Below are 576,716 nucleotides of genomic sequence, written 5' to 3' on the forward strand. Positions count from 1 at the left end.
GCAGCGTGGGAGGGTCCACGCTTCAAAGCCAGCCATCTGCCTTTGTCCCTTTCGGCGCATGCTTTCCCGCTCCATTTTTATGCAGTCCCTACAAGTTCCTATAACTGCTGGGGGTAACCCCCTGCTTGGCCCCCTTTTGCAACACACCGAGGAAAGAATAAGAGACATGAAGGTGCACAGACGGACAGAGAAACACAGGTTGGCATAGCAGGCAGGCAGTTCGAAGAGAAATCCTTTAAGATGCCCTGAACATCCAATGCCCAGACATGCTACAAGTCATGTGGCAGTGCCCTGCCCTGGATCCCAGTTGAAGGAAGTGGATTCTATCCCCTCCAGACCCTGCCTGGCTTCCCTGTGCAATGTCCTTTCACGCTGGCTTTGCATGGGGAAGGAGAATTTGGCCCTTCGATATCTTCTTGCCCTCGTGGTTTTGGAGACGGTAGATCACACGTGTCCATCTCTAACTATCATCGAAGGGTAAATGCTTACAAGAGCCCGGAGGCTGTGAGGTGCTGGGGAGCTGCTCTAGATAAAAGGGTGGGGAAGGGGAGCAAAATCTTCTCCTCTCCATCAAAACCATTTATTTCCGTGGGTAGCGTCTGTGGCCCAGGTATGCCATACGTGTCCCAGGAGAGGAGAGCCGCAAATAGTTGGGAGTCCCCAATACCATGTTTTTCCGCACCCCGTGAGCTTTATTGTTTCCAATACAATGAAAAGAGCAGAGTCCCCAGGACAGAGCCAGAGAGAACGTGCAGCATTCTTCAGGGTCTGAGCAGACACAATGGTGTGGTCCTCTAGCGAAGACAGATTTGGGGGCTTTGGAAGATGCCAAGTCATCATTGCAGTGGGGAGGCTTTACCTTCATGAGTCTGGACAGTCAGCTGTTAATATCCACCTCCCTCCCTCGGCCCTTCACCAGCACTGGTGCATGATTCACTCTCCAGCCACAGTCCTGAGTGCTCACTGTCTGTCAATAGATCCCCTTCACTCTCTTGTTCTCTGGATCGAACGGTGACTTGGTATGGGCTGTGGCAGGATAGCTAGCTCCCATCCTCTCCAGCATGTATTCACCACTCTTCACAAACTCCAGCGAGACCTGCGGTGGGGACAGGACAAAGACATTAGAATCATAGAATCTCAGGGTTGGAAGGGACCTCAGGAGGTCATCTAGTCCAACCCCCTGCTCAAAGCAGGACCAAACCCAACTAAATCATCCCAGCCAGGGCTTTGTCAAGCCTGACCTTAAAAACCTCTAAGGAAGGAGATTCCACCACCTCCCTAGGTAACCCATTCCAGTTCTTCACCACCCTACTAGTGAAAAAGTTTTTCCTAATATCCAGCCTAAACCTCCCCCTCTGCAACTTGAGACCATTACTCCTTGTTCTGTCATCTTCTACCACTGAGAACAGTCTAGATCCATCCTCTTTGGAACCCCCTTTCAGGTAGTTGAAAGCAGCTATCAAATCCCCCTCATTCTTCTCTTCTGCAGACTAAACAATCCCAGTTCCCTCAGCCTCTCCTCATAAGTCATGTGCTCCAGCCCCCTAATCATTTTTGTTGCCCTCCGCTGGACTCTCTCCAATTTATCCACATCCTTCTTGTAGAGTGGGGCCCAAAACTGGACACAGTACTCCAGATGAGGCCTTACCAGTGCTGAATAGAGGGGAATGATCACATCCCTCGATCTGCTGGAAATGCCCCTATCTGCTGGAAATGCCCCTGGAAATTGCTAAAGGGCTCCCCCACACTTCTCTCCCGTTCAGTTAAACAAGAGTGGCAGTGTTTTACGGTCATGCCCCAGAACATTAGTGTGTTTTGAGGCTTGCTATCAGCTCCTGTGTGGAGGGCTAAGAGGATTGGGTTCTGCCACCTTTTTGCTTCTAAGTTGCTGGTTCAACTCCAGTCTGGATTGATAATGTCCAAAAGCCATTACTGTCTCTCACCTGTTTGGTGTAAAGAGTTGGTGATCTCAACCCAGGTCTCCATGCCAGAACTGCTGGTGGCCTGCCTAGCAGTTACAGCAGAAGGGTCAGGGAGCCATGGAGAACGGACACGCTTGTCAAGGCATAGTATGGAAGAAGCTGGAAGTGCTTGGGCTACAAATACAGGACTAGGGGAGTGATTTCTTTTGCCGGGTCTGGTGCTGCTCACAGTCCTTCCTGGAGAGTTCCAGAAGGGAAGGCAGGTAGATTTTAAAAGCCCAATTTTTTCTTTCACAGATTCTAAAGCAAACTGAATTTAAAACCAGGCAAAAGAAAAAGTCAAATTGAGTTCCACTCCAGAGCAGCTGGGTAACCACAGAGCATATTACGGGTATAACCTCCTGGAGACAAACCTGTTAGAAAAGCAGGTTCCCCAGCTGCTCCCCACCTGGCTGGATTGCACTGAACATGAGGAGAGAGCACAACCCACGCACTGGAGATCCTGGTGCAGACGAGGGCCGCTTGCTTAGCACAGCACCGGCTGATGTGACGAGACACTTGTGTTACGTTTGTTGAAGCCGTTCGGAATCATTTTCTGATTGATTGAAAATCCCTGTAGGCAGTGTGACTAGCCAGCCAAAGGGCAAAAGACCCTGCAGTGAACATTATTTTACCTAGTGGCGCTTACTCCCGCTAGCTCAGAGAACACTCCAGTGTTCGGGCAGTTCCAGCTGTATTGCCTGGGCTGCTGCCTTTCCCTGCTGTTCACCACCGCTGCCTCTGCAACCCCATCTACGGTGGTGGGGCTGTAACATGAGGGTGCAGTGGGAGCCTTGGTTGTCAGGTGAAGAGCTTCAGACAGAAGGAAGGCTTGGCGTATGGACACAGATACACACAGCCAGCCACTCACTGGGCTCCATTCCAAGCTCTGCTGCAGACTCATTGTGCAGCTATTAGCTTGTCATTTCCCGTCACTGTACCCCAGTGTACTCATCTGTAAGACAAAGTGCTTGGGCAGGGAATTCTTCACAAAGCACTTTGAGATCTTTGGATGAAAAGGTGCTATAGAGCTGTAAATTATAATTATTACATACAGACAGATAGCTATAAAAAACCTGGAAGATACTGGCCTGTGTGTGTTGTGTGTGTACACCGCTGCCCTCCACTGGATGGAATCAGACCTGCTCCAATTTGTGTCATATGCCCTATACTGCTACAAGCTAATGGAGAGTGGAACAGCTTGCACATTTGGAGCCAGAAGATATGGATTGTATCCTCACTTGCATCCATGTTGTGCAGCATTGTAGCCATTGTGAAAACTCTAAGGGGCTATGGATTTATTCCAGTACACTCTGCAAATCACAGGTGTGCACAGGAGCCAGCAACACTGCCTTGTAAACCGGAGCAGCTAGCACTATGCAATGCCTGCAGGTTTAATAGCATCACTTGGAGGCTGAACGAATGACCAGGGCAGGATGGGGCTAATGGAGTCCTACCTTGGCCTGCGACAATGACCAAGAACAGGGAGGTTCCAGGATACATTTCCAGCTCTTGATTGGCTGGGGCAGCGCTGAACAGGTCTTAGGATTGCCCTGTGATCTGGGGAGGGCATTGGCATGCCAGGGCCATGAGTTATTTTTCTCCCCTGCAGATGCCAGTCTCCAGAGGGCACACTGAGCATGGGCGTGACGGCTGGGGCAGGGGAGATGGGGCGAGGAAGCACGCTATCAAGTCTGCAGCGCCTCCAGGAGAAAGAAACTTGGACCCAGCATAGAATGTGAGTTCTTCGCATGGCAGGGCACAGCCACATCTCGCTGGTCCCGGAGTTGCAGCATGGAAAGAATCCAGCTGGAAGGTCTCCTGCCATCCCGCTTTAGGGCAGCTGATCTGCGCTGGCATCCGTCAGCGTGTCAAGCTGCACAGCGCGCACATGCAAAACTCCCCGCTTCCTCCTGCAGTGGCAATTACCATGGAAATCAGGCAGGAGTTATCCTACCGAGCAGAGAGATTAAGGCTGTACGTTAACATCTGCTCGGGGAACTGTGCCTTTCTGCAGGAGGCCTTCGAGCTGGTGCCGCCGACGGAAGGCAGCACTTGCTGCACAATGGAAGCTGACAAGGTTGGGGGCCCGTAAAGAGAGACCACCTGTATGAAGTGCCTTGCTGATTGCCAGGCCTGATCGCTTTAATTGGGGGTTAACGTCGCCTGAAAAGGCCCTCGAGGACAGAGGGGGCAGGCGTCGTTTTGAAAATGACTTTGCTGGTGCTGTCAAATGAAAGAATTCTTTATGGTGGGTGTTTGAATGGGGAGAGCTGAGCAACCGGACTGCCTGGGGGGTTCTAGTTCAATGCGTGTTTGTCTCTCCAACTCTCTATGCACGGGAGGGGCCAGTCCTCTCCTCACATACATCCCGGCCGCCTCGTGGGCTTCGCTAAAGATCCCGACGTCAGTTTCGGGGAGGAATGAGAAGGCTCATGGTGACGGCAGGTAGAGGAGTGAGACGTTACAGGCAGGAGGAAACCGAACAAAAGAGGAAGAAAAGGAAGCCAAGCTAAGTGAACAGAGCATTAATTCTAGAGATGGGCCCAAAGTGGAATCGTTTCTCGGAATCCCAGCGGCTGAACGCTGTCTGGATCCGAACTGTGGCTAACTTAGGTTCTGGCTGTACTTGCACTTCCCAAGGTGCTTGAGGGGTTAACTCTGCAGCACTGGGCAATGCAGCTCCGAGCTCTGGCATGCAGACAGACTCTGCTTTCTCTTCCACTCACTCTTCCCTGCACTGGGAGGAGAACTGGCTGCTAAAGGGAAAACAACTTGCCCAAGGCAGCTCCTCAGGAAGCCTGCACGGTCTCAAGACCTGACCAAGAGGCAGCGATACATCACTTCAAAGAGAAGTAAGCAGCTCCTGAGACTCTTACCAGCTTCAAACCTGAGGCTTCACTCACACCCACTTGAGAGTTTAGCACAAGCTTTATCGACTTTGGCCTCTGAAAACTGATATTTTCCTGTGATGTTTATTGTTGGTGCTGCAATAATTTGCAACTGCTGCCTGGGGTGAAAAGTCCCCCATTGCCAGCAGCAATGGTGCAAATTAGCACCAGATGAACTGATGAGTTTTTGCAAAAATTCTTGTATATTCACCAGAGCCTATTTCCCAGGCTCCTTCCCCCCTGTACCTACAGCTGCTGCTAAATGAGTTTGTTTGACCAGACATATTTAGGCATTGTGAGAGCCTGTCATGATATGATGTGTCAAAACATCACCATGTGGCATCAAAGTGTCATCATGTCATGATGCCAGGAAGCAAGGAGAATGGGTTGGAGGGTTATTACTATATTTTCATTATAACAGGCTGAAAAGTAGAATGGCCCAGTAGGCAGGTTGTTCATTATGTCTCAGGAGACACGCGTTCAATTCCCTTCTCCACCAGAGAATCGCTGTATGACCATAGGCAAGTTTACTAGCTGCTCTGTGCTTCAGGTTCCCATCTGTAAAATGGGTATAATAGCACTGCGATGCCTTACAGGGTGATGTGAGGATAACTACATTAAAGGTGTGAGGTGTGAACTACAGTAGCAGGGGCTGTATAAGGAATTCCTTACATAGGTACTACCTGGAAAAAACGGGGGGGGGGGTGTCAAATTCTGTTCTCACCAACATAGCTCTCCTGCCTTTGATAACACTGGCAAGTGATGATGCATTGTTGCCACTCACATTCTAGCTTGCACCTGACTTCAACAGGGTGCGGGAATGTAACTGAGAGCAGCTTGATATTTTGTAGAATAATTTTCATTTCACTAACAGGACCCTTCTTGAAAAGTGCAAGTCTTTGGGAATCCTTTATCTCAACTGAGGCTTAGTTTGGCTTCCTTAAACACGACTCAAGCAGATGTGTTTGTTCGGTATTTCTTCCACGTTCAGCTCTGTCCCTAAGCGTCTGGCTGTAATACCCAATGCTGCACTTTCGCCCATTCTCCACTACGGTTGCTCTGCACCCCGGGGCCTGTCTGCCCAGAATTGTGCAATGTGGTTTCACACCAATATTGCAGACTCCAATGTAATGAGATTAAAAGCAAACAAATTCCTTCTGTGGCAGCTTTCTAATCTCTGATTCACCACTTCTCATCCCTCCCTCTGTTGGAAGCATTCACACCCCTTTTAATGCTGCCTCTCTGTCAAGGTCAACAGTTTCTGGGTGGGAGGAAGGAGCAGACCTGAATAGCAGCAATGTGAATTAACTCTACACATCTCCCACCACTAAGCCACTCCCTCTGGTTGCCCCATCTACACTGTATTCATTTTAAAGCTACAGCCCAGGGCCTTTAAAATTCCACCTCTGCTACAGGGGATTTGCGTTGGTGAACACTGAGTTCCTGTGTAAAAGAAACTTCCTTTCCACAGAGTAGGTGGAATGAGAAGACTCGAGGATTGTGTATTTTAAGTCTGGGCTTCTAGCAAGTACCTGGGACCATGTTCCTAATTTTTTTCCCCCACTTTCTCCTCTACTAGTGGCAACCCAGCTAAAGGCAATGCCCCATCAGGATCCCCCTCTAACCCACAGGGAATGCAATGAGCGCAAACAGGGGTGGCTCTATGTTTTTTGCCACCTCAAGCACGGCAGGCAGGTGGCTTTCAGCAGCGCGCCTGCGGGCGGTCCGCTGGTCACGCGGATTCGGCGGCGCGCCTGCGGGCGGTCCGCTGGTCACGCGGATTCGGCGGCGCGCCTGCGGGCGGTCCGCTGGTCACGCGGATTCGGCGGCGCGCCTGCGGGCGGTCCGCTGGTCACGCGGATTCGGCGGCGCGCCTGCGGGCGGTCCGCTGGTCACGCGGATTCGGCGGCGCGCCTGCGGGCGGTCCGCTGGTCACGCGGATTCGGCGGCGCGCCTGCGGGCGGTCCGCTGGTCACGCGGATTCGGCGGCGCGCCTGCGGGCGGTCCGCTGGCCACGAGGATTCGGCAGCACGCCTGCGGGCGGTCCGCTGGCCACGCGGATTCGGCAGCACGCCTGCGGGCGGTCCGCTGGTCACGCGGATTCGGCGGCACGCCTGCGGGTGGTCCGCTGGTCACGCGGATTTGGCGGCACGCCTGCGGGCGGTCCACTGGTCACGCGGATTCGGCGGCACGCCTGCGGGCGGTCCACTGGCCACGCGGATTCGGCGGCGCGCCTGTGGGCGGTCCGTTGGTCACGCGGATTCGGCGGCGCGCCTGCGGGCGGTCCGCTGGTCACGCGGATTCGGCAGACCTCCTGCAGGCATGCCGCCGAAAGCCACCTGCCTGCTGCCCTCACAGCGACCGGCAGGTCACCCCTCGCGGCTTGCCGCCCCAGGCATGCACTTGCTGCACTGGTGCCTGGAGCCGCCCCTGATTGCAAAGGACAGAGCACACGGAGAACAGAGCTGTGATTTTTCCAGAGAGAGATGATCCCACATTATTTGCATGCTCGCTTGCTCTCACACGCAGAGTCATCAGCCCGTGGGGCTCAGCCATCAGGCATGAAGTAGAGAGTCAGAACTCTTTTCCCCAAACCCTTTTGATGTCAAGGCTCCACCTGCTCCAGGTGCCTGTCCCATTACGAGATGCCAGGAGAGAGAGGGAGAGCGAATGGATGAGCCTGGAAAGCTCTCTGTCATCCATGACAGGAGTCCGTTCACTGCACCAGGCCGCCCTCTTCTAGGCTCAGGAGGGAAGGAAGGGAGGATACTCCATGACGAGAAACAATAGGCAAGGGAAAGAAATTGGTTTGGGGATAGGAAAGCAACGAACTGGACCATAAAATCGCATGGCTCGGGAGCCTCCCTGTCATTGCCACAGGATTAAAAACCAAGTGATCTAAAACCAACCACCAATTTATCAGCTATTTCTTGCCTGCATTATCATATATGTTTGAGGTTAAGTTGGTCCCTCGGGATTTTATCTTCAGTCTTCCCACCCCAATACTCCCTCATATAGGTGTAAGTATCTCTCTGTCTATAGCACATGGGTTAAGTAGAGTCCCGCCCCCGCCCCATGAGGCTATTCAGGTTAAGTGCCTGCTGCGTTCCTGTTGGACAGAAGTTCCTAGAATCAAACTAGGGCTAATATATTGTTGCAGTTAATGTTCTAGCTTGCACCTGTGAGTGAGTCTGGAGACGGAGCTGTGCAAGAGAACAGCATGGGAATCACTAGAGAGAAAGCTGTTTGTCGCTAAACTGCTCCCATCTCTCGCTCTTCGGAATCTCTTTGCTCTGGTTAATACAAGCTAAGAACTTTGCAGAGATACGAGGGGACTTTGCAATCCTTCAGTCCCCAGATTAGTGTTTGCGCTCTCTCTTTAAAGGGGTGTGTGTGTGTGTGTGTGTGTGTGTGTGTGTGTGTGTTTTAAAAAAATCAATGTTACGCTTTCTCCCCCTGCAAATCTTCTGACTCGGAGAATGAAACACAGCATTCTCCACACATGGATGTGAATTCTCCCTGCATAATTCTGATCCTCCCTCCTTCCCTGTCCTTGTGTCTTTCTGCTTCCCCTCCCTGGCTGCATCCTGCACTCTGCCAGCACTGTCAACCTCACCACACCATTTGTCTGAGTCTCCAGGCCTCCTCCTTCCAAGCTGCTCCCTACACCCAAAACATGTTTCTTGAGCTAGGCTACTACCCTCTCTCTATTCATGTCCCCCCTGAAGACCCATCTCTCCCCAGACACCGAGAACTAGAGCAGTGCCAATAGTTTGGATCACCGACCCTTCCAAAAACTCTAAAATCAGTTTCAATTCAACCTGACATGGAAATGTTTTGTAATTTTCAGTGAACCAAAAAGATCAGAAAAAATTAGTGTCAGGTCAAAGGAAACGTTTTGTTCACCCTGAAATGGAACATTGTTTCTTTTTTGATTTCTTTTTAAACTTTAAAAATGTTTTAACAATAAAACTGAAGTAAACGTTGAAAGGAAAAGTCATTTCAAACCAAAATATTGAAATGTTTTGTTTAGAAATTGTCAGAATGATGCATTTAGATTTTTGTTTGTTTGGTTTGGATTTATTTTCTAATGAGACAACTTGGTAACTTTGCAACCAATTCCTAGAGTCATAGAATCATAGGAGGGAGCAAGCAAGGGAGGTTTAGGTTGGACATTAGGAAAAAGTTCCTAACTGTCAGGGTGGTTAAACACTGGAATAAATTGCCTAGGGAGGTTGTGGAATCTCCATCTCTGGAGATATTTAAGAGTAGGTTAGATAACTGTCTATCAGGGATGGTCTAGACAGTATTTGGCCCTGCCATGAGGGCAGGGGACTGGATTCAATGACCTCTCGAGGTCCCTTCCAGTCCTAGAATCTATGAATCTACAGGGCTAGAAGGGACTGCAAGTTCAGCCACCCTGCAGCCATTCTGATATAGCTCTAGGTAGAACCGGGTCATTTTGGGCTGCTAACACAGCTGACATGGCATGGGACCCCAGGAGGCACCATATTCCCCTATACTCACTGGTCCTCCATCAGGGTTCCGGATGTACCCGTAGGCAATGGTTTTGTTGATGGCAAATCCAAAATCTGCCCTCCGGATGTGTCCGACTACTTTGCCGTTTCTCCAGATGGCCTCCAGTCCAAACATAGGCACCTTCCTGCAGGACCAGAACAGAGCAGACCTTTAGCAGACAGCAGCTCAGCAGGGCAGTTCCCTGCCATTTTGGGGGTTTTATCAAGGGGAGTTGTTATAGAAAATCAAGGGGCTAAACGTGCTGACCACAGGAACGCATTGTGCATGTAGGCAGGCTCTGTGCTAGCTTCCTAAACAGAGCTCTGCCAATACATCTCACGCCCCCTGTTATTCCAGTCCTCGGCTTCCACATGAGGCCTTGCATCAGAGTCCTAACCTCCAGCACTTCACTATTCCAGGCCTGGAACCTACCCAGCTCTGCCAGTGCACTTTAACCCTGACACGTTACCCCATGGATTACAGTCCTCGGCCACACACACAGCTCTGACAACGCGCCTCCATCCTGACTTGCAAAATCTCCTGCTATTTTGGTTGGTTGATAACCCCACCCATTGTCACAAGAGCAGAGAAAACGGGCAGAGGGAGTTTGTGGGTGAGCTTCTTCTTGGTGTGTGGGACAGAATCTTCTTTCTGGTTAAAGTTGGATCACAAGCACCAGGGTGATTGTTGTATTTAATACACCCAGGCAGAGCTCACCGATACAAAGCCCAGCCCAGGGGTGGTCGTACTTACTCATCAATGGTGAAGCAGACCAGGCGCCGGAGGACTCCTGTTGCTTTCTGTGTCTCTAGCGCTTCCCGTCCAAGGAAGGGGATGCTGGACTTGAGTTTACAAGTGAAGGCCAGGCCTGCTTCTAGGGGGGTGTCATCAGGACGCAGATCCGCATGCCAGTGCCTGTACCCTGCAGAGAATGACAGAACCATCATGGGTCTCCCCGACTGTTTTCTCCTTTCTCCCCAGTCATAACAAGGCCTAGGAGAGACAAGTGTGGGGAGAACAAAGCACTCGAACCCCCAAGTGCTCTGTCTGGCCCTGCTTCACCTTGGCTTGTTCAGGGACAGTGAGATGAGAGGCAGCTCCTCTGTCAAGCTCCTCTCTTGCTGCAGCATTCCCCCCTGCAGCTAGAGGAGAAGGCAGCATCCCTCGGTCCCAATCCTCTGGCGCTCCATTCCTGCACTGGGCCTGGGAATGGAGGGCGAACAGCCAAAGGTGGCTTGAGACATCTCTGGCCTCACTGAATTCTTAGAGCCTGCCTGGACCCCAGAGTAAGTCAGAGCAACCACAGGGCTGCTCTAAGTTACCGTCAAGGTGCTGGTGGCTCCCTGAGGGCTGTGAGCAGCTGGAACTCGGTGTGCTCCAACCATGTTCTCACTTCCTCACAGAGTGCCCCAGAACACCCCCACCCCACCCCCACTCAGGAACTGCACGGGTGTGGACACAGAGCTGTTCCAGCCATTTTATGCCCACTGGGGATCTCCTTATGTAGGCCCTGTTCCATGGGGGGCTATCGTGACCAAGGATGGACCAGCAGGGATTGTTCTAGGGGAGAGCATGTGGTCATTTACACTCTTCTCCTCCATGGAAAACATCTCCCCCCACCGCAAAACCTGCCTCCGCCCCCCTCCCCAGAGTACTACCCAGACCCCACCTCCCTCTGGAGTATTTCACCCCCCCACAGCACGTCACATCCACCAGCCCCACTCTGGAGTACCTCACCCTCCCCCACCCCATGGAGCACCTCATCTCCATCAGCCCTAGAAGAAACACAAGGCTCTAGTAGAACTGGTTGAAATGTTTCCATCAAGAAGGCATGTGGGGGTGGTGGGGAGACATCTTTTTTGTCAAAATGGACATTTCCAAAATTATTTTTATAGGGTGGGTGTTGATTTTTCAGCTCAAACCTGACATTTTTTTTAACAAAGACAAAACATGTTTAGTTTTTGTTTAAATATATATATATTGTGGGTAAATTCCCCCATTTCTTGAGCATCTCTAGGCACTAAGTCACCCCTCAAGGGCGACGGGTGAATCTACAGGTTGGGAGGCCCAGGATGGAAAAGCCCTTGGAGCTAGACGTGCTTCTCTGAATTCTCCAGCCATGTGCAAAGCTGGGCCAGCAGTCCCCTAGGTAGGGGCTCACTCTGGAGATTTCAGCTACTTCCTGCTTCCCATTTGGCCAGAAAATGGTATTTTGGTGCCTCTGGTCCGTGGCCTGGGGCAGGAAGTGCAGAGGCAGAAAAAGGATGCAGGGTGGGGAAGGAAACCGGATGCTTTTTTAAACATCCCTCTGATTTTATTCAGATGGGCTCCTCCAACCCTACAGCCACTCTTGGCTTTAGCTCTCGGAGTCAAGCAGGGCCACTTTGTGCCATCCAAACAGCCACAGAAGGAATGAGCTGCAGGGGAGCACCCTGGGAACAAAACAGGAGAGCTGAGGGGAAAGCAGAGAAAACAACTCCATTCCACTGGAGGGTAATGAATAAACACGCTGAACAAACTGGCTGTCAGGGACCAGCGAAGCAAGAAACATCAATATCCTCTGTGCGTGGGTGTAGGGTTGTGTGTGTGTGTGCGCGCGTGCACACAGGCAGGGAGGCTGGAGGGAGTACTAGGAGGTTTGAGTCACGGAAAAGATGCCTGGGCATGAGGAGGAAATACTGGATAGGCTTATTAGCCTGGGGGCCCTATTCCCCACTGCTGATGGGATGTTGGAGGAGCTCGTGGTTAAGGTAGAGGCCTGGGACTCAGAAGAACGGAGTTCAACTGCTAGCTCTGCTACAGGCTCTGTGTGCGCAACACTCCCTCTCTCTGTGCCTCTGCCCTGGGAAATGGCCTTGCTTTTTCCCTCCTGGGCAGGGAGGATAAATCCGTGAATGTCTAGGAGGAACTTGGAGACTGTGGCGAGGAGGGAGGTACAAGGAGCTGGATGTGAGTGACCCCTACAGAGCCAATGGGAGTTGCTTGCTTCCCATGAGGGGAGAATGGCCCACTTGAGTTTTTCATGTTCCTTTTTCATAGTGTAAATCCCCAAAGTCGAACAGGTTTTTAACCCATCTCGGAGATGACCAGGGTGCTAGAACTGCATGGAACTTAATCCTGACTCAGATTAAAGTTTTCCTGAACGCAGTTGACCCTTCCTCAGAGAAAGAGAGAAAAGGGTTTCCCCTTTCCCAAAGCCTCATTTTGTGCCAGGAGATTTTTAGTGGACTCCCTAAGGAAGGTTCAATCCATCTAGGAGCATCACTCTCTCTCTCTCTCTCTCTCTCTCTCAGTCTCTCTAAGTGACTCATGCCCTCAACAATCCTTTCCCTCAACCCCTTTCTATTTTAATGGCTAAATGCTAAAGAGGCAGCCAGTGAAATACAGTCAAATAACCCCACACATCCCTCCCCCCTTTGTTTTTGGTCCCTAAGGTGACAGGCCAATAAGCTTAGTTAAAACATTCGCCCTCAATACGAGACCAATGTTATGGGAGAACTCAGTGAGGAGCTGGGTCACCCCAGCCACATGGTCCAGCCCTAGTTATCAACCCTTTACGGAGGGGCGCACTGGCCTGTCCCTGAAGCTGGAAAACCCCTGGCCATGGATGGGGGAATAAGGTTACCTGGCTTCCCCCTGGATCACTGTGCAAAGCGTTGGGGGCAGCTGGATCTCCCTGAAGGAGACGGGAACTCCTGGGGGGTTTATCTGAACCAAGCCCAAACTCAAACTTTCCAAGGCCTGCCCACAGGGGCAGAGGGACAGATGGCAGGAAGTCCACCATCTTTCTTTGCTTGCCTCATGTGCATTGTCCCCACCAGGTGACAGCAGAGCAACACATGCTAGTACAGGTGAAAAGCAAGTTCTCCTGAGAAACCTTTCTCAATGCTGAGGGAGTCGATGGCTCTGTACCCGGCGTTGGTAATGCCGTGCCCGGCACCTGCCTTCATCACAGCCTGGTAAACCCGCACACAGTCCTGCTTGGGCACGTGCAGCTCCCAGCCCATCTCACCCACAAACGACAGCCTCATGGCTCGTACCTGTGAAACAAAAAAGATCAAAATCACTGGCCTTGCTGTTTCCTTTCATTCAAGGACTCTAGAGTGGGGCAGTGTGGCCCAGGGGATAGGGCACAGGGCTGGGAGTCGGGAGACCTGATTCTATTTGCAGCTCTGCCAGTGACCTGCTGTGTATATGCATGAGTCATTTACTATTCTGTAAAAGCAGCAAAGAGTCCTGTGGCACCTTATAGACTAACAGACGTACTGAAGCATGAGCTTTCGTGGGTGAATACCCACTTCGTCAGATGCAACATATTCACCCACGAAAGCTCATGCTCCAATAAGTCTGTTAGTCTATAAGGTGCCACAGGACTCTTTGCTGCTTTTACAGATCCAGACTAACATGGCTACCCCTCTGATAATTTACTATTCTGTGCCTCAGTTGCCTCATCTGTACAATGGCACTTAGCCTCCTTTGAGATCGCCAGGTGAAAAGACCTAAGTAGTGTATTGATAACTTCTTGTGGAAGTCTTTGGACAGCACTTTCTTGGATTAGTCCTATTTATATCAAACTGGTTTCCTCTGATCTCTTTATTCTTCCTATTTCTTTACCACTACAGACATTTGTGTGAAACCAGTATCTATCTTTCTATATCTTTTGTTCATCAGCTCCTAAAGCCTATTGCTCCTGGAAGACACAATCTTTGGATCATGAGGCCACAACCGACCACTGAACAAATGATTCTGAGCTCGGACCTTGAATCTTTTGTTGTATTCCTTCCAAACCAGTCGATCTACAACACACAAAGCATATTCATCAAATGACAGATCTGCTGTTACAACCAATACATTTTCTGCTGTATCACCTTTGGCTGTTGACCAAATCCTATTTTATAAGCTAAACACAGGCTAAGGCATCCTTTTGGATAGGAATATTCATCACCCAACAGTTCTGCTGTAACCTTCAGTGTGGGGCTTTGTGCCCATCTAATGGCTAATCTATATAACAAGAAAGAGCCTACTACAACTGCCAGCTGAGGGAGTCACTCCTTAAATGTTAGAGGCTTATAGCGAAGTCCTAGTTTCAACTCCTACTGGTATGTTGGCCATTCAGTATTGGAGGCACTTTTCCACACTGAGAAGTCCTGCAGCAATCCTCCAGCGAGGTCTCTGGGGGAGCTGTGCTTCTGGAGGAGGCATGTATCAGAGGAGCTGTAAAAGTAAAGCTCTCCTGCCCCCTACAAACGCCATGGCTCACCATGACAGACTAAACCAGAGGAAAGGTGCTGAGAAATGTAAGCTACATGCATGTATCTAAACACTCTGGACATGCTTTCCGTGCTATGAAACAAGCTTTATTTTTGTCTGGGATCTGTTGCTTTGCAGGCAGGATGGGGGAGTTTCCTTCCGTCACTTTCAGCGCCACAAGCAGTTTAGAGAGAAATGTCAAGAGGATCCTGGAACCAAGTCTTGCATGGAGAATCAATGTAATGTAAGATCAAAGTCACCTAAGAGCACTCCTGCTTGAGGAGGGAGTGTGCATTGGGTGCAGGAACTCAAGGATAACCAAGGTAATTCCCCCTGCAGGTCAGGAACATTTTTAGGCAACGAAAATTATTCAGAAAGGTCAATTTTTAGGCCAGTTTTGCTGTCAAATTATTTTGACAGCCTCTCCCTTTCTTGGGCTCATGCATTTCAAAGGGCATCTCTGTGATTTATGCGTAGCCCTGAGGATGGTGCACGGAAAGGGCAGCCTTTGAACAAGCCTTGTCTTTTCTAACAGCGATTTCTTTTCCGCGAGTTCCCCACTCTGTACAAGCTCTTTAATCAGCCACCCAGACGGAGGTTAAAGCCTGATGCACGCAGCTGGGTGGCAACTAAGGTCTAGTGTGCCGGGCACAGGGCTGTGAGTCAGGACCCTTAGGTTCGATTTGCCACTGGGCAAGTTGTACCGGCTCTCCGTGCCTCAGTTTATCCATCTGTATAATTGGGCTAATTATTCCTTATTTACCAATTTGTAATGTGATTTGTGACTTGTGGACGAAAAGGACTGGGCAGGCACAAAGAGACCGGCAAATCGGCACAGCTCCATGCTACCTCCATTTTACAGATGGGTAAACTGAGGCATAGAGAAGTGAACTGTACTGCCCATGGACAAACAGTGAGCTCATGGGACTGATATGAACTGAACCCAGGAGTCCTGACTCCCAGCCCTATCCTTCTATGGACCTATAGCCATTTACACTAGGGTGACCAGACAGCAAATGTGAAAAAGTGGGAGAGGGGTTGGGGTGTAATAGGAGCCTAGATAAGAAAAAGACCCAAAAATTGGGACTGTCCCTATAAAATCGGGACATCTGGTCACTCTAATTTACACTAGCTGATGATCTGTCCTGAAGCATTATTTTTGTTGCCAAAATTAGCTCGATGAGAGGAAATGCCGTGACTTCACCAGAACTATGCAAAGGAAGACAGCAAAAATGAATTTATGAGGTGGCTCGTCTTTTCCTTCCGCCTCCTCCCCATTCTGTGCAAAACATCAAACAGGCAGATCCTGCTCTCTCGATAATCCAGCTCACAGACGGAGTTTATTAGCTTGGGTTCTTTCTGCCTCAGAGGTGCTGGAACTTGGTTCTACATGTGCATGGCCGTAAGAATGGCCCCTGTCTCCAGCCCAGCTGCACTTCCCCCTGGGGACGGAGATGGGCTTGCATGTGACTCTCAACAATATCCCGCTTACTGGCTGACGAGCCCTCGGACACCTTGTTAGGCTGTGTTCCCAAAACTTTCCAGACCCAGCCTGGACACCTCCCCCGAGTCTTTCCCCTTTAATCTGAGCTGTGCTGCTCTTCAGTTACTAAATATCCTTTCAATTCTTTCGCTCTCTTTTTTTTTTAAAGTTGTGGGATCCACCAGGCATCCCAGTATGAACTCCCTTTCCCCGCCACATCCACCCTCACCCCGCAACCCTACCCACCCAGCAGGCTGAGCCAATGCAGATTCGTTCTTTGTTCTGCACGGTCTTTGTTTCACCCAGCCGTTCTAAGGGCACCTGCCTAGCCCTAAGCCCCTCTGCTGGGAGGCCAGGCCTACGATGGCAGGCTGGCTAGGGTGCTCCCACAGGCCTGGGGCCAATGTCACCCCATCAGCTGGCCTCAAGGGGCCTGAACCAACTCCCATCAAAATCAATGGCAAGATCCCCCTTTGGACTTCATCCTCCCCACTAATGCATCCTCAGTGAATCTCCAGAGAGTCTATGGACCAGTTCTCCATTCTCTGCGGCGTTCTTTCATTCAACGGGACATGCCGGAGCGGTAAGATTTTGACCCAGATCCAAACCGGGCCAAAGTTCTGATGCATTTGGATCCATGGCTCAAGCTCTTGTAACACGCTGCCCGTTGTATGAGTGGGTAGGCAGCCCTGTGCTCCTCGCGTCTCCTCTAAGGGGCTGTGGGTGGATAATGCGCTGATTTTGTTTTCCGCCTTTCTGACCCACTTTGCAACCCTAATGGAAATGGAAATGGATTATTCCATTTCAGAGACTTCAGTGAGCGAAAGGATCCCAGCAAAGACAGGGCGGGAGAAGCAAACAGAATGACAGCGAGGAAACGCAAACACAAAACCAAATGCGCTGCCAGAATGGCGAGGGCTTGTTTCCTTTAAGAAATACTCATCGACGGGGCCCAGCTCAAAGGTCCCTGAAGACAAGGATAAGTTCAAGGGCCTGTGTGCTTTAAAATGAGCTGGAGCCCTGTGGACTGCTCCCTAAGAGTATCTTCCATGTGCGAATCTCCAACTGCTTTGCAGCACCCCTGGGGGGTCGGGACGTGCTATCCCCATTGTGCAGATGGAAATACAGCGGTCAGGCGACTTCCCCAAAGTTACCCGGTGACTGGCACTAGAACATGGAACTCCTAGGCACTAAGCAGCCATAGATCATTGAAATGTAGGGCTAGAAGGGGTCACAAGAAGTCACCAAGTCCAGCCCGCGGCGCTGAGGCAGGACCAAGTCTACCTAGATCATGCCCGACAGGTGTTTAGCTAACCTGGTCTTAGAAAGGGCAGGGATTCCATAACCCCCCTTGGTAACCTGTTCCCGTACTTAATTACCCTTCGAGTTAGAAAGTTTTTGCTAATATCCAACCTAACTCGCTCTCTTGCTGCAAAATAAGCGGCTCTGAGAGCAGACACCTCGTTTCCTTTCACTGGCCTCTGCTCCTTTGCTCTTTCGCAATGGACACTTGTTTATGCTTGGTGCTTAGATACACCTGCATCCCTTAAACAACATTTGCCAGCTTTCTAAGTTGATGGAAAAACATGACTTCAGTAGTTGCAGCAGAGAGGAGACTGAATGCTGAGGAAATGTCACCTAGATTTCTAGGATGAGATTGGAATGTTTGGGGGCAATCTCTGTCCTGTGGTGACAGATGCCCTAGAAATAGGATTATACAGACAGGCGTGCACGGGACTAGACTGACAGAGACACGCAGATGCGTATGAGGCCAGACAGACACACACATGTGTGTCTGGGGCTAGACAGACAGACGACGTAAAGTAACCCTGGGAAAGTCAGTGCCGGGAGAACACATCAGGATGCTGCGTCAAGAACAACAAAGTGAGAGCTGTACTGTACATCTGCAGTGAAGCAAGCACAGCTAAGCTGCATAGGGAGGGACCTGTAGACACACACAGCCTGATTGCAGGGAAAGCTTTGGGGCCTCACCGAGGACACTGATCACTCCACGGGTGCCACCCTGTGTTGCCCAGGCATCTTAGCCCATCAGGCTCAGGACTAGCCTAGACCCTCTATCAAACCCTTTTATTAGAACACCTGGAAGAAGCACACAGCTGCCCGACTTCTCTTTCATCTGCTGGGTATGAAACGCTCCCAGCCCTCCCAAGACGCTCCACCGCGGTGCAGAGAAGCAAAGCTCGCTGGTGAGCCGTTCCTCTCCCTGCCCTTCGGAGCCAGTCCCCTGGGTTCTGTGCCAGACTGCAGCAGCACTCTGCAAACTTTACTCAAGTCTCCGTAATCGTTCTGGCTCTGCTCCAGCTTCAGAATAGGTTTGGCCCACGGTGCAGACTTGAGCTAAAAGCAGCTCAGGCCGAATGCAGGGAGAGCCCATGCATTGGAAGGGAAGAGGCAGCCTGCTGCAGAGGGGGTGAGGGTAGTTTTCGTAGTCATGCAGTGGATTTGGGGGAGAGGGAGTTCAGAAGCCCATGGGCACTAGAGGAAACTTGGATTTTGGACCAGGAGACTTAGCCATGCATGGGGACTGATCCTACACCCACTGCGAGACTTGCCATCCAATTTACTGGGAGGAGGAAAAGGCCCCTGAAAAGGACATTAAGGGTGAGCAGATTTCCCCAGGGAGGTTGAGCCATATCTCTATCAGAATGCAGTGCCCGGCTGCTGTTTTCCTTATTGATTTTAAAGGAGAACAAGATAGAGGGAGGCGTACGCAACCCGGGGTTATGTAGAGGTTAACCAGCAGGCTCCTGCAGTGTGAGCTGCCTCGGCTCCCCGTATGCTGCTAAATCATGAAGGGGAGAGGAGGGAAGGGAGACCATGACAACAGAGACACACCTATGGAGGTGAAGGTCAGTGGGAGGGCAAACAGAGGGTATTTAGACAATTCCATCCACCCTTCAGTTTCATCTGGATAGGGGAGTCTTCACTTCCTGTCATAAACTTCTGCATGATGTTGTGAGGAGCTCTTGCTTCCACCCCAGAGATAGCTGCATTTCAGTGATCTTTATTTCCCCAGGGTCTGAACCTAAAAGGTTCCTAGATCTTATTGATTTCAACGCCTATCGACTTCAGCATGAGCTTAAGGCATTTGCTGAGCACCTCCCAGGGGAAGCTCAGCATCTGGCAAGATCCGGCCCAAAGCACCTGGGGAAACTGCTGTATTGATGCGAGATACTATGAATACTACAGAAAATACATCAGAACAGCTGAAATCAGAGCTAATGCAGCTAGAAAGCCACGTGGAGCGCAGAAAGGGCAGCGTCTTTAAAAAGCCATGTCAGTCCAGGCCAAAACTTTTGAATATAACAGACAAAGAGACACAAAAATGGAGGCTCCGTGTAGACTCTTAAAAATAAGGTGCATTGTAGCTAGATATTGTTTTAATTCACAGAGCTCTACAATATCGTTTGTCAGCCACCATGTGGTAACGGGGAACTCTTCCAGCCGGCTTCCTTTTACAGGCACCAAAACACTCCGCTGCCTGAGTACAACACCTTCCAATGCACCTAGTGGCATGTTGTGCCAAAGTAAATCTTACATCCTAGCGGGAGAACAATTATTCATGGTCCAGCAGCTTCTGATGCGTGTTCTGTTTCACACTTGCGTTCTTACTCACAGACATTTATCTACTCAGTATTCAGTCAACAGAACTTGTCTTAATATATAAGGAATTAACTGGATTAAGCTCTACACAGGGCCCTGTGTTATTAGAAAAGTATGTTTCTGGAAGTAAAATGGTACATCACCACTATGTAATTCACTCGCTAGTCAGTAGAACATGGAAACCTGGCATCAAATACAATTTAAGTTCTTTAAGAGGAACAATGATCTAGTGGTTAAGGTGATGGGTAGGACTCAGAAGATCTGGATTCAAGTTTTAGTTAAGAACTAAGAACAGCCATAGTGGGTCAGACCAAAGGTCCATCTAGCCAGTATCCTGTCTTCTGACAGTGGCCAATGCCAGATGCCCCAGAAGGAATGAACAGAACAGGTAATCACCAAGTGATCCATCCCCTGTCGCCCATTCCAAGCTTCTGGCAAACAGAGGGTAGGGACACCATCCCTGCCCATCCTGGCTAATAGCCATTGATGGACCGATCCTCCATGAACTTATCTAGCTCTTTTTTGAACCCTCCCTTATGATCTTGGGCAAGTCACCCCATCTCTCTGCCTCAGATCCCCAAACATAAATTGGGGATAGTAGTTCTGCAATTTAGACTGTAAGCGCTTTCAATCATGGATCATCTCTTCCTATTTATATGTACAGCACCTAGCACAACAATCTTAGTTAGTGCCTCTACCTGCTACTGCAATAGAAATAATAATAAATTAAGTTACTGTGAGTTTTTCATCTTCTTAACCCAGTCCCTAGTGATCCCTTACTTACATCACAAAAGCACTGTGCAACTGGACCCCACTCAGCCTAACTGGCAGGTGTTACTCCAAACCAAGCTCAGGATCAGAACAGTGGGAGGTGCAGTGCATCATGACAGAGGTGCAGGGGCAGAGTTGGATGGGAAATCCAGGAGAAGGGTAGGAGTGCAGTGGAGAGGCAGAGCTGACTGGGAGCTCAGTACTGGTATCGTAGAAGTGTTTCCCTGGCCAGAGAGAAGGTCAACAGAGCAGAACTGTTGAGGTACCTGCACCTGGTGGAAGTGTCACAGGTCAAGAGAGAGGACAATTGGCACATGCAGTGAGGTCCTTCAGGGTGCTCTGAAGGTCAAGATGGAGGCATGCTGGCATATCTGTGAAGGGTTGGACAGCCTCCGCTGTGCCTGATCTCAGCTGGTGCTACTTCATTGCACAAGCACTAAAATTTAACATACGACACTGTGACACCCTGGCACCCCAATATCATGTAATCAGGATATGTTTTGTACAAAGTATGTCTTGTGAGGTATCATTCTAAAAGTCCTGATCTGCTAGACAGTAATATCTCGTGGGATTGTAGGTGCTATCACTGTCTGTGAAGTTTGGCTAGGTATGTGCTACTGAAACATGTTGTGAGGTTGAAAACACCCACAAGCAGCATTTCAGGTACAACAGTAAAAAGGCCAACCAATGTTAATGGCTTATTGAGGAAATGCACACAAGCACAAGGATTACCCCAGGAACTGCGTACAACAGAAACCTCTCGGAGACAGCACTACACAGTGGGAACTGTTGGACCCAGGTCACAGCAACAGAGCTTTCCAGCAAGTGGGAAGAAGATATACAAGAGGGACAATAACATCATGATGGTACCTGACTCTCCCTCCAACTACACACCTGGAAACACCTGAGGGGCAAGGACAGAACTGTGGGAAGTGATGGTCTCAGGTGAGAAGGATTTTTAGCCTGTTTATGAAAACCTGGGAAATCCAAAGCAACTTGTGCCTTAAGAATCTGCCAGCCTGTTTATCACTCAGAGTGAGAATTTGCTAATTCATATCCTACTTATTTAGTTTGTTACGCTCAGTTTGTGGGTTTGTTTATTTACTAAGGTCGTCTGCTTTAATCTGTTTGCTATCACTTATAACCACTTACAATCTATCTTTTGTAGTTAATACACTTGTTTTTGTTTTCTCTAAAACCAGTTTGTGGAATTCATAACTGGGGGGACAATCGCTGTGCATATCTTCCTCCACATTGAGGGAGGGGGAGAATTTGATGAGCTTACACTGTACAGTTCTCTGTGCAACGCAAGACGGTGTAATGTGGGGTTTACACTCCAGAGGGGAGTGCGTTCCTTAGCATCTAGGAGGTGCCTTAGCTGAACCTTCCCATGCAGAGCTGTGTGAAGCTGCAGCTGGGTGTGTCCCTACCGGTGTGTGTGCTGGTGAAAGAGCAGGCTTGGGGAGCTTGGCAATTTATCACAGCACCAGAGTGTGAAAGGGAGCCCAGGCTGGTGGGTCAGGCAGGCTCAGTGGTATCCCAGTTCCAAGTGGCACCCCAGGGGGAACCCGTCACAACACATTTAAAAATACCAGGCAGAGGCCTTATAAACTTCAGATTATTCACAGCCTTGAGTCCTGTCAAACCTCTGGAATACACCACCACACTTACAATTAGTAACACAATGGGGCATCTTACTAATACATGCGGCATGACAACCCTTCACGACAGCTCCAAGGAAAGGAGCTGTCAGCGGTGCGCGCCTGAGCTGGCTCTGGAGATGACAATTTAACATGACGCACTGCGCTAATCTAGATTAGGCGGATGAAATATTCATGGGTCGTAAGGGAGAGCAATTATTCAAACACGGCTTTTGAGGGGGGAAGCAATATCTAGGCGGGGGAGAGGTGGTTACCAGCTTCCCCTGAATGATGTCCCCTATTACAGAATCCCCAGGCACATGGACGATCTGTAGCAGTACTAATGACTTTCAAAACCAACTAACAATCCCCTAAAACTCCTCTCACGTTCCCCCAAACAACACATCAACCAGCCAACGCTCCAGCAAACACTTGGGATAAGCCAGACATGAAGGAGAGCTCTGTGTAGCTCGGAAGCTGGTCTCTTTCACTAACAGAAGTTGGTACAATAAATGATATCACTTCACCCGTCTTGCCCCGTCAGGCCGTGAACCATGCCCTGAAACGTCAACCAACACTCGGTCCAGTCTACACTGCAACCAGAGGTGCGACCACAGATGTAGACATAGCTGAGCGAGCTCTGATCTAGCTAGCTCAAATAACTGTGTTAGCCACTTGAGTATATCCCCAGGCGGGCAAGTATATGCAGTATATACCGAATATATTGAGAGTCCCGGGCATGCAAATTTGTACAGCTTATGCTGCCGCAACTTCACTGCTCAAGTACCTGAGCTAGCTATGGTATGTCTATGAGTCCTGCAGGCACATCTCTGATTGCAGTGTAGACCCACCCATTACGTTGGATCAGCAGAGAAAGAGAATTTCAGAGTCCCCTCTGCTGAGAACCATTCTGTACCCGTGGCCTTCGGCATTGAAATCGAGAAACTGTACCGTTCCCTCTTGGGCAACAACTGCCATGGCAGTATAGGCAGGAGCAAGCCAAAGACTATCGTAAGAGGACTAAATGAAGGGCATCAGCATTAACGAGTTTTAGCCAGCAAACTCCAGCCGTGTCTCTGCTGTTCGCACAGATCCGGAGAGCCAAATGCAAAGCGCCACTTTCAAGAGATCCGGTGTTGTGTGCATCTTGCTTTTCATTGGCTCAGCCAAAATTAGCACAAAATTAAATGCTGTGTGAGGAAGCCTTTTGTTATGCAGACCTGCTCCAGCCAGCAAAGGTGTCACTGTCCGTTTACCTACTGCATCATCACTCAGAAGGAGTGAAAATACCAGCTTTTCCTCTTGTGGTCCCCAAGGAAACAAGTGAAATTTCCTAATTCTGCTCAGGCCCAACGGCAGGATGCACGTTTCCACGGGATGAGCATTAACAAGACTCCTATAGGAGCTTTCTGCTTTTTCATTTTTTGTTTTCTCCTTTCAAATTATCTTCACTTTAGAGGGTTTGGAGTGTCAGCACCTTTGGATACCTTAGTTTCCTTAAGTGGAGGACGGACTGGAACAGATCTATCCCTGCAGAAAGTCAAATGGTTTGGCACCTCCCCCCCTCCACCTTTCCTGTGCGCTAAAGGCATGTCTAAAAAAAAAACCCTCCAAGTTTGAAAGTGGCATTTAATGCTGCTTTTAGATGCCTTAATGTGAGCAACAATAGAACTGGGGTGGGGGGGAAGAAACACAAAAGGTATCGTGAATTTATTTTGAGCTTCCTTACAATAGAACAACACTCACTGAGCCTGCCTGTCTTGGAAGTGCAATGAAGCATGAAGGTTGGAAATCTACTTCTGAGGCTTAGGAACGCTCCGGCTACGGAAAAGCTTTTCGCTCCATACAAATGTGTCACCTAATTAGAGAACAGCAAGAGATCAAGGCACTGGAGCCAGCGACAGTATTAATCGCGGCAGGAGATGCTTTGGGCATTGACAGCCAACTCCGCGGTTCATTTATCCTGCCGGGGGATGCTGTATTGCTGGCTTTGGGAACACGAGATACTTCCTGTACAAGAGCAACTTCCCTCCTGAGAAAAGCTTAGCCTGGCCCTTCCCTTTAAATCACTTGGTATAACTACAGCTGGGGGGAACAGTCGGGTCCCAGCCGGAGTGTTGAAGCAAAGTGTCACACAAACCATGCAGCCAACCAAAAGGTGTGGGGTGGCAGTAATTGCTTTCAGACAGTCTGCAGATCTGACCAGCTGATATACATCCATGGACTGTACACATCCACACATGCTCGCGCACGTGTGTCAGGCTATGTATCAGAGAAGTGGCTGAAAGGAGACAGGCTTGAAGTCACCAGCACAAAGATACTGCAAGCTGCAGCCATTAAATTTCCCACTAGATACTGTGACATCAGCTGTCCCTTCTGCTGTTAGGTTGTCTGACATCTCTGGCCAAATGCTCCTGGGAACTGATGTTCCCACAATATTTCACATGGAGCCAAAAAACAGCACCGTGCCGTCCATCTACGTTTATTTAGTTGGGTGCATATTTGATGATGAAAATCCACCCACCGCTAAAATTCAAAAGGGTACAGATCTTGATATTATGCACAATGTAATATGCTGTGTGTGTGTATATATATATATATATACACATATACATATACACACACACACACACACACACTCAGTAACCGATCAGCTGTCTCCAGAAAGTCATTAACTCAGCTGGGATTCTCTGTGTGCATCCTCACTCTGGCTGATTTTTTTCAACAAATGAATTAATCTGTGACAACCATCACAATAGGTTGTTTTTTTTAAGACACTGGATCCAGTTCATCCCATTGACAGTCGATGGAGTTATGTCGGAGAGATTTAGCTCAGTCTCTTGGCTAACATTTCTACACTGGATTCTGGGTGTAACAAATTCCTCCATTGCTTATGGCCCTCGATAAAGCTCTATCAAATTCACTGTAAGAAGCAAAACTTCCATCACAGTTTATCACTGGCTGACAGGCGGCGCTTGCAGCAGTGAGGTCTACTGCTCGAGAGAGGTGGATTATTACCTGCAATGGAGGATACGCTTGGGAGGACTGCAGGCTCGGGGGGAGGGAATTTTGCTAACTGCATCACTACCTGCCCATAACATGTGGCTCTGTCATTCCAGTCCAGGAAGCACTGCTCAAAAGAAAGGTTTCTTATGGCACCATGGCCCCTGATGGACAGGTGCTGTGAGATGGTACAGTACTTATCAGCACAATCTCCACTGCCTGGCAGGGGCTGTATCGTGTAGCTTGCTGACAAACTGGGTATCCCAGAGGCACCAGCTATTTTCACTATTCAGCTGTAAAGCACTTATCTCCAGTATTATGGGCCAAAGTCTCCAGTCCTTGATTTGGCCCTGTGTAAGCAGAAGGAACAAATGACCTGCTGTTTCAGAGAAGCCCCTTCGGTGTTAATGGACACACATTTTGCGGCTGAGAGGAGTCTGAGTCAGTTCTTTTCCCGTCTTGCCATTATGCTGTTAGATTACTCAGACCGGATGAAAAATGCTTGGTTAAGTCCTGAGTCAGGAACATCTTTGTGTTTGTAAAAGCAGAGCTCTAAGATACCAGAGCGGCTTGGCTTTGCCTTTAGGGCCAGAGCACAATTCTACAAGTCACATGCCTACCCCAAAACCACAAAAGCTGTTTGATGCTCTGATGCATCTGGACTTTGCACATGCACACACACACTCTCTCTCCCTCTCTCCCCCCACCCCGTTCTTTTTGGATATACTATGCCGTGTGTTACCCCTGATACTGGAAGGAAAGGCATTTGGATTACACGTCTGCTAGGGTGTTTGCTTAGACTCACCAGGAAAAATATTCCATTCGGTTCCGAAACGCTCAGAACGTGCTGACAAATTGGAACACCCCATTTGGGGCCAGAAAAACTTGCCCATGTAACCCTTAATATCTGTTATCTCAGCAGTTAAGGCACCTGCCTGCAATGTGGGAGATGTCGGCTGGAATCCCCACTCTGCAACAAGGACTTGACCTCAGAGTCTCCCCCGTCTCCTTGGTAAGCAGCCTATCTACCAGTGCAACGGTCTCAGGCCTTGGCTACACTTGAGAGTTACAGCGCTGTTGGTGGCTTTATAGCGCTGTAACTCACTCCCCCGTCCACTCTGGCAAGGCGCATACAGCGCTGTATCTCCGTGGCTACAGCGCTGGCTGTACTCCACCTCCACGAGAGGAATAAAGAGTATAGCGCTGCTGCTACAGTGCTGGGATGCCAGTGTAAACAGGGAATAATCTTAGTACGCTATGACTGACCTCCGGAAGCTTCCCATAATCCTTTTAAGTGAAGGTCACTCTCTTTGTTCCCGGCTAAGAGCCTCCCTTAATGGGTCTGATACTTCCTGCCTCCCTGAGGCACCAAGCATCATCTAATGGCCTGCTCCATCCTTATCCACTTGGATTAGTGCTACCCGGGCCCTTAGCAGAGATGGAGGAACCAGCAGGAAGGTGGAGAATCTCTTTCAGCCAGAGGAGAGGGCAGGCAGTGTGCTGAGAGGCACAGGACGGCGGGTCAGAGGCTGCTACAACCCCTTGGTGAGGACAATGCCTCCCCAGGAGCATATGGCAAGGAAAAGAAGGGAGTCAGCCGCCGGTGATGGTTGGGACTGGAGCACGGTCTGAGCGGCATAGCTCAGACACAGATACTACCTAGCCAGTGGGCTGGAGGTGTTTGGTTCTGGTGGGCTCACAGCACTCAACGCTGGCCTCCCTCTGCTCCCATGGAAGTCAACGGTAAAATGGCTACGGACTTCCATGGGAGCAGATAGGTCAGCCGATACTTTAGAAAAAACCCAGGCTTCGTCTCTAGGAAAGACCTACTCTATCCTCAAATCCGGCACCCTGCTAGGCAAGGATAGCGTCTGCCAACACAGGCTGGAAGTGGCCTCCCGCGGATATTGCATGCGATAATCCTCTCTCTTTTGGAGCTGCCTGTGGGAGTGGTCACATCACCAGCTGTGCAGTGCCTGCTGCACGGAGCAGTCCCTGGCCATCCACAAGTGATCCTGTGGCTGCCTCTACCTCACATCAAAGATTCCTGCCGGGGCTCTGACCGCTGGTCTCTAAAGAGCACTTCTATCAAGAGATGCCACTTGCCTGGCAAAAGGACGCTTTCCCCCAGCAGAGGCAGAAGGAGCTGTGCTAAGCTGTTCTTCCACTACAAATGACCTTCCACGCAACACAGCAGCTACGGAGCGTGGCGTTGCTCTGCACTACCACACAATACCTTTGACTTTGTGGATCCCACTGGAGATGCTTTCATGCACCACCAAGCGTTTCCTGATCCCAAATGACAGCAGCGCCAATGCCCTTGAGTTCTCAGGTGTCATGATGGAGAGGGGAAGCATACCCTCAGAAGCGATGCGGGGAAAGCGATGGAGCATTCACGCTGAGAGCTGAGTTTCCCAGGCCAGGACACAAGTGCACCTGTATGCAGGATGCTCTGTGCTATGATGGGCCAGGTCTTGTCTGAAGGGGAAGGACTAGATTACTCTGTGCTGCAGCTCTAGATTTGCTCTGCTCTCACTAATCCAGACCGTGATAATTTCTCCCCTCCTTTCCAAAAGCAACCAACTAAACAACCAACCAAAGACCACTTACAGGCAGGCAATGGGCACCCATCTGACCAGTGCAAGCCCCTAATGTAGACACTCTGCAGCAACATAAAGCAGGATGTACATCAGTGTCACTTACTCTGGTATATTTCCTTAATGTAATCAGGGCCCCCGCCCCACATTTTGCTGCCTTTGGATTACTAAGCAGGTGTGGACATGGAGGAATCGCAGCCAGTCTCTCCCCAGTAAGATGCACCAGTTCCCATCAATCACACATTTTAAGGAGCTTGCAAATGTTAAGGCACATCTCCATCCCCTTGTTTTCCTACTGAGGAGGTGGCCATTACTAGGTTAACCATGGTGCTTTCCTCCCTTTCAGTTCCACCTCAGTCACGCACTTCCTAAAGAGCCGGTTCAAACAGCTAAAACAATCTTTCTAAAACCCACGGCCTCCTCTCCTGGCAGCAATTTCCCAAGTAGAAGAGATCTCTTTGTGCCACCTTTCTCTGCCTGCTAACCTGCTACCCCTCTTCCTCCTCCTGCAGCTGGAGAAGTGGCGAGCTAACTATCGCAGTTGTGCATGCAAGGTGTAAAGAGCATTTCATTTACCCCTCATCATTACCCCCATTCCCAGCCCTTCCCAGGTGACTCCAAAGCTCAGGGCTGGCTCCAGGGACCAGCTCAGCAAGCAGGTGCTTGGGGCGGCACGTCAGGCTCTTCAGCGGCAGGTCCCTCGGTCCCTCTCGGAGGGAAGGACCTGTCGCCGAATTACCGCCGAAGAAGAAGCAGTGCGGTGGAGGTGCCGCCGATCGCGGCTTGCCTTTTTTTTTTTCCCCGCCGCTTGGGGCAGCAAAAACCCTGGAGCTGGCCCTGCCAAAGCTTCTGAGGTTGGGAGCCATTGGGGATTTCACTTGGTTTCCCGTTTCAGCGTGTGCTGCTGATCACGGGGATTGTTCAGCTCTTCTAGGCAGTCTCTCCCCCACACCAGCCCTGGGATTTGTCTGAGCAAATTGCCCTAGTCACCTTAAATGAAGTTTTTCGCTATTTTAGTCAATAGGACACCCAGAGCTTGTGTCGTGCACAAGCGCCAAGGCAGTCAGACGCATTAGTCATTTGGATTAGAGATGAGACTGTAGCCAAAGCCCAGTTCTGACATTGGGGTCAAATGCATGCGTGTGGTTTGGAGCTTGAACCCTGATCTACATTTTGCACCTGGCCTCTGGCTCAATACGGGGCTGGAGGAACAACCCAGATCCAAATAACTCCCGGCATTGGGACTGAGCCAAAATCTGGATCTTGCTTGTTTGTTTTTGTCATTCACGTCTTCAGGCAGAGAGTATTTCATACAGGGCCCCGTGTGCTTATCCTATTGGACTTCAGTGGGTGCTCTGCCTGTGTAAGAAATGTGGTATTAGGGCCATGGGGAATAATCTGCCACAGGAAACGGTTAGCAGGAATCATTTGAAAAGGGACTCAGGCAAACATATGGAGGAAAACAAACATCTTATGGATGGGGATGTGGGCCCAGTTTGCGTTCCTGGCTTCTGCCAGGACGATAAACTTTACAGTGCTTCTCTCCCGCAAAACTGAAGGGATTGTGTAGATCCAGGAAGGACTCAAACAAAAAGAAAACCCCACAAGGATGAGCTCAACATGTGGATCTGTATGCTATTTGCTGTTTCAGAAATGCATGTGGACATCTTTGCAAACAACTTGTGTGTGTGTCGCATACTGGACTGCTGAGGTCATGACTGACCCTCTATGCTCCTTCGAGGTTCTTTATCATTTTTGAATCAGTTCAGTCTCCTTTGCCTGAGGCATGGCTAGTTTATTTCCGCATTTCCACATCTGCTTGGTTATGATCCAGTTTATTTTCTGCAAACACTTGGATGAATCTGTAAACCTCAGCTCTGGAGCCAGATTGCTTCCCAGGCTTTGCTCTCGCTGCTCTTGGAGGATGCAGGAAACTTCACCCAAGAGAGCCCCTGGCCCAGACAATGAGGCAGATTCTGTCTCCCGCTCCAGGCTCATACACTACTAACAGCATATTGGGGTCACATGGAGCCCCAATTTGCTTGGGGTGAATTCTCAAGCTCCTGGCTCAAGCACTGGTGGAGGGAGCATGCCAGGGGTGAGTGGAGAGGGGAGGGGACAGGCCCAGAAGATACGGTGCTACAGGGATTTTTGGTTGCACCACAGTCCCTGGACAACCCAGGATGGGAGATATTCCAGCCCCTAGAGCATCCCAGGGCAAAAAGGTGGCATAAAACCTTTGTCCCCTCTTCCACCCGGGCTGCATCTTCTGTGCTGCACCCCCAGGAGCCAATGAATTTAATCTGTCCTGTACAGCGGAGCACAGGAACGGTAGGAGAGAGGCTGGGACCCACAGATTCTCTCGCTGGCTGCTGCTGGTGGTCGTGGTGATGGGTGCACTAAATGTCCTGTGAAATCCTAGGTCTCCATTGCCTTGCCCACACATGGAACTGCAGGGCAGCCACCAAGAATTAGACCCAAGGCTGTGAGTAGCCCCTGACCATCCCTATAGAACTGGCCCCACCTGGCTAACCCTGCAGGACCCCAGCCAGGCCTCAAGGAACCTCACCATCCCATGGAGCTCCAAGATTGTGTGCCCCACTCCCGTCTCTCTTGTGGCAGTGCAGAGGAGGCTGGAAACCCCATGTAGTTGTCACCCAAACAACGAGCACCTTCGAAGGGAGGAGTAGTGTGGGGGGGATGCCACCTGCTGTATGTTTGCCCTGAGCCAGGTCTTCAGCACACGACTCAAAAATGTCTCACGTTGCAGCTGTTCGGGTAGTCATTCCCCACCTTCTGGCCATGGAGGGGGCAGCGAGGAAGGGACAGGGACAGCGGGATAGACGGGGCACAGGAACAGGTAGAGAAAAGAACTGGAAAGGAGGCAGGCAGGAAAAGAACAAGTGGAAAGAAGAGACACACAACTGGGGAAAGGGTGGCTTATATTTTGGAGGCCAATGCCCCACACGGCTGTGCTGGGAAATGAGAGCCAAGGCATGGAATATTCCCAGCTAACTGGGGTCCCCAATAAAATGTTCTCACCTCTGAGTGCAAATCTCCACTCAGAAGCTCCACACTCCCCTGCAAATCGCCTCCTCCAAGCCCTCGCACCCCTGGGGCCCCAATCCCTGCAGGAAAACTCCACCCGCTGCTCAGCAGCCACCTAATCCGGCCTCTTGGTAACAGATTCAATGACAGCTGAAGGATCAGCACTTCGGTCTTAATTACATTAACCGCCCAGTCCCTGAAAGCTCCCTCGCTTTCCTCAGCTGGCAACGGCTTTGCTCTCCTTCACAGTCAGTTCTCGTCCTTAATTCTCCTGTCGGACAAGTTTCCTCACAGGCTCTGCCTGCATTTCAACACGAGCCCGAGCTGGCTGAAGGGATCATTTAGCCCCTTTCCTACTCCTTCCGTGAAATCCGTTCAGCACACCCCGGGGGGGTCCGTTGAAAGACAAACCAAAGTCTATGAGTCGGGAGCATTAAATGAGCTGGGCTTGCAAGGGGGAGGAGAGAAATAATTGAATGCAGGGCCGGCTCTAGACCCCAGCGCGCCAAGCAGGCGCGTGGGGCGGCCCTTTCCCTGGGGGGCGGCATTTGGCTCCGGCTGAGCTCCCGCAGGCATGCCTGCGGCAGGTCAACCGGAGCCCGGGAGGAGCGGACCTGCCGCAGGCATGACTGCGGCGGGTCCCCTCTTCCCGCGGCTCCGGTTGAGCTCCCGCGGCAGGTCCACCGGCCCAGCCTGCCGCCCCCTAGATTTGGCCGCCCTAGGCAACAGCTTGGTTTGCTGGTGCCTAGAGCCGCCCCTGACCGGAGCCGCGGGAAGAGGGGACCCGCCGCGGGACCGGGTAAGGGGCGGCACTGCGCACGGCTGCTTGGGGCAGCCTATTTTCTAGAGCCGCCCCTGATTGAATGGGGGCTCTTTGCCCAGCTGGGACATTATTACCATTACAGTGTTAGACCCAGTCTACTTTCCAGTGCACCGGTGGTGTAATTTACCAGCTTACATTCTCAACAGCAGAAGCTCCATTTTACATTGTTACATTAGGGGATTGCCCTGGTGTGAATACATCCTTCTGGCACACCAGTGCCAATTTCTCTGGATAGATGGGGCCTCTGAGAAGGTGTCCAAATCAAAGCCCCAACTCCAAAGACTCCTGAACTCTGGGAAAGCCCAGATCTGGATTGGAACTCAGGGGCTTGGTCCCAATTCCAATGGAATATATTATGATGTACTGAGCACCAGCATTGCGTGCTGTGCATAGAGGCTGAAACAGCGTCTGCCTCAAGGAGCTCAATGCAACCAGATGTCACTGTGCAGCAGGAGGGAAAGATTCTAGTCTATATAGATTCTTATACTTCACTACAGCATCTGGGCATCATGCATTAAGCTGTGTGATTGGTAGGGTTTTATTTATAGGATATTTATTTTTTTAACATGTCCACGCTGCTCTGTGTTTTATATCAGAGACAGCCAGTCACAGAAGGGCACCTGGCACTTGGAGTGGCAGGCGGGGAGATTTGTGACGATCCTTAATCCCTGTGGGAGTTTGGCCCAAGGTCTCGAGAAAGCTCCGCCTCCCGCACCGATGAGCATTACCCTTGTGGGCAAAGGTTCCATTGGGCCAAAGCAGAGCTGTTGACCATGGTCCTCCTCCCTCGACACGGTTTTCACGGTGGTAGAAGGGAGCCAGAATCGAAGCTGCGAGCCCACAGAGGAGGGCACCGCAGCTGCTGTGGTGAGAGACAAGGAAGGCACCACCAAGAGATGCGGGAGAAAAGAGGGACTGTCAAGGAAGAAAGGACGGGAGCTAAGGAGAGCCAGGATGTGCTGGGAGGAGGGAAAGAAGCCAAATATTGAAATCCTGACTCTGTGGAGACAGGTGCCTTATTGCTTCTGAATGCTTGTGGTTCAGCTGCTCCAGATAAAATAGCAACCGAGGCACACAGAGAGCTGTGTGAATACATAAGGGCTTGTCTACAGGAACAGTTGGTTTGCGGCAAGCTGGGGTATAAATCTATCCTGCACTAGCCTGCCACGCACTATGTGTCTATGTGGACCTTGCTGCTGTGCAGATCAAAGCGCACCATGGAATTTTTAGTGCACATGCCGGCAGGATCCACACAGACCCTGGGTGTGCAGCACACTAGGGATGGGCAGATTGCCATGAACTATGTGTTCATGTAGACAAGCCCTAAGACAAGACAACTCTCCAGCAGGAAAGATGAGGCACCACAGAAGGAGAAAGGCCATGAGCGAAACAAGGCTGGGGACAAATACCAGGAGGTAGCCATGTTAGTCTGTATCCACAAAAACAACAAGGGGTCCAGTGGCACCTTAAAAACTAACAGATTTATTTGGGCATAAGATTTCGTGGGTAAAAAACCCACTTCTTCAGGTGCAAGGCTGGGGAGGCAGGGAAAGGAGATGCTTTGAGAGGCAATCTGATGGAGGAGGGAGAGGTACAAAGGCACAGAGAGGCCCTTCCGAGAGCGGGAACATTGTATGATCAGGTAGGTTTAGCTCTCATAACATGGAAACAAACCACCACTAGAGATATCCTGCTAAAGAAGAGAGACCAAGGCCCACATTGGGGATTGAGGGAGCATTTTCCAGCCCAGTTCCTGGGATATAGACACAAACCCAGATAACGAGAGGCTCTGAGAACTCATCCCCTAACACCATCAAACCAGCAAGACAAAGCGAGGCCTTGTGAGAACGAAGAGATGAAACCAAAACGCAGCATCAAATGCATAAGCAATTAAAATAAATAAAACAACACACTGGTCAGAAGGCTACTCACGACCAAATCAGAGAGCTATCTAGCCACCACAGGCCATGCCTTTGTAACCTCTGGCTCATCTGCCACAGTGACCACTGGCTGAGAATGCCACAGCTAGCCCACAAGGCAGCAGTGAGTCTGCTCACTAACACATCATCCCAATACACCAGCTGCCCCATAGACACAGCGCCTAGGTCACTATAGTCATTTTCAAAGCCTTGACTAACACTGGTCCACGCTACCTCACAGCTGGCCTGGCCTTCCACAACAATGACCTCCCAAGCAGCGTCACTCTGCTGGAAAAAGAAACCTAGACAAACAGGGAAAGACATGCCTCTGCAGAAGAGAGAGAACTTTCACAAGAGCTGGGCCATATATGTGGAACTCTCTACCCCATGACACAAGAATGACCTGCACCCTTTGCTGCACTTGGAACTAGACGCGAGCTTCCATCTTCGACTTAGCTTCCCAGCAATAACCCTCTCAAAGGCCTGGTCCACACTGGGGGGCAGTGTCGAGGTAAGATACGCAACTTCAGCTACGCGAATACCGTAGCTGAAGTCGAAGTATCTTATCCCGACCTACCTCCCATCCTCACCGCTCGGGATCGACGTCCGCAGCTCCCCCGTCGAAGGCCCACGGACGGGCACAGCAACCCCAAGCGTGCAGGGGGCCAGCCACGAAGACCTCCCTACATCTGTCTACATGCGTGGATGTCTCTCTCTCACACACAGACCGATAGCCACCTCCATGTGTAGACAGATATAGGGAGGTCTTCTTGGCTGGCCCCCTACACTCTTGGAGTTGTTATTGCTGTGCCAGTGTGCAGTTCTTCACCGAGTATGTAGTGGGTGGTCACACACACACACACACACACACACACACACACACACACACACACACACACACACACACACACACACACACCTCCCTCATTCTATGCAGCATATATATACATAGGAATGAATCACTTAGGGCCAGATTCAGATGTTCCTCTTCACATAGGCCCTTCCTCCCCAAGCAAGCCCGATTCATTTCAATACAGAGCAAGATACTAGCATCCAAAGTCTGTCCCTTTTGGGGGGGGCGGTTAGGGACACTGCATGTTCGCACACACATGCACAATGCTCACGTGTGTCCGGCCAGGCCGTTTGTTCATCGGGCCGCTCTAGCTTGGATTCTGGGCTCCCCACAAGTCCCTAGAGCGTGCAACAGTCCTCAGCTCCCACCCAAGCGTCAGTGCAGGTGAACAAGACAAACTGCCAACTTAGGCTCTGAGAATGACTCTCCCTGCCAGGCTTCAGGGTCATCCAGCAGGCCACGGCCAGAGGAGCTGGAAGAAGGGATGGTGACGGGCTGCCGGCGGGACTGCGTGGGGAGGATGGGGAAGAGAAACGTCCAAAAGCAACACACACAGCTGCCATCCCCCAAGAACATGTTAATGCTCTCTTCACATCTGGTCATCTCTTAGACGCAAAGCACGCTCCCACGCTCCCTCCCCCCGACACGTGCGTTCTGGCCAGAACCGGAAACCAAAGCCAAGCTGCAGAAAAAACAAATCCCATCCGAAGGCCTCGGTTCCAGAGCAGATCGGCTCAGCTGCCCCAGAGTCCAGGTTCACAGATCCCAAGGCCAGAAGGGACCGTTGTGATCCCCTAGTCTGACCTCCTGTAGAATGCAGGCCAGAGAACTTCCCAAAAATAATTCCTGGAGCAGGGCTTTCCCAAACACATCCTATCTTGGTTTTAAAGAGTCAGCGATGGAGAATCCACCCTGGCCCTTGGTAAATTGTTCCAGTGGTTAATTACTCTCACTATTAAAAATGCACACCTTCTTTCCAGTCGGAATGGGTCTAGCTTCAACCTCCAGCCACTGGATCACGTTAGACCTTTCGCTCCCAGCCTGAGGAGCCCATTTTCACACATTTGTTCCCCATGTAGGTTCTTATAGACTGTGATCAGTCCCCGCTTAATCCCCTCTCCCCTGTGTCTCAGGGGGCCATCCAGATGCCACAAGGATTGAAAAGTGACTGGGTCTTAGAGACAGGGAGGCATGATGAATGGTCTTCAAACTCCCTTTCCCTTGTCATTGAGGGAGACCCCCGTATTAAAGAAAAGGGGCTCTTGAGATTGGCCCTCCTGGTTTTCGATATCAGTACTCCAGGGCCGGAAGTAACAGAGCCCAAGAGCTCAGTCTTCACTCCATTCCCAGCACGATAGCAAGCATGGACATGGGCAGAGCCCCAGGACTGCAATGAAACAAGGTCTCCATGCGGTTGCTGGGAAGTGCTGTTATATCTGATAGCTTGCTTTTTCAGATCGAGAGGCAGTGGGACTGCACAACAGGTCTGAAGCATTGGAAGGTAAAGACAGAGGTGGGCCATTGCACAGAGCTCAGGACTGAAACGTGACCATGGTGAATGGAGCGATGTACAGAGTGCTGTACTGTAGTTAAGTGATCATCCTCCACCCCAGAGGCAGCTGCATTTTAGCAATGTTAATAACGCATTTTGGGGGCTCTTGCTGCATGAAAGACTCTCCATAAATGTAGGCTATTCCTCTAGCTCAGCCCCTGAACTACAACCCATTTGGAGGTCCATTCACCGCTTATCAACACATGCAGGAAGTACCATTAAATGGAAACAAAACCCATTCTGTTCGAAAGAGGCACATTTCTGCCCTTCGATTTAGCTTCTTTATTCTATTGACTTCAGGTCTGATCGCCCCCTGGGGAAGTTGGGCTCAGTTGGAAGGAGACAAGGATCCTCTCTCCACTCATGGTGGGGAATCCAGCCAAACATCTTTCAGCAGAAAGCTGAAGGGACAGCAGCCACTTGATAGCGATGAGGGTTTGCTATTGAGATGGAAGGACTGTACCCAAACATATTGCACATTAAAAATTGAATGGGAAGAGAAATTAAGAAAAAATCTGTGTCCCTCATCAGGGTCAATACAGCCTTGCTGTCACAGATATTACATACTGGTTTGGGACTCTCTCTCTGCATCCCAGGGAGCGTGGCTGCAGCGCCTCTGCTGAGACACAGATTGAGCTGTTCCAGCTCATCCACTTTGCTTTGTGATGAGAGAGAGAGAGGAGAGGATCTGTGGGCTGCTGAAGAGCTGTGCTTGTGGGAGCACAAGGCACAGTCACCACCCGGCCAGGTGCGAGTGGATGGGGGAGTTTAACAAGGCACTATGTGAACGGTGGTCTCTCTGGAGATGTTGTGAGCCTGGCTTATCAGGGCATAGGATTTAAGGCCAGACAGAATTACCAGATCACCTAGCCCCAGCTTGCTAGTGGTGCAGAACTCTATATCCCAGCCCAGGTGACTCTAAAGATCTCACACCTTCACCTCCCAACATCCTGGTCCCCATCTTAGCTTCTTCCCCCTCACGCACATGTACCACAAACCTGGTTCCCATGGCTGCTGGTCTGGGAGTCCCTGCTTCCCAGATCTGCACTGAGGTGGGTATACACCTGCGCTAGTGTGCGGGGGGTGGGGGGTTACATCCAGCATTGGCCTTTGTATAGCATCCTGAGGTAGGAGGTCCTGGCTCATGGGGCTGCGGCTGTGCGAGAGGCTCAGCCAATCAAAATGCTTTGTCGCCCTCATGTGAAAGGCCCTAGACACACACTGGAGTGCCACCTAAGCAAAAACTTTAGGGGCAGAACCTTCCCCGTGCAAAGCGGTGGAAGGAAGGAGTGTTGGCCTAGGGCTTGCGCTCCTACCATGCATCCCGCTGCCTTCACCAGCTTGTGGGAGGAGAAGGGGAAGGCCTCGTTGCTGAGATCGGCGTCGAGAACCTCCTGAAGGACCATACGGCTGCAGGGAAAGAGCAGAAAACCCTGGTGAGAAGGATGCTACAACTAGGGGCCAGCAGGTCACTAGCTCACGCATGACACCCACTGTGCCAGCTCACATGGAAAGTTCTGCCTCTGGCGTGGCCTGAAAGGGCAGCTGGCTGTCTGCTTGGGAAGGACAATCTGCCCTGCCTCTCCCCTCTTTATTCTGTAGCCCTCTCTAGGTTCTGTGGGAAAGGCACACCGCCCACGGCGTAGGGCTGCCATCTACAGCCAGCGTCTTATCGTGACCTGCTTCTTCTCCTCATCACAACTCCTAGGGGACCAGAAAATGAAACCTACTAGTATCCTTTTCACTCACGTGCCATGGTGGTGTGTGTCCTGGGAGAGAGCATCGTCTCACTGAGCGTAAGTGGAAGAGGCACATTTCTATACCCTTGTGGTTAGGGCCTGGGATGCAAAGGAGCTAGGTTCTACTCCGGCTTCTGACACCAGGGCCGCCCAGAGGATTGCTGCTGAAGACCCGGCACTTCGGCAGCGGGTTCCAGGGCAGAAGGACCCCCCGCCGCCGAATTGCAGCCGAAGACCTGGAGCGGAAGAAGCTCCGGGGGCCTGGGCCCCGCGAGAGTTGTCCGACACAGACTCCTTTGGTGACCTTGAGCCTGCACAACAGAGGCCAGAGGAATTTACCAGAGATTCCTACGCCAGGCCCATAGGTCCAACTCCCAGGATGGCTTTGGCAGAGGGAGGCGACTCATGCTCGAGTCTGAATTTTGCGCCATTAAGACTGGGCACTGCTTCCCCGTATCTCACCTCCTCCCCCTCAGGACTGGAGGGTTCAGCGATCAAACCCGAGCTCAACCCAAAGCGGTGAGGGCGTTTCATTTCATTGGAAACATGCAGCCCAGCAGAAGATCCCCCCGAGGGTCCCCGCCCTACAAACACTTCCTAGGGCGTGTGGGAGCTCGCTGCCACAAGTGATCCCCTGCAGGCTACTAGCAGCGCGGGCACCTGATAGGGACCCACAACGGCTGGACTGCCCTGTTGTATCATTGCTGCTGGAGGGAAGTGGGGGAGGAAGGGGCATGGCCTGCAAAATGCTCTCAATCCTAGGCTTGGCTACAGAACAGCGCTTCCCAGCACAGCACTGGCTGCACCACTGAGCTCTGCGGAGGGGAATAAACGCGCTCTCGGCATTGCAGAGGCTTTTCCTTCATTATCGAGTCCTCACCGCCTTTCCCTGTCAGCAGCCCCAGTGGCTGGGGACACGCCAGCCGCTTCCAAGCCTTGAACTGGTTTCTAATGAGCACTGGCTTGTCACATATGGCAGAGACAAACGTAAGGGCGGCTGTGACACGTCGCTGTCTAACGCACATTTACAGCCCCGCCAACACGCTTCGGGGCCTGCCCCTCTGCCCAGCTCCCGTCACCTCTCTGGGCTGCGTGACACTAAAACCTGCCTTGCTGGCACTATCAATAGTTCAGCCGCTCCGGAACACTGAGCCAACACTACTCGGGGGTCAGTAAATACAGACACGTGTCCAGATTCTGCTCTCAGTGGGCACGTCTGCTGAGGGATAAAAGACCCGCAGCGTGGCCGTGGGCGGCCCGGGTCAGCTGGCTCAGGCTGCAGGGCTAAAAATTGCTGTGAAGACCAGGCCAAGCTCTGGGATCCTCCCCAATTGGACGGTGTTAAATTCAGTCACTTCACAGGGACCCTGGTCTCTTCTCCGGCCTCTCGGTGCTTACCTTGCCGGCCCCTGGATGCTGATCATTCCCAGCTCCTCGGAGCAGTCCACCAGCTTGCACTGCAACCTCATGTCCTGCAGCACCGTGGTGATGTGCGACCAGTTGTGCTGAGCAACAGCTCCACCAACAGCCAGGTAATAGCCATCCCCTGCAAGGAACACGGCCAGCTCTTGAGCCAGGCATGGGGATCAGCTGAGCTCAACACTCAGCTTGGCAGAGTGCTCCAGAGGCCAGATGCTTCTCGCAGCTGCTTGGGTCTGCCAAACTGGGCTGGGAGCCTCCCACAAGGGGGCAAACCCTGCAGTCCTTACTCGGGCAAAACTCCCTTAGAAGCCACTGGTCTCGATCCTGCAAGCAGCTAAACATAAGAACGGCCCTACTGGGTCAGAACAAGGCCCATCTAGCCCAGTATCCTGTCTTCTGACAGTGGCCAGTGCCAGGCGCTCCAGAGGGAATGAACAGAACAGGGAATCATCAAGTGATCCATCCCCTGTCACCCATTCCCAGCTTCTGGCAAACAGAGGCCAGGGCACCCTCGATTCAAATTTAAGTCAGTGAAAGTTGAGGGCTCTGCAGCACCTGCTGGGATCAAGCCCAGCAGGAGTTTTTCCTCAGTAAGGCCGGAGTGAGGTCTGAGAAAGTTGAGGGCCAGAGGATCTCCAGGATCTTTCCTTTGTTCATCACTTCTGCTTTCTGCAGCATCAGAAAGGGTAGATCAACCAGCAAAATAGAACAACAACAATAATCAAACCTGATACTAAATTGAAGTTTTGGACAAAGCTTTGAATTAGCTCCTTTTTCCCCCACCTTTTTTATGGTCTGGCGTCACCTAATGGAAACAGACCCTGGACCTGATCGTCTCTCCTCATCCCATCTAGTTGCAGTCACACCTGGGCAGAGTGGGTGCATAATGTTACCAAACCAGCATGGGGACTGTTGTGCACACACTTCGCCCAGGTGTGAACGCCTGACACGTGGTGCGGGTTAGGGGAGAAGCAGAAAATACAAATACAAAATTTGCCTTCCATTCAGCTCCAAAGGCCACCTCCCCGTGGGGGTGGGAGGGGAAGGGTTACTACTCTGGTGTTCCACAAGTCGCTCCAAGAGTTAGCATCCAAGGGGAGCATGATGCAGTCACACAGTGCCTCTGACCCGAACCTCTTAGATGATGTCTACACAGCAATTAAACGCCCATGGCTGGCCTGGGTCAGCTGACGCGCAGGGCTTGGGCTGTAAAACTGCTTTGTAGGCATTCGGTCTGGAGCCTAAGCTCCAGGAAGCCATGAGCAGGAAGGGTCCCAGAACCCAGCTCCAGCCCGAGCCAGAACATCCACACGGGCAAGCCACGGCCGTGCCATGGGGCTTTTAGTCCAGTGTAGATGTACCCTCAGCTCCAGTGTTGTTTTCCGATGCAGGCAGCTTCCCTGACTTGGCTTAGGGGCTCTATTATCTCCCAGATTGATCTTTTCTTTCTACAGTTCATCTTCAGAGTTCTCCAAGTACCAGGTACCAGCCATGCAATCCTTCAGCATGCAGCACTCCCATTCAATTCAACCGGGATTCTGTACCCAAGGGCTTGTAGGATCGGGTCATTCCAAGCGGCAAGAGTTTTTGTCAAGGACCCTTGAAACAGACAGCAAAATCTTCCCCCGAGGACCCTGGAAGCTGCTGTTTTCAGCCAGTTTGCCCTACTATAAAATTTAGTATTCCACCCGACACCGAGGTGTGAAGCCAGTCAGACGTGCAAGGCAAAACATCCTACGAGTACCCCGTGTACATGCTCACACACCCGTTACTGACATCCCCGACACCAGATACACAGAGAGAGCAACAAATCGCCTTGCCCTCACAAGCATGTTTTCCACAGAAATGTGACAGTGCCGGTTGCGTGCACTCAGTGGAAATGTAGCTGCATAGGTCCCCTGTGCTTTGTACCTTCAATCCAAAGGGATGCAAAGAGGGCAGGAAATGAAAGTCGCCTCTGGAAAAACTCAGCACAAATATATTGTGATCAAGCTCCCTGGGACAGCGAGGGGAGGTGTTTCCACAGTGCATTTCCCAGTTCTATTGCATGACCTCAACTTCTGGGAGATCACTAGAAAGGTCCAGATGGAAAAGGCAATTCTCGGTCAGGGTCCCATCCTCAGCTGGAGTAAACCGACATGGAATGATGCTGATTTACATCAGCTGAGGATCTGGCCTGTCAGCCTGGTCTCCATCACAAGATTTTGCCGGCATAGCAATGTCAGCTAGGAGTGTGAACAACAACAACAAAAATCACACCCGCAAACTGAGACAGCTCTGTCGGCAAAACTCCCTAGTGTAGATGCAACTAAGCCAATGGAAAAGCGCTTCCGTCAGCAGAGCTAATGCTGTTCAGGGCGGTGGGTTAGCTATGCAGACAGAACTCCTTCGATCAGCTTACACTGTGTCTCTGTTAGGGGGCTCTGCTCACCCAGCTATCCTGGCTGTAGTGTAGACAAGCCGGCACACACTGCTTCTCTGGCGTAGCTGTACCAGCCCAGGCTCTGTAGTACAGACCAGTCCTCTGTGCAGAAGGGCACGGAAATGGTACTGAAAATTCTTACAGCGACACAGGCCTGATTCTCCATGGCCCTGCATTCGGTACAGTATTTACGCCTCTGTAGGTGGGTATAAAATGCTACCAGAACAGAGTGGTTGTGTTCTATACCCATCAATAGCTGCACAAGGCGCTGGTCCAACAGAGGCTCAGCTCACGTACGCCAGGCTTCCTTCCGCATTGCCTTGGGCCTCGTGGGGCGTTTGGATGTGCCAGCTGACTGACCCACATGAAGCAGGGACGATTTCTATGCTGATGGGGGGAGGGGTAATAAGAATGGTGGGGAAGGGGAGCGAAGAGGATTTCCCCATTCATCGCTGAGCAATTCCCTCTGACACCACGCCAGGGTTACAAGGTTAATGAGGCCGGGGAGGCAGTCAGGGCTGTTCCATAGGGCCTGGGGATTACGCCATGGTCAACGTTTCTGCTGCATTCATGGCAGCGGGAAATGTCAGCAATGCCAAGGGGGGGAAAGCCCAACCCAGAGAAGGGATTCGGGAGCTGATTAATGCTCCATAATCGATCCCGCCTCTACCGCTCTGCACTCCAGAAATCTGTCATAACGCTAATAAGTGCAGCCACCTACAGTAATTGAAAAATAGATCTGCTTTTATTAAACTCCTCCATCACCCATCAAACACAGCAGCTCCCCGAGCAGCTTCCCTCCCTTCTCCAGGGGCGTGCGTGTCTGTGTTCAGTGCTCCTCACAGGGAGAGAGGAGCAGCACTGGCTGGAGCCAGGTAAAGCACAGGCAGGGGTTGTGTAGACGTTCTCCCCTCGAGCTCAGCAGAGACACACACACACACAGACCCCACCTATAACTCTGCCATTGCACCTTACTGATGACTTGCAGAGCCCCCAGCTCTTCTAGTCCCAGGCCGCTCCTAGGCAGAGTGCACGACATGGTGGGGTTTACGCGGAGGACAAATGGGCTGTGACCCCCAACCTTGTTTTCACTCAGGACCTAAGTCCAAGCTCTCCTTTTCCCGTGTGCGTGCCGCTCCGAGGAGCGTCTGGTCCTCTGCTGAAGCAGCAGTATCATTAGCAAACAGACGCCCAGGCTTCTGAGGCAATGCCATTTGGTGGAGCCATTGCAGATGAGCAAGATGCCCTCTGCCACTCAGCAGCCTCTTAATTCCATTTCGCCCCCCCATCCCCAGGCTGATTGCTCTGCTCCCTTCTAATTCCCCTTTATTGCAGCAGATCAGGACCACAGGAGAGGTCGCCCTTGCCCGAGAGCCATTCAGAGCAGCAGTGTCTGCACAAAACCTAATAATGCCAATAATCAGCCTCATCCTGCTTGGTTTGCAAGTGCCGGGGGGCAAAAGGGAGCGCTAATCCGGTTATGCCAATTGATAGATGAAGAGGAGGGGGAAGGAAATGCCAGCTGGCTGGTATTAAGTAATGCAATCACCCTCCGAACGCTGGCCAACAGAAGCAAGATTCCCTTCCAGCTGTAGTGGAAATCGAAGAGACGCTGTCAACGCTGGCAGGCCTCAAACTGAACCTGCAGCGACTCTTCCCCTTTTGATGCTGAAACAAATCTACTGGCTTCCACGGAGCGGGTGGCAGCATTGCTGGCCACCAGCCACATGCAGGATCTGGGGGCTCTCCCTACAGGACCTCACAAACCCATCCCTCCACCACCCACTTGCTTGCGCTGAAGAGCTGGATGAGGCTGATTCGAGCCTCTGCTGCCAGAGCCAACTTGTGAAGGAGAAGCTCAGCGTTCACGGAAAACAGAAGGCCAGGCCTGATTCTGGCCTGCGGCCAAGCCAAGCTCAGTGCAGCCAGGATGGCGGGTAAGGTGGCTGCACACAACCTCCATGGCTCTTGTACACTGGTAGCGGACAGGTACCAGAAAGGGATAGCTCAGTGGTCTGAGCATTGGCCTGCTAAACCCAGGGTTGTGAGATCAACTGGGGTAAAAATCTGTGTGGGGATTGGTCCTGCTTTGAGCAGGGGGTTGGACTAGATGACCTCCTGAGGTCCCTTCCAACCCCGACATTCTATGATAATAACAGCCCTGATGTAAACTAGAGCAGCCCCAGGGCTGCTCTGACTCATGCTGCCGGCAGTGCTTCCCCCTGTGGAGCCAACTAGCACCACAGAGTAGCTAGGGGACAGTGAGCTCCCCCCGCCCTCACCGCTTCTTCCAGCATTCATCTTGCACTGGGGCTGCCGGGTGGCATAGGGCTGTTCTCACCCCAGGGAAGACTCCCCCTTATGCTATGGTATTCCCAAGCATGGAAAGCTGCAGTCTGTGTGACCCTTTATGGCCTCAGACCCGGCATTCAGGAGGGCACAGAATCCAGGCCCCTGTGAAGAGCCATTAGCATGACCCCTGGGAATATCTGCCATGCCACAGACACGAGCCCCTTTTTGGAAGGTTGCTAGCACACCACCACCCCTGTCTCCCTATTGGCCTATTGTGTCCCAGCATGGCACAGGCTGAGGCCTGGAGCCCAATGCATTTATGACTCTCACGGGCCTGTAGCCAGTCTGGGGTACTCACATATTTCAGGGAGAGCACAAAATCCAGCCCAGTTGTCTAGGTGAGTGGGTGGGGATTGAGTGGAAGCTGGGCCCAGCAACAAAGCGAGAGCAATGCAGCAAGTCACCTAGGAGCAGGTCCACAGCTGGTGTCAATTATTATAGCTGCACTGACTTCAAAGAAGCGAGGACCATTTACACCATTGATGCCAATGGAGCAATGAGAATTCACAGTAGTGAGGATGTGCCCCTTAGGAGAGGATGCGGCAGCTGCTTAACAGAGCACAACAACACTACACAAGAGTTTGGGACAGGAAGTGAAGGAGAATGCTAAACTGTACATGAAGCTGCAGAGGGAATTTAAACTAAGCTGACACTGCCCATCAGCTCTAATATTTGCCAAGGGAACTTTTACGTCTATGCAAAGCAAGGGATTATCTCTCTGCTTTGGAACACTTGACGCTTTTACCTTCAAATGCTGGGGTCAATGAAGAGAACCGGGTCCCAGGGCTGATTTGACTGACGGTCAGATCGCTCTCAACGCCGCCGTGTTTGTTTAACATGCACGTGTAAACGGTCAGTCCTAGAAACAGGAGGAAAGAGACACTGGGGATCAAAACCTTCCAACAGCATTTTCGCAAATGCCATGTCTGAAAAATACAAAAATCTAACCAGGCATTGGAATCCTTCTAATCACTAATCAGTCCCCATGCAGCCGCTGCCTGTGCCACATCATTTAAGCTCACTCAGACCTCCCCCCTGTCCCACTCTACACTTAATCTTGAGAGGCAGCCCTCTCCATAATTCAGGAGTTAGGCCTCCCATGAGCAGAGACAGCTAATCGCATTGAATTGCATGATGAAGACAAAAGGGGACCAGAAAGGAGACCTCAGCAACTCAACTTCCCCTTGTGGTGCAGGCTGGGATTTGAAGCCATCTCTCTGGAAATGAAAAGGTTAATGAGTGATGCACAGCCCCTTCAAGGTGAACTGCATTTGAACAAGGAATTGCAGCTGAATGGGGCTGATTTTCCCCTCTCATCAGTGTCGCCCGATTAACTTCAGTGGCCATTCCCAGTTTACACTGGGGCAAGAGAGAACAGATTCAATCCCAAATGCACCATTCTTCCACTCAGATTATTAGCAAACTCCCCACTGACATCAGCCTATTTGTCCACTAGGTGTCACCACGGCTTATTCTAGTGCATGCATTTGCCCAGCAGTGAATTTTAACTGGACTCTGAGGGTCAGATTCTAACCTCGACTGCACCTGATTCAGAAGTCACGGTGTTTACACCAGTGTAAAGGAGATCCGAATGCAACCCTGGGAGAGGGCAGGGAAAACCTTCACACTCAGCTGCTTTCCAACATCGTCAGCGAAAGCAATAATTTGAAAGCTGACAGTTCAGGTCAAACAACGTAAGTCTTGTTCAAAGATATAATTTTGTAGGGTGGGTTTTTTGTACCATGCTCAGCAGAAACATCAATAAAACTGGCATCTTGTAGCTGAAATAACAAGGGTGAAGCAGTACCTGGTGACTTGCTAACATCAGCAGTAAACAGCCAGTCGGCCGCCTTCCTTGCTTCAGGACCAACCAGGTAGAATTTGCCAAAATAAGACATGTCAAAGACAGCCAGTGTATTTCTGCAGGTTAAGCATTCGTTCTTGATCTAAAAATTAAAGCACACCCAGGTGAAGCTAAGTCACCCTCTTCTTCCTCCACAAAAGGAGTCGCCAAGACAAATGAAAATCATTTATATAACGAGGTGGCAGAAACAAACAAAAAAAAGGAGGCATGTAACTCGTGCCTGAGCTTTCTGTAGCATTTTTTAAATGTTCCTTTAAAAATAGATATTCAAATGGAGCATCCCTGATAACAACACAGTCCCCCATACGCACTCGTATCCTGCTTCTTACGTCAATAACTTGGCTTTTGAGTTGGTGTCATCTTGTCAAATTTGTTTTCATTTTCCCCTAGAATTCATCTCCCAACTGCACGGATTTTGACTGAGTTCTGAATAGGGGATCACAGTGTTGCAGCAATGACACATTACAGTTAGAGGGAGGACTCTCCACTTTAAGTACCTGTTTTGTGGAGCTGATAAACTGGCTAGGGAAAAAAAATTCAAGTCCTTTCCATGCGTGTGCTCAACCCAAAAGCAACTCTTTCATTTAGGAAAGCAACAATAAAATTCCATTTGGCCATTTGTTTATTTTGAGGTTCCAAGCATGTAATGAAGGTGTTTGGAGGCATTTTTCAGTAAAGATGGGGAAAGCAGGGATTGGATTCAGTTTTTCCAAAGCTCGCCAGCTGGGTTTTGCAAAATCAACACCAGGAATAATGGTGTGGCTCCCGGTCTCATTGCTCTAACCCCACCCCAGTCTATGTGGTACGTGCGTATGGTTTTAAGACCAATGGTTCTGCTCTCCCTCTGCAAAGGGTTCTTCTCAAGACTCGCCCTCCTGCTCCAGACTCATCTCTCAAAGAGGAAATGCAATGAACGTGGTTGAAAAATGATGGCTTGGAAATAACCTGGTTGTAAGTGCCTTGAAAGTCATGCACTGTGCGTATGGGCCCCAACGCAACATTCGACTCCATTTTCACAATGCACTGAGCAGTAGAAATTCACCCCCATTGCCCAGCACAACGCCAAGGTACCTGAATCCAGGGGGCTGGAATGAATTCCAGCCTGAAAAATTCTGATGTTTATTAAGCATTTAACACGGCTCTGCAGTTATCCTTGGTGCCTGATCAAGTTAAGAGTAAGACAAAGTCCCTCTTCCCAATTCCTTACAGCCCCACGAGACCGCAACAAGCAGCTCAGTTGGCCTTTTGCTGCCCCACGATAAAATTATGGAGCAGAATGGTCCAGAGAAGGAGCCCATTGACTAGCCGGCATTTTCTACTCACAATGTCGTGATGAGGTGGGAAATCAAAGGTGTATTCATCCCCTAGCAGTTGGTTATAGAGGCAGGAGCCGTGGGGCTTTTGGTTATAAGCACCATAGTAGTCGTAATCCAAAACCTGACAACAAAGAGGGGAGGAGAAAAGGACAATGGAGGAAAACAATTGACAGTGAAATATCAGGGAAAGGGTGAGACCAGCAGGTGGGTTTGGGTTTGCAAGCTATTCTGGTGAGATTTCCACCACATTCAAACCACACCTGAAAACCAGCCCATTTGCCATGTTGGGTCGGACTGCGGGTGCAAGTTCCAATCCGGAAAGCGGATTTCAGATGCTCCCTCTTCCCCCGCCCCTTCCTGAAATAGGAAAGGGTTCAGATTTGAGGTTCGGGTGTTGGAGCATTTCACGCCCATTGCACACGTGCGCGCACACACACGCACCAAAAGCCTCTCCTCGGGTCCCATCACAGGCCTCCGTATGCCATTTAACAGGTCTCCAGGGCTTTGCCCCATGGTTTTAGCATGAGAAATGCTGCTGTGCTTACCGGAGCTGCGCCCCGCGGATTAAACCAGCCGGGTCTCTCCCAGCCATGCCTCTCCTGGTACACACAGCCTTGCTGGAGAAGCTCCTATGGACGTGGGGCAAAAAAAAGCTGTGTTAGAAACACCTGGGCACTGAACACCTGATCAAACCGGCCTCCTCCCCCAGGGTCACTTTCCAGACTGTATCCCTTACTGCCTCCGATTGCCCTGGCTACAGCTGAGCAGGGGATTTGTCAGGAAACTGGCTTTGGCTCCAGCCTTGGTTAGAGCAACCTAAGGGGTGCTCTCTATCTAGCACCAGCTCAATGATGGTCCTGTGTGCCAGATGGGTGTTACTGAGATCAACCCTGGCATAGGTAACTGGCATGGCAGCCAGTTCAGCAAAGCCAGGTGGCACCCCACCACACTCTCTCTGTGCTCTGAGACAGGTTGGTCTGAGCAAAGAACTGAGAGCAAGGCTCTGCTGAGTTCTAATTCTGGCAACCTGATCTGATAGGGTAACAAGACTTGTGGATGGGGGGGAAACGGTAGATGCGGTGTAGCTTGACTTTAGTAAAGCTTTTGATATTGTCTCACATGATCTTCTCATAAACAAACTAGGGATTTCCCCCGTGTTTCTGTTTTCCCTGCCCCACACTCTCCTATCCCTGCTCTAAACTGTGCCCTTCCCCAAAATGCCCAGTCACATACACTGGCCATCTGTCTCAACCCCCATTTGGTCACTGAGCCCAAGCTGGGGGTTTGGGAGGAAGGCTTATCTCAGGGGAGTCTGCACGGCATAACCTGCATTTTCACTGCCCTGTGAAGCACCAGACACACCAGGAAAGCAGGAGTGGAAACCAGGGTGACCCTTCCCAAACATTAATTAGATGGGGGCTGCTCTGAGGGCAGGAGGTGGAAGGAAGAGAAGGAACAAAAGACAGGAGCCTCGCAAAACAATTCACTCCATGCAGGCGACCAACACAAGGACTTCCGGTGGACATTAGCAATGCACTGGTCTGCACACGGGTGAATTCAAGCCTCTATAAGGTGTGCACCGGAAGAACCAAAGGGGAAAGAATAGTGGGGTTCATTGGAAAATGCTTCTAACAAGCTAGTGAATAAACAACAATGATCAGACCTAGATGAAATTCTATGGCTTCTATTATGCAGACTATCAGGTCCCTTCTGGCCTTAAAATCTATTAATTGGCGCAGACAGGCATCGGATTATTATAAAAGGGAATGGGATTGTAGGAAGTGGGGTCTGGGATCAACTCGATATAGTCCTTCCTCCAGGAGTGGCCAGTACAGAGTCTTATTTAATTTAATTTAATTATTGGGCTGGGTGGGGAGGAGAGGGACTCAGGTGTTTGAGTAGCTGGGGGAATGAAATTTCTTCCCAGCCCCAGACAATTATTAGTTGGCTTAATGTTCTGAAGGCAAACAATGTGTGTTTTAATATGGCTACATTCCACTGTGCTAGCTGCTGTACAAACAAAACCAAAAGACAGCTCCTGCCCCCATGAGTTTGCAATCTAAATACCAGACAAGAGACAACAGATGGACCAGATATAAGGAAAGGAAACAACGAGACAGTATTGGTCAGGATGACAGGCAATGATCTCTGCACACCAAAGACCTGAATGCAGTGAATTAATAATATAATAACATCTTGTAGCAAGGAGTTCCACAGGCTCCATACGCACAGTGCCAAAGTTTGGGTTATATTGTGTTGATTGGTAACTGAATGACGATAAGCACAAGGGCCAGATTTTCCCCAACATAAATTTTTAAAGTAGTAAAAATAATATTCTGATTTAATATTCATATGCCCCCTTTTTCATTTCTTCCCCATTCCCCTCTCCAAAAAAGTCTTGCCTCACAGTAATTAGGTGAACCATCATGATATTTTTGTTTTGTGTTTATGTTCAGAAAGAACATTTATTGTTGAATATTTTAGAAATGATCCACGTCTATTTATAAAACACACCCATGTTTTGGCACTTAGTGTATAAATACCAGGTTGTCAGTCAAATGGGCAACACGTATTAAACATGCTATTAAAACAAAATTGCATTCTCAGTGACAGAAAACAACTGAGCTGTTGACAGCAGAGTGGGGTGTGCATGTGAGGGAATTTCTGTATCGCTCCTCAAGGCTCTGCACTACAGTGCCGGGGGGTGGGGGTGGTAAATGGAGGGATCAGAATTAACAACCAGCTGAAACTGGCTCAGGAAACTTGGTTTCCGATTCTGATCTTGTTCACACTGGTGCAAAGGTAAATGGAGTCACTTGAGATTTACAGCAGCGTAAATGAGATCAGAACCTGGTCCCCTGGCTGCAAGCAGGTGGTTTTGGTGGTGCTGAGACATGGTAATAGTGGGTGTTGCATGTGCAAAGCATCTTTGAAAAATCAGGTCTCTTTTTTAAGACCCCAAATTTGAAAATGTTGGCCTGAAGGGATTGGTTCAAGATGGCATAGGACGTCAGCAGCAAAGGCAGGAAGAAAAGCCAGTGGTCCAGACTCTATCCACTCAGAGAGCTCGCCCCTCCAGAAAACGAAAGAGCAGTAGGCATCAGAGACCAACCAGCTGCCAAGGGCACCTGCAAAACCTTTTCCAATGAGGCAGGGACCTGGTGCAATCCCAGGAAAGCGCTCACTATTTAAAGGTCCGTCTCCACATTTCTAAGGTCCTGTATCCCTTCTCCTCAATCCCCCTCAAGTCTGCCCGGTAAGTGTCTCCAGGAACAGTTCGGCATCAGCCCAGTACCAGGCGTGGGACCGAGCAGAGAGACAAAGCCAATGGCAGCTTTTGAGCTCCCCTTTAGAAACCCTCCTTCCTGAGGTTTTCTGCCACCGAGCGGTTTCGCTCCAGCCACGCCAGCCCGGCCTTTCTGAGGGATTCGGAGTCGGGCAGTGACAGCTGGGTAACAGAGCCCTGGAAACTGACAGGCCGTAGTTGGCTATTAATACAGCACCATCTGCTTGAAAGTGTCGTCCACCCACACTGCCATCTCCACATGTCACTCAGCCAGGCTGGTTTTTAAAGAGACCCATCATCACACAGGGGCTCAGCCACAGGTAAGACGCTGCTGCGGTGGGAACAGGAGCCCTGCAAACACGCTGAGCAGCTCCATCAACAGGACACCGCGACCCCGTGACACCGCTTTGCGCTAGCCATGCAGGAGACCCCCGGGCCCAGTTCGCCACTGGTGTATTTGGGCACAGTGCCCTTGATTTCCAGGGAGTGGTGCCCGGTCACACCAGCAATGGATCAGGCCCCCGGGCTTCGGCCCTGTCTCCAGTCTGGCACTTTCTGAGCCAGGAGGAGGCAGCAAGCGTAGCCTTTTGCATTGCTCAGTGGTTCACCTTGCGGCCAAATAAGCAGCTGCTTTTCTGGGGACTGAAGGGCAGGCCCGGCCATTGCCCCCTCAACGTTTGCTGAGTGGGCACGTGCTCATGGACAAGGCTTGCTTAGATTTCATGTAGCTACCAGTGCCAGCTGGGTGCCTTGCTCCCCCGTGCCCTCAAGTCAGCATTTCCCAGGGGGTTTGGGCACCGACCTCGTGCAGGGGGTCCCTCCTCATGTTGCGCCCAGCCAGTGGCTCGTCGTAGGGGAAGACGACTGAATAGTTCTTGGCGTACGACTCGTGGCTTCGCTCCCGGATCCAGCGGTTGTTGGCGGTGAGAGAGCGGTGAAACCTCCTGAAAGGCAAAGAGAAGGTGACCTTCAGAGGCAAAGCTCCCAGCCCGTGCTCTGAGGGCCACGCGACCTTACCGCAAAGGGAGGAAGCCATTGTTACTTGGATTAGAGCAGCCCCTGGAGTCTGCAGCTGAACTCACAGCCCCCTTGTGCTAGGTGCTGTACATACACATAGTGAAAGAGCCTGCAGTCTAAACAGACAAGGCAGGCCTCTGAAAATACCGGCTGTGCAGGCACCTCCCTGGCCAGTGCAGAGCTGGCATCAGGGCTCTACACCGGCCCTGCTCCGAGTCCCCTGGAGTAGGGTGTCAGGGGCAGGCTGGGCAGAGGGAATGTGAGGGAAAGGATCAGGAGGGCGTGGGCGCAGACCAGATTGCACCACAACTATTCGCCACCTCCTGGGGCCTGCACAGCTGATTACCAGGCTGCAAGCTAGGGGTACCATGCACGCCGCTCACCCACAGCTCTGCCACTCCCCTCAGCCTGCCGTGACCTGTCGCACGCTAGCCCAGCGCCCGGGCACTCACACAGCTCTGCCACTCCCCTCAGCCTGCTGTGACCTGTCGCACGCTAGCCCAGCGCCCAGGCACTCACACAGCTCTGCCACTCCCCTCAGCCTGCCGTGACCTGTCGCACGCTAGCCCAGCACCCTGACACTCACACAGCTCTGCCACTCCCCTCAGCCTGCCGTGACCTGTCGCACGCTAGCCCAGTGCCCGGGCACTCACACAGCTCTGCCACTTCCCTCAGCCTGCTGTGACCTGTCGCACGCTAGCCCAGCGCCCAGGCACTCACACAGCTCTGCCACTCCCTCAGCCTCCTGTGACCTGTCGCACGCTAGCCCAGCGCCCGGGCACTCACACAGCTCTGCCACTCCCCTCAGCCTGCCGTGACCTGTCGCACGCTAACCCAGCGCCCAGCCACTCACACAGCTCTGCCACTCCCCTCAGCCTGCTGTGACCTGTCGCACGCTAGCCCAGCGCCCAGGCACTCACACAGCTCTGCCACTCCCCTCAGCCTGCCGTGACCTGTCGCACGCTAGCCCAGCGCCCAGGCACTCACACAGCTCTGCCACTCCCCTCAGCCTGCCGTGACCTGTCGCACGCTAGCCCAGTGCCCGGGCACTCACACAGCTCTGCCACCTCCCTCAGCCTGCTGTGACCTGTCGCACGCTAGCCCAGCGCCCAGGCACTCACACAGCTCTGCCACTCCCTCAGCCTCCTGTGACCTGTCGCACGCTAGCCCAGCGCCCAGGCACTCACACAGCTCTGCCACTCCCTCAGCCTGCCGTGACCTGTCGCACGCTAGCCCAGCGCCCGGGCACTCACACAGCTCTGCCACTCCCCTCAGCCTGCCGTGACCTGTCGCACGCTAGCCCAGCGCCCAGCCACTCCTAGCCCAGCGCCCGGGCACTCACACAGCTCTGCCACTCCCCTCAGCCTGCCGTGACCTGTCGCACGGTAGCCCAGCGCCCGGGCACTCACACAGCTCTAGCTCAGCCTGCAAAGCTCCCTGCTTTTCTGTCACACACACACTCCCTCGGCTTTGCCATTGCCCCTTGACTCTGCCCCATTGCACCCCTGTTACTTCAGTCCTGGCCTTCCCACAGTGCCCCCTCCTATTCCAGTCCTGCTTTCACTCCCCAACTCTGGCCCACATCCTGAACTGGTGTAAACCAGGGTAGCGCCACTCAATTCAATGCCCATTTACATCAGCTGAGGATTCGGCTCGGGTCTGAAAATATCCTGAGCTTCATCGGCCTCTTCTTTGCACCTTGTGTGGTCACCTACCCCTGCACAGGGTGGTCTTGATTCTTCACCTCCCTGAATGTTGTGCTGCCATTTGCACCAGGACCAAAGGAGCACCAAAGATGCCGCCACACTCCCTTTGTTTCTGGTGGAGGATGCCTGGAACTAGTGACATGAAGCAGGAGCAGAGAGGGGGAAAGTACGACTGACCCTGGAAGAAGACACTTTCCAGCTCTCTCCCTGATTACAAGAAAGACGCACCGCCACCACATCGCGCAGCCCGAACCATGCAGGATATGTGAATGCACATCAGCGCTTAGAGAAACCGGGGCATAACTGGCATTGACTAACGCATCCGTGTCTGAGAGGCCTCAATGCTTCAGTGACGCACTTGTAAAATGTGTGGTGTGCGCCTCTAATAGCTGGTTGTTTGAAGGTTCAGCTACTCCTCGTCCTGTCGGCTAAAGGAATTGCCACTTTAGCTCAAGTCTGTGCTCAGGTACTGAAGTCCTAGGCTCTGACCCTACTCATGCAATAGGGTAAATATGGTTTGTTTCAATCTTTTTTTATAGCCATATTTAACTCTGTTACACTGGTCTAAATCCATTGCAGTGTTTAATACACAGTGCTTTGGATCCAGAGGTCTCACAAACACTCTGTAAAAAATGGTAAATATCTTAATTTTTCCAGAGGAGAAACTGAGGCACAGAGCAGGGATGTGATTTGGCCTGAAGTCACTCAGCAGGGCCGTGACAGAGCTCGGAGTAGGACCCAGGTCTCCTGAGTCCCAGTCCAGAGCACTGTCTACTGGGACACACTGCTGCCCACAGCACCACTGCCTTCATTAGATTAACTGTCGATCTCTACTGGAGAAACCGAGATCCTGAATTTGGTTCTTTGGGTCTGTGCCTCCCTTTAAAGTCTCTGCAGATTAAAGGGTGAGATGGAGCCTAAGAATTCTCATCTGTTCTTTATCAAAGCAAATGTAAGAAACAGAGTATGTGAGACAATGGACCACAGCAGAACCAACTCACACCATATGCGACCAAGCTGTACTGTTCCCTGAGCTGGATGCTTTTTATGCCACATGGACCAAATTCTGCAGCTCTGATTTAAGCAGATTTATACCAGCATAACTGGGGGCAGGATATGGTCTCATGGCGGGGAGGAGGGGAGAGCAGGATATTTCAGGTTAAGTCGAGCTGGCCTGCAAATGAAACATACGCCTGAAAAAGGAACGAGCCATGAATATTCTTTACGTTTTTCGTCCAGTTCTTCCCAGACTGAAATAGACATAAAACCCAAAGCATCTGAAATTTGTTGGACATAATTTTCATCTCTCAAACAGAAAAGCTCCTTGAAGGAATGTGCTACTTCAGCACATGCTCATATTATTATTATTAACAGAGACCTATAACTCACCGACAATAACCTCCTAGTCTCTTACCCATGGCACCTTTCCCATCCATTGACTTTGGCAAGCCGGGGAGCGTGTCTTGCAAAATTGCAGTGGGCTCCCATCCAGCCCAAAGCCCCCAGGTCTGGAGAAGGGGGGAGGGAAGACATCAGGCCAAAGGCAAGACAGAATATCATTTATAGGGCCTTTTCAAACAATGCTTTAAGCTCCCCTCCCCCACCCCCATTTTCTTCATGCACAGGGGATGGGGAGCACTCGGAAAACAGCAGATCAGACCACAACCACAACAGAAAAAAGGCTTGACCTTCTATTTCCCCGCCTCTTGCCAGCAATAGAATTTTTTAAGGGACTAATGGGGAAGCCGTATCTCCCCAACTCTCCATTGAGGTTAATGCCGGGGTTTGCAGAGACTGTCACCCTGCCTCAAGGCCTCTGCTGTGGCGAGAGGGGTGGGACAGGGGATGCTAACATGTGCAGCCCTTTCATGCGGCTTTTTCTTCCACTCTACTCTGTGCTGATTAGGTCTCAGCTGGAGTATTGTGTCCAGTTCTGGGTGCCACATTTCAGGAAAGGTGTGGACAAATTGGAGAAAGTCCAGAGAAGAGCAACAAAAATGATTAAAAGTCTAGAAAATATGAGAGAAGACTGAGAAAATTGGGTTTGTTTTGTCTGGAGAAGAGAAGAGAAGACTGAGAGGGGACATAACTGTTTTCAAGTGCATAAAAGGTTGTTACAAGGAGGAGGGAGAAGAATTGTTCTTCTTAACCTCTGAGGATAGGATAACAAGCAATGGGCTTAAATTGCAGCAAGGGCGGTTTAGGTTGTTGGGCATTAGGAAAAACTTCCTAACTGTCAGGGTGGTTAAGCACTGGAATAAATTGCCTAGGGAGGTTGGGGAATCTCCATCATTCGAGACTTTTAAGAGCAGGTTAGACAAACACCTGTCAGGGATGGTCTAGCTCAGGGGTAGGCAACCTATGGCAACCTTGCCGAAGGCGGAACTCGAGCTGATTTTCAGTGGCACTCACACTGCCCGGGTCCTGGCCACCGGTCTGGGGGGCTCTGCATTTTAATTTCATTTTAAATGAAGCTTCTTAAACATTTTAAAAACCTTATTTACTTTACATACAACAATAGTTTAGTTCTATATTATAGACTTATAGAAAGAGACCTTCTAAAAATGTTAAAATGTATTACTGGCACGTGAAACCTTAAATTACAGTGAATAAATGAAGACTCGGCCCACCACTTCTGAAAGGTTGCTGACCCCTGGTCTAGATAATACTCAGTCCTGCCATGAGTGCAGGGGACTGGACTAGATGACCTCTTGAGGTCTCTTCCAGTCCTATGATTACTGCTGGGGAATATCCCGGAGCTGAATTCCTCTGGATTTCAAGACAGTTGGGATCTGGATCCAATACTTTGCAACTGGCCTTTTGTCCTGCTGTGTAATGGACTAAACATCTTTGTATTTGGGGAAGCTCAGGTCTAGTTTTGTAGCTCATACCCATCACAACCCTCCACTTATCACCTGCATTCATCAGTGGTTAGACTCAGCACAGAGACTTAGGCACGGGAGCCCCAGAGGCCATGCAGACTCGCAGGCCGGAAAGGAAACCCACTGGCAAAGAGCCTTTCGAATAATAATCATGGGCGTCAGGCCGGTCAGCTCTCTGGGACCTGGTCTTGCTTGGAGAGCTGGGATTGGGGCCTCAAAAGCCACGGTTGTCTGGTATATCAGCATGCACCACTTCCCGTGTCATCGCTCACCCACCAGCCCTCTTCCTGGAGCCTCAGCCCGTGTACCAGGGCAGTGAACATTTGACAGAAGCAAGAGCAGCAACCGCCAGCAGATGAAATATTTACAAGTGAGCATTTGGAAGAATAAATATTTAAATATGTGGAAAAGGGAGCTATTTAAAGAGGAGTATAAAAATAATAATAAAAAAAACCCAGCAAGGATTGGCACTGGGTTCATAACTCCAGGAACCACAAACCAACAAACAGGCTGGAGTCTGACTTGCCATCTGGCAGAGACACAAACCAACCTGACGGCTAGAAAATCCATTACGCATAGGAGCTATAAGAAGCTCCATACCAAGCCTTTGCCCTGTCCAGATCCCTCTTTGGAAAACTATGTTCTGCTCCCCTGGCAGTTTCAGCTGGTACTGGTGTTCTTCACATGCTGTGAAACGTTCAGCAGCTGCCACATTCCAGCCAGAGGTGGCTGTCTGTCAGTGGTGGGTGAAGTGATAGATACATACATAGGCACATGTGGGAGGCAAATTCACCCTTGGTGTAACTCCATCGAAGCTAATGGAGTTACATGAAGTCACACATTTTGATCAACATGTTTTTAAAAGGCTTTCAGATCTGTCAAGCTGAAAGCTTCTGTGCTTGATGCTGTGTGCGCACTAAGATAGCGTGATCATTATTAGACATGGAGGGGGAGATTGTAATAGCTGCCTGGACAACTCAAATCCCTTCATTAAGTTCGAGAATCTCAGCTGCAGTTTTTGGAGATGAGACAAAACTGCAAAGCTCAGATCTGGATGACAAACCCCACACGGCTTTTCGTATGTGCCCAGCACCCCTTATAATATTGCAGCAGGTTCCTTCCCAGATTAATGGTCTCCATCATCTGTGAGCAGCATATTTCCTAAAGAGGCACCAGCTGCAGGGCTCGGAGCGGGAAGGTCAAACACTGTATTTTTCTGCTGTCTCTTGCTAACAGTAAGGTGAGCTGTTCCTTTCCATGGAACTAGCCTGGCCCAGTGGGTCTGTGCTGGGTCTGCCTTTTGTTGCGATGTGACTTTTAAAGCTCACAGCTGACAGCTTTTTTCATCATCATGCCTATAAAACAACAAACCCAATAAAGTATAATTGAAAACGAAAAACCAATTACAGAGCCGGCATCAGCTCATTCAAAACCTCATGGCCCATGTCCTGCTGTGGGAGGAAGATAATCTTTCGTCAATTGAAATCGTCACCTCGATTATTAACTTAGAGGATTAGGCACTGCACTAATTGAACAACAACAAAACCCAGATATAATTACCCTGTCTTCTCTCATCATTGCAATCTCCTGGTGTCTGATGGAAGCTGTTTGCATGAAAACGCAATGGGGGAAATGAGATAAATCCAACATGTAAATTCATTAAAGCTATCCAGTGTAATTAATTCCAGCTCTTCAGAGAGACAGGGGCAGCTGCCGAGAGATTGGCCCTGTGCACACATGGAAATCAGCCTTGTCAGCCTGCAGACACCCAGTTTTGAGTACAAGCCAGCGTAAGCAAAACTACCTCATAACAACAGGCCTAGCTTGGGCACCGAGCAACATCTCGGAGAGCTGCTCCCATTCATTCACCCAGACGCATAGCCTCCATTTCCCTTGCACCTCAATCAAGTGCAATAAGACCAGCGTTTGAAAGGAGCTTCCATCGTGTCTCTTACTTTGCCCCTGCAATTTTCCAGGTGCACTTGATGCCAGTCAGGCATCTAATTACCTGAACTGCCCAGCCCGTCAGTTAGACTGTGCTGTCTCGTGACGCGACATGCTGTGTCTGGGGCTTGAGCATGTTAAAAGGAACTTCTGGCTCCTGTGAGCGCTACATTCCTCTCCACCTTCTCCAAGCCAGACCGCTTAAGCATTAGTGCAGACCCCAGAGCCCAGATCCATCAACCGATGCAGCCAGGGGAATTCAATCCACAGCCTGCTGGTCCACAAGCAAGTACCAGCCCAGCTGAGTCCTCTGATCCCGCTCCCCACACCCCAACTACCTCTCTATTTATAGCTCTGCTAGGGAAGGTCTCTGCGTGACCTGCCATGTTGCTTTCCACCTGAATATGCACATAGGGGATGGGAGGGTGCTGGGAAGAAACTGACTTGAAGCCAGACTGAGGAAATCACCTTGTGCAGGCTTTATCTTTCCGAAAACTCTTTCTTTACTTTGAGTAACTGAAAATGAGTCCACTCCCCACTCCCCAGCGTGCCTCCATTAGAAACCTTTGGCCAGAGGGAATACCGCACTTTGAGCAATTACTGACACAACAGAAAGATCAGCAAATCCCTGACAGCCCATCCTCCCTTGCACAGTTAACCCCACCCCCATCCCCCACTCGATTTTGGGCATGAGGCAGAGCAACGCAAAGTACATTGCCTCTTGGCTGGGAGAGGATCACACTCTCTAAGAGCACCTGGTCACAGGCCTAATACTCCCGCTTGGCTAGACCTGGACTCAGGCCACCAAGTTCGGAACAGGGGTTCCAAACACCCCTACGTTAGGAGGTGCTTGGGATGGGGACATTGGTTTGCTCCATTAAAAAGATACTAATGGGGCTACTTGCAAAAACTCGACCCAATTAGTGGGTGTTTTGAGAGTCGCACGGCAAAGGGTGTCGTCATGAAAACCCCAGTTCCGGCAGACACATAAACACATGAGAATCGGAGCTGTCTTTTTATTTAGAACAGTTTCTGGTTTGCTCACGTTTGCAGAGCAAAACTTGAAGACATGACCCCAATGCATCCTCGAGGCTCACAAACCAAGGCACAAAGGAAAAGAACCCTAAAAATCATTTTAAAAAAAATCTCATGATTTTTGAATATCTGGGGGCTGCCTGTACTATTTCAAACACCCCTAATACTAATCATAGAATATCAGGGTTGGAAGGGACCTCAGGAGGTCATCTAGTCCAGGGTTTCTCAAACAGGGGTCACTGCTTGTGTAGCTCTCATTGGCCCGGAGCCGCGATTGGCCGGACCTACGGACAGGGCAGGTAAACACACCGGCCCGCCAGAGGCTTTCCCTACACAAGCGGCCACCCCTGTTTGAGAAACCTTGATCTAGTCCAACCCCCCTGCTCAAAGCAGGACCAATCCCCAACTAAATCATCCCAGTCAAGGCTTTGTCAAGCCTGACCATAAAAACTTTAAAAATGGGTATCTGGATCTGCGCTTTTCGACTTTGGAGCCCTCTCTAATAACGACCACCACTCTCCTAACCTAAGTACTTTAACCACAAGGCCATCCTTGAGCAGTAGCACTAAAGCCCTGAAAGTGGCATTCAGAAGACAAGGGCTCAATTCTCTGCTCTGCCCCATCGGCTGCGTGCGATCTTGGGCAAGTCACGTAAGATCCCTTTAACCTCTGGTCCTCCTCTGAGATAGATGGAGAGCTCGGTGGTGCAGGCACCCCTTCTCTTGATGTGCACATTCAGTGCCTACCACCACAGAGCCTTCCTTTTGGTTGAGTGCTATCGTAAGGTAAGTAATAATATGAAATGTTTCCACCCCAGCTCAATGGGGCTGGATACGCAGCCACCTCAGCACTCCCAGCTCCTGCCAAGAAGCAAAGCAGAACAAAACGCTCCTCCTACACGCGCAGTCTCCTTTAGAACTGACCCGTGATATCTAGCCAGAACAGGGGGAAAAGATTCGGGGTTGGGGTAGCTACTAGCCTGATATCGTAGCCGTACATATCCTTTTCGGGACGCCCGTGAATGATCCAGTGGGCCAATTCCTTCCCACAGCCACCTCCGAGCATCATCCCTGAGCAAAAAGAAAAGGAGGAGAGGACCGTAAGCGGAGTCAGGAAATCAGTTTTGAGCCTGCTGTGCATTCAAAACGCCCACTGCTTGACCCAGGGATTGTTTATGACATGAGGACAAGATAGGGAGCCCCTTATGTCTCCAGCCGGGATAACCCTCTCCTGAGCCCAATCTTCCCCCTCCGTGAAGCTGATGGGGTTTTGCTCTCGATAAAAGAAAGGAACTTCGACCTTTTATTTTAGGTCTTGTCTTACCTGCACTGTTGAAGCCACAGCCAAGGAAAAAGCCTCGGACTTCTGGCGCTTCCCCCATGAGGGGCTTATGGTCTGCAGTAAACGATTCTAGAATGCAGAAAAGATGACACAACCCATCAATACAACCCTTACCAGCCACGTGTTCCCCACGCGTTTCAGAGATAGGTCACGCATTTCCAGAGTGGGCGTTTCAAGTGTTCTCTGCTGCCGCTGGAGTCAGTGAGAACAGAGTTAGACCAACACGGAGTGATCTTGAAAATATAACCTCAAGTGTCCCTCTTACTTGGACATCTCATGATGTAGAAGAAATTGCTGCTGTCCCTTTGAACAGGGGCATAAATGAGCAGGGATCAAAGCTGAACAGCGCTCAGTTACCATGGTAATGAGCACATGCCATAAGGGCCGGATCCAGAGTCCAGTCAGGACAGTCAAAAGATTCCCATTGACTCTGGTTAGCTTTGGATCAGGCCCTGTGAACAGAGATGAGGCATGATAATGATTGGTGGAAACAGACAGAGACTGATAGGTACCAGGAGAGACAGGGATTCTTCCGGAATGGTCCTCCCCCAGATACAGTTTGATGCAACCAAAATCACTCTAGCTGGTGTGGCAACAAAAATCTAATGTTTCAGCCTATTTCAGTGTTTGTCTGGGGGCAATAGGGAGAAATATCAGGTCAGGAAACAACAGACCCTTTCTTTCAGTGAAAGGCCTGTCTCGCGCTAAAGCCAAACCTCCCCCTCAGCCATGCTAGAGTTTGGTGAGAGATTTCCTTACTCGAAGGCTACCTAGTGCATTTGGTCTCTGGGGGAGGTGCTAAACCCCCAGCTTCGCCCAGAAATTCTTCCAGTTCACCTTTCCACCAGAACCTTCAGCAGAACCCTGGCATGCTTCTCCAAAGAGTCGGCAGTGCAGGGGCAATCTCAGAAGCCAGAGATGGAGAAGATCATTTTGACCATTGGTCTACGGATTAGATCAGACCACAGGCTCAATCCATGCCACAGCCGATGGAGGACTCTTCCCTCCTGGATATTTTCCTAGTAGCTTGACCAGTCTAGTTCACATCCGAAGTGATTGAGGTTGTGTTGCCTCAATGGGAGACCCACTATTGCCCAGTTGAAAAGGGTTCAGCCTCTGCAGAGTTTCCCTGATAGTTAGACTTCATTGTTCCCTTTCTTTACTGTATCCCATTGATCCTGGTTAATCTCCCCTCTCCCATCTCCTTGATGCTTTCCTGAACGATTCCTCTTTCACAGCACGTTCCTGGCACAGGGCTTTTGAAAGCAAGGCCATTGGCTGCTTGGGCAGGGGAACACCCTGAACAGGAATCTGTAAACATAAAAGGGCCCTTTGTGAAGTGAGAGGAATCCTCTGATCTAACTAAATCAGCAAATGCTCCAGGAATTATTAATTCCTCCTAAATTATTATTTTAAACAGTCATCGTTCTCTGGCTAAATCCCACCCAATGCAAGCGAGCTGTGTTGCTCCATTAGTCATCTTTTCGAGGGCCGGGCCAGGTTAATGTTATTGTTATTTTCTTTTTATCCTAATCTGTTTCTCTTGGTATGCTTCATGAATTTCAGATAAATACTTCTTCATTAACCTAATGGATTTCATCTGAACAGATGCCCAGGGCTCCTGTGTTAATGATGTCTCATTCTGCCAAGTCCCACTCCAGATAGGGCTGTCAATCAGAACTCTTAAAAAAACAAACACTATGTTGGGTGGAGAAAAAAAAAACTCCACGGTATTTTTTAAACCTCTGTCTGACAGTTTTCTGACTCCATTTGTCCATCCACTGGGGCGTCTGATCCTGTTTTTATGATCCCTTGGGCCTTTTTTGGTCCACAATTTCCAGCTGGTTTAAGTTCTCTCTCGCACTCAAGAGAAAGGAGAAGGGATTTGGGAAGAACCAATGAATAAGCTCTTCAGGGCAGGGACCATCTCTTTGTTCTGTGTCTGTACAGCAGCTATCACAAGGGGGTCCTGGTCCAGGACTGTGGCACCTGGACACTACACAATACAGATACATAAATAATAATAAATGACATGGTATTCTCATTATTAGTGTGTCGGTGTCTAGCGTCCCTGTACAAACCCACACGGAGATAGCTTGTGCCTCAAAGAGCACACAGTCTCATGTGCACCTTAGCATATACAGACAGGGCCTCTCATTTGGAAGGATCCCAGAACTGGGGATTTGAAGGGGCTTAGGCATGCAGCTCCCGTTTAACTCCCTTGGGATTTGGGCCCCAGCTCTGACAGGCGATGCAAACCCCAGCCTGCGAGCAGAATTCGCTATCTCCAAAACTGAAATCGAGTCATCTCTGGAGCAAGACGTGTCAGCCGCTCAGTGTTGCACGGCAACTGCACTCAACAGTTCGAGACTGGGAAAGCCCAGGAATACTGCAGCCAACTGTAAAACATAGCAGGCAAAATGTGGCCCTCCCAACTGGGAGGAAGCCATGTCTCCATGACACTACAGGATCTTATCGACCATATGGTCAGGTTCTTTGCTTTGCCTCCTAACAAGAGGTTGAGGGTGTTGGTTCAAAGCTGATTTCTTCTCAATAAGCAGCTCTGATCCAGTACTGACCTGTGCCTAGCCTGGGAGATCTGATGAGACTACAGCTAAAGGAGGAATGGCTGCAGACTGGGATATTCATGCTGAATCTTCCCTTCCTCTTGCTTTTTCTACTTCTGCTCAAGTCAAGTCTGAAATAGTATTTGGCTGCTCCTGACCTCTGGGGGTGGTTTTGAATCCAGATCTGGACCTGGATTTTGTGGCTCCAACTCACCTCTAATTTCTACACAACCATTTAGAACAAAGTTTTCGTCTTCAACAGGGCAGGTCGCCAGACACCCACATTTCACTGAGCAAACAGGCCGGACTATAAATCAGGGGATTAATGGGGAGAAATCTGAAGGTGGAAGTAGAACCCAGGCCCATGGCTTGCCAAGCAGACGCTCTACAGGGTGAGCTAAAGGATTTGCCATGACGTGCAAAGATTCCATTATTGGTAAATCCCTTACAAGCAAATTGAGTCTTAGACATTCATCTCTAGTTTTATCTGTCTTGTTCTTGGTTCTGCTCAACCGCAATAAAAATAACTGATAAGAAATATGAACTCAAAGCCCCTACTCTCCAAAACACAGGGTGCCTGTGAAGGAATGGTCTTGTTTGGTACGCGAGGTCTGCTGTAACCCCGTGTACAGTATGGGATATAACCATCCATTGGCAGAGTGGAAAGACAAATGTGGCTTGGTAACCTAACACATTGCATTGAAGAGGGAATTTATCAGATCCTCAGCGTAGATATTTAGGACACTCTATGCCTCCTGCACCAAAAGCCTAACCAAGCTGTGGAGAGGCAGCCAGAAGAAAAAAAAATAGGAGATGAATGTTTGATGGAAGCAGGACTGGGTAAAAGCAAGTCGTCTGCTTTTAAACCACTGTGGTCTTTGTTGGGTGAATTTGGTGCTGATACCCAGGGCATAAAGGCAGGCAGCTATTGCCCAAGTTTTCCTTGCAGAGCTCTGCTGTCAGGTACCCACCTCATTCCGGACCTGTAAGTGGTGTTTAGATGTGCTTGTAACTATTAGAACTGGGAGCACTGGCTGTTGGGAGTCTGAAAGGACAGGAAACAGGAAAGAGGGAGGAGGAGTGGAGGAGGCTGAGTGAGAGTTATAGAGTGTCCAGCAGCCGCTTGGTAACGGGGTTTCCACTGTAAAAATAAAGTCCTGTTCAAGCTTGTTAGTGCCTTGCCTGCTTGATACAACACTGTAGTAGCCTCAACTCCAGCTAGAGTGGTGGGAAACAGGCTTCTCGGTCCCATGGAAATTTTAGATATTCAAACATTTTCCTGTCCCAAACTGGGCTGAAAAGTTGAAATGTCATGAACCTAAAATCCCTATGTTTGTTGGTTCAGATCAATCAAAACCTTCTGCTTCAATCATTTTGAAAATGCCTCATTTCAATTTCATTTTTTGAAAACCATCTTTTAGTCTAAATTTATGAACTTTTTGAACGGCAAATCATTTTGACTAAAACCAATTGAATCTTTCTATTTCAAAACCCTTTTCTACCCCCAAATTTTCAAGTCGGGACAGTCATTGAAATCGACCCTGTTACGTGAACAGTTTTGGTTTCAACGAATTAACAATTTTGGCAAAAAATGGGTCATGACTGGGCACTGGGCCCCATACAACTGCAACATAATGCAAATTAAGGCCTGTGAATCTGGAACAGGGGAAGCTGAATTTTATCCTCACGACTACTAGTAAGTTCCAGCTATCCACAGTGATCGGCATGACAAGCATGAGGCCCTAGATGGCACGCAACCGTTCCTATGTGGAGGATGACCCTTGTCGTTGATAAAAAGTTTCTGGGATACAGAAGTCTGGTTAACTGGACTGTGCTTGTGCTCTCTCTTCTAACAACAGTGCTCTCCCACTGAAACCAGTTCCCAACCCACTCTGTAAATCCCATGCCACCTTTTGCAAACTGGTTTGTTATGTCCTTGAACTATATTTTTGCCATTAATGGGGATTTGTCCCCAGCCTCCAGGAAGCAAGTTGGGTTGCAAAACTATAAAGGGGACAAGAGTTTCTTTTATAAAAGATTTACTGCACAGCACAAACAACATGCTTTTGCCATTTGTTTGTGCGTTCCAAACCCACCGTGACTTGGCTTTCACAGATAGAATACATGCACGTTTAAATCCAGAGTGCAGGGGGTGGGGGGAAAGGATCACTGAGCCTTTAGAAATCACATTTATTGTGCTACAAATACTGTATATAAAAAAAAATTTGGCTTCCTGCTGGAGACCTGGCTTCTCAGTGGAGACTAAGAGCTGTACTTACACCCTGATTTAATCAAAGCTGCACTTCCCAGGGCCAAGGCATCTACCTTGTAAATGTCATGTTTTATCTGGTTAAGAGCAAGAGATGTGTCCTACTTTCCCTTCGAGCAACTGTGCAGCTCTGTCCCTGTGGGGCTGGAGGGTTTTTCCTTTTAAATACTTCAGTGAAATGAGAGCAGGTCTTTATGGTGCAGGCTTCTCCAGTAAATGCACAGCAGTCTTGAAATGGAACCTCATAAGCTATTCCTCAGACTCCTATAAGCACTGCACTGTATCTCATTTCAGACTCAATACCCTTTTATATAAGCCATGCAGACGCCAGTCCTAGAACTGCCAGTGGTGCTGGATTTACAGATCTGGTAGATCTTTTCCATCCCTAATGTCTAAAGAATCCAGTCATGCTGCCTAAGCATGCCATATGGATATTTCCACCAAAAAGATCAGCAATAAAATAGCCATCAGCGTTGACATTTTAAAGTGTTGTCACTAGGTTTCAGAGTGAACATCAGATAGCTATAATGCCTCTTAGGGCTATTGTTTCAGGGTGTCTGCACCGTAAAAAGGATAGTGCTTCATCTGGTTCCATACCCTGGCACCTAAAAAAGTTTGCAGCCACAAGAGCTTTAAACTTCTTTTTTTCAAAAATAAAAGCTCAAATTCTGAAGAAACTGAGTAGCCCCTCATGGTCATGTTCCCAAGGCAGAGCAATCTCCTGATGAGAACAGATCTGCTATGAACTGGACCAATAGCAAATTAATTTTAATTTGTACAAGGTTAGATTTGAACCAAGGAGAGCAGAGGTGAAAAGCCGCCTAAGAGTCTGATATACAGTGACGGGTAGGGCACGGGTATATAGGTCACCATCCAGGGCTTGGCCGGAAGATGGCTAGCTCTCTTGCTGACTAGAAGACAGACCACAGATGCATGCCGCAGGGATGACCAGGGAAGATGGGCTGGCCCAGCTATGCTGAATTAAGTCACCCCCTTAGGACACTGTCAAAGTGTTCTGAAAAGTCACAGCTGGCTGAATCTTTGGGGAGAGAGGAGGATGCTATCAGGAAATGTGCTCTCTGTACAGGTCTCCAAACCTTGGTTGTGCAAAGCCTTTTCTAAAGCCTTCGTTTAAAACCCCCGACTTTGGGAAGTTGGTCCTGGTCTGGTCACGAGGCTAGATACATTTGGACCTCTAGACACATGCGTTTGGACCCTGGGCTATTGGTCCCATACACATCTCAACGCCCATTTCCTGCAAGGCAGACACCAGGGATCTGATTTCCAGCCATCACAGTCCCTGCTGAATATTTAGTATTGCCAGCTCATTCCCATGGATACAATGATGCCCAGACAGCAGAAACCTTCAATCCAAACCCCTCAATCTGTAGGAGCTGCTGTAGTCTAGTGCAAGGAGTTTGGGTTAAATGTTGGGAGAGCGCTGCGCTACCCCATGACTCTGCCACTGACTTGCTGTGGGACCCTTGCAAGACACTGCACCTCTGTGCCTCAGTTTCCCCATCTCTAAAAATGGAGATGATAACACTGATTTGTGACCTAGAGATGAAAAGCACTTAGGGCCTGATTTCCAAAGGCATTTAGGTACCTAAAGAGGTAGACAGGTGCCTAGTAGGATTTTCAAAAGCACCTAGGTGCCCAACTCCATTGATTTCCTATCTGCATCTTTAGGTGCCTTTGAAAAACCTGGCCCTAAGTATCATGATCATTTTCTCTAGGCCCCAGAGCATTAAGAGACCCCTGCTGGCACACCCATGCAGGAAACTATCCCTGTGCAATGCAGAGCCATGAAACCAGCAGCGAGGAAAGAGGTGTGCGCGTGGCTGTGTCTACACTATGAGCCCGGGGGGTGATTCCAATGCTTGTGTGCACGCTTTCGTGGTAGCTCTCATTAAGATAGCGCGAGTGTAAACAGCAGTGTAGCCACAGTAGCATGGGTAGCGGCAGTGGAGGTACGGCTCAGCCATGCCACGTACAGACCCACCGGGTTCAGGAGGATTTGTAGCCAGCACAGCTCAGCTGTGCCTCTATTATCGTGGCTACACAGCTAGTCATACTCACGCCAGCTCAAAGGGCTTCAGCATGAGCACGTGTACACAGCAGGGGAATCTCAACCCTCGCTCTTCGTGTAGACGTACCCTGAACGTTTAGCGGTTTCCTCCCTGCATTCTTACTTTCCTTACTGAGGTTCTGGAGTCTCTTTTATCCCTTTACTCTTGTATCCCAGGTCCCAGGACCTGGGATTTTTCCTTTATCCTCTCTGCTGATGACTCCCAATTGGGAATCTGTATTGCCAGCTAGTGTTGTATCAGGGTATCCCTTAATCTCAGTGTGACAAAGCATTCCCCGACACTGATCCAATACAGCTGGGAGGTTGGATCTGTCTGAGCCTGGAGGTACACTGCCTCAGGCATTGTTCCGAAACACATGGAACCTTCCATCTTGGGGACCATTCTTCTATTGGGCCTGGAACTAAAATATCTCAATACCGCCTGCCAATGGTTACCCTGCTTCCAGGTAAAGCACCCCAGTTCACCTCCCCATCTTACTCATACCCCTAGATTTGAAGGCACAAATAGGTCCCACTTTTGCAGCTGCCATGTGGAAAGGTCATGCAAGGTGATGTGCAAAGGGACTCAAAGCAGCTCGCCACCTCGCAGGATCTGTGTCCTAGACGACCCTTTTCCTGGTTTGTGCCCACTAATCAGAGACCTGGACTTCTGCAGTAAGTTACCAGAGCTGAGGGTGCAAAATAACTTCACATCTGCAAAAAGCAGAGGCCAATATCTGAAAATCTGGCCTTCAAATCCAGTCGCAGCAAAATTAGCGGTGAACGTGGGTGACATTACTGCCTGGCCGTACCCACTTTCTCTGGGATTCGTTTGGCTGCAGACTTTTAGCATCAAAACCACTGAGCAGCGTTGCCCAGAGAATGAGGGGGAAAAAAACCCACTGAAGTATAACAAATCTCCTGGGCTATTTTTCTCCCTATACAAGACTTCTGCCGCCACCTTCAGGACTAGGATATCATTGCATCCAATCCTGTATTCCAACGGGCTTATTTCCTTCAAAGAGCAAGCGGGTGCAAACAAGAGCCTCTAGACAGAGGTCCCTTTGGCGTTCACGTGTATTTGCCAGTTCTGCTTCACAGGTCATGCCTAGCACTTCCCCACTCCACTGCATTTGTATCTCCAGAAGGCTCAATGGGACTGGTGTGGGGTTTAGAAATGCTATACCCGTCACGGGGCTTCTGAGAAATTCAAGCAGCCTGAGATGCTGTGTGTACAGCCTAACAAAACCTCCTCACCCAGGAGGACAGAATCTGCAATGGGAACCTTGAGGGCACGGGACAGCTGTGACGTCCTAAGGGCCCTCGGACAGAGATGCTGAGTGGATGGCCAGACCAAGACAACATTGAAATTCTGGGGCTCCCCTGTCCCGTTGCTCCACCCACCTTGAGACTTACATCCCCAAAATCATTACAAGCCGATCTGTGAGCTTTCCAGATCAGACATGTGCGAGAAGCCCAATATCCATCATGCCAGGACAGAGCGAGCTCAGCTTTGCTCCAGCTTTTAGTGCCAAGGCAGGTCAACCAAGTTGATATTCGCTCTAATTAGTGCTCCCACCAGCGGTTTGAAGCTGAGCAGCTCCAAGGATGTGCCAAATTCTCGCTGGCCTTTGAGCACGTTGAAGGAAAGGTTTCCATTCCATCCCTGGCAATCTAGAACCCCACCGCTTGAGAAAAACAAGGGGTAACTGCAGCAGTACACAGGGGAACTGGCTTTGGGGGAAAAAAGATTTGATCAATGCACTGGATGATCATGGCAAGCAGTGATCTGTAGAGCCATTTCCCACCCTTATCTCAGCATGTTTTCAAGCTTTCTGCTTATATACAGGGTCTGATCCAAAGCCTACTGAAGTCAACGGGAGCCTTTCTGTTGATTTCCATGGGGGTTGGACCAGGTCCTTGTTCCATCTTTTTTGTGAGTGTGCACGTGTGTGTGTCTTTAAGGAAAAACCAAGGAAGACAGACATTTTATCCATTCCAAATTTGTCTCCTTGCGTGGGTGGGTAGGAGAAAGCAAGAGAGACTGATTCATACTAACCCTGAATATAAATATAATTATTGCTAGCTCCAAACTAGGAGAATACGTAGAAAAAAAATCAGTACAGACTCATCAAGGAACAAAGCTGCATTGATGGCATGTGGAATGCACTGTCAAAATATTACCTGGCCCACAGACAGTGGATTTAATTCCAGTTTTCTCCAGCACCGGGACTCTGTTTATTGCACCTTCAATATGCTGCATGAACACATCCCAGTCCAGATCAAAGAGGCCAAAGGCAAATTTCTCAGATACCTGAGGGGAAACAGGAGCCGAGGTACACAGAAGTTAAGTGAGAGAAGAGGTTTATTTTATACACACACCCCATTCTGACAGCTGCTTAGCGGCTGCTTCCTGTAAGGGGCTGAGTATCTTCATTGCCCACTGAAATCAATAGGAACTGAGGGGGCTCGGCGCTTCTGGAAAACAGCCCTAGGGGGTGAACTCCAGGCCCTGTTGAAGTCAATGGGAGTTTTGACATTGATTAAGGCTCCCTGAAAACCAATGCACCCAAAATTAGAAGCTGCTTTGGAAACTTTGGTTTCATAGGACGTTATCTGCTAAGCTGTCCAGCCAAGGAGAAGAATTGTGATGCCTCGCTAGAACCACTTGCGTATGGGCTCATTCAAGATCACTGTCCACTTTGTCTTAGGGTAAAACACAAGAACGAATACCTCATTTTTCCTTGAAAGACAAACCCATTAACTCCTGTAGTAATTGACACATTAAACTCCCCAGCCAGTTACTGTGAAAATGGAACACCCCATCGGCAGGATATAGGACAGGAAAAGAGGGCTGGGAAAGTTGAAGAAAAAGTTCATCACAAGCCACAGTCATTTACTATCACCTTCAACATTAATCCCGGAAAGATTTTCATTCGTTCGTTCGTTTGGAAGCCTTTCTCCCATTGCAGAGAGGGAGCAAAATCTAACCAAGACTCATGTTACAGGACTATGTCCTAGTTGGACAGTCAATTTCCAGTCACGACTGCCAGTTAAGAACTCACTTGGCACCATTTGATGTAGGAGAAAGGGTGGTAGGACTCAGGAACTCTAGGTTCAGTCTCTTCACAGATTCAGAGTATTAGAAGGAACCTCAGGAGATCATCTAGTCCAACACCCTGCTCAAACCAGGACCAATCCTCAGACAGATTTTTACCCCAGATATCTCCCTCAAGGATTGAACTCATAACGCTGGCTTTAGCAGGCCAATGCTCAAACCACTGAGCTATCCCTATCTCTTCCTATGTGACTCTGGGCAAGTCACTTAATTTCTTTGAAGCTCTAATTCCACTCTGCAAAGCCGGCATAATAGTACTTTCTGTTACCCAACCTTTGCCAGGTCTACTTGGCACATGAGCTCTTTGAGCAGACACTATCCCATATTATTGGTGAACAGCACAATGGGGCCCAGAGCTCAGCTAGGGCCTGGCTGCTACTGTGAAATAAACAACAATGAGCTGGTGAGCTCATTCTCAAACAAGCCACTCTGTGGAGAGAAAGCAGGAGGACATGGTGGCATTTTTGTATTTTGAGAACGGTTTTAGAGGCCACACCTGAGGCCCAAGCTAATAAACTGAAGTGAAGACATGTCTCATGTGGCTTTGCCAACGTCAGAGACAAAAACCTATAGCAAAGCAGGGAATTGAACTGTGATCTCCCAAGTCCCAGGCTAGTGCCACAACTGCTAGACTGTCCTTCCTCTCCCATTCTTGCTCATAGAGCATACATTTCTTCAAGCAGGTTTGGTTCTGGTCTAGAGCTAAGCCAGATCCAAACAACACAAGCTGTCAAATCCCCTCTCCCTCCGAGTCCTGCTGAACCCAGCTCTGTCTTAATGATAAGGGTCTTCATTTCATGCATTCTGGCACATAAACAAGAGAGCTAAGGAGTTCATTTCAGCGCCTACTTTGTCAAAACGGCTTTCCTGGTAACATGCTTTATTTCCTATGAAAACCTCTCAGCACCGCTCACCTCCTCCCAGAATATTGGATTTGACTCATATCCGCCCACGGACAGGGCATCGCCTTGGAGACGGAGATACACCGAGGCGTCGTGATCGCGAACGTTCGGCATATTCTAAACAGAGGTAGAAAGGAATATCATCAAAGCGGGGCAGGAGGGGTAAAGCTTCTGCCCTTGTTCCAACACTGCACCCAAAACTGAATGGCCCTCTTCTTCCCCGCAGCTGCCTTGCTAGATGGCCACTGTGGAGTGTCATTATAAACATAAGGGTGCAGGTTACCAGGGCTGTTTATTCTCCAAATCCTTCCACTCCAGGAGAGTCCAAGCCTGCTGGAATCACTAGCAGCTCCTCTGCGTTTCCCCCAGCACGGAAATCCCTTAGAACCACCTCACCCCGAGGCAGAGTGCACCCCGCTCCTCCCTGCATGCATTTCAGCGCCACGTAGCTCATGCTCTTGGTCTGGGGCTGGGACGCACAGCAGATCTGTTGAGTGAATTAGACTCAGCCCGTGTAATCATATCAGCACCTCCAGTTGCTGCTTAGCACCCTTTGCCTGTGGGCAGCGTATGCGGGGAGAATGTCTCGGTGCATTGCTCGTATCATGTCTGCCGCTAATCTTGTTTTGCTGGTGTCTGAGCAGTGCTGTCAAGTAGGGCTCTTACTTCTTTGAGGCACGGTAGAGCCACTTTTAGTCTGTGCAAAGCAGGCAGCTGAGAAAGGGCCCAGCGCTGAAACTAATTGGCTGTGACCTGCCGCAGCCAGGTCTTTTTTTCACTGTTTGTTTGCAGAGTCAGTGGGGTCCTTTTAAAAACAAAGGCTCTAAAGACATAGTCACCCCAAATCCAGCCTTCCTCCACAAAACCACAACTGAGTGACTATGGAAGCAGACAAGATTGCACTTGTGTATTCATCTGAAGATAGCAATAATGCCTAGCTCTTGTCCTCAGTAAATCTCAGAGCACTTTGCAATGGAAGTCATAGTATCATTATCCCCATTTTATAGCTGGGGAAACAGAGGCACAGAGACTTGCCCAAGGTCTCTCGTCAGGCTAGTGGCAGAATCAGGAACAGAACACAGGTCTACTGAGTCCCGGTCAAGGGCACCATCCCTTAGGTCACGCTGAGTTAATTGATGTCTTTGTATAGGGCCAAGTGCAATGGGGTGCCAATCCTCTTGGTGCACCATTCAGATAATAAGGCACGAAATCAATAGGCTGCAGCAGAGCTGCTGCAGACATTTGTAGGAGTAGAACTGGCAGGCCGGTGTGTTTTGATCCACGTTAAAAGGGAAAATGATTTCTCTCTTACCCCACCTACACAACAAGATGAAACAGTACAACAGCCAAGACACTACTACATAGTTAAAGAATAACACTGACTTTCTTTAACAACATAGCATGAAAATATGTAAGTTACACAAATGGAATTGTAGGGTCTTACTGTATTTTCCACTGATAAATTAATAATAGTCAACATTTCAGTAAGAGGCACTGTGGTTAGTGGATAGGTCTCTAGCCTAGCAGTCAAGAGACCTAGGTTCTATTCTCTGCTCTGTCACTGACTTATTATACAACCTTGGGCAAGTCACTTGAGGTTTTTCCTCTTCTACTCCTGTCTATTTAAGTTGCAAACCCTTCAGGGCAAGAATTGTCTCTTACTATGTATCTGTGCAGTGCCTTGCACAGCGGGGACTCAGTTTGGGGTCAGGCTGGTAGATGCTACTGCAATATAAAAAATAATATAGTTAAATGGCACTTTTCAAAATCAATTGTCAAAGAATCAAGATGTAGGGGAAAACAGATGGGCTGTACAGAAAATGTAATACAAAATTACTCTTAAAAAAAAATCTACAGACCATAAATTAATATCACCTCCTTTTATATGGTTTCACAAACTCCCTTATAGAATTCCAAAACATAGAAATGTCTCTGAAATTTTGCAGGATGGTTCAAAATATTTAGAAAACTGTATCATTTCCTTGTCAGGACTGCAGGACTTTTCCATAAAGGCTGTTTGCTAAGATTTGTGTGTCATCCTTGCGCAGGGCCATGCTAATCTTCTCTGTATCGTTCCAATTTTAGTATATGTGCTGCCGAAGATGAACCTCAGTTACCCGGGGATATCTGGACTCCTTTATCAAACACAAAACACCAGAGCCCCGAGGGTAATTCTGCTATGAAAGGTGGGGAAACAGCAGAAACAGGGCCCTTGTGTTAAAATATTCATAAATATTAAATTGAATCATAGTCATTTAATAAGATACTTAAGATTACAGTATTAATTATACGTATCTTCCCCGTGCCTAGGTGTCCCCAGGACCCCAGCGTGCAAGAAGAGGCAGTCTGGCATAGTGCACAGGCAGGATTGGGACTCAGAACTAGGTGCTATTCCTGGCTCTACCAGTGGCCTGCTGGGTGACCCTGGGCAAGTCACGTCAACTGTCTGTGCCTCAGTTTCCCCTTCATCAGGAGAGCGATGTCCTCTGTCAAGTGCTTTGAGAGCTTCTGGCGCAGAACCCTTGAGAAAAGCATGGTATTCTTAACATTACAAATATGTGAATGATGCAGTAGCATTTAGGCCCCAATTCAGCAAAGCATTTAAAAACACGTGGCTTTAAGCATGTGTCTAAACCAACCCCTGTTCAGCCTAGCACTTAGGCATGTGCTTAAATTCCACAGAAGCCAGAGGGAGAATGACTCTCTCCTTTCACACTTTGGGTCAAATTCTGTCCTAAACGATCCTTCGTTGTGAAATTGGTGGGCTGCATGGGGTAGGCCTGGCCCATTTCATCTAGGCATGTACGTGGTATGGAGAGGGACCTCCTGCATGTCCTTACGTTTGAAGCCAGTCAACATTCAGGGATTCCATCTAAGCTCTTCCTTTGAAATGCTCCCTTTGCTGCATTGTGCTTGTGCTGCCCAAGAGAGACATCTAGCTGCAGGCTGAGGAATGAAACTTTTCCAAGGCGACATTTGTTTCTGAAATGCTACGGGCAGATGTGCTGAGATGGGGCAGTGGGATATAGAACAACAATTCCAGCCGCAAAGAACAGTAGGGTTCCTCTCCCGCCGCCCTGACCAGTTGGGTGAGGGAATGTAGAAACAGGCAACATGCTCGTTCATGCAAGGAGAGGGCTCAGAGGAGCAGTATCGTGGCTTCATTAAGCTGAGCCAGGAGCAGTGAGATTCAGATGACATCACAACAGCAGTGGTGTTGAGCAGCGCAAGTGGGGATGTCGGGCAAAACCACAATGGACCAGCCTGTGCTGCCCCACCAGGTCAGTTACCAACAGTCCAATACCGTGGGGATGGGCTTGGTGCAAGAACAGAGAGAATACAATCGAATTTTCGGGTCTGGCCAGGGTCCAAGAGCAGAGCTGATCAAATTGTATAAGTTACCTGCTAGATGTAGCCTGTTCTCCTTCAATCACACATTACCCACAAACAGGTCGAGCCTGTTATTACCTTGGTCATTACACACCTCGGCATCGCAGCACTGCTTTGCTCTAGAGCAGGCTTAAGGTGACCAGATATCCCGATTTTATAGGGACAGTTCCAATACACGGGGCTTTGTCTTATATCGGCACCTATTACCCCCCTTCACCTCTCCTGATTTTTCACACTTGCTCTCTGGTCACCCTATGCGGGTTAGGACATTTTTCCAAAAACAGTTTTCAGGGATGTTTTTGCACGTTTCCCCCAGTTTGTCACCAGTGCTATTCAGTGCAAGATCATTTTAACCAATGGATTATTTGTAAACCTGGTGCTATTTGGCACTAGACAGCCACGTGTTGTGCATCTGCTACTCAGATTTGCTATTTGCATTGTGCCTCTGGTCACCTTCAGTCACATGGTACTGTTTCCACTTCTGATTGGTTGGTCTGAGCTTTATCAACCGGAGGAGTCCCCCTTTCTGTCTGCAGATTACCTGTGAACATGCAGATTTGTTCAACAAAGCTACTGTTTGAATAATAACAATGGGTGAAATAGGCCTTGGATGCACACACTGAATGTGTGCGCCCTGCAATCCGATGTCTGACTGCAGCTCGGGGAGACATACCTGCACGAGCGTGGCAAAACACAGCATCGTAGATCTGCCACTGTGGGCTGTACAAGGATGCCGGAGATCTCGAGTACATACTCCCATTGCTATCCCGCGCTGAAGCCATTGCAGTCACCTCTACTCTGCTCTGTTTAGGAGTGCGAACGTTTGTGCATCTACCTGAGCTGCAGTCACGCCTCAGATTGCAATACAGACATACCCAGTGATTCACAGCATTTCTGCTTTCAGGGGATATTCCTGTGAGTAGGACCTCACTCCACCTGAATGTCTGTGGATAGCCAGATAAAAGGGGCCAGGGATGCAAGCTAAGCCCAAGAGTCGGCTTCACTGGCAAGATTATTCACAGATGTTTCGTCTCTGTATTCACCAAGAAGAGCATCTCCTAGAGAAGATGGGACACACAAATCCAACTCCAGGAAAGGAAAGGAGGTTGGATGTTATGGAGAAAAAAGTGTCCCAGATCATAGAAGCAGTTGTGAAAACCAGGAGACCCCTCCACAAATTCTGAATCAAGTCCCCTCCTGAAAGCACCCTCAGCACATGTGCCTGTCTGATGACAAACCCTCCAGTTAGAGAAGAGGAGCAATGAACTGACCTGAATGCCCTCTATCCGCTCCGTCACCACGTATGCATGATGCATAGCCACCAGGGGCACGTTTACACCAGCCATCTGGCCCAGGGCTCGGGCCCACACTCCTGCCATAAAAACAAACCACTGCACCGTGAGTGACCACTGGAATGTATGAGGAGCTGCGCCAGAGATCAGAGGCTCAGAGTCCAGAATGCTGCCCCCTGACGTGTGGGAACAGGGAGTTAAGACCCTTCGGCTCAATGCTAAACACAATAAAAAGCTGCATTCGCTTGGCATCTTTCCCCGCCCTGAGCACAGCCATGGTGAACCACAGAATGCCTCACTCAAAGACTGGACAAAGTCTCCCAATTGCTGGGACAGGAAGGACTAGTATCCCCATCAGATTATGCCGAGTGGCAGGGCTGTAGCTACGTTACCTTGATTTCCTACCTGCACAGTTCACCACACAGGGTGTCTGGATGGTCCCATAGTTTGTTTCCACCGCAGCGACCCTTTGCACACCCAAGTCATCGGCTTTGACCTGAATACCAGTCACCGGGCAATTCTCTATTACCTGAGGACAGCGAAAGAGAAGCACAGTGACAGCCCCCTGGGGTTTGAATGTTAAGAGTTGGACTCATAATGCCAAATGAGTAACCCGGATCTCCTGAGTCGAGCTGGCTGAATAACACATTGTTAGTTCATTGGCAATTTTGAAAAAAATCAAAACAAAAATTGTTTCAGTTCTGGCTGGAAACAAAAAATTTCAGCGAATCGAAAAAGCTGAAAAAAACATACATTTCAGCTAGAATGAAAGAGTTTGTTTCCATTTTGACCATTTTTTAATTTTAAAAATTACATTCAAGGAATTTTTGAAACAAAAAGTCATTTCAAGCTAGGGACCTCAAAAGATGGAAGTGGCCCAGGCCCTCTCTGGACCTCTGAGAGGGCCTGTTGGTCACACATCCTTTCCCCTCCTCTTTACTTCCCCATCTCTTACAGCTCCAAGCCAAAACCACCATCTCTGATGAGGCATGGCCGGGACTCCCTTCAAAGTCAGTCAGCACCGCACCCAATCTGCCAAAGGGGGGCGCTGTTAAGCAGAACAAGGCAACACTGAAACAGAGACCTGGCTTTGAGAATGGCGGAGGCTGGGAACAGCAGGAAGCAAAGGATCAAGGGTGTGAGGGGGGAAATGTACAGAGAGAGAACGTATGGCTGAATGTGTGAGTTGTGAAAAGCTACAAGGCTCAGACACCCACCCAAATGTGCAACAGTCAATTACCGAAGCGCCTCTGGCGGTAGCTGCCCTGCTGAGGGTTGTACAGGTGCCAGCAGGATCCATCGTGCCATCCTTGGGAACGTAAAGTGTGCCGTAAAGATCATCCACGTTCATGTGCGGGTACAGGTCCTTGGTTTCTGCTGGGGACAGGACGTAGGATTCTATGCCATAGACCTTACCCAGCTACAAACGAAACACGAGAACAGGTGCATTAATGCAGACAAGACAATATGGTGTGGCATTTCTGCACAACAATCAACCACAGGGGCACATCTGGGTCCCAAATAACTACACGCAAACATGCCAGGCCTAGCTACAGACACACTGACGATCTAACTGGTTTCTGGTGGATTCCCAAAACGCAGCATACAGTGAGCACCTTTAGTGGGCTCAAACTATTTAAAGGGACATTACCCTATTCCTATACCTATAAACATTACCCTATTCCTATACAAGTAGGCGGTGCAATTGGAAATATGATGCTGTACTTTTACCCCAATCAGGATTGATTGATAAAAATCTCCCTCTGTGCTGTGAGGAGAACTGGGCTCTACGCACAGCAGAAGATAAATGGTTGGCCGATAACAGGGCAGTCCAGTTTTGATGCTGCAACTCAAAGCAGCCGAGTTAAAGATTGACGCAGCGGGTTCCCTGCGACATGGTAGAAGACAGGATCATTTGCAGACAGGATTTGTCTCCTCCCTCATGGGCATGGATTTTCTCCATAAATATTGCACAGACATTCAAGCAGGTTGCTCTTTTTACTTTAGGGACTAAGGCCTCAGTCCTAATCTTCAAAGCAATTCATGGATCAGACCCAGTTGCATTCAAGGCTGCATTTCAGTCTATGAACTGCTCTTCCGGGACACAGCAGAACACAAAGCCCTGGCTAGCCTAGAACGACGCATGCTACAGCCAGGGAGGAGGCGTTCTCAGTAGAGTGGATCGGGCTATTGGACAAACATCCAGAGGAGATTAGAAGACTCCAGAGTTTGTCCCCTATAACCAGTACAACTTTCACATCAACCACCTACAGCCACCACATCCTGAAAAAATAACTGCCCCAAGCAGAGCTTTTGATAACCCACTAAGAGCCAGAGATGCCAAGAAATCCACTAGGGATTTCACTACCGCCAATCTTTTTGCATGGAAGGCATTCAGAGACCATGGTGATGGTTGGTAGCACAAAACCCTCCGGCAGCTGGACCCCCTAGTCTAGCCTCAGCCCTGATCCAATGATCTGTGAATAAGTAGAAGGAGAAGGAAGGAGATGAGGAGATTCCTGCTTACAGACATGAGTCTTTTGTACTCGTCCAGCCGTTGCTTGTTGGAGGCGATGAAGAGCCCACCGTTCTGAATCCAGCCTGTGTGCAGACCCGTCTCCTCCTCCAGATCTTTGCTGACCACGTTGCGAGTATGAGCCAGCAGCTCCACTTCCACGTCACTGGGACGCAGCTGCCACAGCAGACCTGGGAAAAAACCACAGAAGTTCCAGTAGACTCTGCCGTCACCTCCCCATTCCAACCCTACCTTACAAGCCAAGCAGACAAACAGGTCAACGGCGAGAATTGCACAACAGGTGTTTTAGCAGTAACAGAATTCCTGGCCTAGATGTAACCCACTCTCTCTAGTAGCTAGGCCACATAAAGGTCTTCAGCTACCACCGCTTATGGATCTCGTAGCTCCACTTAGAAGAGGCTCACGCTTTTAGGTCCGGAGGTCGAGGGCTCAATTCCTATTGCTTTCGACCCACTCAGCAGCCGAGTGTCACAAATGATGGTCCATTCAGGCACTAAGCCCACAATCTAGGCATTATCAGCATCATGACATGAGCTCAGTGTCCTCTCACAACCAGCATACACCCTGCAAATGCCACCCCCAGGAGAGCAGTAGCTGGCTTTGTCGGACATCTCAGGAGAGAATCCAGACTGACAGAGAGACAGTGACTGCACCAGCCTCTCACCCTAAGCGGTGGCCCCTCTAAGTCAGGACTGGTGGGAAGCTGACGCTGCGGCTGACCAGCAACAGCTGAGAGAAAAAGCTCCAAGTCCGGCAGAGTGGCAGGGGCTGGAACAATTTGTATAATGGGGGTGCTGAGAGCACTGGAATGGGTTACCTAGCACTGGAATGGGTTACCTAAGGAGGTGGTGGAATCTCCTTCCTTAGAGGTTTTTAAGGTCAGGCTTGACAAAGCCCTGTCTGGGATGATTTAGTGGGGGATTGGTCCTGCTTTGAGCAGGGGGTTGGACTAGATACCTCCTGAGGTCCCTTCCAACCCTGATATTCTATGATTGACCCGAACTGTATGGAATGGAAACCACTTCAAGGCAGGGGGTTCAGCAGCACCCTTTGTTTCAGCGCCTATGCAGAGTGGGGTGGCTGCCAGAGGGGCCAGGGACTATCGGAAGGAGGTTCCTCAGTAGTCTGGCACGGGCCTGCCCAAGGAAGGACCCAGAGGCCCGCCACGGGGAGTGGGGGTAAGACTGCTGGGGTTTCTTTCCCCTCTACCCTACAAGGTGGGGAAGAGAAGGCCAGACTTCTGAAGGCCCATGTTATCAGGTGAGACTCCTATATAGGGTCAAGGAGTAGCTCGCTGAGGCCTAAGAGACTGGGCTAATAAGGGGCCAGAGTACCACAATAACCCCTTAGATGAGAGCTGAAGGAACGATTCCTTTCCCAGGTCTCCAAGGGGGGCTCATCCCCACCCAGATAGCAAGATCGAGAGAGTCACAAACATCCTAACCCGGAGAGCAATGGAGCTCTTCCCACGTGGAGCTGAGCAGCCACAGTGAACTGATGGCTGCTCAGCACCCAGCAGGATCAGACTCCAAAAGCTTCCCTCTACAGCTCTAAATTTGGAGCCTTTACAATGTTACAGACGCTTCCAGACCCAGCGTTCTGCTCACCAGCCGTGTGCCAGGTGGTCCCCGACGTCAGGCAGTCTCTTTCCAGTAAGACCACGTCGCTCACCCCCATCCTAGCCAGGTGGTAGATGGTCTGACATCCCAAGCTGCCTCCACCTACCACCACGACATTGGCTGATTTAGGGAGCGGCCTGGTCGGCCCTTTGCCTTGAGAGCTTTCTTCCTTCAGAGTCTTGTGGTAAGGGACACTCTTCTCTGTCGTCTGGCCCAGCCCGCTGCTGAAGCACCTGAGGCGGATGTTTCTCCCAGGGGCTGGCATCTGGCGGGAGGCAGCTCTTCGGACCACGTTGCTCAGGTAGGACATGGTGACCTGGAATTCCAAAGACAAACCTTCAATGGACTGAGCAAAGATCTCGCCACACGCTAGCAATACAAAAGTCCACACTGGAGTTATTATCATCATGGGTCAGGACCCTATTGTGCTAGGCACTGTACAAACACAGAACAAACGAAAAAACGGTCCCTGCCATACGGCCACAGCCTGGAATTTCAGGTCACAAATGGTTTTGGAGAAAGATAGGGTGCTGGGGGAGGGATGGGAAAGAGAATCACATGGCATCTCCCTGGCCCCAGCTCCTCAAAACTCTAACATCCACCTGCCACCCACCTTGTCTCTCTTAAGCCAGGTGAACAGTTACTGACCTTAGGCAAAAGCTACAGAAGGTGGCTGTAAACTGAAATGCATTTGCAACAAAGGAAAGCTTCCAATTAAATACAGACCCGCTAAAAACCAGCTGCTTCCCTGTGATGGAGCGGACTAGACCCAAAGGCCCCCTGCTGAAGGCCTCAAGGTTCTGCTACACCAATCTCTGTGTAGGAGCAGTGGAGAGGGCCTCCAAGCAGGATAGAGTGGCTGCAGAGGAAGCAGCCAATCAGGGCTCAGAAGGGCCCTATAAAATGAGCTGCAGAGCAGCAAGCAGTCAGTTGCTGCTTAGAGCAGGAGGAGAAATGACTGCAGGTCTGGCTGCCTGGAAGAGCAGCAGGGCCATGGACAGTTTGCTAGCAGGGACCAGGGGAGCACTGAGGGAGCTCCTGGCTGGTTGTTAGGACTGAGTAGGGACTGAGCCTGGGGAGGGCTGCAGGAAGATAGTGTCTCCAGGGAGGAAGCCCAGGGGATACAACCCCATACCAAGACCAAAGCCCAAAGCCCAGGGAGGGCTAGAGAGAGCCACCACCAGAGGGGTACTGAGCTAGGATCCGGTGGACCGTGTACCACGGAAGCGGTTTGTGCTGGTTAACATGCAGACCGTGTGACCCAGCCAGAGCGCTGTTTCACTGACATACCCACCTGAGAACCACCGAAAGGGGTCACCAGCACTAAAGAATGCAGACACGCCCAACCAGAAGGGGGCACTCACGAGAGGTGGGTGCCAACTCTATTACATGCCCAAAGCAAACACTAAAGCAATAGCCTGAAGAATCAACTTTTTGTTTGACAGAGGCTTGCAAGTGGTACAGGCCTAAAGGACTGAGAATTTCTAAAGCCAATGATCTATTTTGCACGCACAAGAGTAACTCCCATTAGCTTTTATGAGCTTGAAGACATTGCTGCTCAAATACAGGTGGTGCCTGTTTGTCAAGTAGCTCAAAAGGGTTTGCACATACAGTATTGGTAAGTCTCGTGATTTTACTGAGAGTCTTGTGATTCTTGGTGCTTTTCTTCAAGCCCCAGCTCCTGGAGGCAAGTGATTTCAGGAGAATCTCAGCTTTCATTAAAAAAAAAATGCTAGCCTTTGCCATGGGCTAGAGAAGCTTGAAAACATGACCTGAGTGCTCCCTGAAGGCTCAGAAACCAAAAGGCCAATAAATTATTATATTTTTTAAATCTTGTCAATTTTTAGGGCAGACTCATAATTTGGGGGGCCTGGCTCCCGGTTTTTTACCACCTGGGCTTGGCAAGGCTGCAAAGGCGGCTTCAGAGTACTCAGAAGTGCTGGGCACATGGGCATGGGGAAGCGCACTTCACATTTAGATTGTAAGCTCTTGAGGGCAGGGGGGACAGTCTCTTTGTTGTGTGTTTGCACAGCACTTAGCACAGGGAGGCTCTCCTGACCTACGCCCAGGGCTAATAAGAATCTTGTTGTTGCAATCAGGGCCCCAAGGACACAATAAAGGGGGGCAGGATTTGCCCCTATATACAACACATGGCAATCCCTGCCCCTATGGTCATAAAGAATAGGTGACGTGTGGTAGAGACGGACCCAGGATTCACTGATGGGTGAAATGTCTAGTCCTCTCTCCTGCCCCCAGTGCATGTGTCTGCCCAGGTGGTCTGCTCAGGCTGGGTGCTGGCATGAGGCTCTGGCGCTATATGCAGGTTTGGGCGTGTTCTTTTACACAGCTGAAGCATGCAGCTCCCCCCGCCCTTGCTTTAAGTCTTGCTCTGGGTAAATGTTTCTTCTTGGCTCTTGCAGAGTCAGCAGGGCTAAGGAATTCCTTGTCAGGGAATCTAGGGTCACGGTTCCTGCAGCAGAGACCTGAGACTTCAGCCAGCAGATCCCCGCTCCTTTTCTCGTTAAGCGGAAAAGTTTCACTCCACTCTACGCTGAACAAGCCAGACCCCCAACCCTAATGGTTTTCAGGCTGATTCTTCCTATTACTCTGCCACAGGGGCGGGGGAAGGGTTGATATTCGTGTCTCCAAGCTCCAAGAATTTCTTCCCTGTGCAACCACATTTCCTAAGATTTACCAACATCTGGTCTTACCCTGCACTTTACAGCCTGAAAGCATTCCTGTCATTTAAGACACAATCTCCCCTCTGAGCCAGTAAGGGACCCTTTGGCTGCTGACACAACCCCCTCTATTCAGCTTTCCCTGCCAGCAACGTGAGCTGACTGCACCCAGCGCACTCCCCTCAAAAGGAGCTCAGTTCACTTTACCTGCTCGGACGGCTGCGAGGTTCTTGTTTCCTCCGACACTCTCCTGCTGTCTCTCACACGCGTGCCACGGCCCCAGAAACAGTAACTAGCACTTGAGAGAACCGCAGCCAGACTTCAGTCATTGCCGCTGCTGGCCAGTTACAACTATTCCCAGAGTCTGGGAATTAGTACAGTGCAGCGTGTGCACTGGCTTGCCTGATAAGAGAGCTCCACTCAGCCGGCCTAGTCACCCAGGCAAGATGGATAGTGCACTGTCCTTTATTAGCAGAGACTGAAGGCTGCAAGGATCAGAGCCATTAGAGATGGAAAAGCCCTATTCGTTTACCCAATCTCTCTTCCTTCTGACCAAGGCAGGGTACGAAACAAAGAGCCCAGATGGGAACTGAACGCACAGCCTCCAGCCTCAGAGCCGGATTGCTTTCCCCTGAGCTTGGCCAGAGCTATTTCAGCTGCACGCCATCTGTTAGGGCAGAAAGAGAATCCAGTAAAGAAGCGGAACATCTGAACATTCAACCCAATTTTCCTGCTGTTAAATTATCCTCATGCCCTTAAAATGTCAGCAGAGTAAAATCAAACCTGGACTGGAGCTTTAATTGGAAGTGAGCCTGGACTGCACTATTCAAAGCTCAGGTTTGGACCCCAAACTTTTTTGTTTTTTAAATATTTTATTTAGAACATTCTCCTCCACCAGAAAGATGATTATTTATATTACAGTAGTGCCTAGAGTTCCCACATGAGATTGGGTCCCTTTGGGCAGAGTACAAAGACATTGTAAGCGGGTTGGGGCAGCCTAGCAAGGAACAAGACATTCTGATTAAAACACCAATCAGCAGGACAAAGGATGCAATTAAGCGAGACTCTTGCGTCACGCTTTTTGCTCCTGCTTGCAATGGGTTGTTTTCATCTGACACGGGAAAAGCTCAGGGCAGAATCGGTCTATTTGTAATTAGAGAGACATTAGACTGTCTCTCTAATATCCTGGGACTGACTATATTTGCAATTAGCATATACCCAGCTTATCCGTTAGCGGTTGGGTTTAGAAGTGATCTCATGTTAGCCCTGGTCTACCCTGGGCAGGGGAATCGATCTAAGTTACGCAACTTCAGCTACATGAATAACGTAGCTGAAGTTGACGTACTTAGATCGACTTACCGCGGTGTCTTCACTGCAGTAAGTTGACTGCTGATGCTCCCCTGTCGACTCCGCCTGCACCTCTCGCGGCGGTGGAGTACAGGAGTCGACGGGAAAGCGCTCGGGGGTCGATATATCGGGTCTAGTCTAGACGCGATAGATCGATCCCTGCTGGATCGATCACTGCCCACCGATCTGACGGGTAGTGAAGACATACCCTTACAGACAATACAACTTGGCGTTCAATCTTTCCAGACTACTGTACCCCCTTCCAGGAGTCTGATTTGTCTTGCGTACCCCCAAGTTTCACCTCCCTTAAAATCTACTTGCTTACACAATCAAACATAAAAATACAAAAATGTCACAGCATGTTATTACTGACACATTACTGACTTTCTCCTTTTTACCATAGAATTATAAAATAAACCAACTGGAATATAAATATTGTACTTACATCGCAGTGTATTGTATAGGGAGCAGTATAAACAAGTCATAGTCGGGATGACATTTTAGTTTGTACTGACTTCGCTAGTGCTTTTTATGTCGCCTGTTGTAAAACTAGGCAAATATCTAGATGAGTTGATGTACCCACCTGGAAGACCACTGCGTACCCCCGGGGGGTACGCATACCCCTGGCTGAGAACCACTGACCTAGGGCCTATTACAACAGCTTATTTCAACATCAAATTCAAAGCAGACCTAGGATCCAGTCGTTAAAAGGCCTGCGTCTAATGGTGCCTTGACTACGTTGTTCGCTCACCATTGTTACCAGGAGGGAAGTCACACGAACGGGAGCAATAGAGCAGGGGATCTCAACCTTTTTCTTTCTGAGGCCACCCCAACATGCTATAAAAACTCCATGGCCCACCTGTGCCACAACAACTGGGGCCCCCACGAAGCTACATTGCTCATCTTCAGCGCCAGGCGGCAGGGGTCTGGGCCCTGGGCTTCGGCTCTCTGCCCTGGACCCCAGCGAGTCTAACACTGGCCCTGCTTGACGGCCCCCCCGGAAACCTGCTCATGGCCCCCAGGCCTCTGGTTGAGAACGGTTGCAATAGTGGATATTCTAGGCAGGATCTAAGCCAGTCCGGTCCCCACGTTCCACACACAGATTATGTTCTTGTAATGAGCGCTGGAAATGCACTGCAGATGGAGAAGTGAAATATTTTCTGAGAACCAGCTGGAGTTTTCTCGGTCATGTAACACCTTGTGGCTAATGCACAAACGAATCCGTCAATCATGTTGCAAAATTGCAGCTCACAACGAACAAGGTGCATGAAGCTGGAAACATACGGCAATTTCATCGCCGCCAGAACTTGGCATCGAGACTGCACGTGACTCCTGCCTCTTTGTCCCTGTGCATGGTGCCAGCCTGATTTTAAGCGTTTTAGGAAGGTGCTACTGCATGGGTGCATATCTCAATTAAGTCCCGCCCTGTGAAGGGCATGGGAATGGGAGTCAGGAGACTTGGGTTCTGCAGTCCAGGCCTTGGGCAAGTCACAGCCCTACTCTGTGCCTCAGTTTTCCCCATCTCTAAAATGGGGATCATGATAGCCACCATTATATTGTGCTTTAAGATCTCTGGTTGAGAGCTATAGTGCGGTAGGAGCGATAGGCTCAGTACGGAACTCCGGCTCTCTCATTTGGGGGAAGCCTACAACGCAGTGATGTTGCAAAGATTTCCAGGGCCTCGAACTACTGAGCTGTTCAGAGGCAATAATGGTTCTGCTTGCACTTATGGTCGGCCTGTGTTGCTCGTCTGTGTACACTGTGCATTAGAGACTTGCCTGCCAAGACTTTCAGAGGAGAGGGGAGGCGGCTGCATGCTGGCCTCTGACTGGCTCAGAGAGGCAGTGGAGGGCGGGTCGGAGGCCTAGCAAAGGAGGCAGGGACATGCTTAGTCAGCAGCTGTGGTGGTGCTGGTGCAGCCCAGCTGGCTGCTGTGACAACTTTGCTGCAGACTCTGTCTCCACATGGGACCCGGTGTCTGTTGATCACAGGCTGATTAAAGGGACAGCAGAGACATAACCAGCTGCATCTGTTTGCTTATTAATAGAGGCAGCATTTCCAGGAGCTAGGGCTCCTTTTAGCTGGGTTAATAAATCAGAAGTGTCAGCAGTTCCCATTTCAAGGAAGGAGCTTCCAGCATGTGTCTACTTATACCCAGGTGGTGGCCCTCCAAGGTTTATTGTTACTTGCCTCTGCACTGATCAAGGTGCGCGTAAAGCTACTATTGCTCCCCTTGGCTTCATGCTTCCTCCGATATGCCGGAAACTCCCAGCGAATCAGATTTCTGCCCCTTCAAATCGCAATCTGAAACTCACTTTCCTGAGAAGCCCAGTGACGCTGACCCGCGGCACTAAAAACATGGCTAGCCAGCCCCTTACATTTACCCCCCTGCCCATGCTCTCAAACGGAGCCATTCCAGTCAGCCTCTGCACAGCACTCGCATCTCAGAATGCTTCCCGGGAGCTGAAGGATTCTCTCTCTTTCTTCCCTGCCACTGAGCAGCCACCTTGGGGTGCAAGGGGATTGGTGCCAGAAGAACAAGAGTCCCATTGTGGGAAAGGCTGGGTGGAGAGGTAGGTTGTGCATTGACCCGTGTATGCAGTGAGCTTAGTAACAATTCTTACTCCTCCTGGCAGCAAGCTCCATGGCCTGGGTCTGGTGCCGGTGAAGAATTCCATTAGTAAGTTTGAGGATCTGGCAAGGACCCAGAGTTCTCAGGAGTGAGCCATGGGGTTAGCTTCCGCTTATCAAGCGATGGGGCAGGCGCTGATTCTCTGCCTCTCCCAAGGCATTGCGTGTCTGGCCTTGATTGTCCATCTACGGCAGGGGTAGGCAACCTATGGCACGGGTGCCAAAGGCGGCACGCAAGCTGATTTTCAGTGGCACTCAACACTGCCCGGGTCCTGGCCACCGGTCCCGGGGGCTCTGCATTTTAATTTAATTTTAAATGAAGCTTCTTAAACATTTTTAAAACCTTATTTACTTTACATACAATAATTTAGTTCTATATTATAGACTTATAGAAAGAGACCTTCTAACAACATTAAGATGTATGACTGGCACCCGAAACCTTAAATTAGAGTGAATAAATGAAGACTTGGCACAGCACTTCTCAAAGGTTGCCGACTCCTGATCTACAACAATAGCGTTGTTGGGAGTCTAGATTCAGCTCAGGGTTATGGGAGACTCTGATGGCAGAATGAAAGGGTCAAGGCCCCAGGAGACAGAAACTCTGTGGGAAGGTTCACAGATGTCCAGTACTGCCCATAAAAAAGGGTGACAATGGCTGGGGAAGTGGTGTGGCTAGGGCTGCTGGAACTATCCCCATAGGAGTCACATTTAAAGCAACCTCGACCACTATTAAGAAGCAACTTTCTGAATCAGCTCCGAAACTTTGCTGAGAAAGAAAGCGAAATGTCACCACCGTACATTCTGCTGCCACTAGCAAGTTCTCCCAGCTAATGTGGGAGGATAGTTAAAGGCTATTGCTGAAGCGTCAAAGAGAATAGGGAAAAGCAGCAGGGATACTATGGTACAGACCCATTTAATAAATATTTTATTATTAATTCAATTATATGACACTTCATAGTGAAATTTTGGGTCCCCCTGCTCTGGGGAAACAGGCCCATCCTGGAGAAAAGCCTCTGGCCTAGCTTTTATGTGGCTTTATGGTTTTTACACTGATAGAGAATGCTGTTGGATTCAGTATATGACTTTCCGTAGTAACTGAAGATGATGCAGAATTGTGACTCATCTCACATAAACCTGTATCTTAACTCTGTGCATAAAAGCCCATCGAGGCAAAAAATGCAATGATCTTGGCCTAATCGACCAACTGCTTAGCAAAGTCTCAACGTTGCAAAAATTCTACGTTATTGTACTATCAATGTGCCAGTATTTTTAATTTGCCCAGAAAATGGAAACAGCTGATGGCTGGGCAAGAAGAAAAAGCTGCACTGTACAAAGCACAGCAGGCTTTAAAAAGGATTGGTTGTTTCACTGGAAAACATGAGTATTCAACCTGTAATAGTAAGGATTTAAAAAAAAAAAGGGGGTTGGGAAGGACTATGAACTCTCATGTTCCAGGGCATAAGCAGCCAACCTCAAATTCGTAGGTCAGGAATAAACTTCTCTCTGGGCAGATTATCTCATAGCTGGCCGGAGCAGGGTTCTTGCATCTTTTGCAGCAGCTGGTGCTGGCCACTGTTGGAGAAAGGAAACTGGAGTAGATGGGCCAGGGGTCAGATCCAGTCTGGCGATACCTATCTTCCCAAAGCAAATGTTTTGAAACAAGAAGTCCAACATGAAACCAGCCCTCTTATGCAGAAAAGAATGTAGGTTTATTTGCAGTAAAAACCATGGTTTGGGGGGAAAAAGATCTATCAGTAAAATTACACTTTGTTTTTGTTGTGGGATTTACTTTGATGTACTGTAACTGAAAAAGAGCTGGAAAACCTCATGCAAGAAGGGTTTCTAAGTCGCAGCTAAAGCTTCTATTCCAGCATTACAAGCTACTCCAAAATGATTTCCAAATTCCGAGCTAGAAACTATTCCATAAACAAACTTTTTATCTTACATTCCCTCCACCCGCCCCCTCGATCTCAATTAGTGCAGTGCAAAGGAAAAAAAAAATCAAGGAGTTTACATATTTTCCAACATATCCTGTTACAATTTTGAATGTTTTGCGATGAACTAAAATATATATACAATTTTCTCGCCATCATAAAAAACATTTCCCCTTCTTATTCACAGATATATAGCATGGCAATTGGCTGAATAATTAATTACAAACAAGAAGAATCTTTTGTAACAAGTTTCTTACAACAGTAAACACGAGAGAGAGAGAGAGAGATTGAGATTTTCGGAGGAATGATTCATTTTTGCTGAGAGTGAGGAGGGGGAGCCATTCCTGGTTACGCGCAGAGACTGTACAGTATCTATTACATGGCTTGGTAACAGGCAAAGAGAGAATGAATAAGGCTCCAGTGATATGGGGTCCATGCTTTTTTATAGGGGTTCACTGTCCACAGACCCTCACAACATAACGTTTTTTTAACAGAAATTTTAAACAACAGATTCAGCTAAGGCTTAAGAAATGTCTGAGGCATAAATGAAACCATCTTTCCATATGAGGAGAGATTAATAAGATTGGGACTTCTCAGCTCGGAGAAGAGACGACTAAGAGGGGATATGATAGAGGTCTATAAAATCATGGCTGGTGTGGAGAAAGTAAATAAGGGAGTGTTGTTTACTCCTCATAACACAAGAACTAGGGGTCACCAAACGAAATTAATAGGCAGCAGGTTTAAAACAAAAGGAAGTATTTTTTCTCACAATGCACAGTCAAACTGTGAAACTCTTTGCCAGGGGATGTTGTGAAGGCCAAGACTATAACAGGGTTCAAGAAAGAACTAGGTAAGTTCATGGAGGATCGGTCCATCAATGGATACTAGCCAGGATGGGCAGGGATGGTATCGCTAGCCTCTGTCTGCCAGAAGCTGGGAATGGGTGACAGGGGATGGATCACTTGATGATTCCCTGTTCTGTTCATTCCTTCTGGGGCACCTGGCACTGGCCACTGTCAGAAGACAGGATACTGGGCTAGATGGACCTTTGGTCTGACCCAGCATGGCCATTCTTATGTTCTTATCTTGAATTTTCTTCTCTTTATCCATTTTTTGTTGGGTCTTCTGGACCCAAATTTTGCCCTCAGATGCTACCGAAGGTTGAATCAGATCCTTTGGTCTACATTTTCAAAAGTGACTAGTGATTTTTGGGTGCCTAACTTGTGACATCTTAAAGACTTTTTTTCCCACAGAGAGCAGATACTCAGCAGTTTTTGGAAATCAGGCCCCTTGAAGTCATCTGAAGATGGGCAACCAAAATCACCAGTGAGCCTTGAGAAGCTCGGCCTGTAGGCTGGGATTCTCAAAGGAGTTTAATGGATGTGAGTGCCCAACTCCCAATTCCCTTTCAGTGGCAGCTAAGCCTGCAACTCCCCATATGGCTTGTGTACATGGTGACACTCAGGAAAATTAATCTGAACTAACTAAGGGTGTGAATTCACAGTGGATTAGTTAAACTGCATTAAGACTTGTGTGGACAATCATTTAGAATTAAAGTGTCCTTAGCTGAATTCAAACTTAATTTCCAAAGTGAAGTCAACTGATCTGAATTAAGGCCACTTTACTTCTGAATAAGAGCATCCACAAAACGATGTAATGCAGTTTATCTAATCCACTTTAAAAATTAATTCAGATTAATTTTCCTGAGTGTCCCCATGTACACAAACCCTCAGCCTCCTTTTGGCTTCCTTCTCCAAAGCTCTGCCTCATTTCTTTTCAATACTGGCAGGCTGAGATGACAAAAGTCAAAAGGTACAAAGGTTGTGGACAATCAAGAAGACTGAACTGAGATAGGTTAGCACCGGACAATAGCCTTTAACAAAACCACAAGACATCTGACTGCTCTGTTCTTTCCAGCACTCTGCAGAGCAAAATGGGTAAGAGGAACCGCCCCTGGGATGTGTGCAAATTGCAATCCCCTATAACCTGACCACAGGGATGTTTAGACTCTGGCATTTGAGCAGCAGGCATCGCTTAGTCAATCATCGCTTAAACTAAAATATTTTCTAATCAATATGGTGCAACGTGAATGTTTCACTGGCGGCTTTGGCACAAGGAAGAACGAGCAAACAGGCAGTTCACACTGATTGAGACAGAACACAGGAAAACATACATCAAAACAAGCAGCAAAATTATTCAGCTTGTGCCTGGTCACTAAACAGCAATTTACCTTCAAAGGTCGTTTGTTTTCCTTTTCATTCACTGCACAGAATTATCCTTTTGGCTTTAGTATCCCAATCTGGCAGCAACAATTTGGCTATAATTCCACAGATTATACCTGGAGCATTTGCAGAATGGCTAGATATCGTTTCTTTATTCGTCCATTGTAAGATGTGTGGCTATAGCTCTCCTCTAAAGGCGAGCAGCCGTGATCACTTCAGTTGGTGTCCATTACGCCAGTGCAAATCTAGAGTTCCTCTGGATTTACATCAGTGCAAATGAGAGCAGAATCTGGCCCAAAGCCCAGTAGCAAAGTCTCAAAGCTGTCGGGCTGCTGAAAAACATGAGATGGGAGCAACGATCCAAAAGTGCACTGAGGGCATGTCTACACTAGAATCTTAGGTCGACTTACAACTGCAGTGGTTCATGTCCACACTACTCTTCTTCTGTCGATGGTGTGCGTCCTCACCAGGAGCACTTCCACCGACTTAAGAGGGCAGTGGGGGGGTGAGTGGGGGGGGTTGAAAGCCCAGGATCTCAGCTCCACATGCAGCTCCCCACTAGGAGCCTGGCTGCCCAGCTGGAGCCGTGAATTTGACAAGAATGACAGCCAACAGCCAATGTAAGTAATGCAGTGTCTACACAGACACTGCGTCACCCTAACTATACCGACATAAGCCCTATGCCTCTCTGATGGAGGTGGAGTTATGATGTTAGTATAGTAGGGCACTTCCATCGGCAGGAGCAAGGCTGTAGTGTGTACACTGACACAATTAGGTGGACATAAGCTGCCTTAGGTCGACCTAACTCTGTAGCGCAGACCACGCCTCATTTAAAGCAACAGGAGGAGAATTTCTTAGGCTTGGCAGTGGGGGAAGTGGGAGTTGTTCCTTGTCGGGGATGCATCATGTTTGTTTTAAATAATGCACTTTGAAAGGAAATGCCACCCTGGTGAGCAAAGGGCAGCACCTGGCAGAGGTCACGTGAAATTGATTCCACTGGACAGTTCTGCCTATCCCATAAAATGGACATAACTTGGAAAGGGAGAGACCCAGGAGTATGTTATTCAGAGTAGTGCAATGATGAAAAAGACACAGTGAGGGGGCAACACAGAATTTTTCTTATTGGCTCCAGGGGTTACGGGCGGGGGGGAGGGGGAAGAACAGGTGGAAAGACCTGGGGCGTAACCTCATGGTGCTGGTGGATGGGGCAAAGAGACTCTTTTACAATGTATTTTTGGATAATGAGGGATTCAGCCTGCGGTCCTTAATCAGGTGAGTGAGCCCCGTTGGAGGTCAATGAGGCAGATGCGTATAATGGCTACAGGAACGGGCCATTCATCTGGCAGGGGCGTCTATATTCTTGTTAAGCACAGGACAGGTACGCTGTGAATGGTGCACACGCTGGAGCAGATGATGCACATCTGGAGCTATTACCGTATGTGCCACCCAGCACATCAATGGCTTCCAAATACTCTTCCCAGGGAGGGCACATTCCGCAAACCCCGAACACCGCCAGACATCCTGATACAGGCGGTGCTGTCCCTTCTGCCCTGGGTGAATCTAGTGGGACCAAAGTTAGTCCAAGAGAACGGACCCACGTTGCAAAACTGGAACTCTCTCATGATGTCTGGGGGTGGCTGTATCCAGTTTGACTTCACGCCTGTCTCTCTCTCTCTCTCTCTCTTCAAAAACTCATTCCTAGTTTACAACGGGTATCTTACAAAGCTCACAGAGAGACGCCTCCTCACCATGCTCTGCTCTGCTCCCCAAATCACCTCAGGGGGGCAGCAGAGTTGGGCTCTGCCGTCAAACACACTGACTTGACAAGAAAAATCGCTATCCAGAGGGGTCCATTCAAGCAGCAGGGGGAGAGAGCAGGGTGGGGTGAGGTCGCCTCTTCTGATACTTTGGGGCTGGCTTCCTCCTTCTCAGTAGAAATCTGAAACGCTCCCTCCACCTTCAGTCAGCGTGAACCTTTGGCCCCTGCCTCCCATGAGCCCCAGGGTGGCTTTTGAGACACCCTCCGTGAAACGGGTTTGGATGAAGTGTCTGAGCAGAGCTGTGCCGAGTTGTCCTGCTCAGGCAGGGCTGTTGAGCATGATCTTCCCAGGACCCTCCTTCTGCTGTTACAGACAAATGTTACCTTATAGACACTCTCTCTTACACACAAGTAACACAACCCAGGACTGAGAGCCAGTGGCAACCCCTGACGCGCACACACACTTTACAGAGGATTGATTGTAAACAATTCACAATAGACTTGTTAATACTGGAGGATTTCTGATTGCGTTTCACTCAGAGCCCTGGGCGTTGGGACCACTGTGCACACTCTGCAGTGGCTTTTCCTGGGCGCTCGGCGACGCCTGCCAGAGATCCAGTCCTCGTTATACTCCCTCCTCCTCCACGTAGGTCGAAGGAAACCAACCAACCTGCAGCAGAAAAGGAAAGATGAGCAGAACCCCTTGGGCATGGATATGCAAAGAGACCCACCCAAACTGAGCAGAGAGACATTTCCCTTGTAGAACAGGCTCCATCATCCCACCATTTACATTGCCCCAGAAGTCTGGTCCTATATCTATAGAGCTGACACATATACAATGTCTTGCTCCCAGCTATGGGAGACTGAGACTTTAGTCTGGGTGGAAGAGCACTTGGTTCTCCAGCATGGTCCAATAATGAGAACACGGGACAGGGTCAGACTAGGTTCTAGTCCTGACTATGCTACTGATTCTGTCTGTACGACCTGGGCCAAGTCATTTATCCACTGTGCCTCAGTCTTCCCCATTACTAAAAAAGGAACAACAAACCTCCCCCACAGAGGGCTGCTCTGTGGATTAACTCAGTAGTGTCTGCAAAGTCTGACAGGAGGCACTGCAGATCAGCATCATTACACTGTGGAGTAGTCTCCCTGGGGGCGTCCTCAGGCACCATCACTTGTACCCAGTACAATTGCTAATGTCTATGATTCTGAGCCATGGACTTTCAGAGCCATTCTTGTGCCAGTTCCCAGCATAAAGCCATAAGGTGGATCAGATCCAGACGCCTGCTGTGCCTGTGAGACTGGCCCTGATGCCGTTCCCGGTCTCTGTGCTGCTCTACATTTAAAGGTCACTGCCAGGTGCTGTGCTTTTGAAAGGAATAATTTTGCAGTATTGGCCAAGGACGACCTCCATCAGAAGGAGGAATGGGATGCTGGTCCATTGCATGGTAAAGGGAAGCAAGCTGGAGAAGTCCATTGCTTTCCCAGGCAGGAATCCAACTGCAGAGCTGCAACCCTGGTTTCCTGAAGTCTTTTCCATGTGTCCAACCTTTAGCTGGTGCACACAATTCTCTCTTACTAAAATGGGAAATACTCTACACAGCTCTCTACATGCCCAAGCCATGCCTTCCATGGTCTACACTGCTGTTTTTACAAGGGTGCTGTCCCAATCCCTCCCCAAGGCCGGAGGCCTGGAAAGGCTCCAGCAGCAGGGAAAGGCTCTGGCAGGGGTAGGCAGCTGGGAAAGGCATCTAGCAGCGATAACTCCCCCCGGCCAGAGCCTTTTGCTGTCACACGTAGCTACACACCACAGTGTGGACGCAGCCTGCTTTTCACTGCAGCGTGTACCTGTACATACAAGGCATGCTGCCGACAGTGTAGACAAGGCTTAAGTTGAAACCATAAGGCAGTGTGGTCTGGAGGAACAAGCACAAAACTGGGAGTCGGGAAGACCTGGCTAATCTCACTGCTGTCGCCTATTCATTTCAACACCTTTGTCAAGTCACCTTCCGTCTTAGTTTTCCCCATCTGTAAAATGGGGCTAATTCTTACTCTTCCACCTCCTGCGGATTAATTAGTAGAGCTGGCTGAAAACAGGGAAAAGGCAATGTTTCCCTCGCCCTCCTCCCGTTTCTTTTTTTTTAAATAAAACTAGATTGAAATTTGGAAAATTCTGACCCGCTCTCTTAGCGAGTCCACATCTGAACACACCTACTATTCTAAAAAGGCAAAGTAGTGTTATTTAAATGTAAAAGAACCCTCATCTCTCCATCACTTACTCTTCCATTTGTTTCTCCCTTCCACCATCCCTGGTCCCCGCCTATCCTGCTGTAGATTTTCACCACGTCGCCCTCTCGCAAAGAGAGCTCTCGCATGTCCCGTGCGGCGAAGTTGTAGCGTGCCACCGCCGTCCCTATGGCCGGAGGCGTGACCACTGCGGGTGGACAAGGAAAAGGAATTAGAGGCCTGCGCTGCAGTGTGAGATCATCTGAATCCTGGGAAAAGCTAGACTGTGTTCAACCTGGGTTTTTACCAGAGTCCTCATTTCCATTGCAAGCTCAGGGCAGAAAACAGCTCTGTGGACTAAGATAGTCAATTAGATATTGAGGTGGCTCTATTTTAATCCTTCAGCCATGCGTGAATTGGAATTGCATGGTTTCCAAGGCGCTGGGTTTTCCATTATCAACATCTCATTGGTCTCATAATGGGCCTCAATCAGTTGCATCATCCCTCTAGTCACTGGATTTAAAACTTTGAAGGACACCCAGGAAAGGAACTGTCTAGTGTGTGTGTGTGTGTGTGTGTGTGTGTGTGTGTGTGTGTGTGAGATTGTTGGGTGTTGCTACAGGTGATTGGGCCAAGGGGTATCTCTATGGAAAGGGGGAAGTGGGATAGAAGCAAAGGTTTTATAAAAAATAAAGAGAACAAGAAAAATCGATTCCAAAGTTATCCCCATCACTTCCAGTTGTTGCTTCACTGCTCTGACATCTAATGACCCACCTCATCTAAGGGAGATTCCACAAAGCAATTTATATTTAAACTACCTCTTTATTAGCTGCTGGGATTAGCCACAATGGCAAAGTCTCTCAATGGCACTGAGATAAGGAACCTGTAAATTGCAATACAAGGACTGACCACCTAGGGTGGTGTCCTCTCTCTGACAGAGGCCATTGGCCAAAATAGGTGCTTTGGTGAAAAGGCCCCTATTTGGGACACAGTTTTTCAACAATATCCTAGCAATGGGGAATTTCTTTCTGATCCTAGCTCGTAATCAGTTTGAAGACCACACACTTCAGAGCACAATGTCAGCAGAACTGCAGATGCTATTCTTATTAACAGACATCGCTAATCCTTTTTTAGAAACTGTACTCATATATTTAGTTCAGAAGGACCAGAAACTGGTCATCAGTTTACAACAAGCAAGGTGCATTCCATTATTAACATCTTCCCCGGGATTAGGAATTGAACAGAACCAGATTGTAGCAAATGGTGCAGATCTCACTTGCTTCAGGCCAGGAAAGAGAGGGGTTCTCTCTTTTAGCACAGAGGTTGCAAAGGCAATATGGGAAATGTACCACCTGAATTCTCTGCAACATTGTCCTGCAGGTTATACAGGCAGAGGGAGTCCGGGGGTTTAAATGATGTGAAGGGACATTGTTATAGCAGTGATCATGCTCTCAGAGTCACAGGCAAACAAGGGGGTAAAAGGGTGGGTTTTTAAGTTTACAAAAAAAGTTTTTTTTTCCCTGCTGTTTGTTTCTATGAAACTGTCCTTTAGTCTTAAAGGCTTTTCAGTTAAAAAACTGTTTACAATTTTAAATATTTTGCAAACCGAGGTTGAACTGGGTTTGGAGGAGGAAGCTTTGCCCAGGTTTTCAGCGCTCAGGATGTAAGGAGATGCAGATGGTAACAGACAATGAACACACAGAAAATGCATTTACTGCAGGGCTCATATGGCCTAGTAAAGGTGCCAGGCTGGAGAACAGAGTGTGAACGATGAAAGCTTTGAACTCTTTCACCAGAAGCGTGCTCAGAGCTGATTTTTTGTATCAATCTCATTCACTTGCAGGATGCAGATTTCCAGAAAAGCTCTCCGGGGAAGGAATCTTTCTTTTAAAATTATGTAACCAAGCCCGGCAGGAATAAGATGTGATTTTCACTGTCCAGGCTGATGAAAATGCTAAAAGTGAAAAGTCATAAACTGCGAGAAGCGATTGGGTTCTAAACACCTTTTTCTCTTCTGATCATTTAAGGTGTTGCTGGTACCGCAGGAGAAGGAAGATGCTTGTTGGATGCACGTTGGAGTTGAATATCGCTCCAACATTTTATAGGGGATTCCATCACTTTTTGACAACATGGGCTCCTCCCAGCTGCCCTAATTATAACGCTACTGAGCATGCTCAGACATTAGAGCTCAAAAACTACTGGAAATGAAAATTCTATTATTGTAGCAAGGAAAAAACAGTCTTTAAAACGGTGTGATGCCAATGTTCCGATCTACGAGAGACACAGGAAAAACGGGTCAAGCTTGAAGTATATCATGAGATCCCAAGCCACTAGATTTAGATTTCTTTTTTCTCCCCCGACCCCTTTTCTCAATATTTAATTCACTGTGTTTTCTTATTTGGTTTCTTGCATTTTTCTGGTTACCAGATTCTGCCCCCAGCTGACACCCCCAAGGAGGGGCAATACCTTAGCTGAACTTTTTATATCGACGGGGAGGGATGGCAGGGGGCAGGTGGAGGGTCCCACTGCGGATGGCTTTCAAGCTGATACCGTTTGTGTCCTGTCGAAAAGGAGGCAGAGGCCCTGCTGCCCTAGAGATGGCCAGTAGGTGGTGCTTTCTCCTCAAGAACAGAAGGAGCTATATACCTGACCAGAAAGGAGTGGAGGAATTCTGAGAAGAAAAGTTGAGGCCCTGAGGACTGAGAAAAGAAAAGTTGTAGGAAGCGCAGGAAGCTGCAAAGAGGTTAGAAACAGAGGCAGAAGAACAAGAATTAAAAAGGAAATTAAAAATCCACAGTGCAGTAGAAGCTAGCAAAAAAGAAAATACTAAGCATGCAGCCGTTCTTGTTTGGGAGCCTCAGCTGTGGCTAAATTAAGGCAGGAAAAGCTCTGGGAGGACTTAGGATACAGCTACACAGTTAAAATCCAATGGGCCAGATTCTCCTCCTGCTTACACTGGTGTAAATCAGGAGTGAGTCCATTGAAGTCAGTGGGCCCAATTCTCTTGCCTTCGCTGGGAGCAAAAGAAATAAATTGGGAGCAACTTGCCATTGAAGAAAAATGGACAGAGCCAGTTGAACATTTCTGGTTAAAAAATTTTTTTTTTTGGATGGAAAATGTCTTTTTAACCAAAATGAAAATGTTCATGAACAAAATTCATTTTTGGTTGAAACTTTTTGGTTAGCTCAGACTCATGCTCAGGATCATGGGTTCAAGTCCCATACTGGGCACATTTCTTTCCAGAGGTCAGGCTAAATGATCTGACAGTTCCTTCTGGCCTATGAACCCCTTTGTTCCTTGGAGACCAGCTAGGGCTCCTACATCTATCACACAGGAATTTCTTAAAAGGGGGACTACAGGGGTGGCTGTCCATGAAATATCTGGGCTGTTGTAGATGAAAGTCACTGTCCTAGGCACGCTGGGTTTCACCTGGGGAGCGAGTGAAGGTTCTGGAGGTAGAACGTTCTCGGGATTTGTATGGATATTTTAACGTTGTATCCAGCTGTTTAAAGCTCTCCTTCAGCGAGTGGGTCTGGTAGTATTCGACCAATTCCTAGAGAGAACACATCGAGTACATGTGATCACCGATGGGGCTCAGCGCGGCTCCAGAAAAGCAAGTCACGCACACAGTGAGAAAAGCAGATTAAAAAACATACCAAAAGGCTTTCAAACTTTTTGGCTTCTGTGATGTGAATCCAGTTGTCTTTCTCCACCACCTTAATGTGCTTGACTTCCTCGTTAAACCTGTGACAACAATCGCAGCAGGCACTTCAGAAACATCCTGACCCTTACGCTTCAGCTTCTGTCCTGCCGTATATTAGCACGTAGCACTCTGCCTTCTACCAACGCTTTATCACAACCACCCACTTGGCTCAACCCCCCGGCAGGTGCACCAGCCTTATCCCCGTCCCAGATGGGGAATCGAAAGCACAGAGGGTAAGTGACCAAGGGAGTCGGTGTCGGAGCTGGGAACAGAACTCAGCAGAGGGGCTGGGTGCAGGGTTTAGAACAAACAATTTATTTGCCAAAAAGTGCAACGTTGGGTGACCCAGAACAATTCATGAATTTACCAAAAACAGGTTTCAGAGTAGCAGCCGTGTTAGTCTGTATCCGCAAAAAGAACAGGAGTACTTGTGGCACCTTAAAGACTAACAAATTTATTTTAGCATGAGCTTTCGTGAGCTGCAGCTCACTTCTTCGGATGCATAGAATGGAACACACAGACAGGGGATATTTATACATACAGAGAACATGAAAAGGTGGAAGTATGCATACCAACAGGCAGAGTCTAATCTCAGTTGTTTTCATGTTTTCAAACTTTTCATGTTCTCTGTATGTATAAATATCCCCTGTCTGTGTGTTCCATTCTATGCATCCGAAGAAGTGAGCTGCAGCTCACGAAAGCTCATGCTAAAATAAATTTGTTAGTCTTTAAGGTGCCACAAGTACTCCTGTTCTTTTTACCAAAAACAGTTTCAGCCCCAGCAAAAGTTTTCCGGCGTCATTCACAAAATGGCCAGAGGAGGTAGAAAGTGTGGTAGTTTTGCTTCCCTTATAATTTTTAGTCCAGTGGTTAGAGCACTCAGCTGGCATGTGGGTGACCCAGGTTCAATTCTCCCCTTTGCCTGATGTGCAGCAGGGATTTGAAATTGGGCGTTGTTCCCTGCAGGAGATGCTCTAACCAATGGGCTATGGGATATTCTAGTGCCAGTCTCTCAGTCTCTCCTGTTGAAGCTGTTCCATTGTGTGTAAATAATGAAATGAGAGTGAGCATGTAGCACTCTGGTGCCTTACCAACCATTCCGAATGTTCACAATATGCCGGATTAACCAGATGGCTGCACAGCAGCATACTAAAACCATCAATGGCGCCTTTACTTTAAAGGCCAATACTTCAATAAGCCAGAAATCCTCATGTTTAAACAGTCCAGTACCAATCTCTAACCAGCACTTCATCGGTGTGCGCTCTTTTACTTCACAGTAGTTCCTTACAGGGAACCTCTATGAAGCCAAACGCAGCCAGAACGAGACTCTCTCATCCTACAAAGGGACACCAGTACTAACGAGTCTTAAAACATAGGACTCCAGGTAGATCAGTGGGACTGCACTGCACTTGCCATTTCAAATCCGAAAGGGAAAAGGGAGCATCTTCTGTAGACAGCTTATCTGATGTCTAAGGCGATCAGGCTGTCATTAAAATCACAAGCTTTCCTCAGGTGCAGAACCAGAGGAAAGTAAAGCTTATCGGTCCAACATGGTCAATCTCACACCCCGGTGACATCAGCTCAATGCCTCGCGCCGGTTACCCAGCAGTCACTTTACCACCTTGTCCGAGCTCCGTTAACATAAACACCCGTTGCTATACTCACTTAATACTGATGGCAAAGCGCTCGGCCTCTGCTGGTCTCTCTCGAATCAGGTACGTCCCGCTGACGTGCGACTTCAGCAGGTTGTCTGTCTGTTGCCTCTCCATGTTTCCTGCAAACCTAAAGAAACACTCCCTGTTCGGTGCTGAGATCACAGAGCAGCCAGTACTGACTGTAGGTTTGGCTGACAAGGCTCTGTCTCGTAACACAGGATTTCTACTGTGTTTTGAATTGGGCTGGGGTCAAAAAGTCTACAATCAACCCTGACTTCTGCGGCTCCCTAACTGGCAGGTAACAGGGACCAATCAATTACCTTTCCTGGCTTTTGCATAAGCCCATGAGCCACTCATTAAACCAAGAGCTCATGTGGACTTTACAGTCACTGGTTATCGCTCGATCTTCCCCACAGAACATCCTGGATGGCAACACGCTCCAAAGATGAGCGAGCAGCCTGCTTGCTGATACCAGGCACATAAATGCTGTGTCACCCTGACACAGCACAGAACCGGAAGTCCTAGCAGCAAGTCTTCTACAAGGACTATACAGTCCGGTCCAACCCTGGGGGCACTTACTGCAAGTGTCAAATGACCTGAATTCCCACCATAGTCACTGGGAGTCCAGGGTTCCCAGCACTTGGCAGGGGTGGGAGCAGAGCTGGGACAATGGTGAGAGCTTTTGAATCCTCAGCCTCCAAGTGTCTTTTTAAAAGGAAACCAATGACTTTTCTATGCAGTTCATTTCAAACTCCTGCTTCCGGGAGTCAGAGCTAGCCATCTTCTAGGTCAGAGCCTCCTTGGGGCAGGGATTCTGGGGGGAGATTTTCAAAGCTACAAAGGCCAGTTTGGTACCCACCTTTCAATGGGAGTTGGGTACCAAACTATCCTTCGACAATCTCCTCTGTTAGCTGTACAGCAGTAAGGACACGAACTACGGTCAAGTAGGACAAAAGACACTATCCTAGATGGGTGTGGAGTTCACAGCATGAGTACTCATGAGGGGACTTCCTTGATTTGCCAGGTTATCCAGGAATGTAGGTAATTTTAATTTATGGAGGTTTTTATATTAATATTTAAAAATATGTTTTAACAAAAAAATCCATTTGTAAAAGTCAGGAGCGGGATGGGTGAGTAAGAGAGAATGGGGGTCTGATCAAACCCTTTATCAGTAGGCAAAACAGTGACCAGAGATACTTACATGGCAAGTAACTGCTTTGCAAGTTAAGAGAAAAGATGTAATGGTGCAGAGTGCAGCCCCTTCCCTTCTCTGAAGTCTTTTGTTTTTATACTGTTCCTAGAAAGCCACCTGGATGGGGAATGAGTCCCAAGGTGCATAGGTTTCAATGAAAAACTTTGTGGGCTTAAGTAAAGCACTGATACCAATGGGCAGAACTAGAGGGAAGGGCAAGCTTCTCCTGCAAAGATCTGCCCATGCCCTACACTAACATCCAACACCCTTCTCCTGAGCAGGGACCTGCCAACCCAGGCAATGTAGCAAAAGCTCAACAAATGCATTTCCCACCTGTGCTCTGATCCAAAGCCCACTGCAGTCCATGTAAAAGGAGTCCCATTGATTTCAGCTGGCATTGGATCAGGCTCTGAAGTCGGCATTCAAACTCAAGACTTCGGAAGTGAAATGCTAATGCACCAACCGACTATGCCATTTTAGCTCTATTTGCCTGAAAGTCTCACGGCTCCTGTACATCGACAGTGGACGGGGGAGGGGAGGGGGAGGTTGGGGAGAGGGGAGGATGAGGGGAGCTTCCAAAGTGCATTCATAATTTATCCCATAGCGGATTTGTGACAAAGTAATGGAATTAAAGGGTAAAGCCAGTATATCTTTATGTCGGCAGTAAAGCATTTCTATCAGAATGTCTCATTTAACGACCGACTTACCAAGGATACGCCGTGTAGTCTATTTCTCTCGAAGGAGGCCGGCTGCTGGGAGGCTAGAGCAAAGAGAACACCGCTTATTACTGTGGTGCGCAGATCCTAATTAGATTATAGATCATCTCGGATACACTCCTCTGTATGGGAGCGTTTTTATGTGCCAAGCATTTTATGAGTTATTGGCCTCGGAGTCAGAGGAAGAGGGTTATAATCAACGGATTCTCTCGTTGGCGCGCGCACACAAACCAGCTGTGCCAAGTGTATTGGGTATTTTGATTTATCTGACCCGTCTGTGGTCCTACGTGTGGCTACACGCTGCAGTGAAAAGCAGGCTGCATTCACACAGTGGTGGGGTGCTATACGAGACAGGGAACGTCTCTAGAGGGGAGATAGGTTCCAGTAGGGGGACACTGCACTGCTTGGGCAGGTAGAGACCCTGCAGGGTTCCTTCCCTAAGGTCTTGGCATGTCTTTGCTCTACTCAACTAAGCAGGGGCTTGCCGGCCACACTGCTATTTATACCCGGGCTAGGGGGACATGCAATTCATGCCCCCGTAAGTGTAGACATAGCCTAAGAGTAATTCAAAGCTTTGAAAACTTGTTAACAACCAACCACCCACCACTTAGCTTCTCTCAAATGCAATCTCAAAGCACCTGACAGTGCTGGCTCAGCATTATCTCCAAGCGGCAGATGATGAAATCAGGGCCCAGAGAGATAAGCAAACTTGCCCAAGGCCACACAGCAAGCTAGGGGTGATGCTAAGAAGAGAACCCAGGTCTTCTAGACTCCCAGGGTAGTGCAGTGCCCTCTACACTGAACCACACTGCATTGCCCACTGGCTGAAAACATCTTTCCCTCCACATCCTCAACCCGTTTTTATTTCTGTTAATGTTTTGGGACAATCTTTTTCTTAGGCCAAGCACAAAGGTAAGGTGGAGGGGAGCAGATGAGTTACTGGAAGTTATCCCCGACCAACGCTGGCCCCATGGCAGGACGGCTTGTGGTCTAAAGATTATACAAATAGCCCCACAAGCCGGCAGGTCAGGGAGTTGGCATGTGGGTCAAACCATGGCCAAGCACATCACCCAAGCAGACTAAAGGCTATTGCCAGGGTTTAAATGGGGAAGTGAGAGGAGCATTTGCATGGGTTACATGTAAAGCCTGAATAGGAAGAATGCATTTACTGCAGTACTAAAGATACATTAGTAAAGTAATATGTTTTACGGGGCTTGGGCACACTCCCCTAAAATGGGCCAGCAAGGGTGCAGAGAATGAGCACGGCTGAGTTGGGCGGTGGGGTTTGTGAATGAAGACCCCAGATTTGGAAAGAAGCCCAGGTTGGAAAATTAGTCCCTGATTTCTGGCTGTCGCACATCCTTGTGCTAAAGCACTTGTTAAAATGCAGTTTAACGGAATGAAGACGTCAAAGGTGCAAGGGCAAGGAGCCGGGGAGTTGCAACAGGAGTGAGGGAAGAGTGTGCTAAGGGAGAAGCGAAGTGCGTGTTACACTAAGGAGAGCGCACGACATGCACGGGACACCTGCAATTGCTGTGCAGCGTGAGTCGAGAATTCACTTACTCAGGAGACTCATTTATTCTAAGGGCCCCAAAGCCCACAGAGTTAATGGAAAGATCAAGCCCCGAAACCCAGTATGGGTCAAATTTAGGGTTTAGGGCTGGACTGAAGAATACCAGGCTCCCCTTACTGGGTAAGTGCCAATGATCTACATTCCTCCAGTCCTTTCATAACTGCTAGCAAATGGCTCCATGCACTGGCTCAGTTTTGGTTAATTGGCAGAAAATGGAAAATTAAATTAACAGATGGGACTTCACTTGGTTACCCATTAACACAACCACCCAACACATTAGAGGTCTCCAAGACCGGGCCACTATGAAGGTACAAAGCACCATCAAAGGTAATTCTTTTAGCCTGATAAATATGCATGGCTGTGTCCCTTTAAGTGAAATAATTTGCAGACTCCATCGAGTGTCCCTGACTGACCTTGAGCCTCGGTCAGAAATCTCCCCCAACACATTCTTCAGTCCTCCGTGACTGAGCCAGGCCTGCAGGCAAAACTCACTCCAGGAGGTGCTATAGTCTCTCCTAGGCCTAGCTGGAGGTCCCAGGCAAGGCAGCGTGTGAAGCTACGCTCTGGAGAAAGGCATCCATCCAAGCCGGCACCATGTGATGAACGTGCCCATTTTGAGCATAAATATTCACCCATCTCAAACAAAATCCCGACAGCAAGGAAGACAGTTCCCAATTGAGGCTTACAGCAGTTATATCCGGAGTGACTCCAACAAGCAGAGATACTCCGGCTGCATGCTGGTGTACAGCCCACGATTTAAGCTGTCTTGCTGTAGGAGATGGGCCCCAAGCCAAACCCCCCAAACCTGAGCATGCCCAAGGTTGGAGGGGTTGGGCTCAGGTCTGTCTTTACACACTTACCCTGGCGTCCACAGGACAGGGCTTCACCGATGAACTGGGAAAATAACCAGACTTCTTTGTCTGTATTAACCTCCCCTGTAAATAAAGATTAACGTCAGCACTGTGCCAAAGAAATTGGATTCTTTGCTCCAGTTTCGGAGAACTGTGTATGTTATGTCTCCCTGACACAAGCTGAAAATATGCCTCAGAGAATTTATTCGGACGATGGCTGGCAAACTCCAGTGAATAAAAGTGCAAAGGGGGAAACAAATAAATAAGAACTTTATGACTAGCCAGTAGCCCAGGAGCGGCGCCAGAGTTTCTGGCACCCTAGGCAGTATTCGGGGGCGGCATTTTGCACGCTCCCCAGGGGGCGCACGGGAGCTTCTGGTTCTGCTCCCCTCACGCCGCTGAAGAAGGACCCTCCGCCGAAATGCCGCAGGAGACAGCGGCAGTCATTGCCGAAACGTCGGCGGTAGCTCAATTTCCTGCCGCTGTTTTCCGCGGCACGTCGGCGAAGGGTCCTTCTTCGGCGGCGCGACGGGAGCGGAACCCGAAGCTCCCACGTGCCCCGTGGGGAGTGCGCAAAATGCCGCCCCCCGAATCCTGGTGCCCTAGGCAATTGCCTAGGGTCGTCTAATGGAAGCACCGGCCCTGCAGTAGCCTCTGTGTAAGGACTTCTGAACATTTCCAAAGAACAACTTCACTCACTTCCCACCACTGCGAATCAGGGTCCCCTCTAAGCAGTTCTATGATGTCCCCGGTCTGAAACGTTAACACTGGCTTTCCTGGGTGAGCTGGGTTGCCATGGTAATTCTGAACAGCCACCATTTTAGGACCTAGAAAGAGGAAGGAAACAAAACCTATTGTTACGAGAAGGCCATCTTGCGAGCCACTAACCCAGAGAAGATTAGCGGTCAGGATTTGCCGGCATAGCTCATTCATGCTCATGGCATGGCGCTTTGATTTGCTCAAGCTACATGGCTAGCATGAGAGAGTCCGGCAAGCTAAAACATTGGGGGCAGATAACGATGGGCCCAACTGAACCCCAGCTGCAAAGATGGCACCTGCCTTGGAACCGTGAAATCTCAGGCAGGCTTTAGTTGGGCAACAACAAGCCACGCGCGAATCATCCCAGGCTGAGTGACACAGAGTGGGATTTCTGAGGGGACGACGAGTTAGGCGCCCAGCTCCCATTGACTGTTGATGGGATTTAGAACTGACATTCTGCGCTGCGAATGATCATGTGTTAAATATTCCTCCCCTGCCGCACTCAACTGACAATATTTATCTTAGCCCCCTTCTTTTCAGCTGCTTTTACCTCCCCCCACCCCGCAGCTAATGAGAGCAGCATGCTCATGCTCAAAATTTTCACGTTGCCAGCTTGGATTAGGAGGACTTTTCCCCCAGTCCGGGCTTTCCTGTAACAACCACACTTATACAGCCCTCACTGCCGGAGTATCTGAGCACCTCCCAGTGTTTAATGTATTTATCTTCACAATCCCGGGGAGACTGGGCAGTGCTGTTGTCCCCATGATACACATGGGAACTGAGAGGCGGCTAAGTGACTGGCCCAAGGCCACACAGGAAGTCTGTGGTGGAGCAGTGACTTGAGCTTGGGTCTCCCAAATCCTAAACTGGTGCTCAGACCATGGGACCATCCTCCTCAATCTCAGCCATAACTGTGAGGGCACGTGCCTGTGAGCAGAATGTGGGTTACCCCAGTCTCCTGGCTTCTTAAGGCTTGTCTACATACAAAAGTTTTGCTGCTTTAAATATGGCTATGCCCACACTTAAAATGCTACAGCAGTGCTTCAGTGTAGACACTTACTACAGCAAAGGGAGGGGTTCTCCCATCAGTGTAGTCATTCCAACTCCCTGAGAAGCAGTAGCTAGGCTGATGGAAGAATTCTTCCCATCGACCTAATGCTGTCTACAATGGAGGTAGGTTGGCTTAACTACATCTCTCAGGGATGTGGATTTTTCACACCCCGAGAGAGGTAGCTCTGCCGATGTAACTTTTCAGTGTAGACCAGCCCTATACTGGTACTGTTAAAGCAGCAATACACAAAAAAACAAACATCACCACCCCCACCACCCCCCAGTGTGGTGCAGTTATACTGGTATAAGAGTGCTTAAACTGGTATACGGCACCTTCATGCTAGTATAAGTGTAGGGATTTAGTGGCATAACTATGTTGGCAAAAAATCACTCCCCTAACCAACATAGTTGTACCAGTATAACTTAAGTGTAGATGCGGCAAAGAGTCTTGTGGCACCTTATAGACTAACAGACGTATTGGAGCATGAGCTTTCGTGGGTGAATACCCACTTCGTCGGATGCAATGAATTCACCCACGAAAGCTCATGCTCCAATATGTCTGTTAGTCTATACGATGCCACAGGACTCTTTGCTGCTTTTACAGATCCAGACTAACATGGCTACCTCTCCGATACTTAAGTGTAGACCAGGCTTTAGGTGCAAACACTGTATGAGAGCCCCTTCCAAAATTTGCCATCATCAACCTCTTTGAATCAGATCCCAATTCTGCCTCCCTTACGTTACCCATTTACAAAACACCAACACCAACACCACCCTTACCAGGTCCTGTATTTAATGAGTCCTGCAAAGAGAGAGAAAATAGTTTATGCTCAATAAAACTTACTGCAACTGAATGTATTTAAAGATAAAATGAGTACCATGCCCTTAAGTACCATAGTAAACTCTGTTCTTGCCCTGATCACCGCAAAGCTCCCTGTGCAGATTCCATTTTTTCCTAAGGCGAGGGGCGTAGCATGCTGTAGCTACCCATAATCCTTCACTTGAGGGACAGGAAAGTTTCCATTCTCTGTATAAGGAACCTTCACAATTTTACCAGGGGAAATACTGAGGTGAAAATTTATCCTGCTGCCCAAGTTCTCCATCTGCGATAGTTCAGAATGCAGAGCCATTGCAGCATTGTGAGTCAGCACATCTGACGGTGATCACCACAAATGGCAGGCAAGGCCCATGTGGAACAGGCCAATTCTGGTCTAAAACGAAGGACATCTGTTACCAGCACTTATCCTGAGAGGTGCTCAGATCCCCCAAATCCCACAGATGTGAAAGGAAATTGGGGGTGATCAGCTCCTTGTAGGATCAGGTCCCTAGGATGACGTGACACGGATATTATCCAATGTAACGTTTGCAGTGACTGCTGGGGACCCTCCCCAAGGCCCATGCTGCCTCCAGGGCTAGTTGTAACCTCACAGCTGTAATTCAATCTGGACTAGTGAAACACAGATGCCCCCACAGCCCCTGCCTGACAGGGAGTTAGGAGGGAATGAGAGGCTTGTTAAACAAACGTACCTGGTCCGCTGGAGAACCTGAAAATAAATGTTAAAATAATTGGTTAATTTAGGGGGAAACAACTCTCTGTTTTGCACTTCCCTCTACTCCATGGCATAACTCAAGTGGCTGCAGTGCCTCATCATCTTGACAGAAGGGACCAAAAGTGAGGCACTACAGACTTGCTCCAACGCCCACTGACGTCAGTAGGAACCTTTCCATCCACATCACTGGGCTGTGGCTCAGGCCCCAAGTCACACTCAGCTCTGCCAACGCACCTCAGGCCTGCAAACAACTCTTTGGTGACAAACACATCCTGAGCCGCGCCCTGCAGATTTGTGCCTGGCTGCGTGCATGGTGAGAGCTTGGGGGTGAGAGAGAGAAAGAGCATTGTGTGGTTATATTGCCCAAATGCCCATTAGAAATTAGACTAAGAACTGCCCCACCAACCACCACATCAGAGCAGTTGCAGATGTAAATACAGTACCCCAATGGAGCCATCTACTGACAGCCTATTTGTTTGTCTCCATTACACACACACACACACACACACACACACACACACACACACACACACTCACTCCCCTGCTGACTTAGGGGGCCTGGTGGAATTTTCCTTCATTGTTGTCCCTCTTGCCGCTTAGAAAGTAACAAGGATAGGGAACACTTTTACCTGGAGGGAAGACGACTTCGTCTTCTCAGAGGCTGGTCTGACAAGACTTCGCCAAGAAGGGGTATTAAACAGTGCAGTAAATTACCTTCTGTTACCCCTCTGCCTCCCACAACCCACAGCCAAACTCTGCAGCTTCCCCGTAAACAGCTGTTCGGGTAGGAATCTCAAGATTGCTCCTAAATCGGATCTATTATACCCTGTACTTCACATCCTACTACAGTAAGTCTCTTCTAACATAAGCGTCAGCAAATCTGCCTGCAAGGGCATTTATTTTAGGAGGGCAGGGATAGCTCAGGGGTTTGAGCATTGGCCTGCTAAATTGAGGGAGTTCAATCCTTGAGGGGGCCATTTAGGGATCTGGGGCAAAAATCTGTCTGGGGATTAGTCCTGCTTTGAGCAGGGGGTTGGACTAGATGACCTCCTGAGGTCCCTTCCAACCCTGATATTATATGATTCTATGAATCAGTCAAGTTGGTTGCAAGATCCCACCTGATGCATGATAGGGATTATTAAGTATCTTTCCAACTTGCTTGCTGGCTTTATGTTCCTTTACTGTATTCAGAGTAGTCCCCTGAAATATATGTGTATTTACTACAGGGGACTCCTTGAAATAGTCAGAATATACATATACTCAAACACACACAAGACTAGAGCTACACACAGTGAGTTACCATATTAGGAAGTGGATGGAAAACTCTTTAAAAAATTTTCTTAATCTATTCAGAACTGGACATAAAACAATGGATAACATTTAGTGCTAGTAAGAAAACAACTTTTATCTATCAGATCATTCACAAGAAGCCAAGCCCTTTTAAAAACCACTAAAATGTTGAGAGACTTACTGATCTTGCAGGGAGGAATAATTTCCAAGCATTCTTTATGAGCACCTGATCCACATTTCATGCACAGATAGCCCTGATAGAAAGTTCCTCTGTAAAAAGAGAAGTTGGAAATGTCTTCATTCCGGTCCCCTCCTTGATATTCCTCCCCAATTACCTGTGTGTTTTACTTCTTGCATGATAGTTTATTCTGTAAAATTTTACTATTTTTTTTTTGCTAGTGACTAACATATGTGAAAGGTGCCAAATTGACAATCATTCAGTGTATCCAACCTGCAGGAATAAGAGTATTAGGAAGGAAATATGCCTCTACTCTGAGCTGATAGGACCCCACATCTGGGGAGATGATGGTTGCTCAGCCTTCTCCTTCATTCATTCCTCAGCTTCTCTGCTGATGGTGGCCCACGTGGGTGTATCTGTGTCAATGACAATTGTGACTTTTGCAACATGCACGTGTCCACTAAGAAGCGGATTGAAACCACCAGCTCATTTCATGTTGGGGCCCCAGACTCATCAGGTGGTAACCTGCAGTCACCTCTAACCTGGAGCTTCAAGCTGGTGAGTTAGCGGTGAGTAGACTCCCTACCCCTGTACTATCCCTGCAAGCCATCCACTTATGAAAGCTACACCCTTATGGAAGGCCAAACACCACCCGATGAAAGCCGAACATCAACACAGAGCCCTATTTCCCAGTTGAGCTTGCTGTATATCTGCAGAAGGCTGTACAGCTGACGTCATAATGTTGGGCTAAAATCTCAGCCATTTTCAAGCAGGGAAGGTCAAATTCATTCAATAAAAACTTCCATTGAGTCTAAAATCCCAGCAATAAGCATTGGTGTTTTTGTGCAGAGGAGGATTAAGCAAAGGTATCAAATTGGTCAGTGGGAACACACTAACAAACCGGAGAAGAGTGTATGATCTGTGTTTAAAGAGAACCTGACTCTCCTACCGCGTTAATATAGACAAATCTACACTGGTCATGAAGTTATACTATCACTGATAGGCATCACACTGAAAGGAGGACATACCTCTGGTGCAGTTAAACCATCAGACTCCTGGGATTTATTCCCAGCTCTGCCACTTGACGTTAGGTAAATCACTTAACCTCCCTGTGCCTCAGTTTACTTATCTGTGAAGTGGGGATAATAGGATTTAGCCAACCTCAGGAGGCAGAGATGGGGAGGTGGTTTTTGAAACCTAATTTCTTGTGATGTGCTTTCAAATTCCCCCTGTGAAATATGCAGTATAAGTGCAAAGACCTATTATTAAATGATGGCTTGTCATTAGTTACCAGATTACGAGCTTGCAGGACTGTATAGCAAAAACCCACATGGATACAGTGTTTATGTGAATCCTGATTAGTTTAGCTATTAAATGTTATTGATGGAGAAGGTCTCAGAATAGCATATAAAGACCAGCAGCGACAATGCACACAATTCCATACTCACAAGGAGTTTCTTAATGCAACATTTGTTGAGCTAATGATCATTTCATTTGCCATTGGGTAGGCCAGGCAATAAGCAGCCCCCCTGGGCAGGTTATAGCTTCAGCGTATGGTCCTTGCATGCAAGATTTATCTACAGCCTCAGGCCAGCAATTCTTGCTCCTTGCTGAAATTCTGCAATGATGCATAAAGGATTCTGTTTCCTGTCAAATGGCCAGGTCTTTGTACCTGCTTTCCCACAGCAATGGGGCAGGGGCATGGACTTATAGCTCCTAGGCTATCCTGACCATTAGGGTCCTTTATGCGATACAGCAGAGGTGAGCTGGACGTCTGGCAGCTGGGTGTGAATTGAGAGCAGAGGAAAGGAAAAGAATGAAACGAGGGAATACAAAAGACAAACCCATTTTAGATGTTGAAAACAACTTGCCAAAGGGCTGAGAAATTGTATGAGTTTTAAGTCACAAAGACCTCACACATGACAGTCTCCCATTATGGTGTCCCCGTGAAATGTCTGTTAGATCAGTGGTTCTCGAGCAGGTTTCAGGGGGGCCACCAAGCAGGGCCAGTGTTAGACTCGCTGGGACCCAGGGCAGAAAGCTGAAGCCCCCACCAGATGGGACTGAAGTCCAGGGGCCTGAGCCCCGCCACCCGAGGCTGAAGCTGAACGTAGCTTTGTGGGGTCCTGAGGCATGGGGCCCCAGACAATTGCCCTACCTGCTACCCTCTAACACTGGCTCTGGCTTCTATATGCAGAAAACCAGTTGTTATGGCACAGGTGGGCCACGGAGTTTTTATAGCTTGTTGGGGGTGCCTCAGAAAGAAAAAGGTTGAGAACCCCTGTGTTAGACAGCAGACCCACTGTGTTGAATATGGAGTCCCCCAGAGGATGGAAGGCTACGCAGAATCCAGGTTTGGGGATGGGGAAACAGTCAAGAGAACTCTTGGTTGCTCCCATATTGGACCAGCCTGCCTGCGATGCGACAGCAGTGGGGTGTCAAGTAAGTGGGCTGCCCCCAATGTGAGAAGACAGCCAGGCTTGGTGCAGATTAATGAGTTAAAATCTATAGTTCAAATACAACCACAAGTCTGGAGAGCTGGAAGACACCCATGGGCCCAACACAGGGAGTGGCTGAGTACTGTGACCATGATACTGCAGAGCTAACATCCCGGTTGGTGACATGAGGGCATGGTTTGTGGAAAAGGCTTAGGCTGGGATTCCCACTGACCTTCAGCAGGTGTTGGGTACCTCTTTGCCCACTGTGCCTTTGAACATCTCCCCTTTTGGGGCCAGAGTACACGCGGAACAAAGATGGCTCCATCTTAGGGGCAGAGAGGGGAGTGGCAAATACAGCACAGCCATCAGTTAACATTGGGCAGGTGTGTGCATGAAATACCGATAAAACCACAGCCTGTTCCCACCCAAATTTGTCCTCCCGGGTCAGGGCGAAGGGGCCTATGGTGTGGGATTCTGTGCCACCATTCGCAGTACTGTTATCCCAGTTAGAGCCCTGCAATCATACACATGAAGAATAATGAAAAAACAGCAGCAACACGGATTTCAAATTCGCCACAGCCTGAAATGCCACAGCTGACAAGTAGTAAGTCAGAGAATCTCAGGTTTCTAGCCCTTCCCAACTCACATCTTCTCTCGACTGGGCGAAAGACCAGGGAAATGATGAATGAGCAGTTACATTTTTTTTTTAAATGGACATTTTTTTTTTGAAAAGTTTTCATCTGAAGAGCCAGAAGAGCATTGCTCACCTTAAAAACATCTTGCACGCTTTGCAGTTGGTCGTCTTTTCAAACGTGTACATCTGGAAGCTGTGGTGATTTGCGTTGGCTTTTTCTGGCTTAATGTTGGACCTAATTCCAAAGAGGGGAAAAAGCAAAACGAAAGACAAACCCCCAAAGTTGTATCAACCTGCCCCTGCCAGACTTTCTGAGTTCTATGGTCTTTGGTTGCAGCTACTGTCTGGATTTCAGTCCAAGTTTTGAAATCACAGAGCATGGTATAAGATCTTGCACAAGAGTAAAAGAATCAGCGAATCATTTGGGGCTAGCTGTCGGGAGGGGGTTATGCGTGGTGCGTTAAACTTTCATTGATATTTTCACACATGATCCTGTCTTTCCCTCCTAAGTCAGTCATTAACTAGAATTCACCACTGTGCAGAAGGCCAATATAAGACCTACGCACTACTTATGTCCTCAAAATAGGGCTAACATAGGCTGCAACGCCCTTGTGCTGACTATCTGTGCAGATTTAACCCTTAACTCCAGTTGTTTGGTCAAATACATGCTCAACGCTGCACACCAGAGATTTTCTCCCAAGGTGGCAATTTCTATAGACATCTTCCCTGCACACGCTTTTTGCATGAACCGTCTGGTTAGATGCTATCACATCAGGCCCAATTCCGGACGCCCTTTGTGCATGGAAGCCCGATGGAAGTCAGTGAGAGCTGCAGATCAGAGCTCTGGGCTCTGAGAACTAGCAACTGAGTTGACCAGGCCATGTTTCATTAGCAGCAATGGGTGCACCCAGAGATGATTTTTGCAGGGAAGCTTAAAACACTCACATTGCCATTTCAAACTGCTCCATCCACTTCCTCTTCATGTCTTCCGTCTTGCAGAAAAACTGGAAGCCCTGCTTTCCTTGAAGGTGAATCAGGTAGAACCCATATGACCACTGCAACAGGAAACCAAAATAAATGATCAGACGTTGGTTCTTTCTCCCTCACCTCTTTGTGCTGAATGCTTAAGCAACAACATGGGGGGGAAGCTAATTCAGGTCCAGTTGTAATCTGTTTTACTGTGTTCTCTTTACTTGCCTCTGTGGTTACAATGGACCTCTCTGGTGATAAAAGCAGGGGAGTGGTGCAAAGACCAACTCTGTATCTCTATTGTACCTTGCAACAAATGACTTAATGGTTGACTCTGGTGCACACCATCATCAACTAGAATTTCATGGCAGCAGATGGGAGAGGACCCAGATCCTGCAGCTCCAAAAGCTCAGGTCCCTGCCATTAAAGCTAAAGGAGACTTTCCATTCACCAGCCATATAGAGCCTATGACACACATCCAACCTGCCCTGCAGAAGGCAGTGGTGCATATACACACTAGCCAGTTCACTACAACGTTAAAGAAAATAAAGTGGATCTCGTGGTTGCTTACCATTTTTCCATGAGACTAGAAAGCATAAGAGAGCAAAGTGGAAACACAATTCATTAAAACACAAGGCTAGCAATCTCTCTTCAACATCACAGCAGCAAAGCCACCAATTATTTTCAAAATGTCACAACAGGTCCCTGGTTGCTCTCCTGTACATTGTACCACACTAATGGGGTGGCCAAAGCTGCTAAGCTGTGGAGTCTACTGGGATTCAGATCTTCCTTTGTGTCATCGCCTCAGCCCAAAACCAGGCAAAGTATGTGTATCTCTGATAGAGAAACTTGGTTTAGAAGAGTGTACCCAATGCAAAAGGCCTGCCATGTCCATGCTAACCCTGAAAAATAGACACTTTCTACAGCTTCGAGGGTTGTCTGCTGAGGGACAGGTCCAAGAAGCTACAAAGATCCCACCAGACAAAGGCTTCCACCACGACCTTTGGGTCGGCCATTTTTTAAAGAAACAGCACTCTCTACTGGGATATTTGAACTCCAGTACTGATAACTCCCACGCAGCACTAGGAAGGAGTAACTGTTAGAGATGCGTTTTCCAGAACAGTTGTTGCTGGAGGTTCCACTCCCATTAGCTCTTCTGAACAACAGGCAATGATAAACCTGGCCATCCAGCCCACATTCCCTCTCCCAGTGACAACTCAGGAGCTCGTGCTTGAGAACGCAAGAGCTGCTGTGCTTGCTACGATCTGCAGTCTAGAATATTAGTTTAGTATGCTGTAAAATGCACCAAGGCACGGGGAGCATGAAGCTTGGAGCCCGGAATGAGACACACACAACTAACGCCCAGCCACCCGGATGAGTGAATTGGAATAAACACATGCATGTCCTGCCCATTCTTCCCCATCCTCCATTCTTTTTTTAGGTCATTTTTATCCTTTCCAATTTGTCTGTGAATTACTCTCTCTGAGAGTGGCTTCTCTAAAAGAACAGAACAGCTTCCCCCATTCCAGTCAAGTCATTCCAACTTCTCAACGGCTCTTGCAGGCCCCAGATCAGGGGGACCCGGCTCATCCTCCCATTTCTAAGCTCCTTGCCCTGAAATCGAAGGGTTGATTGTCCAGATTTTACAAGTGCTATTTCTGTTTTACAAGTCCGATGGGAGAGGAGGTGCCCTCGGACACTGACATGCATGGGTATGAAAAGCTGCCCAAGAGAGCTAAACCAGTTCCTTGCTCTGTCCACCTACCTTCTTAATGTCCTTGTTGTTCATGGGATCATCGGTCATCTTATGGAAAAGCAGCTCGATAATTTCTTTCAACTCATAATTGTATCCTTTCCTTTTACAGACGATCACCACTTTATCGAACAAAAATAAATACCTGCCAGAAACCAAATCCCACATCTAATTATATATATACCTTTCACAGAAAGCTCAGCGGAGATTATTCCCCAGTCAGGACAGTGAAACACTGCTAGCTATATAATGATTTAACATTGAAGGTGCTCGGCGTCAATGCAATTCTAAGTAACGACCAAATTAATGAGGATGAAACATGTGGAAACACAGGACCAAATGTCCTGCTGGTATCACTCAACTGACTACAAGGGAGACAATTTGGCCCATAGATCGTCTTACTGGGCAAGGGGTTAGGTGAAAAATAAAATTAACCTTCAGTTTGTTTGTTTGGAAAAACTTCAGAACAACAGTTCTTTTTATAAGAAAATGTTCTGACTCGTGTGATGATAGAGCTCTCAAAGAGGGTTTTAAAGGTGTTTCATATGCAGGCCACGGAGTGAGAAGACATGTCAGTTTTGCTTCCTGAGGCTCTTCTAACTGTAAACCAGAGCACCCAAGAGCTGTTGTATATTTCACTTGTAGGTAACCTCCAGGAAACATACAGTATTCTGTAATCATACAGGAAAAAGCTCCCCAGCTCTGTTTGAGACACCCTGAAATCAGCCACTGGAAAGGTTCACCTAGCACACACAACCCCTTCAATAGGGATGCAGCTTTATTTGACTCTGCAGAAAAAGTAAGAAGACGTCTTTCCTCTGAGTGCCCTCTCTGTAGGACTCAAAATCAGTGTAAGCCACTTTAATCTAACTACACGTCCTACAATTCCACGGGTTGGCAGCGAATCTAAACGGGAACAGAGAAGAGTTTGCATTTGCAAAGCCCGAGAGAGCTTTAGCCCCCCTTACAATGAGTTTTAAAGTAACAAAAAACAACCTAAGCATTTCACTGTGGATGAAACTTGTGGACTCTAGAATTGCCAGTTTTTTATGATTTAACTTCGGACTTGAAAGCTTCTGCCTCTGGGCATTGTGGGATATATGACTGGGGCCTGAGGAGACACACTGGAAGTGAACACCCTCCAGGCTTTGGGAGCGCGCTAGTCAGCATCTAAACCTGAGCCTAGAGATGAATTTCACAGCTTACCTGTCACCGCCTTATAATGGGCCACACCTGCTTTCAAACACACTAAATTGCTGGGAGGCAGAGAGCTGAAATCCATACTAAGATCTGACTCCCTATCTCTAGAAGATTGGGCCTCTTCAAACTAGATGGCCCATGCTCTACAAAACGTACGGTAGGGAAAATCCTGCACTGGCAGAAGGATGGACGGGATGATTATCCAGTCTTTTCTGTGTAATGCAACACCCCCTAGGTGGGCTGTCAGCAATGGGAATTGAACCTGGAGCCTCTGCACCTAAAAGCAGGAGCTTCTACTTTCCAAGCTTCTTTGGCTCAAAGACTGTAGGTGATTCATAAACCTCTGTGCTTCAGCCACTAGAGGGGGACAGAAAGCGACGCCATCTACCTGCAGGTTCCGCACACGCCCTGGTCAGGGAACCTCCGAAGCCTGCCCAGCTCAAATTCTTATACCAGCCACCAAGTGTAAGGCGATGCCCCTGGGTGATCAGCATGAGCCAGGACTGAGCCCGTGACCTAGGGATCTAAACCCATTATGATTCTAAGACAGATGTTAAACTGTATTAGAGCCCCCGGCTAGGGTGACCAGCCAGCAAGTGTGAAAAATTGGGACAGGGTAATAGGCGCCTATATAAGACAAAGCTCCAAATATTGGGACTGTCCCTATAAAATCAGGACATCTGGTCACACTACCCTGGTGGGAAAGCAACAAGGAGCCCTGTGCTGCACGTAGCATTTTGAATAGTGTTTCTTGCAACTTAGTTTTCTGGGAGAATGTTGTCTCTTTTCACTGTCCATTTCTTTGTTTCTTCATTCACTCACCTGTCCTGCTTGGTGTGGTTCACTATTGAACGGACTTTCAGTTCACCGTCTATCTTTGGCCTCCCGAATTCTTCCAGTTTCCCTTGCTGTGGATAGCAAAACGTATGTTAGCGAAGAGAGGTTTTTATTTCTGAGCCCGAAAAGTCTCTGAATGTGGCACAAAACGTAAAGAAACAAAGAAGACAGTTTCCAAAGGGCAATAAAGCCCCTCCTCCCTCACCAACACCAAACCCAGCTCAGATTCCAAAATCGGCCCCTAGCAAAGGAGAGAACCACCACTCACCAAAACACATAACCAAAAAGTGAACCACCTCACTAGTAATGTTAGCTGGGATGGACTTGAAAACACAGAGGGAGAACATTCCAAAGACTTGGTAAACAGAGAAGGCGCACTCGCGTAAGATTATACTATGGGGTCTATCTTGAGTGGCAGAGATTTATATAAACAGTATCACCTAAAGCCAGATGGAATATCAATAGGTGACAGTTACCACAGAAAACAACCCTAGAAGTGCTGTTAGAACCCTGAGTCTGGGTTTGATGACAAGTCAAGTCAAGGATCTGGGTGCAGAAGTTTAGCGGTCAAGTAATTTTTGCAAGATTTCCACTCTGGGTGGCAGAAATCTCAAGAGATCAGCTACTCTCAGGAGATTTTCTACTGAAACTGCACTGGAAACAGAAAATAGAGGCCTTCCAATTATGGCTCCCATCTGGAACCAAAACCAGAGATTTGGGGCAGATTCAGAGACCAGAATCATGAATCTCTCTTGCCCCCCGAAGCCCTTGCAAATACTACTCAATACAGCACTGTTACTGAGTGATATGAAACACTCCATCTACAGAGTGCTCTTTTCTTATTAAAAAAAATCTTGAAGCTTCACTGTTGATCGGAAAAATACATATTGTATACAGCTGTGCATATAGTCTGTGGTTATTTCATTGCTGTGCTGTGTGGGTTGTGTATACATAATGAGAATAAATCCATAACATCCGCTACCGAGGAACGAAATTAAACACAGAGCAGAGTGTGTGTGGGATTGATTTGAAGCAAGAAATGACTGCTTTGCTAACATTTCATCTTCTGCATGTCACACCAGCTCTCAGACTGCAGCAGGGAAAAGCAGATGCTTAAAGTACCCATTCGCATTCCAATTTTTAAAGAGCACCACACATCTCATTTCTCATACATATCATGGCTTATCATGACTGTTCCAATAAAAACCTATGAGCTGCAAAGGCCTACATCCCACTCTGGAGTTTTCTCAGGTTTCTCTTGAAAACTAGGGATTCTGTCTCAAGTCTGTTAAAGAATCATCTATTAAAGTCGACAGTGTCCTCCGGACTCAGGATAACACAGAGAGGTGTGCAGTGCTGAGTGTACTCAGCTCCCGTTGACTTCAGCTGCACTTCAGCAGATCAGTCCCTCATGTGGTTTGAAAGACAGATGTCTGGTCCATATTTTTGGAGTTCTATGTTCAGGAATATATTACTTGTGCCGCTCTTTCCCTTGTATACTGGGCTGTACTCTTGTTTATAAAAATGTTTCTTCATCTCCTCTCTCTACCCGCTTAACAGCGAAATAAATTTTTTAAAATTTTAAACAGCAGCCAGATGTGCAAGAATTCATTTTTGGAAAAGGACAGTCCCCCAACATTAGCGGCATGCCGAAATCAAGTATGGGAAATCCTTTCAATGGAAAAAAATGACAGTCCCACATCAGGAGCAAATAGATTTTATAATGTATGGGTTCCATTTTTTGGAATGTGAACAAAATTAATATACAGATAATAATAAGAGGTTGATCAAATACAAATTGGTCTTTTAAAGATAAGTACAGGTGATAAGTGAAATTTGTTAATACTTGTCTGGAGAGTCCAAGAATGTTAATAAAGATAAAATTAAAAGTTGGGGGCTAGGAGGAAAAGAGAAGATTCTCAAACTCACCAAGTTTTCTATAGATTTCTGAAATTCACGTATTTTCTTTAAGGTCTCTTTGTCTCTCTTGACTTCATTTATGTACATGGCCAAGTCCTTAAGAGAAAAGCAAATGTTGATTCAGTATTTCTGTTTCCCTTCTAATCAAGAATCCTTAAAAAACCCCAAAACACTCGACTTCAGGAGTCACTTCAGAAAGTGAAGATAGCAGCAGCTCTGTGGGAATCAAACCACCAGATAGCACATTGGCTGTGTCGGAGAAAATACAAATTGGGGAACTCAGAACTAGCGCAAAATATTTCTGCTGGATTTAAAACAAGAATCAGTCAATTAAAACCAAGTAAGCAAACCACCCAAGCATGTCTGGTATCACTATCTATAATCTCTGCATCAGTACATTGCTCATACATCAAGAGTGCTCAATACTCTGCCAGCTGTATCATTCAACCCTTCTGAGACTCCTTAAGCATCTTGGCCCAAACATTCTCCATCCTTTCCCATGTGCCCTTCTAGGATTTTCTTGTTAAATAATTAGATAGACGCTGCAACTCTACCGATGAACAGAAGAGGGCAATACTTTAAATTAGCATTAGAAGTATGACTGACTTGGGCCTGGGCTACACTAGTGGGAGGGTTTGAACTAAAATACGCAACTTCAGTTATGCTATTCACGTAGCTGAAGTCGAAGTATCTTAGTTCGACTTACCTGGCCGAACTCACGGCAGCAAGTCGACTGCTGCGGCGCCGCTGTTGACTCCGCTTACTCCTCCTGCCGAGGTGGAGTACGGGCGTCGATTAGTGGATTGATTTATCACGTCCAGACGAGACGCGATAAATTGATCCCTGATACAGCGAACACTATCCTACCGATCCGGCGGGTAGTATAGACGTACCCTTAGAAAGTCTTAGAAAGCACAGTCCTGACTTTCCATTCAGGGGCTATCTGAGCTGACGTTCCAGTTCCATCCAGCATAACTCTTTGAGAAGAGTCAGAAAGCTCTTTATTTTCTTTCTACTCCATTCTCACGCAGTGCCTTTCACCTTTTCTTTCAACTCCTTCTTCACTCCATTCATCATCAGCCTCGTGCAAAAGGCATGTGCCAGATATTCTTAACCACTGTACCTCTGCCCATCCTCTGTCTACATATGAACTAAACAGACAGTTAGCTACTCTGGACAAGGACCATGTCTATACTTGCTCCTAAGCCTCTTGACAACTTTTTAGCACTATAGCCGCAATCCAGCAAACCCCTAAAACCATTTCAGGACTCCTACGTACTTCAATGCGACTTTAAACACGTGCTTAAGCGCTTTGCTGGATCGGGACTTATTTCAGCAACACCAATGGAGTTCTTATAAAGGTAAAGCATCTTGCAAAATAGCTATGGGGGCCCTGAATGCACACAACCTCTAACATCCCAACTGCAAATGGTTCAGACATCTGTAAAAGAATTCTTCCAATACAAGGGAAAACTTTAGTGGAACTATTCCTGTGCTGAAAAGAGTCACAGTATCCAAGTGTGTCTTTGCATTACAGAGATCAGATTTCTCCTGCTTAGTGCATTCTCCGGCCAAATTCCCCAGTTACCTGAATTCTGACCCAGAGGGCAGAGAAAGACTTCTCTAACCCTTCCACCACACTAATTTCTTACTACATCTTGAACAGTATTTTTTAATATATTTATGGCCTGTCATCTAGATGCCTCTGTCTCTTTTCCCTCAACTATAATTCTTGTCAGGTTGGATTAAATCTGAACAACACAGAATTTTTCAAGACATCCCCTTGGGTGCAAACTTTCTACAGCTTTCCAACATAAGAAGGATTAATCAGAGATGATAATCGTAATCTTAAATGACAATACTTATATAACATCACATAATACCCATTTAAATAGTCAGTGTCGGTAACAGTTAGGATGGGGGAAAAGGGGAAAGTGATCAGGTGAAGTAAGATTCCCCTGCATGTCAAAGTCACCTGAAGCCACTTCCCTTCTCATCTGCTTCCCCCTATGGAACAGGCCATCTTGCAAACATGGGAGAAGCACAGCCTTGAGAGCTACAGTGAATTGTCAGCTTGACCAGATGTGCAAACTGGGCCCCTTCACAATGTAACAAGCATTATAGCAACCTTTGCGTTGTACGCAGTGATTTGTGTGCAAGACCGTGCACCCAGGTGATGGGATTTTGCATATGCCAAAGACATACATGTGCAAATCTTGCACAAATGCCATTGCCTGGTGCAAATCCTACTGCTAGCTCATGCAAATGACCATGCATGGAAAATCAGAAGTGAGGTTGAAGCCCCTGGGATAATTCAGCTCTAGGCTTGGCTAACTAGACATCTGGGTTTCCCATCATTGGCGCACAGGAGCGCTAGAATCGTCCAGTTAATGAACAAGGCTGGACTCTAGATGAAATAAACCATTTGAAAACTAAGATTAGATTTTCATACCAATTAAAGTAAAATTTTGCTGCTTCCTGTGAACCATGGCAAGTCCAACACTGAGTCAAATCTATACCCTTGTGATGGTGTGAAAACGGAAGCGAACGATCCTGTCTGATGGCTACTGGCAGCTTTATAAAGAAAACACTGAACCTTTAGAACAGCCAGGATTTTCTATTATTAGCACTGCATCTTATTCAACAAAGCCTGATCTCTTCAAAAAACACACAGCCACCAAAGGAATCAAATAGTGGAAAGACAGAATCCTGCAATGCGTGAAAATGTCTCCGTGACACTCTCTTCCTTTTTTAAACTATCACCACATTTCACTAATCGCCCAGTGAACAGTGAATTTTTCAGGTGGGGAGTTCTGGATATCAGACGGAATAGCTCACACCAGCACTCACGATATGTTTACACTGCAAAAAAAAAGAGAGACCCACTGTAGCAAGTCTCAGAACCAAGGTCAAATGACTTGGGCTCACGCGATGGGGCTAAAAATAGCAGTGTAGACGTTCGGGCTCAGGCTGGAACCTGGACTCTGGAACCCAGCGAGGGGGATGCTCTCAGAGCCTGGACTCCAGCCTAAGTCAGAATGTCTACATTGCTGTAAACTTGCCAGGGCCGCCCAGAAGGGGGGGGCAAGTGGGGCAATTTTCCCCAGGCCCCTGGCCCTGCAGGGGCCCCGCGAGCCCTGGCCGAGAATCCCTTTCCTCACCTGGTGGCGGCATTTCGGCGGCGGGGGGCCCTTCAGTCGTTCCGGGCCTTCGGCGACATTTCGGCGGCGGGGGGCCCTTCAGTGCTGCCGAAGATGCGGAGCGACTGAAGGGCCCTCCGCCGCCGCCTCAGAGCGCCGCCCGATGTGTACAAGCTCCCCCGCTTTGCCCCAGGCCCCCTGAATCCGCTGGGTGGCCCTGAAACTTGCTGTGATGGGTCTTTTGTTTCTGCAGTGTAGACTTACTCTCAGACAGTGAAAAATGGGGGAAGGGAAGGACACGTCGTGGCGCTTTCTTTCCATATATTTAAGGGACTGATTTATTTTCAAAGAGTCTCCTTCCCAATTCCTCCCCCGCCATTTAAATCCTTGCTCACCATCCAGGTTTATATTATAGATCTCTGTCTATCCATGGACCTGAGTAGTTCCCCCCCCCCCCCCAATCCCACCCATACATTGGTTGAAGTTTCCTACACAGTGGGAGAAATCTCAGGGATAATAGTCAAAACAGGTCAGGCTCTATGGGTCTGACTCAGTGCCCACTGAAATCAATAGACAGACACCCATTGACTTCAGATCAGGCCCTATATCGTTATAGGGACTATTCCCCCTTATGCGTTTGTGCGTGAAACGTGGATTTCAGGCACTACAACCTCAGCTCAACAAGGCACTTAACACATGCCTAACTTAAAGCACGTGAGCAGTCCCATCAACGTGGATCTAGGCACCTCTAAGTTCCTCACTGAATCAGCCCTCCCTCTCCCCCCAGGCATTACTCTGGAAATTGCTGGGCATCCTTAATTCCCACTGACTGTGGCAGGCGTCAAAGGCACATTGCATGCAACAGCCTGGGGCACGACTGATGTAATTCTTGATCCTTGCAGTACAAAACCAAACAAACTTTCAATTCACAGTTGGTCCAGAAGGTAAGAAGCCACCCATGGCATTCAGGGAGTCATAGGCCACACTTAGATAATTCACGTTGCAGAAAGAAGGGCTTCAGAAAACTACTTTGGGGGAACCCACAAGTTTAGCTTTGTAATGTAAGAGAATCAAGGTAGGTCCGTGCCTGTTAGCAGCAGTAGATTAGACTACAATGTCCTTCAAACAACCTTCATGTTCCCATGACCTACATACCAGCGCTGGATGCACTGGCTACTAGGGATAATGACTAAAAAGGTCACTCAACTTATGTAAGTCCTAGGAAATGCAGTGTCATTAGAAAAAAAGCTGATCCTCAGAGGCAGAAAACAAACAACGTGATCTCAGAACATAGAGGGCAGCTCAGTGGTAAATGTTCTACAGGATCATGAGGACAATCTGGGTTTAATGACTGGTCCTACAGGCTGATTCTGCTCTGAATTACATGACTGTAAAACCAGAGAAACCTGCACAAAACCGTGAGGAAAATGAATTTGGTTTTGTTGTGATTTCTCTCAAATTTGGGGGTTTCAAGGTTTTCAGAAAGACCCAAACAATTTAGATGGAAAAATCCCAACCCACTCCACTCAGTGGTATTGATCTGGGTGATGGTGCAGCCCCATCAATGCTCCATGCAGACACAGTACACAAACACACAGAGGGACAGATTTCCACAACGCTGGTGTAGATTCGAAGTAACGCCACACACGTCAATGGAGTCACTCCAGATTTACACTGGTGAAAGCGAGAGTCGAATGTCACAGTACATCTACATACAATGGTTATCAGTGCAAAATTGTCAACCAATACCAGCTTCCCACTGTGCTTTGGAGAGGAGATAATGGTGCCAACTATGCATTTGTTGTGAAATGACTTCTAATAGCAACTAGAGTGCATACGCATATCCTAAAGCAAAGCATCCTCTGCCCAGATGTGTTACACTTTTCCCTCTGAAGTTTTTGCTACATATAATTGACCTTCCCTCCCCTCCCAGGTAGAAGTATTTCACCTGAGTAGTGACACACATCTCTCCCTGCAGCTTTTGCAAAGAAAAGAAGAAGCATGTTTACGGAATCTTAACACCTCTAAGCTGAGCGATCTGAAACGGGCTATGTCTGACCTCTTTGCAAGCATCACTATCTTTGAAAAAATAAGTCTTTAGGTTTTAAGCTCTTTGGGGCAGGAATGGTTTCTGTTATGTGTTTGTACCGTGCCTAAAGCAACGGGGCACTGACCTCTTGGTGCTACTGTAACACAGATAAATAATAATAGCGTGACCCTGATTGATCTCCATCATTTCAGCCTAACGTTCAAGGGCATGCTGCTTCTACCAGTTTCCTGCGGGGGGACTGCGTCACTCATCTCCTACCTGCATGGCTTCCAAAGCTTCCTTGAGTTGTTGCTTTTCTGGCCGATCAGACGAATGGCTGAGAAGCTCCTGCAAAAAAATATTCTGAGCGTGTTAGGAAAGTTTCACACACCACGGCCCACCTCCTGTAACAGCGCACAATACAAGCAATTACTGCAGGCCACTGTGAACATATAGCAACGAAGCTGTGGCAGTCAGTCGGCAGCTATAACCAGAAGGAGACGAACCAGCAAAGCTCTTGGTGCTTGGGGGATCTGTTACACTGAGCTGACGGGAGGAATTTCACACATAATCAGATTCTGTGAAAGATTATTTTGTATTCATTAACTGCCTCTCATGGCCAACTAGTGCGGAATTACCCTTGGTCATTGTACTTTAAAAGATGGCACAAACATTATGTTGTGTTTAAGCAGCTCTAGTTATTATTTCATGTAAAGATAACAAAATCCCTTGCTCTGCTGATTCCATTTGCTATGGGAAAAGGCCAGAGATGCTACAGCAAGCACGGCCACCGCAAGGAAAATTTTGATTCGGAAACACTTACTTTTAATAGGAGATGATACTTCAAGACCCTTTGCATTGGTACCACCAGCAGATCTTGCAATTTAAACTTCCCATCCTGAACCTTCAACGTGCATTCCTAACAATGAAATAAAATAAATGAAGAGGTGGGAAAAAATTCTTCTCAAGCTGCTTTGGTTTGCTTCTGTAAACGCTCAAAGCACAGTGCATTATTCGCTCCTAATTTTCCCAGTAGGGGCACTGGGGTTGGGGCGGATGTCCCAGTTCCATCACATACACACAGTACCGCCTGCCACTTCCACTCCTGCACTGCTAGTTGTGCTCCTTTGCAGGTGGGAGACCTGGGTGTGAGACCCTGGCTTCCTCTCTCCAGGCAGGGCACAGAAGCACTGGGAGCAGCGTACCCAGCCTCCTGGGGAGTAGGGGAGTGGCTCCAGAATGCTCAAACAGTGACCACTCCAGCTGAGCCAGGGGCAGCATTGGTCGGTTTTGACGGGAATCCGATCCAGTCCACAGAGGGGAAGTAGTGACTGGGACATAGTGAGCGACTGCCCCAAATCCACTGGGTGGGGGCACCTAGAAAGTGAGAGAGCGTCTCCCTTATCGCAGACAATGCAGTGCATTGCGATGGGCCTGATACAATGTGTATTAGGCTACGCAGAGAGATAGGCTCTGCTAACAAGCGGAAATGTAATTAAATAAGGAGAAATGGATGAACAGCTAGAGGTCACAGTAGCAGCGCCGTGGGTATAATCTGGATTGTTATATTTTAATGTGAGAGCCGGGGGGGGAGGGGTTATGAAAAGGGATTCAGTTCGTAACCACGTTACTGCATTTGCACGGTGAATCACAGGCCGTTTGTGGACAGTAAAATAACATGCAGAGGCAGCCCAGTAATTTGAGATTAATATCGCGAATGAAGCAGGAATTATGGCTGGAAACAACTAGCAGCTCAAGTAGCCTGTCCTTTCTGGCTCCTCTGCCTAGGGTGACCAGACAGCAAATGTGAAAACTCGGGACAGGGGGTGGGGGGTAATAGGAGCCTATACATGAAAAAGATGCAAAAATCGGGACATCTGATCACTCTACCTCTACCTCACAGCGGTGTTGCGAGGACAAATACACTAAAGATTGTGCGGGGCTCAGCTACCACCGTAGTGGGGGCCAGAGACGTGTCTAGACTAGATAGAAAGATCATCCCTAGCCTGGTAGCCCATGCGATACAGATTCCTATTGATGTAACGAGAAGATGGGTCTGGTGGTCTCGCTGTCCTAGCCCCAAGGAGCTATCTGGGCACACAACACAGGAGACAGAACAATTCAGTCCCCAACGCCGAGTCAGAGTAAGTAGGCCCATGTCCCCATTGACTTCAATAGGCTGTAGCAGCTTGTGCCAGAACTGAACATGGTCCAAAAATCTCTGCTCAAGGGAGGCACAAAACTGGAGCATCAGAGGGAAGAAGGGCTGGGCTGACCCAGAGCAGGAGCTGCCAGAGCTGCGCGTGGAAACTGCCCGCATTCACCTGGCTCCAGCAGCACAAACATCTGCCAGAAATTCAGCACCAGTGACATAGGCGCCGGATCCAAAGCCCACTGGAGACAATGGAAAGACTCCCCCTGGCTTCGGATCGGGCACAGAATGCCCCAAGGACAGAGGCAGGGAGTGATTTCATCTTCCCGGGGTGGAGCCATCACAGAGGTGACTTTCTCCGGCTTGGGGGGCAGGAACGAGGCTGAGAGTTATTCACACATGCAGCCCTAGGACGATTTTGAAAGGCCAGGAGGTTGCAGATGGGCTTGATTGAGGGGGGAAATGGTGGGTGGGAATGACAGGATATGTGGGAAATCTGCTGTGCTGAGCTAGTCCAAGCCACCGTTAAAGCCGTTGCACTGGGGAGGTGGGCTGAATGATCCAGGGGCCAGTCCTATACGGGGCTGATCTTCCAGCGACATGAACAGTGATCTTCCGTGGGGCTCATTGCAGGAATGACTCGGTGAAATCCTCTGGCTTGTGCTAGGTAGGAAGTCAGAGAGGATGATCCTTCTGGCCTGAAAATCCATGAATCTCTAAATGGGCGCCGAGGGTGCTCAGCCCCTTGCAGAGGGACGATGAATCGGGTCTTTTCCATCATCCATGGCTCTCATTTAACGTGACACAACTGGCTGGCTGGGGGAGGCTTTGGGGGCCTTCCTGCTACAAAGCCAGAGTATTTAAAAAAAGGGGGGAGAATGAAACACATTCATGAAACAGTCTAAACATGGCAGCTTTAAGCCTTGCGCCATGGAGGCTATGCAGGTGTCAGAGGCAAATTCTGCCCCCTGCTCCATACAGTGGCTATTAAAAAGCTACAAGTGGCTAGTGGGAACCCTAGGGGTGGGAGTGGGAGGCAGAAGGACAATAGTACAAGGTATTATGGAGATTCTGGGCTGCTCAGTGGCCCATGTAAAGAATGCCTGGGCTGCTCTAATTTATGCCAGGCGGCAGACTGGCAGACCCACAATCTGAGTGGCTGATGCCATCTTTGCCTGCCAACCCCCTTGTGCTGCCCCAGAATCAGCCCCCCCCAATTCTTCCTTCCCTCTTTCATCAAAGTTATTGGGAAATTCGCCTTAATCATTCGATCCCATCAGCCGTGTCTAAACCCGACAACGAAGTAAATCCAGGAAGGGAGGCAGAGCACAAAAGAGCTTTTGGATTGAACACCCCGGGCATCATCCCAGTCACCCCTACATCCACTTACCTCAACTTTTTGCCTAACGTCCTCTCTGTTTGCAATGAGCCCGTTCAGGGTATTTTGGGCGCATTCCATATGGCTGCAGTACTCGCCATAAATCAACAGCCTGGAGAGGATTTAATCAGAAACATTTGCCGGCAGTTATTACTCATTATAAAAAAAATACGGGACAGCGCAAAGCAAAGAGCTACTCCCCCGATATAACTGCTCAATGAAGTATTAACACTCTTTTACGGCACCGCCTGTTTAACATCGAAACACTGAGGTTTTCAGAGAAGCGTGTTCGAGCCTGTGGGGGAAATTCGGTCGCCAAAATTAGGCTGGTGGGGAGTAGGGTGACCAGACAGCAAGTGTGAAAAATCAGGAAAGCAGGTGGGGGGGGAAAGCCTCTATATAAGAAAAAGCCCCAAATATCGGGATTGTCCCTATAAAATCGGGACACCTGGTCACCCTAGTGGGGAGTAGAAGGGACATTTCAATTAATCTGTCCTCCCCCAGGGGTCCCCAACGTGGTGCCTGCGGGCGCCATGGCACCCACTGGGGCATCTAAGTGTGCCCGCGTACTGGCCGGCGGACGAGCATCCACCAAAATGCTGCCGACAAGCTGTGTCATCCAGAGGCGTCACCGCCGAAATGCCGCCGATTTTCAGTGGTATTTTGGCAGCGACGCCTCTGGATGACGCTACTTGTCGGCGGCATTTTGGCGGCGACACCTATTGATGTTGCCGCTTGTCGGCGGAATTTCGGAGGATGCTCATCTGCCGCCACGGAGGACCAGACGAAAAAGGTTGGGGACCACTGCATTACACAAAGTAAAGTGGCTCGTCCCTCAACCGCCAGGTCCCAGAGCCCTGGCATAATTCCAACATTGGCCTGTAACCTTCCTAAATCCAAGTTTGCTTGGGTGAGAGCAGATGTTAAGCTGTAATTATATGGTGCAGTGCTAATACCTCCCGGCTCTGGATTGCTATGAAGTTCCTGTTCACACAGGGGGAAGGACCCTTTCCTTCTTCCTCTTTCCACGGACTGAGAAGCTCCAAAACAGCCTAGTATAGAGAGTCTGCCTATCCGCTCTGCTGCTACTTCTCAAATATCAGAGGGGTAGCCGTGTTAGTCTGGATCTGTAAAAGCAGCAGAGTCCCGTGGTACCTTAATAGACTAACAGACGTATTGGAGCATGAGCTTTTGTGGGTGAATACATCTGATGAAGTGGGTATTCACCCACAAAAGCTCATGCTCCAATACGTCTGTTAGTCTATAAGGTGCCACAGGATTCTTTGCTGCTTTTACTTCTCAAAGAGCGTATTCTGAGAGCCGCACCTTCCTTTCTCTTTTCAGACACCAGTTTCTTTTTTGGTAACTTTCTGAACAGAGATGGGTCTGGCTCAAAACTCTGGATCGAAACACATCAGGACTTTGGAAAAGTCTGGATCTGAATCCAGATCCCAACTTCCTATCGGGTTCTTATCTCTATAGGGAGTAGGGTAACCAGACAGCAAGTGCAAAAAATCGGGATGGGGTGGGGGGGTAATAGGAGCCTATATAAGTAAAAGCCCGCAAAATTGGAACTGTACCTATAAAATCAGGACATCTGGTCACCCTAATAGGGAGCTGTACTGAAGTCCCAGAGCTCAACGCCCTTGTTTCATAGACTCATAGAATATCAGGGTTGGAAGGGAACTCCAGGTCATCTAGTCCAACCCCCTGCTCAAAGCAGGACCAATCCCCAGCTAAATCATCCCAGCCAGGGCTTTGTCAAGCCTGACCTTAAAAACCACTAATGATGGAGATTCCACCACCTCCCTAAATAATCCAGTCCAGTGCTTCAACACCCTCCTAGAGAAAATTTCCCCCAATATCCAACCTAAACCTTCCCCACTGCAACTTGAAACCATTGCTTCTTGTTCTGTCGTCTGGTACCACTGAAAATAGTCTAGATCCATCCTTGGGTATTGTTGTTAAATTATTATTTGTAGTATTATTTAAAGTATTAAGTAAAGTATTATTTGCAGTAGCACTTGGGAGCCCCGTCATGGACCACGACCCCATTGTGCTAGGAGCTGTACAAAACACAGAACAAAAAGTTAGCCCCTGTTTCCAAGAGCTTGCAATCTGGATATAATCCCACAATCTTGTGGCTCAAGGCTATTTGCAGGACAGATATATTTAAAAAGAATCTGTTTCAGGAAGGAGCATTTAAAAGAAAAGAAAAGAAAAGAAAAGAAAAGAAAAGAAAAGAAAACCTGCCTCCAGGAAGAATCGCCTTCATAGCATGTTATGAAATGGCTCCGTCAATGGTAAGCAAATACACCACCCCGCGCACCGTATCTCGTACCCGATGATTGCAATACAAATCGCACTGCCCACACACTAAATGGAGCTGCGGGGATGTATTAGCAATTATGTAGTTAATGCACCTTGACTCCAGTGGCCCAGGTGCACCAGTTACACCGTCTATTTTGTTACCTCCCCCAAACCACACATCTAGAGATCAACAAGCCTGTCGAGCGGGGCGTCCCGAGTCAAAGCCGTGGATGCTGTCCAAGGCGCGGGAATGAACGGCTGGGCAACCTCTATTTAAAGTTCACCCAGGGTCCTACAGCTTCTCCCTCCCCCAAACACGACTTCCGCTCTGATTCCTTTCCGTTAACTCGCTTCCCCCATTTGATCCTAGGTAGCTTGATGTTTAAGCAATAACCCTTGGAAAGCCTATTGGGAAAGATACTGGCGATTCACTGGTCATCGTGGTGCCTTTCTCCCTTGCTGTATGTTGCATGGCAGTTTATTCACACTGGACATTGTTAGGGGAGGTTAGTGCGTCGAACTCTGAGTCAGACTGGCTCTGGAGGCTCAGTAAATACAAAGGTAAATGGTGCATGCACACCACAGATCCTGCACACACGCCACTGAATGCAGAGGCTGCTAGACAGTGAGCCCTCGTGCAGCGAAGTGTTTTCTTCAGGTGACAACATAGGCAGCAAACCCCCCCCCCCCAATGTCTTAATAGACTTTCCCCCTCCCTAATCACTTCCACTCAGTTTACACCGGGTTAGCGCTGCTATTTGCAAAAGCAGATCATGCGTGGCATTAAAGCAACAAAACCACCTAGATCTCAGGAGGCTTAAAGGTAAAATAAAAACCTTTCAATTGAGAAATGTATTTAATTTCTCCAGCGTGGCTCACAGCCCATCCTGCCAATGCCATAAAACTACATAACTGGCTTCCAGCCACACTGTGACAATGGCCAGGCTGCCGGTGTGCTAATATCCCTGCCTATCAAACTGACCTGTGTTGTCTCTGTTTCCGTGTACTTCCCCGTCTGGCTGGCTGGCTGTCCGTCTGCTGTCTCGGTTTATACTTGGATTGGAAGCTCTTTGGGGCAGGGACGTCTTATTTTGTTCTGTGTTCGTGCAGTGCCTATTGCGGTGGGATCGTGGCCCGTGACTAGGCTCTTAGCACGATAATACACCGAAACCATAACATTTTCCAAACCACAAGTGTTCATGTTTGATGAAACAACCAACACCATATCCAGGCCCCTCTTTCACTTAAGGACCCCCAGGCATTTACCGTTATTACTGAAGTCACCCAGCACTCCTGTGAGGTAGGCAAAATGATCCGTGTTTTACAAACAGAAGCAGAGTGACTTGCCCAAGGTCACGGAGCAAGTCAGTTGCAGGACCAGATAACAGAAGCTATGACTCCTACATTCAGTCCAGACTACGTGATGTTCCTTCTCTTCTAGCAAAATGCTCAGAAAGGACTCAGCAATTATTATTGTTTGCATTACCGTAGAAAACTAGAGGCCTCGACTGAGATCGGGACCACACTGTACGAGGTGTAAGAGACAGTCCCTGGCACGAAGAGCTTGCTGTCTAAACAGACAAGTCAGACAAAAGGTGACGAAACAGGGTATTAACATCCATTTTCCAAAGGAGGAGCCGAGGCATCGAAAAATAAGGCCCTGATCCTGCAAAGCCCCATACACATGTCAAATCTGCGGTACCAGAGCAGTCTCATCAAACAACCCTTTGCAGGTGCAGGGCCTAAGACGCTTGCCAAGGTCAGGCTGTTTTATATCAACGGCTTGTGTACTTTTCTGGGCAGGTGGGGTAGAGAACAGAGTTGGGATATTTGCATCCTTCAGCTCCACACCAGAACTATAGGCTGGAAACTGATGCAATGATATACACATCCAGGGTCAGATGCAGAGACAGGTCTTGCTGTGGATTATGTTTTGGTTTTTTTTTAAAACCCTAAATCCATTAATCCTGTATGTCCCCCGTCCCCCTCACATACTTTCCAGCCATTAAGTGTATTGTACCTGGTAAAACAGGACACATGCAACCACATACTGTAACTCATCCATCATTTCAGAGACCTGTCACATGCTAGGGAAGAGCCCGGTATCCCTGACCTAGTGTCACTGTGTAAATCTGTGATTCTCAAACCCAGCCGAATAATTGAATGGAGAGATTTATGGAACATTCAATACCTGATGAAGTTGCAGCCAATACAGATTATTCCTCTGGCTTTTTCCCTTAACGATATCTCAACATGTGCAGTAACATGCAGCCGGTTTAAAAGGAGCTCCAAGAACACACATTTAAATCTCCATTTAGCATATGAGATTTACAAAGTGTTTCAGACACAGTCACAGACTCCCTCTGTGACACTGGACTAGTCACATTAGCTCTCTTGGCCTCAGTTCCTCAGCTGTTCAATGGGGAAAATACGACTTCCTTGACTAGGAGTTCTTTGCGGCAAGGACTGTCCCGCACTCTGTGTCTGCGCCTTGCCCAGCACAATGGGGCCCTGATCTCTAGGTGACTGTGTGATACAAATAACAACAATACGCTAGAACAGCTCTTCAGACACCAAGACCAAAGAGAAAGTCCAGTCTCTCCTCGTCTCCTGTGAAACTGCCGTATGAAAACATAACTCCGGCAGCACTAAACCAACGGACCCCCGACCAATTCTATTCTGTCGCGAGTCCGTTTGGAGACCCTCTCGGTGAGCAGCTGCAACTGTTCTTCCCAGTAGATTCCCGCCCACCATGGCAGCCCTACTGGGCATTAAATCAGCAACACAGCTCAGTTCGTACATAATGCAGCACCCTGAAATGCTTCTCTAACTCTTCGGTGACGCGCGCGATAAGCTCTTTCTGGGACCAGCAGCATGAAAATGTTACATTTACCCACTCAGCGGCTGCGGGCAGCACTGGCGTTCCGAGTGGGGAGGGCAGCAAGGCCCCGGCAAAGCTGAAAGACAAGCAGCACCGGGGGGGGTTTTCCCCTCACCTACTTGGCACATTGCGCTGCCCTTAGACACACGAACAAGCACACAAATAGGAGGCGGCACTTTTGGTTTCTCCTGCTGAACCCAGCCTCCTCTCCGCCGTCCATCATAGCTCTTGCTCTCCCACCGATGGGCAGCTATGCACATTGTCCAGTGTCCACAGCTCCATGCGCTCCCTACTTCTGAGGCAGTGCAGGAAGAAGGTACCTTCCCAGTAGTTTATGGGAGAGCAGAGCTGTATTTAAATCTGCTGCTCACAAGATTTCTCACTGCCAAACTTTACGTTTCAACTGTCCCCCTCTGATTCTAACCCAACAGGTGGTTATATCTTGGCCCATGTTTTTGGCTCATCTACCTACCTATGGTATTTCTACAGGGCCATATCATCTAAACCCCAGTACATGTCCAGCTAGCATTGCCCTATTGTCCTGGCCATCAAGCAATACAAATGAACCACAGTATCAAATAACACTTTGCCCGTCGCACGCAAGGACCTCAGGGCACTTTGCATGCAGTGATGAAGGCAGTCTCATGTCCCCCCTGGGGGAGGTTATGTCAGTGTTCAGAGCTGGGTGAAATCTTTTGACAGCATCCTCATCCCCGCACCAATGATTGTGTTAACAATTCCCCCCCGCAAAACAGCCTCTGGATACACAAAACAACCCCTGGCCCTGCTCAAGTCGATGGCCAAACGCCCATGGGTTTCAACAGGGCCAGGACTTTGCCCACCACACAGTCTTTAAAATGCCAGCTCACTCTGTTTAAAAGCACATTTCAGTAGCCCGTACGAGTAGCTTTAATACATCGATAGCAGAGCGAGCCCATAGCGAATGTTCAAGCATTATGCAGAGGGCACATGGATGAGCTGTGAACCCATTTACAAGGGAAATATTAGATTTTTTTTCCCTGGAACAGGGGTGGTCGCATAGTTCTTGCTGTCCTGGGGGTGGGAGAGGGTGCAGTGCAGCGTTTGCTGGGATTTGGGAGCCTCGAGGTGCACCACTGTGTGCGGAAACAACAACGTTCTCATGGATCCTCCTGTTCTCACGAAACACACATTGAAAACTTCGAGTGCACTCCTCCCTTGTCTTAACATAGCTTGCCCTAGCAGAGAGGTTCCCACAGGCCATTCTGGGAAATGTAGTTCTCACAGCTTTAGAGAGGTAGGATACTGTGATGGTGACGTTATTGGAGTGGGCCTCAAGAGGGGGGTTCAATTCCTTTGTCTGCCACAGACTCCCTGTGTGACTCTGGGCAAGTCACTTAATTTCTCTGTGCCTCAGTTTCCCCCATCGTGAAATAAAGGCAATACTTCCTTTCTCCCATCCTCTAGCTAGTTAGGATGCAAGCTCTTGGTATATTCTCTCTTGCTATATGTATGTTTGGCATTTGGCACAATGGGGCTTTTTAAGTTCTACCCTAATACAAATAATAAAATAATGTAGTAAGCAAGAATGCCTGGCAACAAATGTACAACAATGGTATATGATAAAGCCATAAGCGTGGAACAGGAGATGAGTTACTCAAGAGGGCAATGCCTCAGCATGGAAATCAAAGCCCCAGGGCTAGTGTGAAGTGGCACGAAGAATGCCACACTTCCAGAGATCAATACGGCTTGGAAGAGGGAACATCCACTAAAATGTACAGTGCTGGCATCTCCTGGGAATGAAGGTGGGGAGTCACTGTAAAGGAGGAGGGGACGACAACGGAAAACGGACCCATCCAGAATAAGAGCCAGGGCAGATAAGTAGCTTATACAATTCAATGTACATAAATCTTATGAGGCTTAGGATAAAAGCAAAGGAAGGGAATACGCCTTCAGATGTCATCCCCTAGAGATCCTCAAAAGGAAGGATTTTAAGATTATACTGGAGGGAAAAACCGTATCTGAGCCCTTTGGCAGGGTGAAGAAACCAAACCCCAAACCAGACACAGCTGTTCTGCTCTGAACATTATTAATTGTAGCCTTTAATAAGGGACAAGCAAGGCCAGATTCGGAATATTCTGTGCAGTGCTAGTCGCTGTATTGAAAGGAACTGATAGCGGATCAACAGCAAACTGCAGCCAGAATGACACAGGGGCTTGAGGGTTTGGGGTGTTCAGAAAGGCTGGGCGGGGGGGGGGGGGAAGTATGTTGCCCGACATGTTTCAATGGTTGATCTAACAACTGGGTGGGGAGGGATTCGGGGGAAGAGACTTAACCTTGTTTGTCTCTGTTCTCTCACTGGCACCTCCAGCCAGGACTGCCCTGGTGACACAAGTCTACGCTCAACGTTCAGATTCCAGAGCATGCTCCCTAGTGCACAGCCAGTTCACCGTGTTGAAACCGCTGTCTTTGGTAATTAGCGTGAATGTTTTACTGTGAGGGTGCCCCGTTAGAAAGGGATGTTGATGACAGACCTTCCTCATAGCAGCGAACCGAAACGGGGGGGACTTGGACTCCTTTGCTAAAGAAAACAGTTCACAGGCAAAAGGGAGAGGAACTCTTTTCTTAGCCCCGTATCAGGAACTGACAGTTTGCTTTGGGCCTTGTTTGCACTTCCAATTTTTCACGTGGCAAGGTGCCGAGGAACTGTGCATCTTCGGTAGACACGAGTGGCACTGAAGTTTCACTCTGCGACTTGTGGTTTCTCTCCTCCCTCCCTGCCAAATGCCCCAGGCGGCACATTGCAAATCTGAGCCCAACGCGCTGCCCTCTGGCCCGGTCAGGAAGAGCTAAATCTTCAAAAGCTGCAAAAGAGCAATCACCTCCCCAAACCGTAAAGCACTTACTGACTTTCTGCAACAAAACCTGCTCTCTGCCAAAGGAAACCCTCCTCCCCCGCAGCTTGCAGGCGTCGTTAAGAAGCACTGGGCTTGACCCATTTTTATTCTCTCTCTCGGCTTGTGACAAATACAAAAAAAAAAAAAAAAAGTGTCAGCAATTGGCATTTCACTGCTTGGAGCGTCTCGTGGCGTACGCCAAAGAAGGAGCTTCGCGCAGTTTAATTACCCTGTTGAAGCCGGGTGGTTGACTTGTTTGTTGGAATAACCCGGCCTGAAGAGTAATTTTAAGAGTTAGCTAGCACGGCCTTTTGGGGGGAGAGAGGGGCTGAGAGAGGATTAAATACAAGCATTTTATTTCCAGCTTCTGTATCAAATTGATGCTAGAAAGAAACAGCCTCCTGTCTTTAACCTAGTGACTTTGATTGCCTTAGCAGAGGAGCTAACCAAGTTAATGCCACGGATTGAGCCACTGGCAAGCACAATGCAGTCCTAAGGGGAGGGGAGACAGGGACAGCGACTAGTCGGGGTCACAGGCAGAACTGGGAATAGAACCCAGGTCTCCTGAGTGCCAGCATCATAAGACTGACCACGCTGGGCTAGACAATGGCCCATCTAGCCCAGTATCCTGCCTTCTAACAGTGACCGGTGCCAGATGCTTCAGAGGGAATGAACTGAACAGGGTAATTTATTGCGTGATCCTTCCCCCGTCATCCAGTCCCAGCTTCTGGCAGTTTAGGGACACCCAGAGCCTGGGGTTGCCTCCTTGACCATCTTGGTCAGTAGCCACTGATGGACCTATCCTCTATGAACTTCTCTCATTCTTTTTTGAACCCAGTTATACTTCTGGTCTTCACAACATCCCCTGGCAATGAGTTCCACAGGTTGACTGTGCCTTGTGCAAAGACGACTTCCTTATGTTTTAAACCTGCTGCCTGTTAATTTCATCGGGTGACCCCAAGTTCTTGTGTTATGTGAAGGGGTAAATACACTCAGCTATTCAATTTCTCCACATCGTTCATGAGTATAGACCAAATCCCCTCTCAGTCACCTCCCTTCTAGGCTGTGCAGGCCCAGTCTTTTTAATCTCTCCTTACATGGAAGCTGCTCCATGCCCTACTTATTTTTGTTGCCCTTCTCTATACTTTTATTCTAGTTCTAGTATATCTTTTCTGAGATGGGGTGACCAGAACTGCATGCAATATTCAAAGTGTGGGCCTACCAGGGATTTATATGATGCCATTATAATACTTTGTCTTATTAGCTAACCCTTTCCTAATGGCTCCTGACATTCTCTTCACTTTTTTTGACTGCTGCTGCACACTGAGCAGATGTTTTCAGAGAACTATCCACAACGGCTCCGAGATCTCTTTCTTGGTAACAGCTATTTTAGACTCTGTCATTTTGTATCTATACTTCGGATTACGTTTTCCAGTGTGCAGTACTTTGCATTTATCAATATGAAATTTCATCTGCCATTTTCTTGCCCAGTCACTCTGTTTTGTTACTCTTCACAGTCTGGTTTGGACTTAACTACCTTGAGTAATTTTGGATTGTCTGCAAAACTTTGCCACGTCACTGTTTACCCCTTTTCCCAGATCATTTATGAATATGTTGAACAGCACTGGCCCCAGTATCGATCCTAGGGGGACCCCACTATTCACTTTTCTCAGCTGTGAAAACTGACCATTTATTCCTACTCTCTGTTTCCTGTCTTTTAATTAAATTACTGATCCGTGAGAGGCCCTTCTCTCTTGTCTCACGACTGCTTACTTTGCTTAAGAGCCTTTGGTGTGAGACCTTGTCAAAGGCTTTCTAAAAGTCGAAATACACTATATCCACTGGATCACCCTTGTCCACATGTTTGTTGATCCCTTTCAAAGAATTCTAATAGATGGGAAATCATGTCTTGACGTTTACAAACGCCATGTTGAAGCATCCCTAACATAATGTACTGGTCTATATGTCTGTTAATTCTGTTCTTTACTATAGTTTCAACCAATTTGCCTGGTACTGAAGTCAGGCTTACTGGTCTGTAACTGCCAGGATCGCCTCTGGAGCCTTTTTGAAAAATGGGTGTTACATTAGCTGTCCTCCAGTCATCTGGTACAGAGGCTGATTTAAGCAATAAGTTATATACCACAGTTAGTGGCTCTGCAATTTCATGCGTTCCTTCAGAACATTTATGTGAATATCATCTGGCCCTGGTGATTTATCACTGTTTAATTTATCAATTTGTTCCCAAACCTCCTCTAATCCAGTTCCCTATTGAGAAAACTCCACACCTAAGAACCTCTCTATAGACATCTGAGAGCCCTTCATCTACATTAAAAAACAAAACAAAACATAATAAAGAAGAGTAACATAATTCATCAGAACAGCAACCGCCCTTCTCCTTTCTCACCCCCAACCACATCTCATGCGAATCGGCAGGCAGCCAACCCAATACGGATTAGAATTCTCACCCCAAATTCCTTCAACGCACACAGGCTTCTAGCATGCCTAGAAGTGCAACTGGTTCAGGCCATTTCGTCCCAGGAGGTGGGAGAAGGTGAACATTCCCAAAGCCAAAAAGGGAGCTCATGGAGACCGCTCGACTGGCAGCCCCGTTCTTTTATACCATCGGGGGAGGGTGGGATGCATGTCATTAGACTGCCCACCCCCAGATCTGGCAGACACTGGAGCCCTGGTGTCATGTGCAGTGGGGCTGCATTAGTGACTCTGTTCACACGTGCTGCTCCAGCTTCCTCTGGCTTGTGATGGCCACCATACCAAGGACTGAACTGGGGAACTCCGGAGCTAAAAGCACGAACTGTTACAGCTTGAGCTAACGAGCCAACACTCTCCAGGTGGGGCTGTAACAGACTCATCTCCTCTGTGGATCAGGCGGCTCCGGTCAGCACTGCTGACCAGGTCATTAAAAGTCCAGTTGGCAGCACAGCAGGGCTAAGGCAGCAGCATGTCCCCCCTCCGGCTTCTATGCCCCTAGGGGCAGCCAGGAGGCTCTGCACGCTGCCCCCACCCCAAGCTCCACAGCTCCCATTGGCTGGGAACCATGGCCAATCGGAGCTGCGAGGGCAGTGCCCACGGATGGGGCAGCACGTAGAGCTGCCTGGCTACGCCTCCGTGCAGGAGCGGAGTGGGGAGATGGTGCTGCTTCCGGGAGCTGCTTGAGGTAAGCACCATTCGGAGCCTGCACCCTAATCTCCCCTCCGCCCCCACGCTCCAACCCTGATCCAATCCGAGCACCCTCCTGCACCCCAAACCGCTCTTCCCCGGCGCCTGCACCCCCAGCCCTCACCCCTTCCTCCCATGCTCCAACCCCCTGCCCCAGCCCTGATCCCCCTCCCATTCTCCAAACCCCTCGATCCCAGCCTGGAGCACCCTCCTACACCCTGAACCCCTCATCCCCAGCCCCACCCCAGAGTCTTCACGACCAGCCAGAGCCCTCACACACCCCAAAGCCCTCCGCCAGCACCCCAAACCCCTCATCCCTGGCACCACCCTGGAGCCCGCACCCCCAGCCGGAGCCCTCACCCCCTAAGCCAGCCTGGTGAAAATGAGCGAGTGCGTGAGGGTGGGGAGGGCGAGCACCAGATGGAATGAGTGGGGGCGGGGCCTCGGAGGGGGGGCAGGACGGGCAGGGACAAAGGTGTTCAGGTTTGTGCGAGTACACAGTTGGCAACTCTAGTGTACAGGCATGACTACCTCTTCTACCAGCACCACCGAGGCGCAGCTATGGGAAAATCCCTCTAACTTGCCAACGCTACGCCCACTTTGCGCAACACATCCAGCACAAAGTGGCCTTAAACCACTCAGAGGCGGCCAGGGGAGAATTCCCCCTGCGCAGGGGAAGTCACTGTTGGAGGTGAGCTGGTCCTTCACCAACCACCCCCTTTCAACCCCAGGCATTAGGGGAAGGAGCGGGCACGCTGGGGCGAGGCGGGGTGAAGCAGAGCTCTGCTGTGCCCAATCTAGCTCTGGCGTAAGGTCCCTGAGGGATGTTACCTGAGCAGTAGGGCTGCATCTACCTTGCACTGGGGCCAGGTGGTCTTAAATCTGGGAACTGCAGCAGGATTCCTGATGCACCTACCATGAGCCCATTATATTAGAGAGAGAGAGAGAGAGAGGGAGAGAGATGCTACATTTATGTTCCCCACTGATTTCGGGGTAGACTGACTGTCATGTCTTTGCCCTTTACACAATATTACAAATATGAGGAACCCACATGGACAGCTGGGGACCAAATAATCATGTTTGCTAGCCACATACAAGGCTGGACCACATGTATCCACAGCTGCTCTGTTAGGTTCGGGGGGCTTCTTCTGTAGACGACAGGGAGTCCCGCTAGAGGGCTGCCACGCTGTTTAAAGGGACACCATCCAATGCCTCTACATTACATGATGGTTCTTCTAGTTAGCTTTATAAACACGTGCAAATACGCAGTCACTCCGGCATATGCATGGCTACTCAGACACTTCTGCCGCCAGCTGGCAGGAAGACTCGACATCTCCCTTCAAAGCCCAAGGTACTGCTGGTAAAACCTTAAATCATCGCCTGGGCTAGAAAAGTGACAGGCCTTTCCATTTGGAGCTCTTCAGTGCTTTAGCTGGGCTTTCAGGTTCCTTAGCACCAGTTTCCAAACCCCTCTGGGGACAGCAATCGCTTTAAAGCAACCCCCTTGTCTCCTGACCCCGAGGCTCTGCCGCCGGCTCAAGCTAGTCTTTGGGAGCAAAGAGGGACTAGACAGACTGAAAGAGCAGTTTGGGGGAAACTGGCTTTAAAAAACGGAGCCGCCTGGCTGCTGCATGGGAGGGACAGCTCTGTGCTGAAGGCGTTTCTCTTGTTGTTCATGCACCAGACAGAGGTAATGCTTGGAAGATGGCACCAGAAGGAGGTTTGACATTGGATACGTCTACACAGCAAGTGAAGGTGCGATGGGTAGGCAAACCACAGCAACCGCTAATCCAGTTTGCACAGGTGACAATAGTAATCTAGATGCAGAGGCACAGGCTAGCTATCCAAGTACAAGCTAGCTGAGGAGCGGGGCTCCTAGCCCGCATGTACTCCATGCCACCACGTGTACACCACTATTGTTACCCAAGCTAGCTACTGTCCAATCATCAGGCAGTCTGAGAGGAGCAAACCTTCCCCCCCCCAACAGGCAACATCTGAACTGGGGATATAACCAGAGCAAGGCCTGGTTAGTTTAGACACAGATGTTGTGTAAATTAAGCCTCTCCTTTCTCATCTGGCCTATCTGCAATTTAGTAATAGTAATAAAAAAAATGCTCCTGCAAAACCACTGTTCCACCCGAGCGATTAAAACTGTCTGAACGACAGATCTGAAGAACGTTTTGGTATTTGAGGTCTCTGGAGCGTGTGTGAGGATTTGCAGCTGCCAGTCGAGATCGGGCTGCTCACAGCTGGAGGTCTGATTAATTCAGTTGTGTATCTGGAAGGTTTTCAACCTCTTCAAAAAAATGTTATTTGTAAACTCCTTTCGAAAATGGGTTGGCAAGTTCACACGCACACAGACACAGCAGCCACCTAACTATCTCCCCTCTGCCAAGCTCTAACTCCTCAATTAACAGCAGCAAACATTTATTTATAGGGTCCCTCGCACCCACAGGCTCCTCACATAAGTGTCAATAAAATACACACACAACAAAAGCAGCCCAGTCCAGGAGTTTTCAGACAGAGGTTGCAAAACCCTCTGAGCAACCCATTCCCTATGGAGAGGGATTCTGTTGAGTCAAGGCAAGCTTATGGATTGATGGACATGGTACCACTGCTTCTAGAAGTTCTGGCAGTACCATCCTTGACTAACTTCTCAGAACATGGAAGCCTGGGGTATGCTACTTGTCTGCAGATAAGTCCGGTATTTCTAAGACACCCCGCTATGCTATGTTTCCTGGAAGGTGAGCTCTCTCTTGGAGGTCTGTTTTCTGAGACTTTCTTGAATCAGTGCCTGTTGTGACCTTCATGGAGAAGAGACCAGATTTGGTTGTGAGGAATATAAAGGGGATTCTTTATTAAAGCTGCTGAACACAGACGACTTTGTGGTTCTCAAGGGTTCTCCAGCTCCCAGACTAATCCAACTTGTGCTGCCTTGCGTCACCACACAGGGTGTTCCTAAATCCTGACCTGGACTATATAGTCCAGAAAAGACTGCTCCCAGCATGACAGTATCAGAATGTTTAAGGACAAGCAAAGTCAGGAATTAGGAGATCAAAATGATATTTTTTTAAAAAATTGTTTTGCATTCTTTTCCCAAACAACTATTCTCTTTTAATCCAAAAACATTTCCTTTCTAAAAGCAGCATCATGAATGATGGACTATCTGACCTTGTGGTTTGTTATTAATGCAGATGGTATTTCTGGAGTTATTGACTTCTAAGAGGCATTTCCACGTCTAGACACTGGTTGACTCACACAGCAGTAACACCCTGGCATTATTCCACAATAAATCAGGCCTTTCATTATTATTAAGAATATTATTAAGACTTTCATTAACCTTATCTGCATGTTCCTGGGTACTCCTGTTTGCAGCTGCCAAAACTTAGACTCCTCTATGTAACTTAATCTAGGCTTTAAATCTATTAATCCTCCCATAGGTGCGGGATGTCAGCAGCGCCAGATGGAGGAGAGAACAGTCGCTTTGATCTACCAGACCGAGGTGCCCTCTGTAGACAAAGGAAATGATTCTGCAAGGATGCAGCATGCCCTTAACTCTCATTGACCCTTTGCGTCCCGCAGGAGACCCCAGTTAAACACTCACAAAGGCGAGGCGTTATTCCGCCTCTGTGAAGTTACAGGCTCTCATCTTTATTCTCCTGTGGGTTTTACAGACAAAAGCGTTAGTTGCATGACGTTCAGCCCCTAGGACATCCAAACCAGACCATGGCACAATGGGGTCTGGGAAAGGTTTAGACCACCCTGCCTTTGAACGCAGACCTCCACATGGGCTTCTCCCCCTCTTGGTCCTACAACACACATGGGTTTAGCAAATATGAGGAAAGCTTCAGTCATGCAATATGGCCAGGATCATTGTGTATGGGAAGAAAACGGTTATAGGACAGTCTACCCAACGCCGTGTTGCCCTTGAGGCTACCATTCCTGATGCCATCATATCCTTTGCAGCGGGTGCTAATCACAGTCTGGGACAATACGGCAGAACGAGGTTACACTCATAACGATCAAACTACCTGGGTGCAGGTGGTCACTAACCTATCACTCACTGTGTGGCACATGTGTTTTGGAAGGACACCGAAAGGAGCAGAACAAGAACTGGTTTGGAACAGGAACTCCTATGCTGATAGGACATCGGCACGGCATCAGGACCTTACACGTTAACAGAGAGTGGTGCTTTCTTACTTCATCTACAGTAAATATAACACTGGGACTCCTGAATATCTGATGTTACTGGGGGATTTGTTTATGCTTCTGCAGAGTCCTGTGGATGCTGCCAAGGACTGGGGGAGCTCTTTAAACTTTCTGGTGTGTGCAGGTGAGCTTTACACACACTGGGCCACCCCTTCAGCTTGTGTAAATCGAGTGAGCTCCTTTTAACATCAATAGAGCTATACTCATTTACCCGCAATAGGGATCTAGCCAAGGTGTCGTGAAATAGCAGCAACGGCTTATTTAGAGACAGATTTCCCTCTTTCTTCACGTCTCCTACCCTGTTCATACCTCCATGCCCCTTGCCATCATTCCACCATTCACCAGACATGTTCCCCCAACCAATGGCCAGAAATCCTGCGGGGCAGCAGCCAGGTGTGAGAAGTGTGGTGCATTCTTTCAGTCCCTTTCCTGCCTACACTGGGAAATGAAACTAACCAAAACAGGGTCTTAACTAAGTAGGAGTGGGAGGGGTTAGCAGAGGACAGGGCTTCCTGGTCCGTCAAGATCAGTGTTTTTCTTTTCAATATTTTTCACTCTCAGATTATGCCCTGTAATGAGCAAGGCTCAATCAGGACTTAGCTTGTCACAATTAGAGCTCCCTCTATGTTGGCTTTGTCTTTCGTTCTTTTTACCTTTCTTTGAATTCTAGAAAAACTTTCGCCAAGCTGCTTCCTCCAGACATCATACAGACATCGATGGCCCTCAGGAAATTGAAGTGCACTTTAATTAGGTCCTAAAACAACGAAAAAATCAATATGTTAAAAATCCTGAAACTCAATCTATGCGCATGCATGTAAAGTGTTTAGTTAATGCACATGCATTACTTTAAGTAACCTTGCAGTCATTTTTTGGCTACGTCTAAACAGACTGCTGCAGCTACCGTTCTCCCATCGGCGTAGGTAATCTACCTCCCCGAGAGGCAGTAGCTAGGTAAACAGAAGAGTTCTTCCATCAGCCTAGCACTGGCTGCACCAGGGGTCAGGTTGGCATAACTACGTCTGTCAGGGACGTGGATTTTTCATTCGCCTGAGAGACGCAAGTTCCCAGAGTAGACCAGCTCTTTGCCTTATTAATTGTTTTAATGCAAGTGACGCCAGTGAGATATATCCCTAAATCACCATGAATACGAGGGTGTAATTAAGTTTATACAACGATAAATGCATAGAGGGGTTCTGGGCATGTTACACTCCCTTTACTAAGTCTACTGGGAGCAGTCTAGCAGCATACAATAACCTGTCGTAATACCGTAAAGCCCATACAATGCAGCCTTGTGAAAATGGACCAAGAAGGTGGAGCAATGCCTGTATTGAATCTAAATCACTGACATAATGGGCCTATGCTGATAATGGAACAAATGTGTCTGGCTGCCTTTGGTTAGGAAAGCTCAACTGCTTAATTATAGCAACCTGTGCGGCTGCCATCAGCACATGTCAGGTTGAAGCAAGAGCTAAGCCTCCTACGCTACTGCAGAGTAAACAAGCCATGAAGGTGCACCACGAAAACATCCTGATGAGCCCTGAAGTCTCCATTAACGAGGCTCATGCTGTTCTCCCAGTGCTGCCAGCTGTCTTTGGCAGTGCTACTATGGGAGAAGAGCCATTCATCATCTTGCCATCCCAGATGGCACTTAGGTGATAACATGGTGGCCACCTGGGACAGGAGGAGGATCTGGCCATATGTGGAGATGATAGGTCAGATAACTTACTACCTCTCCTTGGACTGTCTGGGAAAGAGGTGGGAAACTGGGCGTGGGGGAGCAGCCAGAGACTGATATCGGTAGGTCAAACACCAAAAGATCAGAAACAACTCATAAATCAGATCTGGAAAGCAGGCTGAACACAGAATTCACTGACTTCAGTGGGGTCCCTGCATGAAGGGGAAACTCACCCCCTGAAGAGGGCTAGCAGGAGGACTAGGCAGGGCCTAGCTTGCCTTAAGTAGGATTTAAATACTATGTAGGCCTTATCTAGCTTTCTGCCCAGAGGTGAATCTTCACCCAATAAGCACCTAACAGAACTTGATCCTGTATCAGCTTCGCTGTACACAGATGAATGCTTCAAATGCTCGATTATGGCGTCACAGCAGGATCAAACTGGAGGAGAATCTAGGCTGCGCGTGCACATGCATAACAAGAATACCTAGTACTTTCCACCCATAGTACAGCACTTTTCACCCATAGATCTCAAAGCACTTTACACAGGCAGAAGGTACCATTATCCCCAATTCAAAGATAGGGACTGAGCTAATGAGGTGAAGTGACCTGCCCGAGTTCTCCAAGCAGGCCAGTTGCAGTGCTGGGTATAAAACCCGTCTCTCACATCCCACACTAAGCCACACTGCCTGTTCCTGTAGCTATGTAATTCTTTACAACAGACATTATCTGAAACACACACACACACACACACACACACACACACACACACAGAGAGAGAGAGAAAGAGAGAAACTGTGCCCTTGTCTTTATACAATACTTAAGTTCCACTTCAGTGTTAAAGGGCCCAAGCCAAGCTCTGTGGCCATAACAACTGAAACCACACAGACTAAAGCAATGAATTTTACATGAAATCTGAGTGCTGCTTCTTAAACAGGATGAAGCATAAGCTGCATCTGAGAGGAGCAAAGATTTAAGCAATGATGTTTAGACTCTTACCTCCAAATTGATAAAAATAGATTCCATCTCTTGTGGAGTCAGTACCAGCTTTAATGGATTCATATAGTTCTGCAAGAGGTAAATGGAAAACTTATTGAAATAAATGAGCAAATACAATAAGATTCTTTCTTTTTTAAGCTAAAATTGTTGCAGTGCTTGAACTGTCTGGAGGGGAATCTTGGTGAATTTTCACACTTGCCAAGGGATAAGACTGACAAGACATTTACTAAAACCAACCACAGCATGGGCAAGGATCATGCAACCTGGCTCATTGTGCTTATGCTCAGCCACATCTCTGTGGAGGGTAGGGCTGGACCGTCTGGGACTGGGATGCCACAAATGTTTTGTGAGATGGTCAGGTTGTCAAGAACATGAACAAGATTTCACTTGACTTAAAAGCCGGGCTGCAAGCCAGACCGTCGACAGTGAACAGCATTTACCACCCACTCGTGAAGGAAGCTCTGAGCCAGAATACAGTTAATTTAAATTAACTGCACATTCTCGCTCTGTGGACTAAGTCGGTGTTTCTCAAACTGGGGGTCCTGAGGCAAACAGGGGGTTGCAAGTCTATTGTTGGGGGGTTGTGGTATTGCTACCCTTATTTCTGTGCTGCCTTCAGAGCTGGGCAGCCGGAGAGTGCCGGCTACTGGCCAGGCACCCAGCTCTGAAGGCAGCATTGTCAGCAGCACCAGCGCAAAAGTAAGGGTGGCATGATATGGGGGATAGTCACTTTGGAGGGGTGGGGGTCTTCACAGCCTGAAATATTTTCCAAAGAGGCCCCAGCAAAAAAAGATTGAGAATCCCTGGACTAAGTTATACCTCTTCAGAGGGAGAGGAAGAAGGAACTCTGCCAAGTGAGCTGTGGAAGGTTTAATGCCTGCAGAGACACTAGGGAGATGGGAAAGACACCCTGGCTTTACCTTTAGAAGTTGCTCCCTGAGCATTCCTCCCCATTAACAGGTTTCAGTGGGGTAGCCGTGTTAGTCTGTATCAGCAAAAACAACGAGGAGTCCTTGTGGCACCTTAGGGACTAACGCATTTATTTGGGCATAAGTTTTCGTGGGCTAGAACCCACTTCATGTTCTGTGTATACCTGCCTACTGTATTTTCCACCCCGTGCATCTGATGAAGTGGGTTTTCGCCCACGAAAGCTTATGCCCAAATAAATTCGTTAGGCTCTAAGGTGCCATGAGGACTCCTCCCCATGAAGAGGAGCCATATTCAGGAGGGTATAATGTGGCCCTCTATGCCTACACAAGATATGTAGATATCTAGCTATCTCTATAGACAGAGATATCTATCGAGCTCTCTAGATACACATATAGATACACCTACAAAAACCACACTTCAGGATTGTTAATCTGTATGCAAATTAAACTCTTAAAACTGCCAGCTGCCCGGCACTTTGTCAGAGCAACAGCTTTGCTGGTTTACAGTTTGCAGCTCTTTGGGATGCTTATTCTTAGCTTTTGCACCCTGCCCCATTTAAAACGTCAGCCACTCAGCGAGGGGGAAAAGCACGAGTCATGATCCTGACATAGTATGTCTGTATCCAATGCGGGTGGAGGGCGGGGTTCTTTTTGTTGCTGTTGTCGACTTGCTAGTTTTTTCACAAAGTAATCATCAGTTGCAATGGTGAATAGCATCAGTTTTAGCTGTTTGATTAGTAGAAAAACTCCCAGTCAGCTTGAATTTTTTTGCCTTTGAAGAACACGACTCCATTGGAGATGCTTTTCTGACCCAATGGGTATTAATGGGAAAGTCTGCACCGCCCATAGCTACAGAACATGCAGACAGAATATAGTTTATTACAGGACCTTAACCCCGCCCCAGCAAAAAATCTCCTCTCAGAGCTCATACCAAGGGAATAATTTACCTCTTCCTCTGGGCTGAAACACAAGGTTAATAGTGGTTTTCAAAGAACAAGAAATGTGTACATCACTAATATGAACGTCAAAGCCTGGAATCTTGTTTAATTGTGCGGCTCTCTTTCAGAGCTTCTTTGTAAGAAAGGCAAACATTTTTAAAGGGAAAGGAAAAGTAGTAGAAACAATATCTGGCCTTTTTTAATTCTACTCGTCTGTAATCACTGACGGGGAAAAGAAAATATCCAGCCTCCAGTCGGATGCATTGCACCTTTCTGTTGCTGAAGTGTTCGTTCTTTTAAAAGAGAGAATGCAACCAGAATTTATCCAAACCAATTAAAGCCCGTGAATGCATGCCGTGAAATGTTACTTTTAATCCAATTAGTTTCAATGACAAGTCAGCACGGCTTCAGCACTTTCAAGAACTGCCTAGAATAAATAGGTTCTTTCAAATTATTCAATGGCGATCAAAGAGTGATAAGAAATCTATAAAAGCCAGTCTTATCTAGAGATTGGGCCTGGCAATGTAAAGAATTGAGTGCGTCTTACTGCTGAGGTTGGAATCTGAAATAACAAGATGTTTTTTTAAGTATACTTTAAATAGACAGTGATCAGATAAAATAGGCTCCTTTTTTCTGCGCGTTATGTACCCAGCATGGGCTTACGTTTGAATGCCTCTGTCCTGCCTTCTATCACAAACACCCAATACTATGGAGCTCCAGAAGCAAGAACTAATCCAGCAAGAGTAATGCAAGATCAAATGCAACCTGAAGCTGTTGACATGAAACGTAGCGATAGAAAAGAAGGCCGGCTCTCACCTTTTCTATGTCTTCAAGTGTTTTGTAATATTTGGCCTCGGTCTCCTGAATTTCTAGCAAACAGCAATTTCTTTTGTCATCTTCTGTCATTCCCATTTTCTAGAGAAATAAACAACGCATGCTTGAGTGTCCTTAGAGTGTTTCAACCTGCTTGCTTACAGCGATTCTTTAATGTGTCATTCAGTGACAGCAAACTCCCAACTCACACAAGCTCAGGAAGCCAGAAACCAAATTTTCAATCATTTATGTGAAAGGGATCCATTTCTGTCTGCAAAACGTTGGGTGAAATCCTGGCTCCACTGAAGTTAATGGCAAAACTCCCATTGGGGTTAATTTCACCTTTTGCATGTACTATACAATTTACATAGAGGACTATAACCAAAAGATGTCAGTCAAAAGAAAAAGTGTCTCTCTCTTTTTTTTAAACTTTGTTTTCTTGTGTGAAGCTCACAAGTGCCTAAATGGGACTTAGGTGGTACACTTGTATGGGTCATCAGTGTTGCCAGCCCCCATGATTTTACCCCAGCTCTCATATTTGGTGCTTTTCTTAAAGCCCCAACCCCTGGAGTCATGTGATTATCTGAGAATCTTAGCTTTCCTTTTTTCTAGAAAAGAAAGATTCTAGCCCTCATGGTTGCATAGAAAAGCTAGAAACTGTGACACCCCCCCAAAAAAATGCTCAAAAAATAAAGACAAATATAAAATAACCCCAAATGTATTTTTTTTAATCTCATGATTTTTAGCACAATCTCATAATTTGTGGATGGGGCTCTGAGTCATGATTTTTGAATGTTTGGGGTTAAGCAGTACTGAGTCTGCAATAGGGGAGAATTACCACTCTTTGGGCAACCCATATGAAAGAGTGCAAGACAGCATATTGGCCAGACAGAAACCAAACTGTCTTGGTCACTGTCTCCTACTTACCTGCATATATCTAATCTGAAGCATGCAGAAATATAAGCAAAACCAATTAACATTATACATTTGGTATTAAAAAAAAAAAGGCAATTTGTAAATGTCCACCAATTTTTCCTCAACATTTAGATGAAATTAAAGGCCACTATCATAAAAATAAAGAACTTTATGTTTTTGCTAGAGAGAAGGAAGGGAAGTCAGGAGCTAAGAAAACATTGAGGACCAGATCTTCAGCATGAGTGTATCAGGGTAGCTTCACTGGAGTCAGTCACCGACCTTCAGTGTCTGCATGAAGTTTAAAAGTATTAAAAAGGGCATAATTATGAATTCAAAGATCATAAGGCCAGAAGGAACCCTTAGATCGTTTCCTCTGACCTCCCACATAACACAGACTAGACCAGAGAAGATCATCCAGTTACCTCCATATTGAGCGCAATAATTTATGTCTGGCTACAGCACCTCTTCCAGAAATGCACCCAGTCTTGATGCGCAGACTTCAAAAGATGGAGAATCCATCACTCCCTTTGGTAGTTTGCTCCCATGATTACTCACCCCACCCTGTTACAAAGGGCCTTGTTTCTAAACCTGTGCCCAGAGTTCATCTGGTTTTAACTTCCAGCCATTGGTTCTTAACACGACTTTCTCCACTAGATTAAGGAGCCCCCTTTGAGTAACCAGTATTTTCCTCCCCATCATCAAATCACGTTGTGATCTTCTTTTGGATAAACCAAACCGACTGATCTCCTTGGGCATCTTTACACTGCACCTGGGAGCAAGCTTCCCAGCCCGAGTCCTCACACTTGTGTTAGTGGGACTTGTGCTAGTGCTCTAAAAATGGCTGTGTAGACAACGTGACTTGGGCTCTTGAGTCTGGCAGGGCAGGAGCTGGGACAGCCCAAGCCACAATGCCAAAATAACATCTACACAGCTCTTTTGAGCATGCTAGTGGGAGCCCTGCTAACACAAGCCTGCAGAGCAGGGCTTTCGCTCTCAGGGGCAGTGTAGACACACCCGCTAAGTCTCTCACTACAGGGCACTTTGCAGGTGTCTTAAGGAGCTTACTGTTCGAGTTTTCCTTGAGAACAATCGAGTCTTTTTTTGAAGGGGGCCTCCAAGAAGATGGTTGTTGCTTGAAAGGTCATTTTAAAGGTGGCTTGGATATTGTTTCCCCTTGCTGCAAGATCCCGTTGGTGGCCACCCTACATGGTGGAGACTGCTCAGCGTCCACAACTGAGACCAGATGTTCAAAAAAGCCCCATACCCAACGTGCTGAGCACTTCAGAAAATCCAGCTCCAGCTGGGAGTGCTGAACCCGGCCAAAAATTCCAGCCTCAGTGTGGCTGGGGACAAGCCAGGGTTTGCACCTACTCAGCTAACAGCACTTCAGTCCCAAGTCCCCATTAGTTCAACGGGCTGAATGTCTTTAGGTTACGTCTACACTATGAGCTAGGGGTGTGACTCCCAGCTTGCACCAGCACACTAAAAATAGTGTAGCAGCCGTGGGTAGCGCAGGCTGCAGCAGCACAGGCTACAGTAGCTGCAAACTCCATTTTGCCCCGGGAATCACCCTAAGTGAGGCTGCACCTTCTGCTGAACTGAGGCTATCAACACAAAACCTGCATCTTGCATCATCACACTGTTCTCAAACCGATGGTGATAGCCCAAGATCTCAACCTGTGTCCTAACAGAGAGGTGCATCAAAGCCTCATGACTCAGGCATGAGAAAAACAGCATGGAGCTGTTAGAGCCAGCAGGGGGCCGCACCTTTAAAACATCAGTCTGATTCTAAGCCTTCCAATAACCACCTTCCTTGAAGTCCTTGGAAAGCTATAAAAATAAATCTCACACTTGTTACACCCATTTAAAAGCAAATTAAACCTCTGATGGGAGCAGACTCCTGCTTGGGAACGACAGCGTGCATGGATGTATATATTTGGTTGGCGTCTTTTAACTTGCATTTTCTATTGACATCTTCATATTTTACCAACATGCATTAACTTGAAAGCATTCAGCAGTTACTTCGAAGATACTGAGGGAAGGGAAATGGTTTATTGGATTTCTAAATCAGAGGCTAAAGCTTTTATTAATCAGCCATTAACAACAATATTCAGGACAGCATAACAAAATCTGAGGTTGTAAATATGAAATATGCAAAATGGGCCATCACAACCCGTGTGAACGAACCCCAGGATTTTACGAGAAGCACGTCGGGCACAGATTGCTTCCAGAAATCTGGGGGAATGACAAGTAGGGCGGTTTTCCTTCATTTTAGCCTTACTTGCACTAGGGAATTCTACCCCCAAAATCCCACTAACGGCATCAGTAGAAGTCCTAGTGCAAATAAAGCTCTTAGGTTGCATCTACACTTTGAGCTGGGGGTCTGATTCCCAGCTTGTGTAGACACACTCACGCTAGTCGTGTGGCCGTGGCAGCGCGGGCTAGCTGCCCTGAGTACAACCCGCCTGAACCCCGGAGGTATGTACTGGCGGCAGCTTGTACTGTGCCATTGCTGCCTCTGTTACTGAAGGTACACTACTACTGTTAGTGCCCTAGCTCAGATGAGAGCATGTCTAGGGGAGCTGGGAATCACAGCCCTAACTTGTAGTGTAGACGTAGCCTTAGTGATAAAAATGCAAGCAGCTACTGGTGTTTCCACCGGCGCTAAGATCAGTGCAGTTAACCCAGAACTAGCACCAGTGGGAATTCCTTTATCACGGTGCTTAGCACAGCAACAGCCTCAAGACCTGACCCTGGGCATTGCTGAGCCCCCTCAATTGACACTGACTTATGGGTGCACCCTCTCAAGGCTGGGCCTTCAGAGACTCTGATTCTGATCCCAATTAAACTAGCAGACTCTCCGTCGACATCTGTGAGTTACACCAGGTGTAGCACTGAGGAGAGATCAGAGCACACATTCTGGCAGCTCAACGACAGAGTTTGCATCCTGGGCTCACTCGGACTCTGCGAAGCAAAGTTCCTGCCAACCCACACCTCCGATTGCCAGCTGCAGCGATCTGTGATTTACGATTACAGGCCTCGGTCAGGGAATTTAATTGACCAGTGAACTTGTCCATTTATCCTGCTTTCTCCCAGAGTTATGAATCTTGGCAGCTGTAGTGTGCAGCCAGAAGACAGTAATTAGAATCTACACGGATCCCAGGGGTAGAAGAATTTCATATGAATCTCAAGAAGTTTGAACATTCATGCTCCAGTGATGAGTCCTCTTGAAATTTTCCATCAGCAGAAACAACAAATATAGTGCATCTAAACGTTTAGCTGGGAAAAGAGCCTCCTTGGCTTTTATCCTTTTTCATGATACTAATTATTTGGTAGCATGCTCCAGGAGAACATTTTCCATGTGCATTCAGTGTAATATACCCCTCTGTTCCTAGACAACACACAGCTTCGTTCACAGAGTAAATGCACTAAGGGAGAAATTCTCCACCATGCAGAGTAACGTAGGCAGCACTTAAGTCCTCAAAATAGGACTTAAGTGGTTTGTCAGTGTTGTCCCGACCCCTCTGCACAGGGGAGAATTTCATTCCTGAGAGATTCCAGACAAAGCTTGGTACCACAGAAGCAATAGGGACTGATCCAAGGCCCACTGAAATCAGCATGAGCCTTTCCACTGGTGTCCATGGCCTCGTAGAACCTAGAGCCCTGTTACAATTCCCAACCTCATGTAGCTTTTGGCTGCGACTTTCAAAGCTGACTAATGGATTTGGATGCTCAAATACCCATTACAATTAATTCAGGGAGTCAGGCATCCAACCCTCCTAGGCAGCTTTGTAAATCTCAGCCTTGGGATATACCAGAGCTGGTAGATTTTAACTGGTACAGTAAAAATACCCAAGAGAAAAACTACATTTTCATTGCAAATATCTGCCAACCCTCACCTGGATCTAAGAATACTTGCAGCGTCAGACACACAACAGGCTAATTGTGCAGGTATGAGTCACATCGCTCGCCTTAGAAAGGGATGAAGTGACACACGCTGCTTTGGCTCAGCAGCGAGTTCGTATTTTTGCACTCCTTCACGATGGGGATTCTTAGAACTTCGTTCCTCCCATCCTTTAGATGACAGCACCATGGAAACCCCACAGGATCAGCTCGGTCACTCTTCCTCTCACTGTCTCCCTTTCCCCTGCCACCCAGCTCATTTCCAAGGAATGACGCAAACAAGTTGGAGCTCATTATCTTCCATCGGTGGGCGCACTGCGTGTGTGTTTTTAAACCCCCTTCAAGATATGGTATTTAAAATGCATCAGTTGTTACCATGGGTTGCTGAACTTCCACTTTGATGATATCTTCGTAGATATCGTCGCCTTCATCTTCGCAAGGGACGCAGTCGTAAATATCCTCCCCCAGATCATGTTCACTGAAAGGAAAACAAGAGGATTTAGAAAACATGGGGATACATTCACTATAGGTAGATTATTGCAAGTGAGCCATAGCATCCAGTAAAGAATGGGGGAGGGGGAAGAGGGAGAAACCCCCCCAAAACCGGTAATGTCCTCATTTCTCTTTCCCATTTTGCATTAAGGAGGCACTTTTTTGGTATCAGCTACCACGGTATGATTTCACCACCACGCTTCCCACTTGGATGCTGGAACGATGCAAAACACTTTGTGGTGTAAGCCCAGGGACCATAACCACCATCACGAGGTAGCACGGTCTAGTGGATAGGAAACTGGAGTGGGAGTCAGGAGCTCTGGGTCCTACTCTTGGCTCCGCCTTGGGCAACTCACTTGACTTCTCTGTGCACTTTTATTTCCCTCCCCCGCTTTTGTCTGTCTTCTCTATTAGACTGGGAGCTTTTCAGGACAGGGACCTTCTCGCTAAGTGTTTGCGCTGTTAGCTGGGGCCTATGGGCACTACTGCAACCCAAATGACACCTACATTTACACCAGCGTCTAAGGTAAAACTCCACAGCTGTCTTACTTCTAACAGACCAGCCTATTTCAAACATCCCCTCCTGGCCCCAAACACTGCAGCTCTTTATAGCACTTTGTCTGTCCTAAGCACTGGTTAGACATCAGTTAATTAGTCCTGCCAACACCCCTGGGAGGCTCACAGATTCATCGATTCCAAGAGCAGAAGGGACCATCGTGATCATCCAGTCTGACCTCCCAGGAGATGTGTACACTGCACACTAAGCCTGGGCTCGACTCCAGGTGGAGCCCAAGGCCCTCTTCTGTCCACACACAGATCATCTGACTCGGCTCAGCAAGCACTCAGGACCCTGCTAGGCAGGTGGGTCAGAGGCCAAGCCCCACCGTGACTTGGTTCCGAGCCCTGTCACTTTGGAGTGTGGATGCAGCTCAAGCCGCAGACCTGAACCAGAAGGCCTGCATAGTACAGTGTGGACATGTTAGCATGACTGAGAGACCTGGGTTCAGCAATGGTAAACCCAGGTTTACAATGCAGTGTGGACGCTCAAGCATAGGCTTGGGAACATCGGGTCTACAAGGCTGAGTCCCACAGACCAGGGCTTAGTGTGCAGTGTAGACAGGCTACAGCCAAGATCGGGGCCAAGATGCAGGGTACTATAGAAACACCGAGTCCCTGCCCCAAAGAGCATTATTACCCCTTTTTACATATGGGGAAACCGGCAGAGGTAAGAGGACATGCCCAAGGTCACACAGGGAATCAGTGGCAGAGCCACCACTAGACCACAAGTCCTCCTCACTTCCAGTCCTGTGCTCATTCCTCCAGAAACTTGCCTTCCGACTGGCTTGGGGGAAATGCATGCGGCTGATGAGGCCCCTGAAAACACAGATGTGCACCCAGTTGCTTCTTCGCTATGACGCAGATGAAAGAAACAGGATCAATGTTCTTGACACTTGGTTACTCTTTCAGCTGCCCCACGGCGTTGATGAACTGTCAGCACATGAAGCAATTGGCCATGTATTCCTATTCCACTTAGTAAACACCGGCTCAGACCCTGAGCTACTATCCATCAGCGTAGCTCCATTGCCTCAGATGGATCTAAGCCAATTTACACCAGCTGATGGATCTCGCATTTTATCATGGTGCCAAATTCAGACCTGGGCCAGCTCCATTAGCTCCAACAGATTAGCCCTCATGTACACCAGGGAGGAATCTGGGCCACAGGGGGGCCTGGAGCAGTAGCTCATATGCTCTTTAGTGGTAGTATTGGCACTGTAACAGCACTCAGAGGCCGCAAATAGGGCTGGGACCTGCCTGATGTACAAACACATATTAAAACACAGACCCAGCTCTGAAGAGCTTAGAATCTAGACTTTAATCATTGGCACATACACGTACCCCGCAGAGACAGAATGAGCGACTGTGAGCAGCAGAAAAATAATTCTGTGTAGGATTTTTACAGTCTTATTTTTCAGGTGCTAAATATCTATTACTCTGACCATCTCCTATATGTCTGATACCACACTTACACTCTGTTACCCACATTCCCAAAGTCGTCCGTAACCCGAGGCATAATTAGAAGTAGGCTTGGCACAATTACGCTTTTATTTTTTTTTAAATAATGTTGACGGGTAACATCGATGTTTATTTTTAAGCATTTTTTAATCAATTTAAATTTTCACAATTGTGGGTATTTATTGGGGGGTGGCAAGGGAGGGGGTCCAGATGATTATTGTTTAACGACAGTAGACACTGAAATTGAAAAAGTTAAAGCTTTATATAACCCAAATTGTCAACATCACATATCAAAATGTGATATGTGACTGTCCTTAAATCAAACTCTAACAAGTTCTCAAGCAGCACTTGTCTTTCGTTACCAATCTGTACATTTTGATCCTCAGCAAAGAAAATATTTTGTCACCAGTTTCTGCGTGTACGGGGAAATCGACGTTTACCGATAAAAATCTAATCCTTCCAAGCCTAATTATAAATGTTAATGGGCTTAATAAATTCTACAGGGTTAAAAACAGCGATGTGGCTCTCTGAGACCTTGAGCTGTCAGGTCAAGTTTATGCTAACAGTTGCCTGAGCTGTAAACTTCCAAAAGGGCATCGGAACTGTGTTCTTTCCCTTTCTTTTAACTCAGAAACGCTTGTGGCGCTCTTGCAACCAAAACACAAAGCTTTGTTTCTTGTAGCACAAGGGGAAATATTGCCGCTCTGTGCCAACGCTTTCTTTAAACGCTGTGTGTGATAGAATCACGCATCCTGTGTTCAAAGCTGTGCTCTGGCAACCTTTGCTTGCACAAGTCATTGAAATGCTAGAGAAGATCCCCACACAGCCAGAACAGGGGAAGCTTCAGGCGGAGGGGAGAGCAGCACACAAAGAGACTATATTTAAGCAACAGATCTTTACTGTTGTTATTTTTTATTAATAAATATAATTATTATGGCAGTGCACAGAGACTCTGATTGGGCCCCACTGTGCTGATACAGATCCCAGATCTGGAGTCAGATCCATATGGATGTACTCCTGCACGTGCATGGGGCCCTGCTGACTTTCATGGGACTCCGCACAAGTGCACAGGTCCAACGGGAGAAATCAGGATGCAAGAGGAAGACACAGAGATGACAGCCACATTCAAATAGCCATTGCCCACTCCCATGATTTTACTGTGAGTCTTGTGATTTTTGGTGTGTTTCTTAAAGCCCCAGCTCCTGGAGTCATGTGAATACATGCAAATCTCAGCTTTCGTTGTTACAGGGTGAGTTTCTACCTTGATGGTTGTGAGAAAAACTTGAAAACACAACTCAAGTGCACCCTAAAGACTTATGGGGAAAAAAGCAGAAGGCAAATGAGAAGAAACCAACGTTTTGTAAAAGTCTCATGATTTTTACACCAATTTCATGATTTTTGAACACCTGGGATTGGTGATATTGAACTAGAAACATGAACCTGGCCTCAGCTTGATTTTAAACATATTTCTTTTACTTTACACACACACACACACACACACACACACACACACACACACACAAAATAAAAGAAACATGGGCTTTGGATTTACAGTGTTTGTTTCATTCAGTGGCTCAGTAAATCTAAGAGAGGCTAAATGTTGATCTCAGTTATTCTGATGTACTATTTATTCTGAGGTAGCATGTACCAGTCACTGATCAGTGATGCACTGCGTTAGGCACTGTACAAACATGGTAATACAAATAATAATAATAATAATAATAATAATGGTCCCTGGACTGAAGGGCTTGCAATCTAAGCAAATCCACCCTGCTTCTTTTAGGCTGCAGTAATAGAGTTACCTGCACTAAGCTTAGTGCAAAATACCAAATTTGTGGGTAAAATGATCTTTGACCTTCAATATCTTCCCAAGAGAAGAATCTGGGTTGAACAATGGCTGAGTCCACTCCCTGAGCGATTTCTAACTTGTCTCTGTGCTAGGCAATGTATTTTTAGAAGCCAGGATTTGAATTATTTTAACTCTCCCTAGAAAAAATATAAACAACTCTCCAGGATGAAACTCAAAGCAAACTGCTGACTGACCCAACCAAAGACGCTAACACATCAATGCAGAGGTAGCTAAGAGGCACCGAGAATAATGTGATATTCTGCAGAATCATAGTTGACTGAGAGGCCTGCTTTCCGAAAAGCTTTGAAGAGGGAAAACAAACATTCTTAGCTGTGCGAAGAACATCTCCTTCTGCCAGAAAGAGAAGGAAGCACGTAGAAGTCCCAATGCCTTGCAACATAGAAGGAGAGAATAAGATAGACACAAAATCCAACTCAGGATCAGGGCTAGCCAGACAACAAGACAGAAAATATTTGCAAAAGTGGGTTTTATTTATCTTTTACATGCCATTATTTCCATTTCTAAATAGAGGTGTAGTCAATAAAAGTCTGTTTTTAAATAAATGCACCAGTGTTCTGTATCAGCTCTGTTCCTACCGAGCGATATGCTGTAGCTGCTGCAATACCCACTAATAGCCAGCGATCCATCTTCCCTTCTTCCAAGTGTCGTCGCTGCAGTTATTATCTGTCCCAATATTTGTATTCTGAGCTCTTCTCCACAGCTAGAGCGACTACCTCCAGACTCCCCATTTATCTTCCATTCCAGCAGGCACCCATCAGATTTCTAGCTGCATCGCCATGCATCATTCGGTGGCTGGAAAGTCATTAGGAAGCTTATGGTTGAGTTAATACCGCACCTGCTATTCCTTCTATCAGCCAGCAGGACAATGGACGGGGTGACCAAGACAAAAGAGCCCCATGTGAAGCCCCCGAACGATGCCAGCCCAGCACCCACATCTACTGCATCATCACGACTAGAAGTCTCAGTGTTTGGTGCCAGAGCATCGTTCTGTTTCCAGCTCCTGCACTGCCGCTGGCTTCCCCGCAGTCCTCACTCTAACATGCATCCTGACCACAGAGAACGACTGGAACAAAACCAACTCTGTAGATCAAATGTCTCCTGGTCACACGGGCCCAAAACGTAGACAGACTGACTGATAGTCTCCCAGCCTCATGAGGCCCAGCTCAGTAACACGTAGAGCTTTGAATGATGGGAAGTCTCAACGCTGGTGACAGAGATCTGCCAGCCTGCTGCCAAAGCCCCCAAGGATAAACAGAAGAGACAGCGTCGTTAACTTGTTCTAGATAGATGGCATGGGACCGCCATTTACCCCTGAAGAGTTTCTCTTGACAGCCCTGTACCATCCTGATGTTAGGTAGAGAAATAGAACAAGGCAAGCAACAACCAGGGTGTCACCACCAAGGGTGCAGGCTGTGGGAAGCAGACAAAATGAGGAAGAAAGCCCTTCACTGCAGCTAACATTGGACAACTTACTACACAAACCTCCCCCGCGCAACTCCACTCTCCAGCAACCAGCATTTAACTCCTAGCTCTCCAGAGCGAGGATCAAGCTCTCCTACTTGATTAAGGCCCAGGAGTAAACCACAACCACATGAGTGAGTGGGGTGGCCTTCCTGAGTTACAAGTTGGCTGAAAGTCACAGATGGGTTAATATCCACGGTGCTGAGTACCCACACCATCCACTGAAGTCACAGGGAGATGCTGGTGCTCAGCACCTTTGACAGTCAGGCCAAGGTTTCAGAATGAGAAATCCATGTGGCAGTTTACACCAAATGAAATCAGGAGGGGTGGGACTTCAGGACTGTTGTTTTTTTAGCTTATGCCCACATAAATTTGTTAGGGCTAGTCTACACTTACCGTCCGGGTCGACGCAGTGAGTTCGACTTCTCGGAGTTCGAACTATCGCGTCTGATCTAGACGCGATAGTTCGAACTCCGGAAGCGCCGCGGTCGACTCCGGTACTCCACCACTGCAAACGGCGGTGGTGGAGTCGACGGGGGAGCCGCGGAGTTCGACCCCGCCGCGTCTGGACGGGTGAGTAGTTCGAATTAGGGTACTTCGAATTCAGCTACGCTATTCACGTAGCTGAATTTGCATACCCTAATTCGAACCCCCTTTTTAGTGTAGACCAGGCCTTAGTCTCTAAGGTGCCACAAGGACTCCTCGCTCTTTTTGCTGAAACTGACTAACACGGCTACCTCTCGGAAACCTGTCTTTTTAAAAGTCATTTTACATGTGTATTGTCCACCACCAGGAACTGAAACCAGGCCTTCAGGCACTAAAATCCTGAGTCTCTGCCATTTGACCTACAGGAGTCATTCCTCTAGGCGGCAGCAGTAGGAGGCTCCCATCCTCGGTGGACCAGCCACTATGCGTGGGACGCTGAATACAGAATGAACAGTGAGTCGCATGACATGTTACAGACAATGGAGTGTAAATATCACATGGGGCACATCAGGCAGAATCCTATTAGGGTAAAAGTTGATTCTGTGGTTTATTTTCACTGAGGGTTTGACTCTTCCATCCCCACATTCATTCCGGTGTATTTCTCCCGGAGTTTCCCCTCCTTTCCTCTTTAATGGTCTGAATCAGCTTCTTGCAAAGGTTCCCACCCTTGACCATAAGCACCCTGCTGGCTTTTAGAGCCACTGACTAGCTGCAACGTCATTAGGACTAAATTGTCCCCACAGGCACAGTGGCTCAAGAACCCCAATGCACAGAGGCTCAGAACTCCCCCTTCCGGCCTCCTCCATTCAGCCCATCGCTCAGTGTTAAGGGACCCTGGCAAGACAGACAAGCTGTCTCTCAAACTAAGACTGGGGTCTTGCACAGCAATTATGCTCCTAATATCAAAAGTGCAAAGCATTTTCTGAATGACAGGCTGCAACAGAAACACTGAGAAACACAAGCATCAGTTACATTAATCCATCCTGGGGCTGAAGCGTCAGAATTTAGGGGACGAGGGAACATTGCTAAATCCCACTAAGAACCAGAAGAGACACTAACAATGACAGAATTGTGTGTGGGAGCAGCTGAGAGTCATGCATGTAGCTGTTACTCACACAAGCAGTCTCACTGATAACAGTAATTAACATGATTAAAAGCTCCAGAACGGTCCATTAACACCTCAACAGGAATTTTGTTTGCTTATTTTGACACCTGTGGCTTTTCCCGTTAATCACTACTGTTCACGCTTCCTAATGCAGCCCAGCACTTAGGCCTTGGCTACACTTGCAAATTTGCAGCGCTGCAGCAGGGTGTGAAAACTCACCCTCTCCAGCGCTGCAAATTGCGGCGCTGCAAAGCGCCAGTGTGGTCAAAGCCCCACCGCTGGGAGCGCGGCTCCCAGCGCTGTCCGTTATTCCCCACAGGGAGGTGGAGTACGGACAGCGCTGGGAGAGCTTTCTCCCAGCGCTGGCGCTTTGACTACACTTGCACTTCAAAGCGCTGCCGTGGCAGCGCTGCTGCGGCAGCGCTTTGAAGTGCAAGTGTAGCCAAAGCCTTAGTAAAAGCGAAGGATGAACCTGTAGTTAGAAGAGATCAGGAATAAGAACACGGGGTTCTATTCCCAGCTCTTCGACAGACTTGCTATGTGACCTTTGGCAAGTTATTTAACTTCTTTGTGCCTCAATTTCCTTGTCTGTAGAATGGGGATGACCATACCCACATCACCGAAGAGATGGTGGGAAGCAATTCGAGTCTGTCATTTAAGACAGATCCGTAGATGCAAAGTTCTAGAGCAGCTCCAATCAGCAAGCAGCGCTGGTATTACAATAATGAAATCTCAGGACCTTATTTACCAAAGCATTTTCCTTTTAAACCTTTGCTGAGAAGTGGAGAGGGACTGCTATTCTTGTGGTGAACTATCAAACGTGTAGATTGGACAGAATCTCCCAGGACAGACTGTAGGTTGTAGAATCCTTCTGCTTTGTATATTACTGTTGACATCAGTGCTTTTCGCATATTGATTTTCATCGATCTTTGCAAGTCACGTGCCCCAGTTGGAAATAGACCACTATTAAAAAAATACATCAGGAGGATTTTAGTCTGTAGCAACTTAATAACTCGGCACCACAGTGACAATGAACAATGGCCAGATGCTCAGATGACATAAATAGCATCAGTCCATTGATTCAGTCAGAGACGTGCAATGTTAAGCCAGAGGATCTGGGGTAAAATTTTCAAAAGGGCTTCATTCCTGTTTTCAAACGTGATTTAAGACCATAGGAGCCTAAGTCTCATTAAAATGGGGTTCAGGCACCTAAGGGCCTGTGATGGTTCTGGGGGCACCCAGGACAGAGTCACGTGGTTATCCCCTGCCTCCAGTGTGATGGTATCTTGCCTATGTGGGTGTCAGCTCCCTAACTCTACCAGCCTTCCAGCCGCTCTCCTCTGGACTGTGCCAGCCCAGTTTCTGCCTTGCAGGTTAATAGGACGTGTACCCCAGTCCCCGCGTCCCTTTGAAGCTTTCCCCTGGGATACCCAGCTCCTAACACTGGCTACTCACAGAAAATCCAAATCCTCTGCTCCCGAAGGAGCAGTGTTCTGCAGATCACCAGTTTCACCTTAAACCACCACTCCTGTAAAATGCACCGCACTCGTGAGCACTTCTAATAAACAAAAGTAGGTTCATTTAAGAAAGAATAGGGATTTAGCTAGAAACAAGAGAGTGCGGTGCGAACAAATGGGAACAATACAAAACAAAACACAAACCTGGGCCTACGCTTATTGATAGTTACCTTTTCTATGTAATAAAGTAGGTCCCCCCCCGCCAAAGTTGTGTCTGTTGCAGAGCTGGCCGGTTTCACAAGAACCAGGATCCAAACATTCACGAAAGCACTTGCACTCCACAAGGGGTTTCCTCAGTGACTAGATACCAAGTGTTTCTCCCTCCTCCATCTTATACCGAAACAGTCTTTTGTTTCTATTCATAGACAGCACCATCTCCTGTCTTGTTGTAAGTTCCTTTGTACACCTTCAAGTGGTTTCGATTGTTGGCAGTTGCCGTTGACGGTTTCCCATTAAAAGTCTTGAGACTGAGCAAGGCTAAACAATTCAGCTTTGCGTTACATCATCCGGTAAACAGGGGTGGGGATGATAATTCCCCCTATGGGCCATCACCAAGACACTTTATCTCCTGGTAACTAATTTTTACTCCAAGTCCATAAAGCATACTTTCAATATCAATACATTATTCCTTAAATATTACATCAATATACATACATCTCACAATGCTTATGAAGCTTGACAAGTTACAAACTTTCCATAGATAAGTTGCATGCTACTCTTCATAGATAAAGACGCTGTAAGACATGTGCTTGGTGTAGTGAGTTTGTCAGGACTGAGGTGAGAGGAGTTTGCAAAGAATCAGGGATCCTTTGCTAAGGAGCTTCTGTGTCAAGGGGCCGAAGTCACTTTTGAAAATAGGACAAAAGCTCCCTCAGTCACATCAGTGGTTTCGAAAATTTTATAGAGAATGATCTCCTTGCCGAAGGATTTTTGAGTCACCTTATAAAAACGTATAGCAGCAATATCATTCTCTGTTCTACAAGATACAGTTTTCTGGTCTATAAAATGTGTTTAAAAAAAAACCCAGAGAAAGGTTAAAACTTTCTATTAAATTCTACTGGACTTTTCATAAAGCTGCAGCATCGCTACTTGGTATCTAGGGATGCGAACAGAAGGATCTCACAGATACTGTGTCCAGGTTTAGCATTCATCAAAGTAGCTGACTGCAAATATATGTTTGGAGAAAGATGCTGTTACGAAGGAAACAGAGATTGAAACTCACTACTCTTCGGAGGGAGATTCTTGGATAATGTAAGGCCAGAATTGTAGTTTAATAATTTTTTTAAAGTTGTATAAAATCTAGTATTAATAGAAACATTTTAAAAGGAGTTTAAAAATGAATTTTAACTGAATTATTTCAATGAAGTATTTCTAAATCAATTATTTCTTTGTTCCTTCTGTGGTCCTAGCAATCCACACATCACGGTGTTATGGCAGAGCCATCACTACTGCCAGCCCTAGTTGTTCCACCATGAGGAGACTGGTTTAATATCATTATTTAAAACAGATCTTTATTTGCCTTGCTTTTGAGTCTTTAGCGGTCACTTTTTCCATGCTTTTCTCTGCAACCATGAGAGCTAGAGACTTACTATTTTAAAATAAAAGCTGATATTCTCATGTAATCACCTGACTCCAGGAGCTGGGTCTTTAAGAAACCCCCAAATATTGCAAGACTCATCACAAGAGCTATCAGCAATGTACACAGAAACCAAAAAGTAAAACTAACTAGAAAGAAGTGTGACTTTCCACAATATTCACCCCAGTCCAGTGGGCCCAAACTCTGCATTCCACAGCGTCTCCCCCTTCCCAGCTAAGAGCTTCACAGAGACATTGGATATGAGCAATGATACTGCAGGGATTGCTTCATCGTCCAACCCTGCTTCTGTTGAAACCAGGGCAAACCATTGACACCAATGGCATCTATATGATGTGCACTCCCCTGATAGAAACAGTCGCACCTTTCAACATATGTGGCTGCCTGTACATGCTGGAGGGTGGCACCACCCTTATCCTGTGTGGTCATATATCATGGAAAGGCCAGGGGAGAATCAGAGGTGGTACCACTTCCCTGCTTCCCTGCTAACATCAAGATACAGGCCAACAGGCAAGGGGGGATCAAAGGGCAATTTACATTTTTGTTGCAGGGCAGCGACCCAGGCGCAGCGTGGGGGACTGTGCTGTGTGCGCTAGTTTCTGGCTTTAAAGAGGCTTCTCGTTAGCCTGACTGTTTGCAGCCTTGGGAACACTTGCGCAGAGGGGTCAATTTGTCAGGAAAATAAAGCTCAGTCAATAACTGAGTATCCTGCTACTTTCCTGCCTCAAACCTGCTTGTGAAGGAAACTTTTTTTTTTTTTGTGGTGCCTTGAGTGATCTTTCCTGGCTAAGCAAGAGCTATAGGATTGCACAGGAATTGCTATAGAATCCTATTGGTTTCACCCAGATTACGTTCTGCAGGGCATTTCCATAAGCTGCGTTCTAGCAGCGCCGCTCCCGTTACGAGTCTCACACAACACCCACTGTGTTTGCACGTGTGTATCCAAATCCTTCCCACGGGACAATATGCTTTTCTGAGACAAAGCAAAGACTGTCAGCAAATCTGTCCCTGGCGTGAGCGCATGAACCGCACTGGAGTGACACCAAGGGTGAATGTGCCCCCAAACCAAACAAAACAAAAATTAGCTGCCGAACGGTCAGGATCCAGGGTCACTTTCTCTGAAAGTCTTGTAATGCTTTCCAGTGTACTGGAGAAGTCAGCTGTGCCCGACACATCAACGCAACTGTGTTTAAAAGAAGGGAAATAGTAAAAAGTATGATACATTTTAATGCCTTGAGCAAAGCCATATTTAGGTCACCCTAAGTGCACAGCAAGTTACCGAGCTGTAGATTCACACCCCGGCTCGCCGCACTCTAACTCGCTGCGTAGACAACCCCATATAGGTTTATAGAAGAAATAAGAGTGGTACCGAGGACGGGGCTCAGTATCCTATGGGCTTTCAGTCAGTCCCTCTGGGTAAAATGGTCTTTGACCTTCAATATCTTCCCAAGAGAAGACTCTGGCTTGAACAATGGCTGAGAACCAGTGATACCTTGTAAAGAAGTTTTCTCAAAAGGGGGTTTGTGCTGAGATGCGACAGGTTGATTTTTCCCAGGGCCGCCCGTGAGGGGGGAGCAAGTGGGGCAATTTGCCCTGGGCCCCGCAGCGGCCCCCACGAGAATATAGTATTCTATAATATTGCCATTTTTTTTATGGAAGGGGCCCCCAAAATTGCTTTGCCCCAGGCCCCCTGAATCCTCTGGGCGGCCCTGTGCATGAGTGAGGAATCATGAGTCCTAACATGCCTAGACTGTCGACAAGGCTTTAGTCAGGCAACCAAAGTTAGCTCTCTGCTGAGCTCACTGCCCCACGAGTAGCAACATGTCCGATAGCGAAAATCCTGCAGGCAATTCCTCCTCAGACAGATCTGAGAGACACAAAAGACATGCATCAAATATGCACAGATGTGAAAAGGGAGGGAAGGAGGTGGTTTTGTATTGTATCAACAATTCCACTAGTGGGAAACTAACTTTCATGTTAGCAAACCCCTCAGCCCAGGTGCCAGTGCTGAATAGGGTATTATTATTATTATTATTATTATTTGTATTATCGGTGTCTAGAAGTCCTAGTTATGGGCCAGAACCCCACTGTGCTAGGCTCTGTACAAACGCAGAACACAGTCCGTCGCTGCCCTAGGGACCTTACAATCTCAGTACTGGGTAGGCTGGATTATCACTTCCCGTCCCGGAAACTGGGAGTTAAACTTGGCGTCCTTAGGACGATACCAGCTTGCATCTTTGCCTGCTAAGCTATGAATCAAAGACAAGTGCCGCATTTATTCAACAAAGGAGGAATACAATGACATTAGGACAGAAATCAGGACACATGAGGGACGTTTGAAGATCCTAGGCATACTTAATCAATTCACACATGGTCAAACCCAAAGGGGTGGGGGGGAAGCAGCCCAATTACAGGCATCTTTGAAAAGTTTAATTAAAACCCAACTCCTTCAGAGAAGACACGTTGCAAATCATCTAACATGGTCACGTTAGAGGAAGCAATATCGGCGCCTTTCATCACTCACTGAGGCAGCACCGGGCACAGGATCAGGGCTCAGGAGACCTGCATTCTATTCCTGGCTTGGCCGCTGACCTGCTTGGTGACCATGAGCAAGTCACCTTGTCTCTCGGTGCTCGTTTTCCCTCCCACTCCGTCTGCCTCCCATTTTGTCTGATTGAGCTAGCATCTTAAAAATAGCAGCGTAGCCACAGTGATGTGAGCAGTGTGTGTGTGTGTGGGGGGGGTCTAGGCACCCCAAGTACGTGCCTAGGGTTTCGGATGGGATCATACTCAGTGAGCTAGCTACTCCCACTGCTTGCACTGCCCAGCTATGCTATTTTTAGCACGCTAGCTTGATGAGAGCTAGCCCGGATATGTCTTCTCCAGCTGGCAATTCCACCTGCCCTCTCCAGGTGGATGGACCCTTGGAGACTGTAAGCTCTTTGGGGCAGGGGCTGTTATACCCTGTCTAGCTCAATGGGCTATTGATCTTGGTAGGCACCATGAGACACTACTGTAATGCTAGTACCAACAACATAAACCCAACCCTCTCAAACACAAGTGTTTCTAAGGGATACACGTTTCCATGTCAGGATGGCTGAGCATTTGAGTTCTGTTAAGACTGAGGCCTCCTCTGCAAGCTTGGGTTCAAACTCTACCCTGGAAAGCATGTTCACCCTGAGAGCTACAGTGCACTCTACTTGGGTCCAATAACTTCAGGACCACCCTGCAACTACATTCCTGGCATGTGCGTGGAATATGCACCCACCTGAAGTGAGGTATTTAAAAAGACAGGATAGGCATATAGTCGCTTCACCAAATCTAATGTTCTCCACCTTCTCCTAGACAATGCAGCTCTGATTGTGTATTGCAACAGTACCTAGAAGCCCCATCTCAGAGAGGAGCCCCGTGACGCTAGGCACTGTACGTACATATAAGAGCCAGGCCCTGCCCCCAAAGAATGGACAGTTTAAATGAACAGGAGAGAAAGAGGTGGGAAAAGGGGATAACAATCCTTCCTATTTTCCAGACAGGGAAGTGAGGCTTTAAGAGGTTAAGCAACTTGTCCCATCACACAGGAAGTGTCGATTTCTGGACACCCATCCCAGTGCCTTAACCACAACCCAGTGTATCTTCCCTTACGAGGTTTTCCTGTAACAACCCTGTTCTTCCACCGGCCCCTCAGGTCTTGCTCAAAACACGTTGTCCTAAGTTTTCCCACATGTACTTTGCAGCTGTTTGGGGAAAACCCAAAACAAACTGATATACAGAATCTCCCAGTACTAGGACATTCCTCGTTTCAGAAGGGATCAAAGAAACACTTTTTTTTTTTTAAATGGACTCCAGTTTATCATGGAGATTGACAAGCTCTGCCGTCAGATGATGTGAAATGAACCAGAACAACAACGTGCAGGCCAATGAAGCCAAAATGGGATTGCTGGATTCTTATGAGCATAAAAGGACTGCGCCATAACGATATTGGATACAGTCGATCAGATACACCCTACAGAAGCTTTTTGATGATGTAAAGAGGACAGGGATCAATTGGTTTTAAATCTAATGTGACAAAATAAGCAGAATGGGTTTAAGAGTCAGGAGAGAAAATTTAGGTTAAATGTTAAGTAAAACTTTAGAGCTGTAAGAAAGGTGAGGAAAATTAAACAAACCATCAAGGGAGGCTGGGATATGGCCATCTGTAGATACAGTCAATGCTAGATTGGACAGCCATCTATCAGAGTTGATTTCAGAATGATCAAATCAAGTCAGCCGTGATAAGGAGGGCGGAGAGGGGGGGCTAGCAGACTCACCAGAGGTCCTTTAGGACAAACAGTGCTTTGATTTTTATCAGCTGGTGCCGGTGAAACGGGCTATTGTGTTATCACCAGCATCTGGATCAATTCTGGATGAGAGCTCAGCCTCTATCATTTTCAGTGGCCTTTTCCCCATAAACTCTGTGATCAGGCCTCTCTGTAGCAAGCTGAAACATTTGATATCACAGGACTCCAAGAGAAACTGCACAGTAGAGGAAAATGACCCCCCTCCTCCTCCGATCCCCCACTCACAGCACTGCGCTTGCACTACTTAAACTCCCTGGGCCTTGCCATCTGCCCCACTACACCAGCTTTCTCCAGTCAGCCATCTGGCTAACTGAAAAGAGAACACGGGGCGGAGGCAGGGCACTCAGCAACCTTTAGCTCCCTTGAAAGATTTGTTTTTTCTTAACCTCCCTTTCAATGATCAGTCCAATTTTTATGAACTGTTGTTGCAAATAATTATCTCTCGATCTTCTGAATGGGTTGCTCCCACTCCCCCGGCAGGCACTTCTGTGTTCAGAATATGCGACTCGGAACCTCAAATCTGAAAGCACAATGTGTGCATCAAGGCATGAACGTTCTTTACACGCACAAGTTTCCCTGTGGCAAATTTGACTTGCACTGAAAGAAACAGCTTGTTTGTACGATACCTATGACCACACTGAGCACAGTTCTATTGATTTATAAAAGTCAGAGATTTTTCTTTTGCCACAGAATGTTGTGGTTGCTCTTACAGTAATTACAATAACAATGTAACAATTCTATGGCCATTGAGGATTTCACAGTTGTCATCGTGCTGCGTGCCCTGGCTTCTTGGGAGTTTTGTAGAGAAAACGTGGCTGGAACTCAGATCCTCTTGCTTCAAAACCTCACTATCACTTAAGCTAGAAGATGAAAACTTGAAATTTCAAAGCTTTTCACCAAACAGAAGTTCTGAAAATTTTGTATTTGGAAATATCAAAATACTTCATTTCAATATTTTTGATCAAAATGAAATATTTCAATGTTCCAAACATTAAAATGTTTGTTTTGGTTTATTGGACTGACCTGAAAGTCCTTGTTTCAAGCCAGTTCAATATTAAATCACATTCTTCACAGTGGTGTGTTGCCCATGGGGGTTGTTGTTTGGGAGCCAGATACCCTCACTCTTGCCTCGGGGCCAGGTTCCCATGGCTAGACAACAACATGTCCAATGATGCACCCAGATTCATGCATCTCCCATGATGAACCACACGTCTCGGTCAGAGGAAATCCTCATTGCATTATGAGGCATGTAGTCCTCGGGGTGCTTGGCCCTAGGAGAGACTGCGAGCCGGAACTACAGCTCCTGCAAGGCAACATGCTGATGGGGAAACACAGTGTCATGTGTTGTCAAACTTGGAAATGAAAGGCTTTGAATAAGTTCATCAAAATTAAATATTCTGCTTTAGGTCAAACTAAATATTTTGTACTGGCAACGTTGAAATTTTCCCATGAAAAATTTTTATTTTGTGGAAACTGCATTTTTGGTGAGAAAATATTTTGGCTGGAACATGCCCAGCCAGCTCTACTCCTAACCCTCTCAAATACATAAATGAACCCTGCTTGCTTCGCTCACACAAGCAGTGTCACTGAAAACAACTGGTGAAAACCTGGCCTGACCGCAGTCAACAGCAGCTTTGCCATTAACTTCAGTGGGGACCAGGTTTCACCCAACTGGACTGTTTGGCCCCATGTACGTGTTGGTCCATCCAAATATTAGGTTTGTCCCATTATCCCTCCTGCAATTCCACTTGTGTACACTAGAGGCATTAAGGATGAGATTTGCAAAAGCACTCAGTATTGGCCAAACTCTGCTCCCATTTAAGTTAATAATAAAACTCTCAGTTGGGAGCAGTTTAGATCAACTCCATTTATTTACTATGTATGTAAATGCTCTATGCTGCATTCCTCCGCAGTGGCTATCCATCACAGGCTGTAGCCTACCATACTGAAGCATAGGTACTGGAACTAGGGGTGCTGCTGCACCCCCTTGCTTGAAGTGGTTTCCATCATATACAGGGTTTACAGGTCTGGTCAATGGTTCTCAGCAGCCCCACTATACAAATTGTCCCCCTGGGCTGAAGTTAACAAAGATAATTTGGCTCCATTATTGATTGAAGCTTTGGCAGTTATTTTCAGAACAGGGCTACGACCCATTTTAGAAATAGTTGGGGGTGGGGACGGTCCAATAATCTGCAGTAGAATCGTGTCTGGGTAGCTAATGGGGGGAAAAATACAGAGCAGCAAAAAGCAATGAAAGGTTTACAAAGTAGGGAAGATTGTTACCTGCGGTTTCGCTGTTCAATAGTGGCTGTACTTCCTGGAATTGGATCCTTTTACAGCTTGCTGTGAAAATCATTTCCTAGCACCTGAGAAACATTTAAGGATGGGCTCGTACCTCCCCCATGGCCGCTGGATGCTAAAGTCATTTGGGACAGTGAATCATTCCCAGCTCAGGAACGACCTCTTCTTTTCTCATGCTATCCAGCGCTTGCCAGGATGCAACATTATTGCACAGTATTTGGTATTGAGCATCTCAAATTAGAGTCTCCTTGTGGAAGACAGAACGAGAGACCACTACTAATGGATCATGCTGCTCAGGCCACCCCTCATGGAGCTAGAACATTAATATTGAGGACATTCCTAAGGGTACGTCTAGACAGCAGCTGGAGGTGGGATTGGCAACTCGGGTGGACATACATGCACCGGCTTTGATCGACGGGTGGATCTGAACAACCACAAACTTTGTAGCCTGGATCTCATGTGGAGGAGAGATATGTGGGGTTAAAAAATGCAGCAAAGCTGGGACAGCAAGGAGAGGAGCCTTATTTTCATTGAAAGACAATGGGAGTGGGTTTCCTACTGAGTTAGGCTATTAAGTCCATTAGGAACTTAGGAAGTATATTAGTCCCATTTTACCAATTAGGAACTGAGGCACAGAGAGATCAAGGGCAAACTTTTCCAATCTCACAGGGGCATTGTGAGGATAAAATCCATTAATAATCCCTCCATTACTCAGGTAACCTGGGAATGGGGGTTATAGAAGAACATATACAGATAGAACGGAACAGTCACATCCTAGAAGCAGCAGAGACCAGCAGCAAAGTAATTACAGGTGTGAATCCTTCTTTTTAAAGTATAATCTGTTCCTTGTATGGAGCACAGACTGAAAACATTTATTTTAAGGAAAATATTGCCTGCCCACACTGCCTGGATCACAGCCAGCTCCAATAGCCCTAATCACTTTAGCAAACACCAGGAATTCACACACAAATGTATCCCTCAATTTAAAACATGCATATGGGTCAGAATCAGTTATTTTAAAACCCAATATTAAAATGATTTTAAGACCATTAGGAGGGGGAAAGTCTTATTTTTGAAAGGAGCCCTATATATGTTAAAATGTATTCAATTATCACTGCTAGGAACAAACCACAAGTTAGGGACTCAGATATACTCCGTTCCACATATCAATTTATGATTTACTTTTGTAATAACTGAAGCCATAAGGAACTCATTGGATTAAGCTTTATTATTTACGCTGTTGAACAATAATATTTAACTGTATAAAGCCATATATCCACCCTTGCAAATTTTCTCCCCATATGAAACGGATTGCACGTTACTGAAATCCTGGCCCCGCTGAAGTTAATGGGAATTTTGCCATCAACTTCAATGGGGCCAGGATTTCACTCTCTATGATTTGGTTCAAGGTTGTTAAAAATCTTCAATATTGTCACAATAGCAGAGACAGACGCCAGAGATAAAGACAGAAACGGACCTGCCAAAGGCATCCCCACAACACACCATATGATCAGACATCAATCCAATTAGTCATGTGTTTGAAGCCCTAAAAAGACTGGCTGACATTTTCATTGTAGCCTAAGGGAGTTAGACACCCCACTGCCATATACCAGTACTCATCAGCTCCTGTGAAAATCCCAGTGTAGATGAACACGCTATTGTGGAACTACAAGAGCTGCAACCAGATTCCAGCTTTACTCTAGTGACAACATTAAGGCGAGTGTCCCTTATCTCCCATCACCAAGCGTGAAAATCACCGATCGGGGAGCGCCAAAGCCAGGAACCCCACAAACCAATCACTGCAGGCACTAGCCTGGGACTCGGGAGACCAGCGTTCAAATCCGGCCTTTTCCACAGAGTTCCTGTCTGGCCTCCAGCATCCCCCTCTCTGTGCCTCAGTTCCCCATCTGTACATTGGGATATTAATACCTCCTTTCTCCCTGCCTTGTCCATTTAGACAGTTTCCTCAGTACACACACAGTCAGGATCTTGTTCAGGGTCTCTAGTAGAAAGACTCACTGACCCCTCTCTCCTATTCCCTACGGGACCCCATGACATTTTCTCCATCTCTTGTTTTTCCAGTATGGCCATTTCCCAAGTATCTGACTTTCTGGACCGCATGCTCCTCAGGTCCGGGACAGTGTATTTTTGCAAACTGTACAGTACTGAGTGCACTGTTAGGATTAAACAGAGCAACAGAGCACGTGATGTGGAGTTTCCAGAATTATGCTCTGCACAAGACCTTCTTGTGTGGATTATCTACTGATCTGTAATCCCCTAACTACCTGCTGCTGAGAGGAGACAGTTAAAGGGGAGGTACTCCCTTCTCTGAGGTACTCCCGACTCAGACAATCAGGGGAATCACATACGGCCCCCATGTATTTAAATGGGATTTAGAGTTATGGAGGAATCTTCATAGTCTTAGCCTCCAATCACCTCCCATTGAGCTCTGTTAGAATTGATGTCTCCCAGCGCTCTACATGGGGAAAAAAAATCCAGACTATTGTAGCAGTACAAAAATTTCTTGGCAAGAACATAAAATAGGACAGCTGGGATCTGAGTGCCGGGCCTCCCTCTTTGATCATTCCTTGCTGAAACTGAATTGCGACTTTTTGTTTGTTTGTTTTCTGCACGGCCACTTACTCAGCCAGTTCCTCCAAGCTCCGATAGACGTCATCATCGTTCTCTGTGGTCTCCTCGGAAGGGAAGGGTCTGGAAGAGAGGAGAGAAAATACGTTATTGGTAATGCTGACCTCTTGCACATACAATCATCATTTGCTCTAGCCCATGAGAAATCAGATCAGCACATCGTGTAAACGAGGGGTTGCTTTGGAACAAAAACATCCATCAGTACTACACTGATTTGTATGACACATATCCAGCCCCACGGGCATCAGCTTCTGATAAGACCTCTTCTCAGTTTTCAGCTTGGGCTCAGGGTTGTGGCTGCAGTAGGAAATTAGGTCATGCTAGAGCACAACGTCAGGGAGACCCGTTAACTATCGCAGCGTTAATCAGGACTCTGCACTCAATGGAGACACGGACAAGACGTAGTGGCCGCTGGCCATGGTTAGCCCTGGGGTTCATCCATGACAATGTCAGACATGACTTGTCCCTGCCTGCGAGGGTGCAGAGTCATGTTTGACATTGTGTTCGTTTACATGACTCGAGTTTTGCTCTACCCTGGCCAAACGTCCTCTTATACAATCCCCGTGGTGCCTACAGTGATATGTGCACCTGTGATCACACAGACCCTCTGGGTCTTGGCCACCTTGGACTAAGATTTAAAGGTATGTGGCTAGAACACGGTAGCTAGCTCACGCTAACTAATGCTCTCTAAAACAGACAAGGCAGCTTGGATTAACATGTGCTGAGCTGGTCAAGTTGACACCTAGGCTCCAACAAAACTAGGTGGTGCTTGTTGGTTTGTTTGTTTTTTGGGGGGGGGGGGGGTTTGGCAGGGTGCTACCTGCACTTTCAAAGGAAACACCACCACCCCCAGACACTAGGCTTGTTCCTCCATGGCCTTCCATCTCATGCTGGCAATTCTACCTGACGGCAACCGGGTGTTAAAGGCTAACAAATCACAACTCTCCATTCCCAGTGAGAGCATTTGTATTATAATTATTTGTTATTTTGTGTTGCGGTATCACCCAGGAGCCTCAGTCTTGAACCAAAACGTCACTGTGCTAGGTGCTGCACAAACGCACCTTTGTTTCTGCAAACCCAATTTTATACCCACTGTGGCCTCGCTTAGCACAGCTGGAACTGACTTTAGCACAAGGTGCAGGGAACTGAAGAATCAAGTAGGGGTGGTGAAACTAGGGGTGCTATCGCACCCCTGGCTTGAAACGGGGTCCATCATATACAGAGTTTACAGTTTTGTTCAATGGCTCTCAGCACCCCCCCCCCCGTACAAATTGTTCCAGCGCCATTGGAATCAAGTCCAGCATCTGGGTGCCCCATCGTGCTAGAGTTACCACACGGAACTGGTCCAGCCATAATGGCTTCCATCTGCAATGAACAAACATGTCTTCAAGTGCAATGCTTGTGAAAAATGCTCTTATTTACTTAAGCTAACAACAGTCCGATCGCTTTAAGCAGTTAAAAGCCCGGGGCGGGGGGTGTGGGAATGAACACCAAAAGCAAAAAGGAAGGGGCAGATTAAAAGAGCAAAGAAATAAATTCCTTGGCTCATTCTGAAGCAATAATCAAATAATATATGGAGGAGATGAAAAAATACTGCTTTAATTAAACCCAATATATTATTGCTGGCACAGGCTTCAGTGGGCTAATGTGCTGGTAGGGATGGATGCCTCTAGTTACTAAGCAGTCCCTGCAGAAGGCCTCACCCATCTTCCATAGTCAACCTTGCACTTCACTCCAGATGGCCAAGCTGTGACTCCCTGGATTGTGAACACAATAACCTTTGCTCAGAGCTGCTAGCTGGCTGGATGAAACTAAATAAAGGCAGAGGGATATCAAAGCTGATCAGTTTCCCCCTTGTTGTCTATTTGTGGCACTGCTGTTAATAGATATGATAGCAGAGGGAGTGCAGGAATTGAGAGAGGGGGAATAAGGTGCATGGAAAGGATCCATGAATCACAGAATATCAGGGTTGGAAGGGACCTTGGAGATCATCTAGTCCAACCGCCTCCTCAAAGCAGGACCAAGCCCCAGACAGATTTTTACCCCAGTTCCCTAAATGGCCCCCTCAAGGATTGAGCTCACAACCCTGGGTTTAGCAGGTGAATACTCAAACCACTGAGCTATCCCTCCCCCCTATATAATATATGGAGCTATACCTATCTCATAGAACTGGAAAGGCCCCTGACAGGTCATTCACTCCAGCCCCCTGCCTTCACTAGCAGGACCAAGTACTGATTTTTGCCCCAGATCCCTAAGTGGCCCCCCTAAGGATTGAACTCACAACCCTGGGTTTAGCAGGCCAATGAGAGTACCAATGAGGCCCTGAGAATACAAGTGGTAGTGGACTCCCCATAGCACCGTCCAGCTAACTAGGATACTGCATCTGAGGTTTATGTTGTCGGTGAGCAAAACTGGATACAGGCGAACTTTTAACCACACCCAAGTTTAATTTCCTCCTTCTCCGGTTTCAAAATAGATGGATTCGCATGAAAGGTTTAATACATGGCCAGCAAGCTCCAGATTTTGCTATTCTTGGATCAGTTCACTAGTACTAACCTGCCTTACTTCTCTCCTCCCTTGGCAATCGCATCAGACCGAGTAAATGTTTCTTAACAGGGCTCAAATCTGCAGTTAGTTTGGTTCAAAGTAACACAGCATCAAGGCACTGAACTAAAAAGGGAAAGGCGCACCACTGCCCACTGAGCTGTAGAAATTGGCTCAAACTGGGTAAATGGGATCATGTTCCGAGAGTTTGCATTCATGATGCGAACAAGGAACTTAAGAACAGAGTTGGAGACAGCCACTTCTACCGCTCTAGTCACAAAGAAGCAATGTTAGGGAGCACAGCCCATTGTTGCCAACCATCATGATTTTATCACAAGTTGTGTGAAATTTGCGACTGTCGTTTCTAGCCCTCGTGGCTGCAGAGAAAAGCCTGAAAACATGAAGCAAGTGCATCCTCAAGGCTCAGAAATCAGAAGACAAAGAAAAAGAACCTGTAGTGGATTATTTTAACAAATCTAATGATTTTCAGGGGCTGATTCATGGTTTTTTGAACACTTGCGGCTGACGATCCCAAGGGTCTGTGGTTTTCATTTAATCAACACATATTTGAGTGTGTGCGTTTGTCTCCTGCTGCAACCCAGGGGTCAGTGACTAATAGAAAAGACACGTGAACCTCCGACAAATCAATTCTGTGCAAGTCGCCAGCTACCAATGCGCTCGGCTAAGGATATCATGGAAACTGGCACCAGGATTCTGCTTGAGACAAAGAAAACAGAGGAGGGTTAAGGAAGTGGGTCACTGGGCAGCAGAACTAGAGTGATTTCAAGGGTGGGAAAAGAGTCCCCCCCGCCATAGGTCGAGCACAAAATTAATGCATATAGGGTGGAAATGCACCTGGGCAGCGGTCAAGCATGAGGCCTATGCAGCAGCTAAGTCCAATTTGTGCTCTCAGTGGCACTTAAGCAGTGACTAATTCTAGTGCTGGCTTTCTGCACAACGGTGAATTTGGCCCTAGCTGAGGAAAAACTTATACAGGAGCATAATTAACTCCCTTGCTGGGATGCTGTGAGGCTTAACATTTCTTTAAATGCGTTGAGGTCCTTGGGTAAGGCGCTAGAGACCTGCAGCTTTGTTTGATGCCATTAAACGTTTACCGTAACTTTAAATCCATGATGACTGAAATCTTCAAACTTAATAAAACAGAAACAAATCAAAGAAATCGATCAGCCAATCCCACAAAGCCTCGTCGTGTCCTGGCCTCCTACTTTCATCTGAATAAAGGCTGCTTGGCAACAGGAGCCAACACAGGACACAGCAGCACCAGACTGGGAATCAGGCCACCTGGACTCCATTCCCAGCTCTGTCACCATCCCCCTGGGCAAGACAATTAATATTTCTGCCACTTGGTTTCCTCATCTGAAAAATGTGAATAATGCTATTGTAATAGGCTGGCAGTGTTTACTCAAAACAGGTTACCCATCTAGCAAAGTGTGGATCCTACCAGTAAAGGTTAAGTGGTTACTATTGACATTTTGGGTTGTATAAGTAGGGGCATTTCCAGCAGATCGAGGGACGTGATCATTCCCCTCTACTCAGCACTGGTGAGGCCTCATCTGGAGTACTGTGTCCAGTTTTGGGCCCCACACTACAAGAAGGATGTGGAAAAATTGGAAAGAGTCCAGCGGAGGGCAACAAAAATGATTAGGGGGCTGGAGCACATGACTTATGAGGAGAGGCTGAGGGAACTGGGATTGTTTAGTCTGCAGCAGAGAAGAATGAGGTGGGATTTGATAGCTGCTTTCAACTACCTGAAAGGGGGTTCCAAAGAGGATGGATCTAGACTGTTCTCAGTGGTACCTGATGACAGAACAAGGAGTAATGGTCTCAAGTTGCAGGGGGGGGGGGGGAGGTTTAGGTTGGATATTAGGAAAACCTTTTTCACTAGGAGGGTGGTGAAGCACTGGAATGGGTTACCTAGGGAGGTAGTGGAATCTCCTTCCTTAGAGGTTTTTAAGGTCAGGCTTGACAAAGCCCTGGCTGGGATGATTTAGTTGGGTTTGGTCCTGCTTTGAGCAGGGGGTTGGACTAGATGACCTCCTGAGGTCCCTTCCAACCCTGAGATTCTATGACTCAGTGTGGAAGGTTGTGTGTTACACCACTGGGACATAAGGGAGGTGAGACTGTCTATAGTGGGGGGGGGGGGTGAAGGGGGAAGATGACCTACAGTGTGGGCTGAGCAGTCCTGAGGGAGGACCCCCCGGAACAGCCAATCCTGGAGAGAAGGTTTAAACCAATCTTTATTTTACATTATTGTTAATTCCCCAGTAGGTAAACTTGGACTTTACATGTTGTGCATCTATAGGGCAGATTGGAAAAGAACCTGGCTCCTCGATATTCATCTTTCTTTATCATGGGCTTTGAGACCCATAGATGGAATTTGCTACATCTGTGGTAAGAATTGTTACTTCAATTGCAAAGTCTTCTGGGCAGGGACCTTGTTCCCATGCATGTTCTAGAAAGCTCCTAGCACGCTGTTGGTGCCGTATGAACAGCCCCCTGCACACACTATGTGGCTTGATTGGAAATAAATAAATAAATAAATACAAATAAAAGGAGCCACGAAAAGTCACTTTTGTTTTAAACGGTGCTTGTTTAGAAAGAACACGGTGCCCAGCTTTCTCTCTTTTAAATGCAACTTGCTTTTAATCGCTTAAACGGTTTCCTTCCTTCTCTACCGTTCAGCCTGGCAGGAAGCAAGGAGGTAAACCAGGAATTAAGAATAATAAAGTCACACGTTTCCAACTGAAATTCTAGGCTATAGGTTCGATCCGTGGCTAAGGTAAAGAAATGGCAAAGAGAAAGACATGGGAGCGGTTTTTACAGATTGCAATTTCACATGCTGTCCCAGCTCTTTCACCTTGACCGGGGGGAAAACAGAAAAGTAAAAAAGGCAGGTATGGGATTCACAGCCTCTCTCTCTGCAGCCCCGGTTGCTTCAAGGAGAACTACAGAAACAAAAAGTGCAATTCAAGAGGAAAACACAATGAGGCGGAGATTACACAAAGAACTAGAGAGGAAGGATGGTCTTTGTGGTAACTTACAGCTGGGACTTGGAAGACCCTGGATCTGTTTTCAGCTCTGTCACAGGCTGTGTAACCTACGGCTAGTCCCCAAGGCTCTGGTCCTGCAGCATACAAGTAGACTGCAGCAGCCGCACAGAGCCTCCCTCCACGGTTTCAAGGGGGCCGCAATTCCCCTGTGCTGATCAACTGCAGGAACAGGGCTTTTCTCTCTTTGTGCCACATTTCCCCATCTATAAAATAGGACACACAGTCCTTCCTTCCTCCCAGCCTTTGTCTGCCTTGTCTATCGGCACTGTAAGCTCATTGGGGCAAGGGATGTCCCTCACTGTGTTTGTGCAGTGCTTAGCACAAAGGGATCCTGATCTCAACTGAGGGCTTTAGGCAGTACTTTGATACTGATTATTATTATTATTAATAAGCTGATTATCTAAAACTTCTCCCTATTTATATCCAATTTTCCCTTCACTTTGCAGAGAAGAAAGTACATTTCTGCATCACCTGAGACAATACGAAGAAACCATTATTACAGGAATAATTTTTTTTTGCTAACACTTTCCACTGAATTTTCCTTCAGCACATTTAGGGAGTAGTGACATGATTTCCTAGCACACATGGTTTATCTATCCAGGGTGTTGGTTTATTTTTGGTGTTCTTTTTAGTTTATCTATTAGCCCAGTGCTGTGCTATCACACCTGGATTGAGAATTAGAGTCATAGCCATTAGAAAGTGAAAACAATCTATTAGGTCATCTCAGTCCCTGCTTACCAAGCCAACAGCGACAGCTCCAGGCACCAGCGCTCCAAGCACGTGCCTGGGGCGGCAAGCCACAGGGGGAGCCCTGCCGGTCTGTGCGAGGGCGGCAGTCAGGCAGCCTTCGGCAACTTGCCTGCGGGAGGTCCGCCGGTTCCACGGATCCAGCAGCAATTCGGCTGCGGGTATGCCGAATCCGTGGGACCGGGGATCTCCCGCAGGCAAGCCACCGAATCCACGGGACTGGGGACCTCCCACAGCATGCCGCCGAAGGCTGCCTGACTGCTTTGCTTGGGGCGGCAAAATAGCTAGAGCCACCCCTGCAAGCCAACACAGTCTAGTTCCCTTTAACATACCTACTTCTACTTCCATGGGAGCAGGATTGAGCCTGACACAAAGCCAGCTACATCGTAAAATCAGTGGGGCAGATTTTGTCAAAATTCAAACCATGAGGAACTCAGAGAGGAAGGCTGGCCCAGTGGGTAGGACAACAGCAGAGGACTTGGGCGAACCCAGGTTCAATTCCTTGCCTTGTCACAGACATCCTGTGTAACAACCTTGGGCAAGTTCTTTCGTCTCTCTGTGCCTCTGTTCTGCATCTATCCCATGCCTTGTTATCAGACACTGCAGCAACGCAGGCCACTAATGCACCTCCGATAGACAAATAAAACGGTCAAATTCTAACCAAGATTTTTTGTATAGCACTTCATGTAGATAAAGAACACACATTAATGAACATGCTAAAAAGGAGGCTGACCCTTAGCAACACTACCCGAAGGAGAACCTGTGCCCCAGGCTTTGAAAGGGGAAGTGCATGCATCAGTGCTGTTCAGTCAATTCTTACAGCACTGTCTTGTATTCCCTGCTTTCCATTAGATCACCTTCCAGGGACCTTTTATCAGGTTCCCTTCCAGAAGAGCTCATGTCCTGTGTCTAGGAAACGAAGTTTTCCACTTCAGTTGCCGGCGTGACAGATTTTATGTCTTTGTGAAAAGAGCGTCCCTCTCTCGTTTTTGTCCCATGATGATACACGGGTCAAAGCTGCCCTACCAAAAAAAAAACCAAAACCAAAACCACGCTAGGTGAACTTTTAACCTAACCATTATTGGCTAAACATACCCAGTTTGCGGGTTAGTTTTTGGTTAACGTTCGTATTTAGATACACTGAGGCAGCCTCTTATTTTTGGCATTAGTCCATATAGGAGCTATACTGTGTTATCTAAAATATTGGGATCAATGTTGCTTTTATATAGACATGGGACCGAATCATAACATTTGGATCCAGATGTGAACTTCCCCAGAGTTCAGAGACGTTCAGAGCTGGTGTATTGATATGGGCCTGGTTGTATTTTATTATTTCGCTCACCTTTCCCCCCTCCCCTTTCTTTAAAGGGCACTAAAAGGTGACAATTCCCCTGGGGCACGAACCCTTCAAATCTCCAAGTATCAACATCAGATGGACACACACCCTGGAAAGATCTTCAAAGGGAGCTGGGAGAGTTAGAACCCTAATCCCACCGAAATTCAAAGGGAGGTGAACACCTCACTCTTTTTGAAAATTCCAGGCCCAATCCTGATAGGAAAATGAGCTAAGCCAAATACAGTTCCTCCTTATCTGAAGAGAGCGAATGCATTCAGTTATCGGCAGTCAAAATACGGGTTCAGAGAAAGAAAATGAGGCTGCTGCAGGGTTGGTGACTTGCGATATTGAGCCCTGGATGAGCTCTCACTACAAGCCATTGGCACTAGAAAGGAATGCTGTTCAGCGCTGGGAATGTCGGCTTTCCAAGAGACTGACATCTTGTTTGTTTCTTGCCTTGGTGGCTCAGGAGACATACTGCACAGTCACATCATTCTGATTACTGTATTGCTTTGCAACACTCCTTCCAAAACATACTTGGGTTCCAGTATGATTTGAGCAGCCACAACCTCAACAACGGCTAGGCCTAAAATTAAATTTCTCTTGCTGGTATCGGTTATGAAGGCAGCTTGGAATGAAGCTTTCAGTTAGCACAGGGCATTAGAGCCTCATTCTACTTTCTCATTAGTTTTACACCTGTGTAACTCCACAAACTTCAGTGAAATTGACCCCAATTTAAACTCACGTATGTGAGAGGAGAGTCAGGTTCTGAGGGGGAGATTTTCAGAAGCCTCCCCTCACCCCCACCCCCACATCTTGAAATGGGACTTCTGCATCTCACTCTCTCAGGCACCTTTGACAAACCTCACTTTAATCCCTTAATCTAGTGCTTTGTGAGATGTCAACTTCCAAAACCATGTCTGAAATGAAATGAGCGAGAAAAAGCAAGCCAGCAATAGATGAGGTGTTTTAAGGCCTGATAACTCATGACCTATCAGGCACTTGCATATAACAGTCAAATGGTTTCAGGGGGGAAGTAAACGTCTCTAAACCGCAGCCCAGGAATCGGGATCTAAGGCGGTTTCTATCCAAAGCTGCAGGATCCAATGCATAGCTCGCCCAATAAGATACATAAATAAAAATACAGGATATCGATCTCAAAACAAGGGAGGTAAGAATGGTTATTCACATTCTATACAAAGGGGAAACTAACGCAGAGACAGATTAAATGGCATGCTCAAGGCCATACAGAGAGGTTGTGGCAGGGCTGGGAACAGAAATCATGTCCCGATTCCCACTCCAAGGTCTATTCTATTCTATATAGGCTCTAAAACCACTCTCCTCACCATAGCATGAGAGTGCCTTCCAGCTGTGCATTAAGCAATGTGACTAACAACATCTGTTATGGGTGGTTTCCGAGTGGCTTGTTTTGGCAGGGTTTGGGTGATTTTTATTCAATGTCCATGTTGCTCTGTTTATATTGAAGGCAGCCAGTCAGAGACGTGCGCCTGGTACTTGGAGCAGAAGGTGGTGAAGTTTGTGATCATTCTTAGTCCCTGGGGGAGTTTGTTGCCTGGTCTCAGACTAGCCTCCGAGAAAGCTCTGCCTCCTGCACAGATGTGCGTTGCCCCTTCTGGGTGTAACAATCTCTCTTATTTTACACTATAAAAATACACTTGGTTTCCTACTCAATCTCCCCTAAACAGCACCCGTTGGCCAATATCTTCCCAAAACATCCCGTAAGCCTTGGGAGCAGCTAAACCCTGATCCTAATTGCATTGAAGTCAATGGCAAAACTCCAAACAACTTCAAATGTTTCTGGAACAATCCCCTGCAGAATGAAGATAATAAACCTCCCAGAGTAAGTTTCTTAACAGACAGAAAACACAGCATTCAGCAGTGTGTTATTTCCAGAGAACAAAGAGCAAATCACAAGGAGGACTGATCTGATGCATTTGATTTATAGTCTTCCAGAAGGGGGAGAGACTCTGTGCTATTTGTTATGGAATTTGGAACAAATTCCTTTTTTTTTTTTTTAAATTTATTAAAGACAACTATTACAGCGGAAAATGAGCAGTCTTGGCATGCAATGCAAAGTACGTCCTTGATCTTATGAAACACTTAGGGTATTTTCCGGGTCAGAGAGCTTATGTGCATGTGATACAGTGTTTTCCTGGAGCTTAAACAACTCAGAAGCAAATGCAGAAATAATCCTGTGACCAAATATGACACACATGGGTACAATAAATTAATATCTGAGGAGTCACCTAATATGAAAAAAACCCAACCAATCACTCCAGTCACCTTGTGCTGTGATGGTACCCTGGCCATGTCCTGTGTGTATGTGGATACTGGAGTGGATATTACAAGTGCGTGTGCATGCATGTGTAACCCACACCCCTCCTGGGTGTGGTGTTCTGTCCCCTGTAGTGGCACCGAGACCACTTAGATATTAAAGAGTTCCGCAGCCTTACCTAATAAATATGTGACACTTAGCTCATGCAGTAAAGGCTCATGCATTGAGGTCCCAGGTTCGATCCCGATGACTGCGGTCGGTCGGTGTTACACAGACGCGTGCACACACACACGAACACCCTCCATTCTGATGGACCCAGCACAGCCCACGCGTTGCCTGGCTGCTATCCCTTGTGAATTATTAAATGGGAACAGCTAGATAAACTGCAACTTGATGTTAACAGACAAAGGGGAAGATGTTTTCCTTGTTATGTTTTCACCGTCTGGGTATCCGGGCCCAGAACCCAAAAGCCAGGCTGCAGACCTCTTGGGGGCGTGGTCAGAGAGTGCTGAGGGTCATGGAGCTGGCTCATTTTACTAAGATGATTTCCCATATTAGCTTGTTAGAGGCAAACCACGCTGTAATAAAACACAGAGAAAGCGGCATGACCTGTTTCCCATCCCTGGAGGTATGCAGTCCTTATAAAAGTGAAGCACCAGGAGCATGGCTAAAGGCCAGCTGTGGTATCAAACAAGTGCTGGACAAACGTCTCACTCCTTGTTCTGTTACAGTCCCGGTCAGCTGCACCCTCCCTGTTTCGGTCTGTGGCTACTGAGGCGGAGACTCCATGCAAATGACTTTGTGATACGGGCGAACATCCACCAGGGACTAGGATGAGATGACTCATCCCTAGCAGGAGACGCCCCCATGCCTCTAAGGGCTCAGGGCTGAGATGCTACGCTCAGCTGTGCTGTGCCTTTTTTTCCCAACCCAGTGATCATGCTTTTTAAAACCTGCCTTTTAAAGGGCTAAAGATAGGCATGTGCCACCAGTGAAATGGTGGCTGCTTCCATTGGAGCCATTTCACTGGGAGATTTCACGACAAGCACGATGGGCCAGATCCTCTGCTGGTGCGAACTGAACTGAAGTCAATGGAGTTACAGAGGATCAGGCCCAATCACATTTTACTGACATAATCATCAGACTTTGTCACCTGTGGTTATTCTGTAAAGTTAGGGGCTGGATCTTACTTCCAGTGAAACCCCAGGGAGCTTTGCTATTGGTTTCAACGCAGAGTCAAGGCCTGGGCAGAGGGGCGTGCAAGGAAGACAGGACAGACTGACACTGATCTAAAGTGGGAGTGGCTATATTTTCCATAAGCACCAATAAGAGCACACGGGAGTTTTTTCCCTTTCACCAATAGGAAATGAACACCGATGCCCTTGCAATTCAGGCAGAATATAACACAGATCATTGTCCTGTACTGATACGGCCGGTCGCACTGGGAAGCTACATTTCCTGGACAGCTCTGCCACACGTAAGGGCATAGGCCCACATTTTCAAATGGGTACCTCAGGTTAGGCACTTGAATCCATATTTAGGCACCTATTTTCCAGAATTGCAGACAGTGGCTAGAGACGTCAATAAGAAGCAACGGTGCTAAGCACCGCTAAGAGTTAGACCACTTTTACTTAGACACCTAAATGTGAATGTAGGTGCCTCAGTTTGAAAATTTTGGCCCTAATGCCTGTAGCTATGCAACCAGCAGAGGAGGCTTCAGCCAGGATCTGTTTCTTGGTGGTCACAAAATATCCCTCTCTCTCTTTCTCTTCTGTATAGATGGAGGAGGGAGTCATTTAACACCAGCTGTGAAAATCCATAGTTAAATCCAAGCTGGGGTTTTGGGTTCATCTAAAAGTCCATCAGCACCCTTAGTGCAGGTCTCGAATCCGTTCACAAGGTTGTATGATATAGTCTCTTTTGCCACAGAGATGGACCTGAACCAAACCCCTAGATCCAGTCCCCATCCCTACTTGCTCAAATCTTTGGGATGTTCACAGTCTCCATCTCGATTTTCCAGCTTTGTTCCAGGGACAGATCCTCAACTGGTGTAACCCCTTTCCTTCTTAGTAATCATTTACATTGCGACTCCTGTATAAATAAGACTATTTGAGAAATCAAGAGAGAACAAGATAGCTTAGCTATTTTAAGGACGAACTCCCCTAAAGTTGGGCAGGACTTGAAACGTTTTGAAGAACCTTACACAGGAAGCACAATGAAACGCGAAGGCAAGGTGCAATGCCATCAAGATGATAACCTCACAAGTTGAACCTCATTTTAGAAATGGCACTTTCAGCATAAGCTTTTTTGGTGCCCAATCATCAGCCGGCCTGAATGGACACAGCTTCACTGGCTTCAAAGAAGGGATGCTGATTTACAGCAGAGAAAGATCTGGCCCTTTGCTGTCAATGGATCGTTTTCAACACTCCCTTGCTGGCCTGGAGCCATTGTCACATCTGTGTGCCTGGGGGAAGCAGCTGCAGGGTGCGAGTGCAGATGGAGGTTATTCTAAACGCTAAATGGGAGTAAGGAGCTGGGCTTCCCATAAAGCAGAACTTTTCAAGGCACATCAGTACGGGGGACTTGACAGCTTCCTTTCAATAATTAAACACGCAGCTTCTGATGCTGCATCCTGATTGGCTGAGACGGTTTGGAACTCCAGGGCACGGCTTATAATAAATCTCATCTATAAAAAATAATCACAACTGTCACAACATGCGGACATTGCTTTCTGTGACAAAGAGCTTCTACTCCGACCCATCAGTCCTAGACCAGCATTTGCCGCCCATATGGCACATTTATAGAAGGTCACTTTTCAGTCATCGCCTTAGATTTCTCCTGCATCTGCCCAGCCCCTCTGGGATTTAAGGGTCTGGATGTTTTGTGGGTAGCCAATCATCCACCCAAGAAACCAGGTGGTGGTTTGATTGGTTGGTGTTAAGTACTTCCAATGGACTGAAAATATACTCAACTCCCCAATTAAAAAAAAAATGTTGATTTTACACCAGGTTCCCTGGAACACTACGGGTATGTCTACACTGCAATTTAACACCCATGGCCGGCCCATGACAGCTGACTTGGGCTCCTGGGGCGCAGGCTGCGGGGCGGGAAAATTGTAGTGTAGACATTTGGGCTCAGGCTCTGGATCTCTCCTCCCCTGTGAGCCCAACTCTGCTGACATGGGCCAGTCCCTGGTGTTTGGCTGCAGGGAAGACAAACACTCAGAGTGCCTGCTTCTTACTCTTGAAGGCTGGTCTTAACTGTTTCTGAAGGATTATTTTAAATCTCAGAATGCATTTCTCATCAGGAAGGACAGTAATCTCAGCTATTTGGAACTGTCAAAACAACCAAGTTTTTACCACCTTTTCGTTTCTTACACCGTGATCAGTTATTCCCGAAACATGAGATCGTCCCCTCTCCCCCGCATCCCATTATGCTTTTGCTGTAGCTCACTTGCCATCCATTGGCTTTGGCTTCCAAAAGCTTTAATGGGCCTCATGGGATCTCACAGAAATGTCATCCTTTGGGGCGTACCCAGGGAGTCGTTCAAAGAAAGCCAGGCGGTTTCACAAGGCATTTAATCACAACTGAAAACACACTCATCGCTGGCTTCAGTGGGACTGCAAAAGGAGTAAGTTAGCACTGAAGTCAGAAGTTCCTCTGATGACAAAGCAGCTGCGAGCAGAGTAGGCCCTTCAAATCAAGAGCCTTCATGTTCTATTACGAGCTGTGCTACTGACTGGTACAAAGCACCGGGTGAGTCATTTCACCGCTCTGTCCCTCGCTGCCCATGCTAGGAACAGGAATAATGGCATCGACTCACATTTGTGAAGTGCTTTGAGATGGCTGAAACGTACCAAAGTACCATAAATGCCAAAAAGTGTCGTTATTATAAAGCAGAACACGACGAGCGCTTCCTGCAGTGCAAAGATGGAAAACTCTGCACTTAATTAAAAACTGACCATTCAGTTACATTCCTCATAGCTCAAAAGAAACGGCTCAGACTGGGCAAACTTTCCGAGGGCTGCATCGAACCATTACGGTTTTACTGTTATGGGCGGTCTGGGTGTGACAAAACTTATCAACGCGGGTTTGATTGCAGCAGAGCTCTAGTGGGAAACTCATAAGCTACGCAATAAGATATCGCAGAGACACTGTTACATGATCATAGATACACTTCTTTTGGCAGCGTATAGAGGACATGGATAGGTAGCCACCGCCCTCTCCCTACAGCATGGGTATAATCAGCGGCGTAGATGGGGACACATGGCTTAGACGGGTAAAGACACTCCAGAGTGAGAATATGGACCTTAATACAGAACCTATGTGGCTGTCTACTCGCCCAAGCCATACCCCGTCTACACTGCGACTGGAGTGTTTCTCCTGCCGCAGGGACAGACTCCGGCAACAGGGAAAAGCTGCGGCAGCTGAAGTCTCTCCTCACTGCCTCCTCCCTGCCAGAGCCTTTCACTGACACATGTAGCTACACACTGCAGCGTGGACACAGCCTGCTTTTCACTGCGGCATGTGGCAACACCTCCTCCACATGCCGCCCTTGTGCAGACAAAGCCTTAGTGCACTATATGCAAGGCGACATTTTAGTCATGGGTATTTTTAGTAGAAGTCATGGACAGGTCACGGGCAGAAAAAATTCACAGCCCGTGACCTGTCCATGACTTTTACTATATACCCCTAACTAAAGTTTGGGTGGGGGACAGCGGGTGCTCTAGGGGGCCAGTCCAGGGGTGCTGCAGGAGCTGGGGGAGGTGGCCCGGGACCCCTGCTAGTGCTGGGGGTGGGGGGGAGAGATGGCAGGGCTGGCAGCTCCCTACCCAGCTCTGTGTGCCCCTGCAGCTCCTAGGCAGTGGAGGGACCAGGGGACTCTGCACGCTGCTCCTGCCAAAAGCGCCGGCTGTGCAGCACCCATTGGCTGGGAACTGCAGCCAATGGGAGCAGGGCCTGCAGGCGTTGGCAGAGCCCCCTGGTTCCTCCACCTGGGAGCTGCAGGGCCATGCCACTGGGAGCCCCCCACCCCAAGGTAAGTCCCCCCTCCTGCACCTGCCAACACCCTGCCTCTAGCCCCCTCCCACACACCAAAATTGCTGCTGTTGGCCGCTCCAGAAGTCACAGACAGTCATGGAAACCGTGACCTCCGTGAAAGACTCGTAGCCTTAACTATATAGAATCATAGAATATCAGGGTTGGAAGGGACCTCAGGAGGTATCTAGTCCAACCCTCTGCTCAAAGCAGGATCAATCCCCAGACAGATTTTTGCCCCAAATCCCTAAGTGCCCCCCTCAAGGATTGAACTCACAACCCTGGGTTTAACAGGCTAATGCTCAAACCACTGAGCTACCCCTCCCACCCCCAATGCCAAGGAGGGGGCCAGAGCAGGAGCACGTGTGGTCTGGAGGAGGTTTCTGGCCTTGTCATGCTAAGGAGGGCTGGAAAACCGATCACTAAAATTAAGCTGTGAAGGGAAGAGGGGGATTCTGTGAGTCTGATCAGGTTGAATCCTTGCCTGTGTAGCTCACTTAGTCTCTGTCTCACCTGAAATAGAGGCTGGGACCAGGGTTGTCTGCAGAGACCTCTGGTACAGTGCCCGTTGTTTATCTATATACCCGGGTTTATCTTTTACTAAGATCTGAAGCAAGTGTTTTTAGAGAGGAGGAGAAAGAATAACAGCTCATATCCTTCGTGCGTTTCAACACATTATTGCATTTAAGGGGGAAAGTTTGACACCGACTAGCATTTAGCAGTAGAATGTGGTGCCACCTTCTCCTCACTTCAGCTCAACTGTGACAGTAACAGATGGATACGATCCAACAGGGAACCTCTCCCCTTCCAGCCAAAACATCTTCTCCAGAGCATTAACTCAGCCATCCCCAGAAACAAATTTGGCCGGGGCCTCCAATCCAAAAGAAAACCAAGTTGGAAAAGACCGCAACCTGCAACTGACAGCATACTGCATTGTATATGGCCTTATCTGCCCCACTGCTGAGACAGAAAGAAGAAAGCGGGTGGACACCCACTATGCTAGATAGTTTCCACCTCTGGCTGGCTTACTACAGAGAGGAAGGATGGTCCAGTGGTTCCGATGCAATCTTGGACCTTGGGAGAGCCTGGTTCAGTTCCCTGCCGTGCAGAGACTCCCAGCGTGACGGTGAGCAGCCACTCTCTGTGTCTCAGCTCCCCGTCTGTAAAATGGGAATAATAGGACTGCCCTGCGTTCGAGGGGTGACGTGAGGATAAATACATTAACGGCAGGGAGAGGCTCAGACACTGGGCTGTATAAGTACGTCAGACATCTCAGAACCCATCTGGGCTTTGACACATCTCTACCGGTAAGCACTGAGCACCCCCCAGGAAGAAAGGGATCAGAGAGTCAGGGCTTTCTATCTCCAAACTGTAAACGTTACCTGCCATGAACACCTGTTCCCAGCCCTCAGGTAGGTACCTCCATTTTGCAGAAGGGTTAAGTGAGGGAGTCAGCAGCAGAGCCAGGGTGAGAATTTGGGGGTTGCTGGCATCTCTCTGGTCTCCGGGCCCTCAGGAATGACGCCTCCAAGTGATTTAAGGCTTGTTTTCACTGCACATTAGCTCGAGGTATAACCCGAGTGTTGCCGCAACCCAACTCCCATCCACACACAAAGCTCTCTACTCGTTAGGTGATGCTTTCAACTCAAGCTAGCTGCGTGCTGCAGGGATTAGGGGATGGGAAGGGTCTGTTTGAAGCCCGAGAGCTGCTGATGCTTGAGCTAAGAATGCAGCGGGGATGCAGTTACAGGCAACAGTTCAAGTGAGCGCAACTCATCAGCGGCTGATCCAATCACTCTGGGTAGCTGGGGCGTTGTTTTGCAGTGTAGCAGCTCTCCCTTGAGCTAGGCTAGCTCCAGTGGATGAACTCCAGCAGTGAAGTCATGCCCTGAATCACTTGGAGAGGTCATTCCTGAGAGACAGCCTCCCTTCCACTGGAGAGACACCTGACTGGGCATCACTAGTCCTTTCCACTCCTCCTTCAGGAGAACACGGCCTGGCCACACTGCAGGGCGAGGCCAAAATGGGGAGCTCTCTGAGGTTCCAAAAGGGATGAGCGTGAGAGGAGTGAAAAACTAAAGTACTTCTGGCTAGGGCCACTTCACAGAGCAAGGTCTCTACACAGATCTACGTGTTTGTGATTGTGTGCGCACATACACGTTTCTTCCACGTGCACCTGGGATGGCCACCATCTTGGCCAGTACACTGAGAACTGAACCAAGGACCACCAGAGCTGACAGCCCGACTTGCTGTAACTTCATCTAAAGAATCAAGGCTCTGTAGCTCTGGCTGAAGCAGACACAAAGCTGTAGATTGGGCACAGAGAGGGACCCGTAAAACACACACACCAAACTCCGCTACCCAACATCTGAAATACTCTAACATTAGGGGCAGGGGAGGGCCACAGGATGTACTTTTTCGTAAAGGGAACAGCACTATTCTGAGTTTAAACACAGTGTGAGAAATCGGAAAGACAGACCAAGCCACAGGCCGTGGCGGCTTTCAGCTATTAGGTCACAAAATGCCCCCTGATTACTAACCTCATCATTGCCAAACAAAAGAAAGCAATAGCTCTGCCAAAATTCACAAGTCTTATTCGCTCTCTGCTGACTCTACCTTTTTATTCAGAAATATAAAGATAAGTGACATCTATGCATCCAAGAGCCAGAACGTGCAGATCTGCAATGCATTCCATGGATGATTAACAGTTTCCCCATGATTCCCTGAAATTTCCTGACATTAGTAAATATTTTCATTAAAAGAAAAAAGCTATAAACTCCCCCCCCACACACACACAAGTTATGTTTTACCTAAATCTAAGCAAGGTATGAAAATATTTTCAATAGTCCCAGCAGCAGACATGGTCTATGAATCCTGTGCAGGCACCTTACGAGCTGGAGTCAGCATAAGAAACACCCATGTGCCAACAGAAATAGAATCACCCATACATAATTTCTCCCTAACAACTAATCGGCATTATTGTTGGTCATTATTTGTATTAAAGTAGCGCCTAGAGGCCTAAAGAGAGAATTAGATACATTCATGGAGGATAGTGCAATTAGCCAAGATGGTCAGGCACGCAATCCCACACTCTGGGTGTGCCTAAACCTCTGCCTGCCAGAAGCTAGGACTGGACGACAGGGGAAGATGCATCACTCAACAATTGCCCTGTTCCGTTCATTCCCTCTGAAACATCTGGCACTGGCCACTGTCAGAGTCCACAGGGCTAGATGGACCAATGGTCCAACCCAGTAGGGTCGTTCTTACGTTTTCAGCCATTTTTCTGTTGGAATGTCCATTGAATGTGGTTCCAAAGGGACTCAACACAATTGTGCCCATGTGCTTTGCTGTCTGTCATGCACTACTGCAGTGAATTCTGAGACAGGTTTTGATACCCTTCTAAAGGACTTGGGGGAAATGGGTAGGGCACTAGACTGGGGTCACATGGGCTCAGGCCAGAAGGTTGGCACATTGGGAGACGCTGGGTCTGGACAGGGTGATACTTTCTCCATTGGATCTCACTAACGACAGCAGCTTTATCAGACTCGGGGATGAATCCAGCTGAAGCAAACTAGAGAGGGGCAGAGTCAGAGAGACACTAAAGAGGGAGGGATCTGAGTTACTACAGAGAATTCTTCCCCAGGTATCTGCCTGGTGGGTCTTGCCCACATGCTCAGGGTTTAGCTGATCGCCATATTTGGGGTTGGGAAGGAATTTTCCCCCGGGTCAGATTGGCAGAGACCCTGGGGGGGGTTTCGTCTTCCTCTGCAGCGTGGGGCACGGATCACTTGCAGGTTTAAACTAGTGTAAATGGTGAATTCTCTGTAACTTGAAGCCTTTAAACCATGATTTGAGGACTTCAGTAACTCAGCCAGAGGTTAGGAGTTTGTTACAGGAGTGAGCGGGTGGGCAAAGTTGTTTGGCCTGCAACGTGCAGGAGGTCAGACTAGATCAGGGGTCGGCAACCTTTCAGAAGTGCTGTGCCAAGTCTTCATTTATTCACTCTAATTTAAGGCTTTGCGTGCCAGTCATACATTGTAATGGTTTTAGAAGGTCTCTTTCTATAAGTCTATAATATCTAACTAAACTATTGTTGTATGTAAAGTTTAAAATTAAACTAAAATGCAGAGCCCCCAGGACTGGTGGCCAGCACCCAGGCAGTGTGAGTGCCGCTGAAAATCAGCTCGCGTGCCGCCTTCGGCACCCGTGCTATAGGTTGCCTACCCCTGGACTAGATGATCACAATAGATTAATAGATTTTAAGGTCAGAAGGGACTAAGAGAGCTCTCCTCTCTGAATGGGCTGATGGTGGGATTCCCAAACAAGTTTTGGTACCATTGCCACATTCCTGAGAGGATAAAACAAATCAATGCAGAGTTCTCCAGTTATATCGGCCAATCTCTACAGGCAAATCTGCATCTGGATCTGAAATTGTCCAGCCTTCAGGACTGTCAAATCCAGAAGTTCCACTCAGGCCAACAGGGAGCCAGGGGCTGGCAGTGATCTAAGCTTTTCTAATGTACAGCAGGGGTTTGGAGCTGGGGTTTTGGTTCAACTCGTCAGCGTGGACACAAAGCATAGCCCATATTTTGAGCTGGTCCCTTCCTTCTCTTCTCTGTGTTGTATCCCCTTGGGCATGTTTCTGCCCTTTCATCAAGTCCTTGGCTGTTAGGTGTATTAGGCTGGGAAATCATAAGCACCGAGGGCCATATCCTCAGCTGATATAAACGGTCACAGCTCCACTGAGTTCAATGACTTAAATGGAGCTATGCCGATTTACACCAGCAGAGAATCGGCTCCTTAATGTCTTGCTGAGAGTCCATTTGGGTGTTCTGTAGCATGCTAGCATTTGTCCCCTGGGACTTTGCCACAAGTTCACTGAGCTAACGCGAAGTCTTTATACAAAGGATGGGGTCTGCGACTCTTGTCAGCATCGGTATTACTGTGTGCAGAAGATGATGAGCAAGGACCACATATGCAGCGCATACATTCATCATGCCATCGAAGCAATCTGTGGCATTAGTTTAAAGGAGTCTCATGACACTAGTCTTTCACCACAGGAGACTCATGTTCAAATTGGATCCCAAGAGACATGGGGGGCTCACCCAATCCTAAGGACATGACATTTATCCTCTTGGGTCCTGTATTTAAAAAACGGGGAAAGAAAGTGTCTTTGGGAAAGCTGGCTTTACAATTCCGGGATGGTACCTCCCATGCGAAAAATCGGTCATGTCCCCGACAGTGCAGGCACTGGGTTTGTTTGTACTGACTGTGGAAACACACAGCCTAAATAAAGCCTGACTTCTAAATCTATTCCTAATTACTGTGCCCTTTCCACTCTGGAACGCTGGAATCCCTAAGAAAGGTGCCGCGACAGAAGTCACTACATGCATTCGCTCTCTGAAGCGTACTGGCTTTGGATGTAGGAGTGACAAAAAGCTGTTACCCTCTAGCAACTGGCCGACAGATGGGATATGGCAGTTACTGCCAGCCGGAGGTAAAATCCTTCTTTTGGCTCAGGCGGCGGAGGTGTGAGTTTGTGGAGCTGAAGAAGAGGGTGCTAGTAGTAACCAAGGGTGATTTCAGGACATGGATTCATTACACAATCTTCTAAACCCATTTTATAGTAATACTGAACTTAAAATATAACGGGCATAGGTAATTACTGAGAGCATAATGACAGTGAATAAAATGGTCCTAGTAAACCAAACCATCTAGGATAAGAGATCCCATTAGCGCCTCCTCCTCAGAATCACTGCCTGCAGACATTTCCAAACTTAATCGCTAGAGACTTTAATTGCTTGTCAGATTCACATCTGGCTAGAGCCACATCCTGAGCTGATTTACCATCCCGTGGGGCGAAGGGTCTAGAGGCCAAACGCAAACAGCATGAGGGCTGCATTACACAGGAGAAATTTTTCAAATCCATATAAAAGATTTTCACTTATCATTCCTTCTCTCCTCTGGGATGGTGAGCGGAAGTGATTTCTTCTTGGTTAATTGCCTTGGGGGGGGACCTGATGCTTGGATTTGCAGGAGCCGAGTTTTGCTGGCAGGAACACAAACTTCTGTTTCTGATATCATCCCACGCCAAATTTCAGGCTGCTCCCATCCAGTATTTGGGTTCAGACAATTAGGGAGTGCAAAGCAAGATGGAGAATTTGGCCCTAACTCTGGATTTAATTCCTGAATCAACACACCAGGCGTGGAGGAGTTTGGATCTGAGAGTTCTGACTCAGGCCTATGTTGGTCCAATGGATAAAGTATTGGACTGGGATTCAAAAGATCTAGGCTTTATTCCCAGCTGTGTGACCGTGGGAAAACCTCCCTGTGGTCTTTGTTTCCTTCCCAGCCTTGTGTCTCTCTCCCCTATTTAGGCTGTAAACACTCCAGGGCTCTTATGAAAGGAACTTTTCTTCACACCCCCACTCCAGTTTGGCCACCATACCAAAAGAATCAAGAATTTCTTCAGCTCTAGACCTGGGTGCTTCTTGAAAAATCATCACCCTGGAGAGAGACTAGCACCTCGCCCCGCTTCCTCTGGGCTTGATAGAAAACCAGTTACAGGCATGTGCCTTGATAGGTTAAAAGGAGACTCTTGGGCCTCAGCTACCGAAAATCAGATATACCAGCCTTGGTTTGCTCTATGGGCAAGTCAGGGCAGCCGCCTGCTTAGTCAGTCTCCATCCCTCTTCTTCCAAACAGGCAGGGCATTATAATGCACACACATGAATGCTGCTCCCTCACTGCTCTAGAGGAATCCTATAATGTTACCATCTCTTGAGCAGTACAGGCAGGCTGAGGGGAGGGACCACACAACATGCATGTGAAACCCCTCGCCACAGACACACTCACGAGTGATAGCGGCAGGTTCCTTAGTACAGAAGCTCACGCAATGTCAAAGCTGCAGCCCTGGCTCTGGCCGGCAACAGATTTCCCCATAGCAGGAGGGGCAGTTTGTTTTGAGGGTAGTGCTGGGCAGAGGGATGCAAAATCTTGTCAGTCGGGTTTTGGTTTTGTTGACAAAGGTGGGTTGCAGGAGTTTTCCATTTGAGCTAAAGCTGCAGCATTCAGAGGGTTCAGGGACATGATCTGAGAACCGGGGCATGTCCATTTTGACAGTGTTCCTTTAAATAGAGCGGGCAACATTCTACTCCCTTCTCAGCAGCCGCCGAGGGCCCCAAACGCAATGAAACCAGTGCAGTTCTGCCGTTTCAGACCTCAGTGCCAGGGTTCCACACCACCTTGTTCACTGCAGGCCCAAGCTCCCGCCACACCGGTGCTTGGCCGTGGCTGGGGACAGGGCAGAGGTGAGGGAGATCAGAAGCAGGGACTGTGGATCCATTGCTAGGTAGTCCCCATTCCCCACCGTTTGGAGGCATAGCAGCAAAGGGGGCCTTAGAGACGGAGGGAGATTCCATCTCCCCTAGCCTTCCATGCATCGCAACCCAGCTACTCCAGGTTGGGACAGGGGAAGGATGTTGCACTGAGGAATGACAGCCGCAGGGGTTTAAGCCTGGCTAGGAGGCGCCTGTTTCGGCCTATTGTCAGCCCTCTATTGTCAGATCTCTCCTGCGAGAGAGGTTTTCACGGCAGCGAACAGCGCTGGGCTAAGAGGAAAGAACAAAGAGCGGAGGATGCAAAGGCTGAACACCGCACGCCTTTGCAAACACGGTGACGCATCATTAAGCAATGAAAGTTAGGAGAACAAGTCAAGGACTGCAGAGGAATGCTGCAATTTTTCATGGCACCGGGCTCAATGGCATATGCTGCTACACACAGCAAGCCGCGGCAGCTGTAACAAGAGAAAAGCAACACACTCTTTAGGATTTGCTCCTGAAGCAACATTAACCTGGTACGAGCTAGCTGACATTAGCATGTGGCTGGCTCAGTAGGCTTCTGTACCCCATTCCTTTGTGGTATTCCCAGCTGGAATACGTCAGTGCGAACACGAGCGCAGCAGGGGATCAATCACGGAAGAGATGCACTGACTTTGAATTTTACTTGCCTTTATTTGTACCAGGAGCCTCCGACCTCCTGCAAGCCCTGGAACCAAAGCGGAAGTCAGAGCACACAGCTGTTTGAGAGCCAGAGGACAGGCTTTCTTAGAGCACCCAAATGAGCTGGGAGCACAAGGCCAAGGTAAAGGATCTTGTGCGCCTATGTCACTTAGGCCCTTCTTCAAGTATCACTCTGAGCCTTTGTCACAATAGGGCCTGATCCCACACCCAACGAAGTCATCAATGGGAGTCTTTCCATTGACTTTAATAGGAGCTGGTGAAATAATAGTCCGTGGTGATGTAGTGCCTCCCAGGTGAGATCTGAAAACACTTTCCAGCCACCACAGAAGTACGCCTCTCCTTCCCTCACTACTCGCATGCTGCGGGGCGGAAGCTGAGGCCCGGTGGCGTTAAAGCTGGCATAGTCACACAGGTAGGTGCCTAAAATACATCCACATTTAGACACGTAAATAAATGGCCTGTGATTGATGCCCAAAAGCTCCCATGCAAGTCTGTGGTACTGCCCGGAACAGAACCCAGCTGCCCACTCTCCTGGGCCTGCTGCCTCTCCATTCCCCTCATCACCCACCGACTCGCTCACTCTCCTTGCTGGAATGCAAAGCAGGACTTCCCTGCTGATGATCGACAGTGACTTCTCCGGGCCCTGTAATCAGCAGCGCCTCATCCCCTGAGATCCAGCGCATCCCCTCAGCAACAAGTGCCATGCATCCTTGGGCAACACGCTTGTCTTCACTGCTAAGAAGGATGCCTTTTTTTTTTAACCTCGGGGCAACTAGCATTTGTGAGCTCTCCTAAGGTAAAAACGAAGGGAAAACAAGGCACTTTGGTCTGGGTAACCTCCTGAGACAAACCCCAGGCAGGGGTTAGTGTACTTTGCTTTGCGGTAAAACTAACATGCCTTATCTCATGGCTTTGCCTGGGGAATCGCTCGCACACACCGTGACCCTGAGGCAAAAAACTCCAGCTCTTTAGCAGTAGAAAAAAAGCCTCCAGAAAGATCAGAATCCAGACCTAGTTCCCCAAAGCAAGTACAGACAAGTTCTCATTCTCTGTCCCTCCACCAAAGCAGCGTCCATGCACAACCACGACTTGGCCAAGAGGCTGACTGTCCTCACTATGCAAGCAGGTCTGACCAAAATAAGATACCCCCCGCCCCCCATTTGCTAAAATAGTGGGATTTAAAAAAAATCCATTTTATTAGCTGTGGTGTCCGTGCAGAGTCACTTCAGGGGGTTCAGTTCACATATAAGGGATTTACTTTCAAGAAAGGCTCTTTGAACCCGCTAACTCCTTTATCTTTTCAAATAGTTGCACTGTGCACACACATTAAAAATGGATGAGGCAGCATGAGCCGTTATTTCTAAACCTCCTGTTCAGCTTGCAGAACTCGGTTTCCAAGGGACATATATATTTCAAACAGATAAAAGGACATGCTTTCCAACCCACCCCAAGCAGCCCACATTCAGCCGGTGGAACTCACTGCCACAAGGTATTACTGAAGCCAAGAGCCTAGCATTATTAAAAAGTGACTTTGGATATTTAATTTTCCCATAGCAACTTCCCTTTTAAAATAAAAACAAAATCCTTCCTCTAGTTTTGGACTGTTTTTCTTTTTGCACTGCGGCTGTCAATCCCCAAGCATCCACCAGCCAATGAGAGATTAATTCTTCATTTCTTTTCGTTTGACCATTTTCACTAGGAAGCCCTGGGAGGATCACCAAGGGATCCTTTGGTCATAGATATCCAACAGTTTGTAATATTTGATTATGAATGGCTTTCAATAATCTCTAATGACTGGACATGTCTAACACATACGCTTAAAATCTCCTCTTTCACCACAATGTCTCCATCATTTATCCCCATTCAGTCTCTCTCTCTCTCTCATTTAACCTGACTGGTGATTAATCAAAAACACGATTGCAACACACGATACTTTCTCAAAGCCTCAAAATGTATCCAATAATTTCTAAAGTATCAGAAGGGTAGCTCTGTTAGTCTGTATCCACAAAAACAATGAGGAGTCCGTTGCACCTTAAAAACTAACAGATTTATTTGCGCATAAGCTTTTGTGGGTAAAAAACCCGCTTATGCCCAAATAAATCTGTTAGTCTTTAAAGTGCCACCAGACTCTCCAGTAATGTCTTGTGTCCTCCTTGCATCCGAGGAATATGCAGCCTGCTTGAAAGATGTTTTCACACTGTAGATGCAATTAAACAGCAACCACATGCATGTGGCTGGGAATAAACCCAGCTGCTGTCTCCTGAAGCAACGCGTTCATTTCTGAGAGACTGGCAGGGATCGCACAGAATCCAAGAGTGTTTCCTGCATGTGCTATTCGTAATCAGGCAAACAAGAGCCGGGATGTAATTACAAGTGCCGTGTCACTGTACAGAATCCATATACCCCTTGCGTTTGCCTTCTGAGGATACCAATCATACCATCTCTCTAGTATGATAAACTAAGGCACAACGTGAACAAGCCACATTGGATGATTCTACAGGGATAGTTGACAACCTGACACCACCTAAGCTAAGTTCTAATTTGCTGCACTCACCCCGCTTGGGTATGCAAGATGGATTCCAGCACTTTAATGAAAGAAAAAAAATGCCCTCACAGACTAAAGGACCAGTTCTGTGCTCACTGAAATCAATAGGAGATCTGCCATGGACTTCAGTACACAAGCACACCTTTGAAAGCCCAAGGCTTGCGTGAACTGCCTTTGGGAGCCATAGTCAGCTGCAGCGTGCATGGAACAAGGATGGTCGTTTGGTGGAGCCACAGGACTGGACTCAGGAGAATGGAGGTCAGTTCTCAGCTCTGCCATGGACTCCCTGTGGCAAATCACAATCTCTCTGCCCCGATTCAGCAAGGTACTGAAGCACATGCCTAACTTTAAGTACTTTGCAGCTAATGGGACTACCCACAAGCCTAAAGACAGGCAACTGCTTGTCCAATTGGGGTGTCCCCATCCGTAAATGGGGACAATAATACTTCTTTGATCTCACTCTTCTTTAGTTAGACTGTGAGGTCTTTGGGACAGGGACTGTCTTCCACTGTATGTTTGTACAGCACCTCGCACAATGGAGACATGACTTCAAGTTGGGGCTGTGTCAGCTATTCAATGCAATAGAACAACACTGAATTGTTACCATCATCTGTAGGCTAAAATGCCCAGATAAAATCAGTGCCAAAAGTCTCAATGGGCTTTAATTTATGGCTAGGAGATTGGTCTGAAATCCATTAAATGATCTCCCTTGCCAAGGAAAATGTGGATTGAGGTTCTGTGGGTGGGGATCCCAGAAGACCACACGTAATTCTTATTACCAGTGATCACAGCATGTATTAGAGCATTTGTTGCTGATCCCATCTGTGCTCCATGACAAGCACCATTCACATTAATTTGGTGATCCGTCCCAATTATTTTCTTATGCTGCAATTATCAATACCTGTGTACATCATGCAGCATAGCGTTTCAAGGACAAAGGGTTTTTTCTTTGGGTCTCATCGGCTTTGGTATGTTGCCCAGCTCACTGATTACTGTAGTCATGGTAGCTGTTTTAATTACACAAAACTTCTCTTTAAGAACAGTCACTGTATTGTAAAGCACTGGGGTTTTGAAAGTGTCTCAACCAGAGTAATTCAGCCGCACACTGAGAGTGAGGGATTTTTGCAATGTACGTCCTGTTTATAGTTCCATTTTTTACACCGTCCATACCCCATTAATCCAGTTATTAGAAATTCACATTAGCACAGGATCTGTGAATAGCTGGGCTCCCAAAGGGCTCTCAAACTCATCCATTTGAGAATACTCTTCTCGTGACAGCTGCCCTCTCTAGAAGGAAAGGAGATGTAACTATAGCAATGCAAGGGCGAGGCACAGGACAGCCTGTTAAATCTCAGGGAAGGGACCAAATTTGGTACGGATTGGGATTGCCGGATTCCCTCCTGTGTCCTCTGGCTATCAACGAGACTACGGTCCATTCCTTCAATGGCAGCTCTTCTGCTGATGCGCCATCATTTCCCCACCTGCTTCAAGTCTGATGTCAGCGGTGGCATTAACAAAGCCACTGGAGAAAAGTAAAGCAGTCAGCTGACTAGACCTGTGCTTGACTGAGGAGTGTATTGATACTATGTGGCGGCAGCACCAGAGATTCCAGGAAGTCCACTAGGGACTTCACTACAGCTACTGATTTTACTCAGAAGGTACTAAGATACTATGGCAGGGGTAGGCAACCTATGGCACAGGTGCCAAAGGCGGTACGCGAGCTGATTTTCAGTGGCACTCACACTGCCCGGGTCCTGGCTACCGGTCCGGAGTGCTCTGCATTTTAATTTAACTTTAAATGAAGCTTCTTAAACATTTAAAAAACCTTATTTACTTTACATACAATAGTTTAATTCTATATTATAGACTTATAGAAAGAGACCTTCTAAAAACGTTAGAATGTATGACTGGCACACGAAACCTTAAATCAGAGTGAATAACTAAGATTCGGCACACCACTTCTGAAAGGTTGCCGACCCCTGTACTATGGTGATGGGTAGCAGTATGAAACAGAGAGAAAAGTGTTAAACAGAGATTCCTTCTCTCTAGGGATGAAAAATTACACCAGAACCACCTGTGTCTCTGTATCCCCAACAATGTATCCACTTTGCACTGTGAAAAAACAACACTACACTTGGCTATTACAGTGAGACGTGCTATAGGAAAAAAATACTATTCCATTTCTGTAGCGCCTAGAGGCTCTGACTGAGGTCAGAACCCAGTTGTGCTAGGTGCTGCATATATGCATAACACTCTAAGAGACAAGACAAAGGAAGTATCATCATCCCCATTGGACAGACGGGAAAAGGAGGCACAGAGAAATTAAGTGATGTGACCTGAATCGGGCAGGGAATCTGGGGCAGAGCAGCAATTGAACCCAGGCCCGTCTAATGTCTTAACCACATCATCATCCTCTTCCTTTGAAGGCCTTGAACCAGAGATACAGGCAGAAAAAGAAAGAAGGCAGAAGAGAAAAAGTCTCTTCTTAAGGGAGCAATAAACCTCCCTTTGCAGCAAGAAACTCATTATGCATGGAACAGTATTCAAAAAGTCAAGGGACATGGTCACTGTGGTGTGTCACGGTTTGAAACCCAACTGGCCTTCGTGGCTTGAGCCACAGCAACCCAGAGCACAACAGACAGCGGGTAGTGGGTCCTGTAATTCTGTGTGTGCACGGGGGGGGGGGGACTTTTTTAATTAGCGGGGAGATGAAGGTGGGAGGGATAACAACTTATGTTGAACAAACCACCTTGTGCGACAGATAAATCCCATTTTTATCTTAGCAATCAACAGAAGCAGAGCAGCAGCCGGGAGGTAAGTCAATGCAACATGCACTCAGGGCTACACGGCACCAAACGAAGTCAAAAATTTGCCACTGAAATTATAACACAGCACAAGTAGTAAACATGCAGCACTGTCTGCAGCTACAGCTGCCATATATTAAGTCCAACTGCAGTGATATACTGCAAACAGACCATTTCATTAACAATAGGCTTTCGCTATTTGTAGCTTGTTCTTTGGAGGAAACACGCTGTCATCACTGCATAGCTACACCTGAATTACTCTGTGAAACAGGGTTTCTCTGGCAAGGCCCACACAGCTAGAAAATTTTTATTAGGTAGAAAGATTCTGAGTAACATACAAGTTTTGTTTTATCTTTCTGTCCTTCGCGGGAGATTGCATGATCATGGAACATATTTAAGAAAAACAATAGGCTTGAGGAGTAGTTGTTTTTTTTAAGTATGGATTTTCCTGCATGATCCCAAAGCCTAGAGCCAAAAAATGTTTTGTGGGAGAAAATACCTTCATTTAACAGTGCTGAAGTCTATATACAATGTGTGAACAAGTGGCCTATATTTGTTTGGTTTTCTAAGCGCTTAGGGCTTGAGCCAAAGCCAAATGTCAATGGGAGTTTTCCCACTGATTTCAACAGACTTTGGGTCAGACCTTTAGAGAACACCTACACTGCAACAAAACACCTGCAGCTGGCCTGGGTCGGTGACTCGGGCACATGTAGCTTGGGCTGCATGGACATAAAACAGCAGTGTAGATATTCAGGCTAGAACCCAGGCCCTGGGATCCTAAGACATTCATATAAACAACCTCCCTAAGGCAAGGAGGGGGTTGCTGCCATCTGTGGAGACCTGCATCAAAAGGAGCAGGGATCAGGTTCCGAGACGGCAGATGTCTGCAGTCATTTCAGAGAGCAAACGCTGCTGCTAGTTTTCATATAAAGTTCATCTGCGCTTGGCTTCCATAGTCAAGGCTTTTTAAGATGACAGTGCAAGAAGTGATCTACTTAAAAAAAAAATGCAGGAATGGACAAAAGGTAGGTATGTATTTTCTTATTGCTAGGGTTAGGGTGACCAGACAGCAAATGTGAAAAATCGGGACGGGGGTGGGGAGGGGTAATAGGAGCCTATATAAGAAAAAGACCCCAAAATTGGGACTGTCCCTATAAAACCGGGACATCTGGTCCCCCTAGCTAGGGGAGGTGGTGGTGAGAAGAGGAAGAACTTTCATGGGATTTTTTTTGAGGGTGAAGAAAGCGATCAGCACCACGTATTCCTGTACGGGCAGCTGACGAACAGGGGAAGGTGGGGTTAACACGTAGGAAAAACACGGAGTCAGAAAGTGCAACAACAACAATAAAAGTGTTATCAACACTTTGCTTCTTTAATTACTATGCCAAAGATTTCCAGATAAGAGAGTTTAATGGGAGTTTTAAAAGCCTGTAATAAAATAAATGTGAAAATTGAATTGATATACTGTAGGGGGGAATATCACACCAATGGACTACAAGCCATCGGGCCTCTTGCATCCTGGCTGTCTACTGGACTTGGAGTTCCAACCAGCCCCCCCGTTAAACTTAATGGGAGTCTCCCAATTGACTTCAGTGGAAGCGTGATTCAGGCCTTGCAGAATGTTATTGGTCTACAGCAGGCTTAGCAGTATGGCCAGCTTGCTCTTCCTGCACCTTTCAGACCTGGGAAAGTGATCAGAAAAGAGTGAAAGAACCGCAAGAGGGTGTAAGCAACACACCAAGCCAGGGCCTACCTTTCGCAAGGTCAGTGTAATCTATACATGTGGATTTCCCTCCGCCCGCTCCCACAATGCTTTGATGCTTTTTTCCCTTAAAATAATAATCACTATAGCCTTCTCCAGGACTCAAGACTACTCTGAATAATAAACAGTGCCTAACTCAGATGGGGCTTTTGATCCTCACAGCACTTTTCAAACCTTCGCTCACCACACTGCCCATTGTACCTTGTGGAAGCTGTCGGTTTCGCTGTTTAGAGCTCATCTTACACGCAAAACTTGCATCCCTTTAACTATATCGGCATGGTTACAGTGGTACAAACCCCAGAGTGTGGATACAGTTATAGCAATAAAGGCACTTTATGCCTATTCTTGTATAGGAAGGGGAATCTGCTGACTGCCGCTATGACTGTCTCCACACTTGGGGCTGCACTGGTATAACCAGATGAGTAAAAACAACAAAAATCCTCCCCCTAACCAACAGTTAGACTGATACAAAATCTGTGTGTAGACCAGGCCTAAAGCAAAGGGGTGAAGTGACTGGCCCAAGGCCATAGAGAAAGGATCAGAGCTGGGAAGTGAACTTGGGAGTTCTAGACTATGACTCACGCAACAGCAGTAGCCTGTATGTGCAAACTGAAGCACCGTTTTGGCAGCTAGCCTGCCATGGGCAGATGTGCAGAAGGGAAGCATTCTCCCCAAAACAAGCCTGCACTATGAATCTGCTGCAGCCCCATGGCGAAAGTCAGCGCCCCTAATGCAGCCCCTTTCAGAGTCAGATCCCTGAAGAGCTGGGTAGCCAGGGATCTTTCGGCACTGCCCTCTCTGATGTGGTGTTTTGCCACCCTGATGGAGCCTTGCTGTGGTGCTCAGTGATTGCTTGGCACGTAAGGTGTTTGCAGGAGGGCAGCTTTATTTCGTTTCCAGTTCCAACCAGCTGTGCCTAACAAGAGCGACAGCACCTCGCCCTGAAGCTCAGCCCCTCACGGCAGTCCCCCCAGTACTAGAGTTGTCAGGTGCAGGCTGAGGCGGAAGCCAGAATCCTGCTCCCCCAAGGTTAGGGGAATCAGACCATCACAGCGAAGGGGATCAGCGTGTCAAACGTCAGCATCAAACTTCCCACAATGATCATAAAGAACGGGTTGGACTTTTTAAACAATGGAAACAGCTTTTCCCTGTTCTTTCAGTCATAGCCAGGACAACTGACCCAATGAAATCAGGCTCCACATTAGCCCTGCAGGTTGTGAACTACCAAAATCGCCAACTGGCTCCCTCTAGCCCACATGATCCCCTTCATTTCAGAGCGGTAACCGTGTTAGTCTGTATCAGCAAAAACAACGAGGAGCCCTTGTGGCACCTTAGAGACTAACATTTATTTGGGCACAGGCTTTCGTGGGCTAGAACCCACTTCATCAGATGCATGGAGTGGAAAATACAGTAGCAGGTATGAATACACAGAACATTTCAGTGACTGGAGCCTGATTTGCTAGGGTTTTCCTGGCCAGTTATTTAACCGTCATTAGCATTTCAATGACAGCAGCCAGCCTTTGAAGGGAGTGGTAGGAAAGGGGGACAGCCACTCTTGTGGGGACGCTTTGTTTCAGGCCCAGGATGGCTGTAGATCCAACAAGACAGAAGGGTGTTTATTCCCAGGAAGCGGAACTAGGCTTGCGTGGCCAAGATCCCAGTTTTCCTGCAGGAACCCAGGATTCTACCAGATGCCACAAGAGAGTTTGTATTAAAAAAAACCAAACACTCTGTGGGGGTTATTTTGGGAACGTACAGAACAGAGGTGCAAGTCACCATAAAACCTAAGGACAGTTGGGGTGAAAATGCAGGAGTGTTGCAGATTTACTGGGAGAGGGGACATACACTGGACTGTATAAAGCTTAGGAGGAGGAAACGTCTCCCTCTCACTTCTATCTGTGCTCACCCTGCAGTCAGGGCCGGCTTTAGGCACTGCGGGGCCCGATTCGAAAGAGCTGCCTTCGGCGGCACGGCAGCGGCGGGTCCTTCTTCCACAGCAGCGATCGAGCTGCCGCCGAAGACAGCGGCGGGACTTCGGCGGAAGTGCTATTGGCTGCCAGTGCCTTCGATGGCACAGCGGCGGAGGGTCTTAGGGATGTTGCGGGGCCCTCTTAGGGTGCGGGGCCCGATTCAAGGGAATCGGGTGAATCGCCCTAAAGCCAGCCCTGCCTGCAATGACTGTGCACACATGCAAACTACCTACACACTCTCTGCTCTGATGTTGTCTCACAGGCTAATAAAACTGCATTAGAAGCAACTCAATCATTTTAAAACGTTTTGCAAGGAATTCCATAAAGACGACAAGAGGAGGATGGATTTGCACTGTTGATATAAAACGCCTTCCCTATTGTTCAAGCAATTAGGAAAAGGTCCCTCCCAACTACTGTGCCAAATAGCCCGTAAACCGAAACTGTTCCCCTCCATTAATACCTGTTCATGTCCTAGCTAACAGTCACACCAGCAGTTTTTCTGTATTAAACACTATGTGACTCCTCAGGAAATTGAGCAGTGGCTCTGCCACGGGCCCTGCCCCCACTCCTCCCCTTCCCGCCCCCTCCCCTGAGCCTGCCGTGCCCTCGCTCCTCCCCCTCCGGAGCCTCCTGCGTGCCACGAAACAGCTGATCAGGAGGTGCGGGGAGGGAGGGGGAGGCACTGATCGGCAGGGCTGCCGGTGGGCAGGAGGCGCTGGGAGCAGGGTGGTGGAGCGGATGGGGGGCTGCTGGCGTATTACTGTGACTCTTTGGCAATGTACACTGGTAAAATCTGGTTCCTTATCCGGCTCAGGTTGGCCACCCCTGAGCTATGCGATGACGTTCCAGATTAACATTTCCTCTGGGAAATTTGCCAACAATTAATAATTACAGGAGCACAATGCCACATAGATTGCTGCTCTGGCCGTTCCCCTAGCTCAAGGTAGCAGAGACCTGCGGTTTTGTATAAGTCATCCTAGGTTGCATTCCCCTTTATCAGCATGTGGCCAGAGTGAGCAGAATAGCTGATGATCATGAAGGCAACCACAGCCATGGAATCACTGAAAACTCCAGCAGCTAACGAGTGCAAAGAGGACAGATATTTGTGAGAATTCCTCTGGAGTCTGTGGCTTGTTTTTTTCCCAGAGACCCTGATTCACAGTTGGATATTCCATGAGACTCAACCAGACTCAAACATTAGACGAGAAAAGTCTGGATGAAGTTAAGAGATATCCTGCCCCTGGTTCTTCCCCCACAGAAACTTCTCCAGGAGTCTGCTAAGCATATAGTGCACTTAAGTACAGTCAATGATCTGAGAAATACTTCAATTATCTGATCTTACCTAACTCAGAAGAAATTCTGTAACTACCAAGTACATTTGTAAGACATCCCTGGTTCGATCCAGGTAGGAGTCTGTACTGCTGAGGAAACATATAAACTATAGTCAGCAGTTCACTTTAATAAGCATCACAAAAGCAGCCTGTTTGGTGTCTAACTTTCACATGAACACTGCCAACTTATTATCTTTGTAGATTCCGATGTGATTAAGCACTGGGGGTGGAGGGGAAGCCAATTTTATCTAAAGCATCATGTTAAAAGAATCTTACCTAATTCCTTTGGTTTGAACGATACTGTGGTGGGAAAGTCTGGATACAGCTGATATCACCTGGAAAGGAGAAAACAAAAAAAACCCTGGTGTGATTACAATAGAAAAGGGAAGCTATAGCTAAAACTATGGAGAGAAAGATACTTGGGGATCGATTTTCAGACCTGCTGAACATCTGCTGCTTCCATTAACTACTCCTGAAATGTGAGTACATGGCCCCCCTGACAAACAGGCCCTTATGATCAGTTTTGTGGTAGTTCCCAGCAGCCCCGGTCATTGATCAGGACCCATTGTGTTAGGCGCTGCACAAACACAGAACAGAAAGATGGTCCCTGCCCCACTAAACTTTATTAAAACTGAGATCACAACCCTATCAAGAGGCAAAGTAAAACTGGAACATTCCAACAAACCAGCAGATAACACACAAGGGCTTTAAAGATTGATGTGACAGCACATAGCCATCATGGTGTTCAAATGACATTCCGTCAATGCTAACACAACTTTTGTTTTTGCTGCTGAATAGAAACACACAAAAATGTTAACCTTCTAATTTAAAGGAAACAAATAGGTAACAATGTAATACAAAGAAATCCCATCTTGGAGCTCACGCACAATCATTCTAGATCTGCTCTAATAGTTTTATGCAATAACCAGGTACCTCTTGAGGAATTCTAGCCATGCAGTCTTCTATTGGATCATTTATGATCTTTTTGCACATGAAATAAATAGATTGAGCCAAATTTCACTGCTAGCGGGAAGTGGGCTCAACTCCTATCATTTCAACGCAGTTGTGTCCACTTATTTCAGGGTGAACTTGGCTCACTGTCTTGTTTTCATAATAGATCTGACCCAGAATCTGATAAATGGCCAAAAATAAAGAAGCATTAATATTTCAACAAGAAAAAAGCCAGCATGAATTTTTGTGTGTATGCTGTGAAAAATTCATCCTGTTTTGCTACCAGGTATAGCTCTGATAACTTTTGTAAATTGACAAAACACATTGCAATTTTAACCTTGAATGAGAAAAACTGAATACACTTTTCATTTTAAAAAAAGAAAAAAAAAGTCCGTCTTTTACACACATGCAGCCATCAATTTCCAGTCCCCGCAAAGAAAAAAAAATGAAAACCTGTTTTATATTTCATCGCAATATTTTCTTTCCTTGGTCTCCCCTTTTCCAACACGGTTTCCTCCACTGCCTGGCACCACAAAATTCTCTTTAGCTAGTGAACTTCCAAAGAAGTGGTTAGTGCCTGGGAGTGGTGGTCAAGACTCCTGGGTTCTATTCCGGGCACCGCCACAGAATAGCTGATCTTCACTAAGTGCTACCTTGCCTGGGATTCAATTTCCCCATCTGTAAAATGGGGATAAGAGTTCTTACCTACCTCACAGAGGTGTTAGGAAGTGTTTATAAAATTGCTTTGAGACCCTACGTGCAGGATGACATGTAAATGCAAAGCTTTACTAGACTTATGACATCATGAACTGGTAACTCAGTATTAGGACCAGATTTTCTGAAGATCTCAGCATCCAGCAGCTTCCACTGTGATGCCCACTGTATTGGGCTCTCTTTCAAATCTGGCCACTTCACCTTTATTACCATGCAGGAAAACATGGGCTCTGCTCTTGGATTCTTGCTGCCCAGGCTAGCAGGGGACAGGAATGCCTCAGGCCATGCTCACGACCATTAGTGCTGGAACAATTTTTATAGTGGGAATGCTGAAGGCAGAAATCATGTATTTGGGTTATTACTACTTCAAGCCAGGAGGTGCAGCAGCCCCCACAGCAGCCCTAGTTCCAGCACTTATGCTCACTACCAATTCCTCTGGTGGATCATGATTCAGACCCTGTCAAAACTAAAGTCCTCTTCAGCCCTCCTTAGCCAGAAGGCTGGTGACAGTACGATGCAGATTGGGGGGTTAGGCTGGTGACATTTATAAAGCATACAAGACAGGTATCCACAGGGCTGTAGCCAGCACTCCGAGGATCTCTCCGGAAAGAGAGAGATCAGCCGAGACACTGCCAACGAGACACTTAAGAAAGCAAGATGAAACCTTTTGACCTCTCAATATGGTCAAATCCCTCTAGATTCTGGACACAGCTGGATTCAACAACATTTGGTAGTATCTGGGGTGCTATAAATGGCTTTCTTCTTTCTTAGCACCCGTTTTTTTGGCAGAGGATTTCAATTGTTCTTTTGTTTCCCCTTTTGGATTAGTTGGTTGCTTTGTTTGTTTTTTCTCTCCCCCTAAATTGAACTTTCTTGCATTTCACCTTTTTGAAAATTACCTACGTTCATCTTAAGAATCTTCTGTCTACACAAAGCTGAAAATGCAGGTGTAGTTACAGAGAGAAGGTGGGTTGGTGGCTGAGGGATTTTACAAAATAGGATCAGAATTTTGGGGGGTGGGGGTGGGAAGGGGTTAAAAAAAGAAAGGATTTCAATTGGAGGAATTTTTGATTGCATTTAATTTTTTTCCCTTTTTCGTTTCAACATTCCCTGCAGTGTTGAAAACCCAACCCCAAAGCACTGGACTACTGTAGACACAGCAGAAAGTGAAACTGACGATAGATAAGGTGAAACAATCCTGTGTAGTTGCTCTGGAGGGTAGGTGGGGAGAGGAAGTAAACACCAAAAAAGGGAGGGATGCACATGGCTATGAAAAGAGTTTTCCATTTCAGCTCTCTAAGGGCTTGTCTGCACTGGCAAGTTTTGTCACCAAAAACTGCCTTTTGGCGACAAACAGCAAGACCGTACACACAATGGGACTTTTGTCGCAAAAAACACCCAGTTTTGGCGACAAAAATCTTCCACCCCTACGAGAGAGGTTTGACTTTTCCCCTCCCTTTATTGTTGACAAAGAGCCAGTGTACACACTGCTGATTGTTTTGTCGACAGAACTGGCTTCGGTCAGTATCCCCCAATACCTGCCCTGATTGCTCTGCTCAGTGTTTGATCTCTGCTGCCCTGCAGGCATGCGCCCCTCCCCTTTCAAAGCTCCGGGAAGTATCTGTGTGCTGCTCCATTTGGGGAACAAACAAAGAGCAGCAAATCATCCTGCAGCCGGAGGGGGACAGACGCTGTGCTGCTTTGCCATTCCTCAGCACAGAGGAGCTCACAGAGCTGCTAGCAGCTGAGGGGGCTGTGGAGAACTCGGAGATAATCCCAAGATGCGCAGCGCTCAGCTCTTCCTTCCCACAACACTGCACTGTGGGATCAATGCACTGTGGGTATGTCTCACTCTATCGATGATGGTGTCCCCAATGTGGACATGATCTGTCGACAGAGGGAGCAAGTGTGAACACCCTTTGGCGAATTTTGTTTTGTTGACCTTTGGGTGTCGACATAAGTTTTGTCAACAAAACTTGGTGGCGTAGATAAGCCCTAGGGTGGTGTCAACGACTTCGGTAAAGGGCTGATCGTCTTGTCTTTGGCCTTCAAGGCCCTACATGAATCCCGCCCCTTGCTTTTGTATCTGACAGAGAGCCAAATTCTCTGCTAGTGTACATGGGCGTGACTGCATTGACTGCAAAGGGAGTTATGCCCATGTATACCAGCAGAGAATTTACCCCAGTCTTACAACTTTGACCCCCCCACACACACACACTCCCCACCCCCTTGATTCCCCAAAAGTGTTGTCATTAATGCTCACGCTGTCCCCCGACACAAGGAATGACTTCCGCTCTAGCATGCTGAACCCCTTTCAAATGAATCATCAAGGTATGCATGTGCCATAAATACATAACAACGGCTCGGATATTATTCTTACTCAACCCACTCTCCTTCTATTGTGCGATAGCTTCAGTCGCCGAGTCGCATCTAAAATTAAAATCCTTGCAAACACACGAGTGATGTGAACCAGGCCTGACTGATCTCAATGAGCCTAGTCACACACAGGAGAGTCTGTAAGCTGTCCTGGGCACATCCATCTATCTGGACGGTCGGATGTCGAGCATGCTGCAGTGAAAATAAGCAGTATACTCTTATGTGTTTAAATAGCTTGTTATCAGGCCAGTGTCCCTTTAACAAAGGGAAAACCCATAGGGTTTGATGTAGCAAAGTAAAAGGCAAACATTCGAGTTGCATACAGCATGTTGAACAGCTCTTCTAGCCAAGTGCCAAAGCTGTGTGTCTTGTGGTGTATTTTCCACTTGAACATAGTCTGCGGGGTTTTCTCATTTTTTCTCACAACAGTTTAGAGCTCTATAAAATCCATTTGAAAGCACAAAAATCACTCAGTAAAATCAGTATTGCCATGTAGTATCAAAATGCTATGGTGCCAGGTATCAGAGGGGTAGCCGTGTTAGTCTGTATCCATGAAAAGAACGAGGAGTCCGGTGGCATCTTAAAGACTAACCGATTTATTTGGGCATAAGCTTTCATGGGTAAAACCCCCATTTCTTCAGCTGCATGGAGTGAAAATGACAGATACAGGCATACATATACTGACACATGAAGAGAAGGGAGTTACCTTACAAGTGGAGAACCAGTGTTAACAAGCCAATTCAGTCAGGGTGGACGTGGTCCACTCCCAATAACTGATGAGGAAGTGACACCCACATCCACCCTGACTGAATTGGCCTTGTTAACACTGGCTCTCCACTTGTAAGGTAAACTCCCTTCTCTTCATGTGTCAGTATATGTATGCCTGTATCTGTCATTTTCACTCCATGCAGCTGAAGAAGTGGGGGTTTTACCCATGAAAGCTTATGCCCAAATAAATCGGTTAGTCTTTAAAATGCTATGGGTTATTCTGCCTGGACAGAATTCAGGAAAGCATCCCTATTTGGTATGGCCAAAGCATACCAAAGCCTTTAAAATAAAAAATCACAAGATTCATGATTTTTAAAAATAACAGATTGTGGGATCTTTTCATTTACTTTCACGTTTTGAGCCTTCAGCGTTCCCATCTTCAAGATTTTCTTTGCAACCATGAGATCTAAATCTTTTTTTTTTAAATTAAAGAGGAGATTCTCATGTAATAATATAACTCCAGGAGCTTGGACTTTAAGAAAAACACCAAATATCATGAAACCCACTATAAAATCATAGAGTTGGCAATTCTGCTATTCAGCAAAGCACTTAGGAACTCGCTGGAATCAATGCATGCATATACTGAAGCAAGTTATTTAAGTTTAGCACCTTTTCAAGGGCTTTGCTGAATCTGGGCCCATGGATGTGTTACAGAATGCCAGCTACAGGTATTGCAAAGTTTAAAAACAAAGTGTTTAATTACTAAAATTTACTAAATGCCATCATGAGTATTCAACCCCATTTAACAGAAGTTATTTCATTAACTTCAGCCCTCTCTCCAAGGCTTGCTGCAATTGAGGCTATAGCAGAAGACCTCACACTCACACACACACACACACACACACACACACGAAAGGTGCAAACATTCTGTCCAAAGAGGAGACTTCTCAATCAGCCCAGTAGACATTTTCAAGACTCTCACTCGACATTACAAACCTCACCCTTGAGCACTTGTCCCCACAGTTGTTCTGCCACTTGAATGTAACTGTCATTTCTGATTTGTAAAGAGGTCAGGAAAAAGAACATATTATTAAGAAGAGACAGATACTTAAATGGAGTTAAATTTACCAAACAAGCAGAAAAACAATCATCTGACCTACAAAAGCCCAGGCCGGAGGCATTCCATCTGCTTCTGCTACAATTCTTTCCTGTTTTTGAGCTGACATGAAGAGGAAAAGCTACTTTTCATTGTCTCCCTCCCGCTTGCCCCAACATGCAGCCAACCCCATAAGAGAGACTTCTTGCTCAATCAATCATGGAGAAAATGCAGCTTAGGGGGCTCGCTTTAGGCTAACTTCATACTGTAGGCAAGGATTCCGCAATGAACATGCAGACGGGTGCCTGCCTCTGTGCCCGATGTGGGCACCAGTAGCTCATTGTGGGATCACGGCCTTACTGTGCAATCCTGTTTATTTTTGCTTTCTGCATGCTCCAGATCCCTCAGATCATCCAGGCAACGATACAAGCTGGATTCTCAGTTAATCGGGTGGGACATGGGCCATCTTAATGCCCCCAGCATTCTAGGGCCGTGGAGTCTCCTGCAAGTTAGACCAGTCTTGGGGTTGGGCAGAGAGGAGCTGTGACATTACACCCCATATTCTTCATAGAAATATTGTTATGATATGAATATGGCATAACCGAGATATACTTTATGCAAGATGGCTCATGTAAGGTATCACTGGAAAGGTTATAATTTACTGAATGTGATTATCCAATTTATATGCATGTATTATTTCTGTATCTAAAGTTAGGAATATTGACCATGTATCTGTATTTCAAATGTGCTACTTTGGGGAATATCCACAATTAGCCTTTCAGGTACAACTATGAAAAAGTCAGACAGGCCCAATGGCCTATCAATATTCTGCCTCCCTGCCCAAAGAGACACTGAAAAACACCCGGAAGCAAGACCTGAACTTGGGGGAGAACAGTTGAGCCCAGATTGGGAGGGTGTTTAGCCTGTGAGTAATAATACCTGAAGTTTCAAGCTGCAGGCCAGTGCAGTTGGCTTTCAAGAATCTTTGCAATCTGCCTGAAATAACATTTAAGGTGAGAAATTACTATTTGTAGCCAATTCCTTTAGTGTATTAAGTTTAGTCTGTGTGTTTTATTTTATTTGCTCAGTAATTTGCTTTGTTCTGTATCAGAGGAGTCGCCGTGTTAGTCTGGATCTGTAAAAGCAGCAAAGAGTCCTGTGGCACCTTATAGACTAACAGACGTATTGGAGCATGAGCTTTCGTGGGTGAATACCCACTTCGTCGGATACAAGCTTTGTTCTGTTTGCTATCCCTTATATTCACTTCAAATCTGCCTTTTATAGTTAATAAATTTGTTTTGTTTATTGTTAAACCCAGTTTGTGCCATTTCTAACTGGGGGGAGGTGGGTGGGGGGGGGAGCAAGAAGTTGTGCATCTCTCTCTTTGCAGTGAGGGTGAGGGCGAATTTTTATGAGCTTGCGCTGTGCAGATTTTTCTATATAGTGCAAGACAATATCCCTTTGGGTCTGCACTCCAAGGGAGGTGGGCACTTGAGTGCTGGGGCAAGTCCCTTAAGCTGAGTCTTCCCAGAGCTGATTTCAGTGTCTGTGTCATTCTGCAGCTGGGTGTGGTCCTGCCTGTGTGTGCGCTAGAGGAGGCTTAAGAGTCTGGCTCAGAAGACAGGGCAAAGGGGGCCCAGGCTGGCAGAACAGGTGGGCTCAGTGGTAACTCAGTACATCAGGTGGCATCTTGAAGGGAGGCCACCCATCACAGGAGCCGCAGGACAGACTGCTCCGGCCATGCTCCTGACACACACCCTGGGCTGAAGGCTGGGAACAGAGCTGGTGCAGAGACCCCACGGCAGATCAATACCATCCCTCTGCAAGGGGTGCCTCGCCTTTCAATGTAAGGCTTCTTTGTCCTCCCCGAGTGTCCTAGAAGTCCAGAATCAAGCTGAAAGAACATGTTCTTAATGTGTCCCGTCCCACCCTGTCCCTGACCAACGTTCATAGGGAATAATAGTAATAAGAAAAAACAGTGTGTTTTTCATACACAGAATTGTACAGAGAACTTAGGAACTCGTAGTGGAGATGGCACATAGTCCATCTCCCTGTCAACCCTACTCCACTTCTGCAGCAGGGAAGCCTTCATGGGGGCCTCTCGGAGTTACTGTCAACGATAAAACCACCACCACCACCACCAATCATGCAATTAAAAATAACCGTGTAAACTGGGCAGAGCTCCCACAAGGGATGTTTGTTTCCCTTGGCATGTTCTACGTGGAAAACCGCCAACTCAGAGAGGCTTCACAGTAACCCAGCGCAGGCTGTGGTTTGCACCAAAGCCTGGCGTGGAGCTCGAGAGTTTGAAAACAAGAGCAGAGATGGATAGGCTGCTATGCCACGTCCCCTCATCTCCACCCCACTAGGGTGTTTATGGTGCCTGACTCGTGTGAGAGGTTGTTGTGAATGATGCTAGACAGTCACACACCCCAAGTGACCTACTGCTGCAGACAGAAGAAAACTACTGAACGCTCACTCCTGCTGCTAAGAGCTGCCCTCTGGGCTCAGCATGGCCCTAATGCGCTACGGCAGAACGTTTATTGCTGTCCCTTAGGATCGTGAACAACATGCTCCTGGTTACACCTTAAAGCAAAGCGTCAAGACCCAGTGGTGAGGTATATAGTCATGAGCTTTATTGATTATTTCTGCACTGCATGGGTAACTGCACAGCATTAACTCTGCTCCCAGCACGTATGGGATTCCTTGTAAATCTGGGGATGGTTTCTCTGGGAATCATCTCTTTTGAGAGTTTTCCAAAGTCATCGTCGGGCATTTGGAAGGCACGTCCCTGGTACGTTAGTGCTACCTTGCTGGCTGCTTTGCAGAAGGAGGGATTTCCAAAAGCATTCATCCTTGGCCTCTACCTGTGCTCCCCATGCAGTCAGTAGTAACTGAAAGTCCTACTTTGGTTTTGTTCTGGAGTGGTGTTTATGTGACGCCATGATGCAAAGTCAGATCTCTGAGGAGTGAAATTTGGTCACATTTCACTTTAATACTTGCAAACAAGGAAAGAGGAAGAATGTGCAATGGGGAAAAGCAGCATTGGGAGGCAGAATAGAACTACTCACATTGGAATTTTACCAGGACATTCAGGTTAACATGAAAAGTGCCATGGAACCTTTAACGACCACACCATGTTCTGGGCCTCTGCTTTATGTATCATGTGCAGGGTTGCCAATTTTGGTTGATGTATTCCTGGAGATTTCATCACAGGACATTAATCTTTAATTAAAGATTAATCTTTAATTCCTGGAGACTCCAGGCTAATCCTGGAAGGTTGGCAACCCTAATCATCTGGACTATGGTCCCCTCTATTCGCTCAATGGCCTCAAACACCAAGCTGGGGCATTGGGTCAGCGTAGCAACTTGGAGGAAAGAATGTCCCTTAATGGCTAGTCCATGAAGTTCTGCCATCCAAATCGAGTGACACTGAGCCGGTGACAACCATCGGGATGCCAGGAAGTGTTATGAATCAAGGCATAGGCAATGTTAGCGCACTCTGAGTTTACAGACAATCCTGAACACCAGCAAACGACAGAGACCAGAAACTGCTGCTTGCCGGCATCATTTCAATCCAGCTGTAGGCATCAGCCATATGGTTGGCAAATGCTTATCGTCACACTCCCCTGGGGAGAAGATCATGTGTAAAGAAATAAAGCAAAGCCCAACAATTAATACAGCGAACTGCAGGCCACGTAATACCTGCTTCCCCCACAGAAGGCCAGAAAAAGAGCTCTCTGGAGGTCAAAAGCTTGTCTCCTTTCACCAATGGATGGATGTTGGTCCAACAAAAGATTCCCTCCCACCTTGTCTCGCTCATTCCCTGGGACCAACACGGCTACACCACCACTGCAAATCTCCCAGAGAATGCCTAATACGTGGTGTATATGACTTAACAGGTGCACTACGTGAATTGTGATCATTATTGCAATGGCAAAAAAAAATTGCTTTATTGAGGCACTGGAAAGTTGAAACAATATTGCTGGGAAGGGGTGGACGGTGTGAGTAATGGAAATCACATCTTACATGAAATAACCTAGCGATGACAAATTAAGGGCAAGTTTGTAAGTGAGGAGACCCATCTCTGACCTGTTTTTGTTGTACAGGCGTGAGAAAAAGTGCAAGACTTCCTGGGTGGAATCTTACTCTCCCTGGTCCCCTTGATCTTAGTGGAGCCAGGATTTCATCCCAGAAGTCCCTACCTCCTCATTCATACGTTTGCAGCCTGTGTCATTCTGCCATTTCTCTAACCGATAATTACTATTAATTCCAGCATGAAGCCTGCAAGAGGGACCTTTGGTCTTCAACTCCTGCTACACATGGCTTGGAACTGAAGCATAAGAGGCAACAAAACTGAAGCATAAGAGCCGTAGTTTTGCATTTAACAGTTAACTGTTACATGGTGAAGAGAGAACCTGAATTATTCAGCAAATCGAGAGCAGAACTTGGCGAGTGTCAAAACTTAGTAATGTTTTCAGCCAGGAGAAACTTGGCCAACTGGAGATCAGCACAGAAAAATTATACCAGAGTGAAACAAGGAACTTTCCCTGTACCTTGGACATCTTCCTGTCCCAGCACATCTGAACAGAGTACTTTCAGAACCTGATATTTTGACAAATCAAAGGCACAATGGAGGGCATTATCCCAATAGCTCACAAGGCCATCTCTCTTTAGAGTCTGTTACGGACAGTCCCTCCAAACACACAGCTAAAATTAGCAACTTAGTTTATTAGACAAAGCATCCTTTTTTGCTACTATTGCTGGCATTTGCTTGACTTAATAACTTTGACTCCTCACCCATAGTGAGAGCATTTAAAGGTTTCATTCGGGCAAACACCAGATCATCCTCATCACTGTTATTACAGCAGTATAGGGAGCCCCAGTCATGGACCCAATTGTGCTAGGCACTGTACAAATATCGAACAAAATTACAGTCCCTGCCCCAAACAACTTACAGTCCAACTCCTTCAGTCTAAGTCACAGCTAAGATCCTCACCCAGATATACTTTGAAAATGAAATTAGAGCTGGTCAAATAACTGAATATACAGTTTGAGTGCTGGTCCCCCCACCCCTCCAAAAAAATGGAATTGGGTCAACCTGGAACAAAAATGTTTAAAATTTATTGGCAAAATAAAAGTCAGAAACGCTCATTAGGGTTAACAGACGTTTTGGAGCATGAGCTATTGTGGGTGAATACCCACTTCGGATGCGACGAATGGGCATTCACCCACGAAAGCTCATGCTCCAAAACATCTGTTAGGTGCCACAGGACTCTGCTGCTTTTACAGATCCAGACTAACACGGCTCCCCCTCTGATACTAGACATCATTAGGGTTGACTCAAAACAAGACATTTTGTTTCAATTTGAAGGTTTTTTAAAGAAAAAAATTCCAAAACAAAGCTTTTTTTTTTTTTTTTAAATTCAGAAAACCTTTTCTTTCCCCTCCCTCCCAACTTAAACAATTCACCCAAACCAACCCGGATTCATGAATTGTTTTGTTGACCCGAATCTGCATTTTTCAGCTAAAAAGGTTTTTCATGAAAAAATTCATCCAGCTCTTAATGAAACAGTTTATGAGAGGGGATTTTTAAAAAACAAAAAAAAACAAAAACAAGGCACTTCAATCAACAGCTCTTCTGAACGAAAGTTCCAAGGAGAAGAAAAAAACCAAACCCAGCCGAAAGGAGCTCCGTTTCCATTGACGGTAGCTGCTGGGAACCTGGCTCTATATTTCATCTTTATTCCTGTGCTGCTTATCTCCGGCCATTCCCCCGTTTACTGTGACTCTGAGAAATGTCAAGTAAAAATGTGATTTCTGGTAATGTCACACTTCAGCGAACAAATAGGTTCCAAACAGAGAAAGTGAGAGAGAGAGAGAAACCAACCCTACTTTAAAACCTGAGCCAGCCCTGCCTGCAAGCTCCAGGCTATGCAAAACACTGCCTTCATGCGAATGACAGGACATCAATCTTAGCATTTTAAAGGGTAAATGTGCAAGCTGTCATTTTAATGAGCGTTTTTAAATAAATGTTGAGTTTCCCTTTTAAAAAATGACAGAAGCAGCAGGAGAGGAAACAAGTTTAAACCACATGACTGGGATTCAGGGAAACTGGGTTCTATTCCCAACCTTTCCAAAACACGTGTGACCCCCCCTCCCACCTCCACACCCCCTAGGCATGTTATTTAGCCTCTCTGTGACTCAGTTTCCCCCATTTATAAAATTATAAGACTAGAACTGGATTTACTTTTTCAGACAAAACTTTTTTTGGTGATACCAAAATATTTAGTGAATTTGGTTTCAAACTGTTCATGGCAAAACTGCCCCCCAAAAATTCTCAAAAAATTGAAAATATTTCATTTCAAGATTTTCTTAAAGAAAATATTTTGATCTTTTTGGTTCAAAATGACTTTTCATCTCAAACGTCTCTTTAATTTTATTTAAAAAAACACAATAAAAAACTTTTAAATGGTCAAAATTAACCAAAACATTTTGTTCAACCTGATTTTTTTCCCCAAAAAAATTAACCAAAAAATTCCAAAAATCTTAGTTTTCAGTTCAACACAAAACAAGTCTTTCCCCCAATTTTTCAGAATGGCCGGTGAACCAAAAAGGAAAAGTCTGTTATTTGCACAGCTCTAGATATGTGCCTTGAGATCCTTTGACAGAAGGAGTTATAGAAAATGAAAGATCCACCACAGGCTAGTGGCATTTGAAATATAGTAGGCCAAATGCATAATAGGATATGCAGAGCCAGTTTGCAGCATCAGATAAAGTTCATACTGTCTAATATATGGAGCTATACCTATCTCACAGAACTGGAAGAGGACCCTGAAGGGTCATTGAGTCCAGCCCCCTGCCTTCACTAGCAGGACCAAGTACTGATTTTGCTCCCGATCCCTAAGTGGCCCCCTTAAGGGCTGGATTCACAACCCTGGGTTTAGCAGGTCAATGCTCAAACCACTGAGATATCCCTCCCCCCGTGCATGACTTAAATCAAGAAAGGGCTTTTCCTACCCTATTTTGATAGCACACTGCAGTAGAGTCTATTACTTATCAAGCTTATTAAGCATAAGAGTTCGCTTATGAGACAGGAGCAATCACGACAGAGTTTGATTTCCAGTGAAATTAAGGATCAAGTAGATTATTTGCTACTTCTGGGTATTTTTCCTTTTTTTAAAAAAAGTGGAACTAGCTAAATTCTGAACATTTTGCCAAATCAAAGCCACCAACTTGGATTCCGAATATAAAGAATGGCTAGAATTTACAAACGTGGGGGTCTAAAGTTAGATGCCTAAACCTAGAGCTTACGCAAAGAGGCTTTCTAAAGAGGCCCTGGAAGCCAACACCTTCCACGGTGTCAGGGGAAGTTACAAACGCTCAGCACCTTTGTAAAACGAGGCTTGAACAGTGTCAAGAAAGCATCATCATCTCCACCACTGTCTTAGGGCAAATGCACTGCACTGGGACTCAGGAGATCCTGGTTCAAGAGCCTGCTCTTTCTAGAGACTCCCTGGGTACGAGTCCCTCAGGCCCCAACCCAGCAAAGTGTTTAAATATGTGCTTAACTTTAAGTCCCCATTGATTCCAGTGGGCTTACGAACATGCTTAAAATTACACAAGTGCTTAAGTATCAGAGGGGCAGGCGTGTTAGTCTGGATCTGTAAAAAGCGACAAAGGGTCCTGTGGCACCTTATAGACTAATAGACATATTGGAGTATGAGCTTTCGTGGGTGAATATCCACTTCGTCGGATACATGTAGTGGAAATTTCCAGGGGCAGGTATATATATGCAAGCAAGAATCAGGCTAGAGATAACGAGGTTAGTTCAATCAGGGAGGAGGAGGCCCTCTTCTAGCAGTTGAGGTGTGAACACCAAGGGAGGAGAAACTGGTTTTGTAGTTGGCAAGCCATTCACAGTCTTTGTTTAATCCTGATCTGATGGTGTCAAATTTGCAGATGAACTGAAGTTTAGCAGTTTCTCTTTGAAGTCTGGTCCTGAAGTTTTTTTGCTGCAGGATGGCTACCTTTAAATCTGCTATTGTGTGTCCAGGGAGACTGAAGTGTTCTCCTACAGGTTTTTGTATATTGCCATTCCTAATATCTAATTTGTGTCCATTTATCTTTTTACGTAGGGAATGTCCAGTTTGGCCGATGTACATAGCAGAGGGGCATTGCTGGCCCAATCAGCTTAAGAGTTTGCTAGACCGAGGCCTTATTCTCTCTATAACTCAGTTCCCTCAAAATAAGGACAATACTTCCTTTCTGCCATCCTTTGTCAGATTTTTCTATTTATATTGTAAGCTCTTCACAGCAGGGATTGTCTCCTGCCCATGAGTATGTACAGCACCAAGCACAACAGGACCCCAATCTAAGAATAGGTCTACACTGCAATAAAACCCCCATGCTGGCCCGTGTCAGCTGTCTCGGGCTCCCGGAGCTTTAAAACTGCAGGCCACATGTTTGGGCTCAGACTGGAGCCTGGGCTCTGGGACCCTTGGAGAGGGGAGGGCTCCAGCCCGAGTGTCTACACTGCCCCAAACCAGCAGTGCTGTATTGCAGAGCAGACATACCCCAAGTGCTGCCATAATGCAAACACATATCGCTACTAATAGTAATACAGCTATTGTATTAATTATAATAGTAGCCTCCTCCCGTCTTCGTCCAAAGCACTGAGGAGGTGGTAGGTCCCCACCCCCCTCTCTTTATGAATGAGAAATTACAAACAAAGCAAGGTCTTGCCACAGGGAATTAAAAAGAAAAACTGCCAGAGCTTTCATTTCCTTTAATGAAACCAATGCACAGTTCTGAACTTTAAACAAGCGGCACTGTGGCTGCTGTAACTTTAAAATGATATTGCAAGACGCACAAGAAATCATAAGCAATAACTTCCAAATGTGCTAGTCCCTTGAACCATACTCGAAAGGGCTGTAACAATCAGAACCGCTTTATAGCTCTGGCTGCCACATTGCCATACAGAATCAATCAACTGAGGTACCACTGGACATTCTCGCCAGGCAGTCAGGTTTTACCATTCCATAAGCAATTACTGCAAGAGTGGAAATAAGGACAGAGCTTAGTGCAAGCCGATGAGACAAGATTATTAAAGCCATTTACACATGCTGCTTGGGAAACGATACTTGAGGATCTGAAGCCTGATTTTGCTGCAGATTATGAGGCACATCCTTATGAATAGTTTTCCCACCCCTGATTTCTCAATCCAACTTCCCCCAACAAAACTGCATTAGCCTTATTCAATATGCAAAAAAGAGTCCATAAAAGCATCCGATAACATTCTGCTGAATACAGGATGCCAGAAACTGTGCTATAAACAATGAAACATACACACACAAACATACACTTGCTGCACATTCAAGCTGTAAAGGGTAGTTGGAGAATTTTTGTTGTTGTTTTCCCATATAAGTGTGGCTGTGAAGTGCTGCATTGTTTGAATTCTTGACATTTAGAATTCCTTAATATTTTTGGAACGTCAGCAAGCAGATCAAATGATTAGGCTGGCCATTTTCCAATGCAACCGATTCCTCAAGGAACAAAATGAAAAATGCTGCGTGGTGTGAGGTCATCAAACTGAGCCAATGTGACAGAGGAATGGCATGAGCAGCCCAACACTTTCAAAAGGTGATTTTGGAGGCTGAACTTGAGATGACTTGAAGAGGGTCCTGATTTTCAGAAGGAGGCTGCGGAGCACTTTCTGAAAATCAGGCGTTTCAAGTTAAGTGTCCCCAAATCACCAGTCCCTTTTGAAAGCCTTGGCCGAGAGAACAGATGGAAATTTCCTCAACAAATTGAGTTACTTTTCCCTTCAAAGGTGTGGGTTTCTTTGGGGAGAGGAGGAATTTAAAAATAATAAATGAATAAACAATAAGAAAAAAAATCAGTGTTATGCAATGTACTAGTCTTCTCTTTCTACCACCACATTTCATTTTCTGATAATAGAGTTTATTTTAGACGTCTCTAGATACAAGATCTCTCTCCCCATCCCAAAATGCTCTCACTGACTGACATTATAATTGACCAACTGCTGATTGACTCCAGACTGACAGCATTATAATTTGCATGCTAGAAATCCCCGCAGCCTCTCTCTGTTCTACGGGTTTGCCCCTACAGTCGGAGCAGACTTCACGAGTCTCATCACCGGGCTTGCGGTTGCAAGCCACCATGACAGATTCTGAGTGAGACCGGAACACAGTCTAGCATGGGTGAGAGGATACTTCCTGCAGCCAAACAAAGTCGGATCTATGCTAAGCAGAGATGAACCTGAACCGAAATCCGGCCTCTGGGAACACGCACTTAGACACCCTTCTAAATATTGGGGGTGGGGAGGAAGGTGGTTTCAGATCCAAACCCATACACAGAGCTTCATGTTGCAGTTGACCCACCCCATAATAGGCCAACCCAAACCCCAGAATCCCAACACTCCTGAGCTACCGATCGTCCGGAATCTGGGAGCTAGAGTCTGCGGAGCTGTTTCCGAACTGGAAATATCATACACCACCTGCACGAAAGGGAAAGCCCCTCTCTCTGAAGGCCCAGCTGACAGGGCTGCTAAAACACAATGGCCCCAAGAGTATTACTGGGAGGGGCATGTGGAATTGCTCACAATTTGGGGGGGGAGGTAGCGGGAGTAAGAGCAAGGGGAACTTTCCATGTAGCCGCATGACCAGGGTTTTCACACGAACCCGACAGTGGAAAGAACCACATGTGACAGCACAGCCCCACGGTAGACCGAAGCCCTCTCTTCGTAGCAGCATAAAGGTTAAACCTTGCAGGGTGCAGGCGAGAGCAACGCGGCTCCCTCATCTGTCAGATCCCAGCTGCAATGGCATCTCCGGGAAGGGGAGCACGCAGCACACACTCCCTGTGCTCATCCCTGTAGACAGCTCTGGAGGATGGGATGTGACACTCCGATGAGTACGCACTTCACAAGAATGAGCTGCTGGTGGGAGGCTGAGTTGCCACCCACCACGTTTCACCCCGACCGTCGGGTTTTCTTAATGTCATGTTCAGTGTCAGGGTAAAGATAAATGTGTCAGTTTGCTGGAGCAACTTAGAGCGAACAATCAAACCTTTGAAAATCCATCTTGTCCTGCCACTCCTATTCCTGCTTAGAAACGGCTGTCGCTTGCGCTCCTGGGCTCTTTGTTCCTCAGTCTCTTTACTCTCACTTCTCTTGGGATTTTTCTTTTACATTAAAGGGCTGCTGGAGAGGATGGCTCAGCTATCTTGGCATCAGGTTTAACCTACCTTAGGCCACCTGGAAACACAGACTCGGATCTGGTGGCACTCACTTTGGCCTTCATCTTCTCATGGGAGATAAACTGAGCTCCAGGGAATTTATACTGTGTTGGTCTCTTGGGATGAAACCTTAAAAGACTCAGTACTGCCTATTCCTAAAAGTTCATGCTTCCAGGTTTCAGCTGGTCACTTGCTGGGGTCGGGAAAGGATTTTTTCCTCCCCTCCAATGTATTTTGGGATTTCTTGTTTTTCTAGTCTCCTTCCTCTAAAGGATCAGGGATGGCCATGGCTGGAGATGGAGGACGCCAGTGTTCTGAGGTGCCACCACCGAACATTCTCTCTCTCTCTCTGGTGCTGGACTGGTGGTTCTTGCTCAGATGCTCAGTGGCTAATTAAGCATCGTACATGAGGTCAGGAAGGAATTTCCCTCCAGACGGATAGGCAGTGATTGGGGAGGCGGGGGGGATAGTTCACTTTCTTCTGAAGCATGGATCCCACTTAGTGGGATTACCTGGGAATACCTCACTTCATTCTCTGCCATTGCAGAGTCCTCAGGCACTTGTCCACCTTGGTCTCTGCTATTCTCTGCCTGTGGCACATAACAGCTTAGTTTCCTGCAGGCTGTTATACTTGGGCCTCACTTCCGTTGTTGGAGTTACTGTGCGGGCGCTGGGTGGTGTTGGTGGCCTGTGATAGAGGAGATTGGACTAGATGGTTTGGTCATCCCTTCTGGCTTTAAACTCTGTGTGGACATTGAGGGCCCTAAGGCTTAGACTCCTTGTCCTTGGCCAAAACTTCCTCTCCCGCTCTGATACACAGTGGTGTGAACCCATTCTCTCCCACTCCACAGCTGTTTCCATTTCAGTGACAAAGTGCTTCTGGAAATAGACACTACGCAATGCACTTTGGGATGAAAGGTGATCAGGAACAGTCAACATGGATTCGCCAAGGGCAAGTGATGCCTGACCAACCTGACTGCCTTCAGAGATAACTGGCTCTGTGGATATGGGGAAAGTGGTGGATGTGATATACCTTGACTTTAGCAAAGCTTTTGATACAGTCTCCCACAGTATTCTTGCCAGCAAGTTAAAGAAATAAAATAAAAAAAATGTATGGAGATATACCTATCTCATAGAACTGGAAGGGACCTTGAAAGGTCATAGAGTCCAGTCCCCTGCCTTCACTACCAGGACCAAGTACTCTCCCTGACAGGTTTTTGCCCCAGATCCCTAAAAGACCCCCTCAAGGATTGAACTGAACCCTGGGTTTAGCAGGCCAATGCTCAAACCCCTGAGCTATCCCTCCCCCATCCAAGTATGGATTGGATGAATGGACTATAAGGTGGACAGAAAACTGGCTAGATCGTCGGGCTCAACGGATAGTGATCAACAGCTCGATGTCTAGTTGGCAGCCGGTTCAAGCGGAGTGCCCCAGGGGTCAGTTTTGTTCAATATCTTCATTAATGATCTGGATGATGGAATGGATTGCACCCTCAGCAAGTTCGTGGTTGATACTAAGCTGGGGGGAGAGGTAGATACACTGGAGGGTAGGGATAGGATACAGAGGACCTAGACAAATTGGAGGACTGGGCCAAAAGAAATCTGATGAGGTTCAACAAGGACAAGTGCAGAGTCCTGCACTTAGGATGGAAGAATCCCATTCACTGCTACAGGGTGGGGACCAATTGGCTAAGCAGCAGTTCTGCAGAAAAGGACCTGGGGATTACAGTGGACGAAAAGCTGGATATGAGTCAGCAGTGTGCCTTTGTTGCCAAGAAAGCTAACGGCATATTGGGCTGCATTAATAGGAGCATTGCCAGCAGATCGATGGAAGTGATTATTCCCCTCTATTCAGCACTAGTGAGGCCACCTCTGGAGTACTGCATCCAGTTTTGGGGCTCCCACTACAGAAAGGATGTGGACAAATTGGAGAGAGTCCAGTGAAGGGCAACAAAAATGATTAGGGGGCTGGGGCACATGACTTATGAGGAGAGGCTGAGGGAACTGGGCTTATTTAGTCTGCAGAAGATAAGAGTGAGGAGGGATTTGATAGCTGCCTTCAACTACTTGCCCGGGGGGGGGGGGGCGAGTTTCCAAAGAGGATGGAGCTCGGCTGTTTTCATTGGGGGCAGATGACAGAACAAGAAGCAATGGTCTCAAGTTGCAGTGAGGGAGGTCTAGGTTGGATATTGGGAAAAACTATTTCACTAGGAGGGTGGTGAAGCACTGGAATGGGTTATCTAGGGAGGTAGCAGAATCTCCATCCTTAGAAGTTTTTAAGGCCTGGCTTGACAAAGCCCTGGTTGGGGTGATTTAGTTGGGGTTGGTCCTGCTGTGAGCAGGGGGTTGGACTAGATGACCTCCTGAGGTCTCTTCCAACCCTAATCTTCTATGATTCTGTGAAGGTGCTAAATAAACCTTATGGCGTTATAATTCCTTAAGAGTCTACTGTGAGAGACAGAACAATCCAATACAGCCATTCCCACTCTGGCTTCAATGTAAGGATAACCAAGTGTTACAGGGGGAAAAGGGGAGGGATTAGAAAATAGGCTGGAGAGCATTCCATCACCACTAGACTCAGCTCTGCAAGAACAATCACGCACCACAACCCTGAGTGTGGAAGGGAGTAAAATCCGTGGCAGAACAGACACATGGTAACACCCAAGAGGAAAATCTAATGGTTACATGGGGTTCTACTCACTCACACGTATCACTTTGGTGGGCTCAAGTTTGGTTCGATTTGCCTGAACCAGCCTTAGTGCATTCCCTAGAAAGGACGCCCTTTAGACAGGTTGTAGTGCCTTGCTGTGGAAGCCACTGTTGGAACACACTGAACGAGATGCCCATAGTTATTTAAGGGGGCTGAATCCATCTTGCAGACTGCAATTAATTGATCTGATGGTCTCCGTTCAGTCCACAGTGTATTATACAGCACTCTTTATTTTACGAGTACAATACTAATGGACCTTGGGGGGACAAAATTGAGGTCAGTCAGTATAAGAAGCCAGTTCCCACCACTTCCCCTGCAACAGTAGGGTCACACAACAGAGTGCAATTCCTTGCTTCTTCAAAAAAGCAGTTGCAAGGTGTCCCCAGGCATCCAGTTGAACACAGCACCACACAGGACACTATTAGCCATCTTCAAGTTAGACAGCAGCAGCAGAATTTCTCCAGCTCATGGCTCAGGAAAAATAGATCTGGAGAATTACCAGGTGCATTTGCATGCCTAGTTTGTGTACACAATCATGACAGTTGTACGTGAAGATGGTCAGGCAACCATCTAGCTGGTTGCCTCGGTACACAGATGGTGTCACCTAGACAGTTAGACATACAAGTGGACATTTGCCTGTGCAATTTCCCATTACTGTGCGCGCGTGTGCACACACACACACACACACACACACAGTTGTGCACCTCCAGTTCTGATCATTTAAACCCCAAAGTCACGAGAACCCTTCCATTACATCCCTTCATTTCCCATCCTCAGACTCCTCAATCGATCACTCACTTCACCACCACACATGGCTCCTGGAAAGCTTCTCCACTAGCTCAATTATTCATTGGAGTCACACCCCAAAAGTTGTAAGCCAGCACATAACACGCAAAACATGACAACCTACTTACTCCTGATTGATTATTTATGCTCCGTTCACGTTATTGCCCATTGCATAATATCAGTGCTCCTTTCTGACCTATACAGTACATGAACGCCCAGTGCAACGCGTGTTAAACCAACAGCACCATTCGTTTATTGCTACATACACTAGCACACAATAGAGGTAATTACCACTCCAGCATTCCACAGACTTTACTGAGAATATTTGTTGTTAATTAATGTCTCCTGGATACAATCTACTCCTCTACCAAATGGTCTTTTTTGTGATCATCTTGTACGCAAAGTTGCTCTCTAATGTCACTATGGAACAGTGGTAGCTCATTGCCAGGTAAAGAAAAGATTAATCTACTGTACATGGTTTCCTTTGGACACAGAACATAGGTAGTTGGCCGTTGGAACGACAGCATTAGGGCTATTCACTGCCTCTCTATGCAGGCTGCTAAGGGCTCTCTCATCCCTACTACGCAGCAACACTTCCTCATTCCACTTAGTTGGCTGTTGCTGGGGGTGGTTCATAAATAATAATAGTTTCTGAGGACTGGCTTAACCCTTTCCTGCTCCAACGTGCCTGCTCGGAGGGTTTCACCAGAGGCTGACTTCTAGCTGCTTCTGGATGCCGTGGGTTCCACAAGGGACCAGGGCTGATTTCCACTTATGCCACATGCTGGAAGGGAGCACGCTGATCCAGCTCCATGCTGAAGCTTGAAGAGTAAAGAGCAGCATTTGGAGAAGAGCCCACTGAATAGATTTTGTTTTGCTTTTTTTTTTAAAAAAGGGGAAAAAATCAAAAGGGAAATTCTCTCATTATTTGCATTGTGACAGCACCTAGGCACCCTTGTCATGCACCAGGGCTCCATTGTGCTAGGCGCTGTACTAACAGAGCAAAAAGATGAAGCGACTTGGATAGTCGCCTGGGAGTTACAAGACCTTAGTTCTATTTCAGACTCTGCTATTAACGCCTTCTGTGTGACCTTGGGAAGGTCAACCTCTCCGAGTCTCAGTTTCCCCTACCTGTAAAATAGGATTAATCAAGCTAACTTTGTAGCTGTGTCCCCGACAGGATACTACATGCCATGGGGAATTAACGCAAAGTATCAATGCAGGCAGAGCGCTCCCTGATCCAGTGGCGCAAGAGTCACGTTGACCTTGATCCGTCCTCAGCTACCAAGAAGCAGGGCTGTATTTCCTTAAACTGTTAATCCCTGTTGTTTAATTGGTATGTGATCTTTTCCCTACGTTTGCCAATTCATTGAGGGCTGAAAACCATCCAGTCAAGTCTGTTTCGCTTCCTGGATTCTTGCACATAAATTCCCCGGAGCGTAAGTGTAGTGCAACAGTAACAGCTCGTTGTTATTGCATGCAACGTCTCTCTTTTTAGTTGGTGCTATGACATGAGATCAATTCAAGGGGCGGCACCAGGGCCTGTAAAAGGGGTAATATTCCATCCTCTCCCCCGCCCTTGGTCTGGATCATCTATTTAGGGGGCAGTTTCAGAAGTGCATTAAGGATACAGGCTCACAAGCGCTCCACTGACTTACAATGGAACTGGTGCCCCTAAACGCCTCGGAAGCGTGTGAAAATCCTCCCCATTAGATTGTAAATGCCTCGGGGACGGTCTCGTACTACATATTTGTACAGCGCCTAGCACAAATCCCAAATCTCTGTTGACATCTCCAGGCGCTACTGTAACAAACAGGAATAAGGACGGGAAACGTTTACAACTGGCGTCTTCCCAAAAGGGCTGCAAACGGATCCCCTGAAGGCCAGCCAGATCTCAGAGGCAAGTTGCTCATAGAAAAAGAAAAGTAAATGAAACAAAAACAAAAAGCATTTATCAGGAGGCTCAACGAACCTGCTCAGCTTCCCCAACCTCAGGGGGTGGATGACTTTGCCGGCACCTCTTGGTCCTTTAAATCCTTCGGTAACAGCTGTGAGCAAGTGGGGATTTTCCGTACGATTTTTATGCACGACTTCCTTGGCTAAGGATTGCTACCCCGTGGGTGCAAGAGGGTTAAAAAGCTGCTCTTGGGGCAGAGCAGGAGACTTGAAGTACGTGTGTCAGTAACTGGCTGGGTTGGTATGAATGGGTCATTGACAGGTGAAACTCACTCACATGAATGAAGGATTTGGAAAGACAACGGGAACCCCCAAGACTGAACAACTGACACCTACCAATGGGAAGCTGGGGGAGGCGGAACATATGATGTCAGCAAGGGTCTGCTGGGAGAGGTGACAGGAGGCTAGGAGAAGTGCTGACCGTGGGCGTGTAAAAGTCCCTGACCAGGAGTCTATCACAGCTGGACAGAGCTGGGCAGAGCAGGAGTGCCGGAGGCTCAGTCTCAGAGGCATTAGGCCATGGTCCCTATACTTAAGGAACAGTAGGAAGCCGGGCGGGGGGACCCTGGCACACTGAAGAGGTTCCACAGGGGAACTGTTAAAGAGCTCGGGCATAGCACAGAACCCCTGGATCTGTGGCGATGGTTAAATGCCCTTCAGTGTTTGTATGTTCGTTTTAAACAGGAAGTGGTGAATTCAACCCAAAAGCAAGATTGGAGAGCAGCTCAGTTGTCTGCTGAGTCCCTATGCCGAACTGAGCAAAATATAATGCGCGTCAGCAAACGCTTGCGAGACACTGTCAGCACCCAGGGTGGGGTTGACTTTTGTTCTGCAAGATGGAAGCGAGACACCAGATGTGGTTTAGATCCAGTCTCTGAAACTCATCAGGAAGGGTTGAATAAATGGTGCCCTTTTCTAATAGAGGTCTTGGGTTGTAGATGGAGGAAAGAGTTAAAATAATCCCAAGGCAGATATTTGCTAGGCCATCCCACTGTTCAGAAAATCCGTGTCGGGCCTTGTACAGTGGTGTTCCAGGGACAAGAAATTACAACTCTCAAACTCATAAGGTTAAACCCTTTAACAGGCACTGATCAGAGATGCACTTCCAGAAAGAAGCATCATTATTTAAATGAACATCTCCGGCTCCTATGCATAGGGGCAGCCAGGGGGCTCTGCATGCTGCCCCTGCAGCTCCCATTGGCTGGGAACTGCAGCCAAAGGGAGCTGCAGGGGTGGCACCTGCGGACGGGGCAGCACACAGAGCTGCCTGGCTGCACCTCCACATAGGAGTTGGAGAGGGGACATGCTGCTGCTTCCGGGAGCTGCTTGAGGGAAGCGCCGACCAGAGCCTGCACCCCTGCACCCCTCCTGGGCCCTGCCCCCCTGCCACAGCCACAATCCCCTCCTGCCCTCTGAACCCCTTGATCCCAGTCCAAAGCACCCTCCTGCCCCCCCAACCCCTCATCCCCAGCCACACCCCAAAGTCCACACCCCCCACCTGGAGCCCTCACTCCTACCCCCATACTCCAACCACCTGCCCCCAGCCCTGATCCCCCTCCCGCCTTCTGAACCCCTCAGTCCCAGGCCAGAGCACCCTCTTACACCCCAAACCCCTCATTCCCAGCCCCACATCAGAGCCCACACCCCCAGCCAGAGCTCTCACCCCCCCCTCGCACCCTAATCCCCTGCCCAAGCCCGGAGCCCCCTCCTGCTCCCTGAACCCCTGATTTCTGGCCCCACCCTGGAACCCGCAGCCCCAGCCCAGAGCCCCCTCCTGCACTCCAAGCCCCTCATCCCTGGCCCCATCCCAGAGCCTGCACCCCCAGCCAGAGCCCTCAGCCCCTCTCACACCCCAGCTCCCTGAGCCAGCCCGGTGAAAGTGAGTGCGCGAGCGAGGGTGGGGAAAGCAAGCGAGCGACAGAGGGAGGGGAGAGGGGCCAGCGTGTTGGTTTATGGGAGTAGAAAGTTGGCAGCCCTAGGTGAGTGGGCTCTAAAAGAAAAGGAAGCATTTGGGTAGGAAGCATTTTTACAAAACCTCTGTGTTTTAGTAAAATATCCCCTTGACACACTGTACAGGTTGAACCACATCCTGATGAAAGGATGGCCAAGGGCTACAGGGGTCCTTGGGATCTAGTCCTGGCCCCGGCCCCGTATGGGAGCTTAGGAAGGCTACTGCGGGATGAGCCTGCACAGCTCTGTGCCATGCCGGTAGGCACTGACGTACGAGACGCCTCAGTGACTGCAATGGGACGATGTATGTGAGGAAGTGCTCACTGCTCGAGTAAAGGCTGTGCAATGTAACCCTTCACCCCTATACGCCCAGGGCTGCCCGGGCATGGGGGGGGGGGACAAGTGGGGCAATTTGCCCCCAGCCTTGGGCCCCACAGGGGCCCCCACAAGAATATAGTATTCTATAGTACTGCAACTTTTTTTAATGGAAGGGGCCCCCAAAATTGCTTTGCCCCAGGCTCCCTGAATCCTCTGGGCAGCCCTGATTATGCCTCCAGTCCCCATCCATACCACGGCAGAGATCCTGCTTACCAAGCACAGGAGTTCTTAAACCTTTTCCATACCAGGACCCCCATCACATCTAGCCAGGCCCTCCCCACCCCACCACAAATCCTACTGAAGAGACTCCTGCTCCTAAATCACTGAGGCACTTGTGCAAATCCCACCTTCAAATAGTAAAAGCAAAACCAAAATCCATTCTGTAGCAAAGAGGCTGATCTGCGATGAATGCAGAGCAGGGGCCGTCATCTCTCAAAAGGAGCTGGAAGGGGAAACGACGCAGATGGAGCGGAGCAAAAGCAAAGCAAGCTGACATTTAGACGCAGTAAAAGCTGCAAACAAACATCGCCTCCGTTTAGCTACAGAGTGGAGACTGCCGCCAAATTAGCTGCACAGCTTTCTCCTCCTCCTAAGACTCCCAAGATAAGTACAGGAATTAATGCTTTGAAACGATAGTGCTTTTTTTTAATGTTGCCAGGTTCCTTTAATACAACAGCAATAAATACTTATTCCACCACTTAATGGCTTCTCCTCTCTGACATGGATACGAGTGTGTCTCTCACTCTGTTTTTTATGCTGACACTGATACCCCAGAGCTGACTAGAGTGGAAGACTGGATCTGATTTTACACCACCACCAACAAAAATCTGCTGGGGTTTCTTCTAAATTTGAGAACTCTACAGCCGGAACATGCTAACCGAGCCAGTGACTGTTGCTGGAAGCAGGCTGCACTGGCATTTGTACGTGGGACTATAGGAGATATTGTTTGATCAGCCTGCTAAAAGAATGGAAATTATTCCTCAGAGAGAGCTCAGTAGCTACTGAGCCGCTTCACCTCAGGGCACTCCTAAAATTCCAGTGACTGACGCTCCCTAGCTGGCATCAATGAGTGGCTTGACGGGGAAAGGCTAAGGGGATGGTGCAGATACAACAACTAAAGTCAGAATTTTGCTAGGGAGTTATAAAAGCGACTGAAACTGACTCAACCCAGGTCAAAGTAGCTGAACCCTGTAACAAGTCTGTGGCTGCCTGGGACTTTATAACTGGTCTATGCTGCACGTCACACCCACCCAGAGCTTCGGTTTCAGCAGCACAGGTCTCTGCTAGCTGATCTCAGGAAACCTGCACTGGCTGATAGCAGCATCAGGCCTATGATACAATGGAACAGTTCCGACTCGCTCCAGTAAAAATGAAGTGGCACCCACAAAACGCGTACACAAGCCAAGTCCTCACAATCCCTTCCTCATGGCTCATCACAACTGCAGCCAATGGACAATGAATGCAAAGATTCAGAGGGACATGAAGGAAGTTTTGGCAGCAATAAATCAACAGATTTCCTAGATGCAAAAGCAACATAGACCTGGCTACACTGCACATGGTGCATAATGGCCATACTGTTCCGAAGCGTGATTACTACACAGGAAAAGATGTTGGGCGTGTTTAAATTCCCGAGCTGGCTTTGGCAGAAGCAATGAGAAAGACAAGGACAGCCCATCAGTCAGTGCTTCTCCTTTCTACTTGGAGAAACTGGTTCTCCCAATGAGAAGAACCTACATCCGAGTAAGGTCACCTTTGGGTTCTCACCCACCCATGATCCAGCCAAGTTCGCTTTTGAGAACCGGTTCTCTGCCAGATGGAAAATGAAAACAGTGACACACACACATGCACAACTGTGAAAACACACCCTTCTCTGCAGCAAATGGAAACACAAAATAAGCCTGTTCCTAACGCAACCCCAACCGAGTAGAATACGACCTGAAATCTGGATATGAGAAATGGAGACACCTTTGTTAAGATCCTGATGTGCAAAAGTAACCACTTGTAAAGTGTATCTGTCACATCTCCCTCTAGCAGCTGGTCTGTATAAAGTAGTGGTCAGGAAACTTGGGGATGCGCGGGGTGGGGGTGGGTACTGGGCCAGCCCCCACAGGAGGGGCGAGGAAGGAGCACCACCCAGCTCCACTCTGGCACCTGACCCCAGCCCGGAGCGCTGGCCCCAGCCCAACTCTGCCCTCATTCCCTCTCCAGCCCCAGGCCAGCTCTTACCTCTAGCCCCAGCTCCTCCCCCAGAGCCAGTTCTGCCCCCAGCTCTGCCTTCAGCCCAAGCTCTTCTGCTGAGGAAGCCTTGGCTATGCAGTAATGGGGGGTGGGGGCAGACGGATTCCATGACTGTGGGGGTGCGACAAGAAAAGTTTGGGCAGCACTGGTACAAAGGATAACAACCAACTACTCCTGCCAGCTAATGGAGTGGCTGAGGTCCATGCTTGTGTGCTGAAAGTCCCCGCATCTCAGCACTGCTGGTGAGCCATGCTGAAGACTTTTAGACACACAGTCCCCTCCCCAGTTGCCCTATTGCATAAGGTCAAGAGACTCACAAGCAATGCTACAGGAAAATCTTCACAGAAATGACATTAAAATCTGCAAGGACAATACCACAAGAGCAATATACTACCTGTTCCCCTAAGAAAATCTCTCCCTAAACTTTCCTTTGACTATTATACTTGACTTAGTCCGTTGAATTACTTTAACAGAGCTGCAAAAATAACTGAAAATATGACAATTGTTAAGTACTATGGTAAAAAATTAGTTTTATCCCCTTGGTATTCTAAGAGGATTTACTGGAAAAACACGGTAATTCCATGAAACATAGTTTTAAAAAGGATCCGGAGCGTGAATTACAACACCCGGCTCCAACTTCACAACGTCACGGTCTCACATTTCTGAACGATACAGGATCCCGCATTAAATAAATATAAGCTAAGCTACTTTAGCTCCTCTGTGAAACTGAAACCAGAGATCTTAGGAACCGTGTGATTAAACGCCAGTACCTGCAGAGTGCTCTCTCCCTGCATCACACTTTGAAAGCCCATCAATTACAAGAACGGAATGCGGAAGGCATGTGCTCCATTTGTCGGAGACATGGTACACTAATGCTGAAACTGACAAAAGTGATTACTGGAAGGATGACAGAAGATCTAAGCAGGATCAATATTTTTCGGGGTTGCTTAAGTTTCGATGTCAGAGCGGCAGCGTGAAAAATAACAAAATCTAAATGACTTGCATGACTTGCATGATCATCAATAGGTGGTAGTAATTATTAGCCCCAACTGAGACACAGAGAGACTAAGTATCTTGCCCAAGGTCATGCAGGGAATCTAGGTCAAAGCCAGGATTTGAACCCATTTCTCTTATCAACTAAAACCATCTCTCCTCTTCCACAGGCAAGTGTGCACAGAACCATAGACATTCATGGGCTGGACTTGAAAAGTATCAAGTCCAGCCTTCTGCGCTGAGGCAGGGCCAAGTAAACCTAGACCATCCCTGACAGGTGTTTATAAAAAACACACACACACACACACACACACACAATACATGGAGACACACATAGATCAATTGTATATGCACAACATATATGTATATATATGTTTAAATAGTGTGTATATATCTATATGTAGATATATAAATCCCCCAGGAGGAGCGGAAGAATGGGAGATCTGGTTCTTCCTGCTCTCCATGTTGCAACCCTCACCAGGAAAAGTGGCATAAAGGAAAAAGAAAGGAAGAAGGAAGTTTTATAAATATACATACACACATGCACTTCTCTCTGTATCTAGGTCTAGATAGATACAGCCAGACATGCAGAAGGGGTGTGTGTGTGTGTGTGTGTGAGTGTGAGAGAGAGAGAGAAACACACACACATATACACACACGGCCAGATCCTCAGTTGGTATAAACAGAAGTAGCTCCACTGACTTCACTGGATCTATGCTCTTTGATGCCAGCTGAGAATCTGGCCCCATATATATAACCAAATAAGTGCTTTCATAAAAATCACTGTTGCCTAAGTGATACCCGGGCAGAAACATAAATTATGCCCGCCGTGATTTTGTTTGAATAAAACCCTTACTAAAAAGTCAGCAGTAAACACATTCGGTTATTCCTTTGCTAGTGAAGTAGCATAAATTGCTCTCCCACGAGGCGCTCGAGCTCACCAAACTCGTATTTCCACAAGTGCTTTCACTTGTACTTCTACAGCGCCTGTCGTGGGAGGCTCTCAAAGTTCTTTGAAAACATTAATTGAGCCTCAACACACCTGTCAGGCAGGTAGATATTTGACAAATGGGGAAATGGAGGCATTGAGGGTAATAGCTTCAAAAGTGCCAAAGGGAATTAATAACCTACTGTGACATTCTATACCATGGGGAACATACTGTAAACCCTATATTCTGCATTTTCATATTTTTGTGACCTTATATATAAAGCATGCTTTGTAAGGTATCAGGGGATAGGTTATGATCTGCTGAAAGGTTTCAGAGTGGTGGCCCTGTTAGTCTGTATCAGCAAAAACAGCGAGGAGTCCTTGTGGCACCTTAGAGGCTAACAAATTTATCTGGGCATAAGCTTTCATGGGCTAAAATACAGTAGGCAGGTATAAATATACAGCATATGAAAATATGGGAGTTGCCATACCAAGTGTGGGGGGGGTCAGTGCTAATGAGCCAATTCAATTACGGTGGAAGTGGCCTATTCTCAACAGTTGACAAGAAGGGGTGAATACAAAGGGAAGAAAAATCACTTTTGTAGAGCTAATGAGGCCAATGTGCTGGGGGTTGGACTAGATGACCTCTTGAGGTGCCTTCCAACCATGATATTCTATGAGTCTATGAATGTAATCAAGGTGGCCCATTTCAAACAGTTGACAAGAAGGTGCGAGTATCAGAGGGAAATTAGTTTTTGTAGTGACCCAGCCGCTCCCAGTTTTTGTTCAGGCCTAATTTGATGGTGTCCAGTTTGCAAATTAATTCCAGTTCTGCACTTTCTCATTGGAGCCTGTTTCTGAAGTTTTTTTGTTGAAGAATTGCCACTTTAAGTCTGTTATTGAGTGTCCAGGGAGGTTGAAGTGTTCTCCTACTGGTTTTTGAATGCTATAATTCTTGATGTCTGATTTGTGTCCATTTATTCTTTTGCGTAGACAAATGTACATAGCAAAGGGGCATTGCTGGCACATGATGGCATATATCACATGCATAAGGTAAGTCGACGAGAGAGTTTCTCCCATCGACCCAGCACGGTGTAGACACCGCAATAAGTTGACCTAAGTACATCAACTCTAGCGACGTAATTCACGTAGCTGGAGTTGCATAACTTAGGCCGACTTAGCTTTGTAGTGTAGCCCTGCCCTTAAACTTGTCCCAGTGGCCTCAGAGGGCAGGGAGAATACAGGATGTGTTATAATTAAGGTACATTATCCAGTGAACAGCACTGATGGGCTATAACCTCTATGCACTTATTAGCCAACCATATTTTGGTTCTGCTTAAAACAATAACTGAATTCATCTTTGGGGCGGAAGGAGAACTAAGACGTCCATTTTTATTCGAGATGGGCCCAAAGCAGGACTCTGGACCCAAAAGCCCTTGAACATTGAGGTGAGGGAATGGGGCCACTCTTTTCAAGTTGGTCTTGTCTCAGCTTCCTATGACATTTCAAAATTGTCCCATTAGAAAAAGCTATATGATTTACATGGGTATTGTGAAACATTAGGGAACACAGCAAAACAATCCAAAGAACTGTGTTTGCCTTGCCATTAAAATAAAAAAATCCCGAAGAAGAGAGTTTGATTCAGCTTCCTGGAGCTGTCACTGCAGTAAGTGCAAATCAATAAAGCAAATCTGTCCTGCCAGCTGAAAAGAATCAGGTGACCTCAGAGATGGCTTCCCTGAGGCCTGTTTACACTTCAGAGTTCTTCATCTGCCCATTTAATGGACTTTAATAAAGAAAAAACAGAGTCTATTCTCCATATGGTCAAACTGGCTCCTCCCCTCTGCCCCCAATTAACATTGCAGTTGATCTGTAATTTATCTGGAAAAGACGCCAAAGGCTGAACAATGCAGCAAGAACCAGAAACCAGGATTGCAGGGAGATGAGCAGTGTTTGGCACAATGTTTGCCATCTACAACAGGGTTGTAATTTCCAGTTCACATGGGAAGTTAAAATGTTCATTGATCAAGAGACCTCTGTCTAATTAACTTACCCAGAGAGCAAATACAGCACAATCAATGGCTTAAAAAAGGGGGAGGAGGGGGAAGAAGAGGGAATGCTGTCTAGGCTTACCTAGGGGAAAATTTTCAAAGAGAGAAAACTCTGCACACACTCAAGAGACAAACTCATCTTCTCAAAGACTGTAACATCTTTAGAGTCAATCAGGCTTAAGCTACACGCCTCTTATAGGAAACTGTTCCAACACCACAATATCTTATCTGTTTATAATCCACTTATGGTATGGAGGTTCTGATCACACAATTTTAAACACACACACGCTCTGTATTTTTCACACACACACACACACACACACACACACACACACACTACACACAAACAGGCACAAAAATACACACAATTACACACACTTCTAGCTCAGATTTTCATTCTAGATGAGCACACACTATAATTCCTATAGATACACCTCTACCCTGATACAACGCAAATTCGGCTATAACATGGTAAAGCAGTGCTCCGGGGGGGGGAGGGGGGGGGCCTGCGTACTCTGGCGGATCAAAGCAAGTTCGATATAACGCGGTTTCACCTATAATGCAGTAAGATTTTTTTGCCTACCGAGGACAGCTTTCTATCGAGGTAGAGGTGTACATGTACATAAACACACAGGCACAGATATTCACAATTACTTACACAATTCACATTCTATATGCGCACACACACACACACACACAAATTGCTATTTATATATCTGATAACTGCAGTACAAGTCTGGGGAGCTGAATGGTGCGGTGGCTGACTTTGGAACATCAGATTTTAGCTTCTGTAGCATTTGCAAGATTATGGTTCCACTGTTATCCCTAAAGCCACGACTAGGGAAAAGAATGAAACAACGCAGCTCCTATTTTGTTATCCACACAAAGAAGTGTAAGATTGCATTACAATATTAGCCTGGGTCTAGCTTCTCCTAGGTTCTTCGCATCCTTCAGCCTGTGCTGGTTTACTGTTATGTAGGCTTGGAAGGATTCAATTTTTATTGGTAAATGTTGATTTCACCATTTATACCCAAAGCTGAATATCTGTACTGGAACAGCCTGCCTCTGTTCTGCAACTTTCATGGCACCCGCTTAGAGGACGCCTTGGTCTAAGGGCTAATAGCACCCGTGTAGGAGAGGCTAAGGGCTGGTTGCCTAGTATGATAGAACCATGCAGTGAGCAGAGGTGTTAGGGTTGGGGACAAGCTTGCATGGCACTTTCGCTGCAGGTCAGGACCCCGGCAACACACCCGCCGCCCCAAATCACCCACAAACACAAGAAGTGAAGGCAGAAATATGGGCCTGATGTGCATCAGCTGAACGCAGGCTCTGGGCCTCCCGCAGCAGAAACTTCACCAGGAGTGGGGGGAGGTGCACAGCTATGAGAGTTGCACACAAGCCCTGAGCAGCGAGGTGGGTTGGGAGCCCGCCGAGTCTAGGGTTGCTGATACACCCTTATTTTTTCATCTTTGTACAACAAGATTGGGAGCTGCTGAGTGCTGCAAAAATCAGCAAGGAATACCCCTGGCAAATGTAGGTGAGTGCTGCTTATTCATTATTATTGTTATTTATAGTAATAGTCAGGAATCATTTTTATAGTGAGAGGGGCTGAGAGCCATTGAACCAAAGTATCAGAGGGGTAGCTGTGTAACCAAAGTGTAAACCCTGTATATAATAGAAACCACTTTAAGCCAGGGGGTGCTGCAGCACCCCCCCCCATAGTTCCATCACCTATGGGAACAGAATGGGGAGGAGGGGTGGGGCAGGGATGCTAAGAAAGCTGTCCCTTATTTTTGAAATACAACATTAGGAAGCCTACCACTAACCCAGCCCCATATGTAGATGTGGTAAGCTGGCTGGGAAAGTTGTTGGAGGACGGACACACCTCCTTGCTAGAAGGATTCAGGACTCTTCCCCCAACTCCAATCAGGAAAAACATCGCCCAAAATGCCCAATAGCTCAAATCTTAATATAAGACCCCCAAAGCAGAGACCCCTCTGTCTGGTGCGTGAGCAAGAGCGGAAGCAGGAAAACTGTAGGGAATGCCAGGGTAGAGGTCTATCAAAGACCCTTGCATATGGCCAACTGATTGTTCCATGTTCTATGTAACAGGAAAAAAGGGAACAACCCACTGATCATATTCTTGGCCAAAGAGGAGAAATGAAGCTACAAGGCTTGTGTACACTTGAAGGTTAATTCAGGTAAGGGGACATTATGAATTTAATGTGTAATAGCTATACCTGAAAAAGGTCACGTGTGGACACTCCTATTCTAAAATAAGGATGCCTTCCTTGTTCCTGTTTAGCAAAGTGGAATAAGCTAAACAGGAACAAGGCACTCTTAGGACTTGGCTACACTTGCAAGTTAGAGCCCACTAAAGCCGCCCAGTGTGCTCTAAATCACTCCCCGTCCACAGGCAAAGCACGTAGAGCGCTCTGACTCCGTGGCTAGAGCGCTCCTGGTACTCCACCTCGGCAAGAGGAATAACGTCTGATGCGTCTTGGCTGAGACACCCCAGCATCAGTGTGAACGAGGTGTTGCATTACTGTGCTCTGATTGACCTCCGGAAATGTCCCATAATCCCCTTAAGTCAAGTGGCCACTCTTGTCATTGCTTTGAACTCGTCTGTAGGAATGCGGATATGCCCTTTCAAAGCTCCGTTTCCGACAGCCAGCATGTTTATCTGCTCCGAGACAAAGCAAACATTACTTAGGAATGTTGCTTGCTGTCAGTGAGAGAAAGAGAGAGAGGATGGGAGGGGGTCTGAACTTACAAGACATCATGCTGACACATTCTCAGCACCCCAAAAACCCACTCTCCCCCCACACACACACACACACCACACTCCCTGTCACACTCCACTCCACCCCCGGCATTTGAAAAGCACGTTGCAGCCACTTGGAATACTGGGATAGCTGTCCATACTGCACTACTCCCAATGTCACTGCAAGTGCTGCAAATGTGCCCACGCCAGTGCGCTTGCAGTTGTCAGTGTGGACAGACTGCAGCGCTTTCCCTACTGCGCTCTCCGAAGGCTGGTTTAACTCAAAGCACTCTACATCTGCAAGTGTAGCCAAGCCCTTACTCTGGCTATTCCAGAATAAGTGCCCTTCTCCAGGGGTCACTGCCCACTTGGCACTCCTGGGACAGATTTTAAAGCTGTCCTCCCTGCCAAGACTCCCCTGGAAAGGTAGTGACCATACCACCATTGCCCTCCCATGGGGTGAATCCCCCTTCTGCAGATACAGTTGCTCCCATGAGAGCAGGGAGGATGTATTTTGCATCCTTCCCTGTTGCACCTGCAGGAGTGAACCAGCCCAGTAAAGAGTATACAATAAACCTTCTCCTTTTAGATCAGAACTGTGGACAATCAGATCTGCACACAGTGCTCAGATTCCACAGTGGTGGCGGCAACTTCTAAGAACTTCAGATGAATGAGATGCATACCCCAGGGTCCAGCATTATGCTCTGGGACTGACTCTTCATTACAGGAAACAAACTATGCAGACTAAGCAGCTCACGTTAGATGAAATACACTCGTCCCATCCCTTTAATCAGCGCTACTTTAAAGACATCTAAATAACTTCAAGCCAACAAGAGTGCTAAGGACTCCTGTAGCCTTAAGGCTTGGAAGCTGATTTTACAGTATACAGGACTGCAATGGCAGGCTCTTTCTCCAGAAAGGCTGCATGGCCAGTCAGCCCACCCTCCTTTATTGACTGGATTTGTCGAAACTGATGGAAAACACACACAGCTAGTCGGATGCAAAACATAGATATTCAAAACCTGCTTCTGAGAAAATGGCTTAAGTCTGTATTATGTTTAATCCCTTTTGATCAAGGCCTTCTATGTAAGTGAAAAATAATAGATATGTCACATACCTTCAAGGGTGAAGTTCAGATTTTCATATTGTTCCAAAATGCAGTTAGTGCAATTTTTTATTTTTATATATGCATGCATGCATGCAGCACACAAAGCTGAAAGGTTTTATGAATACTCATGTGTTAAAAACTCTCATATAAAAATCAACTGACTTGCACAAAGGCAATTTGCCTACCAAAGAAAAACAGTCTGACATTATCCTTGGCTTATTTCCTTCATCTTTACTCCAGCAGCTAGAGAAATGCAACAGTAAGAATGTTACAGCTTGACCAAGAATCCAACCCTGTGGAGTTTCTTAAAAGTTTAGAAGAGTTCTTGGGAACAGGGCGGGGCCGCTGTACACCTCCCGGAGCCCTGGGACTTGAGCACAATCTTGTTCATCCCATCCACAACAGAAACAGATCCTGGGTTGTGCCACTAGCCTGCGTTATGCCTCTCCAAATACTCGCCTTTGTTGTATCCACTGAAGACTAATCACCTTGATGTAAGGTCAAAGCACTAGCCTGGCCAGGGGACCTCAGAAGTGATCGATAAGAACCAGTGTTTGTAAAGGTGCAGTTCATAAACTGAAACCCCAGAGCGTTTTGGCCCCCACCTGCTGGGGGGCCCACGCTTGGAAGACCTGAGTGAGAAACAGTCTGCTTTGCAGAGGGCTGAGCAACTTCAGCTATCTGAACCTCAGTCAAAATAATCTCTGATTACACCACTCCCAATTGAAGCCCACTAAGGCAAATACAACAGAACAATAAAAGAATCTCTTTCAGCCTATTATTATTATTTTCTTTCCCAAACTCTGCAAACCTGTGTTTAACGTTCTGCCAACCGTCTCTAACACGGCTCTCTGAGCCCCTCTGCAATCCAGCTCTTCATTTGCTCCCAGCTACTCTGATCAAGGCAAGAGCTGTGTATTTAAATGTCCAGTCTCCAAGCTTAGGGTTCTGCAAGGTGACACAGGAAATAAAACCCTCCAAGAAGTGACAATCGGGGGACGATTTACAAAGGCACAAAGGGCTGTTAGGTGCTCAGCTCCTAGTGAGAGTGAACACTAATTGCCCTGTGTAACGCTGACCCTCTTCCACCCCCTTACCGTTCATTTCAACATTCCTGATTTTTTTCCCAGCTGAAACTATTTGCCGAATTTGACCTGAATTCACAAATAGTTTCAGTGCCCCCAAACCACATTTTCCAGCAAATTTACTAGTCGCCAAAACAACAACATCCACCTGCCTCTTTTGAATGAAGCTGCTAGGATAACATCAATGGGAGCCTTTCTATTGACACTGTCAGGCCTTGGCTCAGACCCCAAGACTCCAAAATCCATTCATAAAACCCAACTCAAGGGCTAAGCTAGACTGGAGATCATTTCATCAAAGGGGGTTAAAGAAGAGACCCCTCTATATTTTAAATTTGTACAAATGGCATTAAGCTAAAATAAAATCCCATAATATTTAAAAAAAAAACCACACATAAAAAGGACCAGGATATCCAGGAGCCCTTCCAAGTGTACCACAAAAGGCATCATCATGAATTGCACTGGGAGTTCTTGCTTTGACTCATTCAAAGCTACACTTGCAGGGAAGTTTGACCTTTTCTGCCGGCATTGCTTTCCCCACAGCTATGAGTCTCCTAGAGCTTTGAATAAGAATCCCCCCAGAGTCAACAGACCTTCGAACCATTCAGCTTCTCGACCAAGCAGGTGGACAGTCACCTGGAAGAAACGTTTCCACCTCAACAGCTTTATGGAGGGGAAGGGAAAGAGGCTCAGAGCAAAACGAAGCTGCGGGAGAACTTAGGAGATGTGCGGGCGGGAAGGAGAGCGGGAAGCCATGCTCAAGAAAGAAATTAAACATGTCAGTTCAGATTCCATCTTTTGCTATTATTTGTTGGGTCTTAGAGCCTGGAGAAATTTTTTGATCAAAACTCCCCCCAGCCCTAAAAAAAAAAAAGAAAAAGAAAAAAAAGTAGATACAGTGATACCAAACATTTTGCATATTCATGTCAATTCTCCAAATGGTTTTGGTAAAAACTAAACATTTTTTACAAATCTAAACATTTTGACATTTACAAAATGAAACACTTTGATTCTTTACTTCACGACGACTTTTGGTTCCAAAACGTTGTTTAATTTTGTTTTTAAAAAATTAAACATTAAAACTACTCGAAAGTGAAATGGTTTGTTCGACCTGAAATGTTGGGTTGTTTTTTCCCCAGGATTGACAGCGCACCAAAAAAAATATATTATTTGTACAGCTCTAGGCCTTGGATAGGATAAGGGAGTAGATCAGGAAGTGTGTGCCACAAGGACTCCTCGGCTTTTTTGCTGATACAGACTAACACGGCTACCACTAGGAGATCCTTTAAGGCAGCCAATGGAATACTCCGAGGGGAGCAAAGATTTAAGTTGCCCCTGAACTGAGAGAGGAAACTAGAGTACCAAGGTTAGAAGAAGACACTCCTTGAAGTTATTATAGGACTGTATGTTGAGCAGGCAAGCCGGTCAAAAGTCAATCTGACCAAATCAACTGCTCTTGATATGACAAGCAATGTAGATGCTGCACCGCAGATCAGGTGATGACGGGTTTGAAATGCTGACAAGGGTCTTTAAAGAGGCCAGCAATAGAAGTGTTATTGTCCTTTTTAAAAAGCAGGCTTTGCAAGACCAAGAAAGGAGTCAAAGAAATTGGCTGGGACTCCTTTATGGGAAAATGGAGACACATTTAAGATGCGCATGGGGAAGCTGCATTCAGAGCCCATTCAAATGAAACTGGAAAAAAAAAAAGAAGCTACTGATTAGAATCTTTTGGTTTGGCGGGGGGGGACAAATGGAAATTTTTAAAAGAAGTTAACATTTAAAAAGAAAATTAAAAAAAAAATCACAAATTCCACCCATTTTTCCTACCAATTCTCTGCTACCAACACAGAATCCTACCTGAGACCTAAGACAACTTCTTTATCAGTATCTCTCTTTCCCTTGGAAGGAAGAGTGGTCTGGTGGTTAAAGGTACTGAATTAGGAGCTCTGAGTTCAATTCTCCACGTTGCCACAAATTCGCTGTATGACCTTGGGCAAGTTACTTAATTTCTCTGTGCCGCACTTCCCATTGAACTCAGTGGGACTCCAGGTGGAGTAAGGTGCTACACACTATGCATAACAGCATCACAATCTGACCCACAGTGTTCTACCAATTAATGCTATTCAGAAGTCACTTGGACCATAACAACAACTACCCTTTCCTTGTTAACAACTTCCATTCACTGAAAGAACAATGAAACAGAGATACCATAGACAGGGTTCTGCTTCCGAAACAAAGCCGTGCAGCGTTCATGCTTTATGATTGACACAGGGGTCCCAGAGCATATCAAAGCATTAGATATTTTTAGTCGAGACAACAGAGAGAAGAAGAACAGGAAAGAGCATTAACTGGGCTACAGCACAGCATGCATGTGCTTTGATAATTTCATTCACGCTAATCTTCTCTTCGGCTCCAGAGAGCGGCAAACATCTTGTAAACTTTTTTTATTGTTGTTATGGGCTTGCTTGCCAAGTGGATTTCCCCAAAGTCAACCAGCTCAAATCCCACTATGCCCCCTCTGGATCACCTCTATTATGCCTGTTCAAACATCTTAAAATTCTTCGGCCAGGGACAGCATACAGAATTAAAACTGAACCCCCAGCCCGTGGGCACAGGCTTCTCTGGATATTCCTTGGAAGAGGCACTGCAAGATGTTTTACGGACTGTATCACTCACAGCGTTTACAAAGCACCTAGCTCGTAAGAGAGTGTAGGGCCTCGCTTCCACATGGCTAGTAATCTTTGATAAGTTCACTTGAGGCAAGACGGTGACAGTTCAAGCGTGGGACACAAGTCAGGAGGTGAATTCTCGCTCTGCAGACTTGTGAATTGTTAAGATAGACCATTTATTTTAAAGGGGTCCCCTGAACATTCCTGCCCCAAAGAATCCAGCCCTTCCACCTAAAGGTTGCAATGTCCTGTCCCAATATTAATTCCACCCAACACCACCCCGAAAAGGTATTTCAACACACACACACACACACACACACACACACACGTAGAGAGGCTAAAAGGCCACATCTGCAAGCTTGAGTGCCAAAAATTGCATTGAGGTTTAAGGTCAGACGGGACCATTAGATCACCCCTGTACTGGATTTTGCTGGTTTACTGCCAAAGTACAAGGTTCATGCCTTATGTTTTAAAAACCACGGCCGATTGCTAAGACAAATTCTTACTGAAACTGATTATGCAAGGGGGCAGATTGGATTTCATTCCCAGACTTGCCACTGGCTTCCTTAGTGAACTGAAGTCATTTCCCCACCGCTCTGTGCCTCAGTTTCTCCATCTTTAAAGTGGGGCTAATGATACCAACCTCCTTGTCAAGTGGAAACTTAAATTATTACAACCATCTTCACTTGGTCACAATTCACTTGGCCCTCAAACACAGCACAGCTCACAGATTTTGACGAAAGGGGGCTTTGAAAAGCGGCACACGACAGGCTGAACTTCTCTTTGTCCTTTATGACAAAGGCATCAAATAAATCAAATTATCGCTCAAGGGGCTAATTCTGCCATTGGTGAGAATACACCCCTAACGGGGGATGTTTACCAGCTATAGAATGGGACTTGTAACCGTCTTCTCATCCCCAAGAGAAAAAATACCATTCAGCATCACCACCACCATTTGTGAAGCACTTGTGGTACTATATGCAAAGACAGTAAAGGGATGGACTGAAATTCTAGCTCTATTGAAGTTAATGACAAAGCTCCCATTGACTTCAATGGGGCCAGAATTTCACCCATATCTTTCCGCCAAGAAACGTACCAAAAAGAATAGGACGAACTGGGCGTAAAAGCCAGTCATTAAGGCCTTGAACACCTTAAAGTTGTCCCCAAAGCTTAAAATTTCCTCACACTGATAAGCTTCAAAAACAGCCAAGGGCTGACCGTGCTCTTTGCATAGCAACTCCCTGAAACGCATCACTAACAGGACAGGAAAGATTCAGCAGCTATTTCAAAATACACCATCTGCTCTCAGTTCAGTCCCTTCAGCCCATTGGAAACTGGAGCCCACGTTAGCTAGAGGAATAGTCCAGAAGCAGAGAGCAGAGAGAGCGCGCAAGCGCGCCTCACTCATAGAGCTGGGTGGGAGAGTGGCTGGGCAAATGCAACTCTCCTCCTGTCTGGAGGAACCGTGAGAATTCCACATCAGAAATGAACAGGAGTACTTGTGACACCTTAGAGACTAACAAATTTATTTGAGCATAAGCTTTCATGGGCTACACAGAGATCATGAAAAAATGGAAGTATGCATACGACCATTGGTTTTCACTACTTAGCTGTCCAGTTTCACTCAAATAGCCACTGCAGAGAGTTTACTGACATTGTGACCATTACAGAGCAATCTAAAGCTGCAGGATACTCTGCTTTGAGCGTCAAGCTAAGCAATGAGAGACACGAGACGAGCGAGGTAACGTCTTTTATTGGACCAATTTCTGCCGGTGAAAGCGATAAGCTTTTGAAAGCCACAAAAGCTTGTTGCTTTCACTAACAGAAGTTGGCCGAAGATATTACCTCACCCCTCTTGTCTCTCTCATATCCTGGGCTCAACACAGCTACAATCAAACAGCAAAGAAGCTAGACAATGACACTCAGGAGCTTGTCTACACAGGAAAGTTTTACCAGTTAGTTATACTGTATGGTTATACTGGTATACCTTGCCCCTGCGTGTGAACATTTTTAATTCAATGTAAGAGGGGCCTTTTTTTCAGTTTAGTTTAAACCCCTTCCCAACCAACATAAGCCTAACTGAAAAAGGACAATCTATAGCAGAATAAGAATGTGCACACAGGGGGGTTATATTGGTATAACCGTTTAAATTCACAATTTAGCGAATGCTGATCTAACTTTCCTGTGTACACAAGCTCTCAGTTACTTGCAGTCTCCCCTAAACAGCTCACCTTTGGGTTTTCCCCCCATCAGTTTACACAAAGATGGATGTACTCGCACAGCGCTGGAATTCCAGGTTCTAGAAACAGAGGAACAATCAATAACCAGCAGTTAAGCTGGGATGATTCTGGGGTTGGGGAGAATCAGGGATGTGCTTGTTCTGGGCACGGCCTGCTCACAGGATTATCTTGAGGCGATGGGGGACCATAGAAGACTTTTTCCCCCCCCTTTTAAATAAAGGAAGTTAACTTTGAGGTGTTTCCAGCCTGAACAACAGGGCAAGTGGAAATGAACTGCACTGCTCTATCTAGAGCAGGGGTCGGCAACCTTTCAGAAGTGGTGGGACGAGTCTTCATTTATTCACTCTGATTTAAGGTTTCGCGTGCCAGTCATACATTTTAATGTTTTTAGAAGGTCTCTTTCTAGAAGTCTATAATATATAACTAAACTATTGTTGTATGTAAAGTAAATAAGGTTTTTAAAATGTTTCAGAAGCTTCATTTAAAATTAAATTAAAATGCAGATCTCCCCGGACTGGTGGCCAGGACCCAGACAGTGAGTGCCACTGAAAATCAGCTCACGTGCCGCCTTTGGCACGCGTGCCATAGGTTGCCTACCCCTGATCTAGAGAATGCAATGGAAGGTAACCGCACAAAGCATCAGTGCTTGCTTTTTTTCTTGTAACATCTCCATTACAAATACCCAGGCTCATCCTCAGCCTAAAACATGTGCTGGGCTAATTCTAGCATGGTTAGCCAAAACAAAGCGATTCCAAGAAGTTTAGAGCTACAAGGGGAAATTCCAGGATTCTGAGGCAACTACAGTGATGAACAATTTTTTGGATCACTCAGAAGATAAAAATGATGAAATGCTTGGTCTATAAGCCTGGATATTGCTACCACGGGACAACGGTTGGGTGAGAGACATAAGGCAGAGGTCTCCATCTGATTTCATAACCTTCTCTCCCTCAGCAGCACAATTTATGCTATTTTGCATATTTGCCCAATTACTGTAATAGTGGTTTCAAAAGAAACAACTTTATTTATATATAAGAGAGAAGACTATTGTCTAAGAAGAGCAGGTGTTTATGAGGTTTAAGAATACAATTAAGAACACTAAAGGGTTCCTATGTCTGTAACTGTTAGATGGTTTACACAAACAAGACAGTTAAGATTGCGAAATATAGTAAGAGTCAGGAAATTATAGCTAGAATATGTTCAAATGCAGTAAGTCGGCTATTCCACTAGAGGGGAAACTTGCTTTTGAATCTCTGTAGCCCACAAAAGCTTATGCTCAAATAAATTTGTTGGTTTCTAAGGTGCCACAAGGACTCCTCATTCTTTTTGTAGTAAAACACTAACTTTTATTGGAGATGCAAAAACCTCACCGTGCTAGCAGTGGTAGAAAGTTAACTAGGAGATCTTCACTAGAGCTAGTTGGAAAATGGTATACCCCTTCTCCCTATCTCCACCTCCGCCCCCCCCAAAATTTTTTTTTGACAGAAATAAAAAATAATTTCATGGACATTTTCTGGTTTTTTTCCATTGAAAAATCTGAAAAATGTTGAAAAATGTTGAAAAAAATTTTCCAGGAAGATCTTTGTTTCTGAGTGATTTTATTAAATACAGAAAGTAGGATTGAAGTGGTTCCAAGTAATAGCAGACAGAACAAAGTGAATTACCAAACAAAATAAAATACTACATGCAAGCCTATGCATAATACACTAAGAAAACTGAATATAGATAAAACTTCACCCTCAGAGGTACTCCAGTAAGCTTCCTTTTACAGACTAGTCTCCTTCTAGTCTGGGTCCAGCAATCACTCACACCCCCTGTAGTTACTATCCTTTGTTCCAGTTTCTTTCAGGTATCCTTTGGGATGGAGAGGCTACCACTTGAGTCAGCTGAAGACAAAATGGAGGGGTCTCCCATGAGTTTAAATAGCCTCTCTTGTGGGTGGAGACCCTCTCCTCTCTCTCATGCAAAGTCCAGCTACAAGATGGAGTTTTGGAGTCACATGGGCAAGTCACATGTCCATGCATGCCTCAGAACTTACAGGTAGCAGCCACGGTTCACCTGCTGCCTTGAACCTTACAAGTCCTCAAGTAGACTTCTTATGTGGATTGGAGCCTTCCAAGATCCATTGTCCGTTAAGTGCTTCTTGATTGGGCACTTAACTTGCACATTTCTTCCTCAAGAAGCTGACCAAATGCTTTACTAAGGCTACTTAGAAATTAAGTAAGTACACAGACAATATTCATAACTTCGAACGCAAAAATGATACATGCATGCAGATAGGAGGAATAGATTCAAAAGATCATAACCTTTATGGAGAGATGTTACATGGCATGTGTAGCATAAAACATATTCCAGTTATCCCATATATACATTTATAAGCATATTTCCATAAAGCTTTATGGGGTGCAATGTCACAGCCATATTTGGGGTTGGGAAGGAATTTTTCCCCAGTCAGATTGGCAGGGACCTGGAAGGTTTTCACCTTCCTCTGCAGCATGGGACACAAATCACTTGGTGGTTTGAACCAGAGTAAATGGTGGATTATCTGTAATTTGAAGTCTTCAAATCAAGGTACTTCAGTAACTCAGCCAGAGGCTAGGGGTCCATTTTAGGAGTGGGTGGGCAAGGGTCTGTGGCCTGCAATGTACAGGAGGTCAAACTAGATGAGCATGATGAGGCCTTAAAGTCTTTCTGGCCTTAAAGTCTCGGAGAACCTAAGGGCACAGTCCACTATGAAACTCTTTTTGGACAATATTATACAGAATACCCAGATGCCATAATCATTTCTTAGAAACTGCAGTGGTGAATAGAATATAGCTAGAAAAAGGCCCTTTCTTTAAGTGAGTAAATAAGAGCTAGCTTTTACACTCTACCTAGCTGTTTCTATGGACACCAGTTTTTAGTACCAAGTAGGCTGCTTGAAATCTGGATCTCTCCAGATACCATCACATACTGGCCCACTTGAGAGTTGCAATAAAACCCATCCAAAATGTTAGCTTCCCAAAGGGCTGTGCATATTACTTCTCAAAAGTTACTTGGCTCAATTCAGAGGTAACCGTGTGAAATTATATGGTGTGTTATACAGTAGCTCAGACTACATCATTTAAAGGTTCCTTCTGGCTTTAAAAATCTATGACTATTAAAATCCCATAGATTAGATCTTTACATTAAAAAAAACAAGAACATGCAGATGATGTTTCTCGTCATCAGTTTATAAAATGTAAATAACCGCATTGGAGAAGTTAAGACGGGTTCCGCAGATGGAATCGTCATGTGCTCATTTAACTGCAGCCGCACGAATAACAGAGAAACACAATCAAGTATAACATTACAAGAAAATTGGATGACGGACTGATGCAGCATCAGCAGGAGGGGACCCAAATGAGGACGGAGGGGGAAGAATTGCCTTGCTGAATAGCTGCCCCCAGAACGTGACAAATTCCAAGAGGCTGCTGTTCAAACTAAAGACTTTTGCCACTCAGGATGATGTGTAATAAAGCGCAACTTGAAAACAAAAAAATTACGCGGCTCGGTGCTCTCCCTAACTCAGTAAATTAGCCTGGCAGATATATGTTAGTGACTTGGAGGATATAATACAGTTTTGAAAGTGCCACCAGCTGTTCATCTACTGCTAAAATGCAAGTGTTTAAAAATTAACAAGAACATATTGGACAAATATGGAGTCTACAGAAACCACCCACTCTAATGAATTTCAACACGCAACATTAAAACTACATAGACAGCAAAGCAGAATATCTACCCAGTCACAATAAAAGATGTGTGCATACACAGTGTACAGTGCTTCAATGTTGCACATGTGCTTTCCTTGATCCCCTTATTGGGATACTATAGGCAATAAAAGAATTCAGGAGGCATGTAGTTACCCTCTCTTCTCTTCCTCTTAACCACAGTGTATCTTATTATGCTAATATGGAGGAGGAGAAGATTTCACGTGCTGGGGTGTGGCTGAAAGAGTCACGTTTTAGAATGAATGCTGATGACAAAGGTCATCTAGTTTGCAGCATAAAGATGGATGTAAGCCCTTGACAACGCCCCTCACGAGAGGCTGTCAAAGAAAAGGATAAGAGGGAAAGTCATACCATGAATTAAAAACTGGCTAAGGGTATGTCTACAAAGCAAAATACCACCTTTGGCAGTGACTCACAGAGCCCAGGCTCCAGTCCCAGATGGAATCTCCACTGCTATTTTCGGTCCCATAGCGGGAGCTTGACCTGTGCTCAGTCTCACTGCCACAGAGTTGTTTGGGGTTTTTTTTTTGCAGTGTAGACATACCCTAAAAGACTGGGAATAAATGGTCTCAAAGAGACAGATCTCAGACCACTTATGGCTTTATAGGTTAAAACCAATATACCTCAAACTCCACCCAGAAAGCCAGAAGCCACCAAAGCAAATCATGAAGCCAGGAATGAAATAACTAGGGAAATCAGCCCTCATGTTTTAAGGCATGAGCTGATAGCTAGCTGCTTGGGGGTTAGGAATAATCTTCTCCTTTGAGCTGATTATTCCACGATTGTTCACTACAGGCCTTTTTGTACTAAAAGCAACAAGTGCTGGCCACTGCCAGAGACAGGCTAGATGGACCTTGGGTGTGATCCAGCTTGTCAGTTCCTATAGCTTGATGTTTACACTGTGTGTCAGGACCCTGGTATCAAATCAAGGCACACTGGATTCTTGGGAAGCAGCTTTGGCCATCAAGCCAAACTGACTCATCAAATTGCCCTGATTGGCCAACTTTGCCGTGACTCTGATTGGCTGGTGATATATAGGACGTCCTGTTTCTTTTCTGGCCTTGTCTGAGCAACAAGCCATTGCGCCAGGTTGCTACTCGGACCCTGCCTGGCTGTCTCACCTGACCCTGCAGCTGCCCTGATGTTCCTTCCCCTTTGGACTGGATCTCCTGGCTAGCGGATCGGATCAGCTCAGCAGACACCATTTCTCACATTTCAACATACTTGTCTATCTCTGCTCACGGGATTCCAAGTACCAAGTTAGCCTAGAGACTAGGCTATCACTTGTCAGTTTCAGGTCACCAGAAAGCAAGAGTGAGAGTGTCTTAAACTTGAATGTTCCTGTCTCACTGACTTCACTGCACCAGGGTTAGGAAGAAAACAAGTGAGATTACCAGTGCTAACAGTTCGTTCATTCAGTGCAGAACCCAAGGACAGCTCCCAGGACACTGATGTGGAGCAGAGATAAAATTGCCCCAAGCTATGTAGTGTAAAGAGAAATACTGGCTATAAAGCCTAAGAAAGACTCTTTTTGCAGGTTCAGTTGAAATCCTAAAAAGAAAAAGCTCAGCCTGGGATAAGCTTAGGTGTTGGAATGGGTGCAAAAAATTTTTTCCCCTTCTCTTGGGAAAATTTTCAGCAAAAACAAATGTTCAATTTGTCAAAATTTTTACAGATATTTTGGGTTTTCATCAAAGAAATTATAAGCCAAAATACTTTCCCTTTTTGGACAGAAGAACCCTAAAAAAATCCACTGAAAACAGGCATTTCCAGTGGAAACTTAAAAGTTTCGAACAAAAAATTCTGACCAGATCTAGTCGTTTGGCTTGTACTAGAGTGGATGTGTCAGACAGTGCCACTGAAAGGGAAAAATGAAAAGATTGGGAATTTCCATTCCAAACAGGGACTTTAACTTTGTCAAATTCTCTGTGTTGCATTGAACCAGTATCATGTTATTGAGCTTCACAAGAAGCCAGTCCACGGGGATGAATCTGAAAGGCTTGAATAATTCCACATAAAAATGAACTGCTCTTGGACGGAACTGACTTCCGTGCAGACATCACAGTGGTACAAGACAGGCTTGCAAAAGGAAGGGAAGGAAAAAAAAAATTCTTGTCAAAATGACATTCCCCTTAGGAATACAATCTACACAAAAGCATTTACCCATGCCCGTTATTTTGCATTCCAGCTTCTGTACTTCTGAAATACATATGCTGGGATAATTATGTTTGACTTATTTAACAATTTAAGATTCACCTGCTCAGCTTTACAGCCGGAGGAATAAAAATCACACGTTAAACTCTTTTAATCATTTGATTATACGATTTTTATACGTACAACTTTTCTCCCCAAAATTACATTCTCAAAGGCAAATGTTGGAAAAGCAATTTTCCTCCTACTTGAGTCCAAATGGAATTTTTCAAAATGGTGATATGGGATAGCAGAACAAAAATAATTGCACAAGTAGGCAAATGAGTGTGGTGGACTGACTGACCAGTGCTCTGGACTGCCATGCGAGAGACCCAGAGTTCCCTTTCCCCTGGTTGGTTTCCTTTGTCTATTAAGAGAAGAGCACATAAGCAAAGGGCCAGATAGAATAGAGCAGAGTAGAGACGATACAAGTCGCCAAGCGGGTTGATAGGCAAATAAAGGAAAGGAGGAAAATAGCAATAACTGCCGTGTATTTAGAGCAAATCTCCAGTAAAATGTCCAAATCTATCCTAACAAAGGAGACAACCCCTCCCGTATTTTAAAGGGACATCCTCCTTTTGGCAGTGGCCACACTACATATTACGATTCCATTAATAAATGCTTTATAAAAGTGGTTAATACATGATTACCAGGGGCATTCTCTGTGGCAGAGGATTAAAAGCCCAGCAGTAGAAGGTGCAAGTGATGGTTATAAAGCGGTGTTTCTAAGCAACCTGTTGACCTGCTGTACTCCACACAGTCGTGTTTTAAAACATCTATTAATTATTTATTATAACTTGCTCATAAATGGAACCTTAAAGTGTGATCTTGACAGGTAGCATCTTGCATGACTTTAGGACAGTGGTTCTCACCAGGGGTCTGGGGTCCCTTGTGGGGCCGTGAGCAGGTTTCAGGGGGTCCCCCAAGCAGGACCAGCGTTGGACTCTCTGGGCCCCAGGGCAGAAAGCCGAAGCCCCACCGCATGGGGCTGAAGCAGAAGCCTGAGCAACTTACCTTTGCAGTGTCCTCTGTGGCATGGGGCCCCAGGGCAATGGCCCTGCTTGTTATCCCTTAACGCCGGCCCTGGCTTTTTATATGCCGAAAACCAGTTGTTGTGGCACAGGTGGGCCGTGGAGTTTTTAATAGCATGTCGGGGGCGGGGGGTTCAGGAAGAAAAAGGTTGAGATCCCCCGCGAAGGATCACACACTAAGGGACAGGCCCTGAGCTGCTGCAAATCAGCGTGACACCACTGCAGCCCTGCCAACGTACCGCAGCACAGAACCTGCCCCTGGCCACATCACGTCCTGCCTGGCGCACGGCTTCGTAGCACAGCATTGTGTCCCTTAAAAATAACCGTTGCCCCGTGTGTATCACATTTGTCCCGCATTCCCTTGGCACGTTGATGGCATTCAAAGTGCAGTGCACTGGAACGTGCAGAATGGGGGCCCCCTGCACGCTGCCGGCTGGTTGCAGTGCTAATCAACGGGTAACGGTGAAGGAGATCGCACGGAGGGGCTTGTGGCTGCGGTGAACGTTACATTTCAAAACACATCCACGAATTCATTACAATTCTCAACAGGTTGGGATTTTAATATTTTAACCCCTATTAAAATACATGGGCCAGGTGCCCATAGCAACCACTCCCTGATTCGCCACAGAGGAGATGCCAGGTTCACAAGAGCACTCGAGCCCCTGTGCTGTGGGCTGCCCAGAGGTTGGCCACGTGATGGAGAACTCAGACTCCAAAGCCAGAGGGAGACGGCATCTCACTGTGACTGTACTGCTCAGACAGTGCCAGTCACACCCCCTGGCCTGCTCACAGGGTAGCGACTCTGATGTCTCCACACTGCCAGTGGCTAAATATACATGACTGGCCTGCAGCTTGATGCTGTGCGGAGAGGAAAGGCTAGAAATCAGAGCAGAAAACGGGAAAAGGTCACTCCTCCTTCTCCTCCTGCTCACCTGAAATGTATTTCTACCACAAAACAGCCAGAACAAATGCAGTTAGGTCCAAATGGGTATAAGAAACGACAGGAGGCAAACGAGGGAGGAAGGCAGGACGAGAGAGAGAGAGAGAAAGGGAGCGAGAAAGAAAACACAGGTGACGTAGTTGGAAAACGCTCCTGTTAGAATTCTATTTGAGTTAGTGAATGTTGGCAACTGTTTAATAAGGTGTATTTATTGATGTCCTGCATAATCCAATTGGCAGAGCGAAGGTCAGGTGAACTGTTCGGTTGGCTGTAGCTAGGACCTGGACTAGCAGGATTCTGACCTCAAAGAGCCTCAGCTCGGGCTAAGCAGACAATGCAGCACGTTTAAGGCAATTAGACCCCTGCACCAGAAACGTTTAAACTGACTCTGTTGCGTGCAGTATTTAATGGCTCAAGTCCCTGGCTCTTCTGCAGCTGCTTCTCAGCTGATGCTCTATGGTTCTCGCAAGGCATTCCAACCAGCGAACGTCCCCTTCCAATTGCAAGTGGCAGAGTTTTAAACCGCAGCGTTTGCCACCAGCCAGGTTCCTGTAGCAGAACAGGCGAAACTGTCCGTGGCTTACCCCCAGGCCCCTGTACTGAGCTGAGACGTTCATACCGTAAAAGCAAATGGTCTGTATTACCTTAACCTCCATTCAGCCTTGGGGAAAACCCCTCTTGCTCTTCCTCATCTGTCCCCAAGGGGGTTAAAACTTTCAGCAATGCTTGAAAGTAAAACTATTACATGCTTTGCTGCAGGCAGGAGTTTCAGGAGCAGGTTTTGAAAGTCACCTATAATACTGGGGGAACTAGCTATGTCCGGGCAGTGCTGAACATCTGTGACTGCCAGATGTGCTTGGCACTGCTAAGACAGTGAGCAGTTAACGCAGCGTGAGAAAGAATCCTCAAGACAGAGTGCGCCAAAGGGACAACGCAAACAAGTGTGCCAACTTAGCTGGCACAAATCAGCACAGCTCCATTTAAATCAATGGAGTTGCACTGATGTATGGCAGCTGAGGATCCGGCCCATGGACAACAGTGAGTTCCACAGTTCAACAGCAGAAGCCTGGAGCTTTTCCACCCATGGTTACATAACTCTGCTCGTTTCCTTAACGCCACCTATCACCCAGAGGTTGAACACTCAGATCCATTTCTCGTCCATGGCTGATCATTCCACTGGCAGACCTTGTACCATGGCTGGGATTTACCCATGGACATTCTCGTCGAGAAGGGGGAAGTGAACAACATAGAATCGTTAACTGATGCACAATATGGATGCAGGGCACTGTAGTCCGTGCTATCAGAGCCCCGCAGGGGTGTCATGGCCCTTTCAAGGCACTTCATGAGGAAATGCTACAAATTCTCCTTGTGAAAAATGATGCTGCCAAAAACGTTCACTCACACACACAACAGAACACGGCCCACTGACTCCCTATCTAATGTTGCAGAGCCGTAATCGTTTTGTGTCACTTCTGCCTGCTGCCCTTCCTTGTGGCACATGCCTTGGAAACATCGTTCTGAGCTGGGTTTGTATGTATTACGCCATGCTGTTTTTAATCCAAGACGAAGCATCAGAGGGGTAGCCGTGTTAGTCTGTATCCACAAAAGCAATGAGGAGTCTGGGGCACCTTAAAGGCTAACAGATTTATTTGGGCCTAAGCTTTCATGGGTAAAAAACCCACTTCAACATTTTTATGGCTGACTTAGAACAACGCTTCCTCAGCTCTCGTCCCCTAGCACTCCTCCTCTCCTTGCGCTACATTGATGACATCTTCATCGTATGGACCCACAGGAAGGAGGCCCTTGAAGAATTCCACCTGGATTTTAACAATTTCCACCCCACCATCAACCTCAGCCTGTACCAGTCCACACAAGAGATCCACTTCCTGGATACTACAGTGCAAATAAGTGATGGTCACATAACCACCACCCTATACCAGAAACCTACTGACCGCTATATTTACCTACATGCCTCCAGCTTCCATTCAGGACACATCACACGATCCATTGTCTTCAGCCAAGCCCTAAGATACAAAAGAATTTGCTCCAATCCCTCAGACAGAGGCAAACACCTACAAGATCTTTATCAAGCATTCTTAAAACTATAATACCCACCTGGGGAAGTGAGGAAACAGATTGACAGAGCGAGACGGGTACCCAGAAGTCACCTACTACAGGACAGGCCCAACAACGAAAACAACACAACACCACTGGCCATCACATACAGCCCACAACTAAAACCGCTCTGGCACATCATCAATGATCTACAACCTATCCTGGAAAACAATCCCTCACTCTCAGACCTTGGGAGGCAGACCAGTCCTCACTTACAGACAGCCCCCCAACCTGAAGCAAATAAATACTCACCAGCAACTACCCACCACACCACAGAAACACTAACCCAGGAACCAATCCCTGTAACAAACCCCGTTGCATACTCTGTCCCCGTATCTACTCTAGCGACACCATCAGAGGACCCAGCCACATCAGCCACACCATCAGGGGCTCATTCACCTGCACATCTACTAATGTGATATATGCCATCACGTGCCCGCAATGCCCCTCTGCCATGTACATTGGCCAAACCGGACAGTCTCTATGTAAAAGAATAAATGGACACAAATCAGACATCAGGAATGGTAACATACAAAAGCCAGTAGGAGAACACTTCAATCTCCCTGGGCATTCTATAACAGATTGAAAAGTAGCCATCCTTCAACAACAACAACAAACCCTTCAAAAACAGACTTCAAAGAGAAACTGCAGAGCTACAATTCATTTGCAAATTTAACACCATTAATTTGTGCTTGAATAGGGAGCAGGAGTGGCTGGCTCACTACAAAAGCAAAAGCAAAAGCAATCTCTTGGTATTGACACCTTCTCATCAATTACTGGGAGTGGACCACATCCACGCTGATTGAATTGGCCTTGTTAACACTGGTTCTTCACTTGTAAAGTAACTCCCTTCTCTTCATGTGTTAGTATAATAATGCCTCAATCTGTAATTTTCACTCCACGAATCTGAAGAAGTGGGGTTTTTTACCCACAAAAGCTTATGCTGAAATAAATCTGTTAGTCTTTAAGGTGTCATAGAATCATAGCCAACGGACTCCTCGTTATCCAAGACTAAGTGCTTTCCAAACCTTATATAAGAATTTGTAATGAAATATTAGAACAGGAGGCTCAACCAGGTTTATGCCCACAGATTACACAAATTAAAAGACAGACATCCTACAAAATGTCTTTCCCACAACAGCTTCTGCATAGACTTCACATCCACCCACCACTCCAGTAAAAGACCCCTAACCTCCGGCTGAGTTACTGAAGCCCTCAAATCAAGATTTAAAAACTTCAAGTTACAGAGAATCCACCCATTTACACTAGTTTAAATCTGCAAGTGACCCATGTCCCGTGTTGCAGAGGAAGGCGAAAGAACCCCAGTGTCTCTGTCCATGTGTCCCGAGAGGCAATTCCTTCCAGACCCCAAATATGGCAATCAGTTAGACCCAACCTGCAAGAGGCAGTCCTCCTGACCAAAAGGTCTGAAAGAGTCTACAGATTTACATAGCTACTTTCCTACCCCTTATCTTTTCCTTCTGTGTCTTTACTCTCTCTGAAGAGCACTTCTGCGTTTCTAGCACTCCGTTTTCTTTGTTAAGTGCCTTGGGATACATTTGCCTGAGAACTGCTGTGTAAGCTCCTCTTGTACAGCATTGTATTGTGAAGCGTAATGAGTGCGTAATTGATACTGCACTCCAGGACAATCTTCAAATAAAAACACAGAAGTGAGTTAAATAAAACTGTGACCTGTTAAGTGCACAGCTCTGGGGTTACAATGAGCATATTCATTACCGGATTTTTAACTTCAGAGCATCTTATCACTTGGAGAGAGTTTAGTCATTCATAAATTTGCATTTACTATATACGGGGGCCCATGTGTTGCACAGAGGCTATTTTAAAATTGGGTGCTGGTAAGATAACCATGGGGAAATACAGCTCTGATGGGGAAAAGCTATGCAGAAAAAAACCCTGGAAATGATTCCAAAAAGCCCCCTGAAAAGTACCCTGGGGCTCCATTTAACAGACATATTCTTGTATTAGATAGTCACAGGAGATTGTTTAGTAGGTTTAAATGGAGCATGGGTGGATTGGCTTGAGACATGAGGTCTGGATCCAGATCCATGGTTTTGCCCCCACCATGTATAGGAAGGGGCAGCCGCACAGTTCTGAATTGTTCCAAAATTTGGGAGTATTCTCCTCCATGGCTTTGGCTCTGCCTCGTCACTGACTAAGGTTATGTCTACACTGCAATCGTAGGTGTGGCTGCAGCATGTGTAGACGTACAAGCTCACTTTAGTCTAGCTAGCTCAGACAGCAATAGTAGTGAAGCGTTAGCCGCACAGACTTCAGCGGGGGCTACCTAGCCCATGCATGTGTGTGCTGCAGCCACCCCTCTGATTCCACTGTGACATACGCTAAGAAGCAGCAGATCATTTGAGTCGAGTGCTTCACTGAAGACCACATCAGCTCATTCTGCATCTCCCAGGACGCGGAGACATCAGTTTGCTGAAAGAACCAGCTGACAGGTGCTGTGTAGCCAGGAGGGAGGGGGAGGGCGAACAGACCCCATTGTCTAGGGGAGTGTTTGCAGAGGTGAAAGTAAACAGGTCCGGTACCAGCTTCTGTGGCGGGGATTTAAAGGGCTCTGGGCTCCCTGCGGCTGCGGGCAGCCCTGAGCCCTTTGAATCCCGCCCGTGGCTCCGGCGGCCAGGCTGGGCCGGGATTTAAAGGGCTCAGAGCTCCTGTGGCTGCAGGCAGCCCAGAGCCCTTTGAATCCTGCTTGCGGCTCCGGCAGCCGGGTGGGGGCCGGGATTTAAAGGGTCCGGAGCTCCGTGGCGGCCGGAGCCCCGGGCTCTTTAATTTGCCCCAGAGCCCCGGGGGCTCCTAGCCTCCTCTGCAGCTGGGAGCCCCGGGTTGATTTAAAGGCCCTGGGGCTCCCAGCCACAGCTGGTGCCCCAGGGCCTTTAAATCTTAAGAGGCACCACCTCTTCCGGTTGTGGCCACGCCCCCCCAGGACTCTGGCAGTACCGGTAAGTCTTGTAAATTACTTTCACCCCTAAGTATTTGTATTGTCATCGGTGCTATCTTTGAACCCCATATGCCAGTATCCATAACTACGCAATAATCATCCCTGAAGCCAGACACACAAAGCATGTACATAAAAACCTAAAATGCACACAAATAAAACCCTAACACACACACACACACACACACACACACACACACTAACCTGGCTGGTACAAGTTGATTACAGCAAATAACGATTAGAAAGAGCCCTGGCACATTAAATGAAGAGCTCAAGAATCTGAATTCCATACAACTCCAAAAACAGTAAAACAAGAAGAGGGGAGCAGATGACTATTACTATTTCAGCAGACTACAGTTCTAAAAATAAAAACGATTGCCCCCTTTCTGATTCTCCCCCGCAGTGACACAGGCCGTGCACCAAGCATTGCTTTACATTGTCCAGAAACGTATGAACTAGTGACATGACAGTTGCTACACCCTGGGCCCAGTTGTTATCGCACAACTGGGCCAGATCTGCAGCTGGTGTAAATCCGCATGGCTCCACTGACCACGGTTAGGCAGCTGGTTTGCTGCAACGGCTGTTTTTCTTGCAGACCGGTATCATTTCATCATTCTTTGTGCTCCCCCCATCCCATTCCCTCTACCTACTTGTTGTCTATAGTCTCAAACTGTGAGCTCTTTGAGGGAGGGATTGCCTCCTTGTTATACGTTTGTACAGCACCTAGCACCTCCTGACACCACCATGCTACAAATGAATAGCTTCATGGGTTGAGTCCTGATTTACACCACTGTGTGAGAGAGAATGAGCCCTACTGATTTTAGCAGTTACTCCTAATTTACACCAGCGTAAGGGAAATCAGAAGCAGACCAGGTACTTTTTCTGTTTAACAGAGTTCAAGTGATGGCTGCTGGGGAACAGGGCTCTGCATTATTTCCCTATGGCTAGAATGAGTCGAGTTGCTCATTTACCCAGCAAAGGGCTCTTGGGCAGTCACAGGGGCCCCCCAGGCCTTTCCAGGGACCTTGCATTGTGCAGGCACCGCTTCGAAGGCCACTCCCCATGAGCGGTCCGGCTGGACTACGCCATTAGTGAGTCACGGCAGAGACTGGGTTCTCTAACCACTTTCCCCCACGACTGACTTAGCAATCAGCTCCAGGGACCCATCCTTTGGCTTCGTGGCCCACAGAAGTGAGTCACATCAATGATCCCAAAGCACCGGGAGGCAGGTGATGGCAGAAGGTGGTGGTTGCTTAGGGGGAAGCCATTGGCCCATCAAGATGGGAGCTGCATTTACCAGCAATGACCTTATGTAAAATGGAGCAGCAATTCCCTGTGCTCACCACAGGAAATAGCTGAAGCATCTCTGATACCACAGTGTTGGCCAACACGGACCTCGTGAGGACCCCGGTCCTTCTCTTATGATCCTGACATGAGATTCATAGCATATTTTCTGCCCTCATTACCGCAAGTGACCTTGGTATGCAAACACGGATGGAAGTTTGCCTTAAAGAGTTCAGCTGCTGTTTATTTACCCACCTCCGACACAACCCTCTCTTTGTGAGAGTAAGTTTCCACAGCAACTGAATGGGATTTCATAAACAGAAGATTACGGGGAATAAAACAGATGAACTGTCTTAAGGAATGTGATCCTATTGTCATGCAAATATCCTTACTAATAAAGAGCGGGCAGGAGATAGGGAAGAGGCGGGATGTAGCATAATGGATATGAACAGGATAAGGTTAAAATGAGACTGGCATACTCACTGACGACTGAACGATTCAGGCTGCATACGACGGTCGTACACTCTCCGGCACTAATGCAAACGAGTAAACTCAAAGCAAGACTCTGATTGATTCAGTGTCATTTTATTTCCAACCTTTCATCAGGATGCTAATTGCTTAAGTGAAATGATCTTTTGACACACTAGCTAAGAGAGCAGAAAGGCCACCCGTCTTCAGCCATCCAACCGGACAGTGACCGTCTATGCTCCCTTCAGCCCCGGGGACAGACCCAGGGATTTGCTGCATACCCTGATTACAACACCGCATAAAATAATGTGGAGGTTTGAATAAAGATGATGTGCATTCCACTAGGCCTTTTCTGCTTCGACGAGCATGAAGAAAAACGCTACTGTCATCTCTAAAAGTTGTGCAGTTGAAAATAAAATGAAAATACGTATCCTTTGGCCCTAACGGCCAGAGAGAGAGATGTTCTATTACCCAATGCTAATCACATAATACTTTAATAATACTTTCAATAGCACAGGGAGGCTTTTTTGGCTTGTAATTTTCTTAAACAATTACACCTGACTTGGAATCCAAAGCTGAACAACAGGTATCGCTTAGCTCTTATAGAGTATGAGCCATTGCTCACTGCAGTCAGGGGGAACCTTTTCACTGACTTCAATGGGCTTTGGATCAGATCCAGCCAGTGCTTTTCAATGGCAGATCTTAAAGAACTTGATAAATGATCATGACTCCCTTTTTGCAGATGGGGAAAACCGAGGTACAGAGCTGTGAAATGACCTGCTCAGGATCATATAGCAGGTCAGTGACAGAGGTCAGGATAGAACCCCGCACTCCTGACTCCAAGTCAAATGCCAGATCCAACTGGCCAATATACTCATACTGTAGTCAAAACTGTGGTTGGAGATATAGAGGTTAGTATAGACCAGGGGTCGGCAACCTTTCAGAAGTGGTGGGCTGAGTCTCCATTTATTCACTCTGATTTAAGGTTTCGCGTGCCAGTCATACATTTTAACGTTTTTAGAAGTCTCTTTCTATAAGTCTATAATAGATAACTAAGCTATTGTTGTATGTACAATAAATAAGGTTTTTAAAATGTTTAAGAAGCTTCATTTAAATTAAGTTAAAATGCAGAGCCCCCCCGGACTGGTGGCCAGGACCCGGGCAGTGTGAGTGCCACTGAAAAGGAGCTTGCGTGCCACCTTCGGCGCGCGTGCCATAAGTTGCCTACCCCTGATACAGATAAGTTGCCTACCCCTGATACAGAAGGCCCGTTGCCTACACGGGCCTTCAGAAATTAAACAGTACGTGCTCCTTCCAGCACCAGCAGGCTCTCAAGTTTAGTGGGGCTCTGGACACATTCCCATTCCCCACCCATGCTGGCTCTCACTTTTGGTGCCATATAGCTACTGGGGACTCATTATCTGATTCACCCTCCTTGTGCTCAGGGAGTGCTAATGGCAGCCTTTGCCAGGGTCCTATGCAGGTGTATAAGGCCACTCTGCACTCTTTAATACGCCCTCGTAAGAGTTTGCCTGAATTCAGTACATCTCAGATATTGCTGAGGTTGGGGTATGTGAATGGCATTTGCGGCAATCCAAATGCACCAGGAACATAAAATATATGTTCCTTGCCTCTAGCAGTTGGTCCACATAGACGGTAAGAGCCTACTACAGCTGCCAGCTAGTGGAGTTATTCCTTTCACTGATTGGAAGAGCTGTGGGTTATGCTGGCCAAAAATGAAGGACATAGGCAGAGCTGTACTGCTCATGCTTCACCTGCCTGAGTTATGCCTGTACCATCACTAGCTCACGTCTACGAAACATTAAAACCCTAACCATAAATAATGATTACATAGGATCTAATGACAATAATGATGCATCATGATAAATGCACAGCTTGTTAAACTCTCTGAACTGATGAAGGCCAGAAGGGACCATTAGACCCTGTAGTGTGACCTAGGGTGCAACACCGGGCAACACATTTCACTTCGTTACTCCTGCACTGAGACCAGTAACTCGTGAGCAGTAACCAATTGGGGAGTTAACCGTTTGGTTGAGTTTTATTGCAACTCTCCCGCGAGCCGGTATGTGACCGTATTTGGAGCGATACAGATTTAAAGCAGCCTACTTGGTACTAAAAACTGGTTTCCATAGAAACAGCTAGGTAAAGGCCAAGAGCTAAATCTTATTTACTCAGTTAAAGAAAGGGGCTTTTCTAGCAACATTTTAGACCTTAAGACAAGTGCCTAATTGCTGGAAATATGGAAATTTAATTCTATCTAAAAAACACCAACTTTAAACAAACAAAGCTCAGGGTTATTTTTTTAATACCAATTAGTGTAATAAGCCTTACTTAAATTAACTTATGCTTTTTTCTTCTTAGAGATACTTAACATTTAAAATATCACGATCAAAGGTGAATGCTATTAAAAAGATTAAGCACCAAGTTTCCCCCCCTGTCCCAAAAAAGTCAATTTCTATTGCCAATTAAAGAAATCTGCAGCTCTGCTAGCTGGTTAATTATTTATTGTATCGCAGACATAAACAGCATTTAAAATCAAGAACCCAGACTCTCAGTCAAAAGAGAGTCACCCAAAACTGGAAGCTCTCATATATTTTTAAAGGATGCTTGATTCAGACTTTGACCTTCCAGATCTGTTTCGGTTTTTTCCCCAGAGCTTCGGCGTGTTAATCTGGAAGCATCAGAGAGTAAATTTAAGCTTCTATACCTGAGCTTGTAGTTAGAAATAACATATGAACACAAATCACGGATTTCCCCCATTAAGGGTATACAGAGGCTGCCAAACTCCTGAATAGTTTCACTGCACTGAAAAACAGTGCTAGGTGTTTGTGAATCATTTCATTTGGAGGGGATTTATCTTCCTCTGTTAAGAAAGAAAATCTAAGAGTGTTTTACACATACACACACCCACCCACCCCCAGGAGTTTATTCATGCTTTGAATGTTAATATTCCGTGGGCTGAAGATTTCCTTAGAATTACTCTCCCTTGCCCTGTACAATTGCAGTGTTAGAATATGTATTATTTCAGCTGAATAATACATGACGATACTGTAAACCAAGTCCCAGCTGAGAGTGCACCAGTCTCTGAAGAGGAGACCGGAAGGTTTCTGGAACTCTCCGCTGTGCTGTCTGGAGGTAGCATTTTTCTCCTTGTTAATGAGGGGAACTGCTACCCCGGAATGGAACTCCAGTTAATTAATGGCATTCAAAACACATGCACCTCGGCGTCACTGACAGCCCCAATCTTTATCCCACTGGAGACCATGCAGCTAACTGTGGGCCTTCCTTTGGGGAGCTGAGGTCAACCTAAAATAAATGAAGTGTCTGAAAACATTTCCTTTCTTGTCAGTCAAAGGCGAGGGCATATTGTTTAAGAAAAAGCAGCTAAAAAAGGTGACCTGCAAAAAATAAATAGACAGGGCCCAATCATCCTCCCATTTAAGTCAATGGTAAAACATGCTACTGATGCCCTAGGGCAGCGGGAGTGGCCGCCAAATCACAATGGAAGGTGTGTATTTGTATCTTACTGATTGTATTATGATAGCATCAAAATGCCCCAACTGAGAACAGAGCTCCATTGTGCTGGAGGCGATATAAACACAGTTTGTTACAGATCAGCATGGAGAGACTGCCTGTGTGACCTTGGGCACGGCATTTAGAGCGAGTGGAAGAGCTGGGACCCGAAAACAGATCTTTGAGATTCACTTCCTACTTCTACAGGTCAATCCAAGAGGTCGTAGTGCCTCACCTGTTCCCAATCCCCTAAACTAAAGCAGGGACATTTTTGGATGCTTCCTGCTTGCTGAGAAAAAAATACATCCTCCTCCACTCTGGACTTGAGGAGCCCACGGAGAAAATGCTTCTCATATATTGACCAAGTGGAGTCACACCTATTTATGCAAGGGCTTAATTTGGCCCATTAAGTTTTAAAAATATGGCCCCAATCCTGCAATCTGACCCTTATGGGCTTCATTTATGTAAAAAAAAATCTGCCTTTAAATCAAACAGCAAAGAAACCCTGTGATCCATTAGCCACAAGGGAAATGGACATCTCCTTTTCCCCATCTAAAGCAGAACGCCCTCCTCTGATGCAAACACATGAAGAGTTGGGGGAGAGCAAAAGAGAGAATGGATTAGTCATCCAGCTCCCTTGAAAGGGACGTCCAGGACAGGATGAGGCCAGGGGAAGGTAGAAGGAGAACATATCCCTTTGTACTCTCCTGTGACTGCAGAGGTCACTGTAGCTGCGAGTTGGGTTTGGATGCCTGCTTGTCCATTCTGCATCCCAGAGGAGACTCACTTGCTGTCAGAGGATTTCTTCCAGCCCACCTTGCTCGGACAGATCCTCCTAAATTCCACAACATGTCTCCTCCTGTTATAAAGCTGACATCGTTTCCCTCGGAGGGGCTGGAAGTCTCGCCTCATCAGTGCTCTCAGAGTGACAAGATGCTCCAGCAGCCCTCAGTGGCCTCCTGCCCATTGATAATGTTCAGCCATATTTCCTGTGTCAAACTGGACATTTAAATTCAGCAAGTCATGAATCTAGACCAGCTTCTTTTCATGTCTGGGTTTCTATACGCAGGGCAGTTTGCTGAGAGGGTCTGAGTCCCGCACAAACATTTCCCATCATTGTATTTTTGTAAAATGGCTAGGCTGATCATATCAGATCTTTTGCTCATTAGCCAAGGCCTGAATGAAATTGCTCTTGGCTCTGCCAGAGTAATAAAGGATGCAGCTAGCTAGTGAAAACAAATAAAATCCATCAATAGATAAATGTTATATTTGTCAGCGCATGCTTAGTGTGTCTGACCTTCTCAGTGCAGCAATCAGAGACAGACTTGCACACACACTTACTACGACCATCAAATGAAGGGAAATATTCAAATTCACAACCAGCACATCGGAAAGTTTGACTCATACACATCACAGTGACTGAGTCTAACCCATAATTTGTCCAATCAAGATTAGATTAGACACACCAGCTTCTAGCCTGTGGTCACGCTGTGGTTGAAACTGTGAGAGCCACTGTGTTTAGCACTAGTTTATTATTTGTCATGTGGTATCATGGCAGCAGCTTGAGGCCAAAATCGGGGAACACAGTCCCTTTCTGCTGAGAGAGATAGTGTGGCCTAGTAGATAAAGCAATGGATTGTGACTCTCACGACCTGGTTCTATTCCGGACTCTGCTACTAGCCTGCTGGGTGACCTTAAGCAAGTCGTGTCACTGCTGTGTGCCTCGGTTTCCCCATCTTTACAATGGGAGCCGTGATATTGACCTCCTTTGAACAACACTTGGAGATCTGCCAGTAAAAAAATGCTATCAAAGAGCTTCTCATTATATACACGTATGTTACTGTTCTAACAACTACTAATACTCCAACAGTATGTATACAGTCCCTGCCCCATAGAGCTTACAATCTAAATACAATAGTGGCTAGGAGGATTCAACCATAACCAATGTGGAGAAAGACTAGTGTGTGAGGTCCATGCCTATATCATCCCACCACCCCTCAGGATGGTATTTAGCAGTAGTTTTCAAGGGTGGTGCCAGGGGAAAAATCTCTATTCATGCTAGAACCCTACTAAGCCTAGTTCGGGCAGACCATCTATTTCACCTTTTGCCAGCCAGGCACCATTATCCAGGAGGAATCAATAATGCACCTTTCCTGCTTGGGCCCTTAGGAGTGGTCTGATGACCAGCCACTTCACCCATGCCACAGTGAGCACTCCGAACAAAAAAATGCATTACAAATAAATGAAGCAATTTACCTGAGTGGAAAAACTAGGGGCTTTTTGCTTAGGGTGACCAGACAGCAAGTATGAAAAATTAGGACAGAGGGTGGGGGGTAATAGTCGCCTATATAAGACAAAGCCCCAAATATCAGGACTGTCCATATAAAATCGGGACATCTGGTCACCCTATTCTTGCTGTCGATTTCAATTAAAGCAGGTCCTAAATGCAGCTGCCAACAGGAGATTAAAAATCCTCAGAATCTTTGCTGCACAATCAACACCAAGAGTATTGTAATTCCTGCTGCCTATTGGCTGCTTTTGACACCCTCCTTAAATCTATTCCCCCAAAGACCATCTATTACCAGGCATTTGTACAGCTCCCAGCACAATAGGGGCCCTGAACATGAGCACTCCCACAATACAAACTACCATCACCACACGAGCAAATTGCCTAAATCAAGGCAGAGAAGCCGAGAAGAGCCACGAATCAATTGAAAATGGTTTAGCAAGTTTAACTGTCAAGTCTTAATAAAAATCATCAGGTTTACCTATCTGTGTTCAGTCCGTCCCTTATTATTTGTATTGCACCATCATCTAGAGACCCCGGTCCGGACTGGGACCCCATTATGCTAAGTGCTGGACAAATGCATAGCAGGAAATAGTCCCGGTTCCTGGATAAGCACTGTATGAAGAAAGGAAAAACACTAGACAGGAAACGCTGCTAATGAATGCAGCAGAGAGACATCCTTTTTGAAGCTCTCTCCTCAGTGAAAGTAGTGACCCTGAATGACTGAATTCCAGAGAGAGCAGTAATTTTGCTGAGGGTCCTGACTGAGCTCTCTGGTCACAATATCTTAAACTCCACAGTGTCAAGTATCAGAGGGGTCGCGTGTTAGTCTGGATCTGTAAAAAAGCAACAGAGAGTCCTGTGGCACCTTATAGATCAACAGACGTATCGGAGCATGAGCTTTCGTCAGACGTCTGTTGGTCTAAAAGGTGCCACAGGACTCTTGGTCGCTTTTTTAAACTCCACAGTTGCAGAGATTTTGAATTAAACTCACTCTAAGACAGACCTTTGTTTTCACTAGAGAGGGGCCTATTCTGTAATGGCTGACACCCAAGATTAACCGAGGAGCAGGTGAAGTGCTAACTTCTGCTTCCCGGATGCAAGACACACTGGGCACATCTAGCCAATCTCCACCCTCGCCCTGTTTGTCATGTTAGGTGGATTCTGAAATATCCCGGTTGAAAGGGATTAATTAGGGTGATGCAGCAGACGACAAGAAGGGACATGTCCGGCATCCAAGGGATTAAATGAGATATGTACCAACAATTCAACACTTTCGCCAGCCAAGATACAGCAGCTTTAGGCTACAATTAGAAAGAATCCGATAATTAAAACAAAACAAAAAAAAACCCTCTGGCACAGGACGTGTAAATAAAAAGTTAATCAATGACCTGATAAAATCCTCCTGCTTTAACACCTGAAATGCAGAAGTGGTGGAAGCAGTATTATTGAATGCCTGCTTAGCACAGAGGATGCCAAACCAAGGTTTTCAGGGACAGAGAAATTAAACGTTAATCAAATTGCAGCCAAGCATCATTTTAAAAAACTTTAAAATAAACCATTTACTTTGCTCAGGAGGAAACCAAAGCCTTCCTCTAATTAATCCCATCATGCTACCCACAGCTAGCAATAAGACCCTGATTCAGCAAAGCACAAACACGTGCTTAACTTTAACCCTGTGCTTCATGCCCACAGAAGTCAGACATAAGCATGTGCTCAGGTATTTTGCTGAATTGGGCACGAAATGAAAATCACCATCTCCCCAGTCCAGCTGACTCTCTCCCACGCACCTAGGGCTGGTTGAAATTTTCCAAAGTTCAATTTTTTGGTGAAATGGAAGTAGTAATTTGCCTTTGGTGTAGGCAAATTGAAAATTACCATCCCCAGGGAGGAAGAGAGGAATTGAGTCTTGAAAAGGGCATCTCTAAGATGTTGCAACTTTATACACCAGTGCTGGCTCAGGGCTTCGTGGCTAATATCACCCCAAATTTATCATTATGCTTTAAACTTATGCACTGGTGGGAGTGATGGTGGAAGGGAAAGCACAATGAATTTTAATAGGAGGAGGAGATCAAGATTAAGAAACAGTGTGGGAGAGAAGATAAGAGGTTAATGTTCCAGGAAAAAAAATCTGTGCATGCCTTTTACGCATGAAAGACTCCATCCCAAGTATTTGCTGTGATCTCCTGCGCTTTTAAGTAGCAATATCGTAATTACATTTACATTTGTTTAGAGAAAATGCTCAGCCAATGGCTCAGCATTTTATAGTATTTACACAGCAATTTCAATGTATTTGCTATGTTGATATTTGAGAAAGAGACTCATTTTGAAAACAAAATCCCCCGGCACTAGATAGCCCATCCTTTCTGGAAGGGGAGCTGAAAAGGGGCCCATGCTATTAGCAGAGGAGAAAAATTCCAAGAGATCTTGCAGGATGAAACTTGAGAAGTAAATACTGTGCTGCAGTGATAAAAAGAATCACTTCTGTGTTTCCGTTCAAATGGGGAGGTTTCTAAGTGGTGTCTGTAAACAACAGTGAAGGACTCGACTCTTTACACTTATTGTCTGAAGCCAGAAACTATAAAGGTATCAGGCCTCTGCCCACTTCTTGCAGGCCTTACAGCGACTTCTCCCGCATAAACCCAGCCACGAAAGAATGAACTTCTGTAGTTACGAATACTTTGCATTTTACAAAAAGGACAGTATCATTATCCCTATTTCACAAAGAGGGAAACTGAGGCACAGGGAGCCGGTGGCAGGAGTGACTTGCCAAAGATCATGTAACAGCTCAGTAGCAGAGACAGGAAGAAAATCTCAGGTCTCCTGACTCCCAGCTCAGTGCTCCACCCAGGAGACCACACCTGCAAGGGAATATTTCGAGGCGCATGACAATTCGGGTGGGTCCCTTTTCAGGTTTCAGTTCTCTGGCCCCAGTTTATGGTGGACAGGCAACGACCTGTCTCCATGGCAAGTCTGGCGGGTTAGAGACCACCCTTCCCTTCTCCTGCGTGGCGTTAGGCTGGGGAGGGGGGTCATGTTAGCACAGCTCCAAGTGGGCCTGGGAAGGCAGGAGAGGATGGGGGAGACTTTGAGGCAGAAAGGAGACGGGGAAGGGAAGTGTCCTGGGCTGCATTGCTGTGACTGGAACCAGCTAGGAAGGACCTGAGGCAAATCCAGGGGGGTGGAGACTAAATTCCTAGCCAGGTTGCACCCTGCAGTTCACTGCTAAGCAGATGGTGCTCTTCCCCCCCCCCCTTCCACACACACACACACACACACACCCCTAGGCAGGTTTCGCCCATGAGTTGGTCATAAGATCCGACCAGGTCCCCGAAGCTGGACAGACTCTTCTTCCTGCCCTTGGGCCGCATCTGCCCCGTCAGCCATGCTTCAGAGCCGCCCCAGGCCAGGCCAGGCATGTCCGCCGAGGGCAGAGACTGGCGCTGGGAGGGAACAACTATTTTTAAGCACGTTCGCTGAAGCAGGGCTAGCACATGTCGCTTCCTTTCCCTGTACCCTCCAGGTACGTCTGCGGTTGAGCTGGGAGATGTGATGCATCTACTGCCCTCAGGAAAGGTTTATAAAGGAAAAGTGCTATTGAGCTTTGCCACTGGACACACAAGTCTGGCTGCATCTTTCATGTCTTTAGCCAAGGAACAGTCATTCAGACTATCAGAGAGTGCTACAGTGCGGAATGACAGGCTGGCAGATACACACAGTATAGATTTTCGTGGGTAGTATGGATTTCAGTACAACCCCCAAAGACAGACAGACACAAACTGACCCCGACCAACCATTTGCAGAGCGGGGGGCCGCGAGCGATGGCGTTCGATACTCCTGCTCTTCAGGCCCACGTAATGCCATCAAATACAGCCCTGCTGCAGACACTTAAATAACCAGGAGCGTCGTCACTCCTATGTTAAAAACCCATGGAAAGCAAAGCCACAGAAGCCGATGGGCTAGCCAAGGCAGCACTGGACCCGTAATTACATTACCCACAAAAAGCCTTTCTACTTGTGTGTTTTTTTTAAGACCTGAGATTGCCATTTAAGAGGTTTTCAGCCTATATCAAGATAACAGCTCTGCTGCTGCAGCCAGGCTTTCCACATCCAAGTAATGCAACACAGGCTCAGCTCCTCAGCTGGAGTAAACGGGAGCAGCTCATTTGATGTCTAATGGATCCACATTCCATTTACACTGGCTGAGGATCTGGCCTGGAGTATAAATTACTTGGAATATGGGTTCTTTATACATGGGACTCCCTTAAAAAAAAAGGCACTGATGGTAGAAATGACTGAACGACACATTGGTTTCTGTAAAGTGGCATATTTAAAATCAAACAACAGGCTACGTTAAGGAAAACAAGGGGGCGGGGGTGCAGGTCTAAGCTTGGCCTTTTAGCAGCCTGAACTTGGGATTCCAGTCAGGTGTGTTATTCCGGGGATCCTAATTCCCACCTTCAAACTAGCAGAGGCAGCAATTTACACTTCCGTTTTCTGGTCTTCCAGCTACAACCATTTTTGATGCATAAACAAAGCAGCTCGCTATTGTTTATGCTTAGCCACAGAGGATCCACTTAATTGTTCCCAACATATGGAGTACTTAGTAAGCTTCTTAACATTGCGTAAGCTAAGCTGAATGAAAAACAAAGAAACATGCCACAAAAGCCAACCTGGATCTATTACTCAGATTTAATTATTTATTTTAAAGAGCGCTGTCCTGTCTTATGAATTTGCCTCACTCAGGAAGATGTCTATAGGGCCGGCATGGTCTTTATTTACGTTCTGAACAATGACACTATGGAATCTATGATGAGAACCCAGAATGAGGAATAATCAGTGTCAGAGCATGCAATTTTACGTGCATGCCCACTGCAATCAATGGGATTTCTTCTACAGCCATTGGTGGAGCATTGGATCTGCCCCATACAGTAGAACATCGGTTATCTAAATCTCCTTTGCATACAAATCAGGGTCATTTCTCCAATGTCTGTCATAGTGAAAACTACCTCTATCATCCACACTTAATCAATGTCCCCAGTGGCATTTGGATGGTCAAGATTACAACCTGCTGCTCTTTCAGACATGGCTTTGAATAAAAAAGGGAGAAGTTCTTTAAAAGAAAGGGTACACTGCAAAAACTTTAATCCAATGTATACCCGCTGCCAGCCAGGAACAAGTTAGATGCTTTTTCTTACCCTGGTGTTTTACTAACAAGTCCATTCAGCAGCACATGGTCTCTATTTTCTGTGATGTCTTAAAATAAACCACTAAGGGTACAAAAATGAAAAGCAATTAAGGAGGCTGAGTCCCATTTTCAAAAACGGGCACAAGTCACTTTTGACTCTGCACTTTTGAAAATTTTACCCCAAGATTCAGACTTTCAAGTCTGTTGAGGATTTGACCGTCTGCTACCTGTTTGCAGCCACTGGAGTGTTTGCATTAAAACACACACAGGAGCAGTCCCCTCCCCGAGACTCAATGCTGAGATGAAATGGGTGCAAATGGCTGAGGATCGAGAACCTGGGCTTCCAGCTGGGAGCTAAAACCAACAAAACAAGAATCTCCTCAGACAGATCTTGCTGTTGCTGTTTATTTTATTTCTATCTTGATAACAGTACAGCTGATTTCCTTCGATGAAGTGAAGCGAGGAATTCATTTCTCTCGTTGTACGCCAGGTTGGTTTTTTGTAGCTAGAAAAGGATCATCTAATGGAATAACAGAGAGGGGAAAGAAATGATTCTTCCATGGCTTTGCACTCAGTGATTAAAAAGAAACCATTGATTAAACGATGAAAAATGGGAAGAGGAAGTGGCCTCTCTGCTTTATAAACAGCTCAGGACAAAATGGCTTAAACTGTACATAATTTCAGACTGAGGAATAAATATTCACTCCTTGGATTCTGGCCTGAATAAAATAATCACAGTATGAAAAAAGTGCTGGTGACTGAAGGAGCAGGACTGCTTCCCCAAACCAAATGATAACTAAATTATATAGGGTGGGTAGACAGATTTTTTTTCAGAAGGAAAAAAAACACCCTACATTTTTAATCTGTTTTGAAATTGACAAAACTGCAGCTGATGGTATCCAGCCACTAAGGTCCTGAAGAGAGGAAAACTTTCCCCCAAGTTTAGGGTGACCAGACGTCTCGTTTTGAAAAGAGCAGTCTCATATTCAAGCTCTCCTGCAGCTGTCCCAATTTTTTCTTAAAAAACGAGCAAGTTGCCCCATATTTTCTGTCTCCCCCCACATCAGTACTGGCAGGTCCTGCTGCTGGCCGGATCCCTGGTCGCCAACCGCCCGCTCACTGGCAGCGAGTGGGGGCATCCAGTGGCCGATGATGGGGGTGAGTGTGCAAGGCTGGTAGGGGGGCGAAGATGCAGCATGCGGGGGTGGCCACTCCCCCTGCTGGACCGTCAGTGCAGCCCCTGCTGGACCAGCTCTCGGCCAGCAGGGCCCCGCCCCCGGTCCAGCTGGCACTGGCTGCACGCTGCGCTGGCTGGCAAGCGCAGGCACGTACCACGCGGCGGCCAGTTCCGTGTCGCCTTTGCTGCCCACCCATCGGCCCTTTACATGCTCCCCCTCTTGCTGTTCTCTCCCTGCTTTGCCCCTTCACCCCCCTGCTCCTCCATATTCCCCACTCTCCCCTTTGCGCCCGACGGGGCACGTTCCACCGCCAGCACTGTGCCGAGAGCAAGCCCCTAGTCGGAGCGCTCAGCTCACCAACGGCCTGGCGAGCCGGCTCCTTCCTTCCCCCACCCCACTGCCTCCAGCTGGGCCGACGCCCCAGGAAAGCCCAAGACCCTCTGGCCCAGGGCGCTGGCCAAGAGGAGCCGAGCTAAGCTCTGGAGTGATGGGGGGAAGAGGGAGAGAGAGAGGAGCGATTTCCAGCCTGTTCATGCCCTGACCCTGCAGGCTCCACAGCAACCCCCTCTTCACCTGCCCTCTTCACAGGGCACCCTCTTCACCTGCTCCCCTCCATCCTGTGTGAACCCTGGCAGAAATCTGGGCATGTGACCCTGCATGCCCCCCACGTGTGGCCTCAGGCAGACGTGGCACCACGTACCAGGAGAGGCAGGTCCGTCCCGGGGGCTCAGCCAGGCATGGAGGGCAGAGAGCACCAGGCAATCACCCTCCCTGTGTGAGGGCGGTGTACAGAGTGAGCGTGTGACAGAAAACACAGGCCTAAAGATTATTAAGCAACTTGACCAAGGTAGAGACACAAGAATTGCACTTTTGCTTCTTTTCCTTTGCACGCTTCAGAAGCCCCCAAGGTACAAAGACAGCCAAGCTATTCCTAGAGCGGCCAAGAAAAGCCAAGCCCTATTTATATGCATGAGTATTAAACAGCAGGTATAAAAGCATAACGCTGTGATTCAACACAGCCGTGTGCAATAGGGAAAGGGGGGGTTAGATATGTATTTTAAGGAAACGTTTATGCAATTTACTGCACTGATTAAGATGCATTCGGAGAATGATGCAAAATTCCTTGGATTTACCAATGCATCTTTACCAAAGAATTCTGCCATAGGTCCCTCTTCAGCCAGCCATGCTGAACTGGACCAAGCTGTGCGATGAATCTGTGACAGACAAAAACATCGCCTTTCGAATGAGGTATGAGCCACCCAATTCATCTTCGCTTATAACCTAATCCAGCCTTCCACTGGGGAAGACACTAGTGCATTAATTCATTGCACCTTTGGGGCCCTGAGGAGGGGAGGGGAGGGGAGGAGGGGAAAGAGGCGATTCTGGCATAGGTCACGGGGCACTCACTTTTGGCAGATCAGCCTCACCCCTCGTGCCAGTCACTTTAGCCTAGAAACACAACAGGAACGAGGGGATGTTATTGTTGGAGACGAGAGTCAAAATCTTCAAGGGCACGATCGGAAAAGTGGGAGGGAAAAAATGCAGTTTTGAGTCTTTGAAAAAAAATAAATTAAAAATAAACGTGATCATCCAGAGGATAACTCTGCTCCCTTTTTTCCCTAGCTCAACGTGCATAAACATATCCTGCGGCCGAGGCTTTTCATGTACGGCCAGGGAGATAAAGACACATTCTTCCCCCCATTTCTGGGCAGCAGGGAGCATGGCTTGCTGTGCCCCTGAAAGCTTGAAGAATGGAATGCAATGCAACGCACGGAAAGACAAAGGGGTTTGGAGAAAACAGAAAATCGGAAGACAAAGAAAACCCCACTCTCGCTCCACTCTGCTCTGGGCAGGTCAGAAAACGGGCTCCTGTGGAAATCATCGTTATTTCTACTAGAGTAACACTGGAGAAACCCCTAATTAAGGATCAAGGCTTCACTGAGCAAAGAGGAGAGTCCCTGCTTCAGAGACCTTACAGTCTGGGCAGAAATTCAAACCACCAAGCCTTGAAAAGCCAAAGTGACACATCAACTGCTTCCTCTATCTTCTGTGTGAACTCAGGGCTCAAGAAACGGAGGGAGGAAAGCACTGCTGTTAGCCATGCCTAGCTCCACCAGGTGCTGTCAAGGGCAATGGAGGAATGATAGTTCAGCAGGTGGGGTGCGAGCCTGGAGCTCTCTGGAGGAGCACAGAATTGGACCCAGACTCTCTGGGTGACTGGGGCAAGTCAGTGAGGGCCAGATTTTCAAGGTATTTAGGTATCCAACTCCAATTGCAATTAATGGGATTTAGACACCTACAACCCTTTGAAAGTCTGGTCCTTAGTCTCTCTGGGCCTCAGTTCCCCATCTGTAAAATGGGGATGATTGGCCTTCCCTACCTCCTGGTGCATTGTGAGGACAAATACAAACTTGTGAGGTGCTCACAGATACTATGATATTGGGTGCCAGAGACGTATCTCAGAAAAAAAGGAGGACATGCAAGGAGCTTGGGTTTGGTCATGTTGGTGGCTGGGCCAGTCTAGACAACGTGCCAGAGGAACAGCCAGAGATGCAGGAGTGGGCAGAGGGAGATGGGTGAAGAGTGGTGGGTTACAGAACAGCAGTGACAACTGAGTACATGTGCTGGGTCCCCGGGGACTTTCACAGATGAGCAAGGAGGAGGAGCGGGAGGAACACTGGCCAGGTTGGGGAAGATGGAGGTCGGCTATGGTGAAGGAGGTCTAGCTGAGATCAGCAGGGGGGTTTTAGGCAATGATCCTTCAAGGAGCTCCAAGAACGGATCTCTGCACATACCTCCTTACAGGATCACGATCTGTGCTCACTAGTTTGTAATCAGAGGCCTGATTTTTAAGGTTCAAGGGACTTATTCAGGGAAAGCGAATGCGTCTGGAGGCACGAAATATGCTCAGAGACAAAGAGCTGGAAAACTGAAACACGCAGAAAAGACAAAACAGAAGGGCCAAGAAACTATTTGGCATGTAAGCGTAAATATCCTAATCCAGGATTTAACAACAAAAGTAGATTATCTACACTAATAGGTATAAAACAAAAGGGTGAAATCACCATCTCCATCTGTTTCAAAATTTGCTTTATGCTTAGATCTTCCTAAAAAGTCACTGGAACTTTTTAAATCAACCTCGAAGCAGAAACACACACACAACCCTGCTTCCTAACCAGCTAAATATATTATCACTAATAACCTTACATGATCCTTGATTGGTTAGAAATCTAGCCTACAGCAGACGACATATCCTGGTGGGTGACAGACGCAGGCCAGCAGGAAGTGGAGATTGCTCCTGGCAGACCATGAGATGTGCTAGGGAAAAAGAGAGACAAAAAGACAGGAGGGGACTCTGAGTAACGTGTCGTCAGTGTGGATAACTGGACTCCCTGGGGACTCTGCACTGTTTAGCGCTCTATGGAAAAAAATTCCATTCCATTCATCATCAGGTTGGGGTTGGTTTTTAATGACTTTTTAAATGAAAAAACCAGTAGAGTCGATATCACTTTGTCACCTTTTATGAGATTTTATGTTGACTTAAATAAAAACTTTCCAGACAGCTTGGACAGGTGAAATGAGGTCCACCAATATTAACTTAGTCTTTTATTATACTGCCTACAGATTTCACACTCAGGTACAAGGGCCATGGGGTCTCCTGCCGAGAACAGAGGCAGGTAGGCGAGTAATCCTGAACATAGTGCTGCGGGAGTGGCAAGATTGCCAAGAATTTATTACGAGTCTCCACTTACATCCACTCTTTGTCAGTGAGCACTTAAGTCTCACTTTGCTGAGCTATAGGTGGCAAAGAAAATGACAAAGCAAACACGGCGGCAGTGATAAGATCTACATTGAGCTTCAGAGAACGAGAACTGAATGCATCGTTGAAACACAGTCTGATGCTCTAACTTGCTGTTTAGAGGCTTGATCTTTTTTTCTGAATCACAAAATAACAAATCAGCTTGGTCACAGAGGCTTTATATCTCTCCTTACAAATGCTGGCAATATCCTTGCCCGGTAAAGAGCATCTTATTGACATGGATACAATAATATTTCGACTTTGATATGCTTATCATCCAAACGGACTTCTAACAACAGCAGATCCACCTTACAGGGAAAGCACTGGAATAGTCAATATTTTTGAAAAATTTATCTTTCATAGGATAGCCTAAATATCATGTAAATTGGAAGGGGTCCTGCATATGTCAAGGGATTGATTAGAGGATTTGATAAGGGGTGGAGGGGAAGAGAGGGTAGACCCCAAGATAGAATTTTGGGCTTGGTTTGGAATTTAGCCATAGAGTTCAGCAATGCATGAATGCGTTTAATATACATTTATTTTACACACATGCACACGCTACTCTAAACTAACCTCTCTTTCCCTTTCCTATGAGATATACACAGAGTGTGTACATCCCCAGACACTGTCAAACAAATACGTCCATCTATAATTAAATTCACCTTATATATCCAAGAGCCACAGTCGGAGGTTGATAACAAGCTGTAACCAAAACTAGTTCAACATTGGAGTCCTTGGGACACAGTGCCCTGTATCCCAGTGTTATAATCAGTTGACTAACGGGCCTCATCACAGCAACAGAACAAATACTTTGGATGGAAAAGGGATAGTACCCAGCGTAGCAGCCCAGCAGTTGCCAATGGACAGGTGGCAGCAGGGAGGAAAGATGCATCTAGTGCCAACCTCCCCATAAAATAGAAAGGAAGTAGCTAGTGGAAGCCTTCTATTGATTATTTCCTATGGCACCATGAAATGCAAAAGGAAGAACACAATGTACAGCTAATTGCACCACAGAGGTTAGCAGCAGGTTCCAACAGTCAGAGAAACTAACTGAGAAGAAGCGGAAATCCCCACAGCATAAATAAAATTATCTAATAAGTCCCTTGCACACTAGGCTGTATCAGTGCAATAATGACCGTCATCGTGTTAAGCGCCCTGGGTGTCACTATTGGTTCACTGGTAACAAAAACAAGGGGAGGGCTTTATTTCTGAGGTACGCTATGGTGGAACGATCTCAGCCAGTTGGAGCACTGGGATGCTGTACAGATACTACAGGCCGATCACTATCTTCAAGGCCCTGATCTAAAGCCCGTTGATGTCAAGGCAAAGACTCCTTTTGCCTGCAGTGAGCTTCGGATCAGGCCTCAAATCCTTACTGCCTCCACACTCTCATCATCCACAGGCCCAGGAGAGGTAAGACCACCTTAACTTCTCACTTCATCCAGCTGGTAGAAGACAGCTCCAATAAACCATTTCAGAAGGATAATCTTCAAAGTTGCCTTCTCATTAACTGGGAAACTGTGCCCAAGGTTAGCAATTGCCTCAGAGGGTACGTCTACACCAGGGGTCGGCAGCCTTTCAGAAGTGGTGGGCCAAATCTTCATTTATTCACTCTCATTTAAGGTTTCGTGTGCCGGTCATACATTTTAACATTTTTAGAAGGTCTCTTTCTATAAGTCTATAATATAGAACTAAACTATTGTTGTATGTAAAGTAAATAAGGTTTTTAAAATGTTTAAGAAGCTTTCTTTAAAATTAAATTAAAATGCAGAGCCCCCCGGACCGGTGGCCGGGACCCGGGCAGTGAGTGTGCCACTGAAAATCAGCTGGAGTGCCGCCTTCGGCACGCGTACCATAGGTTGCCTACTCCTGGTCTACACGCTTCCCAGTGAGGGCAGACAGACGTGATAGCTCTGCTGGAGCTAGTGTGCTATACAGAGCAGTGTAGCAGGAGTGGGGGATCGATCCAGTTGTTCAACTACATGCCCATGAGGTCCCGAGTGGGTTTGTACTCAGGTGGCTAACTTGAGCTGCCACCTGGGCTACCCGAACTACAAGGCTATTTTTAGTTGTGACCTCAAGCAGCGATAGCACGTGTGCTTACCTGTACTAGGGAGGATGCTCCTAGCAGCAGTGTAGCTGTACCCAGAGTTAGTTTAGGACACTTGCAATCTTGCAAAGAGTATGCCCCTGTATTATCTCATACCATGTAGGATCTAGGACAACAGCCTGCTGGAAGGTTGGACTTTGACAAAGGAGAACTATAAATATGCACTAAGCTCATCAGGATACAGCATATTCATAACATTCGAATCTCAGCTGTGCAGAGTAGGCCTCTTACTCATCATGCCCATATGCAGTGCTATCAAAATAACCTAACAACAACAAATAGAGTATCTATCAAAATGCATTGGTTCCCCCCTGCAATATCACAGCTCGACAACAAGGAATTGTTCCATGGCTTTGGACAGTTAGGGCCAAATTCTATTACCCTTATTTCCGTTAGGCTCTTAGTCCATGAGTTGCTCCACTGATTTCAATGAGATGATTTGCAGATTATTCACTGTGTTGTAGTATCCAAGTCCAGAACTAGGAGACAGTGATTTCTTAAAACTGTCACTGGTCCACCCCCGAACGGAACCACGAGGGATGTACCAAGGAGACGGTGTTCGTATACAGGTTACAGTGAGAGTTTGGGGTCTAGGTTTAAGAACAAGTCAAGACTATGGGTCCAATCTGGGGTTTGACAGCCTGAAAACAAAAATTTTACCAAGCTGCCCCAATGCTCGCCAGGCCCAGAAAACATTTTTGAATCTGACCAATAACCAAACACCACACGAGTGTATCCAAAAACAAAATAAAAAAATCTAAGGGGGTTCTGATGTGAGTTACAGCTTCTGCCCATCTCTAGTCAAGATCATCAAAATTCCTAAGCAAACCCAGGATTTCAATTTGGCAATTAGGAATGTGGAAATGATCATCCCATTTGTGTTCGCTTAACATTTGTCCTGTTCATGTTGAAGAGCACAGACACTTCAGTTGTTCATTTTCTGCTGCTGTTAGATAAGACACAAAAGGATTCCAAATGAATTCAAAATCCAGCTGTTTCACAAAAGGGGGATGGCCCCTCCCAGCAGTATTGCCTTGGGTGCCCCACTGACTGGCTGCTCTAACAGATTTCTTCAAAATTGTATTCACATCATTAGAAACACTGTAGTTCATCATCTCAAAGCCACTGACGACTTCCACGGCCCCAGCCGTCACCTCTCAGATAAAGCTGGCTAAGCAAGAACCTCCAGTCCTCACTCCAGCAAAACTCATTCGACTTTTTAAATAAATGAGAGCTGATCGCTCCCTTCACTTTTCCAGAGCCCTGCAGGTTAGCAAAGATCAAACCTCCGGCTAAAGCTAAAGGGCACTTATGAAACTGACAGATTTTTACAAGGCTTGCTCTAAATTAAAGCCCCATCCAGAGCAATGAGAGATCCCACACCATTTGGTGCTTGCGGGAGCCAATTCTTTCATAGTGTCAAGTATCAGAGGGGTAGCCGTGTTAGTCTGGTTCTGTAGAAGCAGCAAAGAGTCCTGTGGCACCTTATAGACTAACAGACGTTTTGCAGCATGAGCTTTCGTGGGTGAATACGAAACTTGCATCTGAAGAAGTGGGTATTCACCCACGAAAGCTCATGCTGCAAAACGTCTGTTAGTCTATAAGGTGCCACAGGACTCTTTGCTAATTCTTTCATACAATCACTCACGGGTAAAGCAAAAGCCAGATATGTATATAATGTTTCCGCACTAGAGAAGTTGCATCAGGTGGCAATTTCTGGTGGTTGTTTCTCAGTTAGAAAAGGAACTTCCTATCTAGGGTATGTCTACACAGCCTTGCAGCCCGGACCTGCTCAACAGACTCATGCTCGCAAGGTCTGCTCTAGTGCTCTAAAAACACCACTTTGATCTTGCAGCTCGGGCTGGAGTTTGCACTCCGAAGCCTAGGGATGGGGGTGACCTTCAGAGCCTGAGCTCCAGCCCAAACAGCAACTGCAAAGTGCTGTCTGTGCAGGTATTCTTAGAGAGCTAGCGTAGGCCCTGCTAGCCCGAGTCCCTCGATCTCGGCTGGGAGGCTCCCTTCCGCAGTCCGCATGTCCTAATAAGCTACATGTTCTAAGGACAGCATGTATCAACAGAGGACTACGGTATCGATGGGCACCTTCGTTCAGCATCAGGGAGGCAGTGTGGTGCCATGGACTGGCAATCAAGAGAGCTGGGTTCTACGCTTTGGTTTTACCACCGACTCACAGAGGAATGTTGAGCAGGTCACTTCACCGGTCTGTGCTTCGGTTTCCCCAGCTATACAATAGAGATGATGAGACAAAACACTGAGATCTACAGATGAGCTATGCACGGTTATGAACCGGGGCACAGCAGATGGGCTTGCCGAGGTGGGATCATTCTATTACACTGCAGCCTACCTTGGCTGTCTCTGATGGTCGTGGCCCTGTCATTGCAGCATTCCCACGGCCAGAGGTGAAAGTCAGCCAGTACAGCGTACCGGCAAGAGCTGGTCCACCGTACTGGCGCGGCCCGGCTTCCCCAGGCGGCAATTTAAATGGCTTGGGGCTCCCAGCAACAGCTTTAAATCGCTGCTGGAGCCCTGGGGTAGCGGCAGCGGGGCTCCCGCTGTCTCTACTGCCCTGGGCCCTTTAAACAGCCGCCGGAGCCCTGCTGCCGTTACCCCAGGGCTCCGGCAGCTATTTAAAGGGCCCGGAGCAGTAGAGGCAGGGGAGCCCCAGACCTCTTAAATAGCCCCCGGAGCCCTGGGGTAGCAGCGGCAGCCGGGGGCTCTGGCAGTGGTTTAAAGGGCCCAGGACAGTAGCAGCGGCCGAGCCCTGGGCTCTTTAAACTACTGCCGACTCCCCCGGCTGCCGCTGCTACCCCGGCAGGGGATGGGGAGGGCACTTACCGGTACAGGGTGGGCCAGGGCTGTCTCTGACCCCCGCATCCCCACCCCTTCCGCCCAAGGGGCCAGAGCTAGCCCCAACCCAGCTCCGTACCAGTAAGTCCCTATTTCTACTTTCACCCCTGCCCACGTCCTCCATTAACTGAGGTTTTTGCAGCTAAGGAGGAGAGCTGTGGAGTTGCAGAAGGGGCAGGGGAAGAAGATGGGTAAACTAGAACAGGAGAGAATTAAGTTACAAAAATGGATGTTAGCAAGAGATGCTGTCTTTGTAGATATAGTTTAGGGACAAAGCAGCAGGTCCCTCTTATGGTAATATAGGCTCTTTTAATGTTTCAATTAAGATATGAAGATGGATCAAATATAAAGTGATGAGTCAGGCAAGTGTACAGTGATTCAAATGTGCGTGCTAGAGAAGACGTCAAAGCAATTTGAGTAGGGAGAGACACATTGCAAAGAAGCAAAAGTTAAAGACAGCAACAGAGATTACAAATAATGAGATGTAAAAATGATATCGTAGTTGACAGACCTTGAATTAAGTTTAGAAAAGAAGCACCCAATAGCAATCTGGTCTGGTGTGTCAGACAGGCTGTCTGGAAGGTAAGGGCTCCCAGACATTCCTGGAACACATCCATTTGTCTACATTCACTCTAAAGACCAACGTTTCATTTCAGATGGCCCTCTATTGAAAGTGACATTGTCAGACCGCACAGACTCAGAATGAATACTGACCTGCCCTAACAGGGCTTGTTTATTTAGGGGAGTATCTTCTAGATTTGATATACCCATTTGCAAAAAATAATCTACTTCTTTCTCCTAAGAAATATGAAAAGAGACTGTCCATGCTGTTTTCATGAGGCACAGGAATAATTAGTGTGTGATCTCCCTTCCCTGGCTTTGCTGCTAGCAGCTAACATGGTTAATCTCAGTTATACTCCTGGGGAAGGGGAGAAAGAGTTAGGATCCTTCTTATCCTGGCTTTCCCCCCCCCAACCACGAACATCTGATTTTATTAGTTGCTTGATAGCAGCCAAGCACTATGAGGTTCCACCGTGAAGCAGCATTTCCAACGCTATCACTGTCTTATATAAGAAGGTGGCCCAATTTGGACCCAAAGGATATTGACGCCAACAGGGATCTTTCTGTGGACTTTGGATCAAGCCCATAGGGCATAAGACCTACATCCACCAAGCAAAAAAAGAAGGTACAAAGCTCAAACCCAGCACACGCTCTGCAGAGGTCCACCACTAGTCTTTGTGAACGTTCACCCTCATAAAGGAAGGCAATGCACCAAATAAGTCCTATTCTGAAGGACTAAGGGTATGTCTATACTGCAGTCATGGGGTGTGATTGACTAGCTCAGACATGTCCACGTGGGCTGCAGTTTGAGTACCAGAGCTGTGAAGCTGTAGCAACACAGGCTGTCCACTGCTCAGAACCCTGGGTAATTACTCAGGCTAGCGCTGACACAGCTTCATTGCGATCAGTACCTGAGCTGGCTAGATGAAACCTCGCTCGGGTGTGGCTACACGAGCAGCAAGCACACCCCATGTTTGCAATATATGCATAGCCTAAGCCAGGGTTTCTCAAACTGGGGTCGCCGCTTGTGTAGGAAACGCCCCTGGCGGGCCGGGCCGGTGTGTTTACCTGCCCCGTCCGCAGGTCCGGCCGATCGCGGCTCCCACTGGCTGTGGATCACTGCTCTGAGCCAACGGGAGCTGCTGGAAGAGGCGCAGGCCGAGGGACTTACTGGCCGCTACTTCAGCAGACTCCATTGGCCCGGAGCAGCAAACCATGGCCAGTGGGAGCCGCGGTCGGCCAGACCTGCGGACAGGGCAGGTAAACACACCGGCCCGGCCTGGCCCGCCAGGGGCTTTCCCTATGCAAGCGGCGACCCCGGTTTGAGAAACCCTGGCCTAAGCCATGCAGGGTCTTTATTTTGGTTGTCTGCACAGGGGGGAATTTCACCCCCTCCAAATTTTGGGGCAGTTTAATTAAGGGCCCTCTTAAAGGTGGTCAAAGAATACCAGGTGTATTCGCCTTCTATTTGACGCCATGTAACTAGCTAGTAGCAGTAGGCACGAAACTGAAAATCAGAATCTTGGCTTGGGAGCACTGGAGCCGTATGGTCATTTACGTCCCCAGAAATGCAGCAGCTGTTCCTCATGCTACTTCCTGCTATGTCTCCCAATTGCACTCGGCTTGACAGATGCACCCGGAGAAGGAATGATTTGCCCAAAGCTTTGCAGCCAGTCAAAAAAAATCAGGCTACAAAACACACACACACACACACACACACACACACACCCTCCTGGCTCTTAGTCCTGCTCTTCACTCATTCGTTCCACTGCTGTCACTGTTACTGGTCCCTGTTTAAAACCATGGCATAGCCAGCCATCTACTTGTGCTAAACGGTTAACATACTGCATAGATTATGTAACATTTCTATCTCTCTATATATACCATAAAGAGATAGCTATTGCTATGGAAAAAGGGGCAGATGGGTAGACACTGATTCTTAATATTTTTAAAAGCAACAAAGACTCCTGTGGCACCTTATAGACTAACAGACGTATTGGAGCATGAGCTTACATGGGTGAATACCCACTTCGAAGGATGCATGTATCCGACGAAGTGGGTATTCACCCACGAACGCTCATGGTCCAATACGTCTGTTAGTCTATAAGGTGCCACGGGACTCTGCTGCTTTTACAGATCCAGACAAACATGGCTATCCTGCTGATACTTAATATTTTAGATGATCTTGTGAACATTAGTCCTATAGCTCCTCTCCACTTGTCAAGGACATCATACCATCACTCTTGTCCTGCAAGATTTCAGGTGTCACTGATGCAGAGCTCACAATCTTCCGAGAGCTACAAGGTTACAGGGGGGAAAAATGGATTTTTTAAAAACTTACCATTGCATTCAGGTCCCAAGCCTGCCAGCGCTTCAGTAGTCCTACTGAGTTCCATGGGAACACACACACACGTCACGTTACATACCATAGGGTGCAAGTTTTTGCAGCATCGGGACCTCAAATCACAATAGCCACAATGTCTAAGTCCGGGGTAGGCAACCTATGGCATGGGTGCCAAGGGCAGCACACGAGCTGATTTTCAGTGGCACTCACACTGCCTGGGTCCTGGCCACTGGTCCGGGGGGCTCTGCATTTTAATTTAATTTTAAATGAAGCTTCTTACACATTTTAAAAACCTTATTTACTGTACATACAACAATAGTTTAGTTCTATATTATAGACTTATAGAAAGAGACCTTCTAACAACGTTAAAATGTATGACTGGCACGCGAAACCTTACATTAGAGTGAATAAATGAAGACTCAGCCCACCACTGCTGAAAGGTTGCTGACCCCTCGTCTACGTGATTGTAGGGGCCCAACCCGAGACATCTAAACGGGACCCAATTGATCGAAAGTGCTGAGCATTCACTCCCCGGAAAATTAGGCCCCATTAAAGGCCTCTCAAGTTGGGCTCCCAAAAAAATCGCTCGTCACTTTTGAAAACGTAGGCCTATCTTCTTATAGGTTTGTACCGGTGTTATTTTTGACCAGTGTATTAAAAACAGATTTGTATTACAGCAGCTGACTCTTCCCTGAACCAAAAGCCTCCCACCTGACCGCATCCCATAAGGCAAAGTTATGCCGAGGCAGCTACACACAGCATGTAACATCAGTATTCACTCATCTCTGATGCGTAGTTACTTTCAAGAGGAACTCTGTAATAAAGCGGGTTCCGTTATGTTCGGATACCTAGGACTACGTCAACCTCCTAGACGTTGCACAGTGCCTCTGGAGCTGATTTATATTTATGGTATAAAGACTCATTGGAATCAAAACCAATTTATAGACTCTAGAGGGAACATTTGACATTTTCTAGATCACACACCATCCCCATAAATCAATTCCCATTCTGCGCCTCTGGTTCAAGCTCTTCCAGCCTTCTGTAAATAAATGCCAAGAGTAATGAGTTTTGAAACAACCAGCCTGAAAGTAACAAAGAAAATGACAGTCATTGACAAACCATTGTACTTCCAGGCAATGCCAAGCGCAGTTCAAAATGATTACAAAGAGCCAGATGAGATGGCAGAGAAGAGCCAGGGTGGAACAAGCTCTTTGCTACCTCTTTGCCATCTATTTTCTTTCCTCCTTCAAATCATATTGCATGGGCCATGTGATCCCTCCCTCACTAGCCATCCCTCCATAGGAAACAAGCGCTTGTAAGGATAGGATTGAGCCAAGCAGTGTATGGCGCGACTGGCTAACGTACCTGCAAGTCACATAACACAGTGATCTTCTTAGCAGCAAAAAAAGCCAACTTTTTAGAGTGAAAAGAGAATAAGGCAGCAGCACAGATCTGTCTGCAGAGTTGCACAAAACCTGTCATGAATCCGTCACGCCCATCCCTGTCACAGGGTCAATTATCAAATTGGAAACTGTAATTTCCCAGGAGGAGAAGTGCTTCCTGCATTCTTGTTTTAGTTTTCTGCACTGGAAGGTCTTTATTATAAACTCTTACATAATTCCCTATTTGAGGTATTCCTATGGTGAGAGCACAATTCAGGTTTATTCATCCCCGTCGTAGCTTGAGAGTTGGGATTTACCAGCCACGAGCACACCTGTCAAACTGCCCTTGTGCTCTCATGATGACCCACTCATGTGCTAGGTACCGTGGCTTTGGAGGCGACTTCCTGCAAGCCACTCTGGGGGACCCCTGAGCCCATACAGAACAGCCTATGGGATCAGAGCTTGTTCTTGTGAGTTTCTGTCCCTTCCCCCGGATTCCTACCAACTCCCAGGTGAATGAAGGGAGCTAAATCCAGCCTTTTGTTAGGAAAGGCAAGGTCTCAGTGACAACACTTTGCAGGTGGAAGTTTAATGGAGGAACATAGCCTCTGGGTATGAAGAAACTTCTCCCAAACTCATAAAGGATTGAGAAATAGTCTGAGGGTACCAAATCTGTCTCTAATCTAATGCAAACAAACAGAGAACCCAACATTAAATCTTTTGGAAGCAAGTGTATCTCAGGTAAGCTCAGTTAGCAGTGGGTATTTTTAGCCATGCCATAACCATAGGACACATGTATTTCAACTCGATCTTATAAAGAGAGAGACAATCCCGAAAATGGTTTTTAATCCACAGGTTGACACTAGCAGCTCCAGAGTGGTTACAAAGCTTATTAGTGACTGGGGAAAGCAAGCCCCCAAGATCAAGAGTTAAAGAACAAAAACTGCAGCAACTCACTCAATAGAAAACTAATTAGGGGGAAACAAATCATACATTTTCTTCAGTAGACGTGGATGGGTTTCCAACACCATGGGAGGCCGAACGTATTACATTCATGTTCTTGCATATATCAATACTGGAAAAGTATAGGAAGAATCACCACTTTAAGTCAATTTGCTGAATGCACAGGATACATGACGGAGAAATGCGTGAACCAAAAGACATCCACGAAGGGATGAATGAATCTAGCCATTCATTGACGTATGCAGTGTTGTAACCGTGTCGGTCCCAGGATATTAGAGAGACAAGGCAAGGGAAATATCTTTTATTGGATCAGCTTCTGTTGATGAGAGAGAATCTTTTGAGCTACACCTCTGTTAGCTTGAAAGATTCTCTCTCTCACCAACAGATGTCGGTCCAGTAAAAGATATTATCTCAGCCACTTTGGCACATTAATTGAAGCAGAAAGATTTGCGAGAATTATAGTTGGCAGGATTCAGCTACTTTACAAAAACACCAGCATTTCAACTTTATGACACACTCCTGGGGGAAATCTGCGCCACTGTGCAATGTAGAATTTTGCAGACTTCCCTGTTTCCCCTGCAGAACTGGGGCTGCACAGCTGCTGGCCGCCACAGGAGCTGCTGGAGCCCTGGCTGGGCTGGAGACTGCATGCTCTGCTTGCATTCCCTCGAGGACAGGAGAGGGCCCGGGAGACCCAGCTCTGGCAAAGGGTGTGGAAGGGCAGAGCTGCACCACACCATGTCCCCTGGCAGGACAATAAAGAAACTGGGGCTGAGGGGAGGCTCTGGGGGTGCTGGTGTCAGGGCCGGGGGTGCCCTATGGCTGGGCTCCAGGGGAAGGGGGGTCCTGGTGTCTGGGCTTGGGGGTGCCACGCAGCTGGGCACTGGGGGGGGTGGGAGTGCAGGTGTTTGGGGACCTACATAGCCCGCTCCAGCAACCCCCAACTGGAACTGGGGTGCCACAGGGGTTTCTTTAACTCTCTACTCCTGGGGGAATCTTTTTTGCTGTTGTCTGTATTATTGACATACGTGTTGGCAGGTATTTTGAAATAAATTACCAAAATAATTGCATCTGGAGTGATTACATGGTGTGGTTTTGACAAATAAAATATGCAGAATTTTACAATATTGTGCGCAGAACTTCTAATTTTTTGGCACAGAATTCCCCCAGGAGTAATGGTAGAAGGCCAAGTATTGATTTGTCTTTTCACAGGACTCTCTGCCTTTTGACTTTTTGTACCATTTCCACCTCAATATAAATGTATTAACACTGTCACTGAATGAAACATGGAAGTAGAATAGTGACATTTTCAATATAAACTGGGGAAGTGGCTCTATGAGAGTGTTTTCGCTCTCCAGACTAGAAGTGATGCTTTCTGACAATCTGTTATTAAGAAAAGGAGAGGATACTTGGGAAAAATCTTTAGCCTGAACTGATAGAACAATGAAAGAAATTATAACAAAAAACCTCCACAAAGCACTAACATTGTCCTAAAGAATCGCTCCTCATACCTATTCCACAAATACCTCAAAAAAGAGACAGTTCTACACAGTTGGCCTGTAACTCCTCACTCCAGTGGCTCTTATAGGTGTGCTCGGTTTCAAATAGTGATTGCCACAAGGCTGCGTCTACAGTAGCTTAAAATGATGGCTTCAAAATGAACTTTCAGGTGTCCAGTAGCTGTCACTACCTTTACGTTGAACAGCATTAGCCCAATAATGTTATGGAAACAAGATGGCCAATCCCAGACCTCAGATGTCTTTTGTAGGGGTAACAACATTACTTGTAGGTATGCAGCCTCCAGTCAGGCTTTTAAATGAGTTAATTTAAGGGCTTCAGCCAAAGTCAGGGCCCATGTGTTCAAGGCACTGAACAAACACATAAGAAGCAGCCCCAAAACACCCATTGCTTTGGCTGCAGTTCTCCCCAATAGCAGATCTGTTTTTCTAGTGAAATGCCCATAGACACATCGAATTTAAAGTCGGATGCTGTCTTAAAACCCTCTTTAGCTGCTCCTGTGACACATGAAGTCACTTGACATATAAAGTAATTTAAATGTATTTAGCAGAAATGCACGTTGAACCCAAAGGCTATTCTCCAGTACGTGTTCCGAAAGCCTCCTGATAGACACAGGCCTTCAACAATGGAGACTAAATAAACGCTAATTATTAGGTCCAGGACACTATGGTTGGGGACAAACCAAACCAAACCAAGTATGTGTTTAAAAAAATAAAATAAAATCCAGCTGTGAGAGCTGATTTTCCAAAGGAAAGAGAAAACGTTCGGTCTTGTTTGTCTTTATCACAAAGACAACACACGACCTGGGACAATTCTGCATGAGCGGGCAGTGTCTGATCAAGACAAGCCATGGCTGGAAGGGAGGGTTTGCGGTGAGGCAGGATTCAGGCGGACTGGCAAAAAGCTTCTACAATACCTGTCGGCAGTGCAATGCTGGCCAGTGTCCTTTGTCCTGACACTCCCATAAGCACAGAGGGCTCCTCTCCACAGCTCTCTCCTTTAATGTTGCCAATATGAAGAAGTCAGTATTTGCTTGTATGGCTCAGGAGCAGATCAGTGCTTTGAAGTTTACCTGTTGGCAAGATAATGGTGTGTTTTAATTAAGCAAATAGCTTACAAAACACAGGCGGCTCTTTCACTGGAGCAGCTGGTGGTTTTGACAGAGTCTGAGGTCAAAGTAGAGACTCTTGCCATAGGAGATTGGAGATCAGGAGGAAGTTGATGGATTCTCTCTGACGCCTGCCCAAGGTCTGTGAAGCAGGAATCCCATGAACATTCAAGAGCTAACCAAAATTATCCAAGTTGCCTTCTGCTTTTAAAAAAGGCCCTTTTTTCCAAGAACGGGAGGCTATACTGCATCCCACTTTGATTATTTGCTGCAAAACCCAGCACACAGTGGCTTTGACTGGTGGCCAAAAAATAAATAAAATAAAATAAAAAAATCTATTTCCCCAGACCATGCTTATCTGAATTGACGATGAGAACAAGATACAGAAATATCTGAAATTCGAGGGTGGTTGGACCTTGGCAATAGGTTCAGGCTCTCTCTAATTCAAGGGAAGGTTGTCTCTTTCAAGCTTTATTCTTCTGCTGATCCAGTTAGCCAAGGCACTGCTTCCCAAGAGATGGAAGGCTGATGTGGACTTGAGATTTCTCTGTTCTCCTGGATAGCTGGGATAATTCCAGCCTCTGTTTCCTGCCCCTTGTGCGATTGTCAATTTATCTTTCTTGCTGTCATATCTGAAGAGTTGCCCTCTCCACGCAGGGTGCATCTCCAGCTGCACACCACATGGACTAAGGTGAGGTTGCAACGGTGCATTTTCAGCATGGCATCGCTCCCCGCCGCTCATCTTCCCAGCATGGCCAGGCTGCTCCAAACACGGCATCAGACATCGACTCCTAGAGGTGTTGGCTTTCGGTGAGTCCGGTGATTCTAGGTTCAGCTGAAAGCTCATGATGGGAAAGTATTCCTGCTACTAGGGAAAGCTGAATCTATGCTTGTCTTATGGCTGCCTTCTTGATCACGACTGAGGACTGAACTGGGGACCTTCAAAGCTAGAAGCATGAACCTCCAGAGCCTGAGGTAAAGGATTAAGTGTTGTAGCTGGGGGTTGTAACAGATGCAAATCCTCTGTGGCCTGGGCACAGAAGGGGATTTATAACATACCTTGATCAGTGGGTTACATCCTTTCCCTGGACAGAGGAAGCTCATCTGGAGTCTGATGTCCACTGTAGTTCAAATTCTGGCTGAGCCCTCGTTTTGTGGCCATCACCATCATTGGCTTGACAGCAGATTGAACTAAGAAACTCCAGAGCTATAAGCATGAGCTTCTAAAGCCCTGGACAGCTACGGAGATCACAGACACACAGACCAGTTTTCCATTCCAAAGAGCAGGCTCACAAATAATGTCCATTGACTGCCTCTTGCCTGAGAAAAGGCCCTACAGTCCTCCTAAATCCAAGGAATAAATCAAACTTTCTCCCTCTAAGATCAATTGTAGTAAAGCAAACAAATCCAAGCAGAGCCTGCTGGATGACCCAGAAAGAGGGAGCATCATCTTAGGAAGCTGTGAGAAATCCAGAGCGTTGTCAGCACAGTTTTTTCTGAGGAAGAACTGTATCTTTGACCCCGCGACATATTGCACTCTATTATCTTCTACTACACTTCACATGTCAAGGGGATTGAGCATGCCTCTCTTCCCACCGCCTTGCCATGACTGGAAACGTGCATCTGTCTCACAGAATGTTCAAAGTGGTGGAAAAACTTTGGGCAGACGGGGAAAAAAAGAAGACGGGAAACTGTAATCTTAATCTAGAATAGGGGTGATTCATACTTCCCCATCTACCCCTGGCTGCTGCTGTTTGCCAAGACTTTCATTCTATTTCTCACCAAATAATCTATTTATAGAGCACCTACAGCAATTCAGTCCAGAATTAAACCCTCTGCACAGAGGCAGTGCATGTATTCAGGGTGCATCTCTAAACTGTTCAAGGAGTGAGGCTGGAAAAGAAATGGAAACTCCATATGCTAGCTCCATAAATTTAGCAGGCTGCTAAAGGAAATCTGCAGCTCCTAAGGACAATGACACCAGTTCCGGACATTGCACAGCACCAAAGGAGATAACTGTAGACAGGAAAAAGTTACTCGGTCTTTGATTTGCCCACAGGGAGAGGTCAGTCTTCAGAGTAACCGACCAGATGGTTAGTAATTGATTGACCCACCGTGCCGTGTATTATGTAGTGATCTGTCAGCTGAAAAACACCACAAATTTTGCTCAGTTATATCAGTGTGAGGCCCCGTTCAGCAAGGTGTGTGAGCACGAAGTACCATTGACTCCCCGTGATTAAAAAGTCAGGCACATACTTACGTACCTTGATGAACCAGAACCTAAATCTGGACTAACTTCACTGAAGTTATCAGCTATTGAAATCACTGGAGTTACTCCCGGTTCACACTGGTGTGTCAGAGCAGAGTTTGGTCCCATGTATTTTTTTTCCTAGTCGCTGCAGCAGCAGGAGAGGAAGCCGGAACCGATAGCTTATCCCTCTGCTGGCCCCCATGAGGGGAGCCTTTCTAAGGAACTAGGCCTTACAGTCTCCACTTACGTGGTTCTCACTGCTGTCAACAGCTTTCCAAGGGAGCACATGAGAGGCAGTTCCCCCAGAGAGCCCCAGCCTAGGTAGCCTCCAGCCACCACCCCAGCCTGCCCAAATCTCCAACAATCACCTGCCTGGCACCCTTGGATGTTCTCACCCCCACCGCTGGGACACCAGCCACCTCCTTGCCAGACTGTGACTATCCTCAGAGACTAGGGACAGCACCCCCTAGTGGCTATTCACAGCTCATCTCTCGCGTCTTTGCCCTTAGCCCATCGCCTCTACCCTATTGGCTGCCATGAATCACCCCACTAACTCACTGCTGTCGGTTCAAGTTTACCCACCCAGCTGCACTTGTCCTCCTGTCTCTCGTCTCCATCCTCCCTCTCCTTTCCCGTTGTCTCCCCCGTTCTTCCCCTCCGTCATGCCACCATCTGTCCTCTTGCAAGACACTTCCCACCTCCTTTACCTCCAACCACTTCCCCTGCACGCACAAAAGGAGGACACCCCATTGGAGCAAATAGCAGTTCTTAAAAAGAAGACACCCCACCAGGAAGCTCACGTAGTGCAGAGTAACCAACGAGATATTATTGTAACCCTGGTCCTGCCTAACCCTCTCATTCATCACCACCCATCATGCTTGGTATAAACACAGATCACAGGCTCTTCAGGGAAGTGCTGGTGTATTTTATTTGTCTGTGAAATGGTATGCACACACCGCACTGCATATATAAATAAATGGTGTTGGGCGCTTCCCGGAGATGCTAGGGCCTTTGCCACAGTCCCTGTTCTGTTACTGGGTGGTGCTTCTGAGGGGAAAAAGGGTTCTGTGGGTTCTGCTGACTCACATGCATGTGACTCATTACTCCACCTAGGTATAAAAGGAGATGCTGTCTAGGGAGAGAGGACCTAGGCTGTGGGCTGAACAGTGCTAAGGGAGGAATCGGAGGAGAAGCCGAGCATGGTGAGGTTTGAACTGATCTTTAAGTTATTTTATTGTTCATGTCTTCGTAGTTAAAGGCAAACCCCAGGAAAGGGGCAAGAGTTAAGATTTTACACAGCGGGGACTGTGCTGGGAGAAGCACCTCATCACCTGTACCTAGGAACCTAGTCAACAGAAAAGCTGACAAAAGGTGCAGTCTCCATCCGACATTTAAAGGGACATTGTCAATATGAAGTGTTTTCTGGTTAATTTAAAGGATTTCTACTTTCTGCTAGAGCCCCATTTCAATAGTACCTCCTGATTGGTTTAAAAGTCACTTAAAAAAATCTGTTTGAGAATTTGTCTGTTCTCCTGTTTATGTTTATTAGGGACAAAGAACAACACAAAACATCCTCACGCCCACCCCTTCACTCCAATCCTCTCTTTCTGTGTGCACACACCTGTCCGCTGCCTATTCAGTTCCAGCTTTGCTGCTGCTCTTCCTGCAAAAGGTTTAAAGCACTTTTGGCTGGTTTTTGACCAGCTTCAAGAGTGGAGACATTTTTCCCCCCCTAAAATTCAAAATTTAGATGAAGTTTTTCACAAAACACTTTCAAAACTGGTTTCTGCATTTTGCAACACACAGCATTCACAGTTCTAATCTCATCCTGCAGAGGACAGTGGTGCTTATATAGGCACACGCCAGGGTTTTATTATTATTCTTAAAAGATTGTTTCAACATTTGCTTTTGTAAGATCCCATTGACACACCTCAGTATTTTGGTATTTCCCCTCCCGCCCAAAAGCCACTCATCTAGTCATGTCCAAATTCAGCTTAATTTCACCCTCAAGATACAACATTCTTTAAGCAGACTGGCAAACATTAATGGCAATGAACATTGTGGTAGGTAGCCACACCGGAACCCACTTCAAATAAGAGAGCTTGGAATGACTTAAAAAAAACCCAACACAACAATAACTTGGCCCAGCATGAACTTGAACAAGCCTGGATGTGTATAATAGCAGGTTATTTGCTTCTATTGTGGATAATGCATCCAGCTAACGTGATTTCCCAGGTGAACACAGGCTCCCTTAAAGGGAAAATAATTATATTCAGTTATTAAATAGCATTCTACAGTATCCACAGCGTACAGATGGGGAAACAGGCCCACAGTCACACAGCAGATCAATGACACAGCTAGGTGTAGAAAAAGTATCCTGAATCCCAATCTAATGTCCTGTCTCTGGACTACACGGGCCCCCTGAAAAGCTCCTACAGTTGCTGTGAAGTCACACAATGAGTTAAGCAAAGAGCAGACACACATCAGAGAGGACAGGTTTAATTACACATGAGGGGACGATATCGTTTGGTACAGAGCAGTGGAAGGCAGATGTTGGAGACAAAAGGTAGCTTGTTATGTATTTAAGAAACAAAGGCCCTAGCCACAAGATTCTGCATCCAAACAACCAGATTTCAGCGGAAGTGGGATCAAGATGATCTCTATTGTTGGTGGTTCTTACTATTGTAATGCAAATTTTAAAAAAACGTGTGTCTAGACACCGCAACTGAGTTCATTGTGCTAGATGCCGTAGATACCTACAGTGACAGGCCCGTCTCCGAAGAGTTTACCATCTAAATAGAGGAGCCAGAGAAAAAGGTGGGAGAAAGAAGTATCACCACCTCCCGTTTTACATTCAGAGAGGAGAGGTACAGAAAGGCCTAGTCTACACTAGAAAAGTTTTGCTGGCATAGTTATGCTGGCAAACCCTTCTAATGCGGATGCAGCTTATACCAGCATAAAAGTGGTTTTGCCAGTATAGCTTGTACCAGGTCCTGCTGGGAGAACCAGGATTTGAACTCAGATCTCCCAAATCCCAGTCCAATGCATTAACCACCAGAACATTCTTGTTAAGGAATGGATTTCGCCTCAGGCTTTCCCAAAGCTCTTTATTGTGCAGGGGGTTAAACAGGATCCTGGGAGCTCAATAACTGAGTCCAGAACCCAAGATGTTGAAAGAGCCGCGGGAGTCCAGCGCCTCAGAATAAAGTCTTTTGGAGGCAAAGAGAGCAGGCCTTACAGTACATGCTGCAACAGCGCCCACACAGCCCTGGCATTAGGCCTTCTGTTGTTCACTACACTTCAGTGACAAGTCACATCCCCGGTCAGGTCCACCAGCACGCTGTGGACACACACAAAGGAACTGGTCTGTGGAGAAGCAGAGGGAGTGAGACTGCCTTGTACAAGGAAGCAGAAATATAAGCCCCAGACTACTTGAAATGCCGCACAACATACAGCCTGCAATTGGGGTTGCACTGAACCTCGCTCAGAGTCCAGCTGCTCTGTGACAAAAGACATTTCATTCGAGTGCTCCAAACGCACTGTGAACAGCAGAGAGTTCACATGAGTCACAGACGAAGAATCACCCTAGTGTTCTGCCTTCACATGCCTTTCTGAGCTTTCAGCACGCCAGGGACCTTACGGGAGGCTGGCACGGAGATGAGCAGGCTCTGTTCCTTTTGGAGGGGCTGACCTAGCATTCAGCATAACACTGGGAGACTGTCCTGCCTTCTCAGTTCTGTAACAGCCTGGTCCACAATCCTGGCCTTGCCACACTGCGCAAGTCCCCAGGAGGGGAAAAAGACATCTCTCCCCCAGGGTGCAGAGCTGATGTAGCCTCCAGGGCCTCTCATGTGCAACCCTGCTTCTCACCTTTCCCACACACACCAAGAGCTGTGTGGCTGAATTCACTTATTCACAACTTCAAGCCACTCCTCCATGCTAGGCAGCCTATGGACCGTATTCCTGGGGTGCCCATGCAGCCACCCCCACCCAAGCCCTCTACTTCACTCCCTACCCAGCAGAACTGCTCGGGGAGGACGGAGCAGGAGGACAGGTGAGATTTGCCCCCTTGACAATTCAACACTCGTTGCTGTGCAAAGTTCTGCCTTCGCAGATCTGCACCTTTCCACGTATTTTTAGCAATACTGTGGTTTCCTCACAGGGCTAGTGCTGCACCCGCCTCCTTCCTCGCGGTGCCACATGCGGGACAATAAAGTTTTGAGGCTTGTCTGACGTAAGAGTCAGAACGGTGGCATCAGCATTCGAACCGCAGCACCATCTCATCACTACCCGCTGGAGCACTAACACAGCACGAGGCGGCGGCTATCCCGACTAGCGCTCCTGGAAAACTGCCTTCAGACAGAGCTGAATCATGAGCAACAAAAGCAGAATCCTCATGTTTTGTCAATACAGCCACACGGGCAGGGAACAATGGCCCACGATTATTCATTTATAGCCATTCATGGAGAAAACGTGTGCGTTTTGGAAATAACTTGACCCGGCACCTTTCATTCCAGAACCAACGAAAGACATTAAATAAATCTCAGAGCACCCCAGTGAGGTAGGTCGGCATTTTTAATCTTCAGCTTCCAGCTGGGGAATCAGAGGCTCGGAACAACATTTTCAAAAGTGCCTCAGTGACTTAGGAGCCTAAATCCCATTGCCTTCTCAATGAACCTTAACAGGACCTAGGCTCCTAAACCCTTTAGATGCGCCTGGAAAGTTTACCCTCCATGACTTGCCTCAGGTCAAAGAGATGAGACACTAAGAGCTGGGAAGCGAACTCAGAACTACTAACTTCAAGCCTGCAGCTCTAACCACCTGCCTTCCATATTCATTTCACATTAGCCATTAGAGAGAGGCAAACGCTTCCAGTCCCCTCTTAAAATCCCACAGGATCAATTCCACTGAATGACACTGAGTTCCTGGGAAAGAGAGCACGCCCTGTCTGCAGGCCACGTGGAATGTGGAAGGTGCCAGGAATGCCGTGTCACACCCATTCCCAACATGGTGAGTTGGAAAGTTCAGCTTTCACTCACACGTGACTGGCTTCACATTCCACTCTGGAGAGACTATGGAAACAGAGACAATTCCTCATGGAAAATATAGGGCCAGCCTGATCCACCTCCTCCCTCCTATCAATGTTACATCCAGGTCATTCCACTGAGTTAAGAGGAGTCACTCCTGATTTACACCAAAGTGGGAGGAGAATTAGGCTCAGAGTTCTGTTTTTTCCTGAGGGTAAAGGAAAAGCGTTCTTTTAAACATAACAGCAAGTACAAGTTCCCTTTGGCAACGTTTTCTTTTTTAATTGACTTTTCCGGGGGGGAGAGGGGAGAGAAAGAGGAGTATAGATACACAGAACATGTATTTAAATCGTATGCATACGCACACTAATTATCGATACATGTGTACACACACACCTTTATACACACCCCCACACCCCAATGCCTCAGTTTATATCCTAACACATTATCTAAGTTTATTGTACCATATGATTGTTTTTAACAGGGCAATTATTTATATTACTTTTTCTCTCAAGACTAAATATTGAATAACTTTTTTTTTTTAAATACTGAAACAAAAAAAAAGTCAGCTAGTGGTCCCAGCCCTGGTTTGTTGGAATTATCAAAGGTCAGTTTTCTAATGAGTCCAACATCAGTGGAAAGGAAAATTTCTCACTAAAACTGAGAAATGGTTGACAGAATAAAATGTTTTGTTTTGGAATAATAAGCTAGGAAATAATTTTCTTTAAATGGCATCTTCTCTCCCCCAAGCATTTCTGGATATTTCACAAGGCACAAGCAATAAACTTATCCTCACTAGAGATTTATTGATTCCTTGCTCATATTAGATGTCTGAGGGACAATTACCAGTAGGTTTTCTGCAATATAGCACAGGAAAGCTTAAGGATAAAATTAAAATCAAATATATATTCAAAGCCTATCCTACTGTCCCAGCAAACACAACTGCTGCATGAATCATCAATGCCACAACATGGGGTTTTATATAATATTACAGTACACCATATGCTACAGTATAACAGGTAACATGTATTTTTGCTGAAAGCAAAACTGCATCACTGCAGGTTTTTCTTTTCCTGAGCTCATTTTCTTGCTAGCTCACCTCCCTTCTTCCTTGGAAAAACATTAAGATGACAAGTTTAAATTACGCTAACATGAATTTTCTTGATTTGCATTTAATAGGGATTCTGATTTAGTCTATCAGCCACTTCCCTCAATGAGACAGGCAAATTAGTTCAGTGCGTCTGAAATAAATCTCATGTACTCTTTTACTGCTGTATCATTACTTCACTGAAGCGTCTGTTTTGCCAGCAGTGTAGCTCTGCCAGGATCCTTCTGGGAGGTGCATCTCTGTTCGTAATCCAGTTGCGAGACTGGTGTTCAGTTGAAGAATCACAATGGAACAGCACAGACAACTCCCAGCTCATCTCCACGTCTCTGGAGGGGTGGGATGGTAATTTCAAGCCCACACTTAACTTACCCTGCAGCCAACCAAGGATCTGAACCTACAGACACATACTCATGTGAAGAGCTCCAGTGAGTGCTCGTGTGCATAGCTACCCGTAGGGCCAGCCTCCAATGCCGCAGGCCTTGCTTGCGTGAGAAGTCGGTGTGAACAAGCAGTCCCCGTGGCCTCAGTGCATAGGAGAAGGGGTTGGAACCTGAAAGCACAGTTCTACACTGCAAAGGAACTTTGGCCTTGTCTACACGACGCACTTTCGTTGACAAAAGTCGACTTTCGTCGAGTAGAGGCGTACACACTGAAATGCTCTTCCTGCGACGTAACTCCCCTGCTACGCCAACATAATAAAACCGCCTTGACAAGCAGTTGGCTGTGATTCTTGTCAATTTCACGGCTTCACTGAAGCCGTGAAATTGACAGGAAAACCAGCTCCCAGCTCCCCAGCTGGGCTGCTGTCGGGTCTCTGCTCCGAACTGGGAGGCAGCCCAGCTTGGAGCAGGGACTCGGCAGCAGCCCGGCTGGGGAGCTAGGAGCCAGCTGTCTTATTCTTTTCTATTATTACTCCTGGTTGAGCCAACACAGTTAGTTATTCATGGGAGAGCAGGATTTTGGCCTCTCTTGTGCACCAACAGGACTGTTTTTATATTGAAGGGGCCTGATCCTGATAGGTACTATTCAGCGTGAACACAAAGGCTTACTCCAAAAGGAGTTCCATTGAAATCCCTCGGGCTACTCCGGAACCCAGGGCACTCCGGTCAGAGCTGCGGCCTACCTTTGAACCAACGGCATTGGTAAAACCCCATGAAAGGTAATGGCATTGCCTGAAGACAGACTGATTGGCAGAACCTTTAGTAGACGAAGGAACCAGCTTGACTCTCATTTGCTACCAAATTTTATTCATATTATATATAAAATCACTTAGATGACCAACAAGGAACCCCCCCCATGCCATTTTTACCAAGTCACTTTCCACAACTCAACATCTGCTCACCGGCAGCAAAAAAAAATAAAAATAAAAATATAAAAAGGCTAGTCAGGTAGTGCTACTGTAATCCCAGCTTTCAATGCTATCATCACAGTTGCACCAGGACAATCACTTCCTCCTTTAAAAAAACCAAACTCACTCTGTAAAACAGAAAGAACAGAAACGTTGTTGTCTGTAAATATTCATGATTTAGAACACCAGAAAAAGCAGCACGTCAAACAACGTAGCTGTGGAAACCATCATGCATCTGTTGTCTTTCTTAGTCGCTTGTCATTTCTCTTGCTCTCCCTGAGAAGTTCATACATATTTAAAAAGGCCGATAAGTGATGAGTAATAGAGCTCTTATAATATTGTAAGATTATATTCAAAGAGAAAAAGAAAGAGGCATCTGAGGGAAACAAGTCATCAGGATGCTGCAACATGGTTTACCCGATTCCTGCAGTCAGAAAAGTTGTAAATTTTTATCAGTCAGGGGTGTTTTTTGGGGACAGTTGTTTCTGAATTTAAATATATATATTCAGAACAGATGCAAGGCTGCAATTTTCTGTGCACTCTGATCTTCAGGGTGTGACACAATTGCTCCCAGTGAGCCTGCCATGTCAAATGAGGTCCTTTCTTTTTAAGCCAATCAGGACAGGTCTGGGTGAGAATCAGTCATTTAGAATGCACAGCAAATATCAGCTTTCAATGTCCTCATTGTTCTCCCAGCAGAAATACCCTGGAAAACTATTAATTATAAACTGAAGCAAGCATTCCTCATTCTCAACAACAACAAAAATCCCCCTCAAATCCTTCACTGTTATTAGCTGTTCAAGTTTAACTATTGATTTTCCTTGCAAAACTACTAGCTGTTTGATCTTGCTCAGGTAACGGTGAATAACAGAGCAAGAACCGCAAGTGATTTTGCATCTAAAATCCCATAGTTGGAAACGTGTTACTTTTGCTGGAGGTGGTTTACTCATAAGGTTTTGCTTTTTTTAAAAACAAAGCAATTTTTTTTTTTAAATTTCTTAAAAACCTGTTCTGGAACACAAACCTACACAAATCCCCTGAATTCAGGAGGACTACTTACAGGTACTGATATGGCCCCTGTGCATTCCTGCTTACAGTCTAAATAGACAAAGCAGGCAAGGTGTGGGTGAAAGAAAACATTACCACCCCCAATTTTACAGACGGGAAATTGAGGCACAGAGTAACGAAATAACTTGCCCAAGGTCACACATGGAGTCCGTGGGAGAGCAGAGACTTGAAACCAGGTCTCCTGAGTGTCTGACTTGCACCCTAACCTTCGGGCCAACCTTCCTCTCGCTAGTCCAGATACTCGGTCCAATGGCTATGTAACTCCATGACAGTCACAGCCGCTAAAACATTAAAGCAAAAGAAATCGTTACATAAACATTTTGCTGCTGAGCCCCATTGATTTTTTTTACCCCCTGTGTTTTACTGATACAATATTAATGTGATTATGGTTTTATGCATTATAGGAACATTTTCTCATGAAAAGAAATTGAGACAGAAACTCTTCTCCATAGCAATGCACCATATATTCAAACTGCAAATATGCTGAAAGCCCAAATGTTTATATGAAAGACTCTTCCAAAGCTGGTCAGGAGGACACATTGAGCTGACCTTACAGTAGTTTTCACCTGCTTTAAATACCTTGATTTTAGGACAGATCCAAAACCAGGTACTGAAATTCACTTAAATGCAGTTACTCAGTGCAAAATTACAGAGCCGGGTGTAACATGCATGTAAACATGCTTCAACTAGATTCATCAAAACATTTCTATGGCTCCTGTTGCGGAGAACCTGGACGCCTGACGATTAGAAATTCACCAACTAGATGAACTAGAAAGCTACTCTCTTCTGTAGCCAGAACATCACTCTTGTTCTCAGTAGCTGCACACCTGCCAAATCCAATAATTCTCCTAAAAGGCCTGAATAAATTACGTGCACCTTATGCTGCGCCTTGAAGTCTGCAAACCTTGGGTCCTGGGCAGCTGAAGGATGGAGTGAGCTCCACAGAGGGACATCCTGAGTTGAGAATGCCTACAGCAGCACCCCCCACTGATCATCATCTCCATGATAAGACAGAGAGGTCTTACCAAGCCAGGTCCCAGACCTGACACATTTATTCAGTCATACCTGGAAGCTAATTGGCAGCCCATGCAGAGCATGGAGCGCAGATGTTCTGCAGTTCAGGCGATCACCACACTTAGGAGGCGGGCAACTGCAGTCTGCCAGCTGAAGCCTCCAGATGGCTCTCATTGCCGTCATGACAAAGGCACGAATAACCAAGGCGAAGACCACAGCAGTGGGGAATGGTCACTTCTCTTTCCAGACCAAGAAACAGCTGTTGTGACGGGAAAGATTCTGCCACTTTAACTAAGCTGACGCATCACACTAGGTGTCTAGGTAGCGTAGCTGGGTCCAATGTGGCCTATTCACACATTTCAGGAGCCAATCCTGCCAACACTGAACTCAGCACACTGAGCTGCATTGCCCATTGCAGTCGCATTTACTGTGCATACAGCTAAGCGGGTACGGATGGCTTTGCAGGATTATGGCCTTCGTGCTCATTGGCCCAGACCCTTCAGTTTTCACTGAGGGCTTTTAATAAGAATAGGGTTTTTTTTGTTTTTTTGTTTTTGGTTTTTAACTCTAGTGGGGACGGCTGGGCTGGAATGGAACAGGACTAGACAGCATAATTATTTTTTAATGTATATTGAACCATATATGCACATAGACATCCATATACATGTGTGTGTTATATATATATATAATTTCTGTGTGTGTGAGAGAGCGAGCGCTCTCTCTCTCACACACACACACTCTTACTCAAAGGACAATCAATTTGAGACTTTTCCCCCTTGATCTGTTTTCTCATCAGATTTCAAAAGCCACGCCGGGCCGGGCCCAACAAGCACTATGGTGGGAGGCCTCAAGCCAAAACCTGGGTGCTGCAGGAAGGGGCACCAGTGAACCGGCAGGAAGCAGCACTTATGCAGTGGCTCTAGCCTAGGGTTGCCAACCCTTCTGGTTTCACCAGGAGCCTCCCAGAATCAGGCTCTAGCTCCCAGAATCAGGCTCTAGCTCCCGGAGGCTACTGAAGTTAAACCGGGAGATTTTAGGCACTAATAGTCCAGCAGCACAGCGAGGCTAAGGCAGGCTCCCTGCCTGCCCTGACTCTGCGCTGCTCCGGAAGCGGCCGGCATGTCCCTGCAGCCCCTGGGGGGAGGGGAGGGGGTCTCCACGCACCGCTCCCACTCCGAGCGCCGACTCTGCAGCTCCCATTGGCCAGGAACTGCAGCCAACAGGAGCTGTGGGGATGGTGCCTGGGGGCTGGGGCAGTGTGTGGAGACACACACCCCCCCGGGCCCTCCCCTTAGGAGCTGCTGCCAGAGTCAGTCGCTTTCAGGAGCTGCCCAAGGTAAGTGCCGCCCAGCCAGAGCCCGTACCCCTCACCCCCCTCCCATACGCCAACCCCCTGCCGCAGCCTGGTGACAGTGAGTGAGGACGGGGGAGAGCGAGCGAGTGACAGAGGGAGGAGGGAATGTAGTTAGTGGGGGCGGGGCTTCAGAGAGGGGGTGGGGCGGGGCAGAGCCTCGGGGAAGGGCAGGGCAAGGGTTTTTGGGTTTGTGCCATTAGCCAGGGGTGGCCAACCCATCGCTCCGGAGCCACATGCGGCTCCTCAGAAGTTAATATGCGGCTCCTTGTACAGGCACCGACTCCGGGGCTGGAGCTACAGGCACCAACTTTCCAATGTGCTGGGGGTGCTCAACCCCTGACTCTGCCACAGGCCCTGCCCCCACTCCACCCCTTCTCACCCCCTCCCGCAGCCTGCCGTGCCCTCGTTCCACCCACACACCCCCAGAGCCTCCTGCGCGCCACGAAACAGCTGATCGGGAGGTGCAGGGAGGGAGGGGGAGGCACTGATCGGCGGAGCTGCCGGTGGGCAGGAGGCGCTGGGAGTGGGGGGAGCTGATGAGGGGCTGCGGACATATTACTGTGGCTCTTTGGCAATGTACACTGGTAAATTCTGGCTCCTTCTCAGGCTCAGGTTGGCCACCCGTGGATTAGACAGTTGGCAACTCTATGGAGGGGTAAACAGTCGTCCTGGCCGCTTCTGGTCATTAGTGATCCTTTGACACTTTTTGCAGGAGACTGTACTAATCCCTGTGGCTTGACCAAATTCTCTCTTGGGTTGTTACAGTCTGACCACAATCCTTGCTGTAGATTCAGTCTGGCCCTATGACCACCAGTTTATGTAAACTACATTATAACATTTTAGCCATCAATTCTACTTTGAAACTATACACATTTCTTCAAAGAAACTCCTACAATTCTTCATCCATTGTGCTGCTTCACAAGCTCCATTTGCCTTTGCAACTGGGATTCTAACACCATTAAACATGATTTAATTTGCTGCTCCTAATGTTTTACCCACAGTATTAGATCATCTTTCTTTCTCCACTTGAAAGGTATCTGCGGCTTAGCAAAAACAGTGCAATTAATAGAGAAATTATTAAAAAGTGTAAGGCTAAAGCCGTGCAAATCAAACACTGCAGAAAATTATTTTCAAACAATAAAATTAATTGCTCCATCAGCCGCTGTAACAAAACACAAAGGGAACTGGTGTTAAAAGATATCGCAGATTATTGACAGCTTGTGTCTCTCCGTATATAAATGTTTGATGGTACAACAATTTAATGTTTTAATGCAACGAGATGAATGTTTCCCCGACAGAAAAGATTGGAGAACTGAACAGCGACACATGGCTGGGACAGAGCAACACAAACCAACACTGCAGTGCCAACCCAGAAGACAATGGCCAAGATTTTCCAAAAGAACTAAAGATTCTGGGTTAGGGTTGCCACCTTTCTAATTCCTAGTAACCGGACCCCCCAAGGGCCAGTCCCATTCTCTGCCTCCTCCCTTTCCCCCAGCCACTCACTGGATTGCCTCAAGGAGTTGGCTGCAGGTAGGAAGCTGCCCTGGCTGAGCAGGGGCTGGCACAGGTTAGTGACCCGGTGCCTCACTGTGCCTCCGATAAGCGGGCTTTTGGTTCGAGTGCCATTTAGGGTTGCCACGTTCCTGAAAACCTGGCACCTGGGAGCCTTAAATGGCACCTGGCCACAGAAGCCAAAAACTGGACTGTGCAGGTAAAACACGGACAGGTGGCAACCCTATCCTGGGTGCCTGACTTGAGACAGCTCTACGTGCTCCGATTTTCAGAGGTTGGCTGCACAGCACTTTCTGGCAATCAGGCCCCTTTAAGGTGAATCCAACTGGGCCCCCAGATTCGTTCGTCTCTTTTGGCCGTAAGGGTCAGTGCATGATGTCGCCCCTCTGCAGAGAGCACCCTGCAGCACTCAATGTTGTCAGCCAGTTTGGTTTTCCACAGCAAACCCTTAAAGTACTAGAACTGATTTACGCAGGAAGTCGCTTCTCTGACTTCCAGATCTGTGGACTCAGTGTAGCCCCTTCCAAGTTCACCTGAGGATTGGACTTTGGCCAACACCAACACCCTCCCCCGTAAATCCTGTTACGAGGTGTTGGGGGCAGGGGGTGAGTTGAAAGATGGATGAGGAGAGGTGCCAAGATGGTGGGGTGGTCACTGAAGTAGTCTGATAGCTCCACAGGCATCCCCCTCTTCAAGGAGCGTATCAAACTTCAAACTGAGGCTCAATCTGAGCACATTCCAGGTTTGGTGCAAATCCCTGATGTAGCTCTAATCAGTCAGTAAAGTTACTCTAATTGTTCCCTATCACTAGGATAGGGTAGTAGATACTCCCCATGTGGAACCATATCAAATGCCTTACTGAAATTGAGGTAAATTAGATCCACTGTGTTTCCTTTGCCTAAAAAGTCTGTTACCGTCTCAAAGAAGGCGATCAGGTTGGTTTGGCACGATCTACCTTTTGTAAAACCATGTTGTATTTTGTCCTAATTACCACTGACCTCAATGTGCCTAACTACTTTCTCCTTCAAAACTTTTCCCAAGACCTTGCATACTACAGATGTCAAACTAATAGGCCTGTAGGTATCCGGATCACCTTTTTTTCCTTTCTTAAAAATACGAATATGTTAGCAATTCTCCAGTCATACGGTACAACCCCTGAGTTTACAGATTCATTAAAAATTCTTGCTAATGGGCTTGCAATTTTATGTGCCAGTTCCTTTATTACTCTTGGATGAAGATTATCTGGGCCAGCTGATTTAGTCCCGTTAAGCTGTTTGAGTTCGGCTTCTACCTCGAATGTGGTAATATCTACCTCCATATCCTCATTCCCATTTGTCATCCTGCCATTATCCCAAGCTCCTCATTAGCCTCATTAAAGACTGAGGCAATTTGTTTAGCTATTGGGCCATGCCTAGATTACCCTTAACCTCCATTCCACCCTCAGTGTTTAGTGGTCCCACTTCTTTCTTTGTTTTCTTCTTATTTATATGGCTATAGAACCTTTTACTATTGGTTTTAATTCCCTTTGCAAGGTCCAACTCTACATGGGTTTTGGTCTTTCTCACTTAATCCCTACATGTTCTGACCTCAATAAGGTAGCTTTCCTTGCTGATCCCTCCCATCTTCCACGCCTTGTAGGCTTTCTGCTTTTCTTAATCACCTCTCTGAGATGCTGCTCATCCAGCTTGGTCTACAACTCCTGCCTATGAATTTTTTCCCCTTTCTTGGTATGCATTCTTCTGATAGTTTCTACAACTTTGACTTGAAGTAATTCCAGGCCTCCTCTGCATTTAGATCCACAAGTTCTTCAGTCCAATCCACTTCCCTAACTAATTTTGTTAATTTTTTAAGGTTAGCCCTTTTGAAATCAAAAACCCTAGGCACAGATCTATTTTTGTTTATCCTTCCATCTAGTTTGAACTGAATTAGCTCATGATCACTCGAACCAAGGTTGTCCCCCTACAACCATTTCTTCTCACCAAAACCAAATCTAAAATGGCATCCCCTCTTGTTGGTTCAGCAACTACTTGGTGAAGGAATCCATCAGCTATCACATCCAGGAAAATCTGAGCCCTATTATTATTACTAGCACTTGTTCTCCAGTCTATATCTGGGAAGTTAAAGTCTCCCATGATCTCACAATTCCCATTAATGTTTTTAATGAAGTAAATACTAAAGAGGTCTCTATCCATATCCAAATCAGATCCCAGTGGTCTATAGCACATCCAAGCACTAGCCCACCCGTCAAGTGACTCGTTCTCATGGGGTTCACACTACGGGACTAAAAATAACAGTGTAGATATCTGGACTCTCCTCTCTCACTGGGTTTCAGAACCTGGATTCCTGCCCGCACGGGAATGTTTACACTGCTATTTTTATCCCCGTAGTGGGAACCCAAGTCAGTGGACCCAGGCTCTGAGACTCTCTGCTGCGAGGCGGGTTTCTGTTGTTGGTTTGTTGCAGTGTAGACATACCTTAAGCACAAGACAGGGCCTCAGGAGAGCTGGGTTCAATTACCAGCTGTTCCACTGACTCACTGTGTGGCCTCGAGCGAGTCGTGTAATCGCTCTGTGCCCTCAGCTTCCCCTCCGTGAAACGGGAATAAGAGCACTTCCGTATCTTGCAAGGGTGTTAAGAAAAATCCATCACTATTTATGAGGGGCCCATGGAATTATCTGGACCAGTAGCTCCCAACCTAGTCACCATTGTGGGCCGCACACGCAGCTCTCTATGTGGGCTGCATCCACACACTATATATACTACCTGTAGGGCCCTGAGGATGTCACATGGGCTGCAGCTGTGTGTTGATTGGGCCGCAAGCACCCGTGGCCCAAGAACCACTGATTTAGACAGAGATATTCTGATCCCAGGCTTCACCACTCTGATCTTTCATAGAACCCTTCCCCCACGATCATTTGACCAGCTTTACTAAATGCGCACAGTTCAAACACAAAACTTAACCTTCTGATATTATTTGAGGCCTTTGCACCTGTCCTCTGTTGATCCTCTGATGTTTATAATCACACTTAGTATTTTTTTCTATGCCCTTGTTATGACATTAACACGATTTACGTTTCTAAAACCATTTTTACACTGTCTTTAAAGTGGCTAGGAATACAAATAAAAACAAACTAATATCTAAAGATTTGCTTGCCCTTCAGATCACTTGTATTCTAACAGGAACTTACTACGGCTAAGAGTAATCAATAGATATATCTTGACAAGACTTTTTGTGGCAAAAAGATGCAGGATACATCTGGATTAGTGTGCGGTGAAGGGGAGAGGCAGGAACGTGCCAAAAGTTAAGTGGATCTGTCAGTTTTATGGGGTTTCAAAAAAAGACTACATTTTATTTAAACAGGTCACACATTAAAGAGCTGCCTATTGTAGGGGGGGAAAAATGACAACGCTATTTTAAAGGAATTCTTCTCTAGTCTAGACATGCCAATATCTGCCTGGAATAGTCAGATGAGAAACTTAGTTTATAAGAACCCTGCAATTAATACTGCATGACACACAGGGCGGTTGTATCTCCAGCTGTTTATTTGCTTCCAGAAGCTGGACATCTAAAGGACGCTATCTGAAAACAAACCTGAAAAAAATGTCACCGGAGAGAGAAACCCACCTCAACATTTTGTCAGCTTGTGTATGCTGCCTTTTAAGGGAGCTCAGTCATTTTAAAAGAACAAAAGAACAGGAACTGGTTTTTAATTATCTGACTTTCATTTCAATGTTTCTTGTTTGCAGCTGCCACCTGGCCAGCAATTCTATCCAGATCTCTCTGTCCTTGGGGGTGAGTTTGCAACCTCCATCCTGATCCTTCCCCACCATTTTTAGCCTCTCCAGGCAGGGGCGGCTCTAGGCATTTTGCCACCCCAAGCATGGCAGGCAGGCTGCCTTCGGCGGCTTGCCTGCGGAGGGTCTGCTGGTCCCACAGCTTCGGCGGACGTGCTGGGGCCTGGAGCCACCCCTGCCTCCAGGGCCTGCAGCACCCTTCTGGCCACGCGCTTGGAGCTGCGGCTGAAGTGGCAGGGCATGACGCCGTTGTGCTGGTGGCCCCCATAGATCTTGGTCATGGGGCCGACGCCGGCATCGCCTCGGAGATACGGGTTCCAGGCTGTGGAAGCTGCTCTGGTATAGAACAGGGCCAACTCCTTGTGCCTGACCAGCTTGACCGTATGCTGAAAGTTGGTAGAGCTACATCGAGACCCCAGTCACAGCACAAACCCTATGATCCGACCCATTCCAGGGCGCTTTCCAAACCTCCGTTTCCTTTCCTAACTCTCCCCCTCCCATCGATAGTAGCAGATTATCTGATAAAACATTGTCATATTAGAGCAAATGTTCATAAATACGTTATGATGAAAACTGCGAATTACTTCCATCAGGTGAGTGGCTGATCTAAGGAAAAAATCATAGCCCCGGTTAAAAGTCAGTGGGTGGGTGGGCTAAGAACTCTTTAAGGCTTAGAAGAATGACTAATCAAACCCAGGGCTGGCACTTCCACTAGGCGACCCCAGGCAGTCGCCTAGGGTGGCAGGATTTGCGGGGCGGCATTTTGCCACCCTCGGCGTAAATTCGGCAGTGGGGGGTTCCTTCCACTCCGGGTCTTCGGTGGAAATTCGGCGGTAGGTCCTTCACTCGCTCCGGGATCCGCCACCGAAGTCCTCCAAAGACGCAGAGCGGAAGGACCCCCGCCGCCGAATGCTCAGAGGAGGAGCGCTGCCGCCTAGGGCAGCAAAAACCCTGGCGCCGCTCCTGATCAAACCCCTTTATTTAACAAAGAGCTACAAACAATGGCAGGACTGCCCCAGTCACACAACAGGTCAGGGCTAGCCTATGTGGGGAAATGACCAGATAACTAGAGAGAGTTACAAGGTGGGTGAGGTAATATCTTGTATTGGACCAACTATTGTTAGAGAGAGAGAGAAGTTGGTCCAATACAAGATATTACCTAACCCACCTTGTCTCTCTAATATCCTAGGACTGATATGGCTACAATAGCACAACATACAGATAACTATACACTCTTCACTGTGTCCACATGGGAAGTTATGGCAGTATAATTCTAACAAGTATATTTTCTCCTGTAGACGAGCCCTAAATCACGTAGGCTGAGGGGTTTCACCAATTACAAATGCAAGGGCTAGGATATTGGCTTTCCAGCCTGGGTGTGTTAGAGACAGAAAAATCAGCAGAAAGCCTGGAGAAGCAGTTGTGAGCAGCACCCAGAGTGGATGCAGAGGGCACAGAGCTCACTAGAGTGGCAGACTTGGAAACTTCTAGGCAAGGAAATCACCTGCTGTTTATTTCTACTGTGTTCAGGGAAACAGGACCGTGTGTACATTCTTTGTGAAGAATACTACGACAACAAATATATACACACACCTGACGCATAATTGATTTCTTATCCTAAGGAAACAACCCCTGCAAGACCCTGAATATTTGCTAGCCCCTGCAGCCAAAGGAATAACAATATTTATCTCGCGCGCTCGCACACTTTTTAAAGCCCAGATTCCGCTCCCCTTACTCACACGGCGTATCCCTTATTACCATAAAGAGGCCTTCAGTTTCACTGGGACTACTCACCAAGTAAGGAACTTCTGAAAGTGAGTAAAGGTAGCAGAGTTTGGCCATTATGCTGCTAGTGCCGTGCTCTCTGCACTGTACAAACTCACTACCCCAACTAGTTTACAATCCAAATCAGACCGACCACACAGCTCAGACAGTATAGGAGAGAGATTGATGGTCCAAGTTCCAAGCAGTGCAGGGTTTTGCAGATGATTCGTAAATACACAAGACCAGAGCCTCTGGTCGCGTAAACTGGCAGAGATCCACTAACTTTAATGGGAGGCTCTGCCCCAGATTCTATACTTGTTGGGCTGTCCGGGGGAGCTCTGGCAGAAGCTGCTCCTATCAGGAGCACTTGGTTTGCAAGGAGGATTAGCACAATCCAGGAGCAGGGAGGGACAAAGGCGGCGGCATGAAGGCTACAGTGGTTGGAAGATGATAAATACATTCAGGAAGGAGGCTCAGGAGGAGAGGGAAGAACAGGATGGGGAGTAGAAAGAAAAACAAGAGAGATGTATGTGCTGCAGCAAGCCCTTGGCTATCTAGGAATTCACGGTTGTTGCTGCACTGTACAGTATGACAACTCAGAATCATAGCTTTAGTGAAGACAGATCCCAGGGCACTTAACAGCTCAGGGCTCTGCTCACCTGAGCTATAGGTTAACAGCAAAGCATCTAAGACAAAAGATCAAGTATCAGAGGGGGAGCCGTGTTAGTCTGGATCTGTAAAAAGCAACGAGTCCTGTTGCACCTTAAAGACTAACAGATGTATTGGAGCATGAGCTTTCGTGGGTGAATGCCCACTTCGTCAGACGCATGTAATGGAAATTTCTAGAGGCAGGTATAAATATGCAGGCAAGAATCAGTCTGGAGATAACAAGGTTAGTTCAATCAGGGAGGATGAGGCCCTCTTCTAGCAGTTGACGTGTGAACACCAAGGCAAAAGACAAAAGAGGTACAGTAAAACACCTTTGATTTCAAAGGAGCTGTGCCAATGTTCGCCAGCTGAGGATTCAGCACCTAGTTCACCTGTGCGTATAAACACCCCCACACAAATAGAGGTGATTATATGTCTATGGATATTATAGCTATTTGCATTCATAGTTTATTCTCTAGGACACACTAATTCAGAATTTGAGGTCGGCCATTGGAAAAGCAACATGAAAATTCACCTTTATTAAGGGGTTTCAGGTTCATTTTCTGACCCTGAATGTACTAGTCATTGTTTTCCTGGAAAGCATCAAATTGCTTTGCTTCGGATACAATTAGCATCTTCTGGCAGTCACAAATCGCTAACAGATGAAAACAATTGACAGCAAGGTTAGAAAACAAGCAGAAAAATATGCTGAGGTAAAGCCACTGATTATATAATCACTATTATTGGCCTGGATTTTAGTTCTTTATTTTCCATCACATAAAAGGTCATAGTAAGGGGAGGGGTGCTAGGAGGGGAGTAGAATGTGTCCAATTGTACTATGCCTGCAACAATCAAACACGCAGACAATGCCCCAGCTAGCTCAAGGCAGCAAAGAACACCACCACCCCAACACCCTGTGGTTCAGTGGCGGCGGCGGGGGGGAGCAAGGAGGGGAAATAACCTCTTAAAATCAGCTTCAGCCCTGTCGCTCCCATTTTCCTAATGAGACTGGCTGTTCAAGTCGCGTTACTGTTGAATGCATGGCAGAACTCAGCCCAAAAGAGAAGTCTGGTTTAACTAGGTAACAACATGCTGCATGGAGCTCTCGCAGTCTGATGCATATTTATCAGTAGGCTTGGAAGGATTAGATTTTTTATCAGTAAGTGTCGGTAAACATTGATTTCACCGTACACACACACGAAAAAAATATTTCCATTAATAATCATCAGAGTTTACAGATAAGCAAAGTAAGCAGGATGCTGCTTAAGAACTTATTAGTCCTATCTTAACATGTATAAGGGTGTTGTAATTAATACTGCCTAAAGCCCATATTTCCAGCTCTGCTAAAACAGCCAGCTGGGACATTCGCCGCACGGGAGCTGCAGACAGTTAGACGGCATTCATAAAGCTTTACCTTTGTGAATCTCAGCGTTTAGGGTCATTATTTACAGGGCCGCCCAGAGGATTCAGGGGGCCTGGGGCAAGGCGGGGGAGCTGCGGTGCTTGTACTCACCTGGCAGCGGTCCGGGTCTTCGGCGGCGGGGGGCGCCCTTCAGTCGCTCCGCGTCTTTGGCAGCACTGAAGGGCTCCCCGCCACCGAAATGCCACCGAAGACCCGGACCGCCGCCGGGCCAGGGCTCGTGGGGCCCCTGCAGGGCCCGGGGCCTGGGGCAAATTGCCCCACTTGCCCCCCTGGGCAGCCCTGATTATTTAATCATCTGACCCATTCATTTCCCACAACTAAGAAAGTTTAAGTTGTTAAAAATTGGGGAGGGAAATACTTAAAACTTAAACATCGATATTCTCGGTCAAAATTCTTAAAAATAAATATTGAATTCTGCCAAGCCTACCCATCGAGTGTATGAGACGACAAAATGACACGAGTCAGCCTATTGCAAGTCTCATGCTATTTGATGGGGTCTTTTGGAAAATCCCAATTCCTGGAATCCCAGGATTATGTGAGAACTGGAGCTTTCATTTAATAAAAATTGTTTCTAGCCCTCAGCTATAGAGAAACGCTCAACAACTAATAGAAAAACCCAAAGTTGTTTTGGTTTTTTTAAATCTCAATTTGGTGGGCTTGACTCCTGATTTTTGAACACTTAGACTTGACCACTTGTCCCGGTTAATGTTGTTACGCGGCTGATCGATTAGAGAACACGCTCATTTAAAGTTGTGCAACGCTGCCTTAGAACGTTGTTTGACAGCTACCTGCTTTGTTCACTGCTTGCTGAAAGAGCAGCCCATTGGCGCTAGCTGGTGTGGGCTTGGAACCAGGGCGGAGCAGCAGCCCCTCTAAGTTCCCCGTACGGACGGCAGCTGCCCAGCAGGCTATCAATTGCCGGGCAGTTCAGCTGTCCCCCCCTACACTGCCTTGGAGCTGCACCTGGGAGCCTCCTGCTTGCTGTGCACCGAGGGGGAGGAAAAAGGGGTGCTAATGTCAGGGTGTCTGCCCCCTACTCCTGCAACCCATCTCCACAGAGCAGTGGGGACACGACAGAGCAGAGGACGGAGGAAGATGGCTGGCAGCAGCTGCTGTCTCTACTGCGGATCTACTTTAAAAGGCAGTGTACTTAGAGTGGGGTCACTGTACTTAAAGGAGGAATGTACACCTCTCTCTCACACGCACGGCGTGTCTCTGTCTCTCTCTGCCATGCGGCGTCTCCTCCCTCCATTCGTGCGGCCTTGTAGAGCGTGAGGCTACATTAACAACAATGTGTTAACCCTTGAGGGCTCAGCCGAGTGCTAGTTCATCATTTAGCTGTAAGGCATTCCCCGGTAAATATCCCACCCTCTTCCACCCTTTGGCTTCACCACCTCAACCAAGCGTCACAATCATCATTGCTGGGTACAGTATTAAACTGTTTAAAAAACTTATACTGTGTATATACATAAATAAAACAGTCTTTTGTCTGGCGAAAATGTTTTCCCTGGAACCCAACTCCCCCTATGTACATTAATTCTTATGGGGAAATTGGATTTGCTTAACATCATCTGGCTTAAAGTAGCATTTTTCAGGAGCATAGCTACAAGGTTAAGCGAGGAGTTACTGTATGTTATTAGTATTGGGGTACTGCCTAGCCATGGACCAGGATGCCACTGTGCTCGGTGGGGTACAGGCAGAGAACCAAAAGACGGCCAGGATGGATTAGGAGAGACATTCTCTTGCAAGTTGGTGGAATGATTCAGCAGGAAAAGAAAGATACAGTCACAGCCAGTGTCCTCTCCTCAAAGGACAGTAACAAGGTATCACAGTAAGTGAACATAGGCAGAAAAGAACCATCCCCCCAACCTAATAGTTTAGCCCAAATTCTGACTCTCGGGTGCAAATCACAATCTTCCCAAAGGGCCACACTCTACCACTCTGCCTGCCTCCTTGCACAACCTGTCACCTAGCCACAGGCAGCACGAAGCTTAACCCTCTGATCACATCACCTTTCACATCTACCTCCTGGGATGAGGATGCCCTCTGGGCCAGCACACCAGAGCCTGCACTCCTCCCGAGCTCAAAGGGTGCTACAGCATCAGCTAAAGAGTCACAGTTCCACAGCCGGGGGCTCTCCCTCATCTCCTCCGTGGATTGGTACAGAGGGGGATCTGTAGCACATGCCCAGTGGCACTTGAAAACCGTGGTCTGTCCGTTTTTATAGACTGCCCAACGAACCTGGCCATTTCTATAGCATTAACGTCTAAAGCATTTTACAGGCAAGTGTGAAGACAAAACAGCGCCCTCAAAATCTAGAGACAACAGAGCACAAGGCAGAGAGGTGGGAGTGGTAACCAGTGATGGAGATGAACCCATAGCCTTCTGCCTGGATTTGTCCCTCCCCTGTACCCACCTCCTTCCTCCCTCTTGTAATTGGTTCAGGTTGAGCTTATGATGTTCAGTGATTGTGATATCTAGTGACCTCAAGCGTGTAAGGGAGGGATGATCAGATGTTTTCACCAGGGAGCACATCAAACTTCACCATATTGCAGCTTGTCATTAATTATAAGCTTGCAGGGAGGTTGGATTTCATCAATGCTCAAACAGAATTTGCCAATGGGCATTTTAAGAGTCAATGCTTCACACTCCAATAATTTGAGCAATATTATCCAAAGGAGAGGGGGAGGGAAAGCAGGCTGGTGTTTAGCTGATGCAGGAAATTGACTGAGGGAAACAAAAAGAAAATGAACTAGGCCCACAAGGTTAAAGTCCTTCATGCGGTCTTGCCAGTTGGATTTATACCATGAAGCCTGTCCCTTCTGAAACACAGATTTTACACAGACATCCTGACTTCCTTCTGCACCTCAGAGCACCACTGCCTGCAACAGGTGCCTGCGCTTTCGTGGGGAAAAATTCTCCAGTGCAGAATGACCAATAATTAATTATTCTAAATGCACAGACAGACTCACTATAAAGATGTCCAATTTCCTAAAAGTGCTGAGCACATGTGCTCTGAAAAATCAGACCCTTTTGAGGTGCTTAAGTGGAGTCCCAAAAATTGGGGCACTCAAAATCCCTAGGCCTTTTGATCATCTTGGCCAATACTCCTAAAGGTTTTGTGTAACAGCCATCACTGCAGTACCTTAACGGCTTGGTCTTTCATGGTACGGGGCACCCACAGCCCCAACTGACTTCAACGAGAGTTGTAGGTGCTCAGCACTTCTGAAAGTGCTGCTGGTGGATCCGTTTCTGACAATTCATTAGCAATTGGAACTACCAAGGGAAGCGGTGGATTTTCCATCTCTGGATGTCTTCAGATCATGACTGGATGCCTTTCTGGAAGATATGCTGTAGTCAGACACTATAAAAGGGCTCTGTAAAAGGATAACTGTGTTATACAGGAGGTCAGACTCACTAGAGGATCTAATGGTCCCTTCTGGTCTTAAACTCTGAATCTATGGAACTCCAACGCTACTAGCATCTCAAGGTGAAAACCAGAACTGCAAAAAGAGCAGCTCTGATCTTCCAAAAATATTTTGAGAAAAGTTAAGGGTCCTTTAAAAGCACCTCCCCTCATCTTCCCAAATATTTTCTGGGAGAATCACTCCACCAGCAGCATGTGCCTATCCACCTTTCAGAGAGACACCTCTAATTATTGCTTAAATTCTTTATGAAAAATGTTTCTTCTCCTCATCACCGTTGCTCTAATCTGTTCTCACAAAAAGTGGTCATAAAACACTGACATCCACACTCTGCGCTCCGAGGTAGAATTTTCTATGTTCACATAATCACTTTTCATCTTTTTTCTAGTGGCATGATTGTTTTTTTATGACTACTTTACACTAAATTTACTTTACAGTACAAATCCAGCTTCTGAAATGATGCCCCCGGAGTGGAATTGAAGTGTGAGGCTCGAGATAAGTAGATAACGTACAATGGTTATTCCTATGTTCAGAGCCTGGGATTCACCCAGCTCAGTTCACATCTTCAGTGTACTGTGATCTCAGCTCCGATTCTGCAGCACAGAGGTCCTTTTGATAAAGCCCCGTGCACATCAGAAAGAGTGCTATTTCTGTGCGAGAGACCCAATTTTTGTGCACAATCTTTGGGGCCCAATGACTTGGAAGACTGCATTTCTCCTTCCCGTCAGACAGTGATTCCATCACATCAAATTCAGATGCACCCTACAGGCGGAACAGAGCAATGTTCCTGCTTTCAACCATGCTTGGCCTTTGCTCAGTACGCAGAATTTTCACAACTGTGTTCTAGCATCATCATCGCATGTTTTGTCTTCTGAATGCACACACAGAAATAGCAGTACCGCCACAGTGGGGCTTCCCTTAAAATTATATTCCAGGTTTGCACTTAAATCTTGCCTGGATGGACCTAGTTCCTTTCACTCTTGTGTGCCATTCACTGACTGATGCACGCTCATACCAATTGGAATGCCATTAGCAATGGTTTGTGTCAGCTTAGCAGTTTTGGGCCTCTCTCAGCCCTGGTCTACACTGGGTGTGCGAGGAGAGGGGGGAAATTGATCTAAGTTATGCAACTTCAGCTACATGAATAACGTAGCAGAAGTCGACATACTGTACTTAGATCGACTTACCGCGGTGTCTTCACTGCAGGGAGTCGACCGCTGCCACTCCCCCGTCAACTCCGCCTGCGCCTCTCGCGGCGGCGGAGTACAGGAGTTGACAGGAGAGACGCGATAAATCGATCCCTGCCCGCAGATCCAGCGGGTAGTGTAGACGTACCCTTAGTAAGGAACAATGGGTGTTGCTCTTTATGTAACAGTAGTTCCTAAAGGCCTCAACCAAAATTACAAACTCATTGTGCGAGATGCTGAACGGACACACAGAAAGAAGCCCCAAAGAATTTAAAATCAAAGTGGACAAGGAGAAAGTATTACTTATTATCAGAGATGGTCAGAAAGTAAGGCAGGAGGTTTCTATGGAAAAATTATTTGTTGTTGTTTTATTTCAAAAAGACACCCAAAAAAAATAAATCTGGAAAATGAATTTTTTTAGGCCAAAACACACACAAAAAAAAGCTTCTGCTTTTGCCTTAACATTTCGGAGGGTGGGGGGAGAGAGGAGATCCTTCTAATAAAAATTTTTTCAAAAAGTTTCAAGAAAAGCAGACATCCTGGAAAGGTTTTGGTTTAGTCGAAACCTCAAAATTCTGTTGGAAAAAAAAGTTTCAATGGAAAGTTTTTCAGCAGCTCTATTTATTATCCCCTTTTTACATATGGAGAACTGTAGGGGAGCAAGCAACATGCCCCACGCCATACCAGCGAGTTGGTGGCAGATCCAGGTATTGAACCCCATCCTCCTGGGTGTCAGCCTATTGCCTTCAGCCACCAAATCACACACCCCACCCCCCCCCCCCCCCCCCCCCACCCACACACACACACACACACACACACACACACACACACACACACACACACACACACACACACACACACACACACACACACACACACACACACACACACACACACACACACACACACACACACACACACACACACACACACACACACACACACACACACACACACACACACACACCAAGGTGGGCAACGAATTGTTTCGGGTTGTACAAGTGGAATATAACTAGGTGAAATGGGATGAAATTAAATAAAGGAAACTAAGCGAAGTATCACAAAAAGCTTCCTAACAAGATTAGAAACAGTGTCCCATGGGAAACAGGGAAGGCCCATCTCTTCAAACTAGACTGCCAAAGCGCTAGAATGATTATACTATATACTACAGAGAACACACACACTGGCCTTGGGAGATGGAATGGTTGTGAACCAACAGCTCTCTTCCAGCTCCAGTGGGTATGATTCTAGAAACCGGAGAGTTGAATTTCACAGGCAGCCTTCCTGACATTACCATGGCAGGAGTGACACAAAGCAACTAATGTGAATATTTGGAATGTGTGGTGGAAAAACAGGACAGAGTGCAGCTGCTCCTTCAGACCAGAAGTTATGGGTGTACTGCAAAATACTACAGTACAGTCTTGTAGGATGGCATATTATTTTCCCTATTGGCTCATAGTCCCATAAGGGTGCCATTGAACATTTCTAAACTCAGCAACGTAGTGGAGATTTTCAAAAGCACCTATGGGATTTAGAAGCAAAAAAAGTCCCATCTCCAAAATTTTTAACAAATATTCACAAAAACAGGGACAATTTGGAAATTACTCTCCTAGTTCTAACAGAGTTATACTATTGGTAAAAATTTAACCTGAGTTCTACTGCATACATTTCCAAAAGCAGCCTTCACTGCAGCTTCAGGGCTTGATCTTTGCATGAATATGCCCCTACTCACATGAGTAACTCAGCTGCCGTCAATGGGACTATGCACTCTTAGGAGAGGAATAATGGTCCAGTGATTAGAGCATTAGCCTGGGCCACAGGAGACCCAGGTTCTATTTCTGCTCTGCCACAAATATCCTGTGACACTTTTGGCAAGCCGCTTTGTGCCTCAGTTCCCCATCTGTAAGTGGCAGTCAGAACATGGCCTACCACCCAGGTGTGTGCTGAGGATTAAAGACTGAGTGCTCAAGTACTATGGTAAAGGGGAATAGGGCCATATAAGCACCTTACATAGAAATTGACAGTCTGCAAGACCAAACACTTTGTTTTGGTTAACAATCTTTCAAACAAATCATGTTCCAAAACCAATGTATTGCGTTAAATGCGATCCGAATCACAGCAGCAGAGGACAAGAAAAAATAAGAATAGGCATGGAAGATGCAGCAAGGTACTTAAGCATATGCTTAACTTTAAATACAAGAGCCGCCCCAACGGATTTTAATGAGACTACTCATGCTTACAGGGAGGCACATGCTTAACTACCCTGCTGAACTAAGTTATCTGGGGGCAGTTGATGAGGAAGAGAGATGCAAGGAGGCTCTCCCAGGAGCTGCAGAGGAGAAGACACTCATCAATAAGTAGCACTGGGTAAAGGGAATGAGAGGAGGCTGTTACCAGCATAAGCAGAGGTAGCACCACCCAAAAAATCCCAAAAGCACACCCCATCCCAGGGCTTAGCTTGTAAATAACTGTATAAAACTATTTGCATGTTGCTGCTGTACCCTGAAGTAGTCTCCACCTTTACTAAAAACTTAAGCAACAAAGGGTACGTCCAGACTACCCGCCGTATCGGCGGGTAATGATCGATTTATCGGGGATCGATATATCGTGTCTCATCGAAATGCGATATCGATCCCCAAACGCGCTCCCCATTGACTCCGGGACTCCACCGGAGTGAGCGGCAGTAGCGGAGTCGACGGGGGAGCCACGGCCGTCGATCCCGCGCCGTGAGGACGGGAGGTAAGTCGGAATAAGATAGGTCGACTTCAGCTACAGTATTCCCGTAGCTGAAGTTGCGTATCTTACATCGACACCCTCCCTAGTGCAGACCAGGCCTAGAACTGCAAAATCCTCACCATAAATCTCGGACAATGCTAAACCAACCACCTCTCTAAGCCATGCCTTATTATTCGAAACATCTGCAAAATATTTAGTGACTGCAGGCTGGCTCCAAAGTTCTCCAATATTACTAATGACGGGACTGGGATGGGAGGCCAAGAAAAGTGCTCCTAAGTGGCGTGTGCCCAGGTCGTTTAGTTTCACCCATGGTTCGTTAATGTTGCTCTCTTACTACAGTGATGGCCCTTTAATACGCGATTGGTGGGAAGTGAATGATGTTGAAGATAAGAATGTCTCACTTATATACACACTATTAAGACTGAAAGCTTAAATGAACTAGCTATAGAATCAACATCTGAGGCTCATTAGATCAATCAGAGAAATGCTGAGAATGAGTCAGAGCTGTCAGTTGACTGCAGGTGGAGCACTGATCTGCAGGGCATGGTTTTCACTGCAGCTGGGTTGTTCTTCCTCCCACTCCATGCTTTCCGCCAGTCACAGAAAAAGGATACAAGCCAACAAAATAAAAAGGGTTCGTATAAATAAAACCCCCTAAGCCTAACATGTAGTACACTCCAATGGGAAACTGTCTCCATTCAACAGAACGTTATGCTTAGTGGCTCTTGCTAATGCAGACAATTTTCTGTTGGGTCAGTCATTCCAGCCTCACTTTGTATGGCATAGTCTAGAGAGTGGCTTTGAAAAGCCATCGGAACACGATTACACCCCACCCAGACTGGGGATTTCATTTTAGCTTTAAAAAACACCAACCAACAACTGAACATCGACATGCCAGAATATTTTATTTTGTGTATCCTACTGGAGTGCCTCATGGAAGTTGTAGTTCAATTGCCTTGCGTTTCCATTCTCCCTCCATGGTTGGACACTCTCAGACTACTACTTCCATGATGCACTATGGCCAAGGACTCCCATGATGCACCACCCCCCATCTCCAACAGGAGATCCAGTGGTGCATCATGGGAGACGTGAGAATGGGAGCATGAGGCACCAAAAATAAATAAATAAATACATAAATAAATAAATCTCGGAGGCACCTCAGCTGCATCTCTAAGTTGAAATATTTCTGGTCTTCGTCAAAATATTTTGGTATTCACATTTTTGCTGAGGGGAAAAAAAATCTAAATTTTCTCTGCAAAATGGATAAAAATTATTTTTTATTCTCATCAAAATTTTCCACAAAACACATTTACTAACCTGCTCTAATAATAAACTGGTTTTTGCATATCAACAAGTATGGGGTGGAATTCTCATCAGAGATGGAAAACGACCCCGGCACCATTTTAAGGCTCATGGAGCTAGGTAACCCACCTTCCATTGACACATTCTTTTATTTCTTATGTGTTACACCGATATAAATTTACTCCCACGTGAATTTGTGCAGAAGTAAATTAATTGCCTCTATTGTATACTAGGAACTTGGGACAATCCTTAGCACCAGATTTTATGGTTCCAGAGATTTTTTAGCCTAGTTTTAAACAACAGGTTTTAAACAACAAACAGAAGAGCTCTATCTGATTCCCCAATAGGTGTCTTGCTATTAAAGGCATGATGGTGAATGGTGATCTCCCCTTTTTAGGCCACGGTGAACCAGGGTTTAATTCCAGTTCCTCAGCCCCCCTCCACTGCACAAGTGCTTGGGGAAGAGCTGCCTGGGAGAAAGAAAGGGGAGAACTGCAGAATCGGGGTCCTAAACTTTGACCCCAATATTACAAGGACTTCGTGTCTCATGTCAATAATCCCATTTACTTCAATTGGCCTATTCACAGGAGTCACCCTGCATATGTGGTTAAGCGGTTGCAGAATCAGGGCCTTGGAATTCAACACACTCAACTGCTTAAAGGTATCAGAAACTTTGGGCACCTTTAATTACTTATACAATTCGTGATCTACATCTCTCGGTGTCACTATCACTAAAAGTGTTGCTGTAAGATCTCACCCTCTAGGAATAACTCCAAACCCAGGTTTAACCTGAATGCTTATGCCATACAAGCTTGTGCCAATGGGCCATTAAAAAAATAAAATAAAAATAAAAATTCATTTGCACGTTAATGCAAAACAGTTCTAATAAGACCATATGCAGCTTTTGCAGTTGTAGGTAGCAGGTCACCCCCCAGCATGGAAAATGTAACAGGGCTCTATCAGCTTGAATGTTTCTGAAAGCAATTAATTTCCAAAATTCCAGTTACTGATAAAAGTTCCCTTTAAATAGTATTTCCTGAGATAGCTCCCTTCCCGCCACCCCCCATGAAGGCTATACACCAAGTGCTGTCAGATGCACAAAGTAAACACTGAAAACATGGAGGGAAATGCACTTTGCCTGCTAACGTCTTCCAGTTGTGGTCATCTAAGGTCTGACTTGTAACTATAGATGGTACAAAGATTCCAACCCCAGCTGTGATTTTCAAGTTGACGGTGTCACTAAGTCTTTTAAACCTGGCAAGACATAGTAAAAGCCGTTCCAGGAGAATGACCTCGAAGGGTTCAACTAATACCAGTCATTTCTCAAACAATGGGTAAAACAGTAGGAAACAGGTTGACTTTTGGCGAGAGCGACTTCAGTAAATGTTTTACCATTCCCAGCTATACACAAAAAAAAGCGTGAGCCCCGTTTCCGGGGGTTTGTATAAAATTACTGAGAGCAGGGGTCAGAAAGCTCACAAGAGTAACAGAAAAGCAATTTATACGTGCTCGGAAAAACCTAGATATATCCTGATCAACATCTTTCATTACATGCCTGTTAAATAGTCCAAAGGTTACTTGAGGCTTACCAGCAGAAATTCTCCTAACCAGACAACGGGAGTTGGGAAGGGTCTTGTGAATACTTGTTTGATCTGAAACATAATACCCCGTAATGGAACCCTTTGGAAAATCCCAGGGAAAGCAGCCAAGAAAAGAAAAGAAAAACTTCCCAGAACCAACATTTCTGGCTCTTTCAGTTTCACTGGAAAGCGGCAGGGCTATGAACAGTCCAGATTTGTAAGGGCGGAGGGGAGAAGACACAAGAAAAAGGCACAGGGTAGATTCACAGCACCTAAAAGCTTCTGTGGGGTGATATTATTGAGCCCCATCAATTCCCTCAATACTACGCAAGCAGAAGTGGCCCTTACCCAAAGGAGCTTACAGTACAATGGCCTTATTCTGCAATCCTTACACTGGACACGACTTGCACAGATAGCTCCGCTGACACCAAAAGGGCAGTTTGAGTGAACGAGTACACTGCTACTCAGCAAGTAAAATTCACGCCAGCGCAGAGCCGAAGAGCTGCCCAGGCTTCCTACACCAGAGTGAGTTTCACCCCGGGTCAGGAAGGATTGCAGAACTGGGCCCATGTGTCTGTATCTGACACACACCAGTCCTAAAAAAAAATAATAATCACAGTCTGTATTCTTTGTGGGTTCCTCTTTGAAAGGGCTTTGTGGATAAGGAGGGATTTGAGCTAAGAGCGGGAAGTGGTTTGGCACACCGAGTATGGAGAGACAGTTCCAAAACCTAAGTGCAATGGCAGAAGGAGACACGCTCAGACTTTTATCAGCTCACATGACAGAGTTGAGTCACAGAAAAGCAAAGGCCTGCACCCATGTCACAAACTCCTCATTGCCCCAGAGTGCTCTGCCCAGCCTGACCCGAGAACACATCTGGAGCCCACTGGAAAAGATAGGTGGTGGGATCTGGGGTTTCTTACTTGCACCATGACAAGAAGACCATGCATCCGACGAAGTGGGTATTCACCCACGAAAGCTCATGCTCCAATATGTCTGTTAGTCTATAAGGTGCCACAGGACTCTTTGCTGCTTTTACATGACAAGAAATGAAATGCTTTGCCCTTGCTTGTCATTTCACAGAAGCCCACTGCAGCCTCTGGGTGAAGAGGAAGGATCCTTCTTCCTCTTAAATGGTAGCACTAAAGACCTATTAAAATATTGAGCAGGATTCGCCGGTTGTAAGCAGATCCTTTCCTCTAGTGGCATCAGTGGAGATGCACATCTGCTGCTGGGAGTTCCAGCAGCTTTATACTGAGCAGCAGTCCCTCACCACACTCCTTCCCTCTCCCTGCTGTCAAGCCGCACAAGAGGAGCAAGTGCTTAGAATGCCATAGTCAAGGGCCACCCAAGGATGTCGCATTACATGTTTCTCATCAGCCAGATTCCGATCCAGTCACTGCACATCTCAAGCTGCCAGATTTCGAAAGGAAGCGTGGTTCCTAAGCTGTAATCAATACAGGGCTAACTGTGGCCAAGAGGATGGGAGGGGACATTGCCTGGTGTGGCCCAGCTCACAGCTTGGGCACTCAGCATGGGACTCGTGCTATTTGGGCTGGCAGGGTTCGGCTGTATTATCACAGGAGGGTTTGCATAAAAGATCCAGTGCAAAATTGCATAAAACCGTAAGGCAGGGGATTATTACTGGCCTCTACAGATAGCTACGTGTCTGCCTCTCAAATACTGTACACACTGTGCCATTACAATCCCCTGTAAGTTAACTCCGGCAACACAGGACGCCTGGGAACTCCCAGACGCACACTAACTTCTGCCACCTTGCTCCAGGGCCGTAGCACTGGCATAGCTTGAAAAGGAGGGTTTGCGGGTACAGCATACAAAAAGGTTCAAAGAAGCCCACTCTTAGAGAGTGCCCATTCTCCAATGAAAGTTCTTTTGTGTGTAATAGGACATGAACCATTCTTACAGCCCTGGCTCAAAACATATTTTACCATCCAAAGAGGCACTGCTGCCTCATGGTTAGAGCAAAGGATCAGAAATAAGAACACTTGTATCCTGTTGCCAACTCGCCCACGTTTCCAATAGTGTCAAAGTCACCCTGCCTGTGCCTCAGTTTCCCCATTTGAAAATGTGGGGTTTAACGTACTTTGCGAGCGTATCTTTACAAGGCACCTCTCCTTGCGGTGACCTTGGATGAAAAGACACTAACAGGCTTGTCCACAATGTGCACCAGACAGATGCAAACTGTAGAGCACAACACTTTAAAGGCGCTCTAACTGCTCCGGCCAGACCCCACTGCTGCGCTCTGAAAGGTACCTACAACGCACTTGAAACAGTACTAGATCAATGCACTTGTAGAGCATGTCAGGGTGGGATCTGCACAGGGCAACTAGAGTGAAACACTTTTGAACGCTTGATTACTCACACTGCTCCGGGGTTCACTGCTGCACCACATAGACAAGCCCAAAGTCTTATTTTTGATCTAGGAACCTCACTCCTTCGCCAAATGTTGGCTTAATAAATGTCCATTTCACTTTATGATTTAAATTCCATGTAGTTAGGTTCTTTATGCCTAAAACTTTATTCCAGGGTCAGTTATTTATTGGACAAAGGAGGGTTTTTATTCTTGAACTCATGACATACTGGAGAGCTCTGAAGTGCACAGGACAGAGATTCAGCTCATTTAACATGATTATTGTGCAATTAAATACTTGCTTCATAGGAGGTTTCACTCTATGTAGCACACCCCTCCAGATGGCCATATAGCAATTTCATAGGTACGTCTCTGCATCAGGCTTTCAATGGTTATTAATTACTAGCACTAGCACGTTGGAAAATGCCACTCTTTCTTGAAACTCTTTCGCAGGTTGATTTCAACGAAATTTCATTCAGAACAAAGCGGAACAAAGCACTTCAATTTTTCATTTTTAAAACCACTGTTTTGATTCCCTCCCACCCCCCGATTTATTTTTCAAAAGAGTCAAAATCAGAAGTAATCTTTTATCGACACAAAAACATTCCCAATCAATCCAAAGAGAAAATTGGTTGAAAATTTCATTTCGGCGGGGGGGGGGGGGAATCTATTTTAATTCCAATTCAGAAAAAAAAAATTCTGAAATATCAAAATTGCCTACGGAATGGAAATTGAGAGTTGCGACCAAATTTGAGGCCCCATTCTGGTTGGTGCTGTACAAACCCAAAGAAAGAGACAGTTCCTGCCCTTAAGAGCTTAAAAAGTAGAAGATCTCCATCCAGCTACTGGTTCTGGACAGGTAAAAACCGTGTCCCACAGTATCAGGGCCTCAATGCGGACTTTTCTTTAGGCACATAGCATCAGTCATCACTATCAATTAAAGGCTAAACATAATAATGTTTAAACAAACCCCAACTGTCTGCAATACCCTGCATAACAGAAAGCACTGTCTGGTATATGCTTGAGCAGCCACAGAAATCTGAAATTCATTTGTCTAGTGTTTTAAGGAAGTACAGTAACAAGGCTTCCTGTACATACTTTGAGTATTTTAGCTGAAAACATCTGTTCGACACACTGCACCTGCTGAGTGCTGTTTGAAAATTTTGGAGCACCTCTCCCCCGAATAGATTACAACTAAACACTTTGCAACATTTGGTAAGAGGAAAGGATAAGAAGTTTGTCTAGTAACAGAGTCAAGGTGGGTATTTCCCCACCTTTTCCATTCATCACAGCAGCTTCTTCGTTCTAAACTAGATAAAGTTTTAAGATCACAGTATGAAGCTTGATATTATTTTATCTCCTGCCAAAAAGCCCTTGCTTTAAAGAATTTTTACTCACACACACACACACACACATCCATTTTTACTGTTCATCCTGGTATCTAGAGCCCCAGGCCTCTTAATGATTCCACTGCAGTTTTAAAATTTCCAGCCAAATGTTCTAGGACTGGATCCCAGCTGAGCTACAAATCAGCTCACTCTAAAACAGACCAGGATGTCTATCTGCGAATCTGCAGTTCTTTTAAGAAACGAGTATGCTACGGCAGTCTGTAATCTCAGCACGTTCGTTTAAAAAACAGACATGGTTGGCGCTAGGTGTCTTGATGGGTTCGTGCAGTCATCCTTCATCTCTGTAAGTAAAGATCTGCCAATATTCCTCTCTCTCACACACCCACACACCCTCTCTCTGCAGGCCAGTTACACTACTGCTGTCTTGGGGATTAAAGAAATACACACGCCTTTTTTTTGGAGAATTCTTCTCACATCCCAACCCACCCACCCCCCACAACGTTTGACAAGTTGTACGGCAAGTAGAACCATTTTTATTTCTGATTCTGCCCCTTTTTGGATACACGTCCAACTACCACGCAATGGTCACCTGACTAGTCAGTGCAGGGACTTACAAGAAGGTGAAATCTGTTCTGTAGGGCATTCAGCGTGAGGATTCGTAAATAAACAGGACACATGCCACAGAGGATGAACTCCGGTGTTAAGATCAGATGTTGGTTCACAGCAGTTGGTTACATTCAGCTCCGCTAATGGCCCTCCCTCTCCCCCCACCCCCCAACCCCTACAAGTGCTATTGCAAAGAGATAATCAGAGAGTGACCATGCTAAAGAAAAACACATCGCTTTTAATTCTTTCCTGGCTGCAATAAGCCAGCGAAACAAACAAAGGATGGGAAAAGCAGAGCTGTTTGCACTGCCAGCAGCTTGACTGTGGGTGGAAGGGTGGGCGTTTAGCTGTCTTTGTTTATCATGGCACCGGAACACATCCATTTACCCAGAGCCTTGTACTTTTCAATTACCTATATTATATCATATAATTCTCTCTTCCCTCCCCCTTACAGCACACGGAGCATGTTATAAATAAGTGCCTGATTTTGAAGGCACACGCTAAAATATTGCCAAAGGGGTATTACAATAAAATTAAAATTAAAAAAAAAAAAAAAGGAGGAGATGGTTATTTTACAGGACATTTTTTCAAAAAATGATTAAGAAATTAGCAAGACTAGTGCCAATTCTTTCCAGTGGGAATGTGTCTTCCTAAATCCCTTGACTGATTCTGAAAAAAAATCTCCCTTCTAATGCCCAAAACCAAGGAGAATTAAAGTTGTATCGACTCTGGCAATATTTCACACCACAATTGCTTGGAAAAAAAACTAGAAGCACATTGTAGCCGTTGCTGAGCCCCCACAGCTCCCATTGAAGTCAGCAGGTGATGCTAGCGTTCTGGACCTCTGATGATCGGGCCCTGTCGAGGAATGATGTTTCATTAACAAACAAACAAAAAAAGAGTAAATTTTACAGTGTCAGGCATCTTGGTTTCTGCAGAGCTGGGGCATCTATGCATGTGCACTGGTGCATTCTTTGACTTCCCAGGCTATGGTGCAAATGCTCATCTCACTGACGTTTTCATAAAGGTTCCTATTATTGTGGAACCCAAACAGCACTTTGAGATCACAAGATCCTGTTTCAGCCAACGAGGACTGAGGAAAGATTGGGAGAGTAGAGCAGCCGCCAACACAGGAGAATCCAGAAATCGGTTGCGGGTCCGTCTGCAGAGCTCCTGAGTCAGTTGCATCGTGGCTGTCACCGGTTTCAGTGAAACCAGCGAGAGTTGTGGGTGCCCGGCACCTCTGAAAACAAGGATGTGGGACGGAGGAAAGAGGAAGTCACAGGCATGGAACAGCCATGGCATCAGGTTCAGAAAGATCGGGCCTGGCTTTGGACCGCCAAGACCTTTTCAAGAATATTCCACCAGGCCATCCTGCAACCTCTTGGGAGAAAAGGTATTTCTTTACATGAAAAATTATTCCAAATTTTTAAGTACATGCTGTAAACATTTGTACACCAAGTTTTCATCTGACCATATAATAAGCACTTCCCACCTCCCTATCAGCCTAGTATATTTCCCTCTCCCTGAAGCCTCCCCTAATTTCTCCTCCCTGCTTCCCTCCTTCAAACCAGTAGTGTTGCAACCACTCATGCATGCTACATTCACACACACCACAGTCCCCCGCCACACGCTCCTCCTTCCCCAAGCACCAGACACGAAAAACAAGCCACGGGTGCGCAAGCCCCTGAGCCAGGTCAGTGAGACAGTTGCAGCATGTGAAGATTAATTGATCAGATCAAAGATGGGCCTGGAAAAAAACTCTTGCATCCGAACACTCCCCAAACGTTTGGAAGAGTTAAGACCCACATCCAAGTTCTGCGGCTGAGGCCCATCTGTGCGAGCCAGGGATGTGCAAAGTTAAACCAGCTTTAATGGTTTGAGTCTCTGTACCAGAAGCAACACGCCCACTGAAACAACTAGTTTATCTCAGATGCTGGAAGAGTCAACATCCCCCTGTATTTCAGGGGATTTATGACTGGGCTTCCCCTTCTGATTTTTATAGCAGCATCACTGCACGCCTACAGTTCAGACCGTGAGAGACCCAGGACTCGTAAAAAGGTTCTTTGAAACATTCCATCAAGTTCAGCAGAAAGTCAGGGCAGTTAAACAAGCCTGGGAGTACAGAAGAGAGAAGGAGGAGGTTAATAAACAGCACACTCCACAGGTTTATGGATGGTGAATTATCTCTCTACAAAAAAGAAACCTGGAGCGTATTACTGCAAGTTACTGAAAGTGAGTAACTCCCTTTCATGAACCTCGCTGCCTCCATGCTGACTCAGTGATGAAGCGTTTAATCCATATTTATGTACATCTGATCTCATTACATCTACTGCCAACAAATTGAAGAGCTGTGCAAGAGCTAAGCTTTATGTTATTGCTGTCATTAAATTAAATGCACATATGTACAGTGCAAAAAAAAAATCACAGACGTAGTTGGGCATTATTTTTGTTCCCTTTGCTATTACAGGATTCTTCCAAGGACTGAACGGCCCCATTTCCTTCAGCGGATGTTACAGGCGCTCAGTACCTCTCCGGAGGAAGTCAGTGCGTTGCAGGATCTGACCCTAAATTGAAGGCAATGGTGTGCTTCTTCCTCGGAATCCCACACCCACGGCGGCTGCAGTGAAGTCACACGCATACGGGCTGAGCTTTTCAAAGGTGATTATTGATTTGGCAGGTGCAACTTGAGAAACCTTGAAGAGGCCTCATTGTACAGAAGGTGCTGAGCACCTGCCCTCAGAAAATCAGGCCTTTTTAAAGGTATCTCAAGTCAGACACCCAAAAATTGAAATGCCCAAAACCGTATGCGTCTAACGTGGTGGGTATTCACCCACGAAAGCTTATGCTCCAATACATCTGTTAGTCTTAAAGGTGCCACAGGACTCTCTGTTGATTTTTCCAAAACCGTAGTCACTTTTAGAAATCTTAGCCAGATCTGGGCATGTCACTGTCAAAAAATTATTGCTTAACAGCAGGGTCTAAACACCGGGAAAAAAGCACTGGAAGCAAGCAGACCCCTGATCTAGAGCAATTCTTTTTGGTAATTATGACACATGGCAAGAAAAACTATGCAACACCCAAGAAAAATACACATCAGTCTGCCTAGGCCCTGCGTTCCAGCATCCCACGATGACAGCAGCAGAACTTTTCACTTCTACGGCTATTTCTGCCTTAGGATCCCAAGCCCTTTACCAACATCAATCCAACTTCAACAACCTGTGAGACAAGCCACTAAAACCAGCAGAGAAATGACTCGCCCAAGGTCCAACTGCAAGTGAACGGCAGAGACGAGACTAGAACTCCTGACTTGCCATGTTTCCCTTTTAACCACCAGACTACGCTGTGTCTTCGCCGTGAGAGTCAGCCAGTAATGGAAAATCGGTCTGTCAGCTTCTCCAAGCAAATGCCCACATCCTCCATAAAAGGAGTATTTCAGTTACTGAGACTGGACTTTCATTTCTTCAGGCAATGAAACAAGAGGGCAGCTATTTTCAGTTCTCCGAAGTCCAGAGCCTGGTAAAAGAGGGGACAGATCTTTGACCCTTCAGTCTGCTCACACAGATGGAAAGCTGGCCTCAGAGGGCAGCTAGGAAGCCCCCTGCACTATGGAGGTAGCATAAAGCCAGAGATCCTGGACAGAGGAGAAAACCTGTAGGGGGCCGTTCTAGCCAGGGCAATTAAAGCAGCCCCAAGGCTGCTTTAATTCTTGCCAGGGAACGAACAAGCCCTCAGGATTATAGTGGTAGAGACGGGGGTGGAGTGCGACCGCATACCTCCCCACATGCACTGAGCTCAGACACACCCAAGCACCTGGCCCTAAGAGTTCATGACAATGTAAATCTAAGGTAATAATACACGGTTGGGGGGGGGGGGAAAGAGTCCCTCAGACGCCGAATAGGAGTCAACAGGAAAATGGACACAGCAGTAACTCAGCAGATGTAAAATCGGCGGTTGCTCCACTGAAGTCTGTACTGCTTTGGACCAGCTGAGGATCCGGCTCACTGTATCTAAAGGAGCAAAGCATCAGCCTGTTGTTGGGGGGAAGGAGGGAAGAATTTGAGGGTTCTTTTAGCATTTTTCTTATTGTAAAGAACCCAGATGTCCATCGGAAAGCTCCTGCACATACTACATGTAATGCCCCTTTATTTACAGACAGCCTATGAAGGTCAACAAGTAAATACATGCCCCTGGCACCTTTCAGCAAGTCCAAACGTCATTAGTAATCATTACCTAACTGGCCTTCTAGTTTGGAGGCCAGAAATAGCTATAAGTGATATCTGAAAATGGAAACACCCAGCATCGTTACTCTGTGCTTACCATATAATTAAATGGTCAACCATTACTCTGCATTGTATATAAAAGGCTCTTACATGGCATGAGTGTCCTGTAACTGAAAAGTGTTATTGATCTAAGTAATGAATGGGCTCCACGAAGAATTGCGTGTGGCTGAAGTCTGCATTTGGCCAGTGGGGATCTAATTTAAAGACTCCTTTGCGCTCTCAGGAGTTATACAATTTGTGATTCAAAATGGAAAGTAATTTTGTACGACTTTCCCATGGTATTTAACCTCTGATTTGCTTTAAGCAGAGGCAGAATGATGTTCTAGAGACCAATCACAGCTCGATTGTAAGTGAGAGAGAAAAGAAGTGGGAGGATGTTCAGCTGGTATGGTCTCAAAGGGTAAAATACCAGCTCCAATTAATAACCTTGCTGAGCCATTTGGTACCATAAACTGCAACCAAATGGGAAAGCAAACCAGCATTCGAGACAACAGTTCTTCCCCCAGCCCAGCTTCTGTGCATCTGTAGTCTCAAAACTGGAACAAGAGTCCCCTTGCGGTTCATAAATCATGAACTCATAAAACAAACTCGTTCAATTGCAAGTTCCAGATAATAGTCCCCAAAATAAATTAGGCAATAAATATAATCTAATCTTTCCCCATCAGCCAGTGGAAAGCTACTCTTCGGCTAATCAGAAAAGTGGATGCCTTCACATAGCATATGCCTTGTAGCTCAGGAGACATAAAGCAATGCATAGCTCCTAAAACAGCGGAGTGACTTATTAACACCAATATTGCCCGAAGAATAGAATACACTGCCTTGTGTGTGAAGGCTTCCCCAGCCCCGATATCCATCAAAGTAACATTACAGTGCTAACACCATTGAATTCTAGTAAAAGGGATATCAGACAGACACTTGCGTCAAAACCATTCAGAAGCTCCCTTCCACCCGGGCTTCATCCAGAATTCAGTGCTGCCATTAAACACAGAAAAAGGAAATGCTCCCTTTGCTCTCTCATCTATGTGACACACGGCACAAATAAAACAAAATTATTGTCTGTGGGGGCTGGTGGTCGGAAAAGTCATTTTTCAAAAGCACCGAAGGGATTAACTAGCCCAAGCCTGAAATCTACTCACCATCGTGGAAACAAACCGGTCTCTATATATTTGGGTATTATATCGTAAGTGCACCTAGAGGCCTCAACTGAGATTGGGACCCCACTGCTCTCAGTACTGTTTGTACACCTATCAAGAGACAGAAGCAATTGCAAATCTCAGGAGACAAAACAGACAAAAGGGAAGGGAAACAGAGATATGAATTAACTTGCCCAAGGTGAGCCACCAGGCCAGTGGCAGAATCTGAAGCAGAACCCAGGTCTTCGGAGTCCCAGATCTCTGCCAAATCCACTAGACCCACTGCCTCCAATAACATCATCTCAGCAAATAACTGTCTATCTTTATGAGCGACCAGTACGATGTTTTGTTCCCCAAAAAGGAAATCTGTCGTGTGCCTGGGAGATTTCACTCAGCCGTTTACTTGGTCTAAGTGAACAGGCAAGAAGAATTTTGAAACTGCTCAAACTCCTGTAGAGTTGGATCTTTGAGCTGAATTGTAAATTGCCTCCACGTACACTTGCCTGTTGTGCCGCGCCCTGAGAGGGGCACCAGCAGTACAGACTGAACCAGTATGGGGACCTGGGGGTTCGGCTGTGAGCTGGATGAAACCTTGCTGTGGGTTGAGTTAAAACCTTGTTGAAACCGATGCGTGAACGAGGCCTCCATTTAAGACAGCTGTAAGAAAAGTTACGGGGCAACAGAGTCTGCCCCGTGGGGACAGAAGGGTCGACTGGGTATTGTGACCGAGGAGGTGTGGGTCTGTCAGAGAACACACGGAAAGAAACAGGCTAGACAAAATTGGGGGGGAGAGAAGCAAGAAAACCAAGCAGTAACCTGTGAGTGCAGTGTGACCCTGGGGCTTTAAGCTAAGAAATGGCCCCTTTCTGTTCGTCTCTTCTGCATTCAGAGACACAGTATGTTCCTTGCCAATAAACAAGGCTGCAAGAAATAACTGGCTAGGACCAATTTTTACTCCCAGCTGGAACCCCCGCCCCGAGCCCTGAACTATGACTAGCCACTCAGGGCAGAGAAGGAGCAACCGTTCTAAAGCAGGAGCCTCTGCACTGCCTGAGCCAAGAGAGCCAAGGCTGTAGCATGCTCATCAATGGATCACAGGGCCCAGCCACCACCCGGGGCAGGGAAGACAGTGCCACGCAGAGTGGGTGTGCGTTACACGAGCTATGCAGAGTGCCACGCAGAGTGGGTGTGGGTTACACGAGCTATGCAGAATCCAAGCTGGTTGTATGTCCTGCCCAATGCTGGGCTGATCATTTTGAAAACAGTCTCGGCTTCCAGCAGCAGTAAAAGCGCTTTCAAACCTTTTTTTCGACACAGATTAGGAGTGAACTTTTACCTTTCCAAAATCCCGCACGTCGAAGAGGTCGAAGGGGTCAAACAGCTCGCTGTTCCTTAGCCCAAATTTGTCATGACAGACTTTTAAGAACGTTCGAATGTTCTTCAAACAGAGAAACTGCAAAGAGAGAAAAAAAAAGAGAGAGACATGGCTATAATTCTGTACGAGTAATTTACTGTAGACATTAATCAAAATTCACATGCAACAGGAAGTGAAGAAGAATATGGGAACTGGCTGGTGAGAAGATGCATTTGTTTACTGAGCATTCTAGTACAAACAGGTTCCCCACTGCTCCAGAGAGTGTGTGTGTGTGTGTGTGTGTGTGTGTGTGTGTGTGTGTGTGTGTGTGTGTGTGTGTGTGTGTGTGTGTGTGTGTGTGTGTGTGTGTGTGTGTGTGTGTGTGTGTGTGTGATATACCATCAACACAGGCTCTTTTGGAAACAAAACTTGAAGTTCAAGTGCGTGTTCACAAGGCATAGGGTCTAAACAACTAAAGAGCAGGATGTTTCCTTTTCAAGCTCTAAGTTGACTACAAGTTAAGCTAAAAATTATATAAAAATTTATTACTGAGTTTGCAACTAATGACAATTTGAATCTATTCCATGGCTCCCCATGCAAGGCTCAGACATTACATGGAATACGAGTGTACACACACACACACACACCATATAATTACAAAAATAAAAAGTACAAGTGACATGAACAAAGGAGCAAGGACAGAAAAAAATATTTTTTTTCGCCCTCTCAGGTCAGAAACTATCGGCAGCTGATCCAAACAGTACTTTACTTTCCCCCTCCAACTTCTTCCAATGCGCTGACACTTCAGCTAATTGACATGCTAGAAAACAGAACCCCCAGCACATTCCAGAGATGATAGCTGCCATTCTTGTGATCCAACCTGAAATGAAGTTGGTGGATGGTGGACCAAATCAGAGGCAGGTCACCAAGCAGAGACCCTTAAGTTAAAAAACAAAAACAAAACAAAAAAACACAGAACAGCAAGTCTCTCACAGTGAAGATTGTTTTCACAGCATTTTGGTCATCGTTAATTTTTAGCCCATCTGAATTCTCATCTCATTTGTGACCACCGTAAAATACTTAAGATTGTTCAGCCACTAGTCATAAGGCTCAAATCGGCTGAGTAATCCAATGCCGCTTAAAAAAAAGATGCCATCTTTGACAATAGCAATAATGGATTGTTCCACTGTGACCATGTGTGCGTGACCTTCAGGGGTCTTGTAATCTGGGAACACAGAGGGCTCTTTCTACACTAATGTATGGCAACAAGAAAGGAAGGGATCAGAGGAGTAAGGTGTTGCTTCAGTTGTTTGGCTCTCACCCCTGTTATTAATTAGAGCAGACTGAATGACTGCAGCAAATAACGTATTTAATTAATTTCACCTTCTTTCTGTTGGCAAGTTTTCCATGCAAAATTCTCCAGTGTACTCATTATGCAAAGTTCTCCACGGATTTCTTCAATTGCTTGCTCATCGACAAACGGTTCACAAATATTCTTAATTCTCACATTGTTACATAAATGAACCAATCAAGGAATGGAAACAATGTCATGTGACTACTCAGGGCAAGTTTCAAATTGCATATTTGGTTGCAACAGCCACACAGTTTGTGTTGGGTCAGTAACATTGTAGTCACATGGTACTGTTAATGGTCCCCAACTGGACAATTTAGCATGGTAGAAATTGCTACTTGCAAACTTTACAAATATGCAATTTAAAACCTACCAAACAAAAGTTTTGCAAAGAATCAAACCATAACCTTCTTGGCCAACTCGTATCTCCACAAAGAAAACAGCATGAAGTGTGCCTATAAATATTATTGCATTTGGGGTTATATTTAAGGGGTCAGGCATAGGATTGCCAGGTGTCCAGTTTTCGACCGGAATGCCCAGTCAAAAAGGGACCCTGGAAGCTCCAGTCAGCACCTCTGACCAGGCTGTTAGAAGTCCGGTTGGTGGCGCAGCGGGACAAGGCAGGTTTCCTGCCTGCCATGGCTCCGTGTGGCTCCCGGAAGCAGCAGCATGTCCCCCCTCCGGCTCCTACGCATAGGGGCAACCAGGGGATCCTCATGCTGCCCCCGCCACAAGTGCCAGCTATGCAGGTCCCATTGGTCGGGAATGGCAGCCAATGGGAGCTGCAGGGACGGCACCTGCAAACAGAGCATTGCACAGAGCCACCTGGACACACCTCCGCATAGAAGCCAGAGCGGGCATGTGCTGCTGCTTCCGGGAGCTGCTTGAGGTAAGTGTCACCTGGAGCCTGCACCGCAACCCCCTGCCCCAGTCCTGCTCCCCCGCAAACCCGTCAGTCCCTGCCCGAAACCCCCTCCTACACTCCAAATCCCTCATCCCTGGCCCCACACCCCCAGCCGGAGCTCTCACTCCCCCACTCTTCACCCCACCCCAGTGAAAATGAGCGAGTGAGTAAGGGTGGGGCCCTCTGAGAAGGGGTGGGGCAGGGCCTCAGAAGAGGGGCAGGGCAGGGGTGTTTGGTTTTGTGGGAGTAGAAAGTTGGCAACCCTAGTCAGGCAGTGGGTTAGAAAGACCACTTCATTAATGAGAAACTAATTTAAACTAGGCAAACAGGGAGATTGTGTCTTCCAACCACACAGTTCCAGCAGTAGGCAATAAAACTCAACCAATAAACACAGGCTAGAAGCATTACATCATCAGAATCATTATAAACCTCAGGACATTCTCATTAGTTGAATAGACCCGGGGGCAGAATGATAGTGTGAGTGATTGAAAAGACAAAATTAACACGGACTAGACTCTACAGAATTGTCTTACAACATACATACGGCTGGATGGGTGGGTATGCGAATGCGTAGGGTTCATACTACACCCAGTCTTCCAGGCCTCTACAGGAGCTTTCAGCCTATGCAAACTAATTTGTTTATAGAAGGGGTCTGTTTTTTTGTTAACATCTCATTCATCTCAAATTTCCACTAAGTATTTACTTTAAATCCTTTTAAGCCTCCAATTTGAAAAGTTAATGACACAGGTTTTAACCATAATTACAGATGATGAAAAGCGAGCTTCCTTTCATAATCCTGAATGCAAAACAACCGCCTTCCCCTTTTGCAGTATTCATAGCATCCGCCTCACCCTGTCGTCCCAATGCACAGGCAGAAATAAGGGTTGGAATCTACGGACAAGAATGACTGTCTCTCGCAGCAGTGGATTCAAAAATCTCCTGGCAGTCAGAGGACTTAAAAACTGAACCCCCAAGTTCTGTGCTGTAGAATTTCAGTTCAAATTCTTTGAAGAACTCAGCTTCACAGCATCCGAGTTCAGAAAGATCAAGGAGCAAGCGCAGCATCAAAGCAAACTAGAAGTCTTCTGCTGACAGTATTTTCACTGGTGAGTGGGCATGAGCCATAACAAGATTTTAAGATTATTTCTATCCAACCTATCTAATCTCATCTCACTGGAGAGGAGCAAAGAGCAAAAATAATAATAATTGAAAACTCCATCAAACAAGAGCTACCTGCTGCTGTCATTGTGCATCTTATTCAAATTTGGAAGCTATCATGCTGGTGGCCCCACTACCAATTGCTAAATTAGTGCAAAAAATCTCCCCCTGCGTTTGTATCACAGCCTCTTCTACTGCTCCAGGTAACATCTGCGGAATACATCAAAAACCACAGCGCATATGCAATCAGACAGTTGCCGAGTTCACACAGCTGACAGAAGTCCAGGAAGAATCCAACTAACCATTTAAAGAGCCTCTGAAAAGGCTGATGGAAGAAGGAAAACTTTCTACCAATACACTTAGACGGCCTGCATCACGTTAGCATCCAAGCATGATACAGTCAATGAATTTATCTTCACCACAGAACAGAGAGGAGGTGCTGATGTTTCTTTCAAGTGTCCCACATGGTGACATCAACATAAAAGCCTTTTAGCCAGGGCAGAGATTTATTTCGGAAGCCTGGCAGCTAACTGTGCTGTTCTAACTCTTGGCTCCCTGAAAGCTCCCAGACCAAGAGCCAGCTGACTGGCACCTCCACACACCTCTGCTGAACAATCCCGCCATTCATTCCTGTGGGCGCTGAATGCTCCCCTCTCTTCCACTGCACACACTTCCGACAGAATTGCCACTAAGTACGATTATGACAAGGACATGAACCTAAACCCCCTTCTCCTCCAAATGCCTCTCAAATCTCATTTGTGCTCACGTCTTCATTGCTTATACCTCTTAATCCACCACCACCCCTACTCATGATAATATAGGTGTAGAGTGGATACATTACCCCAGGAAATCTACACTGGTATTATCTAGCTGCGTGAAGCACTCTGGATCCAGCTCTCCTCTCATTTTAACAGAGGTAACTCAACCAACATAGGACTGGAGGGGACCGCCTGGTCATTGAGTCCAGTCCCCTTCTATTGCAGCACTCCCATCATATGATCCCATTCAGAAATTATTAATTATATTATATTATTATAATTATAACTGGAGATATACCTATCTCCTAGAACTGGAAGGGACCTTGAAAGGTCATTGAGTCCAGCCCCATCCCTTCACTAGCAGGCTAAGTACTGATTTTTGCCCCAGATTCCCTAAGTGGCCCCTTCAAGGACTGAACTCACAACCCTGGGTTTAGCAGGCCAATGCTCAAACCACTGAGCTATCCTTCCCCCCAATGTAGACATGTAGGCAGCTCCATTTTAAAACTAGTATGGTGGTTTGTCCTCACAGCTCCTACTGGAATAGAGGACCTACACCCAGGCAAGAGAGGAGGCTTAGCCCTACACCCTGGATGAAAAGCAATTGTGTTGCAGGAACGCTTCACCCAACGCAGAGGCTCTTACAGCAGTGACAGGAGCTGCTCTCAGATGAAACAGACACGTTGTGTGGTTTTGGGAGAGGGAACTGATTTTCCTTAATTGTCAGTTCCACATGCTGCACATCAGCATGACTGGCGACTCGCCCAACGAACAAGAAAACCTAACACCACCTTTCCCAATTAGTTGTGAAAGCGGACGCCTTGAGTGACAAATGCAACTTCCACAGCCTTACGGAAATCAGCATCCCCTAGCACCACCTCGTCTGGAGCAGACACTTCCTTTGAAAGCGTTGACCTTGTGGAGCGGCACTACAGTGGGAGTTAGTGGAGTTGTGAAAGATTTGGGGGTGACATCCTGGCAGTGCTTCGTTAGCCAATGAAGAATTTAAAACCAGGAGGACCTGGGGATAAACCTTCAGCGGCATGCAGGGGAGAGCGAGAAATAGGTTTAATAGAATGAAATTAGTCCTTGAAGCCAATCAGAACAAGAATTAAGATTCTTTGGTCAGCTCTGATTAAGAGCATGATCCCAGGAGAGCTGTAATGGGTCCTCCGTTATACAGGCTACCTTGAAGGAGTCCCCCAATTACCAGCTTTCTTCAGACATGGAATCGTCATTACCGTCATGACCCCACTGTGCTGCTCTTTGCAATGAAGCAAATGAGGGCTTGTATTTAAACAACTGAGCTGGTTTTTATGGCAGAATTCCAGAACCCAGCAATGAGAGTCAGCTGTAAACTGCAGCCAGCCCCAGCCTGTTCCACTACCATCCAGGACCCTATGCAGCCACACCCATATCCTCCGCCACACGCCCATGCGCTCTGCAGCAAGCTGGTCCTAAATTCCATAGCGAGACTCCCCGATTTCTGGGACTCGGATGTGCGGCAGTGGCTTCTGGCTGTGTTTTTTCCCCTAAATGAAGCTTTTCACTGTATTATTTATTGTTGTACTGGATTTAATCAGTACAGTGGCTCCTTGGGTTATTTGTTTTCATATAAAATCAGATTTATTTTGGGCGGCTGCCAAATTTTCAGCTTGCCACAACATTCTGTACTGAAAACACCGAACTGCATTGGGAGAACGTTCGGGGAAAGCGGAGGAGGGGACAAGTGGGACTATGTGGGCTGCTGGCATTCGGGAAGCTGTTGAGGCTCTTGGCACATCGATGCAAATCTTTTTTCAGTCCCCTTTCATGGAGGGAATGAAAATGAAGGTAAAGTTGGGGAGAGAAGGAGATTAGAACGCCGAGTGCTCCAGAAACCAGCAGCCTGGCCCACCCCATCTCCCAGCAATGAGTGCTACATTGGCTGGATGTTTCGGAAAAGCCAATCAGTAGAAATAGAGGGGGATTTTTCAAGCTGGCATTAGGTTTCAGAGTTCATGATTCATCGAGATGAACACGGCAGTTCACTGCTTAGGGTGATTTTGTTTCAAGACCCAGGCAGGCAACCCCGCCTCAGCTTACATCCTGATCACATTTCAAAGGCTTTCTTCACAACCACGAGGCTTACGGACACCAGGTATTTTTAATTAAAGTTTAAAATCAGAAGCACCGTTCTGCATCGCAATGTAGATTCTGTGACACTGCTGGGTACACGTGGACTTGGTGCACTTAAGTAAACTTGAGCATGCTTGATGTTACTTAACATTGCTAAAATGGGCCACCCATGATCCTCCATGCCCACCCTTCCACAGACATTCTACGTGAACTCACAGCTCCTTTCCTGTCCTTAGTCCAGCTATAATGTCAGCAAGGTTATCCGCATTCCCCCATTTAGGCCTCAGTCCCACAGCCCTAACTCACACAAGCAATCCCATGGGAATACTTGAATGAGCAGGAACTGGAGAGTTCCCGGACTGGCTCCTTATGGACTAAACAAGATAAAAATAAGTTTTATCATCTGATTAAACTCAAACCAACTAGTTTAGGTTCCAGCAGGATTCCGGCCTCATTAGCATTCAGCACCTGAGACAAAGGAAAAGCAAATAATCCCAACCACAAGGCGATCAAAGGAAGTGCCTCAAGAAAAACAGTCATTCCCCTTGTAGTCTGGGTTTAGCCTAATGGATCTCCATTGCAACCTGACCTTAAGTAATCTGGCACATAGCCCATACAGCAGAGATATCGGCAGCTGTGTACAAACAGCTGCACTTCTCCAGCAGACTAACCTACTTCTCAGCCCCAATCAATTACAAATCCTGAGAGACCTTGTTTAAAAAAACCGAGAAGAGCCAAACCCTCAAGGTGGCTGCAGAGTCCAGTGAAATGCACAGGAATTATTTGGTCGTTACATGTCTGCGAGGAAGGAAACATTCAGTCCGGTTTCACCTAGAAAAGCAATGAGTCTAGCAGGGAGCTTGCCATGGGCGGCATGTGGACTTCTCCATTGGGGAGGCTGTGTGTGCCCGGACCATGGCCCCGCCCCTGCTCAGCCCCACGCTCCGTCCCCAGGCCTGCTTGGCCCCCTCCCAGCTGCTTGTGCCTCTTCACCCCCTCCCCCACCTCTTCACCCCCTCCCACCAGCCTATGGCTTACCGCTCACGCAGGCCTCTTCACCCTCTCCCATGAGGCCCCCATGCTGGTGGAGCAGGGAGGGGAACAGACGGAGCCTTGGAGGAAAGAGGATGAGCGGGAGTGGGGCCTGGGGGTGGAATATGAGTGGGGTGGTGGCGCACTCCAAAGGCGGCTGGTTGTTTGGGGAGGCCTCTTATAGCTCCATAGGCGATGGGCTACCCATTTATTAATTCTAGTCCTGTAGCACCTAGAATTCCCAGCCGAGATCAGGGCTCTCTTGCGCAAGGTGCTGTACGCGTGTAAGAAATCACTCCTGCTCCAAAGAGCTTGCAGTAATACATAGAGACGACAGATTTAAAAGTGGGAGAAAGAAAGGGTTACCATCCCCATTGTACAGAGGGGGAACTGAGGCACAGAGAGACTATGACCTGCCCAAGGGCACACAGGGAGTTGGTGGTAGAGTTAGGAATTGAACCCAGCGCCCATCCAGCGCCTTAACCATATGGCCACCCTCCCTCTCATTTGAGTGTGTATTTGCTAAACAGTGGAAGGGGAATAGCTTGGTTGTCTAGCCATCAGGTATCAAATACCTAGACAAGGGGTAGGCAACCTATGGCACATGTGCCGAAGGCGACACGCGAACTGATTTTCAGTGGCACTCAAGCTACCTGGGTCCTGGCCACTGGTCCGGAGAGCTCTGCATTTTAATTTAATTTTAAATGAAGCTTCTTAAACATTTTAGAAACCTTATTTACTTTACATACAACAATAGTTTAGTTATATATTATAGACTTAGAGAAAGAGACCTTCTAATAACATTAAAAGGTATTACTGGCATGCGAAACCTTAAATTCGAGTGAATAAATGAAGACTCGGCACAGCACTGCTGAAAGGTTGCCAACCGCTGACCTAGACCCTACTCCCAGAACCATAGCAAAGCCCGCTCAGTCCCTCACCCTTCTATCACAGATAAATGGACTTCTTTGCAGTTGCCAGGGAGGGTCAGGTAGGGTCTTCCAGCAAAAGCCTTAAGAAGCGCAGCTTTGGCCTGTACATTCCCTAAACAGAGGATTTACCAGAGCGTCCAGAGTCAACTCTTCCCCTCCCCCAATGGCTGTGGTGCGTTGTACATCAGATTAGCTACCATCTCCCGCCTCGGAGATGAAGCATTCACTCACACACACACACACACACCCCTATTTTGCATTCTTTGTCATGAAAGGTGATGAATACAAGCAGAGCTTAAATTCGTTTCCTGGAGCCTTTCCCCAACCCCCAACATACAGGGCTCAGGGCTTCAGCCCCAGGGGGTGGGCGGTGTGTGCGCTCCCACAGGTTTGAAAATAATTTCCAGATCTCAGCTCCAGATGGCTCGAGCTGAATTTAAGCCCTGAATACAAGGGACCAGGTCCTCAGCCAGTATAAATTGGTAAACCTCTCGCTCCAGCTGGAGCTATATTGCTTTGCACCAACTGAGCATCTGGCCCAAAATCCTTAGCTAAATTTTGGGGTGTTGGCATGGATGAAGGGTGTCAGGGTACAGAGCTAACAATAAAAGCAATGTTTCAGAGTAGCGGCCGTGTTAGCCTGTATCCGCAAAAAGAACAGGAGGACTTGTGGCACCTTAGAGACTAACGAATTTATTTGAGCATAAGCTTTCGTGGGCTACAGCCCACTTCATTGGGTGCAAAGAATGGAACATATAGTGAGGACATATATATACATACAGAGAACATGAAAAGGTGGGAGTTGCCCTACCAACTCTAAGAGGCTAATTAATTAAGATGAGCTACTGTCAGCAGGAGAAAAAAAAAAGAACTTTTGTAGTGATAATCAAGAGAGCCCATTTACGAGACAGTTTGACAAGAAGGTGTGAGCAATGACACTCACATTTCCTCAACAGATTGAACGCTTGAGATTAGCCCACATCCATCCTTCCCCATTACCAGTCATCATGAGATTCTCCATCTGACTAGACACAGTAACACCTGGGCTGGCTGGACAGCTGTGCTTCCCCATGGTAAGACTTTCCCAAGCTCATGGGTAAAGGTCTAGTACATTGCGAGTGCTACGGGAATCAAACAAATAAAAATAGCTTCTCATCGCCCCCAGCATTCTTGTCCTTCCTTTAACACTACAGAGGAGGGATCAATATAAACACCAAATATCCCCGAGTTTCTGTAAAGCCAATTTACCTCAAATGTTTGAGAGATTCTTTTGTTCAGGAAAATGAACTCTGTGCAGCAATAGTTTAGTCTATCGTTAATATTTTCTCAAACCCTGAGGGCCCCAACCCTGGAAGGTAGAACAGGACATTCACCCCGGCAGCTGTGTAATAACTGAATGACTTCCAGCATCAGCATCATTGTATCTGGAGTCATTGCATTTAGAGGACGGTATCGTAAGTGCTTTTGATAGGGAGGCTAGTGGGCATTCTGAAAGCTCTCAATAGAAATTTAATAAAGCAGGAAATAAGCTAGGAGGAAAGAACGGGGCAGACGGTATGATGGATGGGATGGGATTTCAGAAAGGTGGCAGCTTTGGCTCCCAAGCAAGGTAGGACTTTTCTGCAGCAGGGAATTCACAAGGCCAGAGTTAACTCTTCAGGGAGGAAGTACGTTGGAGGGGCTGTGTTACACACAATAGAACGGGAGGGCTGGGCATCCAGCCATGTTGCTGACTGGACTTGGTCCAAGCTGTGGGCTTTAAATGGACCCTGCAGCATGCAAGGAATGCTGCAGCTTTAATGCTGAAGATAACACGGTGACGAATGACAAAAGGAACTTTCTTTAGCACTTCCTGACCGTGATGCAAGATTTCCCCTTATCTTGTGGCGAGCACAGCTCAGAAGCACCGAGCCAAAGGAAACCTCTAGCGGGAGGCCATGTGCATCTGTTCAATCACTGCTTTCATGTCAGTGAAACAAAGACCAGATTGGGGGAGGGGGGAGAAGAGTCGCCACCATGGAGCCCAATAGATGAAATGTAGAAATTCACAATGATTAATGAGGCAGCAGGTATCATCATCCAGCACAAGCTTAAGCCTTTCATGAGACTCAATGGGCCTCAACTCCCAGTTACATTAAGACACCTTTATGCCACTCTGGCGGCGTCGAGGGGCCCTGGGAGAGGGCAGGAAGGAGGACATGAACCCCAGAGAGCACACCCTGTGCAGGAGTTTCTCCCTGGCTGGGACTAGGTCAGCAGAAGAACTCTGCACTGGCCTTGCTACCAGCCCCAGGGATAGCGGGTGTGTGGGAAGCGTGTCATGGTCAACCACATGGTCCATAAGGGGCCCTGGGGAACGGAGTGTAAAGTTAGATTCTGCTCCATGCAGCTCACCTCCGAATGAGGCATTACTCAGCAAATTCCAGAAGAAGCAGAAGAAATCTGAAAGATAACCAGAGCTGACGTGACACTACCAATAGCGTCAAATCCTCCATAGCTTCATTCATTCTCAATTTGCCCCACTGTCTCTTTCATACAAAGCAGCAGCCTCCGAGATGATATATGGTGCCACCGTCTCCAGAATTTTCTCATTTAAAGCCCATTTAGGTTTAGATTCAAGCCGCGGCTCATCAATTATTTTGGACTGACAGATAACGTTTCTGGTTGTTACGACTTCAGATTTATCTGTTGAAAAGTGGAGACCGGAATTATTCTTGAACAATTTAGTGCTAAGCAGGCTATAATTTTTCCCCATTCGAAAGACATCGCCTTTATAGAATGCTCACGAGCTAGGAATATTCCACTTAGCAAAGCTGATTAATGAAGTCGAAACACTGTGCATGGACCTCACAGAAGCTTTCCCTCTCCCCACAACTTATCAGGTTTTAGCAATACCGAGGGATGAAGAGCATGCAATGGTTGATTTCAATCATTTCCTTTAGCAAAAACGGAGAGCTTGTCTATATGGGGAGTCTAAGAAAAGTTAAGCCAAAATAGCCAAAAAGGTATGACGTGAAAAACGAAAGTTTAAACTTAAGCTACAGCAAATTAAGGCCAATTCCTTCTGATAGAGAGCACCCACATGAGGATTTAACATGCTTTAAACTTATGCATCTTAAATTCACATCTTCAGTGAATTCGGCTTCACTTTCCTAAGCAGTCTCACGTAAACAAAGCACTGAAGGTTACTTAAAAGGCCAATAACCCAAAGCTTGCAACAGAACTTCCTATTCCACAGCAAAATTATTTTACTCTTCATTTGGGCTGAAACTCTGCACAGGAGAGAGCCTGGAAAGAAAAGTGTGTAAAGGATGCATTTTAAAAATAAATCAATCAAGTATTCAAACATTATTATTTGAAAAGAGAAAGTAAGCCTAGTGGTTGAAGCACAGGGCTAGGAGTTAAAACATCTTGAGCTATATGCATGACTCTGCTGCAGACCCGTTGTGCAAGCTGAGGCAAGTCAATCAAGGTGTCGCTGCCTCAGTTTCCCCTCCATCTATAAAATGGGGGAGGACAGAAGTTACTGCAGGGTAGGAGTTATTGATGCTTTTGTAGCCCTTCCATCAGGCAAAGTATAGGTGGTTGCTAGGTATTTATTTCAGCTGAGGGTCTCAAAGTGCTGAACGAAAGGACAGGTTTCTGGTTAAGACACTGGATTGAGACTCAGGAGATCTGGGTGCATTCAATCCTTCACGTTTGCATAGACTCCCTCTTGGACTCAGTTCTCCGTGCCTCAGTTTCCCTCCTGTCAAAAGGAGATAATCCTATCTTTCTCCCACCCTTTGTTGTGTCTCCTAGATTGCGAGCTCTCCAGGGTAAGGACTGTTTCTTGCTCTAGGTAGGAGCAGGCACAAAGGGATCCCAAATCTCAACTGTGGCCTTGTGTTACTTGGTATGAGATGCCCATAGTTAATGAATAAAACAGAAGGCACTGTCTCAGTTCCTGAATTGTTACAAGGGGCAGGGGATTGGGTTGCAGGTGCCAGTTTCTTTTTAGTGGCAGATGAATAAAAATACAGATTTCATATTTTGAAATGGAAACAGAGCAGCTCCCTGTTTGTCCAGGGTTTTCACTCTATTTGTTGTTTTTAAAAAAAATAAAAATAAAAATAGGAAGAGCAACACACAAATGAGCAAAGCAGACAGTTATAAGAAAAATCCCCATCAGCTCACAGGAGCTTTTGACTCTTGCTTACTCTCTCAAAGGGAAAAGGTCTTTCATATAAGGGTAACAGTCCATGCGCTGTGATGAACACAGGCAGTTGCTGCTCTGAATAACCTAGAAAACATGCTGAAGTCCAAACCGTCCACCTCGAAGGAACCTTTCTCTTTGTTTTCCCCACCTGAGCGACTGGCTCTTGCAAATCTACTCTTGCCTAATCACAAGCAATTAACTAGAGTTCCCAGTCCTCTCACAAAGAGACAGGTCTCCCTGGAAGCAGAAGTTCAAGGAAGTTGGCTCACAGGCGGCAGACTTGAGAGGAAGAAGGTGACAGACAAGGGAAAGCAGAAAAGAAACACCTGAAGAGATGCACAACCAGCTGAAAAGGAGACCGGACACTTCAGGTTTGTCTAAACTTTGGCTGGGACCTGCGACTGCCAGTGCAGGTGGGCAGACACGCACTCGCTCAGCTCAAGATACACCCCCCTGAGCTCGACGACTCGAGGAAGGCAGGCAGGCGTGGATGCGGGCAGCTAGGCCAAGCCGCCCACTTGGCTAGCGTGCGCTGAGCTAGCGTGAGTTTACCTGTGCAGGGAATCACAACTCCCAGCGGCAGGGCAGATGTACCCTTTGGTTTAAATCAACTTGTTTCTACTCCCGTGCTTTGGAGATGGGCAGCTTTACAGGGCCCGATTCTCGCTGCTGCCGAGGCCCCTTTGTGCTGCTCTGGCAGCGGAAGGAGGCTTTCAACAGACCCCTGAGAATCCCCTTTACTGAAGGGCCCCGCACAGCTGGTGCTGAGCTGGCATCAGAACTCTCTCGCATGCCCGGCTCCCCAGCCTCAGGGTAGGGGCCACAGAGTGGGACGGAGGGGATGGAGCTGGAGACCACCACTGCGCTAAAACAATCGTCTGTGTCCATGTCCCATTGGGGGCAGAATGTAAACACAACAGCCTCAGCTGCACTAACTTGGGGTGGAGATGAAGGGGGTGCAGCTGGGTGACCCCCAGAACCTGGGTAGGGCAGGAGCAGAGTTAGCTGAGCGTCAGGATCACAGTATGTGACTGTCACCAGCCAACAAGTAACGGAAGGGCCGAGCACAGGCACAAAGCGGAGGCAGCTGTAGACGCTTGTTCCACTTTATCCTTGGAAAGATCAGCAGAGCCTGTACTTCCCTTGTGGGCCAGGGCACAAGCGGGTCTTGCTTATTTTGCTCCGTTACATAAAAACGGATCATAAAAAAAAAAAAAAAAGCGCAAGCACCAGGCAGACGGGTTGGAAAAACTGGAAGCAGAAATGGGATCTGTCCAAAACCACGCTAGATAGGATGGAACACTAGGGCAGAATGAAGAATGCTAGCAGAGCCGTGGGTACCAAGGCGGGCTAGGGGAAAGGGTTGGGAGCAATTCTTGGCCAGCAGCCCCTCAGAAACTCAGGCTTGAGAGCATCAAATGACTTCCCCTGAAAAAGCAAGCCGGTCTATCCAACTCAATAACCCTGCCGTCCCCTGGACACAAGTACTGTGCTGTCTCAAGCAGCAAGGCACGAAGCGGTTATTAAAGCAGGTGCAGCGGGAGTCACACAAGTATCTGGAGACATGGCCGCTCTCAGCTGACCTGGGTATTTGCCTTCGGAACCTTGCCAGCTACCTTTTCACAATGGGTGGCTCCTGTTCTCTGCTATCGTTTACATCTCCTTGAGAAAACAGAACAGCTTGCTAAATCCAGGCAGTTTTTGTACTGTTTGCCCAGAATTAGGTTTGCATTAGTCAGCATAATAGAGAGGACAATATTGTGTCTGTGGGTCATTAAATGAAGCTGAGACACTCATTTGAGTGCAAGCATCCAACAGCGGAAGATCAAATGAGGCCAACTGCAATGGGCTCTGAGATCTATGGGTGAAAAAGGCTACATAAGGATGATGTATTATTAATTATTATAGGAGCGTTTGCATTGTATTGCCCTGAAGAACGAATATGAAATGTTTACAGTGTCAGATTCTCTGGTTATCCTGAGACACGAGAACAACCCAGAACCTCCACAGCAGCCACCCAGACTTTGGTGGTTCCAATAAAATGGATCATGGATCCAAACTACTTGTGGTTTTAGGGTTTGCAAACCCCAAAACCCAGCACTGAGGTTTCAGAAATCCCAAACCCAGCCTCCACACCATAACTAGTATCACCCCAGGCAGCTGACTTTGTTCCAGTCAGTTACATTTTAGAATGCGTCTTATTTAAAGACATCTGCCCTACCCATTCCCAGGAGCAATAAGAACTTTTCCAGAGTCCAGTGATCCTACACCTTTAGGAGTCCCCAGGTGTCCACCAACCCTCAGAGCTGGAACAGCCAAATGCTCCTTGGAGCAGTCACCCTTATTCCTTGCATAATGCAGGGGTGATAGAGACGGATGCCCCTTCATCCTCCTAGACTGTGAGCACCCACACAGTTTGCACAGCACTCAGACTCTCAGGAGCAGGATTAGGAAGGACACACACACACACACACACAAAGTGCTATGGGTGGCAAAGGGGCAGTGCAAGACTTAGGAACGGGAAATCATCTCCCTGTGCTGCAAAAATACTTTGCCTTTATAGTTTGCTCTTTACTCTCCAGTGGGCTTCTCCTAAGCCAGCATCTCAAGGCAAAGGAGTGGTGAGACAGGCCCTGTTCTCATAGTTGGGAGCCCCAGTGGGTTGTATCTTTGCTGGATCTGCCCCCACCAGTGCAGACCTACTCCTGTTTACTGGACATACGAAGACAAGGCACGCCCCCCCCTCTCTCCCTCCCCCCGCCATTCCTTGTTCCTTAAATTCAGACAAATAGGGCTCTAGGGTTTTCCTAAATTAATATCTGCCCATCTCAGCTAACATCTGGGAAGGAATGGATACTGGACCACACCACGAGTGGAAGGAGAATCCCTCTGAAGGTCCTTTCCTAGCCCGCTGTTTCGCCCTTCTGGCTACTAAAGAGGAGTCCTATACCCTAACCAGATTGGCAGAGCTACCCTGAGGCAAGCCACGTCCATTATCCACACCTCTTTGATGAGAGCGCATCACAACATTCTGAAAAGCATCACAATATGGTTTACGGGGGTTGTCCACATTCCCCATCAGGCGTCCAGTAGGGTCTCTCGCTCACAGAGCACGTCAGTATCAAACACAGTACAGGCTGGGTTGCTCACTGGGTTTACATCTGGCCCCAAAGCAGAGCACCATACAGCTGCGAAAGCTGGAGAAAGACTAGGGCAGGGGTAGGCAACCTATGGCAAACGTGCCGAAGGCGGCACGCGAGCTGATTTTCAGCGGCACTCACACTGCCGGGTCCTGGCCACCGGGCAGGGAGGCTCTGCATTTTAATTTATTTTTAAATGAAGCTTCTTAAACATTTTAAAAACCTTATTTACTTTACATACAACAATAGTTTAGTTATCTATTATAGACTTATAGAAAGAGACCTTCTAAAAACGTTAAAATGTATGACTGGCACGCGACACCTTAAATCAGAGTGAATAAATGAAGACGCGGCCCACCACTTCTGAAAGGTTGCCGACCCCTGGACTAGGGCTTAGAGGCAGCTTGCTGTTTGCACTCCAGCTAAGAATGGAAAAATGTATCATAAGGCAACGTCAAAGCAACACTGATTTGTTTTCCATGTAATCTGTACTTGCTACTCCTTCGAAGACACTCCATTTGAGTTTTAAAAACTTGTGTGTCAACAAACAAGGCATCATTAACCCTAAGGGTGCACTCACGTGTAACACAAAGCTGATCTCTTTGACAAACAGCAAAGCCCTTTTATTTTGCTCCCAATGAGAGAGTTTTTTAATCCAACTACTTTCAATGCCAGCATTGAACCCGGGGAGCTAGGCAACACGTGTACACAAACACACTTTGGGTGCATCTGAGTCTGCAAGACAGCCAAACCAGATGCCAGGTTTTACGTGCATATTTACTGTAAAGCTCAATGTCCACAATACTGCTGAGATGAGAGGCAGGGCATCCCCAGAGCAGGAACGAGAACTTTCTGTAGGGCTGGTTCGCGTCATACAGATTCTGGGCTGAGTCACTTTGACGATCTAAAATTCTCTCCCACCCCACCCCACCCCCAATTAACGAAAAGTAGAATGGACCTGTTCCGAGGCACCAGCTTCACGTACATTGCAACTCACTACATGCCTTCTCTTACCGACTGCTTTAGTGATTAATGATTTGTATTCCGGTAATGCCTAAGCGCCCCAAGTGCAATTAGCGCTCCAGAGAACTAGGAGCAATACAAACTCATAGTAAGAGATGGCCCCCTAAATAGACAGGCAAAGAGTGGAAAAGGAAACGGATGCAGAGATGAAGGCGTTTGCCCAAGGTCATGTAGCAGGTCAGTGGCAGAGCTGGGAAGAGAAGCAAGGCCTCCCAGTTCAGTGCCCAATCCACTAGAGCACCCCGCCTTTCTCTTGCCGTGGGGATGCAACAGGGCCTGATCCTTGAAACAGCCGAGCGCTCTCCATGCCAGAGCCTCTTGAATGGGAAGTAAAAGCCCATCAGCCCCCCGCAGGATCAGGCAGAGTGTGAACAACAGCAAGGGAAACATTTGGCCTGAGCATGTCTCGCCTAGGTCCCAAAACAGCCAGCGGTCACCATTAAAAGCTCATGATTTGACACACTCTCATCTGCTTATAAATGTACTTGTCATTAAGTATATTTATGCTCCCATTACCATCATGTGTAAAGCACTCCACAGTTTTTGGGCTATTACACTTTCCTAGTCTAAGTGCAGGAAGATGCCGGGGTTACTGAATGCACCACGGTGAAGACAGTTTTTAACGTTGCCCCGCTGTATGTTATTGGCAGCGATGAGCAAGAGCCTTAGAAGGTCTGGAGATTCCTTTCAGAGAAGCATTCAGACGTTTGGCTGCTGATCCAAACCACTTGAGTCTGCAAAATAAGACTGGAAATCATTGGAGATTTCTCGTATTTCCTGCTTCTGGTCACACCAGAAATATAAAAAGGGCAGCTTCTCCCACAGTATGTCAGAGCTGCAGCTTCCTGTCCCAGCTAAAAACTCAGAAATGAACAAGTAGGGGAGGGTGGGAGAAGAGAAATTACATGTCATATTGATTAGATGAGTCCAGGCTGTATGTTCCAGACCATAAGGGTTGGAGCTTCATCAGAGCCTAGCTTTTGGTTCAGCCCATTATTAGACAGAAGGACCAGAAGTGGAATCCAGAACTCTGTTCGTTACTATGATTATGTGCACATCAGAAACACACAGGCAACTTTCCAGCTCTCTTGTTCTTGCCCCACCTCCAAATAATTTAGGTTTGCTGTTGTTGGTGGCACCAGGCATGGCCCAGTGTTAACAGAGGGGTGGAAAACAACAGTGCCAATGAAGGCTCCCTGTATCAGGCCTCTGCTTGTCCGAACCGCTTCCATGTTTAGACTTTAATTAACCCCACAGGCCAGATGAAAAGAATAGAATGTGTGGCAACTAGTTATCAGTACCAGGAGGCAATTATACAGTCTGCTTGCACCTGGCTGAAGGGAGTAAAACAGAATGACCGGTCAAGAAAAAGTTACTAACAAAATAATATGTTTTTTGCCAAGTATAATTTAACCAGCGCAATATAATTGCTGCTTTATAATGTGCTTGCTGTATGGAAACTAGAAGAAAGAAAAGAAGAGGGGGGGGGAAGGGGAAGCTGGGCATTAGGGGTAATAGACATGCTTAGCTAAAATCATGTATAAAAAAAGAGAGCTGCTTGTATGGAGTGTGCTTAATCTGAGACCTGTCTGTGTCTCCGAGCACGTGCGCTTTAAAATCTCAAATAAACTTTTTTTTGCTTCTCCACCCTGGTGTGTCTAATTGGAGCGAGGCACTCCGGGCAACAAACCACTGTTGCTGTCGCCTCAGGCCTTTGTGCCGGCAACACTGTGATTGCAGTTTGACACAGAGTGAGAATTGCATTGGTTTTGCTGTATGTTTTTACCCTGCGGGAAAGTGCTACAGAATTCGTAGGAAGAAACCAACTAAGGGTTCTACAGAAGTTATTCTGAAAAGCTATTTTCTGGATTCTCTGCTGTGGTGCACTGTGAGGGTAGTCAGAGATGGCCCTTGTGGGGAAGGGGAAAAGGATGAGAGAGATACCATTGCCCTGAGCAGGGAAAATTTCCACTGGTGAAAAAAGCCTTTACACCATTGGCTGAGGACCACACAGGTGCAGCCCACTGGTGGCCATTTCCTCTACTTCTGCTCCTCTGATCACTACCTGCGGCTCAAGAATCTACACCTGGCTCCCTGTGAACCCCTCCATCAGGCCTCAGTATTATTACTGTGGCCGCACCCAGGAGCCCTGGTCACAGATCAGGACCCTACTGTACTAGGCACCGTTCAAAAGACACCAAACAAAAAGACGGCCCATGCCCCGGAGAGCTCCTAACCTAAGCAAGCTCTCCGCAGAGTTCAGGCAGGGGAGAGGATCTGCCCCGCAGAATTCCTCAGTGAGTTTTTTAAAACCCTGTCACACAATTTAATTGAGGGTGGAGACTCCAGCTACCGAACGCTACTGGTTATTTGAAAAATTACAAAGTACCTATACAGGGCTGGAAAAAAAAAAGGGGGGGGACAGGGGGGAAAGAGTCACACACAAAAAGTTTCCCTTTTTCATCTGAATTTCATTTTAGTCCATTTTTTTCCTAACCAACTCCAACAGAAGGTTATGCGTCTATCAGGCCCTAACCCAAAGCTGTTGACCTCAGCAGGAAGACTGTTACTGACCTTCAATGGGCTTTGCCTTTTCCATCTGGGACACAGAGTGCTAATGAAGGCATCCTCGCCTCTTAGGAAAGACTAACCCATTTATAACACAAAGTAAGTGTTTTTCCTGACTACCAGAAAACGGGGACACTTGTATGTGCCTTTTGTAATCTTCACTTCAAGATCTGTTTGTTACTTTCCTTTTCAAAAGTACAGTAACAAATACAAGGCAATTAACTAACTAAACATTAACTGTAAGTGGCACAAAGCTTGTGACACTAAGAGGAAACAGGAAATTTGAAAGCTCATGTATCATCCTTAATGTATGCATGAGACGAGAAGGCAAAATGAACTTTGATCTCCTGGATTGCGGCGGGGGGGGGGAGGGGTTAATATAATTTATGTGATAGCTGTATTGTCATTTCAATGCAGCTTTTCTTCCCCTGCTAGGAATGGAAGAGTGTAATTTATTATTGCAGAACACCATGTATTATTTCAAATCACTCAAATGTTATAATGAAAGCCAGGTGAAAAACAGAAGGAGAAAAACTGTCACTCCTCAGTCATGACATCATAACTGTAAAGGAAACTCTAGTTGTTGGAAAGGGCTCGGCGTTCTGCATTCAAACAGATGTAGACCTGCCATAATCGATACCATGTGCGGGTTTGAATGTCTCTTCTCTGAACTTAGCAGGGCGTAATGAGCATGTGCAGCTTAGTGGGCGTTCTGTAACGGCCATTCAGTTACATGACATAACTGGAAAGTAATACGTGGCTTTGTAGCTATTTTATCTTCCAGCTTGTATCCTCTAGTGGCAAACAACGCAGGTACTTCATGAACTGTGGTTCCAATAGTCCTGGCTAAGCCATAATACACAATTTTTCTAACAATAGAAGATCTGGAATCAACCTACCCTGATCCCATCCTAAAATTGGAGGCAGTTCAGATTCAGATGTGGAACTGGGACTCTGCAGCCATCCTCCCTTGCCCTCTTTCTCAAGAGGCAGCATTGCCAAGTGGGTAAAGCACAGAACTACGGGTCTTTAGACTTGGGTTCTAATCCTGGCTCTGCCTTTAATTCAGGCGGTGACCTTAAATCACTTCACCTATCTGTGCTGCTCCATGTTCAAAAGGAGAGCACAAAAGGCGTATTATTATTACTGAGATCGGTGCATAAAAGCCACCGCATAGGTCGGTGCCAAGCACTATTCCTCTGCCCTGAATGGGACACCCAAACACTTCCTGTTCCGGAACACTCCTGAGTTATGCACCTGGACAGCATACAGCTTGTAACAGAAGTTGGCATGGGATTAGCTATGAACAAGGCAAAGCTCTCCAGGAATCTTCCCCTGCACATGGCAACATGAGTCACAAGTTATCTGGGGTGTTTCCCAGTGCGAGTCAACAGCTGCCTTTCCTGGGGCAGAGGAGAAACTATTAAAACCAGACAAGCAGTCCTCTCTCAGACCAGTTCAACCGTCCAACTGCATGTTCTATTTCTCAGGGAACCGAAATAGCATTAGGATTTCAGCAGCTATTCATTTTCTTCTACCAAATTTGTGTCAAAATATTTTCCCACTGTCCAGAGCGGCAAATTAGTACAGTTTTTCCTCTGAATTTGATTCAGTCTGTCACAGGACACTAAGTATTTTATTATTGTTCTAACGATGAGGCAACAGCTGTTTCTCCTCTTTTATTTAGCACAGGTCCAGAGGAAATATATTTTTTCTGCTGTTCTAATTTCACTGCCTATCCAAACTGTGGGGCCAGACTAAGATCTTGGATACGAACATGCAACTGCCAGGGAAATTAACTAGCACTGCATGCATGTTTCAGAGAGCAGAATTTGCCCTTTAGCATGTGGGGTAAGTCCCGTGAGAGGCCAGTTTTATTTTGCTTTCTTTTTACACCTTGTCAATTATCCCTGATTCACGCTTAGGGGAGAAAAGTATGCTACAAAACCCCAGCACCTTCCACTTCCAGTTATTTTTGTAAAGTGGAATTTAATGAGACACACTGGCCAATGTTAACGTTGTACGGCAACGTTTCCTGCAGTTTAAAAAGGGATTGTGCCAAAATGAACTAAAGACTTCTTTATGTGGTGGGATAGTGACTTCTTATTAAGGTTTCAAACATATAGTTAAATCAGATTTTGGTTATACAGCAGCCATTCAAAGCTGTTAAGTAGAGCTGTGAAAAACCTGATAGGACACTGCCTCTGCAAACTCAAACTTTCTGAATTAGATCCAAACAAACCTGGAAAACTCAGAACCAGAAAAAAGTAGCCCAGGTTTGCTCAAAATCAAACCCAGGCTCAAGGACCTGGAGTGAGTTTCAAGGCTAAGATTATATTAAAAAAATAAAAGCCTAATTTTCAGCCTTTCAAGCACCTGCCTGATTTTCAGGTGTGCTGAACAGTCACCCAGTCCCACTGATCTAATTATTCACCTACTCTCCCCTCGCCAAACTATCCTGGCAAAAGTCTGAAGAGCACACGTGGATGATGCATTAAACCTTGAATCACTGAGCCTTGCAGCAAGCATGCCTAGTGAAGGCCGCATTCCATGTATGACCCTTGCACTTGTGGAGCTGTGGGACACTTGTCTCCTTGTATTTTCTAAAATGTGGCCTCCCCACCCCCAGAGCTGAGGGTGTCACTTTCACCTGTGCCCCAAAACTATCTGGAACTGGCGAGAACACTGCTGGTGACCTTCTAAATAATTTGAGAGAGAGAGACACAGACAGACAGAGTCTCCTCTTTCACCCAATTTGTTTTAAATCTCTCTCTGATAAATGTGAATATTCACCAGTAGCAGGAACATTTTTGGCACTCTGGAGAGGTAGACTTTATTCCAACATAGCACTTAAGCGACTAATATGATACAAATGCACGTTTATAGGATGTGGACAATTTACGTAAAAATGAATCTCCTGGCTCCTTTGCTCATCAAACAGAATAAAAGGACAGCTCCTCACGTGGTGTGAATCAGTACTGCTCCACGACCCTGCTGATTCCTTGAAATAAGGTTCTGGATCTTTATAGATGGTATTTTGGAATTTAATAAGGTGAACATAAATCTATAATCTAATATCCACCTCCTAGCACACTTTCAAGCCTGTAATATTGGCAGATCTAACATATTGCAAAGCTGCCATCTCTAAAACGAGAGAGGAAGGTTTTGAAGATCTTCACTTTCCTTAAAACAGGGAATATGGAGAGCCAGTCATCTCTTTAGCACCTTTTGAATGAAGTGCAATGGCATCCGGTGTAGTATCATTACTGGAGGTGAGGGGGAGTAACTTTTGACATCCACATATTTTAAACCCTGAACACAAGCGTTTTTTCATTTTGTATTTCACACCTGCTTTGTGTCGAATATTTGTTTTTCCAACAATACCTCTTATCGCCACCAGATTAACTAGGACTAAAGTCCAGCACCCCAGAGTCTCATTTTCCCTTAATGCAAGAGAAGCCTTGAGTTTAAGACGCATGCAGAGGCTTTCAAACAAATGTCCACCCACCCTCTGAATTAGTTACAAATCCATGATCCACATTCAAAACTAACATCTTTCAAAAAGTGTTAACTGGACTATTTCACACAATTAGGCCAAGATTTCTAAGCATAACAAAGTTTTTTTAATTGCTGCTCACTAACACCTTACTAAAAGCTCATGTTCCAAAACGTCTGGTCTATAAGGTGCCACAGGACTCTTTGCTGCTTTTACAGATCCAGACTAACACGGCTCCCACTCTGATACTTCACACCTTCCTAGTAAATCATATGCTGTATAGAGTCACCTACTGAGCATGATTCTGCTCTGCCACCATCCACTTCAGTGAAGTTATTCCTGATTTATGGGAGAAACCCAAGCTCACACTTCCCCCAAACATGCATGAGCTCACGTGTGCACACAAAGTACATGATGAGAAAGTGACAAAGGTCAATTTGCCCTCAAGAGCTCACAATCTTGCCCTGCCTCCACTTCCAGGATCGTACCTATTTAAACCCTGATCTACAGACAGATTTTGTCTGGATACAACTATGGTTTTGTAGAGGTAGAACTAAGTCAGTTAGTGTGTGACTTAAAAAAAACCCAAAATAGTTATACCAGTTACAACGCCTAGTGTTAATGCAGTTATGGGGTGTAGTTTATTCCCCTTCCTGCACTGGAAGTGCTGCGCTGGTATAAACAGCTGTGCATCACTATAACCACGTTTACAGTAGGGGGTTGTACAGGTCTAGTTAAAGCAGTACAACTGGTGTGTTTAGACAAGACCTAAAAGACTCGTTGGGGAAGATGGAGACATTTTGTGCTTCGGTGGGAAGGGAAACGAGCGAAGCCTGAAACTGCATCTGATCAGGAATTTTCCTGCTTCCACATTTTAACCCCAGCTATGAAAACCAGTTTCCTACATAACAAAACAGGTTACCCTCTTAAAATCCACTTGCACTTCTCTGCATCAGAGGTCATGTCCACTCAAAAGGACAATCCCCTCAACTTCTAATAGGAGCTGATCTATAAGGGCTTGGCTACACTTACAAATTTGCAGCGCTGCAGCAGGGTGTGAAAACACACCCTCTCCAGCGCTGCAAATTGCGGCGCTGCAAAGCGCCAGTGTGGTCAAAGCCCCAGCGCTGGGAGCGCGGTTCCCAGCGCTGTCCGTTATTCCCCACAGGGAGGTGGAGTACGGACAGCGCTGGGAGAGCTTTCTCCCAGCGCTGGCGCTTTGACTACACTTAGAGCTTCAAAGCGCTGCCGCGGCAGCGCTTTGAAGTGTAAGTGTAGCCAAAGCCTAAGTCAAAAAGGTTCTAGCCCAGGACAAAAGCTCTGACCACCAAACTGAAGTTATTTAAATCGACCTGCTTAATTTAACTGACCTGGTCCACACCAGCATGCACCCAAATACAGGGTCCCACTACCCTATCTCCCCACGTTTTTACAAGGAGATGCCATCTGAATTCTGCCCCATTTTTCCATTTCCACATATCACCCAATTTAAATTCATTTTCACTACTTAAACTGCCTATATAGCGCCCATAAAAATACAATCTTTGCTCTGATTTAAAGTAATCCTTCTCTTAGCAACAGCCTGCCAAAAAAAAAAAAAACCAAAGTGTGAAATGTAAGGCGAATTCTCTAGATCATATGTATGCAACAGAGGAAAAGTTATGAGAGTAGCTGATAGCCACTGAAGATTTGTATTTATGCAAGAGACATGCTTCCTATTTGGATACATATTGACTAACCCCTGAAGCTTGTAGTGAATTAAAGCAGGCATGGTACTGCATTTGCAAACAGATTCTCTTCTCTTAAATATTGAAACACAAAGCACAACATTAAGGTGCAAGAGCCCATACATTGGCATTTGTCAGAATATAAGATATGCTCAATTCTACACAGCCTAAATCAAAGTTAATAAGAACATTTGTTTACAAGTCAGTGAGTGTTGTTTTTTCTTAAAAGAATCATAAAGCAAGTAATCAGATAGGCCCAACTTCTGTGGAAATTGCTATGATGCACATTAACCAGAGCTGTTCAGGGAGAAATTGCACCGCTGCATACTGCAATCAGGGCTAGCTAGGAAAAAAAGTTTTAAGGTTACATAGTATTTTACAGGGCCATAAACACCAGGGAAATGAAACATCCTTTCTCCAAGGTGCAGCTTTCCATGCAAAAAGCTGTTACTCAAAAACCCAAACATTTCCTTATGTTCCAAGAAGAGAAAGTTCTCTTCCTTGAGTGGGCATGTCAGGGGGGAGGAGAAATGAAATGTTATGTGAAGTTATTACTCGTCACTTCTGGTTATACTCAAGAAGCAGATTGGGACTCCTTTAGAGAGATGCAGACGCACAAGGGCTTTCCCTCTCTGGGATTTTTGGCGTAACTAACATCTGTGCAACTGACATCTGGCACGGGGATGGTATCTCAGAGGCGGGATGAAGTCAGGGAGCTTTGAAATAGTCTGTGTTATTAAATGCATAATGTATCCTTTCAGCAAACACCAAGGAGTCGTTCCCACTCACTACCACATACCTATCTAACTTATGTCTGATTTAGACACAAAAAAACCTCCTAAGAACTACAGATGGTTTGCTGGCGGGGGGAGGGGAGGGATGTCTGCCCCCACCCATCAAAAATATAAATAAAATTGAATTTTCTAGGAAGTTTGACAAGTTTTATCAATAAATTCTACATGGTTTTGTACCTAGAACACGAGTTGATCTTTAAACCACAACAACTTCCATCTGCCCAGGGACTACTAGTGTATCCTACTGAGTGACAGATGCATGGTTGATTGCTGTGCTTGTTCTCCAGACCAACAGGAGTGCTCCGGTGGCAGCACACAAAGCTTATAATGAGGAGGGAAAATTAGGGTGACCAGATTGCCAGTGTGAAAAATCAGGGCTTCCCCACCTCAACCCCAAGGGGGAGGGGAACAGTTATGTAGAAAAGACAAAACCCCTAATATCAGAACATCTGGTCACCCTAAGGGAGTTCCATGCTGATAAATGAAAAAGCACCACTGATGGACCCCAAAGTGGGTCCCATTAGTCATCAGCCAAGACATAGTAGCAACCTGGCTAGTGTGTATCTCCATCATCCCCTACTGCAGGGGCCAGCAACCTTTCAGAAGTGGTGTGCTGAGCCTTCATTTATTCACTATACTTTAAGGTTTTGCATGCCAGTCATACATTTTAACGTTTTTAGAAAGTCTCTACATACAACAATAGTTTATAGAAAAAGTAAAAAAGGTTTTTAAAATGTTTAAAGAAGCTTCATTTAAAATTAAATTAAAATGCAGAGCGCCCCGGACCAGTGGCCAGGACCCAGGCAGTGTGAGTGCCACTGAAAATCAGCTCACGTGCCGCCTTCGGCACGCGTGCCATAGGTCGCCTACCCCTGCCCTACCGGATGGAATCAGAACTGTGCTGCTAACACCTCACGGGATTCTCATTCAGCGCAAGCTTTTAAGAGAAAGGAGAAAAACTCTCCCCCCCACTGTCGCAATGAAGCTGCCAAGGGCTGCAGAGTACAGCGTAGCCAATGCCAAGGTAGCCTTCGGTTTGTTACAATACAGAGCCTGGTCTAAGCCGAGGTCACTTTGGAGCTGTACGTGATCTAGCACAATGGGACTTTGATTCATGACGACAAGGTGCTACCATAATAAAAACTACAACGTTAGCTTATGATAGGAGAGCAGGGCCGAGGACAAATCTCTCATTCTGTCAGAGATCTGCGCTTGTCCAACGTGGCTATTGATGGCTGGTTAACAAAAGCATCGAAAGGGGAGGATCTTCAGTTTCGTGATGGCTCTCAAAAAAAAGAGAGAGAAATATTGTCAATTATTCCCCAGCTAGACAGCGGGAGGGTGGGACAGCTGCTGGGGATGCAAGGACATCCCGTCTTACAAGCCGAAGTCAACGAAGAGTTGATGTCCCAGGTCCCTATAAAAAGTCCTTAAACAGGGGGCCCTTTGTGAAAAGGCTGTGGGAAGTACTGCTGCACGCAGCTGGGGGAAAACCCAGCTGTTTCACAACTGTGAGGAAAGAGGCAAAAGCTAATGCCACAGCCTAGGAGGCATTAAGCCTTTTCCCGCCTTATGCTTCAGCAGCCAGCCCCGAAGGAAAAACAGAGATGCACTCTGATGACACCAGAGCCAGTGAGTGGCAGCCAGCACTCAGCAGCACGGGAGGAAGGAAAGGAAACATTGCCATGTTTCTAAACAGAACAGTTGCCTGAGTAACTGCGTAATTTTCCCCCAGCAAGAGCCCTGGGCTCAGGATGATGTAACTTTGGATGCATGCAGACAGCAGGAAACAGGCAGGGATTTGACAGACGTTTTGACTTCCCCTTGCCCCCAAATACAGACTTCCATAGCCCGTCCAATGTATTTAAGCCGCCTTATCACGAAGCCTGTCACTGAAAAACAACAGGTGAGGCGTATACCTGCCAAGTCTTAAGCTTTTCCAAGGACTTCTGCCTTGGGGAAAGTTTTTAAGCGTGAAATCTGAGACAAAGGGGATCCAGCTAGTGTGCTGCTCTTAATGGAGGGATTTGCAGTTTAATAAAGCTGCTCTCGCTCAGAGCTCACGTTTCCTCCTGCCTGATCCCACAGTCACAACTGTCTGCATCGTTCGAGCACCCCAGGAATGAGGTCACAAATTATGCAGAATGAGCTTCACTGCAGGCTAGTCAGGTCCTGCCAACTCGTATGCACCAGCTTAACATCAACGGGAATAGTAATGTACATAAAGTTACATATGTTCAGACATGTTTGCAGGAGCCTATTTTCTTCATCATCATTAGGGATGAGAAGATGGGCCACGTTCACAGTTTAAACTGAAGCGGTCGCTATTTGCCAATATGGTGAGAAAAGAAACACATCCAGGATGTGGTTTTAAGTTTTCTGTCCTTTCTCCGGATATCAAAATTCCTCTTTAAAAAGTAGACAACTTTTACCTCCACTTCTTATCCAACTGGATTGAAATCTCAGTTGTTTTACAACTCCACTACACACACTGGTCAACCACACTACACATCTGGGAGGGGGAAACTATGGGATACACAGTCATCACAAATGCGTCTTTTTCCTCCCCACCACCACTCACTCCCCTTACGACGCATTTGAATAGCTGGGAAGTGCATAGTTTGCTTTTAGCCATGCGTAACCTGAACTACTCCAAAAACAGAGATGCCTTCCTGTTCATCACTCCGCCCATTAGCCACGCTGGGGGGAAGCCGATCCAGTTTACACTGAGCCTGTACGCTGCCAGCTTTAAACAAGGTTCGCACACACAAAAATCTCAAAATCCCTTAGAAAGAATGGCCTGCTATTTTCAGACAGGACCGGACTGCAGATGCCTAACCTGTAGAGCCCTGCAAATCCACGGGTATCTGCTTTATATCCATGGATGTGGCTACAAATTTTGTAACCGCCCAGGGCTCTGACACGAACATTGGGTGGGCAGCTGTGAGGAACCGCAGTGTGGATCCTCCACCTGCCCTGGACGGTAGGGATAGGGGCCGTGGGCCGCTCAGGGCAGGTGGAGAGTCCGCCGTGGCTCCCCACAGCTGCCAGCGCGTCTCTCCCCGACCAGGCTCCGGAGGGGGAGCGTGCCTCGAAGCCTCAGTCCGGCCCCTGGTGTAGAGCCCTGCAAATCCACGGATTATCTGCCGATCGGATGCGGAGACACATTTGTGTATCCATGCAGGGCTCTACTGACTTGGTTTCAGAAGCGCGGAGCACACAGTCTTTGGAAGTCAGTCCCCTTTAAGGTCTCCCCAGCTGGGCACCCACATAGAGAGGCATCCCCAGAAGTCCTGAAGATCATAGGCCAATGACTGAAGTGAGGAGCTTTCACCCCACGTGGAAGGCCAGGCAGCACAAGACCTATTTAAATCCCACCTAAGATTTATTTTGAGGCTTTCAGCTGGCGCATGGACCTCGGGCTGGCCCTCTGGGCAGTTAGAATCGCTTCTCTGAGTTTTCACATGACAAGGTGAGGCACATTGGTGAGAGACTTGCTTTCAAATCAGAACGGAAACATTTCCGTTTCCTTCGACTAGGATCACCTTGAGCGCTTTTGCATGACAGCGAAGTCAAAGCTCTCTGGGCAACCGCATGCTTCAAGCAGGAAGTGGATGATGAAAAGTCAGCAACCTAGGTACACCAGCTCTCCAAAAGGAGGTGTGCAACTTGGTTCTAAAATTTCAGCTTCTCTCCTGGCTGATCCAAACAACCCCTCTAGGGTGCCGAGTTTCCTTAGTCCTAGCCTGTTCTAACCGACCTTTGATACTGGCAAAAATGTCTGGCCCAGAGTCAGAGATACCAGCCCACACCTCCTAGTATGCCCCTTTGTGAGTCCTTGTTTAGGACAGACAGACAAATGAAATGCAAGATTCCTGAGCTTAGAATCTCTTTAGGGAGCAAAACGCTTCTGTATTTCGCTCCCTTGCCTGCTCACAGGAGGAGCCTGCATCACTGAAGGCTCTGAATGCTTCAGCATTGACTTCAGTGGATGCAGGATAAGGCCCAGAAATAGCAGGCAAGCAGACAGGAATCCACATTCAATCTCACTTTGTGCCTACAGCTGAATACTAAAAGCACAGCTGAGACTGGAGGGGTGATTTCACCAAACCAGCCTTGACAGTGTCCCTTGAAACAAAAACAAAACGTTTAATTCAAAAGTTCTAAGCCTTGTACATACTCAAGAGAGGAGAACTGCATCCAGCACCATTCAGTTCTGGGAGATGAATAGTCTTGTTTCTGCACTCACCCTTCTCCACTCCCCGGACAGTAACTGCTCTGGTCTATCAAGTAACTGAGCATTTAAGGGGTGCAGAGTCATTCTGACCCATGTGCCTATTAACCTGCCACCACTCCTGCATGGTTCCAGGAGCTCCCCGCTGCAGAGAAGCCAGCAGGTGGGAGGATGGTCAGAAGGGATGGTCAATTGTTGGGTGTCCCTTCTGCCAGAGACGGGGCACTAGAGATGGAAAGAACTGGGAGGAGGGATCGCTCAGTGGTTTGAGCATTGGCCTGCTAAACCCAGGGTTGTGAGTTCAATCCTTGAGGGGGCCATTTAGGGAACTGGGTAAAGATCTGTCTGGGGATTGGTCCTACTTTGAGCAGGGGGTTGGGGCTAGACCTCCTGAGGTCCCTTCCAACCCTGATATTCTATGATTTTCTAACTCTGTTACAGAGAATTCTTTCCCAAGACTTGGGCTGTGCCCACCTGCTCAGGGTCTAAGGGATCACCATATTTGGGGTCGGGAAGGAGTTTTGCCCCAGCTCCAATTGGCAGAGACCCTAGAGGGGGTTTGCTTTCCTCTGCAACATAGGGCACAGGTCAATTGCAGGTTTAAACTAGAGTATATGGTGGATTCTCTGAAACATGAAGTCTTTAGAACCAGATTTGATAACTTCAGTAACCCGGCCAGAGGCAGGGGTGAAAGTAGGCCGGTATGGCGTACCGGTAGGAAGCTGGTACCAGCCCATACGCAGCCATGGCAGCAGCGCTTTAATGTCGTCGCCCCTTTTGCCCCTCCCAGGCCACCGACAGGAGTGGGAGTGGGAGTGGGGGGGGAGGGGCAGCTGCCCCAGGGCTGGTGATTTAAAAGGGCCCGAGGCTCCTGGCTGCCACTAACACAGTAGCAGCCGGAGCACTGGGCAGCACGGGCCAGGCAGTGCGGATGGGCTGGCTGTGGGAGGCTGACCCCCAGCCCCTCCCCTTCTACCCAAGGCTGGGAACAGGGCGCTGTACCAGTAAGTGTTTAATGTTCCTTTCACCCCTATTGCAGGAGTGGGTGGAGATCAGAGCCCGTTGTCCTAGGGACTGTACCTTCACATTGTAAGAGAGCCCTGGCCCCGAAGAACTGAATCTAAACAAAGGGAAGAGTCCTTCTCTCTCTCACTCTTAGCCCATTATCCCCATTTTACAGACGATGAATTCAGAGAGGGAGGTTTGCTCAAAGGTCACACAGGAAATCTGTGAATAGAACCCAAATCACCAGAGTCCCAGCCCGGTGCTTTAACTCAGAAGGAAGGGCGGTCTTGTGGTTACATGCATCTGCTGCTTACAGCCAACTTACCAAACCCTGCCAAGAACAGACAGTGAATGACGGATAGTAACAGTAAAATATGTACTGCATGCCGTGAACAGCTGGTAACACCCTGCCTCTCCCCCAACTGCATTCCACCATGCAGTATGGTGCAGACAAAGATGGATTAACTGAAGTGTACCAAATTGGATGATGCAGTAAATCAATCACTCTCCAAGTATTTAATACCACGCCCATCACTATAGTAGCTGAACATTCTGGCCAGCACTCTGCAGACCTATTCGAATTGGTCATGGGTTTCACTTCAATGGAGAACATGCCTTCCTGGATTACGGAAATAGCAGATGTTATTTAAAAGGAAAGCAGCTACAATTATAAATTTATACTCCGTTGCTTCAGCATCCTAGAAACAGGAAATCAGAAGGGAAGGCAAGGGATGTGGGACTGAGAGCTCTACCCAGAGCAGGGTACTAACCTGGTACCCATTCTGTCAGCGTAGCACATTTCAGGGTTAAACGGAGGAGGAGAGGAGATTTTATGTTCTTTGCATCAGATGCTGATGTAAACAGCTTCCTTTATTTTACCTGCAGCAAACTCCTCAACAACGGTTTGTGGGGAACGTTCAAAGCTTTCACTGACGCAAATACAGGAGCCAGATTTTCAAGTGGCCTCTAATTTTTGGTGCCCGATTCAAGACTTCTAGGAACCAATTGTCAGAGGGGCTATACCACCAAAGGTCCCATGGAATTCAATGGGGACAAGCAGGTGCCTCACATCTCTGACAGACAGACAATCAGACACCTAGCATCTAAGGGCCTGGCTATATAGACAGCATGTGGTAAGCTGGGGACGGAGGGTGAGGCAAGTCTCCATCACGCTAGCTTTCATCTACTCCTGCACTAGAGAACTTTTAATGCGCTAGGGAGCGGTAGAGTCACACCCCATCGTATTGTGCACTAGCTGCCCGTACAGTCGAGCCCAAAGATCGGGCACTCACTATTTATTGTAGTGCCTCAGTCATGCACCAGGACCCCATCGTGCTAGGGGCTGTACAAACACAGAACAAAAGGCCAGTCCCTGCCTTAAGAACGGGGGCCTTTACTTTTAATGATATTTCTATTGTTGCATTTAAATGAGTTGCGTTAATTGTGCAAGTTTCCCTTCACAACTGGGCTGAAATCCTGGCCCCACTGAAATCAAAGGGAGCTTTGTCCTGGACTTCAAGAGGGCCTGGATTTCACCCTGATGTCAGGAAAGAAAGGTGAAAGACAATGGAGGAAGTTTTTCCTCTGGCTCTTTTAATATGTACTAGGAGCCAGGCTTTAGAGCGATACTAAAAGCTACATCTGTGGCTTTGACAACAAGATTAACCCACCTAAGCTTTTATTCTAGCAGGGTTTTCCACCGTTATCACTGAGGATGTCAACGAGTGACACGTTTATGGAGTTACTATAATTTAGTTAATCTGAGTGCTCATCTCATAAGGGTGCAGCAGTCCATAAATGTGCCGGGAAGTCCTGGGCCTGTGACTGACAAGTTTAAGCTCTTTGGAGCAGGGTGCCGCGAACGCCCAGGTGTGTAAAGCACCATGGACGAACCCAATCTCTGCGTGGAGGGAGAAGAACAAGACCTATTGGCCCAGTATTGCCGATCCCAAGCATTTCAAACGTCGTGAGTCAGGCCCACAAACCAACCGTTTTAAAAAAATCATTTTTTTAAAATTAATAAATGTAGGACTCGTTTTAGGTGTCTTTTGGTGTGCTGTAGGGGGAACTTCAGAGTTCAGGTTTTCAAGCTCCTCCCTGCAGCCAGGAGGACTAGAAATGTCCTTTGTTTTTCAATGAAAGCTGTGATGCTCAAGTGACAACATAATCCCAGCAGTTGGGGATTTAAGATCCCCCCCCCCCCCCCAATCACTAGACTCAATAAAATCCCCAGAGTTGTGAACAGCTTTAAGGGTTTTAATAGGACTCAAGTGGTACATAGCAGTTGCACTGGTCCTGGCTGTACACCGTGGGGTGTATATAGGGTGAAATTTCATAGTTCGATACCTACAAAATACACCTGCACCTTCTAACATACAGAAAAAGTCCTGAAGGAGAACTCTAAAGAAACCATCTAGGTTTTTTCCTTAAAGATTCTTAACTTTAAGTCTCATTTATTGTTTCAGGGGTCTGAGTAAAATCATAAGCCAAGCAAGTGAACTGGAAAGAGAGTTTTGCATATCTCTATTCTCGACTGCATGTCAGATCCTATTCACCAGTGCAACAAAGAGAATTCTGGGCCATTATTAAGTTGCCTGTGACACAGCGTTTTTTTAATCCCTTTCATAAAGGCAGGTTAAATACCACTTTTCACAAAGATACCTGTGCTATTACTTACTCCAGCCTGTCATATGGCTCTTGCCATAAAAGATACCAAGATCACACTAATAATAGTTCTCCTGTTGGTGAATAGCAGGCTTACATGCCATAATACCCCCAGTCTATACCAGGCCTTTATTGTGTTGGATTGTCACACTATAACACTGTTATTAAGGGATGAGCCTTCTGCGCCTCAAAATAGGACATTTCCAACTGATATAACAGAATCAGAAAGAAGACTGAAGTAATTCCTTTTTTTCCAACCCATCTGAAGTTGGTGTTCTGTGATGCACATTTTTCTCCCTGAGATTTGCATCTCTCTTTTCGTGGACATACGTTAATCAGAAAAGCACTGGAGAAATTGGAAGCCACATCTGTGAAAGTAAAAGCTTTGTGAATTAAGATATTTATGCCACCTCCTATTCCCCCCTGCATTGGAAAGAGAGGGGTTTCTGCCTAAATTCAATTGGTGTTACAGCACGCTGGTGCGGAAAAAATCAAGTAAATACTTGATTTCTGAAGACAAAGCAACAGCACGGGGGCTATAAGTAAGAGAAAAGCTTTTCTCCATCCTTGCTAGCAAAGTATGCTGCACAACAAATGAAAGACCAGATCTTCTGCAGGTATGAACGGACTTCAATAGAGCTGTGCTTATTTATACCAACGGAGGATCTGCCCCGTCTCTCAGACTCCATTCCCTCCCAATCAGACAAGAGCAATTCCGAAAGGTTCGCCCTGGCATTGTACAATACAAAGACAATATTACACACTTCTAAAGGCGAGTAAGCAGTATTGCTAACCTTCACTATTAAAAAAAAAAAAAAAAAAAAAAAGAGATTAGTTTGCAAGTCGTGAGATTTTTAAAAAAATAATTAGAGTCTTTTTATTTGCCCTTTAAGGTTTCTGAGCCTTCAGGGAGCACTCTGGTCACATTTTTGCACTTTTCTCCACAACCAGGAGGACAAGAAGTGTATTTTTTTAAATGAAAGCCAAGATTCTCATATAATCACAGGACTCCAGGAGCTAGGGCTTAAAGAAAAATACCAAACCACCATGAAACTCATGATAAAAATCACCAAGGTTGGCCACACTGTCAGGATCTTTGGTCCCATTTTACAAACAAGGAGCCGGTGACAGAAAAGGTGAAACAACTTGTCCCAGGTGATACAACGAGTCAACAGAATCCAGATCCCGATTCAACTCTTTTTAAACACAACCATTCCAAAGGGACAGAAAGAACCAGGAAATAACCCTACAACTAGCCAACGCCAGGGCCCGATTGTCAAACTGTATTCCATGGCAATGACATCATTCGTGACATACTTCCAGAAAGGACCTCACAAAGGAGCCCAAGCAGCTGAAGGAACTACAGCACAACTGCATCATTCAAAGCACAGAGTTCCTTGTTGCCATGGTCATGCCGCATATATCCTGTCAAAGGGGCCACAGGTCTGCCATACCAAAGACAATTCTCTGGACAAGCAGATAAGTGGGACCGAGACAGTTAAAGTTCCTATCACTTGAGTTTTGCCTCATTTTACAGTCAAGTCTCAAACGCAGGGCAACATTATACATCCTGTTGCACAGTTGTAAGAGTTTGCTGTGATGGCTGCCAATGAAGATACTTGCATTTGACCAGTTGACTCATTGAGTGTGTGTCTGCCTCCCAGTTCAAAACAGGCTGAGAGCAGAAGGCAAAAAAAAATATGCTCCAGTCCACATACCCCAGAGTAATCCTAACTAAACAAGCCGATTTTATGGATTCCATAAACTCTGCTTTTATTCGACGTTCAGACAAGAAACTTTGCCAACTCTGGTCAATTCCCACATATCAGAGCCCCCACCTCTGAGACTGCAAGCAAGATCCAGCAAGGCTGCTTCAAGTTAGGGTGAGCAGATGTCCTGATTTTATAGGGAGAGTCCTGATTTTTGGGTCTCTCTCATATAGGCTCCTATTACTCCCAACCCCCTGTCCCGATTTTTCACACTTGCTGTCTGGTCACCCTACTGCACGTGGGGTTTGCAAATGGACACTTACTAGAAGGCAGAGGGCTAAACGCGATGTTGGTTCTGGCTCTTCTCTTCTGTGGATCTGGGTTCAAGGAGCCTGTTACCATCACACAGGCCCCCCTCAGGGCATGTCTACCCTGCATAGTGAACCTGGGTGATCGGCACCCAGGTCGGAGCACCTGAATTAGCTTAGCCCAGGTGCGAGCATCCCCACTGCAAAGCCCTGCCTGCGTTACTGTCACTGGTCCTGCACTCGCCCATGTCTCTCTGGAGGTACAACCCACATGCTTTAAGCTAAGGCATGCTAGGATTGTATCCCAGGCCATTGCAGAACGTGTCCGTCCTTCGGACAGGGGATTAGGGGAAACGGTGGGATAGCATTGGAGGACTATCAGCACCTGCATCCTCACTGCACAGTGGGCAGGTTGCAGTCCACGTTAAAGTGGAGCCCATGTCCTGATGCACATCCCCAGGGGAGTAAGCAAGCCTGGATTTAAAGCACCTCCACACCTGGGTCAGAGGTTTTTCTGCATGGATGGTAGGGGGTGTTGGGTTAAAAAACAGGTGAAGGCCAAAGGTAACTGAGCTGAGAGGACACACCCACACGAGGGGATTTCCCCTCATCACAAAACTCTCTGCACCCTATAGCAGAGCTGGCAGGTTCCTCTTAGCAGACAGGCATCAAGTCAGATTCCTCCCTGCAGCTGAGCTCTGCTCTGTGAAGGAGAGGGGAGAGGACATCAGGGATCCAGAGGGTCAGTCTGAGCTGGCCCTGGCAAGAGTTAAAGGCAAAGGGCTGTTCTAAATCCTGGCCAGGACCGGCTTTTGGCACCAGCAAACCAAGCACGTGCTTGGGGCGGCCCAATTCTAGGGATCTTTAAGGAACTCCAGGCAGGCCAGGCATAGCGGAGCACTACTCCATCACACCCCTCTTCCATCCCCAATGTGCCCTTCTTGCTGCCCTTCCACCAGAGCGCAACTGATGTAGGAGCCACTTCCAACAGTTTTTATACCAGAGGAAAGTTCCCCGACATCAAGGGCCACATACGGCCAGAACCCAGCCCCTTTGAGCCACCTGATCAATGCAGAGGGGCTGGATCCCGGTCAAGAATCTGGGCCAGCATTTGAGTTGCAGGAGCAGTGTGGGGCAGGACTGGCATGCATGGGGCCCATGATTCTAGCCACTGCTCTCCCACTCTACCATAATTAACAGGAAGCATTACAGATACCCAACCTGGAGCTAAAAAGAGAGTCACCAAGATATTGCTGATTTGCCAGAGGCTCCCAGGAGGTATAAACCAAAAAGGCCACTGACTAGCAACCAACAAAGAGCTAGGCTGAATGCGGTGGGCTCTACAGCCAGCCATGTACCTACCGTGAGTTATCCTGGTGAAATCCCTTTCTCTCTTCCTTGATCCCCTCCCAGCCTTCTCAGACCCCCAACCCCACCCCACCAGTCGGAAATGAGCTTCTTTGTTTTAACGCCTGCTGCTTTCTCACAAATAGAGCCACTGTCCCGTAAAACGCCACATGACGTTTTGAATAGGCCATAAATGGCTCCAACAGGTGAAAAAATGAGAATACTGAGGAGGGGAAAGACCACCTGTTTGGTCACAAGCCAGGCAGCTCTTATCCGTGGTTTGGCTAATTCACCTGAACTTAGGTCTCTTCTGTCCACAGCTGAGCAGCACACGTCAAGCCAGACACACTCATCAGGCAGCGCTCCGGGAAAGATGACGTGACGCATGTTGCTGTCCGGGAACACTCGAGAAACAGGGCCAAGGTTTTCAGAAGTGAGCAGAGACGTTGAGTGCCCACCGGGAGGTATCCCAAAGGGGTCCCAATTTCTAGAAAGCGCTGTGCGCCCGCCTTCTGAAAGCCAGGCTCCTTTATGGGGTCCCCAAAACCTGAGGCACTCTAGCTTGCTTCTGAACATTGACAGTCCTATGCCCAGCCCACCTGGAATGACCAACGTGGCCATTTGGAGTCTCTTGGGAGGAACATACAATGACATTGGAAAAAAAGCAAAATATGGACAAAAGGATTCCCTTGTGCAGGCGTTTTGGGTGACGGATAATGCCAAAATACCGAGTATTCAAGAACTAAAACCTCTGGCCAAGACAGAGCCCAAACGGTGGTGTCACTCACATTTCACTCCAGTGACATGAAGGAGCAGATTTTGCTCATATTGCCAAGAAACATCAGTGAATAGAAAAACATTCATTAAGCCCTCATCTTCCATGAATACATTTACACTTAGTTTTTCTATAAAGGATTCTTTCCTCCTCTCCCCCACCCAAATGCCTCATGCGAATTTCTCCTAAGTGCCGTTTTATCACCTTTGGGAACAGATGTTGCAGCCTCTTAAAACTTGGAGGTTACAAAAACTATCAAATTAATGTACAAGCCATTGAGTAACCGGCTGCATTAGCAACGTGCAAGAGTGGGATAAAAGGCTGCGCAATCACATCCCATTGTAGACATCCCGCTTGCCATCAAAACTGATGGCAACCATGGGGAGCCCCCATTGCAAAAAATCAAGGCCTTTAGGGACTATCCACATCTGTCAGGTTAGCAAATCAGACTTCGACACTTCCTTTCCAACAGCCACTGATGAGCCTGCACCATCTCCTGCTTGAAACGCTCCTAGTGATCAATAGCAATAATGGGGTCAAATGCAAATAACAAATACTCTTAATGATTTTCTGTGAAATGGGAGGTGAGCCCGGGGGGGGGGGGGGGAGGGAGAGAAATGCTACTGAACGGCCTGATCCAAAGCAGGTAGAAATTGACAGCAAGAGTCCTGCTGACTTCCGACAAGCTCTGGCATTACAGATGCCGTGACCTTTTCTGGAGTTTTCACGCTGAGGTGGGGATTTTTTGGGGGCGCACACAAAGTCATATTACCCATGGATAAATTTAACTGTGAAAGATTTAGCAGTCCCAACAGAATCAACTTCCACAGCAAAATCCAGAGCCGCTCGCGCAGTAATTAATGCCAGAATCTGTTTATGACCTTTTGAATAAATTGTGCTTTTCTGAAGGGAAAGCCATTAAACACGTTAGCAAATATAATTCAGAGGAAAGTGACGGGGGGGGAAGAGGCACAATCTAGAATTAACTAATTAAAAATGCTTCCTGCAAGAACCTGGCTTTTAAAAAGAATATTCTATCAAGCTGGCATTGTTGCCTCAATAAAGCTTTTTTATTATGCTTCACGCCCACCTTTTATAGACACCTCAGCTGTCTGTACTAGGGAAATTTACCCCCCCATAAATAAATAATTCACACCACCCATGAGGAAGTGTTTGTAGTGTAGACAAAGCTGCCTGAACCACACGCACAAACATGTGCTTGCCAAGGTTTTAAAAGTGACAGTTACTGAAAGTTTACTGCAGTGCTGTTAGTGAGCATATTACGTGCATTGGTAGTATTAGCACGGTCCCAGCTAAGATCAGGACCCCGCTGTGCAAGGTGCTGTACAAACACTTGTATTCTAAACAGATAAGACAAAGGAAGAATTATCCTCGTTTTACAGGTGGGGAACTACGGCAGAAAGATTAAGCGATTTACCCAAAAATCACACAGCAAATCTGTGGTATACCAGGGGAATAACAGATCTCCTGAATCCTAGCCCACTGGCTTAAACATAAGACCACCCTGCCTCTCTATGCACAGTGTGATGCATTCAGCAAGTACTTCATTAATAGAAGCTCAGCCTATTCCAGTGAAGCTATCCAGTCTAAATCTTCCTTGCTTTAATATACTTTCTTGTCATGGGGACATTATTTCAGCATACAAAAAAAATCAAATACCATGCAAACTAGGTGAGAAATGTCAGCATTTATACCTGAAAAATCCCACTAGGAAATGTAATAATGCCATCAGCATTAACATTCCTATCATTTGTAATGCAAAAATTCAAGCTTCAGTGAATTGACTTCTGTGGGAAAAGGTTGCTGTTAGATAAGGCAGAGAAGTGCAGTGCAGTTCAAAACTAAAACCTAATTGAATCTTAATTGTAATGTAAAAGTGACGTACATCTAGCAGGACCTAGGATTTTCTAGCTGGCACAGCAAACGCTCTGCTCTCCTTTCTGCCTGGTGGGTCTTGCCCACATGCTCAGGGTCTAACTGATCACCATATCTGGGGTTGGGAAGGAATTTTCCCAGGTCAGAATGACAGGGACCGGGCCAGGGGGGAGGAGGTGGCGCATAGTCACTATCTGAACTAGTGTAAATGGCGAATTCTCTGTAACTTGAAGCTTTAAGCCATGGATTTGAAGACTTCAATAACTTAGCCAGAGGGTAGGGGCCTATTTCAGGAGTAGGTGAGGTTCTGTGGCCTGTGACATGCAGGAGGTCAGACTAGATGGTCCCTTCTGGCCTTAAAATTTATGGAGCCCATGTAATGCAGCATCCGAGAAGACAGAGTTGAAAGCAAAGCAGTGGGCTTGGCATCAGAAGGTCTGGGTTCCTGACTCAAACACAGATTTCCTGGGTGACCTTGGACAAGTCACTTCACCTTTCTCCCATCCTGTGCCTGTCACGTATGTTTAGATAGTAAGTTTTGGTGGGCATGGAAAATTTCATTGTCATCCCTGCCAAGCAATCCACCACTCAATTTTTTGCAGGGTTTTTCCAAACACTACACAACAGCGTTTTAACATGAATTGGTATAAGAATGACTCCACCACCAGAGAATAAAAGTGTTGAAAGCTTTCTAAAAATTCCACATTCATATTTAGACTGGAATTTTCAAGAGTACTCAGCCCTGCTCTCCCTTGGCTTTCTGTGGAATTGATGGGAGCATTCCCATCGGCTTTATGGGAGCCCATAAGCCCTGAGCGCTTCTGAAAAATTCCACCTGTAAAACACACGCATCAAAAATCCAAAAAGTTACACTTACAGAAAAATATCAACGCTAATGTCCAACACAGCTATTGGATCAGTGAGAGAACACGTCAACAGGGTACTTGTAGCAATTGTTCTTAAAATAGAAAATGTAGAGACAGGTAAAAACCAGAGACTTTTCCCCCCCACCCCAGCAAACTGCATTTTTTGGTTTAAAATGCAGTTTGGGGTCAACTAAAACTGTTTGCAAATTTAGCAAGTAGTTTTGGCCCCCAAAACTGGGAAAAAATTCCAAAAAAAGTAAACATTTTGGTTTGACATTTTCGAAGTTAAACATTGACTGTGTTTCAAAAGCAGCAAAGAGTCCTGTCGGATGCATGCATCCGAAGAAGTGGGTATTCACCCACGAAAGCTCACGCTCCAATACGTCTGTTAGTCGATAAGGTGCCACAGGACTTTTTGCTGCTTTTACAGATCCAGACTAACACGGCGACTCCTCTGATACTTTGTTTCAAAAGTTAGCTGAAGTTTAACTGAAAAGGTGAAAGCATCAGAAACTACACAAAATGTTTTGAAATATTTTGGGGTTTTCGATTCTGCAAAATAAAAAAAAATTGTTGTTTTGGGTTGACCTGAAGTGATATTTTTGTTTATGTTTTTCAGTTTGCCATCTGAACAATAAAAAAGCAAGACAAAAAACAAACACCCCACACAATTATTCTCCCAGCTCTAGCCAAAACCCTTTGTCCCACCTTGGCATTGCTATAATGTGCAGAACACAAACGTTTACAAAATTACCCTGCTGAAGTGCCGTGGATCCAGGACAATCTTCTCACTCATGCACAGACACATCAGATCCCATCTTCATCTCATTTACCTCCACCAATCACATTCAATTCAGTATCTAACATTTGGGGAGGTGGAGAGAGTTTCTTAAGAGTAAATAATTCAGACTAAAGCAACCAGTAGCTCCAGTTCTCAGATCTGCAAGGCAACACTCCCACTTGGTTTCTTGGCTGTTCCACGCACACATTCTCTCCAGTGACGAGTGGTTGGTTTGCAAACAAAGATGGCCCACAAGTATCAGATATTCAGCGAATCCACTGGGACATGGGGAGGAAGACTAATTGGGACAGGTGTTTTGTGGATATTTTCCTGGGAATATGCAGTCGTGCCTAATCTGAGCAGGCATCACAGCAGAGCTGTGCAAGACTCATATTTCACGACATGAACATTCTCATGAAAAAAAAAAAAAATCGCACGATTCCAAGGGCAGCGGGTAGAGTGTGGGAATTGGGGGAAGCACATTACATGCCCCCAAAATATTGACGTGCAATTTGACATCATGGCTTTTTTTGCACTCAGAGCCTGCAACAATTTGAATTCCAATGTGGTTTTGATGTGAAAGCACTTTTTGCTCAAAAACTGATTCATTTGATTGTTCGACAATGGAGAATAGAACATACATATCTTGGAAAAGCTGAATGCAAAGAGACACCACACTACAAAGCAATAAGTATGTCCCTAACCCTGCGAAAGAGAGTTCCATGTGGGTGGCCGACCGAGACACAGGCCCATGTAAGTCAACTGGGCTCTGCACAAGTGCCGGAGTCTGCTCAAGAATTGTGTACAGCAGGACCGAGAGCTAAGGACTTAAGCGATTGAGCCTTTACTCGCTTGAGTAATCCTTACTCAAGCGAGTATTCCCCTTGACAGTGTTCCCAGCTCCAACAATGCAAAAGTTATGAATCAGACGTCAAAAAAAAAAAAAATCAAGAGATTTTACAATCTCCAGGATTCTTTTCAAGATAAGAAATACATTTTGGGTTCTTTTTCTTTGCCCTCTGGTTTGGGAGCCTTAAGGGGTCACATTTTCATGCTTTTCTCCATAACCATGTGGGCTAGAAACTGGCATTCAACAAAAACCATAAGCCAAGATTCTCTCATATCACATGATTCCAGGAACTAGGGCTTTACAGAAAGCATCAATTATTTTGCGACTTGCAATAAAAATTGCATCACTGGGTGAGGTTACTCACATGAGCCAGTGCTTGCAGGATCAGTTCCGTAGACTCAAAGAGCCTTGAAATTCTGCATGACTTTTTCCTTTTCCAGGGCTATTTTGCACACTTCTGGGCCCATTTTTTAAATTTAGGCTGGGATTTTCAGAGAAGCAGGTGTCTAGCCCTTTTCAGCTCCTGCAAAAATCCCAGTTCTAATGCTGTGGTCAGGGCCGGCTCCAGGTACCAGCTTACCAAGCAAGTGCTTGGGGCGGCAACTCCGGAGCGGGGCGGCACTTTAAGGTATTCGGCGGCAATTCGGCGGAGGGTCCCTCACTCCCGCTCGGAGCGAAGGACCTCCCACTGAATTGCTGTAGATCGCGATTGCGGCTTTTTTTTTTTTTGGCTTCTTGGGGCGGCAAAACCCCTGGAGCCGGCCCTGGCTGTAGTAGAGTTAGAGCTGAGCAAACCCCACACCAAACCAAATCCCTAGCTCTAAGCACCTCCAAACTTTGGGGCAGTCCAGATCCTTATCTCAACTCTGAAGCTCAAAGCCCAGCACAGCTATGAATACTGAAGATACCAAATGAAGTTCAATAGCCATATTTAGAGGATCAAGATGAAATTTTACTACCCAATTGGCTTGCTTAGAAAACAAAAACTGCTTATAAATCGTATTTCAACCCACTGTAAATTTTCAAGGCAATTCAGGAGTCATCTGTTCAGTAAGGCCACTCACTAGTATTACGACAGAAGACATTGCAATAACTTTCTTTTTAAAATGTACAATCAAACTTGATTCGGCAAACTGGTCTATTCCCAACTATCCACTGAAGATTTCTTAGCGCCAATTCAGCAGCATACTTAAGTGCCTGGGTCTTATCGACCTCAGCTAGATTTCAGCATGTGCTTAAGTGTTTCACTGAATCAGATCCTCAAAGTCTGATCTTACAAGCTTCCAACCACCCTTGGATCCCATTGATTTGATGAGAATTGGGGGATTTCAGCACCTCATGGCGATCAGGCCCTTTAAAAGCATACTTTAGGCACCACTTGTAATAACCAACGAGAAGGCCCCACCCCCCCCCACACACACGGTCAAGAGCGTCCAGGAGACGTTGATCATTTTCATTCAAGTGAAATATCCTCCAACAAGAGAGAGGGGACACTGTATCCCCTGGCAACTAGAGTCCTGTCTGTCAGTTGTTCTCCATATGGCCAAATACTATCCTTCCATGTGGGAGTATATCAGATTTGGCAAATAATTTTTGTTTACTGCTAACATGGAATTACTTCTCAGTGCTCTCTCGCTTTTTTTTTTAAATAAATCTCTCTCTATATATTGCTTCCTCTTAAGTTTCTTTCAGATACTATTTAGCAGCTAAACTACTACAAGATATACCGAAAGAGATGAACGCAATAAAAGGTCCAATTTTTCCCCCCCCAACATCAGTGGTAAAGCACATGTTGGACGGGAAAGGGTAAATTTTCGTTATCAAGAAAATCCAGCACAAACTGAACTCAGTTTTCAGACGGATTGCAGGCCCCGATTCAACCAAGCACACGTGTCACTTCTAAGCACATGTTGACGTCCCAATGGAGTCAGTGCTGAATCAGAGCCTGGCTGCTTGAAGGAGATCTCACCCCCTCTTTTAGCCTTGCTAAATCAAGTTCAGCATCAGGTCAGCTGTCAGTACAGGCCAGGACAAACCACGTGCAGCTAACAACTCTGAACAAGAGGGCACTGCCATTATAAACATTTAGAAAGTGGACTAGACCTACAAAGCCTTGTAAAACTCAACCCCTGCAACAGTCAAGTCAGTGGCATCACAGCAAGTAATGGCGGATTCCAGACTAACCATTCCAAGCAGGAATACATTGCACCATCGGGTGGTGGGGCAAATTTACTTCACAGTCCCGCGAGGAAACACCAACTCAAGGACAACACTGGGATGGTGGCTTTCCAGGAGGGAGCAGACTAAGCCGGCATGACCCAAGCACTCAATTATTGGCCAACTAAGGGAAAACATTCAGTGTACACTCATTGCTTTGCAATCCATGGAACTACCTAGACTTGACCTCAAGTGCTTGGTGGAGGAATCCTGGTAGGTTTCAAGGGGACATCATGGTCTCTGCCTAGTCACCAATGGACTTTCTCCCAGATCACAAGATCCAGCACCCTTTTGGCTCCATCGCTTGGCAGAAGCTTAAGGGATGAGGTGAAAATGTTGCTGGTACACTGGAAGGGTATATGGGGGAATCCTTATGGAAAAATCCTACAGAATTTAATAGGGATGAAACCAAAAGGGATTCCTAGAAATTACTTTGAAAACCGTATTTGTTTTCAAGCTCTCTACAAGTCTTTTGTGATCCTACAGAATTCTATGGCGGGGATATAATTCTTAACTGCATTCTACAGGATGGATTTTGGGGGTTGCTATTTTCTATGCAATTCAGGACTTTAAATTGAAGCAACACAGATGAGCTACATGCTTGTTTGTATCCAATTTCCTCAATTTCTTTTACCCTGAAAGCACTGACTCCTGCCTTCTTATGCACCTACGTTCCTTGTTCAGGCAAAACTGCCACTGACTTCAGCGATCGAGTCAGAAGCAAAGTATATGGTCTCTAGATTACCTGCTGTATGTTTCCCTTGAAGTGAACTGGGCAATCCATGAATCACTAAGAGGTAGTAGGAAGGGAGCTTGGCTAATTCCTATAATTAACATAATTCCCAGACTGGGCCCCATCTATGAATCCAGGATTGGATCTAAACCAGACCATTCCTGAAGGTGAAGTCTTCATTCCTCCCTCAAAATACTTCTAGGACAGATTAAGGGTGGAGGATGGAAAACGCTTACTGCACCTTGCATTTGGTTATAGCCCCATTCAGTGGAAGAACCCAATCCAGTAGTGCAGCGGCTCTCAACCTTCCAGACTACTGCACCCCTTTCAGGAGTCTGATTTGTCTTGTGTACCCCCAAGTTCCACATCACTTAACTACTTGCTTACACAGACATAAAAATACCAAAAAAAGTGTCATGGCACAGTTAGTGGAAAATTGCTGACTTCTCACTTTTACCATATAATTATAAAAATAAATCATTTGGAATAGAAATATTGTACTTATATTTCAGTGTGTAGAGCAGTGTAAACAAGTCATTGTATGGCATTTTAGTTTGTACTGACTTTGCTAGTGCTTTTTATGTCGCCTGTTGTAAAACTAGGCAAATATCTACATGAGTTGCTGTGCCCCCCTGGAAGATCTCTGCATACCCCCAGGGGGTGTGTACCCCTGGCTGAGAACCATTGCTCTAGTGGGACATTTGCTACCAGTGCACATGCACATCAAACTGCACTGAAAACACACTGCTCATACCCAAGGGAACCAGTTGTTGAAAACCAGCAGTAAAGATGATGCTCGCTATAAAGAAATCCAGAAGACAACTGCCTAAATGGCAAAGATTTATTAACTGTGTATCTATGTGCTGTACTTCACCGCCTGTTTTCCCCGTCCATCCGCTCTACCAGCCTAGCACAGCAATCGACTTGCACGGAAGAGCCCCAGTGCTGACTGACCCTGTATGAAACATCGGAGGCTGCAAACCATCATTTAACACAGATGGGGGAGGGGAGCGGTGGGTCAGATTGGTTGCAGTGGTTGTATTGCATCATCAGCTGCAGTATAACCTTGAGCTGCAACCAAAGAAAACATAAGAAAAAAAATCCATCTCTTTGTTAGAAACAGACTTTTTCCGGGCTCTCTTTAAAGAGAAATGTAATGTTGAGAAAAGCCATTTGATTAATACCACGTTTGTAGCTGCAAATGGAGATTTCTATTAAAAGCTGCTTTTAAGAAGGGGACAGAAAAATCCCACCCACCCACACACTTAGTAGACCAATTGCAGAGGGAGTGTTTCAAGGGGAACAGATGTTCAACAACAAGGGAGAGTTTAATTATGTTTCATTTCAAAACTTTGAAGAGTTCAAATAATTCATCTGGGAGTTAGGGCACTGGCCTTCGACTTGGGAAGGTTGGACTCAATTCCTGATCCACCCCGATCCCTATGTAACGCAGTTTGTCTACGCCTCAATTCCCCACTTGTAAAACAGGGGCAAAAATTAATAGATTCATTGATTCCAAAGCCAGAAGGGACCATTGTGATCATCCAGGCTGACCTCCTGTATTACGTATCAGAGGGGGAGCCGTGTTAGTCTGGATCTGTAAGAGCGGCAAAAACTTCAGGACCAGACTTCAAAGAGAAACTGCTGAGCTTCAGTTCATCTGCAAATTTGACACCATTAGCTCAGGATTAAACACAGACTGTGAATGGTTTGCCAACTACAAAACCAGTTTCTCCTCCCTTGGTTTTCACACCTCAACTGCTAGAACAGGGCCTCATCCTCCCTGATTGAACTAACCTCGTTATCTCTAGCCTATGTAGACACTTACAGACTGTAATCAAGCCAATCCTTATCCTCCTTTTTGTTGAGATTAAAAACAAAACAAAAAAACCCTTCCCTACCTCACAGTGATGTTTCAAGAATAAACACGTTAAGGATTGTGCAGTGCTCAGATACTACAGTAATGGGACCAGATAAAGTTCAAAGTAGATAAAAGCGTGAATGACAAGACAGAAGGTCACAAAAGGTCCACTTTTTGTTTTAATTCATTTTAACGCCAATTAAGTAAGATTTAGTTGAAAGTCTCCAGAAAAACCTATGAATAAAGGTTTAATTCTGTTATTTAAGAAGTCTGGGGGAGATGTACTATATTCTTCATACAAATCCAAGAGTTAAATCCCTGCTCCAAGTGAAAACTGAACCCAACCTTAACACAAAGCCTATAAAATACCTTGCCATGTTTCTGGTATGCTCTTGTTTTACTTACCTGCCTCCACCGGTCTTCAGTGCAGTTTGACCGAACCCTTCTTACTTAAGTGTCTTGCAGCCCACCAACTAGTAAAAGGAATTTTGTTTTGGAAAAAGGCACCTACACCCAGTCATTTGCAACAAGCTCCACCCAGAGACACCATGAAAGTTCCAACCCTACTCTGAAGAGCACTGTGTCTGCCTCTGCTTCACCAGAGATGGCTGCGTACCACACTGCTTTAAGCACTATAATCCGTTTCTTGGCAGCATGCTGGGTTCTCACATAGGAAGAAGCCTGCAGGCGATAAGAAATCAGGCGTGTGTGGGATTAGCATATTTGAGATCTTATTTAGGTGGAGGCTTGGGTGGGAAATTAAGGCGACAAGGGAAAAGCCTGAAGCCTAAACAGAAGCACCAGTGTAAGAGGCTTGTGTTTTCTGGGGGGGGGGGGGTTTAAGGGGCAGACAAAAAAAGGGCTATGAACTGTGGCCGAAGAATATGCCCTTCGTTACATACATGTAAATCTAGAGTGATTCCCCCGACTTCAGTGTAGTCACCAGATTGGGTTTACATCAATGTAACAGAGCAGAAAGTGGTCCCTCCTCAGAGGCCTCAAGAACCGATGAAGGAACCAAGGTGAAGCTGTGCGGCACGGTCAAGAAATACTGATCCTAGCATCCGTAAAAGTCTATGGATCATTTCGTATAATTGGGTACCTGCTGCCTCGAAATGACGTTAAGCTCCAGCACTAAGCTCCCTCGCCACAAGCTCGACTTGCCACCGAGCAGTGGTCAGGAAGGTGATGTATACACACGCGCATTATCGTTGTCCTAGCCGTATAACTCACTAACTCCACTGCACGTATACACCAGGCTAGCAATAGAGTAAGCATCAAATTCTGATTAACTTCTCCACCCTCTAACTAGCTAGTAAAAGTTAAGTATCACAAGTGTTCTTGGACGGGCACTGTTTAACAACATTACTTTCTCGCCGTAGAATTATTATTAGATGGCCATCCAGGGCAAGAGGATTTCACCATAATGGTCAGAGAAGGCAGACAAGATATCTGGATGAAGCGCTTGAAGAGGGCCTACACCTGAAGAGCAACCAGGTTTAAAAAAAAAAAAAAAAAGGCACCTTCTTACACAAGAGATCTGTTTCCTGTGGGTATTTAAATGACTCGAGTCACTCAAAACAACAAGTCCGTTTTCACTACGTTTTGTTCCTCTGAGCCCTAGAGCTGACAAAGCCAACAGAATCCAGCTCACTCCCTCCACCTTCTCGGGCAACAATTGTTTTATTACATTCCACTTGCAGGGTGAGTGCGTTCCACCCGGGCAGCCTCGCGGCCGACACAGAGAGTGCCATTTGTGGTGGGGGCAGGGAACCAGCTGGCATGTAGCTTATTTATTCCTGGTGATAATACAATGCAGGAGAAGGAAAGAACTCAGGTCAGTTCTTGGGCTCAAGGTGGAGCTTGCAGGATTGGCAAGAAACAACAAACACCTTTTTCCACGTAAAACCGAGTATATCTGAACTAGAAGTCACGGAGATGCAGTAAACATGGGTACAGAAGACTATTTTACCATCACTTTTTGGAGCAGAACTGACCTGTAAGAAGCAGAGCGTGACGGAAAACCAGCAGGGCTAGGAAAGGGCAAGCCAGAAGGTAACAAACAGTTGACTATACAGACCACGAGGTTCTAGATGGATCAGAAGACTATGAAAAAAAAAAGAAAGAACACTTTGGTTTCTGTACCAGTGAAGAGTTCCAATTCTCTGCCCAAACACTGAGACTTGCCCTTCACTGCTAGCCTATACCAGTTCAATACATCGCTATGGGGTGTGGAAAATCCACTTCCTGAGCAACACAGTCATAGCGACTGAACTCCCGGTGTACACAGCGCTAGGTTGACAGGAGGGCTTCTACAGTCGCCACAGTTGCTGCCGGTCAGGGAGGTGGAGTATCTACACAGACAAGAGAAGCTCTCCCATGCACGTAGGTAGCATCCTCCCTAAGCTCTGCAGCATAGACAAACCCTCAGAGTCAAAGATACGCTTCGTAAACAGACCGATCCACCAATATTCAGCTGACCAGGGCAAGGCCGGTGGCAAGCTGAGAGTACTGCTACCGAGCTGCTTAATACTACACCTGGGAAATGTACACAGCACCAGCCAAGACAAAACATGCTCATGCAACTGCTGTTCTACATTCCCCTTCCACACCTCCGTTTACTGATCTCCTACACCTGGCGCATCTGGTCTTTCAAACTCTCAGCTCTTTTACCACATGTCTGCGTAGCATTGAGTGTTATAGGGCATCCAGGTTCTATACAATACAAACACCTTTCCCATTCAATGTCTATCAAATTCCTGCCAGCCAATAGGTTATTTAAAAAAACATCCTTCTCTGTAATCTACCTGTCTTAACTATTCAGCCAAGGAGGCTGTACTAATGCGGAGTTATATTAAACAACTAACATGACATGTGAAAGTCATTACAAGCACTGAAGCTATAAAGCTTTCAAGCAACATCTTTAAGTCCCAAACCCTTGTGAATAATTACTAGTGCCAAGTGTGCCGACATGCCTTGATCTTATGTACTGAATTTTTTTTTTAAACTGCTCGCTTTGAGTTGTCGTAACAAATGAATGCCTAGATCATCAATAAGTAGGCCTTTGATAGCACGTTATTTTACTTCGCTCCTCTTCTCTCTGGAAGACAGGTGTGTTATTCCAACAGTTCACTGGACACAGCAGGTTATTCTGATCTACTGGAGAAAGTCAGGTGTCTATTGGTCTTCCCATCAATAGATAGATAGAAAAATGGCCAATAGTTTCATCATGCGGATTACATTCACTGGGTCTCAGCAGACTAAAGAGTAACAAACCACTACACATGCCAGGCCACAATTAATTACCTGCACATCTGGACATGTTCTAAGAGATAAACTTTTATGGGCCAACCATTATTGACACTAACACACCATATGATTTAATGGCCTCTAGTATCCAGGCTATTTTTTAATGCAATGGCAAAAATGAGCATATGTTCATCAAAAATAAAAGTAAAGGTCCTAACTGTCAAACACAGAGAACCTGCAGCACCGTGGGGTTTTGGATACCCAGCAGATTGGACGATCAAGCCCTCAATGTGCACAAACCTATCACCTCCCTCAAGCACCTATGTATGTGTATATATGGACTTCAGCATCTTAGCAGCTATAACACCCCAGCAGGGAAACACATATGCTAAAGCAATCAGTACATTAGTGGGGAACATGCATTTTGATAATGATCAGTGACAAAGAGTACTTACTTCCACAGAAAGATGTCTTTATTGCCCTGTGATTATAATTAGTTGGCATCAATGTGATCACTGGAGATACTTAAGTACATAAAAGCAGAATCTTTGAACACTGAGCAAAGTTTCATCATTGCACTTGGGAAAAAGTTTAACACCAAACACTGACTTTCCCTGAAAGACTGGCAAAAATGATCGAACCTCAAAAGCAGATCAAGACGCCAAATATATTCTTGCTGGCTTTTCTTGCCATAATTTCCTAGGTAAGACCAAAAATACCTACTACAGTCCTGGAGACTTAAAAATTCCCTCTTTTCTACAAGACGGGGCTGATTTTATTGACAGGAACTCAGTGTTATTCAACAGAATTCACCCTGCCAATCAGGAAATTCACTCAAGGACGAGAGAGGCCTGAAATGGCGAGGATAAGTCCTTTGGAGCAGGGTTCCTGTCCCAGGCGAGGTATTTTCAAAAGGCCCCCGTTCGTGAAAGGCGCAAAGAATTGTTCATGTTTGAGCTGATCCTGAAAAGTGGCATTCAGGCAGGGAAAGGAGCACAGGAGTAAAGAGAACACAAGGCTGAGAAAGGACAGCAGAACAAGAGGCAGGCTACATCTCCAGGCCTTTATACCGCACTATGCTACCAACAGAGCCCTGCTATCAGCTTAGCTAATGCTGCTCAGGGAAGGGGTGTAGCTGTGCTGGCAGAGGAATTCCTCCTGTTAGCTTATACTCCATCTCCATTAAGGGGCTCTGCCAGCATAACTATAAACCCCCCCCACACCCCAAGACTCTGTAGTCTAGACAAGCCAGAGAAGTTATGGAAACATTACAGTTATCGAAAGGCAGGAATCTCTGCTGCCAATTGGTTTCGTAACCAGTAGAGCTGGTCAGAAGTTTTCCAACAGAAAATGTTGATTTGTCCAAACTGAGACATTCTGCGGGAACACATCCATTTCAATTATTAAGGGGGGTGGAAGGGGAGACAGCGTTTTGATAAAGTTAATTTTACTGAAACAAAACATTTGGAATGACCCAAAACAAAAACATTACACTACACAGGAAATTGCAACATTTCAGTTCAAAATGCTAAAATTTCCCATGGGACAGAGATGCCAGTGCCCCACCAGCTCTAGCCACCAATGGTGGATTAATGATTTTGCCGCCCCTAGCCCTGAAATAATTGCCACCCCCTGGCCCCATATGAACTTGTTTTAGTTTTTTTACAAATTCGTTTGAACGAAAATGAATCTAAATATCATTAAAATAATTGAACATTTACAAGTTATTATAAACAAATTACAAGTACAGCGTCCCCTAGCTTGAACGCATGTCTGTATAGTGTGATTTCGCTTATAGTGCAGGACCGCGCATGGATCCAAAACCCCGCGTTCAAGTGGGGGTCTGGTGCAGTTGAGGATTCTCAAGAGTATGTTTACTAAATGGAGTCGCACCGTCATTGGTGGTTTCAATACGCGCTATGATTGGTAGAATCGCAGCGTCACTGATGCCACGATTACAAAAATGCTGCTATTATAAATTTGCCGCCCCTGCAGATTTGCCGGCCGTGGCGATAATACGCCACTGTTAGCCACCAGTTTGCCAGGTGCGTGATTTGCCTTCCAGGGCAGGTAACATCAAGCTCAGCTGTACTTGAGTTAATGGTCTTGTTCAAAACCAGGGCATGGCGGGGGGAAGAGGAGAGGAAATGAAGCGATTGTGACTTTCTGGACAGAAAGTCTCTTAAAGCTGCTTTCCCCCCACATGGCTTTAAAACAAAATTGTTGGAAGAAGAAGGGTTAACGTGCCGGCAGCGAACGGTATTAAAATGCTGCAGAGGCAGGATTCATTGTCTTCCCCCAGTATTTATTATTGTTACCTCCGCCTTGAGAGTAGAACTGACACCAATTGATAAATTAAGGGATAGGCCTGTTTCATGGTATACGCCCCTGCAATGATGTTCTTCCTGCATCTCATGAAGCTTACGGACGCTCCCTACATGCCTTCTAGAGCAACCAACAGTTACTCCCCACCACCAGCCCCAAAGGCCTTATCTTGGCTAGGACAAGAAGTCATGACCAACACTGAGTTAACATATGTCGTATGATTGAGTGGAACTGGCAGAAGAGGGACAGGTGACAGTAGGAATCTTGTTTGGTGCAACACCAGTGGCTCAGGAGTCTGAGATGGGCCAGAGTCAGGGCCAGATCCAGGCACCAGCTTAGCAAGCAGGTGCTTGGGGCAGCCACTCCGGAGAGGGGCGGCACATCCAGCTATTCGGTGACAATTCGGCGGAGGGTCCCTCACTCCCGGTCGGAGCGAAGGAGCTCTCGCTGAAATGCCACAGATCGCGATCGTGGCTTTTGGGGGAGGGGGGGGGGCTGCTTGAGGTGGCAAAACCCCTGGAGCCGGCCCTGGCCTGAGTGCTCTCAAACACAGACCTCTTAGCATGTAACGCTGGCATCTACACAATCAGTAAAGATCTCTTTCCTACAACTGCCTGCTCACTGCATCACTTACTGCTAATGAAAGGACAGACAGGTTGGTCATAGTCTGTCCCAGTAGGAGCTAGGGTCAACCAGGAGCAGCTAACACATATCAGAAGCTATCTGCAATCGAGGCAGAGACATGGTTGAAGTCATAGTAACTTTCACATCCTCTTTTTTCCTAATCAAAGCCCACAAAGTGGTAGCCTGCTGCTAAAAAAGGCTGGACTGCTAATAAACCAAGCACCTAACATTCGTTCTGCTGATGCAATTACTGGAGTGGGCAAGTCTTAGGTGACAAGGTATCTGGAACCCCTTCTCCCACCTGCAGGGGAATATAAGCAGTAACTATTTCCTTACCAAGGGCACAGCAACCAATGTAGTAGCATGTAACTTCAGCCAACAGTTCCCAACTTCTTCCATTCAAATGGATGTTCTTCGAAATCAGCAACATTAGCTGCTTCTGTAGTTCAGCTAATTTCACTTATTCATAATGAAGATACCTGGTGTATATATATATATAGCACTTTCCATCCATAGGTCAAAGTTGTTCTACAAAAGCATTACTAGCCCCATTTTACAGATGGGAAAGTGAGGTGCAAGGAGGTAAAATGACTTGCCAAGATTGAACAGCAAGTGAGTGACAGAATTGGGATTCGAGCCCATGTTTCTCCAACTTTCAGCCCTCTGACCAAGCCACTAGATCACAACTGTCCGGCCCTGCCTACAATTATTAGCAAACTATGGAATAAGAAAAGCAACTTCTAGACAGAAGCAATGGCAAGGTGGATTCGTTTTTTGTTCTTGTCCTCTTGAAGGACACCAAACATTCCCTTCAGCCCTGAAAGTTCACAGTACAGATGGAAAAAGATCTATTAGACCAGGGTAGAACTTATAGCCTTCAACAGAGGATGTATCGGATATTTTACAAGATCTTAGCCAAGAGAACAAGCAGCTATTTCTATTACAAATCTGGTTAATTAGATCAGAGTGTTTGCAAGATACTCCATGGGAAAGTCTGGATCAAAACCAAACCTACTCCCTGCCTGGCAAGGGAGTGCTACACAGCTGATCCAGAGCCACACTGAAGTAACGGGGGCTCTGTGCTGGCACAGATGTTTGCCCATGCAGAGCTCCTTGTGTAATTAGGACCCGATTTGGTAGCTCACCTCTGACTGGCCTTTGCAACAGCACGAGTACAAGTCAAGGTTTCCCTGTCAGGGAAAATTAACTGAGCCACAATCAAACTCATGTGAAGTCAAACGACGTTACAACCGAGAAAAATTGCCAAGCTGTATCACAGGGCAGAGGCACTTATTTAATTTGTATTTGGGTCAAAGACTTAACAAAATTACAAGCAAATCTAACCAGCAATAAAAATGCGAAACTCAAAACTAGCAGTTATCTTTCAAGGGGAAAATAAAACCCGTCTCCTTGTTTTAATTATGAAAAGAGCAACGGATACATGGGAGCCAGCTGGAGTGTGCAACTACTGCTCTAACCTGGAGCCTGGAAATTAGCCATAGTGGCAGCAAAGATTACCACCGGGGAGGCCGTGGAGAGCTCCAAGGGTTCTGGGAGGTGAGTCAAGGGAGGGATGATGAAGGAGGTCGGCTATAGAATTCCACCCAGGAGACTGAAGGATTTCAACCCTAGGGTTGCTGCAGCTGCTTGCATTTTGCAAACGAGGATGTCCCTTGCATCAGCTGGGTCTCCTGATTCATAATAAAATCCAATAGCAGTAATGGACAGATCAATAGGGATGGGAGGGGAAGGGGATTAAAGCCATTTTCTTACTTTCCACCACTCTGGACCTTGCTCCCGCAGCAATATGATTTGTTAGCAGAAGTCAGGTCTCACCAAAGCCAGCCTTGCACTGATGTGCAAAACACAGCACTGGCCATTGAGTCCTCTACTTAGAACACCATGGCTAGAAAGTTAGGGCTGACTAGGGTGCTGGCAAATCTTACCCTAGCCAGCAGCATCAGGGAACAAACCAAAGTCTCTGAGATGCAACATGAATGAGCCAACCTGAGACTTCGGATTGCAGAGCTGGCTTTTTACAGAGTCAGAATGAATATGCCCTGGCACCAACTCCACACAGCATCAAGGAGCAAAGCTTCTCTGGTCTGACTAACTGACTCTCTGCTATGCATGGTTCCTCTGCCCAACAAGTACAGCACAGTATCAGGATGAGGCAATCCTCAGCTAACCTCTCATCAGCATGGAACACAAGCAAGTCCTTGTTGCCTTTTACAAGGCTGTTTTTTCTGGTTTCAGGATAGGACCTGACAGACCAACTTCACAGTGCGTTCTCCGGGATACTTCTAATGGCTGCAGGTAAAATAAATTCCACTGCTAATCAGCATGAAGGGGAAAGTCACAGACACCAGCATCCTCTGGATCAAAAAGCATTTCCTTTTCACCAAGACATAATTTCACTGCTGGCCTTTGAAACGAACTCTCACCACAGGCAAAATTCTGCCTCTCGTTCCACACCTGTGTAACCCCATTTACATCACTGACTATGAGCAGGTGAAACCGAGGGCAGAATATTACCCTGCCTGCATCATGTCTACTATGAGTTTCTCTCTCCCCAGCATTTAAGGCGAAGTGAAGAACTTCTGTAAAAAGAAAGACACTGCTGACCTAACCAGGCCAATATGCCCTGTGTGCATGTCTGTATTTCAAATGCAGCGTTTGAAGGATCTGTTCCTTCTTTACTTAATCTTGTATGGCCCCATTGCCACAGTATCTGAGCCCTTTAGTCTATAATATAGTTACCCCCCACCCCAACACCCCTGTGAGGCAGGGCAGCACTGTTATGTCCATTGTACAGATGAGGAACTGAAACTAAGTGACTTGCCCAAGGTCACGTCACAGTGGAAGTCTGTGGCAGAGCAGGGAATTAAGCATGTCTCCCGATTCCTAGGCTAGTGCTCTAACCAGTGGGCCAGCCTTCCTTTGTCAAAGTCCTGTTACCTCCAATAGCTGACAGCCTCACAGACCCCCTAGAACACAGCAAGGAGAGGAGCAAGATGACCCTTGATCTATTTGTGAAGTCACTAGCTGCCCTTGGAAAATCACTAGTTCCTGCATGCAGAAGCTGGCAGGTACCCATCTAACCCCAAAACCACTGATGTGCGTGGAAAGGGCTTTGGATTGGGTCTTAAGTGAAAGAGGAAATGGTTTACAAGTCCTTTGGTTACGATGGACATCCAGGTTTTCTAATCTTATCAGTTTTAAAGATTTAAAAATTTAAAATGTTTTTGCTTTAAAGAGTACTTTGCAAGTACAACTAGAAAAGCAGGGTACTTTTAGACTAAAAAGTAGGACCATTTTATTCAGCTGTGTGTAGTTTTACTTGAATTTCCAGAAATCATAAATTCCCATAGCTTCCAGTAATTTCATCAGGAGTAGTACGTTCTCAACAGCTCTAAAAGCAACCACTAACTAAATATCGAACTCTTCTATGGCCCTAGCCTCACAAAGCAGACAGCGCCAGAACTAAGGTATCAATAAGTTCCTTTACAAACACCGAGAGTTCTACTATAGTTCAGCTATCTGTAAATCAGTTTAGGCCAACTCTGAATTCCACATTTCCTCCCGAAAGTGTACTGGGAGGGCTATAATGTTTCCTTAAAAGAAAAGAATGCAGAGTGTCACCCTTAGGGTGTTCTGAGAACGCACAGATCATTACATTGCGCAACTAGATGTTTCCTCCAAACATAAACTATGGCTAAGAGATCAAACCCTGAAATCAGATTCTTAGAAAGGCCGTTTGATCAGCTTATAACGCAAACACCAAACAGGGGTGGCTCCAGGCCCCAGCACACCAAGCGCGTGCTTGGGGCAGCAAGCCGCAGGGGGCGCTCTGCTGGTCACCGCGAGGGCGGCAGGCAGGCTGCCTTCGGCAGCTTGCCTGCGAAGGGTCCGCTGGTCCCACGGCTTCGGCGAACAGCCTGCCTGCCGTGCTTGGGGCGGCAAAATACCTAGAGCCGCCCCGACTACTAATGTGTAAAGTTAAGCAAGTGCTTAAATCTTTGCAGAACCGAGAGTAAGTTTGTACTCAACACCAAGTCCTTGAATTTTGATTAAAGTGTACAGGGCAATGAATAGTTTTTCAGTATCTCCTTAAAACGTACAAGTTATTATAGGCAAGAAATCACAACAGCTGAAAACATTACTAGAAAATATATAGCAAAACCCACTCACGCAACAAACGCAAAGGCAGTCCCAGGATAGAGAGGATGGTTGCAGTTCATACATTTAGGACTCAGGATGACCTGCTATTTATCTTTGAGAGTTGTCAAGTTGAATTTATGTTTGGAAAAACATCACACCCGGATACCCTTGCTACCAATAACATTCCCTTGCCTTTGTTACCAATAAAACCTGAGGTTATTAGAACAGGCCACATGTTTAATATCTACTCATCAGCATATAGGCTACTTGTTTATTTCCACAGTTAGCTCAGTGTGGACAGCAAAGACAGAGGAGCCAGCTTCATTTGTGTTTCTAGTCAATTTCATTCTCTGGTTTCCCATGCACTTCTAGAGTAAATACCACAAATGCTTGGATTGCAAAAACCTAAAGGAAATATTTTTTAAAACAAACAAACAAAAACAAAAAACACTTGTCAGTAAAATTAAAAAAAGTCTGGAAACATTTCTGGTTCTGATCATTTTTTTTAAAGTTCAAAACCCTTAAGATCCAATCTTGCCGTGCAGCAGGACCACTGAACCTGTGCACAATCCCAGTGGCATCTCTGGGGGAAAGCTGCGTACACCCACACGGATCTGATTGCAGAATTTGACCTATAACTACTTGACAGAGTCCCTTTAACAGATGAGCCTTAAAAAGGATCATATAGGGGTTATGACACCCTCTGGCCCCAATCCTACTATGTAATCTGCTAGCACAAATGCCTCAACCAGGGGGGGATCCCATCCCCATTGGCACTGCACAGGAGTAGTGACCCATCATCAGATTGCTCTGCCAGTTGGGGGAGGAAGCTATGCTATCATGCTATGTTTAAAATAGCATTTAACAGAGTTTTGTAGAATTCTTCTCACCCAGGGCAAGTCATTTTATTTATTTGTGTCAGATGAGTAAGATCATGGTTTGGTTTTTTTTTTTTTTTTAAATCATGGTAGAAGGTGGGCGAGATTTTGTCTCTGGGCTAGTAAGTGTTCAGGGCAGTGTTTGAAGCCCGGTCCTATTCTCTGAAATACCAACATTAAAGGGACACTGTCACCTTAAAACCAAAACCATTTCCGTCTGAATTTTGTACACCAGTTAGTTACATGAAACCCCTAATAGGGCTATGAACAAAGGGAGACTGGAGGTGGAATACTTCCATTTTGCCAGTTTGTTTACTTGTCTATAATTCACCATTTCCCATGGACACACACTTTCCACTCTTTTTGTGGGTCTGTCACACAGCAACAAGGGAAAGATACTTTTAAAAAACAGAGAAACGTAATTCTAGAGCAGCACCAGTTAGCAAGAGGTGGGGATGGACTCAAGGGCAGATCTAGGACCTGAAGCTACTTTTAATGCAGTGGTTTTTTTTTGTTTGTTAACTGACTAGATTCAAGCTGATGGTGCCCCATTAAGGGTGTTAATGCTAATCATCCCCACGTGGAGTATTTGGCTTCCTTCAAATACTGTCTGCAGCCCAGGCTCATTTTACCTGTGACATCTGTGGCCTGAAATTGATGTCCTTGAGATCAATAGATCCAGGTGACAGGTTATGAAGCAGCTGGCAGAGCAAGACTCCATCTCTCAAAGCCTGAGCCAGGTCAAAGACAACAGCTGAGGGCCAGACCACCCTGTGGTTCGGGGGCAAAACTTTACAGTCGATTAGCCAGCGGCCACACTGCCTCCACTCCTCCATGGTCCTTCGGAGAAATGGACCCTTCGGGGAAAAAAAAAACAAACTTGTCCTAGATGAGTTGCCAGCGGTTCCAGCCCCGGCTCCTGTTCATTGAGGACACACACCAGCAGCCTGCAGCGGTTCCTCCTCCTTGGATCTGGAGGCTCCTGGGTTAGTTTCGAAGCTTCCCTTTGCAAGACCGTAAAGCGCTATTGCTCCTTCCCATTTCGCTGTGCGGCCAGTGCGGGAAGCATTGGAGGAGGGGGTGGGGGGGAACTGATACGTCCAAGGCTCCTTTTTATCACTCCCTGGCGGGATTTTGGCAGCGTTACTTCTCTCCTATAAAATGCTCCATAGATCCCAGCTCAGCGGCTCCTTTCAGCATCTCTCCCCCACACGCTGGGTTCGGCTCTCTCGCCCAGCCCCAGCCCGGAAAGGAGAGAGACACGCGTGGGGGGGCTAAGAACCCACCCCCGCCTGCCCCCTCCCCTCAGGTGGCTCCTGCTCGCGGGGGAGGGTCGCTGGTCTCTCTCCAGCCTCCCCCTGGAGTTGCTGGACGTCCCCTGCCCGCTTCTCAATGGGGCTTTGTCTGGGGCTCCCCGGCGGGCAGCCGCCGTCCCGAAGTGGGTTCACGTGGCGAGCCAACAAAGCCCCGCTGCCCGGGGCGAGGCACCCGGCCCTGGGGCGCTGCTCTGCGGCGTCCCGGCGCTGGACAAGGCGAAGAAGAAGAAATCCGCCCCTCCGGCTCGCCCGCCCGCCTCTCTCCGGAGACAGCCCCGCCGCGCAGCGCACTCTCGATCGCCCCCTTCTCCGCGAGCTGGCCGGGGGCGCCGGGGGCTCCCCCCGAGGAGGGGCGGCGGGGATCCGCGGGCAGCGCTGTCCCAGCCACAGAAGCGGCCCCTGCTCCGGGGGGGCGGGGGGGCTGCAATCCCGCAACTCTCCCGGGCGGGGGGCGGCGGACAAAGAGGCAGACGCGCCGCGGAGATACAACGTGTCCCCCCCTTGGCGCGGCGCGGCGGCGGCTCCCACGTCCCTTCCTCCCCGCGGGGGCTGGCTGGGGGCGGCAGCGGGCCCCTGCCTGCTCCGGGTCCGGTCTCCTGCCCGGCTGCAGCGGAGGAGGAGGAGGAGCTCGGCGGCTGCTCTGCTCCGCTCCCCTCCCCTCGCCCAACTCAACTTCCTCCCCTCGCAGGAGGAACCTGGCGCGGGGGTCGGGGGCAGCCGGGGGTGGGGCCCCCTCCAGGCCGCCCCTGGCAGGACCGGAGCCGCGCCGCCCGCGGGGGAGCTGGGCCTGTCCCGGCGGAGTCTCCCCCCACGGAGCGGCCGGGAGACTCCCCGCCGCTGACACTGATGTTGGAAGACACAGGGTCAGGCCTGGCGCGGAGGAGTTATAGTTTTTGGCGTTAAATGTTTCCATGGAAACATTTAAAGCGACACTGCCCAGGGAAGTCACAGACCCCAGGTCACCTTCTCGCCCAACACCGCTTCCCATCCATGGCAGGTCCTGGCACGGATTTAAAATCCGGCCCATGCTTAAGTACCTGGCTGCAAGGGACCTAGATCATTCACTCCTCACCTTTTACTTTTTACCATTCATGTTGTTGGTTCAGGGGTGTATTTCTTCAGCCCTTTTCTCCGCCTGGGAGAATCAACACAGGCTGGTCAATGTCAGCTCCGGTTTTCAGTCAGTTTCACTTACTCCTTTGTACAAGGGTGTATCTAGCCCAGTGGTTCTCAAGCCCCAGGCTGCTTGTGGCCCAATCAGCACCCAGCTGCAACCCCTTTGGCATCCTCAGGGCCATACAGGTAGCAGATATATAGTGTGTGGCTATGGCCCACATAACACAGAGAGAGAGAGCTACATATGTAACCCACTATGGTAAACAGGTTGAGAACTACTGACCTCGAGGAATCAACCAAGATCAGGGCAGGATCAGGCTAGATGTTGCAGATACACTTGAGAAGGACAAGAAGGCAGTGTTATTATCCCATGTTACAGATGGGAAACAGAAGCAGAGCGTGAGAGCAGATTTTCAGAAGTTCTCAGCTCCCATTTAGAGACTAAAATAAGCAGTCAGATTTTCAAAAAAGCTCAGTAGCGGGGGTACTGACTGGTTTTGAGCGTCTGACCGTACATGTCACCCTGGGAGCCCTGGAAATTTGGCCATAAGTGGCTTCCCCAAGATCAAACTGAGGTCTGTGATGGAACCAGGAGGCAAAGTCCCTCTATCTTATCTTTGGGTTGTAAATACTGCAGGGAAATGTTTAACCCAAACAAAAAGCGTTCATTAACTTTTGAACAATGTTCATGGCAACCCTTCTTTAGAAGGTTCTAGTTATTTATTACAAAACTGAACTCTCAGCCTTAAACTCCTTGGGGGCATCCTCTAAATTTCACCTATAATCTTCTGCACACTCTCCCATCCCGAGTCAGACAAACACAGTTTAGACAAACCCTCTTTATTCTGTTTTTTCCCCCTTCCCAGAGAGCTTCTCCCTCCTTTAATTGCCATCCAGGGTTTCTACAGGAAAAATGGAAGCTTTGGAATGGATAGTGACGTGAATAGGAACTATTCATCCGCTTGTCAGAGAAATGCAACGATAACCTCTCAAATTTATTCAAGTGCAGACACAGAAGGAGGAATTTTTCTTCCAGCATGATCCAACAGGGGAAGAAGAACAGCACTACAGAATGCTGAACTATTATTTAATTTCCTGTGAGCAAATTTCTTATGGCCTAAGACACCGGTTACCTGGCTGCTCCTGGTATGTTATTGATCAGACTGTGTATGATAGCTGGTTAACCTGGCAGAATAGCGAGATACTAAAGGCTCAGAGGGAGCAAGATATCAGTTTGTATACACATTTCATATTCAGGGCTGCACCTCGCTATGGGGTTAGGCAAATATGTGCTGTGTAGACTACAGTATGGAATTTCTAATTCCCCAGTAACATGATTTCTTAGAGCAGCTTTCAGGTTCTTTTTGTTCTTTGTCGTGGTTTTCACTGCACAATGCCAGAGCTCTAACAGCACTAGCTGGGAAAGAATCATGTTACACCAAGGATCCATTTGGCTCAGTGTGTACTGTACTGCTTCATGAGATCGGTTCTGGAGGTGGAGGACTACCGCTCAGTGTATACATGTATATATGTAACGCCTCTAGCTAGATCTTGGCTTTTCACTGCTTCATAAAAAGTGTGCTTTGCTTCTGGACACTTAGGAGCAATCACTGCATCTGCAAAGCTCGCATCTGCGTACAAGGTGCAGCTCCAGGCTAGTTCCTCACCTACCTCTGCAACAATAAAAAGGACTGCTAGCCGAGGTATTTTGATAACAACTAAACTCCTTTAAGGCAAACCAAAGAAAATAATGCACACAATTACTTTATATGTATGCTTTAAAATAGACAAAATATTTCAAGCAAAGCACTAGAGAACTGCACCTATGGTAGGTGCTGTTTGCATGTGCCTAAGCTGAGAAGCAGCATCTATAAATTATACAAGAGTGGGTTCAGTTCTGTGATAGATCTTCTTCCCCTCTGCCTATTGGCAGTGTTGGGAGTGATAGCTAGCATTAAATTTGTTACCCAGCCAACTGCCAGAGGCCTTTCACAGACAGATGCTTATCTGCTGCCCTCTGCTGGAGACAGAATGTTAATATTTGTATTGCCTCCAGTGTACTGTTACCGTCCCATCCACACTGGCTAAGCCTATAGAGATTTATCTTCAAGGAGACATTAATTGTAATAATATTTTGGCTTTTCATCCCAAGGTGCTCCCCTATCTATATACAATACAACTTATCTGCAGCCACCTCTGTGGTGGAGCATAGCAGCCAGCCAATACAGCATGCTGCACACTAGTACAAGAAGGGAGTATTTTGGTTGGGAAAAGCAGTAGTATTTTTTTTTTAAAGCAGCAATAGGACTTTTATTAGCCAAGCAGTGCAGGGGCGACCTGGGTTCCTTTTAAAATCATACCCAGAGAAAAGTGCATAGAATTCAACCATTCCATCTCGGAACAATAAAAGACTAGAACTGACACTGCTGCAGTTTGAACAAATGATTTCAGGGAGTATTTTAAACCTGGATCTTAGAGCACAAAGCCTCCTCTAACTTAATCGGGCCTTTCTAGTGATAACTGTGAGAGCCTCCTATAGCTAGAAGACCCTATGAAGTCCGCTGCAGACCTTACTAGAATACTCTATAGGGAAGCATTAGATACGATGGTAGTGGCTCTGCAGAAACCCTAAAAGAGATAAATTAGATGGAAGTGCCTGAACTGGATAATCTGAATGTATTAACACTGCCATCTTCTGGAGGGAACTGGAAGTGCGTTGATTTATCATAACCTTTATACTGCTAAAGCTAATGGCGATTCTTTTGGCTCAACTGTTAGGGGCCAGCATTTTTGGGAACAAAAGGATCTACGCTTGCTGTCACCGTGATGTTCAGAGTGGCCATGACCTGCAGCAATCAAACAGCTGTGAAGCTGCAGGTGCCCAGTGAGTTGCTGCAGTAGATTTACTTAACTCCCTGACTCACGTTGTTTTTGTTGACTGGAATAACTGGCTATTTTATAAAAGATGGTTGTGAGCCACATATAACTTATGAGACTAGCTGCTGCATGCCAGTTATCACTGTTTCTCAGTCATCAGGGTGTCCCATGCCTAGGCCGTGTGGAAGAGGGAAGCTATGGCAGGGTCTGGCTGCCCCTTCTCAGCTTCCTGGTGGCTGGCGCCCCTAGTCCTGGGTGCTGCTCTGCTAAGCTGTCACACATCAGCATACCCACTAGGTGCAGGCAAGAATTGTACCCAGCTTCACCACTGCTGCAATGTGTCTGGTCTTCCTGCACAAACACCCTCCATAGCTACTGTTAGCCTCTCGTCCCTTTCCCTTGCTCCTATCCCTGGAGGAGCCACACATGACTAGGTTCTTATAAATTCCAAGGCCTGAAGGAACCATTGTGCTCATGTAGTCTAAGCTCCTGTATAACATGGGCCATAAAACGTCCCCAAGTAATTCCTAGAGCAGAGCTTTTAGAAACATTTCATCTTGGTTTAAAAAATCTTGGTGATGGACAATGCACCACAACCCTTGGTAAATTGGTCCAGTGGTTAATTACTAATGCTGCAACTGTCACTGGGGTATAGAGATGGCACTTCCTTTCCAACACCATCACCCTTTTTCATGGACACAGTCATATTAATACCTTTCACCCACAGCGCTCTGCCTTATGATCAGAGAGTAAATGAACTGAAGCTGGATAGCACATCATGCTCTTAAGGGGTAGAGTAGACTGGGTTGCATAGTACTGTAATATAGTGTAACAAGTCAGAAGAATGGAGAGGCTAAGTCATTTATAGGGAAAGAAAAATAGATGCTCTGTAACATTCATAGAATATCAGGGTTGGAAGGGACCTCAGGAGGTCACCTAGTCCAGCCCCCTGCTCAAAGCAGGACCAATCCCCAGACAGCTTTTTGCCCCAGCTCCCTAAGTGGTCCCCTCTAGGATTGAACTCACACCCCTGGGTTTAGTTAAAAGACATCAAAGTTTCCTTTGGAGAATGGGAGTCAGGCTTTGCTGGCATCAGAGTGGTGTTTGCCTGTGTAATACCTATTGCTGTTCTAAAACATTTATTTGGGAAGTGCACTTGTTGGCAGACAACGCAAGGATTCAAAGAGGACGAGGGGAGGGTCACGTAGACAGAGACAGCAGCTGACTTTTGGAGGCCAAGAGCTTTCAATTCTTCTTCTTTTGTTAGCTTTGCAACTTAATCACTTCAGTTACTGCGGGGGTTAGTTTGCTGTGGGCTCGATGATGACGCCACCACCAGTTTTGGAGAAGCTCGAGATACCTTGACCATGCCAAAAAATAAATCTGGATCCACTAAAGATTCTGCATTTTGCTCTCAAACTCCCACAAGCTGGAGCGTGAGCCAGTCTGCTTTCTCTTCCATGCTAGTAGGAGGCACAGACCTGACTTCACAAGCACTGTCAGAATATTTGAATGGGAACATTTCTGCAGGTTCATTCATTCCTTTTCTTCTCCTTTCTTTCTCAGGTCAACACTTTTGGATGCAGGCAGGAAGTGTAGAGTAGTAATGTATCTCTATTTGTTGGAAATAACATGGTATTTTTTGAAATATGTAAACGAAAGCCACATGTGAAGGGAATGGTAGCTAGCAAAATGGGGTCTTGGTCCATGATTCGGGCCCCTAGAGCCTACGGTAATAGAAATAAATAGTAATAATAATAATCTATTTGTCTAATGATTTCATGCATCAGATATTTAGCAAAATGTTCAATGGCATTTTAGCCACAAGAGATGTGAAGTGTGAGAGTTTAAATTTAGCATCATCAGCAGGGTAAAAATAGCTAACCTTAAGAGAAATTCCCTCCTATGTTTGCCAAAAAAATTACAGCTAAGAAAAACCTAAGCATTAAAAAATATGGAAATGAACAATTAAGAGAGGGTAGATAACTATTTGGTTACACTCACAGTTCATACAGGTTCTTAAATAAGTGTACATGTGTAAATTTCACGTGTACATGTGAAATTTACACATGTACAAGTATATTCCAAACATAACCTTAACTCTGACCTCTGATCCTTACTCGGCTTCAGTCAATAACTAAACATCCTCTGACACCCAACTATGGTTCATTGTATACATTTCCAATATTGGCTATAAACTCCCATAAGCGACACCCATTACACAGGGCCCAGTCTTCAACGTTCTGTTCACCTACTCACCAAGTATGTAAAAGGTTGTTATAAAGAGAATTGTTCTCCCTAATCACTGAGGACAGGACAAGAGTGTAATGGGCTTAAACTGGGAGATTTAGGTGAGACATTAGGAAAAACTTCCTAACTGTAAGGGTAGTTAAGCACTGGAGCAAATTATCTCTGGAATCTCTGTCACTGGAAGTTTTTAAGAACAGGCTAGACAAACTCCTGTCAGGGATGGTCTCGATAATACTTAGTCCTGCCTCAGTTCAGGGGACTGGACTAAGTGACCTATCGAGGTCCCTTCCAGTGCTACATTTCTATGATTATTAGCCAGAGACGCCAATATCTTATACAGCCAGAGAGACAATTTCCCATCCCAACTTCGCACTGTGGTCAAGGGAAAACCACATCTTACACCATGGTCTTCATATTCAGCCCCAAACAACATCTTTGCTCCCATCCACTATGAAACAGGAAAACCACTAAGAAAGGAAAGTCTTGTTCTGAAAACACTTGACCGGATTCAGTTCCTGGTTCAGCTACAGACTTCCTGTTTGACCTCAGGAAAATCCCTTAGCTCCATTTTACATACAGGGAACTGAGGCAAAGACTATCATTCCCTTTGTCCGCCTTGTCTGTTTAGACTGTAATCTCTCTGGGTCAGGCATTGTCTCTCACGGTGTGCATGTACAGCACCTAGCGCTGATCCCAGCTGGAGTTTCAAGGGGCTGCTAAAATACAAATAATCATAAAACCCAATTCACCCCAGTCAACCTCTTTCTGTGCACTGGGAATCTCATTATACTTGCCTACTTATCCTCCTGTTAGGACACAGAGACTGCATCTCCTCCTTGCAACTCTCGTGATTTTATTGCTCGTCTCACAATACGCCATGTTTCCCTTAAAGCCCCAGCTTCTGCAATCAGTTGATTACCTGATAATCTCCACTTTCATTTTTAAATAGTACATTTCCAGCTCTTATGGTTGTGAAACACAGCTTAAAAACCATTAACCCTAAAGGCCTCATCAGCAAATAACAAGAACTCACATTTTAAAAACCTCATGATTTTTATAACAATCTCACAATTTTCGAGGACCTGACTCTTGATTTTCAAACACTTGGAGTTGGCCATGCTGCATCAGGAGGTCAGACGAGATGATAAAAAATGGTCACTTCTGGATTCATAATCCATAAATCTTCAAGGCAGAGATCACATATACACTATCATCCAGTCAGTCTGACTGGCAGCCAACCTTCAAGTACCCTGCCAATCTAATCAGGCTAGTGCATAACTTATTTCCCGTAAGAGAAGAGAAAGGAGTCTGCAAGTCTGAGATGCATCGCATTGGTAACAGCTATCCATTGACAGACTAAAATCACTGCTTTTATGTTACGATTGTTATTACCTATGTATACCCAGGAATGTTATTGCTGCCGTTGGTTGCACTGAGTTGCATGCCATGTGTGCTGTGCTGTTTCAGCAATCAGGAATGTCCAGCTGTCTGGGTAGAGTGGCATTTGCACATTGCAGATGTGAGAGTTGGTAAAGCTGCACGAGACACAATATTTTTTTAAAACCCCAATGTAGAGAGGGTTCGTCGGGGTTGTCCCTCTCCGGGGTGGCAGGGAACCACACCACCTCCCTCAGTCCTTGCACGGCCCCTTGGGGAATCAGTCAGGCCGCAGGAGTCCTTGCTCAAGCCGTCCGGCAGGGGCTGGGCACACACAGGTTTAAAGTTTATTAGAGAATATTTAGAAATAAACGATATAAAGTGTTTGAGGCGGGGGTAATAACTAGCCCAGGCCCTGGTCAGGGCGGGGCAGTAAAGAGTCACAGCTCAGGCCCTTAGGCAGGGGCTGAGCAAACCCAAATAAATAGCACACCCAGGCTTCAGGCTCTGAGAGGCCTGGAAGAGTGCCACTCATGTGGTGAGTGGCAGGGGGGATGCAGGCCCTCCCACTCCACTGCGTCCCAGCCCGGGGCCCTAGCAGCGGCAGAAGAGCTGCTGCTGTGTCAGTGGGGATCCTGGCCGCAACACACTGACATGGGTTCTGCCTGTGTTGCAGCCAGACTAGGGTCAGCTGCCCCCGGGCTACTTCCCAACTCCCCCCTCTGGAGGTACCTGGGTCAAGGTGGGGTCCTCAGGGGGGTTGATCACCATTGGATCCTCAGGTAGCTGGCGAGGGGAAGGCTCGGGGACTCTCCCACACTGTGGTCCACGTTGAATATCCGCCCGTCAGGCCAGTCTCTAGGTCTGTTGCTGGAGTCTCCCCAGCGGGAGCTGGGCCAGAGGTGTCCGGCTTCTCCAGCAGCTGCCTCTTAAGTGAGCTCTGGGGTTGAGCTCTTATATTGCCTGTCCGGCCTCTGACCCTCTGGGGGGTGGGCTTAGAGTGCTCTGGCTCCACCCACTCTCATGTCCTGCAGAGCTCATCCCACTCTGGGGCACGGGGAAACCACACAGCCTCCCTACACCCAACTTCTGGAGTCATGTGAATCTCAGCTTTCAGTCTTAAAAACACATAATCTAGTCCTCAAGACTGTAGAGAAACACTTAAAAATGTGACCCGAGTGAAAAGCAAATAAAAAGCATCCCAAATGTATTATTTTTAAGTCACATCAGGGGCACGAAGGGACTTGCTGCAACACAACCCAGTGCGTCAAAACCTCACGAGAACCTCACCGGAGTGGGGCCCGTGGTGCCACAAGCAGCACCGTGCACCCCGCAAGGCAACCAGGCTCCCCAAAATACAGAGCGCAGTGAACTGCGCAGAGCACAATGGCAATGCCAGGCCTCACACCACGCACAGGGCAGTGCCGGGCACCACACAGTGCACAGGGGCAACGGGGCAGCGCCAGGCCCCACACACCACACACAGGGCAGTGCCAGGCACCACAGTGCACAGGGGAACGGGGGAGGGCCAGGCACCACACAGCGCAAAGGGGCAGCGCCAGGCCCCACATACCACGCACAGGGGTACACGGCAGTGCCAGGCACCACACAGGGCAAGGGGCAGGGCTGGGCACAGGGCAGCGCACAGGGCAGGGCCGGGCACCACGGAGCACACTGGGCACGGGGCAGCGCACAGGGGCAGAGGGCAGCGCACAGGGCAGCGCACAGGGCAAGGGGCAGGGCTGGGGACGGGGCAGCGCGAGGCGCAGCGTCCGGGGGGCGGTGGATTGCTCGGCGCTCGTGCGCCTCCCCTGCCCATCGATGCTCTCGGAACTCGCAGCCGCAGCGGTTTCGTGGCGACGGGGAAGCCGAGGCCAGGGCGCAGCGGAGCGCGGCAGGTAGCGGGAGGGAGTGACCGGGGTGGGGTGGGGTATCGATCACCCGCCCGCAGTGACTGGGGGGGCTGAGGGTATCGATCACCCCCCCACAGCAGTGACTGGGGGTATTGATCACCCCAGCAGTGACTGGGGGCTGGGGGTATTGATCACCCCAGCAGTGACTGGGGGGGGGTTGGCGATATAGCTCGTCACGCCAGCAATAACTAGCGGGGGTCGAAAGCAAAGATCAGCACAAAAGGGGCTAAGGGAGGTTGGGGAGGGGAACAACTCACTCCCCAAAAATATTAACAAGGGGACCAAAGTGAAGACGACTAATGCACCCTCCAAGCAGATTGAAAAGTACCTGCCGGACCCAGAGCTCTGTGACCGGTGCCTAGGGTCTTCTTTGCTCTGGGTGGGAGGATGTGAGCAGCCGTGTTCTTCATGTCACTCTAGGTTGAAGCTGCCACACAGATTGAACAAAACGAAGGGTGAACCCTGGTGGGAAGCCAGTCTGCAGTGAGAAGGAAAGGCCCATGAATCAGCTTGCGAAGACCTTTACCACCCACTCACGTACAACAAGGTATTGACACGGCACATTGTACCAGCCATGTCTATTTCACTGGGATTTTCCCAGCCCTACCTCCAGCCAAACTGTAACATTTGCTGCTTTTCCATTGGAGAGTCATGATTATTACTAGAGAACACATCTTTGGGAATTGGAAAACCAGAGATAACTAAATCGATGTGCTTCAGATACGCTGCACCGACCAGACCCAGCGGGCATCTGTTGGTGCTTTTTAATGAAGTGACTCATGCGCACGCCTATCAATAAATCCATTTTAAAGGGTAAAGAAACCAGGCACAAGCAGTGAAATGGGCGCAAGTCTGGACTACGCTGAACTCCTAGATCTCTGTTGTTTCACCGTTTAATTAAAATCTCTCTAAGGGGTCTGGATTTTCCTGAGCCAGCCATTAGCCTTCAGGCCTCCGTTTCAGGTTGTTGAGGCTCTCTCTCCATGGACTCCAGTACCAAACGGGGTGTGTGCACAATAAGACTTTGCAAAATGACAGGGCATCATCAATGTACAATCGGTCCTTCAGAAGTCCTAATGTATTACACTGAGAGTAAGCACAAGTCTTCTATGGTGCTGTAACATACAGCACCTGTATCGGAAGTGTTGTACAGCATGTTATGCATGCTGACCTATATGTCATAAACCCCAATAGTGCCACAGCTAAAGGAGATTACCTTTTATCTCAGAGCAGTAGGAGCAGCATTGTACCCTGGCTTATACCTGTGAAGCCCCGATTAAGCCAACGAATCCACTACAGCGCTTGAGAGCTGGTACGAAACACGTTTAGTCTCCAGTGTCATTCCAGAGTGAATGACAGGCAGAGTAATGAATGGACGGGTGCCACTAGCTGAAAAAGCCTTATCTGAGAGCTATGCCAGGCTTCGTTACAGGGACACTTCGTTGCTCATCTGGCAGCAGCAGCAGCAGAAGTTGGAGACTGTCCCACCTGGTACATACTTGAGTAGAAGCCGGAGTATGTGGTACTCGCAGTATGGTAATGAGGCCATCCTGGTACGGGACAAAAACAAACTGGATGTCTCCAGAGACACTGGGCAATCAAAGTTTTGCATGATTATGTAATTTTAAAGGCTTCGTGTCAGAGATCTGTACATGGCAAACAAATACATGAAAGAACCTGTGCTAGGCCTCAGGCAAGTTCTAACCAACATTTTCATTCAAAAGCCATCATTAATATTAATGGTGGGTTTGGTTACATTGTTTCTCATCACTGCTGACTATCAGATAATTGGTATCAACCTACCAAGGTTCAGTGTGGTACGAAGAGATGAAGACTGGGGACACCTTACTAGAGGAAAAGGCCAAAATGTTAAATCAAGGGATCAGGCTAAAAAAGAAAAATACATACTGCCTTCCTTGTGTGTCTAACTGCTTTATGCCTGACCTACCCTCTGATTGGGTACCAGTGTAACTGTTTCAGTTATGGGTGTGATTTTGTTATTGAAATCGTTGTATCAGTATAGTCCCTAGTGTGAATACACATTGGTATAAACCTGTCTTACACCTGTGTAGCTTATTCCCCTTCCCTTACAAGAATAGCTATTCTGGCATAAGCAAGTTTATACCAATATAATAGCATCAGAGGCCAGGGGTGGTTTACCATTTTAACTGTACCATTATCATTAGAGCAGTACAACTTTTGCTGTGGACTGGCCCTTAGAAGATTATTAAAACTGAAAGGATGTTTGAAGTTTACATTTATTTTCACTGTTTATGCCACTGATTTATGTTACCTATTTCACTGAGACTGAATGATGAAAATAGGCTAGTCAGTTTCACTTGCCAGTCCTTATACACTAGCAAAATTCTGCAATGGCGGCCTTGCAAATGCATCTCGGCAATGTTGGAGTCCAAACTGTTTTCATTTGAAATCATTCTTCAGAATGTTTCTAGTGAGATTGGTCTGCAAAAATACACAGAACCTTCATTTTGGACTTTTCCTGTCCCCTTTTCATATTTTCCCTATAAATGGTCTCTTACAATCTCAATTCATGATCTGGCAGTTGAGTTGAATAATTTACAGTATTAAGCAGAATAGGGAAAGGATGTACTGAGTGAAGTTACATTTGGGCCTTAGAAGGGTCTGGGTAAGAGAGGTGTATAAAGGCAGTTGCTTCTCTCTGATATTACAGTTCAGTATCATGGAGGTACCAATTTGAAGGCATCATTCTGTGAAGTCAGTAGGACGACTCATATGAATAATACTCTGCTTAAGTAACAATTGCACGAGTCACATAATAGTTCAAAAGCATATCACCAGAATGATGACTGAATCATCAGATAGGCAAGGAGAAATTTAGCAGAGTAATAATGAAGAAAGCTTCTGTTAACAAACACACATCGCTTGGTAAGGGTTGAAAGGAAAGAAATGTCTGAAAGAAAACAAGAGTGCTACAGCCATAGGTCAACTGCAAAAGGGATTTTCTTGTTCAAGCGTTCTGTATAGTTAAACCTTAATGCATGTAACAGTTATGCATTTAGCCTTCATAATGTGTCTCACTCTATTTATGCAGTTCCTATTTCAAACAAAAATAATGGGAGTGTCCATTATAAATAAAGCTAGGAAGGATTTTTTATTTAAGTTTTGACAAACAACGTCTTATTTAATTGTAGTTGATATCAATATTGAAAAAATTGTGTCCAGAAATTATTTTTTTCAGTTGTCAAAGTCTAAAGGATTTTAAAAAAAAACAGACTTCTACATCTGGAAATGAACACTGGTGTCTGGCTCCCAGTTGTGTCTGCCATCGCTACCCTATTGTGTATATTAGGGCTTGATCTAGCAGGGCAGGCTCAAGCCCTTAGAAATCATGGGATTTACATGGCTCATCCAGCACATGCTTAAACTCAAGCATGTGCACAGTCCCGTTGACTTCAGTGGCACTAATCACGTGCCTACAGTTAAAATGCCTTAAGTAGTTGGCTGGATCAGACCCCTAGACCCCAATTCAGCCAGGTACTTATTGCGGCCGTGGCCCTGATCCAACAAAGCACTCGGGCACCTGCTTAACTGACTTCAGTTGGGCTGCCCATCTGCCTAAAGCTAAGCATGTTGCAGAATTGGGCCCATTCTCCTGTACTTCTCAGTAGTCATTCGGCTTATTCCAAGAAGTTTTATTTTTAAAACTTTTTAAGCACCTTAAAGTTTCTTAATATACAGAAAAATTCGGTATCCAGCCTTCTCCCAAGCTAACAATAACACATCCATTCTACTGTGGATGAACTAGTTTTTCTGCACTCAGCACTTACTGTTAGCAAGTGCATTCGCTAGATCAGAGTTACCCCTGATTTGTTTAGCTGTTACTATTTATGCATGTATCCATGATTACTACAAACTACTGTATGTTCAGAAAGTTTAACTTGGGCCCTGATCCTGCAAGCACACACTTATGCATAGGCTTTATTTTACACACATGACCTTGGTCTCCTCGGGACTATTTGGGTGGGTAAAGTTAAGCATGTCTACAGGAGCAGGCCTTACACGGCACTAAAGGGATTTTGTATTCCTTGCTTTTCTGCACATCCCTCTAAATGTGATTGTATATTTTCTCATCATTTAGTATTAATGTATTCTCAGTAGTCTTGGCAGATTTGGTGGTATGACTAGTATGAACCGAGTTTCTGTAATTAGTTATGCAGTGTTGGTGCAGTTATTGTAAATGCATTTGTTGTCTATTGATGTCAATTAAAATGGTTTGAATGTGTCATCTGTACCAGCTGTTTTTTCTTTTCCACATTAACTGCCTTAGCCCGTCTGATTATTATTTGTATTACAGCTCAAAATACTGACCGAGGCAAGGTATTGGGCAGGTAGGTATTTATGCAGATACACCCAATTGGGGATTGTATTAACTAGGGGTGTCTGATCGCCATTTATTCCTTAACGTAAGGATGAGTCTCATAGAACAGAAATCTGCAGCCGAGGTTACCTGTGGTTAGCTAGTTGTGGGTGAGGCTGGAGTCTCCAGGACAGTGCTGTTGCACAGCTGCTCAGTCTTCATTGCTGATTCAACAGCCCAAAGATTTTGTGAACTCTTCCTGTGGAGCTTGAGATGGGATTTGATGAGTACCCCTGCTGTTGCTGCTTCTCGTGTGCATGAAGGGCTACAGTGAAGATGTCAAAGCGAGTCCACTGAGCTGATGGGGAGCCATATGCTGTCCGTCCTTTCATAGATTCCAAGCCAGAAGGGACCACAGTGATCATCGGGTCTGACCTTCTGTATAACACAGGCCAGAGAACTTCCCGGAATAATTCCTAGAGCAGATCATTCAGAAAAAACATCCAATCTTGAATGATGTCCAGTAAGGACCCACAGAGTCCTGCTTACCTTCTAGCTAAACCCCCAGGCAGTCAAGTGCAGCTAAGCCTCAGTGGAGCCGCCTGATTGGCTGAGGGGATCAGCACACTTGCTCTTAAGACCAGCAGCAGTAGCAGGGTGCTGTCTGCTCAAAGCATGTGCTACAATGGCGCCTGCTTGTTCCCAGCCCCGCTGCTGCCTTGGATCCAGCCGTGCCTCACTACAGGCAACCCAGCTCTGATTCCTGACATCTGGCCTCTCACTCCCAGACTGACCTTGGGCTCCAGTTCCTACAACTAGGCACAACTGCCCGCATCCCGGTCCCTCACAATTTAAAAATAGCCGGTGATGGAGAATCCACCATGCCCTTGGTAAATTGTTCTGACACCTACTTACCCTCTCTGTTAAAAATTTTTTTACAGTCTGAATTTCTCTAGCTTTCACTTCCAGCTATTGAATCGTGTTCTATCTTTATCTGCTAGATTGAAGAGCCCATTATCAAATATTTGTTCCCCATGTAGGTACTTATAGACTGTGATCGTTTCCTTTAATCTTCTCTTTGTTAAGCTAACTAGCTTGAGCTCCTTGAGTCTCTCACTGATCCTTTAGTCATTCGCAGGGCTCCAGTTTATCAATATCCTTCTTGCATTGTGGACACCAGATCCGAACATGGTATCCAGCAGCAGCAGTCACAGCAGAGCCAAATACAGAGGTAAAATAACATCTCTAATTCCTACTTGAGATTCCTGCTTGGCCAGCTTGAGGTGCAGTGGCAAAGTGGTTAAGGTGCGTTATGACAATCCAGCAGGTCATGTGTTCAAGTCTAGCTCAGTTTCACACTGAAAAGCTGCCTCCAGCTCACTGAGCTGCAGCATAGGCACCTGGATCCATAGGGTTGGGGAAGTCAAAAGTGGTTGATGGAAAATGACACACTGTAAACCACATCAGCCTGATGAGCCATCTGTGGCTCAGGGCAGACTTTGCCTTTTCTGGGATAGCGCATCCTGTGGAAGTAGCTCTCCTGCAGCAGAAGAGAAAGAGAGAGACACGCCATTTAACAAGAATAAAACAACTACAGGAAGAGAGTAAATGTCACATAATTTTTAATGCTGTCATGTAGGAATGGCTCGTGGCGCTGAGTGTCCCTAAGCATCTGACTGCCAGAAATTGAGCGTGGACGAGAGAATGGCTCACTGAAAATTGCCCTGCTCTGTTCATTCTCTCTGAAGCATCTGGTCCCAGCCGCTTTCGGAAAACAGGATACTGGGCTAGATGGACCATTGGTCTGACCCAGTACAGCTGCTATTATTATTTTTAAAGGGGATGGAGATGCAGGAGCAAACCCTCTTGGGGCTCAGCTACCCCTGTCCTTGGGGTATATAGTGCCTGAAAATAAGACCTAAAATAGCCAGCACATGGCAGAAAAATGTGTACCTAGCCAGATCTGACTGAGTTGCCTCTCACAGGCAAACCACAGTCTTAGCCACTTGAAAGTAGCTCCAACGTTTCCAATACCAATTGGTCCAGCTTTTCATTAACCCCCTGACTATGCCCAGTGGTGCTGACTGTGCCTCTTACAGGTTATTATTAATAAAACACTTACCTCTCTTGCACCTGTGCTGGCTCACAAGACAGACTGGACCAACCAACTGGACCAACCAATGGCTGCTGCGTAAGTGGGGTCAGTGTTGGTAAAAATTCCAGCATCTGGCATTAGTTTTGGCCAGTTCAAAGTAATTAACTGGTGCCTAACCAGCTGTTAAACCACAGTGAAATTCCTCAGCTTCCCTCTTTTAATATAGCACTTCCCAAGTCAAGATAACAGGCCTGATTCTCATTTAACCTCAGGTCCTTTACCCCTCTATGACTCACTGAAAGTGAGTGCAAATGCCCTGTACATTGCCAGAATGGCATAACCTTGTCTATGCCTTATGCTCTGTAGTTGTTATGGAGATGTAGCTTAGCCAAGATCCTTCAGGTGAGGAACATAATGTTGACCTCACCCACCTACCCCACCGTAACACCTGTCTGCGCCTTGTTTCTACTAGGATTTTACAGCAAGATAGCTAATGTGTGTTAGCAACAACCTTGCTCTTAAAAACCCACCTTTTTGGCAGTGAGGACGCAGTCTCAGAATTGGTCATGAAGAGCCAGCTAGTGGATGCAGGTGGGCAGATGGAAAGGGGAGAGTCCTGTTCTACCACTTGCAAACGTGTGCAGGTGACAGCTGGAATCCAAGCACCTGGGATGAAGCCCTGACCCTATTGTAATCAATGGGAGTTTTGCTATTGACTTGATTGTGGCCAGGACTTCTCTCAAAGGACAAAGGGCAGTCATGCAAATATCAGGCACACCAAGTATTTTTTTTTTTTTGTTCCCCTGGAAATTTCTTTGGAAGCCCCGGAGAAATGTATCGGGAGCTCTCCATGTCCTACATCGAAGGGTTGGGTCTTGGAGGTGCGGAATGTTTAACCAAGAGAGTCGTCCATTAGACATTTGAGTAAAGAGCTGTCTACAAAAAGCAAAGTTTTAAAACCATCTGAATAAAAATCATTTCCCTTCTCAGTAAATCAGTTTGCATCTCCTTGGTGACCAGGATATCATCTCTCTCTAGTTCTCTGGTCATCCATGGAGTCTTTTAGAAAAACAGGGCAGACGAGACCTGAATTTCTGATGTAAAAACAAACAAAAAAAACTTAAACCAAACCAATGCCCCTTCCCCCAGATTCTTTTCAGGTAAACTTCAAGAACCATGCTGTAGCTTACCTATGCCCCCAATCCTGCAAATAGACCCACACTCCAGGCAGGGCCCCTATTGATTTCAGTGGTAAGGGTCCATCTACATGGATCCAGTTGCAGGATTAGGGCCTAAAGCAGGATGGTTGCTGAAAAATAAATCCTGAACAATTAGTTGGGGAAACCATGGAAGCAATAGCCTAGATCACTCCAGCACTATGGCCCTGAGTCAGCAAAGTACTTGAGACCTGGTCTAGATAGTTTTTGTACCAGTGTGGTTCTTTTTTTAACCAATATAGTTTTACAGTACAATCCATAGTGTGAACACGGTTAACCTGGGATACAGGTGCCTTATACTGGTATAGCTTATTCCCTTGCTCGTACAGGCAACGCTATACCAATAGAAGCACATTTATACCTGTATAACTATGTCCACACTAGGGGGATTATACCACTTTGACCATACTGGCAAATGCAAAGTGGTGCCACTTGCGTGTGTAGACAAATCCGTAAGCACATCCCTATTCAACAAAGCACCGACTACACTGGGATTTATGCATGCGCTTGAAGTTAACCAGAGACATAAGTACTTGGCAATATTACTTAAGTGCTTTGCTGAATCAGGACCTCATATGATTTCAACCATGGTGAAGACCCCGGGGGAAAGAAGGAAACAAGCAATGTATAAAACTTCACACGCACAGGCACTTTTTTTTTTTTTTTTATTATGAAAACAAAACAAATGCCCCAGGAGAGGGGTCCATGATTACCAGTAACATCAAAGATTACTTTCTAACTTTTTTAATTCTGTTGTGTCGAGGCCAGCATTTGCAATAAACAAGCTAAAACTAGTTACATTGACTCATTCTTCAGTAACTGACTTTTACAGGAATATACTAGAAATGGCACTAAAAAGTCTTAAGAAAAAGAGTTACGGTAAATTTGCATGCACATCATACAGAAAAGTAACATTTGTTTTAAATATTAAAAAAAAAAGGAAAAACGGAACAAAACGTACAACAACAAATTGTTTTGGAATTGTTATGCCAGTTATCGGGGCGTAAGCTCTAAAAGGCCCGTGTCAAATCCTAGCTGGTGGGTTGTTTTATTTACTTTTAAAAAATGATTTTTTAAAAAGATATGCAAATACCATTTTTTAAAAATGCATCTAACCATTTTACAAGGACGAGAATGCTGCTACTGTAATGACCTCCTCCTGCCCTGTATTAATCTCCTATAACTCACAGCCTGCCCACAGTTGCACCATAATGCTAATTGCTTGCGTTTTAGAACATGTATTTTTAAAATCCATTACTAAAAAGTTTTTTTTGTCATGCCCCAACTCCCACCCCTAGCTCCACCCCTAGCCTTAAAAAACATCGTTTAAAAAAAGGAAACAAATTAAAAACTGGTCTAAGAGTCCCAAAAGTAGAGAGAAAATTAAATTAGGTAACTGTAGACTGATTCCACCAACCAGAGAACATTTTAATGCGCGCGCGCGTGTGTGTGTGTGTATGGAAATCAGTTCTACAATTTAATGCGTGTGTGTGTGTGTGTGTGGAAATCAGTTCTACAATTTCAAACCCTGTTGATAGGAAAGTTTAAAATCACAGCAATAAAAACACTGAATGTGTTTTGCCTCAACTGTATCTATTCAGTGAAAAATTTTTAATCAACACATTTGTTTTCTAGGTGAACTAGGGCCTGATCCTTGGGAGGCCGATGTTCCTCAGCTTCCATAGGAGTCTGGGCCTTATGGTGTGACAAGAAATAGGCTTAACCTATGATCATTTTATAAAGCTTTTAAATGATATACTGACATGGGTTGATTAGGGACATGCACATTCTTCTCCTTTCTGCTGTTGGCTCCCCCCACCCCCATTTTCTTACAAGTATCAAACTTATTTTTATTTACTTGATGTAAACACTCTGGGGCAGCTCATCAGCTTGTGTAAATTGCCACCAATGACTATGTCCCTGAGTGAATTTCATATTCATTTAATAGATGTAACCCAGATGCGCATGGGGGAGGATTTCAGTATGAAGGAAATAGCTTATTTCTCAGCATTTTTTTTCCAGATTGGCATTGAATTGCTCAGATCTATTTAAAACCAAATAGTCCTCAGTTTCTTTTAACACGCATTAAAGGTTAAAACAAAAACAAAAAGCAAAAAAGCAAATCCACCCTTCAAAAAGAAAAAACCCCACCAAAAACAACAAAAACCCACCATAAGCTCTAATTAGATGTATATTACATTTCCTCACAGTAACGTTTAAAAATATATTACTAAGGATCTGTTTGGGGGAGAAGTTTTGTTGTTTTTTTTAAATTTAAACAACGAAGGGCAGTTTTTAAAAAAATATAGGAACTAAAATGAACCTTAGTTTAATGGAAAAGGTAAATTGTTAATTTCAGTAAGATGCTGGATACCCTCATTGATCCATTCCTTGCAAATGCTGTAGGGCCCAATCCTGCCAGGCCCTGAGCACCTCCTGCGGAAAGGCTGAATATCCCATTGATTTCAAAGTGACTAGAGGCTCTTCAGCAATCTTTAGGAGGCATTCAGTGTCTTACAGAATCAGGCTCCATTCCTATAGCACAACAGGATAATCCTTCCTGGGGCTTTGGCAGATTCTGTGCACAGCTGCTGCTGATTTTGTCATTAAGACGCATACACAGAGCCGCTTCAGTTGCATTAGAGTTATGTATGAATAACTCGCCATCTTTCCTGAAATGCTGACTGAGGTGACGATGATGTAGTTTGTAGACAGATGCAAGGGTAAGGCAGCTATTTCATCTCTGATAGTCTATCCTCTAAAAGTCTGTCCAATCAAATGTGGTTACATGGGAACTGAGTGACAATTGAGCCTGGATACAGTAACTTTTGCACCAAAGTGAACATTTTAGAGCAAAGACGCCCCAAAGTGCAAGCCATGGTGTTCTAGCAACAGGCCCCACGGATTCCCTCACTTTCAAAAAGGAGGTGCTGCCCACCTGGACCACATGTCCCAGCATGCAACGTTTTCTCTCCAGCTCTTTGGAAGCTAAACTTGCTGGGAACATTGCATGCTGGGATTTGCAGTCCTCATAGGCCACACCCCAGTATTATAAAATGAGGACAGCTGCAACCTGCACCACTTTATGAGGATAAGGTGCAGCCCGAAGGCTCTTGGCAGTCTGCTAATATGGGCCTCTGCAGGGCAAAGGTCAAAGCTTCCCATGAAAGAGGCAATGAGGTAGCCTCAGGGAACTAGGGGTCGGATAGGGAAAAGCATAACTGCTGTTAAACTCTGTATATTTTTTTTCTTTACAATAAAAAGGTTTTTTTTTTAAAAAAAAAATCAAGAATTCAATTTACTATACATTTCCGCCCCTCGGATTACAAAGTTTATATTATAGAACTGGGGTTTTCCTAAAATTGGATTAAAAAAAAAACAGAGAAAGATCTTGTGGAAAAATTACAAATAAGATAAAATAAACATGTGCTGCATCTGGAAGTCATCTATACCTGTAAGTCTCCAAATTCTGTACAAAAAAAGCAAGAGAAAAGAAGGAACAAAACAAAACAAAAAATTGAGTACACAAAACATGATAGAGCACCGACACAGGAAATAATGGACTGTAGCACCTGTAGGTAAAAAGTCCAATACATTTAAATAAGGTCGCAGATTTTTTTTTTTTTTTTAGACTGGTTCAAACCATTTAAAAAACCTCTGCATTTCTGCTGTTCTTCATAATGCAGTTTTCTTAATGTTTCAAATGACCAATGGTGTTAATAAATAAAGTATTTATATATACATGAAATTAGGGACAGTGACAATGGAGTATGTGTTGCAGCAGTGCAGGTTTAAACATTAGGCTGGACTCTCATAGAAAATTTCTGAGCCTTACGAAAAAAACGTCTTTTTTCTGGTTTTCTGACCCCTTCCCCCCCCCCCTTTTTTTTTTCCCTTGAGGTAAAAGTTTCAGTGTTTGGAAACCTGCACCCTGCGAGACACAGAAGTAGCGTTCCCTCCTAGGAGCTCCTTGCTGATACAAAGATAGGATAAAAAAACATTCAACCTCCCTCCCCCATTCCATTGGTGACATGGCCTGGGCTGAGGCTGCAGTGCCCACTTTATCTGCAATCTGTCTATAGCCTCTGATTTGGGAAGGTACTTGGAGTACATATCTCATTTTGAGCATGTGGGTTGTCTCCTTGATGTCAGGGGGTCTGGCTCATTAGGGTGGTTGAAAATTTTTTGATGGGGAAATTGGAGGTTTTCAGTGACACAAAGTGTCTGTTCTCCTCAAAAAAAAAAAGTTGATTTTTGTTGAAAGACTGAACATGTTTTATTTTTTCAACAAAAAGTCAAAATTTTCGAGGGGGGCGGGGAATTCTGACCAGCTCTATTGCTCACATGCTTAAAGTTAAGCACATGCTTAAGTACCTTCCTGAATAGGAGCCTACTTCTCTATCCCCCTCCCCCAAAAGGATACATTTTAACAATCCACAGTACATGAGTTTTTCTTTTTTTATGTAAAAAGATGATAGCATCTGACATTTTCATCACACTGTAGACTTGGAGATTAAGAATACTAGTGCTAATAACAAATACACCAACTAGTTCAAAAGCTAACATCTTTCAGATACAGTACCATTTTACAGAGATTTCTTTTTTTAAAAATGTTTCCTTGCGTTGTAGTGAGCCAGGTTGGGTGTATTAAAAGGGGGGTGGGGAAACAAACAAAAAAACACCTGTATACTACACCTTGCAGATTTTTCTATGGATCTCTTGTTAAGAGTTCAAAGTTCTTGTCACATCCAAGCAACCATCTTCAGTTAAAAAAATTTAGAGACTTTACGCAAAGTGAACTACTTATCATAAAGTCTAGTCACACGCACACACAAAAAAGATCTTTGACCTATTAAAAGCAAAGAAAAAATTGGAAGATATCTTTTATAACACTGAATTTAAAAAAAAAAATTTAAAAAATGAGAGAGAGAAAAAAACCTGACCACCGTGGAACAAGAGTAGTATATTAACCATAGAAGGGAACACTGCAGAGTATTGGTGTGTATGTTGTCCGTTTTTTTTTTTGTTAAGTGTCTAGTTTATTCTGAATCGCTGCTGTCCGAACTGGATCCGCTTGAACTGCTGCTTCCAGATTCTGAGGAGCTGCTGCTGCTGAGACGGGAAGGGCCTCCGGATGGAGCCGAGCCAGACTTTTCTAGAGGGAAGTAGGTTGTGCATCATTTATTTGAAAGAGATCTGAACTATGAAATATTTATTCATATAGACCCCTCCCTACACTCTTCCCACCCTTGGGTTGAACAGTCTAGGGGCTGGCATGGTACAATCCAATAGATGCGGCAACATCCAAAACCTCTGGAAAATTGGAGAAGGCCTTAAAGTGGAACTGCCCCGGTAGCAAGCTTTTTAAGTGGCCAATTATTTTAATAGCAAATGTTCAATGGAAAAAAACCCAAATCCAAACAACCCACGATAAATACAACTTGAATCTCAGGTTGGTTTCAACTGGATGGCACAAGTACGTAGCCCACACTCAGCGTGCAGGGCCTGAAGCTGGCTAGCACAGCCTCCACCTGGGCAACTTCCACCAGCTGGACTCCAGCTGTTCTTTAAAAGATTCACACCAGTACAGCTAAGAGGAGAATTCAGCCCGTGGATTTTGCTGGGGACTACTCAGTGGGTATTTCCCCCAAGCTCTGGGTTCTGGGCATTCTCGGAGAGTCAACCCAGGGAGATGAATAATGTTTGTTGGTAAAATTTTCCTGTAGGAAAAAGGCAGGTTTATCAGATTATCAATACAAAGGTTCTACCCCAGCTGGGCAAGATCTAAGCTTGGAGGCTGTCAAGCCTGTTATTCAGTCTACAGCCTTGTCTACATGAGGAAGTTGCACCAGTTTAACTTGGGCTACATCTACACTATGAGCAAGGGGTGTGAGTCCTCTCCTCGTGTAGACACGCTCGCTGTAGCTCTCATTGAGCTATGGTATAACTAGTAGTGTAGCTGGGGTAGCATGGGTCACGGCTGCAGAGGCCCAGTTTAGTGGTGCTGAGTATGTACCCACTGGTTTAACACTGGCTTGTACACAGCACTGCTAAGCCATGCTTCTGCTGCCATTATCTGTGCTACCATGGCTATACTATTTATACCCACATTAGCTGGATGAGAGACAGAGTGAGTATGTGTACACGAGCAGGGGAACAACAGCCCTTGCTCATAATGTAGATGTGGCCTTAAATCAGTTTTTAAACCAATTTTGTTCAATGAGCGCAAACCCCTGCGTAAACACTCTTCTTTCAGTTTAGCCTTAACTACTACTTCTTTCATATGGCTTGGATAGGTAGCAATGGCTACAAATTTATATCTAGGTTTGACAGCTAGTACAATTCCTGCACCAGTGAGCTGGGGAATGTCTTTCAGGCCCCGTGCGAAAGAACAAAGGGGACACTCAGATATGTGCTCCATCGTTTGTGGCTGGGGACCACAGTCGCATCCAGGTGTTTGTCACATTTTCCATTTAAAGAGGGTTTGCCTACATCTCCCATGAGATGTCCTGATGCAGTTCAATCTGCACCCGTCTTTCTGATATAAATCAAAACCCAGTGGTTCCTCAGAAGGGTCAACATCGAGCTGTGTTGAGCAGTCGAAAGGCTCCATGTGGCTCTCCATTGAGTCCCAGCGTCAAAGTTGAGTGTAAGGGTCTTGATGTGGTTCCATTGAGGGCTGCAGGATTTGAATCTGGTCTTTGGTGGGTTCTGCAGGTCATTGTGCAGCGGGATCCTCGTGTTTGCACTGACAAGGTTGAGAAAGCGAGATGTCTGGGCAGCTCTTCTAATGGGTGGAGGCTGGATGTGCGATAGGACCTGGAGCCAGTTGTCTGGAGTCGAATCCCTGACACTATGTGCGTGGCGTTACTGAGTTGAGCGTCAAGGAGTTTAGTGTGGCTGCTGTGAGACCGCACTGGCGCACAGCATTCAGCTGCAGAATGTACCAAGGCAATTGTTGCTGTTCATAAGGTCCGTGGACTGGAGCCCCATGACATTCCAGCCGATTTCCTGATAAGCGCGACACGAGACCCGACCCTATCGCAGGTGTTGTTGAAAGGTTGAACTCCGGTCCAGCGTAACACCAAGATACTTTGAGTTAGCCTCATGCCTCGCCACAGAACTGCGCATGGGGTTTGGTATTAGTAATTTGATGGTTCAGATGGAAAGCGGTCACCACTGGTTTTTTTCGAGCTAGGCCTAAGTTTCCAGCATTGGAATTAATCAGCCGTTGTGGTAGGATCTAGGGTTACGGTGCAGCTGATGGTATGAAGGCTTGTGTGCTGAACAGGTAGAGCGACGTCATCCACATACATGAATTTCCATCACTGGGCTATCCACAGCGTATAGATTTAAAAAGTATCTGGGCCAGGATGGAGCCCTGAGGGATGCCCAAGTTAAGAGTTCTTGGTCTACTGATCTGGCTAATAAGATGTAGCTTAAAGCGGCAGTCGCCAGTCATTGCTGCCAAGAGAGGGATCGTTTGCCAGCAGTGAATGATGCAGGAGATCGAGGAGGAGGCCCTGTTTCCAGACAGTGTCATATGATGAGGACAAATCAGCCAGGGCGACGATCCCCGTCTTCAACGTCCGTTGGAGTCCTGCCCCAATGCAGTCAGTGAGTGAAGCTACTTGTAAGCCTCAACTGATTCCTAATTGACATAAGCTAAACCGGAATAAGCTTGGTTTAAACTGAAGTAAGACTGTCCACACAACCTTTCGCTCTACTTTAACTAAATCACTTTAAAATCATATCCTAAGTTAAACTGATGCAACTTTCTCATGTAGACAAGCCCAAGTTAATAAAGACTAATAATTTGTCTGGTAATGGGAATTGTGCATATTGTTTTTTAAGTAGACGCATCAGTCTGAAACTTAGCTCCACATATTAATTGATTCACTCTCTACACATATATCTGTCTCTATATAGTAACTGATTTGGCCCAGGGACTGTACAGCAATGAACCCTAACTACATGTGACCAATGAAGTGGGGCCAGTTACCTTTTTTTGCAGGTTTCTTGTTGTTGTTTAGCTGCCCGCTGACATCCTGTAACCGTTTTTCTAACTCTTTCTTCTTTTCCTGAGCTAACTCTTCTTTAGATTTTGCTGCTTGCTTTTTCCCACTTGCAGCTGTGGAGGAGGAACGCACAATTTCTGAGACTGCATGGTTGGGGGGAAAAAAAAGTGGACATCACTATTTTACAGGGCGCACACAACTAGGCAACTGCTCTGTAGTTACACTGCGAAGATCATGTGACCACATAGCAATTACACATCCCTACAGAGGACAACACACAAAGTTGCCTAGACTCTCAGATAACAATCCCCCTTGACATGATTTTTTTGTTTTGTTTTTTGTTTTAAGATCTCTTGGAAACTATTTTCGAAGATAGAAATATCCATGTAATAACCTTGTAGTTACAGGTTACTTACCAGCCACTTATATGGTCAATAGTTACATTGTAATTAAAGAATTGTTACATGGGTTTTCTGCCCTGTAAAACAAAGTGTCCCATTAAAGGTTGTCAGAAGCAGGCATTTGCCATCAAGATCTAGATTTTTCATGCAAGAATTCAGCTGTTTTGTTGCTTAAAAAAAGAGAACTGCAACTGATACAGGCAAAAATAGCAGGTGGCAAGAATGTATTTGCATTAGCTAGGATTAAAATGTTAAGAAGTATCAACAATCCTCATGCTTCAGATCATAAATTAATGCTAGCTGAGGTGCGGACGAAATATCCCCCCACAGTACAGAATTGTATACTTTCGACTGTTGCACATCAGATGTTGGCCACTATCAGAAACAGGACAGATGGCCCACTGGCTTGATCCTGGGTCCAAATACCTAAATTCTTCTGCATTATTTTAAAGTAATGATAAACCAAAACCCTCCCACCAAACACTTACACAGAGTACCCTCTGAACACTAAACAGTGCAATAAACAGAATGTGGCAGAAAAGTATAGTTATATTCCATGGTGTTGACATTGTCACTGCAGTTGACATTGTCACAGACAAAGCCCTGTTCATCAGTGCAGGGTATGCAAACTTCACACGGCTGCACTAATGACACTCTGTGGTTTTCCATGTTAACACAGGCTTTGGTTGCAAAAATAAAATGCTCTGCATACATAATTATTCTGGAGAGTCTCTGAATTGTTCCAGCAGTAAAGGGATTCAGTCAAAATCAAGCTGATACAGTAGAACCTCAGAGTTATGGACACCTCAGGAATGGAGGTTGTTCGTAACTCTGAACAAAACCTTATGGTTGTTCCTTCAAAATATTACAACTGAACAGTGACTTAATGCAGCTTTGAAACTTAGTATGCAGAAGAAAAATGCTGCTTTCCCTTTATTTTTTAGTAGTTTACGTTTAACACAGCACTGTACTGTATTTGCATTTTCTTTTTCGTCTCTGCTGCTGCCTGATTGCGGACTTCCCGTTCCAAATGAGGAGTGGGGTTGATTGGTCAGTTCATAACTCTGGTGTTTGTAACTCTGAAGTTCTACTGTACATGAAAAAAGCAAGAAAAAAAACCTATCGAGATGTCAGAAAAAAATAAATTTGCTTAGCGCTCTCTGGAAGTCATGTGGCAGCAAAATGGGCTACTCTGCAGGGATCCTGGTTATCTGCTACATTTGAGTCTTTGCTCCCAGAGGTGAAGGGGTGGGGACAAAGCAGAGACCACCCATCAAGGAAGGACAGTCTTACAGTTAAGACACAACTCAGGATATCAGGGCTCAATTCCTGGCTCTGCCACAGACTCTGTGTGTGACTTTGGGCAAGTCACTTCATCTCTCTGTATTGGTTCCCCACCAGGGAACGTATCCTTCTAGGTGTATGCACAGTACCTAGCACAAGGAGGCCTGGATTTTGGTCGTGCTTTCTAGACGCTATCGGAATACAAACAATAAGCCCCTCCCAGATTCTGGAGGGAAGGAGCGCCGTCCCGGGGAGCTTGGAACCTTCAGCCTTCCATGGAATAGGATTTTGGGGAGGGCAGGAACAGATTAAAGAGGAGGGTCTTGGACATTTCCACTGGGGGAAAGAGGCCTTTTAAAAAAAATCACCATCAGATTGCCAACAAGTAATCAATACTTGGAAAAAGAGTTTGATAAGAAGAGGGTCCTAATGAGCAACCCCTCGCCGCCCGTGCCGGGGGGCTGATGGGGAACTCGTGAGCCAGGAGGTAACTTACAAAACGGTTTCCTTTGTTTTTTCTGTAAACAAGACTTGACATATCTCTCCAGTTCTCGTAAAGTGGTGGGCTTCAAGGTTTCAAAATCTATTTCTATCTCGTCGGGGTTGGAGTCCCTGAGGGAAGGTTCCCGGGATTGGATGATGTGCACCACCCGGCCCAGCTTTTCCCCCGGCAGGCGGTTGATGTCCAAGCTGAGCTGCCTCTTCTCGTCATAGGTCATGGGCAAGCCCTCCTCCTCCTCCTCAGAATCGTAGGGTGCAGACGCCTGCTTGCCTCCTTTTTTAGGCTGCCTGGAGGGTTTGAAAGCACAAACATGCTCGCTGGTGTATCGCGTTCATTTCTCCTCCCCTTGTACCAAATGTTCTCTCACGAATGCGGACGGTTACAAACTGTAAACTGGCGTGACCACCGATCCCTAATGTTGAGGGATGCTGTCTCGATTCAGGAGAGCACTTACGCCTCTGTTCAAGACCCAGTGATGTCAGTGGGACTGAAGTCTGTACTTTAGTGCTGTCTCGAACAGGAATGCTAGTCCTGAATAGGGGCCTAATATCCCATGTCTAGCACTGAGACAATTTAGGACACAATTCGGTCTGGCATGTCGGCAGTCGTTACTGACTGTGAGAGCACCACCCCAGGCAATAAGGGGTTGAAGAGCTCCTCTGGGCAGGGGCGGCTCCAGGCACCAGCGCTCCAAGCGCGTGCCTGAGGTGGCAAGCTGCAGGGGGCGCTCTGCCGGTCGCCACTAGGGCGGCAGGCAGGCTGACTTCGGCGGCTTGCCTGTGGTGGGTCCACCGAAGCCGTGGGACCAGCGGACCCTCCGTGCTTGGGGCGGCAAAATGTCTAGAGCCGCCCCTGCCTCTGGGCTCAGTAGGCCCCAATCTGCTGCACTCCAAGGCTTATCAATCCTGGAAAAGCGCAGGTCCTTAAAAAGGAGGATCCTGGTTCAGGCTGGGCGGCATTCAAGAGCAAACAGAGCTAGTGCACAGAACCCCCTGTCCCCAGGGGCCGTCTGCTGGGGAACTTGTCAAGAGCAACAACTGACTGAACTCCCTGAGGAAACAGAGGGACCAGCTTTTTCCTTACTTTCCTTCTCAGAGACCCAGGACTTAGCCCAGGTTGTTTGGACAAAAGGGATAAGGAGCCCAGATCTTCCCCTCAGGACTACTGGCCTTTACCCTATATGAGACTGCAAGGACGCAACCCTTTTTGTAGGCCGTGGAGGTATTCTGGCTTTTTTCTTTTGGACTTCTCTAACACCTCCCTTCTTCCCGCCCCAGAAGAGGACAGACTCCCTCGGGCACAGCCAGAAAGTTGTACCCCAAGTCTGGAACCCAGACTACAGTCACACCGCCGTCCAGAGAAGGACATCCGAGACAAGAGAAACACCTCACCCCTCACTCCGAGAGGGCGCCAGAGGGGTGCAACCCATCACAGCACCACAGAACTAGATGACGGATGTAACCCTTTGGGGTGGGCTTCGTTAGGCGAGGACTGCAAGAAACTCAACACTCGTTTTTCGCTTGGACTTCACTGGGATCAGGTTGGGGCCCTTTCTGTGTTTTACAGTGTCTCTGCATTAGGGGGAGAGAAGCCATTTCGGAAAGAAGGGGCCAGATCCTGAACCCATGACAGAACTCCCACCGACTTCAACAGGAACAGGGACCTGGCCCAAAGTAACCGACCCCAACCCAGACCCTCTGCCCAGCTGGAACAGAACTGGAGCTTTTTCAAAGTTCTGAAACACAGTACGGGGTTAACTTTTTAACTCCACTTCTCCTTTTCAGCATTTGTAGGCACATCTGCTAATCCAGGCCCCAGCTGGCACTGGAGTGGAAGTTCTCATTGGCTAACCAGAGGCAGAAAGCACGAGAAAAAGCCTGATCTGGAGATGCCTTCCTAGCTAACGCCAATGACCGGGGCATTAGAAATAGGATTGATCAATTTCCAGCTCAAGAGATTCTAATCAGCGTCTGCATTTTTTTGGGGCGGGGGGTGGGGGGGGGGACATCTTCATTAATGCTCAGTGCTGGCCTAACTCTGCTCTCCTTGAAGTCAGTGGGAGTTTCACCACTGACTTCAACAGATGCAGAGGTAGGCCAATGCCGAGTGCTTTCGAAATTCTCACCCAAGATGTTTATTCGATGTGACCCTCCAAACCCCATAGGCTAGTATGGATAACAGAAAGCTCATTCTAGAAAACTGGCAAGGGAAGGGAAAGACTAACATATAGGAAGACTCCGGACAAGATGCCGAACACCCACCTGTTAGCTGAGGTCGTGCTGTTTGCTTTTTTAGCTGGTGCTTTCTTCTGCTGGGTCTGTTTTGCTGGTTGGGCCACCTTGGGTTTCTTCTCCTCCTCGGCTTTCACTTTGTGCTTCTCTTTTTCTTTCTCTTTCTCCTTGTCTTTCTTTTTCTTCTCTTTTTCCTTCTTCTCTTTTTTTTTCTTTGGTTTGTTCACGGGCGCTTGCGACAAAGCAGCTAGCTGCTCATGGACGGCCTTCAGCTGCGGGGAGAACAGAAGAGTCGAGCCCCATTATCAACACACTAAGGCCTGGTCTACACTACGTGTTTAAACCGGTTTAAGGAGCGTAAAACCGATTTAACGCCACACCCGTCCACACTAAGAGGCCCTTTATATCGATATAAAGGGCTCTTTAAACCGGTTTCTGTACTCCTCCCTAACGAGAGGAGTAGCGCTAATATCGGTATTACCATATCGGATTAGGGTTAGTGTGGCCGCAGATCGACGGTATTGGCCTCCGGGCGGTATCCCACAGTGCACCACTGACTGCTCTGGACAGCAATCTGAACTCAGATGCAGTGGCCAGGTAGACAGGAAAAGCCCCACGAACTTTTGAATATTTCCTGTTTGCCCAGCGTGGAGCTCCGATCAGCACATGTGGCGAGGCAGTTAAAAATCAAAATAAAGAAAGAGCTCCAGCATGGACCATGCGGATGTGTAAGGGCAGGCAAATCTGTTCTATCAGCGCTCCGTTACAGAAGACGAAATTCAAAATCATTTTTAAAAAATCTCCAGACAGACGCCATAGCAGGGAGTCAGCGCACTGCTGCGTGACAAGCGTAACGGAAAGCCAAAGAATCAAATGGACGCTCATGGCCTGGAGGACTCAAACTATCCCACAGTTCTTGCAGTCTCCGAAAAGTATTTGCATTCTTGGCTGAGCTCCAAATGCTTCTAGGGTCAAACACAGTGTCCGCGGTGGGTCAGGGCATAGCTCGGCAATTTACGCACCCCCCCCACCCACCCCCAGAAGTGAAAGGGAAAACAATCCTCTCTTGACTCTTTTACATGTCACCCTATCTTTGCTGAATGCTGCAAATAGACACGATGCTGCAACACTCAACACCAACATCCTTGCTCCCCCCGTGCCATGGGTGGCTGATGGTGCAATAAGACTGATATCCATCGTCATCATCAGCCTATTGGCACATGGGGGAGTGCAAAAGGACTGGTAACCATGCCGACTAGCATCAGTTAGGTCGATCAAGGGTGTCTGCCCCTAATTTTTCCTGGTAGATGGTGCAATATGGCTGGTAACCGTCTTCATCATAGCAACAGGGGGCTGAGCTCCATCAGCCCCCACCCTTCATGTGTAAAGAAAAGATTCAGTTGCCCCTGGACTAGCAGTGGGATGCTGGGCTCCTCTCCTCCACACTCCTTACTGTCCTGTCTGGACTATCATAGCAGCTGGAGGCTGCCTTCCACTCATTTCTCACTAACAAGTCACTGTGTCATCACACAAGTGGGGGGACAATGCGATGGTAGCCCAGGAAGGCTGGGGGAAGAACAGAATGAACAGGTGGGGTTGTTGCAGGAGCACCCCCTGTGAATAGCATACAGCTCATAATTTCTGCAGGATCTGACACAGAGCAGCTGTGCTCTCTGGTTATGATATACAGTGGTTCTCTAGTACACTTGCCCATATTCTAGGCAGGACTGATTCTATTTTTAGATACCAAAAAGGAGGGATTGACTCAGGGAGTCATTCCCAATTTTGGCTTTTGCGCCCCTGGCTGATCTCAGCCAGGGGCACTTATGACAGCAGCAAATGGTGCAGTGCAAAAGGACTGGTAGCCACGATCATCTTATTACCAATTTATGGTATGGTAGATGGTGCAATATGGCTGGTAACCATCTCTGCTGTCATGCAAAAGCAAAAGCATGCTGCTGTGTAGCGCTGCTGAATCGCCTCTGTGAGCGGCATCTAGTACACATACGGTGACAGTCACAAAAGGCAAAACAGGCTCCATGATTGCCATGCTATGGCATCTGCCAGGGCAATCCAGGGAAAAAAGGCACGAAATGCTTGTCTGCCGTTGCTTTCCCAGCGGAAGGAGTGACTGACGACATTTACCCAGAACCACCCGCGACAATGATTTTTGCCCCATCAGGCACTGGGATCTCAACCCGGAAATTCCAAGGGGCGGGGTAGGCTGCGGGAACTATGGGATAGCTACGGAATAGCTACCCACAGTGCAATGCTCCAGAAATCGACGCTAGCCTCGGACCGTGGACGCACACCACCGATTTAATGTGTTTAGTGTGGCCACGCACACTCGATTTTATACAATCTGTTTTGCTAAACCGGTTTATGTAAATTCGGAATAATCCCGTAGTGTAGACGTACCCTCAACTCTTCCAGGCACAGACAGCATCCACCCACCCACCCACCCAGATGTGCTCACACCTCTCCCATTCACACCAGCAGCTTTTAAAGTTAATCATTGGGCTGAGTCTACTGATTTCAGCTGGGAGACTTTGTTTGATTTTTAGTAACCTTTCTTTAAAGAGTTAAATACGGGTCCACGGCAGTTGACCCTCAGGAGAAAACTTAGTTCCCATTCTTTAGGTAAATGAAAAATAGCCACCTCTTGAGTGGAGAAACTCATGGAAAAGTAGGGAATTTAGTGGTTAGGACTGGGGTATCAGGGTAGTTGGGTTCTATTCTTGGCTCTGCCAATGACCTGCTGGGTAAGTCACTTGATTATTTAGGTATGTTCTGGTGGCACCTGGAAACCGCAACCAAGCCCCCCTTGTGTTTGGCGCTGCACATACACATAAGAGACAGTCCCTGCCCTGTAGAGCTTACAGCCAAGACAGCCAACAGGAGAGAGGAAAGAAGTATCCTTAACCCCATTTTACACAAAGGGACCTGAGACCCAGCGAAACTTGCCCAAGATCACAAAGGGAGCAGGTGGTACACTTGAGTATGCCTGAGCTTCCCTGCCTATAAAATGGGTGTGATAATCTTTTCCTAGATTATCCATGGGGTGTTGTGGGGTTTCATTCATATTTGCCAACTGCTTTGGGATCCTTGGAGGAAGCGTGCAATGGAAGTGCCAAGTATTGTTGTTACAAAGAAAACATTTCCCATAGACTAGGTTTTTCCTGCATCATAAAGGCTTGGGGGGAGGGGGAAGAAATATCTTGATTGCCAGGTCTCAGCCCAGAGGGGATTTTTACAACAAATCGATACCCGCAAGTGCCGCTCTACTCTGCATTTTGTAGACATGCACACCACATGCACAGACACACCGCTCACTATGGAGAGGCTGCTCGGAGCTGGCCTGCCGCTCACCTGCTCCTGGAGCTCGGCCAGCCTGGTCGCTCGCTCTTCTTCAGAGTCGGAGCTGTCAGAGTCAGACGAGCTCTCCTCGCTGCTGTGGCTGCTTTCCGTGCTTTTACTGACGACTGGCGCCGTCGGAGGAGGTGGGGGCGGGGGCTCCACGGGCTCGTCCGGCATCTTTGCAAATCTCATCTCGAAGACGTCCTGCAGAGGTGGTTGGATTCAGAGTGACAAAGATGCCTCAGCCACAATGACCTCATTCTGCATCTTTTAAGATCATTATTAAGGCCATGCTAGGAACCCTGATCAATTATGCGGGACAGACAAGTAACTAGGAAGCATTCCTTGCCCCAGAGAGTTTAGGGTCTAAAGTCATAAGAGGTGGATCCAAGCTCCTTGGAAGTCAATGGAAAGACTCTTAACAGGAGTTGGATCACACTTTAATCTCTCTTTGTAAAATCGTCTGAGACCTGCTTAGGGGCAGATTATCAGATATATCCCTCCTGTGAGGTTCTTACACCTTCCTCTGAAGTATCTGGCTCTGACTACTGGCAGAGACCAGACACTGCGCTAGATGGACCATGCATCTAGCAATGATTAGGCCATACTTTGAGCAGAGTGTTCAGCTTTGAGTCACAGCATGTGAAGAACAGGGTACCGCACAGGGCGCCTATGGCCCTTTCCAAATACCAGGGCAGTCAAGGACCCTCCTGGATTGACACCAAGAGGAGCTGAGCAGGATGCTTGAACCTTGAAGGCTCCTCCTAAGGGGGAACTAAAATGTACTCTCTGCAAGATGCATTTGCCAACATCTTTACCTGGAGTTTCCTGGCCATGGCTACAACTTCGTGGTCTGGGGGATTGTACTTGTAACAATTAGAGAACATTAACCGAATATCCGCTGCAAAACCTTGTGCGTCCTGGTATTCCCGGCTGTCCATTTTTTTCTGCAAACAAATAAGCCAAAGGGGGGGGGGAGGGGAAAAGAGCCATAAGCAAAATGCATTCATAGCGACTGCACAGACGAAAGGTGCATCACAGAGAGAGCAGAGTAGTTAAAAAACTGTTAGCTTACGACAGCAGCAGGTCGGTCTAGCTTGCTGAATTCAAGCTGCTAAGTGACATCGAGGCTTCAGATAATATTTTAAATGAATCGAATCCTTTGACTGTTGTATCACAGTGATTTTAACTCTAATATTCCAAGAAGTTCTGTTTAAACTGACAGTCTATGAAAGGTCGCAAGAGTTCATTTTCTACTAGAAATGAGGGTTCCGGAAAAAAGACGCCACTTTGCCTCTGCCAAAAGAGGTAACAAAATTCCAGTGTGATGCCAAAGAGGGAGCGCACTGAGGGGTCACCCTTCTCGGGGTCTCTTCAGTCACAGTCCCTGTCCCTGTCCAATTCCACTGGGTTTTCAAACTTTAAGGGGCTAGATCCTCATATCACCGCCCCGCAGTTGCAGCTAACAGAGTGGTGGTGATGTAAACCAGCTGAGACTCTGGCACACAGGTCTGCTCCTTAAAACTCTACCCTGTGTCCTTGATCCTAGATAATATATAGCACAATGTCAAGGGTAAATGCTGCAAAACATTAATGGGATGAGCAAAGGTTTGCAGGATGGGACACTAACTAAGAAAAGAACAGAGAAAGGAACACTGGACGCTAGGGTCATCAGAGGACAAAGTTACAGTTGATTGGATGCATTAAATGTGCATTTCCATCCCGTAACATGTTGGGATTTTTTTCCTCTCCTCGAAGATTCATAGATTTTAAGGCCAGGAGAGACCATGAGGGTCATCTAACCTGACATCCTGCATAACACAAGCCGGAAAATTCCACTCAGTGATTCCTGAATCGAGTCCAACTGAAGTTGAGCTAGAGTCTGTCTTTTAGAAACCATCCCATCCTGACTTAATGACTCCAAGTGATGGAGGACCTACCGCAGCCCTTGGGAAGCTGTCCCAACCGCTAATTACCTTCTCTGCATTAGCTAATTGCTACAAGGTAAAAAAAAAATTGCACCGTATTTCCAGTTAGAATTTTTCCAGTCTCAACTTCCACCCATTCCTTTTCAGTTTAACCTTAACTCTGAACTCCCGGGGTTTGTAATGCTTGTTTAGAGAAAAACTGCAGCCGTCTTGGAGCAATGTTTTACTCTTCAGTTAGAGAGACGTACTCAGCCTTAAGTCCAGTTTAACTGTAGTCCAGTGGGATATTTTCCTGCATGACTTCATTCCGATACTTACGAGATTTGTGGGTGCACAGCAATTTCTTTTACAGAATGTGTAAAATCTAACTGTGTAGGCTTGATTTATATCTACCATACAGAAATGCTGCATGTGCTGAATGGTTAAAAGCCTCCATTCTGCAGCTCTCTGTACCTGTCTCTCTCCTTGAAACGAGGAGGGTTTTGCATGCAGAGGGACTGCAGGCTTCGTATGGTAAAATTCACCCCTGTGCAGAGGGCCAGTGGAAAGCGTATGTACCACTTAAGTAATAACGGCCGCAATATTTGGTCCTAATGCATACAGAATTCCCATTCACTTCATTGGGAGATACACGTGTGTAAGGGCTATGGAATGAGCCTTGTAATCAGCTCAAACGGGCTCAAGTGGGACTTCAGTGGCAGATAGCTCTTGTGCTGGCAATCTACACAGATGTGAATTTCAGCCTCACTGAACTAATTTTGGTAGGAAATCTGGATTCAGAGCAGCGACCTTACTACACTAGCACGGCACGCTGCGACGAGAAAGCTTGACAGACATGGCTGTGTGACACGATCCCATTTTGGGGGATTTAATAAGCCGGAGAAGGCCTTTGAGCTGCAGGGCTGGGGCGGGGGAGGGAAGAGAGAGATTTGTGCTCCTACAGATCAAGAACAGTTTGGCCTTGTATGAAAAACATTCTGGGCCAATTGCAAAGCAAGACGGTACATTAAAACTAAAGAGCCCTGTTACTTTAAAATATGCCTTCCTACTGGAAAGGCCTTTTTGAGGGTCTTGTGTTGGTTTGGCATGTCCACTGGCTGATTATTGCACACATCAGTGCGCGAGGGTTCGGTTTCGTCCAAACCCAAAGGTTTTCTAACTCCAGGGCCTTTTGATCACTGGATTTATTTTTTTTTTTAATTTTTGTTTTAAAGAAAATTCACTCAGGAAAGACCGAGAACGTGGACTTCAAATGGCTGCATGAAATGCCTTTGGGTTCTTGACTTGCCGAGCTGCTTAGGCGCTAGCAGATGAGGGAAGTTTGCAATTGCAAGTCAGAATGAGAGAGTCTGGTGAGAGAGGGGACGGGAAAGGCTTAGGTACGGCTCTGCTGCAATCAGGTGTGAATGCAGCACCTGTCGCTATACCTGAGCTAGCTTTAATTCACCTAGTTTGTGTGCCATGGCAGCAGGATTTAAGCGCAGGTTAGCTGCCCAGGTATGTTTAAGCCTGTACTTCTGCAGCTACCCTGCTATCGGTCTATGAACCGGCTAGATCGACACTAACTTGGACATGACCATGCATGCTGCTATCGCACCTCCGACTGCAGTGTAGACACCTTTAGGCACCCAACTTTCACTGCCTCCCTCCAGAAAACCCAGCCTTACGGCTTATGGAGTCTTTTAAATTAGTAATTTCATGACAGGAGACCCTGGTGCCCCAACTGTGTGGCTCAGGGACAAGGGAGCAGACCCTCAGCAGGCGTAAATCAGGGTTTCTCCGTTGCCTTCCATAGCGCTGTGACGATTTACATCAGCTGGGATTCAGACCAGGACTCTTCATAACCCGCTCGCAAGTTACATGAACTCCTAGGTTAGTTCTTTTAAACCTAGAGGAAATTATCCCCGGAACAGCTGCAATTAAAGAAAGCTTTGTAACTCCCTGAAGAAAAAACAAAAAAAAAAGTCCCCCTGCTTTAAAACCCTAAACCGGGCTGCTCCGAAACCACAGCAGTTTGCTACAAGAAAATTCACGGACTTGCACCTTTAACTTCCTGGAGGTCAATGGTTTATTCTGGAAGCAACACTAAACAAATCCTCTTACATGGCAACTGCCGAGTATGGTTACTTGTGACCTCCGAGGTAAATAAAGGGCAAACACATCCATATTTCTGTCTCTGCAGTGACAAAGAGCGACCTAATGGCTAGTGCACAGGGCTGGGAGTCAGGCGTTCTGGGTTCCGTTCCCAGGTCTCGCACTGGGTGATCTTGGGCATAATGTTTCAGCTCCCTGTGCCTCAGTCTTCCCATCTGGAAAACAGGGATGATGCCTCAGCGCTGTGAAGAGGGTGGAGTAATGTTTGTCCTTGGATACAGCTATGGGAATTGCAAAGGATTAGTCCTGAGTCCAGGCTCCATGCATCTATTTGAGTGTAATTACCAAATAACCTGCAGCAGCCACAGAGTTGTTAAATTAATCCATCCTCTTTCACTGATGTAGTGTACTCCAGAACCCCCTCAACGTGTATTATTCCTGCTCGCCACTCCACCAAACAGTTCCACTCTCTGCTAACCATGGAGGAATTACACACTCTACAGCACCAGTTTTGCTCTGTGATGCTCCTGGAATTTACATGGGTACATGCTCATTAATAGTAGAAACTTCTGCAAAGAATCAGACAGGAGAGCCCTACAGTTCTCTCAGCTCTTCCCATTCTGTCTTGATCCACTCTACCCTGCAGCACCTCCTTCAGACACATTCCCACTCTGCACTAAAGATCCTTTCTTGGTCTGCCGGTCTATCAGAATCAGCTCAGTTGTATTCCCTTATCATCTCTCCTTTTCTGGAGATAGTCCTGGCAACCAGCCCAGCCCACCTTACTGGTACAAGCACAGTCAGAAAGTACCCTCCAAACCATCTGAGATACACTTACTGCTTCACAATTCACTGCAGGGCCTTAGACAAATACCTACCGAGACATGAAATATTAACTCTGCAGAATTAACCCTCGCACATCCAGGGAGCAGGAGTGACAGGCACACACAAGCCCATGTATTCTAGTTGCTAAAGAGGTTAATTTCCGCATAATGCTCACGGGACTGTGGCTGCACTCCACATACCAGCACGCTGATCATCACTACAAAACTGAACCCGGGACCTTCCAGACTCATAAACAAAGCCCGCTGGCACTTGTGCTAGAGGAGATGTAACGTTTTGTTAATGTTACAATGTACAGGGCCTGTCTCAATTAAATCACACTATGGTCGTTTATGAAAAAGTACCAACAAGCCAAGGGTGACAGCAAAACAGTTCAGAAGAAAATAATCCCAGACAGCACTTCAAAGAGAATTTATTAAGAAAAATTCTACCCTGTGAAAAGGAGTTCCAGAGTCTTTATCTATAAAAGACTCTACAGGGTTCACCGTTAATTTGTCTCCAACCTTCCCGACAGTACTAATAAAGTACAGACTGCAAATGGGAGGAGAACATCACTCAGTTGCATAGACAGTGCAGTCAGAGGTCCACATGTTTTATACGTTGCAGTCAAAAATTTGAGGTCCATAAAAGCACCGAAAGCAAACGGAGAAGACCCTGAGTGTGAATTTAGTGCTGGCCAAAGAAACCACAGTGTTCTCAAATAGGTCTGTTTTTCTTAAAAACATGGATAATACACAGAACTCATCTACAGCATCTTGCTTCCATGGATTGTTGGGCAAAACTCTGGCCCCACTGAAGTCAATGGACTTCATTAGGATCAGGATTTCATTCCTTAGATCTATATCTTGGCGGGGGGGGGGGGGGCGGAAATCCCACTTGCCTTGCTCACTTGGGACGTGATCTTGCAAGGTGCTATGCATCTCTGGAAAGGCCCTCTGCACCTTTGGCTTCCAATGACATCAAGAAAGTTGAATGCACTTGGCACCTTCAAGGATTGGGCCCAAAAATAGTCCACTGAAGTCAATGCACTACTCGAGTGAGATAGCCAAGAAGGATCCGGCCATCAGTAATTTACTGACTGTTCTTAACACAAGACAGCAGAGGTGCTGGAACAATTTGTATAGTGGGGGTGCTGAGAGCCACTGAATCAAGCTGTAAAACCTGTCTATGATGGAAACCACTTCAAGCCATGGGGTGTGGCAGCACCCCCAGCACCCCGTAGGTCCAGCACCTATGCAAGACAGCTAGAGAAGATTTTATTCATAGCTCCAAAAAATCATATTACCAAAATGGGAGTCTGTACTGGGGTAAGGTAGGGACTGAGCCAGGGACAGTCAGCTTTGGAACAAATATCCTTCCAAACCCCATTAAAGGAACCAGAGATCTTTGCAGATATTCAGGGCTGAATTTGGAATCGTGTGCATGTAGTAACTGGGCATAAATAACTGCAAGGGCATGAACCCACCCAATTGCATCCACAGGTATCTAATTGGAGAATTACAGACTTTGTTAGGGGTCCTCTTAAAAATTAGGGCCTCGGTCTAGATTTCTTAATTCCAGATGATTAACTCAAACACCTCAACACCGTCAGCAAAATTTCATATGAAGGGAAAAGGGAGCCATGTGAAAGTAATAATAATAAAACCCTACAATCTAATAGCCATATCCTGCAAAGACTTATACGCCGCAGCAAATTTACTCGCATGAGCAGGGTACTGGAACAATTTGTATAGTGGGGGTCCTGAGAACCATCGAACCAAACTGTAAACCCTGTATATAATGGACACTGCTTCACGCCAGGGAGTGCAGCACCCCTAGTTCAACAGTCCCAGTGGCCTTAATGGGATGCCTCTTGTCAATAAAATTACTCATGTGCAAAAGAACTAACAGGATCGTGCTTTAAGCCAGGTATGTCCCTTAGGACCTCCAGGGTATCCTGTCTGTCCATCTGATAGCCCACATCCTGCAAACACTTAAGCATGTAACTTTACCCATGATTAGCTCCAATGGGATTACTCATCTGCATAAGCGCTTGCAGGATTGGGGCCTTAGAATGTAAATTCTCCACGGCTGAGACAAACAGATTGTTTGGTTTATAAACGTTTCAGGTGTCTCTTCTTCCTGTATGTATTCCAGTTCCATTGCAGGGCAAGGATAGAGGCAGGAATGTCAATCGAACAGAATCACATAGACGTAGAGCTGGGAGCGCCCTGGAGAGGTCATCTAGTGCACTAAGGCAGGCCCAAGTAAACTAAACCATCCCTAGATGTTGGTCTAACCTGTTCTTTAAAACCTCCAATGATGGGGATTCCACAACCTCCCTTGGTAACCTGTCCTCATACTTAACTACCCTTATTGTTAGAAAGCTTTTCCTAATATCTAACCTAAATCTCCCTTGCTGCAAACTAAGCCAATTAGTTCCTGTCCGACCTTCAGTGGACATGGAGAGCAATTGATCACCGTCCTTATTGTGTAAACAATAAGAATCAAAGTCAATCTATGCTAGATTAAAACTTCCGTGGCTGAGAATGCTACTGAGGCAGACAGACAGACTGCTCGAGGCAGGGACTGCTCCAAAATGATCTAAGGGGGGACACTAGTAAGCTTGAAAGAGAAAGTCCCATCCATGGTCTGATCATGCTCCCTCTGAAATCAATGAGAGTTCTGCTGCTGGCTTGTTGGCAGCAGGATTGGGCTCCTGGTCAGCACTGCAGCTGCTGACCTCTGGAAGTGAGTGGGGAAAATGGACACATGAAGCTGAGCATAGATTTCCTGGCAGTGGGTACGGTTCTGTGATCTCATCCATGCGGATGGAGCCTCGTGGCCACCTGGAGCCCGATGGGCCTCCATGGGAATCCACAAAGCAAATCTGAAGGGCAGGGGATCGATCATGGCAATCCAAACAGGACACTGCCCGCCCCATGCATCCCAGAGGAGCCTCCACTGCTGGTCACCCAAAGAGAGCAAAGATGGCAGCTGCACCCTAGGGCCGAAATGCCAGGGGGACCTCAGCCCTCCAGTGGGGACATGGAGGACGCCTCTCTCTCCGCCACCCCCTGCCCCTGAGAGAAAAGGAAAACGAGTCAAGAACAGGGCCGGCTCTAGACCCCAGTGCGGCAAGCACGCGCGTGGGGCGGCCCTTTCCCGGGGGGGCGGCAGGCTGGGCCGGCAGACCTGCCGCAGTCATGCCTGCGGGAGGTCCACCGGAGCCCCGGGACGAGCGGACCTGCCGCAGGCATGACTGCGGACGGTTCGCTGGTCCCGCGGCTCGAACCGTCCGCAGCTGCGGGAGGTCCAGCCGAGCCGCGCGACCAGCGGACCCTCCGCAGTCATGCCCGCGGGAGGTCCGCTGCTCCCGCGGCTCCGGGGTGCCTCCCGGGCATGACTGCTTGGGGCGGCCAAAAACGTAGAGCCGCCCCTGGTCAAGAAAATACTCACGCCCTCCCCTCGATCAGCACTGCAGAAGATACAGGCAGAAAAGTCTTTCAGTCCCCCAGATCCCCAAGCATTGATCTGCTCTGGTCTCCTCCTACTACAAACCGTATTCCATGAGGCCCTTCCTGCTGCCTGCCTACTCCATGCTGGTCTGCCTCCCAAGAAACGACACATGCACCAAGAGCCATTGGAGCCATTCTCCCATGCTCTCAACCTGGACCCAGCCAGTGCACCAGGGCTCTGCCACCAGTTCCCCCATCTCCTGCCTACACCAGAATCCCTTCTCTGCGGTACGACCAGCGCTCGCGCAAACTCAACTCACCCAAGCGTCTTTCCTTTTCTCCTCCCAGGAAGTCGCTGGAGGCCTTTAGCTCGGCTTGGCTCAGTGGCAAATCTAAAACGAAATCCTGAGCGCTGGGATGGCTCGGGTTTACAGAGTGAGGGCAAATGCAAGCTCAGAATAAAGATGGTCTTTGAGTCATCACTCCACAAGTGGCTGCTTGCAGCATCTCAGCCAGCAGAGAGCCGGCCCTGGGTGGGGTAAACATTCCTGATAACGATACTTAGCACATACGTAGGGCCTTACAAACATCAGTCCTCGCAACACCCCTGTGAGGTAGGGAAATATTATTATCCCCATTTTACAGATGGAGAAAATGAGGCACAGATAGGTGAAATGGATTTGCCCAAGGCTTAGAACTCACGAATTATTGGCTCCTCACCTCAGGCTTCATGCAGTAGCTCATGCTGACAAAATCCCCTCCCTTAAAAAATAGACTGCAGTAGTAGTCCCAGGCACTGCAGCATCACTTGGAAGATCTTTTGGACCATTATTATAGTGCATAGAAGTAGTGGATGGGATTTTCCAAAGCACCTAAGTGACTTAAGAGCACTCAGAAAAAGGATGGTGACTGAGGAGCACCGGGTTTCTTAAGTCACTTAGGCATTTCTGGAAATCCCACTCATTGGCTTTAAGGGGAGCAGGTTTAAGCCCTCAACATAAAAAGTAAAAGCTAGCAGGAGCATCTTCATCTCTTGCCTGTGGGTGGAAAAATCTCATTTCAACCAACAGAGATTCCTATGGCCGATTGACCAGCAGAACGGAGTGGGGGGGGCTGGGGGGGGGGGGGCGGCAACATGGAGCCCTGCGGATGGAGGGAAACCTCCCTGCCCCAAAAGAAAAGCACGCTCCAGTTCAAACCAAGGTAAGCTAAGTTGAAATACCTGCTTCTCTACGAGGCAGCCATGAACCACTACTAGCTAGCAATGCTGCTACATTTGTAACATCTACCACCGCGGAGTGAACAGGTGATAAATCAGGTCCCACCTGGCGTCACACAAAGACCATCCAGAGCCCACGCCACACAAACAACTGATGGGAAGGCAGTGACTGCTGTACATGGGGTTCTATGGATCGAACCCTACGAAATACCGCACATCCTGTGTTCAGAGCACAGCGCTGTCAAGGGGGCATTTGTTTAGATAGCCGGACTATCTGCTCAGGGAGCTGTTGGCACTGCACAGTGTGGAATACAGGGTACAGGGAAACATTCCAGGTCATGGAAAAAGGGAAACAAAATAGAAAAAAAATAAATCTGAATGGTCCACAAATCTGGTCAATTTTCCACCCCACCCATCAAGAACTGACCCACTGCAAGAGCCGTAGCCCCTCTTCTATTCGCAACCAGAGAGCTAAGACACCCTGCAAAAGAGGTGGTAAATGTGGACGTACTTTCACAGTACTGAGATCCATGGGGTGTTTGATAATATCGTGATAGTCATGTAATTCCAAGGCCTCTGCATCGACAGGCTTGTAAAAGGGCCATGCGTAGGCTGCGTGTTTCTTAGAGAGCATCTCCTTCAGGATGCTGTCACAGTACTTGAGGTGCTCCGAGAGTTTGCCCTTTTTCCCCGCATGCTGGGGGACCTCCCCGTCTTCGAGGTCTTTCTTTGGTGGCTTGATTGGCCGGCCGCCGCTCTCTCGGCGAGCGACGACTTTCGCCTGCTTGGGGTCTGACAGCGGGGTGGGCGACTCGCTCCGGCTGGCAGTGATGGCTGAGGTGGTGGGCGTGGTCGTGTCTGCTTTTCGCTTCACTCCCTTTTTCTGAAACAAAGAACAGGTGGTCGGGAATACAGGTCCTGCCTGCAGACCGTGCTGGCACGGGACATTTCGGGGCCTGATCCTGCTCAGCCAGCACAACTGATTCTTGCCACATAGCCTGATTCTCCTCTTACTTACACCGGGTTTGCACGGCTGTAGCTCCATTGACTACAACGGGAGTTGTCCCTGAGTATTACTGATGTGAGGAGAGAAACAGGCCCTTGGGGAACAACAATGTTTTCTTGCAAAAGTCAGTTTTTACTAGCCTCTTTAATATGCAAAATATATGGGTGACTAGGAAATGAGTTATTTGTGCACAGAGTGCATCCGGAATGAAAGAGACTTCTGTGCAGTGTGGATTTAGCAGGCAGAAGATTTGGGTTATAAATTTGCCAATTCAAGGGTTAATTCTGTGGGAAATGAAAAAGAAAATCCCAAATAATAAGCTCCATGATTATTAACAGACGCAACCTTATCTCACCTTGTGGCATGAATCTGTAAATTTATGGTACAGGTAGTTCTGAAGTGCTAATGCCCCCTTTGGCCGGAACATGTGAAGAGGATTTAAATTATAGTCATGCCATTTACGGTATTAGGACTTATTTATGTTTGTACGAAGTCTAGCACAATAGGGTCCGGATCTCGATTATAACCTCTGGGTGCTACCATGACATCACTAGTAGTATCTAGCTCTTACATAGCACTTTTTATCTGTAGATCTCAACGTGCTTTTACACAAAGGAGACCAATCTCATTATCTCCATTCTATAGGTGGGGAAACTGAGGCACAGAAAGGGGATGTGATTTGGCCAAGGTCCCCCACAGCAAGACAGTAGCAAAACTAGGACTAGAACCCATATCCCCCGTGTTCCAGTCCAGGGCTCGCTATCCTCTACAGAACATTGTTAACACCCCGGTTTTAAAGTTAAATTTCAAGCAGAAAAAAAAAAATCTTGTGTCACTAGATTAACACTTTCATCCAATTTTTTTCTTTAAAAAAAATGGTATTCAGCCAGCAGCTGTTTGGAGCAGTAATTTAATTTACTGGGAAATTAAATTAGCCAATTAAATAGTAAAATACAGGCGTACAATTGGTAGCAGGATACAATCAATAAGAAAGACAGAACTTGCTGATCCTACTGCTATTTCTCGGGGTCTCAAAGCACAAAGCTGCTTTCAATACCTTCCAGCTGGAGCGCCCTCCTGCAGTCTTCACTGTGACAAAACTCCCACTGATTGCCCTGGAGTCAGGAATGCAGGATCAGGCCCTTCCTGATTTGCGCTATGCCCGTTTGAAACGAAAATGGAGCTGTATGTTCGTTGGGCCTGCTCTTGCCAACCTGAAAGGAGCAGTCCTACCAAAATCTACGGGACAACTGGTGAGAGCAGGGAGTTCTTAGGTGGGGTAGGGCACTGGGCCCTCAGAGGCCCTTACGTTCATGCAGCCTCGTAGCTGGCTAACTGGTGGTGATATCTGTGGAGTTGGAAAGTCAAATGCAAAGGGAAGTAACTCACGTTTCTGACCAGTGGTTGCCCGTCTAAAAACGCGGCGCTGCAAAGAGAAAGACGGTTGGTTGCTCGGTTTACCTTGACTACAGGTGGCGTGGGAGGAACCACTGTCATAATCGGAGCAGCAGGAGGAGGGGCAGCGGCAGCAGGAGGAGCGGTTACAGGCGGGACGTTTGCGGTGATGGTTGGCACAGGCGTGGCGGCGATAACGGGTGTCTGAGAGACAGCTGGAGGGACGTTCTGGAAAGGGGCTGGCGGGGAGACAGATGACACGGCCGCTGCTTGCTGCGCTCCTTTAAAACAATACAATTAAACACATGTGACACAGCACATTCAACAGCCACTCCGCTAGCTCGACCAAGAGAGGCTGTTGCCTCTGGACTCTACAGCAACGACCGTCTGGACCTTTCCGCTCTCTCTGCAGTGTCTGGACGCCCATATGTGAGCAAACTGCTCCAAGCCCTGACAGTCACTCTGCTGTTCTGGGACAGTTTCTGTTCTGTCCAGTCTCTCTCAGAACTAGCCTGTGCTCAGCAAAGAAGGAGACCGATGGGAGGGTAGGGAAGGGTGTGGAGTCTCTAGAAAGGACGCTGAACTGTTCACAGCAGGAAAACCTCCACTGGGTTCAATCTGCTTTTGCTACTGCTCTGCACAGCTAATAATAAATACCACTAGTCTACGGGGCTGGGTAACAAACTGATTTTTCAGGTCACTGCAATCCTGGCTTTTTTTTTTTAAAATGTCCATTTTGGGTCAAACGGAAAAGAAAATTTTTTCAAAATGTATCGGTGAATTGAAAAGTCAACAAAAAATTCATGTCAGGTCGAATGAAACGGTTTGTTTCCATTTCAACCATTTTTAAACATGTAATTTTTTTTTTCTTTTAATAAAAGAAAGTTTTGAACAAAAAGCATCACCCCGAACCGGAACATCGAAACGGTTCGTTTCAAAAATGTCAAAATGAAATGTTTACATTTTTCAGAATTGGTTTGTTTTGTTTTTTTCCAACCAAAACAACTCGGCAAAGCTAACAGGAATTCACAAAATGTTTCCATGTCGCCAAATCTGCATTTTTCACCAAAAAAGTCTCACCCAGGCCTACTTATGCGGCACTTTAACTCCATAGACCTCAAGCCTCTTCACAGAGAAAGTTCAGGTAACTTGCCCCTGGTTATGGTGCAAATGAAAAGGGGAACTGGGAACAGAACCCAGGATTCCCAGACTAGTGCATTATATGCTACACCACGCTGCCATTCCTGTTATAGGGTGGCGGTAATCTGTCCCACAGACGTAGCTGCATTTTAATACAACGTGCAAAAGTGTTTGGGTTTTTTGTTTTTAAAGTCCCAGCACTGTTCTATTGTTGATTAATGAAATAATTCTTTGCACTTCTACAGCACCTTCAAAAGACGCTTTACAGACTTAGTGCCTTAGCTGACATATGTGGAACTTGAGGCACAAAAGGCAAACTGACTTGCCCAAAGCCAGTCAGATTTCATCTACACAGCAACTTGCTCCTGTTTCGTTAAATCAATGCAAACCCGTGTTTTCACCCCTGTGATTTCAATGGGAGTTAGGAGCTTAAATGCCTTTAGATATCTGGCCCTTAGTCTCTCTGTGCTCTGGAGAGAATAGCAGTGTCCTCCCTCACAGGCCTGCCATGAGGATAAATACATTAAAAGACTGGCAGGCAGGCAGATACTACGGTGATGGGCACCCCATAAGTACCTTGGATAGATAGACAAGCAGGATCCACACGTCCTGAATCTCATTCAACTGCTCTGACCATTAAGACCACACACCTTTTCTACCCTCCTAATTGTGTGTCTAGTCAGGCAGGGTGGAAGGGAGTCAGGAATCAGCAATGGGCTTGCAACATTGATTACCATCTGGTCAGGTCAGTACCTGCACTCTGTGCGCTCGCTGCTGGCTTGCGACCTTTGCCTTTAGGGACCGGTGGTAATAACTCAACTTCCTCCTGGGGCATCTGGGCTACTTTCTGCAGAAAAATCTTCTCCAGGGCTTGCGCCATGAGGACGATGTCATCCGTGGGCTGGGTGGACAGAACAAGGTAGCACTAGCATAATGCACCCGTGAGAAGCAAGGAGGGGCTGAAAGCCTTTACAATCGCGTTGTTTCATTTATCCCCTAGCCGGAAATGTACACCGTCTTCCAATGAATAAATGCTCCATAGCTCTGAGAATTAAATAACTCTTTACCCCTTCTCTGGTGTTCACGCCAGCCTCAGTTGGTATGTCTACACGGCGATAAAAAAACCCCCGCAGTACCAAGTATCGGAGCCCAGATCAACTGACTCAGGCTCAGGCTGCGAGGTTAAAATAGCAGTGTAGAGGTTTGGACTTAGGCTGGAGCCTGGGCTCTAAGGGAATGTCTACATGGGGATGAAAAAAGCCTGGTTGGTCCAGGTCAGCTGACTTGGACTCACAGGGTTCGGGCTCCAGGGCTGAAAAACTGCTATGTAGACGTTGGGTCTTGGGCTGGAGCCCAGGCTCTAGGACCCTGCAAGGGGAGAAGGTCTCCGAGCTCAGGCTCCAGCCCAAGCCTGAACGTCTACACTGCAATGGGATAGCCCCGCAGCCCAAGCCCCAGGAACCTGAGTCAGTTGCCCCAGGCCAGCCGCAGTCGTGCTGTGGGTCTTTCATTGCAGTGTGCACGTACCCTCTGACTCCTGTCCTCGACCAGCTGGCAAATTACAGCCTCTAAATACAATGAAGAGCCAGAAGACGGCTTCCTTTAGAAGCCCACACCATTGCTGTCCCACATATCAGTTCGGAAGCAGTGAGCTGCAACGGAGGAGCTGCCAATCCCTGTCTGGCAAAATATTCAGGAGAAGAGAATAAACACCTTCCTCGCTGCAGTACCAGCTAATTAATGTATTTATTTCAGCTCGCTCCCCAGCATGGGTCAATGATGAACTATCTTAGGAAAAAGAATACAAGGAATAAAAAGCACTTTAAAGCCAAAAAAAAAAAAAAGCATATATAAGCAACCAACAAAGTGCACGAGAGATTTATGGAAGAACGCATGAGGCATGGACAGCGGATATAATGATAGGAGTTATTTACCTGCCCTCTGCTGCTGAGAGGAGTATCTGATATTAGTTACTACTGGACAAAGAGAATAACACTTAGCACTTAATATTTCCACTTAACATCTACAAAGCTTTGTGCAAACATTAGCTAATCTGAAAGAATTCCTCCGTGAAATTAAAGGGCTGAAGTCTCGGCTGACTCGCTGTGTAACCCCAAGATATTAATTCTACCTACAGTTAAGAACATATTTGCCATTTTAACCAGGGAGGGCAAAGAAACATGCAACACAAAGACAGCTTTGTACATTTAAAAGTAATATGATTACCATTAATGGCATTGCCAGGAGGGTTTTAGTGCACAAGTTATCCCTAGTCAAAAGCTGCAGTGGAATAGCCACCCGCAGGCTTCCCTATTCAGAGCCACAGCTAGGAGTTTGTCTGCATTCTTTACCTTGTTGTAAATGTAACAATTTGTAAACATTGTGTTGAAATCCTGCATGCATTCACTGGCACTCCAGTAATAGTTATGTTCCAGTCGCTTCTTAATTGTCCCCATGTCCATCGGGTTTTTGATTATTTTGTGATAATCCTGTTCAAGAAACAGTAAAGATGTTACACGCAACACTGCTTTGGACCTGTTTGTTCACAGGATTTGTTAGCCAGCTGCTAAAAAGCATCTTCCTCCGTTCCCAACCTCCCCTTCACCACATACAGACACACTTCCATTCTCTGCTCAGACTGCCAAAATAACCTTTGCTTTCACTTACTCCTCAGTGGGGAGATTTGAGCCAATCTCTTAATTTTATTTTTAAAAAGGGGCTTTATTCGTAAACCTCGGAATTTCTCAGACATGCTGAAAGATCCACACATAAAGGGACACTATCAACGTAAAAAAAAAAATCAAGTTTCCCGCAAACATGTTGTACCTGATATTGGGGGAGCGGAGGGGAACAGGTTTTTCAACCAGCTTTCCATGGAACATGGTTTCAACCCAGCTGTCCCCCTAACCTGGTTATAGATGTAATTTTGGTTTGTAGCACAGAATGGAACAATGTCGTTTTTTGTCGCTAGACCAAACACATAAGAACATAAAATGGTCACACTGGGTCAGATCAATGGCTCATCTGGCCCAGTATCCCGTCTTCTGACAGTGGCCAGTGTCAGATGCTTCAGAAGGAATAAACCGAAGAGGGCAATTATTGCGTGATCCATCCCCTGTCGTCCAGCCCCAGCTTCTGGCCGTCAGAGGTTTAGGGACATGCCTCCCTGATCATGTTGGCTAACTGGACCTACCCTCCGTGAACTTATCTCATTCTTTTTTTAATACACCTGTGATCCAGTGGATGCTAGAAACGGGGGCCATTTCTGTAGCCAAAGCTGTAGCACAGACAAGATCTTAACAACGGATCAGCTGAACTTCATGAAGCTGTGTTACCAGCTGGTTTTGCCTCTGAAATGGGTAACGTTTCCAAACTTGGGCATTAGAAGGAAGGGTCACAGCATCAGCTGATGAACATTAGCAATCAGTTCGGTGCCACTTCCTGCTTTCCAAGGGCTTCCGCTTTAACTGGTGCCTAACCAGGCAGCTGTAGATGCTGCGATGACACAGGGCCCCCTCCCAGTGGGGGGGGCGCAATTTGCATATCTTGGGGGACGGTGAAAAGATCCCTGTTCCTATAGCCACGTGAAGCCCTATATGACCATTGACTATCTCTGTGCCCAACCCCAGGGAATGATCTGAGAGACCAGCTATGTCTGGAGCACACAAGGAGCAACCATCACGTAGCTGCTAAGGATGAAGTGGAAAACTCGGTTTCCTGGCCTGTGTAGGTTTGATTTAGACCATGTGTGAAAAAAGCAACTGTTCTTCCACCGTTTCCTTAAATTTCTCCCTGCCCTTCCCTTAGGACCACCACTAAACTCCTCCGTAATGAAACTAAATCCATTAAAAAAAATAGATACAAAGGAGAACAGTGGCATTGAAATATTACACAGGCATTAACGTATTTTACTCTTCAGGCAAGTATTTTAACTAGAGCCTATCAACATTATGGACTTCAAAAGAAGATCTCGATCCAGTCCATAAACTCAGGTAATAACTAGTGGGAACTGGAGCTCTCCCAATTGAAATCACAGAGTGAGACTTTGCGGAGTCGCTCTTGCAACCACCGAACCGTTCAAAGCAGCCAGAGCTATCTTGATGCATGAGGGCGTGGGGCTCGCGTCTTTATAAAAGAGGCACCTAGGTCTTGCCCTCAGTTGCTGCCTGCCTGCCTGACCAGGATCAGAGAGGACAAAGGAAAGAGCATGACTCAGATCACAGAGGGAAAGAAGCTCAGAGAAACTCCATTCACCGGTTAGTCATCCGGCTTTCTCCTGTGTCCTATGGCCTACACAGAGACTGACACTCAGCCAGGCTAGAAGCAGAGGACGAGAGGCTGACGAGAGAGCTGGAACGTCAGTGCTGAGCGGGAGAGTCACTGTCTGTGCTATTTCTTCTTCTTTGGGTCCGGCATTCCCAAGGCAGCTAGCAAAGAGTTGCCCCTTGATGATGGGCATTCTCCTCTTTTCTTCCTTGGCACCAAATCCAGTAAAGCCAATTGGAAACACAATTTAAACTGGCCTGATGCCAACGTGTGGTGTTAGTGCCGGAATGCTCGCAAGCAGACTTAAAGGCAAGGTCTCTCTGATCTAGCTTGTTAGGTCAGGATGCAATAGGCCCTATACATCCCCAATGAGAACAGCTTCCCCCTCCCCAGTGGGGGACATCAGACAGGAGGCACCTTTCCCATAAAGCGAAGACCCTGCTTTCCTGGTGGTGTCTGATTTTCAAACGGCAATCCTGAAATGTCAGAACTAGAACAAGGCTGAAAACACGCCTACCACTTTTAACTAAAAATTAACCCGAAATAAACCCTTTTTCTCTGCAACTAATGGGATGGGCAGGTAGGTCAAAGCGGAAGCCAAGGTGCTCAGAACCTCTGGAAATCAGATGCATAGTCCCTCCGCTGCTGCGCTCATAGTCTGAGCACGCAAGCTGGAGTTAGCACCAATTTCCTTGAAAGGGTCCAGCAGTGGCTGGCTTGGTGCTGACTCCTGGAGCGGAGATCTGGGGAGGCAAGTTCATGCTAACCGTTAATAGGGAAACTGTCTTTGCTGTCAGGTGAATGTGTGCAGACCGTGGTGAAGTCAATGGGAGCTGTGGATGTACCTCTGGAAAAGGAATTGAGCCCTTGATCTTTACGAGATGCAGCAGGAACTAGGATGTTCAGAGGTTTCTTTTAAAAAACAGCTTTGTGTAGCATGAGTTTATGAGACAAAGGCCTTGTCTGCACTTAAACGGGCTTGGTGGTATAGTTATACTGGGAATCCTCCCCCATGGAGAGGCAAAAGAACGTTTTTACTGGTATAGCTTAAACCAGCTCCCCGAACAGAATAAGCTAGACTGGCAAAAGGACTTTTTCCCCCACTTATAACTGCATCTGCTAGGGCTTTTGCCAGCACAGCTAGGTTGATTAGGAGTGTGATTTTTTCACACTCCTAACCAACATGGCAATGCCAGTAAACCTTTCTAGTGCAGACCAGGCCAAAGTTAAGAGAGTCTGACATTAAGTGAAAACACTATTTCAGTTCTTGAGTGTTCCAGCTCCTATTCCTGACTCAAAGATTTCAGGGACATCTCCTGCTCTTGGAAAACCCATTGCATAATTCCAAAAGGCAGTCCTTATGCTCTTTCTTTGAGCATACGCCAGAAGCTATTAAGGTAACATTCTAATCTACAACAAAAACTCAAAAATAGCAGAGGCCTCAGGCGCTTCTTAATAAACAGAACCAAAAAATAAAATAAAATAAAAAATCCATCTAATAATGGATAAGAGTTAACATAACTTGGACTAGTTTCGAAGAAGTCAGGTCTGTGAAAGGTCATCTCATATTCAGGGTACTGTGAAACAAATGACTACCCCACTCGTTTCGCTATGCAGGGGCCAGTGCTCAGCACGGCAACTCTGGGGAGTTGTGGAATCAGAAGGAACCTAACAACATTTCACTTCACATGAGCAGAAATTGCACATCGCTAAAGCAGAGCTCTCCTGGCAGAGGACACAAAGCAAAGGAAAGAATACTTACCGGTAAATTCAATTTAATTGCATCGACGGGTTGATAGAAGGGCCAAGCAAACTGATGCTTCCACAAGGTCTTCACCACAACATTTTGCATGTACTGCAACTGGTTGGTCTTCCGCCCGGGCTTGTTGGGGTTGGTAACTTCTGGGGGGGGTGGATTGACAGGGCCCTGGGGAGCCTGTATCGCTGATGTGACCGTTGACATTTTCCTACCTCTGGGTCTCAATTACTGTTGCAGCGGCAACTAGGAGATTCTCTGTCTTCCTTTATGCTCCCTGAATGGGATTGACATCCCATTTCCAGGGCCCAACCATGCAACCTAGACCAGGAGAGAGAGGAGGAAGCGGTGGAGTGTAAATACAGACGTTTAATTGAAACACACATGTTCAAAAACAATACACACTCTAGACATGGCTAAACCCAACCCCTTCACCTGATCCTAGGGTGACCAGATGTCCCGATTTTATAGCAACAATCCCAATTTTGGGGTCTTTTTCTTATATAGGCTCCTATTACCCCCTACCCAGTCCTGATTTTTCACACTTGTTGTCTGGTCACCCTACCTGATCCACTGCATTTGCTGTCAAGCTCAGATACCATAATGATGGGCATGATACAAAAACCTAGATGCAGAGATTAGATCAGCAGTTCCCAAACCCATGGACTGCAGAGCACTTGCTAGTGATCTATGGCAAACTGGCTGGTCTCATGATGCTGGTTCTGGCTCCTTGTTCCATCGGCTTCTACCAGCATCTCAGATATTCATTGCAAAGAAGAATCTGGACTGTACAGAAGCAGCTAGAAACAAAGAGGAGGAGCCAGCTGTGTCATACACAAACATTTGCTGCAATTGTCCTAGGTACATCGCATCATTGAGAATTGGCTCTTGACTGGAAGGGGAGGTGGTCAGATTAATTGCTAAAGGAAGACGGCCCCAGAGATGATCTCTCTATTTAGATGCGCTCCATACCATGAAGTTCTTTAGGGTAAGGTCCGTCTCTTACTAGGCTGACTACAACATGCACCCAGTTTCCCATGGGGGTATCAACAGTGCTCCTGCAAGTCAAGCAACAATCGAAGAGTTTGTCAGCCCCGGAACAGACAGACAGAGAATATTCCGTTCTGTCTTTTAATGGCACATCTGAAATATGAGTCCACACAAAATTCCACTACTTTAGTCCAGGTTTTCTCTAGCACGCTCCTGGATGACAAACTCTCTAGCGTCATTATGTCTTGGATACCACGCTGTAAACAGCTTTGTTTTGTCATCTTCCATAAACATTTGATAGTTCAACCCACATCAGAACCACAGCAACATTTTTTCACAGTAAAGAGACCACGCACTCTTTCTATTGGCAAAATATTTAAAATACATTCAGACAAGTACACAAATACTCCCGCTGACATATGTTTCTAGGCTATGTGGTGAAAACCCGGTCACAAAAGGAGGGAAATACAGAAGCAGCAGTGACATGTGAAGAGGGAGACACTGCAAAGAAACATCCTAGACAAAATTCTCATTTAATGTATTTTTAACCATCATAGCTGAAAATCAAGACTAAGCGTAGAACTTCAACCTACCTTTTGAGTAGCTGATTAGATGGCAGTAAACACTGAACACTTATTTAATTTAGGGGAGTTTTACAAAAATAGAAACATGCATCTACATAAAAGAGAGGAATGATTAAATATAAATATTCTCAGTTGAACGCTGGGAGCCAAGGCACAAGCTCACACGAAGGAGAGCATTCCATGAACCTCGCTATAACCAAGAGAACAAAGTGAAAGTATTCTGTGATGGCAATGGGATAGTGACATAAGAGGCAACTCGGCCAATCAGACACCGCTTTGGGTTCCAAAATAGAATGCGCAGAGCCAATCAAGACCAAGCTTGTCTGTGCCCAGGAGGGGCTCCTATTTCAAAAAGGGTTTTGTGTAGAAAAGTGTTTAATCCCAAACAAATCCATGTCTGGTGCGTGCACGTGTGTGTAAAACACGGCAGCCCACCTACGATGTGTACACAGAAAACAGGAGCCCAAGTATGACTCTAACCAGCATCTATTCACAGGATGTAAAAATTCTCTTACATCCTAAGAAAGTATAATAAACCCTATCATCAGCTCCGCTTCCACAAACTGAAGGTCCTGCAATGGGAAGATCCATCCCCTTTTCTCTGGCACCACGGAATCCATGGGGTTCAAGCTCCATGGGGCAAGGAAAGGTAGGTGTGGGGCCATTCTCTACAGCACTGTTCCCCTCAACCCTCACATAAGGTAATGCTGTCCCCAATTGTGTCCCCTTTGCACAGTGAAACCTTCCAGCTAAGAGGGTTTTGTTTTTGTTGAGTGTCATTGACAGACAGAGACTGGATGGGAGCCGCAGGTGGGTGGGGCGACTGGAAAAACAGCGACGCTGGTGTCATCTGGTCACCGTTTTTCAAACTTCACAAAGTGAACTTAATTCAGCATTTCAAACTTTGAAATACAAAAAGGAAAAAAACATTTTCGCAACAGTTTTCCCTGTTTATTGACAAAATATTTCAAAATTTTGAATTTCAAGAAAAAAATAACAAATCCAACAGGAATTTTTAAAAAATTAAATGTCATAATGTTTCCCCCTCCCTTTTATCTCACTCAACCCCAGCTCTGAACTAGGATTCTGTGCAGATTTCAGACACCCACCGACTAAGAGCCATATATCATCTAAGAAGCACATATAACCCTGACTGCAGCCCTTGGGGTACATCCTTCGAATCTAATGTTTATTTCAGTGTTTTGGTTAATGAGCTGAACCCCCTTCAAAGACTGAAATTAAAAACAAGAAAATTTGGGAACAAATTTTTTGAGGCACCCTTAACTGCAGGGCATCGGTCACTTTTTTTAACTGTATGTGCCACCTCTCAAGATTGCCTTCTATTGTGTTTTTAAATTACTGAGGATAAACACAAGATCTTCAACAACAAAAATCCCGGTTTTGTTAGAACTTCCCTGCATCTTCTCGTCCTGTTTTCATAACATTCTAACCTGAAGAGATGTTATTTTTTTAAGGCACTGGACTAGCATCCAGGAGATAGTGGGTCAACTTTCTATGTGGTCTTTCTCTGTGCTTCATCTTCTCATCTGTACAATGGGGATAATCATACCACCTTTCTGCCTTATTTTGTCAATCTTGTCTAATTAGATGTAAACTCTTTGGGACGGGAGCTATCTCTCTTCCTATGTTTTTTCTAAAAGATATGCTACAGTGCAAGCAAGAATTATTTCAGGGAAGTTCCATGGCCTGTATTATAAAGAAGGTCAGACTAGGTGATCACAGGGGTCACTTGTGGCTTTGTAATCTTTGAACATGTGTGTTTCTACAGCACCTAGCACAGTGGGGTGGGGCTGATCTTAGTTGGGGCCTCTCCGCAGCACCGTAATATGAACAGTAATTAAGTAAAACTTAATTACATAAACCAGAAAGGATCTTTTAAAACTTTAGTTTAAATATCAAGAAAGTTAAGCACTTTAGGGAGAACAAGAGGTGGGACTGTGACATCAGAGGCAACTCAGCCAGTCCTCCTACAATTGACCCTAATTTATTTGCATACTGCAATCCCATTGGCTACAATTAAAGATGGCTCTAAACCAAAACTCTGCATGCCAATGCTGCTGAAAGTGTGATCATTCAAATCCTTGATCTTGCAGCTTGAGACCAGATCTAGTTAAAATGTGCCTATTTCTGTGTTTTTCATACTGTTAAAGCACCAACACTGGAAATGGAAACAGTCATTACTAGCATACAGAAGGCTTTAATGTGTATTTGCCAGCTGATTCATCACTGTGAATGAGAGCACTCAGTGTGTCAGAGCTGAGAGAACTTCTCCCTCAAGCTGGACCTGGGAGTTTTGCTGTATGATTTATTACGTATAGAAACACAAGAGGATGCTGGCTACTCAGTTCAGGTGAGTTTTTATCTCTTCTTATGTCCAAGGAGCCCAGTCCTAATCCAGCCTTGAAACACCAACATTTGCCAACATTTTTTTCCCCCACTCAAGATAGTATTTATTTGTACATGTGTTTCACCGTTCAATGGGTCACAGATCTGTAAGAGCATTTATACAGAGACTCAGACTATTGCAGTTTTCTTTCCTAAGTGAATAAAGTAGGCTGTTATGCTTTCAGCACACACACACACTGAGAAATTAGATAAAAACAAATACTCCTGCTGGAAGGCTGCAACGTAACACTACTTTATTTCTTATAATTCAGAATGATAACATACAAGAACCTAAAACCAGAGAGAGAGAAAACAGGCTGCTCCCTAAGGCAGCCAGGCACAATTCACCTCACCTTGCTTTAAGCTGACTCTTTCCAGAACTGACTCTGTGGCTGCAAGCTTTCTTACAGAGTCCCCGCGCCTGCAAGCAGGACTAAGACCACCACCCCACCACACCCACTCGAAATGATAGCTTCCAATTCCAACACTCTCCTCAATACGCCACACAGTCCTATTGCCTGCCATCCAGGGAGACTGGACAGAGTTATTTTCCATGTACAGTAGCACCCACTATGTGCTAGGCACTTTCCAAATGCTTAAGGATGGTCCCTGCTCTGAGGAGCTCACAAGCTAAGGGCAGACAGGGTAATGCCAGATGTCACAATTTGCAAGGTTCATGAGACTTAATTACGCTTGGAAGACAGTATACAGAAGACATGGTCTCTGCCCTGTGAAACACACCAGGACGCCTAGAGGAAAGTTCAGTCACGCACCGGGTTTAAACCAGATTGAAATAGGAGCAGGAATTCTTAGGAGACACAAGGTGGAGGGGATGTCCCTCCTGTTCTCACTCTCCCACGCCAGAAAGGGGAGAAGCCCTTCCCGGGCTTTGACTAGAGGAGGGGGAGTTGTGCTCTCCCTCAATCCTTGAACCCTCGCCTGAATAGCTTCCTGTTTGTTTGCCACAGGGGTTGCTTTGATTTAGCTTTTCCTCTCTTTTTTACGTCTCTTGCCCCCATCTTTAAATGACAAGCAAGCGGTGGGGTAGCAGCTTTGAGGAATTTGGAACAGGGAGGGTTAGCAGCTGGCAGGCAGGGATGAGGCGGGGATACCAGAGTGGGCAGCATGGGAGCTGGCATGAAGACAAAGGCAGGGGAAGCTTAGCTTGTTTGCTGTCTTTAGTATGGGGCGAAGTCTGGTCATTTATTAGATCCATGCACAACACCCAGCCCAGGGGGGCCCTGATCTTGGCTGAGGCCTCTGGGTGCTACTGGAATAGAAGTGCTAAATCCTAACAACAACAGGCAAAGAGTGTGTGGAGGTGGGTTTCACGAGAGCAGCAAAGGGGGTGAGCGCGATTAGGGGTCCCCCTTCCCTTTGGCATAACTCCACCTCCACGAGAAGCTCTCCCGCCGACAGAGCGATGTCCCCACTCGCGGGTAGGTCGGTGCTTCGGGGGCGTGGCTTATTCACACCCCTGAGCGACATCAATTATAACGACATAAGTGGTAGTGCGCACAGGCCCTGAGAGACCAGAACGTGTCCAGCAAATCTCCTGATGTTTCCCCGATGAGCATCACGTGCCAAAAGCAATGGAGCAGGTCCATATTGTTGCATGGCCACTGGCAGAAGTAAAACACACAGCTCTAGGCCTTAGCTTTGACTGCAGTGTATGTTGATGCACACGGGGCAAAATTTTTAACCCAGGCAGAGGTTTGCCGCAAAACCTGTATTATTATTTACTCTTTGCATTTCCGTAGTGGCTACAGCCCTAGGTGTGGGCCAGGATCCCATTGTGCCAGGCACGGTGCAAACACAGAACTCCAAAGAGCTTACAGAGTGAAATTACGTGGCACGTGGCTCAGATTGTAAAGCCCCAATTCAGCAGAGCAATTGAGCACATGCTTAAGTCTCGTTGACATCAACCATCAGTTATTTGTACGGCAGTAGCATGCAGGAGCCTCAGTCGTGGACCGTTGTGCTAAATGCTGCACAGACGCTGAACAGAACGGCGGCCGCTGCCCCAAAAGAGCTTACCATCTAAGAGCGAGCTTAGCATGTACTTACATGATTTACTGCATAGAGACAGACTTAAGCATGTGTTTAACTTTGTGCATGTGTGTGTAAGTGCCTTGCTGATCAGGGCCTAAACTGAGACTCGTATTAGCCCTTGAGCAATATTTTTCCATTTTAAATCATCTCTTTTCCCCTGTATAGTCCCCAGCTCTGTAATTCTGAGGAACCATAAAAATGGCTCTTGCCGTTTTTGGCTGCCTGTCTGCAATTACTGACATTGCCACTTTAAATCTGACCCCTCCATCACTCAACGTAAGGGCCCCGCGCTGCTCTGTCCATTGTAGGAGATTGCTCCCAGTTTTAACAAAACATCCGAAACAAAACCTGAGCCCAAAGTGGACGAGAAATCTCTGCTTCCACTGAGTCACAGACTGTTCCGCTTAAATGCGCTGCAGCCTTCCCCACCGCGGAATCTGGCACGGCTGCGGGTTTTGGCTCCTCACCCAGCCAGCCTAGTCATCAGACACACAGCCGGGCTTGGAGGATTTTTCTTTTCTTTTTTAGCTTTGCGTGGCATGCATGGGCCAGTCGCTGGAGCGACAGTTGGCCTGGAGAAATCAGGTTAATAATTCCCTCCGTCCCGAGGATAACATCTCACCCCACTGATGGAGCCCACGGACTGGGGGAGCCTGTCTGAGAATAGGCTATAAAGCCCCGTGCCAGTAAGCCTGCTGCTTTGGCTAACGGTTCTGCCACCTCCTTTGGCAACGTGGAACACTGAACAGACTGCTCAGTCCACTGCTGCTCTGTGTGGAGCAAGGGAGGGTGGGTTTTCTTAAAGCTCGTCCTTATTGCAAACTAAAAGGGGAGGTGCTTTGTATTCACGTCTGAGCCCACCAACTCTTTCTTACTGCAGCAATCTGCACGGGTTACTTTGACAGAGCTGAGAAACAGGAAGAGTCCCAACCCACCCAGAAATGAGAACATAAATCTTTTTTTTTTTTTGCGAGGGGGTGGGGAGGGTGTCGGGAAATAGGACCCTGCTTCAATCAGGAGCCCCAATTACTTCAATGGGTCTCCCACTACGAGGAGCTTGATCAGGGCTGGAGATCGTGTATCCGACAGCCCCTCCCTTAGGGGCTCCAGAGAAAATAAAAAAGTGACTTACAGAAATCCTTCCCCGCCTCCTGCCCTGCCGGAGCCCTTCAAACAGCCTTCGGGAGCTTGTGACACATGGGAGTAGGGAGCTGTGCTGCAAATGCTAGGGGTGTACAATTCGCAAACAGGACTTGGAGATGGCCAGTCGCTTGAAGTCAGCACTTGCCAGATAATGCGACACAAACCTTAAGTCACCCCTTAAAACTTGGAAGGGAAAGTGGAGAATCCTTGCAGCTGGCATCATGACAGGAAACTGGGATTTTGCTTTAGGATGCCACTTTGTTACACTGCAGATTCCCATGATCGGAAAGTCCCCATTGGCCTCCGTTGTTGTCATTGTTTCCCAGATCATTAACTCCAAATGCCACGGATTTATTTGTTAATCAGAATAACTCCAGCTAAAGTCTGAGATTCCGAGTTATGGTCACAATTCTGCCCTTAGCTCACCTCTGCGTGAGAGAGGAAAGAAAAGAGCGCGTGGAGATTAAATCAGTTACTTGGCTTTCGACTTGGGTGTTTTATACTCACGTGATTATTTTGAAGGATTTTGGCCCATTGGTCTCTCGCTGGAGATTATATGAGCAGGTGTTTCCTCCGAAGAAGCCAGGGGGTCCCTTAGGTAAATACAGATGGCCAAGATTTTCAAAAGCAACCGGCGATTTCCAGGAACTTCATTTTTGGACACCCGACTTGAGACACCTACCAGGGGTCTGATTTGCAGAGGACACGTGCTCAGCGCGCGCTGAAAAAAAGCAGGCCTTGTAAGGATGCCTCAAACAGGCACTCAAGGTTACTAGTCAGTATTGGAAATTGTGACTGCGTACGTGTTGGCAGCGTTTAGAACAGTTTTTTGGCCACCTCTAATGAACGGAGGGTCTACCAGATAAATATGGACTAAAGCATTTATTCCTGGTGGTGTATTAATGTTGCGATATGCCTTACCACCCGCCTCCAGAGCTCAGTTTCTTATACCCCGTTCTTGCAAGCATTCAGACGTGTGCCATGCACCTTTGGAAAGAACTTCCTGCACAGAGACCTGCGGCTTTTAAAGCCGTCATACCGGGAACAACAGAAATAATCTCCAAACATTAGGCCAGGCGACGCGTCCCCAGGTGGTGCTGTCACCCACCGTGAGCCCGTTTTGACTCTTGGAAAGACATGCTGTGTTGCTGCTAGTTTTGGGGTTCCGCATGGTTTTAATGAAGAGGCTTCAGGAAACAAGGAGCTAAATGAGCAGCAGAAGAATTTGCTCTCTGTCTGGGACGCCTAACTGGAGTCAGTTCCTGAGGAAGAGTTGCTCCCTGGGAACCGGGTGTCGGCACTGGGCTGAGAGTCCTGAAAGAAGGGGTTGCCCTGCATGCTGTTTGACCATTTCATTTCAAGACTGGAGTAGATGTGCAAATAAAGCTGCAGCTGATTTCTGCTCTGCTGGGTAGCTAGGCCCGACACATGCTACCAATTGGCAAACAGGGGCTGGAAAGGGAGACTGGTATCAGAAGAAGGGGTAACAATGTGAAGATTCTATTTTAAAATGCGCGCACACACACACACACACACCCCTTTTGAAATTTTTTTCCCCACGTAGGAGTGGCAGCACAAGAGGTACTTGATTCGTTACTCAGCCTGTAAGTGCTTTGGGGGGACACCCCATCTTTTTGTTCTGTGTCCATACAGCACCTGGCACTACGGGACCCTGGTCCATGACTGGGCACCTCAGTGCTATGGCAAGACAAATAATAAATAATAATATGGGATGGCAGGTCCATTCTTTAATAATTTCCCTGACAAACGAGCAGACAGTGAAACTCCAGGTGTAGGGATATAGAAGGAGAGTCCAGGCTAATTTCAGTGCATCACATTTCCCATCTCCTTCCCCTGCCATCAGCCGCACCCGCGATGCCAGCTTCGCACGCCGTTTGACAGCTTCACGCTAAATGTTCTTCCACGCCCGTGGAATGCCATCTCTGAGCCCATCGGCAAGGCCTCCTACCTCCCCGTTTTCAAATCCCTCCCAAAGCCCCACCTCTGCTGTCTTCAGGGAATCCAGCTGACTCATACTGAGAGGTAAAACATCTAAAACTAACCTTTGCCAAGACCTGGCCATGTACCACCGACACGTCTGCTTATTATTAGCGTTACAGGAAACCCTAGAGACTCCAGCCAACATCAGAGCACCATACACACGCTGAGCTAGAGTCCCTGCCCTCAAGAACCTGAAGGAAAATTAGCGCAAGGTCACTAGCAGAACCAGGACTAGCACCTAGGGCTCCTGATTTCCACCCCAGTGCGCCTAGCCCAGGGGTGGCCAACCTATGGCTCCGGAGCCACCTGCGGCTCTTCAGAAGTTAATATGCGGCTCCTTGCATAGGCACCGACTCCGGGGCTGGAGCTACAGGCGCCAACTTTCCAATGTGCCGGGGGGTGCTCAACCCCTGGCTCTGCCACAGGCCCTGCCCCCACTCCACCCCTTCTCACCCCCTCCCTGAGCCTGCCGTGCCCTCGCTCCTCCCCCTCTACCTCCCCCCAGCCTCCTGCACACCACGAAAAAACGGATGGGGTGGGGAGGGAGGGGGAGGCACTGATCGGCGGAGCTGCCGGTGGGCAGGAGGCGCTGGGAGCTGGGGGGGAAGCTGGTGGGGAGGCACTGCTGACGTATTACTGTGGCTCTTTGGCAATGTACATTGGTAAATTCTGGCTCCTTCTCTGGCTCAGGTTGGCCACTCCTGCCCTAGCCATTAGACCACACCATGTCCCATAGGTTGTCCCATTCCTAAACGATCACTCTTTAAAGCAGGATCTCTAAAGGCCTGGACTCTACCTTCCTTTCCATCTGGAAACTGCCTCGGCCATTCTATGCAATGCCAATAATGAACATTATTAAACATTCATCCTCCGGCAGCGATCTCCTGGAAACAGACTTTCCAAGTTCAGGCAAGAAAACTAGATTTCTGCTTTAAATAAAAAAGACGGTGGCATTAGTACAAAGCCCAGATGACACACACATAATAGGAGCATTTGTGTATGTCCAGAAAGCAGAACACAGGGTTCAGAACTCCTAGTGGGATTATCGTATGTTTCCACCGTAGCAGGGTTTTTTTTTCCTTTTAAAGGATGTGATCTGCACTGTTAAACTAAAATGTAAAAGCGCAGAAAAAGCAGCCAGTTCTTCGGCTTTTCAATCTGAGTATTGTGCCCAATGCACGTTTAGAAAGAGAACCACACGCTCGCCTTGATTCAGTCGGATTTTATGTTAGGAAATTATGTACAGTCTTTCCGCTACAGCTAGCAGCATTTGTCGTAATTGTTTCCTTTCCCACCCTCCCACTTCCAAAGAGAAAAGTTGCTGGACAGAAAGCTTTTTGAAAAAGAAAAAGAAAACCCTGTACAGAACAACTCCAAGCAGCACTACCACTGCAAAAAGCTACAGAAAAAGAGAGCTAAGCAGTGAAAGCACTGGTCTGGAATGCAGAGACCGGGGGTGATTCCTGGTGCTGCTGGCCGTGACACACCACGTGACCTTGGGCAAATCAGTGTCTCTGTGCCTCCATTTCCCTTCTGTAAAATGGGCATGACAGTACTTCCCATCACACACGGCAAAAATCATTAATGTTTGTGAGGTGTCAAATACTGCAGTACTAGGAGCCATATAAGAATCTAGATGATGCTGTATGGTTCATTTTAGAAACAGGACCGTTACTTGACATCTGAAGAAATTGCAGAAGCTCAGATCACCATTCTTTTGATAGTTCTTCCCACAATATTGAGGCAATCCGTGAAAGGGCTTTTAAACAATAAATACGAAACCCGTGTAGGTCCCTATAAACAGGTATCAATTAGGGAAGGTTTGAAGTACTTCCAGATTGTGCTTGTAGACACAACCACATTCAACTTCCATCTGGATTCGTTTTTAAGAAGATACAGTATATGCAACAACATATCCCTTCTTAATTATTTTTTTTAAAGGCACAGTAGTTCCAAAAGGCATGTTAGGCAGCACAGTACATACAGAGGCAATGCAAAAAAAAATGGGGTCCTACATTTTTCTTGCCAGTCAGAAGATTATCGTCCCCATATACATCTGATATACAAAATGCGTAATTCTGGATAATACTGATTTGTATTGTCTCGTTACATACACATAAGAATTCCTAATGCCTTCAGGAGAGCCAGACACATGGCCCTGAACAGGACCTCATCCCAAGGTTCAGCTCAATACGAACACTGATAATTAAGACAAAGTTCCAAACGCAGAGACAGAACTACATGCCGCCTTGCTCAGAAGCATTTCATAAGACACAACATAACTACTGTGTTGATTCAACAAGAAAGCAACTCCCATCACCAAGATTTCCCTCCAACACATTCTTTGTGCCAGCAATTGCTTCTCTTGCTCCAAAAATAGAACGAAATAAAGTCTCAGATCACAAAATAGAACGGGTTTGCTGTAAGGCAAAAATATTAATGACGATGATTGTTTGCTTTTTAACTTAATTAAGGCTAGGGTTTTCAAATGGGGCCAAGTGAACGACGCACCCAATTCTCATTACAATAGTTGGGTTTCTAATGCCCTTAAACTCCTTTGAAAACCCGGGCTGAAAAGCACAGGCACTTACTAATTCACACTGATGATAGGGAAACCCAACACAGGCGACGAACTTAGCAAAATTAGTGAGTAAATCGACAAGTTAAATAAGTAAGGAGGCTGCATCACAAGAGGTACTTTGTCAGAATCAGTGAACTAGTATTTCAGTTTTCATGATGGATACCTCCCAGTAAATACGTGAACTGAAATATATTTTAAAAGCAAAGACGACGTAGGTTACGTCTACACTGCGCACGTTGCTACGGCGTGGCTGTGCTGCCACAGCCGCAGGTGCACTGTGTGGCCGCTGTTGATCGCCAGGAGAGAGTTCTACCAGCAACAAAATAAAACCACCTCCAACGAGGGGCGGTAGCTCCATCGCCGGGAGCACCGCTCCCACCAACGAAGCGCTGGCCACACCGGCGCTTTTCATCGTTAAAACTTTTGTCGTTCGGGGACGGGGGGGCGTGTTTTTTCACACCCCTGAGCGACAAAAGTTTTAGTGATGAAAGTGCCAGCATAGACAAAGCCTTAGACTTCATCAACAGCAGTTGTACTGATTTAACAAAATTGGTTTAGAAACGAATTCATTTTAATTGGCACAAACTCTTCATGTGGACACTCTTCCACGGGCTTAAAAGTGCCTTAAATCAGTAAGGAATCAACTAAGGTCTTATCTCCACTTAAAAGATTTGCCGGAATAGCTTATACCAGTTCCCTGAACGATATAACCTATACCAGCAAAAAAGAATTTTTGCCCATATCGCTGAGTCTACAACAGATCTTTTGCCAGAATAGCTATGATGGCAAATCCACACCCCTAACTCACCACACTATGCTGGCAAAACTAATAAATGTGGACCAGGATTAAGCTACATAATTTTTTATTAAAAAAGCCAATTTTAGGGTATGTCTACACCAGGGGTGGCCAACAGCCTGAGAAGGAGCCAGAATTTTCCAATGTACATTGCCAAAGAGCCACAGTAATAAGTCAGCAGCCCCCCTATCAGCTCCCCCGACTCCAACCTGCAGCACCTCCTGCCCGGCAGCCTCACCAATCAGTGCCTCTCGCTCCCTCCCCACGCCTTCCACCCGGCCACGATCAGCTGTTACGCGGTGCGCAGGAGGCTCTGGTGGGAATGGGGGAAAAGCAAGGGCATGGCAGGCTCGGGGGAAGGGGTGGAGTGGGGGCAGGGCCTGGGGCAGAGCAGGGGGTTGAGCAGTGAGCACCCCCTGGTACATTGGAAAGTTGGTGCCTGCAGCTCCAGCCCCGGAGTCGGTGCCTATGCAAGGAGCCGCATATTAACTTCTGAAAAACTGCATGGGCTCCGGAGCCACGGGTTGGCCATCCCTGGTCTACACGCTTAAACCACTACAGCAGCAGTCACTATAGACACTCCCACCAGCCCTGGAGACCCCATTAAAACAGGGCGGTGACCCACTTTATGGTCCTGACCCACAGTTTGAGAACCGCTGCAATATACTATACTGGCCAAGCACCCCGAGTGTGGATGCAGCTACACAGACAAAGCTGCACTTTTACCAGTATAACTTATTTCACCGCTGCCCCCCAACCAAAATAAATTATACTGATAAAAGGGCAGTTTTGCCAGTGTAACTGCGTCAGCCCTAACAGCCCTTGCTGCTGCAGTTACGGTGGCCAAGGTTCACACCTCTTCACGGGCCTGAGTGACACAGCTAGGCAGGCTGAAGTCTGTAGTGTAGACATAGCCTACGGGTGTTGAACTGCTTTAATTATACCAGCATAGTTATAGCAGTACCACTTGTGTGTGTAGACAAGACCTTAAACCGAATAACAACTTCTATACAAGGGTTTGCACCAATGTAAATATCGGTTCAAATTCACACTGTAAATTATGCTGGGGCAACCTTTCCCTGCAGACAAAGCCTCGGTAAATAAATATGAGGCACTCTTAAATCAGTTTAAGAGCATCCATAGAACTGGGTTGCATCAATTTAACTAAATCTGCTTCTAAACCAATGTAAAGGTCTTGTCCTTCACAAGAAAATGGCACCGTTATAATTTAAAGGTGTGAATTTAAACCAGTGTAATTGAACAGGCGCAAAAGGTTGTGTGTGGACACACTTATTTCGGTTTAAGAGTGGCTGGTTTTGGTTTAGCTTAAGTCAGTCAGGAACAAGTTTAATTAAACCATAAGCAGCCATTTTTAGGCCTTGCCTACACACAAAAGTGATACTGTTTTTGGAAGGGGCGGGCAAACTACAGCCCACAGGCCGGAGCCGTTTTAAGCCGGCCCCTGAGGCGCACCATACGGCTCGGCCCTGCTCCAGCCGGGGCGCTGGGTTGGGGGCCGCACTCCTGAGCCTCTCCCCACACCCCAACCTCCTGCCCCAGCCCTGATCCCCCTCCTGCCCTCCGAACCCCTTGGTCACAGCCCAGAGCACCCTCCTACAGCCCAAATTCCTCATCCTCAGCCCCACCCCGGAGCCCGCACCCCCCCCACACCCCAACCCCAATTTTGTGAGCATTCATGGCCCTCCATACAATTTCTATTTCCCGCCGTGACCCTCAGGCCAAAAAGTTTGCCCACCCCTGGTTTTAGGTATACAAGTATGATTAAAACAAGTGGTTCCCAAACTGGGGTTTGTGAACCCCTGAGGGTTCGCAAAATGTTACAGGGGGTTCTCGGGAAAAAAATCCCTAATGGCAGCCAGAGCTGTCCCTAGGGACCCCGGGCAGCCCGGGGCCAGCAGCCCGCAGCCCCTGGACCTCCAAGCACTAAGCAGATCAAAGCCAGCAGATCTATCACGCTGAGGAGATTTAAACGTCAAGACGCCTTATAAGAAATGGAAAGGGAGGTGGATATTTTTTGCTGTTTTTTAAATTAAATAGGCAGCTAGTCTTGTTTTTAAAATTATTATGAAGAACAAGTTTAAACTTTGTTGTAACGTGCGTTGTTTGCCTGGACTGCTCAAGACCTGAATGCTTGTGTAGGAGGGAACTCTTTTGAGTTGGTTTCTTAAATACCTTCCTGCTGTTTCACATCTGATACTCCTTGATGAAACATAGGAGCCTGGTCTTATAACAGGTTTATTCAAAGTGATACAAGCTATGAAAGTGAGATCTTGGAAGAGTGTTGCCGTTTTCATAATGTAATAAAAATACTGTATGATAAATAATAATTAATAATAAATAGTGTGTCATAAAAACAAATTTTATATTCCCAAGATCACTGCTTTTCTAATTTATACTCAGGTAAAGGAGAAAATCCCTGGAAATATTCATTTTTAGGAGGGGGCTCGCGAGACTTGACATTTTAGTGAAAGGGGTTCACAGGTTGCTAAAGTTTGGGAACCACTGATTAAAACAATACAATCCCCCTAGTGGAGACACAGATATAGTCATATAAAAGTGCTTATTCCAGTATAGCTTATTCCCACACAGGAAGGGGAATAAACCATACCAGTATAGGGATGCATCTACACTAGGGGTGGTGCCAGTATAAGGCCTGGTCTACACTGGAGGGGGGGGGGAAATCGATCTAAGATACGTCTTGTAGCTGAAGTTGTGTATCTTAGATCGACTTAGATTGACTTACTTTGCGTCCTCGCGGCGCGGGATTGACGGCCACCGCTCCCCCGTCGACTCCGCTTACACCTCTCGCCCTGGTGGAGTTCCGAAGTCGACGGGGAGTGCGTTCAGGGATCAATGTATCGCGTCTAGATGAGACACGATACATCGATCCCCGATAGATCAATCACTACCCGCCAATCCGACAGGTAGTGTAGACATACCCTTAGTGAAAAAAATCACACACCCCCTAACCAAAATAGTAAATATCAGTGCAAAAACTGCAGGTAGACCAGGCTTTATATTGAAAGGAGCGCTTCCACACAGGCTTTTGCACTGGTTTAACTAACTATACAGGGTGCAAGTGATACCAGTGCAACGTTCTTCTGTCGAAAGTGTGTTAGTCATATCAGTGCATAGTGTGTGTGTGGACAGTGCTGTGTAGAGATGTCCTGAAGCCCTAAAGCTCATTTGTTAAAACTGTGGCTGTACTGTGGACATCTTACTCACACCGGTAAATAGGTAAACACTGACTTGCAACGTATTCATGGGAGTTAGTGCTCACAACCCGACTGGGGATGCCACCATCCGGCCTTTTAGTAGGGCACACAGAACAGGACAGGGGTGCTCAAGAAACACACCTGGTGGAACATTCTCAAGGTGCCATGGCAACCAGAAATGGGCCCAAGCCATGCAGGTTGGACCTGAACTTTGAGGAAGTTCAGGAGTGTTTGGATCAGGCACTCTGGTTCTGAGCCATCTCCCAACTCCTTGAAATTTCATACCAAATAGTACTTTCTAGGCCCATTGTATTGATGAGGAGGAGGAGACAGTTGAGTTGCAACCAGAATGATGGGACTGGGAGGTGGGAAAGGATAAACAAGTAAGTATTTTTACGGAGGCTACTCATGTGGCTGACACTCAATGAAGGGCTACGGTGCCTGCTTGTCTGACTGAGCAAAACAAGGAGCTAAGAAGAGAGAACCAGTCCTGGCAAGGTAAGCAAGGGCACCCAAAATAGAAACAAGTGTTTCTTCAGTTTGCGCCCTATCAATTATGAGACTCTACTAAAAAGTAATGATAGCAGCTTGTTATTACAAACTTCCACACCACTATCCAGGAGCATTTTTGTTTTTAAATCCTTGCCTTCTAAAATAGGGTCTAGTGGCAGGCAATGTATAAAACCACACAAGGAATATTTCTAACAAATGTTCCACCTCCATGAAGAAATAATGATTTACATAAAGCTGAAACCACAGTAAGATGCAACAGAAACTAACAGACTGAGAGGGGACATTTTGGAGAATCACAAAATCATAGAAGATTAGGGTTCGAAGTGACCTCAGGAGGTCATCTAGTCCAACCCCCTGCTCAAAGCAGGGCCAACCCCAACTAAATCATCCCAGCCAGGGCTTTGTCAAGCCAGGCCTTAAAAACCTCTAAGGAAGAAGACTCTACCACCTCCCAAAGTAACCCATTCCAGTGCTTCAGCACCCTCCTAGAGAAATAGTTTTTCCTAATATCCAACCTAGATCTCCCTCACTGAAACTTGAGACCATTGCTCCTTGTCTTGTCATCTGCCATCACTGAGAACAGCCGAGCTCCATCCTCTTTGGAACCATCCCCTTCAGGTAGTTGAAGGCTGCTATCAAATCTCCCCTCATTCTTCTCTTCTGCAGACTAAACAAGCCCAGTTCCCTCAGCCTCTCCTCGTAAGTCATGTGCCCCAGCCCCCTGATCATTTTCATTGCCCTCCACTGGACTCTCTTCAATTTGCCCACATCGTTTCTGTAGTGGGGGGCCCAAAACTGGATGCAGTACTCCAGATGTGGCCTCACCAGTGCCAAATATAAGGGAATAATCACTTCCCTTGATCTGCTGGCAATGCTCCTACTAATGCAGCCCAATCTGCCGCTAGCCTTCTTGGCAACGAGGGCACACTGTTGACTCATATCCAGCTTCTCGTCCACTGTAATCCCCAGGTCCTTTTCTACAGAACTGCTGCTTAGCCAGTTGGTCACCAGCCTGCATGGGATTCTTCCATCCTAAGTGCAGGACTCTGCACTTTTTCTTGTTGAACCTCATCAGATTTCATTTAGCCCAATCCTCCAATTTGTTTAGGTCACTCTGGACCCTATCCCTACCCTTCAGCACAATGGTGGGAACCTGCGGCCCGTCAGGGTAATCCGCCAAACCATTTGTTTATATTTGCATGGCCGCCCACAGCTCCCAGTAGCTGCGGTTCACCGATCTCGGCCAGTGGGAGCTGCGGGACATAGCGCAGGCCTAGCTGCCACATCCCGCAGCTCCCATTGGCAAGGAACGGCGAACCGTGGCCACTGGGAACTGCGGGCGGCCATGCAAATGTAAACAAATGGTCTAGCAGCCCGCCACCAGATTATCCTGACGGGATGCATGCGGCCTGCGGGCCACTGGTTGCTCACCGTTGCTCCAGAATATCTACCTCTCCCCCCAGCTTAGTGTCATCTGCAAACTTCCTGAGGGTGCGAACCATCAGCCCACTGAACACGGTGCCAGACAACGGGTAAGGCGCACCTTGCTAATTCCCACAACTCCGCTGTTTACAAGGGTGCTCTGGGCTATTCCTGCAGACGAAGGCAGTACTTTTAAAAACAAAACACAACATAGGGCTCATGCAAATGACTGGGAGACCACTGTGGATTAATGAATTTTGCAAATAAGCGAAGAGGAGAATAAGTGGTATTAAAGAACAATCAAGGATGCTGAACTGCAAAATGTTCTTTGTTCATTTATTTAAACAAGTGTAGATTAGTCTGAATGGATAGTAATTGTATACCAAAGTAGATGGAGAGTGCTATATTTTGTAAAAGTAACGGGGTAAGTCTACACTACAGTGGCACAGACACAGCACAGCAGCTGTGCCACCATACCATCATAGTGTAAACGCTTCCTATATGGACGGGAGGGAGTTTTCTGTTGAGGTAGTTAATCCACCTCTCCAAGAGGCAGTAGCTAGGTTGATGGAAGACTATTCCACTGACCTCTCTGTGTCTACACTGGGTGTTAGGTCGACCTAACTACAGCGCTCAGGGTGCGAAATTTTTCGCAGCCCTGAATGGCTCTAGGTCAATCTAATTTTTAAGTCTAGACCAGGCCTAAGTCTTTGAAACGTGAGCCCTCTTTACCTCACTCGGCTGTTGCTGAGAAGAGGGGTTAGACTTACAGGCATGGGAACTAGGGGTACTGAAGCACCCCCAGGTTTTGCACAGGGCCAGCGGCTTGGGTCCGGCCATCGGCCCCGCTCCCCAGGCACTGGCCCTGTGTCCGGGGCCCCACCCTCGGTCCCGCGCCCAGGGCTCTGCTCTTGGGGCACTGGCCCTGCTCCCTGGCCACTGGCCCCGTGCCCCACACCTGGCCCCCCCCCGCTCCCAGATGCTAACCTCACGGCTGGGGCTCTGCTACTGGCCCCGTGCCCACCCCCAGCCTTTGCCCCCTTGCTGCTGTCCCGGTTCCCCCCTCCCGGAGACACAGCACTGCTCCCGGCCCCAGCTGCATGGGTGGGGGGGAGCGCAAACAGGGGTAAGGGGGCTGGCTTACAGATTCTCGAGTGAGATTCTAAGGCCTAGTCTATATTACAAAGGCTTTGCTGGTGTAGCTATCCTCCCTAATGGAGACGCAGCTTAGATCTTTTGCCAGTATAAACTGAATATATTGACATGGCTATGCCGGTTACGGTTATGATTTTTTGTACATTCATAACTGACATAGTTATGCCAGCAAAACGTTGTTGTGTAGACCTGGCAACAGACTGCAATGGGTGTCAGGCCAAGCCCTTATTGTACAGGTGCATTTTTAAAAGCTCTGAACACCACAAATGTTAAGCTATATCATTTCACATGTGCATGTATTAAAGATGCACTTGTAAGTGCAATCCTAACCTCTCAACACATGCAAATCACACTGGAGTCAATGGGTCTGTGCAGGCCAGGGGGCTCTGCTCAGACAGACTAAATCACAGGATCTGGGGTCATGGTTTAAGTTTATAAGAAACTCCGTTATTGTCCCCTAGTTTTACGGGACAAGACTTATGTTGGAAACATAATTCTGGGATGCCGCTGCGTAATACAAAGTCTCTAGCCCAGGAGAAACAGATCTTTGCATAAATTTTGGTTTATGTCAATCCACCCGTTAAGTTTTAGCGGTGCAGGAATGCATAACTGTGGTTTCAAATGGGTTTCAATTTCAGACACTCTCTCACAAAACCAGCTTCACTTAAAAATAAAATGTGAAAGAACACTGTCGCCTACAATAGAAACTAAACTCTCAGCACATTAAAAGAAAAAGAATAAATGTTAAATGTCCGGGCTGATGTTTTAAAAAGTGACTGCAGGCAAAAATTTCAAAGTCACCCAAGTCCCATTTCAAAAGACTTAGGAGGCTACATCCTACTGGAAGTCAGTGGGCTTTAGCCCCTAAGTGCCCAAGTCAATTTTGATAATAAGATTTAGACTCCTAAATCATTTAAGCATCTTTGAAAATTTTAACCTGCACGTATAACCATCATTTCTAATAAGGTCTTTGGTATGAACAGTGACTGTCTATGCATCGAATACTGTATATACAGCATAGCACAGAGAATTGGGGTCAGGCTTACACTGGATATTGAGTACAATTGTTACACACATGCCCACTTCATTTATTAAGCATGGTCTGAAAGCACCAAATATGTGAATGCGTATTTTAAATTGACTGAGGCAAGGAAAAGAGAAATACGATCTTGGGGCTTATTCTAGTCACACACAAGAGATTGTGAACTAAACCCTTTTATAAAAACAAGGCATCTAGGCTGGAAGTCTTGCTATTCAGCAAAGCTTTGCTCGTGTATAATTTGAACCTCCCTAAAATTCTAAGCTAACAAAATATATTAGAGGTCGTTTGGAGCAGTCCTGGTCTCCTGGTTCTATGGTCTTCACATTAGGAGAGCACTTAACACATGCAGCGTATTCACCTTTTTTCAAAGTATTACTCTGATAAAAGCAATACAAAACTGTAGTTATGTGTCAGTTATTGATCTCACCTTTTGTTGTTGAAAGAAACAATTTATTCTGCACTTTTAACCCCCTCCCCCTTCCCCAATGAACCCGAATATTACAGCACATATGGTAGGTGACCCAAGTCCTATCGAACACCGTGACACATTACAGGGTGAGCTAAGGACAGTGTTACAGCCTTTGATCTTAATTTCCAGTTTAATTTGGAGACAGCCCCTTAGCATGACTCACATAACTCTGTGTGCCTTACAAATACTAACTAGCTTGTCAAAAACAGCTCTTCCCCAGCAGGGGACACCAGGTGTGCTTTGCTAATTGTGCTTTCCCCTAACTACTATTTAATAATGCAGAGTGGCTTAAACTGGAATTTTAAGGCTTGTATTTAAAAGGAGAGAGAGAGCTTTCACAGCCTTAATGAGAGTGTTATTTCTCTTCTAAACTAAAAGGTTGGGTTTGGTTTTTTTTGCTTTCATTCCTATAGCTATCCATGGAAAAACATATCCATGTGGCAGACCTGTTACAGGATGATTAAAAGAAACCCTATGGAAAGGAGATCATTCTCTGCCCTACCACGGGTACTTTCTATGGGGATGTTACATTTCCTAAAGAACCTTGTTAAGTTGACTCCGGATTTATATTCTGTAGGACTTCTCCTTTAGACTGAAACACTCCCACTATGATGTTTGTAACCCAAACATTGCAGCATAGTGTGAAAGCCTGAAAGTGAAACTGACTAGACTGGAAACAGTGGGCTAGCTCCATTTTCCAAGTTGGGGCAATGAGTAAACAGAGAGGATAAATGGCAAAGGGTGACGTTAGAGCTTTAAATGTTTAACTCCTCTCTTCCCCCACATCTGAGGCACTGTTCCTAGCACAGTGACTGCTCTTTTATTTGGATTTCATACAAAACATTATTTGTAGCCCAGGTTTCTTTTTGCACCGAGATTTACATCTTAAGAGATGTCACTTTAGGCAACTATCCCTTTGTTTTGATTTATTTGCAGCAGTTTGGTTCAAACCCCAACCCCTATGTTTACATGCATTTTATACTAGTATCGAGGCAACCTGCTTCAGACCCTCTCCTACCTTGCACGGTAGTGAACCAGGGCGGGGAAATGGCTGTGAGCAACTCAAGTGATCACTCAACATTAGCAGCTTTTCTCCCAGGGACACACTTCGCAGTTTGCTGCCCTTTCTTGGCCAGACACACAACCCGGGCACCTTCGAGCCCGGTGCACAAAAACCAGACAGCAGAGACCAAGTCCACGCCTTGAAAACACTTCCACGGCCCCAACTCCTTCTCTCCGGCTTCTTGCAACTCGGAGCTCAGCAAAGAGGACTGGAGGAAGGGGGGAGAGAGGATACTTTGTGCTCCTGTGAAATTGACTAGGGGCTGGTAACTGACTAGCCATTTGCTTGCAGGGGACTGGCGGAGCTGTAAACCCAACTGCGTGGCCTCAGCTACGAACGGGTCTTTGGCTCTTTTATTAATTATTATGACTATTTTACATGAAGCCTGAAGCCCTCCTTTTTCCTCGCCCCTAATTTTCCCCTTCAAAAGATGGCGGGCAGAAGGAGAGAGAGAGAGAGAGAGAGAGGAAAAAATCCCTTCCGTAAGGAAGATGGACTGCGACCTCCCAGCGCCGCACAAACTCCAGCCTGTGCCTTTTGGGGGGAAGGGGCGTGGGGGGGTGGATCGGCAGAGAGGGGGATGCAATGCGAGAGGCAGGGTCTCTGTTGCAGACATCCCCCCCCAGGGCTCCTTATGGGGCTGCTTTGGGCGCCGGGTTAGAGGAAGGGGAAGAAGAATATAAAGAGAGAGAGAGAGAAATCAGCAGCCACACGGTATCCGATCTCCAGCTGGCTTTGTTACATTGTTGCAATGCACAAAGGCTGCAGAACCAAGGGGAGCGTTAAAGGGCTTGCAAAAAAAAAAAAAAAGCGCATTAGCCTTTCCCAAGTGGGTTTTGCATTCGCCCCCTCCCCCCACTCCCCCCTCCTCCAGAAAACATGGCCCGCTGCTAGCAATGCAAAACAAAGCATCGAACGAATAAAGGGTAAGATTAAATAGATTACTTTGCCCCGGCAGCTCCAGCAACGTTTGCCTTATAGTCCCTCCAGTTGCTCTTCTTTTTATCCTCGGCAAGGCAGCATAATAGATGCGCTAAAGCTATGGAGAGCTCATGCGCCCAGGCGCAAAGCCATGTGGGGAAGGCAGTTTTTGCACCAAGCACGGGAAAAGACAGCGGTAGTCCTGAGGACTACAAGTCCCAGCATCCCCCGCGCTCCTCCATTCTGTCTCCCCCCCACCACTCTTCCTCCGTTGGACCAGTGGGCAGAAGAGAGAAACAGTAGGGGGTTATTCCCAGGTCAGCGGGTGTGTATGACATTTAAACATGCTCCTTCCCCAGGAGAGGCAAGATCTGGGTTGGTTTGTGGGGGGCTTGTGGCAAAAATCTGTAAAGATCTGTTGACTGGGGGTCTGCCTAAGGGCAGACATTGCTGGGTGAAGATCCAGGCTTCCCCTCTCCGACTGGCTTTGCTCCTCTCAGTCTCTAAAGGTACAACGACAAGAGCCCTTAAAAGTGCAACTGGAAATGTGCAGATTCTTTCAGAGCCCTGTAATGCGTTTTTATCTCCTGGAAACATGCGTGCAGTTGTATACCAAGGTCATATGAGATGTATTTTTATACTTTTTTTTTTATGGTTTGCATTGGCTAGAGCGAACTCACAGTTATTATGCAACAAGCAATACAAGTCACAATAAAAACAATGCAACCAATGCAAGCCATAATAGCATGGCATGAAATGCATCCAAGTGCAAATCATGTTACAGTTTTGCAGTGGTTGATGCATTTCATAATCATGCATCAACCATTGCAAACCAAAATAAAAAATGATGCAATAATCCAACAAAATGCAAATAATAAAAAAATAAAGTGTAGATATTAAAAACACACACTCTAAAGAGCATCAGATCTGAACATTCTTGGAAGCACAATGAAGTTGTAACAAAAAGAGCAACAGAATATATGCATTTGGATCAACAAATGCAAACATTGGTAAAAAGAATAAAAAACCCAACACATTATTATAACCAAAAATATGATTCAATTCCTTCAGTACAAAATAAAATATAGCAATTGGAAAACGAATCCAGGGAAACATTTGAATGTCAGTATAAAAAATAAGTAGTTAAGGGATTTCTCTCTGGATGCATATGCCAGTAGAGGCTTCCATGCTGCTCGTTATATAAACAGCCAGGCACAGATGCCAATTAATAAGTTGGTTTATTATAACCGTAGTTGGAGGCACTTTCATTGTAAGGCCTTGTTTTCAGAGGATACGTTTCTGAAAAATGTGACCTACGGGACTCAAATTTCTCACACCTGTTCTCATCACAATTATGATTTTGTTTTCTTGTGGGAGTGGGGAAAGGCATAGTCAGGGACATTCCATTTAGAGAGTTTTGCAGTTATCCGAAAATGAAATAAAACAAACAAAAAGTGTTGTATATGCTCCTCCCCGCCGGCAAAATGTGCTTTTAGTCCTTTCCAAACTTCCATCTTGCCATGGATTTAGTAATCAGAAACACATTGACAGTGTGAACCACTGGACCTCATTTTCGAAGATTTCTTAGAAAACACTGCCACCACAGTATTTGAGGCTGCATCTGCTTGTACAACCAAACCCACATTTATTCCTGTTAATCTGGGAAACACACCTGTAACTACCATGAACGTTCCCCTCTTAGGTCCCGATCCTGCAACCAAATCTACTAGCTCAGACCTTGTGGAGTCCCGTTGAAATCAATGGGACTCCACACTACTGGAGAGGTCTTGCTAATGGATCTGGTTACAGGATCTGGGTTCAATAGTCCATATGGGACAGGAGGATGTTTATACCTTCCTTTGAAGCATCTTAGCCTGACTACAGTCAGAGACAGGACACAGGAAAACATGCACCACTAATCTAATCCAGTATGGCAATTATGAAAAATATAGGAGACAAAACTCTCATCTGCACTCAAATAAAACATTCAAGCAGCACAAGGAAAAAATAGTTGCAATTGCTATGCTAGAATAATTTTCACAAATTTAACAATTTGGCCCTCTGAATTTACGTGTCTTGTACAATTTACTGTCTTAAGCACAAATATTAACATGTTTGTACTATGCTGATTGATAACAACAATAAAGATTTTCTACTTGCCCATATGATAAAAAAGTACTTGCAGTGGTTGAGCTGAAGTTTGCAAAATTGTTCTACATATACTCAGCCTTCCTTCTCTTGTAAATACTACCCACAACCAGTTATCCAGTTATTAAAAATGACTCAATCAGTTAGATTCTACAATGAGGAAGACTTACATTTTATGCCTTAATAAGAAGCAATAAAGCAACTGGCAATAATACATGGAAGGCCTGATCTTCAGAGGTGCTGAGCTCTGTAATTCCCATTGGATTCAATGGAACTTGCACTTCTCAACACTTTTGAAAAGCAGACCTGTAATCAGCATTGCCAACCCTGAGCATTCAAAAATCATTAGTTCACCCCTCCAAAAAAGTCATGATATTGGCTTCAAAATAACATTTGGGTTTGTTTTATTTTCCTTTGGTGTCATTGCCTTTAAAATTCTTGTTTTCCAGCTTTTCTCCATAATCACGAGGGCTAGAAACTTATTTTCATATAATCACATGACTCCCAGAGCTGGAACTTAAAGGAAAGCACTGAATAACTCAAGACTCGCAATCAAACCATGCAAGTTGGCAACACCAAGTGTAATATGCTGAGAATCAAATTCAGGATCCTGGGTCACACAGACCAAAAGCATCGTGGGTTAGAAAAAGAAAAGATAAATAGGGAAATAGAGCTGACGGCCACAGTCACTTCTGCCACGCCTCCGCGGCACTGTTGGTGTTGCAGCGAGCAAGGCTTCAGCCCCCTGCTTCACCTCAGAACAACAGTCCCATTGAAAGGTCTGATTGATTGCAATAACGAAATAGGCTCAGCTAAAATAACCTCCTCCAGCTAGAGGAGAGAACAAGCAGCATGGATAGATCTGAGCCTGAAGCTCTTAATACCATGTGGACTAGTGACAGCAATGAGGCTCTGATCCTGTGAGCTGTCCTGTGCAGATGGGCCCCTGCACTCACATGGAATCATATTGACTCCCATGGGGATCTTCTCATATGCCTGCTTGCATGGAGCATTTTGTGGGATGAAGGCCTTAAACACTCTGTTTGAAAAAAAATCATACACACAATTCAAACTTCACTTCCAAGTATCTATGAAGCTATGACTCTAGTAGAGAATCATAAGTATCTCACTGACAATGCACAGTAGGAACACAGATTTTGCTATCCTTGGTCTGTAAGGTACATAAGAACGGCCATACTGGGTCAGACCAATGGCCCATCTAGCCCAGTATCCTCTCTTCCGACAGCAGCCAATGCCAGATGCTTCAGAGCAAATGAACAGAACTGGGCAATTATCAAGTGATCCACCCCGTCCCAGTTTCTGACAGTCAGAAATTTAGGGATACCTGGAGCATGGGGTTACATCCCTGTAGATATGGTATGACAGGTATGACAGGCTACCTCCAGCAATGATCAGAATCTGCTCCAGAATAAGGAAGGTCTTATGGTTAAGGCACTAGACAGCAATGAAGGAGAACTGGGTTCTGCTCCCTGCTCTGCCACAGCCTTCTTGTGTGACCATGGACAAATCACTTTAACTGTTCTGTGCCTCGGTTTCCCCATATGTAAACTGGGGATAACGATCCTGACTTCCTTTTTAAAAGTCTTTGAGAGCTACGGATGAAAAGTGCTATATAAGAGTAGGTGGTGGTGTTATTCTCCGTGAGTGGAGATAATAAATTGCTCAAAAACTTGGATAACACAGAACTGAGGTTGACTGGCAGAACCTCGCACCTTTCCAGAACACCGAGTGCACCTCTGCTTAAACCTCTGGAAAGCAGCAAATTGAGTCAAAGTATGCACCAGCCCCAGCCTGCAAGCTGTCCTCTGAGTGATGACCCATCCCATCCCCGAGCAACACCGTAGCACTCTATCCTTCCATATGATAGACCATTGTGGGGACACGGCGGATGGGTACTGTAGAAGAAAGCATCAGACTGTGTCCTCACAAAGGCAAAAACCACATTTAGTACAGGCTTAGTGAACCTCAGCTAGGTCCTCCTGGCCGATATTCAACCACGCTGCACAAATCACCCCAGAGTTGCCAGATGTCACCAGCTATTGGCCCTGGTCTTAAGGATTTCCTCTGGCCCATCACCTGCATTTACCCCTGCCCTGGAGAGCACTTCCATAGGCCACTGGACTGCTACAAAACTCCCTTTGTAGCATAGGCCAGCATGTTCCGTCAATTGCACTGTCTGAACCCAGCACCCCACTCATCTCAATGCAAAGTTCGCAGAAGAGTCTGAACGCCCCTTAGAGATGAGGAAGGCGAAGATTTTGTCACGGTTATTTTTCATAAAAGTCACGGACAGGTCATGGGCAACAAACAAAAATTCACAGAGCCCGTGACCTGTCCGTGACTTTTACTAAAAATAACTGTACAAACTGCGGAGCAGGGGCACATGGCTCTGGTTTCATTCCCCTGCAGAAGCTGCGATGGGGGGGCGCACGGCCCTGGCTGCAGCCCCCACGGCCAGACCCAGCTGAGGCCGAAGAAGTCACGGACATGTGGTACTGACGCGACCTCCCTGACTAAATCATAGCCTTAGAGATGAGCACAATAGCTCCGAGAGGTGTGAACTGACCCATTCATCTCAATGGGTGTTCTTCTCCCTCTGTCCTAAAGTCTACCCCAGAGACCCTGTTGTGAAATATCAGTTTTCAAGACAATCTCATTTATGCACCTGGATCTTAGAGCAATTGGGGTGTTAAAATCAGCTCCCTCTAAGAGGCGGGGAAGGGGCTGAATCTGACAAATCTCTTGAAGAAATGACTAAATTTGCACCAAGAAGTGCTCCCCTACCCTTGTTGTGTCTCACCAGTGTTCAAGATTTTCTTTATGCACCTGGATTTTAGAGCATTTTTTAAATTAACAATATAGGGGGCTGTATTTTGGGAACCTCTTGATCAAAAGATTCAAAATTGGCATCACAAACTTTCCTCCAGCCCATTGGGGTAGACCAGTTTCCAAAACAATCTTCTATGCTGTGGATTTCTTTGATTATTAAGATCAGCTCCTTCTTGGGTGGGACCTTACCTAAAACCCCCTTGACCACAGTCCTCAACTGCAATAGTGTAGTTGAAGGGAAACATGGGGAAACGGAGTTTACCCACTCCTCCTTTGGGGAATATGGAGTCTAGTGGTAAAAAAGGTGGTAAACTAACCTACACTATGGTCTCCCCATGTCACCTAGAACTACCCACATACTCCAACAACAGGCTGTCTGAAAATACTGTGGCTTTCAACAAAGCCCCAAGTCCTGCTGCATGTGCAAAAATGTCTTTCATTGTCTCATGCCACATTGTGGATCCAACTTCTACCCTGAATCCCCTTTAAATATTGCTTCTCCAAAGGGGCAGTGGGGGGCCAGACACTAGCTGAGATCGGAACTGAACAGGTGACGTCAGTTGAGGAGGCTCAGAGCCACAATTTGCACCATGGGGATGTGCAAAGAAGCATGCAAGAGCCAGACAATTTTCACATCACATGATTTTTCTAGGGGAAGGAGCTATATGTCAGGAAGCCCTTACTCAAGTGACCTCAGTTGGGCATCTAGCCCTATCTTGGACCTCCATGAGGCCCAGCAATTTTTAAAACAAGCCAGGCAAGCATGTGGATTTTAGAGCACTTAGAAAAATCCTCACTTAAATTAGTTTCAACCTTTGAAATGAGTTTCAACTACTATGGTGCTCCTGCCCCTCTTCTCCCCCCCACAATGGCTACCCGCCTCACAGGAGTGTTGAGGGAATAAATTCATGAATGTTGTGAGCTGCCCGGATAACATAGCGATGAGCACCACAGAGAAGTCTTACAAATAAAACGGCATGAAACCCCTCCCTGGGCAGTGGGGGTGCCACATGGGCTTAGTGGGGAGTGCATGGCATTCGCAGCCTGGGGTTTCTGTATTCTAACCCCGCCAGTGACTTGCTGTGTGTCCTTGGCAAGCCATCTAACCTCTTGGCATCTCCATTTATAAAAGGGGCCAAGAGCACTGACTGATCTACCAACCCTACAGAAATGTTATACTGATTATTTAATGATCGCTTGAGCAGCATCTTGATGCTGCAGAGTACTATATTAATCTAAAAAGCAACCAGTCTTCAGCTGTACCTAGTGCATGCTCACTAACGAGTACCAGGTGTAACTCAGGACAGAATTAATCCCAGAATAACAACATTCCCCTGCATCTAGCCAAGCATGCAATGCTATATAGGGGGGATGCTACCTGCTGGGCCTGAAGGCCTATCAGCTTTTATCCTGAAGCATCATACTAGGCAATTGCTCACCTACCTCCACTCTTGTGTCTGATGAGCCTAGCTGCATCCGCTCAGGGTGGAGAAAAGCAAACCTTGCTAGGAATACCGTAAAGTCTTGTCTACACAAGAAAATCATACTCAATTGTTTTAGTTTTATTGTTTAAACAAGTTTTATTAATTGGGCACAATCCTTGCGTGTGGGCGCTCTGGTTTGGTAGAAGAGTGCCTTGGAGCCATTTGGCTTATGTCAGGAAAGTCTAGATCCCCACAGGTATAGAGGCAGCTAACTCAAATCAAGGGGAGTTGGGCAGCTTAATACTTTTGAGGATCTAGGCCTAGGGAAATCCCCTACCGCCCTATAAGGCACTCTTAACCCACAACCAGAGGGTTTGTGAAGGGAGGTGCAACCCTCCAATTAAACTAGTTTCTAAGTTAATTCAGTGCAATTTTCTAATATAGACAAGACCCTAAAAATCTGCCCACTCTTGGGAGCCAGAGCTCCAGTTTTCCCATGTTGTACAAGAGGGAGGCAAAAAGAAACAAAACATTCAACAGCTTTTTGTTTTCATTCAGGGAGCTCAGGACTTCAGCCATTCTGCCTTCAACAAAAGCCCTCTGATTAGCCTCTGTGGTCCCTTTTAGTCACACCCCCAGTTACTCAATTAGTACCTCGTTAACCACACACCTGCAGTTTATTTACTCCGCCACACTGCACTGTTGCTTTTAACCCCTTACCACCAGGCTGCTTAACACACACACACACACCATGATGGCTGGCTGGCATTGGAAAGGGGAATCTGTCTGTCCATGCAAAATGGGTGCCCTTCCCAGGGCTGGGCTGCACTCTGGTTTTTGCACCAATTCAACTAAATCTGCAGAAAATCCCATTTAATGTCATCAGTGCAAAAATGGTTCTCAGAGACCATTGCTGTTAAGCCCCAGGAACCATGGGAGTCAGGTGCCCAAATGCCTTTGAGGAGCTGGGCCTTGGAACCTGGCAGGATTGGGTCCTGTCTGATTTTTATAATCAGGAGAGGCAGTGTTTCCTAGAGGTTAGAGCACTGGACTGGGAGCCAGGACACCTGGGTTTTATTTTGCCCTAGCTACTGACCTGCTGTGAAACCTTCAGCAAGTTTATTTACCTTTCTGTGCTTTGTTTTCCCCATCAAGAAAATAGGCAGAATTACACTCCTCTATCTCAGAGCGGCGATGTGAAGTTTCACTAGTTGAAATATTACAGCTATGACACAGTCCTTCCTTGACAGCTTGGTACCAGCTTTGAAATTATCTAGGTGCCCCCTTTCCCTATATACCCACACCGAGCTAAGCACAGGAGAGTCTGCAGCGGTGACTCCTCCAGCTCTGCAAAGCTCAAGGCTGGCAGTCACAGTCCTGCCACTTTGTCATCCGCCAGCAGCCATGGGCCTCGGGGGACCTCATGCATCCAGGTAGACAAAGGGCAGCAAGCTTGGTCCAGGATTTAATGGTACAGTGCTAATGGGGAACATATTCAGCAAAAGCTGAGTATGGGGGAGGGGAGGAGAATAGTGGCCAGTTAAATACTACGTTGTAGGTGAGTCAGAGAAGTAATCGGAGCAGGAATTCATAGGCAGGGAGCAGTGGTATTGGAGTCAGGGTATAGGTGCTTATTATTGCAGCCCTGAGTAGTCCTTACTCACATGAACGCTCCTGCTGGAGTCAGGGGGACTACTCAGCGAAGTAAGGGTTACTTTCCTGAGTAAGGGTGACACATCAGGTTCAGGGTTTGGAAAGGAATAATTATAGTTTGCACTACTATATTGCCTTTCATCTGAGGATTTCAGAGCACTTCAATAATGATCCGAACATCCTCCTGAGGGTGGGTAAATATTATCACTCCCTTTCAGTGCCGGAGAAGCTGTGGCACAGTGAGGTGAAGGGATCACAGTCTGTCCCCCTTGCTCTAACCACTGGATAATGCTACCCCCCAAAAATACACCATTGAGTGCATGCTAATGTCTGTCAGCGCCTGCATGGCCTTTATCCTTCCACAGCATTCACTGCCAAGCCCTTGTTCTCCAGATGGAAAAGGGAAAATGGAGCCTCCACCCAAGGGACTCTGAATGCCAAGCTGTCTGTGGGCCCTAGAACAGGTGCACTGCCATGCTGACTAGTGAGACGGTGGGGAAGAATGTGAACTATCTGAGAGCCAAAGGAGGTATCATCAACTGACCACATTGTAACCAATTCATGCAGGGGCGGCATCAGCTGGCTCGAGCACCAGGCCACTGACCGGCCCCGGCGCCAGGCCAAATCGCTGGCCGGACCCTCAGATTGAGGCACTGGCCCAACCGCCAGGTCGAGCTGCTGGCCCAACCTCTAGGCCGAACCGCTGGCCTGAGCCACCCAGGGTGGCCCTGGCCACAGTTAGGCCTGAGCTCCAGGCTGCCACTGGAGCTGAATCCCCACCAGCTTCAGGGGGGAGAGGGAGGGAGGGAGGTGAGGCTTCAGGGTGGAACATGGGCAGGGGCATGGCCTGGGTTAGGGGAGGCTTAGCCTGCCCTGGCCTTTGATACCCACTGCCCATGAATCCATGTCCATCTAGGACATTGTAGCTGTCGCTGTGCAGCACACACTGAGCACATGGGATGTTGTGAAGACAGAGGAAGGACAGAAGTCAGATCCTCCTACTCTGAATGCGCAGGCCCTCATCACTTGAGCTAACGGATACTCTCCACTAGTTGTAAGCAATATAGGGCCTATGACACAATATTGACCAATATAGGGCCTATGACTAGCAATTCTAATTCCGTCCAGTAGAAAGCAGTGGTGTGAGGGGCGCCTGGGGCGGGGGAGCGCTGCTCTGACATCAGATCATGGCAGCCCCCAAATGGCTTCAGAACATGGAAAACAAAGGTGGCTTACAGACACCTTAAAGTCAAAGAAAAGAACCACAAATCATTCAGCCAGTTAAACACATGTCTGGGGGAAGCAGAGGGAAAGACTGAACAGAAAAGAATGCTGATAGAAAGAAGAGATACTCTGCTGCAGCTCCCTCAATTAGGCCCACGGGCAGGAATTTGCTTTGCTTTGATCTAGCTGCATTGAAAAGCACAGAGAAGCATCCCTGATGCTGTTCCGTTCCAGACAGAAGCAGGCGGCCACTGAACTAAGGGGCAGTAAATATCCGCTGTTGGGTAGAGTTCCAGTTGTTTTCAGGGTGAGCACAGTCCTGAATATAAGTGAGCAGAAGAGAAGGCAGCAGAGAGGGTGAAAAGAGAGGCAGTGCTGTGCTGCGGGCTAGTGGGAAAGGCACCGGGCTGGGAGTCAGGAGACTGGGATTTTATTTGCAGCTGAGGCTTGAACCAGCTGCGTGACCTTGGGCAAGTGACTTGCTCTCTATTTCCTCTCCCACCCCTTCGTCCGTCTTGCCAGTTTAGACTGTGAGGGGCTCTCTCTATCTATCTTAGGTACATCTATGGTCCCATTAACATAGGATCTGAGCACCGCTTCTGGCTGGGCATTTTTCCTCACAATGCTCCAGTCCCGTGAGGTAGCGGAGCTTGTGGGAAACTGAGGCACAATGTGACTGAAGGTACGTCTACGCCGCAGCAGCTGCCCCGGCAGTGTCTCTGAGCCCAGATCGCCAGGCTCGGGCTTGTACTGCCGGGTTAAAAACAGCTGTGTAGACAGTGCTTTTAAGCTGCGGCTTGGGCCCACCCCACTCCTCGGGCTTCAGAAGCCAAGCTCAGCCTCTGGCCTGAGCCAAAACATCGACACCGTCGTTTTCAGTGCAGTCCCAGCAGTGCTGGTGCTAGCCCATTGGGAACCCTCAGCAGGAATATTTTGGGGGGCCCCCACACAACACATGCTAATAATTAATAGGGCCCCCCTTTGAGCTGCTCGGTGCCCTAAGTAATTGCTGTTTGCTTATGCCTAGGGCTGGCTCTGGGTAGCGCAAGCCAGAGTCTGTTGACCTGGGCTCAGAGGCTCGCTGCCGCGGGCTCGGGAGACATACCCTGAGTGACTGGGCCCAAGGTCCCACAGGGAGTCTGTGGTGGAGCAGAGAATTGGCTCTGGGTCTTGTCTATACTTACAAGTTGTACTGCTTTGGTTATACCAGGCTAGTCAAAGCCGGGGCGGCTCCAGGCCCCAGCACGCCAAGCGCGAGCTTGGGGCAGCATGCCGCGGGGGGGCGCTCTGCCGGTCGCCGGGAGGGTGGCAAGCAGGCTGTCCTCGGCGGTTTGCCTGCGGGAGGTCCACCGGAGCCGCGGGACCGGCGACCGGCAGAGCGCCCCCCGCAGCATGCCGCCCTGCTTGGGGCGGCGAAATGTCTAGAGCTGCCCCTGGTCAAAGCTACACAACCCCCTGAGCGTGAACGCAGTTAAACTGGTAGACATCTGCTTATACAGCTACAGCTGTTTGTACGGGCAGGAGAATAAGCTATAGCAGCAGGAGGCAGCTTTATACCAGTATACCAAACAAAGGGGTGTACCAAAACGATTTCAGTTACAATTCATCCCATGGATTGCATCACACCTTTCTCCGTTAGACTGAAGAGCCCATTATCAAATATTTGTTCCCCCTGTAGCTACTTTTAAACTTTGATCAAGTCACCCCTTAGCCTTCTCTTTGTTAAGATAATTAGATCACTGAGTCTATCACTATAAACAGGGCCGGCTCCAGGCACCAGCCCAGCAAGCAGTTGGTTGGGGCGGCCAACAGAGAGGGGCGGCACATCCGGCTCTTTGGCGGCAGGTCCCTCCCTCCCTCTTGGAGCAAAGAACCTGCCACCGAATTGCCGCCAAAGACTGAAGCGGCAGCAGTAAAGCTGATTGCGATTGCAGTTTTTTGTTTTTTTTTTTTCTGCTTGGGGTGGCAAAAACCCTGGAGCCGGCCCTGACTATAAAGCAGGTTTTCCTAATCCTTTACTCCTTCTCATGGCTCTTCACTGAACCCTCTCCAATTTGTCAACATACTTGGACACGAGAACTGGATACACTATTCCAGCAGTGGTTGCACCAGTGCCAAATATACAGGTAAAATAATCTCTCTACCCCTAACTTTTCAAGATCAGGTCCTTTCTGACTCCCTGGTTACTGTCTGTGGGAACCTGTGCATGCAGTATGGGGGGAAGCTCACACCAGATCTGCTCACTTTGCTAATGGTAACATTTCATCACTTACAGTGAGCAAGCAGGGTTTGGACATAAATTCATGTATAGGAAAAAAATAATCTGCCTGGAAACCTTTCAGTGTTTGTTTTTAAATTCAGGAGTGAGTGTATGAACATGATGTAGCTGTGGTTTGGAAAAAAACAGAGTGGCATTGTCAGCAATCATAGAGAATTTGCAATCTGCTATGGATCAGATGCTCTTTAAAAACACAGAAGATGTTGGTGGATCTACTATGCCTAGTCTTAATCCTGAGTAAATGCATTCGTTTTCTTGACTAGTATATAACTTCTTGTTTGCCATTTGACCTGGTACATGGTTTTTCTTGTCTGCAGTATTAATGTCGCAGACTAATAAAAATACTAGTTAAGGCCCCAGTCCTGCAAAGACATACACACGTGCTTAACTTTGCAACCGAGAAAGTCCCTTACTACTCACTGTTGTAAATGTAAGTGTGTGTGTAAGTGTGTGCAAGACTGGGGCCTAAGGACTTGATCCAGTGCTTATCAAAACTCAGTGATAATCTTTTCAGGAACTTCAATTTGTTTTGGATCCGACTTTGAGGGTTTGATCCTGCTGTTAGTGAAATCTGTGACACAATTCCCATTCACTTCAATGGGAGCAGCACTGGGACCTCAGGTTTCAGCAAGTTATTTATTTGTTTATTTAGATTTTAAATATTTTTAAAACGATGACACCTATCCAAGACTGTGGGTACCCCGACACTGCAGTTGGCTGGGAAACCAAATTTTAGTCATGCAAAAATTTGAGTTTTCACAAATTTTCATCCTGAATTGAGATGACAAACCAAAAACTTCAAAATGTTAAGAGAACTGAAATCCCTCTGGCTGCCCAGCTCTGAAGGCAGGAGCACAGAAATATGGGTGGCAATACCGTGACCCCCCTACAATAGTCTTGCAACTCCCCTCCCCTACAAGTTCGTTTTCAGTCAGGACCCCCCACAGTTACAATACCCGAAATTTCAGATTTAAATATCTGAAACTGAGATATTTATGATTTTTAAAATCCTATGACCATGAAATTGACCAAAATAGACTGTGAATTTGGTAGGGACCTATTATAGGTTATAACCAACACCTTACATTCCACCTGCAGGCCAATGGACAGCTGGTAAAGATCACAGATCAATACTTTCAGCAAGATGCCCCACTCTGTAAGCAAGAGGCTGAGTTCCACACCAGCTTCTGTCTCCGAATGTAGGGGCCTAACTTGATACATCTGAGCAATCCCATCAAAACCTCAGGTACTTAAAATTGGGCATGTGCTTAACAGGGCCTATTATAATTAAAAATAGTTTTGCTTTATTTAAAAAAGTTATTATTTTTTTTTTACCCAGCTCCCAGGGCAGGGGGAAATGCAGTGTTGTTGAGATGCTTAATTACTGTTTGTTAAGCACTTTGAGATCTTTAGGGACTAGCAAAATAGTAATAAAAATTAAGAGCACCCTGGAAGTGGTAGGCAAAATCTCCAAAACAAGGGAGTAAGTGAGAGGTGGGGCGCAGTACATGTGAATTATAATCTTTAGCAAGAAAAGCAAATACTTTTTGGTAGGAACAATGTCAACTGAATAAGTACCTGCTTTTAAAATGGTGAACTTAGTCTATTTAAACAAACCAACCAACCTTAGGTTACAAAAAAGGAGAACTGAACTGGATGTGTCTCTTAATGCTGTCCCTGGGGATTGTGCAGCTTTCCAACTCTGTTTCCTATCTTCTACTTATGCCCCTCCTCCAGGTTTGCTTTATAAGGTTTAATTCTTTAAATTCCTGCTCCAGATTTCCTAAGCAGGCAGTAAAATTTTCCTTGAATCCCCCAACACCAGAGAATTTCCATTCCCCAACTGCCGTTGGAACTTTTGGATCTCAAAGATCTTTATTAAAGGACCAGCTCTTGACACACTTTTCTTGATTTTTATTCTCTGTTAAACGAAGGCAGCTTGTTGCGATTTCTGTGGAGCCTTTGGCCTCAGTTCAGGAAAGCACTTAACATGCTTAAAGTTAAGCATCTGCTTAAGTGCTTTCCTAAATGTGGGCCTTTGTGTGGATGTTCTGAGACCCTGTAAAATGTTATAGAGCTTGCATGGAGCATAATTGGGATAGATTCTATTTGCTAAATTCAGCCCTTATGTGTTGTAACCTTTTCATTAAAAACAACAAGGAATCCTTGTGGCACTTTAGAGACTAACACATTTATTTGGACATAAGCTTTCGTGGGCTAGAACCCAGTTCATCAGATGCATGAAGTGAAAAATACAGGAGCAGGTATAAATACATGAAAGGATGGGAGTTGCCTTACCAAGTGTGAGGTCAGTCTAATGAGATAAATCAATTAACAGCAGGATACCAAGGGAGGAAAAATAGCTATTGAAGTGCTAAGAGAGTGGCCCATTACAGACAGTTGACAAGAAGGTGTGAGTAACAGTAGGGAGAAATTAGTATTGGGGAAATTAAGTTTAGGTTTTGTAATGACCCAGCCACTCCCAGTCTTTATTCAGGCCTAATCCGATGGTATCCAGTCTGCAAATTAATTCCAGTTCTGCAGCTTCACATTGGAGTCTCTTTTTGAATTTTTTGTTGTTGAAGAATTGCCACTTTTATGTCTGTTATTGAGTGACTAGAGAGAGTGAAGTGTTCTCCTACTGGTTTTGAATGTTATGATTCCTGATGTCAGATTTGTGTCCATTTATTCTTTTGTGTAGAGACTGTCTGGTTTGGCCAATGTACATGGCAGAGGGGCATTGCTGGCACATGATGGCATATCACATTGGTAGATGTGCAGGTGAACGAGCCCCGGATGGTCTGGCTGATGTGGTTAGATCGTATGATGGTGTCCCTTGAATAGATATGTGGACAGAGTTGGCACCGGGGTTTGTAGCAGGGTTTGCTGTTTTTGTTGTGTGGTGTGTACTTGCTGGTAAGTATTTGCTTCAGGTTGGGGGCCTGTCTGTAGGTGAGGACTGGCCTGTCTCCCAATGTCTGTGAGAGTGAGGCATCGTCCTTCAGGATAGGTTGTAGATCCTTGGTGATGTGCTGGAGAGGTTTTAGTTGGGGGCTGTAGGTGACAGCTAGTGGTGTTCTGTTACTTTCTTTGTTGGGCCTGTCTTGTAGTAGGTGACTTCTTGGTACCCTTCTGGCTCTGTCAATCTATTTCTTCACTTCACCAGGTGGGCATTGCAGTTTTAAGAATCCCTGTATTTTTCACTTCATGCATCTGATGAAGTGGGTTCTAGCCCATGAAAGCTTATACCCAAATAAATTTGTTAGTCTCTAAGGTGCCACAAGACTCCTCATTGTTTTTGCTGATACAGACTAACACGGCTACTGCTCTGAAACCTTTTCATGGGCTCTCCTGTGCAGGGTCAGAACAGAGTTTTTATTATGCTTTCAGCAGTGCCACTTGGGGTGCATACTGCAGCTTGTTTAAGAGCTGCTTTGAGTTGTCTTGCACAGTCTAACCAAAAAACCAAAGCTGTCTTAAAAGATTGGTACAGCTGCAGTCATTATTCACACTGATAGACAATAGTTTTCCTGAGATCCACTGAAGTATCAAGGCAAGCGTTTCAAGCCGAGGCCCTTGTATATACCCAGACATCAGTCATCACTGGGGATTGAATCCGATACCTCCAGCACCAAAAGCACGAGTCTCTAATCATTTGAGCTCAAGAAGAGATCACGTCGTAGGTAATGACTAGAGGGAGACATGGTGATATGTATTAGGCCATTGTATTACACAATCACCAGCACTGAAGCAAAAGACAGAGATACAGACGAGAAGGTGACTACACTGAACATTTGCATGTGGTATAGTCGTTGGGAATCCTGATTTTCTTTTTTCATTGGTATAGGTTGTTAATTTACTGCTGGTGAACCGAGCCGCATTGTCTGCTCTGGTGATTGGAGTCCTCTATCTACCCACAAAACAGATATAGCAGGGCCCATGGCAATGCAAACTTCACAGATGCTGCTCCACCAACTCACCTCAGTGCCGGTTCAGATGGAGACCTGTCTGTATGGTTCTGTACTTATATGCTGGGGGGTGAATAAGAGTAGCTGTGATAGTGTGTGGAGGGATGGAAGTGGGAGGGGGGGTTATGTGGATACTTGTGTGTAAGGAAGTGGATTAAGACCATCAGTTCATTTCATACAGGTGACTGAACAGCCATCGCAGGCTGTGTCTCCATTGCAGTTCTCCCACTATTGCACTAGGACTAATGCAGCTACACCAATGCTGGCAGCAGCAGTGACCAGTTGTGAGAACTTTCGCTGTTATGTCATCTAACCCTGGTCTGACTAGGCTAAAGGGTAACCGCTTTCAGTCACTACAGCATATAGGCTGGATTGGAACCAGCAAGGCTATGTGTCTTATTATCAATTTCCTGAGTGGTCCAGTCACCCGTTTTCCTTTAGTGAGGATTTTCTTATCAATAGGGAAAGTGCTAGTGTAGCAACCCAAATGGGGCACTAGCTACATCATAAGGATTTGAGACTAGGGGAGTCCCTTTAATACCAGCTGTTTACTCATCCTGAAAGTCAGTATTGGAAAGCACTCCACGGGGGCCCAAAAATGAAACCAGTCCCTTGACAGCATTCCTGTGTGCCACACCTTTATGATTGTGAGGCACCAGGTTTACTCTGGCTCTAATTCCTGATCATATTTGCTCATTTTACAAATCAAACAATGATTTATTTGTTGCAAGCTCTACAAAGTCAGCCTGGCCTCTGAAAATCAAGCTTTTTTTTTTTTTTTTTAAATGCATTGTCAGTAGTAAAGATTCTTCAGGATGAATTGTGCCCTCAGCAACATCTGGGCACATCCATAGTCTCCAAATTATGTTCTCAGTGGCACTGGGCATTGCACAAGTGTCACCAAAGGCACAGCCTGGAGACGAGGGTCTTGCCCAGGCAGGTGTTGCTGATGGCCCGACTATGAGACTGGTGTGTTGCACATGAGTTACTGAAAGCATAATTCATACTGGAGAATCTGCATTACAGGCAATAATTAGGACTCCACCAAATTCATGGCCATGAAAAATGCATCACAGTCTCTGAAATCTGGCCTCCCTCATGAAATCTGGCTATTGGTGGGAGGGCAGGGAGGTGTTGCAGTATTGCTGCCCTTACTTCTGCACTGCCTTCAGTGCTGGGTGACCGGAAAGTATCCGCTGCTGTCTGGCTGCCCAGCACCGCCGCCAGCAGCAGCGCAGAAGTAAGGGTGCCTTGGTATGGGATAGGGGGTGTCACTTTTTGGGGAGGAGGTTGTAACAGCCTGAAATATTTTCAAAGGGGGTCCCAGCAAAAAAAGTTTGAGAACTGCTGATTTAGCAGACTCCCTTACCCAGGGTGACTTACAAACCTAACAATAGTACAGTACAATGCTTATATACTGTATGGACACATCTGCAAAATTTGCTATTATGCCATGACCAACCCTTGAAAAATGTGGGATTTCTCTGTGATCTAAGTAGACCACTAGCAATAATGTATAACAGTGATACTCTGACCTCAGTGGTTCAGGAGACAAATTGGCAATCAACATTACCTAAGAGAGCCACAGTAGTGTGAATTCCCACAACAAAATAACTGACCAAGTATTTCACAATTGGTTAATGACATAGTAAAAGCATCCTGATTGGTTAATAATTAAATCACACAGTATTTTAATATCATGAGCTTCAGGAGACACATTAAAGGGCCACTTGTGGCTCCTGAGCCTAAGTCTGAGTGTCATTGATTTGAGAGAACACAGCTTGAGTCTCAGATGCCAGAGTGAATTTGCAAGGCTGGGTGCTAAAAGTCACCTTTTCATTTGCAAATGGAGTTCATTTGATCTGGAATCAGTAAGACACAATAACCATGGGACCTGCCCAAAATTTTAAAAAGTGAGTTTTAAAGCAGCGCTGCAGTTTTGGGCCTGGGTTTCCTAATATGAGCCATGTATGTTGACTGTTTGCAGACCTGGGGCCCACATATTTTCAGAGTGGACATGATAACAGTCAGAACTGTGTGTGTGTGTGTGTGTGTGTGTGTCACCCCCAGCCCAGAACTCTCCTCCACTCCCCCCCGAGGCAGCACTTTACACCCATGTGTAAATGACTACAGGGGTAGGAGGCAGGGAAGAGTCCGGCCTTGAGGGCTCCTGCTTGGGAAGTCTCAGGCTGGGCTTTGGTCGAGCGCTCAGTGACTTCAATGGGAATTGCGCACGTGGGCAGCACAGGAGCCTCTGGACTGGAGCTGTGCATCGCAGAGCCCAGCTGGGATCTCTGGAGGAACCTTGGCTGCTGTGCATCCGTGCGTGGCCTGGGGGCCCCCAACCGAGCAGGCTTCCACCAAGCCACACCTAGTTCCCCCTCACCCATCCCTGCCAACTCTTCACCCAGAAAAGGCTTCTAGCCCTTTAAGGCGTTGCCAGTGGACCCGGCCTGCCGCTGTTTCTGTCCCTGCTGTCTCGCCGTAGCGTCCCCAGGAGAGAGCGGCATTGTGCACCCCCCACCCTTAGCGCATGCGCCGCCCCACATTCCCCCGCCTGGCGGCTACGGAGCTGCCGCCGCTTCCCCCCTCCCCGGCCCTGCTCCCCGCCGAGGAGGAGGCGGCGCCCCGCCCCCCCGGTAAGTGACTGACCGGGGCCAGAGCCCCCCGCCCCCGACTGGCGGGCACGCGCCAGCCTCCGCCTCGCGGCCCGGCCCCGCTGTCCCCGCCCTGACCCGACCCGCGGGGCACGCGCCGGGCTCTGCCTCCTGCCGGGGACCTGCCCGCGTGGGGGGGGGGTGCGCGGACCGGCCCCGTCCCTAGCCTCCCCGGGGGGGGGGCATGCACCAGCCCCGGCCCCTCACTAGCACCCCGGGGGGTGCGCGGACCTGCCCCCTCCCTAGCTTGCACATGTGTGGGGTATGCACGAGCCTGCCTTGGGGGACCATGGACCTGCCCACATAGCCCCTAGGCATCGCCCCCTCCCTAGCCTCTGTGTGTGTTGGGGGCATGCACCAGTCCTTGGTCCCTCTCCAGGCCCGTGGGGAGTGAATGGACCCGCCCTCAGGGTGCATTGTCCTGTCCCCTCCTGAGAACCCATGTGGGTACATGGATCTGCCCAGGGTGTATGGACCTGCACCTCCCTAGCTTCCATGTGTGTGGGGTGTGTACCAGCCCCTGCACAGATCTGCCTTCCCTCTAGTGCCCATGGAGAGTGCATAAATCTGTCCCCTCCCTAGCACTCACCAGTCCCTGCTTCCGGGATGCATGGACTTGCTCCGCGCTCTCTAGTTCCTATGCCAGGCTGGCACATGAATCAGACCTTGTCCTAGGGATGCATAGGCCTGGCCCTGCGCCTCCTCCCTCCCCCCCACAGCTCCTGTGCTGGCTGGGGCATGCATCAGTCCGTGTCCAGGGTGTATGGATCTGCCCTCCTCTCTAGCTCCCATATTCTGTATCTTGCTTTGCATGCATCAACCTTTCCCTTCCTTGGTTCACATGCTTTATAGCCTCTATAGGGGGCATGCATTATTCCTTCCCCCCTCCCCCCACCTACTGTGAACTGGTTCTGGGGTGCTCGTGTGGCCCATGTTACTTACATGTCTCGATCCTGGCCCTTACCATTCATTACATGGAGAACAGTGTGTGTGTCTCATCCTGGGTGCCCAGGCTGCTGCAGGTGACTGGACGTTGGACTGGCACACGTACGGAAGTAGAGTTTGTACTCTCTTCAGCAGGCTGAAGCATTAATGATTTGGGTTGGGTATAAGTCTCTTCATGAGCTCAGTCTTAGCCATATTGTCATCAGCCAATTGCCATTCAGGAAACCTGGACTGACTATTGCTGTTTCTACTGTTTGGTGCAGAAAGCTGCTTCTTGTTCGTGTGCTGAATGATGAATAACATTGTCCTAAACAGAGCTACACTCTGAAAAGCTGACGTACCGTTTCCAAAGATCTCTTCCAAATTTCCTACCAGCGGCTCATCTTCACCAAAGAGAACTCTAGTGTAGACAAGCAACGGGCAATGCCATGCTGCATAGCCCCCCAGTGATGATATGATGCTTAAAATGCTACCAGTCACCTACGCCATCACTCCAAATACAGCTGCTATCAGCAGAACAGAACTGGTGGTAGCAACAGTGGGGAAATTACACTAATAATTTGTTCCTAAAGACAGAGCCTTACTGTCTGTGTCAGAGGTATTTCCCATTGTCAGGCTGAAATCTACTTGGGCTGCAGTAGAGGTTACTCCCTCTGCAGTATAAGCCTTGATTGCAGAACATTGGCACAGCACTTATAGGTTTTGTTTCAGAAGGCGAGTCTGTTGAGACTATTACAAGGCTGGCTCTTTATCAGGTGAAACGTCTTCCAAGTATACGGCAGAAACGAGTGTGATTTGCTGCTCTGAAATGCAGTTAAGGAGGCAACACTTGGTTGAAATGGGTGAATTGAGAGAGCAGAGGAAGCTAATAGGATTTTGAGATCTGGGTATGCCTGTTGCATATTTTGCATTATCATAGGTTTTGCATCATGTCTGTCATTCAGCCCAAAAGACGTCCAGGGCTATTACTTGCATCTGTTCCATGAAATGAAACCTTTGTGTCTCTTATGCTTTTGAACTATTTAATTTTAATGGCATTTCAGGGAGTGTGTTGAGAAATAAACTACCCCAACCCTTGCCAGATCCTCACAGCTGTACTGTATTCTTAGTGATTGCTGAATATGGTGCAGAGGAGCCTTGCAAAATGTGATAATAGGTCATAACTGAGGTTCTTGAGCTTGTATTCTATAGACCACAACTTCTCAGAGCATCACATGGATCATCTCCCTTGCCAGTGGTTAACAATTCTGTGGTAACTACAGCAGTTGTTTACATGGAAAAGAGTTCTCATGAACAGTAATGTGCTTAGCTGTTTAAATGTTGTTTGGCATCTGCGAAAAAGGACAAGCGCAATGTGGCTAGCAAAAGGCTCCGTAGTTTAGCTTATTAGAAGGGGAGTTGAGAGGAGCAGTGCATATGGTACAAAGTCATGGGCCTGAAACTTTGTGTTTTCACTGGTTATTTGGGGACATGGATTATGGTTAGGATGCACTGTTGTGTTTAATGCTCTTTTTCTAAGTGCTGAAATAATTTCCTTGATGGCTAACAGTGGGGTTTCGTTTTCTCGTAGGTCTGTTATTAGAGCCGTTCTTTTTGGTGTGAAAGGCTCCCTTTTGAAGCAGCACATTCATTCATCGCTTCAAGCACCATACGTCTGACTTGCTAGTTTGAGAACCATGGCAACAGAAGAGAAGAAACCAGATGCAGAATCCACTAAAACACAATCTACTCCTTCCTCCTCAACCAATCAGACCAAGGTGCGTAAATCTCAGAACTATATCTCCTCCTGTCAGTACACATGAAAGTTACTTGCATTTTTTACTGGCAAACTTACAAATAGTACTGGGGTATTTTAAGAAACTGAATTTTAATAACTTACATGAATTAAAAGAATTGTTCAAGATTTCTCCTAATTTTGTTCAGAGCCAAGAATATGCTACGTGCTTTTTGGACAAGACAGAGAACAAGATTCCTGCCATTGCTCGAAAGAGCTTAGTTTTGATACAGGTGGATAATATAACCTTCAACATGTATAACGGAGGTCCAGTGTGGTTTATTGAATTTTGCTAGTTTGCAAAATGAATTAAAGAGAATATATCACAATGTGTAAATTTTGTTTTATGGTAGCACTTCAGAGTATTCATAAATTTGGCATAGTATATTTTGTAACTAATGCCATCACAGTAGTAAGACATTGGTGTGACACTAGTATTAAATCTTTCCTGAGAAATGGGGAGACACTGTCAGGGTTTCTTGAAATAATAAACAGGGTTTCCAGTTAGCCAGGAGGGAATTATGAGGTCTGTTAGAAGTTTGGTTTCTTTAATTATTTCTACTGCTAATTATGATTTCCACAATTATTACAATCGGGGTCAGACTGGGGGAATGTTATGGTATCCTACCAAAGCCTTCCCGCAATCCCAGAGTAGCTAATATTTCTGCTGAAAAGATCACCAGTGAAATAGCCAGTTCTGGTATGTAAAGGTGACTTGCAAAAGGTTTAAAAAAAAACGAAAAGGGGGCCTTGTACCCTTTTCTGTTTTAGGCTTTTTTTAAATATCACAAAAGAGTCTTATCAAGAAAATATTTTAGTGCTTTCTGCACTAGCAATTCAGCTCTTGTCTACCATTGGACAGCTCTAGGGCGACTGGAGAACTGGTGAATTTGTTATCTCAATAGAGAGAGGAACAGATTGCAAGTGACTTCAAATTTTTCAATGCCTGTGGACATTTGGGAGAAAGGATGCCTTTGTTAAAGACCATAGCCCCATCAATAAGGGTGTGAGAACTCGCCGCGTCCCTCTGAAACCCCTTGACCAAAAAGTCTGCCAGCAAAACCAGGGAAGGTTGGATTTGACATTGCTGATATTTAAGGTGAAAAGTTATGGTTGGTGGGGGAGCTTCTCAGGTCTTCATTTTAAATCATAAAGAAGCAAAAAGGCTCAACCCCAATTTTTTTAAAATCCTTCACAGGTCACTCCATTGAGATCAATGGCTCATTTTACACTTCTCAGACTTCTTGGGCCAGCTTTATTCCTGGTAATGCTGACTTGGCTGGAATTACACCAAGGATGAATTTAACCCATTGTTTGAACATGTTTCTATGTTGGCTCAGGAAGACAGTACTGGCTCAAGTTTCCTTCATAAACATAAGGGCTAGGAACTTAAAGTTTTAAAAAAATAAAGGATTAAATCTGGATTGCCATCCAAGTGCAGAGCATTGCACAGTGGCTCAGTCTGATACCCCAGTTACAACTGAAACGCCGAGTTAAAGCTCCAGTCATCTTACTTGTGTGACTCTTTCTTACAGCCGGCACCCGTAAAACCAAACTACGCTTTAAAGTTCACGTTAGCAGGACACACTAAGGCAGTTTCATCCGTAAAGTTTAGTCCCAATGGAGAGTGGCTGGCCAGCTCCTGTAAGTATTAGTCTTCGTTAATTCCTTCCCATTATCTGAATTGTGCACATGTGAACCTCCTGTTGGGAGACAGGTAGATGGCTAATCTTAATGAACAGTGATCAGAAGGTGGGGGAATATAACCACATGGCTTGTTTTTTAAAGGGACACTCAAAGCCGGCTGTTTCAAAGTTTGACCCACTTCAATGTTGGCTTTTATGTCCTGTTGTCCAATATGCTGGATCTTTCTCTGCCGGGCTTGAAGGGCTTGAGATGCTCAACTTGTGCTACTGAGCCACTTTACAAAAAACAATGCAGTTACACACTGATTGTGGATACATGTGAAATTAATCCTTTTGCAGAGGGGGCCCCATGCAGCCCTTTGCGCCACTTAAACTTTGGCTTAAGCCTGGCATGAGCGACCATTTTGCATTCTCTGCATTGAGGTGGGATTCACCTAGAGGGCTCCTAGCTCTCCCTCCCCTCCATTGGCATTGTAATATAATTGCATCTTGGAGAGTCTGCCTGTTCCTTTCTTGTAAGTAGCCAGGTGAAATATACAAGACTGACACACTTGACAGGTTTTTTTGCCTAGAACTCAAAGCCCACCTTTATCTATTTAACCTTTTTTTCTTTGGTGACCGTTGCAAGTGCCTGACAACTTCCTTTTGAATCAAGTACCACATACCTGGGCACTGGTTACCTAGAGGGGATTGGAGAGGAAAAAGGCAGTTTAGAGGAACAAGACTGAAGGTGATGGAGATGGCTACTGAAATCACCATGGCCTCTAGAAATGGGCAGTAATTCTGGTCTTTTCCTTTATTGTGACTTGCCTTTATATAGGCAGTATACTCCATAGAAATTAACTTCTCCCTCTTCATAGTACCTTCTATAAGTTAATTTCTCCTCCCTCCCCGGACAGTTCTCTAACTTTTAACACCTGGCAAACATCAACCTCTTTCTCTCCTACAGAGCACAAGCTAACATGATCATGGGTAGCAGGTTTATTTCTCACGAGCAGTAATGTCAGCCCAATTTATGGATCAGTTTTTGCGCTCTCTGAGGCAGAAGTGTTTCAGTGTCTCATGTGGCATGATAACTTTTTTTTCTCATTGGCAATAAATTTAATTTAAAAAATGAGAAACCAAAAGGTCAGCTCTTGTCAGATACGTTACACTAGATCCAATTTTGGAACTGAATTAGTTGAGACCATTTACTTTCAAGGCAGCATATGTAATCTCAACTTCTGCAGTGAAACTTTGTCATTTAATGTTTACACTCTACCTTATGCATTGAAGTCTGTGCTTGAGCGTAAAAACTGATGTGTTTGCAGAAAAGTAGCCAATGTGCTTCTCTCTCTTTAAGGGAGCGAGGTAGCTATTTTTAGTGCTGCTTGGTTAGTAATTGGGAATCTTTTCTCTTTTTAGCGGCTGACAAACTAATTAAAATTTGGGGAGCATATGATGGCAAGTTTGAAAAAACAATATCTGGTCACAAACTGGTAAGTATTGAACTCTAAAGAATATTCTGCAGTCTAAATAGCTGTCCTTTCAGATCGCAATTGCAATTCAGTATTGCATCTGGGGCTTGCATAATGGGTTAATATGTTAGCTTTCACCTCCAGAAGCCTTCGTATAGTGGTTTAATTCACGTGACAGCAAATTGTTTGGTCTCATCTGAGGGTAGGGTATATTTGACCCTATGGCAACCCCCCATCCAACCCTGTATGATGATGATGGCCCGGTCCTGGAATAACAGGGATGTTTCAGGTCAGGATTGAGGGAGATGGGCAGAAACCTGTGGACTGCTGATAAAGCACCTAGATGCACAATGTTTAGCCAGTGTGAAATCATTCCCTTTGTGAGCACTAACACTACCTGTTTGAACAGCTGATTTCCACCGAGAAAAACTACATGGTATGATGCTCTGCCTACAGGATTTGCTTTAAATTTTGATCAGAATGGTGCTTTTTTTTTTAAAGGGAACCTGACATTTCTCATGGCTTCACCCACTGAAATTCAGGAAATAAGATCTAATGTTTGAAAATGAAGAAATACCTTCCAAAGTACTGAAGTCCAGTTTTAAAAAGTGACTTAGATCAGTGCTTCTCAAAGCTGGTCCGCTGCTTGTTCAGGGAAAGCCCCTGGGGGTCCGGAATGGTTTGTTTACCTGCTGCGTCTGCAGGTTCGGCCAATTGCAGCCCCCACTGGCTGCGGTTTGCCGCTCCAGGCCAATGGGCGCTGCGGGAAGCTGCGGCCAGCACATCCCTTGGCCCATGCCGCTTCCTGCAGCTCCCATTGGCCTGGAGCAGCGAACTGCGGCCAATGGGAGCCGCAATTGGCCGAACCTGCGGACGTGACAGGTTAACAAACTGTCCTGGACCGCCAGGGGCTTTCCCTGCACAAGCGGCGGACCGGCTTTGAGAAGCACTGACTTAGATGATACCTGTGTCCCGTTCACTTCCATTGAGACTCAGGCTCCTAAATCTCACTGAAAGTCAATAGGACCCAGCTGCCTAAATCACTTTTGAAAACATGACTTAGGCTCCTAAGTCACTTGGGTGCTTTTGAAACTCTTACTGTGGGTCATTTCAGGCAGACAGTAGGGATGAGACCCTCTTCAGGGAGGGGGAAGGAAATCAGTCTAACCCAGCTATGTGTAAGTTGTTGTTTATGAACTTCAAAAAGAGGACCAGGTCCCAGAGTAACTAGAACTGCTGGTTGAACAAACCACTAGGCTCTTGCAATGCGAGGCTCAGCAAAGTTAAAAGCTTCCCTGAGTCATTGGCTATCCTGTGGTAAGAGGAAGATGTGTTAAAGTTGCTGTGATCTGTTTCTACGCTGATTTTCCCAAGTTAAGGTAACCTTGCTTTTCTCTCTTTGTGGCTTCAAATATGAAACTGTCTATGTTTTTCCTGTTCTGGAGTGAATGAGCAAGCAAAGCTCAGTGTTAAATTGCTTTCCTTTGTTTCAGGGTATCTCTGACGTAGCATGGTCATCAGATTCCAACCTTCTTGTCTCTGCCTCTGATGACAAAACTCTCAAAATCTGGGATGTGAGCTCGGTAAGGGCGGGGCTTCAGTTCTCTCTCTTCTCCCCAGTCCTCTCTTGGGGCATCTTAAAATGAAGAAGATTAACTTGACATGGAACATTTGTCATTAACTTTTCACCAGTGATGCAGCTTGCTTGCCTTCTGTATTGGCAATTAAAATAAGCTAGTTCATTTCACTTTTGTTCCAAATCAGTTTAACCGCCTGGTACTCATGCACTATGAGAATGGGACAGGGTTGGGGTTGGCAACACCTTGTTTCTGTTTTGCTTAACTGTTCCTGTCCCATAAAAACATGAGGGATTTTTTTTTTTATAGAAGCCTAGATTTGGGGTAGAAATTTAACCTGACGTTGTCCCTTTATCACAGTCTGACTAGTTCTGAATGTAGGTCACCATGGGAATTTTGAAGGTGTGGAAAGTTACTGGTAAATCTATTGTTTGACTAATAATATTTTAAATTAAATAAATTAAATTATTCAGGGCAAGTGTCTGAAGACACTGAAGGGGCACAGTAACTATGTCTTCTGCTGCAACTTCAACCCCCAGTCCAACCTCATTGTTTCAGGCTCGGTAAGTGAACACACTCTCAGTGGAGTACAAGTCCCATACACCCTGCAGAAGTCTAGACCATCTGAATTCTTCTATGCATAACATGTAATTAAATGAAGTCTTAAAGGGGAGAATTGGTAGCATCACTACTGTATTGGCTGTTGAGCCACGGTCAAAGCCCTCAGGCCAGCTTTAGAAGTTTGGGGCTTCACCCATAGCACCATAAGTGTTGGCTATAGGTCTAGCTCCAGATGTTCTTTCTGGCTTCACTAGCAGTCAGCATATCTACATCCACTTCATTGCAAAGCCTTGCTTAAGTCCTGAGAGCTGCTCTGGCATGACTAGCTTGGGAACTAGAAGCTCCTTGTATCTTTGTAGTTCAGATTCTGTGATTGCTCTGGAAGATATCTTTATCTCTTTCAGGGATTATTTGACCATTTCATGCAAACCATGGCATCACTGAAACATAGCTTCATGACAATTTCAACAGCTTGCTGTGCAGCTAGGAAGCATTATGCATCTGGCTTGTGAAGGGATTTGGGAATAGGACTCTTGGGTTCTCTTCTCACATTTCTCCCAGCTTGCTGTGTCACCTTGAGCAGGTCATTTAAACCTGAATTATTTTGTCTGTAAGATAGGGATAAATACTAGCTTCCTTGCATGAATATTTGAGCTTAACATTCATAAAACTCCTTGTGATTGGCACAGGAAAGTCCCATGAAGTGCAAAGCATGAAGGTTAGGATTTAACTCCTTTGAAGAGCCCCACACTAAGTGAACAGTGCTGAGTGACTAGCAGGGAAGATGAATTCCATTAAAATCTTGGTTGCTCCCAAGCAGAAATAAGTCTGTATGCTTGAGGAATGCAGTCATGCATATTTCTTTCCCCTCCCTGATGAAACCTGTTAATCTGTTCCTGTGGGCTGGGCAGTACGGCCGGGGAGTGAGTGCATTTGAAAATCACTGTGTGACTTTGTCCTCTGATCTTCAGTTTGACGAAAGTGTGAGGATATGGGATGTGAAAACAGGGAAGTGCCTCAAGACGCTGCCTGCGCATTCTGACCCAGTTTCAGCTGTAAGTGCCTTGAGATACATTGATATACTGACATGTTTGCCTGCATCTAGCAGGGCTTTTTCCCCATTTGCAAAGAAGGGAGCAGTGTCTCACTGTTACTCTCTGTCTGCCCCTGGGTGAAGGACACAGTGTAATAAATGCCATGTGATGACTTGTAAGGGTCTTAATGAACATGGAGATGCCACTGACCCATACTTACCACTCGAACCCCAGCATGGATTTCTGCTTCTGGGCATTATAACAGGCGGCATCTGCTATAAAAGCACAAATTGTGGGGACTACTCCTGTCTGCTCAATGAAAATATGAATTTGCTGTACATCTGACTTGCTCCATAACTTTATCATTATTCTAAACCACTTCAGGAGGTAGAACGAGCTAACTTCAAAATAAACTGCATTTAAAAGCTCATCCATTTCGTGGATGAAAGTGACTAAAACGTGTGGTGTGGTTTTTTTTTTTTTTTAATCCATTCATGGTAGGGAAAACAAAGTGTGCAGCTCTTAACAGAAATGAAATGTTACTAAATGAAAGCAGAGGTGAGCAGAATTCTAAGCTTCAGACATTTTGAGCTATGGCTGCTCTGGACACATGGCTCTGACATTAAAATGGAGTATAGTCCACAATGCTTACCAGAAATTTGTATGATCTTACAAACCCCCTCTCCACCACCCTCATGGGTGTGTTTCAATACTTGCTATTTAAAATTCACTTTACTGGGGCTTTGCGGGAAGCTCATGGGTGACTGAAGAAAATAAATGGACCAGACTGAGGCGTGCGTGTAACTATAATGCACTCTTCTAGTATGGTCTCGCTACTGTTAGCAAAATTCCTCATGACATTGGAGCAGTGAATCAGTTCAGGTCTTAATGTTTCAAGAGGCCTCTTAAAACAGTCTAATAATTGTTATGAAAACTTACCAGCTAGTCTCAATCTATTTGCCCACCCATTACCCTGCTAACTGAATTAACTGCAGCTGTTTGTATTCAAGATGGGGAAAAAAAAATCAGGCAAATGCAAATGAGGCATTAGAATTTTGCAGGCTGACTTACAGTAAAATTTCCAGTGCTTTTTTTTAACCTATGTCTGAACTTTCTGTGCCCATCATCACGTTGTTGAATTCTTGCCACCCTCCACATGAATCGTAGCGTTCTAGTTTTGTGATAATTGGGACCCAACGTACTACTTGGGAGATAAATAATTTTCAAATGTGACTACTTGCTCTTCATAAACATGAATACTGCTATTTTTCCCCCATATATAAAACCACAGGTGCATTTTAATCGTGATGGGTCCCTGATAGTGTCAAGTAGCTATGATGGTCTCTGGTAAGTGGTTATTTCTTCAGTAACATTTATTATGTGCCGTAGCCTTCTAGGCGTCTTACGTAAAAATAACTTTAAAAATGTAGATTCTTTTAGTTTTTCACTTCTTATATCATGACTTCGAGGTTAAAATGTGAAGTTCTAAGTTGATACTATTGTAGCTATGGAATGTATTGTATTGACTCATGTCTGTCTCTTTTTTTTGTTAAAGTCGAATCTGGGATACGGCATCAGGCCAGTGCTTAAAAACACTGATTGGTAAGCAGGCAAACGTGTGTGTGTTGTTCTTGATTCTCTATGCTGTATTATTGTATAGAATATGAAGTACTCAGCATGACTGACTGCTGTTAGGTGGTTTTCTCATTGGCTTTGGTTTCTCTCTTTTCCTTCTCCTAACACTGCTTTCTTCATACACAACCATCCTTGCAGTTGATTTTAGGGGAAATATCCTCTCTCACACGTGTAGGAAACATTCTTAGGCTTGGAGTATTGTCCGGTGTGTGCTGACGATAAATCGAAGTGCCTGTACTACAGGGTTTTCCACTAGTCATTGTAGTATTATGCCTGGCTGGGCATTGGCTTGCAACTGCTATGGCAAAAGTAAGTCTTATTTCACTTTTCAGAAATGATAGCTACATACTGCAGTGGGAGAAGACTCAATGTGTTTACAGTTTAAGGTTGCGGGTGTTTGAGAACGGATGCCCTTCCTAAGACAGTGGGCATGTCGCGCCTCTGATGACCAGATTCTAGTGTTAACATGAAGTGACATAGGCAAAACTACACCTTCTGATGTTCACAATGGACAGACTTGAGCAGGAGGGTGTGTCTTAGTGTAATGGTTTTATGACTAAGGCCTAATCTTGGGATGATCTTCAAATAGTTGCGGACAACAGCCATACTGGGTCAAACCAATGGTCCATCTAGCCAGTATCCTGTCTTCCGACAGTGGCCAGTGTCAGGTGCTTCAGAGGGAATGAACAGAACAGGTTATCATCAAGTGATCCATCCCCTGTCACCCATTCCCAGCTTTTGGCAAAAGTCCTATTTGTTTAAGAAGAAAAATTACTGGAATGATATAAACACTCAAGTATTATGTTATGCCTGCTATTTTTTTTTTGGATAACCAGACATTTTGCTGCAAGGGGGGGATAGCTCAGTGGTTTGAGCATTGGCCTGCTAAACCCAGGGTTGTGAGTTCAATCCTTGAGGGGGCCACTTAGGGATCTGGGGCAAAATCAGTACTTGGTCCTGCTAGTGAAGGCAGGGGGCTGGACTCAATGACCTTTTGGGGTCCTTTCCAGTTCTATGAGATAGGTGTGTGTGTGTATTTTTTAATATTACATTCATTTAAAAAAAAATGACTGACCATATAAAATTCAGTGACCACAATTCAGAAGACTAAACAAGTGCTGTAGAAATTGAGTCCAATCACTTTAGCCTTGAACATTTTACAGGCATTAAACATTAGTGCAGTACTATTTGCATACTCAAAACACATGCAAAATTGTGGACTGTGCAAAGTAAGCTAATTAAAGCCAAAATTGTGGTGGAAGCTCAGTATTACATGTTCCACAATCTCTCAAATGAAGTAGGGCCTTACTTCTGACTTTTACAGCAACGCTGTGGACTATAGGGAAGGTTGATGCAGGAGTGGGAAGGTTGGGTAATAGACGATTATGGAATAATAAAATGCTAGCAAACCTAATATTCTTCCTCTTGAACTATTTCACATTGCCAGTTTCCTGTATCTCCCATCAGTTTGCTTGAAGTATAAAATGGTAGCTGAACAAAAACTTAACTAAACTAATCTTGAAGCTGGCTTTTGTAATCGGCGGTCGGTGTGTTTTATCACAAGAAAGTCTTTGTCCATGAGAGAAATATTTCATTATATTCTGTGTAACATCCTTGTATTTCCAACACAGATGATGATAACCCTCCCGTGTCTTTTGTGAAATTCTCTCCAAATGGCAAATACATACTAGCAGCAACTCTGGACAAGTAGGTTTTCAAAAATACATTTAAAGTACATTCATCAACTGCAAATGTAACCTTTTTTTATGCTATTGTAATATTCTTATGATGGGTAAACTCAATACCTACCATCAAATTTCTATAATCCAGTCCTCTGGGAATTATATTGTCAGAACATCAGCAAAGTTCATGCCATTGGCAGTCTTAGCACTGCTGTTGACATACCCCTGTGCACTCTTAGCTTTGCATCTTTTCAGAGCCTTCATCATGAAGTAGTTCCTTGATCAAATGGTTCTCTTACTGTAACACCATGAAAGGCTGTGAGTCTCTGTCTCAAAGGCAGCAATGCTAAAAGAGCTGGGCATACAAAGCAGAAAAGCTATGCAGGGGGATTGGTTCTATTGAGAGTTCTCTGACTGGAATATTTCCAGTGCCACTGCTTAGCAAGGACCAGCCGCTCTCCCTTCTCCACCCTTAAGTATTAATTGCTGCTGCCGTAATGAGTCCCTCCCATCCCTAAGTCACAGGGTGATGAGCTAGTTATCTATGAATGTCTTCTAATAAAAGACATTACAGGATTGTTCCTTCTCTTTTCATCCGGTGAGTGCAAGGAAACCCAAAATTAAGGCTATTTTGCAAGCCAGAGCAGGGGAGTCAACATTGTTGCCTTATACTTGAATATGGGTGGGGTTTTTGTGTGTTCTTTTGTGTGTGAAAGAGACATACCTGTCTGAAACCAATTTCACTTAGGCTACCAAATAGAATTTGAACGTTGTCTCTTTTGCCTACTACTGACTGATTTAAAACTCTCATCCCATTACACAATCCCTGTAACTACCTAGATGCAGGACAGCATGTGGTTCTGGCTTGGTTTTGCTTGGTCCAAAATCTGTATCTTGCAGTATGTGTTAGCTCAAAACGTGGGGGACGAAAGGAACTGAATGACAATTCTCAACTCTGTTGGTCACATACCTCCTCATAGCGTCTGTTCACGTATGAAGAGAAAAGGACTTGACAAAATGCATTTTTAAAGACTTGCTCCATATTTTTTCACGGAGGCGAATACAAATGGCATGTAAATAAAATCCAATTTTTGGGTTAGCTGAAACTGCATTCCCAAGCCAGACTAGAATGACTAATGTAGACTCTGGGAAGCTCTAGTATGGAAAAACTTTTAGTACCAAGAAAACATGACCGGTGCAATAAAACAAACCTAAAATCCTTGTTTTCCTTTTTGTTCTCTAGCACACTGAAACTTTGGGACTACAGCAAAGGAAAGGTACAGTCACAATCTCTTACAGTAAAGTCCTAGCTAGGTTTGTAGCCTGCTTTGGATGGCTTCAAATAAGGTTAAGCTTTTCCTCTGTCATCTGTACAATATAATTACTATAAATAATATTTGTTACAGCCCTTGTTCTATAGTAGTGGACTAAATGGGATCATTTAAAAAGTTCCTTTACATTTTTATGATGCCCAGAGACATTGAATTCTATGTTTCTTGAACTGGTAAATTGTTCTTGCCTTGTTTTTTCTGTGGGTGGAAGTGACAAATTGGGGTCATTCCCCCCAAAAGTGATTGGTTTAGCATTCTAGGGCAGAGATGGCCTGTGCATCCTTTGGATGAGTTGATGGGGGCGGGAAATGTGCACAGATGTATTTAGTCTGCCCTGCAAAGGGAGTTTGTCCTTGACTGCTAGATATCTCATTGCCAGCTGCGCTTATGGTTTTTTGCCTTTTGCTCTTCTCTTCCAGTGCCTGAAGACGTACACAGGTCACAAGAATGAGAAATACTGCATCTTTGCAAACTTCTCCGTCACTGGTGGGAAGGTTGGTGATTACTGAGCTGCTTTCAGTGATGTGGGTGCTTTTGAGGATTTATTTTTCATCAAAATTAAGGAGATGATGCAAATCTCTCTGGGCCATAAATGGCTGACTTGCCCTTAGTGCAGAACGGTTTTCACCCTGGGGGGAGCCCAGTACAACAAGTGCTATAATTAATGTTGCAAACTTCCAAGTAATGAGGAGGGATTGTAATAGAAGCAACGGTCCCAAGGTTTCAACCTCCTGGAAACTTTACTTGCTGGAGGCTTGGTCGAAAGGGACCATTTTGGGGAAAGTTTTAGCAAACTCCTTTCAGCTGTGTGGGTGCTCCAGGGTACCTGTTTGCCACAGGTGCCAGTGTAGGCTCAGTGCTTAGAACTGTGCCAGGTTTAATGTACCCCAGTAACGTAGGGAAAACCTCCGTGATGAGCAGCCATATTAGCTCATAATACAGCACCTGCCTGTTACAGATTGTGCGTTGCTGTGTATGAGTCTTGGTTGAGATGCTGTCTCTAGGACCACAGCATCCCTGTGCAGGAGATGGAGCTTTCTTGAGGGGCCGTTCTGAGATTTCCCCCAAGGACTAAGACCCATCTTAAACCACACCCCCTTCTGCTTTGAGGGCTAAGCCCACTTCTTCCACCAGCCTTTTTGGCCTTTGGCATGGCCTCATGGAAGGAGCATTGGACCAAGATTCAAAAGACCTGGATTCTATTTCTATTTCTGCCACTGGCTTGCTGGGTGATATTGGGCAGGTTACATCCCCTCTCTTCCCCCCCGGCTCTGTGCCTCAGTTTCCCCATCTGTAAAATGGGAATAATGATCCCGACCTCTGAAGTGCTTTGAGAACCATATATGAAAAGCACTGTAGAAGAGCTAGATAGTGTGATTTGAGACAGAAGAGTATGGACATATGAAAACAAACCCCAAGGCCTACCGAAACAAAATACTCTACTGCACTGGGGGTGAGGGGGAGAGAAAGGGAGAATGAACCACACATGACTGATGTTAGCCATGTTGCTTAATGCACAACTGGAAGGCACTCAAGTGCTATGGTGATGAGGGTGGTATATGAACCTATATAGAGGAAATAGCAATTAAAGCTGGGGTGGCAGGAAAGACTAAAATGGCATGTCAATAACTACGTATTTCCCTCTGCATTTTTTCCAGTGGATTGTGTCTGGTTCAGAGGACAACCTGGTGTATATTTGGAACCTCCAAACAAAAGAGATTGTACAGAAATTACAGGGACACACAGGTGTGAATCTGCTTTTTGTTACACTGACTTTGATTAAGCGTTCCTTAACTGAATAAATAACGAGCACACAGCGTTTAAGGTTCATTTGAGAGTGTGAACTGGAAATGTCTGTTTTTAGCGTTTGTTTAGAATTTGACAGATGGGATTAATATAAAAATCGGCCTGAAGGGGGCATGATTAGGACAAATGGTGTGTTTTCCCTGACACTTGATGGGCATTTTGACAGGAATTATTGTAATATCAGAGGCATTGTTTTCCTTGAATTATATGGAACGAAATTGGCCAAGATTTTCACAAGTGTCGTGTGACATGAGGCTCCTCAAGTCACTAGTCACTTTGGGAAAACCTTGGCCATTGGCTCCTCCCGAAGCTGCACTTGTCCAAGGACGAGTTCCAGGTGAGCTTGAGGCATCTTTAGAGACACTGACCCCATCTGCAAAGAGTCTTGAACACTTAGCCTACAAACGCTTAAGCACATGCTCAACTTTACTCACATGAGTAGTCAGGGGCATAACCCATGTGAATAGAATTATGCGCGTGCTTAAGTGTTTGCATGATCAGTATCTTAGGGCCAGATCCTGCAGATTTATGCACCTACTTAACCCTATGCACTGAGCGTGCCCATTGAAGCAAATGGGACTGTTTGCAATCTGTAAAGTGAAGCATGTGCGTAAGTCTTTGGAGGATCAGGGCTTTCAACTGTGAGTTTGGGGCACTTGTGGCTTAATCAACAATCTGCTATTTGCTTTGGTGGGCTTTTCTCTGTCCTAATTTACACCAGGAAACCCTAGGCATGCAGTGTAGTTGGAACATTGGGTCTGTCTGGTTCTTTCCTATAGTACTGCTGTGAAATAGTTCCCTAAGTTCGGCCTGTTGTAATATTGTATAAACTTTCACCCACTCTCCAGCTATTAAACTCACAATTGGGGTAGGCCCACTAACATTTGTATTCATAAATCCATCATACTCGTATATCAGTATCTGCTGTTGAGAGAACCTGGCCATGTCTTATGATAGGGCAGCTCTGCACATCTGAGCTGAAAATACCTGCTCTGAACCAAAGCAGCTTGGACTGGTATAAATGATGACATCTGTCTCTCTCTCTCCTTTTATTTAGATGTTGTGATCTCAACAGCTTGTCACCCAACAGAAAACATCATTGCATCAGCGGCACTAGAAAACGACAAAACAATTAAACTGTGGAAGAGTGACTGTTAAACACTTTCAGTATCACTTTAGAGACTGTCAGGAAAATTGTGGTTTTTAAACAAACAAAAAAAACCCCTCCTCCCTCCCCCCGCCCCCATGAGAATAATAATGATAAAACCCAGGTTGGCAGGAAACCTGAAGAATATTTGAGAAAGCGGTTTCTGTTAGTCTTGACCCAAAGAGAATGTCTTAGCTTGTTGCGAGAGCCGGGCAGTGTGGTGGAAAAAAGAGGCAGTCTCTCCTTTTCGTGCCTGATCACTTGGCAGACAAACGGATTGTTCTAACATCGCATTAGGAGTATCAGCCTTGAATTGGAAAACCCAGAGATACTGTACTTTGTGGTGAAGGTGTCATTGCTCCTTGGCTGTCTTGTTGCTGCTTAAGGAGGAGCCGTCGGTCTGTTTTGTAACAGTAAGTTAAGTCGTAATACTAGAAATATTTGGAATTTTTTTAAATATCTAATTTTTATTTTTTTTAAATATTTTTTTTTCAGACCGGTAGGTTCTAGTCTATCAGAAGTTTCTCTTTGTTGTTTTGAATAGGAGTGCTGCATCTTTAAGGATGCCTCATTTTAAACACTCAGCTCAAACTTTGTGACCAAATAAAACCATCCAGTTCCAGAGTTCCCTTTCCTGCCCCAACTTCAGACTCCTGTGGTGAAATATCTACTCTTACTTCTGTATAGTTGCCGACCTTTCGTTACTTGTGTTTAATAGATGCTGTTATAGAACAAAGTTACAGCTTTTTTTTCTGTTAACCATTAAAATGATTCCTGCTTGTAGTTGTTCTCAGCATATTTTACATTTTTCTCTCCACTGGAAAAAAAGCAAGTTCACAAAATATTGTAAAGTTAGTTCAGTGTAGGGGAAAAAACAACCACCTCAAGCAATTTTGTATCTTGGAAATCCATCGTATCGACCTGTGTTGCTAATAGCATGACTCTGTAACTATTTCAGCGTCGCTATGTCTTTTTCCCTTTTTTGTCACACTAGTGTGGTATTGACACATCCAGACCAGAACCATACGCCATAATAAAAAGGTGGGATTTTATGTGTACGCTGGTGGTGAGAGTGCACTAATGTGAAGTGTCCGCGTCCCTTCAGCTCACAAGACTGCCTCCAAAACCAACTTTTTTTTTTCAGCCCACTTCTGCTGTAGAAGTTTTACCAGATCATTGACCCCAATATTTTATAAGAGGGGCTAGAGTCCATTTTGTGGAGGGAAGAGATGATGAGCAGAACTCCAGTCCAGATGCACTTGAAAGAAGCCAGCAGAGATGGTTACGTGGAAGGAGTCCTCAGCTTGAGGCAACACGTGTAAACTATCCCATGGACTAGACCGGGACGGCCAACCTGCGCCTGAGAAGGAGCCAGAATTTACCAATGTACATTGCCAAAGAGCCACAGTAATAAGTCAGCAGCCCCCCATCTGCCCCCCCGCCCCGCCTGCTGGTATCCCCACTGATCAGCACCTCCCCCTCCCTCCCTGTGCCTCCCACAGTGTGCAGGAGGCTAGAGAGGGAGAAACGAGGGCATGATAGGCTCAGGGGAGGGGGCGGGAAGGGGAGGAGTGGGGACAGAGCTTGGGGTTGAGCAGTGAGCACCCCCCCCCCGGCACACTGGAAAGTTGGCACCTGTAGCTCCAGCCCCAGAGTCAGTGCATGTACAAGGAGTCGCATATTAACTTCTGAAAAGCCGCGTGTGGCTCCAGAGCCATGGGCTGGCCACCCCTGGGCTAGACTCTTATTTAAGGTGAAAAGAATTCTGGCCATTCTGCTGCCCTGTCTATAGGGGAAGCAAAAGTCTCAACTGCTAAATAATCGTTGGGTTAAAGGATTACTGCATCTTCCAGCAGGCAAACAGGAGTTTGAGAACTAGCTGGAGATTAGTCTTGACCGTTTGCAACAAAAAAGCCTAGTAGCCAAAAATAGGCAAACATCTGCCATAAAACAAGACTCATCTCAAACCAAATCTTGGTGGGGCAGAATGTGAGATTTTTTTTGCCTAGGGTGTTCCTTCTGACCACCTTCTCTTGTGGAGGCAAAAGTGCCCAATTCTGGCAGCCCCATTTTTGCATCGAATCTTAAACTTTCAAATAAGTAGTGCAAACTCCTTGTGTTACCCACGAGAAGGGATTTTTCAGTTAGTAGTGAAAGGCAGAGAGTTTTACCCATATTGATGATTGCCTCTGCCAAGCAACAGTGCAAGAGGGTACAGGGCACTTAGAAATTACTTTGTTCTGTTTCTTTCTGTGGATGATCTGAAGGGGAGAGGGCTGTGGAAACTGATGTTTAACACCTTAGGTGTATTAACTTCCCAGTACAAAGTGTGCACCTGCAAACGTTCCTTTAGAATTCAGCTACACCTGAGCTGGCTTTCTGGTAAATACAGTGAATCCCATGTGTAAGCATGCCACTCTTGGGAACACAGCTGCAGAACAATCTCTTGACTGAGTAGGTTTATAAGACAGTCTGCTAATAATGGAATTTTCTGAATCATCAGATTTAGTTTAGGTGTAGAGGTCCTGTCAACTTTTTCATGTAGTCCTTTTTTATTTAATAAGTGGGAGTAGTTTAACAGGCTCTCTCAATAGTCAGGTTCTTCACTAAAGCACCTAACACAGCATGGACCAGTGGAAACAACCTGATGCAGAGTGGGCCCAAATCTGAAACACTTGGTGATGTTGGCATGTGGCTTACTAGCTTCTCCACTCCTTGTTCAAATTGAAGCTGGAAGCTACATATTTTAATTTGTACCATCTAGGATGATGAGACATTTAAGGGTCAATATTTTTTCCTGCATAAATATAGGGTTCAAGCTGGGCTGTTAAGCCAGCCTTACTCCTCCTGTGTTTGTTTTCTCATTGCAGTCACTCATAGTACGGAAACAAGGGAGCACTATGTCCCTAGTCAGATTCCCCCCACTTTGGAATTGCTGTATGTATCAGTAACACCATGTCACAAGAATCCTGTGAGATTCTGTTCCTATAAGGTGCTATTCACACAGTCTAATGTAATTTCTTAAGGTTCTTGAAATAAAATTATCCTGTTTTTTGTGCTATGGATAGTAACATCCACTCTTGATTAAAAGACTTGTCATGTTCCTATCGCATTCTACCTGCTAAACCTACACTATTGAACGCTATTCCAAAATGTTGAGTCAATATCTTTTAACTCATTACGGTAAATACCTAGTAGGAGAGAGATCACTTGATCATTGCCTGTAAGTTTCGCACCCTCTGGGGCACCTGGCATTGGCCACTGTCGGTAGACAGATACTGGGCTAGATGGACCTTTGGTCTGACCCAGTACGGCCGTTCTTATGTTCTTAGAGTTTCAAGATGGCTGATTCAGCCAGCGTGTACGGCTTGCTTGCTGATTGTTTGCACGCGAGGGGATTCACATGCAACAAGCAGTTTCTCCAGCAAGGGCTTCTGTTTAGCTCAGTGGGATTCTGCCTGGGAATAAAGTGTGTAACTATAGGACCTACCCCTGATTTTATAACTGTAGCTTCTGTTTGTTCTTAGCTCTTTGGCATGTAGTAAGTCGCTCGTGAACTGATTGCTAAGAGTTTGAGCACTAAAATCCCTGCTAGTCAATGGGAACTGCAGATGCTCAACGCCTCTGAAAGTTAGGTTGTGGTAGGTTCCCTGTCTGTGAAATAGGGAACATGTGCCCTACCCACCTGTCTTGTGATGAACTCAGAAGGAAAGCACTGTAGAAATGAGAGTATTAAGCCCCAACCTTCTAATAAAAATAGCTTCTGACCCAGCCCAGTGCTACCATCCCTGCCTGAGGGGCTAAACTAAGTAATAAAAGGGATAACTTCCACCTCCCTGGAGTGTAGTCTCTGAGACAGAGTTCAGATGTTCACTTTTACAGGCTCCAGCTAGGCAGGTGTTAGTTATGATGATCCCTGCTCCAAAGAGCTTGCAGTCTAAGCATAAGATGCAGGGGCGACTCTAGAAATTCTGCCACCCCAAGCACGGCAGGCAGGCTGCCTTCCGCGGCTTGCCTGCGGACGGTCCGCTGGTCTTGCGGCTTCGGCGGGCCTCCCGCAGGCATGCCACGGGACTATCTCATCTTATCAGGGGCATGCTGGGGCCTGGAGCCGCTCCTGATAAGATGAGATAGTTACAGAAAGATGGGGGTATACAAGGAAACAATGAGAGAATACATATAGGACTTGGGACTGAACAAGCAGCATTCAGGATCTCAGCCAAGTCAGGATGTTGTCAGACAAGCCTCTGCGGCAAATTTTCTCCCTCCCCAGCATTGTAGAGCATACTGTCCACCTGGCTACTGCCCTTCTCTGTGCACAGAGCATTTCAGAAGGGCTGTGTGTCCATTTTCAGCATCTGACCTAGTTGGACTAGGAATGGCTGTAGTGACATGTCACGTCCAAATCAGCATTATGACATGATGGTGCATCACAATGTAATAAATGCTGCGTTGTGCGGATCCTGAAAGTTGTTTTGAGAATTTGTGAATTCCCCACAGGTCCTGTGGGGCACAGAGTTGTGCTCTTGGAAATACAAGGCTGTATGTGTGTCATCATAGCCATGATTTCTGAAACCAAAACAAAAATGGTTTCTTCCTTAGTTTTTCATTAAAACTCCTGGGTTTTGTCATCCTAGCCAGCCTGATTTAGAATGAGCTCGACTCCTCCATGAATTATCTAATCTCTAGTAAATTATTAAACTATATGTAGGATACTGGAGTTTTCCAATGGGGTTTAGGTCTTTTAAAAATATTTCAGATTTTCAACCACTTTTATTATTTGTATTATGGTCGTGCCCATCAGGTGCTATGCAAACATGAACAAGAGAGAAAATAGTCGAATACCTAGCAAATGCTGATTGCAAGTTATGAGCAATGTGAATATCCTCTATTGTGTACCAGGACTTCATCTACCTAGAAAATGATTTTTACAATTATTTTTTCCCCATTTTTTTTTAAACCATCACACACATCCAGACACTGTATCATAGTATGACAATATAGTTACATGTGGTGGGTGAGTAATATCGCACTATAAAAATGGAGTCATTTCTTTGATGCAAAGTCTCATTTTTCATTGTTAAAATGGGATTAATATATCATTAACATTTATTTCTGTTTTCAAACCGTGGACATGATAATGCATAAAACCCACGCTTGACAGAACTGAAAATCAGCAGGAGAAAATGGCCTTGCTGAGCTAATTTACTCTGCGGTTTTACTTGTGGTGTTTATATGATACTTTGACTTTATTGCTGCATTTCACAAATGATCTTTTTAGTGGTGATATGGGATTATGCTGAACCAAACAGCCTTGCCGATTGCAATGGCTATTGTCCTCTACTGGCCTATGACAGAGCAAAAAAAAAAAAAAAACTTGGTTAGATGCCACGAAGTAAGTGGCAATGCCTTAACCATATGCGTGTTGTAAAGGTCACTAGGACCTCTTCCATCCTTATCAAGGGGAGTGCTAACCTTCTCTCCTTTCATACAACACAAAAATAAAACACAAGCCCTAAGCTTTTAAATAGCTGGAATATTAAAACTTTATACGTTATGGTGACTTCAGAAATACAGTCTAAAAGCAATTAAATAGCATGAAGAATCAAATAGTCATATTTTAGCTGATTCATAAAACTAATATGTATTGACTAACCTGGGATTGTCCTTTGGTAATGTGATTCAGAAGCCAAATAATTCGATGAAGCCACTAAAACTTGGCTGTTGCCTGTCTCTCTTTCTCTAATATATTCATCGATTTTAGCCAATCAGCACACAGGAGTCAGATGATTCGGATACAACGGGGAGCTGAATTTTAGCTCTTAAAAATACGATAGGATCCCGCTTTCGGCTGTGAAGATCCTCCCAAGGGGCTACTAGTTGGACGGGCCTGAAAAAGCCCCTCGCACGCCAACAACCCGTAACATCCTAGCCGAATCAGCGGTCTCCAAACAGCAGATACATTTACTGGCCATTTTGAATGTGGCAGCTACAATTCCCAGCCCCTATCCGCCTCACCCACAATGGCGGCCGCAGCGGGGCGGGGCAGAGCCTGAGTTACAGGTTCGAATCCCAACTGGGACAAAAAGTTCATGGTTTTACAAAGACTTTTTTTTTTAAATAAAAGCCCCACAGCAGCACAGGAGCTCTGTGAAAGAGCTCTCTCTTTCACCAACAGAAGCTAGGGTGACTCAAGTGTGAAAAATCGGGCCAGGCGGTGGGAGGTAATAGGCGCCTATAGAAGAAAAAGCCCCAAATATTGGGACTGTCCCTATAAAATAGGGACAGCTGGTCACCCTAAGAGACGCTGGTCCAAGAAAAGCGATTAACTACCCCACTTTGGCTCTCTAAAAACTTTTTAGAACGTTTACACTTTTTTCTATTTAATTATTTTTTCAATGTTGATTTTTGTTTTTAAGAAAACTCATGTAAAAACCCACATTTTTACTGTAGTTGTTTTTTCATTTCAGGACTTTAGGCAAGTCTGGCAATTTAGCATTCTCGGGACCCCAAAGGGGCAGAGAGCAGTGGCACAATCAGGCTTCAAGGACCCCCAAGGGGGCAGAGACTGGGGTTATAGAGAACTTAGGTTTCCCTGAGCCCCACCTGTAACACTGATGTCAGTGGAGTTGTTCATACTTTGCTCCAGCATGAGGGTGATTCAGTCAGGCCCATGGGGTGTCTTAATCCCTGTAAGCCTTCTGTGTGTCACACCTCTCTGGTCCTGAGACATTGAACTGGGGAGCTGGGGAGAGATTGGGCTGGTCTGTATATTGCCATATATGAGCACAGTGCCCAAAGAATGCAGGAGGCCCTCAAGAAGTTCCTTGCATTGCATCTGCAGGGCTGGAGTAGCTGGTTGAAACCTGTGAGACAACAATGATTTTAAAATTTTGCATGAAAAATTATCAGCATTTTTCAACTTGCTGTATTTGAACAGCACTGAGCCAGATACTAGGGCTGATATAAGGAACTGACCCTCCGTCCCTGATCCAGTGACCCCCAAACTATGGAAAAGGTCCAGTTTCCAGCTCAGCGTCCCAGCTGAGATTCAGCTCTGTCTTTACCAGAGTTTTCTTTAGGGCACCTCTGGGCCTGTAAGGCCTTCTGTAATGAAACAAGTGCAGTGGGGTGAGTGCACAGGATGGTGTCACAGACAAGGGGGCTGGTATAGTTATTAATTATTTTGCAGCTCTCTGGGTGCTCCACAGAAGGCTTAGAAAGACACAGCTCTTGCCTCAGGGAGTTTACAATCTCAATTTCAGTTGTGACTCAGGCGAGAGAGAGACCATAGGAAGGGTATGGGATGGGATGAGGATAAAAGGCATATGAGTGTGTTCCTTCTTTGCCTTTGGAGACACAAATTGATATAAAAGGCATCCTGCAATCCTGGGATTTTACCTGCTTGGGTGGCATTTTGTAGGTCTAAAAAGCTCGAGGCCCATGAATGAACTGTTGAGACGTGGGTGTGGTTTGGGGTTTAGCATTTTGAATTCTGAATCCCATGTGAATTCTTCCTAATCCCCGTGAAATCCCCCAGAGTTTAGTTCTGTCTCCATTACAGTAGGCAGATTCTGAATGGAGCAAACCCCGAACAATTTCCTTAGTCTCAAAAACATGGAGTGCAGAATTTTGGGGCGGGGAGTCTGTGTCCTCTAAAGGTCAGTACAAAGGACTGGGGTCAGGTGCAAATCCTCAGCTGGTGTAAATTGTCATCATTCTATTGGCAATTTACACCATTTGAGGCTCTTCATCCTGGTATCTATCCCTGGTTCTGCCAGGGACTCTTTTGTGCGTGACCCGAGGCGAGTACTAATCTCTTTGTGGCTCATTTCATCTGTCGGTAAAATGAATACAATAACGCAGACCTCCCGGAGGTTAATTAACTAACATCTTTGAGATTCACTGGTGATAGTGCCATGTTTCATTATTTTATTTCTTCTTTTATGTTTTGAACACATCCAAATAGACGCTTTAGAAAGTTCAATGAAAAATTAGTGTCTAAGAGCAGCTGCAAATTCAGTGTTTACAATCAACAAATATTTCAGGTGCAAACAAGCAACATGCTGGTTTTTGTGCCTGCAGCATTCACAATAAACTAGCGTTCCAGCTGCCCCAGACTGAGACCCATTCACTGGGGGATTTGACGGAGAAGGGGAAATTAGTGCCATGTGATAAATTATGTCTCTGGTTGGGGATGAGCTCTAAGAAGGATTTACCCGGAAAACCGTCTAATCTGTGCTCGGTTTATCCATCTTTCTGGGTATCCCAAAGGTTTAAGTGAGAACATGAATGTACCATGAACTTGTTAATCAAATTTTTCTCAATCAGGGGAGGAATGCAGTTTGCTGATTCCAATTGTCCAGTGCTGATAAATCTCTGTAAATTACATCAGGGCTAATGACGTGATGAGGGACATTTATGCTAATCCCAAAGGTGGCATCAGCGCCAAAAACACGCTCTAAAAGAATGGGCTCCAAAGGAAATGAAAGCAAGAAGCCAAGGCAAATCAGCAATGGAAGCACCTCAAATTGTGACCTCATGAGCGGAGCAGCGTCACACTTTGGTCATTGCTTGTGTAAGAAACAGGGAGACGAGGCAAATTTCCTGGCCAAATTTCTGCTCCATAAGGTGTTAGATGCTCAGTGACAACTTAAATATCAGGACTGTTGACGCTTCCATTCTTCCTCTGAGAAGGGAGTGGAAGGGTCACTCAGATCAGCACAATTTACCGTGAGTGGCATTTCATTTTGGTGACCTAAGTGGGTGGTGTTTGGAGATGACACCGCTTATCTCAACCCTAATTGAGAAGCAGCTATGGCCGAAGAGTCCAGCAGCAGCCCTGGGTACATGCAAGCCCCACCAAGAGGGAGCCAGGTTCCAGGAGTCCAGTTGAACCACTTGCCACCATGATCATATTAGGAATGTCTGCACCATCTACTGCAGTGGTTCCCAAACTTTTTGCCTGCATGACCCCAATTCTGAGACTTATTGATTCCTGTGACCCCATAACTACATGACTAGACTCACTACTGGAGACTGAAACTCATGCGGCACCTGCATGGGCCCAAACAGAAATACGTGCTCCACAAAATGGCATCTTCCAGGCAGCGTGACCTTGCACGTATGGTGCACACGAGGTCACGCTGCACGGAGGATGCCATTTTGTAGAGCGGGTCTGGATGCGTTAGGATTTGGTTTGTATATTCATCTGCTGAGGGTGCAGCCCAACTTGGGGGCACGGCGCATGGTTTGGGAACCGCTGATCTTCTGTGAGCGATGTCTCTTTCTGGTGATTCACATGGGTGGAGCTATTGCTATGGGTAGGAGCTTATGAGCTTTAAAAGACTGCAAGTGGTCAAGACTTTGTGCTGCTGGAAGTGTCAACCTTTGGTGAGCTATAAGACCAATGTGTCAAGGTGTGAGTTCAGTCCTGTCTGAAAGAGAAGAGTCCTGCCTATTGAATCAGTGGCCTGGTTTTCCACGGCACCTTTGGATTTCCAGGTTGGGAGCCTCTCATCCAGGGCCGGCTCCAGGCACCAGCCCAGCCCACGGCACATCCGGCTCTTCGGCGGTGGGTTCCTCACTCCCTCTCGGAGTGAATGACCTGCCGCCGAAGACTGAAGCAGCGATGGTAGAGCTCCCGCAGATCGCGATCACAGCTTCTTTTTTTTTTGCTGCTTGGGGCAGCAAAAACCTTGGAGCCGACGCTGCTCTCATCCAAAATACCTGGCCTACCTTATGAAACTGGACAAGTTCATGGAATTGGATGGTTTGGTTGAAGGTTGGTGCACATTTACACTAGCTGAATATCTGGCTCTAAATCGGTGTCACTCCATCAGCTCAACAGGGTTATGCTGATTTGTATCAGCTGACGCCAGATCTTCTTTCATACAATTGGTCTCTCAACTCCGAAACCAACGTAGTGCATTGAAGATTAAAAGTTAGCTTCCTCTGCTTGTTGAATCCTAGGATTTATGGCTGAATGTCATTAATCCCAAGGATGCACTTGATCTCCTCCTGCAGGCTTTTGGTCTTCACCACGTTAGACATTTGTTACACTCACATTGTTCTGAGGCAAGACGCTGGTGTGTGTGTGTGTGTGTGTGTGTGTTCTGAGGCAAGACGCTGGTGTGTGTGTGTGTGTGTGTGTGTGATGATTTCAATAAATGGTCTGCATTATTTAGGCAGCTCTCCTAGGCGCTGCTTCTTTGGTTCAACATGAATTGGCCATATTGAGTGCTTGGACTTGACTTAGACAAGTATGTGTTGCCTCCAAGTGAAATATTAATGACCAAACTAGCTACTGAATAGGTCTACCGGGAGATAAGGCTCAATTTCCAGTTGCTAGTTGAGCCATACATCCTAATTAGTGGGGAGATTTCCCAAGGACAAATCCGTACCATAATCATTCAGTGCTGTTGGAGAAGCAGACGGCAAGTCGTGAGCCAGCACTCCCCTTGCCGGAGAAGAGTCTTTTTCCATTGATTTCAATGGAAGTGAGGAGCCTAAATACTTTTGTGGATCTGGACCATACAAACTGAACATGTACTGGCTTTCTTGTGACTCACCACTGGGCTTTGAACCTGGGATTTTCAGCTTTAAAGTATTGACAGCTGCCACTTGAGCTAAATGAGTAAATTCCATTATTAGGTAGCAATAGTAGGCTATTATCCTGGATGGACCAGCTGCTAAAGGGGGATGCGTAATACATTGACCCAGTAGGTGACATGTGATCAGAACTGGGAGATCTGGGTGCTGTTCACAATTTTGCCACTAGCTGGCTGTGCAGCCTTGGGCAAGTTACTTAACTTCTCTGCCTCAGTTTCCCCATCTGGAAAATGTGGATAGCTATACTGATCCTTGAAAACCATTTTGATACCATGGAGTAAAAAGGGCTACAGCAGTGCTATGGTGTGCAGAGAAAACAGCTTCAATCCAGCCCATTTCTCCTACCCCCTTGGAAGCTTTATTCATGTGGAGTGGCAGCCTAGGCACAGTGTGGAATGAAAGTGACAATGATCAAGGCTTCTATTTCTCTGTTGATGTTTTCCCCTTCCCCAATCCCTTTACACATGGAGAGATTTCCTCAGGCCACCAGCACCTCACTCTCCTATTTGTCCTTGTGACCCCAGCAGCATGAGTCAGACACTGGGTGAGAGGATGTGACCCAGAGAAACTGCTTTCCCCGGTGCAGCTAACGAGCGGTTGATGTCCACGCTAGCTAAGCTGCTTATTTTGCCATTTTAATTTTTTAATCCCATACATTCGGTTGTTCTCTCTTCTCAGTAAGCATTAGCTCTTTAAGTCCAATTAGCTACATTTAGAGCTTGGGCTTTGGAGGTGGGGGAGCTGGCGAGACTCGGGACACCACCGATTAGATGGCCAAGAACTTTGAGGGTATGGCAGGCTGAGAGCAGTGGCGATGGGGCTCTGATCTGGCCGTTGTGTCCCTGCTGCAGGGCATTGCCACCAGCAGTTGCAAATTCTGAATCCAGTCCGGCCAGCAAATCATTGACGGGAGCATACCTCTTATCCTTGCTCTCAGTGCTCTAGGAGGCTGCATCTCAGGCTCCACTTCCACTCTGAGCCCTGTGCCCTAGTCCTCCCAGTGAGCCTGCTTCTGATCTCACATACACTGGTGCAAATCAACAAGAATTCCATTCATGTCAATGGGCCCGATTTGGATGTTACTGACGCAAATCACGAGTAACTCAGGCCTTGATTCATGTACCGTGCAGGGGCGGCTCCAGGCCCCAGCACGCCAAGCACGTGCTTGGGGCGGCAAGCCACTGGGGGCGCTCTGCCGGTCGCCGCGAGGGCGGCAGGCAGGCTGCCTTTGGCGGCTTGCCTGCAGAGGGCTGAAGGCAGCGTGCCTGCCGTGCTTGGGGCGGCAAAATGCCTAGAGCCGCCCCTGGTACCGTGTGCTGGATAATAACATGAAAGGAGTTTACGTTTGTGAAACTAAACTGACTTTTCATTAAGAGGATGATTTACAGAGATCTGCAACTGCAGCGAGCATGCCAGTCATGTGCACACAGACTGACTTCCTGATGCCTCCTCCAAATGCTTCTCTCCTGCAACCTGTGTTCCTGCCTTCAAGTTCCATGCTGGTTGCTACAGGCCTGATTCTGAACTCACTGATATTGGTGCAAATCAGCAATAACTGAAGTGTCACCAGTGGGCCTGATTCTGATCTCATGCTGGTGTAAATCAGCAATATCTCAATTGAGGTCAATGGAGACTCATAATCGTCTGAAATCAGCATTTGTCTTTTCTCCTACTTTGTGCCCTTTTATTTTTTAACGCATCCACCATGCTTTGCTTGTGCAACTGTCTTCTTCTTCCTCATACCACTGGTTAAAACTTGGGTCTCTTGGCTATCACTTTTCCACCGCTGATCTCTCCTCTGGTGCTGGGTGCTCCCTGTACCAAGATATTTTTAGGCTAGCGATTGCCCAGCAGGTGTGAATTGGCTGCTCAGGAATGCAGCTGCTGGCAGGTTTAACTTAGAGCTGGTTGGAAAATTTGTGTCCAGTTTTCCATCAGAATAGACTGTTTCAATGAAAACCAAAATCGTTCATGAAATCATGTCAATTTCAATTGACATCGGGTTTTGAAAAATATTTTGAAAAAAGTTTTGAAACTTCATCCAAAAAATGCCAAAACAAGATGTTTTAGTGAAGTTTAGATCTTTTTTGTTTTGAAAGGACTTTTCCTTTCCATTTTTTAAATATAAAAAAATAAAAAGGGTAAAGTAAAACAGTTTTATTTTAACAAAATGAACCATTTTGACTGACCTGAAATGATTTTTTGGGGGTGGGGGGGGAAGAGAATTTAATTTAACAAAAATGTTCAAAATTTTGCCTTTTCATCCTCATTTGGGGCCATCCCTCCCAAATCTTGACATTTTTCACAGGTCTGAAATTCTGTTTTCCGACCAGCTAGAGTTTAATAGTAGCACCAATGAAAACGCTAGTACAGACAGGGCTGAGTTTGCTTCCATGATTTTTAAGACTGGTGCAGCTGAATTGTGGGTAGAGCCAGTGGGAAGTTTTTTATATGGCTTGTGGGATAAGCCAGAAACAAAAGGAGTTTCTTTGTGTGTGTATTTTTGGGACGGGTGGGGGGTGCGTGTGTGTGCGGGGGAGGAGGGTTGGACATGTTGCAAGACATCAGGAAAAAAATCTGGGAGCGGAATAAAACACAGGATAAAAGGCTGAACACAGGGGTTTGAGGATGGATTTGCCAGTGTCATGTGTGGCTGCTGGTTTTTGTTCTTAGTATTGTTATGTGTATTGCAGTAGCTTCTAGAGATGCCAGCTGAAATCACTGTCCTCGGCGGCTTCAGCTAAACATAGAAGCTGCCGCCGAATTGCCGCCGCCGCGGAAACGCGCCTGCCGCCCTAAGGGCACATGGACTGCCCCCCTCACCGCGCCCAGGGCGGCAATTCGGCGCGCTGCTTGGGGCAGCGAAAACTGTAGAGCCGGCCCTGCTCCTACCCAGAGTCTGCCCTCAGCCTGGAGACTGACCTTCCCCTGGCCATTCCCCCTCTTCTGGCTGCCAGCCAGCGTTTATCGCCCTTGAACCCTCAGGCCCGCAGGTGCAGCCAGTTCTAGAGGCCAGGCACCAGGCTTTGCCCCAGCCCCAATCTATTGCCCCTGATTGGGGCTGGCTGAGGAGGGGCTAATTACCCTGCTACAGTCCCCGATAAACAGGACGCTGTGTGGGTATTACGTGAAATTCGCCCCTGGAGCAAAGGACCCAGCGCAAGCAGGATGTATATGCCGCATAGGCCTTCTGCTCATGGGGTGAATTTCACCCAAGATACAAAACTAGACTAGGAAGTGTTATCCTGAGTCATGCATTTCTCTCCCGCTGAAGAAAATGATTCCTTCTAAAAAGCCCATCTCTGCAGATGACAGAGTAATTAGTGATTCCGCAGTGACGTTGGACGTGTTCCTAGGACATCTCAGTATGGCAAAAGGAAAGCTCGGCCTTCTTCTGTAAGACATTAAGCTCTGTGACTAATACACCGAACAAGGCCTCCAATCCTGCAAGGAGCATTATGCAGGCAGGGCCCTGTGCCCACGCAGAACCACTCTGAAGTCCAGGGGGCAAAGGAGCTGGCTGAGATGGAGGTCGTTCCAGGACTGGGGCCCCGAGTCTGTCTTTCAAGCACTCCAACCCTGGGGAGAGGGGATGTTGGGTCCAGAGGATGGTTCATCATGTGATAAAGAAAGGGAGCAGTTGTAAAATTCAGATCTAGGTTTTGGCTGAGATTTTCAAAGCAGCCTACTGTATTTAGATGCCCAAATCCCATTAAAACTAATGGGAATTGAGCATCCAAAGCTCTCTGAATTGCACATCCAAATTCCTTGGTGTGTAGCCAATAAGCACTTGTACTGAGAGTCTATGTGGCCTGGTGGCTACTGCATTGCAGTGGAACCTAGATTCTGTTCCTGGCTTTACTTCTGGCCTGTTGGGGATGCCCATGGCCAAGTCACTTTCCCTCTTTCTGTCTCAGTTTCCCCATCTGTAAAAGGGGAGATAATGGTACTGAGCCCTTTTGTTAATTGCTTTGAGATGTATGGATGAAAAGTGCTTTATAAGCGCTAGGTATTATTATTACATTACCACACGCCTGGGAGGCAGGGCAGGGCTATTATCCACATGGGAAACTGAGGCAGAGAGAGACTCCATGACTTCATCAAGGTCACACAGGAAATCTATCAGAGCAGGGACCCAAACCCTGGTCTCCTAAGCCAGTGTCTTAACCACTGGACCATCGTCCCTCTCTAATGCTGGGGCAAGACACCGTTCAGGTCTGGGATTTTACTTCTGGCCTCTCTCTAGTTTAAAAAAGAAACTGTTTTCTTTTAAATAAATGATAAAAAAAATTGTAAACCATTTCTGCCTGCCTCCAATTTTGCTCTAACACCATCACCCCACCGGGGGGTACTTTTTGTTCGAAAATCTTAATTTGGGATTTAAAATCAGTCCATTTCTCTTTAATAAAATTATTCTTGGCCTCTTTAAATAGCACAGTATGTCACTCAAAGTCAGTTCAACCAGATGAAAACGCTCAAAGAGGAAAAAGAAAAAAAAGGGGAAAAAACCCCCAACCCTTCTGTCTAATCCAACTGAATTAGAGGATTTCCAAGTGGATTTAGAACTAAATCTTGATTAGGAAGAATTTCTCTCCAAGAGCTGCTGCGTGATAGTATTAATGGGTAACGATCATGGATAGAGGAAATAGGACAGAAATAACCGAGGGTTACACACACACACACACACACACACTCGCGTCTGTTCGTGAAGCGAAAGAATCAGGGGACTCTCTCAGGAGGAAAAGAAAAACCCCAACACCGCCGTGATTGAGAGACTTAGGGGACGGCTGCAAGAAGATCTTATACGTACGAGCTGCCTTTTTCTGTCTGTTTCGTGATGCGATTCTAAAGAAGGTTTCCATGGTTCTGAGTTAATAACAAGATGATTTTCAAGTAGCGCAGAATGATGCACATGCCTGGAGATTGTAGCGGGCATGCCAAGGGCCATGCATGGCTGCAAGGGTTAGATGGTCTGTTCTGTCTACACTTTGCACACGCACATTTGATTTGTTTTGTTTTTAACTCAGTGTGGATCCCTGGAACTGATCCCCATGCTGTTAAGACACAGGCTTGGTGCTGCACACAGGATCCTCTCTCTGATGACTGTGGCTTTCGTTCTTCCAGTGGGTAAGTGCTTCCAATCGACAAGGCTATAAATGTGCCAGCTGGTGGTTTGAAGTTGCTTTTTTAACCTCCTAGCTGCTAAAATGTGATTTATTTTTGGAGGAAATTTAAGGGCATTTCCACCCAGGGTCTACCTAGTCATTGCTGAGTCATGGTGGTTTCAGAAACTGAATGGATAGAATCATATATTGTATAAAAAGAGGGGTACAGATGAAAGACGAGCATGGATCTAGCATGAGTCAGGAGTCCTGGGTTCTGTTCCTGACCTTCTTCACAGGGTGGCCTTGGGAAAAGCTCCTTTGCGGCTTCATTTCCCTCTCTGTTCAGTGAAATGCTTTGAGATGCGAAGCCGAGAGGACTTACGGAAGGGCTAAGTATTATTATTCGGGTGAGATGTGGAAGCGGTGCCAGGTCTCCAGCACTGGAGGGTTGCACAGAGAGCAGTGGAACAGTGGGAGATCCAATGCTGCTATAGTCAAGGAGTTGCCGACTTCTGTTGCTCTGCTCATTGAGTGCAATACAGGCTTCAGATGCTGTGTCTGCCTTAAAATTCCCATGATGACTGCATGAAAATCCTTACTGCTCCTTTCTGTCCACGGCCACAGTTTTTTAGGGACTTGAGATGGCTTGATTTTCACCCAGGCTTAGACTACGGGCAATTCTCAGAGGACAGAACTAAATCCGCCTGGGAAAACATGTGCTATCCTTGTACCGTAAGGGGACTTGGAACACTGGGTGGGGCTCACTGTCCCAGAGGTCACACACAATTGCTTTTCCATCCTGCCCCCTCTGATATTTCATTGTCAGTTTGCCGCTCTGCTAGACGCCAGGGATTAATAAAGGGAAGACGTGAATAGAAAAAAAATAAGCATCCAAATGACAATGATATATGTGCAAATGAAGGCAAAATTATTTTTCTTGGCTCTTCAGAGATCATAGTCTAGATTTCTGTTTGCTTAATGATATCTTCTTGGAGTATGTATTTGTGGGATCTGTTTCACAGGCAGAGTTATTTGACTAGAGAGAGGGAGAGACTTTCAGTATGTGGGAGGGTGTATATATTGTCTCTGCTACTGGGAAACAGCATCTGATTAACAACATTTTCATCCCACCCATAGAGTAGTGATGTCAGCCTGGTGAGAAATACCAGATTAGAGTGTAAGTCTGCCCTGATAAGTTACCGGGGCACCTTGTCCAGCCCGTGTGCATTCGGCATCAGAGATGCTGACTTTAATGGCTAAAATAAGTTTGTGCCACTTTTTAGTCTTGTTAGCCCTGCACAGCTGATGGACAAGAGCTGGGCCGCATTCCCTCTTGTGCATCATCAACAGAATGGTTCTCTGAGCTCCAGCTCCGGGACTGAGAGTTACCTAGCAAGGGGGCTCCACAGGTGTAATTCGGGCTCCATAAGAGCAGAAGTAGCCTTGTGGAACCCTTATCACTGATGATGATGTGTGGAAAGGAAAGAAACCAGTTTGGCTTTCAGCTCGCAGGTTGTGTTTGCAGGGCTGGGATGTAGGAAAAAACCCATTTTGACTTGCGTGCTGAGCACGTTTGGTCTGGAATCGGTGAAACACAATTCAAACGCAACTCAAAACATGGGAATAAATGCAGACCCCCCTAGGGCCATTTTTGCACCCACTTTTCAGAGCAGAAACTCTTTTTAAAGCAAGATGGATGCACGATATCCTAGACTTGGACTGAATGCTTTGTATTTAATTTTCCAGTTACCTGATGCATTTGTTGGCCTATATAATAACGATCACAATAATAACCAAACACATTCTGTGATATACACAGAGATATCCCCTAAAGTCACCAACATCCATATCGTCAAAGGTACTTAGGCTCTTAAGTCCCATGACAGTTAGGCACCTAAATAACGTTGAGGATCTGAGCCTAAATGTTGACTCAGAGAGGTCTGTGGCAGTAAGATTTCTTGTACTGCTTATAAAACTGCTTCTAATTATGCTCACTCAGGCTTGGTCCCTGCTCTCTCTCATAGCTCTGGTTTTACAGTGACCTCTAGTGGGCAAAAGGAGGTATTGTTATAATGGTATGAGGATATTCCTGGGGCCCATTGGCTGCACAACTGTAAGAGAGAGTTGACTTTGTGATTCATAGCTTAAAGCAGCTCTGCAAGGTAACGGGCAACACAAACATTTTATTGAAGGATCTCTAAAAAGAACTGACGTATTTGCCCTTGGAAGAATCTAGTCATGTTTCCAATGGTCTTGTTTAGCTTCTGGTCTACAGTGCTACGGCTGCAATATCATCGTTGGCACAAAGTACGTTGACATGGGCTGCTCCAACCCAGAAGTGATTACCTGCTCCCATTCTCACCAGGGCTTCAAACACCGGTTCTGCATTAAAACGGAAAGCGGTAAGTCTGCCTGCATTTCGCTTGTCCGGGGGGTTCTCTGATCGGCAATGCTGTTGGGCAAAAGCAAAAAGCAAATCAGTTTATTTTTGCTGGTACCAGACTATGATGTTGTTTTGTTACAGCCCTATAGGGGGCAGCGTTTGTCCTGTAATTCAGCCTGCAAGCCAGAGTATAACAACCAAAGGGTGTTGAGATGGGTCCTGATCCATACCCATTTGAAGACAGTGGAGATGCTTCCATTGACTGCACTGGGCCTTGGATCAGGCCCTTGAAGTTGGTATGAACAGCAAATGTCATCAAGCCATTCTCAGTGGGGTAATGAAGTGCCCAGACCATTGCAAAGAGCCAGGTCTCGACTTGCAGAGACCATCTTTAATTGGGCATGATATCGAATAGATCTGCTTACATTTCCAAAGTGCAGCTCAGGACCCTGTTTGTGTGGCTTTGGGCAGAGTGACACAGGACACATTTCCTGACCCTGGAAATAGCGTGTGTCCACACTCGGAAGCCTGCAAGTCCCACAAGAGTGAGGCAGCTCTCGAGAATTTTGTAGAACTAGTGGATTTTGCTCTTGCTCGGCATGGTGTCAGCCAGGTGAATTCACTGCAGTGAGAGTGGGGTACAAGCAGAGTAAGCAGGACCAGGACCAGGACTACCCTCTCTGAGGTTCACCCGCCACTGATTATATTGCACTGTGTTTTACTTTGTTTGGACCAACTATGTCCCTCTTGACGGGATGTTCTCTCTGCTTGCTCTGCAGTGGTGCTGGGAATCCTGCTGACTAGTGGTTGTGCCACGTCCCGTCACTGCCAACAGCAGGAGCTGCCAGGTGTGCGGATCCATTGCTGTGACACGGATCTGTGCAATGGCTCCCCGAGATCTGCCCTCCCACATTATACCCTGTCCAGCTGCTGCCTCCTGGTGTCCTCAGTCATTATGGCCGTCTTCCTCCTCTGAGATCCAAGGGCCAGCTATCTACTGAGCATGGGCCAACGGGGAGAAGGCATCTGCTGACTGGCACGAACACTTCACTCTTCTAACAAGTTAGATTTGAAAGAAAACCCATGTTCTTTTTCTCTTCTCTCTCAATAAAGACACCAAGCAAAGTGACCCAGCAAGGCCCCAGGCTTAATCACACCCCTGAAGGTAGGATACACCACACATAGGGCTTTTGTTGTTCCTCCATTGTTGCAGGCTGTTGGGAGGGAAACCCTGTGGCTGGGGTTGTGTGTAATCCACTGGTCAGTGTATTATGTGTCTGCCGCTGGGCCTGACCCATAGAGGATAAGAGTCAGTTACAACAGCTGGCTCTAGAGCAGTGACCTGTTCCTATAGCTCTGGTGGTCCCTGGTTCAGTTCCTGCTCTTAGCCAAGATGATGGCCATTGGCTGGGCAAAGGAGATGTGCCACAGCATATTTGCTTTTCCTCTTCAGAAGTTCCCCTAGGAACACTCTTCTCCACAGCTGAAGAGAGAGGCGAGCCGCTCTTTATAGCATGCAGGACTTCAGCGGGTAGGTTAATGGTGTTCTCGTTAGCCTGGAGCAGCCCCTGTTCTGGTCACTCAGGGAACAGAAAACTGCTTATCCAGTGGCCACTATATCTCCCTTCTACTACTCTGCTGTTCCCAACTGGCCTGGGTCTATCACATAATACATCTATTGTCTTTAGAGTGATTTTGATCACCAAGGATCTTCTCTGAAGGGATTTGTTAGGTGGGAGATATCCCTCACTACTTAGTAATTGGCGGTGGAATATGATACCAGCATTTCTAGGGCTGCCACGGGGACAGTGGGCCAAAAGGAAAATTCCTAGGGACATAAGATCCTATATGGACCATGTCACTGGGGTGCTGGTGGGAGTATGGAGTCACCATGCCATTGGCTCTGGCCTCCCCAGGCCTTGGGGGCTGCTGGTTTTGGGGGAATATCCTTGTTCTTCCCAAGGGGAGGTCAATCCCCAGAGAGGAGAATTCCTAGCATATTTTGCATGGGCTTACTGGGTGGAGGGAAGGCTTCACTGCAGAGATAGCTTGGGTTACCTCCACTTGACCTACTGCTCTGGAGTTAGCCTGGCTCGAGTGAGAGCAGCCACTCTGCAAAGTGACCCTCAAGCTGCTGTCTCCACACGGGCGCTTCACTCCTTCCTTTGTGGGACTGGGACTTCCAGGCGCACCTCTCATGGTCCCTAGTGCTGCCCTACGCTGAGCTGCACTATGAATTCTTTCCCAGGGAATTGTGGGAGGGCTGGGCTTGCCTTTCTGGGCACATGGGGTGGGGGGGAATCATGGGAAGGCCTTGGAGGACATGGGGCACTTGAGTGGCAGTGGAGTAGCCATATAGGGGACGGTGGATTCCGTAGACCAGGGGTCGGCAACCTTTCAGAAGTGGTGGGACGAGTCTTCATTTAGTCACTCTAATTTAAGGTTTCGCGTGCCAGTCGTACATTTTAACGTTTTTTAGAAGGTCTCTTTCTAGAAGTCTATAATAGATAATGAAACTATTGTTGTATGTAAATTAAATAAGGTTTTTAAAATGTTTAAGAAGCTTCATTTAAAGGAGAGCCAAGCCCAGCCAGCCCCACAGCACAGGAGGCAGTGCAGCAGGGACACAAGGGGCCTGGAGCTACAGCGAGCCCCTGAGGCCTCATTCTTGGGCTGTTCCTTCTGGCCCATTGCTTTGTCAGAGGGTGTTTGAGCAGCTGTGGGTAGGTACCAACAGCCAGAGCTTGGGCCTGTTGTCGAGGGGTTCATTGAATTGTCCTCCTGCCATCTAGCCAAAGTAGCTGCCTCGTGCTTGAGGACTGCTCTTCCTGCTACTGCACACCCCCTGCCAGCAAGGGCCTGCTTCTTCTCTCAGCCCCGCATGCCCCACGACTCACAACTCGCCAGTTCCCAGGGCTCCTTCCATGGCTGCTGACTGACGACCTTCGGAGTCGCTCCCGAGAGGGGCAGCGAACCTGCGTCCTGATTCCTCACGTGACGGCATGGCTAAGGCACCTCCTCCCCGGTACTAGCCCATTGCTCTCCCTGAGCCAGTGCCGAGGGCGAGCGGGGGCTTCTGACACTGGAGATTTCTCGGTCCTGTTGGATTGTGGGGATTACTGAAGCGGTGCCAACCTGGAACTTGGGCCAGAGCTTGTCTATAGAGCCTGGGGCTTGGAGTTCCCAGTAACGCAAAGCGCTGAGTTCCAGGATCAAGGTCTGAGGCCCTGCAAAGAGAAACCCCTGCATTCACCCAGCCCTGGTCATACTAAGCAAGAGGCCCACATAGGACCCTGTTTTCCAGGCTCCTTGCAAAGCTCATCCTGCCTGACCCAGCTGCTCCTCAGTGCTCAGCCATGAACTCCTGAAGCTCCATGTGGAAGGTTGCCCTGCAACTCGGTGTATAGATGAAGCTTCACGGTGGGATGAGGCGATAGTGCAGCCTGAGGCAGGGGGGCAAGCAGGCAGCTGTGGGTAGGAGTAGATGGGTCCCAGTGCGGGATGGGTCACACAGGGTAATACCAGAGCACTGGCAAGAGCAATGCCTTCCTATCTTGCTTTATTTCTGTCCCCTAACGGTGCCCTGTCGAAGGTACAGTCCCACACGCCTGAACGAGCTGCTCAGCCAGTGCCTGGCACTTAGCTATCCTGCCCTGGGCTTTCCCCGGGTGCTTGTAAAGTGCTTGGAGAGCTACTGAGGCAAAGCACTGTCCGAGCTCGATATTATTATTAATTATTATTGTTATTCAATGCTGGCAGGCTCCATCTGAACCCTGCTACCACTCTTTCTACCAAGGGCCATTTTAGCCCCAGAAACCAGCACACCAACACAGCCAGCTCTTTGGTCTAAGAGCTGCTTCGTTGTCACCTGGAATTTCTGCCAAGGAGGCAGTGGGTATCAGACGAGAATTTTAGCCGCTGGCATTTGAACACATCTCTTCTAGCTCAGCCAGTTCTTTCCACCAGAGGGCGCCCTTGGATCTCCAAGAGTCTCCCCATTCACAATGGGAGCTGAAAAACTCACCCCCACCCCTACCAAAAAAAAAAAAAAGTTAATAAGAACCAGGGGTAACTTAAAGAACCATGAAGCCTGTAACATCAGCTTCTCCAGCATCAGTGACTGGCTCACAGAGCCACTGAGAGCTGTATTTTCAAACAGATCCATTAAAGGAGCCTCCCCTGTCGTTCCTATAATCCCTTGTGAGGTTTTCTTGATTTATGGCTGAACTCTCCAACCAAGCCTCAATCCATGGAGATGCAGATCAAAAATGTCCCATCAAAGCAGAAGTAGGGCCCAGGAGATTTTCCCCAAGAGCAGCCCTGTGGAAGGCCACAATCACGCAAAGATGGCTGAATGGGGTCTGGCTCGGTGCTTCTATGGCCTCCATCTCCATTACTATATCTTCCTCATCTGTAATATACGCCTTCCCTCATTAATATATCTATACTCACAGCACCTCTCAGAGGGAAGTACTGCTCCCATTTTACAGATTGGGAAACTGAGGCACAGCGAGACATAGTGTTCAAACGAGCTATCAGAACCAGAAAAATGTTGACCAGTCCCCAAAATGCTGGTGGGTTGGCGTTCAGGCAAAAACATTTTCACTTTTTAGATTTTAAGGTTTGGGGTTTTTTTTTGACAACCCCTCCCTCAAATTAAGAAAAATGTGAATGAAAACAAACATTTCAATTTTCCTTGAAAATTTCACAGGCACAAAACCCATTTACCGAGCTGCAGTAATCATTAGGATCACCATCGATCATTTATTTGTGTAGGTAAGCACCATGCTATACTTTTGCAGTGAAAATTTGGTGATTTCACTCAGGTTTGCCCCGAAACCACATAAAGGGCTTGCATCTGGGTTCTCTTTAAGGAGTTTTTGAGTGTTGTTCTGGCTCAGAAAAGCCCCAGTTGTTGCTGATGCCAAATCATAATGCGTCTCCAGACCTCCCATGAACCAAACCGAGCTTCTTCTGCTTCTTGTCGAGGTGGTACCTGAGGAGCATCCGGTTTTTCCATCGTGCTTTGCATGCTCCTCCAGGTGGCGCTACCGCTTACCCAATTTTGCCCCCCTTCCCCAGCTTGAGTCATCCATCTTGCAATGTGTAAGAGGCCTGTTGCAGTTAAGTAGGCTGAAGTGCGCCTGAACTCTTTAACCTTTGCCCTAAGATTGCTCCTTTTGCCCCAGGGTAGCGGATCAGCTCCACCGCACTCTCAAAACAGCGGCAGCTCCTTAGCTGACATTTCTTTCTCCTGCTGGATTCTATTAGCACCCGGAGGTTGAAAATGCTACTTTGGAGTGTCGGGAGGGATTTGATTTATACTGGAAAGCAGTGGCAATCTATCGTTCCGTGCACACACACAACTGCGGGAACTGACTTCAGGAGGCAAGATGGAGAGAGCTCAATCCGGATAACCTGGACAAACAGTGACTGAAGGGGGCTGTGATAATTGCGGACAAAGCTCTGAACACCCAGGAGGGCCAATAAGTATTTAGGACAGGCCGAGGGGATTTAACTGGGGAACAATGGGAAGAAATTGAGACCAGGAAACTTAGGCTACAGGATAGCTAGTGCTGACTTACAGTCAGTAGGTGAGTTTCTGATCGCAACTGTTGTTGGCCAACCACTTAGCTTCACCGGGGCAAACTTCTAGCACCGCCAGGGTAAGCTGCTAGTGAGCCAGTGTTTGCAGAGGTGCAGCCCACCCCAGTTTCTAGAAGGGATGATCTACACCAGACTGGTTTCACCTGCCTGCACTGAGGGGTTCACCTGCCTGCAGCTAGGGAGTAATGAAGACTAATCTCCAGGGTAGACAAGGCCTGGAATAATCCTGAGGCATTAAAATGGAGTAAACTAGCCTGAGCAAAGCTCTAGGGAGGAATCCTGGCTCCATGACATCAATGGGAGTTTTGCTCTGATGTCAGCAGAGGCCGGATTTCACCCCTGGAGGGAAAGAATCCTGCACTAGCTGGGACAGGGAGGTCAGTGCAAGACAGCCAAGTGAGGTCTTTGCTCTCTCTGATGACTGTGTGTCAGCCCAGCAGCTTGGTTCCCCACCCGTTTGTCGCCCCCAGGTAGGAGGATTGCAAAGCCCTTTGCATGAAGCTACGCCTGGAGCCTGTCGCAAATGGGAGCTCACGCGCAAGGCTGCAGCCAGCCCCTTACGTCCACTGCTTCCGCACGGGCCCTGGCTGCCCGTGGCGTTCCGAGAGACGATGAAGGAGTTTGTTTTGAGCCAGCCGGGATCTTCATGAGTCCTTTTCGCAGACTCCACATTCTACGGCCTTGTTATTTCCCCAGCTTTCCACCCCCAACCTGCTTAGTTTATATGAGATCTGACAAGATCGCAGCGTGTGTTGGTTTGGCTGCAGGCTACCTGCCCTCGCTTACCTAACGTGTATGTGAATATCACAGACTAGAGAGAGCGGGAGATGAAAATATGGATTGAGTGGATCCTAAAGGAAGGCTGATTGGCCTTTAGCAGGTTTGACACACTAGCACCTAGACTTTCTGCTGGAGCCTAGGTTGAAATCCCAGCAGTGTCCTTTTCAGCCTTCTTACACAAAGAAGTGGATTTCCACAGTTTGCCATGTGTTGATCTTTTGGATAAGCCCTTGAAAATGAGGCTGTCTCTACTCTGCACGGGAATTAAACCCTCCTGCCTCCCTCTCCCTCTCCTGCCCTTTCTTTTTTAACTTAGGAGCTGGGATTTGCCCTGGTCTCCTTATCTAAAATTTCTTCTTCCTCCATTGTTCAGGGGTGCGATTGGTGGTTTCTCTCTTGTACTCCCAGAGGTGGCTGCATTTCAGTGGTTCCATTGTACGTTTGTATAATACTTTCAGATGAAACACCCGACTGAACTTCAAGATACTATTTTACACACAGACACAGACACATAGACACGCACACAGGGCAGCTAGCACAATCCTTTCTTGAAAAAAAAACGAAGCAGTTTCTGGTCCAAAGCCCTTTTATGAAAGCCGCAGTAGCTAAAGCATTGCCATTGTTTTAGTCTCAGTGAGTGCTGGTCTTCAAATATTTCCAGCTCAAAGCAGGCTCTGACATTCTGCCCAGACCAGAGAGAGAGGGAACAAACAGGAGTTCGGAAATGCTCCTTTTTCTGTTCGGAGAACCATGCTAAGCAGCTTCTCCTGTGACTGCCTCTCCCTTCCCAAATGCAGGGAAAACTCTCCTGATGCGCCTCGGAAAAGCAGCGAGGTGTTTGGACTGAACTGCACCTCCTTGTAATAGTAGATGATAGAGAACCAGCCTTCAAATGGAGGAGCAGTGAACTGCATCAACACCATTAATGCACAGAAGGTTTGCCTTACTAAGGCTTTGCTGTGCTCTCAGGTCAGGATAATATCTGATCTCTGGGGCTGTTCTACAGGCTTGCAAAGGGTCATTCCATCCCCTCTGGCTGATGTCAGAACCTGGGATGCCGGGACATTCAGTCTCTCCTAGCACCAGTATAAAGCTGGGCTTCTAGATTGACGGTAGAATAAATGTAACGATCCTCCTGCCTGGGCTGCCAGGGGAGTTTGCACCACAGATCTTCGCTATCAAAAGCATGAGCCTTTGCTACTTGAGCTAAAGGAATGACAACCATCAGCTGTAAGCAGTAGTAGGCTCTTATCCGGTTGCAATTTCCCTTCACACAGCTATTGCCCCATAGTTCTAACCAGCAGCACCCCTCCTGTTAGCCTGGCCCCAGCCCTGCCACATCATCTCATTGTGGACCTGCAGCTTCCTTTCTATTTCAATCTTTTCCTCCCAGACAGGTCTGATCTTCAGAACCTTGACTATTCATTCTGCTCTCAAGCTTCACCAGAACAAAGGCTAACGCTGCCTGCCGTGGCGTTCCATGTTGTGTGCTGTCTTTGTGGTGTGCACCCACTAGGAAGTAGAACACCGCACATTTTGCTTGCGACCTAGGCCATGTCTACACTATGGGTGCTAACTGCTATCATGCTGTAGCGCCGTAGTGTAGACGCTTCCTGCATTGACGGAAATGGTTTTGATTTTCCATAGGTAATCTACCTCTACAAGCCACGTCTACACTGGGGCTAGATCAACATAGGGGTTTTTCACACCCCTGAGTACCCTAGCTATGTCAATCTAACTTTTAACTGTAGACCAAGCCCTAATTTATAGCATGCAAACCCCAGCGGTGGAAATCTAGTTCAGTAATCCACCGTGCTACTGTGCAGAACTCTTAGCCCTGCAAATCCACAATGTGTGCCACTGCTCTTGTAATGTGTGAGAAAGATCTAGCTACGCTATGCAAGGAAAACTGATTAGAGAGGAAAGTTTATTTGGGGTTGGTTTATGAGAGGGTAATTGAGGGCTAAAATACATGACAGACCTTCCAAGATCTGTCTGGGGATTGGTCTTGCTTTGAGAAGGGGGTTGGACTAGATGACCTCCTGAGGTCCCTTCCAACCCTGATATTCTATGATTCAGTGAGGCACAAACACATATAAACTTGGTCCAGCTGATAGTGCTTTTGGGTGTAAGGTAGGCAGGGTTGCCAAAACTGGGCATTTGGAGATGGGGTTTTAATGCCAGCTCCATCACAGCATCGCTATAGGATCAGGGACAATCCACTTAGCTTCTCAGGGCCTCCATTGCCACATCTGTGAAGCGAGGAGAACACCACTCAGGGCTTGTCTACACTAGGCATGGCTAGGACAGTAAAATTCCCGGTGGAGACAAGCCCTCCCTAGCCTTTGTAAAGCACGTTGGGATTCTTGGGAGAAAGATGCAAAGTACCGTAACAGATCTGAAAGCCTCTAGGACCTTCGCAGCCATTATGATGCAGAACCATGACTACTAGGAACGTTATGGCCTCAGTGGGGATAGAACTTGGATCCAGAAGCAGAGCCGTCTACCACCTTAGCTAAAGGAGAATCGCTGTTAGCTGTATAAGGCCTATGACACACAGTTGGACAGCTCTGATGCTATCAACAGAGGCACAGCAGCTATTTAATTCCAGTATTATTTATTCTTATGTTGTAGTGGATCATCCCTGCCTCGCTCTGGCTCAGGGAGATTTCCTGAGACACTGCATGCATTGGAGAGCTCTCGTTAACATTTGCTTATCTCTGCTCTTAGTGCTTAGGTTGGAGAAAGGATTCCCATTTACCCAGGAACAATGTACATTAAAATTTAATAAATGCTTGTGCAACTCGAGGATAAATAAACATCACTTAAAACACAGTCACATTGCCGACGTGCTGTTTAATTCATGCTCTGGAAGTGCACATTGTTTATAGCCATTCATTTCCATAGCTAGTAAAAAGCAGGGGTGATCCACTCCGAATTTCAGACAAAACAACAGATTCTCATTCTTCTTGTTTTGCCTCTCATTATGGTATGGACTTTGGGGGATTGCTTACACACACACAAATGCTTCAATTTATGGGCACCACCTGGAGAGTCCTTAAAGGGTCCTGATATTCAGAAAGAGTTCAGAACCCCCAGACCTTGCAAAATCAAGCCCCATTGAGGTGTCTTTAGTTGGGCAGCCAAAAATGGAGACACCAAAGCTCACTAGTCACCTTGGAAGATGGGGTCCATTGTTTAGAAGTAGAAGAACATGATTTTGCAGGGCAACCACACTGATTTTTCTCATTCCTCATCTTGCCTTGATTGTGCAAAACACCGAAAGTTCCAGTGATTCAGAGATTCCAAAGCCAGAAGTGACCATTGTGATCACCTAGTCTGACCCCCTGTATAACACAGGCCAGAGAACTTCCCCGAAATAATTCTTAGAGCAGATTAAAAAAAAAAAGTCCTGTACAGCCAGGAGAGAGTTGGATCCAGAATAGTGCAGAGACTAGAGTTGGTCAGCTTTTTAGATTAGCCGATTGTGCCAGTTGTCACGTTTTGCTGATTCGTTTCTAATCAGGGAAGTGTTCAGGAAAAGTGGGTAATTAGCAGTTTATTCATAAGTTGGCAGAATGTGGATGCACAAGTTTGCAGAATATGTGCTTGATTAGAATTCAGATAGTTTATTATTGTAGCACCTTGACATCCCAGTCCTGGAGCAGGACCCCATTATGCTAGGCGTTGTATAGACAAAGAACAAAAAATATTCTCATGAACGACGATGCTTGATTGAGCATTGGTGATCTTGTCTTTTCCTCTAAGGGTAGGCCCAGCAATTATAACAGCCTACTACTTAACTCCAGCTAAAGGAGTTGCTCCTTTAGCTCAAGTAGTAGAGGCCTGTGCTTTGGGTGCTGAAGAGCCTGGGTTTAATCCCCAATGCTTTTGGGTTTGTTGCAGCTGCATTGATGAGGATTCCAAGGTTAGAGAGTCAGTGCCTCATCAGCTCTCGTTCCATATACAAATAAGGAGAGGGGACAAAGAATGGGGAAAACCCACTCGTTCAGTATGCAGGACCCGCAGGGGTGTGGAGCAGGCAGACATCTTCAGTGGGTGCTGGGTAGCATTCCAGCATAGATCTCTCTTCTGGTACAGCGGGCCCAAGACAACTTTCCCCTTTGATTTGCTCCTCTCCCTTTACATATTAGAAAAGGGATGGGGTGACCCATAGACATTAGTGACCAAAAAGCATTCTCAGGTCATGAAACCCATTCCCCTCCCAAAGCAGGAGTGCTTTCTGGCAGAAAAAGAAATGGTGATTTAGAGGAATGTATATAGGAAGATGCTCTCAACAGTTCAGGGCAAATATAGTTTCCAACCTCATAGAATGGAACCAAAGTGCCATTCCTTGTGACACAAAAGTGCCATGCTCCTGCGTGAATGTATGAGGACAGCAACCTCAAGAGATGGCCACAAACCCATAGTTGATTTGAAGCTGAAGTTAGTAAGAAAGGGAGTGGGGCAACCTTTTTCTCTTTAGTAAATAATAATAAAAAATCCAAGCTATCAACTGGCCTGACCCAGCTATAAGAACCAGAGCTGTCTGGATACCAGGTGCAATTTGATTAATTGGTTACACTATTTGACAAAGAACAGCTACATTCATCGAAGAGCATATCTGACCAATATGGCTCGGCCTGTCTTAATACTCCCATTTAGAGACACTAAGAGTCCACGCCTGGTCCCTGTGTACTGTGTAAAGAGTGTGGATTCTTCAGACAGCGAGGGCTGCTGCTTGTTGGGAACTTCTCGATGGCGGACTTTGCTTTCCGGTGATTGGCCTGAGATAACAAAAGGCGTTCGTTTGTGCTCGCTCTTGGGAGACCTATAAATAATGCATGCGTTGGTTGGCTGCTAATAAGTCAAAAGGTGTTATTCTCCTCCGCTCATAAGCTAGATTCATCCTTCCTTAAGGAACCTGCTAATGGATCATCTGTGTATTACAACATCTTCTTGCCCAATTATCTAATTTATCCAGCGTGGCACAACCCGGTTAAACCTTTTCCTTCCGTACTGTTGTTTTAGCATCTTACACCCTGGGGCCACTGCGGCCGACTTCACAGATTCTGCTGAGGAGGAGGGATGTATATTTATGTCACAGTTTGTTCTCTTCTGTCCTTCAGTGAAGGTCGCTCGCAGGGGTGGAGGGAATTCAGTGGAAAGCTGCTGCGATGCTACTACAGGAAGGGAGAGCATACACACTGCAGCAGTTGATACTATTAAAATTTAAGTTTCCCTTCCCACCCACCCCAGTTGAGACCAGGACATGTACCAGTAAATCACAACACCCAGTAATGTTATGGGCCTGATTCTTCTTTCACTTCCCCGGATGTAAGTCTGGAGGAAGGAACTCCCCTGGGGCTGATGGAGTTATCTCACTGTAACACTGACGGGAAGGGAGATTCAGGCGCGGTGTCCTCATCCAGTGATGGCTGCTAACAGTGGTTCGTACCGAGTCCTTTTCACTTGCTGTGGGGCTGGAAGACACCATTGCTGGGCCCCCTGGCTGTTTGGTGGGTCTGGAGTAGCGTATCAATAGAGGCATGTCCCCTTCTTGTAGCACAAAAGAAGACAAGAGATTGAACCACTGGACCTTTATTAAGAGACTATAAGAGGGGTTGCTCTTCTGGCATGCACAAAACATTGTGCCCTTTTCCCACCCAGGTTCTTTCACTCACACTTTGGCGTGGACGATACAGGTCCCTGGACTTAAATCACAATAACTCTGGTGCAGGTGACAGGTTCACGAGACTGGAGTCACTTCACTGTAGCACTTGGCTTCCTCAGCCGGACACCTCAAGGAGGGGAAGATGGGAGAACCAGCTTAGCTTATGAACCAGGGGCACATACACAATTTATTTTCAGTTGCTTTTCTGTTGTGACTTACACAGCCACACTCCTGACCAGCTCGTACAAATGTACATCCTAAAATCAGCTTTATGTTTCTTGCGCCCTGGGCTCCTCTACGCACAGGACACACTGCAGCATTAACATACACCCCCGGCGTTTGTTCCTCAGCAATACACAGGGACAGTCCCTCACCTGATGTAAACACCATTGATTTCACAAGAGAGAGGTCCGTTGACATGAGCTGAAGAATTAGTCTAGTCCATTTTCTCAATGAGAATTATTTTTTGCAGTTTCACTCAGATGCTGCCATTTTAGCCATGGGATATCACTGATTTCAGCCACTGGATATCATCTGCCCTGAATCTCCTTTCCAACGGGACGTTATACTCTTGATGGACAGCTCATCTGAACAGCTAATTCTTCAAGGCAGACAGTTACCAATGTTAGCAGGAGGTCTAGGCTGATCACTGTATCTATTCTCTGAACAGTGGGGAGCGGGTCAGTTTAACCCTGATGTAGCATAAAATCAGGGTACAGCTTAGTAGACGGTCGAAGAGCATTGCCTCCTTCGGGCAGTTATGGGCTATTCCTCTACCTCCGCTGGTTCCTAGGAAAGATTCCAGCCAAGTTGAGGCACAGACATGAAACACGATAAATTGCTTATCGTGCCTATGGAGACTCTGCAGCCATCCAACACTAACTGCTTATGTGACAAGAGAAAAAACTCGTCTGGCATCAGTTCCTGAGGTATGAGCACAAGGCTGCTAATTAGTAAACAAGGGATAATCTGATGAATTAAGTGCTCAACCTCCAGGCGCAGGCAAGGGCACAGCTCTGCCAGGCAAAGCTGTACAGCACTGGTGCAGAGGGTCAGACAGCTGCTGCTTGGGTGGAAGTCTCTGGGCACAGAAGAGGCTAATGAAGGTGCCGTAGTTTCTCTTGGACATGGATTGTCCAAGTATCCAAGGCCCAGCCCAGTCACTTAGGGCACATTTACACAGGAACAATAACCTCTCATCAGTGAGTTCCAGAGCTCGGGTCAATTGACTTGGGCTTGGGTTGCAGGGCTGAAAAATAGCAGTGTAGATGTTTGGGCTCAGGCTGGAGCCTGGGCTCTGATCCCCTCCCACCTTGCCGCGTCTCAGAGCCCGGGCTCCAGCCCGAATTCAAATGTCTGCCCTGCTGTTTTTAGCCCCACGGCCCAAGCCTTGCAAGCCCGAGTCAGCTCAGTGCCACGGGTCTTGTATTGCTGTGTAGCCAGACCGGTTAGAGCTCCCGTAGAACCACAGGAATTCCCATAATACCCAGCTTGCCATGCTGGGTAGGACCAGACCCTGTCTCGGACCATAGCCAATGTCATATGCTCCCAAGGACGGTGCAAGAAAATGGGTAATGAACAGATATAGAATAATTTGGCCACGAGGCAGTTAGTGGTTGTCTTATGCCCTGAAGTAAGAAGGTTTTCCCTAGATCTCTCCTGAGATGGGAGCCTGGTCTTTTGCTCCCCAGGAAGCTGGGAACAACGTTGTTCCTAGGAGTGGGGGTGCTCCATGTTATCACAGAATGATCATCTAGCTCACTGGTTCTCAGCCAGGGGTCTGGGGCCTCCTGGGGGACTGTGAGCAGGTTTCAAGGGGTCCGCCAAGCAGGGCCAGTGTTAGACTCGCTGCTGCCCAGGGCAGAAAGCCGAAGCCCCCCCATATGGGGCTGACCCCCGCCACCCAGGGCTGGAGCCTGAGCAATGTAGCTTCGTGGGGGCCCCTCTGGCATGGGGCCTCAGGCAATTGCCCTGCGTGCTACCCCCCAACACAGGCCCTGGCTTTTATAGGCAGAAAACCAGCTCTTGTGGCACTGGTGGGCCGTGGAGTTTTTATAGCATGGGGATGGGGGGAGGGCTCAGAAAGAAAAAGGTTGAGAACCCCAGATCTAGCTGATTTAGGAGCGGCATTGAGGGACACCGAAAGGAATCTCTCCAGTTCTCTTTGGCCAGCAGGACGATAGCTTCAATCCAAAGCCCTGAGGTGGGGTGATGAGCAGGTTAAAGACAAGACGAAGTGTGCTAGGTTCTCATTCCACGCCACAGATATACACATGTTCTGAAGGAGCAATGGAGCTTAGGAGGGTGTAGGCATCTGTACAGAGGTACCTCGGAAGATGCATGTGCTGGTCCAATGTCATCTAGACGTCTAAGTGGGCGTTACCTGCTTCAATGACCATGTCAGAGAAACAGACTTCAGAGTGAGCTATCACCCATCAGCAGCAGCTTGGATTTCCTCCCCTCAGTGCTGTAGCTTCTCTAGCCTTTCCTTTTCCAGAGAAAGGAGGCACGGCCCATAAAGACTCTGCACCTCTTTCTTACACTGAAGGCCAGATTAATCACTGGCGTAAAGGGATCCAGTGCCACCGCAGTCGGTGAAATCGTGACTGCCTACACCCACAGTGAGTTTTGCCCCTTGCTGGGTTCTTTGCTCTGCAAGAGGAGAGAGGAAATGGTAACATCTAAGGAGATGAATGACAGCATCCCCAAGCCTTGCAAATCTGAGTGCAGGAGAGCAGTAGAGAACGGAAATTAAAACTGTCTGGCGCTAACGATGGAAAGCTCGTTAGTAGGCACACATAGAAAAGGGGCTTTGCACCACAGAGGGGGTTTCCTGTATTATGATGTCTGTGTTATGTGGAAACTTGCCATTAAGCAGCCTGCATCAAAGGGTGCATTTTCTGTGCACTAAAGCCAAAGAGGCAGCAAACAGAAAATGTTTTGAGTGAAGCTGGAGCTCAGGTACTGTCTAGAAGAGCCAAGATAGAATCCAGTGTCTTATGTTTTGTGTGAATGTGTGTGCCCGGTAAAAGTGCTGGATAGATTCCCCGGGGATCTGAAATGCTTTAGCCCCAGACCGGTATACAGCATAGGTGCAGCAAAAGAAGTGTCCTCTACTCTGCTGCGCTGGTATGCCTTAAGGTTCCACCGCCCATTCAGTCCTTCACCTCTCTGCTGTGACCACCAGCTCCTGCAGTTCTAGTGCTGTGGATACCTCTCTTATGGGAACGAGTCTGACACCCCTCCTCTCGTTTCACAAAAGCCACCGAAACCAGACAGTGACATCTTCCCATTGGCAGCACTCACCTGGCCTGGATTTGAACCTGCAGCCTAATGCAAGGCTCCAGAGGCCAAATACATCTTTGGCGTAACTTCGCAGAAGCAGATGGAATTATACCAAGGATGGATTTGGCTTTGTGTTACGCCACAATTCTCCTTCGCTGATCAGCCCTGAAAGTCCCTGATAAAAGAACAGGGCTCTTAATGTACAACATGCCAGGAAGATAAATGCAACAGAAATTATTTGTATTTCATCCACAGGCCCACCAAGTTGGTGCTTGGTGTGGTACAATCATAGAAGATGATAGTACCTGACCCAAAGAGGCATTTTTGCTGAAATTTTATATCAAAAAATTGGTTTTCGAGGAGAGGGAACAACCCCACCAAAAATGTTCATTAAAAATATTTGTGTTTGTTGACCAGCTTTTTTTCCAACGATTGAAACATGTCAGTGAAATTAAAAAATAATAACAAAGTAAATATTAAAAAAACCCAACCCCCTCCATGATTTTTCATACCGTTTTTTCAACAGCTGCACTTACTAATGCGATCGGTTTAAAATTGGAAACATTTTCCAGTAGCCCAAACCAAATGCTAGCTCAGACAAATTTAACTCTCTTTGGACACATGCTGGCTAAAATCCCACCTTCCCTCAGGTTCTGAATGGGGGAATTTTTCTCCCCCCTCCCAAGAGGAGGATGCATATTACAGTTTCCAAGGTGCTCAGATTTTGAAACCTGCGATATTTGCCTTCCCCCCTCTACAAGCAAGGAGTGAGAGAACGTCTAAGGAATTAGAGCTGTCAGATCCAATAACTGAAAATCTTATTTGTGGCAGAGAAGGAGGGGGGCATGATGGGAGTTGCTATAATTAAGGGGATTTGAAGTGGGGAAAAGAAATATCAGAATCTGAAATGTTATCCTGGTTCTTAACAGCCCTGCAGGTAGGAAAAGAACAGGAAAAAACAAAACATCGAAACCAAACCCCAACAATAGCCTTATTCACCTACAGGCTTTTATCCACTCAGAGGGTTTGATTCTCCCCCCCATCTCGGTGTTCAATTAATCAATAGAACAAATCTCCAGTGTCACACCTCTCACAGCCCCCAAGGGCTCCTCGGAGATTGATTAAAGCAAACATCAATTTTCAGGGCTGCACGCCTCTGAAAACACGGCACTTTTCCAGCCTGAATTGCTACTGTGCACTCAGGGTAAATAAAGGAGAGGGAACAATATGGGAGATTTGTTACCTTGTAGAGCAACTGCTCAGCCTGATGCTTTCTCTAGTGCTGCTTTAAAAGGGGAAACAAAAAAGCAAGAGCAGGGGCAACCCAACACACACAGACACACAGACACACACCAGGCAAAGGAGGAAGTGATCTGGTCTGGAGGGTGGGAGAGAATGGACTTGTTTGAGTTTATTTCAGCCAAATTACTGTAACTGATCATGTGAAATTGACACAAGAACCCGCGTCCAATTCACAGAACTAGAGATGGGGTTTAAACTCAAGATGTCCAAACTGAGGCTATGGCTACAGTCTCGTTGACTTAATTCCTCCAGCCCCCACAAGTGGCAGTAGCTATGTCGGCAGGAGAAGCTGTCCACACTGGTGCTTAGGTCAGTGTAACTTATGTCCCTTGGAGGCTGGCTTATTCACACCGCTGAGCGACATAACTTATACTGATGTAAGCTATAGTGTGTACATAGCCCGAATGTCTTAAAAACTCAAGAGCAGTGTTTGGATTTGAATCCTTGCACCAGAAGCTGCCCCTCCTTGCTTTTGATTCTGGGACACATGTAAATATCAGAAAGGGCTGCGTAGCACAGTACAGAATTGCCAGCCATGCCATGTGATAACAGTACTTCCACCACTCTGGAGATGAGAACCTGTATAGAAAACCATCATCATCAGTAGCAGCAAGTAGCTCCTAGCATCCCTAACCGAGATCAGGGCCCCTTCGTGCTAGACCTGGTCCAAAACACATAGCAAGAAATAATCTCGGCCCCCAAAAGCCTGCAATCTAAATAGACCAGTCAGACAAAGTGTGGGAGACAGGAAGGGTTTATTGACCCAGTTGTGCAGAGGGGGAACTGAGGCACAGCTTATTTAAGTAACTTGCCCACAGTCACGCAGGAAGTCTGTGGCAGAACTAGGAACTGGCTTTTCTAATGCCACAGACCACCTCTTCCTTTTCATGCCAGCTGCTCTTAGCCCTGTCACATTGGTAGGAACTGGTCTTGCCAGCTTTATTTCTTCGCAGCTAGAGAGGCTGCGGCAACAGCAACAGATGGTTAAACCGCACGGTACTGAAAGCAGCAAGCACCATGGAATATATGTCTCACATAGCTCATCTACTTAAAAAAAAAAAAGGACAGTTGGTTGGGTTTTCAGGGAGCCCCGCAGTGAACACACAGGCTGCTGTGTGATTTTTATCTCCATTTTTGTACATCAGGACCTGGAGTTGTGCCTAGGAATAGGGTGGGGGAAGCGACCAAGATTTACAAAGCTGAGCTGGAAGGGAAAGCCACACAGAGAGGTGTTAAACAGAGGACAGCCTTCTTCTGTTGTCAATCTGAATCAGCCCAGTACTGTCCCCCTCTTTGGAGCCTTGACAACAAACCTTTTACACAGCCTGGACAAAACGCTCAAAGTTAAAAATGGCTTTATAGCCCCTTAGAGCCCTCAAAAAGCACCAGGCCAAATATTGTTCCTGGTGTAACTCCACTTCAGTCAATAGAGTTGCACCAGGGATGACGTGGTATCTCTGTCCTCCCATGTACTGTCAAGGCGCTCGCCAGGAAAAGCATTAGCAGCACAAGGTTTGAGTTAATTCTCAGGCTGTTGCACTGAAAATTTGTACATTCCTCCTAAGTGTCGAGTCTAACCTGGGTGAGGTTCAATAGAGAGGGAAGCCAGTGATGGTGTCAAAATGTAGCGATCATCCCTGATTTATACAAAGACAAAAAAAACTTTTATAGGACTTAAAGGAAGCCTGTCTTTAAAAGGACATGCAAACACATGGCTCTAATACACATACTTAACAGATATACAAAGCTGGAATAACCTAATTTCCTTTTCTGACTGCTTCGCTGTCCTAGTGGATGGTTGGACACACCTGTCAGAGATGTTCTAGGTTTACTAGGCTCTGTTTCAGTGCCGGAGGCTGGATTTGAAAGGTCCCTTCCAGCCCCACATTTCTATGATTATGACCTAGTTTAATTTTTAAAACCCATAGAAAATGTTTCAGTTTCTTTTCTCGTCAGATCTTCTCTGAAGTTGCTCCTCATCAAAATTCAGAAGCCAGATGTCAGACTTTGATCAATATATCAGTGATTGTATTGATCCCATGTGGCAGGGAGGGGGAAAGGGTGATAGGAGAATGAGATAGGTTTAAAGATGGAGTGTATAAAGGTGAGGATGTTGCACTAAACCTTTCCTCAGATATTTAAAGAGCAATGAAAATTCTGGAAACAGATGACATTTTGGAAGAACAAAGAACACTGCAACAGCATTGCCAGCACTTGTGAGTCTTGAGATATTTAGGGTTGCTCTTAAAGCCCCAGGTTCTGGAGTCATTTGATTATGTAAGACTCAGCTTTCATTCAAAAACAAGAAGGAAGCTTCAAAGTCTCATGAGTGTTGAGAAAAGCTTGACAATCTGAACTCCTTAAAGCTCCTACACTGGAAGGTAAACAAAGAACCCCAACGCTACTGGATATTTTCTCCTTTAAATCTCATAATTTTTAGGCTAATCTTGCAATTGTTTGATTTTTAAATCATGGCTGGCAATACTGCTGCAAGCTGTGATAAGTTTTAGTGACAGATCCTCAGCTGGTGTAAATAGGTGGAGCATCTAGTCTTTAATCTTTTTTCTTAACTGCCCGAAAATCTTGCCAGTTCATACCAGTGGGTTTGGAAAAAATCAAAAGGGGACTTTAAAAAAGGTGGTGGAGGTGATAAATTATAGTAATGTTTATTTCCATCAATCATGTCTGATGGTCTTTGGAATCCAGTTTAGTAAGGATAAATCTCTATGAATAATAAAATGTGTTGTCTGGTAATGGATAGACTACAGGATGGTCTGTTTGAAATGCAGCTAGACCCTCACTTAACTAAAGAACACGCCAGCTGCAGATCAGCAACAAGCTCTTTATTTCATCAGACAGATTTAAAATGGCTTATGTCCCTCCCCCCACCTCCGGCCCTGCCCTGCCCAATCTGCCCAAATTTTGCCTAGGGGACCATGTCTGGGGATAAAAGGTGACTTTAGTCTCCTTGGCCCATTTGTTCCTCTGCTGAGGCTCTGACCAGTTGGTGACAGCTGGTGTTCTCTGACGTGGACCACTTTACCCATTGGCGCTTGGACTGAGCTTGTTTGATACATGGGCCACTGGACAGTAACACCTTTCAGTTATTAACAGGCTGGGCGAGATCTGAACCACGCATCCAGAAGTCAAGTCCACTCCGTCAGCCATCCTGTCCCACCAGACGGGAGGCTGTTTGGCCAAGCTCCTATAGATGTCTGAATACGTATCCTCTTTAAGTTAACATGGTTCAGTGAAAGTCCCACCTAGTGGTTGATTCTGGAAACTACGAGGGTAGGTTGCCCATAGGAATTGTATTTTGGGAGCTGAGCAGCAGCTTGGCTGACTGTTAAGCAGCAGGCAAAGCCGACCTCCTGTAGTCTGTCCACCGTGTATTCTTGTGTACAGATTCAGCTGCTTCCTCCCTCCCATTTGAACACTTCAGCAGTCCAGAAATCAGCTGCCATGGGATTTTTAAAACAGATTTCTAACATGGATTAGGGTTGCCAATTTTGGTTGGACGTATTCCTGGAGGTTTCATCACATGACATAACCTTTAAAGATTAATCTTTAATTCCTGGAGACTCCAGGACAACCCTGGGGGGTTGGCAACTCTACCATGGATGGTGCAGTCCATACTGACAAAACCATATCTGAAACTAAATTAGCCGGAGGCATGCGAAAACACCGCTGGAGTCCCAGGATGGACAGGGTGCTTAATACAGCCTATAACAAAACACAGGACTAGACATGCATCATAGGACTCTAATGATTGTTCTGTGATATCCATCATGTCACCAAAACCCCTCTGAGGAGTTCACAGCTACGGGGGCCATATTTTTCTATGCATCGTTCACTCTGTGACCTATGGAGAGGAAGCCGGAAGTAATTAGAGAAAGGGAACGGCTTATTCCTGAATTAATATTTATTATTTATATGCCAAAGCCCTTACAATTTAAATAGACAAGACAGGGCAAAGGAAGGATTGTTATCCTCATTTCACATATGGGGAAACTGAGGCACGGAGCAATTAAGTGACTTGCTCAAAGGCCTGGTAGAGCCAGGAATTGAACCCCGCTCCTCTGAGCTTCAGTTCCATGTCTTAATCCTAAAGCTCCCCTCCCGTCTGTATTAATGACTAACAGGAAGCCATTGGGTGTGGAAAAAGGGTGTGGCCATTGGGTGTGGAAAAAGGGATGCCGGGAATAATACAAACAGCTGTTAAATAACAATGGAGATGGGCTTGAACCACAACTCTATAGCTGAGCAGCTTTGATCATTCAGACAGATCAAAACTTTAAGGCCTCTAATAACAACAGTGATGCATGGAGTTTAGCCTGGCGTTCAGGCTTTTGAAGACGCTGCAGTCATTCTAAATAGCTCTGTGTGGTAGCACATCACCACGTACAGCCTTTCCCTGCTGGAATTCTGGGAGGAGGCAGCTGAGCTGGTCAACAGGTTTTTTCCCCCAGTATCCTCCTGCATAATGGCCAGTGAAGCACCAGGATGCGTGTGACCCTTTGCTGATGTATAGCTAGGGCTCTACCAAATTCACAATCCATTTGGGTAAATTTCACGGTGATAGCATTTTTAAAATCTTGAATTTCACAGTTTCAGATATTTATATTTTAAATTTCACCATGTTGTAACCGACCCAAAAGAGGGTCATTGGCAGGCGGGGCGGAGCGGGGGGGTCGCAAGGCTACTGTAGGGTGGTCGCAGTGTTGCCACCCTTATTTCTGCGCTGCCTTCAGAGCTGGGTGGCTGGAGAGTGGCAGCTGCAGGCCAGGAATCCAACTCTGACGGCAGCGCTGCCGCCAGCAGCAGCGCAGAAGTAAGAGTGGCAATACCAGACCATGCCACCTATGCTTCTGCACTGCTGTTGGGTGCCTGGCCAGTAGACTTTCCAGCCACCCGGCTCTGAAGGCAGTGCAGAAGTAAGGATGGCCATGCCATGACCCCCATACAATAGCCAGATTTCACAGGGGGCACCAGATTTCATGGTCCGTGACATGTTTTACACAGCCGTGAATTTGGCAGAGGCCTAGGTATAGCCCTCGCTAGAGGCCTCCTGTCTGCTGTTCGTACAGCTAGGAGCACGGGCTTGCCAAGGGAATCTGCACAAGTTATCCTTTCGTCAGTGGGAAAACCACGGCTTGAATGCCCTCCAGTGGCAATGCGGTTTGCAAATAATTAACATTACCGCAGAGTCCGGGGTGTTCCCTACACAGCAGTGGGGAAGATTGTGGTACAGTCGAACCCATTTATGTCGACCTCGGTTAACTTGCCAATCCTGTTAAGTCGACGGTTTACAAGTGGAACCGCCAGACTCCCTCTTTGGCTTATGAGTTTCTCATCCGTTATGTCGATTTGCCGAACCCTAATATCTCGAGCCCGTCCCCGACCCACCGTGTCCCCAGCCGCCAGCTCCCCGGCTCTCCAGCCGCGCGGTTCCCCAGCCGCCCGCTTCCCGCGTCCCCAGCCGCCGGCTCCCCGGCTCTCCAGCCGCGCGGTTCCCCAGCCGCCCGCTTCCCGCGTCCCCAGCCGCCCGGCTCCCCGCGTCCCCGACCCACCGTGTCCCCAGCCGCCCGCTCCCCGGCTCCCCAGCCCCGCGGTTCCCCGCTTCACCGCCCGCCCGCATACCCGGTCCCTGCCTGTGCTCCGCTTTGCCGGATCCAGCCACGTGCAGGCAGCGCGGTAAGGGGGCAGGGAGGGGGTGGGGGGGTGGATAGGGGTTTATCTCGATCATTGGTTATCTCGATGGCTTTTGGCAAACCCCTAGGCCGTCGAGATAACAGGGTTTAACTGTAATTGAAAAGCCTGTAATGGCAGTTGCTGTGCACTCTGCAGGCAAGTTAACTGATGTTATATGATTGGGGGAAACGCTTCCTCTGCCCCCTTAATGGACATGGTGCTATAGCATTGGGCACTTCCTGTATTTCATAGAAACGTAGGGCTGATACGGCTCTCAAGAGGTCATCTGGTCTGGTGGTTCTCAACCAGGGGTCCAGGACCCTCTGGGGGGCTGTGAGCAGGTTTCAGGGGGGCCTCCAAGCAGAGCCAGCATTAGACTCGCTGGGGCCCAGGGCAGAAAGCCGAAGCCCCACCTCATGGGTCTGAAGCCTGGGGCCCTGAGCCCTGCCACAGGGGCCGAAGCTGAAGCGTGACCCGTGTAGCTTCACGCGGGCTCCTCTGGCACGGGGCCCCAGGCAACTGCCCTGCTTGCCACCCCCCAACACCGGCCCTGGCTTTTCTAGGCAGAAAACCAGTTATTGTGGCACAGGTGGGCCAAGGAGTTTTTATAGCATGTTGGGGGTGGGGACTCAGAAAGAGAAAGTTTAAGAACCCCGATCTAGTCCAGTCCTCTGCACCGAGGCAGGATTAAGTACATCTAACCCGTCCCTGACAGGTGTTGCTCTAACCTGTTCTTAAAAACCTCCAGTGATGGGGATTGCACAACCCCCTTAGACAACCTGGTCCAGCGCTTAACTATTGGAGAAAGTTTTTCCTAATATTTAACCTAAATCTCCATGCTACCTACTAAGCCAATTATTTCTTGTGCTTGGGTGGGCGTGGGGAACAATTGGTCACTATCCTCTTCATAACAACCTTTTACCCATTTGAAAACTGCTATCGTGTCTCCTCTCAGCTGTCGCTAGACTAAAACCTGCCCAGTCCTTTCAGCCTCTCCTCACAGGTCATGTTTTCCAAACCTCTTTTCATTTTGTTGCTCTCCATGGGATGCGATCCAATTTCTCCACCTCTTTCCTACAGTGTGGTGCCTGGAACTGGACGCAGGACTCCAGCTGAGTAGAGCAGAACCTCCCGTGTCTTACCTATGACACTCGTGGATTGAAGGAGTTCATACTGCAGCCAAGGTTCACACAGACACAAAAAGCCTCCTTGTCATTGGCGGTGTCCACTTTAAATGAACACACAGAGGTTTGCATGTGCAAAACTCACGTGAGCCTGTGTAAAAACTCACCTTGCTCCCGTCCTCTCAGTGGTGTCTGGGGGGCCTATTATAGAAATGAAAAACTACTGTTGTCAAGAGCTGGCATAGATCAACCCCTCCCCTGCATCTGCTCTTCTCAGCCAGTGATGAGATAAGGACCCTCCAAATCTGCAAAAGGCTACAGAAGGGCCAATTCTGCTTTCAGTTATTACACAGTCATGTCAACTGACATGCTATATAGGAGTCCCCAGATCTGCCCAGCTGAGGCTCTGGAGGATCAAGTGGGAGCAAATTCCAGAGTCAAGGGCCCTTCTCTAAACACACCCTGCTGCCCCCAGACCCTGGGGGTGGGTAAATAGCCAGCAAAAGCATTATGGCAAACCTAGGGGGAGTCAGCCTCTGAGTGAGACAGAGCTCCTTAAAGTGCCCCATTGAGGCGGGGGAACCAGGGAGACATGAAGCCCAGCTATTATGTGTTTGTAACACTGATGGATCCTGGTCATCAGTAGCCAGGATCAGGGGGGAGGGATAGCTCAGTGGTTATGCTAAACCCAGGATTGTGAGTTCAATCCTTGAAAGGGGGCCATTTAGGGAACTGGGGCAAAAATCTGCCTGGGGATTGGTCCTGCTTTGAGCAGGGGGTTGGACTATATGACCTCCTAAGGTCCCTTCCAACCCTGATATTCTGGCTCCTCTGGAGCTTAGTGCATGAGCTAAAGCATGTTAGCTAAGGCTGTGGAGCAGACTCATTTTATCTCACTCTCTCTCTTTAAGTGGTCTCAGTGCCACCAGAAGGGACAGAGCACCGCAGCCAGGAGGTGTGTGGGTTACATTTTTCACACTGATCTCCCTTGCTTAACAGGCACGCGTACATTGGGCAATTCAGGCCTAGCTCCCTGAGGTGCATGCCGGTAGATGTTTGTGCAGATATTTGCACATGCAAGCAGAGAGGCTGAGGGTGAGATGGGGTGAAAATTTGGAAGCCACAATCACCTGGCAGAATCAGGCCTGCAAAATGGGCAGGCTGAAGTCAGCAATCGTGTTCCCAGCATATACATAAAAATCAGAAATAAAAAATTAAACCATAGCAACAAAAGGCGCTCGCATGGCAACAGCAGCGCCGGCTCCAAAACAAACAGTAACAAAGAGGCTCGGGGGGTGGGGGCGGGGGGAAGTCTTGGTCAGTCACTTAAGGTTTTTTAAGGTAACGTGGAGTTTTGTGCCCCAGATCTACAGCAGCCTGGAATTAATGTGCTGACTCAGTGATAATAATGTAAAGACCCACCCGCTTTGTACTGGCCCAGCTACAGAGCCCTACGTGACGCTCTTGTCCAAGCGTACTCCAGGTCTTGTGGAAAGCTGGAATCTCCAGGGACGGTGTGTGCCGTGATTGTCTGACGTCCTTGTCAAGGACATGGAAAGGTTCTTCCCGAACGTCGCAGAGAGTGAGAAGACAGTAACAATGAGGCAAATATCGAAGTCAGCAGGAGTTTTGCCGGATTAAAAGAAATGGCAAGTACAACTTGCTGGCTCCAGGACTGTGGCACAGGAACAAACTGCCCCCTTTACTCGACCAGACAGCAAGTGTGAAAAATCGAGACGGGGTGGGGGTGGGGTAATAGGAGCCTATATAAGAAAAAGAACCAAAAATCAGGACTGTTCCTATAAAATCAGGACATCTGGTCACCCTGACTTGACTCTGCAGGAGGCCCTGTGCAAAGCAGACTTCAGCTGGGCCTGAGGATGCTGCCGAACATCTCTGCCCTGGGAAGTGATAGTTTACGGTGGATGGATGCAATACACAAAATAAAGGATGGCAGTGAGATCTGACACCAGTGATGGGAAGCCAGATGCAGGGAGTGGCTTTGAAGGAGGAGGGAGAGGAAATTTGGAGCCGTGGAAGGAGGAAGATGAGCCAAGCACAGCAGGCAGCGTGAAGGGAGGTACAAAGTCAAGAGTGGGAGTGGTGAGGAGAGAAGCCTAATGGCTGATTAGCTGGAGCGGGTGCAGGAGGAAGGGAGAGATGAGAAGTAGGAAGGGGTAGGTGGAGCTGTTTGGTGCCAGAGATCCTGATGCAGCATGCAAGCACTTCAGCTGGGATTTAAGCACGGGCCTAATTGCTTTGTTATTAGGGATGTGCCTACAATGAAGCCTGTGCTTAAAAGGCGAGAACGAGGAACTGATCTGGATATAGGCAGAGGAAGTCAGGTGAATGATGTGATCCGAGCAGCGGGCAGAGCCAATGTTGGCAGTACTGGTATAAAACCATCTGCAGGGGTATTAGCGTCTACATAGCAGCACTTAGCGAAACAATCCCTGTCTGCCCCAGTCAGAGACACTGTGCTTCAGCAGCACTTCTCCCAGAATCCCAGCAGAAGGGGTGAGCCTTTTGGTTTGTGACTTCAAGGGCCCACGTGCCAGGGGATAACACCTAGGCACACGGACACTGTGCACAGATTCTAACACCTTGCTCTTTACTGAATGGATAAAGCACGGCGGGCAGATCATACAGAAACAAACATCCTGAATGCAATGCCCCTCACTCTAGCTTGGGAGTCCTGGACCATCTCAGCCTCATCAGGCTCCCTCAGCTTGAGCTGGTGAAAATGGCTGAAGTCCTCAAAACAGATTAACTCCTGCCCTTTCCACTCCTTCTGTCAGATCAGCCTCGTCTGGTGATCCCAGACCTCTACCAGATGACTTCGGTGCCAGGTATCCTCTCCCTGACAAACCAGTTTTCCTGGCTGGGAGCCAGTCTATTGTCTCTAGGATGTTTATGTTTGAGGAGAGAGGACCTGGAGTTAATGACCCTCTGTCACCACTGTATCTCTAGGCCTTGGAATTTCAGTCCAACATGGAGGTAAAACGCACAACAGAAAGGTCAACTTGCCCCCACATTGAGAATGGAATTTGCAGTTTGGTAAAGACGCAGAGTTGGTAAGTGGTACAGAGAGATGCCCAAATTGCTAGCAGTGGCTGGATTTCAGCACAGCTGCAGCTAACATGTTCCTGGTCTCCGTGTATAGGCCCGAATGACTCAGCCCTTCTGCACTCCCTCCGTTCTCTCAGAGCAAGGTAACCTTGAAACGACTTCATCCTCGTAACAATTAGGGAAATGGAATGAGAGCGCGGAGGGATCGATGCTCACTCATCTAGGCTGCAACATCAGTGAAAAGAAATAATAACAAATTCCTTTGTTATCCTGTTTTCAATTACATCCCAAGGTTTATTGTCTTTCGAGAACCAATGATGCAGGCAAGGCCCACCCCCCGAGTAGCTGGGTATTGTGTAGATTTAATGAACAGATTGGACCAGGGAATGCAGCCCCTCTGGAATTTAAAATAATAAAATAGCACAGACAGCGCAGAAAGCTCCCGATTCCTGAATCTGTTCAGATCTTCACCCCCCCACCCCCAGCTCCCATGAGTCTGTGCGCATGTGCACACATGCCCAGATACCATTCTCGTTCTTCATGGCTAGATCAGGGACCAACCTCTTGGTAGGTGCAAATCAGCATAGCACCGGCAGGCATGTATCAGCGTTCCCGTCGCACTCCCCCGTCAGTACCCGGCCCATGGCGGGAAAGTGACTGATCCACTCAGTGGATCAAATTCGGCAAAGAATCCTGGTCATGTGCCATCTGAGGCATGTTGCCTATATGCTAAGCAGGAGCTGCATAGCACCATTGAAGCCAGCTGAGGCTCTGGCCCAAGATCTGCTTTATAATCCACAGCCAACGCTAGAAAGTCTCAGAACACACAGCTCAGAGTGCAGAGCTGCAATCCCTGTCCTTGTAGCTGAGATTCACCGGCCGGACCGCCGTGTGTTACTGTTGGAGCGGTCTGAAATATTGAGCTCAAACCACAAAGATGCTTGGATGGGGTTTTAACATGGCCTGTGTTTGAGACCTCATGGAATGTAAACTGAGCTTGGCCTCATAGCTGGGAAGCCAATGAGCATCATAATCTTAAAGCGGCCCCCTTCCACCACTCCTACTTACAGCACCAATATCCCCCCTACAAGTTTCAGGCTGATCCCTGAAGACCTTTAAGGTAAGAATTCTGGTAGTAATGATGGTGGTCCCCAGGGCTTGCTGGAGGATTTTGGGAGGATCTGGCCAGGGTTGATCACTCTTGGTTTGTTTGAGTTTGTCTCCATTGTCTCTCTAGGGGTTGTTGGCTTTCCAAGCCTCTCTGACCCAAGCTGCAGCACATAGCTTGTGAAACTCATGCTCAGCCCAACCAGACGGTTGTGACTCCCAGCCAAGCAACATTAGAACCGGGAATGCAACTGACAAGATCAGCAGTACTGAACGAGAGACAATCAGCCCTATGAACAGTCAGGATTAAATCCACCTCTTTGCAGAGGGGCCAGTCCCATGCACCAATTACATTCGAAGTAAACCCTCAAAGTAGTGCTTAAGTGAAACTTGACTGATGCATGGGCCAGTTCCTCTGCCATAATGAAAAAGTCTGTTCTAAAATCCTGGTGCAAGGTGAGCAGGGATCCCACCTGCTGAAGCTTCTCCGTTCCCCCACTCCACTGACCATCACTTGTTTCCATCAACCGTTACTGATAAAATTACTTAATAACAGTCACCTAATAAATAACACACATTCAGAATTAATTATAACAATAGATTCTTAAGCACTAATGAACAATCATTCTCTCTAGCAGTGTTATGACCAGAAGGATAATACTTTGCACTCGTATTTGCACCGGATGGGCCTGTGTTTAAGAGAGTTGTCAAAGAAAAAAAAAAGCAGAACTGCTCTAAAGAGGTGAGACACACAGTACGGTACTAAAGGAGCACAAAGTAATGACCTCCTGCTCCCCAAGTCATGTTATTAGCCACATGAATGGGAAAGAAACAACAGACTGAGCATCAAACAAGCGTTAAAAAGGCTTCGTTTGTACCTGGGTAATGATCGGCTGCAGCTGTGTCGGGATAGGGCTGCAGAAGCAAGCCCTAATGCTGGTTAATTTCAAGTGGCATCAACTATGTGAGTCAGGCAGCAGGAGTGAAGGGACGGGGTGGAAAGGCCTCAGCAGACAGCACTGTATGGCAATGAAAGTATTGCTACTTCTGTTGCATGCTAAAAGGAGTCGCATACAATTCTGGCCTGGCAGGCCAGGCAGAAAGCACTGGAACAATATTAGGTGGGTTTGGGATTTGGAAAGAGCTGTATAGAGAATACAGATGGGATTGCATAAAATTGAGTTGCAGACAATTTGGCTTTATTGAAACCCATGTTAAATGAATGCTTGTTAAAGGAATAGATTTTCCATGCTCCCAGAGCCAAACCAAATACAGCGAGACATATTTAAATGCTTGCCTGCTAAAATAACAATTTTCCTGCAAATCAAAAGGTAACGCACGATAAAAGACAGCCCCGATAAAAGAACAGTTTCTCCTGTGTGCCAAATGGAAACTTACTAATAAAGAGCCAAGGCCGTTTAAAGACTTGTTGGGTTTTTTTAAAGTAATAAAAAGAATAATATTTTTGTGCAGTAGGGTCTGTCTGTCTGGTCTCACATAAAGGTCTATCTGTGTATCTATCTAATCCCAGTGAGGCTAAAAAGGAATGATTATGCCCTCTGTGGTCACTGAGCTAGCAACTAAAGTCATACTTCACCATAGTCCCTGGTGTGCCATTTGTCCCTATCACAGAAACACAATATACACTTCAGTGCTGCACTGCTTAATTGGCTCGAGAAGCAGTCTTGTCTGAATTACCAACAGGCAGTTGAAATACTAATGCTCATCTAGAGAAAAGTGGGAAAAAGAGCTATGAATAACTGTGCAATCTTTATTCTGTCCCTGGCAGGAAAACAACAAAAAACTTCTGCACTTCTCCCTCTTTATTATACAGAGGAAACGTTGGTCATTTCATTTAGTGGGAACAAAGCCACTTGCCATGCCAAGAAATTTGTTCAGAGGGTCCCTGGTCTGAAGCATCTGGCACGGGCTAGTTGGAAGACAGGATACTGGGCTAGATGGACCATTGGTCTGATTCAGTATGGCCATTCTTATGTCAAAGAAAATATTTAAGAAATGCCTTCCAAGAAGGAAGAATCCAGGAGATTATAATACAAAACCAAAAGAACCCAGAATCATAATTTTTAAGAGGCAAACTTTAACAGAGACCTTGACATTTTCACCCACAGAACCCCATGCGTGAGCACAAAGAGCATGTGAGCGTGAAGACCATTGTTCATGCATTTAGTGTACTAGCCATCTAGTTATTGCAATTTGGGTGCACAAATGATTACATGTGCAAAACTGCAGGCCCAAATTTACAAAAGGCCAGGTACAAAACTGGTTGGAAAAATCTGTCCATAAATATTCTTCTGTTTAAGATAAAAGCTTGTGCGTGTGTGTGTGTGTGGTTTTTATTTTTAACCTCCATGATGTTGAATATGTAGGACTTTACTCGTGTAAAAAATCCCCAGCAGAATTATTTGCTGCCCATGTTTTATTAAAAGGAATGAGGACTTGGATGTGTTAACTGCATCGCTAGTGGCAACAGGTCTTCAAGCCATAAAATAAGAACTAAAAATAACGGGACACGACAAACAAGACAGGAGGTTATTTTGCATAGCCAGCATTGCCTTGTGCAACAACAGACGTGCTGTCCTTTCTAAAGTGCTCTTCTGCTGCTTTCTTCCTACCCTGCCTGGCACTCCTTACTTCTGCTAATAGTTCTGTCTGCTGGGAGGAGTCTCATCCAAGTTGAGATTCTGCTTTCATGAACACCAGTGATTTGAGAGCAGCCTCAGCTCCATTTAGTGAGATGACTTGCATGAGTAAAGGCTGCAGGACTGATCTCTAAAGTATGTGGGCCAGGTTCTCAGCGAGCATTTGCTAGATTTACCCTAGCTGAGAACCTGGCTGGGTATTTGTTGCCTCTGAAAAGTGACTGTAATGCTCGTGAAAGTGAGAAAGCAGTAGCACTGGAGACACATAACAGACAGAAGGCATGCAGTCCCCCCCCCGCACCTCCCCACAACACCCATGCGACTCTGCCAGTGCCAGCAAGTTTCCTGGGAAATGCTGTGACCCTTCCAACCTGACAAGAGTTATTTTGATTATTTTTTGCATAAAGATCAGGGCTCCATAGCGCTAGGGGCTGTACATACACACAGCAAAAGACAAGTCTTTGCCCTGAAGAGTTACAGTCTAAAGAACGATTCTTATCATTTACATGATGATAAAACCTAGAGGCCCTCTCAGGGCCACATTGTTCTAGGTGCAAGCAAAAAGATGACAAGGTGGGTAAGGGAATATCTTTTACTGAACCAACTTCTGTTGGTGAAAGAGACACACTTTTGAGCTCCACAGAGCTCTCCTTCAGGTCAAAAAGACATTCCTTCTGCCAGAGTTCATAGTCTAGCGTTATAACAAGACAGAATGGTTGGAAGAAACAGACAAGGTTTGGGAATGGGTGGGAAGGACAAGGAAAGCATATGAATGCATTCTGTATAATAATCAGTAGTGTTCCCCCGTCCCGCCAGCCAAGCAATTGTCCTGAGCATCAACACTCCTGCTATTTCAATCCTGGACTATACCCGAGCAAAGACTGGCCAGTGAGACCTGGGCTGGGGTTCTGTGGTGGAGGTTCAAATTTTTAATTTATTGTTTCAGTTTTACTCTCATGCCACAAATATAGGCCATTGAATTTTATTTTGATTGTGACCTTAAACAGAATATAACGTAACACCCTATTAAAACGGAATGAATTTAAAAAATATATATAATTTTATGCAGTTTACTTACTTTTTGCACTTCACTTGACCAAGTCACAAGACTGGTCAGTTTCACTTTTTGTTTAAAGTCTATTTCACTTCCTATTTCAAATGCACTAGTGCAATACTTGTGCGCTGGTGTCCAAAACTGGGAATGGTTCAGTTAAAAAAAACTCTGTTTTTATTGATTTTAATACAACAGCAATGGCTTTTTTATTCATGTTTTATACTTTTTTCAACCCCCCCTCCAAACACAATTTCTCCCTCTTCTTTATTTAAAAAAAACAGACTGAATTTAGGGCCTAAATTACTTGGCATTGTCCCTTTAAAAATGTTCAACATTACTTCATGGCTGGAATGACAGAAGTAAACCTGCTGCTAAACTGGAAAACCAATAACTTTTATCCTTTTTGTCCTTTCAGAAGAGTTGAGCACAGCTTACACTGTGGAACCTATACTGTAATTATATTACAGTTAGCTAAAAGTTAAATTAGCATTCCTGCCCCCACTCCAAAAAAGAAGTTGGCAATAAATTAAAAACAGTTTTATTTACCTTGAACTATTCAGCCAAGAATGCACATTATTTAGGGACTGGAATAAAAAGCCATTCACTCTAGTTCAATTGGCCATTTAGTTCAATTTGTGTGTGTTACTGTAGGTAATTACCATGGTAATAATATACTGTTATCTGTGTTGATTTGGAACTTATCCTGTTTCTGTATTAATAATAAGTGCCATATATGTACTAATTACCAGTTTGTTACCATGGTTATTTGTGTAGATGCCATGTTAACGATACCCTGGAAACGTAAAGCGATCACATTTTTTGAATTAAATCTTTGTGGTCTCTTTACTGCTAAAAGCCCAATTCACATAAAATAATGATGAAGAAAATGAGATCATCGCCGTGGACTTGCCAGCAAGCTGATTAGCTGAACTGCATAAATATACCATCCTGAAAAATTAAAACCTCCAAAACATTTTCCATGGTTGCTAAGTAACTTCCCGAAGATTACATCACTTACAGGAATATGTGGTGCCAAATATGTCCCCCCCCCATATTTATAGGCCATATAGTACGTGGAATGTATACTCTATATAAAACTCTGTCATTTCCTCTGGTGCCATAGGTGTAATCTGCTGGATCATGGCCAGAGATGTATAAAACAAGAATCCCTTAACTTCCCTGTCACAAATAATCTACCCACTTGAAGGAGTCAATGGAAGACAATTCCTAGACTTTAAAAGGCCAGATGGGGCCAGCATTCTCTCTTCAGTGCAACACAGGCCAAAGGATTTCACCCAGTACTTTCTCCAGTGGAGGGGATTATTGTCCCCTAGTAGGTAAATGAACACACATCATTCAAATTAAATGTATCATCACTTCTTTTTTTAAGTGATCTGGTGGAAATAAATCATACTGTGATGGATTGGCTCGTGTGCTGCTGCCCTCTACTGGATGGAATCAGAATTACTCAACTGTGTGTTATAGGGTCCCCTTCTGCTAACAGAGATTCTCCACTAGTTCAAGTGGTAATACCCTGTGTTTATGGAAGACAAGGATGTGCATTGTAGCCCTGCATAAGTTCATAGACGTTTAGGTCAGGAGGGACCATTGTGATTATCTAGCCTGACCTCCTGCACATTGCAGGCCACAGAACATCACCCACCCCTAATGGCCATGATGTGCAGCATAGCTGGACATGGATTTGTCATTACCTTATTAAATCCATATGATCTCCCCTTTAGGGAGGTGAAGCAACTACCTCAAAGGTGTCAGCGTCATTGCCAGGATGAGACTTCAGGCGTTTTCCCAGCCCTGTCTTCTGACCACTAGATCACATCTTTTCCAAATATTGCTTCAGAAGGACATACTTCCACTGTCCTAGTATGCATCCAGATACAGGGTCAAATTTCACTCGGTGACACCGGTACATTTCAGGATGGTTGCACATGGGTACCTGGGAATAGAATATGTCCGAGGTTTCTCTTTAAGGTTTAGTAATCCAGTTTATTCTAAAAACAACCTGTTATTCTCACACAGCAGCTATGTCATTGTCCTAACTGGATCTACATTACAATTAAAAATAGTCCCTTGGCAACAAAAACATTCCTTTTTTCAATGATCACACGTTAAACAATGCATTCTTCCCACCCCAGTATTAATGACAAACCCTTCACTAGCCACCCCGGTGTCAGGGGAATGGTAGGGTGAGAAATCAAAGGCCGTGTAGCTTTGTTTCACTCCAGCACTAATGAATAATGCAGATAAACTGAAAGGGCCCAATCCCATTGTAGGATCTGATCCTATGGTCATTACTCAAGACCTTGGAATCAATAGAGACTTTTGCCTGCATAGAGACTTCAGAATTTGTCCTTTGGTGCTGTAGTGTCACCTCACAGAGCTCATAGCACAATCCTGGGGCTAGTAAAAGCCCCCGTGAATGACACAGCCTCTTCCAAAGGGTGGAACGTCTTCCATTTCCCAACAGATAAGGCCACAGAGCTATTTGCAGCCATTGTAATAAGCCAGTGAGAATAGCAAAATTCTGAGCCACCATAGGAGACAACGGGGACTCTCACATTCCAGGTGGGAGAGAGGGGCTTTCCTCGCTAGCCAGAGGGGTTTATTCAAAGGGATTAAGAAAAAGAGCTGGAAAGAGAAGACTCCAGGAAGTTTTGCTGTCAAGCAAACTGGTGCCCTGAAGGAATTGGATGGCCCAGCCTTGAGAAACAACAGCCGTTGCAATGCTGCGGAGAGAGTGGGTGACATTTTTTGTTCAAAGCTTTTTTTCCTGAAAAATCCAGATGCAGGTTGACCAAAATGTTTTGTGAATTGGTGTTGATTTTGCTGAATTATTTTGGTTGACTCCTGCTTCCCCTCCCCCCCAAAAAAAACCAATTGTGGAAAAAAATGAAATATTTTGTTTTGACACAATTTTTCATTTTGAAACTTACTTCAATTTCAATAAAAGTTTCAAAATGCTCAAAAAAAAAGACCCAAAAATTTATTCTGGGTCAAATGAAACATTTTGTTCCAGCTGAAACGAATTATTTTGTCAACTTCTTGTTTCAACAAAAATTTCAAAAAGCTTTCGTGTCATACTGACTCACAACTAGTTGTATTAATTATTATTATTGTTCTTCTGAATAGCCACCAAACTAAAAAATAAAAAAAATCAGTGATTTGTACAGCTGTAGTTGCGAGACTCACTATGATAACCTGCTAAGTAAGCACTAGCCAGCAGGTGAAAGATACCTGATGGCAACTTTGTATCCAACACAGCATTTTTGAAAGACTTAAAAGCAGAGATGATGTATAATTAGGGAGCGTTCTCTGCTTCCCTGGTGGGGCTCTGACGATTCCCCCACTCTACTCCCAGTTTTAAAAGTCATTCTCCCCACCTTCAAGGGGTCTTCAGGACAACTAAATACTTCCAGCCAAGGAGAGCTGGCTGGGAGGACATCCTTGGGAGTGTCGTATCATTCTCTCTTCTGTCAGCCAGAGGAGTGACACTGGATCAAGGTGAGGTCTTCTTTTCTCTGCCTTCCTAAGGTGTCACTCTGCACTGACTCCCCTCCAGCTACGACAGCCCCAGGGAGCAAAAGACCTGGACCAGGAATCCAACCAAATTCCCCATGAAGCAATCAAGGCCGAGACTAGGAATCAAACTGTGTGGCAATGCAGAGCTCATACATTGGAATACAAGACTTGCCATTCCAGAGGATATCAGTGGGCCTTCAGGCCTAGGTTCCTACCCGTTCCCAGTTCCTTGATGCTCCAGAGGCAAGTGAAAACCTCCTCATAATGAACCTGACTAATTATGCAATAAAAGAAAAACACCCTGCACCCATCAGCTGAAGCGTGAGGCTCCATTCACCCCAATTAATTCACCTGGTCATAGAATGATTGTGGCCTTTGGGCAAGCTCAGTTTTTCTCGTTATTTTCCCCACTTGCTTTTACACCAGGGCAGCTCAGTTCCCAGTAGTGGGACATTTAGCCGGATGGTTTCAGCAGTTCCTAGGGAGAACAATAGCTTGGACACCACAGTATTTGAATGAGGAGCTACTTAGTGTCCTTTTATTGTTTGGTCAATTATTTTTCCACTGAAGCCTGAGGTACACAAGACATAAATCAGAGGAGAACAGGAGCCTTTCGAGCTGCCCCTCGGAGCTGGTAAAGATAATAAGAGATTTTAATTAGTGAATCCAGACAAGAAAAGCAAAGCAGGGGTGAGGGTAAGCAGTGGAGCTGGAGAGCGAGACGGAGAAAAGAATACAAAGAAAGAAAAACATCACTTGTTTGGGATCTAGTCAGATGTTTCCAAAGCCACATTTTCCACATGACTCCCAGTAAAAGCTCTGGGTTTGATTATTAATCACAGACGCACCTCCATCCATCCACCCTTCTGGCCATGCTTCCCAATTTGTTTGATGCTCGCTCATTTCACATCTTCCCTATCGAGTGGAGCTGATCTGAGAAAGAGTTGTTTAAAGTAAAGCCCCCCCCAATAAGCACACCGGGAAGGAAATATTCTTCGACGTTTGTTAGCTACCTTGCCCTGAGCGCTCTGGAGAGATGCTGACACTTGGAGCGGCTTTCTAAATAGATGGGCTTTGCCTTTCGGCTCATACATCTGTTTAATGACCTCTCCGTGTGGGCACTTGACACGTGATTTATTGGGTATAAATTTTACCTTACGCTTAGATGTTGCAATTGCTAATTCCAAAAGGTGAGTCTACTTCACCTCAAGGGAACTTCGCCTAATGACATTCCATCCAGTTCTCGCTCAGTCCTTTCCTTCCCTTCTTTTTTGCCTTTCTTTTAAAAACTTTTTGTTTTCCTTAAAACAAATGTGCTGCCAAAGCAGCTTTAGCAGGTTTCGAAGCCAATTGTGTTTTGCAGAAAAAGCAGCATCCCAGCTGATTTCCTGCAAACGAAAAGAACCCAGCCCAACTTGAATTCTTTTACTGGCATTCGTAGCCTCTAATTCATAAATTCATCAGGACTTTCCCAGGATGTCAGTTTTGGCAAATGAGCGCCGAGTTGCCTAATGCTAATGGAACGGTGGGCTGCCTGACCTCAGGAAATAGAAAGGCCAAACGTGAAAAACCAGAGCTGGGTTCAAGGCTGGGGCTGTGAACCCCAGATTCGAGGGTGAGGTCAGCCTGGGGTCAGAAAAGCATTGTGTGCGCGCAAAGAGAAATGCTGGTTTCCATTTAAAGCCTTTCATGCAGCTCAGAGAGACCCTTCTCCATTGTATGCTGGGAGCAACCCGGCTGTTGGGAAATCTTCGTTGAAGACTCCTGACTGCAGGAATGGGAACAGATTGAAAACAGTCACACTTAAGTGTTACCAGCCAAACCCCTTCCATACCTTGGAAAGAAAGCAAGGGAGATATGCCTGTCTCTTTTCACTGGCTAACACAGATGGATTTCCTTTGGCATTTAAACGTGATGCATGTGCCAGGTGCTATTCATTAGAAATGATTTGTTGGAGTGAGTGTAGCTTGCCTGCCCATTAGGATACATTTACTTCACAGGTTAGTAATGATGGGTGCACTTAATAGTTTTTAAGTATCAGAGGGCATTTAAAGAGCCTTGGAAGGAAAAGATATCAATATTTACAGCTTCAATTTGTTGGTGGAGGAAAACAGTGTGTACGTCTGGAAGGGGTAGCTGCGTGGGATCGCGCAAAAAGGAGGCTGGATTCTAAGCTAAGGGAGCTTGCTAGCCGCCCAAGAGAAATGTTGGGCCTAGAGTGAGATTTTAGGGGGTGGAAGAGGGGAACTTCTCTCCAGTGCACGGTTAACAGTGGCTTCCATTGAGGATAGTAAATAATCATAGTACTTCGTTTTCAGAGGTGCTCCGCACCCACCGCTCTGGCCGAAGTCAACGGGAACTGCGCAAATCAGGCCCACGGTGCTTTGCATTTCCGACGAAGTGGGTATTCACCCATGAAAGCTCATGCTCCGATACGTCTGTTAGTCTATAAGGTGCCACAGGATTCTTTGCTGCTTTTGCATTTCTATTAGCGCCCTTTGTGCAAAGATCTTAAAGCGCTTCACAAACAGTAATTCATTAAGCTCTGTGACCTTCAGCCCATTTTAAGAAGAGTAAAACAGAGGCAGTTTGACCAAGTTCATACATGGCAAGCCAGTCAGGCAAAGCCAGAGGCAGAACCCAGGTGTTCTGATTCCCAGTCCCCTGTTGTAATTGGACACACTCCTTCCACTGTGATTAAAGAGCTATTAGATTTGGGTTCTGCCAGCATGATAGGCCAGGCTAGCATTAGCAGAGGGTCATTCACAGAGGGAAGATGATGGCTGCTACATACCAATTCTCTCCACCCTCCCCCACAACCGAGGCTTCACTAGGAGAGAAATCCTGTTAACAGGCTACTGCCGATAGGTGGCCATTTACTTAAGGCCCAATTTTTCATTAAAATAGCACATATGGCCATCAAGCATCGCAAGGTCACAGGGCTGCATTGTCTCAGCTTAATATGGTGCCATTAAGGCTGGGCTCTAATGTCTCAGATACAGCAAGTTCAGCAGAGTAAGATCAAGCATTGGGCAAAACTGCAATTTCCTCCTGTCCTCTTGCTGTGATCTTATCAAAGCCTGAGTGATTTTTATATAAGAATCTTCCTGGAAAACATTAACTATCGCATAAGGCTTTGCTCCCACTAGGCTGAGATGAGTTTGGGGTCCCTGTGTATTTATTTCCCTTTGTGCTAGTGGATTGCTCCGCGCTTTTGTTTTTTCCCCCTGTAAAGGTTGAAACGGTATTGGCTTAGCCGGCGGAAGCGGCCAGAGCTGAGAAATGATGGCCATTTTGCATTTTATCTTCGTCATTTGTTTTTAAAAGTTCGATCTTAGTTCAGGCCCAGGCATTTTTGATTCAAGTTCTTGTCTCGAAGAGAGCACGGGGTGAGCACCGTTGAATCACTAATTTTTGCCATCGGCAGCAGCCCGCCAGTGCTATTACTCCTTTGTCTTGACTGAGGCCGGTAGCTGAAGTGAGGGGAAGAACAGCTTTGTGGTTAAGGCAGCCGACTGCAATTCAAAAAACACGGGTTCAATTGCCAGCTCTGGGCACCTCACCTCAGCCTCCTCTTTTCCTCACCTGTTAAAGAGGGTGATAGGATGTCTTTCCTCCCGGCTGTTTGTCTTGTTGATTTCATTACATTGTAAGCTCTTGCATGCAGGAACTTGATCTTACTATGCGTGTGTACTGCACCTAGCACAACGGGGCCCTGATCTTGGCTGGGGCTTTTAGATGCTATTGTAATACAGAGAACAACATGAGAATTACAGAACAGGCGTAAAGGTAAATGCACGTAGACTGTAAACTCTTTGGAGCAAGGACTATATTTTAATCGCTCTAATGAGCCATACAAAGTTACGCCACCTGCCGTCTATCGTTTCATATAAATTGATAGAAGCTAGTTGTCAACCAATTTAAGTGTGTCCACATGGGGAGGATGGGATAGTTAAAAAAAAAAAAAGAGATTACAGTGAAACCGGTGCATAGTTGTGTGTGTAGACAAGTCCCGAGAGAGAGGAATCAGGTGCACTACCTTGATAAAAGTGACGGTGATGACAGTTTGTCCGTGGTGGGGCAGAAGGGATCCTACTGGAAGAGTAAAAAGAGGAGTTACCTTCTTCCACAACCCACATCCACAGTCCTCCCCTCCCTAAGCGAACACCTGTGTCCCCTGCAACCGTTAGCTCATGTTACCCCACTGGAGTTACTCCACGGAGCTAGTCCCGCTCTGCCACACTGCAACCAACACCTGAGCGACACAGACCGTCTGGATTTGTAGAGCGATCAGATTCACAGCTGATGAGTGGTGCTGTCTCTAGCTGTTGCCTGTCGCGGCATCCCCACTGCCTGGGCTAGCTCGAGTGTCGGCTTCAAGCCGTTCCCTCGGCGGGTACGTCTACACTGCAGCTGGGAACAAGCCTTCCCGCCTGGGGAGACGGACACGTGCGAGTGGAGCTCAAGCTAGCGTGCTAAAGTATGCGGCAGCTCCGGCACAACATCCCCATTACTCCATTAGTGTGCTAACTGGAGCCCGGCTGGGAGACTAGGCTGACCAGACAGCAAGTGTGAAAAATCAGGACAGGGGGTTGGGGGGTAATAGGAGCCTATATAAGAAAAAGCCCCAAATATCAGGACTGTCCCTATAAAATCGAGACATCTGGTCACCCTATGGGAGACTCATTCCCAATGCGGTGTAGTCGTACCTGACAGGTCAGCTGGCTCAATTTTAAAGCCACCTTAGCTCAAGCTAGAGATCTGTGTGTGTGGATGGGAGTTGGGTTAGGGGCAGCACTTGAGTTTTGCCCTAGCTAATGCTGTAGTGAAGACAGGCCTAAAGCGTGCAAGGAGAGATTCTCTGGAAAATGAGAAATGCAAGTAGATATGCCAGTAAATCCAGGGTGGAGGAAATTAACTGTCTGCTTGTGCGTATACCCATTGTGTGTACACAATGCAATTGTGTGTATGCAAACATGGTAACGGTGCTTGGATTGTGCATACATGGAAGGCACGTTCACATGTGGTTATGTCTGTGTGTATTTTTGTTTGGTCGGTGCACATGGGGTGTGTGTGGACCAGAAACTCAGGTTAAGAGTCTGTGATGCAGCTCTAGCAATGAAAAGAGAGTTGCCAGCAACAAACAAAAAAGGAAACTAAATTAAAAAGCAAAGCTCCTCGGCCATTATTTCCCATCTGAGTCAGAACGGCTTAAAAGATAATTAGTTAATTGAGCTATGGAAGCCATCTCCCTATAGCTATGTGTCATCTCCTATTAGCTGTTCTGTAACACTAACTGAGATTACACAGAGACTCCCTGGAGATATTGATCATTCATTTACCAGGCCCCGTGCAAGAACCCTTCCCCTTCTCTCTTAGGAATGGTTTGCAGTGGAGAGCTACTCCATCATGCCACACTGCGCTCCACGGACAGCCATCAGCTGCAATTGTTTTCTAGTGAAAATAGATGTTCTGTATTGATCTCTCTCCTCCAGTGGAGTCCGGGGGCCTTCTCCTTAGTTACTCTAATAAAACACAACTAATTAAATTTGTGTCTTGCATTTTCAATATTGCATTATCCTAATTGCTAATTATGGGGACCACCTGTAAGGGAATAAGCAGTATTTCCCGCAAAGGATCCCCTAATGGCCTAAATGTCATCTATTGTAGGGAGGAAATCTTTCACCAAAGGCAAAGCCATGACTGAGGCCTGAAGGGGAATCCCTAAGGGGTGCCCATTAAAGGCTCTTTAACCCTTCAACTGCTGCCACTGCATTTGCAAAATCATGGGTTGTCCAGGAAGGTGTTCGTGCAAAAAATGTCTGCCAATCTGGAGCAGTTAGAGATGGGCCCAGACACAAACCACACATACAAATGTGTCTTGTCTTTGCGGGTTAACGGATTTGGATCCAAATGACATTGCCGGACGCTATTTTTAGAACCATTCTGACCAAAACACTGGAACTGGGCAATCCAAATGTTGGGAAAATGGCTGGACTTGGCAGGAGCCGCAGAGCTGACTTCCTATTTCTGGGTATGAAATGAGGGGCCTGCTTCAGGCACGGCGTCATTCCAGCAGTGCAGGACTGTCCGGGAGGGGGAGAAGATTGAACTCCTGGTGCTCCTCCGGGCGTGGTGTGGCTCCTCACCCTGGGTTGTGCCGAGAGGAGCATGATCTAGCCCCATAAGGAAAAAAATATCACAGCATATTTCATTAATCATTTGAAATAATGGATCTATCTAAGACTTTTGCCAGCTGCTTGGGAGCCAGAAAAAGAGGAAACTGGAGGAATAAACTATTCAGGGCAAATTATTCACTCATCTTCACTACGTATCATGCTACCGCAAACATACCATACCCCTGACATATTGTTATATCCAGACCATGCTATGATATACCCCAGCATGTCATACATACCCAAGTCACCAGACCCAAACCTTACCAAACCAGACCTCTGCCATAAAGCTTGTATTCTGTTTCAGTCTGAGACACAATATCTATTGATACATCTTTGGCAGCCAATCGCGGATGAAACAGACACCTAGCTCCAAATTCCCCAGCCATCTCTGGTAATAAATAGTTAGCTCTCATATAGCACTTTTCATCAGTAGATCTCAAAGCATTTTACAGATGGGGAAACTGAGGCACAGAGCTGGGCCATGGACTTGCCCAAGGTCACCCAGCAGGAGAAAGAGGGAGAGAACCCAAGTCTCGCAAGTCCCACTCCAGTGCCCTTCCCGCTAGGCCACACTGAACCCATTTCCAGTGAAATGTTATGAGGATCCTAACCAAACGGACTTAGTCTTCTGTAGCAGGGCTCTTTAGATGAAACGACAAATTCATTTAATATGCTCCCAGTGGGACGAGACCACTGGCAGAAAAAGCCTCTCCAAGCTAATTGTTAACCTTCTCTTTCTCGGGGTTGGAATGTTAAATCCTAATTAATGTTTGCTAACACTCTTGTTTAATTTTTCCATGTGAATCACTGCTCAAATTCACCCCTCCCCCAGTTCTTCTGTTCTAGGTCTTTCAGTCACTGATTCATTTTTCATGTTTTTTGATACATTTATAGACTCCAAGGCCAAAAGGAACCACTGTGATCATCTAGTCTGACCTCCTGTATAACACAGGCCAGAGAACTTCCCCACGGTAATTCCTAGAGCAGAGCTTTTAGAAAAACATCCAATCTTGATTTAAAAATTGCCGGTGATGGAGAATCCACCACAACTCTTTGTAAATTGTTCCAGTGGCTAATTACTCTCACTGTTAAAAATTTACACCTGATTTCCTGTCTGAATTTGTCTCGCTTCAGCTCCCACTCTTTGGATCCTGTTAGACCTTTCTCTGCTAGACTGAAGAGCCCATTGTTAAATATGAAGAAAGGTACTTTTAAAAATGGCCTAAAAGCTTGAATTGGGATTTGGTCTGAAAGCAATTTTGAGAGATTCCCAAATTTCAATTTGATGGAGAAAAAAATTCAAATGCTACAAACTCCTCCCATATAGTCTGAGGGATATAATGGGGTTTATTTGGTCTCTCAGTACAATAAAAATACTTAGCTCTTACACGTTGCTTTTTGTCCATAGGACCCTTTATGCTTTCAAGGAAGGTAAGTATCTTTATCACCATTTTACAGACAGGAGAATTGAGGCACAGATCATGTCACACAGCAGAGTAATGACTCAGGGTACGTCTACACTTACCTGCTGGTTCGACGCGGAGAGTTCGACTTTTTGGAGTTCGAACTATCGCGTCTGATCTAGACGCGATAGTTCGAACTCCGGAAGCGCCGCGGTCGACTCCGGTACTCAACCTCGGCAGAAGGAGTTGGCGGAGTCGACGGGGGAGCCGCGGAGTTTGACCCCGCCGCATCTGGACGGGTGAGTTGTTCGAATTAGGGTACTTCGAATTCAGCTACGCTATTCACGTAGCTGAATTTGCGTACCCTAATTCGAACCCCCTTCTTAGTGTAGACCAGGCCTAAGTCAAGAGTAGAACCCAGTTTCCAGATCCTGCCTCCAGTCCATACTGCCTCTTCCTAGGATAGCTCCACACATGTCAATACTGCCACAATTTGGCTATGAAATTACAGTATTAATTGGAATGGAAAAGAACCCTAGACAAAACTGATGGATGGAATTAGGGGTCTCCTTGGCTTCTTTTCTGCTCACAGGTTAAATTGAGCACAGGTCAGCTTTGGTTTATTTAGTCTCTTCCTTCCTCTAAGTGATCAGAATCTCAATAACGAAAGAGAATATTGATGCCAAAGTTTTAAGCAGTAAACATATAAACAGAATGAAAAGCAGCAGGATGCTTATGCCTCTCGACAGTGAAAACAGATCCTTTTTGTTTTTCTGTAGCAGATGTTAAGCTTCCAATACGAAAAAAAAAAAATCTAAGGGAGACGTTTAGCGAAGTATAGCTTTGCACTCCAGAGTTATCACTCCAATTTCAACGGGGACTATAAAGTTTTATGAGCTATTAAATTGTCCTAAACCTCCTTTAACACACCAGCGCTAATGGTGGAGATTAACCATTTAGAAAAAGGAAGTTACCTTCGTGGACTCTTTTCATTCACTGGTATTCAGTCAATAACACTTTTATATAGTGGGGCCATTTGCTGCAGAGTATGAATTGTAATTACCTGTCATGCCCCGCAGGTGACTCCATCGTGAGGTTGGATTTGGTCTCTCCTGCAAAGTGGGGAAGTATCAGATCAGAAAGGAAGGATGAGCTTGTTTTTAAGGCACTGGACAGGAATTCAAGAGAGCAGGTTTAAATTCCTGGCTCTGCCAGACTCTGTGTGTGACCTTGCGCAATCAGTCTCTGCCTCAGTTTCCCTTTTGTCAAATGGGGACAACATACCTCTCTGTCACACTTTGTCTCTCTTGTCTATGGAGACTATATGCTTTGTGGGCCAGGGACTAATGCTTACTATATGTGTGGACAGCACGCAGCTCACGATGGGACCCTGGTCTTGGTTTGAGCCTCTCGGTGCTACTGTGATACAAATAAATAATAACTGGATGCTCATGCACCAGAACAGGTTAATAAGAATTCAAATGTGCACTGATCTAGCTCCTTTCATCAGAGGATCTTGGTGCACTTCACACACATTCATGAAGTCTCACCACATTCTCTGTAGGTATTATTTTATTGGTTTTACAGAGGAGTAAACTGAGCCACAGAGTTCAATGACTCGTTCAAGCTCATCCATTCAGCGGCCGAGCAAGGAAGAGAATCCAGGAGTCCTGCTCCAAATAGCTTGTTCTACCCAAATCAGAGTCTGACGACTGGGCAATAACTCCTCATTATTGTCCTTCCGTTTGACAGGGCCAGCGCACATTTAAATCACGTAGATGAAAATTCATATTAAAAAAAAAGTCTCCCTAGGATGCAGGAAGCTGGAACTTTAGTTTTATGACGGTCCAGGTCCAAAAAAGAAGGCCTCACATCAACCTTATATAAGGAATAGTGGAAAAATGGACCTTTCTTGGATCTCATTGGGTCAGGGGAATGAGTCATAAGGAACTCATGTGGAACCTCTGACCCATCATGTGCTGGGATTGCTGTGGCCATAGTGGTGGAGGGAATGAATGGGGTTGTGTTACCCTGTACAGCTGGGATGACTAAGGAAGAGTGTTGATCTGTGAAGGGAGTTCTATTTGCCCTTCTAGGTCAGGTAGGATGCAACAGGAAAGCTAGAAAAGAAGGGGAAATCATGGGGAAATCCCCTGAGCTCCCACACATATGCAGAAGGTTCAGTGAAAAAAGGAAAAAAAATCAACAGGTGCAGCTGCTGCAGGTTAGAGGTTTGAGATGCAGTGTGGCCTAGGCGTGAGATTTCATTGCCAGTCTCAGGCTATTTCAGAAACTCCAGCTCCTGGAATCATATGAATATGGGATAATCTCATCTTTCATCAACATTTCTAGCTTTCATGGTTGCAGAGAAAAGCTGGAAAAGGTGAACCCCAAAACTCCAAAAGCAGATTTTGTCCCCCTTGGTTTTAGAAGAGAACCCAAGTAAAAAGAACCCCAAAGTTGCCATTGTTTGAGCTAATTGCAAATGGTTTCATCCCAAACCCGTTGAATTCAATGGAGAGACTCCCACGGACTTCCATAGGCTCTCTCTCACTCACGACGAGGCATGTCTGGTGAGGCCGAGTTCTTATACAAGAAGATACCCTTCCTGTCCTGCCATGCAATGCACAGAGCTCTGCTGATCCCAGGTTGTATGAGGATGGATCCAAAAGGTGCGCCTTGTCTCCTGACACTGAGGAATTATCTTGGGGAAAGTTAAGCTAGGAAAAGGAGAGGGGACCCATTGTTATGTTCTGCCAAAGGATTTGTATGAGAAATGAACATTTCCTCCTGGCATTGTACTTTACCGTTGAAACATAGAATACATACAACATAGAAACCTGGACAAGAACATTGAGCACAAGTCTATGGAATAGACAAACGTCTGGCAAACCTTATTGATGCTGTTCTGCACCAACTGGCCAATAGTTTTCACATAGCATAAGAGTGTTGTTTGTTAACTCTCCAGGGTGGCAATGCTCCCTGCTGGTTGTCTGATTTCCATTTTCCTGTGTTAGGATTATTCAAGACTGTTTTCCTGGTACAATTATTTAGATTTCATGCTTTAGACTTTTATCAGTGAATTCTCTCTTATCCTAGCTCTTGTAGCAGGATGCAAACCGATTGCCTTCAGAGGCCAGGAAGAGATTTTCCTCCTCATACACAGTTTCAGCTAGATACATTATCGGGGGAGGGGGGGTGTTAATCCCTTCCTTCAAAGCATCAGGTATCTGCTACTCCAGGGAGGGAGGAAGTTGGACTAAATGGACCCCTGGTGTCATCCAGTATAACAAATTCTGTATTCCACCTCTATTAGGACCAAAGTCTCTTACAGGCAAGGCACATGCTGTGAAGTTTAGGATTCAAACTTTGGTACAAATCTACAGCTGATAGATCAGGCTGGCACATGAACCCTCTCTTGGGCTATTGGCTCTATGTAATTTCTTCCTTTCTTTGGGCTTTGAAACTGCGAAGGAGAAATATTGTATGAGGGACACACATAGGAGCCCTTTTTGTTACCAAAGATGCATTTCCAGCTTCTGAGATTCTTTCGAGTAAGAGCAGAGACCATGTGGAGAAGCACCTAGCACATCAAAAGCCCTAGTAATTATCAGTCATTATGCAACGACTGTTTAGTATGGGGTACACGCACATTTTGGAAACGCATTATGAGACTATCCTTTGCATCAGCACTGAAGGCCTGATCTCCTCCGTACTGTGTATTGTATTCACACATGTTAGTGTGGCGTGTGTTTAGTGTTATGGGTGAACCGCCCTACTAGGCTCTATGTTTGGTTGTGAGTCCTGTGAGGGAAGGGACACATCTTCCATATTGGGTACTGCCAAAGGAGTGTGGAGTACTCCTAAGAAAACCTCTCCTGATGCGTTCTTACCCCCAGGATGCTGCCTAGCAGGACATTTTCAAATAGGCAGACTTTAGAAGGATGCAAATCAGAGGTAAATTCCAACACCAGTTCTCTCCCCCAAAGCAAACTTAGGATCTAGAGCTGAACTTTGCAGTTGCCCCTTGCTATCTAATGGGCTAAATCAAAACCATGGATTTGGAGCCTTCTGAACATTGAGGAGATTTAGATGCATCCTGGCTGCTCTCTCTGCAATTCTTAATTATTCCCTGTAGCACTGAGATACTCTGGCACCCTAGACATTTCTAAGCTAGATAGAGGCAGTCTTTACAGCTCAGTTCTGTCTCTAATGTAAATGAACCTCCAGAAGTGTTTAGCCACTAAACAAATAAATATCAGTCATTACTTTTTGTGAAGCATGAGATACAGATCTAGGTTTGTTTAATAAGCAGAAACTACAAACAAAACACCTTACTGGAGCTCAAATCAGCTTAGACCACAGCCCTAGAGCTCTCTACTGAGCATGCCAGCAACCCCACCACACCTCAGACCACCCTCCCTCTGGTCTGTCCCTGACTACAGCCACTGTGGCCTTATATAGCAGCCTCAGCTATCCCACAATGCCATGCTGCTTGCTCCTGACCCCACCCCGTGCACAGGTGTGGCAGTTTAGCCTTAACTGTGTTGCTAAACTCAGGCAAGCATGAAAAAGAGGCTCCTGCAGACTCCCTTGTTCAAAGAGGTAGAAAAAAGACCCAACACAAAGTTCTGCAGGAGCATCTCTGCTTCTGGCTCCTTGTCTGCTGCAGTGTTAATAGTGCCGGGAACCTGCAGCATTTCCAAACACTTTGACTCATCCTTCCAGTTCCCGGGCTTTCCTGTTAACAGGCAGATTGTATATGGGGAATGCAAACACCATCATGAGAAAACTGGCCTTTCTGCTGAATGTCACTGAGTTCTGCACAGTGGGAGTGTTGGCACACAATTGCTAGCTTCAATCTGTACAGTGATGTAGATAGATAGGTAGATGGACATGTGTAAGACTTAGTGGAATACTGGTAATAACAGGTGGCCCTTTTAAGCACTGGATCTCAAAGCATTTTATAATCTCTAGTTTATTTAGCTTCGCAGCACCCCTGTGAAGCAGGGAAAGTATTGCTATTCCTTTTCTACAGATGGGGAGCAGCGGCACATAAAAACCAAGCCATGTGCCCAGGGAGTCTGTGGTATTGCAGGAGCCTGAACCTGGGTCTTAGCAGTCCTAGAGCAGGGGCCTAGCCACCAAGCCATTTAAACAGGCTTTGCTTAGTGTGGTAGTTTTTATACTTCCCAATACTTCCCTGTGCGCTCACCATTACGGTGCTGCTGATGCTATTATTAGAATGAGAGCAAGGCCTACAGTAGGTAGCAACCTGTATGCGAGTCTAAAACCTATCCCCAGCTATAGCTTGGTTCACTAGCTAGACCATTAGCTTGCAGAGCAAGGGGGTTGGGGTCTGTTCCCAGCTGTGCCACTGAATTAGACAAGTCATTTGAAGCCACACTCTGAACAGTGGCCTTTAACTCTGCATGCCTGAATTTCTGAGCACCTGGCTTGAAATTCCTGAAGGGGTCTTATGTTCAGAGGTGCAAAGCAGCAACATAAACTGGAGTGGGGAGTGCTCAGCGAGCCTGAAGATGACCCTTGTGGCAGGTCTGGCAATTTCCTGCAATATCTTTGGAAAACCTTATTGAATTAAGATTAAGTATCTTTGGAGTCCATTGTATGAAATGCAAAAGTCCTGTATTATTGTGGGCCTGGGTGACCAAAGGACTGTACTGAACAATGCGGCAGCCAAGAAGGGTCTTTTGGGACAACATGTGTGACGCTGATTTCCTGGGGAATATCTAGAGGGAGGTGACTGCAAATTCTCCACCCCTGCTTTATGGAAAAACTCAGCCTTTTGAAGCTGTGCTCTGAGGAGTGGACTTTTGTCTGCTGATCACCTGGTACGTAAAGTCAAGATGAAAGGCCCAAGCTGTATAAAGGAAGGACCGTGACTGTGCTTAGCTAAGGCTGTTACTAACTTGTTGTAACCACAGAAACCCGCCTTGGTGGGATCTGAAAGACTGACTCCTACCAGAGCCCTTCTCGGACTTGGGAGGGGAATCGCTGGTAAGCTTATTAGCATGTATGTAGGTTCTCGTATAGCTCTTAAGACATTTTCTCTGTAATGCTTTCACCTTATACCTGCTGGCAGTTCCATGGCTCACAGAGGAAGCTAAGTGCAGATGCTGGCCTATTTAGGCTGTCCGGCTTGTTGGGGTAGCCTGAAAACACCCTGGTCAGGAAGGAAACACGGGTGTCTTCCCAAGACTGGTGACGGCTGAGGAGCTGGGAGCTTAAAGGGGGAACCCTCCGGGGACCACGCAGGTGCAGTTACCTTGAACTGTGACCCTGTATCAAAGGCAGCCAAACTCAGTGGCCATTAAAGCCGGTAAAAAGGGATGAACATTTTTTTGGTGAAAATTTGTTCATAGAAATTAAATAGAGAAAATCATCCAGGGCTAGTGTCACTTTTGAAAACCGAGAGCGGCCGGTGCTGTTAAACAGCCATCTGATTATTATGACAGCACCGGGAGGCCCTCAGCTGAGCTCATGACCCTTTGGACTAGGTGTTTTGCAAATACACAGCGAGAGACAGTGCCTGCCCTGAAGAATTGATACTCTAAACAGTCCCCTAGGCTGAGACGGGAAACACAAGTGAAGTGATTACCCAAGGTCAGAGCCATAAATAGAACTCAGGTGTCCTCACCCTCAGTCTGGTCCTTATCTTCTTGACCTTGCTGCGGCTGGCTAGAATGTGCTGTGTGCCCATCACTGTGTCCTTTGGGACCTCAATAAAGCTTTTAAACCCTTTTGCTCCATTTATTTGACATGCCCACCGCTGTCCCTTTTGCCTCACTATCAGACACGTAGTTTGGAGAATTTAGGGCAGCGGCGCTAAAGGGCTTTTATAATTATTGCCCAAGCCTTTCAGGGGTTTAGGCAAGGCTTGAAACGAGGCCATGTCATTTCTCCCTCTTCTTCGTCTTCCTTTTTTTTTTTTTGGTCACTGTCTACGGATGCTTCGGGCTGAATTAATTGAGATGTGTGGTTCTGAATTTTTTTGGCTGCTGGACATCGAGCCATTCAGCAGTTCTCGGAGCCTTCCCCCCATAGGCTGTTATTGTACCAGACAGAGAGGGGGAGGAGGGCTTGGCAACAGCCTGATTTGTTGGCTTGTTAGTTCTGCTCCTTCAAACAGTCCATAGTGTCATATTTCTAAACGCTGACAGGGAGAGACGTCAGCCAAAATGCTCCTTGCGAGCGGGCGGGAGAGCACTGCCTGCTTCATGCCGCTCGGGGGACAATTATTAGCGTTGCATTTGAAGTTAAAACGTTGGGTTTCTTTTTTTTCCTAATTGAGGCTGGAGCACAGGAACTGGGATATTCTGGGATCAGGATGGATATTTAAGACAGGGGGCTGAGAGAGCTTGCTGGATGACAGGACAGCTGCGCATGAGGGTGCAATAGAGAAAACCTCTCCATTAATCGCCTCAGTTTATCCTCCATGGCTGGGATCAATGAATGGCCAGAGCCTGGTGTAAATCAGTGTGCTTTCATGGGCCCAGATCGCCCAGTGCCCTGTTGTGTGACCTTGAGCAAATCACTTCATCACTACTGGTTCCTCTCCCACTCGTTGCCCATATCCTACAAAGATTGACTCACTTGCTTAACTTTAAGTATGTGAGTAGCTCCATTGGATGCAGTGGAACTAATCACGGGTGTAAAGTTACACGCCTGCATTCATCGTTGCAAGACTGGGGTCTGGGATGTAAGATCTTCAGGGCAGGGACTATGACTCAGATCCTCAAAGGTATTTAGGTGCTTAACTTCCATTGATTGTGTTTGTACAGCGCCTAGCACAATGGAGCCCTGATACTGGTTGGGTCTTCTAGGTGCTACTGTGATACAAATAATTGTAAAATGTGGCTATTCCCTCCACTTTCCCGAGCTCATTCCCCGGGAGCAGCGGCCACATAAGACTCCCCAATAAGAATGGGCACGAACCACCAAATTTGTAGCTGGATCTGAATGTGTTCAAGATTCAGGGTATTGTTAGGATCTAGCGTTTCAGTTTGGGACCATTATAATGTATTTCTTGAAATGTATTTCTGTTCAAATTTCCTACCGTCTAACAGAAATATTATCCCGTAGCCTGGCTCCCTTTCACCCCAGACTTGTTTGCATTTCAGTGGTGAGTGAAGCCATGCCTGTATATTAATTATCTAACTGTTAAATATCTCTGGAAACTTTCTAGGTGAAGGATTCAGTGGAACCCACCTTGTACTGAACTCCGATGGAGTCAAACTCCATCTACAGTGAAGCAGAATGAAAGTCCTGTATTGTTTCAGAATGTCACCAGGTGAAGTCGGCGTTTCTGTTTTGGGACAAACTTCCTCCTAGTTTTACTAAGAGGTTTCCATTATAAGTGTAAAAAGAGGGGCGTCTGAATTTACCTCTGGTGTTAATTCCCTGATCTTTGAAAGAATTCCATCAAAGATGAATTTGGGCCATTGCTACAAGAGCCCATTAGACAAGAAGATCCTGCCCCTCTCTCACATCAGTTCTTAACTCTTGCTTTTTTTCTCTTCATTTCATCCACATTTTTCATTTATGGCTTGATTGGAAGCCCAGAGAAGTTAATAGGCCTAATGTGCATTTTGACCTACAAGGTTTGGTAACTTACCGCTTCAAGTTCATATACACGGCCACGTGTTAAGCAACCAAAGCTAATTCCCTGATAACCACAGAAACGCTGCAAAAGACGAACGTGCCAAGGAAATGGGGATGCTGTGTTCTGAATTTTCCACTGACTTCAATGGGCCTTGGATCCAAAAATGGGCTCAAACTCTGTGCCTCAGGTCCACCTTGACTTTATACAGAGAGATCTAGGGGTCAGCCACCTCTCTGGCCTGATGTTACTGAGCTGAATTAAATGGGGTTACTCTGGGGCTTAAGTGACTGTAGTTCAACTACATACCAAAAAGTTGGCTGGGGAAGGGAACGCAGGAGTGAGAAAGGCTTATTCTTACAACCACGCTAGTGGCGGATATATACAAGGTGGGTAAAAAACTGGATATACCACAGTGGTTGCACCCATTACACCCGAATGAGAGGAGAATCAGGCCTTGACTACACTAGGGAATTGCCCTGATATCAGCCAACACTCAATGTTTCTGCACCATTGCAAAGCCCTAGTGCAGACAGGGTAAAATAGCTAGAAGCCACGAGCTGCGAACAGAGGTAAGCCCCACCAGTGTAAATAACACTTCGCAGGCCTATGTTAGAGGTTTGCCCTGGTGGCTATAATGAGGGAATAGGCAGCGACTTCCCCTCTGCCTGGTGGGTGCTCGCCCCCCCCCGCCCCTGCCTCTTCCCATACCTGTACCGCCCCCTTCCCCCCCATTCCACCCCCTTCCCCGCCTCCTTCCCTGAGTCCTAAGCGCCACCAAACAGCTGTTAGGCGGTGGTGGGGTGGGAAGTGCTGGGAGGAGCGGGGATGTGGCATGCTTGGGAGGGGAGAAGGAGGTGAGGAGGCGGAGCTTGGCTGCTGGTGGGCGCAGAGCACCCACTAATTTTTCCCCGTGGGTGCTCCAGCCCCGGCGCCTATGAATGAGGGCAAATCCACAAGGCCTCAGTGTTTGTACTTGAAATCAAAAAGCTTATTGAAAGGAAAAGAAAGAACTATGCTCTGGTAGGGCTTGTCTCCATGGGCAAACTGACCAGCAGGACTATTCCGGTGTAATTACAGTGCTGTTGCTAGGCTGGTATAACTCCCCAGGTGAATAGCATCTTTTGGGATTTCAAGTGCCTTTTTCTGGTTTAGCTGATGTCTCTACTCTTAATTATACCACTATAGCTAAGCCGGTCAATTTCCCCATTTAGACCAGGTGGTAGTGGCAGAGCACGGAGGATATGTCTGTGCGTGCACGTTGCACGGTGTACTCAATGCAGCGCCGAAGAGCGAGAGAGAGAAAGAAAGAGGGAGAAGAATAGAAAAGAATGTGTGAGGGAAAGAGAGTGTTATTGCCACATCCCACTGAGAGTCTGAGGCGGAGGCAGCAGGCAGCCTTTCTCCAGCTGGGTTCTTCTTTTGCAATTCCTGTGTCTTGTTTCTCAGTAATTTATATTGACAGAGACTTTCAAAACACTTTAGGGTTGTTTACAATGTTGAGCAAGAACATTTTGTCTCCTGTCCTCTTCATCCTTAAAGAAGATTCTCTCCTCTATCCATTCCCACCACCCTCCCCTCTTCTCTCCTTAAAGAGATACACCGCTCTGGCTGATCCACACGGCTACTTTGCTAGAGCTCAGGATGAAAGGAAAATGCATCTGCAACACTGATGAGTTAAAAGGGAAGGAGGGCAGAAAAAGATCTTTGACATAACGTGCCATTATGTCTGATAAAAAATTTGACTTTTCAATCAGAGCAAAGGGATTATTTCTCTGGGGGAAACTATTTGCTTAAATTGTGTCTCTGTGTGTGAATTATGTTTATCATTTCCTGGGAGGCACATGACCTCCAGCATACACTCAGTGTCAGAAGAGCTGGGTTCTACTCGTGGATCTGCCTTTGACTCAACGTGTCATGGCCCTGCCCTGTGCCTCAGTTTGCCCATCGGTAAAATTGGGCATTACATTTACTCTCCTAGGTCAAAAGCAGCAAAGAGTCCTGTGGCACCTTATAGACTAACTGACGTTTTGCAGCATGAGCTTTCGTGAGTGAATACCCACTTCGTCTCCTAGGTCAAGTGCTTTGAGATCTTCTGAGGAAGTGCTACATGTGATTCCTACTCAGTGGAGTTAGACCATGGATGGAATTTAGATAATTGAAATCCCCTCCCTCTTTAACCACTCTGAACTCCGCCCCCTCTCTCATCCAGCCCTTTTAGCAGTCCCTGCTTCTTGCATCTGGCTGCTTTGATGTTCTCTCATCTCCTTGCTGTCTGCTTGTGAACGTGTATCCTTGACACTGCAGGAGAAGAGTGCACCCCTACAGCGTGAGTGCAGTCCTGTGCCCTTTCCACCTACACTGGGCAATTTTAAAAAGTCTTTTAAATGTTCCTCTCTCATCTCCAATAGGCTTGAAAACAGAAGCATTCAATGCTTTTAAAAAGCCTGCAACACTGGGATATACAAGGACTTACCTTCCTCCTATGGACAAGCCCTCTGGTTTGTTTGAATTCACAGTCTGCTCTCCCTTAAAGGCTACAGCATGCAAGGACATTGGACTGTGCTAACAGAAGCACTCCGTGGGGGAGAGTGTTGCTAATTTACATGCGTTGGGTTTGATTTTAAGCCAGACCTTTTTCATCGGCCACCTGTTTTCAAAACCCTGAGCTTTCCAGGGTGGTGTCATGGGTGCAGGATCCTCACGTGGGTCCCCAGAGCCTTTCCCTGCAGTTAGCAGGTCAGCCATGCAGGGTGGTAGCGGGAATGTAACAGGGCATCATGCACGATCCGAAGGCATTTCTGGCAGAAAAGCAACAATGTGGAAAATTCACTGAAAACCTCACGTTTTCCAGGAGCTTCTGGTGCTTTGCTTTGAGCTGGAGCCCTGGCCAATTCTTACTTTGCCAACGGGCTGCTGGGTCTGTGAGAGATCAGCTAACTCTCTGCACGACAGAGATTGCAGAGACCTCCCACTAATCTGTACTTAGCAAGCCCCATTTGGGGAATGGAAGGGAGAAAGTAGAAGGGACCTGATCCTGTAAACTCCCCATGTAAGGCGCTGAGCATCCTCAACCAGCCTTTGCAGCATCCGCCTCATAATCCCACCAGGTTGCATTACTCTGGGCCACATCCCTGGTTGGGGTCTCACTGAAGTCAGTAGCGCTATGCTGATTTACACAAGCTGAAGATCCAGCCAATACGTTTCCTCCCAGCACCAGGAAGCCCAGGGGTGGCCAACGTCTTAGGGAGTTTGACTGAGTTCTGGTTTTCCCCTCTAAATTTATGCTGTGCTCTCAGGTTGCCCCGGTGCAGCTCCAAAGGCTACGAGCCGCTGTGCCACAAAATGGGAATTTAAATTCCATCCATCTACAGCTTTTAGCCCATAGACAGATCACAGCGTTGGTCCTGTTCATTGCTGCTTTATCCAGTGCCGCACTAGGGTAACTCCTTCCACTTCACGTGTAAATCTACAGTCACACCGTGCTGAACCAGGGTCTCGCTCTTCAAAACAGTGCGTGCGCTGCTAACTGTGGCCACCACCAGGGCCGCCCAGAGGATTGCGGGGGCCCGGGGTCTTCGGCGGCAGGGGGGCCCTTCCGTTCCGGGACCCGCCGCCAAAGTGCCCCGAAGACCCGCGGCGGGAGCCCCCCGCCGCCGAATTACCGCCGAAGCGGGACCCGCCGCCGAAGCGTAGCCCGGTCTTCGGCGGTAATTCGGTGGCGGGGGGGGGGTCCCCGCCGCGGCCCTTCGGGGCACTTTGGCGGCGGGTCCCGGAACAGAAGGGGCCCCCCGCCGCCGAAGACCGGGCTGCGCTTCGGCGGCGGCGGCGGCGGGTCCCGGTCCCGCTCCCCCCCCGGCCTCTTACCCGAGCGCGTCTCCGGCGGGGCCTGAGCTCCGTCCCGCTCAGAGCTGCGTGGTCAGGGGGCGGGGCTGTGAGCTCCACGCCGAGCGGAGGCAGCTGCCCCGCCCCCTCCCCATGCCGCTCTGAGCGGGGCGGGGCTCAGGCCCCGTTGGAGCTCCCAGCCCCGCCCCCTCACCACGCGGCTCGGGGCGGGGCTCAGGGGCTCGGCCGGAGACTCGGCGCTTGATGCGCTGAGGCTCCAGGAGAGGGGCGGAGGCGGGAGCCTCCGCTCTTCTCTTGGGAGCCCCTGCGGAGCCCGGGGCCCGGGGCAAATTGCCCCCTTTGCCCCCCCCTCTGGGCGGCCCTGGCCACCACAAAGCTAGTCACCGGGGCTGACTTTTCAGGAGAAGGTATGAATTTACTAAACATGGGCCAGAGCGTAGCCCTTGGACCTGAACAGCTCTGAAGTGAATAGAGGTTCAGGATCCAAACTCAGATCCTGACTGCAAAGCCGACCCCTTCTTCTATATTCTATAATGGGATAAGGCAAAACCCCAGATCCCTGAATTTTGATGGGT

General features: G+C 46.7%; 5 protein-coding genes and 2 non-coding genes across 16 annotated transcripts; 2 read left to right on the forward strand and 5 right to left on the reverse strand.

Annotated features, from left to right (window-relative positions):
* Positions 1–206: 206 nt before the first annotated feature.
* Positions 207–83,039, reverse strand: SARDH (sarcosine dehydrogenase). 3 transcript variants are annotated; one of them, XM_044993038.1, is made up of 21 exons: positions 82,906–83,039; positions 80,009–80,336; positions 78,393–78,571; positions 77,106–77,285; positions 76,271–76,394; positions 75,845–75,945; positions 71,196–71,300; positions 69,348–69,477; positions 60,242–60,328; positions 59,898–59,988; positions 51,137–51,278; positions 47,594–47,677; positions 47,056–47,169; positions 45,676–45,814; positions 44,614–44,727; positions 39,071–39,218; positions 37,250–37,343; positions 13,248–13,410; positions 10,124–10,292; positions 9,380–9,515; positions 207–1,096 (listed from the first exon to the last, which is right to left on the reverse strand). In XM_044993038.1, exons 2-21 carry the CDS (start codon positions 80,328–80,330, stop codon positions 971–973), a joined length of 2,748 nt encoding a protein of 915 aa, XP_044848973.1. In that variant the 5' UTR covers positions 80,331–80,336; positions 82,906–83,039; the 3' UTR covers positions 207–970. The 3 variants fall into 3 exon arrangements, with proteins under 3 accessions (XP_044848973.1, XP_044848975.1, XP_044848974.1); XM_044993040.1 differs by lacking the exons at positions 207–1,096; positions 9,380–9,515 and having other exon boundaries at positions 13,283–13,410; XM_044993039.1 differs by lacking the exons at positions 207–1,096; positions 9,380–9,515 and having other exon boundaries at positions 10,162–10,292; positions 13,169–13,410.
* LOC123352749 lies at positions 73,190–73,291 on the reverse strand. Its single transcript, XR_006574280.1, has one exon. It is a non-coding gene; the product is annotated as a U6 spliceosomal RNA (small nuclear RNA).
* A 6,532-nt stretch (positions 83,040–89,571) lies between the features above and the next one.
* On the reverse strand, positions 89,572–394,196 carry VAV2 (vav guanine nucleotide exchange factor 2). Of its 2 annotated transcripts, XM_044992733.1 has the most exons (29): positions 393,189–394,196; positions 334,857–334,973; positions 206,972–207,030; positions 173,226–173,294; positions 153,782–153,884; positions 149,516–149,530; positions 148,592–148,690; positions 145,909–145,977; positions 143,891–143,991; positions 127,797–127,896; positions 125,078–125,173; positions 124,534–124,602; positions 119,095–119,181; positions 117,151–117,236; positions 115,141–115,273; positions 113,352–113,461; positions 112,540–112,641; positions 109,338–109,426; positions 107,844–107,860; positions 107,097–107,118; positions 105,207–105,334; positions 104,517–104,591; positions 102,075–102,127; positions 100,186–100,302; positions 98,474–98,561; positions 98,247–98,370; positions 97,464–97,550; positions 94,871–95,025; positions 89,572–93,261 (listed from the first exon to the last, which is right to left on the reverse strand). In XM_044992733.1, the coding sequence occupies exons 1-29, from the start codon at positions 393,390–393,392 to the stop codon at positions 93,217–93,219; spliced, it is 2,619 nt and encodes an 872-aa protein (XP_044848668.1). In that variant the 5' UTR covers positions 393,393–394,196; the 3' UTR covers positions 89,572–93,216. The 2 variants fall into 2 exon arrangements, with proteins under 2 accessions (XP_044848668.1, XP_044848667.1); XM_044992732.1 differs by lacking the exons at positions 97,464–97,550; positions 149,516–149,530 and having other exon boundaries at positions 393,189–394,193.
* Positions 394,197–403,308: 9,112 nt separating this feature from the next.
* Positions 403,309–407,651, forward strand: BRD3OS (BRD3 opposite strand). The gene is made up of 2 exons (XM_044992169.1): positions 403,309–403,390; positions 403,826–407,651. Exon 2 carries the CDS (start codon positions 404,758–404,760, stop codon positions 405,025–405,027), a length of 270 nt encoding a protein of 89 aa, XP_044848104.1. The 5' UTR covers positions 403,309–403,390; positions 403,826–404,757; the 3' UTR covers positions 405,028–407,651.
* A 4,064-nt stretch (positions 407,652–411,715) lies between these two features.
* On the reverse strand, positions 411,716–481,713 carry BRD3 (bromodomain containing 3). Of its 6 annotated transcripts, none has more exons than XM_044993171.1 (12): positions 481,510–481,713; positions 445,940–446,254; positions 442,263–442,400; positions 440,665–440,812; positions 438,838–439,052; positions 436,882–437,253; positions 427,668–427,796; positions 426,862–427,053; positions 423,523–423,764; positions 421,256–421,548; positions 419,059–419,217; positions 411,716–416,211 (listed from the first exon to the last, which is right to left on the reverse strand). In XM_044993171.1, exons 2-12 carry the CDS (start codon positions 446,138–446,140, stop codon positions 416,096–416,098), a joined length of 2,205 nt encoding a protein of 734 aa, XP_044849106.1. In that variant the 5' UTR covers positions 446,141–446,254; positions 481,510–481,713; the 3' UTR covers positions 411,716–416,095. The 6 variants fall into 6 exon arrangements, with proteins under 6 accessions (XP_044849106.1, XP_044849107.1, XP_044849108.1 ...); XM_044993172.1 differs by lacking the exon at positions 481,510–481,713 and adding an exon at positions 468,332–468,444; XM_044993173.1 differs by lacking the exon at positions 481,510–481,713 and adding an exon at positions 453,616–453,776.
* Positions 481,002–503,972, forward strand: WDR5 (WD repeat domain 5). 2 transcript variants are annotated; one of them, XM_044993176.1, is made up of 14 exons: positions 481,002–481,130; positions 489,025–489,211; positions 490,764–490,872; positions 492,279–492,352; positions 493,825–493,914; positions 494,382–494,471; positions 495,441–495,524; positions 496,795–496,850; positions 497,059–497,105; positions 498,770–498,845; positions 500,064–500,097; positions 500,571–500,645; positions 501,810–501,897; positions 503,015–503,972. In XM_044993176.1, the coding sequence occupies exons 2-14, from the start codon at positions 489,131–489,133 to the stop codon at positions 503,113–503,115; spliced, it is 1,005 nt and encodes a 334-aa protein (XP_044849111.1). In that variant the 5' UTR covers positions 481,002–481,130; positions 489,025–489,130; the 3' UTR covers positions 503,116–503,972. The 2 variants fall into 2 exon arrangements, with proteins under 2 accessions (XP_044849111.1, XP_044849112.1); XM_044993177.1 differs by lacking the exon at positions 481,002–481,130 and adding an exon at positions 486,372–486,491.
* Positions 503,973–508,473: 4,501 nt separating this feature from the next.
* LOC123352745 lies at positions 508,474–508,601 on the reverse strand. Its single transcript, XR_006574277.1, has one exon. It is a non-coding gene; the product is annotated as a U6atac minor spliceosomal RNA (small nuclear RNA).
* Between the last annotated feature and the right edge of the window lie 68,115 nt (positions 508,602–576,716).

The sequence above is a fragment of the Mauremys mutica genome, chromosome 18 (genome assembly GCF_020497125.1).
Source record: "Mauremys mutica isolate MM-2020 ecotype Southern chromosome 18, ASM2049712v1, whole genome shotgun sequence".
NCBI classification, from domain to species: Eukaryota; Metazoa; Chordata; order Testudines; family Geoemydidae; genus Mauremys; species Mauremys mutica.

Excerpts from the sequence above, each read along its gene's own strand:
- VAV2 (XM_044992733.1), bottom strand. The coding sequence starts at position 393,392 with ATGGAGGAGTGGAGGCAGTGTGGCCGCTGGCTAATCGACTGTAAAGTT. Across the intron at positions 124,603-125,077 it reads AGTATCATCTCCTATTAAAA|GAGCTTCTCAGCCATTCGTC; the intron begins GTAAGTGTTTCC and ends ATTTTTTTGCAG. Across the intron at positions 119,182-124,533 it reads AAGCTTTGGAAGCCATGCAG|GACTTGGCCATGTACATAAA; the intron begins GTAGGAGATGAG and ends TTTTCTCTTAAG.
- BRD3OS (XM_044992169.1), top strand. The coding sequence starts at position 404,758 with ATGACAGGCAGAGTAATGAATGGACGGGTGCCACTAGCTGAAAAAGCC.
- SARDH (XM_044993038.1), bottom strand. The coding sequence starts at position 80,330 with ATGTCCTACCTGAGCAACGTGGTCCGAAGAGCTGCCTCCCGCCAGATG. Across the intron at positions 59,989-60,241 it reads CTGTGGCTTCAACAGTGCAG|GGATGATGCTCGGAGGTGGC; the intron begins GTAAGACAAGAC and ends CTTTTTGCTCAG. Across the intron at positions 44,728-45,675 it reads TGATGTTAGCAAGTCACCAG|GACTGACCGTTTACACGTGC; the intron begins GTACTGCTTCAC and ends TCCTGTTTCTAG.
- WDR5 (XM_044993176.1), top strand. The coding sequence starts at position 489,131 with ATGGCAACAGAAGAGAAGAAACCAGATGCAGAATCCACTAAAACACAA. Across the intron at positions 495,525-496,794 it reads ATTCTGACCCAGTTTCAGCT|GTGCATTTTAATCGTGATGG; the intron begins GTAAGTGCCTTG and ends ATAAAACCACAG. Across the intron at positions 500,098-500,570 it reads GGGACTACAGCAAAGGAAAG|TGCCTGAAGACGTACACAGG; the intron begins GTACAGTCACAA and ends CTTCTCTTCCAG.
- BRD3 (XM_044993171.1), bottom strand. The coding sequence starts at position 446,140 with ATGTCAACGGTCACATCAGCGATACAGGCTCCCCAGGGCCCTGTCAAT. Across the intron at positions 440,813-442,262 it reads ATTGTTACATTTACAACAAG|CCCACGGATGACATCGTCCT; the intron begins GTAAAGAATGCA and ends CTGTCCACCCAG. Across the intron at positions 423,765-426,861 it reads TGGCCGAGCTCCAGGAGCAG|CTGAAGGCCGTCCATGAGCA; the intron begins GTGAGCGGCAGG and ends TTCTCCCCGCAG.